We start from the raw sequence: 576716 nt of genomic DNA, 5'->3' as shown, positions 1-576716 counted from the left end.
TCTAGAATCTATCCACATCTCTCTATTGCCACTCTCCTGGTCCAAGACCCTGTTATCTTTCCTGGACCACCCCCACAACCCTCTGTCTGCTCCTCACACTTCCTTTCCTGCCATTGCTGTCCTCCTCCAGTTCATAGCGACCAGAGCAATTGAAAAACATTAATAAAGTCTCTCAGGGCTGGCCATTGCCAGTCTCTCCAGTCTTATCTCCTGGCACTGCCCCTTCCACTCTGGTGTCTGTCAATTCTCAAAAGGAGCTAAATGTTTATCTCGCTCAGAACCCTACTGCTTGCTATTTTCTCTACCAAGAAACTCTCCCCTGGCTTAAATGTTACTTCCTTAGAAAGTTCCTGGTCTTCCTAAGTTCTCCGCTTTAAACTCCAGTTCTGCATTGCCTTGAACCTTTTTTGAAGGTTCAAAACTGCACATTTTTGAATGTGCATTGCCTTGAACCTTTTTTGAAGGTTCAAAACTGCACATTTTTGAATGTGCATTTACTTTTGTCCGTTTTCTGGATTTTTTCCTGTCTCTTCCACTAGAGTTCATGAAAGCAGCATCGTTGTCTTGGTCTGGGTCTTGTGCTCTCAACATCTAGCTGAGAGCTTGGTGAACACAGTAGTCCCTCAGTAAATATTTGTTCTAAGAATGAAGGATTCAGAAGGCCCTATTACACAAGTACAGGAAGCAATTAATTTTGTTGAGATTAGAGAAAGGAGAGAGACAGTCATTGTATTAGTTTTCTAGGGCTTCCATAAAAAAAAAAAAGTATCATGAACTGGATGGCTTCAAACAATAGAGGTATATTCTCTCACTGTTCTGAAGGCTGGAAGTCTGAAATCAGAGTGTCTGTAGCGTTTGCTTTTCCTTGGGTACTTGGAAGGAGAATCTATTCCATGCCTCTGTCCTAGCTTCTGGTGCTTGCTGCCATTTCTCAGTGTCCCTTGGTTTGTGGCAGTGTAACTGCAGTTTGTGCCTCCATCACATGGCATCCCTGTGTGCGGCTATGCAAATTTTCCCCTTCCTATAAGGACACCACTCATTGGATCATGGTCTTCCCTAATCCTGTATGACCTTATTTTAACTTTACTACATCTGCAAAGGCTATATCTAAATAAGATCAGGTTCACAGGTACCAGAGAGTTAGGACTTGAACATATCTTTTGGGGAGAACAAAATTCTTGGACAGTTTGATCCATGACAGCTGTCTGTCTCCCAGACAGAATGGGGTCTTCAAATATAAATAAAAGTTGGAGTGGAAGAAACATCAGGCAGTTAGAAAAATAAGCAGGACAGTATATTCTGCATAAGAAAGACATATGGAGTCTTGAATTCCATATGGAGTCTTCACATCCTGTTTTATCCTATTGTCTTAGTCTGCTTGGGCTACCATAACAAAAATGCCATTGACTGAGTGGCATAAATAACAGAAATTAGTTTACTTATAGTTCTGGAGACCAGAATTACAAGCTCAAGTTCCCAGCAGGGCTGGTGTCTGGGAAGAGCTCTCTCCTTGGGTTGTAGACTGCCACCTTCTCTCTGTGTCCTCACAAGGGAGAGAGAAAGAGTCACTAGTGCCTCTTGTTGTTGTTGTTGTTTTGGCCACACCCGTGGCCTGCAGAAGTTCCCGGACCAGGGATGGAACCCAAGCCACAGCAGTGACCCAAGCCATAGCAGTGGCTGGATCCTTAACTGCCAGGCCACCAGGGAACTCTCTGTTCCTTTTCTTGTAAGGGCACCAGCCCTATTGGATTAGGCTCCCTACCCTTGTGACTTCACTTAACCTTTATCACCTCTTCACAGCCCCTGTCTCCAAATATAGTCATAATGGGGGTTAGGGCTTCAACATATGAATTTGCGGTGGAAGGGATGCAAGCATTCATCACACCTATAGGTCAGGAGTCAGCAGACTCTGAGTGGCACATGGGACAGAGTTAAGCAAACCTGCCTCTGAGAGATCATCTGTGTGCTAAGTCAGCTGGCCTTTGGTCAAGCGATATTCTAGAAGCTGCTTACTATCTTAGATTGTTCAATGGCATGGGAGACATGTTCGCTTCCTTTCTGTGCATGAAGTCCACAAGCCCATTAACAAATATGTAAACCACTCTGAAGTTCATATATATATATACACCATAGTCTCAGGAAGCTGGACTGGAGGAAGAGAGTCTCTGAGGTCCTTGAGGCTGTGAACTGAAGTTTGGCACTTGCCATCAACCTCTACATTGATTAAATCATGAGCCACTGCAGCTGCCGACCCACAGCACCTCCTGAGCAGAGTTCAGGGTGAAAATCAGGAGTGAGGCACTCCATGCTCTGGGAAAACTGGAAGAGCAGGTCTTCAGACAGTCAGATAATTTGAGAAGATTTTATGTGCCCAATTCTGGCATCTTCTCATATCTTTTATCCTTCATGGTGATGTCTACTCCATGTGACCAGGAGATCAGCAACCAACTTTTATAAAATGTGTGTATGGCTGTATGCACTTTCCCCTCACTTTTATCATATCCCGATATTCCCCCTTTCCTCTCTGGGCTGTAGTTAAGGCTAAAACAAGGAATGTCATGGTCATCTGGGAAGGCAGTCACCTCCAAGGGTGAGAGCCATGAGTCCTGCAGGCTGTGAAAACTCAGGATACTGGCCCTGATAGCATACGTGCTTATCAAAGGAATGATTTCACTGAGCCCAGGGCTCTTTTGTCCTTGCTACCTGCCCTTTGTTGAAAAAACTCCTAGTTCCTCCCTGGCTTCCTCAGAGTGGTTTCTCAGGGCTACCTTGAGATGTTGTCTCCTGGGCTTAAGTCCTCATTTGACCCCCAATAAAACCTAACTCTCACCTTTCAGGTTGTGCATTTTTTTTTTTTTAAGTTGACAAGAGACAGAATCACAAGGGAGGAAGAAGTCGGTCAGAGTAAACACCATGCCTGGGAGGCAAGTGACTCCTTCTCCCTCTTTCTCTCTCATGCTACTCCCCTCACACCTGGAGCTTCCCTGTATTCTAGGAAGGAGAGGTTGGTAAAAGGAATTAACTTGTCCTTTGGGGCTCAGCTGCTGGGGGAAAACGACTCTGAAAAAGCTAGTCATGAAAAGTGGCAACTTTGCTACTGTCAGGAGAGGAGGAAGAATTATGTCTGCGGGTTTGTGTCCATGGAAGGTTGTCGGCAGCTGGCACAGTTGCCTGTGAAAGGAGACCAACTTCGGTCAGTTGAACAGAAAGATAGTAGGAGCAGTAAACACCGGAGCAGAAGAACCTAGGGCTGTTGGAGTGATTATTATGTGAGGCAATTCCCAAGCCCTGTCCCCCAGGATTCTCAGAGAAAGTGACTCACGTGGGTTCCATGTAGCATCCTTAGGAATTTGGTGGAATGTTCAGTGAGGGAGGTCTTGACATACTGGTCTCCTTAGAAAAGCAAGTGAGAATTCAGAATATGAAGATTTGGTGTGTTGTGGTAAATGCGGTTTATTTTTACTGTCCTAAAGTATCCTGATGTTATGTGAAGAGGCAACGTATGAGGGAAAAAGTCATGAATAAGATGTGGTGATAAAGTTCAAAAATTCAAAATTAAATGAGCTAAAATTAGTTTTCTTCCTTTTAAGATGGTAGTCGTCACAGTCCGTGTACATTCACTACTACTAATCTCATTACTACCGCCTGTTTCTCTGGACAGTGACTGTTTCAAACCGTCTCTAATTCATCAAGCCTTTGACCACCTTCACACCCTCTCCTACTCAGTAGGTAACCTTGCCTCCTATTTATGTTGCTAATCAAGGCCATTGATAGGGCGCGCCCTCAAATTCCTGATGTATCTACAAACCCAAGTGCCTCTGTATCTGTCCTTTCTCTTGTTACAAGTGTGGAGGAGAAATTGTACCAGGCTTTTGTTGCAAACAGCAAGGAGGATTTTATTCAAGATTATTGCAATTGGGGGCAGGGGCGAGGGCAAAGATGGAGCTCAACTCTGTTGAAACAAAAGTGAGAGAGTTTCTAAGTGCTAGGGTGAGCATGTGGAAAACTACTGGAGGACGTTAAGGAAGAGGTTGGGCAGTGTGATTAGATCATCTGTGTTGGCTAATTGGCACTTACTGCAGTCGGGCTTCTATCCTCCCACTGAGATTGGAGATGGCGACTCTGTCTTTCTTGATGATTACATTTCAAGGGGATGGCTCCCAGGTCCTTGAAAAAGACATCCCTGAGTGGTGGGAAATTTATATTTCATAAGGTCACAGAAAGGATTTATAACGGCAGATTTCCTCAAGTAAGGGCTCTAAGAAAAGGGGGGTTAGGAACCTACAATTAGGAAGAAAATTGTCTAAAGTTTTCTCGAGCTGAGGGGAACCTAAAGGTGGTCTTTGTCAAAGGGAAAGAAGTCTCCCTCCTTGAGTGCCCTGACTCCTAACTCCTTTTGCTTCTTTAAGTGGTGTCAATTCTTAGGTAAAAATTTTCCCTATCTCCCCACCGTCTATGTTGTTCTGGATCCTTCCTGATAGTATTCAGACATTTCAGACACATCCGTTAGCACCCATCTTAAACCAAACTAGACCACACACGCAAAACTCCCAGGAACATCCTGGTCACTTCGCATCTCCTTCTGGTTATGGCCCCATCTTTCTGTTACCATCATAGCCAAACTTTTACATAGATTGCTTGCACATGTTCTTCACATTCTACTTTTCTCCTCTCTTTTCTTCTTGCTTTCTCTCTTTCCTCTGTAAGGCATATACATACAGATTCGGGAGCAGGGATGTGGAAACTGCTCAGCTAGTTAAGGGCTATGCCCAAGGTTGGCACCGCACTGCTTCCATGTATTCTGTTGATTAGAGCAGGGACAGGGCCCACCCAGACCCAAGGGGATGGAGAAATGGGCTCCACCTCTTGATGTGAGATAACTTAATTGTCGCATCCGTCTTTGGAAAGTGCTATTGCCATGTGCCTTATGAATTTTTAAGTTTTTATGTGTTTTGTAATATTTAATCTTATATTTGAGGCTATGGCATTTGTGGCATGCAAATTAAAAATTATTTTATCTCCCTAATGAATTGTACCTCATTATTATGCAGGGATCCCCTGTATCTTGTGATTTTTTTGCTTATGTCTTTTCTTTGATAAATAGCAGTTTTTAAAAATTACCTGGTACATCTCACCATTCCTTTATTTTCAGTTATTCTATGTCTGTATGTTTTAGATGCGCTCTTATCTGACAGTCTTATCCATATCACTTAGTTATTTGCACTGACTGTATGTTCAGTTGTTTAATGATTTGTCTGGGTTTACATCCACTGTCTTATGTGTTCTTATTGTTTCCTTATTGTTTCTAGATATTTTTCTCTCTCCTTGCTTGCCTTCTTCACAATTAATTTCTTTCTCATTACGTTTTCCCCTCAATTAGTTCAGATGTTGTATACTGTTTCTATTATTTAGTGATTACCTTTGAAATGAAAGAAAACTAAAATCTAAAGCAATAACCTTAACTTTCTCTGAGATAATAATAATTAGAAAAGGCTTCGAGCAGTTTTTAACTTTATCCTCCTCACCCCACATTCTTGTATGTTAACTTTTTGTGTAATTTAATTCTTGGTGTCTACCAAGACAGTATTTGTATTCTTTTAAACAGTTGATGTTCATTTAGATTTACTCAGAAAATTACAATCTTATGTGTCTTTCATTCCTTCTTGGATCTCAAACTTCCTGGGTTGGGGTCACTTTCTTCCTAAAATGCCTACTTTAGAATTTAGTAAATGGCCTTAAAGTGGCAAGCTATTCCTTTTTGTTGGTCTGGAAGTATCTTAGTCTCTGAGTGTAAATGTCTATTGTGAAAATTGTGTTTTTTCGTACATTGATAATATTATGACACAATTTTTTTGGCTTTCATTACTGTTGTGGAAAATTTGGCTTCAGTCCATGCCTATCTTTTGAAGGTAACCTGGTGGCTTTTGAGATCTTCCTTATATCTTTAATGTTCCAAATGTTAATTATACCTTTCTAAATGTGGATTATTAAAAATTTATTCTGCTTGAACTTCTTAAATCTGGGAAGTATTGTCTTTCATTAGTTTTGGAAAATAATCAAGTATTGCCTCTTCAAATACTGCGTGCTTTTTATTATCCCTCTACTCTCCTTCTAGAGTTACTGTTGTACTTAGGTTAAACTTCTCAATATTTTTCATTTTTGACCTCTTTTTCATAATTTCTTTGCCTTTCTCTCTTGCATTACGAACCATGTTCCAGCTCACCAAATCTCTTTTCATCTGTATCTGATCTGCTATAAATCCCTTCAATAATTAAAAAAAATATATAGCAAGTATTATGTTTTCCATTCAGTAAATTCTCTTTTGTTCATTTCAGATATACAAGGTCATATTATTTACTTTATCTGTCCCTTGAAACTACTTTTAGTCTTGAGTTGTCCAATAATAATAAAAAAATATAAAAATATATAAAAATTAAAAAAATAATAAATACAAAAATCTGAAGTCATAGTTTTACTATGGCTCTAGTGCCTAAGGCACTAGAGTGAAACAAGTACAAATTCTTTCCAGAGGAATTTACCTTTATAAATTAGGTGTCAAAGAATTCCTATAAATAATTTCCATAACCAAATATGTAAGGAAAATGTGCCTTTTCTAGGGGGCAGGGTATTTCCACAATCTCCCATGAATAACCTTTTTTTTTTTTTTTTTTTCTGCTGCTGCTCTTTTTCTCAGCCCCCAATTTTTTCCTTAGAGTCTCCTGGGAGAGGGAGGTCAGTTGAGTTTGCTTCTAGTTCACCTTTAACTCTGCAGTACAGTTTTGAGTAACAGTTTTATGGAGGAGAGAGAGAATCAATTCAATGGATACATTATAGTTCTCAGCCCCATTTGACCATTCTTCATTTTTGATGCAGTAAACTATTCCTTACTTCTTGCATCATTGACTTCCTTTGGCTGCCATAGTGTGATATCTTCTTGCTCTTCAACTTTTCAGTCCTTTATGGGAACTGAGCCTTCTCTCTTCGTTTTTGTTTTGTTTTGTTTGGCTTCACCAGCAGCATATGGAAGTTCCTAGGCTAGGGGTTGAATCGGAGCTGTGTCAGCCAGCCCATGCCACAGCCATGGCAGTGCCAATCCTTAACCCACTGAGTGAGGTCAGAGATTGAACCTGCATCCTCAGACAGCATCAGGTTCTTAAGCCTCTGAACCACAAGGGGAACTCCCTCTCTTCATCTTTAATATTAGAATTCCTGTGGTCAGTTATTGACCCTCTTCTCCTTTGGTATTCATTTCCTAGGTTAAATTAATTCAAGATGACTTTAAACGCCATCTTGATCCCAGTGAAACCCAAAAAGCTGTCTGCAAAGTGAATTTTGTATCTCTTCTGAGCTCTGTTCCTATTTGACATCTCTGCTTGAATATCTCAGTTTCTTGAAACTGGATATGTCCTAAACTCAACTCAGATACTGATGTCACTCCATCCCCCAACAGCCTCTGAACCTGATCCTTTTCTAGTCTTACTTATTTCAGTCATAAGACACCATAATTCAACCACTGCTCCCTCCAGAAATCTGCCTGCTTCTCTGTCTTACATTTTAAGACATTTCTCTCTTACTCACTAGGCTGCAACTATGCCTGTCTAAATTCCAAACTTCTTGGAAACTCTCACCCAAGTTCTTTCATCTGCCAAGACTTACTCCTACACATGCTTCAAATCACAATAAAAATATCCCCTCATCAGGTGAGCCTCCCCCAAACTCTCCTGAGATAGGGGAGAGTGCAGTGTCCTAACAAGCTATGCTTCTCCTTCATAGTACTTTTAACAACTCTCATGTAAATAATTATATTAAAAATAAGTGATCATTTGTTTGACATTTCAATGTGTATCTCTTCCACCATAAGCTCCTTGAGTGTGAGGTTTGCCTGCCTGGTTTACCATTGCATCAGCAGAGGAGTACTTGGCACAAGTAGTGGGCATTCATAAACATCTGTTGAACAAATGCATGAATGGATTATTAATGGCCCCATGTATTACTCAAACACCTATAAAATGCTTTTGTGAATGATCAAGCATTCCCAAACCCACCCAAACCAAAGTATGCTATAAAATTTGCTTCACTTCCCTGAGAACTATTTTTGGATTTTTCAAATTCTGGCTATATCCATGGAATCATATATTTCAACTTTATCTATATTGTCAGTTGGCTGGAAAATAATGTTGAAAATTACCAATGGGGAATTGTTGAAGGCTTTTGATCAAGGGAAGAAGCGTGGTCAGATAAATGGTTTAGAAAAGGTTCAGTGTAGAAATTGGATTGACTTGGGAAAGATCTAAAGTTAATGAAAAATTAGGAGAGACAGCTACAGGAGTATTAGTGAGTCATGGGGAAATAGGAGATTTATTTGAGAGACATTTCAGAGGTAGAATTAAGAGGACTTGGCAGTATCATGGAAAATGTGATAGAGAGGGAGGGATTCAGGATGGATAGGAGAATCTGATGAGATTTGGGATTAATCTTGTCTTTATTCACCTGTAATCCTTGTGGTGTGGTTGAGGCATGCATGTTTATGCATATCAGAATTTCTCAATATGTCAGAATTTCTTGATTTTCCATATTACAAAACTGAGACCATACCCCAGTTTTTCTGACTCCTATTTTTATTTCTTGACTCTAATTTTAGCTGTTATGAAAGTTTTTTCCAAAGTCCTGGCCTCTTTGGCTGACTGCTGATAACCCAACGAGTCCTCTTCAGTTACTTCTCCTGAAAGGTTAGGTTCTGTCTTTCAATGGTCAATCGCAATTCAGAACCTATTGTGAAATTTTCTTTAGAATTGTTGCTGTATGGACCCCCACGAGTTACATTAATTCATGTTTCTTGGTCCTAGCATTTGCTTATATTACCTCTGGCTTTGCTAAACCTTTTGCCGTTTAGTTAACTGGCTGCTCCCATAAGAGCAAGCCTGCTGCCAAGTTAGCATTCTCCAACATGCTTCCTGTCCAGTCTCAGCTTTCTCCCAACTGGCCTTTATTTCTGGCATCTTGGCCTGTCTTTTTTCCCAAATGTTTCTTTCTAATTCAGCCAGCTTAGGTAAGTGAAGAATCAATTTAGATAACTGATCATGCCCCCTTCCCTTTTGTCCTGTTGAGTTTGTGGCCTCAACATTTTTTTCAGTGCTTCTGCATCATAATAAATATTTTCTTTCAAAAGCAGTGTAATTTCTCTAACCTTCAAATTCATATGGCCTTACTGATATAATAGCTTCTTCTAAATAGGAAAAGCCTAAACTCAGTGTTTGGCCTTATAAGACTGTCTGCCTGACTGATCCTGATGAGCCAGTAATTGCCATGAACCTCTTTAGCATAGGGCCACCATCTTCAAGAACATGGGTGTTTTGGGGGGTGGTCCTCTCCCTCCACACTGCTTACGATCAGCCCTTTTCATCCCTCACTGTGTGCTTGGGGGTCTTTCTTAAAGGTACTTTTGTTTATCGGTATCATTTCAAGGCTCTAGAGAAGTAAGAATTTTATCCACGGACAGCTTATGGAATCTTACCATAGAGTTTCAATTGGTTGTTCTCCCATGAAACAAGCTAAAGATGATGTCAAAAGTTATAATTGGTAAAACGATGATGTCACACATGAGAGTATGTAAACATAGTTAATTTATTAGACTTCATCCAAATAATTTTAGTCTGAGAAATTTCGTCAAAATCTATAGTAAATTTGTGTATGTATATGTGTGTATATGTATATATATATGGATTATAGATTATATCCTAAAAGCAGTTTAATGCATACTTAATATGGAACATGATTTAGATTTTAACACATGTTTTAAACTATCTGAATATGAATTTTGTGTATTTATCTTAAGGAATAGAAAGCAACAATCTATTTTGGAAGGATAAAATTCCAGAAGGGAGAAAAGTAGTACTTTATAGAAAGATAGATTGAATTACATGCCAAAAGTACTTAGAACAAATTCCGTTGTTTTAAATGTATCAAATCCCAAAATGTAATTTTCAAGTTTAAAAAAGCACTCAACATTAGCTTCTTGATTTTTTTGTGGCTTGTTAGTATTAGAGAGCAGTGCCAAGTGGCTCCTAAAGCCAAGTTATTCTTTTCCATTTTGATCGTGCTTTCCAAATCTGTAAAGCTACTCTACTCCCATATTCTTAGATATATTTATATGTAAAGAATAAAGTCAGCATCTTTAGATGTGATCTTGAATATCAGATTTAAGTATAATATGTTGTTATGGGGGCTAATCCATAGATATTTTGCAGTATAAAATATTTAATTTACAGGTATGATTAGGAAAGATTCTTTAGATTTTTATCTTATAAAAATAATACAAAATCATAATATCAGTTGGATAACTTGACTGGATATTGCTTGCCTAAGGTAAGTATGCTTCCAATAAGTTGGCAGTTTCCAAGATGGTTACTTCATGTTTGCTGTTTATAAAATATATTGGAGCACATTACAATATTGATACAGAGGTTGACAAACAGTCTTTTCCTCTTAGACTCTGCTACATCTAGTTTTTTATGACCTGTCATTATGAAGGTTTAGAAGCTTAATCTGATGTATAGTCCTTGAAATATAAAAATAGTCTTTATATTACAAAATGCTGTGCCGTGAAGTTCCTTTTAAATGGCAGGCATTTGTGTGGCTTCCCTCCAGCTGGGCCAGAATCTGGTCTGCCTTTGAGAGGACTATATTTGTGACTGCTTCTTTGTCATTCATCTCTCAGAGGTTATTGTCACACATCGGAACAGAGAAGCCCCGACGACCTTCTTTTGATGTTCCCTCCCTACAAAGGGAAGCTTTGTTCAGAGAACCTGGAGTCCTCATAGACTTTGCCTTTACACAGTAGGCTGACCCTCACAAGTCCCTTGAATATGGAGCTAAGAGAAGTCTGTCCTTATTCTCACAGAAAGTGCTGGAACCTTTGTTCTTGCCCAATTCTGAATCCTAAGAGCTCCCTGCATTTCGTGTCCCGTCTTTGGATGAATCCTCTCTATTCTACTCGTGTATCTCAGAATACACCACTTTCTTCATGCCCACTGCCATTATCCTAGTTCTGGCCCCTATCATCTCTCATCTACATCACTGTCACCTTGGACTACTGTTACCTTGGACTTCAGCTCACCTCCCAGAAGTCTTCCATCTATATTTCAGTGTTGCTAAAATGCAAATACTTCCTTTTACCACCAGGATAGAGTCTAAACTCAACACATTATAGTTTTTACCCCTTCTGCCTTCAGTTCTCATTTTGACATTTCCAGCTTCTTTGTTATTTCTTATATTCTTGATCCTAAGGCTCTGCATGTGCTGCCCTTGGCCTGGAACGCTGCTCTCCTTCTGTTCTCTGTCTCTTCCATTGCCTTTTCTCCCTCCTCTCTGACAGCTCATCTTGCCTGCCCAATTGAATGCATCAGTTAGATGGAAACCTCTGACTCCCCAAACTGAATTAGGTACCATGCCGGTGTGCTCCCATAAGACACCCACTCTATGTGTAATGGCCTATTTATTTGCTACCTTCCCAACTAAACCATGAGTTCCTTGAAGACAAGCACCATGTGTTGCTCATTAGCAAATCCTCAGCACTGGTGATGTCACCTGGCTCATAACAGGTATTTTTCATTGTATTTGTTCAATGAGTATCACCTTATGCCCACTTAGCCATACTTCTGATTTTGTTCTTGTATTTCACAGGCTCCTGGCCACCTGGGCTTCTCTCCTGCATGCTGTTTTGTGACTGCCAGAGCCGAATCTGATATCCAGTTCAGCTTTTCTTCTTTTGGTCTTAGCAGTTCTCTCTTGGATGTGTTTGGCCCTCTCTTTTTTAACCACTTTGGAAAACTACCCTCACCGTGACATGGCCTGCCCAGCTGATGTCCCTTCTGAGCCTGTGTCTGTGTGAAGGGTTTGTGTGTTGGAGGGGGGTGGAAACACTAGATTTTTTTTTTTTCTAATTACCTGTTACTGCAGTATCACTACGTGAAAGTAAACAAATTTGAATTTCTTTTTGACAGCTAGAGAACTATTCTAGAACTATACTGTCATCTGAATTCATCACAGTGCAGTCGCATTTTCCTTACTGATTGATTATGTGGTGCCTGTGCTAAAAGTTTTGCATCTGCTTCTCTCAGCCTGTTCGCTATGAGCACCAAGTCAGTAATTAGCTATTTACTCTAAAACCTTTGCCATCCCTTTTTTAAATCTGAGACTACTCTCTGCAAATCATAGCAGACTCAGGGAGATATACCTTAATTATGACTCCTTCACCAACCTCTATTTTATTTTTTTCCAGGTTCTAACTCAAAGGATAGAGGTAAAAATGTTCCTCCAAATCTTTTCCAAACCTCCAAGATTTTCCTGCAAAGAAAAGAGGGTGACTAAATTATTCTCCTGGTTCTGTTTTCTCCTTTCCTCTGTTTCCTATTATGTTGGGATGTTTTGCCCTGTTGAAAGTGACCTTGTTCATCTTTCCATATAACTGTTGGCCATTTGTATGTCTTCTTTGGAGAAACGTCTATCCAGTTTTTTTGGCTGTTTTTTAATTGGGTTATTTGGTGTTTTTGTTTGTTTGTTTTTGGTTTTGTTTTCCCCTGCCATTGAGCTGAAGGATTTCCTTATATATATTTGGGATATAACCCCTTATCATATACTTGGTTTATAATTATTTTCTCCCTTTTTACTCTATAAAGTGTTTTCTTTAGCTGTGCAGATACTTTTTAGTTTGATGTAGTCCCACATCTATTTTTTGCTTTTGATATCTGTGCTTTTGGTGTCATATCCAGGAAATCATTGCCAAGTCTAATGTCATGAAGTGTTTCCCCCGTTTTCTTCTAGGAGTTTTCAGTTTCAGATCATGTATTTAACTCTTTAATACATTTTGAGTTGATTTTTGTGAATCCTCAAAAAATTAAAAATTAAAATAGCATATGATGCAGCAATCCCACTTTTGGTTATTTATCCAAAATAATGGAAATTAGATTATTGAAGAAATATTTGCACTTTCATGTTTATTGAATAATTATTTACAATAGCCAGGATATGTAAACAACTAAAAAGCCACTGATGGATGAATGTTGGTAAAGAAAATGTTATATCCTTCAATATATTAATATATTCAGTTAACATACTGACGGATATTCATCCTTCCATATGCAGCTTGAAGGCATTGTGCTAAGTGAAATAAGTCAGTCATAGAAGGACAAATACTGCATGCTTCCACTTATATGAGGTATATAAAATAGTCAAACTCTTAGAAATAAAGGGTAGAATGGCGTTTGCCAGAGTCTGGGAGAAGAAGGAAATGGGGAATCGTTATTCAATGGGTATAAATTTTAGTTGCGCAAGATGAATAAGTTCTAGAGATCAGCTGTGCAGCATTATACCGCATTGTACAGCATTATTAACCAATAAAAATTGCTTAAGAGGATAGATCTTATTTTAAGGGTTCTTTCCTCCTGCTGCTACTGATGATGATGATGAAGATAAGTGATTTTGTCACTTATCTGTCACTTTGGCTTCTTTTTGAGTCAGGTATGCCTGACAAAGAAGTTTATAAACTTCTACAAAGCTCTGCTTAAGGGACTTTGAATCATTTTTCCTTTTGAAAATTAAATAGTTCTGATAGTGAAGACCAGTCTTGCCTTGTTGATTTGTGACACAAATCGATACTTTCCTAGTGGTCAGGAATAGAACATGGATTTTCATTTTTAAGTAAAGAGTGAGTTCATGAGTGTCTATCAGAACCCTGTAGAAAAATACTTTCTAGATAACCCTCAAATGAAAATGGTGATTTTAGGAGTTTCCAGGTGCTGCAGTGGGATAAGGATATGGCATAACTTCAGTGGTTGCCACTATGGTGAGGGTTTGATCTCTGGCCCAGAAACTTCCACATGCCATGGGCACAGTCAAAAAAAAAAAAAAAGGTGGTTTTCATTTTTAGAGACAACGAAATAGTCTTATACAAACTCAGGACTTTATATCTGAGACTATCTAAACAACATTGTATGAACTGAGTGAGAATAAAAACCCAGTTAACTTTTTCGTAACAGTAGGTCCACTGGTCTGAAAAGAAACGGGGGTAACAGCAATGGAAATGACTTTGCTTAACCAAAGCAGCACCGAACAGTAGGAATAATGTAGTCCACATATGCAATCTTAAAATTCCTAGTAGCCTTATTTTAAAAGTAAAAATAAACAAGAGAAATTAATTTTTATAATATATTTTATTTAGCTAAATATATCTACAATGTTATCATTTCAACATACAGTCAATTGCATGTTATAAATGAAGGGCTTTTTGGGTATTAAGCCTTTGAAATTCTGTGTGCATTTCATACTTTATTTCTGACCAGCCGGACTTCATTGTGGTCCATACCACGCTGGATAGCACAGATCTAGAGCCTGAAGAAAGTATCTGTGTTAGGGAATATGAGAGTCGCTATCACATGAAGACTAAGGATCAGATTGCCCCCTCATATATGTTCCTCTTACCATGACACTCATAAAGCCTTCCAGACATAGATGCCAACTCTGGGAAGAATTAAGGTCAGCATCCTCAATAAAGATGAGATTGAGAGGCTTTCACTTCACAGAATGGGGCTCTAAAGCACAATTAGAGCATGTGAATGAATTAGAAATTTGTGCTTCTGGAGTTCCTGCTGAGACACAGTGGGTTAATCATCCAGCTTGTCTCTGTGGTGGCACCAATTTGATCCCTGGCCCAGTGGGTCAAAGGATCTGGCATTGATGCATCTGCAGTTTAGGTCACATTTGCAGTGTAGATTGCATCTGCAGCTCGGATTCAGTCCCTGGCCTAGGAACTTCCACATGCAATGAGTGCAGCAAAAAAAAAAAAAAAAAAAAATTGTGTTTCTTGTACACTTAGGTTTGTGGTGACTTCCCTGTCTATTATGCTTACCTTACAAAGTGGTTTAAATTACTAAAGAGGAAAATTGATACTAAGAATGTGATGCAGTGCCTGACCTGTAGAAGGAACACAGTACCTTCCCCTTTCCTCAGCTAGTTCAAATCCAGAGAGTCCAGGGCCACAGCTTTTATCTCTTCTTGGATCAATAAACTTTTGAAGATGAATGTCTGAAGATTTCAGGATGTGGTCACTGCAGTCATTAGGTGAGAAAGTATAAATGAGTAAGTGCCACTTATTTTCACTAAAGGATGACTGAATTAAATTATATGAGTTCTGAGACTATAATATCCACATTGTCTATGAAGACCAGTGCTCAGAATTGGAAACATATGTTTGTTAAGGAGCACATTAAGTTCAGGTATATACATTGGTCTATTCATTCATAAATAGACTAAACAAAATGCTGAAAAAATACAGAGAAAACGTTTACATTGTTTTAAAAGTGAGAAAAGCATCCTAACCACAGGAAACATCCAGGATTATGGTTTTATTTTTTTTACTGGTTTTTTGAGACACATTGATTTTGTCGTTGTTTAGCTCAAGCTTGAATGGACTCCTGTCATTTTGTCAGCAGTGTTCAGGCCCAACCAGTAGGAAAAAGACAGAGGCAGAGGCTAAAAATAAAGTTCGTATGGTTAATGCTAACCATACATATAAGAAGCTGGATGGAAGAAGGCAGTGATCCACAATCGTGGCAGAAACACACCAGGGAGAGAGCTTATAAAGAAAGGGATCAAGATTTGGGAAAAAAGATTCAGATCCTTCTTTGCATAGTATTGTATGGCAATGAAATCTAGGTAACTGTTGCCTAAAGACAGCATTATAGTTAGGAAATAGGAATTTCTGTTGGAACAAAGACCCCAAACACCAGTGGTATAAACAATATAAAAACACTTTATATATAAATAAAACAAACATATAAATAATATAAATATATTTCTCTCGTAATTGTTTTTTTGCTGCTTTCAAGAATGCGCTTTATTATTTTTTTATTTTTTATAGTAGAAACTCTAGCATCTTATTTATTTATTTTTTAATTTTATTGGAGTGTAGTTGACTTACAGTGTTGTGTTAGTTTCAGGCGTACAGCAAAGTAAATCAGTTATGCATATACATGTATCCATCATTTCTCAGCTTCTTTTTCCATACTGAGTAATTTCCGTGTGTTATATAGTAGGTCCTTGTTACTTATCTATTTTATATATAGTAATGTGTATATATGTTCATCCTAAACTCCTAATTTTTTCTCCCCCCCCACATTTCCCCTTTGGTAACCATAAGTTTGATTTCAAAATCTAAGTCTGTTTCTGTTTTGTAAATAAGTTCTTTTGTATCATTTTTGTTAGATTCCACACATAAGTGGTATCATATGATGTTTGTCTTTGTCTGACTTCATTTATTTTTATTTATTTTTTAAATTTTTATTAAAGTGTAGTTGATTTATAGTGTTCCTTAAATTTCTGCTGTACAGCAAAATGATCCACCCACACATACACTCCCGGTTTTGTTTGTTTTTTTTTTCCATTTTCCATCAGGTTCTTACCCAAGAGACTGGATACAGTTCTCTGTGCTGTATAGCAGGACCCCATCACCCATCCATTCTAAAGGTAACAGTCTGCATCTACCAGCCCCAAACTCCCCGTCCATCTCCCTCTCTCCCCCCTTCTCCCAGCAAACATGAGTCTGCCCTCCATGTCCATGATCTATTTCTGTTTTGTAAATAGATCATTTGCGCCACATTTTAGACTCCACATATAAGTGATATCATATGGTGTTTGTCTTTCTCTTTCTGACTTACTTCACTTAGTATGAAAGTCTCTAGTTCTATCCATGTTGCTGCAAATGGCATTATTTTGTCCTTTTAATGGCTGAATAGTATTCCATTGTATATAAGTACCACATCTTCTTAATCCATTCATCTGTCAATGGATGGACATTTAGGTTGTTTCCATGTCTTGGGTATTGTGAATAGTGCTGTGAAGAACATGTGTCTTTTTCAGTGAGAGTTTAGTCTGGATATATGCCCAAGAGTGGGATTGCTGGCTTATATGGCAGTTCTATATTTAGTTTTCTGAGGTACACTTCCATACTGTTTTCCTTAGTGGTTGTACCAATTTAGATTCCCACCAACAGTGAAGGAGGGTTCCCTTTTCTCCACATCCTCTCCAGCATTTGTTGTTTATTGATAGCTGCTCTAACTGGTGTGAGGTAGTACCTCACTGTAGTTTTGATTTGCATTTCTCTCATAAGTAGTGATGTTGAGCATTTTTTCATGTGCCTACTGGCCATCTGTCTATCTTCTTTTGAGAAATGTATATATAGGTCTTCTGCCCATTTTTCTATTGGGTTGTTGTTAAGCTGAATGTGTTGTTTGTATATTTGAGAGATTAAACCTTTGTCAGTTGAATCATTGCAAAGATTTTCTCCCATTCGGTGGGTCACCTCTCATTTTTTTAATGGTTTCCTTTGCCTTACAGAAGCTTTTGGGTTTAATTAGGTCCCACTGTTTCATTTCTGTCTTTATCGTCATTTATTTTAGGAGGTGGATCAAACAAGATGTTGCTATGATTTATGTCAAAGAGTGTTCTGCCTTTGTTTTCTTCTAGTTTTATAGTGTCTGTCCTTACATTTAGGTCTTTAATCCATTTTTTTAGTTTATTTTTGTGTATGGTGTTAGAAAATGTTCTAATTTCATTCTCTTATATGTGCTTGTCCAGTTTTCCCAGCACCATTTTTTGAGACTATCTTTCCTCCACTGTATGTTCTTGACTCCTTTGTCATAGATTAGTTGACCATAGGTGCTTAGGTTTATTTCTGGGCTTTCTATCCTGTTCCATTGATCTATATTTCTGTTTTTGTGCCAGTACCATACTATTTTGGTGATTGTAGCTTTTTAGTATAGTCTGAATCCAGGGAGCCGGATTCTTCCAGTTATGTTTTTTCTTTTCAATATTGCTTTGGCTATTCGAGGTCTTTTGTGTTTCCATATAAATTTTAAAATATTTTCTTCTAGTTCCATAAAGAATGTCATTGGTAATTTAGTAGGGATTGCATTGAATGTATAGATTGCCTTGGGTAGCACTGTCATTTTAACTATATTAATTCTTTTGATCCAAGAGCATAGTATGTCTTTCCATCTATCTATGTCATCTTTGATTTCTTTCACCAGTGTCTTATAGTTTTCAGAGTACAGGTCATTTGACTCTTTAGGTAGGTTTATTCCTAGGTATTGTATTCTTTCTGATGTGATGGTAAATGGTATAGTTTCCCTAATTTCTCTTTCTGATCTTTAATTGTTAGTATATATAAATGCAATCAATTTCTGTGTATTGATTTTGTATCCTGCAATTTTATCAAATTGATTGATGAGCACTAAAAGTTTTCTGGTAGTGTCTTTAGGATTTTCTAAGTATAGAATCATGTCATCTGCAAACAGTGATTGTTTTACTTCTTCTTTTCCAATTTGGATTCCTTTTATTCTTTTTCTTTTCTGATTCCATGGCTAGGACTTCCAAAACTATGTTGAATAACATTGGTGAAAGTGGGCATCCTTGTCTTGTTTCTGATCTTAGTGGAAATGCTCTCAGTTTTTCACCATTGAGAACGATGTTAGCTGTGGGTTTGTCATAAACGGCCTTTATTATATTGAGGTAGTTCCCCTCCATGCCCACTCTGGAGAGTTTTAATGAGGAGTGGATGCTGAATTTTGTTAAAAGCTTTTCCTGCATCTATTGAGTTCATCATATGGTTTTTATTTTTCATTTTGTCCATGTGGTGTATCACATTGATAGATGTGCAGATATTGAAGAATCCTTGCATCCCTGGGATAAATCCTACTTGATCATGGTATATGATTTTTTAGTGTATGTTTTGATGTGATTTGCTAATATTTTGTCGAGGATTTTTGCATCTATGTTCATCAGTAATATAGGCCTGTAGTTTTCTTTTCTTTTTTTTTTTTGTGGTATCTTTTTCTGGTTTTGGTATCAGGGTGATGGTAGCTTCATAGAATGATCTTGGGAGTGGTCCTTCCTCTGCAGTTTTTTGCAAAAGTTTCAGAAGAAGATGTGTTAATTCTTCTCTGAATATTTGATAGAATTCAGCTGTGAAGCCATCAGGTCCTGGACTTTTTATATTTGAAAGAGTTTTTTGTTTGTTTGTTTGTTTGTTTTTTGCTTTATAGGGCTGCACCTGTGGCATATGGAGATTCCCAGGCTAGGGGTCCAAGTGGAGCTATAGTTGCCAGCCTATGCCACAGCTACAGCAACACAGGATCCAAGCCACGTCTGCAACCTACACCACAGCTCATGGCAATGCCAGATCCTTAACCCACTGAGCAAGGCCAGGGATCGAACCTGCAACCTCATGGTTCTTAGATTCGTTTCCACTGCACCACGATGGTAACTCCTAGTTGGAAGTTTTTCAATCACATTTTCAATTTCAGCTCTTGTGATTGGTCTATCCATGTTTTCTATTCCTTCCTGGTTCAGTCTTGGTAGGTTGTACCTTTGTAAGAATTTGTCCATTTCTAAGTTGTCCATTTTTTTGGCATACAGTTGTCCATAGTAGTCTCTCATGATCCTTTTTATTTATGTGATGTTAGTTGTAACTTCTCCTTTTTCATTTCTAATTTTATTGATTTGAACCCTCTCCCTTTTTTTCTTGATGAGTCTGGCTAAAGGTTTATCAATTTCGTTGATCTTTTCAAAGAGCCAACTTTTGGTTTCATTGATCTTCTCTATTATTTTGTCTCTATGTTATTAATTTTTGTTCTAATCTTTATGATTTCTTTATGATTAGTAATTTTGGGCTTTGTCCGTTCTTCTGTCTCTACATGATTAAGGCATAAGTTTAGGCTGTTTATTTGAACTTTTTCTTCTTTCCTGAGGTAAGTTTGTATTGCTATAAACTTCCCTCTCAGAACTGCTTTTGCTGTGTAGGTTTTGGATTGTAGTATCTTCATTATCATTTGTCTTGAAGTATCTTTTATTTCCTCTTTGATTTCCATTGGTTGTTTAGTAGCATATTGTTTAGCTTCCAGGAGTTTGTTTTTTTGCCATTTTTTTGTTTTTTGTTTTTTTGTTTTTTTTCTTGTAGTTGATTTTTAGTCTCATAGCATTGTGGTCAGAGAAAGTGCTTGAAATAATTTCAATTTTTAAAAATATACTACAAGGCTTAATCTCTGGCCCAAGATGTGATCTATCCTGGAGAATGTCCTAAGTACACTTGAGAAGAATGTATATTCTGCTGCTTTGGGGTGAAAAGTTCTGTAGACATCAGTTAAGTCTATTTGATCTAGTGTATCATTTAAGACCTGTGTTTACTTGTTCATTTTCTGTCTGGATGATCTGTCTGTTGCTGTAAGTGGGGTGTTCAAGTCCCTTGCTGCTATTGTGTTACTGTCAATTTCTCCTTTTATGGCTGTTAGCCGTTGCCTTATATACTGAGGTGTTCCTATATTAGGTGCATATATATTTACAATTGTTATATCTTCTTCTTGGATTGACCCTTTAATCATTATGTAATATTCTTCTTTGTCTCTTGTGACCTTCTTTATTTTAAAATCTATTTTGTCTGATATGAGTATTGCTACTCCTGCTTTTTCTATAATTTCCACCTGCATGTAATATTTTCTTCCATATTCTCACTTTTAATTCTGGGAAAGGGGAACTAAGAAGGGAATGTACCTTCTTTCTCCTAAAAGCATGAGTTGGAAATTTTGTATCACCTAACCCTATGACATTAACCAGAACTTAATCATATGACTACATCCCACTGCAAGGAAGGCTGGAAAATGCAGTCTTTGCCTGGGTAGTCAGGATCCCAGCTAAAAATTTGGGTTCCATGTTGGCATCACTGTTCATCTGCTCTGCAGACATTGAGTGATCTTCATTTTATCACTCAACGACTATTCCCGACTTTCCCTTCTTAGGAACTGAATAGCCAAACATGTGCTTAAATGGTGCTCATGGATTCCAAAGTGGCAGAACATTTTTGAAAAACTTCTGTTTTGTTTGGCAAAGTAATTAACCTACTGAAAAGATCAGCATGTACTTCTTGGTCTTGAAGATTTTATAATATTTCCATAGACCACAAGACTAACAGGGGAACTGTGAACAGAATATTGGAAACTACAGAAACCAAAAGAGTGTTTCCCCAATAAGCATGTATTTTTTGATCTTCCTTTCTGGACTTGCTTTCTAGAAACAACCCTCCTCCTTTCTTTGCTTTCTACAATGGTCTTTCACTGAACCCACACAGGTAAAAAGAACAGAACATCTAAAATCTAGATTCAGATCTCCTTGACTGCGGTAAAACTACGGTGGTAACTTCTCCCTAGACCTAACAAGGGCATGCTTTAGGAGTCCCAGCTACTCTTCAGACTTTTTCAGAATTTTCACATCATGGAATAAATGGTCACATTTAAACACTGGAGGTTATTAATTTCACAGTGAATAAAATTAAGCCTGACTTCTGACTCAGTTTGGGTTCAAAGTAGTGATAAGCGTACAGTCCTTGGGTCAGAGAGACTGTGGTTCATTCTTTGCTCTGGTTTATTTGTCTAGCCAAGCATTTCTGTAGTGTGAGAGGAGATGTCAGTTTTCTTATCTCTTCAGGTTTCATTTTCATGATCTTAATTTCAACTATCAGTTCTCAATATATCTCTCTAGCTGTGTTCTTCTTCCTAAGCTTCTTTTTCCCTATATTGCCAGTCAGTTAGGGATAATTGAACTTACCAGAACTGTAGATGGTTAAATGTGATTCAGTGAGATGGCATGTAGAATTGTATATGACAGTGCCTAACGGTTAAATGACCATTATTGTTAATGTGATCATGTGGAATTGATTAAAGTAATCTATCATCTGTAGTATACTTCATAAGAAATGGTACAGGGGTGTGTGTGTGTGTGTTTGTATGCGTGTGTATGTGTGATGTTAAAAATCATTCGAATTAACACAGAAGTACACTGGAACACTTTTCTTTGAAAAGGGGCTCTGGGAGTTCCCGTCATGGCGCAGTGGTTAACGAATCCGACTAGGAATCACAGGGTTGTGAGTTCGGTCCCTGGCCTCGCTCAGTGGGTTAAGGATCTGGCGTTGCCGTGAGCTCTGGTGTAGGTCGCAGATGTGGCTTGGATCCCATGTTGCTGTGGCTCTGGCGTAGGCCAGCAGCTACAGCTCCAATTAGACCCCTAGCCTGGGAAACTCCATATGCCACAGGAGCAGCCCAAGAAATGGCAAAGACCAAAAAAAAAAAAAGAAAGAAAAGAAAAGGGGCTCTGACTGAGAAATATAGGGGCTCTGTCTAACCTAGAATTCCCCTTCCTCTTGCTCTATACTTTGCAAATAATAGGTAGTTAATACATGTTTGGTACTTATTAAAATGAGTTTATTAATATGTAGATTTTAAAATTAGTCTAAGACTCTCCTATTCATATACTTATATGTTAATATGTTAATATTTATAACATTAATAGCCATATGCCAGTCATCATTAAAAGCCTGTCATACATTATCTCATTCAAACTTCACTTAGACTTAATGGTATGTTTTATCTCTTTGTTTTACCCAGTAACCACACTGGTGCTCAGAGCAGTTAGCTGCTTTATACAGAAACATATGGCAAGGAACTGGGAGGTGCAGGAATCGATCTCAGGTCAGTTGTCTCTAAAGTCTATTAATACTTTTCACCCAAATGTTGTTCAAAAATTTAAAATGTGTGTGGGTGAAAATATCAGAATGGCTACATAATAGTATTTATGCCAATAACACAATCCTAGCTCAGTTTCCTCTAGGTCAGCCTAAGAGCAGGTATTCATGGCCTTGCTCTCCCAGAAGAGTAGGCATGTAGAAATAGAGAATTCACCTTCAGTGGGAAATGTCAGGCAGCACTGCCAAGTGTATCTTACTGATGCCTTTTGGCTTTGAATTGGTTTTCAATTTCATTTGGATCTAAGAGTAAGAGAACAAAGGAGAAAAAGGAGATTCAAAGAGAGAGTTCTGATACCCATCGTTCTTTTATTCCCAGTGCCAGCTTTCAAAAGGAAATGCTTTCCAGTTCGTCTTTCTTTGAGTAACATATGCAGAGATATGATCAGTCATCAGGATGATCAAATACACTGGAGAGAGCCTGTGAACAATCAAAAGGCAGCTATAGCATCTCAGTAGACCAATGCTATTGTCAAGGAAATTTGTAGTTAACATTTTTAGCTGCAGTGGAGGACAGCTACTATAAAAATGGTATTAGCCCCTTGGGAGAAAAACTTCTCATTAGAACATAATGGGACAATTTAAAATATTCAGAAATGGTAGCCTGGATAGAATCCCTGTTGTGGCAGCATACTAGTTTCCCATAGTTGCATAACAAACTACCAGAAACTTAGCAGCCTAAAACAACACACATTTATTATCTTGGAGCTTCTGTAGATCAGACGTCTGAGCGTAGCATCACTGGGTTCCCTTCTGTGTCTCACAGGCTGTAATGAAGATATTTCCCAGAGTTACAGTCCCATCTGAGGCTTGGGGTCCTCTTCCAAGCTCCTGCTATTTTTGGTAGAATTCAGTTCCTTGCACTTGTAGGACTAAGGCCCTCAGCTTCTAGAAGCTGTTCTTGCAAAAGTCTATAAAATGCAAGTTATTTTATAGTGACAGAAAGCAGTTCAGTGATTACTGAGGGAAGGAAGCACAATAGAAGGGAAGATTTACTAAAAGGCACAGGAATATTTTGGGGAAAAAAGATTTTTTTTTCATAATCTTGGTTGTAGGGATGGTTTCACAAGTGTATACATATGTAAAAATTCATCAAATTGTGTACTTTAAATACATGCAGTTTATTGTACATCAGTTGCATCTCTTTAGCTTTTAAAAATTGAATATAGGGAGTTCCTGCTATGGCTCAGTGGTTAACGAATCAAACTAGGAACCATGAGGTTGTGGGTTCAGTCCCTGGCCTTGCTCAGTGGGTTAAGGATCTGGCGTTGCTTTGAGCTGTGGCGTAGGTTGCAGATGCAGCTCAGCACCCGAGTTGCTATGGCTGTGGTGTAGGCCAGCAGCTACAGCTCTGATTAGACCCCTAACCTGGGAACCTCCATATGCCCTGGGTGCGGCCCTAGAAAAAGACAAAAAAATAAATAAAAATTGAATATAATTGAAGAGTGAGCATTGTGTAACAGATGGTAGAGTCTTCTTATGCTGATGAACTAAGATACCCTTAGCTTCTCGTGGTGGAAACAGGCTCATCATGAGATGGATCTTTGCCTGGCCAATTTGGCTAAGATTTATTCAGTATCTATTTATTGAGAAACTGCTACACGCCTTGCACAAAATTTAGGGAAGAGAAAAGAATAAATTCCTATTTTCCCTGATTTTAAGTCCATGAACAACAAAGTCAGTGGAAGTTACTTTATGAAATTTATAAATTATCCCAACATTGTGCCATGACTATTTATTCCAAGAGCAGGCAGGGTCAGTGTTCTCCACAAGGAAAGGAAACTGTTTGGGGATTAAGGTGTGGAAAGAGGTTGAGATCTGAGATAATGTTGACCCAGGTCAGTGAATCCTTACATGAGTGAGACAATTGAACGGGGAGTAGTATCAGAATCAGAAAAGCTCTTTCACGGTGCTACCATAATGTGAGAATGGAGTGGTTGGAAGCGGAGGGTAGTGTCACAGTTACATCTTGATCAATCCTGGAACCTTGATGAAATAGATGAGTGAGATGAACCATGACTTTGAAAATCATAGTTATGTAGCAGCGGGACATCTCTGAGCCCTCTGCCAGGATTGCTCATTTCAGATCTACATGCAAATATATATAAAGTAACATGGTTTATGGCATCTTTCTGGTAGATTATGCAGACGAGCAGCAAACACTCAGTTGGGAAGGCTCTGGAAACTGGCCTGTTGATCATGCACACCAGTCTCATTTGCCTCTGGATGGAGGGTGAGTGACATGAGTGACGATATTTCAGGGGCTTTAAGCAGGCTGATTTTTTTAAAAAATTGGTTCATTCCTCAGATTCCATATTTTTAACTTTGTTTTGAAGCTCTGATCACTGTTAAATGAAAACAATCTTTGAAACGGTTCATATGCATAGGTTCAGAATAATTTTAGGAATTATAACATTAATATGTATATAATATATAATAAATTATAGTTTATCATTTAATATTATAATTATATTATTTAATTATATCTTATTTGAGCGTTATAGTATATACTTCTATAATTATGTGATTACAGTGTTTTAAAAATGATAAATCACATATATAAGTTCATCACATTGCTATTTGGTCTTTGTTTCCAGTGAAGTCTAATATTTCTATGCAATGGGAAATTTGTTAATTAGAAATATATGTGATATTTGATTATTTCACTGGGCTCTTAGGAATATATCCTCTACAAGTAAAGAAGGGCTTAGAAATAAACCTGAGAAACTTGAAATTTTTTCAACTGCCATTTCACTAGACCCAATCATGCTATTGTAGATGACTTGAATCTAATGCAAAACTATCCTTGATAACATTGCTGTCTTTTGGAGTGAATGATGGGAATATACCTTCCAATGTTGTAAAACACCTTTTCCTTTTTTTTTTTGGCCACACCCACAACATGTGGAAGTTCCTAGGCCAAGGATCAAACAGAGCCGTAGCAGTGACCCAAGCCACAGTAGTGAAAGCACTGAGTCCTTATCCATTAGGCCACCAAGGAACTCTGTAGAAGGAGAGCTGATTTTCTTTTGCTTTTGCTTTTCTGAAAGTCAGTGGCCTTTTTGCCTATGTGATACAGCTCATTCTGAATTTAGAAAACCTTGTTTAGGAAACCTTTTGCTTGGCTGTCATCTCAGGATTTTTTTTGTTTGTTTTTACATATTTATGAACTTCTCCCAAAGCAGTAATAGTAAAAAATTGCCAGAATGTCCTACACATACTCTGTGAAGTACCATGTCAATGTATTTATTGGACCAGGCAATATATTATCACCTCTCTGTCTTTATATATCTTACCCTCTTTGCTTAAACACACTTCCTTTGTGAACCTGGGCATGGATTTGTTAGAAAATATGATAAGGTAATGGACCCTTTTCTCATGAATAAATGCATGTGACACAGAATTTCATGTATACTGCCTCGCTTAAACACAATCCCCTACAAAGTAATCCTTACAGTGCCAGACACTGATGGTGTCATTTGTCATTGTATTTTTTTTTGTTAAAGTATAGTTGATTTACAGTGTTGTGCCAATTCACTTGTCATTGTATTTTGAATATTTATTTATATATTTGAGCATCTCCAGTATGCTGAACTCCTAGAAGATGAGGTCTATCCCTTATTCAGGTTTTATCTCCAGGACACTCTATCGATATTTGTTGAATGAATCGATTCCTTGAGTTTCAACTACTTGAGGCTCAATTTGTCACCGATTATAAATATTTAAGAGCACATTCAAAGACTATACATAGAGTGATTTCTCAACAACGATTGAATGAATGCTATAGCATTTTAGTTGCCTGACTGTAAGGTACTAATACTAAATACTAAATGTATTAATACTAAATGGAATTTATACTAAATGTATTAATTTGAATCAGAAAGCTACTAAACTTTCTAGTTATTCATATGTGATAAGACATTTGTGCATATTTAATATGTTGATGCTCTGGCATTCTGATTAGGGCTCCTGGCTGAGGATAAAGACATACCAATTATCCCACATTTCTGCCTTTGTGAAGAAAGTCATCAAGAAATTAAGCCAGATATTTGTGGGCTTGCTGCAAGATTGTTAAACTGGCCCTGCTACCTTCTATCATGACAGCACTGACACCTGCCATAAGATATAAGAGGAACAGAAAGGGAAGAGAGGAGTTCCTGTCGTGGCACAGTGGAAACAAATCCAACTAGGAACCATGAGGTTGTGGGTTCGATCCCTGGCTTCGCTCAGTGGGTTAAGGGTCTGGCATTGCCGTGAGCTGTGGTGTAGGTTGCAGATCTGGCATTGCTGTGACTGTGGCATAGGCTGGCAGCTGCAGCTCCTGATTTGACTCCTAGCCTGGGAACCTACATATGCTGTGGGTGTGGCCCTCAAAAGACAAAAGCCAAAAAAAAAAAAAAAAGAGGGAAGGTGTACTAATTTTCTATTTTTGCATAACAAATGGCTTAATGGCCACAAACTTAATGGCTTAAAACAACAGGAATTATTTCCTTGGGTACAGGTTAGCTAAGTCCTCTGCTCAAAGTCTGACAAGATAAAAATCAAGGGGTCAGCCATGGAGTTCCTGCTGTGGTATAATGGGTTAATGATCCTGCTTATCTCTATGAAGGCATAGGTTTGATCTCTAGCTGGGTGCAGTGTGTTAAGGATCCATCATTGCTGCAGCTGTGGAGTAGGTCGAAGCTCTGGCTCAGATTAGATCCTTGGCCTGGAAACTTCCAAATGCCACAGATGTGGGCGGAAAAAGAATGAGAAAGAAAAAAAAAAAGAAAATCAAGGGGTTAGCCGGATTGTGTCCTCATCTGGAGGCTCAACTAGGGAAAGGTTTGCTTTCTTCCTCAGAAGGTCTGCACAATTCATTTCTGTATGCTTGTGGGATTGAGGTCCCTGTTAGTTTACTTGTTCTTGTCCCAGAACTGCTTTGAGCTTCTAGAGGCCATTCTCACGTGGTCCTTGCCTGGGCCCTCTCAGATCTCTCTGCCTTTAGGGAGGGAAGGCCCCGTTTCTTTTAAATGCTAATCTAATTAGATCAGGTCCGTCTAGATCTCTCTCCCTTGATGAACTTGAAGTCGACTCATTAATAACCCATTCAAGGAGTAAAATCCCATCACATTCACAGGTTCTACCTTCCCCAGGGGAGAGCATTACGCGAGGCATGTACCCAGGGGGCAGGCCTCTCGAGGGTCACCTGAGAATGCTGCCTCCCACAAAGATATCATGGGAGGTGTCTGGAGCTCCATAAGTGCAGTGAGAGGTCTTCCGAGATGGAAAGAGAAGAATCTCATTCCTCATTAAAGCCCTACCCTGTGGGTTGCCATTGGACAAGAGCAGAGCATGGGAGGGGGAGTTCCTGGGAGGGTGTGATGCACATTCCCTGAAGTTCGTGGGTATATGTAAAAATTGTTACCTTGTACAGCCCACATATTTTCTGCAAAGGCAGAAGACTCGATGGCATATTGGGTAGCAGAGAAGCAGTAGCAGGTGGTGATGTGGTATACCGTAGAATAGGGTGCAGTCCCCCCATTCCAGTCTTCCAAGGCTCCCAGGAAGGGGAGAGGGAGATTCTCTGCAGTGGGCATTGGGATGGGGATACCTGGAGAGAGACTAAAGGGAGACTAGGCTACCCCTCTTTGAGGGGCCCCAGAGGCTGAGGAGGCTGAGAGAAAGTTGAAATCCTTCCCCAGAGACTGTTAACATCAGAAGAGCAGAGATGGCTGGACCTGAGCCTGAGGAAGACCTTGGTGGTCTCCCACCAGCAGGGGACCAGATACTCCAAAAGATCTTAGTCTCTCTTATTTTTCTTTCCAACCTCCCAAATTGGGGAACTGAGCATCAAAATAAGAAGGCGAAGGAGTAACCAGAATCAGACCATTCCTTAACCCGGCTGTAGTTCTTTCACCTGCAAGTGTGGCCAACTGGGGAGGGGGAAGAGGTGTGGGTGGGAAGGTCAGCAAATGCCATTCAAGCCCGTATAAGATGAAACCTGGGCTTCTCGTGAAAGGTATGACATATTTCCAAGATGTCCTTAAGGAATAAGGAAGTGACACTGGACAGAGCATGATTGAAAACAGTGACTAAAAAAAAGAAAAACAGTGACTAGAGAAAAAATCATTTCATGTTATAAATCCATGCTGAGGCTATTCAGTAAAACAATTAGAAATACATTTTAAATTTCCCCCAAATTTCCAAATTTTTATGTTCAAAAAAGAATCCCCCTACCCGGGCTCCCAATTTTCCAAGAAACAAATGATATCATTAAGTTACATGGTATAGTGAGTTAGATCCAGGTACATTTCCCAAAACAAGTTTTGATAAGAAAGGCTAGGATGAAATGAGTGACCTGCATATATTAGTGGAATGGTGAAGAAAGGATGCCACTAAAATTCCTAATTAGAGAAGCAGCCAGCAAGCACTTCTGGATGGAAAATAATACATGGTTCGAAATATTTGCCTGTAATAGGCAGGACATTAAAATGAAGTCCTAATATTTGTTTCTGAATGCAGCTGTTGTTTCATGTAATGCTCAGCATGTTAAAATAATGTGAAGATGGCATCTGAAAATACAAAAGCAATTCATGAGAACTCAAAGAAGCCAAGAAACCATGGAAACAGCTGATTTTGTACATACTCCTCTGAAATATGTTGACTCATTATAAGGTGAAAAAAGCAGTTCTTATGATGCCCAATCATCTGAGCTATAATTGTGCAGAAAGTAAATAGTTTCTATAAAACTTAGTGATAAAAGATAAATCCACTAGTTGTTATTCTTGCATTGCTAGTCCAACTGATGATACCCATTCCATTTTCAATTCCTATGGTGCATGTAAAATAGTGTGCACCACTGTTTGTGTGTGTGTTTATGTCTTCACAGCATATTCATCCTGGTATAAACCTTTAGAGAAATTTACCTTTGACTCTAAGCAAGCAGCAGTAAGGTCAGGTGAGCTTCGGAAGGAACCAAGCTTTTCCATTTTAACAGTAAGAAGGATTAAGTTTAATAGTAAATGTCACAGCATTCACATGTTGGTGAAAACCACATGTCCCTTCAGAAGGAAGAGTAGGCTACAAAGGGCTAATTTAATTTTGATGGTTTGGCACTTGGGTAGCCAACACAACAAACACAACATTTGCATGTTAAAATCACTTTTAAGACATAGCACCCTTAATATCCAATTTTGTTAAACAGCTTGGTTTTAAGACAATTTCATGTAAAAATCTCAGTCTTTTACAATAAATACTTGAAATATTTGAAATTATGACTTCAAATATAAGAACTAATTTGCTAGGCAGTCCAGTGTGCAACAAACTATGAAGGCACCGATGTAAAATGAGCATAGTGGATGGCAAGCCACGAACGGGTGGTGAGTCCTTGAGAACTCCTTGGCAATGCACTTGAGACTACATGGCATGCTTTATGTGTGATTTTAAATGTGGTAACAGTATTATAAGATTTATCCTCTTTTAAGTGCACATGTACCTTTTTATAAAAGAGACTTTGCTATCTTAGATTGTTGTCCAGGATTTGGATTTTTCTCTCTATTTTGGGATGATTGAGAAATTGTTAAGAGCTTATGTTATATGTATATACATACATACGTATATATATATACACACACACACACGTACATAATGTGTAAATGCTTGACTGTGCAAAAGATACACTTTTGATGGTAAGAAACTGGTAGAAGTTGTTGCCTTTAGGATTAGAATAGTGTGATCAGGGACAAGGGTGGCAGGGTGAGTGTCTTAGTTTGGTTTTCTTCCAAAGCAGATCCTGAGTTAAAGAACTCTGGTTGCAGGTATTTCCTGAGAGGTGATGGCAGGCGTGATACAGGAAAAGTGGGAAAATGAGACAGGAAAAGTGGGAAATCCAAAGAGTATGCTAATTACCACCATGGGCAAATAGAACTCAGTCCCACTAGGGATTCAGGAACTATGTGAAACGCATTTCAAACTATGTGAAACGCATTTCAAACTTTTTTCTCCAGATGAACCATGAACTCCCACTCTTATCCTCCCCCATGGCTGAGAGCACCCCAGGAGTGTTTTCTCCACACTTGCTGTGCAGAGGAGAGAGACTCAGATGCTTGAGGTGGAAGCTGTCATCATCTCTCCAGAGAGTCTTTGGGGTGCTGGGAAACTGGGGAGAATGTGTTTGCTTTTCATCCAGTCCCCTTGGTTCTGAGTTCCTGCTTCCACTGTTCTGCACTGTGTGCTTCCTGTTAGACCCTGCTTCCCATCCCTGGTCCGGTATCCGCCACCACACATTTCTTGAACAAAGAAATATATTGAGCAGACTTTATTAAAAGTTCGGGATTATAGAGCCTGGAAAACCTTAAACAACTTAGAATTAATTATTTGTGCCTCTGTTTTTTTGCAAGACTTTTGGTAATCTCCAAATCATCACTGTAGGGATTCTCACTGGACCTTTTTCACCATAGTTTCCCACCATGTAGCTTAGCCTTCTCTGCCTTTTCTCTAAAATTCTCTTCTTTGCCCAGTCACCTGTTCGCAGGGTCATAAATTCCTAAATTTTTTGGACAGAGCAGTTTGACTCTGTGCCTTGCTGCTTGCTTCCAGATGTTTGTAAAGCTTCACCATCTATACAAAGGGTGAGCCTACCATGTTATTTTCTTACCAAAGGCAGGTCTCTCCCTAAGAATAACGTTAGTTCTTACTCTTAAGATAACAATCATTTTTTCCCCCTCTTTTGTAAAGTTAGAGTGCAGTAAACCATCAGGACAATATAGTGGGTTCTGATAGTATTTATTGTCTTGATTCGGTCTTGGTTTACTTCTTTTCTTCCTACACAGTGTGTGTTGGAATGTCTACCTCTTGCTTCAAAACCCTGATCACTGATGTTTCTTCCACTTTTTTTTTTTGTTTCTCTAAGGAATCACTGTGTGATGCTCTGTGCTACCATGAAACTGGTTGTTACCTCTTCTCCTCTTCCGTGCCTTTGTGGTTCTTAGAGCCGGAAGAGATTTTCCTGGCTTGTAGTTCAGACTGAAAGCAGCCCCCCTCCCCCACTCAGCAGTTTAATCTTCCTTTCCCCATTTGGATCAGACTATGGCACATGCTGGGTAAGGCCATTAAAGCCTCTCCAGGCCACAGAAGCTCTGAACATTACTGTTTAATCATGCCCATTCCTACATGACCCGTCAATTTCCTTTTATAATTATCAGAGGATACAGGAGAGATGCTCACATTGAGTTTGATGAAGACTTGTATTTCAAATCACAAGTCCTCTTCCCTGAGCTGAGCTGAGCAGTTAATTTTAGGAAAACTTTAGGGAAATAAGTAAGTTATTTACTTGCTCTGGAGCTTTTAATGCTGACATTATCTGTCTTTTACCATGAGGGAGTTTGACTAATGGCTTAGCCAAGGCTATCACGGCTAGACATTAGAGAAGAAAAAAGGCAAGTCTCTTCAATCCTCACTCCCACCCCAGCCCCCAGGCTAAGATGCACTGTTTACCCAGTCATCCTCTTAGGAGGGAGAAGAGTTCTGTTGAAAATGCAGACTTCAAGGAAATGCCAAGCGCAGCTTTCCTTGTTAATGATCTGGTTTGTAATTGGTCGCAATGATTTCCCCGAAGATTCTTGCAAGTTAACATTCAATTTAAACAAGCAACTTCCAGTGAGCCCCTGAGCCAGGTCATATGAGTTTTAAGACAGCACAAATTTATCTGCAGAGGATTTTTAGGTGCCTGTGCAGCTAGGTTTGTCCATCTTCAGGTACCTTCCAAGTTATATTTAATTACTCTTTCCCAGAGGTTTGGCATTCTGCAGACAGCCTGGGAGGTCTAATTCTTGCTCTGCCTCTGTCTCAACCCCTCAGTTTCTCTCGAGGTCAAATGCAAATAACACTGTCAAGCTGTCTAACATCATTGCAGTGACTCATAACTAGCAATTCTTATCTAAAAGCACTTTCCAGTTACTCAAATGATAGCTTATTTTAGGAAAGGAAAGAAATAATCTAGTATATGGAAAATTTTGGATACAATGATAAAACACATACTTTACCACCTGCATTGTTTTAAAATGTCTCAAATCAAGAAATGAGAATTTAAAGAAACTTATTTCCTTAGCCTAAACACACAAAAGACCTGACCATCTGTATCAGGAAGTAACTACATTTTACTGTTTGGGGAAAAAAAACCGCTATCTTTTATCACAGACATACGTGTTCAGGGAACAAGGGGAAGCTAGAACACAAGAAAAGCAGATCTGCCTTTTTCCTCTTCCTTCCTTCCTTCCCTCCTTGCCTACCGTGGGTGGTTGGTCCAAGCTGAAGTGTACAAGCTACATCTGTGACATCAGTGCGCTCCAGGAAAGATGATGATGTTAATAACACCATCCATGTGCACGGCATCTTATGGTTTCCAAAAGGCTTTCACGTAGATTGTTGCATAGAGGGAGAAGCATTGCACAGATGTTTTGTGCATTTGCAACCATTACAATTGCTAATTCTGATTCTTTCTTTTTCTTTCACTCACTTATTTTATCCTGCCTTCTGGTTCACAAAGAGATTTTATGATGCTGATGTAATGTGTCGGTCATTTTCCAGTTACTGATGGTCTTCCTTAAATGAAATCATAAGAAAGTGTAAATTGGAAAGAACTTTGGAGAGTTTTTATTCTAACCCTTTTATTTTGTAGATGAAACACTGTGTTTCAGAGAGACTGTGAGGTGATTGCTCAGGGCTTGGCTCTATTTTCTGCTCTGAAACTTGGAAAGTTTGCTCATGTACGTTTAGGCCATTTATTTATATTTTAAAATCCCTGCTGAGTTTTAGAAAAGACTTTTCAGAAGGAAATTTATTCAATATTTAAAGTAAATGCTCCATTTTTTCTCTTGTTCAGTATTACCAGATAGCTTTCATTATTTTAGTTAAATCGAAGGGTTTTAGATTCTTAATTGGGTGCTGTTTTCATTCTTTTCTGTTTAGATCCTCATAAGAATCTTGTGAAGGAAGTAAAGCAGATATTGTTGGCCCTATTTTATAGTTAAGAAATCTGATGCTCAGAGAAGACACATGAACAAAGTCACATAGCTTGTTAGTGGAATTCTTTAGAAACCACCTTGTCTGATTTTTAGTCCAGTCTTTTTTTTCCTTTTTACTTCATATCATCTTGGCCTTAGAATTGTTGAGGATCATCAGATTTTCCTCAAGATAGATTTTTTGCATTTTTCCTATATACCTTGAAGAAAAGAAATGGTAATCAATATATGCTATTGAATTGGATACAAGTTGAAGTTTGTCATAGTATGTATTTATAAAAATGCCTGACTATAACATTATGAGTTCCTTTGTAATAGATTATTTCTGTTTCTAGCATTTCCAAAATATTTAGGAGAAATATTTTATATGATATGAGTATATTTTAAGTAGAAAATTTCCATTTAAATTAGATGTACATAGGGGTTTACTTAACTGGAAAGTGGGTAATTGACATTTATTATATATCTGCTGTATATCATAAATTACTTTTTTAGTTATAAATACCCACAGCAAACCTGAAAGGTCCCTAATATTATCCCTCTTTTTATAGATAAAGAAATTGACCCTCAGAAAAAAGAAGTAACTTGCTCCAAAGTTTGTATTTTTCCTGCCCTGTCTCACTGTTCTTCCAAAACACAACTGAACTACAAAGAACCATATCTCAAAGCAAATATATTGCTAAACATTTAGTTAATTCTGAGAAAAAAAAATGCTTTTGACTGAATTACCTGTAAAGATGTCTCTGTTTATTTATATTCCTAATCATCGATGACACCCAAACACAAAGTATTCTAGACTATATGGCTAATATTACATAGTGGCTTCTCTCAGACTAATAATCTGTCCTATTTTAAAACTTGAGTTATAGAAGACATTCTTTCCCTAATGACTAATTAATCCTAGTTAATTTATGAAATAATAATAATATTTCTCTCATAGTAGATGAATTGAATCATCTGGAATTGAGACTTGACGAAAGTATCACAAACTATTTTTCATGTATTTGGAGTTTCACCAACTTTATTGGCTTTAATTTTTAAATGTGCAAGTCTTAAAAAGAAATTTTGTTTTAAATTTACTATTAAACCATGAGATAGCAGTGTACTGTTCTAAAAGCATTAAATGTTGTTACAAATAGCAGACCTAAATTCTCAGACACAATGTATATGTTATGAAATCTTGAAGGTTTTGTTTGTTTGTTTGTTTCATTTTTGGCCACCATGACACATATGGAGTTCCCAGGCCAGGGATGAGATCCTAGCTGCAGTCACAACCTAAGCTGTGGCAAAACCAGATCCTTAACCCACTGTGCCAGGCTGGGGATCAAACCTGTGACCCAGCGCTCCCAAGACACCTCTGATCCCACAGCAGTACCTCCTTGAAGTTTAATATTTATCATATCTTAGGTTTAATAATGTTATTATCAGTTTTTGCTCTTATAAGGACATATAATATGAATTCTTTTCACTTAACGTTTATAGGAGTTCTCTTGTGGCTCAGTGGCCTAGGGATCCAGCATTGTCACTGCTATGGTGTGGATTCAATCCCTGGCCCAGGAACTTATGCATGCTTCAAGTGAAGCCAAAAAAAAAGTTTATAAATTTAAAAAATGTAAAATATAGCATATGTATAGAAAAATACTTTAAATAAAATACAGTGTAATGAGTAATTATAAGTGGATGTTCATAGAATAATCAAATTTGGAAATAGACTCTATCAGCACCCCCGAAGTCCCATCCCATATGTCCATTGATCAGTCTTTTGAGAATTTCTACTTTCATTTAACATTATATTGGCTAATTTCATTCCCATTATTGTTTATTGCTCTAGTTTATTTTTATTGATTTATAATATTAATTTGATTGAAATTTTACCAAAAGTTTATTTATCCATGTTATTATTAATGGATATTTGTGTTATTTCCAGTTTGTTGCTATTACAAGCCAGTGCTAATATAAATATTCTTGTGCATATCTTCTGGGAGATATATATAATCGTTTTTCTCTAGGATATATACCCAGGATTAGAATTTATGAGTTGTGAGGCATGTATATGTTTAAATTTAACGGAAGAGTTTGCTGGGTGTTCACAATATCTGTACCAGTTTATATACCCACAAATGGTGAGTGAGAATTCCTGTTATTCAGTATTTTTAAAAATACTTGGTATGTTCAGAATTTTAAATTTTTTTCCAACATGGAGGATATGTGCATTAGTTGGTATATCATTTTAGTTTCAACTTAATGTTTTATAGAAAGTTAATGAGATTTAACCTTTTATGTGTTTATTGGTCATTTGGGTTTTCTGTTTTGTTTCATGAGTGCTCGTAATTTTTCTTCCATTGTTCTGTTTAATTTTATTTCCTTATTTGCAGAAGTTCTCTGTTCAGATTCTAAGTCCTTTATCAGTTATATATATTGAAAATGATACCTCCTATTCTGTAGCTTTTGTTTTCATTTTCTTTTTGATGTCTTTCAAAAAATACAAGTTGTTAATGTAGCTGAACTCTTTTAATGAGGGTAGCGTAGCCTAAATACAAAAACTGGACAAGAACTTTACAAGAAACAAAATTATGAACAAATTTTTCTCAAGAACATAATTGGAAAAATTCTTTTTAAATTTGTAATAAATAAGATGCTATTATTTATACACATACACACACAGAGTTTCTTGATAATGACAAAAATGGCAGTTTCTGTAAAGGGGGGAAAAAATGGCCTTTTCAAAAACAGTACTGAGTTAATTGGATTTACCTACAGGGGGAAAAGTGTCCTGATCTCTGTCCTACACTCATAACTGCATAGCGTACAAATTGCATGGGAAAATATAAAACTGACCTTTTCCAGAGTACATAATTATCTGTGTCAAAAAAAAATCCTTAGGAATCTACAGAACTGCTCATAGAACTAATAAGGGAGTTCAGCAAGGTCAAAGACACAAGTTGAATACATAAAAATTAAAATTCTGCAGACTACAAAGTTGAGTTTTTGAAAATGCCATTTAAAATAGAAAAAATGGAGAAAATTTAACAAAAATATGCAATGCCTGTACACTGAAAACTACAAAATGTTGCTGAGAGAAATCGAAGAAGTAAAACACATGGAGATAACACAATATTCGTGGATCGGAAGACTCAATACTAATAGAATAACAATTCTCCCTTAGGTATTCAATGTAGTCCCATAAAGACATCTCAGCAGGCTTGCTTGCCAAATTAAAAAGCTAATTCTAAAATGTATATGGGAATTCAAAGTACTTGTAAGAATGAAAAAAAAAATCGAAAACATGAGCAAAGTTGGAGGACTTACACCTGATATCAAGACTGACTTAGGTGATAGTTATCAGAGGAGCATAGTATGGGCTTAAGGATAGGCACATATGTCAGTGGGGTAGAGGAGAGTCTAGAAATACACTCACAAATATGTAATCAATTGATCTCTCTCAAAGGTGCCCACGTAATTCAGTGTGGGCAGTGATAGTCTTTTAAAAGTGAATCTTAACAACCCTCAAAATAATGATGCTAGTGAAAGGAAACAGATGTATTAGATGACATAATTAATTTTTTTGTTTGGCTGTACCCATAGCATGTGGAATTTCCCGGGCCAGGGATTGAACCCACACCACAGCAGCAACTAGAACCACAGCAGTGACAGCACTGGATCCTTAACCCACTAGACCATCAGGGAACTTCCTAATTGATTAATTTATATGAAATTCTAGGAAAAGTAAAACTATAATGATGAAAAGTAGGCTGCTAGAGGCTGAAAGTAGTTTTACTGCAAAGAGACACCAGATAACTTTTTGGGGTGCAATGGAAATGTTCTACATCTTGATTTTGGTGGTGTTAAAAGACTACATGTTTGTCAAAACACAGATTCACACGGTTAAAATTGGCGAATTTTGATTTTACCTAAATAAAGCAAATTAAAAATAATTTTAAAAAACTTGGAGTTCGCGTTGTGGCTCAATGGTAATGAACTCTTCTAGTATCCATGAGGATGCAGATTCAATCCCTGACCTTGCTTATTGGGTTAAGGATCTGGTGTTGCCACAAGCTGTGTTTTAGGTCACAGATGCAGCTCTGCTCTGGTATTGCTGTGACTGGTGTAGGCTGGTAGCTGCAGCTCTGCTTTGATGCCTAGCCTGAGAACTTTCATAAGCAGCAAGTGCAACCCTAAAGAGCAAAAAGAAAAAAAAATAAAACCTTGTGAAAGCAAATATTTCCACTATGGAGATGGAAAATAGCATAAACACAATGTATTAAGGCTATGAAGGGAATCAGGTGACACCAGAATTGACAAGTTTCTGGATCTCCAACACAGTGCTGTTTTCACTCTCACATTTCTCTTACTTATTAAAGAAATGCTTGTTAAAATTATTTTTGGTTATTTCAGGTAAGCCACACACACATAAAATTACTGTAGAATAAGGTGATTCTGCACATTTGTTACTTAATGACAGGTGATGACAAAGATTATCTTTTTAAAGTAGCCTGCAAACTGTTTCATTGATAACAGAGATGAGCACATCATGTTTGGATTTCATACTATGTTTGAATTCAGGGCAAAAGAAAGAGGCACCATTATGTCAATAAAGGTACTATTACTGGATCTTACCAGTGTGAAATTGAGTCTCAGTCTTTTTTTTTTTTTTTTAAGCTGAGAGTAAAATTATATTTACAGTACTATTTGGTAATCTACACACAGGCACCCAAATACAATCTAATTGGTGTGCAACATGCCACCTTCAAAGGAAAAAAAAAACCCAGTAATTAATCTTCTCAGGTAACAGTATACATTATTCATTTTTCAAGGGACAGAAAAACATCAGAAGAAACATTAACAGATTGGAATTCTTAGGTTTGCCCATAGACCAGATCGATTACCATTTGTAGATCTGCAGAGATTGCGAAGGATGAGTTTTATTAGGGGATCCTGCTGAATAGCATTGAGAACTTTGTCTAGATACTCATGTTGCAACAGAAGAAAGGGTGGGGGGAAAATGTAATTGTAATGTATACATGTAAGGATAACCTGACCCCCTTGCTGTACAGTGGGAAAATAAAAAAAATTATTAAAAAAAAGCAAACATAAGGATTAAATGAAGAACCTGTGCTTACTTAGGCCAGTGCTTTGTGTGCAGTAAGCTCTGTGATAGTGCCACAATAAGGCTTATGATAAAACTCACCCATCAGTCTTTTTTGAGTATCTGTAAAAACCCCATGGAATGAATTTTCGTTAGTCAGCCTCATTGCAACACCCCAGTGTCTTTCTTTTTTTATTAGAGTTTATACTCTTTATCAGTAGCAGTTTGTACAAGAAAGAAAGAGAGAAGAAGGGTGGGAAGGAAGGAGAGAGGGAGAAGGTAAGAAAACCAGAAATACCCAGCATTACGTTATTAAGGCCTTAGGGAGTTCTTGTGGTTCAGTAGGTTAAGGATCCCACATTGTTGCTGCCATGGTGTGGGTTTAGTCCCTGGCCTGGGAACTTCCACATGCCATGGGGGCAGCCAAAAAAAAAAAAAAAAGACTTTATAGTGTCAGGAATTGTGTCTCTGTAGTATGAGTAAATTATCACCAGATGGCACTTTGACACATCTGGTAGTGCTGTCAATTTCCAGCCAGTACTATATTGTGACTCAGGTTTTCTTAAATAAGCTTGTTATTGGCAGGATACAATTACATAACTTAGTAACTGGCTTTTCTGTACCAGAAATAATATATTACTTGAACACTCAAGTTCATGCTCAAAACCAGGCATTTTTTTCAATTTTTTAATTCTTTTAAGCCAGCCCCAACTATGTTCAAGACGGTGTAGGCAACAGGGAGATGAATAAAGCTTTTGGGAAGGGCCTTTGAGAAAGATCAAGCTACAGAGAAATGTTAATATTAAAAATGTTGTAATTATCGTGGCACAAATAAAATGCCATTAAGACTTTAGAAGATATTAATTCTTGCTGGTAGGATCAAGAAAAGTTTTATTGATGAACTAGAAAATCCCCTGATCTTCTTTGTCTTGAAGTTAAATCGTGAACCCACTATCAAAGTTGCTTCCAGTTAGAAACTGTCCATTTCTTCTCATGCATGAGATGATGGATGCTCAGCAGCTCTCTCAGTGCCTCACACGACATCAGTGCTTAAAAAATGTCCATCTCCTCTTCCCTGGCCAGTACACCCAATCTTGGTTCTCACTGTACTAGGGAGTTTCAGCCTCCTGGAAACTTCTGTGAAGGAATCAGAACTCATCGATTCTTTTTTAAAATTGAAGTCTAGTTGATTTGCAATGTTGTGTTCATCTCAGGTATACAGCATAGTGATTCAGTTATACATACATATTATATGTATGTATATATATTATACATGTATTTCAGCTTCTTTTCTATTATAGGTTATTACAAGATCCTGAGTATAGTTTACTGTACTATACAGTCGGTCCTTGTTTGTTTTCTATTTTAGATATAATAGTGTGTATCTGTGAATCCCAAACTCCTAATCTATCCCTCTCCCCCTTCCCCCTTTGGTAACCATAAGGTAAGCCTGTGAGTCTATTTCTGTTTTGTAAATATGTTCATTTGTATCACTTTTTTAGATTCCACGTATAAATGATAGCATGTGATATGTGTCTCTAACTTCACTTATGTGATAATCTCTAGGTCCATCTGTGTTGCTGCAGATAGCATTATTTCATTCTTTTTTATGGTTTAAAACTCATCTATTCTTGAAACCAGTTTAGTATTCCTCTTCCTTACCTGGAATGTCACTACTTCATCTTCGTCTTCCTGCCTCCTACTCCCCCCGACCCCCGCCCTCCTGCCTCTCGTGCATTGTAAGATTCCCCAGCTAGAAAGTAAATTCCAGCTACGAAGTAACTTACTATTTATTGAAAGCCTATATGCACTAGGGCCAGTTATAAACATTTTGTGTACATTTTGTCAGGATTTATTAAGTGTGATAAAATTTAATTCTCTCCTACACACTTACACAAGAATATGCTTTTATTAGAGGGAGAGAAATGGGATGGCATAGAAGAGAGGTCAAGAATTTAGGCCCTGGAATCAGGCTGCCTGGATTTATTGTGGAGATTTTTTTTCTTTTCTTTTCTTTTTAGGGCAGCACCTGTGGCATATGGAAATTGCCGGGCTAGGAGTCGAATTGGAGATGGAGCTGCTGGCCTACGCCACAACCATGGCAACACCGGATCTGAGCTGTATCTGTAACCTGTACTGAAGCTTGTAGCAATGTCGGATCCTTCACCCACTGATTGAGGCCAGGGATCAAACCCGTATCCTCACACGCACTACACTGGGTTCTTAACCCACTGAATCACAAGGGAAACTCCAAGGTCTGCCTAGATTTAAATCTGAGCTCTAATGCATACTATCTTTGTGTCTGTCAGCAAATTAACTTACATTTTTGTGCCCCAGTTTTCTGATTTGTAAACACGCATAATAATAGCATTGTTGTGGACTGTGGCAAATTGTATTTTCGCAGGATGAGTAGAATAACATCTTCCATCTCACTTGTTCTTCTTAGAGTTGGTTTGCTACTTCTTCTCTAGGAATCGAAATCTATATCTCTTCCCTCTGATACTGGGTAGAACCCTGGGACTGCCACAACCAATAAAAAAGGACAAAAAATGAAATTTTATGACTTGGAAGGCTGAGTCATAAACAGCTGCACAGCTTCTGTCTAGCTTCCTTTTGAGATGCTCATTCTTAAAACCTAGACACCATGAGGAAGCCTAAATGCATAGGTATTCCATCAGACAGCCCCAGAAGAGAGCTCAGCCAGTAGCCACTATTAAGTGCCAGACATGTAAGTGAGGAGGTCTTTGAGATGACTTAAGTGCAGGCGCTGTCTGATTGCAAGTGCACTAGGAGACCTTGAGTAAGAACATCAGGTGAACCAAGTCAACCCCTCAAACCATGAGAGGCAGTAGTAAAATGTTGTTCTAAGCCACTAAATTTTGAGGTGATTTATTATGAAGCAGTCATCATTGATACAGATTAGCTGGGGTTTTAACTAGAATTGCTAGATGTGGCCTCTTCATATAACCTGGGCTTCCTTACAACATGGTGACTGGACTTCAAGAGCGATATCCCAAGAGTCTCAGAAGCTGCATTGTGTCACTTCCCCTGTAGTCACAGACTCAGTGGGATGGATGTAATTGTCACATTGTAAGAAGAGCATGTGGAATGAGAAATCTTATTGCCCAATTGCCGTATGGAACATGTATAAATTAATCTGGCATTGTTTTTAGAATAATGCCTGGCACAATCTTATTGTTATCATTGCCCCAAAAGTGTAGACTAGTGGTGTGAAAGGAAAGCAATATAAGCAGATGTAAGTCAACCAGTGATTGAAACAAGAATAAATACAGACTGTCTCAGACATCCCAGGATGTAGTCTCTCTCTGTAATTGGCCCTTTGCCATGTCCTGGTCCCCTTTCCCACTTTGTAGGAATAACACTGTTATAAAAATCATGGGTGTATATCTAGAACTTTTTCTCTGTATTTACATTTGTAAAATTATACAGTTTTGACTTTCATTGTATTTTTTTCAGAATATCAATGTATTCATTTGCATTCTCAGTTTCTGTTTGTTTTGATCTTTTGTCCTTTATTGTTTACTTAATCATGACTTAAGATGTTTGTTAAGTGAGTATATAAAAATCTGCTTCATTCCACAGTTCTCCTCTCTGTTCCCCTCTCAGAAGAGGAACGGATTTATATATGTCTATAACTGATTTACTTTGCTGTACGCCTGAAACGAACACAACTTTGCAAGCCAGCTATACTCCCATTAAATTTATCAAAAACAAAGGCAAAAAAAAAACCCATAGTTCTTTCCTCCCTAGTAATAGTCATTCAACTTGTTTCCATTTTTTCATTCTGTAAACAAAGTGAGGTTTTGCACATTTTCGCTTTTAACAGAGCCTCCCAAGTTGTCCACCAAAATGGCTATGCTCACATCTGTGCTGCAAAGAGCACATGTTGCCTAACTCTTGTTGACAGTAGATATTATTAAACTTTTACATTTGCCTCCCTGTGAGATCAAAAACTGATGAATGATGTTATTTTAATTTCCATTTTTCTGACTGTCAGCAAAATAGAACATACTTTTGTGTTTATTGGTGACTTAAGTCTCCTCTGGTTATCTGTTTATATCCTTTGATCATTTTTCTGCTGCCATTGCTCATCTCTAGCTTACTGATTTTGAAGGGTATATATATATAAATTATAAAATATACTCATGTTTTCCTGGATGTTAGTTGATTATCTGTTGTATGTGTTGCAAGCATGAGCTCCCAAGGAGCTAATTTCTTTCCTGCTTTTTCACTTTAATTTTAGTTTTGATTTAGATAGACTTGTTGATTTTTTCCTTTATGGCATATTGCTAATACTTTAATATTTTCATTTGGGCTTTTAGATGAGCTGAAATTATTTTATTTAATGATTTGAGAGAGAACTCTCTTCTATACCTTTTCATTTACCCAAAACACTAAGTTTATTGTATTTCCCACTGGTTTATAATACTGGTCTCTGTCATAAATTACCACACATACCTGAATAAAGTTTCAGATTCTTCATATTTCCAGAATGAAGAGTTCAGAACTTCACTCAGGGATATATGATTAACTCATTTTGTCCTGTCATGCATGCTGCTTTGTCACTGTTGTAATTTTAGCTCTACCTTGTTCTGATGTCTAGTTGAATGCATCTCACAACTGCTTTCTTCATTTTCAGGATTTTCCTGATATTCTTAAGCATTTACTCCTCCATAAGAATTTTAAAATAACTTTTCCAAGTTCCATGAAAATTTTGTGGGGATTTTAGTTGAAATTTTATATAATTTGTAGGCTAATTTTGGTTATTAAAATATGTGCAATATTGAGCATTCCTATCCATAAATACAGTTTATTTCCCACTTAATAAGTTTTTCTTTAGGTCCTTCGGTAACATTTTATAGATCACCATAACTTGTTACACAGTTTTTTACATATTGCAGTGAAGTTTTTATTGCTTTTTTTAAGATGGAATCTTTTCAAATATTTATGTAATCTCTCTTTGTATGTGTAATGGAAAGCTATTAATTTTTCTTTACTAATTTTCTGTCTGGTTACCTTACAGAATTCTAGTTCACACAGTTCTAGGTAAATGACTTTGTTTCTTTTCAAACTATATATTTACAAACTTATTTTTATTCCAGTTTACATACAGTTTATTTATTGTCTTGTATATTTCCAACTTGAGAGGTTTGAATTGAGATTTTATTTCTTTTTATTTATCTAAATTTTCTGCAAATACGCAGTTGTTGCTTTCATAGAAAAAAAAAAACCAGTGTTATTTTTTAAGCATGTGGCTTTAGTGGCACTTAATTTTTCTTAAGTATCCCTAACTTTTGAAAATAAATGTTGGAGAAGATAATTAATGTTTAACTTAACATTTTAATTCACTGTCTTTTACTACTTTATTCAAAAATTATACTCTTTTATTTCTTCTATTAGCTAATTCTTTTAGGAAAACTTTAAACCTTAGTATTTGTTAAAAAGTCTACTTTGTAAAGTGTTCTCTTCACCACATTTACTCATGGTTTTTGAACACAGAAATGGAGCTTGTACCTCCATCTGGATTCTGAAGATGGTCATAATACTTCTCCTTCCTGAGATTTAACTAGTCAAGCTAACTTTTCTTGAAACTTATCAGCAGCATTGAAAAGCATTATATTTACATGAAGTTTGGTCCTATTTATTTGCCTTTGCATCATTCTACCTAATTGCTCCCTTGTGTGTTTCATTTCAACCATTAAGTTCAGTGATTTACTCTAGCAAATTGTTTATGGAGAGTTATCAGTTTCTTTCCCCAAATTTCCACATTTACTCTGGTTTATTTTCTTGTCATCATGCCTGTGTGTGTGTGTGTGTGTGTGTGTGCGCGAGCACGCGCCTTCTGTCTGTGTGCCTTCTGTCTGTATATGAAATACATGAATGTATGTATACACATAGGTTTAACTCACACATATATTGCTGTATATCAGTATTTCTCAAATGGGCTCTCACAACTTCTTGGAGAACATCTGGAATCATTTTCCTGTTAACATTGTTTCCAAATATGTTGTGATACATATTTTAAGAGGATAGCCAATATTTCACTTTTAATTAAAAGGAATATTCTCAAAATATTACAGTAATCCAATGCAACCTTTGGAAATTTCAGTAGGCATAAGCAATTGCTGACATTCCATGCTTCCTTCATTGCTGGTGATGTGTTATTTTGTAACATAAGGTCTTTTGATAGTTTGTTTCCATGAGATGGGGTTCCAGGATACATTTTACTTGTAGTGAGTGTGTATCTGTTGTAGGCTTTTTGGCATTGATCAGAGGAAAGGAAATAAAATGTGACTGGATAGTTAACCCATCAGAATTCTGTTTTTTTCTTTTTGTGTCTTGTGTGTGTCATTCTTAGTTTATCAATCCATGCAGTGGCAAGATATTTGCTATACTTGAAGTGGCTGGATATACAAAGTCCAGTCCCAAGGGAGCAATGATTTCCTACTGGTAATTATGACTATGATTTTGAAAGCTACCTTTAGAGAAGTGATATTTTGCCTTACAGATCTTAGGGTGGGCAAAATGACATTTATCCAGATACTACCCTTGAAAATCAAAATCGATGAGAAACCTTTAAAAAAAAATACTATTCAATAAATGTACTAGCAATTAAGAGCCATTGCAGGGGTTGTCTTGGGCCGCAGGTTCAACCCCCAGCCTGGCACAGTGGGTTAAGGACCTGGTGTTGCCGCAGGTGTGGTTTATTTTAGGTAGTGACTGCGGCTTGGATTTGATCCCTGGCCAGGGAACTCGATATGCCACAGGGCAGCCAAAAATGGGAAAAAGAGCCATTGCAGTTTATTTTCCCTGAAAAATAGTTATTTAACTTTGATATATTTTCCAGGTAACTTTATTTCAAATATTTAAGTGCGTTTTGAATTACTTTCTCTCATTTCATATATTATTTAACTACTTTTACACTCCTACTGATCATCCATGAGAGCATATTTCTATAGTGTGTTTTTAAAAAGGTTGACTCTCTAAAGTAGAAAAAAATTAATAAGAAATCTCCAAACTTGAGCTGGTTTTTCTCCATCTAATTCAGCATAGTGAAATTCATAATTTTTCTCAGTGGAGTGGGTTGGCTGTTATGATTATTTATGCAGACCATCAACCTGTGTTGTTCCAGGTTGAATATAAGATTACAAATGCAGGAGTTCCTGTCGTGGTGCAGTGGAAACGAATCTGAGGGTTCAATCCCTGCCCTTGCTCAGTGGGTTAAGGATCTGGCATTGCTGTGAGCTGTGGTGTAGGTCACAGATGCAGCTCAGATCCCATGTGGCTGTGGCTGTGGCATAGGCAGATGGCTACAGCTCTGATTGGACCCCTAGCCTGGGAACCTCCATATGCCGTGGGTGCAGCCAGCCCTAAAAAAAAAAAAAAAAAAAAAAAAAAAAGATTACGAATGTAGTTTTTGGCAAATCTGTGTGCTACTTTACACATAGTATTGCAGGCATTAATTTTTATTCACCTGATTAACACATAAATTAAGAATTAAAATCCATGTTTGTATGACTCCCTTTTCAAATAACAAAAGAACAGTGACTTTTTCTCAGGTCTGCTGGTCTAGATTCAAATCAACCATAATGTACTCACAGACCCCTCTGCTGGCAACCACACTTGGGACCTGCTGAGCTCCTAAAGGGCTAAAAGGTGCTTGAACAAGAGGGACAGCTTCTTCCTTTGAACTTTCCTGGTTTTCTCCCTTCTCTTTGTCCACATTCTTATATCCTGCAGTCTCTTCTCAAACTTTCTTCAGCATCTGTATTTTATTCTAGCTTGGTCCTGGAGTACTGCTGGAATGGCCCAGGGGAAGAGGCTAAAGCTAGGAAATTGCTTCTGGCACCATACCTGTCCCCAAAGCCAACCAAAGTAGTAGGATAAGATCTGAATAGTTACATGGTTCATAGATGAGCCAGATTTTTTTTTTTAACATTCTGTTTTTTACTTTTTGATCTTTTTAAGAGAAATTCTGCATATCTCAAAATCAAGGATATTTTCCTACATTAAGTTTTCTACTTTTCCCACTTAGATCAACAAAGCACATTTTTTTTTTTTTTTTTTGCGGTATGAAGTAGGAATCCAATTACTTTCTCCCATAAGTAGTTTCCCCAGTACAGTACCATTAATTTATTGATTATCTTCACTGATCTTCACCTCTGTTATATATCAGGTCCATCCAGAAATAGCAGACTCTCTCTTCTGTTAAATTGGTTTATTTGCCTAACTCTGCTCCATAGTGCACTGCTTTAGTTATTATAGCTTTATGATTACTCTGGATACCTGAAGTGTTAGTAGACACATGCTCTCTTTCAAGGTCATCTTAGGTCATATACATTTTGGAATCATATTGTCACTTTTAACCAAAGAGTATCTGAAGAGGTTTTGATTAAAAATGCATAAAACTTATACATCTATATAGTGGAATTTTTTTTTTTTTTTGCTTTTTTTGCTTTTTAGGGCCAAACCTGCTGCATATGGAAGTTCCCAAGCTAGGGGTGGAATTGGAGCTACAGCTGCCAGCCTACCCCACAGCCACAGCAATGCAGGACCCAAGCTATGTCTGGAACCTATACTGCAGCTCATAGCAACACTGGATCCCTGACCCACTGACCTAGGCCAGGGATAAACCTGCATCCTCATGGAAACTAGTAAGATTCATTTCCGCTGTGCCACAATGGGAACTCCGGAAATTTTTTTTTTTTTTTAATTGAGTCTCCCAACCAGTCAACATGGGCTTTCTATCCATTTGTTTAGGCCTTTTTTCCCTATTTATTTTTTTTCCAATGAATTTTATTATAGGCTTTTAAAAAAGTATTCAACAAGTGTAAAATGTTTCTCCAGGAAGATTTTGTGTATCTACTTAAATTTAAAAAAAAAAATTTATTGTACTTGATTTGCAATGTTCTGACAGTTTCTGCTGTGCAGCAAAGTGACCCAATTATACACATATATACATTCTTTTTTTCATAGTATGTTCCATCGCAAGTGATTAGATATAGTTTCTTGTGCTATACAGCAGGACCTCATTGCTTATCACTCCAAATGCAATAGTTTGCATCTACCAACCCCAAACTCTCGGTCCATCCCACTCCCCCCCCTCCCCCTTGGTAACCACAACTCTGTTCTCCATGTCCATGAGTTTGTTTCTATTCTGTAGATAGATTCATTTGTTCCATATTTTAGATTCCATGTATAAGTGATATCATGTGGTATTTGTCTTTCTCTTTCTCACTTCACTTAGTATGAGAGTCTCTAGTTCCATCCACATTGCTGCAAATAGCATTGTTTTGTTCTTTTTTATGGCTGATTATTCCATTTTGTATTGTACCACATCTTCTTGATCCATTCATCTGTTGATGGACATTTAGGTTGTTACCATGTCTTGGCTATTGTGAATAGTGCTGCCATGAACATAGGGGTGAATGTATCTTTTTCAATAAAAGTTTTGTCTGGATATATGCCCAGGAGTGGGATTTCTGGATCATATGGTAGCTCTATATTTATTTTTTTGAGGTACCTCCATACTGTTTTCATTAGTGCTTGCAGCAGTTTACATTCTCACCAACAGTGTAGGGGGCAGGGGTTCTCTTTTTCCACACACTCTCCAGCATTTGTTATTTGTAAACTTATTAATTGTAGCTATTTTGACTGGTGTGAAGTGGTACCTCACTGTAGTTTTGCATTTCTCTAAGAATTGGTGATGTAGAGCATTTTTTCATGTGCCTGTTGGCCATCCATATGTTTCTTTGGAGAAATGTCTATTCAAGTCTTTTGCCCACTTTTCAATTGGGTTGTTTTTTTGCTGCTGAGTTGTATGTATGTTTTGGAGATTAAGCCCTTGTCAGTTGCATCATTTGAAACTATTTTCTCCCATTCCATAGGTTGTCTTTTTTTTTTTTTTAAATGGTTTCCTTTGCTGTGCAAAAGCTTGTAAGTTTGATTAGGTCACATTGGGGTTTTTTTGTTTTTATTTCTATTGCTTCGGGAGACTGACCTAAGAAAACATTTGTCTTGTTGATGTCAGAGAAAGTTTTGTCTATGTTGTCTTCTAGGAGTTTGATGCTCTCTTGTCTTACATTTAGTCTTGAAACCATTTTGAGTTTATTTTTGTGCATGGTATGAGGGTGTTTTAGTTTCATTGATTTACATGCAGCTTTCCAGTTTTCCCAGCACTGCTTGCTGAAGAAACAGTCTTTTTCCCATTTTATATTCTTGCCTACTTTGTCAAAGATTAATTGACCATAGGTATCTGGATTTATTTCTGGGTTCTCTATTCTGTTCCATTGGTCTGTCTGTCTGTTCTGATACCAGTACCACACTGTCTTGATGACTGTGGCTTTATAATATTGCCTGAAGTCTGGGAGAGTTAAGCCTCCTGCTTGATTTTTTTTTCCCCTCAGGATTGCTTTGGCAATTCTGGCTCTTTCATGGTTCCATTTAAATTTTTGGTTTGTTTTTTTCTAGTTCTATGAAAAATGTCATGGGTAATTTGATAGCGATTGCATTGAACATGTAGATGGCTTTGGGTAATATGGCCATTTTAGCAATATTAATTCTTCCTATCCAGGAGCACAGAATGGCTTTCCATTTCTTTGAGCCCTCTTTAATTTCCTTGATTAATGTTTTATAGTTCTCAGCATATAAATAAGTCTTCACCTACTTGGTCAGGTTTATTCCTAGGTATTTCATTTTTCTGGATGTGATTTTAAAAGTTAGTGTATCTGTGTATTTTTATATTCCTTTATCTAATATTTCATTGTTAGCATACAGAAATGCAACCAATTTCTGAATGTTAATCTTGTATCCTGCTACTTTGCTGAATTCATTGATGAGTTCAAGTAGTTTTTGTGTGGAGTTGTTAGGCTTTTCTATATATAGTATCATATCATCTGCATAGTGTGACAATTTTACCTCTTCTCTTTCAATTTGGATACTTTTTATTTCTTTTGTTTGCATGATTGCTGTGGCTAGGACTATCAATACTATGTTGAATAAAAGTGGTGAGAATGGGGATCCTCGTCTTGTTCCAGATTTTAGTGGGAAGGCTTTCAGCTTTTCTCCATTGAGTGTTTTATTTGCTGTGGGTTTGTCATATATGGCTTTGATTGTGTTAAGGTATGTTTGCTCTGCACCTACTTTGGTAAGAGTTATTATTGTGAATGGATGTTGGATTTTGTCAAATGCTTTGTCTGCATCAATTGAAATGATCATGTGGTTTTTGACTTTCATTAATGTGGTGTATGACATTGATTTGTGTATGTTGAACCATCCTTGTGAATTTTGGATGAATCTCACTTGGTTGTGGTGTATGATCTTAATTCTATGCAGCTATATTCAGTTGGCTAAAATTTTCTTGAGAATTTTTGTGTCTGTATTGATCAAAGATATTGGCCTATAATTTTCTTTTTTTGGTAGTATCTTTGATTTTGGTGTTAGGGTGATGGCGGCTTCGTAGAATGTCTTTGAAAGTGTCCCCTCTTCTTTGACCTTTTGAAAAAGTTTAAGAAGGATGGGTATAATTTCTTCTTTGTATGTTTGGTAGAATTTGCCTGTGAAGCCATCTGACCCTAGAATTTTGTTTGTAGGGAGTGTTTTTATCACATATACAATTTCATTTCTAGTGATTGCTCTGTTGATCTGTTTCTTCTTGATTCAGTTTTGGCAGGCTGTACGTCTCTAGAAGGTTGTCCATTTCTAGTTTGTTAAATTTATCAGCATATAATTGTTCATAGTATTCTCTTATGGTTTTTTGTATGTCTTCAGTATCCATTGAGATTTCTTCTTTTTCATTTTTTGTTTGAGTTCTTTCTCTCCTCTTCATGGTGAGTCTGGCCAGAGGTTTGTCAGTTTTGTTTACCCTTTCAAAGAACTAGCTCTTGGTTTTATTGATTTTTTTTCTATTGGTTTTTGAATCTCTATTTTATTGATTCCTCCTCTCTGATTTTTATGATTTCCTTCCTTCTGCTGACTTTAGGTTTTGTATTTTCTTCTTTTTCTAATTCTTTTAGGTGGTAGGTTAAGTTTTTGATCTTTAAGAAGAGGATATTACACTCATCAATATATATGCCCCTATTATAAAAGCCCCTATTGATTTTGATTCTTTTAGGTGGTAGGTTAAGTTTTGATTTTTCTTCTTTTCTGAGGAAGGTATGTATCACTATGAACTTACCTCTAAGAACTGCTTTTGTAGCATCCCATAGATTTTTGAATGGTTGTATTTTAATGAAAATGATAATCATCATTTGTCTTGAGGTATTTTTTAATTTCCCTTTTGATTTCCTCATTGACCCATTAGTTTTTTAGTAACATGTTGTTTAGTCTCCATGTGGTCAGTTTTTTCTCATTTCTTCTCCTGTGGTCAATTCCTAGTTTCTTGCCTTTGTGGTCAGAGAAGATGCTTGAAATAATTTCTATACTTTTAAATTTGTTAAGGTTAGTATTGTGCCCCAGTATGTTGTCAATCCTTGAGAATGTTCCATGTGCACTTGAAAAGAATGTATATTCTGTTTTTTTGTTTGTTTGTTTTTGGATGTAATGTCCTGAAAATGTCAGTTAAGTCTAACTTTTCTATTGTGTCATATAGGATCTCTATTGCCTTATTGATTTTTTGTCTAGAGGGTCTGTCCATTGATGTGGGTGGGGTGTTGAAGTCTCCTACTATTTGTGTATTCCCATCAATTTCCCCTTTTATGTCTCTTAGTATTTGTTGTGTGTATTTGGGTGCTTCTATAATAGGAGCATATATATTGATGAGTGTAATATCCTCTTCTTGAATGGATCCTTTTTATCATTAAATAGTGTTCTTTTTTGTCCTTTTTTATGGCCATTGCTTTAGAGTCTATTTTGTCTGATATGAATATTGCAACTCCTGCTTTCCTGTCTTTTCCATTCAGATGAAATATCTTTTACCGTCCCCTCAGTTCCAGTTTATATGTGTCCTTTGCCCTAAGGTGTCTCTTGTAGGCAGCATATTGTAGGTTTTTGTTTTTTTATCTGGTCTGCCACTCTCTCTATGTCTTTTGATTGGAGCATTAAGTCCATTGACATTTAAGGTAATTATTGATAAATATGTATTTATTAAGGTAATTATTGATAAATATGTATGTATTTTTTAAGACCTTGTTTTCCATTTGAGTCTATGCTTCTACTTTGTTGCTTTATTTTTTTGGTTGGTAAAGTCCCTTTTATTTTATGCTTGTGTCCTCTCCTTTTTAGTTTTGTGAATGTGTATTTTTTAGTTCTGATTTGTGGTCGCCCTATTTTTCAAGTATGTTAACCCTTTCCTACATCTGCTTGCTTTAGCCTGATAGTCATAAAGGCTCAAACAAATTATTTAAAAAAAGGTTTATATTTTCTTATTTTCTTACTTTCCTTTCCCACATTTTATGATTTTGATGGTTTTTTTTGTTTTTTTTTTGTTTTTTTTTGGTCTTTTTAGGGCTGTGTCGATGGCATTTGGAGGTTCCCAGGCTAAGGGTCCAGGTGGAGCTGTAGCTATTGGCCTACTCCACAGCCACAGCAACCTGGGATCCAAGCCATGTCTGTGACCTACACTGCAGCTCACCACAATGCCAAATCCTTAACCCACTGAGCAAGGCCAGGGATCAAACCTGCATCCTCATGAATGCTAGTTGGGTTCGTTAGCCTCTGAGCCATGATGGGAACTCCCTTGATGTCCCTTTTTTACATTTTCATTTATCCTTTTACTGTTCCTCCTGTTTATTGTCGCTTTTACAAGAGACTTTTTTTTTTCATTTTAGCTCTGTATTCTGGTTTATTTAAGTGATTACTTTCCAATTGAGATTTCCTCCATCCTATTTCTTCTTACTTCTTTTTTTATTTAGAGGAGCCCTTTCAGTATTTCTTTTAGAATGGGTTTCATATTGTTCTATTCTTTTTGTTTTTGTTTGTTGGACAAATTCTTTATTTCTTCTTCTATTTTAAATGATATCCCTGCTGGATAGAGTATTCTAAGCTGCAGATTTTCCCCTTTTAGAACTTTGAATATATCTCACCACTCTCTTCTGGCCTGTAGTGTTTCTGTAGAGAAATCAGCTGATAGCCTTATGGAGGTTCCTTATAATTAACTCTTTTTTTTCTTTTGCTGCCTTTAGAATCCTCTCCTTATCTTTAACATGCCATTTTTATTATAATATGTCTTGGTGTGGGCCTGTTTGAGTTCAACTTGTTTGGGGCCTCTGTACTTCCTGTATCTTGATATATTTCCTTTATATTTGGAAAGTTTTAGCCATGATTTCTTCAAATATAATTTCAATCCCGTTTTCTTTTTCTTCTTCTTCTAGAATCCCTATTATGTATAGATTGGCCCACTTTATATTATTCCATAGATCTCTTATATTGCTTTCATGTTTTTTCCTTTGGTTTTCTATCTGCTGTCCTGACTGTGTGATTTCCATTAGTCTATCTTCCAAGTCACTTATTCATTCTTTTGCATTATTCATTCTGCTCTTCAATGCCTTTTACTCAGCTTGTGTCTCTGCAAATGAATTTTCTAATTTTTCTTGGCTTCTTATATTTTCTAGTTCCTTTCTTTTTTTTTAATCTGATAATTTTTATTTATTTCTTTTAATTTATTTTTTTCCCACTGTACAGCAAGGGGATCAAGTTATCCTTACATTTTTTCCCCCACCCTTTGTTCTGTTGCAATATGAGTATCTAGACATAATTCTCAATGCTACTCAGCAGGATCTCCTTGTAAATCTGTTCTAAGTTGTGTCTGATAAGCCCAAGGTCCTGATCCCTCCCACTCCCTCCCTCTCCCATCAGGCAGCCACAAGTCTATTTTCCAAGTCCATGATTTTCTTTTCTAAGGAGATGTTCATTTGTGCTGGATATTAGATTCCAGTTGTAAGTGATATCATATGGTATTTGTCTTTGTCTTTCTGGCTCATTTCACTCAGTATGAGAGTCTCTAGTTCCATCCATGTTGCTGCCAATGGCATTATGTCATTCTTTTTTATGGCTGAGTAGTATTCCATTGTGTATATATACCACTTCTTCCTAATCCAATCCTCTGTCGATGGACATTTGGGTTGTTTCCATGTCCTGGCTATTGTGAATAGTGCTGCAAGGAACATGCAGGTGCATGTGTCTCTTTTAAGTAGAGTTTTGTCTGGATATATGCCCAAGAGTAGGATTGCTGGGTCATATGGAAGTTCTATGTATAGATTTCTCAGGTATCTCCAAACTGTTCTCCATAGTGGCTGTACCAGTTTACATTCCCACCAACAGTGCAGGAGGGTTCCCTTTTCTCCACAGCCTCTCCAGCACTTGTTATTTGTGGATTTATTCATGATGGCCATTCTGACTGGTGTGAGGTGGTATCTCATGGTAGTTTTGCTTTGCATTGCTCTTATAATCAGCGATGTTGAGCATTTTTTCATGTGTTTGCTGGCCATCTGTATATCTTCCTTGGAGAACAGTCTATTCAGGTCTTTTGCCCATTTTCCCGTTGGTTGATTGGCTTTTTTGCTGTTGAGTTGTTTAAGTTGCTTTTATATTCTAGAGATTAAGCCCTTGTCCATTGCATCATTTGAAACTGTTTTCTCCCATTCTGTAAATTGTCTTTTTGTTTTCTTTTGGGTTTCCTTTGCTGTGCAAAAGCTTTTCAGTTTGATGAGGTCCCATGGGTTTATTTTTGCTCTAATTTCTATTGCTTTGGGAGACTGACCTGAGAAAATATTCATGATGTTGATGTCAGAGAGTGTTTTGCCTATGTTTTCTTCTAGGAGTTTGATGGTGTCCTGTCGTATATTTAAGTCTTTCAGCCATTTGGAGTTTATTTTTGTGCATGGTGTGAGGGTGTGTTCTCGTTTCATTGCTTTGCATGCAGCTGTCCAGGTTTCCCAGCAATGCTTGCTGAATAGACTTTCTTTTTCCCATTTTATGTTCTTGCCTGCCTTGTCAAAGATTAATTGACCATAGGTGTCTGGGTTTATTTCTGGGTTCTCTATTCTGTTCCATTGGTCTGTCTGTCTGTTTTGATACCAGTACCACGCTGATGACTGTGGCTTTGTAGTATTTCTTGAAGTCTGGGAGAGTGATGCCTCCTGCTTGGTTTTTGTTTCTCAGGATTGCTTTGGCGATTCTGGGTCTTTTGTTGTTCCATATAAATGTTTGGATTGTTTGTTCTAGTTCTGTGAAAAATGTCATGGGTCATTGGATAGGGATTGCATTGAGTCTGTAGATTGCTTTGGGTAGTATGGCCATTTTTACAATATTGATTTTCCCAATCCAGGAACATGGACTATCTTTCCATTTCTTTACATCTTCTTTGATTTCTTTGATTATAGTTTTATAGTTCTCGGCATATAAGTCCTTTACCTCCTTGGTCAGGTGTATTCCAAGGTATTTGATTTTGTGAGGTGCAATTTTAAAAGGTATCGTATTTTTGTATTCTTTTTCTAATATTTCATTGCTGGTATACAGAAATGTGACTGACTTCTGAATGTTAATCTTCTATCCTGCTACTTTGCTGAATTTATGAATCAGTTCAAGTAGTTTTGGGGTTGAGTCCTTAGGGTTTTCTATGTATAGTATCATGTCATCTGCGTACAGTGACAGTTTTATCTCTTCTCTTCCTATATGGATGCCTTTTATTTCTTTTGTTTGTCTAATTGCTGTGGCTAGGACTTCCAAAACTATGTTGAATAGCAGTGGTGAGAGTGGGCATCCCTGTCTTGTTCCAGATTGGAGTGAGAAGGCTTTCAGTTTTTCCCCATTGAGTATTATATTTGCTGTGGGTTTATCATAAATGGCTTTTATTATGTTCAGGTATGTTCCCTCTATACCCAAGATGCAGAAAAAGCATTTCTGGTTCCTTTCTAAAGTAATCTGCATTACTGTTCATATCTACTCTTAATTCCTTCTATTTGCTCTTAATTCCTTCAGTATTTTCACTATCTCTTTTTTGAACTTGTTTTCTGTTAGAATGCAGAGGTCTGTTTCATTGTTTGCTTCTTCAGGGGAATTCTCCTGTTTTTTTAACTGGTAATGGTTCCTGAGCTTTTTCATTTTGCTTATATTTTTCTTATTCTGTGAGTTTAGGGAAAGCGACTACTGTAGTCTTGAAGGGGCATTTATATGTCAGGGTGCCCCTGGGTAGCTTGTGAGGGCTTATTATTATTCTTGTTTTTTGCATGTGAGGGCTGCTTTTGGTTTGAATGCTTGCTGTCCCTTTCCTCACTGTGTGCAGGTAGTTATCCCCTTGATAGCGATGTGCTGGTGTGTGACCTGTGCATGCTTTCTGGGAGATGGAGGCAGTGGGCAGGGCCTGTAGCTAGTGCCTGGTTGCTGGGCCCTTGACAGCAGTGAGGACCTGCAGGAAAGTGGTGCAGGCTGCTCCTGGTTACAGGGCCTTGGGAAGTGGCAGTTACCCTCAGGCAGTTGTAGGCAGCACCCAGAGCCTTTGGCAGTAACAATAGCAGGGCATGTTTGTTCCCAGAGGAAAGCAACAATGGGTGGCAGTTGGTTGCAGTGCCCTCCTTTGCAGCATCTCCTGAGGTGACTGGGACCACAGGTCGTGCCTATTCTTGGACCCCTAGTGGTGGCAGGCCACACCCACCTCTGAAATCTGAGATGGTTGCAGCGGTTTGCTTCCATTGCCCTTAGCCTGTACAAGAGGCATCCTGCCACTTGTAGCCCATATAAAAGGCTCCCCACCACTTGAGAGCCAGTGCATGTGCAGAGAAAGATATTCCTATGGTGGTCCTGCCCCTCCTCCTGTTGCCTCCCCAACAATGGCACCTTGCTTCTCCTATGGGCCCAGGCCTCCCCCTGGGTTCCCTCAGCCGTGGTACTCTGCGCATCAGCCTGTGGCGCAGTGCTGCCTATCTCCTCAGGCTATCTCCACACAGCCAGCCCTAGTCTTCTCCCCGGAACTGACCTCCAGAGCCTGAGACCCAGCCCCCAGCCCCCACCCAAACGTCTCCAGCTGTGGTGTCTGGGGGTGAGGGTACTGATGGTCTGTGCAGCTCTCTTTCTGCTTTGCCTTCCTCAGTCTGTCTGCTGCACTTTACTCTGGGGCTTTGAGGTTCCCTCTCAATCTTGGCTGATCTCCCCATCAGTTGAGTGGCCTCCCAGGGTGCAGATTGCTTTCTTCTTTCACAGCTCCCTCTCAAGAGTGCTGGTCCCATCCTGGTTGCTTTTTTCCTCTTCTCTCTCTCTTTTTTTATTCCTTTTGTTTTACCCAGTTATGTGGAGTGTTTCTTGCCCTTTTTGAAGGCTTAAGGTCTTCTGCCAGATTCAGTAGATGTTCTATGTGAATTGTTCTAAACGTAGATGATTTTTATTGATGTGTTTGTGGGAGAAGGTGAGTGCCACATCTTACTCCTCTGCCATCTTGATTCCTCCCCCCTCAATTTATTTATAGCTATTTTATGTTTTTGTTACTAATATATTTTTTAAATGTCAGTATCTGAGTCTTCCATTGTTGCTAATATGTAGAAATACAGTAATTTTCTACATTTATTTTTCATTCCCCAAATTTAGCAACTATCCTACTAATTCGAATAATTTATGGTTTAGAGCTTCTGTGTACACCGTCTTATTGAACGGCAGACACTGGCGCTCCTGCTTCTTGGCCTTTCAGGCTTGGAGTGATTACGCCACCAACTTCGCTAGGTCTCCAGCTTGCAGAGGGCAGACTGGGACTTCTCGGCCTCCATAGTCACTTGAGTCAATTTCTATCATACATCTCCTCTTGTATACATTTCCATCCAACTGGTTCTGTTTCTCTGGAGAATCCTGACTAATAGAGAAGCAAGTTCTTCCCCAGATCCTCTAGATCAGAGCCTGGCCCAGCCCACACCTAGATTACAGTCTTGGGAGACCCTCTGAAGAGAAACCAGACAAGCCTCCTCAAACTTCTGACATACAGAACTGTGAGATAATACACAAGTGCTGTTTTAAGAAGCTAATTTTGTAACTTATTACACAGCAATGAACTTTCTTCTGATTTCTTGTTAAATCACATCTTGATTAGATACTATGACCGTTAGAAACTTCTGGACATTTGTTAAGACATGTTTTATGGCCCAATGTGTAGTCAACTTTTGTAAATGCATGGTGTGTTCTTGAAAAAATATTCATTCTGCTAACATTGTTTCCTGTTAGACACACACACAGACATACCCACATATGCCCCATTTGCTAGATGAAACATGTTGAGTTGTTCACGTCTTCTCATCTGTATTTTTAAGGTTTGATTGGTCTGCCTGCTTAATCTTATCAACTCCTTAAAAATGTGCATAAAACCTCCCATTATGCTGGAAAAATTTTTTGTTATTAAACCAGTCATTATTAACTGTGGTCTATGAATAGCTTTCAGAGTGTCTGTGGACCAAGTGAAATTATATGGATTATATATTTTACATGTGCACATATATTTTTATAGGGGAAGGTTGTAATCCTCATCAGACTCATCTAAAGAAGAGACTTGGACCCAGAATTAAAGAAGAGTAGTTCTTCTAATATTAAATAGAACAAATAAGTAAATCAATAAATGTTTCAGTAGTATTTTATTCAATTAGTATTTTATTCAGTTTAATCTGAACTAATCATAAATTATGCTTAATATGAAGTATAACTAAAGAATGAATAGAAAAATGACGAATATATAGAGAAGGAAAGCATCGAAAATTTGAAGTTATTTACCCTGGCAGTAAAATGTGCCCTGGAATCAATCATGGAATTTTAGTGCCTATAAATGCACCCTCCTTAATATTCTGATTTAGGAAGTTTAGGTTGAAGCCAAAGAATATGAATTTTTAATAAGCACCTTACCATGCTGAGACAGCTGATTTGTGAACACAATTTGAAACGTACTGCCTTAAAGCCTCTCCGTGAATAAAGAACATGGTAGCCATCTCAAGCTCTACAGTAGTAGGGGAATGCACTTACTACTGCCTTTGGCTTTCGAGCAAATAGACTTGGGTTTAGGTCCTTGCCTTGCTGACTTGCTGGTATCTGTTCCTGGATGATTACTAACCTTTTTCGAACCTCAGCATCTTTGTGCAGCGTGCATGATGATACCTACCTTGCAAGGTAATTGTAAAGAATAGTGATTTACATATTGTGTAGCACATAGTTGACGTTTTAATCATTAATTTTGAGTATTTATAATTTCGTACTATAAATAATGACATACGGCACTTTATCATTCTATAATACATTTTTACATGTAATGATTATTAATTTTTGTCCAACCTTGTTAAGCAGATTTTTTTTTTCATTTTCCATATTAAGAAGCTGATGGTCAGGCAGATTAATAACTTTCTCCCAAGATCAAGCACCCAGGAGGCAATAAGTCTGATAGGAACCCTTATTATTTTGACTCCATGTCCAAATTACTTTTCATTAGACCAAACTAAATTTCTTTGAAATAAATAAATACTTATTAATATATTACTTTTGGACAAATACAGCTAATATTTAGAGTCTGCCACATGTATAAATTATATATTAAAGCAATGTTGTAGGTGTTATATGATTTCTATCTAATAATTTATTTGGTAAATAAGATAGTGTTTCTGATCGCTTTATTTGCCAATGTAAAACATTATGGTTTATTATCCAAGTACAATTTTATAATTACAACATGATCACTCACCATTTTTCATATATATGTATTCATCCTTGAATAACAAAGGAGTAAGATTTGTTCTTTCTACTCAGCAATGTTTAAGTTAATCTGGGCCTATTTTGTTTGCATATCATATTTATCACCATTGTTACATTGGTTTCATTTGCATGATTTCTCAGTGACGAAAGCTCAAAGCAAAAATGCTTCTCAGTAATTAATATGCACTTAAGTAGACTTCTTAGATCGCCAGAAAACTTGTTAATAGTGGTTAAATGCCACGTGAATGTTATTGAATGAAGATATCCATGTTAAGACTGTGACCAATTAAATGCACTAAAACAGCAAACTGAAAGTAAAAAATTGAGTCAATCAAAAGATTCGAGTTCACTCTCCACTTAATTGACTGGTTGTTGTAGTGTCATATAAACACAGTCTTAGTTTATTCCTTTGTGTTGATGGGGTTGACATGAGTAAAACTTAATTTAAAAATTTAAGGAAGCCTAGAAGTTGCTTTGACAGTTATTGGAAATTTTTCAACTCCCCTCTCTTTCTGGGCTGTTGCATTAGTGACTGTGGTTTTGACTCACTGACAGTTGGAAGAAACTTGAGAAGAAATTCTGCAGGCAGTCGTTTCTTCTCCATTAGAGCTAATCTTCATCGGATTGTTGGCAGTATCATTTGGCTTAAGACTATGGCAAGGCTTAAAATGAGTGTCTTTTATTCCCAGACTGCCTAACACTATTGCTTTGATACAGTTGTTGGGAAAAACATGCAGGTTGTATTGGAGTTAGAGTTGTACATCTTGAACAAAAATGTTTTCCTACTTTTTAAGTGATAAGAAACATGAGAAGCTTCATGGGGAATTGAATTTTAATCAAAGACTCTGATTCAGAAGTTATTGTAAGAGAGGGAGGTTTTGTTTTTTTTTTTCTCCCCCTGAAAAATGTATTTCTTTTGTGTACTGTAGCATGATTTATTGCTAAGAACCTCAAAGTTCAACCTTTAAAAATGTAGACCATAAATACATCTCACACGCTGGCCCAAACAATGTCTTGGATGCAGTAGCTGTTCTTTTCTTGACTGAAGAAGTAAGATAACTTATAAAAGGTGACAATTACTTGGCTGTCGTTATTAGGATAACCTAGGTTGACTGATGGATTCACAAGAACAACACGCTATGATAGTTTTCTGGAAGCTGGCTTTGTGGAACAGCACTGGTTCGCAAGTTCTTAGGAGGTTGACTGAATGCCCCTTTAATCTTAGTCTTGGCTAACTTTGCTCAGGCTGGGTCTTCTTCTACTTAATACTAGCTCATCTCATGTTGTATGACTGGCTCGCAAATGCGCAGTGAGAAATAAAATGGTTTCATGACCTCCGAATTGATGGATCCTTTCAGTTTTGCATTAGCTTTAGACTTTTTAAACTGAATGGGTTATGAAAATCTTGTTGGCTCATATAGTGTTGAGGAAACAGACATGGAGGTTGTGACTTGCTCAAGGTCACACAAGTAGAGGCAGAGCCAGGACTTAAATCCAAATGTGCACAAGTGCTCTTTTTTTCCAAGTAACAGAGCCGATATCAAATGCTTTTCATCATCACAGAGTGAGGGGGAAAAAAAGTGAGTTCTCTTCCCAAAGTGAACCCTTTCCTTTCCTGACTGTTGCCTCAGATACTAGAAATGGAACAATGCTTGATTATGGATCCTGGCTCATCCATATGTATTTGTTTTAAAAATGGTAATCCTTGTGTTAGAGCATGCAGGCCTGCCTGTGGTCACTCTACAATTCATTGATAATTTAAGACAGATAAGTATTTACTGGAAAGTCATCTTTTGCTCAGCTCCTAAATGAATCCATTCATCTGTAGCACTAAATTTCATATCTTTCCAAACTTTCTCTTTGTGTTACCTACAACTAAAGCTAAATGAGATTCAAAAGCTTTAAAGTAATGTCAGCTACAGGGATAAGACTAGTGGCTGATATAAGTAGCTGAATGGCATGGTTAGGTGGTCACAGTGTAAATCATACATACCAAGTTCTTTGGCATCACTCTTTTGGAGTGATCCAGTTCCAAAGAAGGGAGCTTTGAAAGGATATAGAACTGAAAAGAATGACCATGAGAGTATTTATACAAAAATATGTTTTTACCTTCCACCCTGGGAAGCAGAAAGAGATGGGCAAATGCAGGTAACTTCCAAGAGTCAGGTATTTGATGGGGGATCTGCATTTTGTGCTTCAATGGAGTTTAAGGGGATGAATGCCCCAAAGACCTTGTCCAGTAGAAGGGCTTGAGGGAGCTTTCGTCATTCTGTTCTGGGAGGTTGCCGAAGCCTACATGAGTCCCCCATAGGCAGTCCCAAGGCCATAGTGGAGTTAGCTTCATTTCAGATGTAGCTAGAATGGCCAAAAGAAAGCATTTGACACTGAAAACTGTTCTAAGAGATGGGGGTAAGGGGAGAAAAGAAGAGAAGGAGGAGGAAGGGAAGGAGAAGGAGGAGAGGAAAAGGAGGGGGAGGAGAGGAAGAGGGAGAATGAGAATCAGTATCAATATGTGCAAAAAGGACACATATTTAGAAAACTACCCTCTGTCTAGGAACTTCCCATGGCTGGGTATTCTGGGCTACAAAGCAATCTATAAAGTTCTGCCTGAGAGTGTATTAAGGTAATACCTTTATCCAAACAAAGTCAGGAGCTATCAGCCAGGCTCTCAGCTTTTTGATATTATGACAAGTTAGAAGAAAGTTCTTTTTTAAAACTGCTGTATTAAATTTGCTAAATTATTCAGGCATGTAGTCAGTAAGGAAGCAAGTAAAAAGAAGGGACCTTGCTTACAAGTGACTATTAGTTCTTCCTTGATTTAAAGAAATGAGGTGGGGTAACCAACTCCAGCTTGCCATGCTTTCTATTTAAAAGGCTGCCACGTAAGAGAAAATAGACTTGGCAAACTGAACAAGAGAGTGTTCTGGGTTCAATCATTTTGTGGGTCAGTTAGCTTTCTTGCACTCTAAATTCTGCCTAACCATTTCACCCATGTATATTGTTTGTTGGAAACAGAAAGTGGACTAAAATGTAAAAAATAAAATCCATCCCTACTACTGGAAAAGCAAATAAATGCCCTCAAAATGTATATTCTACATTGGTTGATGGCTGGTTGGTTGGTAGCATTTCTTGTACAAAAATTAGCAAAAATAAGTGACCCCCCCCCCAAAATCTCAGAAATTAAAATCAAACTGTGTCTAGATCATTGTTTTCTTAAATAGGATAAACATCCAGAATATGTATGTTACCGTCTGGGGAAGACTCATAGGAAGATACCTTAGATTCAGTTCAACATATTTTTTAATGTTGCCACATGGCCAACAGGAGGCACCATTTAAAGCTTCTATACTGGTGAAGAAGCCTCATAAGTTGGTTTCAATCAGTCATCACTCCCACCCCTAAGATTCTTTTTTTTTTTTTTAACTCTAGTCCTTCATAAATGCATACATATACAGTTATAATTTGGATTCATATAGGTTCTTGGATGAAAAATGTCATACATTTTTGGGTAGTTGTATAAGTAACATTTAGCTAAAGGTAGAATGTGAAACTTGTAAGTGGGACATATACAGGTATAGTTTTACTTTTAGAGCTATAGTTAATGACCATATTTGCTTCCCTAAGGGGTTACTAAGTATATTGAGTTAATAGTCTATGAAGCATTTACCCCAAATGGTCAAAGTATATGGAACCTCTTAGGTCTGTGTTGAAATATGTGTAACATTACAGCACTTTGTTTTTTTTTATATTCAGTGAATTTACTATAAAGTGAACCTTTATAGTTGTACAACAATCATCACAACCCAGTTTTATAGCATTTCCATCCCAAACTCCCAGCCTATCTCCCCATCCCTCAAACTGTTTCCTTTGGAAACCATAAGTTTTTCAAAGTCTGTGAGTCAGTATCTGTTCTGCAAAGAAGCTCATTGTGTCCTTTTTTTAGATTCCATGTATAAGTGATAGCATATGATGTTGGTGTCTCACCATCTGACTAACTTCACTTAGCATGATAATTTCTAGGTCCATCCATGTTGCTGCAAGTGCTGTTATTTCTTTCCTTGTAATGGCTGAGTAATATTCCACTGTGGATATGTACCACATCTTCTTTATCTGCTCCTCTGTTGGTGAACATTTAGATTGTTTCCATGTCTTGGCTATTGTATATAGCGCTGCAATGAACATTCTTTTCAAGTCCTGTATCTTTTCAAGTAGTAGCTTTCTCTGGATAGATGCCCAGGAGTGGGATAGCTGGATCAAATAGTAATTCTGTTTTTAGTTTTCTGAGGAATCTCCATACTGTTTTCCACAATGGTTGCATCATTTACATTCCCAGCAGTGTAAGAGGGTTCCCTTTTCTGCACACCCTCTCCAGCATTTATTGTCTGTGTACTTTTTGATGATGGCCATTCTGGCTGGTGTAAGGTGGTACCTCATAATGGTTTTGATTTACATTTCTCTAATAATGAGTGATGTTGAACATCTTTTCATGTGGTTTTTTTTTTTTTTGGCCATCTGTATGTCTTCTTTGGAAGACTGTCTGTTTAGATCTTCTGCCCATTTTTTGATGAAGTTTGTTTTTTTGGTATTGAGCTGAAGGAGGTGTTTATAAATTTTGGAGATTGATCCTTTGTCAGTTGCTTCATTTGTAAATATTTTCTCCCATTCTGTGGGTTGTCTTTTCATTTTGTTTAGGGTTTCTTTTGCTGTGCAGAAACTTTTAATTTTAATTAGGTCCAATTTGTTTATTTTTGTTTTTATTGTCATTAATCTAGGAGGTGGATCTGAGAAGATATTGCCGTGGTTTATGTCTGAGACTGTTTGGCATTACAGCATTTTGAAAATGTGATTGATTCCATTGAATTCATTGGGCCATGAGGAAGAGTCAATTTCAGAATAATTAATGAAGGGCAGGATAAAACTCAGGAAGCTCCACACGAAAGAGAGCCTGCTTAATCCTCTAAGGCAGCTGTCTTCTCTGGTTCTCCTATAAAACTGAGCAAAGTAAATCAAGTCCCCCAGTTTCCCAAGGTTCAAATCTAATGAGTGACATAGCATTATATACAGTTGTACAGCCATACACATCCTTTATGACTTCTGACTTAAATTGATGCAGATATCCCAAGGAAGTGCTGGGTCCTTTTTCTGGAAAGGGTGGAGAACACACTTCAAATTTGACATACGAAGGCCTGAAGTTTTCAGATAAAATTTTAAGCTCTGGAAATTTTCAAATGGATATTGGCATGAGGTTTATCGAGGAGGGAAAGGCAGCCTTCAGCCTCAATAGAATGTACTGTTTGCAGGTCAATTGCTGAACCATTGATTGAATAACTGAATGTCAAATCAAATTTTGCTGCTATAGCAACCAAACTAACTGGCTCATTAAGGGTTGATTCTGGTCAGTAATCCAATCTGTTGTTCAGAGTATGACTGTTTTGAGTGTCCCCAAAACTGATTCCATTAGGAGACTATTGAATTGGTGCCATTAGGCCTCAGAGTGTTGAGAAAAGACATACTGAGACCTTTGTTTTCTTTCCTGAGTGTGGAATGACACAAAAACAAAACAATTTATATATCTGTTTTGAACTTTTGTTCTGTAATTATGACTTTTGGGATTTTGGGGGTCCTTCAAAAGTAGAATGAATACTTGTGGTTAAATTTAAAACAAATAGAGAAACGACAATAAAAGGACTTTGCTGCAATCACATTTCAGAAAGTTATATCTATTTACAAATATCAAAGCTACAGGAGGAAACTGAAAAAGTAAACATATAAATGAGCATGCTTAAACCTGCTAGTAATCAGAGAAATGCAAATTAGAATGATATTAGGGATTCTGTGAATTTGGGCCAGAAGATCAAGCAGCTGTGGTAGCTGCCAGGAGATGGCATTGTACATGTGTAGAGCCCTTTTGCAAAACAATCTGATAGTAAATCTTAAGAACTAGAAAATATTACCCTACCTCTGAAAATTTTTATCTTAAGGAAGCAGTTCACAATAAGAAAATGGTTATAGTTGCAAAGTAGTTTATGGCAGCTGGAATGGTTCATCCTTTTAAAAATGTGGGAGGATATGAAATGTGAAACCTTAGAGGAATGGACGAATGAGATCATAGTGCCTGATAGAATATTAGTAAGAATCTGTAAAAAGTCATAAATATGGAAATGGTGGAGCAACACAAAAAATGTTACATGAAAAAAAAGGAACATAAAATCTCTATATTCTCATAATATGTAGTATATATGGTTATATAGGGACAAGAAGTGAAGTGAAACAGAAAAAATAAAATCAGTTGTGTTTGAGTTGCACGGAGAAAAATTGGGGTAGTATAGATTACTAGGTATATGGTATTGTAATGCAGTTAAAACACTGGATGAACCAAAAATATTCTGTTATAAGCTTTGGAACATTTTGAATGTGAGACTTGGAGAACAGTGAAAACATAAATCTAAAAATGTTCCTTACAGCTCTGCATTTGCTTTCTCAGTAGAACCCCTCCAACCAAATTCATTTCCTTTTTTAAAATTATGGAAGCAACATAAATACACAGAAAAGCAAAAAGAACAATCCGTAATTCATCCCTACCCTGTATTTTGCTTTGTTTCAATCCTATTACCATGAACGTCATTTAGTACCTTTATACAAAGCCGTCAGAATTTGTAAAGCCAATCTCTATTGTTGACAGTTATCTTTACTTTTTTCTATCACTTACTATTGACTAGTGGCCACTACCATTTACTGATTCAGGCAAAGTGCCAGTTACTCAACTCTTAGTTGTAGGGCAACTCTCAAGTAGCTGACAAGAGAAAGAGATAGGTTAGTCCCACTTTTATAGAAATGAGAGAGCTGACGTCTGGAATTACGTAACTACTAAGTGGTAGGGCTGGGAATCCCAAACAGTTCTTTTTTTTTTTTTGTCTTTTTGCCATTTCTTGGGCCGCTCCCTCGGCATATGGAGGTTCCCAGGTTAGGGGTTAGCTCCCGGCCTACGCCAGAGCCACAGCAACGCAGGATCCAAGCCGCGTCTGCAACCTACACCACAGCTCACGGCAACGCTGGATCGTTAACCCACTGAGCAAGGGCAGGGATCGAACCCGCAACCTCATGGTTCCTAGTTGGATTTGTTAACCACTGCGCCACGACGGGAACTCCCCAAACAGTTCCTTCTGACCACAGAGCATGTGCTCTTCAACACAAATGTCTGTTACAAGCGGTGCTGCACTTACAGCAGGGCCTTTGTCGGGGCCCAGAAGGGGTCAAGCCTCAGCTCTCCTTTGCCCTGGGGATTTGCTTTGCTAATTAATTCCTCTGTCTCTGTTGGCTGGAATTGGCCGACAGGTGGATGCCCCACCCAGGCCTGGTCCAGGCATGCCTCAGTTTCCTGCTTTGGTGCCCTCTCCCACCCTCAGCCATTTCTTCGGAGGTGTTCTGGGTCTGATACTCACAACTTGAGGTTACCTCCTGATGGGCCTGTGCTTGCAGCAGAATGACTGGCTCCAGATCACTCCTGCTGGCCAGAGTGGTATTTTTCTTTCACAGGGTGGTGAGAGATCTAACAATAGCACTGGGATGTCAATCCACAGTGCTCTTGAAAGCTACTGTGATCCTAAGATTTACTACATTTTTAAGCAGGTTTTTAAAATTTATTTTTATTAGGGTATAGTTGATTTACAGTGTTGAGTCAATTTCTGCTGTACAGCATAGTGACCCAGACATACATATAACACATTCTTTTTCTCATATTATCTTCCATCATGGTATAGTCCAAGAGACTGGATACAGTTCCCTGTGCTGCATGTACAGTAGGACTTCATTATTTATCCATTTTAAATGTAATAGTTTGCATCTACTAACACCAAAATCCCCATCCATCCCACTTCTTCCCTCCTTCCCCTTGGCAACCACAAGTCTCTTCTCTATGTCTGTACGTCTGTTTCTATTTTGTTGATAGGTTCAGTATTTTAGATTCCACATATAGGTGATATCACAGGGTGTTTGTGGCTGCCTTTCTGATTTACCTCACTTAGTATGAGACTCTCTAGTTGCATGTGTATTTCTGCAAATGGCATTATTTTGTTCTTTTTTATGGCTGAGTAGTATTCCATTGTGTATATGTACCACATCTTAATCCACTCATCTGTCAATGGACATTTAGATTGTTTCCAGGTCTTGTATTTTTTGCCATGACTGAGGCCATCTTACCATACCATATACCTTTTAGAGAAACATGTTACCATAGTGTCTAAGGTGCGAAGTGAATACTTCTCAGGACAGTGATTGAGTTCCTCTCAGTATGCATTGTATTAATCTCCTTTTACATCCTAAGAGCCCCCTGGTGTACTTTGACCCAGACTTCTCCTAAAGAAACCTGCTCCTTTCATTATCTTCTCCCATGAGGATATCTACTGACAGCTTGCTAACTGTCTCCATCTGGCAGACCTGAGTTAGAATCCTAATTCTGTCCCATACCAGTCCCATCAGTCGCTCACCAACTCTTCATTTCCTTGTCCGTAAAATGAATACATTGGCATCTAATTCAGAGTTTGTAAAAATCAATTGTTTAACAGATGCCTGGCACATATAGATCCTTGCACTAGTAGATATCCATGTAATTAATCTTTATCTTTTCACCTGAACAGAAGCTAGAATTCAGCCATTCTCAATCCTGCCATCTCTATACCGTAGGATTCCTTCTTTATTCTCTGTCTTACTCACCATGCACACTTCTAGCCCTTACCGGCTGCCACTATCTGCTTTCCATGTTTCTAGTACTGCTAATTACATTATTATACTGGCGGGTTACTAACTCAAGTAATCTATGTTCTCTGACCTCAGCCTCCTTGGTCCTCACTGGATTGTTTTAATTTTTTCCTACTAGATTGAAATTCCTATAGTAACCTCCTCAAATCTACATACTTTTAAAGATCCCAATTGCATGCCCACCTTTCTTACGCTCAGTAGATGATCTGGTCTCCTGTTACAAAGTATCCCTTGGTCACCACTGTGTAGCAAAGAGTGTGAGAGCATAAATAAATCCTGTAAGAATATCTCTAAGTCACTCCTATTAGAACTATCCTTTCTCTCCCGAAAACCATTCAGTATCTGTCCTCACATGCAAAGCAAGATCATGATTGTGATTTTAGTTTGATTTTATTTCCTTTTTCTCAACCCTACATTTCAACCAATCTGAAAAAGAACCCCAAATCCCTTATATTCCCCCTGTGCACCTATACTAAGACCATTTCTTTTCTTGCAATTTCTAGGTATCGAGATTCTGCTCATCCTTCAGCATCATAATTAAAATTTCATATGCTCCGAAAAACCTTCTATGATTATTCCAGCTCATTTTCCTATTTTAAAACATATGGCTCTTTGTTCTCCTTTTAGAGTGCACTCCACCTTTTATTATGTCATTTGTCTCCATTTCATCCCTCCTCTGAGAACATAAGCTTCTTAAGAAAATGCAACCAGGAGTTACATATATTTATAGATTCCTAGGAGGCCATTTTTGAAGTAAAGTAGTTCACAGCCAACGAAGAGGGCAGGTTCAAAGGACCCCTTCTACTCTTTTCCCTCTCCCTGTCTTTGAAGTCTCTTTGAAGTGGAAGAAATCTCTTTCCAGAGAAAAGCTCCTCAGGGAGACAGGTCAAGTGAGGATCAGGTCCTGTGTGCTCCGGTCGGGATCTTTGGAACTAAAGGGACAAAGCAGAGGGAAGAGGATGCACTTGAAATGTGGTCCAGAGGGCTTTGCTGTCTCCTCTTGCTGAACAGTGTCAGTGACCCTGTAACTTTCTCTGGGGCCGAGAAGTCACTTCAGTCCCAGCCTTCAAGTTTTACAGATTATAACCTTGCCAAAAAAAAAGTTGCTTCTGCCTGGAACTTGAATCCTGGGGATCTCGGCTGAGTGTCTTACAAAGTGAGAAATGCAAATCCTAGTCCATCTGCACTCATGTCACGCCCTTTTCCTTAAAGAGCTTGGATTAAGCCCAGAACGAATAGAGAGCCAGAAAGGAGGACAAAATTAGCATTGATTCTAAAGGGGTGTTGTGTGTACATATATGTATATAAAATATATATCACCCTTAATACCAGCAGCAACCTCTAAGGAACAAGACTTTTTGTCTTTTATTAGAGCTTATGTTATGCACAGTGACTCTTTTTGGAACAAGCATCATCTTCCACTACAATGTTGGGCCAAGCCTTCCACTAAAAATAAAGCCTAAGTTGATAAGCAAAATGCTGTAAAATGTTGGCTTTCTCATTGCAGGTTTCTTAGATAGAACATTAATCCTAAATAGTTTTTGGAAACTTCTCTCCATCTAAATGAGAGAGCGATCTGAATACATCTTTTTAAAATATCTCATTTACAATCAGAAGGGTGCCTCTTTTCTTCTCTTTCTATGAAACAGTGACATCTACTGCTCAGTGGGGCTAATCCTCAGGGATGTTCTAAGACAAGAACAACCAGTGCTTCCGCTGTTTTGCCTTTGGAATCAGAGGCAGGACCCCAGGCACTGTCTCTTCCACCTTCCCATCCCGTGGAGGCCCCTCCATAACACTGTCGTGTTTGAACTTCAGCACAAATTGGATTCTTTTCTTTCTGAACTAATTTCTTCTGCAACAATTCCTATTAGAAAGTCTTTCCTCGCTGGTAGTGAGCTCAAACTTGTTTCTTTTTATTATTTTTTGTCTTTTTTGGCCACACTGTGGCACATAGAGTTCCAGCCAGGGATCAGATCCCAGCTGCAGTTGCAGCACTGGATCCTTAACCCACTGCACCCGGCCAGGGAACGAACCTGTGTCCCAGCGATCCCAACACACCGCCAATCCCACTGCACCACAGTGGGAACTCCGAACTTTTTTCTTTTTAACGTGTCACTTTCTCTTAGCCTTATCCTTGGAATATTGTTCAACAAGTAAAATTCCTTTTCCACATGGCAGGCTTAGAGACAGAAAGATGTTTTATCCCGCCAGAATTTTCTTTTTCCACCTAAGTAATCTAACTTCCTTCAGCCCCACTAGATATTATTTCGAGCCCCTCCCCCTTTCCTGTCTTTGCTCCTATTTATTCACATACATCAGAAAAATAAAAGTGTGCATACCGCAAAAGGCCTATCATGATATAACTGAGTGACTTCATCCTTAGTTAAGTGACAATGATATAGTGGGTAAGCGAGTGCAATTTGAAAAGAGAAGACCTGGGTTCAATCCTGGCTTCCCCCGCATAAACCATAGGTCCTATGCAAATCACCCAGCCACTCCAAACCTTTATTTATTAGGCTGTGAAATGAACATGAGGTTTGCTCCAAGGCTTAAAATGAAATTCAGCTAGGCATTGTGTGAAGAGCACTTAGCACAGCTACTCAGTGAGCACGCAATAAATGAAAGCCTTCTTAGTATTAACCAGCAGCTGCTAGACTAGATAAACAAACATGAGAAATGCTGAGGGGAAATGGAAAGTGAGAAGCAAATAGAAGAAATAAGGACTGCATAGCATGTTTTAAATTAGCAATAAAATATAAAGTTTCTTAAACTCTGAGCCAATTTTATGCATATCCTATGTGCTGAGCTCATATCCAGTATCTGGCATACAAAAACAGATTAGTAAGTGTTTTCTGGATGAATGAACTTCATAAAGATCAAAATATACCATATTGCAACAGAGAAAAACATCATAAAGTTAGTATTATAGTGCCATTTCCTATATGAAACATGATACAATATAAAAAGCCTAAATATAGCAGATGTCGAACCATGCCTAGGTTGCATGGTACATTTAATAACCTGAAAGAAGCTATTCATTCAGTAGTTTTTATTCATTTGGGAACTGTTGGATCCATATTGCACACACACATTAAACCCTTTTCTAGATAAACATCATCAACAAAAATTCATTTTAGTGACTACCTCTTTGTAAGCATAGGTGCTAAAAATACAAAGTATAAATTATCATTTCTTCCATAGAAGAGTTTATAATATAGTTGAAGAAGTAATTAAGGCACATAAAATGATCACTAAAAATACAAAGAATAAAGAAATTGTACAGCCAGTAGTAGTCAAGCCATTCTAGCACATGTCTCACATTATGCCTAATAACCAATGGAGTCGTTTTCCATTAGACATGAGTCCAGCCCACTGGTTTGGGAGATTTATCATTCCCATTCTAAGTCAGGTAAATTGCCCTAAGAAGGAAAGGAGAACAGGGAAATTTAAAAGTATTTGAGTGAACTTTGAGACAGTTTCTCATGGTACTCAGAGAATTATTTCTCTGTGGCCTCAAGGAAAGCAAGCTGGATACCATAGTGAGTGGGAGTCCTGGTAAAGGAATTACATTGTCTTGTTTATGTTTTTAGCGTAACCACTTTGTCTGATCTGATCATGTGCCTAATGAAGAAATGTATATCTGAGCTGTCTGAATAACAGAATCACCCTGAAAATTATATGAAATAATGTAAGAGAAAGGCCTTTGAAAATCTTACTGTGCAAATGCCAATTGATATTATCCCTTGTTATTAGTCTCTTGTTAAGAGAAGTATGATCTCTTGCCTATTTGAAGAGGTCACGCCTGAGCAGATTTAGTTTCACCCCTCTTCTCTGAGTCATCTTAACAAAATAATCCATTCTCTACTTTTAAAAAATGAGCCTTAAATAAAGACTTATTGGATGAATCAGTACACCTGAAATACATGTCCACTGTGGCAAAATGATTGGTAACTAGTTGATACGGATTCTGATGTAATCGATTTGACTAAAGCAATCAATATTGATTGTGAAAGTTGCTAAAATGAACCATGTGGGCAGATATGTGTCCAGTTAGTTGTGTAGTATTATACACGGTGGATTTTAAATGATTAGCACATGTATACACAGAAAAGCTTGTTATTGACCATAACACATTCCCAGAATTCCATGTCTAGCATTCCCTTATGGCTCCTGGGAATAGACCTTTGTAAAAGGGGAATGACTCTGGACTGGAACCACCAGCTTATGGTCCAGTCATACTCAATATTAAAATTCTTGAAATTCCTGTTTTGGCACAGTGGAAATGAAACTGACTAGTATCCATGAGGATGTGTGTTCGGTCCCTGGCCTTGCTCAGTGGGTTAAGGATCCGGTGTTGCTGTGAGCTGTGGATAGGTCGAAGACTCTGCTCAGATCCCGTGTTGCTGTGTCTGTGGCATAGGCCAGCAGCTGTAGCTCCAATTCTCCAATTCTGCCCCTAACCTGGGAACCTCCATATGCCGCAAGTGCAGCCCTAAAAAGCAAAAAAAAAAAAAAACAAAAAAAAACAAAAAACAAACTTTTGGCTTATCATCCCTACCTGTTGACAGACAAGCACAATACCTTCTCTTTAGTTTTCCCAGTTTTTTTGCATATAGACCCAAGAATGCCTGATACAGAGGCTGGTCAGTTTCCTCTACTCTGATATATTCGTGGTTTATTACTTGCAAACTACCTGCGAGAGAATCTTGGTCACTCCCATGGCTGCACTGCACACAGCGTGACTCTGCTGGGGCTACCTCCCTGCCACCCTCTGGGTATTCATAATGCACTGCGGAGGTGAGAAGGCTCAACCTTGATTGAAGAACACATAGCAGTGCTACTTGTGCCAGAGTCCTTTATGAAAGAGATTAGTCCTGACTCCAGACATATGCAGGCCCACTCTAAGACACTCTAGGATAGAAAATGTTACCTGTCCACCATTGCTATAATCTCTCATTATAATCTCTCTTTATCCAACCAAGAACGTTGTTAAACTTCTCCATTCTTCTTCAACTGGAAAGAAAATACACCAGCTCATGCCACTACATGTCTAGTAAGGTACTTATTTTAGCAAAGAACCAGATGTTAAATCTCAGTTTAGGATCATCAGGGAAATCCTGTTAATTTATTGTTCACAAAATAGGTAGAATCTTATCAAGATTATTGAAAGTATACATCTTTAAAATGCATTTTGTTTTCTAACTCAACTCATCTTTGATAAAGGAGCATAGACAGTACAATGGAGAAGAGATAGTCCTGTCAACAAATGGTGCTAAAACAGCTGGACATCCACATGCCAAGGGAAAAAAAAAAAAAAAAAAAGAATCTCGGCACACAGACCTTTTATACTCTTTGCAAAAATTATCTCAGAGTGAATCATAGACCTAAATGTAAAATGCAAAACTATGAAACTCCTAGGAAAAGCCCAGGGAAAAACCTAGAAGACTTTGGATGTGGTGATAACTTCTAAGATAAAACACCAAAGGCTGGATCCATGAAGAAAAGAATTGATCATCTGGACTTCACTAAAATTAAAAATTTCTGCTCTCTGAAAGACATCAAGAGAATAAAAAGATACGCTGCAGACTGGGAGAAAATATTTGCAAATGACATATCTGATAAAAGACTTATTCAGAATATACAAAGAACTCTTAAAATTCAACAATAAGAACACAAACAACCTGTTGGGAATGGCCGTCTCATGCCGGCAGTTTTTCTCCTCCCAGTTGTCTGCACAAAGAAGGGTCTTGGGCCTGGAACATTTCCTTACCAGGAGCTAAAAAGAGCCCACACAGTCCGCACTGGGCTTATCGCCTTGTGTGGAAGTATCTTTCCTTGTTTCAGGCTCAGTGAGTACTGTTTTTGCTTAAAGAGTGGGATTCATATGGCACTTGGCCCACCCCACTGTTTTGTTGGTTTTTTTTTGTTTGTTTGTTTGTTTGTCTTTTTGTTATGTCTTTGGGCCGCTCCCGCGGCATATGGAGGTTCCCAGGCTAGAGGTCGAATTGGAGCTGTAGCCACTGGCCTACACCAGAGCCACAGCAACTCGGGATCCGAGCCGCGTCTGCGACCTACACCACAGCTCACGGCCATGCCGGATCCTTAACCCACTGAGCAAGGGCAGGGACCGAACCTGCAACCTCATGGTTCCTAGTTGGATTCATTAACCACTGCGCCACGACGGGACCTCCCCCACCCCACTGTTTTATCGGTCCTCCAAGCAAGGGTGCATGGGGTTTCTTCCTCTGTAGCAAGCGAGGGGAAAATACCTGGTGACCATAGATCTGAAGCTGGCTTAGCTCTGTCTCCGTTCTTCGTACAGTATGGTTCCATCAGTGCCTGACTGTGTTGTGTTTTCCTTGATCATTCTGATTCCAAGATGCAATGGGAAGAATTGTTTGGACTTTTACTCTTGGTGGTTGACATAGTGGTGAACTTTATTCTCCTCCACATCGTTGGCGTAACTGGTACGTGTTACTCAGCTCAGCACAATCCGATGAACAGCTGGGCCAAAGACCTTAACACATCCCTCACCAAGGAAGATATACAAATGGCAAATGAAAATGCAAAAAGATATTCTACATCAAATGTCATCAAGGAAGTGCAAGTTAAAACAGTGAGATACTACTACACACCTATTAGAATAACCGAAATCTGGAACACTGACAACACTCCGTGCTGGCAAGGATGTGGAGCAACAGAAACTCATTCATTCCTATAAGATGTTATAGCTGCTTTGGAAGCCAGTTTGCCAGTTTCTTTCAAAACTAAACACTCTGTCACCATATGATCCAGCAAGCTTACTCCTTGGTATTTACCCAAATGAGATGAAAACTTAACAAAGCACACAAAAACCTGCATGTGAATGTTTATAGCAGCTTTATTCATAATTTCCAAAACTTAAAAGCACCTAGAATATCCTTCAGTAGAAGAAAGGATAAATAAACTATGGTACATCCAGGCAGTAGATCAGCACATCAGCACTAAATAGAAGAGAGCTATCAATTCATGAAAATACATAGAGGAAACTTAAATGCATATTACTAAATGAAAGAAGCCAATTGGAAAAAGCCATATACTATATGATTTGAGCTATATGACATTCTGGGAAAGGCAAAACTATAGACCAAATAAAAAGATCAGTGGTTGTCAGGGATTAGGGAGGATGGGGGATGAATAGGTGGAAGACAGAGGATATTGAGGGCAGTGAAACTGTCTGTGCAATACTATAATGGGGAAAACATATCATAAAATTTTTCCAGGAGTTCCCATTATGGCTTAGCAGATTAAGGACCCAACGTTGTCTCTTTAAGGATGCAGTTTCAATCCCTGGCCTCGTTCCGTGGGTTAAGGATCTGGCATTGCCTCAAGATGCCCCTTGGATCTGGCATTGCTGTGGCTGTGGGGTAGGCCAGCAGCTATGGCTCCAATTTGACCTCTAGCCTGGGATATTCCATATGCCATAGGGGTGGTCGTAAAAAGAAACAAAATTTTTTTTCCTAACTCATAAAATGAACAGCACCAAGAGTGAGCCCTAATGTAAGCTATGATTTGGGGATGCTAATGATATGTCAACAGTCTCAACAGTTGTAACGACTGTACTACTCTGATGAGGGATGTTGATAATGGGGAATCTCTCAATATATCAGGGCAGGGAGAATATGGGAAATCTCTGTACTTTCCACTCAATTTTGCTGTGAACTTAAAAACTGACCTGCTCTAAAAAATAAAGTCTGTTTTTAAACAGTCAGTGACCTGGTCAACTTCCCTTTTTCCTCATCTGCTTTTTAAAAATCTTTCACATGGTAAACTGAACACATACCAATCATATTTTAAAACATGGAATTAAAAACTGTCTGCTACAGTTTATTTCAGTGTTCTTTTGCTTGCAGGACAATTATTCAGATGGGGGTCAAAAAGTGAAGTAGAAATTAACAGTCAAGACTCTAAAGGTCCAATTTTAATCAAATGATCTGGATAATTTGTTGGGAAAGTAGTAGCACTGGAATTTTAGATGAATTAGATCTTGAATTTGAGGGTCCCATTCCTGTAGTTTGAGTAATAATTGGACTTGTTTACCTTAAAATATTGGGTTGCCAAGGTAACCTGACGTTTGCATGACCATGTGAGCATTAGTCGAAAGTATCTCATGACATCCCTGTGATCTATTTTGGTTAAGATAAACATGAACACTTTTCATATTTGCTAGGATTCTTTATGTTCTTTGGGGAATTCCAAGTCATATGGTATTTAATATCAAGTATTGCTCAAAGAAAAATGATTTAATGCCAAGGATATTTAGAAAGGCTTTAAATACATTAAAGTAGACTTGAGCTATAAAACAAAAGTAAATATATTATCAAGAGAAGAGAAAGAATAAATCATGAGAATCTGGGAAGAGAGATTATGCAGAACGTCTTCCAAGTTGGTCTTCAAAAAGGAACATGTTAGATCATTGTAGGATCTAACAATGCTAAGGAAATACTTGGGGAAAATTGAAAATACACATATCAGCAATTCCAGATAACATGGTTTTGAAGATTAACTGGTTCAAGGGAGTAAAAACAGTGGAGCAAATGACAGGCTAAGTGAGTGTCTGTCAGTTGCTAATGCTTTAGAAGTCAAGCAGAAATCAAAGGAAATGGAGAATGTAAGTTCACGAAAGGAATCCAGGGAGTTCCCTGGTGGTCTAGTGATTAGGATCCAGCACTTTCACTGCTACAGCACCACTGTGGCCCAGGTTCAGTCCCTGGTCTGGGAACTGAGATCCCGCATCAAGCCTGCACACTGAGGCAAAAAAAAAAAAAAAAAAAAAAAAGGAAGAAGCATCAATGTGGCAAAGTAGGAAATGTGGACTTTTAGAATGACTATCAGGATTTCCCGTAGAGGAGCAGTGGTGAACAAATCCAACTAGGAACCATGAGGTTACAGATTCGATCCCTGGCCTTGCTCAGTGGGTTAAGGATCTGGCGTTGCCGTGAGCTGTGGTGTAGGTCGCAGATGCAGCTTGGATCCTGCATTGCTGTGGCTCTGGCATAGGCCAGCGGCTACAGCTCCGATTTGACCCCTAGCCTGGGAATTTCCATATGCCGTGGGAGCAGCCCTAAAAAAGGCAAAAAGATTTAAAAAAAAAAAATGACTATCAAAAAACAAAACAAAACAAAAAAACCAACAACTCCACTATGCTTCTTTGAACAACATGGAAAAGGCAATAAAGGCCCAAGTATCTTTCATAAGAAAGATAGTTCAGCTCTGTAACTTACAAATAATCTTGATTTTACAATTAATACTGTCTACATATTAAAGCACGTAATATTATTGACAACATTGCTGATCTATTGGGTGTTGGAAATTGGTCATATCAAAAGTTCTTGAAGAAAATTAAAATAGAACCTTTTTTCCTAAGGATGTTTTTTTTCCTTATAGGAAAAAGATGCATGTTTAAAGAATGTCAGGCCAGGCAAGTACAGATATCTTTCTTTTAAAAAAATGGTCTTTCATAAAATGGTGATATGAAACCTTTCCTACAGAGTATTGTATTCTACTGGAAATTTCTTAGGCAGTGAAATTAGGCAGCTATGGTTACTTGATGCTCATTATTATGCAGAGTGTCTGAGTAACTTAACCTCTGTGAACCTCAATTTTCTCATCTGTAAAATGGGGATGATGAAAGTATTTATAGTGTTCTGTCAGGGAATAACATCTGCAGAGTGACTAGCTCACGTCTAGTTAGCATGAAACATTGAACAAAGTCAAACTTTATAAGGAGTTAAGTGTTATGGTTTTAAATATTGACTTAAATATTGAAATGAGACTATTCTGTCTCTCTCTCTCTCTCTCTCTCTTTTTTTTTCGGCCATGCCTGTGGCATGCAGAAGTTCCTGGGCCAGGTATTGAACCCTTGCCACAGGAGTGACCCAAACCACAGCAGTGACAATGTTGGATCCTTAACCGCTAGGTCACTGGAGAACTCCTGAGATGAGACTATTCTGACATCAGTAGGTATCAGAGAAGTTATGGAATCTGACCCAAGGTATTATGAATGTATTTTACCCAGTGAGAAGGTTAGATTCAACATAGGATAGTGGAGGGCAGTTACTGGAACAAAGAAATCTATTTCACTATAATACTCCAGTAAATTTAAATTCTTCAAATAACTTATTGCAAATGTATGTTTATTTCATACATGCTCTAAATAATGGCAACTTATCAAGTTACTCAATTTCTCAAAGGATAAGAAACATGAATGCAATCTCATAGAATAAAACAAGTGCCTTAGAGAAAACATAAACTTCTTTTAAAGGATACCATTTTCTGTAGTCTGTATATTTCTGTTATTAAAAAAGAGATGCTTGGTTTTTTGTTTTTTTTTTTTTCCTGTAGAGCATTGCATAATGTCAGGTGGGCATTTTTTTTTTCTGTAATTCTCCTGATACTGTATGAATAACCAACAGGTATAGAAATTAGTTTCCCTGAAAGGGAAGAAATCCAAATTGTGAGAAGAAGAATGGTGCTATTGTAATTTCCATTTTCTATTGAAAATAAGAACAAAAATGAAAACATCAAAAAATTGCCGTTGTATCTTCTGTGGCAGAGAGAATTCTTTGAAAATTGTCTTTCTGGCGCTTGTTCCACAGCATTGTCAGAGCTTTGCATAGTGCATCCTATGAAATATGGAAGCCAGGAAATGGCCATCACTTGCCGTTCCATAATTTAAGACTCCTACTGTGATCAGCTGCTGCTTCTCCCTCTCTCACTGGCAGGAGAGTCTATCTCAAGCAGTGATCCCACAGAAGATCACAACCCCAGTAATCCCTAGCCCACACCCTATTTGTTTGTAAGCTCTGAAGATTAAACTCCCTATTGATCCTTCACATCAGGGACCTTCTGCAAGAAAACCTAACGAAAAACAAAGTGCTGATTACTCTTCTAGTGTTGAGCCAGTATCTCCGGTCATCTGTTTATAAAGAACATTGGCTAGTGGATTGCGTCTTTATTTTTAAATTTTTTTTATTTTTTTAGGGCCTCACCCATAGCATATGGAGGTTTTCAGGCACCACAGCAATGCAGGATCCAAGCCATACCTGTGACCTGCTGCACAGCTTATGGTAACACCGGATCCTCAACTCACTGATCAAGGCCGGGGATCGAACCTGGATCCTAATGGATACCAGTCAGATTTGTTTCTGCTGAACTCTTGGATTGTGTCTTTTAGGCAGTTATTCTAAATGGCTTAATGGTTCAACCTGACCTTTCCTAGGTGGATTCAAATCAAAGAAATGTTCATTCAGATTACTCTCTTGACCAGTTTCGCACTTGCTGGAAACAGACTTTAATAATACAGCACTGATAGTGTGTCTTGTCTTAGGGCAGTTTCACACATTCAAACCAAATGCTTAATCTTTACCATAAAAATATGAAGGACAGGGTATAAAACAGTTGAGCTTCCCTTGAGATACTAAAGCTAGGATTAACCCATAATCAACCAGTCCTTAGAATTGATCTAAAAAAGGTCAGATCCCCATGGGTAGGTAATTGTGTTAAGCTTCTAGGAATAGGAGATGAGAAAACCTTTGACACCGCATGAACTCATCAGTCTTACGCATCTAGATTCAGAAACATGGAACAAAATCGGGTACCTAGAATCCATTACTAAGTAAAGAGTCATAGGCTGAAGTCTGGTACAGGCAATGAAGAGCATAGACATGACTTAGTGAGGGAGCTGGCAGCCCTACATGGGACATACAGGTAGACTACATGCATTCATTTATGGATTCGTCCAATAAATATTTGTTGACTTTCCACCAAGTGCCTTGCTCTGAGCTGCATTAGGGAGATGCCAAGATATTTACCTTTGCACAATGCCTGTACTTAAGAACTTGAAGTTAAGGAAAATAAAGACTCGGATGTACCTGATTTTAGTGTCTCATCAAGTACTGACAAAAAGAATTGTACGAAAAGAACTTTGGAGTAAACCATTTTGTGGGTCTCCATTCATAATGGGAAGGGACTAAGTCAGATTATCTCTCTTTTTTCTTCCAACCCTCAAAATTCCATGGTTTTGCTGTATATCTACACATAATCTGTAAAACTTTAAACCCATTCTATTTGTAATTTTTTTTTCTTTTTTTCTTTTTTAAGGCCACACCTGGGGCATATGGAAGTTCCTAGTCTAGGGTTAAACTGGAGCTGCAGCTGCAGGCCTCTGCCACAGCCACAGCAATAGCAATGTTGGGTCTGAGCTGCATCTGTGACCTACACTAGATCCTTAACCCACTCAGAGAGGCCAGGGATCAAACCTGCATCCTCATAGAAACGGTTGGGTTCTTAGCCCACTAAGCCATGATGGGAAATCGTGTCCACCCATTTTAAGTCATCATAATTCTTTGTTCTGGCTTGTTAATCATTTAAAAATACCTCCTTTTTCAATGCCATGATGATCATGCTTTGTAAAATATTCCTCAGTATCTTGTTATAAAATCTAAAGTGTGACAGACACATTTGTAAATAGAAAAATGATATGAGGCAATCACACATCCTGTTGAGATCCTACTGTGTGCCAGATAACTGATCAACTGCGGATCCTCAGAACAACCACTCATAAACAAACTGCCAAGAAAGTTGAGACACCCCATCATAGGTTTTTCATCTTCCTCCAGAATGAATCCCAATTGATACCAATGTGCCTGTTTTGTCCTCCTGCTCTTTGCATTCATCCACGTAGCTCTCACATTCCCATCTGGCATTAGATCTTGCCTTCTCATACTTGGCTCAAGTTCCCCCACTGCTTTTAGACAAATTTCCTGGCTAAAAGTTTCCTGATCATTTCCTCCCAAAGATGATTCTGGTACTTGCTCCTGTGACCTAAGTATTATATAAGCCGTGGGTAGGAGATGCTATTAACATCTGCTTTGTGCCAGAATACACAGAGCCCTGGAGCCAGCCCTCCAGAAGCAGCTAGATTCCAGGCATATTTAATCCCTTCTCTATACTGGGCTTCATGACAGGGACCCTGTTATCTTTCTACATTCTCCTACTCAACACAGTATGTTCTGCAATGACACGCTACTTGTGATATCCTCCTAAGTACTCCATCTACTCTTTACTCTTGTATCTCTGAATCTTTGTATATTGAAATGTTTTCTATAACTTTCTTCTTATTCTAGAGATTCCTACATGGCTTTCAAAGTCAGCTCATGCGTCATTTCCTCCTGGAAGCACTCGGACACCCCCAGGCCAAGTGAGGTGATCTTTATCTATGACCCCATATCCATAGGTCATGGTTCAGTAATTGTTTCGTTTTCTCGTCAGTTTTCCAGATATCCTGAGTTCTGTCTTCATAGACAGCATCTTGTTCACCTCTGAATCCCTGGTGCTCAGGACAGGGGCTGGAATGAAGTGTGTGCTTCATTAAGTGTGGACTGAGTGTGTGAGTTCGTGACAATGGCTCCCTGGCTGGTAAATGTCACACTCTTGGAATTATTCATAGGATAGTGTCACATTCAGAAATGTTTCATCTTTTCCATTTATAATTAAATCATATTCTCCTGCTACTTCCTGCTTTTCTCAGGTTTTTATTAGGAATAAGTATTGAATATGTGGATTTTTTCCCTCATGGTGTTTGGGAATGTTTCTGTGTGATAAGCATTTGTCTTGGCTTTTGTCTCTTCTGGTGGGACACCAGCATTCATCCAGGCACCACATTTTTATATGTGGGAAATATTCTGCAAAGTACCCAAGTAGGTATCATGTTTGTTTAACTATCTGTTATTATGACAATACCTTCTTTCTACCACCTCACTTTATCATATCTTCCACTGGAGTCCTTCAAACGCAACATAATCCTTCACTGCTGGAGATTTATAGCCTACTTCTGAAATTAGCCATCCTCATACATTAGCTTGGGGCTTCTCAAATTTGTTCAGGTGGCAAAATGCCTGGAAAAATGATGCATGCTGATGTAATGAACTCCCACTTAAAGGAGAAGCCATTTTAGTTACAGAAAATTGGCTCTATTCTATGTACATGAGATAAAAATCACAACACTAATTGCTACCCATCCTTGGAGAAGAAGGAAATTGGTGAACTAGACATAATTACTGCAGTAATTTATTCTTCTTTCTTTGTTGTGGAAAAAAATGAATAGAAATATTCTACATTAAAAAAATTATCCATACTGGAGTTCCCATCATGATGTGGCGGAAATGAATCCAACTAGGAACTGTGAGGTTGCGGGTTCGATCCCTGGCCTTGCTCAGTGGGTTAAGGATCCGGCATTGCTGTGAGCTGTGGTGTAGGTCACAGATGCAGCTCGGATCTAGCGTTGCCATAGCTGTGGCATAGGCTGGCAGCCGTAGCTCTGATTCAGCCCCTAGGCTGGGAACCTCCATATGCTGCAGGTGTGACCCTAAAAAGCAAAATAAATAAATAAATAAATAAATAAATAAGCCTATACTTATGTTGGGCCAGAATTTATCCCTTGATAGAAGATAGTTTGTATATTTCAGTGTGTTAATTACATGATTTATTTATTTATTTTTGGCCGAACCCCCAGCATGTGGATCTTCCTAGGCCAGGGATCAAACCTTCATTAACAACACCAGGCCCCTGCATTAACATCAGGTCCTTGACCCACTGCACCACAGGAAAACTCCCCAGAGTGTGTTAATTACTTTAGATCTTGTGAAATGTTTGTTCAGACTGTTTCTATAGAACATGTATATTCCTCCACTAAATTGAATAACAGAAATATTTTTCTAATTTATAGGTACATTTAATGACTATCATTTAGTCCATTTGGTGTTTTTCTCTTGTAATTATTCTTCACTTTTTGATTCTTTCCATGTCGCTTGCTAAATAGATGACACAATGAATTTACAAGTAGTGAATGAATGATAATAATAACCAACCTTAATCACCTGTTCTGTATGTACGAAGCTCTATGTTGAGTTTTTTTTAATATGCATTATATAGTCTAGTTCTCCCACTAACACCAGAAGATTCTATTTCTATTTTATAGATAAGGAAACTGAGGTTATAGAGAATAAATAATTTGTCTAATGTCTCTTAAAGTTCTGCTTCTTCATCATTCTCTTGGCCTTGAATTTCAGCTATTCTTTGGGTGAACAGAGAAGGATAGTCTAATTAAATCTCTTTGTAATATTCATGTTTGGAAAAAATTAACCCAGAACTTTTTAGCCTATGTTTTTTTTTCTTTTTGTCTTTTGTTGTTGTTGTTGCTATTTCTTGGGCCGCTCCTGCGGCATATGGAGGTTCCCAGGCTAGGGGTTGAAGTGGAGCTGTAGCCACCGGCCTACACCAGAGCCACAGCAACGCGGGATCCGAGCCGCGTCTGCAACCTACACCACAGCTCACGGCAACGCCGGATCGTTAACCCACTGAGCAAGGGCAGGGACCGAACCAGCAACCTCATGGTTCCTAGTCGGATTCGTTAACCACTGTGCCACAACAGGAACTCCTAGGCTATGTTTTATAAAGCTTTTGTTTCTAGTTTTGATGGGGAGAGGGTCGTTCTTCTTATTTTTGCAAGGTAGCAAGGTATGTGTTGAACTCCAATACGTTTAACAATGGTCTGTTGCAACAAAGATTCTGTAATGTTAGCAAGGTTTTCTCAGTTAACTCTGACTTTACCTGCCCTCTCTCAAACTTCGTATCCATCACTGGTAGGATGCTGATCTGAGTGGTTTTTCTTCTAATACGTAAAGCCTGAATAAAAAGCAGGTACTATATATATTGGAATGTATATATTGGAGCCCAGTCCATGGAATAATAGATTTTCTCCCTTTGAAAGAGAAATAGAGTTCTCTGGATTTATAGCCACCAAGGAGCTTTTATTGACATGCGAAATTCTAATATCATTTAGATAAATCATTGAGTTTGCCAGTCCCATCACACAATTTGTGATGCTTTCCAGTGCCTCTGGGTCCAAAAATCAATGAATGGCTTGCGCTTATCAGCATATGCCATTCTTCATCTATGACAGACAGAGCATGGGAAATAGATTCCTGTTAATTTTTAATAAGATTCACAAATAACATCCCTTTGGGACCCAGAAAAGAATATAGCTGTGCAGAGAATTTACTCTGATACATTAAAAACCCACATCAATTATATACATATCAAGACACAGTATTCAAGTCTTCACAGGTATTGTCAACACGACCATCCGCAAGAGCATTGGTTTGCTTAAAACGTGTCTCTGGGAGGTTACACCCATCATGCACAGCTTACCAACTGTGGCTTTCCATTAATGCCGTGCTGGCACAAAGTCTTGGGTAAGTGTGCCTCCACAGGCCTGCTCTCTGCTTTCCCAGCGTGACTGGGAAGGTCACAGTTGGGAACAAACTTCTCCAGTCTGTGATGCTTTATGATTTGGTGCACCCTTAGAGACTTAAGGACAGTCTCATTTTGTCAAAGCGGGTTCTGTGTGACAGCAAGCTATGACACACAAGAACATTGCTACAATGATTGCATTGAGGAACAAAGTAATACCTGCCTGCTGATGGTGGACGTTGTTAATTGCTCATGCCTTTGGATGTTGTCTAAGCCTTGACGCTCCTCCTATAGTTATGTCAGGTAATGTTGAGCTCATCTACTCTCTTCTCCTTAATGTTGATGTTACTCAGACTTGAGTGTCTTAACCCGTTGCTCTTTTTTCCTTCAGTAGTACTAATGAGTTATCTGATTCTATCTGATATTTTATCTTTTACTTGTATGCTTTTGCCTTCAGTTCTACCCTCTACTTTGTGGTTCAGTCATAGATATCTAAATATAGCCTGTCTGCCTGCACTTGACCAGACCCATTATCTCTGCACTGTCTATTCTGATTCTCCTAGTGGGTAATCCAGTCTTCTCCAGGAGCATGGAAGTCATTCTTGACTCATCCCTCTCCTCCATGTCCATCCTTCAGTCCATCACTAAGTCATGCCAATTATATCTTCAGGGTGTTTCTAGAACAAGGAGCAATCGCACATTTCCAGTGCAGTATGATGAGTGCTTGGTGTGTCAGGCACTGCGCTGGGCACCAGGAACTCATAAATAAGACAGACTGCTAGATAAAACTTGCCAGATATGGGTCACAGTGTTTCTCTATAGTGGACTTTTTTTTTTCTTTTTAGGACCGCACCCATAGCATATGGAGGTTCCAGGCTAGGTGTCTAATTGGAGATTATTCATTTATATATGAATAAGAAAGCATACCTGCTCTTGACTTGAGCTCACACAAGGACTTGAACAGTGGATGGTGCATGCAATTCAGGCCAAAAGAATCAGGGAAGGGTGAGATGAGTGTACGTTGAGAGATGGGTAAAGATTTCATGCAGGATGTGAAAACCGAGTTGGACATTAAGGGATAGGTTAAGTGGGCTATGATTTGACTCATCAGACAATATCAATAATTGGTCAGACTAGGTAGGATATAATTGTAATGAAATGGCAATATGTATTTTCTCTTCCTCTCTTTTATCTAAAAGAGTAATTTCTTATTATGTTCTACCTATAATATGGTTATTTCTTTTCATTCACAATCAAGTTTCATAAATGAGATTGATCTATGAAAATCATGCATGATATTTAAAGAGTAGTTGAGATAATATTAAAAAGTTCAGGAGTTCCTGCCATGGCGCAAAGGAAACACATCCGAACCATGAGGTTGTGGGTTCGATCCCTGACCTGGCTCAATGAGTTAAGGATCCAGCATTTCCATGAGCTGTGGTGTAGGTTGCAGATGCATCTCAGATCGGGCTGTGGCTGTGGTGTAGGCCAGCAGCTGTAGCTCCAATTAGACACCTAGCCCGGAACCTCCACATGCCATGGGTGCAGCCCTAAAAAGAAAAGAAAAAAAAAAAAAGTTCCCTATAGAGAAACACTGTTACCTAGATCTGGCAAGTTTTATCTGGCAATCCATCTTATTTATGAGTTTCAGTATGAGATTTCCCTTATGATCCTTTGACAATAGTTCGGACAAAAAGAGAACACCCAGCACATGAACGATGGAATATCAGCATTTACTCATATATCTACGTCTTGGTTAAACCATTACTGAGTTGTGATTTTCTAGAACTTGGTAAATCATTACACCAGCAGATCTCAGAGAATCATCAGACATGAGTTCCTCTTCCATCTGATCAGTGAAAACAGCATTTTAATCTCTATGAAACTAACAAAGCATTTGAGGATCTCCAGTTTTAAGAATTTCAAAACTCGGACCCAGAAGCATTAATCCAAATATATGAATGCAAAATGGCCCTTTTACTCGTTTAGCAAGTTATTTAACTGAAATACTAGAGAAAACTTTTCTAAGAAACCTTCCTCAAGCAACATGTCGTAGAATGATGAGCAAATGTCCACTTGTGAAGCATTCCCAAGGGACCCGAAGATTACTGTATTTCACACGTCAGATCGCAGTGGCTCCCAGTGGTCAGGTACATTAACCCTGAGAGCAATGCTAAGGCTGCTTGTTTTTCTTTTGGTTTTATTGAGATGTAATTAACCTCTACAGCATTGTGTAAGTTTCAGGTGTACAGCACCGTTTGATTTACATACATGGTGAAATGATTATCAAAATAAGTTTAGTGAACATCCAACATCTCTTATAGATACAAAATTAAAGAAGTAGAAGAAAAATTTTCCTTATGGTGAGAAGAACTCTTAGGATTTACTCTCTTAACAACTCACATATATATATACAGCCGTATTAATCATATGTATCACATTGTGAATTACATCTGTAGTACTTGTCTTAGAACTGGAAGTTTGTACCTTTTCACTGCCTTCATCCAGTTCCTCTCACCCAACCTCACCCCTCTGATAATCACAAACCAGATCTCTTTTCTGAGTGAGTTCGTTTTTGAAGTACAGTTGATCTACAACTGCTGTGTTAGTTCCTGTTATGCAACATAGTGATTCAAAATTTCTATATGTTTTGAAGTGATAAGTCTAGTTATGGTCTGTCAGCATATAAAGATATTATATAATTATTACCTATATACCTCACATTGTACATTTCATACCTGTGACTCTTATTTTGCAACTGAAAGTTTGTACCTCTTAATCTCCCCTCTCTATTTTTTTCCCCTACCCCCCTGCCTCCTGGTAAACACTTGTTTGTTCTCTGTATCTGTAATTCTATTTCTGTTTTGTTATGTTTGTTAATTTGTTTTGTTTTTAGATTCCACGTGTAAGTAAAACCATACAGTACTTGTTTTTCCCTGTCTGACTTATTTCACTTAGCATAATAGGCCCATCCATGTTTTATCACAAATGGCAAGATTTCATTCTTTTTTATGGCTTATTAATATTCCACTATATATATATATATATAAACACCCATATATTATTTATCCATTTGTCTATTGATAGATATTTAGTTTGCTTTCATATCTTGTCTATTGTGAATGCTGCAGTGAACATAGGGATACATATATCTTTTTGAATTAGTGTTTTATTTTCTTTGGATAAATACCCAGGAGTGAGATTGCTGGATCATAAGGTAGTTCTATTTTTAATTTTCAAAAAATTTTATGGGCACACCTACAGCATGTGGAAGTTCTAGGGCCAGGGATTGAATTCAAGCCACAGCTGCAGCAACGTTGGATCCTTTAACCCACTGCACTGGGTCGAGGATCGAACTCACACTTCTGCAGCAACCTGAGCCACTGCAGTCCAGTTCTTACCCCACTGTGCTGTGACAGGAACACCCATCTTTAATTTTTTGAGATATCACCATACTCTTTTCCATAGTGGTTGCACCTGTTTAATTACCACCAGTAGTGCACCAGGGTTCCCTTTTCTCCACATCAGACCAGCATTTTTTATGTGTTGTCTTTTTGACAATAGCCACTCTGACAAGTGTGAGGGGGTATTTCATTATGTTTTTTTTTTTAATTTATTTTTTTCCCCACTGTACAGCAAGGGGATCAAGTTATCCTTACATGTATACATTTTCCCCCCACCCTTTGTTCTGTTGCAATATGAGTAACCATGTCTAGATGGTTCTCAATGCTACTCAGCAGGATCTCCTTGGAAAATTTCATTATGGTTTTGATTTGCATTTCCTTGATGATTAGTGATGTTGAACAACTTTTTATGTGCCTTTTGTCCATCTTTATGTCTTCTTTGGTAAAATGTCGATTCGGGTCCTCTGCCCAATTTTCAACCAGGTTGTTTGTTTGTTTAATGTTGAGTTGTATGAATTATTTGTATATTTTGGATATTAACCCTTTATTGGATATACTTTTAATGTAAGGGGATTACACTACTTTGAAAAGTCCTTCTCTTCTGAGAGTAGAGCAACATCTTGTTGACTCATGTCTTTTTGCTTATTTGGTATCTCAGTGACTAGAAGCACACATAGTTATAAAATAGCTGACTGAAGTAAATGGTGTGTTTGTGGTGACAGAACAGAGAAAAACGAACTGGCGAGCACAGACACTGAGTGGAAGGCGTCAGTGAATCATGCTCTGACTGATTCACCAAAAGAGAGATCAGCATTTTTGGTATATTTTCTAGGCATGGAATTTCACTTTTTTAAAATAAAGCAAAAATGGTAACGTTATCAAGTTTCGTGTTGATCTTCTCCATCCCCCAAATAAACATTCCCAGTTATCTGGTCTAGATTTTGAAAAGGCCCTTGGCCTCTTTCAGCCAAGCAGACATAACTGTGAATACAGCTATCACTAATTTTTATTTATTTATTTAGTCTTTTCTAGGGCCGCTTCCTGTGGCATATGGAGGTTCCCAGGCTAAGGGTCTAGTCAGAGCTGTAACCACTGGCCTACGCCAAAACCATAGCAACGCGGGATCCGAGCCGTGTCTGTAACCTACACCACAGCTCACGGCAATGCCCGATCCTTAACCCACTGAGCAAGGGCAGGGATCGAACCTGCAACCTCATGTTTCCTAGTCAGATTTGTTAACCACTGCGCCACGACAAGAACTCCCATCACTACTTTTTAGACACCATTCCAGTCCTGCTGAGTAAGCAGAAGGCAGTGGTTAACTGTCTTCACTTTTATATATCTGTTCAGTGTATTTAAAGAGCTTTTGAGGACAATTCAAAAAGAAAAACATGTTCCTAATTCAGCTTCCTAATACTGAGTGAACTGTATCTGATTTCATGCTGGTACTTGGGTAACAACCCCCTACTGCTCATACAAGCTAATGGTAAAAACCACGGTGACTTCACCAAGCTGCACCTTATACATTGCACTTTTGTAAAACAGCATACAGCTCGAGGAAGAGAAATATTCCTATTTTCTTGTGATTATAGAGATTTTTGTTTTAGTAAAAGTTATAATCACCACATCATCATTATTTTCTTTTCTACCAAGTGACAGTGGCAAGTATATTTAATGCTTCTACTTCAGAGAGTTCCAGAATGAAGAACAATATAATAAAGAGGGCAAAGATAGTGTTCTCATTCTGACAGAATGATAGATTAATCTAACTTCTTCCTAAGCCTTCTTTTGGAAAACACTTGGACGTGATGCATAAATTGTGACAATTAAAATATAGCCAAATTCAAAATAAAGAAAGAAATATCCTCAAATGACAGAAATCAACAGGGAAATGGAAGTAGGATACTGAGCACAACTTGACATTTTAATTTTTTATTTTTATTTTTATTTATTTATTTTTTTGTCTTTTTGCTATTTCTTTGGGCCGCTCCTGCGGCATATGGAGGTTCCCAGGCTAGGGGTCTAATCAGAGCTGTAGCCACCAGCCTACACCAGAGCCACAGCAACACAGGATCCGAGCCGCATCTGCAACCTACACCACAGCTCACGGCAACGCCGGATCGTTAACCCACTGAGCAAGGGCAGGGACCGAACCCACAACCTCATGGTTCCTAGTCGGATTCGTTAACCACTGCGCCACGACAGGAACTCCTAATTTTTTATTTTTTTAAATTAAAGTGTAGTTGATTTACGGTGTTGTGCCAATTTCTGCTGTACAGCATAGGGACCCAGTCATACGTATATATGCAGTCTTTTTCTCATATTATCCTCTGTGGCCTATTCACAACCTGACACTGAGATGGAAGTTTAGAATGGTGATGAATGTGGTGGTACAGAGTAGGAGAAAACTAGGGGGTTATTGTAATTTGCATTTGAGTTTTTTACCTTTTTTTTTTTTTTTTTTTTCTTCTTAGGGCCATGCATGCAACATATGGAAATTCCCAGGCTAGGGGTCGAATTGGACCTGCAGCTGCCGGCCTACACCACAGCCACAGCAACACAGGATCCAAGCTGCACGTCTGTGACCTACACCACTGCTCGTGGCAACACCAGATACTTAACCCACTGAGCAAGACCAGAGACCGAAACCCCATCCTCATGGATGCTAGTAGGGTTCGTCACCACTGGGCCACAATGGAAACTCCGAATTTGGGTTTTAATTCCCAATATAAACAAATAACACACCTTAAGTAAGGCAGAAAGTTGGAAAGTGAGAGACTGCTGCATGTACTTGCAGCCCCTGAAGGACTATCATAAACAGGAAGTGTAAAGATTCTGAGTTGTGTTTTAACAAAGAGGGCATATGAACTCCATTAAGAAACTTGCAGCTCTTCTGGAACAAAGAACTAGGAAGTGGAGTTTAGGGCAACTGCTGCTGTTGTAAAATCAGGAAAGAAGTTCATTAAAGAGAGAACAAGAAAGAGGATACCCTAAATCATGTGTATAAATTTTGCCCCAAAATTAAAAACTAAAGAAATAGGGAAAATCAATGAAACCAAAGTCCTGTTCTGTGAAAAAAGATCAATAGAATTGATTAACCTATATCCAGACTGACTGACTAATGAGTATGACTACAGTAAAATTAAGAATATTGATCAAAATACACTATGAACATGAAAAGAAAAATCATACAATGACAAGATTTTTGCAACAGAAGTAAAAATCAGATGCTTAGTATCTGAATTCTAGAATATAGAATTGTAAATGAACTTTTTTTTTAATTAGAAATTTTTTTTTTGTCTTTTGTCTTTTGTCTTTTTTGTTGTTGTTGTTGTTGCTATTTCTTGGGCCGCTGCAGCGGCATATGGAGGTTCCCAGGCCAGGGGTTGAATCGGAGCTGTAGCCACCAGCCTACACCAGGGCCACAGCAACGCGGGATCCGAGCCGCGTCTGCAACCTACACCACAGCTCACGGCAACGCCGGATCGTTAACCCACTGAGCAAGGGCAGGGACCGAACCCACAACCTCATGGTTCCTAGTCGGATTCGTTAACCACTGCGCCACGACGGGAACTCCAGAAAAAATTTTTAATTAGCCTCCAAAACCATCCCTGGAGGACTGAAAGGGGCTTAGATCTTTCTGTGCCTCCATGCCTGCACCGCTCCCCCCCCCCCCCCCCCCGAAAAAAAAAAACCTTCCCCCCTGCCCACAAACAACTTCAGAGCACTTGCTTCCCCAGGCCAGAAACATTTGGTCACTAAATAGAGAATTTCTAAAAATCAATTAGAAAAACAAACAAATTTTTTTTTTTTTTAGAGGCACACCTGTGTATATGGAGGTTCCCCAACGACTAGGGCTTGAATGGGAGCTGCAGCTGCCCGCCTTTGCCACAGCCACAGCAGTGCCAGATCCTAGCAGTGTCTGCAGCCTACACCGAAACTCATGGCAATGCCAGATCCTTTAACCCACTGAGTGAGACCAGGAATCAAACCCTCATCCTCATGGATACTAGTTGGATTCTTAACCTGCTGAGCCACAAACTCCTAAACATTTTTAAACATACACTTACTAGTAGTCAAGAAAAGATAAACTTTAAAAATGAGATGCTATTTCATAAGCAATGATTTGTTAAAACAGTTGGTATGATGCTCAAGTGTGGGTGAAGCTGTAACAAAATTGATACTCTTATAGGTTGCTGTTGCAAATGGAAATAGGGCAGTTTAGTGCTTTGAAGGTGAAGATGGGGATAGCCTATGAGTGACCAATCTAACTTTTTATAGAAACTATGATAAACATGCTTGGAAAATTTGTGCATGGATGTATTAAAAATTTTTTTAAATTTATAATAGACAGAAGTGGAAACAATTTAGCTCTATGAAGTATAATACCAGTTAGTAAATTTTAAAATAAAACACTACTACAGGAGTTCCCGTCGTGGCTCAGCAAAAACTAATCCGACTAGCATCCATGAGGACTCGGGTTCAATCCCTGGCCTCGCTCAGTGGGTTAAAGATCCAGCATTGCTGTGAGCTATGGCATAGGTTGCAAATGTGGCTCAGATCTGGTGTTGCTGTGGTTGTGGTATAGGCCAGTGGCTACAGCTCCAATTCAATCCCTAGCCTGGGAACCTCCATATTCCATGGGTGTGGCCCTAAAAAGCAAAAAGTTAAAAACCACTGTTTTTTTTAATGGATACTACAGTAAAGTTGTTTATGGATACTACAGTAAAGTTTAAAAATGTGATTAGGAACTAAAAAAATCACAATAGTCATTGCATTTGAGCAGGATAACAATCATTACATGAGAAGGTAGCTATAACGTTAAAAAGAAACCAGAAGCAAAATGATGATAATAATAATTTTTTAAAAGAAAGGAATTACCACCACCAAGAGCTTCTATTTATACAATTCATTTTACGGTGCTTTTTCACTCATGGTGTTTTCTGTTTGTTTGTTTGTTTGTTTGTCTTTTTGCCATTTCTTGGGCCACTCCTGCAGCATATGGAGGTACCCAGGCTAGGGGTCGAATCGAAGCTATAGCCGCTGGCTTACACCACAGCCACAGCAACGCCAGATCCGAACCATGTCTGCAACCTACACCACAGCTCACGGCAACGGCCAGATCGTTAACCCACTGAGCAAGGGCAGGGATCAAACCTGCAACCTCATGGTTCCCAGTCAGATTCGTTAACCACTGCTCCATGACAGGAACTCCACCCATGGTGTTTTTTATGATGCTAATTTCAGTATTAGTCAACTAAATTATTCAGAAATAATGTAAAAGGGAATAAATACTCCTCACCCATCTCCTGCTTTCAGACATCATTGTTAGGAAAGGGAGGAACCTGGTTGGAATGTACACATGTAGGTTCCTCCTTATTTGCCAAGGGTTGAGGAATGACTCGGAATCTCTGATGTCCCATTTCTGACACCTGAGCGTGACACTTTAGAATTTCTTCTTCGCCAGTGCTGGAACTGCCATGACTATGTTCGGTGTATTGTAACTTGCATTTTCTTGTACGTGTTGCCAAGTATGTTAGAGGATAAGTGAGTGTCATTTCAATGCCCTTCTTGCTCTCTAAAGGAGCTCACATTAATTGAGGAAGAGCTCTAAAAAGTCAAAAATAAAATGCCATCGTGCAGAAATGAAAAATAATGACATGGAAATATGTTCCCACAATACCTATTAGGTAAAGAAACAGGTTCCAAAGCCACAGTATGATGCCACTGCTATAAAAATTATGTTCAGATTAATAATAAATATAAATACATACATAGATAGACCCATATATCTCCAGGGTGGGAGTAAAGGGAACTAGATATACCGAGATGTTAGTGGTATTTATCATCAGTTATGGAATCCATGGCCATAATTTCTTCTTTCTATGTTGTCTTTTGTTCAGCAGATGTTTTTGCTTTTCATAATTTAGAATGTTCAACTTCAGACTGAAGACAATTAATTTAGATAAGGATAAAGTTCGGAAATACGGTGTGTTTTTTTTTTTGCCCACGTGCTACAAATAGTGTAGTAAGGTTGGACTGATATATAATTATGTTTACCACTAATTCAAAAATAGTTTAATTTTATTTCAAATAAATTTTTATTTATTTGTAAAATCATTATTCTTTAGCATCTGCACAGTACCTAACCCAAGTATTTTGATGCCCTTTGCCAAGCAAGAGAATGAGAACACAAAAGTGCTCGCTAGGGTATTTTTGTCTTTTATTACTGAATTTGCTTTTGAAAAGAGTCTGCTTATCAATCTTTGTGATTATCGCTTTTTTAATTTCTTTTTTATTAAAGTATAAGTGATTTACAGTGTTGTGTCAATTTCTGCTGTATAGCATAGTATGACCCAGTCATACATATACACATTCTCACTTTTGGAAAAGACCTAATATAAAATTGATTTAAGTTCTGCAGTCGAAATCTAGGTTGGCTTACTTTCTTTTCTAAAGTAGAACATTTCTAAGACTAGAGGTTACAGGTGACTCCTTTGCAAGAAGGCTATTTTTCTCCATTTGTATTAACAGCAAAGTAGTATCTTGGGTGTTCCCATCGTGGCTCAGCAGAAACAAATCTGACTGTGAACCATGAGGTTGCGGGTTCGATTCCTGGCCTCACTCAGTGGGTTAAGGGTCTGGCATTGCTGTGAGCTGTGGTGTAGGTTGCAGACGTGGCTCGGATCTGGCGTTGCTGTGGCTGTGGTGTAGGCCAGCAGCTACACCTCCAATTTGCCCCCTAGCCTGGGAACCTCCATAAGCCTGGGGTGTGGCCCTAAAAAGACAAAAAAAAAAAAAAGTAGTGTTTTGCACTTATCACATGGATTTGAATTGAAAAGACATTTTATTAAAATATTAAATGAGGTAACCTTCCATTCTATCCCCAAATAACATTTTATTATTTGCTTAAGTTACTCGAAGAAGCAGGGCACTTGTAGCATCATTATTCCTTAGCATCTGGATAATACTTAACCCAAGTATTTTGATGCCCTTTGCCAAGCAAGAGACCGAGAACACAAAAATGCTTGCTAGGGCATTTTTCTCACTCTTTTCCTGCTTATATTTCTCATCCCTAATACTTTGGATTGATTTTTTGTTGTTGACAATTTAGGACAGTTCACAATTTTTTTTCTCTAAATTTCTTAGGATGAACATAATATCAACATATGTAGCCACATTTCTAAATTAATAAGATGTTTATTTTACACTAAAAGCATGAACTAGTGGAATTCCGTGTGATTGTGTCCTTGGGCCTTAGGTAGTTGCAATCTCTGAGGTTTTTTATTGGCACAGTTGTCTTACTGTAATTTGAAATGGGTACCACTAGTATTAATAAAAAACCTCTGGTGAAGAATTATTTAGTTTAATTCAACTTTTTTTCCTACTGTATTTCTCTATATATACTTAGTATATTTAAAGAGACACTGGGAAGTTTTTCTGACACAGTGTGGTTTTCCAGGTTCATTAAGATAATTATGGAATCATGAAAGTCCTTGGCTAGTCCCTCCTCCTGGAAAGTTCTCTAACTAGATACCTCACTCACCAACTTCAAGCCTCTGTTCTCTGCTTACTTTCTCCACTGGCTTATCTTAAAGTCCCTGTGTAATCTTTCAAACTCCTTATACTCACATTTTCTCCATACCCACTCTCCTCATTTCCCTTACTTTGAACTGTGGTCTCCTCTCCCCATAGCAGTTGTCGATCTCAATCATACTATGTCATTTACTTCTTATTTTATATTTACTGTTAAATGTGTGTCTCTTCTTCCTAGAATGCAAGCATCATGAGGGCAGGGATCTTTGTCTTTTTTTTCAATAATATATCCCAAGAACTAAAAACACTTCTTGGGTCACCAAAGGTACTCAGTATGTATATTTTAATTATTTGGAGTCAAATAATGTATCAATGAAATGTCAGCAGATTATTCCACTGTTTGGGGGAGTGTATAGTGTATCCCACAATAAGTTGACTTCAAATTATATTTCCTATTATATTTGCTGAACCAAGATACTAGTGTTGCTCCAGCACATGTGGATTCTGTTGAATAAGTCAGAATTATTCTGTGGTCACAGACAGATGACTGGTTAGTTATCTGAGTATATCACTGCTTGCATGATAGTCATCTTTAGTAAGATTTCCTTTAACTCTCCCCTCCATGCTGTAAAGGTGCAGGTTTTTTAGAGGGAATATTTTAATCTAAAAATATTTCTCAGCTCTAAACCATAGACTGATAAATTATCCTCTTCTCTCCTATAGTAATACAGCTGCAAGAATGAGGGAAAGGGAGTTCCCGTCGTGGCTCAGTGGTTGGCGAATCCGACTGGGAACCATGAGGTTGTGGGTGCGATCCCTGGCCTTGCTCAGTGGGTTAGGGATTCGGCGTTGCCGTGAGCTCTGGTGTAGGTTGCAGACGCGGCTCGGATCCTGCGTTGTTGTGGCTCTGGTGTAGACCAGCGGCTACAGCTCCGATTCAACCCCTAGCCTGGGTACCTCCATATGCTGCGAGAGCGGCCCAAGAAAATGGCAAAAAGACAAAAAAAAAAAAAAAAGAATGAGGGAAAGAAGGATGTATAAGACAGAGAACCTTGCCTTTTAGTTTCCAAGAGTGAGCAGGCAGTCAGTGAAAGAGGCGTGCAGGCCCATATTTGGGAGATGTTCTTTCATATCATCTTAAAATTATGTGAGAAAATAATGTAACAGAAGTGCAGTGGGATTAAGTGATCTAATCAAACCACAGATACATTCCGTGAATAATCTTAGTGTCTTGGGTTTTGGGGGTGAATGAGTTGTTCCAAAATGGCCTCCTTCAAGAAAATCCAAAGAATGATTAACGAATAAAGAAAATGTATTTGACTGGCCCCAAGTAGCTGGTCTAAGCCATAATAGAGAGAGGCCTGTCCCATCTGTGTGCTGCTCAGGATGATGGATGGTGTAAGTGCAGCCTGATTAGTGTCTGGGGATGGGCAAAGAGCTAATGCAGGAGAGTTAGCGGTTTGTAAATGTATTACTGACATCTTGGATGAATCTGACCTTTGCAGTGCCAGAGTAGATGACAGTACAGTACAGAGGTACCAAGGGCTAGCTCCCAGGAAAGTTTGTACTCGATTGCGAATAAATTTTTTTTTTGTCTTTTTGCCATTTCTAGGGCTGCTCCCTTGGCATATAGAGGTTCCCAGACTAGGGATCTAATCAGAGCTGTAGCCACTTGGCCTATGCCTCAGCTACAGCAACTCGGGATCCAAGCCACGTCTACGACCCACACCACAGCTCACGGCAACGTTGGATCCTCAACCCACTGAGCAAGGCCAGGGATCCAACCTGCAACCTCATGGTTCCTAGTCGGATTCGTTAACCACTGCGCCACAGTGGGAACTCCCTGAATAAAATTTAATAATGAACAAATAGCAGAATCTACAGGTACCCATAGACTTTCTATCTTTGATATTTTGTATTTTACTAGAATAGCCTATTTCACTTATTATATGGAAGAATATGTATCCTATTTGGGGTACCTAATTTTGTCTTAGAATATATATTGTTGTGTTTGTGTATGTATGTGTGTGTATCAGACACTTTTAATAGATAAATCTTAACAAAAATAGAGCTGTAGAGCTGTGTTAAGTTGTAAACTTTGGTTGTCATTAACTATCTTGATTAAAGTCTGTTTTTTGAGTAGAAAACACTGCATTTTCCATTTAAGCCTTGGAGTCTATCCATTCACCAGGGAGGCAGGGAAGCAGCATTGTTAACAGGACGGCATGAGGGACCACCAGTCCTGAATTCTAATTCCAGCTTCACCACTTCCTGGATGACCATGGGCACATCACTAGCCTCATCAAGTTTGTTTTTTCTTCCATCACAAAAGGAGAATAATACCTCCCAGAGCTCTTGTGCGAGTTAAATGTAAAAATACATGTTTTATAAATTTTAGTGCTTTTCTTCTTCATTCTTAGTGCCCTTTCTCTTTCACTGTCTTCTTCACTGTATGCTCATGCAGAAGGATAGATTGCCCTGCTTTTTTGTGGTTCAGAAAAATGTATTTTAAATTAACGGTGCATCCACTCCTCTGAACATTATCTTTGCCCATGGATTTGCATTTCACTCCTTTGATTCTGAGCCATTCCACTCTGAATAAGCTTAATTCACATAAATTCTCTAATTTGTAAAGATCAGTTGTCCCTCTTCTTTTTCCCTCTTATGTATAGTTGATCTCTCAGGCAAAAGGAAAGAGACTTTGTGATTGATTAAGTGTCTCTGTAACGGATGGGGAGAGCAATGAGATCTCAATGAGATGTTGGTCACTGTCACCTGTTGCTCTTGCACACATTCAAAAGTTCTTTGAATTTAGTTCATTACTTCACATCTCTTCCACAGGCTCACAACCCCATGGCCTCTCTCTTCATGTAGAGCAGTTGGAACGTACCTCTCCAGCTTGACTCGGTTCATGTACTGTTCTCCACTAATGGTCCCTTGCCTGCTACACATCCCCACCTCTGCTTCCCCCATCCATAGAAGAGATAATCTCCTCTATCTAGATCTTCTTTACCTTCAGCATCTTTCTCATAAGTTCTTCTAAGCATGATTCTACCTGCTGTCTGTCTTTGTGCACTAGATGCTTGACCCTAGTAGCCACTGCCACAAGCAGTGTCTCATCCTTTCGGAGACAATCTCCTATGGGTGTTTCCCATCACAGAGCTTTACTGCCAGATCCAGGGTCAGTATCTCCTGCTCTGGCTGTGATCTAATTCTAGTGAGCCTCCTACCACTGGCACTGTTTATTATATGTGAAGTAGTCTGTCGTAGTGCTTTGGTATCAAATTATTTAATTGCACATCCTAACTCTATCAATTTGCCTTTCGGTTGATTACCTACTACTTGATTTGGGGCAAGTTACCTCTCTGTGCCTCAGTTGTCTCATCTCTAAAATGAGATGTTGATATTTCCTCCTTGCAGAGATACTATTAAATGGGACTTCCATGTGCTTAGAACAGAGCGTGGCACATAATCGGTGTTAGCTCTCATTATATTTAAATAATAATCATGATCTAAATAATTTAAATAGGAAACTAATAGTCAGGAAATCCACCCTCTTTATTTAAAGTGTCCTAGGGAAAGATGGCCAATATAAATGGTTGTCATCCATTTATCGACAAGTGAATGTGGAGGCTCCTTGTGGTTATATTTGGTCTGAGGACAGGCTCTAAAGGGCTTTTCTCCTTTATAAATTCTTCCTGATTCTCACCTCATAAGGAGAAAAAGTCTGGGGAGAAAAAGTCTGGGGAGAAAAAGTCCACTTGATACTAATTTTCTGTTTCTCTTTCAAAATGTAAATGATTTCCCTTAGGACACAGCTCTAGAGGCCAGTACTAATTTGCATGACTCTCACACCTTAATTTCCATGCTTCTTTACATTGGAACTAACTTTTTAAAACCCCTGGTGCCGTTTGTTAAACGAGCTGCTTCTCTAAAACACCAAGTTGCCATCACTCGTGTTCAGTTGCAGAGTCAAGGGAAAGCACTATCTACAGACTCCGAGAGAATATGTCTCATAGGACTAAGGGGTTGGCTTTTTCACTAATTGGCTAATTCACTTACGGCCCTTTGACTTCACGTGTCATGGGATCAAATCTATTGAAGGTATATTAGGTCCGTTCACCAAGTAATAGGAATTTTTTGGCTCCTTTATCTTTCCTCAAGTAAATTAATAATGAAGGTCCAGTCACCAAAATTACATCTCACCCGAGGTTATTTTTACCATGCTGAACTATTCTAGCAGTATATCTAGTCGAATTAGAAATTGGAAATTCTGCTGTGAAGGTGATTTTCGTGCACAGTTTAATAATTCAGCTACCTGAACCCCTGGGCAAACTAAGTATCTAGCTGACTGCTTGTTGGCAAAGTCACAGACAATTATGTTCCTTGAAACTTTAAATGTCTCCCCAAATAAATGTTGGAATTATCTGTGTGAAAGCATGGAGCATGACAGTGGCATTGTTTCATTACCATATGTGCATTTTCTTCTTGGAGACTTACGTAAGTGTGGTCATTTGTTTTTTTGTTGTAGGGAGGAAGAAAATAAGAGAAGCCTGCCCACTGTAAGTGGGTGACAATTATTTCTCCTCCTTTCTCAGCCCTGAACCAATTCTAGGCCCTGATGTTTGACAAGAGGGATATTCGTCTAAGCTTTCAACACAGCTAAATAAGTTATGTCAAATATCTATTTAGTAAGAATTCCAAAGAGTTGGGACAATTGTCAGTACTGAATTTTATCAACTAATTGCTTTTAATGTATTTGTTATTTGAGCACCTATTTGTTGGGTGAGGCCCTGTTCTCGTCAGTTGGTACACATCAGTGAATACAGTTGTCAAAGATATCTGCTCTTAAAGAAGTTGGATTCCATTCCAGAGGTGGGAAGGGCGGGTAGAGAAATAGACACTAAGTGATAAATATAATAAGTAGTTCTTTTGGTATGTTAAAAACCTGCTGCATCCTGTAGGAATAGGAGACTATGGAAAAGTGAATCTGAAGTAGTTACAGAGATTTCAGCTTAGAGAGGTTTGGGGTAAAATGGTTGTGCCACAGAAATAGTGCATGATATACCCATGTAGGGCCATGGAGGAGCAGGGAGAATAAAGCTGCATATATCTCTATTTTCAGCATAGACGTCCTATCAAGGTATTAAAAATACATTTAATTCTCCCCTTTCTCTCAGCTGTTGGAGTGCAATTCCTAGCCTTGTCTTTCAGTGCTGGAGATAAAATAAATTATAAAGGAAATGATACTGCCTGGGCTCTCAGATCCTGTAACATCCTGCCTAATTTAAGCTCTTATGGGTAGCATATTTCCCATGAGTGTCCCAATTTACAGTGGATGGCGGAAGAAAGCATTGAATGAGATGCACAGTTCAGTTCAACAAGCACTTATTATACCTCTTGTTTCCCTAGAACAACTTTATTCCAGTTTAAGTGATACAAAGACATGGAAGTTCTCATGGAGGCTTCACCTGTATTGTGAGAGGAACCACAGATAAATGAATATAAAAGAAAAATGTGGAGTTCCTGGGGGGGGGGGGGGCTAGAGGTTAAGAATTCTGCATTGTCATTCTTGTGGCTTGGGTTTGATCCCTGGCCCGGGAACTTCCGCGTGCCATGGGCGAGGCCAAAAAAATAGATAAGAATTTTAAAAAAGAAAAATACGAGGCAATGCTAAGCCAATGTGTATACCTTCATGTGCGGAAGAAAAAGATTGTCCTGTGGAGTTAGCCCAGGGCTTTCTGGAAAAGTGGGACCAAGGTTAGACTTTTTTGAGTGTGGTAGTGAAGCAAGTGAGAGTAATTGGGAAGGGGCAACAGCATCCCATGAAGACCCAGAGGCAGAAAGGTTAATGTTCCTGGGGTGGTTCAGGGAGAGAAGTCTAGCCAGAGGACCTCATGGCTAGGAGTAATTAGCCGCTGGACTAAGAGAAGGATCTCCAAGCTCCAGGGGTTTTGATGAGGAGGAACAACACATATGAGATTGTTTTATGTTTTCGCCTCCAAAGAGATGCAGAGCTGGACGGGTGCTGCAACCAGCCCTGCAGGGCAATGGGAGAGCCTGAAAGAGGGACGGAGCCGTATAACAAAACACACAAGACCCTTTTACATTAAGAAAGTGGGGCACCAGGAAGCACTGTTCCGCACAATGAAGGCCCCTAGGCTTTAGCCCTCATGAGTGATACATAAGGGAAGGTGGCATAAGTTAATGAGCAAAATCAGGTGCAGGTAATGATAAAGCTTTCTCTTAGTGGTTGTGCTTTTGCACGTGCGCCAAATTTGTTTACTGCAGAGTTCAGCAGTTTCAGAGGTCTCCAACAGCCGGGAGGAGCCCGGTTGCAGAGGTGATTCTATTATTCTTCACCTTAGAAACTAAAATGGAGACTAAAGATAATTCTCTCCAATAATCAGAAAGATGCCTGTCCTCAGTTACATGGATAGATCGTATTGGTCTGTAAGTATGGTCTGAGTTCTGTCACTATGGCCTTAGATTTTGAGCTGGAGTCAGGAGAAAGTTGAAGAGCAGGGATTGTGCTGGAGAGAGGGGGAAAGGGAAAGAAAACGGAGGACGTGTTAGAAGGCACCCCCAGGATATGCATTTACCGCATACACCCAGCCGGCTGGCGCCTGAAAGCTTCCCCTGGCAACACTGCTCAGCAAGACACCTGTGCTCTGTTCCCACAGGCAGCCTGAAAAGCTGGGCAACCTACGGCCGGGAAGCGTCAACTCCCAGCGGTGAGCTCTGTCCACGTGTAAACCAAGACTGGGGGGAGGACTAGGGAGGGTTTGGAGGTTGACACTTTCCAAAGCACACTCCTCCGGCCCTCATCTAGTCCCACCCCCCCAGGTTTAGGCTGATGCTCTATATCCGAGTCCGCCCCCAAGAAGCTGCCCCCACCCGGATCCTCTCCCCGGCAGCAGAGCCAGCTCTCCCCGCAGCCGCCGCTAAGACCCGGAGAAGTGGAATTTCACTTTGAAACTCCCGTGCGGCGCGAGGGCCAGCCCTGGGCATGCTCAGTAGCCGCGGCGCGGCGGGGCTGCTGCTCGCACTGCGCTGGCCCCGGGCTCTAGGGCTGGCGCGGGAGTCCACCCCGCCTTCCCTGCCGCGGCTGCGGAGCTTCCAGCAGGCCGAGCAGTAGCGGCTCCGAGCGCCGCGGCCCCCGCCCTGCGCCGCCCCACTCTCCCACCCCTCCTCCTCCCCGCCCTCGCCTCCTCTCCCAAGGAGGCGAAGCTCGTGCTTCCTTCTGTCCGCGCCACACACCGCTCGGCCAGCCCCAGCCGAGGACCTGCGAATGAATCCCGGAGACCAGAGGACCCTCGACGGGGGCTCTTTCCAGTAGCACTTTGCCTGAAGTGGGGTCGTGGTGGAGTTTCTCCTCCACCTCTCGATGCAAACACTATGCGGAGACCAGTCGGTTTCCCTGCTTTCTGCCTGCTTCTCAGTCTTCATGCTGCAGGTAAGGGGTTGCCGGCGCAGAGCTAAGGATGCGATGGGAGACTGCACATGCTTGAGGACTCTAGAAGAGCCTGCCTCGCAAAGAACGCCTTAGGAAAGCAGAGCAGGACAGTGTTGACAGGGAAGGGGTGAGGGAGTCATGCACCTGTTGGAAGACCGAGGCCGAAAACTTAAGCTTAAAAATCAGCTTTTGATTTTTCCTTACCTTCTATGAATTATAGTGAACAATTTTAATACGAATACAGGTTTGCTTCTTCTACCCCTCCACTCCATCCAGACTCCCAGATTCTGTTCCTGGGGTCTGCACTTGACTGCCAGTTTTTCAGGAGACAGACAAGACATCCTGCTGCATGTAACCTTTTCTACTGCAGCGGCTACATCCATAAGGTCTTTTGGTTTAGCGAGAACTCCCAGGGATGCATTGGCTGTAACCTGATGGACCACATCTCCTCCCAAAAGATCGCGAAATACACGGTTCGCATTTTTGATGCCGCTCCGGGCTCCTTTGGCCCCTGCTCTTGTCAGTCGAATTTTCTAAACCAATAAGAGGAACGAAAGGTTTAAAAAGACCGTCTTTTCTCTTTCAGCATCATGGTCCGTTTCGGAGGGCACTAGATAGAAACCCAATCACTTTAAAAGCTGACAAACCAGGGTAAATACTGTCCCTGGGACAGATTTGCTGAGGTCTAGCCGAGAGAGACAGTGAGACTGATACCCACATATAAATACATTTGGCATCAGAACCAGTATCAGGTATCCTATAGAAGCAAACCTTAGGAAGTTCCTGGGGAATTTTATATGTGATGTCACTACAGATCCTGCTTTTTGGATACATGCAGTCTGTGTGTAATGAAGGGACTTGCTGGATTGAATCCTTTATCATTTTTACACACACGTGAACCAAAATAGAATATGGCAGAGAGATTTTAGGAACCCTACTGTGACAGCAGTTGTCCATGCAGTAGTCCTGTGTGTAGCAATCAAAGACTAGGTGTTTTCTCTGAGCTTGCCTGTCATCTGGCCACACATATTCATTCCTTCTCTCAACCAACATTTATTGAGTATGTACTACACTCCAGGAATAATGAATAAAAATAATGATTGCAAAATTACAGTTTTCATGGTATGTTTTAAAAAGAGTAGGTGAGTCCTTTTCTATGTGGGCAGTAATGAGAGTGAAATATGGTACTTCCTTATTTCTAGCTAATGCTATTTTCATGTATTGTGAATCTCTTGAACAAGTAATGTATAGGAACATTTAGGCTATAATTAAGTACTCGTCTTAATTGTTATAATTATGATGTTATAATGGTGAATTTTCAGTAGTTCTTTGGCACCTTTTCAAGACTAGAAAATAACTATGACTTGGTCATTAAATCATTTGCAAACAGTTATAGTGAATCCTTTTTTTACCACATACAATTCTTTAATGTTGAAATATGGGATGAAAACATACACTTTAGGTTGCCTTCAGTTACATTATTATTTAATTATAGTATTGATACAAACATCTATTACAAAAAAAGGCCTCAATTCCTGTCAAGTTTAGAAATGATTTAGCTGGTCTTTCAAAAATGTTAGTTTAGTTATTTTTTTAAGAACGAATATATAGCATTTTAAAGATCAGATTTAATATATCTTGAGTTAATTACAACTTAGAAGTTATAAATAAACTTAAGACTAAGCAGGTGGAAACATTTCTAAATTTATTGTAGATGAACATTTGGAACTAGGAAAACAGAGGACTTTTGTTCATTTAAGAAGAAACCTAAAAGTCTGTAGCCCTAGATTATACCTGGAGCTCTGCCAAAGGGTGTATTGCCAAAGACAAACCAATCCATTTCTACTTTGACTTCTTAATTTGCAAAAAAAAAAAAAAAAAAAAAGCTTATTTATCAGTTTGAATTTAGTAAGGCAATGCATGGAAAGAAAGCTATCCTCAGATTTCAGTTGCAAGATGCTATATGGCAATTAATTGTATTCATATTTAATACAGTGCTTTTGATAGGTGTTTTTTCACAGCAGATTGTAAGTTTAATATTGTGGTTGTCTTGCCAGTTTTCATTTTGAATGCATTTTAATTTAAACAGCAATTTGTGGGTCACAAGCTGTCACCAGATTAAAATTCATCACAGTTATCCAAATAACACTGTTAGGACTTTTCATTAGGACTGAAACAAACGAGAGATGTCTTGATCTAAGCTCCTGTAGATTTAGGTAATAAGAAAGTGAGTGGGAAGACAAAGGTCAGGAAGTCACTCATTGTCCCTACTTGTTGAATATCTGAGTTTGTTTCTCTTACAGAAGGCTCTCCTCTCAGGATAGAAGCGGGTTTTATAAAGAAGGGAAATGAATTCTATATAGTCAAGCCTCTTTGACTGAAAAGCTAATTGACCCATTTTAGTTATGCCCAGGGTACCAGCAACTACTTTTTGCTCATAGGACTGATGACTGGTTGGAGCCTTTAGGGATGGGAGAAATTGGCTGCCAGGATGTGGGTGCTCTTCTTAGCCATACTTGGAACTGTTGACTTCAATATAGTCAATTCTCGTAATGATAAGGAAGCACACTGTTTTCAGCTTAAGTGCCATCTCCATTTATTTGGTCATGATTGCCTGAGTCACTATGAAAAATTAAAAAAAAAAAATTCTGACCAACCTTCAGTTCTGATTGACTCAAGAGGAAAAAGTGCTATGGTCTGCTTGTGGTGTCTACAGGAACAAAAAGGGGAATGGGGGAACAATACTGTGTAATTAGCATCGGGGTAAGATAACTCCGACAAATTACTGAACATGGAGCTTGTTAGAGAATTCACTCAGCTCTATCCATTTCAGCTGATTCTTATAGATGTCCTTAATAAGAAAAGTCAGTTGTCTGTCTCATTGCCTGCTGTACAGGTGAGAAAACTATGATCCATTAAATGGCAGATAGTAAAGTAACTACTTTAGCTAGTAAAGTGCCAGTTAATGGTATAATCAGGATGAACACCCGGGTTTCCAGGCCTGTGATCACACATTGTGATAAAATTCTACGCTGGTTTTGACAAGGTAGGATTGACAGGTGAGGCCACCACTGAGACGGTGGTGCCAAATTCTTTTTAACCAACTGTACTTTACTCCTCTGTGATCCAACATACTGTATAAACTGCAGATGAAAAGAGCACTCCAAGGAACATCCAAGAAGGCTAAGCCAATAATATGGATGATTAAAAAAAATTATGTGGAAGAGCCACAGGTAGCTTATTTTCTTCAGTGTTTTTTTTTTTTTTTTCTTTCTTTGCCCAAAGAACAATTCTGTTTGGGGAGGTGTTATTTATTTATTTATTTTTAACTCAATACATTTTTATATTTATAGTTGTACAATGATCATCATAACCCAGTTTTACAGCGTTTCCATCCCATCCCTCCCCCCAACCTGTCTCCTTTGGTAACCATGAATTTTTCAAAGTCTGTGAGTCAGTGTCTGTGCTGCAAAGAAGTTCATTGTATCTTTTTTTAGATTCCACATACAAGTGATAGCCTATGATGTTTGTAAAGTCTCACTGTCTGACTACCATCACTTAGCATGATAATTTCTAGGTCTATCCATGTTGCTGCAAATGCCGTTATTTCATTTCGTTTTATGGCTGAGTGATATTCGTTTGTGTATATGAACCATATCTTCTTTATCCACTCCTCTGTCCATGGCCATTGATGTTGCTTCCATTTCTTGGCTATTGTATATAGTGCTGCAGTGAACATTTGGGATACATATATCTTTTTGAGTTATGGTTTTCCCTGGATAGATGCCTAGGAGTAGGATTGCTGGATCAAATGGTAATTCTATTTTTAGTTTTTTTTTGAGGAATCTTCATACTGTTTTCCATAATGGTTGCACCAGTTTACATTCCCACCAAGAGTGAAAGAGGGTTCCCTTTTTTCCACACCCTCTCCAGCATTCACTGTTTGTAGACTTTTTGATGATGGCCGTTCTGGCTAGTGTAAGTGGCTTTGATTTGCATTTTTCTAATAATTAGTGATGTTGAACATATTTTCATGTGGTTTTTGGCCATCTGTATGTCTTCTTTGAAGAATTGTCTGTTTAGATCTTCTGCCCATGTTTTGATGGGGTGGGTTGTTTGTCTTGGTATTGAGCTACAGTAGGTGTTTATAAATTTTGGAGATTAATCTCTTGTCAGTTGCTTTGTTTGTAAATATTTTCTTCCTTTCTGTGGGTTGTATTTTCATTTTGTTTAGGGTTTCCTTTGTTTTGCAAAAACTTTTAAGTTTAATTGGTTCCCATTTGTTTATTTTTGTTTTTATTGTCATTACTGTAGGAGGTGAATCTGAGAAGATACTGCTGTAGTTTATGTCAGAGAGTGTTCGGCAAGGGAGATGATATTTATTGGGCAATATTTTAGTTGCAAAGGGGAGTGAGTGTCTTGGGATATCATCAGATTCTCAAAAAGCTTTCTTTTTCCTGGGGAATATTTTGCTAAAAAGCACAGAAGCTGACTTCAATGCATTACTCTCACCTCAAGCTTTGGAAAAGGTTCTTTCAGATTTCCACATTGTACTTACTCTCCGGCCTATCTGGACAGCACAAAGAATGCCTTCAATCTGTCTTATGAAGATGCCTTTTAATTTACAGAGAGGTGCATAGTCAGCTTCTCTAGTCTTTGAGAAAGAAGGGTTCCTGTGATGGGACCAGGAGAATTAGGGAAGTCATTTGCAGAAACACTACCTTGCAGGAAAGGGTAGACAGATAGGAAAACGATATGTTTTAAAATGTCTTTTCTCAATGAAGAGGCCATTAGAACTCCAGAACACATTTTTCCAGTTCAAAAATCACTCAACATAGTCCTTAAGATGGCCCAGTTCTATTGTTCTTCCCCCCCCATTATCTCTCTGATACCATTTCTCCCTCTTTCCTCATTTTTTGTCTCTCTCCAGCCACATCAGTCTCCTTACCTGTTCCAAGAAAATGCCAGGCACTTACCTCCCAAAAAGTTTTATTTCTTTCTTTGCCTGAAATATCCTTTCTCCATAGTTCCATAGCTTAATGTTAGATCTTTGCTCAAATGTTACTTTCTCAGTGAAGCCCTCACTGACTGACTATTCTAATTAATATTTCATATTTCCTACCCCCCAAAGCCCTCACTATCCCGTCCCTGATTTGCATTTTTACCGGAAGTCTTTCACCATCTATCACTTTACCAGAAGTCTTTCACTATCTAGCTAAATACTTGTTTTATTAATAAGGTTCCCTCTCTCCCCATTAAAATGTCAAGTTCCTTGAAGGCACAGCTATTTATCTGCTTTGTTTACTGCTGTATCCATTGAAGATCATGCCCAGCCTAACATTGAGGGCCAGTACCTGGCATAAAAGCTACTACAGATTAAATAAATACATTGAATAAATAAAAACAGTAGCATAATATTTCTTTCTTTCTTTCTTCTTTTTTGTCTTTTTGCCTTTTCTAGGGCCACTCCTGTGGCATATGGGGGTTCCCAGGCCAGGGGTCAAATCAGAGCTGTAGCTGCCAGCCTACGCCAGAGCCACAGCAACGCAAGATCCAAGCTGCATCTGTGACCTACACCACAGCTCACAGCAACGCCAGATCCTTAACCCACTGAGCAAGGCCAGGAATCAAACCCTCAACCTCATGGTTCCTAGTTGGATTCGTTAACCACTGCGCCACGATGGAAACTCCAATACCATAATATTTCTGATCTCCTCTTTTTGCAGTTAATTTCTTCTTGAAACTCATGCAAGGCACCTAGTCAACTTGGCCTTCAGCAGAGCTCATTCATCCAAAACTCAAGTTGCTCCCCAGGAGCTTCACATGCCCAGGGGATATACCATCTCAGGTTTTGCTACCATTGGGAACTGAAGGGCAACTAAGAATGGGCTTGAACTACTGATCAACTCAGTAGCAAACTCCTTGCAACTGGTTGTCAGATGTTGTACAGCCCAAATGCTTTGCTGGTTGGCTGTGTTTTCACCTCTTAGTAAAATGCCTTGTACATATGAGAATGGCTATGGTAATAAGAGAGGATACATAACAGCTAATTTATAAGCAGGGCTTAAAGTGCTAGGATAAACCTGTCTGCCTCTTTGGCATTTAAGAGGTATATATATATTTGAGACCACCCATTCCTAGCACCATTAGAAATTACATATTCTATTGGAGATCACACCCTAACTAGGACCTTCTAAAAATTCTAGAATGCATTGTCCACATTCAGAACTTCAGTTCTTTGTTTTTCAGCTACTTCTCTGCCAACTCTAATCTTCATCCTGTTATCCTATGGGTGAATGTAATTTTTCTTATCAATGAATATTTACAGTGTTTATCTAATTTGGTGTCTTTCTGAATTTTGAAAATTCTCCTCATTGATTTCCACGGCCACTAGTTTCTAGCTTCTCTGTTATTGAACTAGCCATCCCTCAGTTGTACTTTTAGGTTGTCTACTGAGCATTATTTAATAGTTCGTGCTCACTAGAATTCATGTGTATTTGATCTTTTTTTCACCTCTTTTCCCTCTATACAGTCTCTCTGGGTGATTATATTCAGACCTACATATCAAATATTCCTAAATCCATATTTCTGTCTCAGATATTTCTCCTGAATTCCACTCCTGGAATTACAGTTACCTAGGAGTCATTGGATATCCCACAAGTAATATATATCCAGCTGTTAATACTCAGCATTTCCCATCACAGTTGCTTTTATTGCTATGTTTCCTATCACGGTGAATAACACTGGGGTCCCCCACAGTCACCCAAGCCCAAAATTAATAACTCGTACCCTACCTTTGCTGCTTTCATGCAAAAGGTCACCAAGTCTTCTCACCAACACTTCTCTTTGGTTGTCCACATCACTGCCTTGGGATAAGTGCTTATTTCTCATATGGTATCTTACCTTAACTATCATATCCATCTTCCATAATAATGTCAGAGGTAAAACTCAGAAAAGCATACCCAGTTACATTTGCTCTTTGTAAAATTCTCTAACACAGCTATTTCCTTTTCTCTTAGAATAAACCCAAACTCAGCATGGGCAAGTCTTTTACTCGCCGGTCTTTCTTCATTCTTAATCCCTGTCATCATGCCCTGCTTTGCACACTATTATCATACCAAGATAGATTTCTTTTGGTTTGCCATGCCTGTCATCCTTTTCACATACTGTTCAATTTATCTTAAGTGCCCATACTCTCCTACTTTTTCTAGATAACTTTTTCTCCAACCTCAAATCTTAGTCGAGTGTTGCTTACTTTGAGAACCCCTCCTGTGACACCCTGCAAGTAGCTTTCCTAGGTTTTCCTTTGGGGCCCTACATATTTCTCTATTAATGCATTTAACCTGAATATTTAAATTTTTTGAGGGCACCATAATTGTAGCTTTTATCTCTGTATACCAAAGATATGGAACTGTGCTTATTATCCAGTCCGCCATCTATAAATGTTCCCCTGTGGTGCAGGGGGTTAAGGATACAGTGTTGTCACTGCAGTAGCTCAGGTCTCTACTCTGGTGTGGGTTCGATCCCTGGCCTATGGATGCCACGAATATAGCCAAATAAATATTCAGTGAATGAATATATTCAGGATGTATTTGGCAGAATAAATTATGGTATTTCATTTTCATGACCAAAACTCCTACTATTGCTCTTTCAATCCAATTTACATTTATCGGTTACCAAGAAGTGGAAATGGGACAGAAAAGCTTTCATTTAAATAGTCTATTTAAGATAAGTCTGTGTTCCGTGGGCATGATGCTAGTTGTAGTGGACTTGTGTGTTGAACTCCTAGGTAGATAGCCACTCCTGTGTGATTTTCTAGGACTACTGCAGGATGGGAATGGGAGCAATGTCTTTATTTTAAACAGATCCGGGAATTAGGTAACATACAGAACATGGTGGTTATCACTAAGGAATGGACCCAGAACTCTTCCTAACTGATTACTGATTGGTAATCATCTGTCTTGTAATAGCAAACATGAGCCACTTACAAGTGCAGAATCAGGTGGGGGTGTGAGGCAGTGGGTTCAGTAAGTCAAGACCAAAAATAATGCAACCCTCCCTTGCTCCCGCAAACAAAACCCAAACCATCACAGAAACTTGCAAGTGTTCAGATGGTTGTGTACATTTTTTCCACTTTTTATGAATAGACAAAGTCTTTATAAAACCACAAACATTTTTTCTTATGGGAAACACACTTATACCTAAAAAACTGGTATGAATTAGAAAAAGCCACTTTTTATGAGATGATGGGATCCCACATCAAACACTCATTTATTATCATCATTAGTAATGATAATATGGATGTTATGTTTCATGGTCCATATATCATTACATCTCTTAAAAACTGTGTGCGAATCCTGATTCCAAAGGTAGATAAAGCCATTTTTCCCTTTAAAGGATGATTTTTAAAGATCCTACTTGGCCATGAGTTCATTCTTCATCTTCAAAGCACTTCCAAATGCTGACACACTTAGAGTAGCATTGATATTTCCCAACATAAAGGGTTTTAATAGCCTGAAATCTTTAATGTAAAATATTATTTTAAGATCAGATTTCCTAATGCTTATTCACCAAATTGTGTAAGTGTCTATTACTGAGATGATGTTTGCCACAGAATGACAGTTATAAAACTTATGTTGTGACTATCAGCACTTGCCATTTAAATATTTTTCTACTCATATTGGCTATCTAGACTTTCCTCCTAATCAAATCCCATTTGACTTCAATTTATTAAGATGTGGATATCCATTAAAATTGTGGCCACATGGACCAACAACAAAGCAGGACTAGTTGTTTATGTGAGGCAGCAGTCTAGATCAATATGTCAAATTGCACTGAAGTAAATGCCAAGTTCAGAAGGGACATGAATCCCCCCCAACCCATTTCATTCCCGAAACAGTGCCCATTTGCTGACCTGAATGTGCAGAATGATTTAAGGCAGCCCTACACTCCTGATTCTTTGGGAAAGAGCATTAAATGAGCACATAGTTAGTGTCTCACAGTGATGTACTGGCCTGTGCAGCACCATGTAGAGAGCAAGACTCTACTGCTATTTCTCCACAGTAACAACCCAATTCCTGATGGAGACTGGAGGGAAAATACGCATAATTGCACAGAGTCAGCTCCCATCCCGGGGTTCCTTTCACTGACCTGAGAAAGATGCTCAAATGCAAAGGATGCCAAACATAATATCATAATAAGTTGGTTTGAAAGGCCATCAATCCGCCAATGTAAAGGTGTGGTTTTAAGTTGAAGTATTTACTTTCTTTGTCTTGTTCATTTAAAACAGGGTTTTTATTCTTCCTGGAAGGAAGCGATAGAGCTTAAGCAGAGAAGAAGAGAGAAAATTGAAGTAAGGGAAAAAGTGGTATATTTTAGATAACTCTTAGCAGAATTCTGTAGTGGTAAAGAGAGCAGGGATATTGTGGTCAGGCTCATATCCAGGCACTGTCACGTACCGTGTCTGTGACTTAGGGCAATTTACTTAATCTTTCCAAGTCTCAATTTCCTCTCCTTTTTTTATGAAGGTATAGTTGATTCACAATGTTGTGCCAGTTTCTGCTATGCGGCAAAGTGACTCAGTCATATATATATATATGCATTTTTTTTAATATTATTCCTCATCATGGTCTATTCCAGGAGATTGGGTAATAGTTCCCTGTGCTATACAGTAGGACCTCATTGTTTATCAATTTCTTCTTTATTTTATATTTTTATTTTTATTATAGTTGATTTACAATATTGTCAGTTTCTGCGGTACAGCAAAGTGACCCAGTCATTCATACACACACACACACACACACACACACACACATATACACATTCTTTTTCTCACATTATCCTCCATCATGTAGCATCACATTAGATATAGTTCCCTGTCCTGTACAGCTTATCCACTCCAGATACAATAGTTTGCATCTACTAACCCCAAATTCCAAGTCCATCCTACTCCCTCTCCCTCGGCAGCCACGGGTCTGTTCTCCACGTCCATGAGTTTGCTTCTTTTCTGTAGATAGATTCATTTGTGCCATATATTAGAGTCCAGATATAAGTGATATCATATGGTATTTGTCTTTCTCTTTCTGACTGAACTTCACTTAGTATAAGGCACTGTGTACTATACAAGTGTAGGGTTGTTGTGTATTAAACAGGGTAATGTAATGTAAAATTAACTGCACATGTCTTACATGTAAGTGCAATGTAAATGTTAGGTATTATTTGATTAGGGGTAGGAGAGGTCAGATGGCAAGGAGACAGCTAGTATCTTGGAGCAATTTCTCATTCTTTTTGTGTTTGAGCCAATGCTGGAGAAGCATACATGCCCAAGAGAGATCTTGGATTCCAAGGTTTTTTGGGTTTTTTGTTTTGTTTTGTTTTCCAATCACGTCTTACCTGCATAGTTTTCCTCTACCTTTGGCATGAGCCTTACTAAATGTGGAGGTTTGTGGTGGACTGTGAAGCTCTAAAACATCCACTTACCACTTTTGGCCACTGAGAGACTGGAGAGATCCTGGCCAGGCCCAGAATATCAGATTTCATTCTCTCAGCCCTTCTTCAACACCTTCCACCAAGCCCCTTGAAAAATAATTGGACTTTCTACCCCCTAAAATTCACCTCCCCCTCAAGTTTCTCTCCTAAAGCCTTAACTAAAAGTGCCATCTAAATATGGTATCTAACATATGTCTTTAGCAAGTATCTGTTTAAATGAATGTAAAATGCAAATTTTTCTTGGGTGTAGCGGATGGTGAGTGAAAATATGTAATAGTTTCATAAACATCATAAATGTGAAATATCTGGTTCTTATTGCACTGCCTTGCTTAGCAGATGGTCCAGACTTGTCCTAGGTGCTACCCGCCTAACTAGCCTCTCGAGGGACCAGGGTGAGAAGTTCAAGCATGTGATCAGGGCTGCAAGTCACAGCTATAAGGGCCTCTTCCAGGATTGCTGCTCTGACACTCCTTCTCCTTTACTGACCAACCGACACTATCCTGCTTATTCTTTGTAGCTCGTGGAACTTCTAGACCATTGGGCTCAGGTCCACATGGAAGACAGCCTGTGGTTCTGTGGACACCGGGGAAGGCAGGGCTGTTTGAGCGTATCGGAAAAGCAGGAAGGGCCGTGGAGTTGGGAAGACCTTTTATTGGAGATTGTCAAACACAGCCTCTACCTGTTCATAGAACTACTCATCACTCCCCAGTACCCAGACCCAGCCACACTTGATCTGCCAAGGCTTCTCTCCTGATTTTTGTCTCAAATGTCCTCTTATGTTTAGCTCTAGTCTGTCTCCCTTGGAGACCTGCAGTCCATTAGAAAAATCAGAACTCACTGGGGAAACTTTGATGGTGCTTGCCTCCTCTATGCAAATCCAAGTTCATAGTCAGGGAATGTTTCAGTGCCTCTGAACATTGTGGTGGTTAAGAAGCTTCCCAAGGGAATTCTCCCAGGTGTTCATAGGTCTGGTCCAGTTGGGCCTGGCTCTCATCAGCATCCCTGGGCATCTCTGTCTCTCCAGAGCATCAGAATTTCCCATTAGATGTCCATTGGTTATTTGAGTGACTTATTTCCTCAAATTGGGAATGGCTCATATTTAGAGTGCTTGAATTATAAATTTATTCATGCTGTTTCTAATTCCTAAATCTGGGCATTAACTGAAGCTGTAAAATATAATAAAAGTTTCCTCTCAAGATAAACATTGAATTTCATAGGGAAGAGACAAATTTCATTATAAGAAAAGAAGGAAAATGCAAATAACTATTTCCTAAATCCCTATGATGTGCAAACTCTGTCCCCAAAGCTTTCTATTAGATAATCTTCACACCCTTTAAGATTGAAAGTATGTTTGAAATGACATCTTCGTACTGTAGATACAGCAAAAATATACTCTCGCTTATGAAGCATAGTAAAAATAAAAAACTTAGGCTCTAGAATCTGACTACCTGGTTTTGAATCCCATCTCTGCTATTTAATGTTTAAATTTTCTTTGCTTCCCTTTTCTTATCAGGGAAATAAGGCTAATACCATAATAACTCCCTCGCAGGGTGGTTTGAGGATTTAAAGAGTTAATTCATAAGACCTCAGGGCATGGGGGCTGGAGCATTGAATACTTCAGTAGCTTGTAGCTGTAAGAATTATCATAGTAGCATGTAAAAACTTTCATTGGTCCTATGTGTCAAGTTCCATGCTTGAAAAGAAAAAAGTGTGCATACTGACTGTCAGCCCATTACAAAGAAATCACTTTAAAGCCTGTTTTTGTGAAGAGTGCCTGCTGTGAAAGTCAAATTTACCTGCACCAATTAAAAAAATGCTAATAGAATCTCTGCCTTATAAATTTAAAAATGCTCATAACTAGCATGTTTATGTTGGAGGAAATAAATGCTGTTTTCCAAACTGAAGCGCTTAAGAGAAAAAAATCCTCTAGCTACCAGAGGTATTGTAATCAGTGGCAACATTTCCGGTAAAGTATCTCTCAGCCTTAGGACTTGGGTAGGATTTGTAGTATCATTTCCCCTGCTGCCTCATTCTGCAAACCATCTCAATGAACAACATCCAACAGAGGCCAAAACATCCCACTTCTAAGGCTGAGCCCTCTCCATATCCATGGATGCCTTGAAAACTCCATGTGTCTCATGGTTTGCACACTTCAGTTTGAAAGCCAGGTCCACATGCCTTTGGAGTGTGCGTGGCAGGGGAAAGGGGTGCTTCATGGACTCAGAGTTTCCACACATGCATTCTGGGGATTATGCATCCTGCCTCCCCTCATGTTAAGTTCTGCTGAGTCGGCATAAGTCCCCAGTGGGTGCAGAGTTCTGCCCTGTGCCTGAAGCACAGGTGCCTGAGGTCTCCCATACTTCAGCCCACAGCATCAGCCCCTGCTGCTGGTAGCCCCTCACCCCTCTCCCGCCCTGATGTCTTGAAGTTCACCCTGTGGAGCTGTGTGCTCAGGCTGAACCCCAACCTCCCACTTTCTCCCTCCTCTCCATCGCAGTTAAAGTGTGTAGCTCTTGCTTCTCATTGCAGGAGAGGTCTTTCCTCAACTAGCTCTATTTTAGAAAAGACGTGACACACTGATCCACTCCTGCTAAAAGCAGCTGTTAATTGTATGGACCAGTGTCGTTACTTTCAAGTGATGGATGAAGGGACTAAGACAGGATGGAGTGGAAGTATCAACCTGAAGGGCCTATCATGTGCCCCCAAATCCCTAAATGCAGGCAAAGGAGACCAGGACAGGGTCTCTTCAGGTGGCCACTCTGGATCTCCTTCTTCACCCTCCTCTTGCCCTAATACTTGGCCATTTATGGCTCTGAGGTATCACTACTATGATATTATTTTAAGTTTTATATGCTCTAGTGTTCAGATTGCTATGTTTTCATATAATTCCTAAGCTACTATGAGAATTATTCTTAAAACAGCTGTTTCTTTTTCTTTGTCTTGCAATTGGGGTCCAGCTTTCAAGTCATCTGAAGAACTCTACTAGGAAAATGATGGTAATAGTTTATAATTCCTATAAGGATTCAGAAACAATATTTTAACTGTTTTCATAACAATGACTGAGGCATAACAATTAGATTTTGCAAACGCACAGAGTGCTTCCTTAGTCAGTGCTGATAGAACTCAATTACAATGATTTCTGCAAAGGCTAGTGTTTCTCAGCTTTCTAGCCATGTGATCATTTTCCCCACTTCCGCATTTCCCCAGAGGGCGTATCTTGATGAAGGTCTTCTTTTGATGGCCGTGGAGAATTTAAGAGGTAGTAGCATTCAATCCTGTCAACCTCCCCTGCAAGCATCCTTTGATTCAGTTCTTCAAGAACTGGGGAGTGTCCGATGGCCTCTGTCTGAGCCAGTGTGAATCTCACTTTCTCTAGCAGCATCCAAGCCCTAGTGGTTTTCACCCCATTTCTTCTTTAGGATTTATGTCTAGTCACACTCTTCCAAAGGGTGTGGTCCTAATTGTATTATATTCCACTCGGTAATGCTTATTTATAAGATGAAATATAATGCTATGAAAGCTGGGCAAAAAAAAAAAAAAAAATTAGGAAACATGAAACCCTTTCATGGTAACTTTGCGACCAGCATATGGCACACAGTGGATTTGTCCTGAAATGGCTGTCAATTCTGTGAGTCCCAGATAGAGTTTTCCACTGAGCAGCTCAACTTTGGATGGAAGAGATAAACAGGGAGACTCGAGGGACACCCAGAGTAGTTACAGTGGGCTGTAAGTGGGAGTTAGGAACCACATTTTCTAGTGGCATATTTGAGGGAATATGAGGGAGTGTGTGTATCAAAGAATATGCAGGGAAAGTCTACAAGATTTCTTAATTAAAATAATTCTTTATTGTAGGCTTTAGGTCCTTTCCTACGTAGAGAAGAATAGAGGCAGCTCTATAAAATAAACTAGTTACTTTGGTGTTGTTTTTTCATTTTTATTATAGATATACTGGACACATCACTGGTCAGACACGCGAAGCATTTAAATAGTATCAGAGGAAGACACAGAGCTTCCTCATAGGATTATGGTTTTCCATCCCAGAGACCAATGCATAGACTAGATTTTAGGAAAAACACTTCTGGAAAGAGGTGTTCCTTCAATAACAGGCTCTTTTTTGGAGGGCCCATGATTGTTTACAATTTCTGTAAATATAATTCAATTACATTCAATTAAATTTTCTAATTGTTATCTTTTAGAAATAGTCATTTTATTTTATTCTTTATGACAGAATTACTGATCTGAAGAGGAAGCTTTTCTGTCAAATTGCTTTTTTGGTGTCAGGATATAAAACAAATATGAGCATGTATAAATATATGTATAATACATATAACATGCTGTCAGAACATAACTAAGACGCACAAACTGAATTTTACAAAATTGGCTTCCTATGTAGACAGAGCCTTAATGGAGTCTTTCAAACCACTGATGTAATTTGCTTTTAAGATTAGTAGGAGTGAGTGAGATGTTCTACCTGAAAGGTTATCCTACCAGACCTCAGTTGTCACATGTTGGGGAGGCTGAAGGGTTCACCAGGAAGATTCAGTGCTATTGCTGTGGGCGCTTCTGATTGGAGATTCGTGCTGTGCTGACCTCATGGGTTAGCATTGCCATCAATAGAATTATAGCCCCACTGGATACATCCAAGGATATCGCTTCCAGAAACCCTGCTTCTTTAAGTTCCCAAATGGTACTGTCTTGTACTTATGGAAAAATTTACCTCTTTAGAAAATATCAGCATGCTGAGAAATCTCACTGAATCGAGGTTCTCTTTTACTGGAGTACATTTCTAATCTGGTTGTAGATGTACAAGAACTACCATCATTTTCTGATGAGGAAACTCAGGCTCAGAGCTGTTGAGGAGCTGTGCTCAAGTTCATATAGATGAGAGGGGAGTGGTATTGAAGCTACAATCTAGGTCCCTCATCTCTTAATCCATTGCTTTATATATATATATTTTTTTTTTTTTCTATCGTACAGCCTGGTGACCCAGTTACACTTACATGTATACATTCTTTTTTTCTCACATTACATGTTCCATTGTAAGTGACTAGACAGAGTTCCCAGTGCTACACAGCAGGCTGCCATTGCTAATCCATCCCGAAGGCAACATTCTGCATCTATTTACCCCAAGCTCCCAGTCCCTCCCACTCCCTCTCCTTCCTCCTTGGCAACCACAAGTCTGTTCTCCAACAAACACTTGTAACAATGCTCAGCATTACTGATTATTAGAGAAATGCAGATCAAAACTACCATGAGATACCATCTCATGCCAGTCAGAATGGCCATCATTAATAAGACCACGAATAACAAATGCTGGAGGGGGTATGGAGAAAAGGGAACCCTCCTGCACTGATGGTGGGAATGTAAGCGGGTACAACCGCTATGGAGAACAGTATGGAGGTACCTTCGAAATCTATACATACAACTACCATATGACCCAGCAGTCCCACTCTTGGGCATATATCCAGACAAAACTCTATCTGGAATATAATATACGGCACAAAGGAACCTTTCCACAGAAAAGAAAATCATTGCTTTTTTAAAAAAAAGTATATTTCTCTCCTTTCTCAGTACTATTAGTTGATATTTTCTAAGTAAACTTTTCGCTGGCACTCCCGTGTATTTTTAACTTTTCCTGAGAGGCATTTACAAATCAAATGAGAACTTTGTCATTTCTCATGTAGAAACTCCCAAGGGACTTCCTCGATGTTATCCATTTACATCTCCTTCCTAGAGGAGTGCTGGCAATCTTTGAAGAACAATGACTGTCTTTTTACAAAATGATCAGAGAACAAAGTTGCCTTTTTTTGATTGTTCACTTTTTCAGGTCTCTTTGGTGACCACTGTTTCATCCTTTCGTTCCTTTCACAAGTCACTGACACTGATTTAAACAAGTTGCAATACAAGGATGTATTCTGAGAGGGTGTATGCAAGACCATTCTACCTTATGCCTCCAGGAATTGCTAACTCTGAATTTGAAATAATGAATCACAAGGTGCTCTAACTCACCATCGTAGTCGCATACATTTCTCTTTTTTCTTTGTTAAAGACATTTTCTGAGGTTATCAAGGTCACATCCAGAATGAAATTTCACTTGTGGAATTTTATGACCATCGAAACTGGTATTCGCAGATAAATGCTGCTTCTGTGATAAACATACTTTTATTTTAAATGCAGATAAGTATCTTCGACAAGCTATTTGCTAAACATTCTTTGAGAGAAACTGTCCCTTGGAAGTGGAGAAAATTGTCACTGAGCATTCAGTGAAGATGAGGAATTCTATTCCACATCTTGTATCAACCTTTCCATTCTTTATAAGAGCTGTTTCAGCCCTTCTCCATTCTCCTGGAACATCCTGTCTTTCCTCCCGCACCTTCTCTCTCTTATGAGATGATTTCATCCCTTCCTGCACAGAGAAAATAGAAGCCATCAGAATATAACTTGCTCAGCTTCCACAACCAAACCTATTAACAGGTTTCATCTTCTTACCTCTCCCCTACCCCCATGTTATAATAGAAGAAATACCCCTCTTTAGTCTTCTGGGGGAGCTTAGCCTACTCACTATTCCATTTGCCTTCTCCTGTATTTTCCACCATTCCTTCTCAACCAGCTCCTTCCCTCTAAAGGTACTAAAATCTCTCCTATCTTCCCTTCCTGAAAATACCTTGTCATCTCTTATCACACCCAGACTTGTTGCAAGAGTTGTCATATATGTCGTTGCTTACTTATCTCTCACTTAATCCTCAATCCAGTTAAATCTAACTTTTGCCCCCTTCCCAAACACATGTACTAAAACTGCTTTTATGGTTATGCTGATATGTTTATCACTCATTTGTTAATGAGATGATTTTTCGGTTTTGAGGCTGGTTTTTTTGGTTGTTGTTTTTTGTTTTTTGCTTTTTAGGGCCACACCCGAGACCTATGGATGTTCCAGGTTAGGGGTCAAAACAGCAGCTGCCAGCCTACACCACAGCCACAGCGGCTCAGGATCCAAGCCACGTCTGCAACCTACACCACAGCTCACGGCAATGCCGGATCCTTAATCCACTGAGCAAGGCCAGGGATCAAACCCACATCCTCATGGATACTAGTCGGATTTGTTTCTGCTGCACCACAACGGGAATTCCCATGAGATAGATTTACATTTAGTGATGAAAAAATGTTTTGATACAGTTTGGAGTTTTTAAAAAAAGTAGCTTAAAAACATAATATAGTTAGCATAATCTATTGGCTTTTTTTTTAGAGTATAGTTCTTTGAATTTTAACACATGTATAGATTCGTGTAATCACAATATGGGAAAGTTCAATCACCCCAAAAAACTCCTTCATGCTGTCTCCCCCATCCCTTAATGGATAAACCCTTGTAATCATTGATTGTCCTCTACCACGAGTTTTTTTCCTTTCGGGAATGTTCTATAAATGGAATCATGTGACTTTGCAGCTGTCTTCCTTCTCTCAGCCTAATGCCTTTGAGAGTCATCCCAGTTGTTCTGTGGATCAATAGTTCGTTTTTTTTTTTAATTGATGAGCAGTGTTCCATTGTATAGATGTATCATTATGTGTTCCATTTATCCATTCAAGGACATTCAAGTTGTTTCGATTTGGAAGCCATTATGAATAGAGTTGCTACAAAAAATTTGTTTATAGACTTTTAGTTTTTATTTCTCTAGGGCAGAAGTGAGATAACTGGGTCATATGGTATGTTTAACTTCATAGGAAACTCCCAAACTGTTTTCCAGAGTGCCTTTGCATTTTGTATTCCCATCAGCAAGTGAGGAGTCTTCTAGTTGCTCCAGATCCTCTCTAGAACTGAGCATTGTAATATTTTTTCATTCTAGCAATACTAAGGGTTATGTAGTGGTATCATATCACAGTTTTAATATGCATTTCCTTACTGGGCGGATATTCATATGCCTATTTGCCATTTATATATCTTTGATATTGGGCCTGTTCAAGTCTTCAGCCCATTTTTAAATTGGTTTGATTTCCTACTGTTGAGTTTTTTGGGTTCTTTATTTTTTCTCACTGTAAGTCTTTTGTTGGATATGTGATTTGAAGTTATTTTCTCCTACTCTGTAGCTTGCTGTTTCATTTTTTTAGCAATGTCTTTCACAGAGTCAAACTTTAAAAAATTATTTTAAAGATTTTATTTTTTCTATTATAGTTGATTTACAATGTTCTGTCAGTTTCTGCTGTATAGCAAAGCTACCCAGTTTTATGTATATATGTGTGTGTATATGTATATATTTGTGTGTGCGCATATATGTATATTATTTTTCTCACATTACCCGCCATCATGTTCCATCACAAGTGACTAGATATAGTTCCCTGTGCTATATACTTTTTTATTTTGATTCAGTCCATTTTATCAATTTTATCTCTTTATGGACTGTGATTTTTGGTGTTGATCTAAGAACTCTTTGCCTAATCCAAATTATAAAGATTTTCTCCTATATTTTCTTCTAAAAGTTCTAGTTATACATTATATATATTTAGATCTGTGATCCTTTTTGAGTTCATTTTTGTATGACGTTTGTGTAAAGATTCATTTTGTTGCAAATGAATGTCCTGTAGTTCCAATATTATTTTGATAAGACTGTCCTTTATTATTTTTGCATCTTTGTCAAAAATCAATGCTGATCTTTGTTTCTTTTTAGGGCCTCACCTGCAGCATATGGAGGTTCCCAGGCTAGGGGTCAAATTGGAGCTGTAACTGCTGGCCTACACCACAGCCACAGCAACACGAGATCCAAGACATGTCTGAGACCTTCGCCACAGCTCAAGGCAATGCTGTATCCTTAACCCACTGAGCAAGTCCAAGGATCGAACCTGTGTCCTCGTGGATGCTAGTCAGCTTCGTTTCCACTGAGCCACGATGGGAACTCCTGTACCACTGATTTTTGTATTTCTTTCTTTGCAAATACCACACTATTTTGATTACTGGAGTTTTATGTTAAGTCTTAGAATTGGGCAGTGTTATTCTGCCACCTTTATTCAGTTTCAAAATTGTTTTAGCTATTCTATTTTAGAATCAATCTGTGTGTGTGTGTTTGTGTGTATGTATATATATTATTATATAATTCTACTCGAGTTTTTATTGTAATTGGGGATAATTAACATCTTCATTGGGAGGAGTCTTCCAATTCAAGAATACAGTATATCTGTCTGTTTATTCAGGTCTTGTTTTACTTTCTCAGCATTTTGTAATTTTCAAATATATCCTGTACATGTTTTGTTAGGGTTTTACCTAAGTATTTTATTTTCTGTAACTGTTGTAAATATTTTTAATTTCAGTTTTCACCTGTGCATTGCTAGCTTATAGAAATCCCATTAATTTTATTTTATTTATATTATTTATTTATTTGTTTTTTTTTCAGAGCTGTACCTGCAGCATATGGAGGTTTCCAGGCTAGGGGTCGAATCAGAGCTACAACTGCAGGCCTGCACCACAGCCACAGCAACGCCAGATCTGAGCCACGTCTGTGACCTTCACTGCAGCTCATGGCAAGGCTGGATCCTTAACCCACTGAGCAAGGCCAGGGATCAAACCTGCATCTTCATGGATATTAGTCGGGTTCATTACCGCTGAGCTGTGATAGGTACTCCAGATTTTCGTAGGTTTATAGTCTATGAACTTGCTAAACTCACCTGTTCTATAAAAATTTTGGTGAGTTCCTTGGGATTTTATATATAGATAATTATGCTCTCTGCAAATAGAGCAGAATAGTTTTATTTCTTCTTCCCCCATGTATGTGCCTTTTGCTTCTTTGTTTTATGGCACTAACTAGGACTTTCATTTAGTACAGTGTTATTAGAAGTGGAAAGAGTGTCATACTTGCCTTGTTCCCTGTCTGAAGAGAGGGAAACATTTAGTCTGTCACCATTAAACCTCATGCTAGCTGTGGGGTTTTGTGCAACTGCCTTTATAAGGTTGAGGAAGTTTCCTTCTATTTCTAGTTTGCTTAATTTTTTTTTTTTACTATGAATTGATGTGAATTTTGTCAAATGCTTTATTCTGCATCAGTTGATGTGATATTGTGGTTTTCCTTCTTTAGACTGTCAATATGATGGATTACATTCATTGCTTTTCTAATACCCAAGCAGCCTTACATTCCCAGGATAAGACCTACTTGGTTCTGGTGTATTATTCTTCTTATATATTTTTTCATTCAATTTTCTTGAGGATTTTTGCATCTGTAATCATGAGTGATATTGGACTATAGTTTTCTTTTTTGTACTGTGTTTTTCTAGTTTTGTTATCAGAGACATTTGGCCTCAGAAGGTGATTGGGGGAGTGTTCCCTCCTCTTCTATTTTCTGGGAGAGGTTGTATGGCATTGAAGGGATTTTTTTTCTTTAAATTTTTGAATTTTGCTAAATCCTAAAGAGTTCTTTTTCAGCAAAGAAATTTATGCAGGAGTTCAATTTCTTTTCTATTTTTAGGACAGTTCATTTTATTTAATCTTAGGTGAGTTCCATTCGTTTCCGGGGTTTAAGGAATTGGTCATTTCATTTGTTATCGAATGTGTATGTAAAAGATTATACATAGTATTCCCTTGTTGTCCTTTTTATGTCTGTTGGGTGTGTGGTGATAATCTTTCTTTCATCTGATATTGGTAATTTGTGTCTTCTCTATTTCTTTGTCATTCTTGCTAGAGTTTTATCAGTTTATTGATGTTTTCGAAGAAGGAGGTTTTGTTTCATTGATTCTATTATTTTCCTGCTTTCAGTGTAGCTATTTCCGCTCTTAACTTTTTAATTTCCTTCCTCTGCATGCTTTACATTTATTTTGCTCTTCTTTCTCCTAGGTTCTTAAGGTGGAGGCTCAGGTTATTCATTTGATACCTTTCTTCTTTTTCTAACGTAAGCATTTATGCTATAAATGTTCCTCTAAGCAGTGCTTCCACTGCATCCCATAAATTATGGTGTCACATTTTAAGTTCAGTTTAAACTATGTTCTGATTTGTCTTGTGATTGCTCTTTGACCTGTAGATTCTTTGAAAGTTATTGTTTAATACCCAAGTGTTTGGAAATATTCTTATTTACCTATGTTACTGATACCAGTTTACTTCCATTATGGTTGGAGAATATGCTTTGTGTATTTTCTGTTCTTTTAAAATGTGCTAAATGTTTTATGACCCAGGATATGGTCTATCTTGGTAAATGTTCCATGTGTGTTGGAAAGATTGTGTATTCTGGTGTTCTTGATTGGAGTGTTCTCTAAATATCTACTAGATACCTTCAAAGACAGAGAAGATAAAATTTATTCCACATACTAGCTCAGTAATCCTTAACTCGAGTTTGAATGTGTGAAACATTTAATTAGAAATCCAGTTTCATAGGCTACATTTCCAGAGATCCTGCTATGGTAGTTTGAGGCTAGAATGTGGGAATTTGCATCTTAATATTCCAGGTAGTTCTGATGCAGGGATCTAATAAGCACAACACTTAGACAACCTTTTTCTTAGTTAAGGGCTCTGGTGAGGTTCCTAATACTATGCTGCCAGCTTGGTTCTCATTACTTCAGGACAAGGTAGAACTAAGTTTTTTCGCATATACAACTGATAGGGCTAGGAAATTTTAGTCGTGTTTCAGTTGCACTTAAAATTCGATTTTTTTGTTTTTTACCTTTCCCTGTAGGCTAGTTTTAGCACAAGTGACATTTGTTAGTTGGACTCACCTATTTTCTATTTAAATAAAGTGGATCTGAAATGCTTTTCTCTGATTGATACCATTAAAAGAAAGATTGAAGATAGTTGTGTAATTTCCTCTGTTCTTCATTCATTTTTCCTTCTCAGAAATCTGCATTCTCTGATCTACTAAGCTGCTTCTCTTTCTTATTGAAATTCTTCACCACCCCCCACTATCTTTTTTGGGTTTTTTTGCTTCCCAAATATTGCAAGGACTTGCAAGCTTTTTTCCATGTTAATTTTTACTAACATGCCTATTTTGGTAGCAATGTCATGTTAGGTAAGTTTGCTTGCTACTGAATGTTACAGATTCCTCTTTTTGGTAGGAGGGCCGGTCCCTGAAGTGAGATACTCAGATTCATTCAAACATACAGTATGCCTTTCCCAAAACAAGGGACCATCTTTAAATGAGGAGTGTTTAAAAAGTCAACTAGGATAAAAAGAATATGTCCATTCTCTTTCTTCACCCCAAGTTAACCACTTCTTTGTTGCTCTTCACAATATCAGACTCAGTCCTCTATGAGGGGAGGGAACAGAGTGCTCACCTCTAGTATAGAAACTCTATAGGATGCTATAGTATCATTTAGTAAATTACTGTAAGTAAATTACTAAATGAACATTTGTGGTCAGAAAGTTAATAGACATCTAAAACATTGTAGCACAACTTTCTATTAGCAACAACACACTGTAAGCCTAACAACAGTGAAGTACACTGTTCATATTATATATGTTCCTAATGACAATTTCATATCCAAATTAGAGGAACTCTTATTTCATTCAGAGAAACAAAGTTTACAGTTATTTCAAGGTCACACTATCCAGTTATCATATTTGGCAAATTATGGCAGCTTGATTTCTTTTTGGAAAAAAAGTTGCAGTCTGTTCAGCATGCTCAGAATTGAAGACATGAAGATTAATTTCTTTTACTATTTCAGAGTCCACATGAAATATACTTGTGATTTGAATGATCGAAAACCCTAAAGACACTGATACCCAGTGATTCCAAAATTATTACATCATGGTGAAAACACTTGAGTTGATTGGAAAAAAAAAAATTTACCTGTCTTTGTATCCCTAAGAGAAAGGTAAAAGCACATGGGTAAGACAGAATTGCTGAAGGTGCTGGAAATATATGCTGGTCTCAGAGGCTTGATAGAGGGGAAAAAGCGGTAAAAACTAGCAATTCTTCTGCTATAAATATTCAGTAAGAATTTAGGCACTTCAGAATTCTCATAAAAAGAGGTGTGTAATCCTCTAAGGGCAGCATTTGTGCAGTTTATTGTTGCCATAGGCATACAGAGGGAAAAATCTGTGATGCTTAGGGTTGCGAGGCACTGTGTGGGTGGTATTACTATATTGTGATCTGTTCAATCTGCTTATCATCTTTAGAGAAGATCGTAAGTTTGCTTTTCCAGTTGGTGTTTGACCTGGTGATATTCTTTCAACTCACATGTATATGCCGTCTATTTCCTCCTGTGGCCAATGACAAAGAGGAAAAAGAGTTATTCAAGCCAATGGATATTAGAAGAAATAAAGACGAATGTGTTACTTTATCTGGATGGCCATGTTACTCAGTAAGAAGGAGAGAATGGATATTGTTGCACAACTGAAAGTTGCTCCCACCATGAGTATACTCAATTCCCATCCTCAGTCAGCTTAAAACGGCTTACAAGTATTTTAAAAATTACGCGTAGTTGATTATAACATAAGTAGGATAAAAGAAGCACAACATAAGGTATGAAATGCATCTTGTTAAAGGGATGAAATCTTGAATATGATATAAATAGATGTCATTTGAGAAAGAGATAGGACATCTAGGAAGAGATGTTCAACAGGGAGTGAGAACCATGCGTTTAGATAAAGGAGGAAATTCCTGACTAAAAGAGGCATTAGAATATCTCACAAATAGGACCTTTTCAAACTCTACCCACTTCTGTCCACCCAGAGTTTCTGAGATGCCACCAGGTGTGTTCTCTTTGTTGGGACAAAAATGGAAACTAACAGATTTAAGTCCTTCGCAGGTTTTAAAGCTCCCTAAGAAAGGGTGATTCTCTTTATCAGCTATTTTATTCGTCTTACTGAATGGGGTCTTTGGTTTTCATGTCTTCTACTTTCAGGGTGCCTTTCAAGAAATAATGATCACTTTTTGGCAGTTCATCAGAAGAAGAGTGGGAAGCCAGCATTCATTTATCATCATTCGCAAGATATTGAGAAGAGCCTGGATATAGCTCCACAAAAGATATATAGGCACAGCTACCATTCCTCTTCTGGTGCTCAGATAAGCAAACAGCACCCAATTGTTAATTCAGCATTTCCTAGACCTGCATATGACCCATCTCTCAATCTGTTGGCCATGGCTGGTCAAGACCTTGAAGTGGAAAACCTTCCAATCCCAGCAGCAAATGTAATTGTGGTGGTAAGTATTGCATTTAACTAATGCTGATGCTTTCCTCTGTGGTTGATGCTTAAAAAACAAAAAAAAATCTAATGATCAAAATTATCATTGGATTGCAATGATTATTTACTTATTCTCTAGTATTTCTTTTTTGTTACTTGATTATTTCCTTTTGGCTTCCTCTTGAACGTAAGCCTATAAAGTAAGAAACCTTGTCTGTATTCTCTGTGCACAGCACAATGCAAGGTGCACAGAACGTGCTTAATAAATAATCAAATAAAAATATCACTTTAGGAAGTCTTTATAGTTTTACTAGATCATATCCTGTACTGAGCCTCCTGCCATCTGTGCTGATCTCTTCTAAGCAGATAGGCCTTAATCTCAGTTTATATAAATAAAACTTACTGACGATCTTGTAGTCACTTGATTCAAATCGTGAGAAATAAAGAGATGCTGAAAGGGAGGGGTTGATGTAGAGAGAGGGTAGTTTTCTGTAACTGGAGGAGGTGAGATGGTTTGGAAGTAATTGATGGATAACATTCCTGATATTGCTGAACAAGCATTACCCTTTATTAATCAAGATGATGTAATGGGTCTATTGTTTATATTCTTAGGGTATGTAACCCAGGCCGGAGGTTCCCAGTTTGTGGAAGTATCATAGTTTAAGAACATGGTGAGGTTGATACACTGTTTGGACTATAATCTCTCTCAAGTTTAAAATTACAACAGGAGGACCCACATTAAAATGATAAATAGTAGCTAAATTGTTATTAATTGCATTTCTGCCCTCAAACATAATCAAATATGTTGACTTTTAAGGCAAGATGATTCAATGAAACAATGTTTGCATTTTGGCAATTTCTTTGTAAATCTGATATCATTAAATTTAACAAGATTTCCCCTCCCCTCATTTTTTAATCTACTTCATATAGGACATGCAATTTAGTATTGAGAATCAAAGCTCCACTCATTGATCTTTGCAACTAGCATGCATTGAATATTCATTATGATCCAGCCATCATTTGGGGTATCTAGAAATAGAGACAGGTGACATGGAGTCTCTGGTTTTGCTGGGGAAATGTCTGCGGGAAATGTCGGTAACTCAATAAAAATTATAAATTGAGACCATAAGATGAGCTTTTGTTAAGAGAAAATATGTGGGTCATTTGGCCTGCTGAAATGCTTGCACAAATTTTCTGCATTTACATGAGGAACAGATGTTCTGAAGGTGAAAGCCATGCACTCTGTCTAGTGAGCGAAGACAAATGATGTTAATGATGTCGCCATATCTGGATATGCCTGCACTAATGCTCTGGCTTGGGAGAGATATTTCCTCTAGTGACCATCATACCGCCATAGTCATCAGCTCTTAAAGTCATTGCGAATTATAGATCAGGAGGTTTGTTCTAGCTTGTAATGTCATGTACTGTCTAGTTAATTTAACATCATGGAGAGTAAAAGGCATCCATGAGGAATTCTGGGAGGTCATCTCACGTTTATCTCATTTGTGATTTGGAGATTCCTGAAGAAGGTGCGCTTTTTCTTTGGGGTGATGATGACATGGAGACTACAGGAATTTTGCTGCATTAGCCTCCCCTAACCTCTCTTGATCTAGTCTCTCACCATGCTGGGGGTGTGCAACAATTGCTAGTGCTAATATTTCCTGTAGTCCACTTATGTTACTTATGCACATGGTGATTTAGTAGGAAAACCAGGGAAATGGAGTTATTTTTCCATCAGTCAATAATGTTCAGCTTACTTGAAAAGTAGAGGGTCAAATATTTAATCAGTTATCAGCTGGTTTGAAGGTGCATTCTATACAGAAAAGAGATTTAGAAATGGAATGTAGAGAATAAAAGTAAGATAGTCCAGCTGCTAAATGATTTTGGTGGAGTAACTGGTATGTTTGTGTGGCTAGGGTGTGTGTGTATGTGTATTTGAGGAATATTGCAGTAGTACCAAAGAATTATTTTGTAGCTTAATTTGTGCCAAGATGAGCAGTATTAATGAGTATTCATTTCCTGGATTGAAATTATTAGGATCTTTTATTTTATTTTATTTTTTTCAGCCAGAGTAAAAAACCACTCCCACCTTCGGGAATGTGTACTTATATGACTTTTAGGACTTCCTGGCTCAGGGGAGAGGTCATTTGTTTCATTCTCTCTTGTCTGTTTCTGACATCATTACAACCATGAGTTTTGAAATGAAAAATTTATCAGGCACATGAAAGATGCATGTGCCCCTCCTTTCCTGGTTCCCAACTGCTTGCACAAAGCATTTCATAAGAACATTTGTCCACAAATGAATTTTTCCTTTTCCTTCTTTCTTTTATAATCAGGAAAATCTGAAGTTTATTTATTCTAAGGAGAGGATAGCACGATTTAGAATGTTTCTGACAAAACATGCTGATTATGTTCCAGGAGCTCAATTAAGAATCTGTTGTTAGGATTCTTTGTACAAATGCAATTGAGAGGGAATATGAATGCTCTCACGGTCAGGGCTGTGGTAGGAGTAAAAAACATGGCTTCCACCAAATATGTGCTGCAAATTTCATTGATGTACATCAGTCCACAAGTCTACCAGGAGGGAACCCTGGGCTATGAGTGGAAATGGTAGAGGGGAAGCAGTTACAGGCTTTTCCAGTTCAGCAAGTTCAGCATAGTTCGCTGGGCTTGGGCGAAATATGAGAAAACTGGGGAATAGGAAGGCTTTGGGATATAGAGTGTGGGGAGATGATGACTTACTCCACAGGAGGGATTTGAGGAGAGTAAAGGGAAGGAGAAGGAGGAGAAGGGATAGGAAGAAGAGGAGAATGAGGAAAGAAAGGGGAGGGAAGGGGGCAGGAGAGGGAAGAAGGGAGAAGGAGGAGGAGGAGGAGAAAAGAGAGCATACAGTGGCAGTTCTTGGGGCAGTACTTGTATGAGCGCTAAGAAGATGATGGGAAGTTTCCAGGAGTCCGAGAGGGCCTCTGTGAGATTCCTAGACTCCTAAAGCTTTTGGTCATGCTCAGCACTCACCCAGAGCATCACAGAGACATTCTCTTGTTCTTTGACACAAAGCATTCTTTGCAAAGATTTTTATCAAGTGGTTGATTTCAAAGACTGTTAAAGCCAAAAGCTTTGGATAACTCTGTGTTTTAGATACATACCGAGCTCTGGTTTATGCCTCACCTCAACTTGGTTCTGCTGTTGACCAGGTTTTTGAGTTTCATCTTACAGGTAAAGAGATAATTCCTAGATGTAATTTGAAGGGCTTTCAAAGTCCAGCTTTCTCATTGCTTCGCCACAGTAAATAAACTTCATGGCATTTAGTGTGTTATGTGATGTGGATAAATAATTGTTTTAAAAGACAAATTGGTTTAATCATAATTTTGTACTTGTACAGCGAATGTCCCCAAAGGTGAGTTTAATCTCTGCTATTGGAATTCTGCCACGTTAGGGAAGGCTTCTTGGTTAGGAATATTCTGTTGCAAATGATAAGGACCCAGTCCAAACTAAAGACAGTTTCATGGTCCAAATAACAACACTTCTGTGGTATATCTATCTTTAGGTAGGGTTTCATCAAGGGCTCAAATAATTGGCCGGGATCAGTCTCCCAGCTCTGCTTTCATGGGATTACTTTATTCTCAGACTGAATCTCTCTTCATCTCATCATGGTTTCCTGCAACTCATGGAGTCTTATCCTTAGAGGTTCATATTCAGTGGGAAAGAATGGGTCTTTTACAACAGTCAGTAATATTCTGGGCATCCCTATAGTCCAGTTTAATTTAATTACGTACTTCATCTCAGAACAGTTTGTAGCCAGGTGATAAAACTAGGCAAAATGAGCTCAAACCTAAACCATGTGCCTCTCCCCTGGAGGACCCCTGAAAACCAACAGTCTGTTTAAGAGAGGGGAAGTTATCTGAATAAAAAATTGGGGCACTATTAACAAGCAAAGGTAGACTGGATGCCAGATAGCAGCTGGATGTATGGTAAAGCAGAGGATTTGGACTTTGTTTTTTTTAATGAGGCAGAATAGCTCTTTCAAGAAATCATGAGGATATGACAGCTTATAGCTTGGCCTCAAAAATGTGATTCTTGTGCAAAAAACGGGTGACCAAAGTCATACTCTAAACTCTCTGACAGTGGCCCAAACAGGCAGCAAATTCATTCTGACATAGGAGAAAATTAAGGTGCCTGGCTATGTCCTGACATCCAGACTCTTTGACTGTGAAGACTGTGATTTAGTGCAGTCTGTTGAACCGAGGTTATTTTATCCCAAGAATGTTTCAAATTGTGAAAACCTCTGTAGCCTTCATACGTCTTGATAGTAATGGCTTATATGGTGGGGCCAAGAAGGCTGCATTGAGCTATTGGGGAAGCAGGTGTTAGGCTCCTTCCTGAGCTAAGGGACTTGCTCGTGGTGGGCAAACTCACAGGATGTCTGCAGCAAATGCAGGCTTTGGGAAAATTATGATTTATGGTGTGTCAGTGGTATTCAGTGTTAGATAGTAAATACCAAGTCCAAAATACTAAGTGGATGTTAAGACAATCCTGCTGGAATGCTGGGTGTGACTCCTATGTCTCCCAGGGCAGTCCTGGGACACATGTCCCAAGTTCCTAGAGGGAATGAATATAAAAGCCTGGGAGAAAAATCTCTGCCATGTTTTAATATGGAGCTACATTTGTTAAAACAATTAAATGGGAGTTCTCACTGTGGTGCACTGGAGAATCTGACTACAGTGGCTTGGGTTGCTACAGAGATGCAGGTTTGATCCCCTGCCCAGGAACTCCTGCAGAGGTGTGGGTTCAGTTCCCTGTCTGGGACCTTCCATATGCCATGGGGGAGGCCATTAAACAAACAAACAGAAAACCAGACATTCCAGTTGTGGCTTAGCAGGTTATGGACCTGACATCTCTGTGAGGATATGGGTTCATATTGTTATATTTTAGAAACGTCTCTCCTGTCTTCCTTGAAAATGGCATTTTTGTCTGTAGACCCTACCACCTTTGTCATTTTGGATTTGGTCTGTGTATTCTTTATCTATTGTCACATAGCATATTACCTCAACATCTAGCAGCTTAAAACCAGGACTGTTTATTATTGCACAGTTTCTGAAGGTCAGGAATCTGGGAGCAGACAGTTGTGTAGTTCTGCCTCAGGGCTTACGGCAGTCAAGCTGCCAGCCAGGGCTAAGTCTCTGAGGGCTTGCTGAGCTGAAGGATTCACTTCCAAGTTCACTCACACGGCTCTTGGCAGGAGGCTTCAGTTCCTCCACACGTGGACCTCTCCCCAGGGCTGCTCACACACATGGCTCCCCAGAGCACGTGAAGAGAGAGAGAGAGACCACAGGGCCATGGATGACCTTGTCTCCAAGTCACACACCATCATTCTCACCGTATTCTGTTCATTAGAAATGAGTTGCCGGGTGTTGCCCACACTCACGGGAAGGGGAGTACACAGGGCGCGAATACCAGGAGGCAGGGGTCGTTGGGGACTGTGTTGGAGTTTGGGCACCAAAATCTTCAAAGCAGAATAGAAGAATCTTTATATTAGGCCATTGCTTGTTATGCGCTTGTGCCTATAAACTAGACGGAACATGAGGACATGAGGATTTCATGTAAACTTCAAACACGGTAGCTGTGTGCTGAAACCATCTTACTACAGAAATTGCATCATATGTAGTAAAGGTGAAAGAAACTACATCAATAAAGAATCTTCAGGGAGTTCCCATTGTGGCTCAGTGAATTAAGGACCCAGTGTTGTCTCTGTGAGGATGTGAGGATGTGCGTTCAATTCCTGGCCGCAGTGGTTTAAGGAACTGGTGTTGCTGTGGCTGTGCTGCAAGGTTGCAGCTACAGCTCTGCTTCAACCCCTCTCCTGGGAACTCCCATATGCCACAGATGTGGATGATAAAAGAAGAAGAATCTTCAAGAATAAAAATAAAACAAGCACTCATGATTAGGTGCTGGTTTACAGACCCCAAAAAAGTCCCCAAATCAGTAACTTTCTCCACGTTATACAGTTAATAAAAAGTGCCGGAGGCAGAATTCAAATTCTCATTTGTCTGGCTTCAAAACTCAGACATTTTCAGTTTTAAAAGAAGTCATTTGGTTTGCTTCGGGAAAGCAACCTTTGTGAAAGAAAGTTTTAACTTTATGAATGACATTTTATTTAAGCCAATGCTAATATGAAAATTTAACATTAGGAAAATTTAACTTTATGAATGACATTTTATTTAAGCCAATGGTAATGTTAATTTTCACCCTTTGGAAATACACTCATTGATAGCTAGATATTCATGTTGGAGCCAGAGGTTAAAAGGTAAAAGACCCGTGATGGCCATGCCATAATAAAGAAGGAATTGTAATGTCAAATTAGATTTTATCAGTCTAGAAAAAGAAATTCTTCAATCTACTTCAGATTTTGGTTAGCTTTATACTCTTTTCTTAACCTAAAGGCTTCATGTTAAACTATAGGCTCTTATATAATCACCTTTCTTTTTAATCCCAAACATTTGCATTTTGGAAAGCTTTGTGCTTAGAGTCTCCAGATATTATTGTACTCTTGCAAAATCGTCTTGAAGTAGAAATTCCATTCTTGAGCTTGGCATTCTGACAGTCACAACTGTCACCATCTGTTGCTTTTCCCCATTTCTAGCTACTAAAGCAGCAAGGAGGATGCTTAAACACATCCTGGAAATGCTAGGGGTCAAGCTTAGGCAACATCTCGGTGAAGTTTTGACACTGGACCGCTCAAGACATCTGTTTGTTTTGGATCATATAGCCTCAACAGTAGGATGATTGACGTCTTAAGAAAATGGGCTTCATTATCATAGTCATTGGACATTGGATATTTAGTAATATTTTTAACATCAAACCTAATATACTTTCATAGAGTTTCAGAAAATTTAGAAATAGAGAAGGAAAAAGAGGAAGTAAAACTAATCCCTAACTGTTAGATAACAGTGTCATCTTGATTTAGATGTTTATATGATCTTTTATATGTATGGCTATAGACCTTGTTTTACCAGAATATGAAGTCTTTATACTTAAGGTTTCTTAGGGTTTTTTGTTTTTTTGGGTTGTTTGTTTTTCTAGGCCGCACCTGCGGCATATGGAGGTTCCCAGGCTAGGGGTACAATCAGAGCTACAGCTGCCAGCCTACTCCAGAGCCACAGCAACGTGGGATCAGAGCCACATCTGCAACTACACCACAGCTCATGGCAATGCCAGGGATTGAGCTCACATCCTCATGGATGCTAGTTGGGTTTGTTAACCGCTAGTCGAGTTTGTTAACCGCTGAGCCACAATGGGAACTCCTGTTGGGTTTTTTTTTTTTTTAACTTAGTTTATATCATGGACACTTCATGTCATTATTTTTATACAGCATCGTTTTTTAGGAGCTACTAAAAAATTCCTTTGTGTAATAGATTTGACACTTTTATGTATTGACTTAATATTCCCAACACATTCAGTGATTTAAGGCAACTCATTCTGAGAAGGAGAAATAAATGTTGAATATATCAAATACAATATTTTCTTCATTGCAGCTGCCTACTTAAAAATATTGAGAGAATTTAGACAACTTATTTTAAGGGAAACTGCCTTCTTTATTAACTCTCTATGTAATTGTAATATGGGATCTTTTTTTTTTTTTTCACTTGGCTAAATTATGTATGGTCTGTAAACCTTTAATCCTAAGCAAGGGAAATACTTAAAGCAGCCAAATAAATTAGCAGGACAAAATTAAAAAGAGGATTTCTATTGAGGAAGGTGGAAAGTGCTGTGTCTCATTATGCTGGAGCCTAAAAACTCTTTTTAATCCCAAATTTTCAGATAATATAAAAACAAATGGAGGCTACAGATGAACAAAGAAGGTATCTTTCCCTTGGAGCAAATATTTAATTGCAGATCTCCCTCTAAAAATTACCCTTTGGTTTTCTAGTTGGTAAGAACTGTTCTCTTTGTGAATGACTTTGTCCCTTTTTTTTTTTCCTTCCTTCTTTCTTTCTGGGTTTCTCTCTAATCATAAATACCTATAAATCATGCTTAGGTTTTTTTTTTTAATTTTTACTGTAGTGCTTTATTTAAAATCTAACTTCCAATGGATAATGAAACTGGGCTTTCTGGGCATTTGGCCCTGCCAGTGCATGATGGGATTGGCACCATTTAGCAAAGGACTTCGTTCTCCCAGCATGATCCCTGTAACTCAGATGGTGGAAACAATTTATTTCATTCTCTTGTTTTAAGAAAACACAGGAGCTAAAAGTCTCTGGAGGATTGTCTCCCTGGGCAAAGTTATGAGGTCTACTCATTGGTACATTTTACCTTTAGCAACTGAGCACAGCACAGCTCCTGCTTCATACCAGGGGTGATCACATGACCCCCCCAGAAATCAGAGTTTCTTATCCCCTGCCCTTTCTTCCTTTTTCTTCCCAAACCACATGTTTTTGTGAACCAGGACTGTTACAGCAAATTCCACTTTTAACACCAAAATGCAAAGGAAAAATTCCTCCTGTGTTTTTCCTCTACCCTACAGTATTCTCAACACTTTGCTCATGACCCTTCATAGGCATGAATGATTAAATCATTGGCTCTTGGTGACTAATTCAACCTCTAAGTCCTCTCCCTTCCCCAGAGGTTAGGGGGTTGGACTAAAAGTTCTCTCCCTCTAATCCTTAGGTTGTTTCTCCTGGCAACCTGCCCTCATCTTGAAAGGGATAGGTGGGCCCACAGTCACCTCATTAACATAAACTCGGGTGTGGTTGAAAGGGCTTGTTATGAATAACACGATATACCCATTTCACCTTATGCCTTGAGTTAGTTCAGGACCTGGGAACAAAACTAAATGATGTAATGAAAGTTGTTCCTATTGCTCTTATATAGGAAACTGTAAGGATGCCATGAACTGAGGACCAAAATATTTTTTCTTATTATAAATCACCGTATCACATTACCTTAACCATGTATCATTGTGTTTTCATAGAGGAGATTGGTCATAATCTTGTGCTTTAAACATTTTCCACATTTTCTTTTTGAAGTATGAAGGCATAATCCAGTCATTATTCATATCCCAAATTGTTTCTTTCCTTACTCATCTGCTCTATCTGGACCATTTGAATCCAGAAAAATAAATTAAGAAAACATCATCAATTTTACATATCTTTCCCTTTAGCGTGTATTTTCATATGATTTAGTCATTTAATGGAAATAATAAGTGAGCAAAAGATAACTTCAAAGAAACAAGAAGAAAAAGCCCCGTTTTTGAGGGAGAGGCCAGATGTTCACAGTTTCTAAGATTCCAGGGAGAGATGTGTTTTCGAGGTTTGTTTGCCTTCTTTTCTAGAAATGACAGTGATGTGATACAAATTCCATGAGAGCCAGAAGGACCTAGAGAACACTGAGAATATGCATCAGGACAATCTTGGCTAAGAATCTTAATCTGAGATTTCCTGGATTGCTTTTATTAGTCATCCAATTATTCTGAATGCCTTGAGGTTCTGTATGTGTTTTTGTGTTTGTAGTTCAAATACACCCTAATTGTCTCATGCTCCCATTATTGACCTCGTGAGGCTGCATTGTTTAAGAATTTGATGAAAACAAAAAATTAAAGAAAAAGAAAGAATTTGATGATTTTTTTCCTGCCTGAAAACATGCAAGCTAGCATTAGGTGTTTAACCAGCACAAGTTAACATGTTGCTTCATTGTGCTTTAAGTCATTAAGTTCCTTAGAACTGGCTAGTTTTTTAAATGGGAAATAATGGGCTGCAAAATCTATTTTGAACGGACCTCTAGGCAAATTCTTTGAACATAGGCTTTTACAAACCAGCAATCATTTTTTTTAATGGGCAAATGAATTTTGAAAAATTTCTTCGTGTATGACAAGTAATGGTGTCCTCTGTATTCTTAATTACAAGATCAAATGAATAAAATCAACTCTATGCCAAGCTGAATTATGAAAAATTGCCATGCTTTGGGAAACAGTATATATTTGGTAACTAGTACAGGAAAGCCACGGAGACTGAAGAAGAGTATGTAAGTAATATCTGGAAGGAACTGGGATAAGTTGGGGCAGTTGGATCCTCAGATAGGCAAAAGGTCTGCATGGACACCTCATCCTTGCTCCTTGAAACACTCATTCATTCAAAAATATCACTGAGTGCCTCCTATGTCCTAGCCAGTAAAGTAGGCTCTGGTGATGTGCCAGTGGCAAGATAAACAAGATCATTGCAGCTCTTAGTTCTCATTCTAAGAGGAGAAATACAATAAAATAAGTGAGCAACTGAACATGGTCATTTCAGGTGGTGGTAAGTGCAATGAAGAAAATAAAACGAAGTTATGTGGCAGGGAAAAGATTGTGGGGACTATGTTCTATTAGGTATTGAGGGATTCTGTTGCATATTCAGGGATACTTAGGGATTGGATTGAGGCATAGCTCCTAAGTGGAAGCTGTATGCTAGAAGCATAACTGTGGAATTAGCAGAATTGTGTTGGAATTCCAAGTCAGATATATACTACTTGCATTTCCTTTGGTGACTGACTTAACACCCCTGTATTTCACTTCCTCGTTTGTAAAAAAGTGATATTAATAATACCCATTTTATGGAACTCATGTGGGAATTGAATGAGATAAAGCGTTCAAAGCACTTAGCATCATGCCTGATGCATAGGGAGATCCTTATAAAAATTGGCTGCTATTATTAGCATTATATGGAACAATGGAAAATATATCTTTCTAGCCTTAGCACCAAGAACGCTAGTATTTCTCCTGAGCCATTGGTTAGCTTATAAAATATCTTTTAAATGCTGCAAGTCATGTTTCCCTCTTTTTCTTGACTGCTAAAAAGCTGAGAGCCAAATCTGTGGTCTACCTCTAGCAAATAGAGAGAACTTTATTGAGCGCCTTATTTATTTTGTGAACTAACCTCATTCTTGGCTGGATGTTTTCTTTTCTTCGCTCATTTTCCTTCTAATTCAATTTCCTTATTTCCTTTTTATTCAATTTTATTTTTTATTATATGTATTTTTGTAAGCTGCCATATATCATTTGTGTAATATGTTCTGTCTAAACAAGTAGTCACTACAACAAAAGAGTAATCAGTGTGGACAAGTTGAGTCTGAATGTGTTACACAGCAGGAAGTCCCCTTATAGTGAGAATTGCTTTACCCCTGGGGTTTGAAAAAGTAAGAAAATGTAATTCTTATTAAAAATTACAATGTAAGAGTTTCCTCATGGCTCAGCGGGTTAAGGATCCAGCATTGTCACTGCTGTGGCTCTAGTTATAGCTGTATATATATATATATATATATATTTTTGTGTGTATATATATATATATATATACACACACAAAAATTACAGTGTGTATAATGATCTGTTTGGCTCACTGCTCTGAAGCCTTTAACCTCAGCCCAATTCCAGTGTCATGGACCAATCTTCATTCTCATTGTGAGCAGTTAATACAGTGGGAACAGAATGGTTTTAGGAGATATCCTGGGTTTACACACCTGTTTTGCCACTGACTATCTTCGAGAGCTTGGGCAAGTCAGTGAACATTTCTGAATCTTTGTTTCTTCATTTTAGTGGTAATTGTAATATCTTACCTGGCTCCCTCCTTTGGCTCTTTCTAGGATCAAAATGTGTTCTGTAGAGCATAATACATTGTTCTAATATCAGCTGTCACAATCATGGTGGTGACGATGGTAGGGTGATGGTGATGGTGATAATTGGCATGATTGCCAATTTTGTGGCTGATCTACTCTAATCTTGGGGAAAATCCCAGTATTGAAGTGGGCTTCTTGCTTTGTTATAAGCCTAGGAGGTTTCCTTCATGCTGTAGTTCAAGCCAACAGCATCCCCCAAAGCTGTGCATCACACAGCCTACATGGCCCACACGTGGTGGCCCTGACTAAAATGCTCCTTAAGTCCCACTGCTAATTACCAGGGTTCTTGACATCATCTTGCTTTTCTGAGTGTCTGCTTTGTTCAGCCAACTGGCACAGTTCCTGTGAGCCTGGAAACCTGCCTTATTATTATTTTTGTCTTTCCACTCGGATCTCACAGCCAGCCCACACTTCTACCTACTGGTAGCTTTTTGCGTTGCCATGGGCCATGTCTTGTGAAACTCCCACCTGCTGTCCTTACCTGCTGAAAGCCTAACCATCTTCTCTGTCAGCCAGAATGTGCTGACACCTGCTCCATGTTCACCTCTTGTCATCTACTTCAAGATGCAAGTCCTAATTTTTGCCTAGAATTTTCTGAAGTAAAATAATGTATTAATTGCCTTTGGTATCTTAACATTTACTGTGTTGTCAGTAGTTTCCATTACAAAAACTACATTTTTAAAGGTCTTATTAATCCAAATGCAGAATAACTTACTGATAACCTAATAGTGTATTAATAACCTGGTAATTTATTCCCAGTTTATTAGGAAAGATCAGGCAATAAGAATTCTACACATGAAACACATATTCTAGATTACCTTTATAATTGTGTAGGGATGTGAATTATTTAAACTTGTATTACATATTTCTCTCTTTTAAATACATATACACTGTTTTTCATTGTTTTTTAAAAAGTTAGGTCATACTCTACAACTTGCTTTTCTTAATAAATAACAGATCATGGATATACTTTGAAGTCTTCCAGTATGAAGACCTATTTATTCTAAATAAAAGACAAATTCTAAATAGTTCTAAATTTTGAAGTTTGTATACACCTCATTTCCTTAAACTGTTCCTCAGATTCACTGTACATCTGGTTGTTCTTAGTGTATGTGTTTTGTATTTGCCGCAACAAAATTGCTCCAGTAAATGTCTTTAATATACACCCTTAGAGAAAAGGAAGCATATATATATGTATGTGTATATATGATGCGTGTGTATGTGTGTGTATATATATATATGCACACGTGTGCATATACAGTATGTACATAAATATGTGTGTATATATATACAGTTGTTCATTTACATATTTATATATATGATAAGAGACGGTCCAAAGATGATTTATTCCAAGAATATTTGGGTTAATATATTACCAAATTATTACTTTACAAATAGTTGTTGCACTTCACTCTCCCTTCAGTCATGTATAAAGGTACCTGACTGACTCAAAGTCTGTCCAGCAGCAACTGATTGTTGATTCATTTTAATTTTTGCTGACTGACCAGAGGGGTAAGAATTGCACCTCATTATTGCTTACGTTTGCATTTCTGTGATGACGTAAAAGATTGAGCATCTCTCAAGTGTATTGATTATTTGGATTTCCTCTCATGCAATTACTTATTTGCAACTTGTATATCAGCTTAGTTATGTCTTTCTTAACAATTTGTAGAAGCTCTTTGTTTACTGGGATATAATCCCTCCGTGTGCTATGCTGGTTGGATATATTTCTCCCTAGGCTATCATTGCTCTTTTTTATGGTGTCTTTTGCTATACATATTTTAATTGTTTTGTTTTCAAAGATATATTTGCCTAAAAAATAACCTTTTGTGGCTGTCTCTTTTTTTCTACCTAATGATATATCGTGTTCATTTTCACAAGGCAGATTTAACTCTCTCACTTCCCTTTCCCTAGGTTCTCTAAATGTGGATAAGCCTAGGTATGCGTAGTTCTACATAAGTGAGAAATCATTTGTGTTATTATTTATTGCAGTCATTCTTGTTTAGTATTTTTGTGTCTTCCCTCTCCTCCTTCCCTTCATCGACTTCACCTTCTTTTGTTGAAATCCATCTCTCCTGGTCGTTCATACTAACCTAATGTGTATCCTTTCACTTATTTTCTTCATGCCCATATAATCCACACACACCTACATGTGCATATATATGCATGACCACACGCAAATACAGATGTATCTATACATTCGTATGCCTATATTGGAATTTTTGTCATTTTATGTTCCACAAAAATGGTATAATATTATAAATGCTTCTTGGTTCTTTTTTCCTTTTTTTCCCACTAACACCTCCTGGAAAACCTTTCTAATCAATGGTCATGACTGATTCTTTTTAGTGATACATCCTACCCTGGTGTAATTATACCATACTTTTTTCAACCCTTCCTCTGTTCATAGTAATTCACATTGTATCCACCCTTCTTATTGGCCCTATGAATAGTGTTATAAAAACATCTTTGTACATATGCTGCTACGTACTAGTGCTTTTATTTCTACAGAATAGAGTCCCAAAAGTGATGTTGCCAGGTTGAAGTGATATACAGCTAGATTTGTTTCCCAAAAGACAATGGGAACTTGCATTTCTGTCAATAAGAACTGACATAGCCACGCTTCATCCCTATCAACAACGGTGTTATCAGTCCACTTTTGTGAATAATAGGTATACCTTTATATCTCATTATTACTTCTGGTTTCTTAAAGAAGCTACCAAGAATAACTTGCCCTTTCTGGATGACTCCAGATCAACTGACTTCGTTTATTACATGTTGCAGTCTGTTAGCTTTGTGAGTTTCCTGCCTCCTCTCTGAATGTCTCAGTGTCACTGCCTGTGCCTGCCTCCAGTGGCCTCCTGAGCCACGCCTCCACTCTGCCTGCTTGATTGTCTCTGACAGGTTTGAAAAGTTTGGACTTTAAAACCAGAGGACTGTATTTACCTTTTTTTCCCACTAACACCTAACCATTAAAAAGCATTTAACCATCAGTCAATGAACTCTTCACCAAAGTCCCAGAGAGTACCATTTATGAGTTTATTTGTTCAGTAGTCATTCAGTTCTTAAGAAAAATTTGCTTTCCAAAATGTGTCTCTGGCTAATGAGGGGCATTTAAAAACCTTGGGTTCTGTTCTTTAAAACCATTGGACACCATTGTCAGTCTTCTTGGGCCACTAATAGCCTCAGAAGCCACTTATCCCATAACAAGGAAAGGGTGATCACCTCCGTCATGACATACTGACAACCTCTGTCATTCACTCTCCTGACATCCTGCCACCACATCCCTGAAGTTTACGGACTCTAGTTTTTATAGCGCCCTGCATGTCGGTGTCTGGGAACATTTATTTTCTTTCCTACCTCCCCTAACCATGTCTCTGGTATAGTCTCATGGCAGAATTGTAGCCTGGACAAATGACCCCACTAGAAGGTAGTGACGATGGCTCACAAAAGGAGAAAGAGCACGTGCTGAGTGTGGTCCTGTACCCCCAGCACTACCCCAAGAAATGGAGTCTTTGTCAGCAGATTCCAAATATTTTGGTTCCATAGGTCTGTGCATAGTCAGAAAACCCTTCAGCTATCTTGAAGACTTTGATTATTTAAATTACTTTTGCTTTGATTTTGGAGTCAACAAAGCTGACTTCTCTTCAGGACTAGGCCTCTCATCCAGTTTAACTTCAGGGTGAAAACACTCCAAAGAAAATGGGTTTAAGACTTGTGGTTTCTGAGCAGTTATTTCTCATGGTAAATGAAATCCCTATACACTGACCTGCCCCAGGCATTTTGATTGGCATGCATTGTTCTCTCAGGGTTCTATAGCGTCTGGCATTGGCAAGAGGATGTCTCAGAGCTCAGTTCCGTGTCCTGGAAAGGTGACAGCTTACCACACAGTGAGGTCTTGGCTTGTTCCAACCACTTGGTCTTGAAATTTACACAAGTTCTAGTAGAGGAAGTGGTCTTACACACCACCTGTCTGTCTAACTCACTTTTTTTTTTTTTTTGGCTGCCCCGTGGCATATGGAGTTCCTGGGCCAGGGACCAGATCCAAGCCATAGTTGTGACATAAGCCACAAAAAGGTTATGTTTTTTCCCCCACCTGTATTATCTTTTAAAGAAGTTAGGTAAATATGTGCTAGATTTTAATGAAGATTTACAGGAATAATGATTAAAGCTGCAGCTGCTGCAACACTGAATCCTTAACCCACCGTGCAGGGCCAGAGATCAAACCTGCATTCCAGCACACCCAAGATGCTGCTGATCCTGTTGCACCCCAGCAGGAACTCCTAACTCAACTTAATTGTGGATAGGCCCCGAAATATGAGGCAGCTTGCTTGAGACTGAAAGCTTATCAGAGACCCAATAATCTTGAACGGGACCATCTGAATCTCAATTTTCCTCATGAAAAATTAGAAGATTAATATCCAGTCTATTCCCCGCTCAAGGATTTTGGTAAGGATCAAATGAATCAATGGAAATGAAACCACTTTGAAATAATTATGTTAAGCACGAATGTCAGGTCTTATAAAATTGTTTTAAAGTTCAGTGTTGTGTTTCTTCTAATAGGAATTTCTGGGTGGATTATAACAGCTACCAATTACTGAGGTACTATCTATGAACAGGCCCCCTACCAAACTCATTTCATGTAGAGATTAGTAGTCTCACACCTCTAGCCTTGCCCGGAAAGAATGCAGGAGTTGACTTGTTAGACATCAGGATGTTTCTGCCACCTTTTTTTCCTGAAAGACATTTAAGATGGACAGTATGTCATAGAAAAAGGCTTCCAAGGCAGGCAGACCCTTTCCAGCACTGAGGTACTGAACCTACCTATCTTCATGAAGCCTACTTTGTCATTGTATGATCTCCTATAGAAATAAGAGGGAATATGTTGGAGTTCCCGTCATGGCGCAGCGGTTAACGAATCTGACTAGGAACCATGAGGTTGCGGGTTCGATCCCTGACCCTGCTCAGTGGGTTACCAATCCAGCATTGCCGTGAGCTGCAGTATAGGTTGCAGACGCGGCTCAGATCCCTCATTGCTGTGGCTCTGGCGTAGGCCGGCGGCTACAGCTCCGATTGGACCCCTAGCCTGGGAATCTCCACATGCCACAGGAGTGGCCCAAAGAAATAGCAAAAAGACAAAAAAAAAAAAAAAAAGAGGGAATATTTTTACAAACAGGAAGTAATAGCCGTGCCTGAACATAAAGTTCTATTTACATCCACATTTTAAAATGACCTTTAAAAAAAAGTGGTCTTTAAAAAAATCAAATACCACTCTATAATCAATTCTGTTTATGGCCTTTATGAAAAATCTATGAGTTCAGAGTTAAAAAATCAGATTATTCAATTGATTTCCTTTTTTTTTGTTCAGAAAGATGAAGTCTGTGTTTTTAAAAATAAGTTCAAAAGAGCTACTTTGAAAGCCTGTATGATTACCTTTCTGAACTTTTTGGGGCTTCTCCACAGACTGTTATTCCCTTTATGAAAATGAGGCCAGATGTGATAGGAGGTATAAGAGATCCCTATCGCCACAATATGTACTCAGAGTTCCCATTGTGGCTCAGAAGGTTAAGAACCCAACTAGTATCCCTGAGAACACCGGTTTGATCCCTGGCCTCGTTCGGTGGGTTAAGGATCCGGTGTTGCCATAAGCTGTGGCATAGGTCACAGATGCAGCTTGGATCCTGCTTTGCTGTGACTGTGACATAGGCCGGCAGCTGCAGACCCCTAGCCTGGGAACTTCCATATGCTGCAGGTGTGGCCCTAAAATATATATATTTTATATATACATACATACACACATAAACATACGCACACATATTTATGTTTGGCTCTGAAGACAAACAACTCCTATATCCTTCTTTGCCCTCAGGCTGAGTTTGCTGCTGTGGACTTTTTTAGCAAAGTATCCATTAGCCAGAGGGGTCACAGGCTCTAAGTCCGTGAACTGTCAACTTGTAGATGAGTATGTTGGCCCCAGGGGTATGAAGAAAATCTCAAGGGAAGGCCTTCAAGCAAAGCCTCCAACTCAGTCTGCGCTGGCTCTCTATCATTGGCAAAGCTCTCTTCCTTTACTCCTTGAGTTTCCTGCCTCACTCTTGAAATCTCTTGAGTTTGTGACATTGATTTTGGATTTCAAACTCCACTGAACCTCTCTTTATCCCAAGTGTTGGTTATAGTTTTAATCTATTCCAAAATTCGTTCATGTCCTTTGCTTGTTTTTTTAGGATCCAATCTGTGAATTCACTCTGCTTTACGTATCCTCTGCTCAGTTAATGTGATAAAACTGTGAAAACCTTGGTGGAAATGTCGCTGCATCTCCGCAAAGCCCGAAGGCTGCTGAATGCCATAAGCACATAGTCTGAAGCTGTGATAATTAAGCCCTTCTTTAACAAGCTCTAGTAACACAGTGTGTGTATTGGACATGATGGTTGTCAGGATGGCTTAAAGACGGTGGACTTTTCTAGAAGACCATCATTCTTGCGACATTCTAGTGACAGGAGGTTGTACTATAATTGTAGCAGTTTGACAGTGTTGGAAGCATCTGGTCTCTCACTGTCTATGACAGAATAGAGTATGAAGATCAGAATTAAAGATTTTTATTTTTTCCATTGAGTTGCTGATTTATTAAGGATGTATAGAAATTGCAATCTCATGATATGGTGAGTCTAGAGAATATAGGGCTACAATAAAGGAATAACCATGTATTGAGCTCCCACTGTCATAAAGGCACTATGGTAGAGGCTTTTCATCCCTCTAGTTCATAATTATGTATCATATTATTATTCTCATATTACGGATAGTGACATCGAGGCTATGGAGGTTGTCACACAGAAAGTCTCTCCTTTGTTTTTTTTTGTTGTTGTTGTTGTTGTTGTTGTTGTTTTTAGGGCCACACCTTTGGCATATGGAGGTTCCCAGGATAGGGGTCAAATTGGAGCTACAGCTGCCAGCCTACACCACAGCTCACCACAACACCAGATCCTTAACCCATCGAGTGAGGCCAGGGATCGAACCTGCATTCTCATGGATCCCAGTCAGGTTCGTTAACCACTGAGCCACGACGGGAACTCCCTCTCCTTTGTTTTTTAAAGAGCATGTTCTTTCTACCATGTGGTTCTGCATCCCCCCTCCACGTTGGGCTTTGGGAAAGGTCTGATCAGGACCAGAAATGATTGACATCTATCTTCCTAGGCTTTCCAAGAGAATTATTCACGCAGGGAAAGCCAAGGGCCTTCTAGTAGATACTAAATTCCCTTGGTGCCGGGGAGCGCTGAAATTTGTGGCATGGGTCTGCTGATAAAATCCCTCTCCAGCTCTCCCACAGCCTTCTCTTTGGACCAGAAGAGGATGCCCAGCTCTTCAGGAAGTTGCTATATTAGTTTCTTGTGGCTGCCGCAACAAATCACGGTAAACATAATAGCTTAGAACAACACACACCCATCATCATAGGATTTTGGAGGTCAGAAGTCCAAAATAAGTCTTACTGGTCTGCAGTCAAGAAGTCTCCATGTCTGCGTCCTCCTGGAGGCTCTAAGGGAGAAATGGTTCCATGCGTTTGCCAGCTTCCAGAAGCCACCTTCATTCCTTGGTTGCTGGCCTCCTTCTAGTGATGGCATCCTTCTGCCCCAGCCAACAGTCATCACATCTCCTTTCCTCTCTCTGACTCTGACCCATCCTTTGCCTTTCTCTCATAAAAATTCTTGTGATTACAATGGGTCTACCTGGAAAATCCAGGATAATTTCCCATCTGCAAAACCCTTTTGCCATGTAAAGTCTCATTCGTAGGATGAAAATGTTGACATCATTGGGGGCCCATTATTCAGGATGCCATAGCCACTGATCTGGTGATTTCTCCATTGGTAATGATACCCCAGTTTGGGCAGCTCAGGACCACCCAGGCATCTCCTAAAACACAGGATTCAGAGTTCCCCTCACGTGTACCTCCTCCAGGCAAGAGTGTGAGTAGCGAGGCCAATTTATGCTCCTCACTGTCACACAGGACTTGCAATTCAATAGACTCAACCTGGATGCAGCTGCCAGATAAATTTTGAATGCATTTCAGTGCATTTTTTCCTTCACTTGGGGATTTTATACAAAAGTTGGCATTTCAAATATTTCTTTGAAAATTGGAAGATCTAGCATCATAGTGCCAGTGTTTTCAAACGGCTGCACAGTGGCTTCCACTTTTGCACTTTAAACAGAGTTTGTGCTCTGTCATTCATCATAGTCCATGGCACTGTCTGATGATGAATTACTGTGGCCTGTTTCACTCATCTATTTTAACTGTTTGAACTCTGTAGTTTGTCAGTTTACAGTCATGATTCTCAACATTCATATGCATTAACATGCATATCAGAGCACTTTTGTTCAGATGATTAGGGCAGGAATGGTAACTTTCTCACTATGTATTAGAAACCTTTGTATTACTCTCTGAGTATCCAATCAAAGCAGAGAATGATTCTTGTCATCCTGCAGCTTGCTGACATTTGCAGATTGGTTGGATCTTACCTTTGGATATTTCTTTTTTCAGTGTCACTAACAGCCTTTGATTCACCAACACCTGGGCTAAGCATTGCTAACCATCAGTTTAATATTTCCATTTCACTGGAGGCAGTATTTTCTGCCTGTCCTTGGGAAAGTGACCATCCTTTCCTTCTTCCTAAGAAGGTCTCATAAGAATAACAGTTCCTTAAAATTTAGAATGTACTCCAGTCGAAATAAAAACTTTCATCCTCTTTATATTCACAATCTCAGAAAGTAGCTGGCCCTTAGTGGGTGATTTGTTGTTGTGGTTGTTGCCTTTTAGGGCCACATCTGCAGCATATGGAAGTTCCCAGGCTAGGGGTCGAATCAGAGCTATAGTTGCCAGCCTACACAGCACCTCGGCAACAGCAGATCCTTATCCCACTGGGCGAGACCAGGGATCAAACCCGCATCCTCATGGATACTAGTTGGGCTCGTTACCACTGAGCCACAATGGGAACTTCCTGGTGGGTGATTTATATTCACTGAATGAATAAATCAATGATGGTAATGACTGATATTGGTAATGATAGCCAACATTTACAAGAACTTAGTTATGAAGGAATGTTGCATCTTTGAATTAACAACTGCAACCCTTTTTGTTTTCTTTTTGGTTTCCTTTGCTGTGCAAAAGCTTGTCAGTTTGATTAGGTCCCATTGGTTTATTTTTGCTTTTATTTCTATTCCTTTGGGAGACTGACCAGAGAAAATATTTGTAAGGTTGATGTCAGAGAATGTTTTGCGTATGTTCTCTTCCAGGGGTTTGATGGTGTCTTGTCTTATACTTAAGCCTTTCGGCCAATTCAAGTTTATTTTGGTGCATGGTGTGAGGGTGTGTTCTAGTTTCATTGATTTGCATGCAGCTGTCCAGGTTTCCCAGCAATTCTTGCTGAAAAGACTGTCTTTTTCCCATTTTATATTCTCGCCTCCTTTGTCAAAGATTAATTGACCATAGGTGTCTGGGTTTATTTCTGGGTTCTCTGTTCTGTTCCAATGGTCTGTATGTCTGTTTTGGTACCAGTACCACACTGTCTTGATGACTGTGGCTCTGTAATATTGCCTGAAGTTTGGGAGAGTTATGCCTCCTGCTTGGTTTTTGTTCCTCAGGATTGCTTTGGCAATTCTGGGTCTTTTATGGTTCCATATAAATTCTTGAATTGTTTGTTCTAGTTCTGTGAAAAAGTCATGGCAGCAACATGGGTGGCAGCAACAGATTAGAACAAAGACTCTCATCCTGAGTGAAGTAAGTCAGAAAGAGAAAGTCAAATACCATATGATATCAGTTATATCTGAAATCTAATATATGGCACAAAAGAACCTTCCACAGAAAAGAAAATCATGGACTTGGGGAATAGACTTTTGGTTGCCAAGGGGGAAGGGGAGGAAGTGGGAGAGACCGGGATCTTGGGGTAAATAGTTGCAGAATGTTGCCTTAGGGATGGATTAGCAATGGGAGCCTGCTGTGTAGTCACTTATGATGGAACGCATAATGTGAAAAAAAAGAGTGTATACATGTATGTGTAACCGGGTCACCATGCTGTACAGTATATATATATATATGATTAAAAAAAATTGCAACCCTGATAGAGACAAGTTCACTCTGAGAGCTTGTCACCGCACAGGCCATGGAAAAGCAACCCTGTTGCTCATGTGACCCAGTGTTCCTGGCCATAGCTGATGGGACCACAGAAAGGTTTCTAAGCCAAGTACACCCTATCCTTAGTTGACCAGGAACCTATGACATGGCCTGTTGCAAAGAGCACTTCCAAGAATCAAACCTAGACCTTTAGGGTTTTTTCCTCTTGAGAACTCAAATCAAGAGGAACAGTCTTATCTAAAATTGGTAGCAAATGCTTGAGCAAATGGTCATCTTAGGGACTGGGGACTGCCTCCTAGTCCAGCCACATGCAAGGTGATTAGGCAGAAATGATGCAACCACGGAGCGATGGAGGAGAGTCTCAGTTTCTGATTTTCCAGTGCTCAGTTACATTTTACAGAAGGCGTGGTTATTTAGGGATGGCTGTGAGATTACCTCTGTCCCCTTACAACTTTGCCTCCTCTGCCTTTAACTCAGAGAGGCTCTTATTAAAACTCTTGCCCAGAATGTTGCCTTAATTTGGAGACCTAGCATGACAGCAGATTTTCATGAAGGAGGGATTATAGGATAGCAGTATGGCCAAAATAAAGATCAAAGGAAACCACAAATTCTGCCAGCTTCAGGCACTACCAGCTTCCAACAAGTCGTTCTGAACAGAATTGGGACTCCATAGTTTTAACTGTCGGATGTTTTCTAATGTGTGAATGTTCCTGAGTCTTTCAATTCTGAAGCAATAAAACATACCTGGGAAGGAGTTCCCATCGTGGGTCAGCGGTAACAAACCGGACTAGTTAGTATCCATGAAGACACCAGTATGATCCCTGGCCCTGCTCATTGGGTTAAGGATCTGGTGTTGCTGTGAGCTGTGGTATAGGTTGCAGATGCAGCTCGGATCCCACGTTGCTGTGACTGTGGTGTAGGCTGGCAGCTACAGCTCTGATTTAGCCCTTAGCCTGGGAACTCCCTTATGCCACAGGTGTGGCCCTAAAAAGCAAAAAAAAAAAAAAAAAAAAAAACCTGGGAAATATTTCACTCTGTTACAAATCAAGAAGAAATGGTAGCTGTTGCTTCATTAGGATCTTTAGATGGAAAAGGATGTCAATTAAACAAAAAGAAATTATTAATATTTAATTGGGCATTTTAGATATCAGCTCGCTAAATTTGTAAAGATCGCAGTCTTAGTTTTAGAATATGCTTCCTGGAATAGCTACCTTCAAAGTGGGTATAATCTTCGTAAAATAGCCTTGGCATTAATTTTTCACGAATTAAGAAGCATGCTAGGGGATTAAAGCAGAATAATAGATGCAACATTACATAAAAGTAGGACACTCATAAATCATTTATGACTTCCTTGCTCATCAGGACTTGGCTTTTTGAATCTTAATTGAAAACTGATGTGACTCTATTGTTGAAAAAAGTAAATTGGTAATTCTGATAGCAGACAGCTTTCATTAGGGAGTTAATTAATTTTGGGAGGCTGAGAGCCTGGTATATTAAACATACTTACATAGTCATGTTTAGTCCTGGGACTGAATTTAATTATAGTCATCTCCTGGTCATTGCACATTGTTTATCTTTTATTTTCATTCTGATCAATGCTAATTAGACACACCATAAGTTATTGTGAGCTATAACCATATAGAAAAGCAAAAAATAGTGTTAGGCTCCAAATAGGGAATAGGGCAGTTGGTTGATTAAAAAGATATATTCCACAGCAACCTTCACATTAGACCAATCCTCATGCCATCCTATTTCCATTTTCCTTTTATGTTTACTTATTCATCAATTTCTGTGATAAATTTGAACATGTTTTAGCCCCCAAATGAGATCCTATTTAAAAAAAAAAAAATTGATCATTTCTTTCTTTCTTTCTTTCTGATAAATTAAGAAATGAATGAACTGCATACTTTTGTGTGCTGAAATTGTTGTTTGTTTTTTGTTTTGTCTCCTTGCCATTTTCTTGGGCCGCTCCCCCGGCATATGGAGGTTCCCAGGCTAGGGGTCGAATCACAGCTGTAGCCGCCGGCCTACGCCAGAGCCACAGCAACGCGGGATCCGAGCCGCGTCTGTGACCTACACCACAGAGCATGGCAACGCCGGATCCCTAACCTGCTGAGGAAGGCCCGGGATCAAACCTGCAACCTCATGGTTCCCAGTTGGATTCATTATCCACTGAGCCACAATGGGAACTCCAGTGTGCTGAAATTGTTATACGATTTTTTCAGTTATTACTCTTAGAATTCCCTAACCATCTTACCTTCCTCCTTCAATACAAATGCTTAGGGCTACTAGTTATTGAACACTTAACACCAGTTATAATACTTATAAGCCTGTAAAAGAGGCATCATTGTTTTCATTTTACTGCTGAAGAAACAAGCTCCTGTATGTCACCAGCAGGTAACTTCCAGGGCTACAAAGCTAATCAGTGCCGAAGATGGGATTTAAACGTGTGATGACTTAGCTTTGAAGTAGGCCCTGGAGAATTTTTAAGCTCTTGTAGCTTTTTGCACACTGCTTCACTTTTCCCTAGGGACTATGGACAGTCGCCCCACTTTCTCCACCTCTAATCATAAACTTTGTCACGCTGACTGGACTGGTGTGGGAAAGAAAAGTATGGTCATGAGCTGTGCTGATGTGTTTGCCTTGCGTCCCCCACCCTCTGGCCAGATGCCATTCTGTTTAAAATTCTTCCTTAAAAGAGCATGACAGTCTGAGGATCACTCCATTCGCATGTTAAGCTCACAGCCTGGTTTTGACGTCCAAATTTTATTCCTTAACAACTGGATTTGGAAGGCAGCAGCCAATTAAAGCCACCTGCTGATGTGCACAGTGATGTGTTTAGAGGAATCTTCATACCATGAAAGAGATCGATGGCCCTTCGGCAAGCTCCTAACTCTGATAGGCAGATGACCATAATTTGTGTTGGGGGGAATGGATACATCTGCTTACCCAAGCCCAGATGAAACAGAGGTCTCTGCGTGATCTCAGTGAATTCAGCGTAACCCAGAGCACAGCCCAGACTGAGAGCAATCCCAGTCATTCCACAAGGCCTTGGGAGATTTGCATGGATGCCACTGGAATTCAATCTTCATAAGGATCTTTGCAGCAGGACAGCCCAGCCTTATGGTTTTAGAGATTTCACAGTCTGAAATGCTGACCTCTATAAAAGCTTATCCTATTTTCCATTTTCCAGGCAGTTTCTCAAGCTCAGCTTTAAAGCCACCGTTTGAAAGCATTGGGGAATTTCAAAATTAAATACTTATTAATCCGAGGAATGGGAAAGACCACATGTGAGACTAATTTTACAGAAACCCATAGCAAGAAAATGGTTTAACCATAATGGGAACAAATGCCTTCAGAGACTGCGCTGTGAGATCTCTCTTAGTCTTTTCTTCCTAGCTGGCACTTTCTCCCCATGTGGGTATTCCACCTTTCATTTCCTGCTAGGCCACGGGGAGCTTCTCTCATGGAACTTTCCTATCACTGTTAGTCAGCAGCAGTCTTGCCCTTCTCTAAATCCTATCGCATAGGAGTCCTTCCTTCATTCAACCAATATTTATTGGGCATTTTTACCTGCCACAGTGACCACTCTGACCTGCCACTTGTCCCCCTGAAAGTAGGAAACAGATCTTCCATATGAAAGGTAGCCTTTCTCACCAGGAGGTAGAGAGACATGGCTGGAGAGAGAATTCCGGGTCCAGAAGGCTGAGTAAACAAACTTTTCTTAGATGCTTTACATAAGTGAATAATAGTACTAATAATAGTACCCAGGCCTAAGCTTTTTGTCTTGTCAGTTCCTCACAAGTGTATTGTTTCTTTGTCTTCAAGATGTAAAAGCTGACCATTTTAGCCATTTCTTTGAGTCTTACACTTATACACATGAAATTAAAATATGACTTGAAGGCAATTTAATTACCAGACTACCCAGAAGAACTTAGAAAGTAGAGAAGAGGGTTTCGTTCCTCCAGCAGTGTTCTAATGCTGAACAGAAAGCAGCGAAGAGAGAGGAAGAGATTAATACTGAATTGAGAGAAAAGGGCTAGAGCAGCGTCTCTGGGAAGCCATAGCTCTCAGGCAGAGGGTTTGTTCCTCCATAGAAGAAAGGACATCATTTTGATTAGAACCACTATTAAGGACTAAGAAGAACCCCCAGGAGTTCCCGTCATGGCGCAGTGGTTTAACGAATCCGACTAGGAACCATGAGGTTGTGGGTTCGGTCCCTGGCCTTGCTCAGTGGGTTGACGATCCGGCGTTGCCATGAGCTGTGGTGTAGGTTGCAGACGCGGCTCGGATCCCGCGTTGCTGTGGCTCTGGCGTAGGCCAGTGGCTGCAGCTCTGATTGGACCCCTAGCCTGGGAACCTCCATATGCCGCGGGAGCGGCCCAAGAAATAGCAACAACAACAACAACAACAAAAAGACACATGCACCCGCATGTTCACTGCAGCACTATTCCATGCTGTACAGTGGAAAAAAAAAAAAAAGAAGAGCCCCCAGTGGGTGATAAAACACTAGTGCGTATGAGAGGGGGATTCTAGGGGCGTTCTCTCTGATTTATTATCAGTGATGGCCAGAGAGCTTTTGAGAACAGTAACGAGGGTTGGAAACAGTCCCTGTGGAAGACTGGAGGGAGAATTGCCTAGGAAACTGGAGTAAAAGAACAGGGCTGTTTGTAGGACCATGCCTGTGAAATGAGAGAGGGAAGTGAGAAAGGATTAGCTAAGAAGAGCCTCAGACCCAAGTTCAGCCAGGCTGATGGGGAATGAATGCACATAGGAGAAGGTCCGACGTTAAGCAGGTAGCACCTGGCTGTATGTCCCTGCTGAATTCGATGGTTGACTGGAGTGGTGTGGAGACAGTATGACCTCAGCATGAGACTCTGGTGGAGCCTGCAGACTCCGCAGCTGGAGACCATCAGCAACAGGTTTTCCCTGAAGGGAAGTCTGAGCAGCATCCCCATGGCTGCCACCTACTAGGTACATGCCACTAGCTTCTGGCACTTACTGGTTCCTCTTCTTTGCCCCCAGGCTGCCTTTTATCCTGCAGTTATGTTCTTGCTTTCTAGGTTTTGCATGGATTCTTTTCCTGTCTCCCCGAGTTAAATCTTGTCACCTTACTTAGGCTCTTGTGTGTGTTCCCAAACTCCTATCACACATTCGTAGGCAATTTCACAAGTGGCCGATCGTATTCAGTGTGTACAGATTTCAAAAGTTTAACCAACTGATTTTTGGAACACTGTGTTATTCTCCCACCACTGCCAACATCCATCTCCCAAATATGTTAACAGTATATCTTACGCTTCCTGGCTTATTTTATGTAGGATAAAATAAGTACTAAATGCTGTATGTTCTGTTTTATAGTCTCCAAGTCAAGCATCTTGAAAGCATCTGCCCTCACTTTCTCAGTTTCCATTAATCCACAGAGTATGGATCCACCTTCACTTCTCCAACAAAGCAGTCTTATAAAGGCCCCAGTCACCTGACTGACCCAAGCCAGTAATTGTTCACTCCCGTGTAACTGGAGATTTTGATACTGTTGTCTATTCCCTTTTTCGTGACACTCTCTTCTGATTTTTCCACTCCTTCTCCTTTTGCTCTTTCTCAGCCTTGCAGTCACTCTTTAAATACCTGTGTTCCCTAGGGATCTATCCCATTTCTTTTAACTCTCTGCGTTCTCCCTAGTCAATATTGTTCTCACTCAAGATTTCAAATACCTGTTTGCTCATGTCTCTCCAGATATGTGTCTCCACAATACACTCTTCTCTACAGCCCTGGAACCAAGCACCATTAACAATTATTTAATCATTTGACCTCTTCATCTATATCTCCCTTGAGCTGTTAAACAGGAAACTCAAAGGTAATGATTCTGAAATCATATTCCACTTATTTCCCCCATCTTCCTGACTGTTACAATCTGTTTTGGTAAAAAAAAAAAAAAAAAAAAACTCCACCTAGTTGCCCAAAACATAACTAGAGCAACTCTAGACTCTCTCTGTCTCTCTTCCCACCCCAACCCAGCCCCACCTCAATTCCTGCATCAAATCAAACACCAACCCTGAATAACTCTAAGCTATATACTCTTTTCCCAACTGAAGTTTTAATGATTAGGGACTTATAATTTCCTGCCTTATTTAGAGCTGTAGCCTTCACACTGGCATTCCTGACTCCGAGTGTGATCTCTTTTATCTCTGCAGTGATGATTCTCATAGGCACATCTGTTTGTATTACTCAAAAGTCTTCAGTAGCTCACCTTTGAACATGGCGTACCATCCCACATGTAGCCCTTCATCATCTTGTCCCTGAAAACATGTGCTGTTCCATCTCCTCTAAGTCTTACTTCTGTGCCCGTACTCTACGTGAACTCAGGTAGGCACATAAGAATTCACCATGCTCATTCTTACTTGTCCTTGTGTAGATGCAGCTGCAGCTGCCAACCACTCCTGCAGCTGCAACTCACTCCTCACACCCCAGGCTGATCCAATGTCCCTCCTCTATGCGTCTATTCTTTCTTTCATGCACCGTCACTGTAGCCATTACCATTGCCACTTAATTGTTGGCAAGTCTGTCTCCCCGCCATAAATGACACGAATTAGATGCGAAGGTTACATCCTTTAGTCAGTGTATTCTCAGAGTCTGGACATGTAAGTGTCTCATGATGTTTGTGTTTCAATGAGCACAAGAATGAGAATGAATTCAAAGAATTGGGTCTTGAAAATAATTTTTTTTCAAGTATGTCCTCTCTTAAATTGTTTTAAAATAGTTATCTAAAGAGATCGAGGAGAAAAAATGTTGGAGCATGAAAAATGCTATGGGTTGTAGATGAGTTTTTTCCTCTATTTTACTAAAGTGCATAGATTTTATTCTGTTACAAGCGACTTCAGAAGATTATCTCCAACTGTCTGTGATAGCTTCAGTTGTATCAAATATTCCCAGGTAAGTAGGACATAGGGGAGTCTTAAGACACAATGCTATATGAAGATTTTCATATGCAGTGCTTTGTTGATGTTTTAATGGAATTTGGCCTGAAAGCCTTAAAAAAGAAAAGCAAAACTATATTCATACAGTACTTAATTGCCAAACCATTTTCACACCTTGATTTGATTTGGTAGAAGTATCTCAGTGAAGTAGTTAGGACAAAACTGATCATCTTTTTATATACAACATAAGCTCTTTATATATATATGAGGCTTGCTCAAGTCTGACAGTTGCTGGAGCTGGGGCTGGAATGCACGACTTCTGGACTCTAAACCCGTATTCCTCCTCTCCAGCTCTGCTGCCTTCTTGGTGGTTTCTGACCAGAGGGCACGTAGAGCTGTGGGCTGTTCATCACTCCCCAGCTCAGTTTGCATTCCTGCAGTGTTTCTCATGCCCCAGGGTTACCGGTCACTGTCAAGACTGGGATGTTATAAGAGTTCCCTCATTTCACAAGTGCTTTTCCTCAACAGCTTTCCCAGCTGCCCTAGTTAAGGCTGGAGCTGCCAGCTCTAGTTACTGACACCGGCAAACCCTTTACTGACCTTACATAAAGATTATTGCTCTTGGGTTTGTGTCTAAGCTGCTGCCCTGCATTTGATGGTTTTATGGTTCCATCTTCCTGGATGTAAAACAACCATCACAACAATTTTTTTCTTTTAAAGGATAAGCTGAAATTCTTTAATTCTGCAGAGGGCTTGAATATTTATTACACCCCTCATGGAAGAATTTCTTAGCCCACATTTCTCTACATGAGGCTAAATTCAGCAGCAGATGTGTTTTGTTTGGATTTCACAGTGCTTTAAAAAGCACTTCGAATTTGGAAGATTTTAGGCAGAGTATGTACCCTTCCATTTTCCCTAAGCCACATCCTAAGTCATTTATTTTACATTTCTGGCCCCAGAAGAAGTCTGAGTTTGCAGCCTCTGTCTGTATGAATATACCTCACTGGGTAAAAATAACAGCTAATATTTATCAAATACCATCTATGTACCAAGCACTGTTTTCAGCATTTTACGATATTACCTCATTTGGTTCTCACAACAAACTCTTAACAGGCAGATAACTCTTAGTTGTCGGTACTGTCTCATCATCCCCATTTTACAAATGAGAAAATAGAGGCACCAAGCAAGAGTTAAGTACCTTGCCCAGTCATTTAGTCATTAAGTGGGAGAGCTGAAATTAAGACCAGGCACTCTGCATCCAGAGCCAAGCTTGGCACTCAAGGGCCCATATACAGTGTCAGCTTTTATATGACTCATAAAAGGAAACAAAATAAATCATTGGTCAGTAGTCCTTCTCAAGGAAAAGTGAGCTAGGGAGCTTGAGAAGATGAACTGAGAGTGCCATCATGCAACGATAAGCATGTACTTCTGTGGATGGTGAAGACTCGGAGGGTCTAATGATGAAGAGGTATCTATAGGTCAGTCAAAGAGACGAAAATGACACAGTGGATCCGTGAAATCTGAATGTAGTGTGTCTCCCGTGCTACTCCAGTTTCGTGTAAGAGTAGATTACTAGATTATCAGTAGGAGCAGCTGGCTTTGCTCCACATTTTCCTTCTTAGCAATTCCACTCCTTTTTGCAAGCCCTTAATATGGCTCAGTGCCACACAGAGATTGAATAAGATTCCCCAAAAATCCTTACCAGTCGCACTGGGGAACTGTATGCAATCATGGCAAGGGAGAGGAGGGTGAGTAATTTCTTCCCAATCTATGGCTTCAAAATAATGATTATTTCGTACCTGTTTGTGGTTTTAGAATGGAAAAGAAGAGAAATGATTCAGATATGTCTAAGCTTTAGGATGTGATAGAAAACTACTCTAACTCTGATAATAATGATGATGATATTTTAGTTACTACAATTTCAAAGATTTGCTGTTGAATCCGTCTCAGAGAGAGGGAGAGAGTGAGAGCTAGCTCTGTTTCACTTTCAGATATACAAAGAACAAAGGGTAGAAACACCCCCAAACTTGGAATTTTATGCCTCTCATCATTCCCACTATTCCCACTTGTTGAGCTTTAGTAAATTTTTTCATAAGCCTATGTGACTGGTATCTTTCATTTTTGGTTAGGTACTTTTGGCTAACTTGACTTAGGTCCTATAGCAAGGCTGAGACCCTAAAACTGTCATGCCAAGTTAGAAGCAGTGAATCCAGAAGTAGGATGAAGAGCCATCATGTCCTGGGTTGAGCACAGTAGGACCACAGAGCCTTGTACAAGAAGCAAAATCATAATTGGGATTAGGGCAATGTCAATAGTCAGGACAGAAACCAAAACTGAGTAAAGATGGGTGGGAAAGCCAGAAGACATGGGCAAACCCAGGAAGACAGGGGTCTGACAAGGAGGCAAGGCAGTGTTGTTCACTGTAAGTTAAGAGTCTGTGTTTTGGAGTCATATCTGTATTCCTACGTTTCTTCTTATTAGTTTTGTGACCTACGCATATTTGTAAGCAGAATGTGCAAAGCTAGGTACTGGATTCTGCAGTTGGATTGCTGAGACGTGAATTCTGTTTCTCCCCTACCAACCATGTGAAATTATTGCCAACTGTGGTTCTTGAACTCTGCAATCCATAGAAACTGATAAGAGACCAGATGAGAAATTCAGGCAAGTCTTTATTGAGATTTATGCTACAGCACAAGGGAACAAGAATAGATAACAAGTTCCTTTGCTTGCTCGCTGAGGAGGGGGTGGGTGGCAAGCTGGTCCATTAAATGGGGTGAGGGTGGGGGCAGATTGGCGGGTCGGGTGGGAGGTGTAGCTTAGGTGATCTGCCCTCCTACTTGATGGTGCTGTGTATAGGATCACACGCAATGCTTTTGCCCCTGGCAACTCAGAAGTGGCAGTTCAGTCTTGGGCTTTTTGTATCTTGTTCACACTTTGCCCCACCTGCAGATGCACACCATTAGTTTTAGTCCCTCATAGTTTCCTTGCATTCTACTGCCCAGTTTGTCCAGGTGCAAACATTGCAGTAGAAGGTCCCAGGTCCCAGGTCTCAGCCTGTCTCAACATTCAGCTATGAGGCTGGGAATGACAGCAACCCTTCTTCATAAGATGGAGGTGGGGATTGGGCGAGTTAATATATAAAAAGCCCATGGCACCATAATTGCAAGTAGTAAGCACAAATAATTGTTACTATCATTATTAATAATCTTTTTTGTATTTCTGTTCCTCCTTTATAAAATGAAAGTCATAACACATACCTCAGAGGGCTGTGGTGAGGAGAAAATGAGATAAGGGGGGAGGCACCAGGCCCCTGAATTGTAGTCATAATTATTATCAGGTACCTAGAGGAGATATTTGCTGAGGTAATATCCTGTGAGGATAGAATTTCTTTTAAAAGCCCTAAGATTCCGCTGATAAATCATGAAGCGTGTACTCCAAGCCCAGCATCTGACAGAAGCTCCCTTCCTGCCTCTCTCATCATGCAAAACATAATATCAGAAAATTGAAGAGCATGAGGTGGAAGGAAATTTTAAGTCCTAAATTCAATCTGTGCTTTGTAGGAACAAGGGCGCAGAAGCCCAGAAAGATAAGATAATTTGCAGTGTCACACGGCTAGTTTGTTACCGAGCTGCTTCTTGAATTCAATTACTTGGACTCCTAGTCGAATATCTATTCCACTCCACCACCCTAATGCTGCTGCTGCTAATTTCTCACAGTCTGTCTGGTGCCTCCTCTGGGACTGACTTTCATGAAGGAGCTTAGCTCAACTTCACTACGGAATGAGCCTCTCCCGAGTAGGTCCCCCATTTCAGCTTGAAGAGTGCTAAGTACTTCAGATAGTAATCATAGTATAAAAAGAAATAAAATGATATTAATCAGGAACACATTATGCTAGTAATGTGGAAGCTATGTTATGGTCACAGTTAACTCTGCCAATTTTAAGCACATTTTTTATTCCAGATTTCTCTCAGATTATTTTTTTTCTTTCTGTAACTGATATTGTCTTACTTTTTTTTATATCCTTCCCAGATCACATAGAGCATATTGAGTTTACATTGGTTAACTTCATATTTATTGAATGAATAATTTGAATAATTGATTTATCTTAGGTCTGACAACTCATTTTGATTCAATTTTTCAACCCCTTACATTTTTCTGATTCTCACATTTGCCAGGTAGTTTCGGATATTGATTTGATAAACTTTTAAAAGTATTTGCACACTCTTCAGCTCTCCTCCCTCTCACACGCACTCACAAGTATCCTATGTACATGCCTTCCTTCTAGAACATTCTCTTTCCTCAGGATTTAGTAGAGCAGTTAACTTTTTTTTTTTTTTTTTTTTTGGCTTTTAAGGATGCAAGGCTGCACATGCAGCATATGGAAGTTCTCAGGCTAGGTGTTGAATCAGATCTGCAGCTGCTGGCCTATACCACAGCCACAGCAATTTGGGATCCAAGCCATGTCTACAGCCTTCACCACAGCTCACAGCAACACCAGATCCTTAACCCACTGAGCGAGGCCAGGGACTGAACCTGTGTCCTTACGGGTACTAGTTGGGTTCATCACTGCTGAGCCACGACAGGAACTCCCCCAAGCAATTAACTTTTAACACTAAACATAAATAGTATTCCCACTACAATGTACTCCCACTCAGGCCCAAAATATTGAAAAAAAAATGAAGAGAAGGTTAAAAATAGAATTGGAAAAAAAAATACTAATGTGCTCATTAGTACAATGGCTTCTCTTGTCGTCTCTATTCTGCCTGTATTAACATGGGCTTTCATCAATTCCAAGACATACTTCCTTTTTTACATTTCAATACCTCTAACATTAGGATGCACCTCCAAACTGATGGCATCTTGCATTTATAATTGTCGCTTTCTCTATCAGAGCAACACAGAAAATAGTAGACCTTTTTATAATGGAAAGTGTTTTTAATATGATGAACTATAGCAATCGCAGTATTAGTGGCTGTTGTGTGCCAGGGGTCTTCTGAGTACCTGATGCATATTAACTTCTTTAAGCCTCACAAATACTTCTAGAGTGGGCTCTCTTATCCTCCCTCTTTTCAGATTAGAGAAAAGGCAGATTAGCAGTTAAGTAGGTTGCCTAAATTTCCACATCTAGTCAGTCAGGGAGCTGGGATGTGAACCCAGCCTCCCTCCCAAGGCTGCACTCTTAACTTCTACGTACCACATTCTTCTCGTTTATCCACATAGGACTTTGGGCACATTTCTTGTTTCCATCTCCTGGTTTAACTTTTAGAATATTTCCCCATTTTCCTTCTCACTGTTGTTTGAAGGTAATTAATTAATTTGTGTTGGTATGTCTGGGTATTTCACCAAATGGTCATTATTAGAGTCAGGATAAATTCAGTCCTTCAAGGAACCATCTCTGGGATGAAACTCATTGGGTTCACATGCTGGCTTGGCCACTTACCAGCTCTCTTACCTTGGGCAAATTACCTAAACTCAGTTTCCTCATTTTAAAAAATAAGTATTTAATGTTTGTAGAAATACTAGTTTATAAGGTTATTTCCAGTATGAAATCAAATGACTTATGTATGAAGTATGTGTGTCTGAACATAGTGAACACCCAACGAACATTAGCTGTTTGTGAAGTCACAGTATATGGGACTGAGGTAAAAGGGAAAGAAATGAAGTGAAAAAAGGTCAGGAAGAAGCATTCAGAAAAATTAGCAATTTACTAACTTGTGTATTCCACAAAACATATCTGAGGTTGTATTTTGTCCAAAGCAACATAGGGGCAGTATCTTTCTTCTTATAACTGAAGGACTGGAGAAGGAAGATACCTTGCAAAGTGCCTTTGTGTTCTGCACCGAACCTGGTGCTGAAAGAGTGAATGAGTGAGTGAGTGAATGAATGAATGAGAGGGAGAGGTATACCCATTCTTGTTCCCAAAAAGAGTAGAGAGACACAGAGCACTGATTGCTCAAAGGAGGGTGAAATCACTCCCAGCCAAGATGGATTTGAGGAGATTCACTCACCACATGTTTAAGTGCATATAGTATACTCTGTCCTGGATACAGAGGATAAAGTGTCAGCCCTGCTCTCAAGCATGATGCTTCTAACATTTTATCGATCTGTGTGTCTGTCTGTCTGTCTGTCTAATGATGAGAAAGTATCACTAAGAAGTTAGGTAGTCATTGTAGTCAGTAGAGGTGTAATCTTATTATCAGGCAGGCTGCCTCAGAATTGCTGCTATATTGCCCTTTCTTGAAATGGATGCAAAATTACCTTATTCCCATAGAGAAATGCATTGCCCTATTTAAATAAATGTCTGCATCAATTTCAAATTTATGAGAGCAAAAACTCAAATGAATATTTCAGTAAAGACGAAACAATTGCATTCATAGTTTAGGCAATTGGGTATTTTCTGTTTGTTTGCCATTTTTTCTGCTGAATGATGGAGCTTAAAAAACAGGTAGCCAAGAAGATCCCATGCTTATGTTTTATAAGGACGAGCAAATTCATCATCAAAGAGTCTAATTTGAATTGATGAAGGAAAAATGCCTAAAAAGGCATTCGATGAATATTAAAGGACTAGATGAAACAACTCTCTTATCCAAATCACTTGATTGTAATTAATTATTGCCCTTTGTCAAATATATACTTAGATATATAGATCGATTAATTTTTCCCCCTGGAAAAAAAATCAATGGAAATGTCAAAAAAACAAACACTTAAAATGTGAACTTGAGGAGTTCCCGTCGTGGCGCAGTGGTTAACGAATCCGACGAGGAACCATGAGGTTGAGGGTTCGGTCCCTGCCCTTCCTCAGTGGGTCAAGGTTCTGGTGTTGCCGTGAGCTGTGGTGTAGGTTGCAGAAGCTGCTCAGATCCCATGTTGCTGTGGCTCTGGCGTAGGCTGGCAGCTGCAGCTCCAATTCAACCCCTAGCCCGGGAACCTCCATGTGCCGCAGGAGCGGCCCAAGAAATGGAAAAAAGATAAAAAAAAAAAATGTGAACATGAAAACAAAACCCCTTTTCTTTTGCTTATTTCATCCACCAGATGTCCCTCTTCTCAAACCTGGTGATGTGTTACTACACAAATAATTATCACACTATGTTAATGAAAGTAACTGGTAGTTGAGTTGAATAAAATCCGTAGAAAATCTCAAAGGCTTATTTTGGCAACTACAAAATGATTTAACCTTAGCAGCTAAGTCTAAATACTCCTTCCAGACTGGGATTCCCTTTACACCATCATTGCTGAGATGCTCTCTGGCCTGTTAAGAATTGGCTTCTGCTTGAAAGCTGTTCCTATCTGAGGCAGCAGGTCCAACTCTGGTCAGCTCTGCCTGTTGGGAAATCCCTTCTTACTCTGATCAGAAATTTCCCTCTTATACTATCAACCACTATTTGAATTTCCACCTTTGGAAATTATATAAATTATAACTAATTTTTCAAGTTATTTGTCTCAAATAATAGACATTCAAATAATTTTGTAGCTATTAAGTACCATCTGGGTATTCTTTTCTCCAGATTAGGTATGTTCTGTACCCAAAGTTCCTTGATGAGTCAGTTGTCTAGAATCAGGGGTATATTTCCATAAAATATAAATTCCACAAAATTATAATTGGTAATTAGGGTTGTAGGCTAGATCACAAAATTTTATTTAACTTATACCAAGATGAGATAGTCAGAAGTTACCTTTATGGAGTGTAAATGTTTGTGAAATATCTAATTAAGAATTCTCAGTAAGCATTGTTTAATTTGTTCATTGTATTTGGTTGAATGGACACAATACAGAAATTTATGTCAAAGTCATTTTCCCAGATTCAAATCATAATACTAAGCATCTATCACATATTCTGCCCCAGTGTTTGGTGTGGCTATAAGTAACCTGAATTGTAAATGATTATTTTACATTATTCAAAATTGAAGAGTAACTAAATAGCATTCAAAGTACATTCCCATTCTTAAATTATCAGATTATTCTCTAATCTGATCATTACAATTTAATATCCATTAATCTGCATGAACACAGATGAGCATATAAATATCCAGAGGGAACAGTACTGAGAGAAGGAAATTTGATCACAGAACTGGGTAATTATTGCAAATGGAGATTAGTCAGTGCCAGAACAGCTGTCTACACACTAAATCATTATATTTTATTTTGAAAAGTTGTTTGATGGTAGGTTTCAGCCTATGCTGAATCAACATCTGAAGTCTGTTAATTTTAAAGGCGTTCCTCCCATTATGTGTAGTATGAGTGTGTAATGACACTTATGACACATGTACATTTAGTTCTGGGTAGTAACAGGTTATGCTTATGCCCACGTGAAATAGTTTTCTCTTTAGAATCTCAGTGAAAAGATGGACTACTCCAAACTCAACTGACCAAAAATTATATTCCTCAAAAATCATTACGTTTATGCAAATCAAGTAACACAAATTACGTCTTTTGACTATTCCTAAACTGCTCTTTACAAAAAATAGGACAAGTACTTCTTAACATGAAAATCCAGCCAAGTTTCTCAGTTCTGCTTTGTCTTTCTGGTAACTCTAGGTATCCATCCAGTACTTAAAACCACAGAGTTTTAATTTTAAAAGTTCTCTGTCACTAAGCATTAGCCTTGTGGGAAGATAAGACCTAAAGCCCATTATTGACAAATCCTATTAATTGATATTTCATCTTTGGTGAGGCAGGAACAAGGAATGATGTTTAAACTTGGTTAAAATGGAAGGGAAGGGGATGGCTTGCCTGGTCAGTCCAGAATTGAACCTCACCAAGCCAAGTTGGAGGTGGGGATTACACAATCACAGCCACTCATTATAGGATTAAACTCATCAGCCATACGAAATATCAGTGCCCAACTCACCATATTACCATCTACAGTGACCTTTAGAGAAGACATATTGGACCAAAGGTTTTGAGTATGTTTGTGATTTGAACATAATTTTAATGCAGTGGTAATACATTTAATGAGCTAACGATTGAGCAGCTACTCTAAGCAGGGTGCTAAGCATGGGTTGCACTGGATCTTCACAGCATTCCTATGACTGTTGGCATCATTGTTATACCAGTTTTACAGCTGCATAAACAGTGGCAGAGCAAGGTCCCTTGACAAAGTTTTTACGCTTAACTCCAAAGTTCTCATGTCGAGTGTTTGTCTTCCATATCCTTCAAAGCGAGAAAGTTAGTCTTCCACTCAGGGGGTTTTACTTGTTTATCTTAAGAAATGGTTATTTGGTTGCAAAAATAAAGCATCTGTGGGCATCCCCCTGCCTCAGTCTCCCTATGATTCTCTCGGCTTGTTCCAGTGTTGCATTTCTCAGCAATATTTATGTACTCGTTCCTACTCTCCCCTTTGACTATAAGCTCCTGGTATGGAGATCTTTAGCAACATGCTCAGGCTTCTAACACTCAGTGCCTAGCATTTTGTAAAACCCCTGGAGCGGAAGACTAACTTTGGTCTAAATGTGAACAAATTATGTGGTTGAGGTAGTTCTTAAAGGAAATAACAGTCTTTAGGTTAATGAAAAAGTGTAGGCATTGTGGTGTGTGTGTGTGTGACAGCGAGAGAGAGGAAGATGATTAATTCAGTAAGAACACAGGAGTCATCCTCAAGGAATATAAAAAAGCATTGTAAATGTCACTGTTCTAAGCCCAAGGATGAATCCTTTCTAAATGTGTCCTACTGTGTTTCTGACTTTTCGGTCTCCTCTCTTAGATGATATACATCCATCCATCCATACATATATATGTGTGTGTATATATATATATTCAGGTTCTATTCAGTGTAAGACATTCAGTATTATTTCTTTCCTTTTTTTTTTTTTTCCTCCTTTGATTTGTTTTTCTAACCAAGATAAGTGCCTCCAATATTTTGGCTTGTTTTTATCATGAGCTTTGTGTTTGGGGGAAAATTTCCTGTGCACACCTGTAGGCTTCTTTCTCCCTCCACTACTGTATCTCTTCAACTCTCACCTCCCACTGAAGTCTCCCTACGAGGAGGAAATGAACACCTGGCACCTGCATGATCTGCTTTCACGATTCAGAGGTTTAATGAGAGCCTGAACCAATTGCATTCATGTCAGCTATCCCCTCACTTCTCTTTTATATACTGGCCTCACTTTTACCTCTTTGCCATTGCTCATCCAGTTTCTCTGCAGCTATCTTCCCTAACTTCCTGAGCTTGCCTTCTTCACTTTCCAGTTCAGATCCAATTTCCATTTCGAAATGTTGTCCGATTCCAGTAGCCCAAAAAGCTTTCTCTTTTGTGTTCTCTTTATTATTTTACCTTAAAGAACATACCTCAGACCCTTTGTCCTCTATGTAATAATTATTGTTCTTTGTGTACGTTATTGGTGTGGTCTTACCCTCAACCAAATTCTAATTCCCTGAGAGCATGCAACATGGTTTATTCTTCTGGTATTTTCCTACCATACCTTGTACAATGCTAGCATATATTGTACATATAAACTCTATTGATTTTTTTTCCATAAATATTTGTCTTCTGGTTACTCTTTTTACAGTATCCGATTGAAATCTGTTAGAATTTTTGAATGATTAACCTTCACATCAACTAAAACTATCATATAAATCAGGTCTAAATATAATATGAACCTTCTTATGTAATGTAATTGAAGTTGATAATTGATTTGTTAACTCTAATTTATTCAAGTACAATAGGGAATAATTAAAATGGCATATATTTTAGTCTTATTTTATTTAACTTCAGATATAGAACCTTAGACCACTTTTGATTATAAGTGTGCTGATTAGGGTACCATGTTATGTTTCTTGTAAAAAGCATTCTCAAATTTTATCATAGATAATTTCCACTTTTGATTTCTGTAAAATGGATGAGAACCCCATATACAAAAACAAACTCAAAATTGATTAAAGACTTAAATGTAAGACTGGATACTATAAAACTCCTAGAGAAAAACATAGAACATTCTGATATAAATCACAGCAATGCTTTTTTGGATCCTCTCCTAGAGTAATGGAAACAAAAGCAAAAATAAACAAATGGAAAGATTAAACCTAAAAGTGTTGCACAGAAAAGGAACCATAAGCAAAATGAAAAGACAGCCTACAGAATGGGAAAAAATCTTTGCAAATATTAATTTCCAAAATATACAAACAACTTCTACAGGTCAATATCAGAAAAACAAACAACCCCCCCCCAAAAAATTGACAAAAGATTGAAATAGACATTTCTCCAAAGAAAACAGATAGATGGTCAAAAAACACATGAAAAGATGCTCATATCACTAATTATTAGAGAAATGCAAATTAAAACTACAGTGAGGTACCATCTCACTCGGGGCAGAATAGCCATCATCAGAAAGTCAACAAATAATAAATGCTGGAGAGGGTATGAAGAAAAAGGAACAATGCTATTGTTGGTGGGAATGTAAATTGGTTCAGTCATTATGGAGAACAGTATTGATATTGCTTTAAAAACTGAAAACAGTTACCATATGATACAGCGATCCCATTCCTGGTCGTATATCTGGAAAAGATGATTAACTAATTCAAAAAGTACATACACTGCAATGTTCATTGCAGCACTATTTACAATAGCCAAGACATAGAAGCAAACCTGAATGTCTGCTGACAGATGAGTTGATAAAAAAGATGTGCTACATATATATTCAATGGGAAATTAGCCATAAAAAAAGCATGAAATGATGCCATTTGCAGCAACATGAATGGACCTAGAGATGATCATACTAAGTGAAATAAGTCAGAGAAAGAGAAATACCATATGAGATCACCTATATTTGGAACCTAAAAAAATTATAAGAATGAACTTATGAAACAAAAATAGAGCTACAGATATATAAAACAAATTGTGGTTTCCAAAGGAAAAAGGGGGAGAGGAAGAATAAATTGGGACTTTGGAATTAACAGATACACAATGCTATGTATAAAATAGATCGCCAACAAGAACCTACTGTATAGCATAGGGTGCTATATTTAGTATCTTGTAATAACCTCTAATGGAAAAGAATCTGAAAAAGAATATATACACTTATGTATATGAATTATATATGTATATATAAAACTGAATCACTGTGCTATATACCTGGAAGCATTGTAAATCAACTATGCTTCAATAAAAAAAAAATAGAGCAAGAACCTAAAGGACACAATATAAGTACAGAATCCTTCTAGAATTTTGTGTATTTTCCTAGTCTAGTACGATTCTCTGACTATACCTAATTCATCAGGGATTCTTTTTAGCTGCATATGTGTCTTGAATCTTTGAAAGATTCAACTTCGTTTTCAGTGAAATAACAACAGTCGGGTTTTTGGTATTAATCATCCTACATAAGAGTTCCTAAGTTACAGCAATGGCAATAGTAAATACAATTGGCATAAACAGGTTTGGATACATATTGACTGACTTTTAGTGAGCAGACAGTGAGTTGGTGCAGAATCACACAAATCTATTAGAAGTTAACACACTTATCACCAGCATTCAGCAGGCCTTGAGATCTGCTCCATATATTTTGCTCCCAACTGTATGAGCAATTGAGGTGTTCGTTAACGATGGAGATGTTTGAGGGCGTCTATGAGCATATGACACGTATATTATTGTTTTAGGCATTCGTGTTCACCTCTAGAGAGTCATAGCACACAATAAATGCTCAGTAGATTTTAACCATTCACATGTTTCATGAGAAAGTTAAATATCTTTGAGTGGTTCAAGTCCATAAAGACTTCTGTAGACTTTCTGGCTTATACTCGACATTTCAGGAATGAGAGGAATCATAATTGCAGAGCATAAGGACTTAACAGTTACTAATGAGACTGCATAATAAGTAAAAGGTCAGTTAATTCCTTGTACTCATTAATTCAACAATCAAACATTATTTTTTGATAACTATTCTTTGCCAGCCTCCGCTCTCAGTGTAACAAAGTCAATTATATAATTGCCTTTTTTTTTTAGTACCAAGTATTTCTCTCTCTCCTTTTTTTTTTTTTTTGTAATTTTGATTTACTTCAACTCCTGGGGTAAAATATATTTTCCAAACTTGATCAGATCAAATTTCTTAAGATATTTAAGTAGAGAACATGTACAAATTTTTTTTTTCCAGAATTAGCTCTAGTTCTTTAAATAAACAGAGAGAACAATGGACTTATAAGGCAGAAGAACTAGAAGATTTCAAGCAAAATAGTTTTAAGTATCATGCTGTCATAGGTTAAATAATGACCCTCCAAAGAGTAAAATCTCTGGAATTGGTGAATGTTACCTTATTTAGAAAAGAGGTCTTTTCAGATGTGATTAAGTCAAGGATCTTGACCTGATCCTGGACTATCCTGATGGGCCTTAATCCATTGACAAGTGTCCTTACAAGAGAAGGGCATAAGTAGATTTGAGGCAGACAGAAGACAAGTAGGCAGTGTGACCACAGAGGCGGAGATTAGAGTGATCTGGCCTCAAGTCAAGAATTTATGAGAAGCTGGAGGAGGCAAAGGACGGATCCTTGCGTGGAGCATTTGGAGGGAGTGTGGTCAAACTAACACTCGGATTTCAGATTTCTGGCCTCCAAAATTATATGAGAATGAATTCTCTTGTGTTAAGCCACAAAGTTTGTGGCACCCTGTTACAGTTGCCACAGGAAACTAATTTACATGCCGTAAATAAATCCAGTCAGCATCTGCCAAGCTAATCCCTATACTGGGAACAACCCAAGATTAAAGAGATATTTAGGTTTTCATTAGGCAAAGATTTCCAAAACACAGTATTTGAGAAGTTAAGTGATTTTATGGATCCAGTTGTCCTCATTATAATCTGCTATGTTGCTTATAGTTAATTACGGGGAAAAGGTAAAATATATTAAAAGCACAACTTGCATTTTACAGAAAAAGCGGTAGCAGTTGTTTATAAATATAGCATATCTTCATTTCCAAAGGAATTGCTTTATTGGGCTTAAAAAAAGAAATTTGGTTCCAGGTTCTTTCAGGGAAAATATTAACATTGTATTTGGTTTTTTGAGAACTTATAAAATTAAATTTGAAGATTTGAGACTTGAGTGTTGATAGAGGAAACTAGTCATATTAATACTCATAGAGCACCATGGGGGATGTTAGCAGAAAGGCTTATGCCTAGAGTATAAGTAATTTTTTTTTAATCTTTTTAGGGCTGCCCCCATGGCATATGGAGGTTCCCAGGCGAGGGGGCAAATTGGAGCCATAGCTGCTGGCCTACGCCAGAGCCACAGCAACGCGGTATCCGAGCCACGTCTGTGACCTACACCACAGCTCCTGGCAAAACCAGATCCTTAACCCACTGAGCGAGGCCAGGGATGGAACCCTTGTCCTCATGGATACTAGTCAGATTTATTTCTGCTGAGCCACAACAGGAACTCCGGTAAATTGTTTTATAAGTACTGTGTGCTAACACATACACTCTCACTAATAAAATGTTAATTGGATTTTGAATTTATAGTGAAAATTAATGCTATGGCATTAATGAATAAGAATCTGGTATCAGAAATCTCTATTAAATTGGGAGGAACGTTGTCTTTACTTTTATTCAGCTTAAATGAAACATTTGGAACATACTGAATATTTTAAAATATTATTGCATTGTGCAGAAGAATTCATGTACACTTTTCTCCTTACATTCTTTTCAGCAGGCTTGCAATTCCATGGCAAAGGTTTTCTCACTTTACCCAGTTATGTGCTAATTTTCAGCTATTTCCTATGGACTCTGTTACTCAGTGTTGGGGAGTCAGGTTGTAAGACTTAAGTTCTAGAGTTACTGGTCACTTTTATTTATTTATTTATTATTTGTCTTTTTTTTTTTTTTTTTTGCTATTTCTTGGGCTGCTCCCGCAGCATATGGGAGGTTCCCAGGCTAGGGGTCTAATCGGAGCTGTAGCCGCCGGCCTATGTCAGAGCCACAGCAACGCAGGATCCGAGCCGCGTCTGCGACCTACACCACAGCTCACAGCAACGCCAGATCGTTAACCCACTGAGCAAGGGCAGAGATCGAACCCGCAACCTCATGGTTCCTAGTCGGATTCGTTAACCACTGTGCCACGACAGGAACACCCAACTGGTCACTTTTAAAACATCACCCTAGTCAGGGTTGAAAGAACGGGCCCGGGAGAGAGGGGCATCCAGTTTGTGATGCAAATGGAGACAACTAAGAAATGTGGGAGCCGGGGGATCTGTACAGGAAATTAAATTACCCATACCATATTAATAACTTAGAAATTAGATCTTCTTGGCATGTAGCATATTGAAGCACTGTATCTTGCTCTGCTGCTGATTCACAGGCAGTTCATGGAAGCCTGGCTGTGTAGCCTGGCTGTAGCCTGTTTTATGCGTTGTGATATTTTGTGGTCCATTGGAGTCCAAGTCCATTGACAGCGGAGCAATTACATCCATAAGTGGGGAAAAGAAGCAGAGGGCAAAGAGCTTCTGTTCAGAGGTTTGCAGAAAGGTTCACACTCGCTTTTGCTGACATCTCATTAGCCAGAGTTGAGTTATGCGGCCATCCCAAGCTCTAAGAGAGGCTGGGGAATGTGATCTGTAGAGAGGTGGCCACATGTTCAGCTAAAATTTGGAGGATTCTATCAATTAAGGGAAATGGAGAGTCTAGATATTGGGGGCATAATTAGCAATCTCTGTGTAGGGAGCTGGAGGAATTGCTACCAGTCAAACCAGACTTGTCCCAGACCGTTATATGTGTATCCTCACCTTATTCCTGCTGTAATGTGCATGGTCTTGATTCATTTCTGGCTGCCTCTTTGTTCCCTTTATATTCCTTCCCATTGCAGCTTTACTAGTCTTTGCTACCAGTTTACAGTCATTTTCCACTCTGTTCCTGAGATACCATTTTTGGTTTATGGTTGCCTGTCACTCCTGTATTCTGTATTTAAGTGGTCACCTTCCCAGCCAACGAAATCATCTGGGATCTCAGGATTATTTGGAGCCCAGGTTCTTCTCTTCCACTCCCAGATAATCCCAACCAATAGTGTGTGACACAAATCATCTTTCTGCAAACAACATCCAAGCGCTTTATCCTTTGCCAAAATGCATTAAGAAAGAATGACATCAGCACATTTTCTGTTTTAGTGTTATTGACCTTTGGAGTAGATAAAGCTTCTGCTAAATAGTTAGCAACTCTACTTAAACAAATTAGATAGCTTTGAGACCAGATCTATGTATTAAGTAGTCAGTATGCAACCTCACTCACAATAACACATCATCATAATGTAGGATGAGCAGTCATGTGGATAAATCTCTGAGGATACCATCCTCAAGGGGTTACTTATTCTCGATATCTTTAAGATACTTTGTTGGCATTTTGAAATTTTTTGTTTGTTTTGTATAAGAAGGCTGAGACAATGAGGTCCAGACTCCAGGATCAAAGTAAAGAAGAGACATTTCCAGGTCAGTAGCTTTCTCTGTAATAATCAGCAAAAGAAATATATAAATTGACGTTGTAATGGGGAAATCATTATGTTCCACCAAAATGAAGGATATTTATTTTCTGTCAACGTGACAGATTAGTGCTTTTGAAGGCAGCCAGTGGCCTCAGCAATGTGAAATATAAGAAATTGAAGAGCCCTTAGGGATTATATAGCCTAGCATCCTTCATTTTACTAATCAAAAGCCACATCTGAGGAAGTGAGGAAATTTTCACTTGGAAAGCCAGAACTGGAACCCAGTATAGATGCTTAATGAAGAACACCGTATCTGGGATTTCTGACTGACCTACATTTTTAGATACATCTCCTTTTCTTACTTCTTACCTTTTTCTTTGTTTGTTTGTTTGTTTGTTTACTGACAGAGTTGCTTGAATTTGGAAAATGCTTTAAGGAAATAAATTTGGTCAGTTGGTCAACCAGCTCTACAAATTCCACATACCAGATGACTTCATATCAAGTCAGAGGAAACAAAAATATATGCATATATGTGTACAAGAGTAGAAAGAGAATTTTAAAACTCTTTCATGACTTTCAGAAGTTCACAGATTGCAAGCTCTTTGGTAGTAAAGAACTCTATTGAACACCAAAATGTTTTTTGAAGGTTGTTTAAAAAATGAGTTCCAAGCCACTTCCATAAATATGACATAAAATAGTGTCACTGGCTTTTGTTCTAGCATTGATCAGGATTGCAGATGAGTTTTTAGAAGATAAATCGGACCTATCTTGAGAATTTACTTTTCTGAATGAAAGGGACCTGAAAACAGTAGAATTTCCTAACTGAGTCAAGAAGAGAAGCAGGAAGCTGGGCCAAGGGCTGAGGGGCGAGGGGAGTCACTACAAGCAAACAGCACTGGCCTTTAAGAGTCTCCCTGGAGCAAGAGGCTTCACACAGCTTCACTCGTGCTCCTGCTCACAGTGGGCAGAACTCCAGTTTCTGGCTTATTTACTGTGAGTGGCTTCACCCAAGGGTCTCTTGCTGGCCTCTCCAAAGTGGTGCGCAGCTCAGGGACAGCCTTGTCTTTGACTACAAGCCAGTGCACTTTCCACTGAGTCCTCCCTGCAGCTAACTGTAGACCTATGTTTGACTGTAAATTCACTTGGAGCATCAACTACTTCCAGTAAGAGATGCTAGAAAAAATATTTCCTATCCAGGAAAGCAAGTGATTAGGATGGATGCCCTGTGCAAAGAATGGCAAACACTGCCTCCTAGAAGAGCCATGTGATTTTCTTCCTTCAAAATAATCTTTCTGAAAGGATTACTCTTAAGGATTATCTGGGAATAACTTCATTCTATTAGTCAACAATTTTATCTTTAAGACCTGCTGTGTCCTAGGCATGATTCCAACCATGAAAGACGAGGCAGTTAATAAAAGAAAGGAAAACCCTTGCTCTGATCAATCTTACATTCCCATCACTGGAGTTCTCATGGTTTGAATGACTCAAATAATTTCTCTGCGAGGTGCCAACACCAAACTAATTTGAGGAAATGAGCTAATTTTGCACTCTGCTCTGACCCTGTGATGCTGTCGGTTGAAAAGATTGAACAAGGGAAGTTTTCACATATCAAAACTTTCAGGGAGTTCCCATCGTGGTGCAGTGGAAATGAATCTCACTAGGAGCCATGAGGTTACGAGTTCAATCCCTGGCCTCGCTCAGTATGTTGGGGATCTAGCACTGCTGCAAGCTGTGGTCTAGGTCACAGACCTGGCTCAGATCCTGCATTGCTGTGGCTGTGGTGTAGGCTGGCAGCTATAGCTCCGCTTGGACCTCTAGCCTGGGAACCTCCACATGCTGTGGGTGTGGCCCTAAAAGGCAAAAATAACCAAAAAACAAACAAAAAAAAAGCCTTTCAGTTAGGTGGTCTGAGAGATTTGGGGACATGCAGAGGAAGATGGCTGAGAACATTGTCATTCAGTGGGGCTTTGCTACACACTTGTATAAGCTTGTCATTGTAAACAGGGAGCAAAAGCCCATAGCCCTGTAGAACAGTAGACAAATTTAAAAATAAAATCAAGTTTTGGAGTTCCCATCGTGGCTCAGTGGTTAACGAAACCGACTAGGAACCATGAGGTTGCAGGTTCGATCCCTGGCCTTGCTCAGTGGGTTAAGGATCTGGCGTTGCTGTGAGCTGTGGTGTAGGTTGCAGATAAGGCTCGGATCCCGTGTTGCTGTGGCTGTGGTGTAGGCCGGTGGCTACAGCTCCGATTCGGCCCCTAGCATGGGAACCTCCATATGCCACAGGAGCGGCCCAAGAAATGGCAAAAAGACAAAAATAAATAAGTAAATAAAACAAAAATAAAATCGAGTTTAAAAAATTTAAAAGATCACGTAAGCATAAAAATATTTTCTTTAGAAATAGGTTTCAAAAGTGATGACCACCTGCTAAAGGCCACCAAGCTCTCTGTTACTACCAGCGTCCCACAGTAACAGCAAGGGTGTCTGGTGCCCCAGTGCCAGGTATTTTACAGTTCCCTTTAGCTCAGTCACCATGAGGCTGCTATCTGTAGCAAAAGGCAAGGTTTCTGTTCTCCACAGTGAGCCCGTGCAGATTCAGAAAGCAATAATGCCTGAATCTCTAGAAAGCCTGCTGATGGAGTCAGGCCAGAATTCATTGTGCGCCCTTTTCTAAGTGGGATAAAATGCATAGCTTCGGTGGCTGTTTGAAGAAGAATTGCATGGGAGGAAATGGACAGCCCAGGAGAGCTTCTTCACTGTATTCGATCTGTGCCACCCAGGGCCTTTTCAGGGACCACTTTAGATGTCACATTTAATTCCATCAAGGATCTTTCGTGGGATTGCCACAGGCAAAGTGAACTTGCCACTTGTCAGCCTAGATGACCAAACCGCTGCAGTGTGTAGGGACGGGAATTGCTTTCTCCTTCCCATCGAGGGTTTTCGTGGTATTCAGTTCTCCGAAGGGTCACGTGATGGAAGTGAGTGTAGTGCCTTCATTAACCCCACTAGTCATCACCCTCTACTCCTCCCCTAAAAGCTGTTTTTCTCCAGCTCCGGGTTCCCAGGCTGTTTCTTGCCTTGCCGTCTGCTCCCAGGACTTCACACACTGTCTTTACGCTGATGTCTCCCCCCAGATTGTCTCCAGGTCACCTGCATGTCCCACAGCACATCATGCAAAACTTCTCAAAAGCTGAACTTATCCCCTCTGCTTCCCCACCACGAATCCACCTTGCCTACTTCTGTCCCTGCATTTCCAGCCCCAGTGCATGACGGGAGTCACTCACCACTCCTTTTTCCAACTTAGAAACCTGAGAGGCATCGTCTTACTCCCTTCTCCCTCGTTACCACTTTGACCACATCACCATGTCCTGCTTCTTCTCTTCCTGTGATCACTTAGGTCCATATGTCCTCTGCGTGTCCCCCATAACTGCTGTGGCATCTTCCTGACTCCTCTCCTGACCCCAGGTTTCTCCTCCTTGGCCCATCCTCTTAACCACTCAGAGGCTCATGTGAATCTAACTGTGCCAGAGAACTGCAAATATCCTGCAGTGGACTGTCATCGCCTACAGGATAAATTCCAAGTGACATTCCAGCCCTGTTTCCCACTATAGCCCACTGTGCACTCCACCTTAGTACATTGAATTACTTGAGTTTCTTTAAAGGTTCCACATTCTCTCAAGTTTTCTCTGCCTGGAATGCCCTTTCTCCATAATATTTTTAAATGTGCGATAACACTTAAAAATCAGAGATTCTCGCATTATTTAAACATCCGAATTCTGAACTTCTCTTATTCTTTTTTTTTTTTTTTGTCTTTTTGCCATTTCTTGGGCCACTCCCACAGCATATGGAGGTTCCCAGGCTAGGGGTCAAATCGGAGCTGAGCTGCCAGCCTACGCCAGAGCCACAGCAACGTGGGATCCGAGCCACGTCTGCGACCTGCACCACAGCTCACGGCAACGCCGGATCGTTAACCCACTGAGCAAGGGCAGGGATCGAACCCGCAACCTCATGGTTCCTAGTCAGATTCATTAACCACTGCGCCACGACGGGAACTCCTGAACTTCTCTTAAAACATCAGATCTGGTGGCATAGAGCTTGCTTTCCCACACGACAATAACTGACCGGAGCTCCGGGCAACTGGCCCTGTAGATAGAACCTCAATTCTCCATTTCGCACCACTACTCTCAAGCCCTGCTCAGTCTGCTAGGTTACATTATTTGGCTTCTCACTGTTGGCATTTGAGTTCACAACCCCTGACTTACAGAAATGCAAAAGCTTATGAATTCATTGATGAATCACAGAGCTTCCAGCACATGGGAGAGTTGCATTGCCGTGACTTAGATAGATAGTGTTGCTGTAGTGAACAAGAAATTCTGCTCTGTTATTCTAATCCAGGCATTGGCAGTAACAAATTTGGTAAGATAAGGTTATACTGGCATGCCTCGTTCTGTCATGCTTTGCTTTATTGCACTTTGCAGATACTGTTTTGTTTTTTGTGTTTTGTGGTTTTTTTTGTTTTTTTTTTTTTATAAATTGAAGGCTGGTGGCAACTCTGCATTGAGCAAGTCCTTTGGCACCAATTTTCCAGCAACGTTTGCTCACTTTGTATCTCTGCATCACATTTTGGTGATTCTCACAGTATTTCAAACCCTCCACCAGCAATAAAGATTCTAACTTGCTGAAGGCTCAGATGATGGTTAGCATTTTTTAGCAATAAAGTATTTTTAATTGAACTATGTACATTTTTTTAACATAATGCTACTGTGCATTTAATGGACTACAATGTAGTGTAACCATAACTTCTGTCTGCTCTAGGAAGCCAAAAAAATTCATGTGACTCTCTTTATTGCAGTACTCAGTTTATCATGGGGGTCTCAAACTAAACCTTTGATATCTCCAAGGTATGCCTGTATCTGTTTAGATCTCAGAGGAGACACTAAAGTTGGCAAGGAAAGATTTCATTTCAGAATGTGAACGTTAACTAAAAATATTGGTGAGTGAGTACAGGCAGAATCGTGTTTGAACGTAATTCGAGTGTTACTAGAAGAACCCTTCTGTTTGGGTGTCAGCGGTAAGATCCGTGTTAGAAGACTTCCTGACCGTTTAGACTTTAAGAGATTTAGGAGACGCGACGAGGTGTCTGAGAGTATACATCTGACCTGGGACAGGAAATGCCTTCCTAGGACATAGAAGGCTTCATGTGGCTGCAGGCAGGTGAGCCAAAAGGCAGGCCTGAAGTGACAGCTTGCATCTGTCCTCCAAGAGCCAGCTCTGCAAAACTCCAGCCAAAATGAAAATGGTAACACTTGCGTGAGCTGCTCTATTTTGTAGCATTTGTCACAACAGAACCCTTCACACAGAATGAAGCCGGAGCGTTCCACTGCTGAGTAGGGGTGGGAAGCCCTCATTTCCCCTGGTTCCCTCTTCTCCGTGTGTGGGATCAAAGAATCACCTTTCACTTTTCTCAGAAGCCTGGCTTCTTGTTACAGACATTGCCAAAATAATACCCGAAATAGCTTAGTTGAGCCTTTACCTGCGCCATTAATTGATGGTTATGACTATTAGCCCATTAAGATTATGGGGTCCACATTGTTTCTGACAGTCTAAGTCTAATTGCAAAGACTTGATTGAACTATGGACACTACTGTAATAAAATAGATAATTTATAAGAAGCTACTGTATAGCACAGGGAAATCTACTCAATAGTTTGTAAAAACCTATGTGGAAAAAAAGAATGGGTATATGTATGTATATAACTGATTCACTGGTGTACTCCTGAAACTAACACAACATTGTAAGTCAACTATAATTCAAAAAAAAATTTTTTTAAAAAGACCATTGGGTCCAAAATAGCGAGGTAGTGCCTTCTGGTGAATTGCCAATGAAATGCTTTTAAATCTACTATCTCCAAATTCACAGATTAAAATGAAGAATTAATTAATATAGTCAAAATTGATTGTTTTCAACTGTACATACTAGGGTTAAAAGTGTGTAGTCTCTTGATTCAAATCACTACTCAATAGCTAAGGGAACTTGAGTAAGTTATGTAACCTCCCTGTGCCACCTTTTCCTCATCTGTAAAGTGGGGACAATAACAGTATCTTCTTCTTAGGGTTGCGAGGATTTAAAGAGCTCATACAGGTAAAGTCTTTAAAAAGTGGCTAGCACTTGTGTTAGCCATTATCATCACTATATGTGTCAGACACTCTACTGAATATCTACTGAGGAGCAAAATAGACAAGGGCTCTGTTTTCACAGAGCTGAGATTAGTGGCCAGCTATGTGGAAAATGTTTCATAGCTACTTTGATTCCAGCCATTCCAGGCAACTCATTTGGATAGGAAAGAGAACTCAGAGCCGCTGACAGCAGCTTTTTTCTTGGCAAAGAGATCATATTCCCACACAATATCCCCTGGCAGAAGCACGGATGTGTTGACAGCCTGGTCAAGTGAGAGATCAGTGATTGTCTTTTAGATTCAGAGGTGCTGGTTTGGCAGAGCTGCTGTCCACAGCTGTCATTGCTTTAAAAGATAACAAAGGCTGCTGGGGCAGCTGTGGTCGAAGGTACTGTTGTTCAGAGATTCATTGCTCTTCCCTGGGAGAGAATTGATGGCAGTCTTGCCATGTGACTTGCTTTAGTCAATAACATTGGAATGGAGTGATATTCGTCACTTCTAGGCAGGAGCCGTAGAGGCATTGTACAGCCAACCACATGCTTCTCCCTGCCTCTGGGATTATGGAAGCACATCAAGTGAACCCTCCCTTAGCCTAGGTCTCTGAGATATTACAGTAACCACCCTTTGCACATGGGGTGCATATTTTGTACATGAAGTACATGAGTGAGAATAATTATATTTGAAGCTGTTGAACTGTGGAGTGATTTGTTTACTGCAGCATCACCTGTCCTATTCTAACTAATGCATAAGCCACAGATACATCTGGTTGCTCTGATGGCCAGAATACCCCCACTACATCAAGTTTTCCACCACAGGAGCTTATGCTGCACTTTTTTGTTTATTTTGTGTCTTTGGTGGCTCCATTGGTGCTCCCAGTCTTGCTGTTCCCTTGGAGGGAACACAAGGCAGGAGAATGAGCACTAGACCTAGAGCCAAATCCTGAGATCAAGGTCTGGCTCTTCTACTATCTAACTTTGTGATCTTTAGCAAATCAATCAATCAGTCTGAGCCTCAGTTTTATTTGCTTCAATAGGAGGAGAGTAATACAGTACCTGCTCAATGTACCCCCAAATTTGTTCTTAGGAAGCCCTTCATAGTTTTGTACCAATGTAGAAAATTACTTTTAGTTCTTAAGAAGTCATGGGCAGGCCTGACCACCCTCAACCTGTGAAACTCTCAGTCAGCAACACCAACTGACTGACAAGCATGACTGCAAAAGCCAGGGCTCCTTACAATATTGGTTTATGAGTGAGAAGTCAAGGTCCGAAATATGTTACTCAAAAAACACTTCTCAGTTCAAAAGTGGCATTCAGAAAAAAAGACTTGATGACAGCTTTTCTTGTTTTTTTTCCAGGAACACATTTTCTTATGTCAAATAATATTTCTGAAATGCAATTGGTCAGCAAGAAAAGCTTAGACCCAACCATCAATACATACAGAATTCTGAAAGAGTTTAAATGATTTAAAGAGTATGTAAATAAATGCCTTCTTTCCCAAGGGCAGAGGCAGTTGGAATGTTCTTTTACGTCATCCTTTCTCAAGAAGACTCAAGAAATCTTATTTGACAGCAAGTCTGATTTAGATTCATTTGTTTATTCATGCATTCCTTTATCAAGTTTTTATTGAGTGACTATAATGTGCCAGTCCCTGCCCTAGACACTGAGATGCAGAGTGGACAAGTCCCTGTCTGTGCAGAGCTTCCATGTCCGGCGGGAGCTGATGGTCTATTTCCACAGCTCCCTACTCATGTCTCCATCAGTCTCCATGTGCAGTTGTCATAGGTTTGACCTACAAGATCCTTGATGATATGAAGCTACATATCTCATTAGATTTTGTATCCTCAGTGCCTTGCCTAGGGCCTGGGATGCAGAAAGATCCAGTAGATTTTCTTTCAAGTGAGTAAATATCAGGAATTAGAAGAGCTGGCTTTCAAGTTCATCCTTCCCAAGAATGTGAAAAATGAAGGATTTAGTCACTCTACATTATCAACTCTTATTAATTGGTTCATTTTGTGAAATTTTATAAAAGACTGGTGTTGCTTTAGGTGCTGCTCTACATTTGTTGACAGAGATCAGAGTTCAAATAAATGCAGAAAACTAGCTACCTTATTCCAGCTTATAAAAGTGGCTGTGAGCTACTTTGCACACAGTAAGTGTCAGAAAGTACTACAGACTAAAGAAATAAGCCTAACATGGTCAGGGCCGAGCAGGGGATGTAACCGTGTGAGCAGCCTGTCCACTTTCATACAGCCTGTAGGGTGTGAGTGTTGTGCAGAGAGGAAATGTGCAGAGAGAAAAATGGAACCAAAGAGCATCTTTGAAAGGATTTTCTTCTCTGATTTATCCTATTCCCCACAGAGAGTCATTTAGAGCCAATCTTTGGATATAGCCGCAGATTGTATAGCAAACTATATGTGGATTGAAAAATGTCTTTTAGAAACGGTGCTCTTCGTTCAGACATTGAGGCACTGGAAGGACAAGAGGAAAAGGGGGAAGAAAAAGAGCAAAGGATGCAGAGACAGGATGGGCTTGTTGGTGATATTCACATGCTAGGCTGTTACCTACCTTCCTTATTTATTTCTGAGGCATGTTGTGTAGCTTACCTTATGTTTAATTAAAAAGGAAAAGAAACACACCCTTGTTTAGTCATTTATCATGCAAATATTTAATAGATACCTACTCCTTATATCTTTGTTTCTTAGGAACCTGTTTTGTCCTGGATACTATCTTAGGGACTGGACAGACATGGACCCTGCCTTGCTATAGCTTACATCCTGATGGGGAAAACAGATAACTAACAACTAACTACATAAATAAGATGATTAGGTCATGATAAATGCCATGAAGGTGATAGTCAGGGGCCATACCCAAGAAGATGCCTGGAGGAGGCCAGGGTATTGCTAGTTGAGGCAGGGTTATAGCGGAAGACATCCTGAAAACCTGACATTTGAATCAAGATCCATGAGAAGAACCATGAGAAGAAACTCATCATGGAAAGCTTCAAATAGAAGAACCTTCTAGGCAGGAGAACAAGCAAGTGCAAAGGCCCTGAGGCAGGAATAAGCTTGCATGTTCACAGACTAGAAAGCAGGCCAGTATGACTGGAAGGTAGTGATTTAGCGGTAGTGGAGGTAGATAGCAGATCCTTGAGGGGTGTGGCAAGGATTTTAAAATTTTTCTTTTGGACCTAAGGAGAGTCCCTGAGAGTATTTGGTAGAGGATTGAACATGATCTGGAGTGAGAAACTAAACTCAAAATGTTTTGTAGTCACTTATTTCTCTGATTCATTGTTGACTGTAGTTTTTCCTCAAACCAAAATGGGCACGTGAACTGACAAGTTTAAGTGTGCTTATGGGGTCAATAGGACAGAATATTTTAAATCAGAATTGTTTGGGGGAAATGTAGGCTAAATGCTCACCCTGCTCTAATTGTGCCTAGCCTTATGCATCCTGTCTTGGGGATAAAAAAGACCGGTTTTTTAGCTTTATGTGACTTACAGAAGGTGTTTCTTAAGTGTTTTAAATAGAAATTTCAGGGAGTTCCCAGGCAGGAGTCGGGGAGCAGATGACGCAGCAGGGCTCATTAGCCCAGGTTGCTTTTGTGGTTACCACCACCCCTGTCACTGGGTATGAGGTGACGGGTGTGAGTGCCCAGCCTTCCCACCCTCTTCCCACCTTCTCCATACCCACCTTCCATTCGCACCTCGTGCCTCCTCTTCCACACCCTATTAGCACTGTTCCACTTCCAGATTAATTGGAGGAAAGGTGTTACCAAGATTTCAGCCTTTTCAGTAGGAACCGAAGATTCTCGTGCCATTGACATTTCTCTCTCCTGCCAGTTCCTTCTCTCCTTCTTTGATTACCTACTTCTTGCCCTTCTTTTCCCCAGTCTCTCTCAACACTTCCTTTTCTGGTAGAGATTCACCCAGGACTTTGGAAAATCCAAGACTAAAAATGTTTCAAATCCACTGTGATCGAGAAATATAGTTCCTGAAAAGGAAGATTGAGCCTCAGTATGTTTAAATCAGGGGATATATACCTCTAAAACCCTATTATTTATTAAAAAAAGAGACTTCAGGGAGTTCCCATTGTTGCTTAGAGGTAAGGAACCTGACCAGTAACCATGAGAATGCAGATTCAATTCCTGGCCTCGCTCAGTGAGTTAAGGATCCTGCATTGCTGTGTGCTGTGGCCAGCAGCTGCAGCTCCGACTTGACCCCCAGCCTGGGAACTTCCATATGCTGCAGGTGTGGCCCTAAAAGGAAAAAAGAAAGAAACTCCAGATGTGTTTTCTAGATTGAAAAGAGCTGAGATGGCCAGAGTGTCAACTCTAATGTTTATTTATCCATCATCTCTTACCCCACTTATTGAGGAGCTTTTGTGTGCTGGGCACAGTGTAAGATGCTGAGGGAGATATAAACACACACTCCAAACAATAAATATCCAGCAGTGCAAAAGGGGCCATAGGGGAACAGAGGCTATAATAAGGGCTGTTATGGAGGCATGGATTTCCATGGTAGAACCAAGGATGAATGGGAGATTTATTCGGGTTGGGTCCTGATAGGGAAGGGATTTGAGAAAACCAGATAACATGACAGCTCAGTGCTTTAAGTTGGTCCCAAGGCTCCTGTCTCCATTAGCCCAAAACCAGGGCCCATGAACCCACATTTTAGATGATCTGTGTCTGATTCGAGCTCTAGAATTAGCAGGTGTATGCTTGGTGTAATTTTATTAGCAGCAAGGTAATACAGTGGTTTTAAGTGAGTGCTCTCAAGCCAGCCTGTCTGGAGTAGAATCCTGGCTCCATCATTTACTGTCTAGGTGAATTTAGGCAAGTAATTTAACCTTTCCAATCAATTTCCTTGGCTGTAAAGTGGAATAATAATATGTTCATCTAAACTCCTTATATAATTCATGAAAGCACTTATAATATTTGGTACACAGTCAGGCCTTGCTGGATCTTGCATATAGGAGGAGTAAATGTATGTCAAGCATTTTGAGTAGTTTAAGAAAACTTAACAAACACTGAGTGATGTTGGTGCGTATTCATTCTAGTGGCAAAGCTGTATGTGAGAGCCATCTTTGTCCTGATGGAAGGGTGCTCTCTTGTCTTGACTCTTACACAAGCGCCCCCTCGTGGAAGCAGAGCAAATATATGCCCACTACCTAGGAGGGCAGGAGAACTTTTAAGACTCAGCAGCTGACAACACCAGCCACACTGCCACCCCGTGGCCTCTCCCAGGCCCAGCAACCACTGAAATCAGGGCTACCCAGGGGAATGCAGCATTGTGTGGAAACCATGCTCAATCATATATGGGGCAGTACCTTCACCTGTATGCTAATCCTTTTTTGAGATAATAAAATTCAATTTTACTTAATATCCTTCATAGTAACTTTTAGCCATACGAGTGTCCCAGTGGAGATACTAGAGTTTATTGTATGATCATCTCTTACGTTTTTTTAACATCTAAATCGTTGGGACAGAAGAATGAATAAAATACAGCCCCTGGCTCACAGGGCTTATCCTTAGACAGTTATAACTGGGAATGTTGGGTGGTGAGTTAGGGCTAAGCTAGGGCTGATGCAATGAGGTCACCGAAGAAGGGTCTAACGGAGGACAAGCTGCTACCCAGAGGAGTTTCTGTCCAGTGGATCCTCCATCCACTCTAAGGGCTCTGCAAATGCTTGTTGACGAGGGAGGGGGATGGCATTTGCTCCTGGCAAGTAGAGAGTTTTCCCCACGGCTCTGTTGCCTCCACTGCCTGCTTCTCCATGAGCCCTGCCCCCCGCTCCCCACCATGGCCACCTAGATAGCTGAACCAGGGCCAACAGGCATAATTCCACTCCAACCCCTGACAGGACGGCAGGAGCAGTCCCTTTCTGGCTTGTCCTGCCCTCACTGGCCCTCTCTAAGATGCTGCTGGCCTTGCCTGCTGGCCTCCAAGCCCAGTGTGGTCCCACCTCTCCTAGGGAAGGCCCCTGCCCTGGACATGCCACAGGCTGTGGAATAAGAGGGAAATGAAGCTTCAAGCTCAACAGAGTGTCATAAGTGGAAGTTGTTAAAAAAAAATGCTATTAAAATAAATACGGAGCACTGTGGGAATACAGGGGGAGGAGCTGATTCTTCTGCCACTGGGTCAGAACTAGATCCAGGGCAGTTTTCCTGCTAATCCCTTTCTCTACTTTCTTTGAGATACTTTGGTCCACGAGGCTGGCCGCTTTAACTCGAGTGAGATTTGACATCAGGGACCAGGTTTCCAGACAGCTGCTTCCATCACTGAGCTGCCCTGTCTGTGGGTCAGTTTTAGAATGTGCTTCAGCAGCTGATCATCTGTTTCTTTGCTGTTAGAAGTGCATAGTAATATGCAATTACAGTAATACCTCTGCTGTTCCATCCTCTTTCTGCTTAAAGAGAAGAGAGTCCTGCATAAATCCTATGGTACCAGCCATGTTATTTCAAAAAGAAAAATGTCAACTCTGTGTGTGTGTGTGTGTGTGTGGTGTGTGTGCTTTGCATTGCCGGGGGAAAGGCAAAGGGAGGGAAAATTAGGGGGGAAAGGAAGTGAGCTCCAAATGCTGTTTTTACTTGATTTTTTTTTTTTTTGAATTGGGCTTTGAGAGAAAGGAATTATACTCAAGGATGAAAAAACACTCACCCACAGAATTGGTCTAAAGAAGGATCAAGCCCCGTGACCTTAATTTTATTGGCATTATGCACTCCTCAACCAATGAATTAAGAGCTGAGAGGACATTTCAATCAATTATGGTCCCATGAAATCAGTGCCCTTTTCTGTAGTGGCAATTTTCTAAAGGTCAAAAGAGCATTTTAGAATGGTTTTTTAAGAGACTCTTTATTGGTAAGTCCTGCCTTGGGTATTGATGGAGGGAGTCATTTCATTTTCCTTCCTCTGCATTCATTCAAATCATCTCTGGAAGGAGGGAGGAGGTATTTCTATAATTGTGAACTGGGAGAAAAGAGGCACCACACTTGCCATCTAATTGCCTGCAGAATCCTGGCACCTCTTGCTTTATCCTCAGCTGCTTCCCCTCCATGTGTCTGATATCAGGGACATGAAATTATGAATAAACGAATAATTGGCTCAGCCTCTACAGTGCATGACACATGTTTTTAAAATTCTCTTTTTTTTTTTAATTTGAGAGAAAATTAAACCTAGGTTCTGGCATCGGTTTCCATTTGTCTTCCTCCTGGCAGCATGAATTGTGGGTTTCTCTGATGCAGAAAAGCATAATTCTCTTGTTTGTGTATTTTGCACCCTCCACCCTCCATTTTTAGGGGGGCATTTGCTATCTTTATCATTCCTTTGTATGGATACCCATTGGTCATTCAAATCTGTTTAAGTTTTATGCCCCTCTCTGGGTTCCCTGTGCTCCACGTTTTTAGGTTAAGCTGTCACCTCTTCAGTGCAGCCTTTTCATTTGTATCTATTTCCTATAGTGAAAGACATGGTCAGCCCCATACCTTGTATACAGTGATGCCCAATGAATGCTTATTAAATAAGTGAGAGCTTTCTGGAATGTTAGTGTTGCTTTTTCTATCAGTTTTTTAAATTTTACCCATTAACCACAGAAATCAAATTTGTCAAATATGTCACTCTCCTAATAAATATACAGATTTCTCCCTTACTTCTCCCCTCACCAGGTAGTCCCCAGCCTCACTAGCCTTCATGATGATTAAGTATGCCAGATTTACTCTAGTGTCAAATTCAAGGCATTCAAAAAATGATGATGGCTTTTAACCTATTTTGCATTTATCTGAGCAATATCGACAAATATCGAAATATCTGTTGAAAGATAGACATCTCCTTTCTTGAGGGAAACAATACGGTCTGCATAACACTTGGCATTTTCCTTAATTTTTTTGAACTGGCATTATTTTGGAGGCTTAAAGAAAAAAATTTTCTGACACTTGTTAAAGTGGTAAGGAAGACTTTATTTGGGACTATTGCAATAGGCGGCAAGACTATTGCAATAGGAGAGAGAAAACCAGGCTCAACTCCACATACAACCAAGACAGCTGAAGATTTATGGCCAAGGAACAGTATGAGGGGTCAGTGGTTGCAAAGTCACTAAGAGGAGGCAGCAAAGGTAAGGGGATCCTTGCTAAATGTATTTAACAGGATCTTGCTGAAGGCAGGCCAAGGATGTATATGCCTCAAATGTGGGGGGTGAGGAAATTGATCAGATATTGAGTGTGATGATATATCAAGGGTGGGGAGTCTCTCTAAAGGACATAACAGAATTCTTGCTAAAACTGGACTGGGCAGGCTGAAGACAGACCCAAGGATGAGGCCCAGTAGTAAAAAGAGCTCAGAGAAGTTTGTCAAGGAGAAAGCCTTTGTCAGGAGTTACTCTTGGTGTGTTCTTGCCCTCCTGAGTACCACTGTGCCCCAAAACAGTGGAACAGAGTGCTGTCTAATGATTATTTTTGCCCAGGTCCTCCATTATGGTTTAAATTGTACATGTCAAGCATTGTTGCTGATATATATACATACTCACTGTCCCTGAGTCCTAGATGCAGCCAGTTTGCTTTCATAGGTGGTATTTTGTTTCTCTCATGTTATTTCAAGCTATTTTTATTTTATTTTTTGTTTAATTTTTTGGTAATTTTAGGGCCACAACCTCAGCATATGGAGATTCCCAAGCTAGGGGTTCAAGCAGAACTACAGCTGCCGGCCTACACCACAGCTACAGCCACACCATATCCGAGCCACCTCTCTGACCTCCACCACAGCTTGCAGCAACACTGAATCCTTAGCCCACCGAGGCCAGGGATCGAACCGATGTCCTCAGGGATACTGGTCAGGTTCGTTACCATTGAGCTATGACAGGAATACTTCAAGTTATTTTATTATTCTTCACTTACTCTAAAAATAAATATGCCTTTTATTCTTTTTTAAATTTTAGCTTACGTCTTCACAAAATAGGTGCTCTTCATTGATGTTCCACGCAATTAGGTTGTCATAGCTGGAGAGCATCTCTTCATAGGTGTAGTTTAGACTGAATACAGAGACTATCTTTCAATAGCGCTGTGATGTAGAAAGTGTACACATTTATATTATTGGACTATTTAATTCTACTGCCACTGTACAAACACACTGAAAGAAAGCAACACATGAAGAGGCAGTGTCTACTCGCAACCTTCCTCCCCCTTCTGAGTCTCTGTTTACTCCAGGGCTCCGCCCAGGTCTTGCATCCCATGCCCTTAACTGACCTTCACCTTCCCTTTCAAACTGCCATTTCTTTAAAGGCAGAAAGGACCTGAACCTACCAGGGAATAATGACTTGGTCTACATCTTACAAAACATTTGCATTCTGTAGTAGCAATGTTAAGCACTGTGAAATAAATTGAAATGACATTTTTAGATAACTCACTTTTTCCAGCAACCCCGATATATCACAGCTCATCGGCAACATCTGTTTGAATTATGGTCTACTTGTGACCCTGGCCCTAAATACGTCACAGAAACTATTTATTGACCAGTACCAATTTTTTTCCACTTTATCCTATTTCATTCTTCCTTTTCTATTAAACACTGTGCTTTCCTTACAGTCAGGGTTCACACTTCTTCATCTGTATATCCACCACACAAATGGGACCTTGCTCAGTATGTGTTTGTAGAATTAAATAAAGTTACAAGCTTGGATCAGGTCCTATCATGCCTCTCTCTATTCAGGAGTAGAGAATACACAGTCTAAAATTGGTCTTTGTCTTATCATTATTACCAATCATGTCAGTAGGGATGTTTTTATTATGTTTATTGTTTTTATTATTATTTTATTTTTCTGCAATACCTTTAATAAACATTTTAAATTCATTTGACATCTGTTACTTTTGGGGTGATTTGATATAGATTCTTGATAAAGTATTCCATATGGTAAAATGAAGCAAGCCTTCAAGGAACATGAGAGCTATGAAGCAAGTATTACTCAAATCACTGTAAGATCTAAGTAGAGAAACTCTAGAATCTGAAAGCATACCCCATTCCATTATGTATCATTCCCTTCCAGATTATCAGTTTCAGTCTTCTCCTGTAACTATTTATTTACAAATAATTTTAGACTTCCTAAAAAGTAGAATAGTGTTCTCATGTACCTTTCACTTAGTTTTCCCTATCGTTAGTATTTTACATTGGCTTTATCATTCTCTCTCTCCTTCCTTTCTTTCCTCCTTCTCTCTATCTCCCTTTCTTTCCCTTCTCTTGATAGATAGGTAGACAGACAGACAGATGGACAGATAGCCATATGTGTGTGCATCAGATATATCCTTTTTGGAGTTCCTGTCATGGCTCAATGGTAACGGACCTGAGTAGTATCGATGAAGACATGAGTTTGATCCCTGGCCTCGCTCAGTGGGTTAAGGATCCAGCGTTGCTGTGAGCTGTGGTGTAGGTTGGCAGCTGCAGTGCCAATTCAACCCCTAGTCTGGGAACTTCCATATGCCAGAGGGGCAGCCCTGAAAAGACCAAAAAAAAAATTCTTTTTGACAAATCTATCTCTTGAAATACACATATCTCCTTTCTTAGAGAATATAGTATTGTATGAACAATCTTGCCTTCTTTAAATCAATCTGGCATTTGAACTGGCATATCCTTAGGAGTCCCTCTCAGTCTTTCCTCAGCCTATTGAGCACCACAGTGTACCAAAATAATAGAAGAGTGATGTCAGATGGTTATTTCTTGAGCAAGTAATTCATCATGGTTTAAGTTGTAGATGTCAACTTAAAAATGTATTAAATTTTTAATCTAAATTATATTGAGAATTTATTTCAATAGTTGAGCTCTTTAACCCTAAGTAGTTCAGTGTATGGTCTCTAAGAATAAGACTATTCTTTTTCTTAATGATAGAATAATTATAAAAATCAGGAAAATAACATTGATACTATTAGCTAATATACCAACCTTATGCATTGCCAAATGGCCCTATAATGTTCTCTATAGCAAGGAAAGAGAGAGAAGAAAAGAGTCTTCAGACTAAAGATTTTTATTGTTTTCCTTGGAAAACTAGAGTCTACGAATATTTCATTTTTGCTTTTTTCGTATACTTTAAGCTTTTAAAATAAATTTTAAACTATTTTTGAGGGCAAGTACATATGCTAAATTTTGACATATTGCAGGCCCACAAACACATTAATATGTACTGCCTGCTGGATTCATTTCTGTGTAGATGTTCAGGTTTCTCCCACTACCTCTATTGAATTAAAGACATCTAGGCTTTCACTCGTTTATTCATCCATCCACTTAGCAGTGCTAGTAGCATTGAGGATCTACTAAAGCCCTCTTCTGGATGAGATAAGCTGTTAAAAACCGTGATCATTCATAGCTACTTATCTGTGAGTACTGCAAAATCCATAGAAATAAATGCAGAAGCTGAGGCTGATAAAATGCTATAGCTACCCATAAACCTTCATTTCAAATCAAATATCTTCATCAATTTCTTGATGTTATAAAGTTAAATTTCGAGCTTTTAAAGTTGGAAAATAAACAGTTTTTATTTTAATACATTAAAAATAAATATTATTCTCACCTTTTTATTTTGAAGGTTTGTGTGAAAAAAAAAGGAGTTATGTTTCTAATACTGTTTATAATGTCTTATCTAGACCTGTGGTTTCCAAATGTTTTTTGGTCATACATCCATTAAGTTTAAAAAATTATTACATTCCCTAAGTATATATGCTGGCTTGTTTATATAGTAAATACCTAATAGTGCACTAGTGTTTCATGTACATTATAAAGCTTACACCAAAAAGACAATTCTGAAGAACTAAGTACAAGTGGATATAAGTAAAATTTCTAATAATTTCTTCATTGAATATTGGATCATCTTGTTGACACAGTGGGGGCCATTGGACCCCTTGTGAGTCCTTGTCCCATACTTTTCAGTACTTCAGAGGCTGAACTCTCTTCTGCTTTCTTACCCTGTTCTTGGTTATCATTTTATGGTGATGACTGCTACCACAGTATGTAAATCGTTTAAAGGTCAATTTACTTGAAGAATGCCTATTCATTTTCCCATTCGCATATCACCTTTATAAAGGGTCATTTTTCCTAGGGTGTGCCCATTCATTACATACTTGTTTGTAAATATTTGTGCACTGTGGCAGGACTGCTTCATGTTTACTTGTCATAAAATTTTAGATAAGCTTCAGGAAACATTAGTGCTAGAGATAAAAGGATGATAAATTAAAGAGGTGACTGAGCAAAAAACTATTTTACCACAAGCAATACCACCCACCTCGTGTGCCTGGAGAATGATTTCACACATTAAGAAGATATATATATAACTCAGGAAAGAGCATTTCTTCTCAATTAGCAGTAATTTCATGTTCAGTGCAATATGTGATAAGGAAATGAGGAAGAAACAGCTAGAACTTACGTGTGCATCTGTCAAACAATTGTAAAATTGTTTCATCCATGACACTTGGAAAGTAGCTAGATCGTGAGATTTCTGAGGGCAGGGCTAGTGTTCATTTTTATGTGTTCTAATGTGCTTTTGAAAAAACCAAGAGCTCAAGTGTTGGTTGAATGGATGTTAGTGGATTAATGAATGATAATACCATTTTTCCAGCTTCAATACCAGTAATTTTGGTCAGGAGTAACAACCTGAACTGCTTAGTACATAAAAATTACCAAAAGTTCTATGTTCTCTTTGAAGTCTTAGTTTTCTTTTCTCTTTCTTTCTTTTCTTTCTTTTCCTTTCTCTTCTTTTCTTTTCCTTTGCTTTCCTTTCCTTCTATCTATCTTTAAAGGTGTCACTCTCAACATATGGAAGTTCCCAGGCTAGGGGTCGAATCAGAGCTCCAGCTGCCAGCCTACACCACAGCTACAACAACACCAAATCTGAGCCTCGTCTGTGACCTATACCACAGCTTACAGCAACGCTAGATCCTTAGCTCACTGAGCGAGGCCAGGGATCAAACCTGCATCCTGATACTAGGTGGGTTCGTTACCACTGAGCCCCAATGGGAACTCCTTAAGTCTTAGTTTTTACTATGCTAAATCTGCACATCCTTCCATAGTTTAATATATTTGTATTTCCTTCAAACTCCTATTAATGGTAAACTCAGTATGACAATCTGACTTCTGACATGTTTTAACCATTTTGTGTATGAGGTTCTGTATTACAATTTTGTTTACATTTCTTCTACATTAGGTTTGTTGAACTTCTTGCATATGTGGTTATGAGATTTTCATTAAATTTGGAAAAATTTCATCTATCATTTCCTTAAATATTTTTCTACTAACCTCCCCTTCAAGGGCTCTAATTACACATATGTTAAATCACTTGAAGTTGTCCCACAGCTAACTGAGGCTTTATTCTTTTTTTTTTTTTTCAATCCTTTTTCTCTGTGTTTCATTTTGCATAGTTTCTATTGCTGTAGTTTTAAGCTCACCAATCTATTCCTCTCCCTCATCTAATATGCTGTTAATCCCATCCTCTGTATTTTGTATCCTAGACACTGTAATTTTCATCTCTAGAAGGGAAAGTAGGGTCTTTTTTATGTCTTAGTATCTGTACTTAGAATGTGCATGCTTTTCTCTACCTCACTGAGCATATGGAGTACATTTGTTATAACTCTTTTAATGCCCTTGTCTACTAATTCTGTCTTCTGTGTTCTTTCTGTGTCTATTTCTGTTTTTTAAATTTTTCTCTGCAAAGTGAGTTGTATTTTCTACTTGTTTGCTTACTTTGCAAAAATTTTATTGAATTTCAGACATTGGGAAATTTAACTTTATGGGTGCTGGGTATTTTTTTATTTCTTAAGTATTTTGAGCTTTGTTAAGTTTATTTATTAAATTTACAAATAGTAAAGTTACTTATAAAATTTTTGATTCTTTCAAGGCTTGCTCTCAAATCTTTCTTAATTCTTTCAAGACTTTTTTTAGGTAGAACCACCAGAGCAATGTTTAATCTAAGGCAGAAGTGATCGAACTATAGTCTGCAGGTCAAATTCAACCCACTGTCTGCTTTTGTATTTCTTGAGGGCACTGCTCAAGCACTGTGAACCACAGAGACAGAACTAAGATATCCCTCTCCATCCCCAGAGCCTGCCACCTTGCTGGTGGCCATACCTCACTGCTGTTCAGGTCTGGCATGGGACACCACTTCAAGTTGGAGACCTCACTGTTGGCAACCTCAGAGTACCACGTGGTAGAATCTCAGTCTGGGATTCAGCAATTTAGCCAGTTGACTCCCCTCCAAAAGCTGCCCATGTTTTTTTTTTTTTTTTTTGGTTGGTTTGGGCTTTTTTGTTTTTAGGACTGTACCTGTGGCATATGGAAGTTCCCAGGGTAGGGGTCAAATCAAGCTACTGTTGCCAACCTCTGCCACAGCCACAGCAACATGGGATCCGAGCCTCGTCTGCAACCTACACCACAGCTCATGGCAACGCCGGATCCTCAACCCACTGAGCAAGGCCAGGAATCAAAACTCCATCCTCATGGTTGCTAGTCGGATTCATTTCCACTGCGCCACAATGGGAACTCCAAGCTGCCCTTGTTAAGTTGGCCGCATGGACAACCAGGCACAATAGGATCTTGATGTCACTGGGCAGAGTGTGAAACTGACCAAGGGGTCCACCTGTCTTTGTCAGTTTGGGGTTGCAATACAATATGACATAACTGAATAGGTTAAACAACAAACATTTATTTCTCACAATTCTGTAGGCCAGGAAGTCTAAGATCAAGGTGCCTGCCAGTTCAGTTCCTGGCTCCTGGTGAGAATTCTTTTGTAGATGACTACCTTCTTGCTATAATCCTCACAAGAGAAGGAGGGCAAGTTCTCTGGTCTCTTGTTATAAGGTTTCTAATTCCTTCTCGAGGACTCCACCCTCATGACCTCATCTAAGGCTAATTACTTCCCAAAGGTCCTACCTCTTAAAATCACCACATTTGGCTGTAGGATTTCAACATAGGAATTGGGGGGAGGGCCCAAATATTCAGTCCATAACACTGCATATGAGCCTGATCTTTCCTCTCAGGCTAGTGCTTTCATCCTAAGAATGTCTGCAACAGGTGGCAGTTAGATATAAAGCATGCCTACCACATGGGATGGCCCATCTAAGTCAATGTTGGATGGGGGAATTTTCTCTCATTATGTAAGTATCTATAAAATATATTTGACTTTTCCTCTTGGTCTGTAGAGCCTAAAATATATACTATATGAACCTTGATAGGAAAAGTCCATGGACATTGATCTAGGACTAACCTTTTCCCATTACTGAGGAAATACCATTCTGAATACTTCATGCAGTATACTATGTATTATAAGGTTTTGATGCTCTGACTAGTGGAAACAGGAACTAATCCCAGCCTTCTAAGGACTGTTCCTCTTATTCCTTTCTGGTGGTTTTTTCCTCTTCCTCAGGCAGTTTCCTCCCAACTGTGTTCTAATGCAGGTTTAGCTGAAGATTCAAGCTGTATGATTTCCGGAACAATCTTTCTAGGCAGGTCTCTCCTTTCCGTGAAGTTTCTATTCTCTAGGACCCTATCCTACAAATTCCAGCCTCCTTCCCCTTCCTAAATTCCAGACTCAGAGATTCTTCTGGGCTCCATTCAGATTCTCCTTTTTCCAGGCAGAAATCTGATAAAACTAGTAAGACTCCCATTTGGTTTCCTCGTCTCAGGGATTACCATCCTAGGTGACTTGTTGTCCAGTGTCTGAAAACCATTGTTTCATATATTTGTGTGGTTCTATATTTGTTTCAGGCAAGAAGCTAAATCAGTCCCTGTTATTTTATGATGCTTGAATGTTTGATTCCTGACTTCTTAAATTTGAAGAAGCAAAATATCCATGGGACTTAAAAATTCAATCAGGTAAAACGAGACAGGAAATTGATGTTGATAGGGAAATTTCTAATGGGATTAAATTCTATTTTGGCAAGAAAGTAAAATATTTGCCTTGAGACAGAGTTTTTAGAAGGTTTGCCAAAAGGCTTGTGGTGGATCAATACTGAAATTATCTTTTGTCTTCTAGAGGGCATTGTCAAGAAGGTATAGTCTTTATTTAATTCTAAGATTTTTAAATACTTTAAATGTCAATATTTTAAAGGGAAAATGAGTCAAAGATATGACATCTCACCAGCTAATACCATGAACAGGATGATGAATTTATGTGCTTGGGCAAAGAGATGAACAGCTTAGTTCCTGATGCATAGCTTTAAAATTTAAGGCATCACATGATATAGCAAAAGAGGTATCAGCAAAAGCAGTGGCTCTCAACCCTGACTTGGAGATAGTCCAAAATGATCACATACCATAATCAAGTGGAATTTACTTTAGGGATGCAAGGATTGCTCAACATCCACAAATTGGTCCATGTTACTAAATTACCAAATATCACATTACCAAAATAAAAGATAAAAATAATATCATCTTAATAGGTGCGGAAAAAGTGTTTGGGAAAATTCAAAATCCATTTATGATAAAAACTCTTAACAAGGCAAGAGGGAACATACCTCAAGGTAACAAAGGTCATGTATGACAAGCCCACATATATCTCACTGAATGGAAAAAAGCTTTGAAAGCTTTTGCTCTAAGATCAGAAACAAGACAAGGATGTCCACTGCCATCATTTTTACTCAACATGGTACTGAAAATCCTAGCCAAAGCAACTAGGCAAGAAAAAGAGATAAAAGGCATCTAAATTGGAAAGAAAAAAGTAAAATTGTCAATATTTGCAGATGACATGATATTTATATATTATATATAGAAAAGTCTAAAGACTCCATCAACACACTGTTAGAACTAATAAACAAATTCAGTAAAGTTTCAGGGTACACAATCAATACACAAAACTCTTACATTTCTTTGCACTAATCATGAACTATCAGAAAGAGAAATTAAGAAAACAGTCCTGTAGTTCCCATTGCGACTCAATGGTAACAAACTTGACTTTTAATCCTGAGGATGCAGGTTTGATCCCAGGCTTTGCTCAGTGGGTTAAGGATCTGACATTGCTGTGAGCTATGCTGTAGGTCACAGACGTGGCTCAGAACCTGTGTTGCTGTGGCTGTGGTGTAGGCCAGCACCTGTAGCTTCAATTCGACCCATAGCCTGGGAACTTCCTTATGCTAGTGTGTGCCCTAAAAAGAAAAAAAAAGAAAAAAAAAAGAAAAGAAAAGAAAAGAAAGAAAGAGAAAGAAAACAGTCCCACTCACATTTTTTGCATCAAGAATAAAATACCTAGGAATAAAGTTCACCAAGAAGGTGCAAAGTTTGTATATAAAAACTATAAGATATTAATGAAAGAAATTGAAGAAGACACAAATAAGTGAAAATGTATTCCATGTTTTATGGATTGGAAAAATTAATATTATTAAAATGTCCATAGTACCCAAGCAATGTACAGATGCAGTGCAATTCCTATCAAAATTCCAATGGCATTTTTCACAGACAAATAAGAAATAGTCTTAAAGTTTGTATTAGAACCATGAAATACCCTGAATAGCCAAAGAAGTTTTGAAAAAGAAGAACAAAGCTGGAGGCATCACACACCCTGATTTCAAACTATGTTACAAAACTGTAGCGATTAAAACAATATGGTATTACATAAAAATAGACACATAGATCAGTGGAATAGAATATGTAGCCCAGAAATAAACCCACATATATATGATAAGTTAATTTTATAACAAAGGAGCCAAGAATATACAATGGAGAAAAGACAATCTCGTCAATAAATGGTGTTGGGAAATTGGACAGCCACATGTCAAAGAATGAAACTGGACCACTATCTTATACCATATACAAAAATTAACTCAAAATGAATTTAAGGCTTGATTGTAAGACCCAAAACTGTAAAACTCATAGAAGAAAATAGGCAGTAAGACCTTGACATAGGTCTTTTTTCCTTTTACGGCCACACTTGTGGCATAAGGAGGTTCCCAGGCTAGGGTTTGAATCAGACTGCAGCTGCAGCCTACCAGGAACACCAGATATGAACCGCATCTGTGACCTACTCATCAGCTTGTAGCAACGATGGATCCTTCACCCTCTGAGTGAGGCCAGGGATAAAGCCCACATCTCCAGAAACTATGTTAGGCTCTTAATCTGCTGAGCCCCAATGTGAACTCCATCCTTGACACAGGTCTTGGTGATGATTTTTTTAAATCTGACACATAAAAAGAAAGCAACAAGGAGTTCCCATCATGGCTCAGTGGAAACAAATCTGACTAATATCCATGAGGATGCAGGTTTGATCCCTGGCCTCAGTCAGTGGGTTAAGGATCCGGCATTTTTGCCATGATCTGTGGTATAGGTTACAGACACGGCTTAGATCTGGTGCTATGGCCATGGCTTAGGCCAGTGGCTGCAGCTCCAATTCGACCCCTAGTCTGGGAAACTCCATATGCCGTGGGTGTGGCCCTAAAAAGACAAAAAAAAAAAAAGTGACAAGAGTAAAAATAAACAAGTGGAACTACATCAAAGTAAAAAGCTTCTTCCCAGCAAAGGAAGCCAAAAACAAAATGAAAAGGCAGTCTACTTAATGGGAAGAAATAATTGTATATCATACATCTGATAAGATGCTAATATTCAAAAAGAATTCATTCAATAGCAAAAGAAAAATCTGAATAGACATTTTTCCAAAGGAAATGTACAGATGCTCAACATTATTAGTCACCAGGAAAATGCACATCACAACCACAATGAGGTATTACTTCACAGCTGTTTGAATGTCTATTATTAAAAAGACAAGAAACAGCAAGTGTTGGCAAGGATGTGGAGGAAAGGTAACCCTTATGCACTGTTGGTAGTAATGTAAATTGGTGCAAACCACTATGGAAAACAGTATGGAGGTTTCACAAAAAATTAAAAAAGAACTACCTTATGATCTACCGATTCCACTTCTGAGTGTTTATCTGAAGAAAATGAAAATTCTAATATGAAAAGATGTATGGGCTCCCATGTTTATTGCAGCATTATTTATAACAGCCAAGACATGGAAATGACCTCAGTGAATATCAGTAGTTGAGTGGGTAAAGAAATTGTGGTATGCATATGCATTATTAGGCCATAAACAAGAATGAAGTCTTGCCATTCGCAATGACTTGGATGGATTCCAAGGGCATTATGCTAAGTGAAATAGAGAAAGACAAAATATCCTAGAATCTTTCTTATACATGAAACCTACAAAAAAGGGAAGAAACACCAGGCTCATAAATACAGAGAACAGGTTGATGGTTGCCAGAGATGGGAGGTGAGGTGGAAGACGTGGTTGAATTGGGGGCAGGGGCTTTTTTTTTTTTTTAGTTTAAATGAAACTAAAAATAAATATTTTAAGAGCAGTAAAAATTTTTAAGTGCAGTAAATTATGTCAGAGAGTATGTTGAAATTCTTTCCCCCAGGTTCTAAAATTTAAAATTAATTCGATACCCAAGCATTGATTTTCAGAAAAAAGAACATCTAAATAATCAAGCTCTTAAACTGGAGGGCGATTTGATAAATCCAGAAAGCAAGTGTACAACCTTCCCCTTGCTGATTCTATTCAGTGAAATTTTAATCCATCCATGATCTATGCAAATGGAAGTGCATCTGCAATAATGATGGAGAAACCATTTAGCTCTAGTTTTATCTGTGAGAAGGGCACTTTCTGAAGAGTGTACTTTTCTTACCCCTAAGATGATACCTTCTGGACAGATTCACACACCAAACTACTCAAGCTACCAGCTCAGTGCACTGAAATAGACAGCCAAGGGGAAGAAACCTTGTTTTTTTCTTGTCATTAATAGTTAATTGTTTAGTGCTGTTTCTCAGATGGGGAGTGTGGGTTAGGGAAATCATATCCATCCTTTCTAAAAGCGCTGCAGTATTATTAAAGGTGGTCATGTGGCAGAAAATAAACCTGTTCCTCGGAGGACTAAATGGAGCAGGCCTATGGATTTTTCTCTCTCTTCTCCTTTGAAGCACTTTAGAGAGTCACTCACTTTCACAAGTAGTCCACCTGGGATAGTAAATCAATGTTAACGTTTCATGCAGGCTCTCGTGTTCTGGAATGATTTGCACTGATGCATCTCTAGAGCTTCCCTTTTGAGGCATAACATGGGTGCCTGTGGCAATGCTTCATGCATTATTGAAATGTTTCTTTTACCCACCCTACTGCCAGGGTCTCTTGGACAATTACATTGGGATCTGGAATGGCATTTTACAATCCTGTGAGCTAATGCTTCTAATCTAACACCTCTGGGATTTTGTGGTTTCTCTAATTAGAGAAGAGAATAGAAGAAAAGATGACCAAAGAAGGTCAACTAGTGAAGAGGAAAAGCAGAATTTTAAACCATAGCTGAAATTTAAACATAGCTGAAAAAGATCACTTTGATGATCCCCCCTCAAATGAACAATGTATCTTGTAAGGGGTTCTTGACTTTTAGCCAAAAAGCTAAAATGAGGTAATATCTCAAACAGGAAAATCTGATGTAAATATTAGTCAGTGCTAAATGAAACCATTGAAATTTTGTTGTAAATGCTGCTTTGGAATCAGTCAAAGTCAAGCAAAAATCCGGTAAAGTCTCTGCTTTACAGGGCCATGTAGTGGATACTGCTGTAGAGGCAGCATTGGGCCTGTGTCCACTGCTTACATGTGGTTGACTCTGGGCACGTGGTTGACCTCTCTGCTCTTCATAGGCACCTTCCTCGTTGGCAGGATGGACCTGGTAAAGAAACCTCTACTGCATAGGAGTGTTGGCAAAATTCAGGGAACTAATGCATCCAAAGTGTTCCATAAATAATGCTGGTATTGTTATTAATAACCAAAAATACCCAGCCCGACCTACACTTGCTTCACTTATCTGGAAATATTCAATGCAAGTGGCTTGCAGACCAGAATGCCCTGGGCTGACAGGCTAAGATTTCTGCTGTGTTTTGCATGGAGGGCAAGCACTCCCTAGCAATGTTATTCAACTGGGGGCACTCCTTTACCAGCCATAGCATTTGTTTTCGAGCATTTTGTAGGCAGATTCCCCCCTTAAAAAATAAGCAAAAAAACAAACAAAAAACACCCACAGAAGTATATTAGAAAATGCATACATTAGCTTATTTAATCAGCCAGACTATATATATCATCTCTGTTTTCATTTTGCCCTTAATGCTGCCTGAAGAATTTCACATCTGGGGACATATTTACTGAATTTGTGATGTAAAATCTAAACAAAATGAAGATGAAGATCTCATATTTTGTAGGCATCTCTCAGTTCATAATATCCCAGGGAATTATTATTTCAGAGTAGAGCCTCTCCTTGTCAATTTTGGATTGGTTCTGAAACTGTAGTTGTGTCCATCAAATGCAAATATCTAACATCTATACTGAAGATAACCTTTTCATTTCATATTTTTATTGATCTGGGGTTTTATTATAGTGAACCTCCATCTCCCTGTTCTCACTGTCACTGACAAATCACAATGATACCCCAAGGGCACAATGACTTTTTGTAAGATGCTTCATTGCACATTCACTAACATCCCTTACCCTTTAGAAGAATAATCCCAGTTAATGCCAACAAGGTATGCAGTCATAGAATTGCCATGGTGCATTTCAATTAGGTTTGATTTTCTTACCCATAAGGTCTTGAAGCTAATTGGCTCAGAAAGCTTTTGTCTTTCTGTGAAAGACAGACACATAATTATGCTATTTGTTAAGAGAAAAGAAATATGCGTGGCACTGAGATTTCCATTGTCATTCAAATGGTAGGTACTTTGTCTTCCCATCACATTCTCATCCTAGTTGAGAAACTGCTTAAATCCCAAGCACACTGATCAGAGAAATGTTTCCTCAGTAATCATTTCCAGGCAACATGAGTTTTTGGTATAGATTTCATATTGTATACAAGAGCAGCAGTGTTGCATTAAGTCAGTATTCAAGAAAATGATCCTTTAAAAGTTATACCCAAATAATTGTTTAAAAGTTCGATGATTATTCTAAAAGAGGTTTATGCATACTGACCTTTGACCACATAAGGTAAAAAATTACTGTAGTTTTTGCACATAACTGGAAAATAAGGAAAAAGACCTCAATGGAAGTAATGATATGTGTAATACTTGTAATAACTAAATGTTTTTAGTACTACTACTCAAAGTTAGAAAATATACTGGGCAATTCCATCACTTGACATTTCATAACTGACTTCAACAGAATAAATTCTAGGGGCTGTATATGCTTTGAATCCTCCCATTCAACAACAGCAATTGATTATTAATTTTAGATGATGATTTTATTGGTACAGAACCTGAAAGTAACTTCAGAGTGGATCCTTGGAGTTTAGTGAACATAGCAGATGCTTCTCTGGATGCATAGGAGAACAGTGCAAACAAGAAGCAATAAAAAGTGAAAAATGATGACATCACTGGAAAAGTCCAGCCGTATTTACATGACTGCCACTAGTTGTTTATCTTTTCCTTGTGTGATAGCTTACAAAAACAAGTTACTTCCATTCCGAAGTTCATCTAAATAAGGTGGAAACTGACTCACTAAATTTCTGAGTTCAGCTTTGCCCAGTTAAATGATATGTTAATAAGGGGAAATGATAAAATCTGGAAATGGACTTCACAGAACATCTTTTAAGAAAGTACAATATTAAGTTGTGTTTATCTAGCTGTTAATGTTTAGTTTCTCCTTTTCATTCTTAGTTGAATTTATCACATTGATAGATGAAACCATATTCAATCAATTCAGCACTGATTGAAGGTCTGTACTAAAGTTTGGGACAATATAAATAAATACAAAGATAAAGGTATTTCAAATTTCAACTTTCCACAAGAAATTTAAAATATATTAAATCAAAAATGTATAATCTGGTAGCAAAGATGGGCAAATAAACCATATCCAATAGGAATGCTTTCAGCAGTAAGAAACAAAAAATTCAATTAGCAGTGTCACACAATAAATCATTTTAATTTTTCACATGTCAGAAATGTGTAGATGAGCAGTCCTGACCAGACACAGTAGTTCAACAATATCCCATCCCTTCGCTTTGTCACCCTTGGCACGTGTTTCTGGTCTTGTGCTTTCACCTCTTAATTGCAAGGTGGCTGTCCTATCTGTGAGCACCTTGTCAGTGTTCAAAGCAGGAGGAAGAAGCAGAGAACTCCTATCTGGTGCCTGACTCTTTTATAAGGAAGCATAAGCTTACTTGTTAAGCATCCTGATTAAATGTCAGAACTGTGCCACGTGACCTCACTTAACTGTGAGAAAGGCTCAGAAAATGAGTACTTAGTTTTTATGACCCCTCAGGGACTTGAGAATTGCTCTAGAGTCAGTCTCCCAATAATATCTCCGTGTGGATCAACTGGTTGAAAGAAAACAGCTGTAGGAGGAGAAAAGAGCAATTTCTGTTTTGGGATAAGGATATCACAAAAGTAATGCTTAGGCTGGGGTTTTTTTAGAATAAATAAGACTTGATAAAGGTGTTGTAGGCTACAAAACTATTCAGAACAGAATAAACCAAAGAAAAGGAGGTGTACAATAATAGGGTATGTCTGGGGATTGAGCAAAATGTCTGGATCTAAGGGTGTGTATCAGTGTGCTGGTGGGGACATCGTATGCTAAGAATTCACAAAGGGATTTTGAGATTCATTTATAGAGGACTTTTATTGCTATGCCAATTAGTTTAACTTTCAGTGGTTTCCCAGAACCTACAAAATCAAAATCAAACTGCATAGCCTGGCAGTCAAGGCTTGTGATGATTTGGACCTAACCTTTGCTAGTGCGTTTTTTCCTATAACTATACCCCATATATATACGATGTCTTTGGTCAAGCTGGATTTCTTATTACCTCACTCCCACTGCTCCAAAAAAAATATTTTCTTTTTATAGCCATAGCCTCCTGCTATGAACTCTACTGAAATGTTCTCCTCATCTGTTTCCAAACTGAAGTTCTACCCACCAAGGTCTCTCCCATCAAGAGAGGTCATGGAATCATCTCTGATCACCTTAACTGTCTCTAATCCCTCTTTCAAGCTATGATGATATTTTAACTGATGTGGTCCTGTGTTGGGAGAGATGAGGCAGGAGAGATCCAAACTCCTAGCCCAGGGGCAAAGACTGGCAAGAATGATGACTTAGACTGAATTCAAAGTTGATTTCATCTCAGGTGACTCACAAACAGGCAGTCAAGTAGAGCCAGTAATAGACACAGGTCAAGGAGGCAAGTGAGTGGACATAGCTCCCCCCGTTCCTCCCTAGACCTTTGTGAAGCCATATGTGTAGTTGGTTGGTCAACTCAAGCCTTTGGGGGCCAAATATCTGCCAGATCTCAGGAGGCTACAACTGCAGGTTCAATACATTTTCATGCACTTGGTCAGGGGAGGGTCCACATCAGCATCAGGGACTATCTATTGCCATGTAAATAATTTTTTTTGCTTTGGAATAATTACATTCAACATTCTCTTTCTGGCCAGAACCTCCGCACACTATCTTACTACATATTTTTACTAGTAGAGTTATTTACTCATATCTATTAGACATTGTAACACAATGGTTAAGAATATTGGTTCTAGAGTCAAATCACCAGAACTTAAATCTCACCTCTACCACTTACAAGCTGTGTGATCTTGAGCAATGCACTTCAGTTTCCTCATCTATACAATGGGAACAAAAATGCTATCTACCCCATTTGGTTGTTATAAGGATCAAAGAATCCATGACTCTCTAAGCCAGTGCCTCGGATTAGTTGATGTTGTTTGTCAAATTCAGATAATTATCTGAGGGAGAAGACTACCCCATTCATATTTTCCCTTGTCATATTTAAAGCTTTCTGTGTAAACAATAGATATTTGAAAAATAAACGAATGACTGAATTAACCACTTTCAGTGTTTTGTGGCTTTAGAAATAATGGAGTTCCCATAGTGGCACAGCAGAAACGAATCCAACTAGGACCCATGAGGTTCCAGATTCAATCCCTGGCCTTGCTCAGTGGGTTAAGGATCTGGCGTTGCTGTGAGCTGTGGTGTAGGTTGCAGACACAGCTCAGATCCTGCATGGCTGTGGCTGTGGCTGTGGCCAGCAGCTACAGTTCAATTCGCCCCCTAGCCTGGGAACCTCCATATGCTGTGGGTACAGCCCTAAAAAGCAAAAAAAAAAAAAAAGAAAGAAATAAGAGCAACCAATGACATAGGGTGGCAGTAGAAATTTTAAGGGAATGGGCTTACCTCAAACACAGAAAACCATTAGTCCTATTCAAAGGCAGTCAGCTCCACAACAATAAGCTGATGATAGAAATTTATATTGTATGCCTTCCCTGGAAGGCAGTATGGCAAAATTTTCAGATGTCCTACCAAAAATAATAGATTTTGACTCAGTAATTCTAATGCTATAAATTCTAAGGAAGTAATACAAGTAGTGCACAAGGACTGTTGCAGAATAAAATGGAAACAACATAAATGTTCATCAATAAGGATTAATTAAGTAAATTTTTTTAAATGTATATAAAAACAAGATAAACTCATTTTGACTGAGAAAATGACATCCCATGTTAAGTGAAAACAAAAGGAGAACATCGTAGAATAGAAGTCTGTTTCTTTAAAAAGTAGTAATGGTAAAAAGTATATGTATCTTGTATACGTGTGAGAAAACAAGCCTGGATGAGAGAACCATAAGATGTTCATTGGTATCTTTTAGGGAAAATATGAACCTTTATTTTTTTCTTTTACTTAAATTTTTTTCACAATGACAAAAAAAAAAGAAAAGCTTTATTTTTGCCAAAGCGATCAATTTTGAAACTTCAGTTTTTACAAACCTCAGTGCAATGGCCTGTGGTTCCCAACATGTTCACACATTCATCAAGGCTGTCAACAAGTCTGTCTTTAGATGTGAAGGTGATGGGCTGTGTAGTGGAAGCAAAGAACCAAGCAGCAGGCTGAGTCTAATCCTATTTCTGTTATTAACCTCAAATTGGCTTCAAGCAAACATTCTTCCATTATAAAATCCATATGAATATTCATGCACTACTACTTTGAAATGTAGGTAACTTTACTTGTAGAGTAAGTAGCCAGCATCAGGGGTCTTCAAATGCGAAAACAAAATAGCCCTAACCAGCATAACTGTAAAGTGCCTAATAAGAATTAAAGACCAAAATTTGGAGTAAGGGGACACACACACACACACACACACACACGACCAGGAAAGTGAGATGCCGAAGACACAGTATAAGGGGGCACTCACTCTCAGGGTCATGCAAGCAGACTATTTGGTTCTAATCCCATTTTTAATCCCCCAGATGTCTAATGCTCCACCTCAACTCAGCCTTGGCAGTGAGTGCCTCCTTACATTTTGTACCTTACATGCCTCTTACCCTAGACCTTGCCATGCATATAAGCATGTACACACACACATTTTAGCAGCATTCAAGAAGAGGGATGACAAATATTTCTCTAAAATAATTGTCAATTCTCTACTCTTTCCTTATCAAATATATAAACATGACCTAATTACATGTAGAAAGAAGAAACTGCTGTGTTTTCTGATCAGTGATAGGGAATGGTAGAAAAATCTCTTTACTCAGCACTCTTCTGTCATTTTTTTCCTTCCACATGATCCCTATTCTGTTTCTTCATAGACATTATTGTCTTCTTGGCATGACCCCAGAATTCCCACATTAGAGTCCATAGGACATGTATTAAAAAGTTCCTATCCAGTCATCAGTGAATCTTCCATACATCTTCTTCCAACAAGCCTCAAAGCCTCACGTGTTTGGAGAGTAGTACCTGTTGGCCTCCATCTACTTTATTCATATTCTGTTTTATCTTGGTGTTTCCATTTAGATTAATATCCACCCCTGGACCTTTGATCTTGCTATTATTGACCTGGCAACCTCAAAGGATGCTTCTTTTGGTTAAGACCTCACTATTCTTATCTCTGTGATCTGAAGCTGCAAACAACGCATGCCCAGAGTCAAGTCCTTGCATTCCATTTGCCAGAAGGTGTTAGAGCGATAAAAATTGCAGAGTGTTGGAGGGGTTGTGGGGACAAGACAGCAGTTTATCATGACCATTCTCTTTGGCACATAGCCAGACAGCAAGTGCTTCGGTGACACAACTTTCAGCATGACCCCAAGTCAAAAATTTACTTTTATAAGATATGATAGATATCCTTTCTAAAATTTGATTTTGGAGACAAAATTAACAGTTTAGCCTTATGAAATTAAGCTTTGACTCTATGTAGATATTAATGTGAACCAAATCTACATGATAACAATGTACCCAAACAATTCATTCATTTGCATGAGTTGAAATATAGGTCATTCAAACATATGTAGTTACATTTATATTGCTAATGCAGGACTAATGTTTTGTAAAGTATTTCCAAGGCACTACATCGGCAGAAATATATACTTAGTACTGAAAGCAGTTACTTACTGTGTTCTCACAGAATCATGTATTGAAAATGTATCTCAAAGTATAAACACTAATTATAAATGTTTCAAGCCAAGAGAAAAGATTCCTGGCGTGGAAAACTGAACACCTGAGTAAGAGCTCCAGGTCTCCCAATAGCTGTGGGACCTCAGGTGGGAAGCCACTTTCCTCTAAAATGTATCTGTAAATTGAGAAATAAGACAATGTAATCTGGAAGATCCCATTGTTTTAACATGCCTTGTTTCTTTATTATTTAACAGGTATTTGCAAAACATATAACAATGCACTTGGAACCAGTTAACAAATTCACTGCCCAGTCATTGCCATTAACATGCAAAGTCACTTTAAGTGCTGTGTCATATACCTAATTCTAATAACAATATGTCAATTAACATCTCAAGTATAGCTTCTTCTACACAGCTCTTTTCAGTATAATTTGCTCATCATTGCCTAATGGAGTAAATGAAACAGAATTTTATGAGTCATGGAAGGACATCTGTGAAAATATTACTCTTTATAAAATTGTACTAATTTAACAAATTATGTTTACAAAAGACAGCTGTTTTAAGCCGGTGTTGCTTACATTTTGTAATTCAATAATTCTTTTAGTATTATCATTCATTTTGTTTCACTGAGAATTCCATGTAACCTAATATTTTTTTCTTTGCTGTCAGACACGGGAGCTAAAGTAAAGGGTGACAGTTATTTCAGTTGTGCAAGCATTCTGTTCAGCAGTGTGGGTAAAAGACACACTGACTCTTCCAGGTTTCCAATAAATAGTCTCTCAATTTGGTAACCACAATCTACTCTGCTACACCCCCACACCATCTGTTTTCACCCTCATGTCTCTAGAATGAGAGCCAAAACTTTCTACAAATTCAAGGAGGATATGGGAGAAAGAAGAGTTCCATCATCATAAGAAATCTGAAAAAACTTTTTTTAAATCATAGAATGTTAGTAGTAGTATTAGATGGGTGTATTAGGGGTCTCCAGAAAAGGGGGGAGAATGCACATGATTTAATAGAGATGTGATCTTGGGAAAGTCATTAATACTCTTTAGCCTCAGTTTCCTCACTGGTAAATGAGGATAATAATTATACCTACCTCTTGAATTTGTTGCACATATTAATTAGGTCAGTGTGTTAATTAAGAGTCAGCACTTACAGTGACTGGAACCCAGCAAGTGCTACCTAACCGTTCATTCTTATTATTAATGTTGATGGGCAACATTACACATTCAAGTTTTTCCTTATCTGTCCTCTTCACCCCACCCTCCTCTGCCCTCATCCCTGGCCTAGTGGGTCAGCTAGTTCCTATCTCTCTTTGACACTGTATTTCATTCTGTAAGGGCTCAGGGACTTCACAGTCAAACAGGACAACCACAGTACAGAAAGAATAGTATGTCTGAAATGCAGTGGGTGAAGGAAAGAAGAGGTTTGGACAAGTTTGGAGAGGTAGGCAGTGTTCGGGTGTTTTGTTATTACTATTCTTTGCTGGGTTTTTTGGGGGTTGCTTTAGTGAAACAGTCAAACTGGTGTATGTAGCCACATTCACTAGAGTTTTCAGCTGTGAAGCTTAGCAACATGTTCCACTGTGGGTGTCATTTTCCAAATGTTTGCTCTACCTCCAAGTGGATAGGTAACCTGGGCATTTAGACACCAGAACTCTTTAGGCTTTCCTGCATCTTATTTCCAATATTGTGACCCTTGGCTCCTTCTGAACCGCCTTGTGTTTCTGTTATTTAGATAAGCTGCTAGTTAAAAGGACTGGTGGAATGACCTGACAGGGCGTTCCCTGAGGTTATGCCCCATGCCCCATCCTGCTGTGCAACAAATGCTCGTAATGTGGATTGTTTTGGGTGCTGTAAACTGACATACGAGGGCTTGAACTTATTTTATGAAAACCCATTTCTTCTTTGAGATGATTTACACATCCGATTTGAAATACTCTCATTTTTCTCATAAACAAGGATATTTTGTGATGTTTATTTCTCAGAAAGAGTTGACTTTTTGTTACTGAGCAAAATTTTGACGTATATGTGGAAATATACCCATCCAGGCCAACATATATGTCCATGGTGTGAAAAATATCCCTGCTGTAACAGAATATCACACCTGGACATTGTTTATTATAAGAAGTACATACTAGTTTCTTCCATGGCTCTTGAGTTCTATCAGCAATTCAATATATGAAGATAAACTTTGATTTTAGAGGAACTAAATTTGTGATGCTTGGACCTTAGAATCTTTAACTTCTGATGAGGAGTTAAGAACAACATACCCAAGCAGTTTTAAAATAATACGTAGTGTGGTGGTGTGTTTAGATGAGAGAGTGTTTTATTTAATGCAGGTACATGTAACATATATGACATGTATGCATACATATTCACCACATATAGACACAGACTTGCCCTACATGGTGAAATGGTATAATTGGGTCTGTGTGTTCGCTGGGGTGCTCTTTGAAGATAAGATCAGTATACAGGTGTGGTCAGGGAGGTAAGTGGACCTTAGACTTCTCTTCCCCTGATTGAAAGGTTAAGGTGCCCTTAAAAGCTGCTCAGAGCTATCCCTATGCTTCTTTTACTGGGTTCTTTGGACAGTTGTCTGTTATTTTCCATTTCCTTCTACTCTTTGGTATCTTCTACTTGCTTCCATTTGTCTGTTCAACAAAAAATGTATTGAGCACCTACTTATGTGCCAGGAACTAAGATGGGCACTGGGGTTAACAAAGAAAATGTGGCTTACTCCTCAAATTGCTAACATTCAGACAAATCTACAAAATGAATACATAAATGTAGTCATTAGAGATGCTGATAAGACCCATGACAGAAACGCAGGTTACCTGCGATTTGATTGTATCGAGGTGGGAGCAGGGTCCTTCTTTAGATAAGATAGTGTGAGTGGCTTCCGGGAGAATGGACACTTGAGCCAGACCTGAAGAAGGAGAGTAAAGCAGGATTTCAAAATTTGGCAGAACAACATTACAAACAGAAGGAATAGCCAGTAAAAACATTTGCAGAGCAGAAAGGACGCCAGTGTGACAGGAGCACTGGAAAGAGAGGAAGATAAGGTTAGTGAAGTGAGCTGGAAACACAGATATGAAGGGCTTTGTCAGCCAGGGTGAGATGCTGACACTTTCTTCTAAAAGCAGTGGGAAGAAGAGTTTTTTGCATGGAATAGGTGTGATCTTATTTGCTTTTTTTTTTTTTTTTTTGCTTTTTAGGGCTGCACCCACCGTATATGAAAGTTCCCAGACTAGGGGTCGAGCTGAAGCTGTAGCTGACAGCCTGCACCACAGCCACATCAACGCAGGATCCAGGCCATGCCTGCAACCTATACCACAGCTCACGGCAGCACTGGATCTCTAACCCACTGAGCGAGGCCGTAGATCAAACCTGCGTCCTCATGGATACTAGTCAGGTTCATTACCACTGAGCCACAGTGGGAACTCCCTTATTTGCATTTTTAAAACATCTCTCCTGATGCTGTGTGAAGAATGGATTGGAAAAGCAAGGATGGGCTATGACAGTGTCCCAAGATACAGATAATGGCAGTCTGAACTTGGTGCTGACAGTAGAGACAGGTCAAAATGGGAAGATTTCCTGGGTATCCGGGAGCAGAACTGAGAGATCTTGAGGACAGAGTGGGTGTGGTGGAAAAGAAAGGATTCACAGGTGTTTCTCAGGTTGTTAACTTGTGCAGTTGGATGGTTAGTAGTTTCCATTTACTAAAATGGGAACATTTGAAGAATAACAGGTTTAAGAATAGTCAGAATCTCAGATAAGCAAGAGATCCTACTGTATAGCACTGGGAAATATATAGTCATTTATGATGAAGGATAATGTGAGAAAAAGAATGTATATATGTGTTGTTACTGGGACACTTTGCTGTACAGTAGAAAATTGACAGAACACTGTAAACCAACTATAATGGAAAAAATAAATATTTTTAAAAAAGAATAGGAGTTCCCTTTGTGGCACAGCGGAAACAAATCCGACTAGGAACGTGAGGTTGCGGGTTTAAACGCTGGCCTCGCCAGTGGGTTAAGGATGCAGCGTTGCCATGAGCTGTGGTGTAGGTCACAGACGTGGCTCGGATCCCATGTTGCTGTGGCTCTGGTATAGGCTGGCAGCTGTAGCTCCAATTTAGACTCCTAGCATGGGACCTCCATATGCCACAGGTCCAGCCCTAAAAAGACAAAAAAAAAAAAAAAAAGAAAAGAAAAGAAAGAAAGAAAAAGAATACTCAGAATCTCAATTTTGGACATACTACACTTCAGATTCCTTTTAGACATGCTGGTGGAGATTGCAGGCAGCAGTTAGACATATGAGTCTATAGAACTCAGGAGAAAGTTCTGGCTGGAGACAGACATTTGGTAAACATCAGCATATAAAGAGTGTGTGAGGCCTGGGGCTGGTATTTTTCCTAAAGGAAGGGTATAGATAGAAGAAAGTTTCCAGGGAGGACCCCCAGGGCTCATCAGCATTTAGAAGTTGGGTGTAAAAAAAGTCAGCAAAGGAAATGAGAAGGGAAACCGCTGCAGTCAGTGAAAAGCTGGAAGAACAGATGCCGCAGAAGCTAAGAGAAGAATGTTTCAAGACGGAAAGAAGAGTCAGGTGTGCCAAACACCTGCTGAGAATGAGATGAGGATATACAAATATCTATTGGATCTGGCAGCATGGAAGTTGTTGGTGATCTTCACAAGATTGATTTCTTTCGGCTGTCGGAGTCATGTTGGATGAGGGAGTTTGAGGAGTGAAATAGAGATACGGATGAGGCAGAGACCACAGATGAGTTGCTTGAACGTATTTCATGTGCTGAGGGATAAAGAAATGGGACAATAGATAGAGAAATATGTGGACTCTATGGAGGTTTGATTTTCAGAATAGCTTATGCATATTTATATGTTTATAGGTCTAATCCACTAGTGAGAAAGAAACTGGTAATGCAGGAGACAGAAGGGGAATGAAATTCTCGGGAATAGGACAGGGGATGGAAGAATAAGTAGAAGGTTTCACCTTTGATAAGAGGTGGAAAGGTTGGTGGAACAGAGATGCAGCCTTAAAAACCATTGTATGGTCAGGATACCTAGTGCTTGGCATATATTAGAAATTCAGTAAATATTTATTGAGTGAATCAAGTAAACATCCAGTCCAACACAGGGCAGCAAAACAAGCAGCAGATTGAAATAGAAAAGAGCAAAGAGAGGGACATGACTTATGTATACTTCCTGATTAGTTATTACTTCTTTTTTTGCAGCATGTGGAGGTTCCTGGGCCAGGGCTCGACCCTGTGTCACAGCAGTGGCCTGAGCCACAACAGTGACAACACTGGATCCTTGACCCTGTAGGCTACCAGGGAACTCCAGTTATTGCTTATTTTTTAATTAAAAAAAAATTTTTTTGTCTTTGTGTCTTTTCTAGAGCCACACCCGCCTATGGAGGTTCCCAGGCTAGGGGTCTAATGGGAGCTGTTGCCACCAGCCTATGCCACAGCCACAGCAATGCGGGACGGGATCTGAGCCCTGTCTGCGACCTATGCCACAGCTCACAGAAGCACCGGATCCTTAACCCACTGAGCGAGGCCAGGGATCGAACTGACAACCTCATGGTTCCCTAGTCGGATTCATTAACCACTGAGCCATGAGGGGAACTCTGTATTGCTTATTTTATGATACGTTATTTATGATCCTGATCAGACAACTTAGTCAAATTTTTAAAAAATCAAACTGGATTTTTACAATGTAGAGACACAGCCTATGTGGTATATAGTTCATTTAGTTTCTAGCTAACTTAGCGCCTATTGTGAGCCCCCCAACAATGTGAATTTTCAAATGAAAGAGATGAATTTTCTATCTTGGTAATTCATTTCCAGAGCCTTGGCAAGAGTATAATAAACTTGTTCATCTGCATGTAATTTTCCATAGTTTTCATGATTATCTTCAGCACTGATAAAATTACTGATTATATTAAACCAAAACACATTTATAAATCACCATTTTGCCCTAGCGGTTCGAACTGGTACTTGGTAACATCTAATTCACAGTCATAGAGTCAGTGTCTTTTTTACAAGGCTAAGAAAACTGTGTTTAAAAAAGGTCTTTATACTCAGGTGAGGTTCAGGTAAACTCACTTAGCTTGTGCCTATGTCAGGATGTCTGGATGAAATAGAAAACAGATTATCTGTTATTAAAAATCTACTATGGAGTTCCCGTTGTGGCTCAGTGGTAACGAACCCAACTGGTATCCATGAAGATTCAGGTTCGATCCCTGGCCTTGCTCAGTGGGTTAAGGATCAGGCATTGCCATGAGCTGTGGTGTAGGCTGCAGATGAGGCTCAGATTTGGTGTTGCTGTGCTGTGGCGTAGGCAAGCTGCTGCAGCTCCAATTTTCAACCCCTAGCCTGGGAACCTCCATATGCTGCACACGTGGCCCTGAAAATAAATAAATAAAATAAAATAAATAAATAAATAAATAATTAAAAATCTACTCAACACATGTTGAACATACAGGATTCAATAAAATATTTTTGGAAATTTGTTAATTAGAAACTGCCTTCCTCAAAATACACCACAGCCATCAGTATTCAAAAATTGAACACTATAAAGAAAGCACATCAAATCAGATATATTTAATAACCAGAATGCTTAAGATCTTTTCTTTTTATATCAAGAAAGATTCTGCTAATATTAATAAATCATGAAACTTTGTCAGTGCATCTGGAGTAAAGGAAATAATAAATGTTGAGGTTCTCTAATGCAATACAAACAAATGATATATACTCTCTATGAAGTGTATGGATAATAAACGAGGCAGCTATATTTTTATCACATGGAAATACAAAATTGAAAAATAATATACTCAGAAGAATTCTGACAAGTTAATTGCAAACCTGAATTCACTCTCCCACATTCAGTGGATGAGAATTTATTTTATTCTGGAGTTACTGTGAAGTTTTCATTCGTGGCTTCTTAGGAAATCAAAGATTTATCTCATCTCTTATTATTCTGTTTGGAAGCTATTCCAACATCCTGATTATTTGCTTGAACTTTCAGGAGGCTTTGAGTGGTACTTTGTAATAGTTTTTATATTTAGAAACAATTTCAGCTTGGGAAATAGGACGTTTAATTTAAATTGGGGAGTATGACAAAAGAACCCCCGAGGAAGCATCATTTAAACTGAGATCCGAATGAAGAAGAGTGGGCGAGTTGAACAGCGAAGAGAATAGCATGTCAGAATATGTCTATGACAAACCAAAAGTCAAAAGGAACACCTATTGCCCTGGCCTTACTAGTACAGTGATAAGATGTGCATTATAACAGAGATTCTTGGCATTCTCCCTCCTGCTGACCTCCCCTCACATGTAAACACTGTTACCCCATCTCCAGCTTCTTCAATATTCCTGCTTTCACAGTTGCTGAAACCCCCCCCCCTGGAAGACACTGCCCTTCTCTCCTAAGTACAGCTTTTTCAGTTTTGTGTGGCACATGCAGGAGAGCTCTCTCCTGCCCTTGCTTCCTAGGGGTCACCTGCTCTGGAGTCTCCTCTGCCTCCAGGAAGCCATAGCTGTTGGCCGTGGTGATACCTGCCTGTGTTTGTATTGAGACTTCCACTGCTGATGCTGATGCCATTGACAGCTGCACTGAGGGCACTGAAGTCTGATTGCTGCCCAGGCTCGAGGCCTTGAGTCTCCTGATTGAGGACCCGTGTGACCTGTTTAGCTGCATGAGCCCTCCATGGGCTGAAGCTCTGTTCTGTATGACACCCAAGAAGGGAGTCCTCTACTGCTACCCTTCTGCCACCCTTGTGTGTTCCTGGGTTATGTATGTGCCCCAAATGATGTATTGTTATTTCGAGCTTGATTTCCCCAGAGTTCTGGCACCAGTCTAGACCTACATTCCTCTTTCCTCCTCTTCTATTTCACCCAAGTCCATTGTCCTTAAATCCCTCTCTTGAGACCCAGCCCTCACTTCCCCTACCACAGGTTTTTTCCCAAGAAGCTCCTTAGACTCTCATACAAATAGAAGAGACACGTGGTTATTTCTAGCTCATAGGGTTTCTAGTTTTGCCAGATATTCCTGAATCCCTAGATGCCACACCTGTTATTTCAAGCCATAGTCCTTCTCATATTAGTGCTGTGTTTTTGGCAATCAAGCTTCTCAATCAACATCTTCTACAAAAAGTTTTTCAATAATATGATTACAGGTGGATTTTTAGAATTCCATATATGCTTCTAGAATTTTCATGCAGTGCCTATGAAGTGATCTAGAGACAACACATCTGGCTGAATTTGTCACCTCTTCTCCCTCATCTCTTCAGTTGTTAAATGGGTCATTAGTAAGGAAATGTGATTGTCCTGTGATATGTTATAGGAATTAATAAGTGTATAAAAGTCAGTGTAAATGATACTCTTAATAAGAAATGACGACAGAGAAGTTCACAAAGAGACAAGCATCATCTTCCATCCTGAGCAGAGTGGGTTTACATTTTTTTGCTTCCTGCAGAATGGCCACCTGACATAGTACAACAACTGGATTTAGAGTAGGAAATCTAGTTATGAGCTATGGTTCTGACACTTTTTGGTGGTCATTTAAGTTTTTTGAATTTCAGCTTCCCATAGTAGCAAAATAATTAATGACAAAATTTCTTGAATGCCTAGGTTCTAAACAATGTAATAAACATCTTAGAAGCTTTAGCTGAATTGATCCCCTAACCACCCTCTAAGATAGGTACACAAATGGACCTTGAACACAAAAACCTGCATATGGAGCTTTTATAGCTGGTTCATTCATAATTGCCCAAACTTGAAAGCCAACAAGATATCCTTCAGTAGGTGAACAGATAACTAAATTTCAGTAAATCCAGACAATGGAATGTCATTCAGTGCTTTAAAAAAAATGAGCCAACAAGCCTGAAAAGACATGGAAGAAATTTAAATTCGTATTACTAAGTGAAAGAAGCCAATCTGGAAAGGTTATATGCCATGTAATTCCAACTCTGTGGCATTCTGGAAAAGGCAAAACTATGGAGACAGTAAAAAGATCAGTGGTTACCAAGAGAAAGGGAGAAGGGAGAGATGAATAGATGGAGCACAGGGGATTTTATAGAGTAGTGAAAATACTCTATGATACTGTGATAGTGGATATATGTCATCATTCATTTGTCAAAACCATAGAATGTACAACGCCAAGAATGAACCTTAATGTAAACTGTGGACTTTGGATGCTAATGATGTGTCAACATGGCTTCATCCATTGTAGCCAATGTACCATTCTGGGGAGTGGGGGTGGGGATATTGTTAATGGGGGAGGCTTTGCATTTGGGGAGAGGGGGCAGGAGATATGTGGGAAATCTCCATACCTTCCACTAAGTTTTGGTGTGAACCTAAAGCTGCTCTTCAAAATGGTCTTTAAAAAAATGCTGATCCTGATCCTGGTTAAGTAACTAGCCCAAAGTCACCTAGTTATTAAGTGGAAGAGCTGTACTTCAGACCCAGCCCCTCTGACTCTGAATTGTTGCACGTATCTGGTGTGGTATTCTGAAAGGGAAATGATGTTCGAGTGTACATGAGTGGTATTAACTCTGAGTTCACTGTGCTCATTTTCCTCTGAGGTATGTGGCTGAAGCTAGTCATTGCTCAAAAAGAGCAACTGCATTCTCTATAACTGTTAACTGATATTTCCCAGATAGACGTGGTGATTTTATATTTTAAAAATCTTGGCGATTAGCCCAACCTTATAACATTTTATTCAAAAACCATCACCCACAATTATTTTAATGTCTTTGTGTCACTTTACAGATCTTACCAGATTTATATAGTTATAAAGTATGCATACTTTTCATTATGCTTATTTCACCTAATCTTAAATTGTGCATTTGGTTCATTCATTCAGAAGATATTTATTGAGTTTCTGCCATACGTTAGGCATTGTCTAGACTCTGTGGATCATCAGGAAGTGGAATGGCCAATATCCCCACTATCTTGCAGAATACGTCCTAGTAGGGAGAGAGTATTATATATCAATGATGGAAAGTGCTAAGGAAAACAAATAAAGCAGGATAAGGAGGCAGACAGTGAAAGGCAAGGTGAGACTTTAAAGCAGTCTGATTAGGGACAGCATAGCTGCAAGGTGGTGTTTGAGTAGACACTGAGTAAGGTGAGGGTGCGAGCCCCACATATATCTCAGAGAGAGAGTTCCTAACAGTGAGACAGAAAATGCAAATGCCATGAGGGGAGAGGAGCTTGCTGTGTTTGAAGAGCAGCATGGAGACCAGGACGTAAGGATTAAAATAAGAAGAGTAGTAGAAGATGGCAGCTGGGATGGGGCAGGTAGAGATGGGGGGTGGGGAGGAGGGATGCTCTCAGGGAGCTCAAGCACGGCCACTGGAGGGTATTTTTATTACTTTAATTTTTCCTTCAGGTTTCTTGAGATCTAATTGATAGACAGCACTGTATAAATTTAAGGTGTATAGCATAATGATTTAACTTACATACATCATGAGATGATTACAAGTTTAGTGACTATCCATCATGTCATATAGTTACAAAATAAAAGAAATGGGAAAAAAATCTTTTCTTGTGATGTGAGCTAAGATTTACTCTCGTAACAACTTTCTCATATACCATACAGCACTGTTAATTATATTTATCATGTTGTGTATTACATCTCTAATACTTAACTGCCTTTTTTTTGTTTTCTTTTTTCTTTTTGAGTCTCACCTGTGGCATATGTAAGCTCCCAGGCCAGGGATGGAATCTGAACTACAGCTGCAGCAACACTAGATCCTTAACCCACTGATCTGGGCTGGAGACCAAACTGTCACTGCTGCAGAGACAAGCCAGGTCACTAACCCACTGTGCTACAGCAGGAACTCTCAGTAGTATTTATTTATCTTATAACTGGAAGTTTGTACCTTTTGAACACCTTCATCCAATTCCCCCTCCCCTCACTCCCACCTCTGGTAGCCACAAACCTGATCTTTTTGTCTATGAGTTTATTTTTGAAGTATAATTGGCCAGCGATGACACTATGTTAGTTCCTGTTGCACAATGTAGTGATTCAGTTGACACTGTGTTAGTTCCTGGTGCACAATGTAGTGATTCAATACTTCTATACATTGCAAAATTATCTCCAAGATAAGACTAGTTACTGTCTATCACCAAAGATATTACATAATTATTGACTATATTCCCCTCACTCTACATTTCATACCTGAGACTCCTTTTTTTTTTTTTTTTTTTGCAACTGGAAGTTTATACCTCAGCTATTTTTCTTATTTTGTTTTGTCATGTTTGTTCATTGGTTTTGTTTTTTAGATTCCACATATAAGTAAAGTCATACAGTATTTGTCTTTCTCTCTCTGACGTAAGTCATTTAGCTTAATACCCTCTAGATTCATCCATGTTGTCACAAATGGCAAGATTTCATTCTTCTGTATGGCTGAGTAATATTCTATTATATATATACATTACTTTATATAATATATTATTATGTCTTCTTTTTTTTGTCTGATTGCTGTGGCTAGGACTTCCAATACTATGTTGAGTGAAAGTGGTGAAAGTGGTCATCCTTGCCTTGTTCTTGATATTAGAAACAATAATTTCAGCTTTTTACTATTGAGTATGTTAGCTGTGGGCTTGTCATATATAGTCTTTACTATGTTGAGGTGTGTTCTCCCTATACCTGCTTTGTTGAGAATTTTTATCATCAATGGATGTTGAATTTTGTCAAATACTTTTTGTACATCTATTAAGATGATCATATAATTTTTATTCTTCGGTCTGATAATGTGGTGTATCATATTGACATGTGACTACTGAACCCTCCTCACATCCCTGGGATAATTTCACTTGATGGTGGTGTATAATTCTTTCAGTGTATCATTGAATTTGGTTTGATGGTATTTGTTGAGAATTTTGCATCTATGTTCATTAGTAATATTGGTCTATAATTTACTTTTTTGGGGTATCTTCATATGGTTTTGGTCAGGATGATGCTGGCCTCATAGAATGAATTCAGAAATATTCCTTCCTCTGAAATTTTTTGGAATAGATTGAGAAGGATAGGTGTTAATTCTTCTTTAACCATTTGGTAGAATTCACCAATGAGTCCATCTCTTCCTGAACTTTTATTTGTTGGGAGGTTTTTTTTTTAATTACTGATTCAATTTCATTCAAGTCTGTTCATACTTTCTCTCTTCCCAATTCAATCATGTCTAGGATTTTGTCCATTTCTTCCGGGTTGCCAATTTTATTGGTACATAATTGTTCATAGTATTCTCTTATGATTCTTTGTATTTCTTGGTATGGGTTGTAACTTCCTTTTCATTTCTGATTATATTGATTTGGGCCCTCTTTCTTTTTTTCTTGATGAGTCTGGCTAAAAGTTTATCAATTTTGTTTATCTTTTCAAAGAACTAGCTCTTAGTTTCATTGATCTTTTCTATTGATTTTTTACGTCTCTATTTTACTTATTTATACTCTGATCTTTATTATTTTTCCTGCTACTATCTTTGGGTTCTGTTTGTTCTTCCTTTTCTAGTTCCTTTAGATACAAAGTTAGGTTATTTACCTGAGACTTTTCTTGTTTCCTGAGGTAGGCTTATATCACTACACAGCTTTTTCTGTGTCCCACAGATTTTGGGTCATTGTGTTTTTGTTTTCATTTCTCTCTAGGCATTTTTAAATTTCTTCTTTGATTTCTTCAGAAATTGGTTCATTGCTTAGCAGCATATTATTTAGCCTCCACCTGGTATTATTTTTGCAGTTTTTTCCTTGCAGTTGATTTCTAGTCTCATTGTGTTGTGGTCAGAAAAGATGCTTGATATGATTTCACTGTTCTTAAATTTACTGAGACTTGTCTTATGGCCTAGCATGTGATTTATCCTGGAGAATGTTCCATGTGTTCTTGAGAAGAAAGTAAATTCTGCTTCTTTTGGTTGGAATGTCCTGTATGTATCTACTAAGTCAATCTGATCTGATGTGCCTGTCAGTTAAGGACAGTGTTTCTTTTTGATTTTCTCTCTGGATGATCTGCCCATTGATTTCAGTGGGGGTGTTAAAATCCCCTACTATTATTGGATTACTGTCAACTTCTTCCTTTATATCTGCTAATGTTTGCTTTATGTATTTAGGTGCTCCTATGTTAGATACACATATATTTATACCTCATATCTTCTTCTTGGATTGATCCCTTTTCATTATATAATGTCCTTCTTTGTTGTTACAGTCTTTGTTTTAAAGTCTATTTTTTCTGGTGTAAATATTGCTATCTTGGCTTTATTTTCATTTCTATATTCATGAACTTTTTCCATCCCCTAACTTTTAGTTTTGTGTGTTTTTAGATCTGAAACAAGTGTCTTATAGGCAGCATATAGATGGGTCTTGTTTTTGTATTCATTCATCTCTTCTACGTCTCTTGATTGGAGCCTTTAGTCCATTTACATTTAAAGTAATTATTGAGGAGTTCTCATTGTGGCTCAGTGGTTAACAAATCCGACTAGGAACCATGAGGTTGCAGGTTCAATCCCTGGCCTTGCTCAGTGGATTGAGGATCCGGTGTTGCCATGAGCTGTGGCATAGGTTGCAGACACAACTCGGATCTGGTGTTGCTACAGTCGCTGCCATAGGCCAGCGGCTACAGCTCCCATTAGACCCCTAGCCTGGGAACCTCCATATGCTGGGGGTGCAGCCCTAGAAAAGGCAAAAAGTCCAAAAAAAAAGTAGTTATTGATAAGTGTATACTTATTGCTATTTTGTTCATTGTTTTTAGATTGTTTTTGTAGTTCTTTTTTGTTCTTTTATTTTTTGCTCTTTCTCTTGTGATTTGATTCCTATCTTAAGCATTATGTTTAGAATTCTTTTCTTTCTTGTGTGTCTATCATTGTAGATTTTTGGTTGTGGTTGCCATGAGGTTTGTATGTAATGAGATAAACTAGAAGAAGGATTCCAAAATGGTCTTGCCTGTATCCATGTCCTTGTGGTAGAATGAGCCCCTCAAATTCCACCAGCATCTGTTCCCCAGGGTGAGTCCCTGTTGCCTCCCCTCTCCAGGAGGCTCTCCAAGATCAGAAAGTGGGTCTGACCTTTCAAATCACTGCTTCCGTCATGGATCTCAGAGTGCGCAGGATTTTGTGTGTGTCCTGTAAAAATGACTTCTATTTCCTACAGCCCTCTAGCCATCCTGAAAGCAAGCCCCACTTGCCTCAAATCTAAATATTTTGGGGGTTCATCTTCCCAATGCAGAACGCCCAGGCTGGAGAGCCCAGTATGGGCCTTGGACCTCTCAACCTTTGAGGAGAGCCTTTGAAATTGTGATTTTTATCTTTTAGTGGGTCACTTCCCTGGGAGTGTGGGTCTTGACTATATCAAATCTCTACCTCTCCTACCCAGCTGTGCCTCCCCTATATATTTAGATGTAGAAGATCTTTCCTGCTAGTCTTCAATCTGGAGAGTTTTTAGGAGAGGGCTGACATGATCTAACTTATGGTTTAAAAAATTACTCTGGCTTTGCATGGAAAATAAACTATAGAAGTCAGAGTGGAAGTAGGGTGACCAGTTAGGACACTGTTGCTATGAGGGATGATGGAAGATAGGGTGGTAATTGTGTAGGTGGTGAGACATGATCTTCCAAACATTGTTCAAAGGTAGAACTGATTGGATTTATCATTTATGGGGCATGAGAGAAAGGAGGCAAAATGACAGCTGGTTTTTTAACATGGAGGATTGAGGTTACCAGTTGTGAAGAGGAAGAAAATTGAAGGAGGAACAGACCTGGGATGGAGGTGAGCAGGGTAGGAATCAAGCGTTCAGTGTAGACAAAATTAAATTAGTCATCTAAGTGGGTATGCCAGGTACGCAACTGGATATACACATCTTGAGTTCCGAGGATCAGGTCTTGGTTAGTTTGAGACTGTGGTTTAGAAAAAAAGGAGAAGAAATGAGGTCTGGGCCCTCCTGTGTAGAGAGGTCAGGAAGTTGAAGAGGAATGGGCAAAGGAGACTTAAAAAGGAGAGGCTGGGGAGGGAGCAGCAAAACTAAAAAAGTGTGGCATCCTGGAAGCCTGGTTCAAAAAAATAATGTCAGGGAAGAATTGTCTGGTCAAAGGCTGCTCATGGGTCAAGCAAGATGGGGATTGAGAATTGACCACTGGTTGCAGCAATCCTGGTTTACCATAGCAAGAGCCAAGACAGAAGGGAGGTGGAATAGAGGAATTGAAAACAGTGAATACAGACAGCATTTTTAGACCTTTGTTTGAAAGGAGTATAACAAAAATGAATGATAGTTGGACAAGGAGATGTTTAGGTTTGTTTGGCTTTTTTTTTTTTTTAAGGGCCACACCCAGTGACATATGGAAGTTCCCAGGCCAGGGGCCACAGCAATGCCAGATCCAAGCCACATCTGCGACCTACACCACAGCTCACGGCAACACCAGATCCTTAACCCATTGAGTGAGGCCAGGGATGGAACCTGCATCCTTGTGGATACTAGTCAGATTTGTTTCCAATGAGCCATGATGGGACCTCTGGCGTTTGTCTTAATATAAGAAATATTGTAACACATTAAAGGCAAATTAGAAAGATACAATAGAGAGGGTGAGCTAATGATTCAGGAAAGAGAGAATTATATAGTAATTACCTCATTGATATGCCATAGTATGTTTATCCTTTTGCACCAGTGTTCATTTAAGTTGCTTCTGATTTTTTACTATAATCAAAAAAATCTGTGTTTATTTTTTATTCATTGAAATCATTTCTTTACGATAAATATGAAGGTGAAGAATTACTGGATCAAAGATCATGAGCATTTTTAAGACTCTTGACAGTGCCCTATTGCTTTAAAAAATCAATTTCCCATGCCACCTATAATATATAAATAATTAAGTTTTACGGCAACCTTGCTGGTGTTAGGCCATGTATCTTGAGGCCATAGTTCATTGAATTCCTAGTATTCAACTACCCTTTTTCTAACAGATTGTTAGTTCCTTAAAGACAGAGATCATGTCTTCATTATCTTCATTTCCTCCTATTTTCTAGGTCAAATGTTTCACTAATAATAATAATTACAAAAATCATTTATCTGAAATTCCTCTGTGTTAAAACATAATAGTGTGCATCTGGTGTAATGAGGGAAAAAAATAATCAGTTATGGAAGCAGAGTCATCTGTATTTGAATACGATTCATTCCTTGGGCTTTGCTTAAATTACTTTAATTCCCCCATCAATTAAAAGATTAATGATAATTCCTGTTCTCTAAGTCCTAGTGAGGGTTGAAATGAGATATCTATCAAGTCCCCAGCACAGAATAGGAAAATTTGGAGCAAAAAGTAGAACTCTTAGAAGAACTTTATCGTACAAATACCTTGTGAACATGTAATTTTTAAAAGGGGAAAAAGAAAAAAGAAAAAAAAATCCTACATGCAACTTACCATGTCTATAGTCCATAGAATTCTCATTTTATAGTTTTGCTAATCGCCATGAAAAAAAAAAATCCCCATGAATTTCAATTCTAGTTAACGGTTGAAATAGCAAGCACCTGGGGTGTCTCTTGGGAATGCACAGGCTGCTACAGTAGGTCTGGGATCAGCAGTGTCTCTAGAAATAGTGCCAGGCTGGTAACTCCAGGTGACTAAATGAGATTTCATCTCGGCGCACGAGCTTAGAGAGTCTTAATGATTAGTCCAGCTTGCTCTGGTGAGGAAATAACACAAAGAAGAGTACAAATGGAAGTCAAACTCATCCCAACATCCAGCCGATTTCCAAACAGGTAAGAGGATCTTTGTGACATTAACCATGCTAGGTTAAGTAAGAGGATAAATAGTGAGATTTCTGTCTGAATCTGTTCCTGTGCATCTATATATGAATGAGTCAGCAGAGAATCTCTGATATCTAGGGAAACAGCTTTAGCCTCCAAGTTTGAAATTAAAAGAAAATGCTATGCAGTCATTCAGTATCTCTTAACAGCAAAGCCCTTACCACTGTCATGAGAAGCTTCTCATAAGATTTGTATCCATCCTAAAGAGAATGGAATTACAATACATTCACTTGGACAGAACTGAAAAATTTCATAAAAGATATTGAGCCGAGCAGCTATTTTCTTGGTTTAGCTTGATGTAGTCCCCACACTGACACTGGGGAAAAGATAACCCCTTGCATATGTGTTAACTAGAAAAGAACAGGAGAGGTTAGAGTGGGCTAAGTCACTAAATCTAGACTTTTTTTTAATCATATGACATCTTGAGGACTCTGCCTTTGCATGCAGACTTCACTAAAAGCCTCATCAGTATCTTTCTTTGCAATTGGATGTGGGAGACAAACCATTGAAAGTCGGTGGTGTGAGATATCCTCTGTTTAATTCCCAACCAGGGACCTCAGCTTTGTTGTTTTCCATCAGTAAACCAAAAACCTTGTTATTAAAGCTGGATTGAACTTGTAAGAATTATGACTCTTATTAGAAATTACGTATGAGTTCCTTAGTTAAAGTCTGTATAGAAAGCACTATCCTCAGATGACAAGCCTCTCAAAATATTTAGTTCACTTGAGTTTATTTTAAAAAATATGCATTGAGTTCCCACTGTGTTCTAGGCATCCTCATAAGTTCTGGGTGTACAAGGATTAAAGGTAAGACTTTAGTTTGAGTTTTTAAAAAATTATATAGTGGTTCTGGTGTTGGTACAAAGTTACGAATTACTCTGATTTTATCTGTGGTCCCTGACGATGAATAACAATGTCAAAATAGTGCATCTGGTGTTTCCATCCATCTTAATAATAAAATTGGATTAACTTCCTGTCGGATTCAGTGTTGCAGAAAATAATCATCAAGATGCCCCAAATATATCATTTGATTCAAGAAGTCAATCTCTATTTGCCACAAAATATAGGGCTGTCAGTTTTTTTTTTTTTTTAGGATGTGTCTAGGGTGAAACATGAGATAATAATGCAAATGATGGCTTGGCAATAATTTCCAAGCAGGATTTAGGGTTTAGCAGCAAGATTTTAGAGTAAAGAGAAATAAAAGTTTTTAGTGCTTTTCTTTTAATGTCTTTTTAATATGAGGAGGACTAACCTGTTTAACTCTGTCATTTAGTAGAAATTAAAGCCTTAAAGAAGATGTGGCTTTTTAATTTTGTACACCAAAATAACTTCTCCTACAGCTTCCACAGTCTTAAATTTATTTTTTGAATTGCTAACACGAATTATTCAGTTGATAATTGAAGCTGGATTGTGTTGTATGAAATTAGCCATTTCTATATTTAGCTGTAACAAGGAGGAATAAGATATATACATAGTCTCCTTTGTTTTTCTGGCCAATCCATGTACATCTATCTAATAATTTCATAATTAGATCAGAGATACAGTAATCCTAATAAATACCATGACCCCAATCATGCTAAAAGGAAAAAAAAAGAGTATTATTGGGAAGATTGAGAAGTAATAACAGTATGAAATTGGCACAGTCATGCTGTGCATTAAAGTTAGACTGAAGACAACATCACTCAGAAACTTTATTTTCCAGAAATGAGATGGTTCTCAGGATGCTAATCACTAAAATAACACATTGTGGGAAATTATATGCTTATTATCTTGCCATCTCCTGCAGATGAAAAAAACCGCCAGAACATTGACTAAAACTTAATTCCCTGTTCTCTCCTTATTCATTTTTAGTTATGCAGAAAATTGTTAATTCTCACTGTGACAGAAAATCAAGCTTACTGAGAATAAAAGTTGAAAGGACACTAAGTCACAAGAGTTTTTATTTGCATCCCCCAAAACACATGCCAATAAACCTCATTTTATTTTACTATGTTTCTTGGGAAATTGGGTAGTTCACCAGAGGAGTGAAAAACAGAATTCTATTACAGTCATTGAAGTGAAACATAAACTACTTCATGGAGAGAATGGAAATAAAAGTAAATTTATAACATCCTTCTAGGGATGTTAGACTCCAAACCACCCTTTTGATCAGACTGGTGGTCTCCCTGCCACATCTCAGCTCAAGCTTTTGCCTCTGAGATAGATCCCTGCTGATCGGATATAAGCACATAAAAATAAAAGGGAGCCATCTCCCTGTTTCACCCATATCTGGAATAAAACACCCTGTGGCCTTTAAGGATTGATAATTTTTTCATTTTTTAAGTAGCATTTATATACTTGGTGGCTTAAGACGACATCACTTTCTGACTCTCATGAAAAATGCTTGAGGAGTTGAAGGGTTATTGTTTTGCCATGGGATGTCTATTTCCAGGCATCGCTAAATGCCACTTGGAAGTCAGTTTGGTCTCAATTCTTCCTGGACATGGTAGTCTGATGTCTCCTCTGTCCTTTCAGAAAAGCTGCATGACTGGAGTGGTGATAATTAGAATCGTGTCATCCTGATGGGGCTGGATCTGGAAACCTGAATTTGTCTGACCTCGTTTTTCAGGCAACATGGGCCTGAGCATTGGGCTTTTGTCTGTAGAGTTTCTGCCTGGCCTTGACTCAAGCCATTTTCCACTCAAGCTTTTGGTTTCTGTGTTCTACCTCCAGCTGAGGGATGGGGAGGGTGGGTAACTACTTAGAGGACAATGAATGAGAACACAGGCATGAGACTAATGGAGAAGAAATAACATTGAGTACAAAGTAGAAAACAAAATCAGGGGAGCTGAATGTGGAAATTTCTGTTGACTCAAACATATAATAATGAGACTTGAAAACTGTTAAAAGCAAGTAACTTGCTATTATATTTGTTTACTGTTCTCAGGATAATATCTATTTGTGGATAAATCGTGATTTTTCTCCTGTCTCCAAAGAATTTTGTATTAAACCTCTATTTTCTTTTCTATCATCCATGGATATGTTTGTAACTTTTATTGAAATATTTTTATAAGCATAAATGGACACAGTCACAAAGTAGAGGAATGATAGTATCGTAAGAGTATATAAAGTGTTATTTTATAATTCGTGGAAGCCTCATCTCCCTCCATTGAATTTGTACTTGAAAAAGTCAAGACCTGGAGTTCCCACCATGGCTCAGTGGTTAACGAATCCAACTAGGAACCATGAGGTTGCGGGTTCAATCCCTGGCCTTGCTCAGTGGGTTAAGGATCTGGCATTGCCGTGAGCTGTGGTGTAGGTTGTGGAAGCGGCTCAGATCCCACGTTGCTGTGGCTGTGGCGTAGACCAGTGGCTACAGCTCTGATTGGACCGCTAACCTGGGAACCTCCATATGCTGCAGGTGTGGCCCTATAAAAGTCAAAAAATAAATAAATAAGAAGAAAGAAAGAAAAACAAGTCAAGACCTTTATTTACTATTTCATGAGTTTTAAAAATAAGCCCTTATAGAATATGGGTTTACTCCAATTATGTAGAATTTTAAGTTTTAAGAACAGTGTATAAAAGTTCTTAATTGATAAATTAGAGGAGTCTTTAAAAGCAAAAGAAAAAAAATTTTAACAAGCATGTCATTAGGGGATGTGGAAGGGAACACTAATTAAGAGGTAATATTAAAATAGAAAAGGGAGATTAATGAAGAAAAACTAGGTTATGAAAAGCTTTCAAATGAGTAGGATAAGGACTTATAATCTAAATCACTAAATTTGACTCTGTTTCAATCTTAATATTTAATTTGTAGTATTAGATAAAAGAAAAGGATGATGACTATGAATTTAATTCCGTATCTGTGAGGGGTTTTCCATACGATTTGGAATCTGGGTTGACTATTCACACAGCCCAGTTAGAAAGAGTGAAGTAGAGAGTAAATGGAAGTAGAGATTCTGAAATCAAAGAACCCTTCTTAAAATGTGCTATTTTAACCTTGAACCTCAAGTATATATTTTTCCAAAAGTTCTGTCACTTTTAGCAGAACCAAATTGTTTTGACCATTGCATTTTCCTCTGATCTCGACTTCGTAATTCACTTTTGGCTAAAGCCCCTTGATAGGTATAATAATCAGTAAAGGGAAGCACTGTAAAACCAGTAAGGCCACTTGTTATGTATTAATAGTTTTACTGTTCCAGGAAATAAGTATAGGACCTATATTTAATCAACACAGTTGCTACTGTTTCTCCTTGTACTGAATATCCAGAGAAACAGGTCATGGCATGATACACAGTAAATTCATATCTTTAAGCAATATTTATGGAGCACTTTTTATCCATCAGTTTTAGCTGTTTTATGTCTAATAACTTATGTGATCCTCAAAAGTCCTGTGAAAGAAATGCACTTATCATCTCCATTTGACACATAAAAAAATTGAGACTCAGAGAGAGTTAATAATTTGACCAGGGCCACTCAGCCCAAGATAAATCCAAGTCTGTCTTACTAACCTGTGCTCTTAACTATTATATTACAGTGTGGCAAAGTTTTCTTATTTGATATTTTCTCACCTGTCTGCAACTTCCGGACACACAAACAGTTATTTTAAGCCATGTTCATTCTCCTTACAGAACACAGAGTCGGCAAAAGCTTTTAAATGTGTGAGATCATAATGCAAGAAGCTCCTGAATATCTCCCTTGGCCATAAGTTCTTTCCATTCTAAAGGAAAAATTTAAGATATCATTTCTACTCACTAATATTCATTAGCTCCTTCATGAATTGTTTCAATTAATTAGCTGATCAGTTGCTTTAGCAGCCCGTGATTACAACAGGGCCAAGTTTATGAGACACTTATGAAGTTGGCATTGCAGTTGTTTTCAAAGTGTCTCAAAAACAACACTCTGACCAAAGCTAGTATTAGTATTTCATGTGTTAAAAGGGGTAGCTCATCACAGTGTAGGGATCTTAAAAAGAAAAAGTCACCAGATGTATTATTGTTGTAATATAAAGGTCAAGGTTCTTATTAGCCGAGGGTAAAAGATAGTTCTATCTATTTTACCATCCTATCTTTCTCCTTTTTTTTCTCAGCAAAAATTGGTCCTGGTGTTCTACCCATTTATTCAGTATACAATCACTCCTTAACTCCCTAAACATCTCAGTATACACTAATAACACCCTGATTTTAGTTTATCAATATCAAATTGTACTAATCCTTAAAAACTCACTAAATGACCCTTTGGGACAATAGAAAGTCTGTGGAATTGTACACACCGGGCACTCATATTTCCACACCACTGCTCCTGCACTTTCAAATACGTTCCAACAAGGACTCACTGGCCTCCCCATGGGTCATGGACCACATTCTGAGAATCACTGCTGGAAGGCCACCCATTCTTCTTCATCATCAAATCCAAGAGCCTTTTTTCTTGGTTACCATTTTCCTTAACCTTCAGCAGCATTTAGCAGTATTGACAAACCTCTTTTGCAAACTCTACCCCTGACTCCACGGCACCATCCACCTGATTTTCCTCTAACCTTTCTACCACTGTAGATATCCATGCTGAAGTCAAAACCACCTAGCAGGAAAAGTTTTAGAGCCTTTTGCCTTTTGTGGAGTATGAGGGATAGGGAGTAGTATACTGTCTAACTTTGTGGTGCCATTTGTTGGTATTAGAGGTTGGTCTCTCCTGCCTGAGAAAGTCAGAGGAAGCAAACCTGTGAAGATAAAAATTATAGCTTTACTGCTGATAAAAGTGTTTTATCATAGGAGTTCTTCTGTGGTGTAGTAGGTTAAGGATCTGGTGTCATCATTGTAGCAGCTCTGGTCGCTGCTGTGGTGTGGGTCGATCCCTGGCCCAGGAATTTCCACATGCTGTGGATGTGGCTGAAAAAAAAAAAAAAAAAAAAAAGGCGTTCCCTCCTAACATTATGGAAAGAGAAAAGCCGTAGAAATTTTGATAGTTATAGCATTGTATTAATATGGACAAATATTTATATGCTTATGTATTATATATATGGGTATATATAATATACATATGTACATATTCTATTGTATTACCTATGTATCAGAAAAAAGCTAACGCAAAAGCTAACACTAAAAACATCACAATTGAAGTTCCCCTTGTGGCTCAGTGTGTTAGGAGCCCAACTAATATCCATAAGGATGTGGGTTAGATCCCTAGCCTTGCTCAGTAAGTTAATGATCTGGCATTGAGCGAGCTGTGGTATAGGTTACAGATGTGGCTCAGATCCTGTCTTGCTGTGGCTGTGGCATAGGCCAGCAGCTGCAGCTCTGATTCTACCCCTAGCCTGGTAACTTCCACATGCCACAAATGCGGCTCTAAAAGGCAAAAAATTAAAAAAAAAATAGAAAGAATAAATAAAAAATAAACATCACAATTTTTATTTCAGGGTGATGGGATAAACTGTTATGAATAAGAATACGTATTTCGGAAGTTCCCGTCGTGGCGCAGTGGGTAACGAATCCGACTAGAAACCATGAGGTTGCGGGTTCGGTCCCTGCCCTTGCTCAGTGGGTTAACGATCCGGCGTTGCCATGAGCTGTGGTGTAGGTTGCAGACGTGGCTTGGATCCCACGTTGCTGTGGCTCTGGCGTAGGCCGGTGACTACAGCTCTGATTCGACCCCTAGCCTGGGAACCTCCATATGCCGAGGGAGCGGCCCAAGAAATAGCAAAAAGCCAAAAAAAAGAAAAAAAAGAAAAGAAAAAAGAATACGTATTTCTTTGTCTTGCTTTTCTATTCTTTTTTTTTTTTTTTTGGTCTTTTTAGCCTTTTCCTAGGGCCACACCCGCGGCACATGGAGGTTCCCAGGCTAGGGGTCTAATTGGAGCTGTAGCTGCCAACCAGAGCCAGAGCCACAGCAACTCAGGATCCGAGCCACGTCTGCAACCTACACCACAGCTCATGGCAACGCCGGATCCCTAACCCACTGAGCAAGGCCGGGGATCGAACCTGCAGCCTCATGGTTCCTAGTCGGATTCGTTAGCCACTGAGCCACGATGGGAACTCCTCTTGTTTTTCTATTCTTTGTATTTTCTAAATCTTCTATCATGAGCATTTTGAATTTATGTGATTAGAAAGATGAATTTTAAAACTCTCAAATTAGTCACAAGAAATAGACACTTATGCTGATTACGTTTGAATACCATTTACAACCAATAGAGCACACAACTCAGGAAACATTGATTTGCCTATTAGCAACAAATTTCGAAGAATTGATTAGATGAAATAAACTGATTTTTTTTTCCCCTCCTGAATGGTGTGGTAGTCAGATTATCAGAGGCATATTATAATTACAAATCAAATATAAATTGTGTTAAATCAATTCTTATGGTTTCTGAATGATTACGCATTTTAGGTGAACCGCTTCACCAAATATAACCTCCTCAGTAGATTCTAACCCTGGGTTTGTAACCCTTTCTCCCCTCTTCCATGGAACTGAGGTTCTTCCAATTGTAGTTTTTGACTCTTAAACAAAGCAGGGCTTAGGTGAGCCTGCTCGGAGCACAGTCATAAATTCAAGTATAACTTTACAGCTGGGCCCCCAATCCTTGGATTCAACCAGTTCTTGGATCGTGTGATACTGTTGTACATATTTAGTGAGAGAAATCTGTGTCTTTGTGGACCTACGCAGTTCGAACGCATGTCGTTCAAGGGTCACATGTAGTAACAACACAATGTTGAGTACGATGATGTATGTATCCCTTCATTTCCCAAAGATCTATTAAATATCTACCAAGCTGGGCACTGTTTCAGGTCCTGGGATATAACAGAGAACCAGATTGACAAGCTCCCACACTGATGGAGTGCACATTTTAGTAAACGGAGATATACAAGAAAAAAAAAGAAGGAAGGAAAGAAGGAGGGAGGGAGGAAGGCAGGAAGGAGGAGGGAGAGAGGGAGGAAGGGTCAGACAGTGGTAAATGCTGTGAGGAAAATAAAGTGGGGTGATGTGATGGGGAACGGCCAGGCTGGAAGGCCTCTCTGAGGAGGTGGCATTTAAACCAGGAGCTTCAAGATCAAGTGCCACCATGCAATGATGATGGACAACTCTCCAGGGGGCAGACTGGAAAAAGATGGAGTGGCTTGAGGGAGAAAGAGGAGGTGAGGTTCCGAAGGAGCAGGAGCCAGATAAAGCAGGGCCTTTACGTGATTGAATTTAACTCTACATGTAATAGAAAATCATTGGAGGATTTGAAGAGAAAGAGGGAAGCTGAACTCTTTGGAGAAATCTAGATCTAAAAATGGATAGAGAAGACCAAGTAACTATAAATGAAAACCTTAGGTTACTTGTTGTCTCCAACAGTTAAGAGAAATCCTGTCTTGTCTAGGGTGTCACCAGGAGTACCCTGGCAGAGCTCAGAGGATGAAGGGAGATGATGATAAAACAAACGTTACAGAATCAAGGTCATATTAAACACAAAGGAATTAGATCAGATGCTGCTAAAAACATATTAAGTACATAGAGTAGGCCTGAGAAAATTTCTGTTGAATAAAGATATACAAGTGAGAAGAGAAAATAAAGTGGGTAAAATAAAATAAAGTGGGTAAAGAGGAAACATATAAAATTGCATCATTGGATTTCCCATTGTGGTGTGGTGCAGTGGAAACAAATCTGACTAGTGTCCATGAGGATGCGGGAAGCTAGTGGGTCCGGGATCTGGCGTTACCATGAGCTGTGGTGTCGGTCAAAGATGTGGCTCAGATCCTGCACTGCTGTGGCTGTGGCATAGGCCGGCAGCTGTAGCTCTGATTCAGCCCCTAGCCTGGGAACCTGCATATGCTGTGAGTGTAGGCCTAAAAAAAAAATTGCATAACTAGTGTCCTTAAATGAACCAAAAATATTTAGAAGAAAAGTCATTCAAATATTTAATAAGAGAAAATATTTCTGGAGCTCCCATTGTGGCTCAGCATTAACAAACGCAGACTAGCATCCATGAGGATGCAGGTTCAATCACTGGCCTTGCTCAGTGGGATAAGGATCTGGCACTGCTGGGGCTGTGGTGTAGGTTGGCAGCTATAGCTCGGATTCAACCCCTAGCCTGGGATCTTCCATATGCTGTGGGTGTGGCCCTAAAAAGACCAAAAAAAAAAAAAAATTCTGAAATAGGGAGCCTGGAATATGTAGACTTCAAGAGCATAGTTATTTGCAGAAACTATCAATCCAAGGAAGGATACTGGTGAAATTTTTTACCTTTAAAGGTAAAGACTTCCTGTGAGGTGGCAGGAAGAAAAAGCAAGTTATCTACAAGACAGGCTAGCCTCAGGTCAGGGTACTTTTCATAGCAATTTTCAATGCCAGAAGGCACTGGAATAATAGCAGCAGAGTTCAAAGGCAAAAAATAGAAATAAAGATTGAATCAAGAATTTAATATTCAGCCAAGTTGTCATTTATTGTTAATGGCACCATAAATACATTCCCAAACACGCAACACCTCAGGACATGTAATGCTCATGAATCCTATTTGAAAGAAGCTATATGATAGTGAAATCCAGTTAAATAAGAGATATGTCAAAATAAAGAATTCAGGAATGGTACACTCCTCTAAAAAAGAGCAGATCATGATCTTGACCATTTGAATGTGTAACTAACACTAGAGAACTTTAAAAATTCTAACTACAGGAGTTCCCATCGTGGCGCAGTGGTTAATGAATCCGACTAGGAACCATGAGGTTTCGGGTTCGGTCCCTGCCCTTGCTCAGTGGGTTAACGAATCTGGCATGGCCGTGAGCTGTGGTGTAGGTTGCAGATGCGTCTCGGATCCCGTGTTGCTGTGGCTCTGGCGCAGGCTGTTGGCTACAGCTCCGATTAGACCCCTAGCCTGGGAACCTCCATATGCCGCGGCAGTGGCGAAAGAAATAGCAAAAAAAAAAAAGACAAAAAAAAAATTCTAAATACAGTATGTATTGATCAGTGTAAATAATGCTAGCACAGCTCTAGTATTTTAGTGACTTCATGCAGTAAAATTTTATTTTTAACCCATGTCACTGTTGAGTGAGGAGTGTTGTGCAGTTTCATGAAGTGATTTGGGTCGCAGGAACCTACCTTTACATGGCTTCACCGTTTTATTATTGCCTTAGGGTTACCCTGGAATCATCCAGCTTATAGACAAAGTGAAGAGAGAAAGACAAAGTAGAGGAGACTGCCTCAGACTGAAAATGTCACTTTACTTTCACTTACAACAATTGGTGAGCATTGTTGCAGGGCTCCACCAAGACATAACCTGGAACCGGAGCTGAGGTTCCAGAAGAAGACAGTAGGCTTGGTGAGTAGTCTCTATTAGAAAGAATATGAATATCATCAACCACAACAATATAGAAAAAATATAATTATAAAAACCAGAAGGTGATCATGATAATTGGCGGAAAGAGACGAACATTTTCTCATTTTTCTTAGCAGCAGTTAATACTTTCTGAAGCTTCAAATCAAGAAATAAAGATTTAAAGGTGTTATCATGCAATATTTAATATTATAAATATAGGCACTGGAAGAAAATAGAGAACAACAAAAAGCCAGACTGTTTAGCAAAAGACAGAAAACTAAGGAAACCTAAAAACCAGTTTTAAAAATATAGCATAAGATAAAATAACAGAATACATTCAGATCTGTTATAATAACAAAAATCAATGGGATAAGCTAAACTATTAAAAGTAAGAAATTACTAGGTGAGACTCAAAAAATGATATTCGATGACAGTATATATTATAAATACAGAACTATATCTCAGATATATTAGGCGAAAAAAAAGTTGTTGAACAATGTGTGTCATTTAATTCTAGTTGTACTTAATAACAGTAAATGTGGTGTATGATATATACATATTATTTTTACATTATATATTCATAGAAAATATTTGGAAGGATACACAAGACTTAAGAGCAGTGTCGTTTCTGAGGATTGGAATGGAAGGTTAGGAGAGGACAAGCATACTTCCACTTTCTACTATTTATCTTTCTGTACCTTGTATTTTAAAAATTTTAACAAAAAGTAACTAAAGTCTAATACAGAATACTATTGGAGACCTGAAAGATGTGAGCCAAGGAAGGTGCAGGAGAGGCCATGGAAATCTGGCAGAATGGTCTTTGAGCTGAGACTCCAGGGAGATGGAAGAAAGCCTAGCCAGTGATCCACATATGCCCTGACCTAGTGCAAAAAAGGTGTGGCGTGTTTAACACACCTGAAGTGTGGCTGGAGTGTGACGTACATGGTGGATGGGGCTGGGAGGGAAGACTGGAGGGACAGGGCAATTGCAGTGAACCAAGGAATTAGGACCTTTCATTTAAAAATGAGGTTTCCTGGAAGTATTTTAAGCAGAATGAGCTAGCATGTTGCACAGATCCCTATGATGTCCACGGGAAGAATGAATTAGAGACCATGAAAGATTGGCAACCCTTGAAGATTCTAGTCAAATAGTCCAGATAGTGGTTTGAATGAAGACGGTGGAAAAACAGAAGGTAGATTCAACATTGAAGAGATATTTAGAATGTAGACTAGACAGCACTTGATCATTAATCGGATGTCATTAATGGTGGGGTGAACGGTAAAGTAAAAGAGTTGTCAATATGATTTCCAAATGTGCTACTTCACCCCATTATATGAAATACAGAAATAGAATTAAATTAGGTCATGGATGAGGAGAGGGGAGAAGGTCAGTTCAGTTTAGGTGATATTGAGTGTGAAATAGATGGGGAACATTCAGGTGGATAGAAGCAGGTGCAGGACTCAGAAAGGAGGCAACGTGAAATACAGAAATGAAAATCATTAGGATGTAAGTAATAGCAGAGGACATACAGCACAGAGCATTATAAAAAGGGACTGGGTGATGGTATAAAATGCCTCCAATAGGTCAGGATTTTTTTCTTGGTTCAGACACAGCAACAGAGAAACTTGTTTTTATTCCCGGGAACCGCTTGACCACCCAACTGCTGGCCAAAAAGGGGACGAATGACGTTTGAGATCCTGGGTAGCTGTGAGAGCACATTAAAGTTAGAGGTGGAGTTCCTGTCATGGCGCAGTGGAAACAAATCCAACTAGGAACCATGAGGCGGTGGGTTCGATCCCTGGCCTTGCTCAGCGGGTTAAGGATCCGACGTTGCCGTGAGCTGTGGTGTAGGTTGCAGAGGCTGCTCGGATCTGGCATTGCTGTGGCTGTGGTGTAGGCCGGCAGCAATAGCTCCGATTAGACCCTTAGCCTGGGAACCTCCATATGCTGCTGGTGCGACCCTAAAAGGACAAAAGACAAAAAAAAAAAAAGAGGTGAGTGGACTCCTCCTGACAGGCTTGGTCCTCAGGGATCTAGGTTGATTTGTGGCTGTTGGGAATTGAGCCTGAGCCTGGACATCTTTGAGACCTTTGAGGACACCTCTATGGCCTTCCTCCCCCTAGTGAGATCACTGGGTGTGGTCCTGACTCTTATTGGGGATGATGAGATGACGAACTAGGCTGCCTCATAGCATCAAGAGGTGGCTAACATTTAGAAACCTAACCCCCCTCCCAAGCAAAAATAATTCAGCCGTCTATTAAATATTAATAGCTGTAGGCTAATCACATACCTACAATTTAAACACAATGCTGCTGCCTAAATTCAAGTACTGCATTTAAGCAATTTCCTCAAACTGGTTTCTATCTAAGGCTCCTAGGCTTCAACTACTTTACTGGGCTGTCTGTTGACCAAGGAAAGAAAGTCATATCATACAGTGGTATTTCCTTTGTGCTTGGAAATAGAAGTTGGGGAAGGGACCTAGGCCCCAAATGAAAGAATTGACTCAGGAATCTCTTTACAGGTCAGAGCCCCAATAAATTTAAATACAGATAGAGTTTGAAATCTTTGAATTTGCATTACGTTTAATTTTTTTCTACATGTTTATAAATTTGTAATATCAATAAAAATACTCGTTTTTGGAAAGTAACTCTATATTATCCAGTGCTGAGATGTGGTTTAACATTTGCATTTGGAAAGAACATTGTAATCTCTTTTAAAATTAAAATTTTCAATCAGTTATTTATATGTTAAATAACAAATGACCAAATGAATGTGGAATTCAGACTAAAATATATTACCTTATTGTAGTGTTACATGGTAACTTCAAAGTAGTGAAGTTTACATTCTATCATAGTTGCATAGATAGCATCTGTCAAGGGGGAAGGAGGTAACATATAATTTCTTATTACAGGAAGTTGGTAAGAGGTAACATATAACCTCTTATTACAGAAAGTCATGTTAATTTTATTTTCTCTGAAATAAAGTTCTCGGTTTGTCTGGAATCCTTTCTTTTTCCCAAATTGTGGTCATGCATGATGTCTGGCATGTATTAGGCCCTCAAATACATATTTATTTGTTTGTACTGTAGTTCAGCATCATTATTTTATGACCAATAGTCAGAAATACATGCACACGCTCTGGGAACAATCCAGCTCTTCCCAAGCAAGCAGAGAACTGAGGCAAATTATTCAAATGCTTGAGGTAATGAACCAGAGGATTGCAGTTGTAAACTAATTACTTCAACTCACTTCTTCATTTTGGGGAGGGCATCTAAATTTCTGTTTCAAATGCACAGTTTTACCTTCTTGGAAAGTTGCCACTCTGAGTGATTTTAAATCTTGAGTTCCCATTTCACTTCCATTTGCCATTTCAATCTGAGGAACTGAGACATTAATACTGTTTCCACAGTTACAAGCTTCAAGTTAATCATGGCCCTGGGAATTGAGTTCTCAAGTGTGTAGACAACCCTCTTGGCTCTTGAGTCCCAGAGTAGACTCTTGGCTCCAAATCCTGCCTGTGGGATTCAAGGGCTGTGCCTGCCTGCTCACCCTGCCTGACAAACACTGCAGGTGAGCCAGAAGTCAGAGGTTCCTCATCAAGGTTTGCAGGAGCCAACTGAGGAACCCATCTTTGGCTTTGCAAAGAAAGGGAGTAAAAGTCTCTAGTAAAAGGTCCCATATTTATTGGTGGTTTCCATGGCCTTGAAGAGCCAAAAGTAAAGCTGTTAGATAAAAGGAAGGCTCTGTTTCTCAGAGCCATCAGGTAGACCGAGTTTTTCTAATCTCTTGCATTTTCCACACAAGATAAAAGATGCTTGAAAGTATAGTGTTGTTTTTCTCATTACTGCATTTCCGTATCCTATTTGTCATGCAGGGTTGAGCTCAAGTCTTACTTTCTGCATTAAAGTATGGTTTATATATTGGGGACATTTTTAGACTACAGAAAAGTACATGTAATAATATGGCAAACAATTGTGAACCATTAGATGGCTTTTATTTAATTAAAAAATGGTGTTGATGTGGCTTTTCTACCTACTTCCAGTGAAATTCTCCTTTCCCACGCCTTTAAAGCAAGTTTTACCTTCTAGTTAGGGTATTGGGTAGAGTTTTTCAATGGTTCTTTCCTTCTCTGGGTCTCAGTTTTTTGCTGGGAGTCCATTCAGCTACCTAGCATGACCAGTCTCTATGGGCCCTGCCCCTATGCAGGCACTGAAAATCCTAAGGTACAAAAGCACTTTAGAACTTCAGCTAGTTCTACCATCTTGACTGGGACATTACACCTCTTTTGACCTCCCCAGCTCCCTCTGATTTCCATAGCAATGAGCTTTTGGTCCAGTTTCCAATCATTTATTTGTACCTACTTTATTGTAGAGGGTTTATTATTTCCTAACAAAACTATAAATTCTTGAAGCAGTATTATTTTTTTACAGCAAAGTGGGAGAAGGTCCTCTAAGAGCTCTCACACTATAGTTAAATTACACTTGTAAGCCAGTCTCTTTCAGAGAAGTGAAGTGCGCCTTACTTTATAGAACAGATGATATTGCAGCCATCCAGCAGTTACTGAGATCCTACTGTGGTCAAGCTAGCACTAGTTAGCACTATAAAATCATAAGAAATGCATAAAGGTTTGATTTCCCCCCCTTGCAAAATGTCTATTTCAAATGATGATGAGGCATTTTTGAAAATACATACTTAACTAGTTCATGTTTTAAATGCAATAGCAGCACCCATGGCTTAAATTGAGGATGTGGTGTTAATTGTATGATCTTGATTTGTGTTTTAGGAATTTTTAAATATTAGGTTGTCTTTTTCCAAAACAACCTGAAAATTAAGAGGGCCCAAGCAATTGAATAAGGATTGTTTACCCATCAATCATCAGTTCCATTTGCTTCTTTACTAGAGTTTGAAAAGGCATTATTGCAGCTCATTCTTTTGCCTTGCACTGGCAGCAAACCACTATATAGAGAAACTGCCAAGTCTGGTGTTAGGGAATGTCACACAGACTCTTCCTCTCTGTGACTGTTTGTGAACACAAATTAAAGATGTCCTCCAGCTTGGATAACCGAAACCTACTTGGCTGCCTATTACATTCTGTCATCTGGACTTAACACTAAAGCAAGATAAACCAGCACACATTTCAGTGAAGTTATTTATGAATTGATCATTCACATGAGTTCTTGATTATCACTAGACAAATTGCATTATTATGCAATGTACCATCTTCTTAAGTAACACTATTTAAAACTGTAAAAAAAATGCATAAAAATCTGTATAATTTTATCTCCATTAAAAATACAATAAAGGAGTTCCTGTCGTGGCGCAGTGGTTAACGAATCCGACTAGGAACCATGAGGTTTGCAGGTTCGATCCCTGGCCTTGCTCAGTGGGTTAACGATCCGGCGTTGCTGTGAGCTGTGGTGTAGGTTGCAGACGTGGCTCGGATCCCGCGTTGCTGTGGCTCTGGCGTAGACCAGCGGCTACAGCTCCGATTAGACCCCTAGCCTGGGAACCTCCATATGCCGCAGGAGTGGCCCTAGAAAAGGCAAAAAGACAAAAAAAAAAATACAATAAAGCACCATGAGTGTGAGTTTCTCGAAGTCACAGATATTGTCGTGGCTAGTCATCCATCAGGAACTGAATGTCCAAAATAAAAAAATGTCCTATAATTTGATTTCTTTATTTCCAGACACTGCAGATGGATGTAAACAGGCTGAACACAACCTTGCTTCGGATATTCCGCCAAGGAGTGGCCGCAGCATTAGGACTCTTACCCCAGCAAGTGCACATCAATCGCCTTATTGTAAGATGCCTACATTATGTATACCCAGAATACAAGTTTTGATCTTTATATATTTGCTCAAGAATAACAAATAATAATGAAGGACACCCATGCTATAGTTTTATGGCCCTGTGAGCCAGATCTGACATACCACCTGTTTTTGTAAAGAAAGTTTTATTGAAACAAGCCACACCCATTTATTTACATATTGTCTGTTACTCTTTTCATGTTACAAGGTCAGAGTTGAGTAGTTGCAACAGACTGTTTGACTGAATTGAAAGCTAAAATATTTGTTACCTGGCCCATAACAGAAAAAGTTTGTCAACCTTGTCATAGTTCAAAACTGGCTAGTAGGGGAGTTTCTGTTGTGGCTCAGCGGGTTAAGAACCTGACTAGTATCCAAGAGGGTGCAGGTTTGATCTCTGGCTTCTCTCAGTGGGTTAAGTATCTGGCATTACCACAAGCTACAACATGGGTGACAGATGTGGCTTGGATCTGGTGTTGCTGTGCCTATGGTATAGGCCAGCAGCTGTGGCTCCAATTCTACCTCTAGCCTGGGAATTTCCATCTGCCACAGGTGTGGCCCTTAAAAAAAAAAAAAAAAGACTAGCTAGTAGTAGGTATGAAGGTATGAATACAGGAGCCTAAAATACTTGTCTCACCAACCTGACACTCCTCCCAAAATATGCTCCGTAAGAGGGAAAATTGTATCAAGTAAGACACTGTCTCCAGACAGTGTTTATTAAAATCCCTTCAAGTATACTAGGATAAAGATAGTGAATGCACAGACAGAGGATTTTGAGTAAAGAATAAAGAAGAACCCAGCCTTAAGGACAGCAGCCCAAATGGAATGCAAAAAGAGTCTTGAAAAGTCAAGAGAAAACTCGGATGGCTGTCTGAGGTGGGGCTTTTTTGTGTAAGGCCCATTTAGACCTATCTGTCAATCACCCACTTCCTTTCCTCCCTTTCCTCCGTGCTTAGGGACCTTGATGTCATCTGACGTCATGTTCCCATCTGCACTTGAAGATGGGTGTGAGCAAAGCAAAGAAAGGCAAATTCAAATCTTACGATTTTCTCTTTGTAAAAAACTAATTATCCGAGATTCTCCTGAAAAGGGATTTTGGAATCATCTTATGGTTTTAAAATTGTTCTTAGTTTCCACTGCATTAGAAACTCAAGCAAGGACTTTACATTCTTCTTGCCTTAAATTCTTATGCTTCTGCTGAAGCTCAGTTGCATACTGCATCAACACCTGCGCTTCCAACTTTGGAGAAGAATTTGCTTTTTAGTATTGGATTAGAACTTTTGTTTCTTTCATTTCTTTCTGTGTGGAAAGTAAGTTGCTTCTGTCCCCATAATAACTTTTATTCTGTGAGTCAACTATTTTCTGGAACTAAATAAGCTTTGAAAAACCCAGTTTTAAATTCAGTAGCATACAGAAAGAAACACAGCGTTTCTGAATGAAAGTGAAATAGGTTATTTATATCAAGGGTGTACCTTGCTCAAGTGAGAAGACATAGGTATTATAAAAGCCTTAGATCTAGATTTTTTTATGCATACTAAGATACCTTAGATATACTTTTACATGTATAGATTTAATGAGCATAGTAGCTCTTTGAAGGGATAAAAGAGGGATTTGCCACACCCTGGAGGGATGTGCATATCCTCAGAGAATGTTAGTAGCATTTATGCCTGTCTGTTTCTAAGAGTAGCTTTTTTTTTTTTTTGTCTTTTTGCCATTTTCTTGGGCCGCTCTTGCGGCATATGGAGGTTCCCAGGCTAGGGGTCTAATCGGAGCTGTGGCTGCTGGTCTACACCAAGCCACATCTGCAACCTACACCACAGCTCACAGCAACGCAGGATCCTTAACCCACTGAGCAAGGCCAGGGATCGAACCTGCAACCTCATGGTTCCTAGTCGGATTCATTAACCACTGAGCCATGACGGGAACTCCTCTAAGAGTAGCTATTATAACAGTTTGAGTTATGCTGATCCCTGAGGCAGGACAGTACAGTGATTAAGAGCCCTGCTTTGGGAGACAGTCACAGTCTCTACTCCACTTCCAGCCTGGCCACATCCCAGCTCTGTGACCTAAGGCAAGCTACTATGTTCCTCCTTTTACAAAATGAAGTAACTATAATCCCTCTCTCCTGGAAATAACAGACCTTAGGGCACATGGGAGCATGACAAGCACTCTGTTCCTACTATTGCTCTTATTAGGTCACAGACTATTTAACTTATTATAAACATGTTTCACAGCAGTAGTGTGTACTATTTAGTATTGTCTGTGAGGAGTACTAGATGCTCAGGAGTACGTTGATGCTCTGTTTATACCTAACTGAACATCTGATAAATCGCATTTAAAAAAAAAAATTCTGGCAAGAGAGAACTCCTTGTATCAAACAGAAAAGATTTACAACAATTCCCTTTTATTTTATTTTATTCTATTTTACTTTATTTATTTTGTTGTCTTTTTAGAGCCACACCTGTGGCATATGGAAGTTGCCAGGCCAGGGGTCACATTGGAGCTGCAGATGCTGGCCTACACGACAGCCACAGCAACATGGGACCCAAGTCACACAGCTCAGGGCAATGCTGGATCCTTAACCCACTGAGCGAAGCCAAGGATGGAACCTGCCTCCTCATGGATACTAGTTGGATTCATCATGATGGGAACTCTCAACAATTTCCTTTCATATGTGATTAGAATAAGCGGTAAGAAAGAGTCTTATCAGTGGCAGGATCATTTTAGAGTAGTGTTTGCCTTTTTATGGGTATGTGGCACATCAGCCATTTATGGTAAGAAATCCTCTGCCTCTTTTCAGCTAATGAGGTAACACTAACAGGAAAGCAATATATTATCATTGCACAGTATGTGCATTTCCACCAGAGAATAGATTTTAACAGTGTGACATATTTAAGGTGAAGAACAACATCAGTGCTGCTGTCCCCATCCAGTGGAAACATGGGTACAACCAAGTCTTATTTGTCTAGCCTGATGGTTGCTGGCTTTTTCTGACTTTAAAATAAATTGTGATCAATAATAGTGAAAAAAAATAGGAATTTCAAAGATATCCTCACTGTCCTTAGTCCAGCCTACACATTAATGTAACTTATAAGAAAAATATATGGGGAGTTCCCGTCGTGGCTCAGTGGTTAACAAATCTGACTAAGAACCATGAGGTTGCAGGTTCAATCCCCGGCCTTGCTCAGTAGGTTAAGGATCCGGCGTTGCCATGAGCTGCGGTGTAGGTTGCAGATGCAGCTCGGCTCAGATCCCGCGTTGCTGTGGCTCTGGCGTAGGCCGGTGGCTACAGCTCCGATTCAACCCCTAGCCTGGGAACCTCCGTATGCCAACGGAGCGGCCCAAGAAATGGCGAAAAGACCAAAAAAAAGAAAAAGAAAAAAGAAAATATGTGGGGGTGATGTCTAATAAGTATACCGTTATAATTCACTGTTAATTCATTCGATTTTAAGCTCTCCTTTAAACACAATTACTCAGGGAACATCTGAACAATGTATTTCAAGATTTACAATTTGGAATGGAAAATAAACCAGCATCCAGTGAAATATAAAAGACACATTTCGAGGGGTCAGCTGATTGAAAGAAGGCCATTTGAAGATTTCGGGCTTTGGGCTGCTAATCTTAAGTGCACCAGAGAGTAACTTGTCAAAGGGATTTCCCGAGGCCTTTTGGGATTCTAAAGTCCTGATTTTCTTTAATGTTTCTAGAGGAAAGGTAAAAATTCTTCCCAAAGTTGTTTAAAATATCTGTTAATATATGCAAATAATCTGCTTTTACTAGGAAAAGAAGAACAGTGTTGAACTATTTGTGTCTCCTGTAAATCGAAAAGCAGGGATCTCTGATGCCCTGCCGTCTGAGGAGGTGCTTCGGTCACTGAATATCAATGTTTTGCATCAAAGTTTATCCCAGTTTGGAATTACAGACGTCTCCCCTGAGGTAGGTTGTTGCATGGAATATCTCATTTAAAATTTTGCACAGTTAGCATGACATGACCCAGTTCTAGGAGGCTTTGAGATGAAACCTGTTTGTTATATGTTATTTGATAATATAAAAATCTCCCTAAGGTCAGAATTCTCTGATTTCATGCTGTATATGTTTGTTCCTTAAGGAAGTTCATTTTCACATCAAAGTTTCACTGTGTGACACTTTATTCTCCAAATTCTAATGGCCCCGTAATTTGTTTTGACTTTTCCAATGCATTTTCTAGAAGAAAAACTACTTATTTACATTTGTGAATTAATTATTTGAAATCACAAAGTCCCCCAAACACCCTCAAGTCTTTCTTCCCCCACGAGTTTACTCCTCGTTGTCTTCATTGTCAAAATGGTCACCAGAAAGTCATCTTTTTCCACTGCCTTGGGATTAATTTGAAATATGATTTTTCTTTTGCTGAGGAAGCCAATGTTAAGAACTATGGCTATTTTCTTCACAGTGTTTTCTAAATTTGGCTCTTTGCAGATTTCTCCTACCACCTCCACCATTCTCATTCCTGAATGAATTCAGTCTCTTTTCTACCTCTCCTCCATCCCACTCTGACAGAAACTTGCTAGAATGATCACCAACCAGACATATGTGATTAAATTCACAGAATCATAGAATTAGACCTTGAGGGAACACATGTGAACATTTTAAAAATACAGAAAGTAAGACCCATAGAAATTAAGTGATTTCATCCAAGTGACAAGGCAAGTGATGCAAAGCAACATTTAAAATCTAGGCATCCAGAGTTCCCGTCGTGGCTCAGTGGTTAACGAATCCCACTAGGAACCATGAGGTTGCGGGTTTGATCCCTGATCTCACTCAGTGGGTTAAGGATCCGGCATTGTCGTGAGCTGTGGTGTAGGTCGTAGACGTAGAACCTCCACATGCCTCAGGTGCAGCCCTAGAAAAAGACAAAAAAAAAAAATCTAGACATCTTATTCCTAGTCTGTCTCCCTTTGCAGTAAAGCATATTTCAGTAGATGTCACAGGTCTAGTGTAAGAAGCTTTGGTACAAGATTGAGTGTGAATCTCAAAGCCCGCACTTACAATGTGTGTGAACTTGGATGATTTAATCTCTTGTGAGTTTAAGTCTGTCTTTATGTAGTCTCAGTCTCTCAGAGTCTCAGTTTCTTCATATCCTAAATGAATACAATTTTTAGAAAAGAAAGGAAGGAAAGAGGGAGGGAGGAAGGAAAGAAAGAAGGAAAAGAGAAGGAAAAAATGGTATATAGTCCTTATAAATAGTCCTTGAAATATGAATGAAATACATAATTTTTAAAAACACATGGAAATTGTCACAAAGAGTAGGCACCGAACAAATATAATTTGACTGCAGAAATGAAAATGTATTTCATCATTGAGCCATGACTGTAACAACAACCTCCAACTGGTCTTCCTGCCTGGAGTGTTGCAGCCCTCCTCCCCGCCTTCTCTGCCCGTGCCAACACATACACACACACTCACGGTGTTTTCTTTCTCCCCGCCAGAGTAATCTTTCTAAAAGCAAAGCCAGCATGCCCTCCTAATGTCATGACTCCTCTTTGGCTTCCTAAATGCTATAGCATCAAGTCTGGATTTCTTGATATGGAATATGCTTCCTTGGGGGCTGAGCTTTATCATTGTTGAACAACACCCTCCTGGCTTTATGCTTCAGCAAGTCCAAGCTTACAAGGCACCAGGATACCCTACAATGTCTCTTCCCTCCATGCTTGTGTGTGTGTGTTGATCCATCTACACACCTTTCACGTTTCAAGAGAAGTCTGCTGTATAGCGAGGCCGTGCCTCATGCTTCCTCAGACGTGGGTGCTGCTTTGTGTTCTCATTGAATTTGGTACAAAAACCCCTTATTCCCTGTTGGTCTTCAAGCCCTTCTCTTCAGAGTAGATCCTGGGGAGCAAATGCCATTTCACTGTATCTATGTCCTCAGTGCTTTCATTCAGGGCCTGGCATACAAAGGGCCAAAGAGCCAAGCACTATGCTAGGTGGTATCCAGAGTCAGGAAAATAAATGAATAAGCAAACACACAAACTAATAAATATAATATGATGTTTGCTTTCAACAGGGCTACAAGATGCAAGCAGATAAGGAGAATACAGGGCTATGGCAACATAACCACACTGTGCCATGGGAGTTTTGAGAAAGAAAAGGCCGTCTCATGCTTCAGAGAGGCCAGGGTCAACGAGAACTTAAACCCCCAAACGCTTCTGCAGCCCTACGTTTGGTTCAGTAAACCAAACTCCCTTCCCATGGTCCAGGCTCGTCACAGCCTGACTTGCACACGTCATGCCCTAGACAGTTCCTATCATTTAAAAAGACCATTGGATTAATTTATTCTGCCTCCCATAAGCTTACAGGGAATACATAAGCATTCCTTCCTGATGCTTTATTCTGAGTTTAAATGCCTTTCCGAAGGCTTTAGGAACAGGGCAGCTTAGTGAGCCTTTCACATCTGTGAATCAAGAGAAGATCGCCATGCCAAAACATGAGTTAAAATCAAATATTTGGGGGTCTGCCAATACACTTCAGCCTAGTGAAGGCAAGGAGCTTAACCTGAATGCTGGCCACAGAATATTAGCCCTTGAAGGACCACAGGTCTGTACTGCATTTGAATAATGAACTATGCTTAATGATCCACATGTGATATGTTCTTATAAAATTGAAGGAGTCTAAAAATCTGGGAAATACAGACTCTAGGGACTATTACATTACAGAAGGCTGGGAAGTATTTTAATTAGATAGAAGGAACATTGCATGAGTCTGCTGATTGTTCTTTTAAACATTAGCCAACAGGGTAAAGAATGACCCGGTCCTGGCCATACAGTGTGGAGGAGGAATACGACCGTTGTTAACGTGGGTCCAATCACTCAGACCAAGTTGTTCACCTTGTGCATAATACAGTGGAAGCTTGGCCTTTATCTAACAAAACCATATTGTTGTAGGATACAGCCCATTCATCTGCCTAAGGCAATTAATTGACCAGCTAACTTGTAATATTTCTGCTTTATTCCTATCCTGTGTGCATCATCTCTCTAAAGAGATAGAGCTCTTAAAGTCTCTGTATTCTCTCTCCACCATTTGGGATGGTCTCCCAGCATTTGGGGTCAGAATTGGCTAAAAAAAAAAAAATTAAACAAGAATGCTGTAAGTGCATCAAATTATTAAACAAGATATAGAGAAACCATTGATACAGCAAACTGCCCAGTTTTGAAATAATAAACCAAAACAAATCCCAGCAGCTTCTTTCACTGAAGCAAAGTTAAAGGGAAAGTGAGGGTGTTCCGGTCGTGGTGCAGCAGAAACAAATCTGACTAGGAACTATGAGGTTGTGGGTTCGATCCCTGGCCTGGCTCAGTGGGTTAAGGATCGGGTGTTGCCGTGAGCCATGGCATAGGTCATAGACGCAGCTCAGATCTGATGTTGCTGTGGCTGTGGTGTAGGCCAGCAGCTGTAGCTCTGATTCGACTCCTAACCTGGGAAACTCCATATGCTACAAGTGCAGCCCTAAAAAGGAAAAAAAGAAAGTGATGTGGTTATGAAATAAGATGTCAAGATGACACATCTGGGGAGTTCCTGTCGTGGCCCAGCAGAAACAAATCTGACCAGTATCCATGAGGGTATGGGTTTGATCCCTGGCTTCGCTCAGTGGGTCGGGGATCTGACATTGCCTTGAGCTGTGGTGTAGGTCACAGACACGGCTTGATCCCGCATTGCTGTGGCCGTGGTGTAGGCCGGCAGCTGTAGCTCTGATTCCACCCCTAGCCTGGGAACTTCCATATGCTGAGGGTGTGGCCTTAAAAAGCAAAAAAAAAAAAAAAAAAAAAAAATGACATATTTGACATTGGTTTGCCCCGGCCATGGAGCTGCTGAATGATTGAACTCTCAGTCCCTCTTAAAAAGGTAAATGGCATCACCTTACCTTCATACAAAGGTTAGATTTGAGATTCTTATGAATTATAATCTTATGACTCGTGGGATCTTAACTACAAACTTTTCCATTTATTACCCTGCCCTTATCAAGGCTTTTAGATCTCTGTACAAATATAGTAGTGCTCAGCAGGACTTGCATGACTCAGAAGGAAATCTGTTTACCAAGAAAGTGCAGTGACTAAGTTCTAGAGTTCAAAACATGTGTCTTTCTAACTGGGGGTGGGGGATGGGGTGGGAGGTTAATTCTTCCATCATTACTTCTTTGGTTATAAGAGAAAACAAAATAGATTTGTCTTAAGCAGAAAGGAACATGTTGATATTCCAGGAGGTGTAGAATTATAACAGGAAAAAAGAAAAAAAGAGAAATGAACCAAATCAGGTTAAGAACACAAAATCTCTTTCCACCCACCTAACCACTCCTTTTTATCCAAATTTTACACGAACTAAAGCTCAGAGCCTCATACTTAAATTTGACAAGTTTATTCTGCCTACTTGAAGGCTTAAGTGGTTTGCTTTTATAGCAGGGAGTAGATGCTATTTAGTTGCCTGCAAAATAACCTCATTTCCATATTTATACTTGATTCCTGCAAGAGTTTTCTTTTCTGTTACTTTCCAGCTGTATTTACAGACATTGGAATAAAATATGATCTGGCTAAGGTCAATGGGTAAAAGACAAGTTGTCACTTGAACCCAAGATTTCTTTTTCAGCAGGACATACTGGTTTCTAATCATTTCATCAAGCAAGTATTTTCAGATTCTCTGTCAACTTACCATTTACATATTTTAAAAACATAACATGCATCGTTTCTTGCATCTATAAATTTATCTATTTCTTAAAGAAGGCAAGATATTACAGTGAGCATATCTTTATTTTACAAGCAAAGGAAGTGGAGACAGCTATTTCAAGCAGTGAAAGCCTCCCTCAAATAGTTACTGTAACCACAGTTGAACTCAGAAGATCCTCTCTGTTCAACTCCCCACTAAGACTCACTTGAATTTCAGGATAAAAGTTTTTATATTTTTCAAGGCAGAATTTGTTTAACTTACAAATATTGAATGTATTTTATTTTTTAAAAAGTGTGGAAAGTTAATTAATGATTTCCAAGTTCAGAAATGTACAAGAACAGGTTTTGTTGAAGGCTTTTGTTTTGAGACAGTGGCAATTCTGTAGGTTGACTAGGATCAGCTGGGTGGTTCTTATTTTCCACATAGTATGAGCTGAAGTCATCCCAGTGGTTACAGTGAACTGGAAATTCACTTGCATTTCAGCCCCAGATGACCTCTCATTCTCCAGAGCCACTCTCCATGTGGCTTTTCATCATTGTCTACCTTGTTGCTCAAGGCTTTCTTAATTATTGAAAACAATATCCAAGGACAGAAAGTATTCTCACTAAAGGGAAGAAAAGCAGACTTCAACAAAATATAATTCTAGATGAGTGGAAGCATTTGACTTGATTTAGCCTTTTTATGTTTTTCCTAATTGTGGACCATTTGGTTTCAAACTAAGGTTTCTTTAACTATAAATCTCACTGAATTACTAAACTTAATTGTGTCATGAGACATGATTTTAGTAGATGTGCTTTTTTAAAAAGAATAGGTGAAAGAAAACTAAAACTCATTCACATTTTAATCATGCTTTTTCTCTACCCTTCTACCCCTCAAATAGTCAAAGTAAATAAACAAATTAAAATAATTTATTTTACCTTTTATTACCAAATAATTCTAGAATTTTTGATGTTCCTGTTGCTTTAAATAAAGTATAAACCCAAACAATTCACCTGGGTGAAGTGGCACATTAATGTATTTTGACGAAATAGACTACTTTTCCCCATTCTTTTTTCGTTTTTTAAAGTTTTATTGAAGTATAGTTGATTTGCAATGTTGTGATAATTTCTGCTGTACAGCAGGTGATTCAGTTATACATATATTACATATACACACATCCATTTCCTTTCAGATTCTTTTTCCATATAGATTCGCACAGAATATTGGGTGGAGTTCCCAGTTATACATATACACACATCCATTTTCTTTCAGATTCTTTTCCCATATAGATTCTCACAGAATATTGGGCCCCCTGCTGACCGTCTATTCCATATATACAATAGCATGCATATGCCAGTCCCAAACCCCCAATCCATCCCTCCCTGCTACCAGGCCCCTTTGATAACCATAAGTTTGTTGTCAAAGAAAAAGACTGCATGAAAAAAAGACTTCATGAAAGCAAAAAGGCGGGAGGGAGACAGTGACCCCCACACTCTTGCTCTGTTTATTAATGCATCATGAGATTTCGTTTGCACCTGTTTCACTTTTGTTTCAAAGTTAAGAGCAGTATTACAGCACATAAATCAGGGTGTTGGTGTTGTGGGAGGAGACTGAAAACAGAGTAAGGAAAGCTTAAAAACAATTTCCCTCAACACAGAAAAGAATAGAACTCTATCACCTATGAATCAGGTAGTTTCCAAGAGACTTTGAGGGACATTTACAAAGCGGAGGACCTAATAAGCCACGTCGGGCATGTTTTGCTCCTGTACAGGAGATAAAATAATGTCTTAATGTATAAGGAAGGCAGTCTGATGTCTTAGATCAGTTTGAGAAGCAGCTCTGGCAGCAGGGGATGTAGGTGTGTTTTACTACACTGAATGGAATCCAGCTAAAAATATGTCTAGTGTCTGATAAGAAAGCCAGTCTCCTCAAGCTCTCATTTTAACGTTGGACTTTCTGTTTTGCTTTTAAAGAAAAATGTTTTACAAGGACAGCATGAAGCGGACAAAATCTGGAGCAAAGAAGGATTTTATGCTGTTGTCATTTTTCTCAGCATCTTTGTTATTATAGTAACGTGTTTGATGGTAAGTTTGCTTCTTTATCTATTTTATCCTTTACTGAGCCCGCTGCTTAATATTATTGGATACATTGCCATTCAGAAGAATGTTGAAAAGACTGGGAGCAGAGCAAGACTCTGATCCTGTTAGGTTGGGAATATTTCCTATCTGACAGCAGGGTGATAGCTAAAGGAAAACCTACAGGAATTACAGATTCTGACCTGCAAAATAAGACTGTAATTGCACCGAGGCTTTTAGTAACTTGATCAACCCTGAGAATGAAGCTTTAGAAAGTGATTTACTGAGGTCACTGAAGCCCTCAAAGTCGTTAAAATCTCATGGGCACACTTCAGACTCTATTTCTTCTTTTATATCATCTTTATGCAACTTGGGAAAATTTTTAAATGAAATATGTCTTAGGGGCAAGCTTACTCCTTAAAGAGTAAAAATAAGATTACCTTGTTTTTAAAGAGCCTGGAAAGCATTCTGTGAAATTCCAGGCATGAAAAGATGATTATAGGCTAAAAGGCTAAACAGTCCATAACCAACTAAATTTTTAGGTAAATGAATAACATAAAAGTATACACTGTAAATAGCTCTGCAAATTACAGATTATAGACGGGAATCCCTTAAAGCATACTTCAAGTTAAAAAAAAAAAGAACCCCAAATAAATCTACACACACTAAACTAGGCAGCGCTTTTCGGTATTGAGTGAGTTTATAGTTACCTTTCAAATAGAATGACAAGGTTTTCCTATTCTTTTGAAAATTCTATGATGTAACTTCAAATCTCTGAAGTTTACAAATGGATTTTAATATTTTTCTTCCTGCGTGCTATGTTCTTTTTAATTTTTCACATTTTAAAAACCTTCCTTCTTTAGTTTTTAAACGCCCCCCCCCCCCGAAAGACATCCTACTAATTATTCTTCCTGCAATCAACAGTGTTGCTAAGTGCCTTAAGAGATTTTGTTTATTTGTGCTCATTGTCCTGGGAAGGGGTTTATGTTAGAAAGATTAGGGCTCAGTTTGGAGAGATAGAGGCTGAGTGGGTCTAAACTTGAAGAATATAAACCAGTTAAGGCCTTGACTAGGGTGAAGATGGGCATCTTTCCTAGAATCTAAAAATACAGAAAGTAGCAAGCTCCCATCCACCCTAGAGTTTCCACTGTCATGAATTCAGAGACATCTCCTATGGGCAAGGCATTAAAAAAGAAGGTTTTTAAAAATCGTGACATGTTCAACAAAAGAAGAATTTAAGAATTGAGTAAAAAAAAAAATAGATTTTTAACGTCTTAAATGGTAGAGACTAAAGGAAAAGAATTTCAATGAGAGAAAACTGAAGGTTTTATGGCAATTTTGGCAGAGACCTCTGGGCATTTTTTAGTGTATTAGAGAGTGCCTTTCCTTAATTTGGGTAATTGCATTTTAAAATATGTGGTTCTTATTTTCTTTAATAGAGAAAATCTCAAGTGTTGTCTTCTCGCTCTTATGTCAGAATTAGGGTGTTTTTTCTGCTTGGAACATGGGAAGGAAGGAGAGAATAGAAAGGGATAGAGAGTGGTGAACATGGAGATTGTTCAGGGAGTAAATGGATAAGATTCAGAAGAGCAAAGGCAAGAAGGAAAGGAGGAAAGTGCGGAAGCAGATTCACAAGCAGCTGGTGAGTACACGAGGACTGAGGAAGGCAGAGCAGAGCTGGCTGTTAACATGTAACATGTGCTCCAGGGTCAGCATCTCTAACTCAGGGCGTGCCTGTGTCTCCGACATGACCAGATAAATCCCCACCTGACTTTTTGATCTCCAGGAGCAATAGGACCTGTATTCGCCACACCCTTGACTACCTGGGGCCAGGAAACTAACTCTTCCTTTCCCAATATCTTCGAAGCATCAGTGTAAAGCTCAGAACTCTAAATAAGTCTGCTCCAAAGTTACTAGAACAAACCAAGAAAGGAATGTTTCAAAAGCGCCTAGGTGATGGTTCCCTTATGGGGGTGGGTAGGCACATTCATCCATTCATTCAGTCCCCAAGTTCCTGCAGAGGATTCAGGGTGAGCCTGTTGTTGGTGCTGTAGGCAAAGGAAGGAACAAGACTGATAAGGTCCCGGTGCTCATGAGGCCTGTCCTCCAGAGAGGGACATAAATGATAATTAAATTAATATTTTTCTTAAACAGTGACCATACTCTATGGTTCCAAGTATATGACATTCTAGAAAAGGCAAAACTATAGAGACAGTGGAAAGGTCAGTGGTTGTGGGAGGGATGACTAGTTGGACGTTTAGGGCAGGAAAACTATTCTGTATGATACTACAATGTGAATACACGACATTGTGGATTTGTCCAAACCCACAGAATGGACAACACTAAGAGTGAGCCCTAGAGTCTAGACCTCAGTCAGTGGTAACATATCACTCTTGGCTCACTGGTGACAATATGCCACACTAATGCAAGAGGTTAATAATAGGAGACATTGTTGAGGGAGGTAGGGGAGGGGGGGCATAGGAGAACTCTGGGCACTCTGCTCAGTTTTTCTGTAACCTAAAACTGCTCTTAAACAATAAAGTGTAGGGAGTTCCCTGCTGGCCTAGCAGTTAAAGATCTTTTGTTGTCACTGCTGTGGCTCGGGTCACTGCTGCGGTGTGGGCTGATCCCTAGCCTGGGAATGTCCACATGCTACAGTCATAGCCAAAATTAATCTTAAAATTAAATTGTAAAAGTGCCAGGAAGAGGTCATAGTGGGTGGAGTAGAGCAAGTGGAGACATCCAAGACATATGAGGATGTAGGGAAAGAGCCTCCCTGGCAGAGGATGTGGCTTGGGACAGCTGAGGCAAGAATAAGCTTAGCCTCCCTGACTTCCAGGAGACGGGCAGAAGCTGAGCATTTGGGGCAGAGCTTTGATGTGATCTGATTCATGTCTTTAAAGGATCGCAGTCTCTGCTGGTGGAGAGTGCTTGGGGGCAGAGCCTGGGGTGAGGTGTGAGAGCAGGAGGACCCTTCTGGCAGCCCTTATATTAGCCTGCTGAGAAATAGGATGGTGGCCCAGAGCAGGGGAAGTGATAGAGATGGAGAGAAGTGAAGGGTTGGGATTTATTTGCAGGTGAAACTGTTGTGTACTGATTCTTTGGGAAGAAGAAAGGAAAAAAATGAAGGATGAGTGAGTCTAGGTTGTTTGACTGACCACCTGGATAGTGGTGCTTCTGTTTCCTGGGAGAGGAATGCCTTGGAGATGAGAGAAGTGAGAGAGAAGAAACACTTCTGTTTTGTATTCCAACAATTCTTAAATAAATCAAAGAAAGTAGCAGGAGTTCCCATTGTAGCTCAGCAGAAATGAATCTGAATAGCATCCATGAGGTCACAGGTTCGATCTCTGGCCTCACCGAGTGGGTTAAGGATCCAGCGTTGCTGTGAGCTGTGGTGTAGATCGCAGACATGACTTGGATCTGGCGTTGCTGTGGCCTAGGTGTAGGCTGGCAGCTATGGCTCCAATTTGACCCCTAGCCTGGGAACCCTCCATATGCTGTGGATGTGGCCCTAAAAAGACCAAAAAAAAAAAAAAAAAAAAGCAGCATGTTATATTTCAAGCACAATCTTTACTTTTAATGTGAAACAGATACTTTAAAAAGGAACAGGGCAACCAGCAGTATATAGAAAAGAATTTGTATTTATAGAAAAATAAATACTACCTGATAGAATTAAGATGAAGTTAAGTTTATCTGATACAACTTAACGACTGACAAGTCAAAGGTTCACATTTAGGGACTAGTCAAATGTGATGCTCTAAAATAAGCTTATCTTTGTACACGTTCAAATGCTTTTGATAATGATCTTGATTGAAAGTAAGTTTTTAACTTGCATCTCTCAGTAAGAGTTATACTATGACTTTTGCGATTTTTAAACAAATATATTCTGGTTTCTGTTTCCCATAATTTTTTGATTCCTTGGCAAGGAAAAGATATAACTCAGATATTTCCCCCTGGCATTAATTATATTTACGAAAGATCAAATGCCATTACTTGTGTCCAGGCCTTCCTGCATATCATAGAAATGAGAAGCATGTGGTTTTATTGTGAAATTACATAGGTAAACTGCTGTCATGGAGGATTACATGCTCTGCAACAATAACATAAGGCTTGGCAACATTTTTGAAATGTGGCATATTGTTTACTTTCCTTAAAATTTAAAAAAAAATGTATGTTGCCAGGCATAAAATTAGACATGCATGACATTTTCAAATGTGTGACTTATTTAGCACCTCTCAAATGTGAATGCAGAGTGGGTGGCGCAACAAATAGGCAAATACAATTTTCCAAGAAAAAATGTGTGGGCAGCTTCCAATCCATTCAGTCTGTTTTAGGTGGAGGAATATATTCCAAAGAAGAATTAGTTCTTAAACTTGAATAAATAATAGAAAGAACACCGTTTATCATCTACCTTAGACCCTCAGCACACTTAGCGGTTTATTAACAAATGCAGCGGTATTTGTGGAATGTAGGTAGAGCTGTCTACAAACCAAATGGCTCCTGGAAAGCAATTTTAGAAAATAGCTGTTTGGGTCAATAAAAGCTCTGGCTCGTTAGACCGGTAGAAGAGCCATCCATATGTCATCTCAAGAGTTTCATGGTCTTGATAGCTGAGGCAGGAAATTCTCTATCAGACTACCTACTACTGCCTAAGCATCACAAAGAAAATACATGCCAAAGGCAAACATAGATAGCCACTCTTTTCTCATATGTTATATATAATTCTTAGAGGTTTTTGTGAGGAAGACGGGACTAGATTCCTAGCTGGAGTGCTCAGGTTGCAGAACCATTTTCCAAAGGAGGCATGGGCCTCAAACTATTTTTCAGTGTTTTTCTGTGTTAGTAAAAACCCTTTAGCTCAAAACGCAACCCTCTCAATAATAGGAAAAATAATAACAGTAATAGTTTCTTCCATTTATTGCGTGTTTGCTGGTACTAAATTTACTGCCTGGTACTACACACTGAGTGTACTTTTAAAACCACTTTACTGACACACAAAAAGCTGTACATATTTAAAGCAGACAACTTGCGTTTTAAGATAAGCATACCCCCATGAAACCATCACGACAATTTACATCATAAATATATCCATCACCTCCAAAAGTTTCCTCCTTCCCTCTTCATTTATAATTATTACATTGCGTTGCGATAGGAACGCTTAACATCTATCCTTTTAGCAAAGTTTAAACTAGACAATACAGTTTTATTAACTATAGGTTCTGTATACAAACACTTCGCATATTTTAGTTTCCTAATTTTACGAATGATTCAGAGAAGATTCAGAGAAGAGGAGTGACTGGACCAAGAACAAGCAGTGGGTGTCTGAGAAGAGGGGTTGGAATTCAAACCCAAGTCTATCTGGATTAAAAGTCTAGGTTCTTTACTGTGATTTCATGTATAAAGGAGTCACCCTGTGATTTCTTCCAGTCCTGTCCCTCGACCTGGTGAGCATCTACTTCTGGCCACAGAGGGGTCCAGTAATTGATGAGACTGCTGTGTTAGTGAGCGATGTCCCACCCAGGCAGAGGTGATAAATGTGTGCCACACCACACCTGCTGTTGACACGTCTCTGTTTTTGCACTTAATATCTAGTACTGGACATCATTTTTACACATCTGTCTCTTCTGGAAGCCTCTGAATTCCCAGAAGCAGAAACGAGGATTTTGTGCTATCTTTGTGTCCACAGTGTTGTTTCTGGAATGTAGTAGGAACTGGTTCATGTTCATTCAACTAAAAGAAATGAATGAATAAACTATTTGGGAAGTAACTGTTAAACTACTTTAAAGGGCAAATGCTATGGATTGTTAGTTGGTGGCATCATTTTGAGATTTGAACATATTTTGTGTGTTACCTATGTGGTTTTTATTGAGTTATATTTGACAAGTAACATTGCATAAATTTAAGGTGTACCACTTATGAGATTTTTTTAAAATGGAAATTATAAGCTGCAAAATAACTTGATAGGATTTTTTAGCTTCCTCTCATTTCTGTGTTTCTCTGACTTTCTTCCGGCTGTTATCTTTTCTCTTGCTATATAGTCTTGACTTTACAGATCCTCTCATTCAATATTCCAATCTCTCTCCTTTTGCAAATGATCTAATGACTCTATTGCATCCCAAGATTTAAAGAACAAGCTCTTAAAGGGAAAGTCAAAATACTGACTTGCCATTGCCATGGCAAGATTTAAGGTTGAGTTTGGAAACAAAGTACATTCATACAGAGAGAAATGCATAGCTATATTCCAGATGTCAGTCTGCCTAGAGAAAGATTTCCAAAATGTGTGTGTGTGTGTGTGTGCGTGCACGCGTGTGTTTGCTTTTTAGGGCTGCAGGTGTGGCATATGGAAGTTCCCAGGCTAAGGGGCCAATCAGAGCTACAGCTGCCAACCTACACCACAGCCACAGCAACAGCAACAGCAACAGCAACAGCAACGTGAGATCTGAGCCACGTCTGTGACTTAAACCACAGCTCACGGCAACGCCAGATTCTTAATCCACTGGGCAAGGCCAGGGATCAAACCCTCTTCTTCATGGATGCTAGTAGGGTTCATTTCCACTGTGCCATGACAGGAATTCCCTATGTCTAACACATTTTTCCAGAGGCTCTGAGAAAGAGGTTGGGAAGAAGAATGTAGGAATTTAGAAGATACGGGTAGAGCAGAAGGATTACAGTCATAATTCAGGAAGCCCGAATCCTAGACTTTATTTCCAACCTTCCACAAATCATTCAACCACTGTGGGTTTACATGTGAAATAAGGAGATTATGCCAGATGATTTTTAAGATCCCTTATACCAGTTTCTTGATGGCAGCACTGCTGACATTATGGACTGGATCTTTTTTTTTTTTTTTTTTTTGACAGTTTAGTTGAAGCACAGTTGAGTTACAATGTTTTGATAATTCCTGCTGTACAACGAAGTGATTCAGCTATACAGGTACACGGATCGATTCTCTTAAAGATTCTTTTCCCACATAGATTATCCCAGAATATTGGGTAGAGTTCTCTGTGCTTTCCAGCAGGTCTGGACTGGATAATTCTATCAGGAAGGAGAGGGGCTGTCTGTGCCCTCTAAGATATAGTGTGTCTATATTCACCTATATGGTTTTTTTAATTGAAATGTATTTGACACATAACATTGTCCCCAGCCCCTGCCACTAGATGCCAGTAGCACCTCTGTACAAACCCCCATAGGACAACCAAAAAGGTCTCCAGAAGTTGCCAAATGTCCCCTGAAGGGCAGGAGCCCTGCCGGGTGAGAAACAGCGCCTTAATTCCATGACAGCTACTCTATTGCCTCCTAGCAACCTTTCCACTTCCTTCCATATCGTGTCACACAGCCCAGATCTCTCTGCTGAGTATGTAAGCCATGTCTTAGAAGCATTGTATATTCTCTAAGTTCTGCTTTTCCCTAGTTTAAAGATGTAGAAATCAGTTGGTACACATACTACACAGGTAGAGATTAAGAAGTTGACCTCTAACCAGAGATGAAGTAAACAGATGACTGTAAAATATGTGGCAAAGGTTCTTCATCAAGAACATAAGCTCATGAATAGTAAAGAAGGACTTTGGACTAGAGCGTGTTTTACACAAACATTGTAAAAGTCACCGGTCGGGAACGATGGAGAAGGCCAGTATTTCCTAGGCCCTCCCTTTTCTGTTTTTGAAATATGCGTCTCCAAAACCCAAATGTAAACAGGCAAGTGAATGTTCTGATTTACATGTTATATTTAGAAGTGCAGAACTTAGAATATGTCATACATGCATGATCTTCTGTCAAATACATTTTTGTGAAGGTACAGGTATGTTTGTTTCCTTTTTCATTCAGGAAAATACCTTGCTTACAAATAAAAAAATAAAAAGCTCTCCCACCTTAAATTCTATTGCCTCATGTTTTAGTAGGTACGTATATTTAGCTTAACATATATGTGTCATCTAATTGATGTTGTTCTAGTATGGGTTTTCTTGGTGCAGAATGGTGGCAAAGTGCCTTTGGAGGGTTCTAGAAATTGAAAAGAAGTAGTTAAGTTTAAAAAACCTTCCCAACCTTAGGCATCCTTAGGCCTTATGCACAGGGTAAGGGTAAAGGTAGTATTTTCTGTCCTATAGAAAGTAATTATAGGAGTTCCCGTCATGGCTCAGCAGAAAGGAATCTGACTAGTATCCATGAGGTTGCGGGTTCGATCCCTGGCCTTGCTCAGTGGGTTAAGGATCTGGCGTTGCCGTGAGCTATGGTGTAGGTCACAGATGCAGGTTGGATCTGGCGTTGCTGGGGCTGTGGTGTAGGCCAGTGGCTACAGCTCCGATTCAACCCCTAGCCTGGGAACCTCCATATGCTGCAAGTGGGGCCCTAAAAAGACAAAAAGACCAAACAAAACAAAACAAAAAACAAGAAGAAAGTAATTATAGTATGAGCAGGAATGGAGTTCCCTGGTGGTTCAGGTTAAGGATCTGACGCTGTCACTGCTGTGGCTCAAGTCACTGTCAATCGTTTGATCCCTGGCCCAGGAACTTTTGTATGCCATGGGCGCAGCGGAAAAAAAAGTAAGCGTAGGAAGACTTGTCACTCAGACATCTTTTCTCCTTATGTAGTAATATTTGTCACAGGAATATTTAGAAGGCATTGCTTTCAAAGTCAAAATTTGGCTTTAACCTTACCATAGTCAAAGATTACCACCAGTATAAGCGTTTCCAGGTTCTGGGGAAGTGAACTGACATTTAAGACAAGAAGCATTCTCTTTAACTTCTTGGCAGTTCAATTTATATCATGCATTTCTAGCTATAGCTCATAAGTGTGTAGTCCCTTTCCTTAAAGAGAGCTTTCAGAGTACAAAAGATATGCTCTTAGATGTGCTGGTGTTGAAACCTAGTACTGAGAGTCACATCCACAGCAGATTGGATTTCAGAGGGAGGCTTTTGAAGAATGACGGTTGGCAAAGAGCGTGGAAGGGGTGGGAAGGGATCAGACCTTCCAGCCTGGCTCTGCCACAGCTGACTGCTGACTCTGGACTGGTCATATTATTTGGGAGACTGCAATTTCTTTAATGTGTGCTTATGTCAGAAGGACCTCTAGGGACCCTTCTAACTCCAATTAACTCTGTATCCCTAATTAAAAGTCACTTAACATATCTTCTCACCATTTTTTATTTCTCTGCCCTCCTCAAACTTCTTTCTTGTTCTTAGAGTAGGAGATGCTGGAACTGAAACATATTAAATTTAGTTTTCACTCTGTCTTTAAATAATTCCAGTGCTCCCTTTTGTTTTACAATTTCTAGTTCTTCAGTCTGTATTTCTTTTTTCTTTTTTTCTTTTTTTTTCTTTTTTTGGCTGCACCTCAGGCAGCCAAAAAAAGGAGTTCCCAGGCCAGGGATCAAACCCGTGCCGTAGCAGTGAGAGCACCAGGTCCTTAACCCACTGTGCCGCAAAGGAACTCCCAGTCCTTCATTTTGAGACATGTTTTTCATGAGTTTGAGTATGGTTTTTTCAGGAAGGGTAAACAGGTAAATATATATTCTGAGACCTTGTGTATTTGAGAAATTCTTTCCACTGGCTTTTTTCACATGAACATCAATTTAGGTGTGGGATTCATATATCCTTTGTAATAGGCATTTTCTTCTCAAAGTCAAAAAAAATTACTCTATTTTTCTCACATTTACTCTTCCTTAAATTGACATATTTTTTCAAAGAAAAAACTAGGAACTTTCTTCATTCCATATCCCTAATTCCATAGGAACAGGCTGCAGTCTCTTGTGTTCACAACAGAATACCCTGTACCTCACACCAGGCGTGATGCAAGTGGGCCCTGAAAAATACTTTTGAATGACTTGCTTCTTTCTCATTTAATTCTGGTTTATCTTTTACCATGACTCTTCTCTGACGTCCATATCCCATCTTTTCTCTTGTTTTTACCTTCATTTCTTTATCCTTTGCCATACATTCCAGGCAGTCTCTCATTGCAGTATATCCCAGACTGTATTTTCTGCATTGTCAGTTCTGTTCTTTATTGCTTGAAAGATTTATACTGTGCTGCCGAGTTATCAGTTCTTTGAATTCTTTTTTTCTCAACCTCAGTCTGATACCTCTGCATCTTAGAATGTTGTGTTTTTACTTCATTCTTATTCCTTTTTTATAATCATAATTCGTTAAACAAACTCTTTTATTAACCAATACATTCTGAGATTACTGATGATTTTCTAAAAAGTTCCTGAAATAAATTCTTGTCAGTATTCATCCTTTAACAAGGAAAAAATATGCTTAGACTTTATATATTTTCAGTAGATTTCAAATATGGAGATGACTGGAATTTAAAGGACATTTGAAAGAAAAGGAAAGAGCCTCAAGACTTGTGAGAATAGGAGTTCCTGTTGTGGCGCAGCAGAAACAAATCAGACTAGAAATCATGAGGATTCGGGTTCGGTCCCTGGCCTTGCTCAGAGGGTTAAGGATCTGGCGTTGCCGTGAGCTGTGGTGTAGGTCACAGACATACATGGCTTAGATCCGTCATTGCTGTGGCAATGGCATAGGCCAGCAGCTAGAGCTCTGATTCGACTCCTAGCAAAAAAAAAAAAAAAAAAAAAAAAAAGTAGAGTAAATGCGATAGAAAACCGCCAGGACAGCCGCCTCCTCTAAAATAAGTCATTCAACTAATGGATTCCAAAATTTAAACAGAGGAGTTTATTTGGCGTGAGGCTTTTTAAAGATGCAGATGTCATCAGTGCTATAGTTGCAGATAATAAGTTAAGTCACCACTTCATGTAAATTACTTATCAGATCACTTCCTGAGAAAGACTTGAGGAAACAAAAGAACATTAATTTCTGCAGGAGTTGGAGTAGAGCAGTCAGCATCCAGAGAAGAGAAAAAATATCAAATCATTACACTGTACACTTTACACATGTGCAATGTTATATGTCAATTGTATCTCAATAAAACTGGAAAAAAAGCATATAAAAATATAAAAATGAATATTTTATTTATTTATTTATTTACTTGTCTTTTTAGGGCTGCACTCGAGGCATCTGGAGGTTCCCAGGCTAGGGGTCGAATCAGTGCTGTAGCTCCTGGCTACAGCCAGGAGCCACAGCCAGAGCAGTGCTGGATCCTTAACCCACTGAGTGAGGCCAGGGATTGAACCTGTGTCCTCATGAATACTAGTCAGATTTGTTTCCACTGAGCCATCATGGGAACTCCAAAATTAATGTATTTTCAAAAGAAAAGGTGGGAGGTCTTATAAAAAGGGAAGCCTACAGACAGAAAAGACAAACTTTGTTCACCTCACAATTTGGTTCTTCATAGCGTCCCAGCAAATTCAATCCAATTCTTTTAAAAGTTTAAAAGTGAAGATCCTACCATTTCTGAATTGAATTAGGCATTCCAGAAAGAGCTCAGAGAATGAGCAGGATACTTTTGCTTTTTTCTACAGGCATTAAAATTTTAAGGGGTTGGAGTTCCCACTGTGGCGCAGTGGGTTAAGGATCCAGCGTTGCCTCAGCTTCGACACAGGTCACAGTTGCAGTTCCAATTTGATCCCTGGCCCAGGAACTTCCATATGGTGCAGATGTGGCTAAAAAAATAAAAATAATTTAAAGGGGCAAAAAGTAAGAAAATTCTGGTTGTCCAAATTATTCTTTGATATATGCCCCAAATTTAATTTTTTTCAGGTATTCACCAGATGCTCAAGTTAATATATAGCTAGTGCAGATATTTACCAACATTAAGAAATTGTGGTTAATAGCATATCTCTTCTTTAATACATTGCAAGACTTTATTCTTACATGTTGCATTGGATGCAAACCTCTGTTTCTATAAATGCCCCTATTTGATGGCTGTTTCTTCTATAAGTTTTCCACTTTGGTCACTTGGAGAGGTTTACATGTGATCATACTGACATCTGGCACTTTTATAAAATTAGCAGATTTGTTTTGAATTATATTTGAGTAGATTCTATATTTAATATTTTTATGCTCCATAACTGGACATAAATAGCATATCTTTTTGAAAACAAGCCGCATATACCATAAAACTGAGAAATCACCTCAGAAAGCTATGCCTACTTGTATTATCATTAAACCTTACTTGGATTTGCCTCCTGGGATGGGGTGGAGAAGATCATACTTTGTTGCTGAACGTGAAAAAAATGTGACAGGAGCCCTTTCTCTCTCCATCTATAGATTCTTTACAGATTAAAAGAAAAATTTCAGCTTTCCCTGAGACAAGATAAGGAGAAAAATCAGGAGATCCACCTGTCGCCCATTGCATTACAGCCAGTACCGTCCGAGGCGAAGATAGGCAACAGCATGGTCCAGCCTGAGCAGGCCCCGAAGATACTAAATGTGGTCGTGGACCCTCAAGGCCAATACACCCCTGAGATCAAAGCCTCCACCTCTGTCTGCCCTTCTCCTTTCAGAATGAAGCCCATAGGACTTCAGGAGAGGTAAGAGATTTTTCTAGATCTCCTACATGTTCCTTTTTTTTTTCCCCCAGAGTATTCACCCACTGAAAAGGATAGAACTAGAGACGATTGGCCTATTGGGTAGAATCATTCACCACCAAGTGGATACCTGGAGGAAATGGTCTTTCTTGTGCCCTAAAAGAGTGTAGCTGCATTGTCAAAAATCTTGTAGCTACATCTGATTTTGTTAGGCTGGTATAGACCTAAGGCAGGTCTTCTTCAATTACAAGAGAGCTTCTATAGTCATTTATTGAGCACCTTTTGAAGGCCACTGAACTCACATAATGCTCTCTTGTTTCATTGTCATCGAAACTCTGGTGGATAGAAGAGCTGGGAATAAACTTAGAGTGTTTCCCTCCAAAGACCACATGGTTTAGGGTAAGGTAGGAGGAGTCTGTACCACAAATTAATTTCTATACAGTTTTTCCTCTGCTTCCCTTGAGCAAACGGCAAATATGCCAAGCTTCACAACATTATTTTTGTTGCCTTAACCTGCCTTTATGATGTACTTATACTGTTTATTCCCATTTAAAGCAAATCTAACATAGAAAACCTAGAAAATGCAAAACAGTTAAATGAGGAGCTAATTCTTTGCTTTCCCAAAATGTTAACTAAAGCTTTCCTATAGTATTTCTTAAAATAAGCTTTGAGTTTATATTTAAAATATGATTGGTTGGAGTGCCTATCGTGGCTCAGCAGTAACAAACCCAGTTAGGATCCATGAGGACACAGGTTCAATCCCTGGCCTCTCTCAGTGGGTTAAGGATCTGGCTGTGAGCTGTGGTATAGGTCACAGGCATGGCTTGGATCTCGCATTGCTGTGGCTGTGGCCGGCAGCTGCAGCTCTGATTCATTCCCTAGCCTGGGAACTTCCATATGCTTTAGGTGTGGCCCTAAAAAGACAAAACATATATACATATGATTGATATATCCAGCATTGTACTTTAGAATAGTGGAGGAACTGAGAGCTTCTCAAGGTACACTCCCAGCCTCATTCTCTTATTTTCTCATGTCTCCATTTTCTATCACTATTCTTGTTGTTGCCTTAGGTTTTTAGATCATGTATATAAATTTTTATTATATTTCCCATCATGCATGTGCACATGTGCTGCACACACACACACACACACACACACTACCACATGTCATTTCAGAAAATATAGTTTGAGGCTTTAAGAACTACAGAAGATAGGGGTTCCCATAGTAGCTCAGCAGGTTAAGAACCCAACACTGTCTCCATGAGGATGGGGGTTCGATCCCTGGCCTCACTCAATGGGTTAAGGATCCAGCACTGCCACAAGCAGTGGCATAGGTCATAGATGTGGCTCTGGTCCATTGTTGCTATGTCTGTGGCACAGGCCTACAGCTGCAGCTGTGATTTGACCCCCAGCCCCAGAACTTTGATATGCTGCAGGTGAGGCCGTAAGAAAGAAAGAAAAAAGAACTAAGAGGACCAAGTTGGTTATTCAGAGTTCTTTGAAAGTATTGTCAAAGAATAATGAATAAGTGAAAAGAAACAGATTTGTTGCAGTGATCTCTGAAGTCCTGTAAAAGAATACTGGCTGCATAATAGATGGGAAATGGAGACCAATCAAGTTATTCCTTCTACCTCTTCCCCACAACTACTTGTTGGTTTCCTTATGAATCCACTTGGGTCTCCATGGACCATTCTCTTCCTTGGATGCTTCCAAGTTGCTGTCTGGGCTGCAGTCTGGAAAAGCAGACAGGGTGGAACTTTCTCCCGGAGGTCAACCAGAAGTCAGGGGAACTAGACTCCAGACCCAGCTCTGCCCATTTCTGGGTTGAGTGGCTTCAGATAAGTCCCCATTCACCTCTCTTTCTTCTTCTGTAATATGAAGGGGTTAAACTTGACCTCTTCACTTCCTTCGGGTTCTTTTATTCTTGTTACTTAATTTAGTTTCATGCCTTTATGTTCGCGTCAAAAAGAAGCCTTGAAGCCAGCATCTGAGCCCCAGTGGTGTGACAAGGGCAGAGCAGCAGAAATCATCTGCTCGGATGAAGGCGATAAGGACATCACTTTCTATCAATGATGATAAAACGGACTAAAAGTCAGACTAATTTTTATTTTCATCAGGCACCACCAATCCTGAGCAAGGTCAGCGGTCCAGTCCTCTAGGGAGTACCTGTTCCCAGCATCCTGCCTTTCGCACTGCTGGGCATGCACAAGGTTCAATATCTGCTAATTCATTTAAATGAAGTGAATGTTTGAGAAGGAAGAGTATGGCAGGGATGGTGTGTTGTTCATCTTTGTCGTCCACACAGGAGACTCTGGAGAGTAAGCATGTGGTCAGTATTAAATGGATTCCCAGTCTCTGGTCTGCAAACTGCCCTGCATTCCCGTACCTCAACTCCCACTTCCTTCCCTCCTCAGAAACCCTGTAGACACTAACTCCTTGAGGGCACGTATATGATTTAACTATCTCTTTGTCTCCTATGTATAGAACATAATTCACTGAAGGCAAGAGCTCCTGGAAATAAACGTTTACATGAATGAATGAATGTTGTATTGAATACTAATCAGGTTAATTTCCAAGAGTTATAGGGAAACTCTTTGCTTTTCCCACCATCCCTATTCTCACCCTATTTTTCTACCGTAATTCCCTGCCATGATGGCATAGCAATGTGTCTTAAGAGTGATAAAATATGAGGGATATATAACATTCCTTACAAAAAACTTTCCTAAGAGTTTTAAGCCTTAAAATTTAATTTATGTTTGTATGTTCTAATGGTGGCTTTTAAATAGCCTTGTGTTTTATGGTCTTCCATCTCCTGATCCCAGAGTGAAGTAATAATTCTCCGTTTATTACATGAGAGTCTGGCTTCATTAAAATCACCATGAGAATGCATTATGAGTCATCTGTCCCCTAAATCTTTTTAGGTCATGCTGTATAAATCTCTCGTCCCTAATGAGAAGAATCTATTACTCTGAAATTATTGATAATAAAATATAATTTTTAATTAAGTAAAAGAAAATAGAGACTAATTTCAAGTGCTCAACCAAGTACAAAGGATATACCCTGAAAAATTACGAAGATTAAGAATCGTAAGGTGAGGGATAGAGCAGTTAGTTCCCTCATTCTTCCCTACTTCCAGCCAGTCACCAGGTCATATTGATTCTTGCTTGGATTTTCTCATTAGCGAGTCCTCTCTTTGTAACAATCACTCTGAACCCTGCTCTCATTATTTTGTATTTGAAGTATTATGTCTTATGATTATAAAAACGATATCAGGACAAATGTGTGTTATAGATTTCACATCTATTACTTGTCTTCATCTTTTTTGCCTCATCTATTCTCGTCTCTCCCTCAATTTATACCATACACCCCAGATTTATCCTGCCGTAACAGTACTTGCATTACGTTGTTGGGAAAACATCTTCAAAAGCTCCCCTTTGCCTCCAGACCACCTTGCTGAGCCTTGGAGGTCCTATACTGTGCCCTGTGTTCACCTGGTTCCTCTTCACCCTGCTCACGTCTCTCTCCAGTCTCCACATCCCAACACGAAACTCACCTTCTACCCCTGGCCGTGACACCTGCCAAAGCCTGCAGTGATTTTTAACACCTCTGAATTCTCACATGTACCGCTCCTCTAGCAGTGACTTTGATGCAAGAATCATTTAGAAAGTCACTGAAACTTGTTTGGGGTTGGTGTCCTGTCCCTTTATCAGCTTGTAGGAATCTTAAGGACAGAGACAGGCTCAAGATACTCGTGTGTGTTCCATGGTTTCTATAATCCTGGTACAGAGCAAACACCTGAAAAATATTATGGAGTTAATTAACTAATGTTCCTTTATATATGGGCATCTCATATATTTTGAAAATGCCATAAAATCAGCTCGCCTAATGAGAAACTACAGAGCTGCGTCTCTTTGCTGATATTATTTAACTTTTGCTAAACAGGTGACTCAACAAGTTAATTAAGTCCTTTTGGTGTCGTTTTCCCAATCCACAAAATAAGTATAATAATAACTGTTCCACGTTTTTTTCCAAGGATACTGTAAAACTAACAATCAATATAAAATGGCATTGTGCCTTGGAGGAGGAAAAGTTAATCTAGTATTCTCTTCATTTTTTCATTCTCTGATTCCATTCCACGAGCCTATAGTAGGTCAGTTATATTTTTGAACTCAGGAACTTTGAAATTGTTTGGGTTTTTTTTTCTCCTGAATTAGTACAGTTGAACCTGCCATTTGACAGCATAAATATTTTTCTTAACTGTCCGTTGGCTTCCAGGCTTTCTCATCCCGTTTACAATTCGGGCCATTTAATGTTATTTAACAATGGTTAATATCTGATTAAATCTCTCCTTGACTGACAAATGAATTTGTTTCCCACGGTGAGTCCCTGAAGGTGGGAGATACATTCAGATGCCTGCTCCACACCCACTGTGTGTGTGTGTGACTTGGAATCTGTTTGTTTAGCCTGTGATGAGGAGAGCAGCACATGCCCAGCACAGGTCTTGTGACAGCTGAGCCAGACAACAAATGCCACAGGGCTGGCCCAGCAGGCAGCCACAGCTCCCATTCCTTCTTCTTCTGTCACATCCCCATCCTCAGATTCCTCCCTTGTCACTCTCAAGGAAATCCTATTTTTATAGCTGGCTTTGCCAGCTTCCAAAGGCCCTGTAAACAAGAGATCCCATTCAGATCCTAGAATGATACCTTTTCTTCCGTAAGAAGACAGAGAACTTTTTTTTTCTTTTTCTTTTTTGTTGTTGTTGTTGTTGTCTTTTTAGGGCTGCCCTCGTGGCATATGGAGGTTCCCAGGCTAGAGGTCCACTCGGAGCTGTAGCCACTGGCCTACACCACAGCCACAATGCTAGATCCAAGCCGTGTCTGCAACCTACACCACAGCTCATGGTAACGCCAGATCCTTAACCCACTGAGCAAGGCCAGGGATCGAACCCACGTCCTCACAGATGCTGGTCAGATTTGGTTCCGCTAAGCCACGACAGGAACTCTGACAGAGAACTCATAAGTATGGGTTTCTGCAGATTTCCCCTATAGGCTACTGTGTGACCAACAGCCAGTTTTATGGAAAGGAAAGCAGCAGGTAGATTCACATTATTTCCTCATTTTTTTCATTTGGTTTCCTATTCAAAGGAAAAACTGAGCCAGGACAATTTGAGAACTGTCCAGAAAGTAAAGGTGGACTCACTGTAACAAAGTAACTCTCACTCCTGACATAAATGTGCCTCAGAGGAATTCCCATGGTGGCTCAGTGGAAACGAATCTAACATCCATGAAGTCCCAGGTTCAATCCCTGGCCTCACTCAGTGGGTTAAGGATCTGGTGTTGCCGTGAGCTGTGGTGTGGGGTTGCAGATGCGGCTCACATCCTGCATGGCTGTGGCTGTGGTGTACGGCGGCAGGTGCAGCTCTGATTCTACCCCTAGCCTGGGAATCTCCACATGCCATGGGTGCAGCCCTAAAAAGAAAAGCCTTAGAAATGAGTGCACCAGAAGGAATCTGGGGTGAATGGAGGTTTTCTATCAAAAACAAGGTCTCCCCAGGCTCCCAAAGGTTGCTGTTACCCAATGAGTAATCATTCTCCAACTTTTCTCAAACTGTAGCATAACCTGGTTTGTCTTGGTGTCCAGCAGTACTGTGCAAAGGCTGATCTAGCGCCCAGGTACGTGAGTTTAGAGGCTTTCTTAGGGGTTGCAACCTGGCTGAGCCCGGAAGATTTCTGTCAGGGTTGGGAAGATGTCTGCAGTGGCAGGAACAATGAAAACACAAGCTTTGCCAAGAGAGTGCTGAGTATCCTACCCCTAAACTCAAAGTCTTCGTTCACTGTAATATTCTCCAGGCCAGGTGCAGTGTCCAGCCTTCTGTCCCCAGCCCTTCCTTGCAGAGAAACATTTCAGTGCTCAAAAATTTTCAATCAGGAGATACATACTTAACTGTTCCTCAGCCAATCTCCCTTTGGAAGTAGAAGTGAAGGAACGCGTGTAGAATGTACACAATTGAATATCAGGGTACAAAGTATGCAAAAATACTCTGGAAATTAAAACCAGTATTCGTGACGTGGACCCAACTGTGAAAATGGATTCAACGGCCTCATTTTCTGTCAAGTGAAACTGAGAACCCATGTCTCCTTTTTTAGGTGTTTAGGAGAGTGTCCCTAAAGGCCGCTTGAGACAAGGATTCTTGTCCAAGTGATTTGAGACGAAGCTTCTAAGAGAAGCTTAAGGGAAAGCAGAATGAGAAGAAGCCAAACAAAGAGGTGATTCCCATGGATATCTGGCCTCAGCCTGATCACAGGGCAGGACGGAGCACTGGTGGTTCCCCTTGAGGGCAGTGAGCTGGGCATCCGTACCCCTTGTCCGTCAGCCGCTGACACCGGCCCATCTCGGAATGGTGGAGGCACAGCTTCTCAGGCACCTCTGGACCCATCAGCTGAGAGTGATTCTCCAGAGAAGTGACAGCCATGTGCCATCCACGGCCAATACTCGCAGCAGCGGGGGAGGTGCGGGGAGGGGCACCAGCTTGGTGAAGGTGATCCGGGTGGGGCGCTCCCAGCATTACTCCACCAGGCAAAGGGTACGACACTAGTTAGAGCAGAGCTGAGTGGATACTCCAGGTTCGCTCCCTCTTTCCAGGCTGTCACACTCGTACCACGTGGTCTCGTTCCCATAAACACCATTCATTCTGGTGGAACCTATGACTCAGCATCGTGAAACATCATGAAACACAGTCTGTCGGTCACAGCTCTTTTGCTCAGCCTGACAACGTGGGGATCATAACCTAACAATTAGAAGTCAGCCCTAACTGAACTGCAAGTAACATCAGGTAAAGGAACAATAAGACTTAGTGACCCTTTACATGCATGATCTCCTTTCATCCTCACAAGGGACTTATTATCCCCTCTTTACAGTGAGGCTATTAATGCTTAGAGTTTGTGACTGCCTAAATAACGTAATGGTAAGTTCCTGGGGGTGGGAGAGTGACCAATAGAATTCGAACCCAAGCAGTCTGGCTCTAGAGGCTGTACTCCTAAGTCGTACTATATGGGCAGTGGGCGTTTTCCTGTCTTTTATGGAAAGTAAGTGAAAAATAGATTACAAATCAAATGATGAAGGCAAACACCAACACAGTGAAGAAGGCAGAGTGAGGAGTTCCCGTTGCGGCGCAGTGGTTAACAAATCCGACTAGGAACCACGAGGTTGCGGGTTTGATCTCTGGCCTTGCTCAGCAGGTTAAGGATCCGGTGTTGCCGTGAGCTGTGGTGTAGGCCGGTGGCTACAGCTCCAGTTAGACCCCTAGCCTGGGAACCTCCATATGCCGCGAGTGCGGCCTTAGAAAAGGCAAAAAGACCAAAAAAAAAAAAAGCAGAGTGAGAGGGAGATATGAGGCACTAATCCAGAAAACTCAAGTTGAAAACTGTTCTCCAGGGATGTAGCAGGGAGGTCTCTATGTTGTTCAGACAGCCTGAATAATAATAGCTGAGCCCGTATCACTATGTGGGTTGTAGACGGGGAGGTGTGAGGGCACGTGTTCTTGTTCCTCCAGTAAGCCACTCTCATGTGTGGGAAGAAAGGACAAATAATATTGCTATCCAGTAGAAAACTGACAGAACACTGTAAACCAACTATAATGGAAAAAATAAAAGATCATTAAAAATTAAAAAGAAAGGACAAATAATAAAAACTAACATACTGACCACTCACCTACTGATGTGCCAACCGCTTCTGATGTATTATCTCATACACTCTCACAACACCCCTGCATCAAGTACCAGGTTCATGGCCTTCTTGCAGGTGAGCTCAGAGGTACGTAGATTGAATATCATCCACAGTGTCACAAAGAAATAAAGATGGACTTGGAGATTCGAATCTGGACAGCTGGCTCCAAATCGGCCCATATCCACTCTGTTCTTCCTCCTTCTAGATGATACAGATGATAACATTTTAAGCTTCTCTTATTTTTATGCTCACATCCTTATAAAATATTTTATGGGACGGTCCAGATTTGGGGAGGCATTGGAAACATGCAGCAGCCCTTCGTTAATGGTGAACATCAGGCTATTTTATTCTCTCTTTGTAGGATGGATATGATCGCATTTCTATCAAGGTGGATTGGGGTTCTGACGGGTTAGGCAAAAACCTTAAATGGTTCTTTTATTATTATTTTTTTAAATCTGCTGGGATTGAGAAGACAGAGGCGAAAGTTTTGAAGTCTGCCTAATTCATGGCAAGTGAGATAAAAGGTAATAGTGGTAAATGAAAGCAGTGACCGTGGATATAGCCCAAGGAGTGTAGAACAGAAATCAAGATGTATTGTGAGGAACTAAATGTAGCAGAGTTCTGCCTAAAAAGGTAAAAACGGGCCATCACTTATTGGCAAGTGCAGACCTAGCTTCTCTGAGAGCAGACAAATGCTGGCGCCTTTGTGAAAAAGTCCCCAAAGTGCAGACCTGGAAGCGGTTCTAATAGCAATCACTATAATAGCTCCCTTCCTCTTTCCACCTTCCTTTTTCCCCCACGCGTGACCCCTGGCAGAGGAGCAGGAGTAAGTCCCATTGGTCCTTACTGCTCTATCTTCCACCAGACCACCCATCCATAGGCTGCCTCATCCTCTGATTCAAGTGGAAAAGGCTTCTCAGCACGCCATCCCCACCCATCCTTCAACATTCATGAACTTGCAGCCTGATGCTTGCACTGGCTTCCAGCTCTCCTAGGTGGGCTCCCTTTCCACTCACACTATGGGGGCCAGAATCCAGTTACCTTCTGGGAACTCTTTTCGCTTTTCAGTAGGGGGATGACCTATTTTTAGAGAGAATTATGTGCATCCCTTAGCTGCATGATGATACCATTTCTGGAGTCCTTGTCTTGACCCTCAAGAAGAGGTCCTTGTAATATAAATGTCTGAGGTTTGTGTTTGCTGATTCCTCTACCTGTGATCAAATTGGAGTTTCTCTGTGGAGAGTTCTAAAGGCAGTGCTTTTTAAAGTGAGAATTCAAGTCTTTGCTAGGGGACCATGTTCCAGATCTTGATGTACAGGTTGACAGAATTAGGTGAAATAGACTTTTTTTTGTAGAAGCATTTTAATCAGGGCAGGTACAGACAATTCCCAGAGTACATTTTGCTTCCTATTTTGAGAGAGATCAGCTCTAAAGCTCAGTTACTGTGTCAGGAGATTTTTACCTTGTAGGCAGAGACGCTTGCCATTGGAGGTATTTGAAATGTGTCATAAAGCTGAGCTCAGGATCCCACTCCCTAGTCTGTTTAATGGACCCCTTGAACATTGCTTTCCTATGAAGCGACGCGCCACACTGTTCTCACCAGATATTCCTAGCTGTCGATAACACTACCTCTATGGCAAGACACTGAAAAATCACACATCTTCCACGGCAGGTGACTTTAGCAAAATTATTTTTCAACAAATGGGTTTGTTTGGTCTTTTATTCCTGTAAGTATATTACAGATGTAAAAGTGTCGTTTCATGATTATCTGGGTGTCATTTAAATATGGTGGCAGGGCTGACTTCCCTATGTTCTGAAACTGTCTTGGAGGAAGCCGATCTGACTGTAGCAGTGTGTGGAAATAGTGCCCTCTAGTGGAGAACTGCATATTGACGCAGTTATTACCTAATCTCAGTTAAGGAAAAGGCTCTTGTTGTGGGGGGAGGTGGGGGGCGTGGGAAATCCACAATGACTTTAATGTCCTCTCTGGCAAATGAAGCATAATCTCTTTTGGCAGATCCTTTAGAAAAAGGTCTCAGCAAAGTGATGAAAGAGTTGACACTTGAGAAATAACAAATTGGTGTAGACATTTTCAAATACGATATGTTTTCTAACAATGCTTAGTATTTAGTCATTTTCCTTTCTTGTGAAGCCCATAGGCAACTTTAAGGACAATGTGTCAGATGAAGTTATTATTGCCTAATAGGTCTTATAATATATAAATCTTTTTATTTAGGAGACATTTTTTTCCCTAAATCAAAGGGTTAAATATGAACCTCAATAATTCTTCCCTTTTCCAATCCCATTCATTCACCCTGCCTGTCTCATTTCTCATTTCCCCGCGTTTTTCTCTCTTGATTGTGATTTCCCCCCATGGTGGTGTCTACAGCACAATGCCTGACACCACTGTGTTCTGTAAATATATAAATGACATAAAAGGACAGCACTACCTGTTCCATAAATAGTTGTTAAATCTCTATATGAAAAAAGGGAACAAGTTCTTAAAATAGGGTTCATTTTATGGAACGACATACTTTTTTAAAAAAGCAGATGACCATCCTCGTCACTCCACTGCCCTACAGACAGAAATCTCTGGAGCCACCTGGCCTCATGAACCACGATGAGGGCTTCAGAATGGCTCCTCCTGCTGGTTGGTCCTCGATACTACACTGTACTGAGGGCACTACTCATTCTGCTCTGAGTATGGTCTCCTGACTGATTAGTTTTACCCTTGTTATGTTTTATTTGCTGTGGAATTTTGGCTCCTATGTTAGCATTTCGTAACTAAATCTCTGTTTAGAGGAATGTTTTTCTCCTCTTAAGGATGCTTAGGCTACCTAAGGGTTCTGGAAAGCAAATTGGAATTTATTTTGGGCGGGGGAGGGGGGGTTGTTTTTTTTTGGTTTTTTTAGGGCCGCACCTGAGGCATATGGAGGTTCCCAGGCTAGGGGTCAAATCTGAGTTGTAGCTGTTGGCCTGTGCTACAGCCACAGCAACACCAGGTCTGAGTAGCATCTGCAACCTACACCACAGCTCATGACAATGCCAGATCCTTAACCACTGAGCAAGGCCAAGGACCAAACCTTCATCCTCATGGATACTAGACAGATTCGTTTCTGCTAAGCCACGATGGAAGCTCTGCAAATTGGAGTTTTAAACTCACTTTAAGCAATAATGTAAATAAACTTATTAAGTGCTAAGGGACCTATAAGCATGAATACATTAAAAGTGTGGCAAAGACCTGCTGTGTAGCCTGAATATCTTGAGTTAGTCTCTGATGGACGTTCAATTTGCATCCTTCTTCCAGTCATCTCTTTCTCACTGCTCAAGGCAGCTTTCCTTAAAAGTTTAAATTCTCCTTAAATTCCCTGCCACTATTCTATACAAAGAAAACACAAAGACTTAGAGAAATAAATTCTGTCTCTAAACTACCTCTCCTCCCCTTTCCTGACCCTACAAATAACCTACACACACACACACACACACACACACACACACACACACACACACGTGTCAGATCTCCTGAGGGCTCATTCATCTCTGTTTCCTTGCTTCCTATTTCCATACATGTGGTAGGAGTTCTTTAAATCATGGCTAAAATGATCTACCATTAGGCTTATTCATCTCTTTCAGCTCCTCAATTTCCATTTAGTTCTAGAAAGCCCCCCAGGACAGGAAAAACTTCTTACTTGCCATTTCATATCTGGCTCTTTAATTTCTCCAACCATGTAATGTGACCAGTGAGGTTTTTAGGGGTTTTAGGCCTGTCTGTTCCTGTTTAATGAAGAGTCTTGTAAAAAATTGAAGGGATTGTGTCCCGAACCTGTTATTACAGCACAGTTATGCATCAAGACACGTGGGCACAAAACATCACGCAGTGGAACCATTCCACATTTGTGAAATAATGGTGTAGAAATCTAGACAGAAGTCTCAGATAAAAAAACGACTGCAAGTTTCTCCAGGAGAGGCAAGATTTCTTCATCTTTGAACATTCTGTTGAGCTGTTTGGGTGACCATCCTTATTCTTGTCTTTACTTTCCTATTAATGTATTTTAAAACATCAACCTTCTGGGAGTTTCCGTCGTGGCGCAGCAGAAACGAATCCGACTAGGAAATTTGAGGTTTCGGGTTCGATCCCTGGTCTTGCTCAGCGGGTTAAGGATCTGGCGTTGCCATGAGCTGGGGTGTAGGTGTTGTGGTGGCTGTGGCGTAGGCGGCAGCTACGGCTCCAATTAGACCCATAGCCTGGGAACCTCCATGTGCCGTGAGTGAAGCCCTAAAAAGCAAAACAAAACAAAAAACAACAACAACCTTCTTTCAAAAAAAAATTATTAATGTTTGGTGGAGGGAAGATTCTTCCAGCCTTCTTGTTTTGGGTAACCCTTAGAATCTTGACAGTGGTTAAGAATGTCTTGATTTTCCATTGTTTTGTAGAAGACAGTTTATTTCACTTTTTGAAACTAGCCTTTGCAGTGTATTATTTCAACTTTAAAAGTGTTTATTGTCCGCTCCACCCTCAAAACTCATGGAATGTCAAATATATTGCAGATAGAAATTAATAGGAAAAAACACCTATTTTAGCCAAAAACTGTGGGAAGGGCTTAGGTACTGGAGCGGTTCAGGGTAGAGTGAATTTCCTTCCAGCTGATGAGTGAGAATCAAAGAATGTAAACGATAAAGCATTATGCGTATACAGAGTGTTGGGGAGATGTTGTATCTCTTGTTATTTGGGCAGATTGAGTCCAAAGGCATGGTTGGTAGATATTTTGGAAACATGTGCTCAGAGATATTGTTGGAGCAATTCATTCCTCTACTAAATGTGAAATCTTTGAGCTATGAGGGACATGCTCAGCAAATATTGTTTAAGAACCAATGACTCAAAGATTTCTTATTTCTAATTTAAATACCCTTCCCAATAGGACCTGTAGAGGGAGCACTGAAACAACAGTAAACCCTGAAAGTGAAGTCTACTCCTCTGTGTGTGTCAGAAATTCCCAAGCTTGGCTGTACATCCGCTGCAGTGAGAGCAGTGACATCAAGGGTGGGGAGGGTGTCTCATGAAATCTTGAATATGGCATCATTATGAGTCTCCCTGAAATATGTTCGCTGCATGTCACCCAATCCTGAAGTGGAAGGATGTGCACAAGATCGCATGGCATTAAAATGTCAAGACCCTAAAAGTTTTAACAATAAGTAAAGTACTTAAAACATGGCTTAACCATGACTATTTGACCCCACACATGATTATTCTTCAAAGTACGAAACAGTCCAATTCAGTAAATGAAATTGTAGGCTCCTGGGGATAAGGAGGATGCCTCACACTATTTGTATTCATACCGCCTATGAAGGTGCCTGGTGCACATCAGACCTGAATCCCCTCCCTCATTCCCACTCGCTGTTGGTGGCAGTGGTCATGAAGGGCACAGTGAGAGTCTGGAAGCAGGTAGGCATATAGTAGAACTAGAGGCCTGATGAAAAGTCAAAAGCACAGCATTTTAGAGTAGAGAGGAACCTGACCACAGGGGCTGCCACACCTAATTTTTCATCATACTCCCCGAGGGAAACTTTGTAACATTTCTAAATAGTCTAGATAGAAGCATAGAAAAAAAAATGTTCTATCAAGATAGAACTTCTGGATAGGAAATATTGTGGAGTCGAATCTAAAAATTTAGCTTCAGGAGTTCCCGTCGTGGCGCAGTGGTTAACGAATCCGACTAGGAACCATGTGGTTGCGGGTTCGGTCCCTGCCCTTGCTCAGTGGGTTAATGATCTGGCGTTGCCGTGAGCTGTGGTGTAGGTTGCAGATGTGGCTCAGATCCTGCATTGCTGTGGCTCTGGCGTAGGCCGGTGGCTACAGCTCCAATTAGACCCCTAGCCTGGGAACCTCCATATGCCCCAGGAGTGGCCCAAGAAATAGCCAAAAAAAAAAAAAAAAAAGACAAAAAAAATAAAAATTTAGCTTCAATAACTCTGGAGCAGAGTTGAGGAGACAGATATAGATACATTAGATCTATACACAATAGGTATACATCAGTATAAACACATAAATATATACATGTTAAAATATTCAAATGATTATGTTCAAATATGTACACATTTAAATACATGTATTTAAGTGATAGTGTATATTCAAATATATTTAAATTGCCATATATTTACATATTTAAATTACCTGCTTTGGGGGACCGACCACAGTGTCAGTGGTCCTAGCTCGGGTCCTGGGGACTTTCCCATAACTATGCAGTTAGTGGCAGAGCCTCTGTCAAGAAAGGAGTGGTCACGCTCCTTATTGGAAGCAGAGTTCTGAAGCTGAAACAACTCATCACTTGCAAACCTGGCAACTTTTCCAATGCTTGTCGAAAACCGTTTCCCCTTTTGGCCCTGTGCAACCCCAACAGCTCTTACCTACTTACTTAACACTGGGCTCCTGGAGCTGGATTTGTTGCTAAAATGATTGGGATCACAAGATGTGAGCGCTGGAAGATACCACCGGCCTTAGTGTTTGACAAATGAAGAAACGAGACAAGGTTAACTAACTTGTTTACAGAGAACTGTAAATCCTGTGGGAATTATCTGTCAGAACCAGGTTCTTCAGCCATCAAATAGTGGCTGGATGTGTGGCTAGCTGTAGCTTATTCCATATTTTGATCTAAATCAGTGACTTTCAACTCTGTCCCACAGGGCCTTGGTGGAGAGGTGGGCTGGAAGGGCCAGGGCCCTTCTCATTGTCCTCAGCAAGCCCAGCTCTGCATACACTTGTTCTGCCCATTGGGGCCAGAGGAAAGCTCTTCTTTTCTTTCTTTTTCTGTCTTTTGTCCTTTCAGAGTCACACCCACGGCAAGTGGAGGTCCCAGGCTAGGGTTCTAATCAGAGCTGTAGCTGCCAGCCTATGGCACAGCCACAGCAATGCCAGATCCAAGCCATGCCTGTGACCTACACCACAGCTCACAGCAACACCAGATTCTTAACCCACTGAGCGAGGCCAGGGATCGAACTTGCAACTTCATGGTTCCTAGTCAGATTCGTTTCCGCTGCACCACGACGGGAACTTTCTTTTCTTTCTTAACCAAGAGCTCTGAGTTTGGAAACAATGTAATTGTTTTCTCAGATAAGGATAAGCCTCTTCAGATGGCATGAGAGACCTGGGGCGGGAGGATACAAGTCACATTATGTTCTGGTCCACGTGTCTTTCCCACATTCTGGCACTTGGCACTTTTGTGTGGATCATGCCTGTTGCCTGTGTGGAAGCATTTTTTTTATGACTCTTTGTGTCTTATTCCTCTGTATTGATGCAGTGAAGCAGCTAAGACTCTATATTCTACCCAACTATCATTCCCCTCAGTGAATCTGAGTTTTCTGGGGCTGTTTATAATGAATATAAATCCAAAAATAATTCCTAGAATAGCCGTTATTTACTTTCAGGTACATTTTTCATTGGCCACTTGGGAACCTGATTGCAGTTTAAAAGAAAAAAAAAAAAAGGCGTCCGATAGTTTATCTTAAAAGTTCTTTTACAAAGTTTTCTTTTATACTTCTTTATAGATTAATGGTAATATGTTATGTATCATTAATGTTTCAAAATTAATTATCCCGGTTTTCTACCCTTCTAACCCATTCTAAAGTTGATATTTTACCTTACCATTATAATTAAAGTCTTCAATCACCATTTCTCAAAATTAATTCAGTTTTTCAATGTTCAGCAAAAACCTCTGTCTGGGAGGACTTTTCAGTCAATAAGTGTCTGAGTGTTTTAATTTTCTGAGAGAGAAAATCAGACCTAGGAACCAGAACTCAGTTTCATCAAGCGTGGGACCATTAAAAGTTTATGAGACAATTTTAAAATTCCTTCTACCACCATATGGCAGCCTGAAGCCATCTGTGATCAAATATATGGCAATAAATTGTGACATCTTTAACACTAGGTAGGAATTTTAACATATGTATTCTTTCTATCGAGAGGTAATTGCACTCTTCTCCATCTCTTCCCCACCCTCTTTCTTGTACATATTAAAATACAAAAAAAAAATAAAAATAAATAGAAAGGAGGAAATGGAAATAAGTAGAAGGGAACCCTATTTTTGAAATCCAACCATCCCCCAATGATAGTAATAATAACAGTTAACATTTTATTGAGCATTTACTACATCCCAGGCATTGTTCAAAGGCTTTACGTGTATAACTCAAATATAAACAATGCTACTATTACTATCCCTGTTTCAAGGCCCCAGGAAGTTTTGTCACTTGCCCAAGACACCTAAACGGTCTTGGGAACCAAGGAAAGAATATAGGTGCTGCTCTAGATCCCAAGCTGTCAACTGTTGTTCATACATTTCTAGGGCCTTAAATTTCTACCCAAATTTGAAATCCAATTTTTGCTTTAAAATGTCTTGCTTACAGTAGGCACATGATAGATATTTGTTGCATTGAATTGGATTTTTGATGAAATGTTCCTGAATTGAATTGACTAAAATAGAAGCTAAAAGATTAAGCAGACTTAAAAAAAAAAAAAAAAAGAAGGGGAAGGGGAGAGGGAGGAGGGGAAAAAGGAGGAAGGAAAGGGGGAGGAAGAGAGGGAACATTATCCCTTACTGAGTTTCAGCTTGCATCTCCTGAAAACATCACCTGTCATCATGAACGACTCAGTCTATATATATATATTAGTCTATATATATATATCAGTCTATATAAGAAGCAATACTGTTTGACTATGATTGTCCTGTTTAGACTTAGACCCTAGAAAGGCCGTTCCTTAGCAAAGATAGACAAACTCATTGAGTTTGCCTTCAACCAGAATTATGTTTGAGTTCTGAAGGATGAATCCATTCATCCTAGAACTTGACATATAATCTAGAAATAAAGTCATCGTTTGGCTCATCTGTCTCAGAGTCTGATGTTTAACCCTTTGACATGTAAAGTTTCGGGACAGTAGGTAAGGGAAACAGTAAATAGTTTAAATGTTGCTTTGTCATTGTTCAAAAAAAAAAAAAAACACTTTGTTCTAAATGCTTTTCCATTGTTTCCCCCCATTTCTCTGTTCTATTAAAATCATTTCTTCCCCAAGGACAATTATCAGTGTATATAAACTCACCCAAGTTGGCTCTTGGTACATTTTTTTCCCAGTATTCAGCTCCCAAATCTGAATTTTTTTCCCACTAAATTTTGGTGACAAAAGCATCAGAATGTAATACCTTGAAAAGATTTAGATTTCCTGACTAAAATATAGCTGCTTTCCCTAGATTTAGTGGATAATTGTACTCCATTGTGCTTTATTTATTCTTAGGAGAACCTGAGGGGATTGTTTTCAGGATAATGTCAGGGTGATTGTTCAAAACTGAGCTAGGGGCCAACCCAATGGCATGCTCCTGGGAACACTTAGACTAAAATATATAACAGATCTCTCCTCTTATCCAAAATATTTCTTCTTAAACATAAAGATAGAAAGGAAAGGTTTGGCATGAGATAAAAATAACAACAAAATAATTCAGCGACCAAAGGCCTTATGTGATCTTAGTGCCTAGTTAGATGACAAATTGTGTTTCCCAGCCCTGTCTCTTCATGCTTACTCTATAACAGGATATATATGAGACGCTTTCTGTACCTTGAAAAGGGCACCTTTGACATCTTTCCTTTCTTAGGAAATTTAAAATTGGCCATGAGGCAGTGCAGATATTGGTAGATATGAGACCTCAATGTTCCTCCAGCGTTTCTTAATTTTTTCAATTTTTAATGAACTATACAAAGAATATGCCCTTATTGCAGATGTACCGAAAGCATATTTAAGCCAAAACAAAAACATAGGAAGCGTTTCACAGTCCTGTCACCAGAGGTAACCAGCATTAACATTTTGGGTACATCCCTCTAGACTTAGATCCACACACATACACCTGCTCACACGCACCACACCTCTAGTCATTAATCGCTGGTAACCGTGGCAGCAGTGGTAGCAACAGCAGCAGACACAAGCATCAACAGTGGTCCTAGAAGTAGCAGTGTTAGCTACCTAACGTAAGCCAGGGATAGCACTCACAAGAGAATCCATATCTGCGATAGCCGTAACTGCAGAGAAAGCTGTGGTAATTGTAGCAGACACATTGCAAATATCGTGGCAACAGAAGCAGCAGCAATTGCAGTACTGTAGCAATAATATTAATAATGCCAGTTAAGGGGTTCCCATCGTGGCTCAGTGGAAACAAATCTGACTGGTGTCCATGATGATGCAGGTTCAATCCCTGGTCTCGCTCAGTGGGTTGTGATGTAGGTCACAGATGCAGCTCAGATCCCGAGTGGATGTGGCTGTGGTTTAAGCTAAGCTCCAATTGGATTCCTAGCCTGGGAACCTCCATATGCCACAGGTGTGGCCCTAAAAAGACAAAAAAAGACCAATAAATAAATAAACAAATAAGCCAGTTAAGAGTTACCTAGCACTTACTATGTACCAAGGACTGTTATAAATGTTTCACATATATTATCTCAATCTTTATGATCATCTAATTAAATATATTAGTTGTATCCCCATTTTACAGATGAGAAAACTGATACACATTCAGGTTAAGTAACTTGCCCAAGATCACACAGTCTTAAGGGGAAGAATCTGAATTTGAAACCCCAGTCAAACTGGCTCCATAATCCACTCTTAAACATGACACGAGTAGTAATAGCAGAAGAAGCATGAATTCTAAAATATAGTATGAGGAGTATTTTACAATTTATGTGTGTGTGTGTTTATAATGAATGAATTTTGGGGGTGATTCTGAAATTGGAAAAATGGAATAAGAAGATATGAACTAACTTCCAAAAAAATCTCTTTCAACTAAAATGGTCATTTCTTACAATTTACAACTTAAACTGTATTTCAGGGATAATATCTTTTGCCATCATTTTTGGTCCCCTGTTTCATTAGTCCTCAACAATTTGCCCCTAACCTTTTGTATGCTTGTCTAACATTTTGGAGTCTCTTGACTATGGTTTCTTAAAAATAAAAAGCAAACGAACCATGCTGCTTAATTTGTCATATCTTCAGTTTATAGATGTGCCCTCATATGTTTAGATATATGGAGTTTTGTGCTTAGTAAGTATTTGCGAGTGAATGAAGAAAGCAATAAGAAATAAAATTTCAGAGTCTACACTGCAGGCACATAGAACTATGTTGGACCGGACACCACACTGCATTAAGAAATGCTGTGTAAAGCTGATGGCAACATCAGCCAAGGAGATAAGAAAAAACAAACCAAAAAAAAGTGAATGATACAGATGCTTTGGTTCTGTTTTGCCTTCCATAATTCCAGATTTTGAATGTTTAGATTACAGCTAATACTTGCGATATTTAATCTGCATGCACACTTGGAATGTCCTTATGGAAAAGTTTTCCTCTGCCCCCTGAAAGCTATTAATTCAAGATAGTGTAGAAACTAAAACAAAAATTCACTCCAATGCATTAGAAAAATTCTGTCTTTTGAATGATGGGAAATATTGAGTCTTGGACAAAATATATGACTCTAACATAAGTTCTAATTCATAGGTCCTTTTTAATGATTTCAGACGGCCAGAAATGGCAAAATTAGAAGTCAGTGTACTATATATATGTATATATATGAAATAACATCAAAGAAAAAAAGATGCCCTCAAAAGTTAGCATAGGACTTTTCTGCTCAGCGTTTCAAGCTGAAGTTTTGGTGATATGATTTGATTTAAATTCCAAGTCTCTTATCTGTAGTTTATTCTTGTTACTGCAGTTGCTACTGGTTTTTAACTTGTACACAGGAAACCAGTGCCAATCAATTTTGTTCCCAAGGTGACAGGAAACCCTGGTTGGTCAGATGTTGATTGTGCTTTGCTGTTCATGCTCCACCCATCATAGTTTCTTCCCTTTTGGCTGAACTTAAGACAAATTAATCAGTGGTCAACATCTGGCAGACAGTTTTGGTGTCTTCTCAGTGATTTGTTGACCTGCACAGTTAAAAAGTAAAAAAATTCAGTGCCTAAAATTTGTAGACACAAAACATAAATGCTCTCCATGTGAGGATCTACATGGAGAGTCCATCTTTTGGCTTTTTAATTGAAACTATGAATTTTCTTGAGTAATGAAACATCTGCTGAATAACTCTTTCACCTCTTCTAATGATGATCAGTGGCTTACCTCACCCTATTGTGAACTCCAGAGATGAAATGTGTAACAGGGGGCAAGGAAAGGCTCAGAGAATGGTAAGCTTTTTAACAGGTCTCTGCTCTTTGTGATTAACTTTAGCCACCTGCAGATTTTCTCCGTAGTAAGTCCTGCTCCACATAAGCATACCTCTTATCACTAACCACACTGAGAGTAAATGTCCATACCCAGAACATGACAAATAACCGAACTCACAATTTAAAAAAAAGCTAGAATCAAGTGTAGACTCAAGCCAGATGACCTCCGCATCCCTTGAAGCCAAGCTTTTTTTGCAGCCTCTTCCTTCGAACTCATAGTTTTTGACTCTGTAAAAAGAAACATTATCAACTGTCTACTTGCTTTGCAAACTGATTTTAGAAATTATTAATCAGAAGACAGTGGTACCAAAATAAAATGTATGTCTGATGTTGTCAGGTCCAGTGATGGTAAAGAGACATGTACAAGAAATGCCTTTTTTTTTTTTCTGTATAAGAAGAAGAAGGAAGGTAAAAATGCAGGAAGGTGAGATTAAGATAAACCTAAAAAGGGCAGGTATTGTCCGACCGGATAGGCTTTTCCTGTTCCTAAAATGTCTTGTGTTCTTACACAGGAAAAGCATTCTTATTCACCCAAGGCATTTGCAAGTCCTCTGTGCGAGACCTAAAAGTACCCTGGTTGTGGTGGGAAGAAAGCAGGAAAGAAGTGGGTGGGAGAGGAAGTGTCCGTGGTGGGTCCATAACCAGGACAAGTTTCCCAAAGGGTAGAAAGTCATCCATGCCCCCTTTATTTTGAGAACAAACTCTGCTAGTTTGTTCTTTTGTAATACGTTCCACACCCAAAATTGGGTACATTTAAAACTGGGGTTGACTCAGGCCATAGGGTCGCCACAGAATTGATGCATGCTTAGAGTGTGCTGCCCTTGCTAATAAACCCTGTCGGACTCCAATATCTTCCAATGTGCTTCCCAAACATTTCTTTCCTAAATGTGTTAGTAGGGGTAATGTTGATCCATGTAGTTTCCTTTTTCACTCAGGTGTCTTCCATAGAGAGCCTAGGTCTGTAAAATAAAAATGAAAAGCTAGAAGCATTTGTGCATGTTTTGAATCCTAACCATTCTGCAGAGCCGTCATCCAGGTTTTACCGATAGCCAAGTAGGAAGAAAACCCAAGATGTTAAATAAGAGTTTTTAAACATTTGCCGAGGCCCTCTATGAGCGACCCCACGTTGAATCCCGAAGCAAACCTAAGATGTATTTGAAAAACATTTACTATTCTCTCCCCTGCCTCTCTTATTCCTTCCCCTTTTGATACCTTTTTGATACACATGACAGGCTGTTTGAAGAGGAACAGTCTGTTGTGTGTCTGCTTTTCTTTCCACCTGCATCCCCATCAACAGTGGGAAGGAGTGTGCCCGAAGGGGGTGGCTGCCCACAGTAGTGGTGGGTGCCCCTCATCAGGTGCTAGCCCAGGAGAGAGGCGTATCCACCCCTGGGCAGCTGTGTTACTATGAGCAGTGCTGACTGACTCTGACTGTAATCAAAACTGTTCCCTTGGTCCTTTAGCATCATTTCTAACCTACTAAGCTAAGAGTTTTATGACATTTGGCAGTAGTGTGTGTGTGTAAGAGCTTTTGCAAGGCATCCAAGCAAGAGAGTAAATATCTGGGTAAATATCTGCAAATGCATTTCTTTCAGGGACTTGTGGCAAGTGCACTTCTCTGGATGATCTTGTTTATATAACACATGCACGTTAAGTAACTAATCCTCTAGGCTTGCTTAGAATAGAAATCACTGCTGTAAGGGAGTGACTCTCTGCATAGGCAAACTCTATCCAGTGAAGAACTCAATCTCAGCTTTAATCTGAACCCAGATAGAAAAAAAAAAATATATATATATATATATATAGTTGATTCAAGGACAAGGGGGTGGGGGAAACAAGATCATTTATTGGGCACATTTAAATACAGATAACATTTCATGGTGTAGTATTAATACTAATAAGAAAAATGACCCCAAAACTAGAAAAGCCTGAATATGACTCTGCCAGCACTTAAGATTTGTTGAGCAGCTGTTATGTGCCAGGTACTGTACAAGAGGCATATCAACTATGTAATATTATTTCCTCCTCATAACCCTCTCAGGGAGGTATATTTTATAATCTCAACTTTAACGACGTGAAACTGAGACACAGACACTTAAGTAAATGTCATAGAGCCCACAAGCTCCAGAGACAGGATTGAGCCCAGGTCTGGTACCACCAAGCTCATGCTCATTCCTATTTCCTGCCTCATCTGATGCCCAGTCTTCTGTTTGGGCCTTTTCTTTTTTCATGATTGGACCCTATTCAATTTTGTCAGTGGAAAAATAGAAGCATTCTAAAATAAACGCGTTTGTTTCGCCTAACCCTCATAAACCATCCCACTTGGAGAAGAGCCGGTGATGCCGCTTTCCACCCCTAGGTGGCACCTGTATGCTACAAACAAACTGAAGAAAATTCAGGGTCGGTAGCAAATTGGGCTCTTGCTTTTGTTCAAAGGACATTTAAGCAATTCGTTTCTCTGTCCTCAAAAATCCTTCTTGAGATATATGTTGCCCTTTTAAGATTTAGAGCCAAGTCAAATCAACAAGGAGAGAGCCATGTAATGATCCTAAAACTGACAAGGGAATCCCAGAATCCTTCCTTTCCTGAGGTACCTCATTACCTATAGCAGGCAGTCCCTGCACCGATGCTGGCTGCTGCATTGGTTCACACAGCAAATGCATTCAGCGGGGTTTCCCAGCTGCGGTGTCCATGACCTTTAGAAGATTTTCGTCTGATATTAATCAGAAGGTTTTTATTTCTTCTTTGTTAGCCCTGATAAAGATTTATGGTTTATGGAAGCAATGCAATTTATGTGCTTACGCCTTTGCAGTTTTCACTTTAAAAAAAGAAAAGCGGTGTTGCTCTCTTGCTCCCCACCCTAACAAAAACAATAATGCAGGAGTTCCCTTCGTGGCTCAGGGGTTAAGGATCCCGACTAGAATCCATGAGGATGCGAGTTCCATCCCTGGCCTCCCTCAGTGGGTTAAGGATGCCTCATTGCCGTGAGCTGTGGTGTAGGTCACAGACGTCTCGGATCGCGCGTTGCTGTGACTGTGGTGCAGGCCACCCGCTGTAGCTCCTACTCCACATGCCACGGGTGTGGCTCTTAAATAGCCAAACAAACAAACAAAACAAAACAAAAACCCCTAATAATGCAGTTTAATCAGGCGGTTTTATAAGACTCCTCAGGATTTGCATTTAAAAGGGACATCTGTGATAACGCACCGTTTCGCTGTGGAAATGATCCGCAGGAAAAGGTGGGGGGTGGGGAGCCTTGCGAATTTCGCCTTGGTGAACCCTGGATTCCCGTAATGCTACAGGCCTTATCGAGGACAGTCCAGGAGTGAATTGGCAGTACATTAGAAAGCATGATTATAAGAGGGAAAGCTGAAATGGCCCTCGTGTCAGCTGTTTTCCTCCACAGGATACTGGGTGATTCCTGTCCCAACCAGATACTGATTACTTAAAGCTTAGCCCAAGAGTTCTTGTCACAAACGGTTTCCGTAGTGTATTTTGACTTGCTGAGGGCTGAATAACTTTTGGAATTTGTTAGGTGTGGACCTGAACTCCAGGAACAGATTGTCTTAAGTGCTCCGTTTTTATCTCCTTCTCGGTTCTCCGTCCTCGGCTGACATGGGGAATTATTGGTGGGAAAGGCATGCATTGATAATTCAGGCAAATTAAGATTTTAAACAGTTCAAAGGACTTCAGATTGTTTTTATACAATATTTCAAACAAATGCAAGCTGCTATCAGTGTTTCAATCTACAAAAATGTGTTCTATTTCTCCATTATAATTGCATTGTTAATCTTTTATAATTATTTCACCTTATCTGTAAAATTCAAATTCAAACTCTAAATTGCTGAAGACTTTTTAGAGTGAATAAGTTTTCTAAACATGAAATACGATTAATGTAACATCCAACTTTTCAAAATATTTTATCGAATGTTCAACCCAGAATGGTAAGACATGAAAAGGGAGTATGTTTGTACATAAAGCAGTGGACTATGAAGTTTGAAGGTTTTATTTAACTTTTTTAGATATAGAACTCCCAGTGTTAAGGTTTATATATAGCACTGTCCAAGTTTCCCACAGTCAAGAGGTAATTCCAAATACTACAAATAGTGTAATATTCAAATCATAGTTACAGATATTCTAAAACTCATTTCATCCTGAATCAGATCACTTAAAAGACTTTCCAAATACTCTAAAAAGAAGTATTTTTATTTTTCATTCCTTAACGTGGATCCCTATGCATGCCAGAAATCAGGAAGCACTATTATAGGAAAATCAAGTTTTATATTATTAGGTTATTAGTTTTATATTAAGGTATAAGTTTTATATTACTGATATCAGATTTTATATTATAATTGTTTAGTACACAGTAAAAGCAAATACTATTTTTTCCCTTTGGAATCAATGAAAAAACATTATAATAAAAATAAGAAGCAGTTCATTTCTAGTCAGTGGTAAAAATCTCTGGGTACTTACTTCTTATTTCCCTTCTCACGTCTACAAATCTCTGACATACACAGAAGAGATGCACAGATGCATGGAAGAATTGAAATTAGGTCAATAATGTTCCACCCTGGTAGTGTTGGCAGGCATTCTCTGTATATGGGACATGTCCTGTATTTAATGATTTTGCCCTGGCATCCTGTATTGACTTTGTCAGGACACCCTAAATGTCCCTTATGCCGTTTTTTCCATTAAATTCTAAAAAAGTGGCAGTTAAAGCTATTTTTCAAATCTAACTGGGGGACCAGTGTTTTTTATTCGCTAAATCTGATGACCCTACACCTTGTCATCCCTTGTTAAGAATCTTTCAGTAAGTAGACTCATTTGTGTATTTCTCAAGTCCACTCTTATCATCAGAAATGACCACTTTCAGAATGAAGTGTCACTGGTTAGCCTAGGACCATGCCAGATGCTCAGAGGATGGAGTTAGTTGGTACCTAAAGTCTTTCTACTCTTACATTCTCCCTTTAAATGAAAGATGATAAATATATGTATTTTCTTTGTTCATTTTTCTCAGAAACCTATCCTCGAGATCTAATTAAAATGTCATTATTGAATATCTCAGACATTAAGGGCTGTTTAGAGAAATAGTATGATTTCTATGTTGAGGTCTCTGGTGAAAAGATATAATGAATTAACTTATAAAGCAATATCTGGAGGAGAATAGTTTGTTAGAGAAACAAGGAATATTCTTGTAGCTATTGTTTCAAAGCCTGTTTTTACATATTCTCTACTGCCATCTGTCTTGGAGAAGTGCTGCTGAAAATATTGTTTAGAACATCTTAATTTTTTTTCTTTACAGTTATAGATGTCATTTGGATGGCAAGTTCCTGTGGAGAAAACTTAATAACTACCAGTTGTATATCTAGAGGGTAAATTAAAGTGGCTTCTGTGACAGACCAAAAAAACGTTATTTCATGAAAAATGGCTATTGCAGAGCCTCAAGTACATATAGTCTCATATATTAAAACCAGCTGAAAAAAGCTACCACATATGTAGATAAGTCCAGAGAATTGAGGCAGTGACTTCAAGGCTGGTGTGTGCACCCCAGGGAATATGCAGAATGGTCCATTGGGGTGTAAAAAATTATTAGAAAAGCCATTTCTTTATATATTGCCTTTCTTTTTTCAAATCTGTTAATGTTTTAGAAGTTGTATAACATATAAGTACAGGTTACCTATGTATGTTTGAAATTACATATGTAAGTACAGATTACATATATAAGTTTGAAATAAACTTCAGCGGAGGCGCACTTACTTTTTTTTTTTTTTTTTTTTGTCTTTTCTGGGGCCGCACCCACGGCATATGGAGGTTGCCAGGCTAGGGGTCTAATCGGAGTTGTAGCCACCGGCCTACACCACAGCTCATGACAAGGCCAGATCCTCAACCCACTGAGCAAGACCAGGGATCTAACCTGCAACCTCATGGTTTCTAGTCAGATTCATTAACCACTGAGCCATGAAGGGAACTCCTACTTTTTTTACTTATAAGATAAACAATAGAAAAAATGCAAAATTACTAGTAATTCTACCCGAAAATAGGAGATAGATTTAGAGTACAGATTTAGTGAAATCAATCCAAGTATTTTATAGTGTGTCCATTAAGTCCAATCTTTTAGTGACTCTATCCTGTTTTAAAGGCTTAGAAGCTGATGAAGGGGGAAAGTGAAGATGTAAGGAGGTTACTTTTGTAATGTATGAGGTAACAAAGAAAATTTACTTTTGCCATACTTGATATATAGCAGAAACTCATTAGGTATACCTCTCATAAATGTTCCTACAAACACATTTGCACAAAGATATAGTTCAGGAGTATCCATTGTAACATTGTTTTTAATAGCAAAAAGAATTGGAGGTAAATATTATATAATGGTAATAATATATAATACAATGATAAGTAATATATAATGATCTGTATCATTATATATTATTTATGAAATCCACATTGTTACTCTAATAAAAATTCCAGTATATAATTGAAAGTGGGAAAAAAAACCACAAAACTGTATGGAATTTTAGATCCAGTTTATGTTAAAAAAAAAAACCTTAGCAGTTCCCATGTGGCTCAGTGGTTAACGAGTCCGACTAGGAACCGTGAGGTTTCGGGTTCGATCCCTGGCCTTGCTCAGTGGGTTAATGATCTGGCATTGCCATGAGCTGTGGTGTAGGTTGCAGACGCGGCCGGGATCCCATGTTGCTGTGGCTCTGGTGTAGGCTGGCGGCTACAGCTCTGATTCGACCCCTAGCCTGGGAACCTCCATATGCCGTGGGAGCAGCCCTAGAAAAGGCAAAAAGGCCAAAAAAAAAAAAAAAAAGGTACTAAGTGCTCCACAGGAGAATAGTTGAAAATGGAATAAAATCTCTTAAAAAAAAAAAAAAAAAACCCATACACATACACATGTTTTTCTTTGTCAGTGCATTGATAATTTCAGGAAAAGTGCCTTAAAACCTGACAGTGATGAGCTCTGTGAATTAGAACCAGAAAAATCAGGAGTTCCCGTCGTGGCGCAGTGGTTAACGAATCCGACTAAGAACCATGAGGTTGTGGGTTCGGTCCCTGCCCTTGCTCAGTGGGTTAAGGATCCTGTGTTGCCGTGAGCTATGGTGTAGGTCACAGATGCGGCTCGGATCCTGCATTGCTGTGGCTGTGGTGTAGGCCTGTGGCTGCAGCTCTGATTCGACCCCTAGCCTGGGAACCTCCATATGCCTCGGGAGCGGCCCAAGAAATAGCAAAAAAAAAAAAAAAAAAAAAAAAGAACCAGAAAAATCAGTAGATGGGAGAAACTAAGGAGAAAGACCTTTTTTTCCCCCACTTACCTCCTTTGGCATTGGAGAACTTCACTATAAGTGTATATTAATTTTATAATTGTTACATTAATTTTTAAAGCAAATAAGTCATTGCTTTCTTTGAATTAGTAGCTATTTTTAGCATAGATATGTCTACTCAACATAAAATAAAGTGGGAGTGGAACAGTAACTACATTATTTGAATGTTGTAGGTAGACACAGTCGTTAATACCAGGAAGATAGCTTTGGGTGTCTATTTGAAAATAACCAAGCAGTAACAAAATTACACTTCAATCTATACTATGGAGACATAGCTATAAAGTTAGCTTTCCTCATGTGATTCTTGATTTTGCACTGGCTCCTGTTATTATATTTTATTTACAGGTGTATACAGCATTACAATATGACCACCTACGCTTTTACCGTCAAGCTTAGTAATAAAAACGTTGTATTGTAAATATCATAGGAACTGTGGTTGCTTTTAACTAATCTAATTCCCCTCCCTGTCCCTCAAAAACAATCACTGTTCTACATTTGCTGTTTAATCATTCCCATAACTGTTCTTATACTTTTACATAACATATAGTATATCTATTATAAATAATAGGTACAAATATTAAAAGTATTTAGTGTAATTTTGCACAAGCTCTATACAAGCCCCAAAGTATGTACCCTTCAACCTTACTAGATCTCAAATACCTAAATGTAAGAGCTTAAACTATGAAGCTCCTAGAAGAAAACACAGGTATAAATCTCCATGATTTTTGGATTATGCAATGATTTTTCAGTTATGACGCTGAAACACAACACTAAAGGAAAAATAGGTAACCTGGTCTTTATTAAAATAAAACTGTTTGTGCTTCAAAGGAGATTGTATAAGTCAGGGTTCTCCAGAGGAATAGAACCAATAGGCTGTGTATACACACACACACACACACACACACAAAGGGATTTTTTATAAGGAATTGGCTCACATGACTGTGGAAGCTGGCGAGTCCCAAGATCTGCAGGGTGAGTTGGCAAGCTGGAAAGTCGATGATACTGTTCCAGTATGTAGGCTGGCAAATTTGTGACCCAGGAAAAGTCAGTGTTGCAGTTCAAGTTAAAAGGCAGGGGGAAAAAAAAATAATGTCCTAGTTCAAAGGCTGTCAGGCGAGAAGAATTCTCTCTTAGTAAAGAGAGGTCAGCCTTTTTGGTCTTTTCAGGCCTTCAACTGATTAGATGAGTCCCACCAACATTGTGGAGGGTACGAGGGCAATCTGCTTTGCTCAGTCAACTGATTTAAAGGTTAGTCTAGGCCTGAAACACCTACAGTGGGAATTGACCAAATATCTGGGAATCCGCTGGCACAGTCAAGCTGATACATAAAACTAACCATCTCAGATACTATCAAGAAAGTGAAAAGACAATGCCCAAAAATGGGAGAAAATATTTGCAAATCATGTATCTGATAGGGTCTGGCATCCAGAATATAGAAATAATTTTTTAAATTAAAAAAAAAAAAACAGGTTTAAAATGGGCAAAGGATTTGAATAGACATTTCTCCATAGAAGATATACAAATCACCAGCAAGCACATAAGGAGATGCTCAGCATCGTTAGTCATTAAGGAAATTCAATCAAAACCAAATGAGAGACCACTTCACACCCACTAGGATGGCTTTAATCAAAACTCTAGACAATAACAAGTATTGGCAAGGATGTGAGGAAGTTAGAGCCCTCAGATATTGCTGGTGGAAGTTTAAAATGGTACAGCCACTTTGGAAAATCACTTGGCAGTTTCTCAGTAAATTAAACCTAGAGTTCCCATATGACCAAGCAATTCCACTCCTACATGTATACCCAGGAGAAATGAAAACATATGTCCAGCCAAAAAAAAACTTGTACATGAATGTTCCTAGTGGAATTATTCATAGTAGCCAAATATGAAAACAATCCAAATGTCATCAGCTGATAAATAAACAAATAATTGCGGCAGAGCTCTGCAATAGAACACACTGCCATAAAAAAAAAATGAAGTACGACAGGTATCAACCTTGGAGACATTATGCTCGTGAAAGAAGTCAGATGCTAAAGACTGTATGTTATGGGATTCCATTTGTATTGAAATGTCCAAAACAAGCAAATTCATAGACACAGAGTAGATTAGTGGTTTTCAGGGACTGGGGAGAAAGAGGAATGGGGAGTAACTGCTAGTGGGTAGGGAGTTTCTTTTTGGGGTGGGGAAAATGATACACAGTTGACTCTTGAACAACATGGGTTTGGACTGCACAGATCCCCTTAGATATGGATTTTTTCCAACAAATTCATGGATTTTCCTGAGTTCTAGGGTCAACTATAAAATTGATTATCGTGATGTTTACACAACATATAAACTATACTAGAAACCACTGAATTGTATATTTATAAAAAGTGAATTTTGCGGTATGTAAATTATACCTCAATAACAAAGGGGGAAGTACGTATAACTTTAGATCAAAATGTTGACTGCTTCTAGAAAATTAGTTGGACAGTACTTCTGACATTTTTTCATTTTATTTGATTTGGTTGAAATGTGCTAATTTAGAACATTTTTATTTATGGAAAAGCAAAGAGATGCATTTCCTACAGCAAGTATAAAATATCCTTTCCATGACAAATTTCACTTCACTCTTAAAAATGTGTATGGCATTTCACATTCCAGAAATATTTATGTTTTACCAGTCCATCTGCTCCTTGAATATAATATAGATAATAAAACACAGTATTCAAAGTCAGAATTCTTCACTTTGTCTGGTATGCATGATATCTGTTCTGGGGCGAATGGCTAGTCTGTTTCCAGGGTTATCTTGCAGTTATTGCATCTGACAGTGGATGAGAAGACTCAGAAATTAAAATGAATTATTGTGAGTGGCATCAGATCAATAAATCCCAGTTACCTGAGGGGGAAAGGTTTATTTTCCCTATTGGCAACTCTGTTCAATCATGTGTACTTAAATATCTGTCCTTGTAAACCACGTGACTCTTACCAAGATTGTGTATTTCCATTGATATATCAAGAACATGATCATCAAGATCAAACGTCCCCCTCTTCATTTATCATCGAAACAGCTCCTCCAGGTAATTGAGACCTTCCTTCCACTTGAAAGTGATGTTGCTTTAGATGCAATCCATGGCCACCGAGTAACCCAGCAAAGTCATTTACTCTTCACGGCCCCAGAGGAAGCAACTCCCTACGTGGTAATTCCCAGGTGAAAGGCCAATGTTTTTTTAGTAGCCTAAAGCATTTGAACCGACCAAAGCCCACGACTGCAGTGCTGGGCAGTGCACTTTGAAATTGAACCCTGAACACACACGGGGATGTATATTTAAATAAATTACTGTTCTCGGATAAACATCTGGGGAAGCTCTGGAGGCCGTGGATTTTCATAATTCTGACGGAGTTCATTTGGGGTAAAGGTAGACCCTGATGGGCTCCTACTAATGACTTAAGACACCTGGTTCTTTGAGGACTTTGAGAAGCTTTCAGACGGCATCAAATCTGATTACTTTTAAAAACATCTGATTCTTTCCATTAAATGTGAAATTTTTCTTTGTGAAATTTAAATTTTATGAATGTTCCTCTCCAGTGATTAAAAGGAAGTTCAGCGGAGTTCCCGTTGTGGCTCAATGGGTTAAGAATCCGACTAGTATCCATGAGGATGCAGGTTCCATCTCTGACCTCGCTCAGTGGGTTAAGGATCCAGCGTTGTTGCGGCTATGACATAGGCCAGCAGCTGCAACTCCAATTTGACCCCTAGCCTGGGAACTTCCACGTGTTATAGGTGTGGCCCTAAAAAGCAAAACAAACAAACAAAAAAACATGAGGAAATTCAAGGATTTGGTAGAGAGCAAAATGCTTTTAAATATAAATATCCTCTACCCCTGTAACTTCTAGTCATGATTCTATTCCGTAACAGCAGCAAAATATTTGAATCTTCTATACAGGTTTCTTTTCTGAGACATATTAACAATATTCACGCTGCTGCAGCCAGAGGTGAAAATGTCTGCTTAACAGCTCTGCTACAGTTTTGTGGTTAAATTCTCTTACTTACAGACTTAGCAGTACCAGTTCTGTGGCTTGTTAGCTCTATTTCATATTGCACTACTGAGGAATAAAATTGAGCCTTCATTGCTAGTTACAACTAAGAGTAGTCTTACACTAAAAAGCAGCTAGATTTCCATAAGAATTGAAGAACTTGGTTTAAAAAACATGGGCCGTACCACCAGATGTTGTTTAAAAAACTAAAGAAACAGAGAAGTTGTGTATTCTTTGGTGATTTGCATTGTAGCTGGGCTCCATGGATCATTGTAATCATGTGTTTCATTTCTGGTCTTTAAAGTAAGTAAATATATTTAATATAGTTGTAATGTTCAGTACCAGAAAAGTCCTTTGATACTTGGTTGCTTAAAGAGACAGGGAGTTATTAATTGTATCGCATTACTTAGAAAACATCATTTTGTGTGTGCGTGCGTGTGTGTGTGTGTGTGTCTGTGTGTGTGTATGCATACATGCGCTTGTGTATAAATCAGCTAAAATTCAAAGAAAGCTTTCTTATTTCAGAAAGAAAGGTTTATTCTCTGAGACATATTAATGTTTCCTCAGCATCATCTTTATCTTAACATATGAACTTGGAAAAACTAAACTTAGAAACTAAAATTAGAGCTACCATCATTTTGTTCTTTTGTTAAAAGGGAAACGGCCTCCTCACCATGAGTGACAGTCAAAACAATACCAAGTGCCAAAAAAAGAGTAAAAATTAATCATACTTGGATACAAGACAAAGCACTGCTTTTTTTTTTTTCTTTTTTACAAATAAAATCACTGTATAATTTTAGGATGTTGATGCTCAGACTTCATTGATATTCAGTGAGACTCAAACTGAGTATCAACTGGAGCATTTACTGTACCTAGATAAGCTTGGCTTCTCCAGTCTGAATTTTCAAACTCCTATCTAACATGATTCCCCATGTCCCCTGTTCTCAGAGGGTTGGAAAAGGCAGCAGAACACAGTAACTACACATATCATTACCCTAACCAATTCATTTGCAACCACTTACACATGCCTAGGACAGAAGTGTGGCTTTTCATGTGTTCAAGACAAGATACAGAAGGAAGACTGAAGTCAGAGTCTTTGTCGTCAAGGAATTCACACTTCCGGGCTAGTCATTTCAAGTGAAAATGCTATGCTCGTGACATTTTGGAAAAGTTGTTAAGAGGTTGCAGAGGGAAGAGACCATGGCCATTGGGCAACTGGATCTGGAAGAGGTGGGACAAGCGCATTTCAGGCCAAGAAAGCAGAGCTGCTGGGTGCTTGGCCTGCCTGGAGCACAGATCTGGATGAGGATGTGTGCTGGAGATGAGGCTGGAGGAACACACAGGGAATAAATGAAAAAGCGTTGTATGTCCAAGGGCATCTCTCTGAGGGTTTTAGTATCATATTTAAGTGCTCAACCATCGTTCTGGTGAAATCTGGAAGAAAACACACCAGACTTGGAGATTTTGGAGCTGGGAAAGTTTGCTAGGAAGTTACTGCAAAGGTCTGAGCAAGAGGCAAAGAGAGTCTGAGCTAATTCAATGTCAGTGAGCCCCAAGGTTCAGTCCTCATGCCTCCTCTGCTCTCCATGGATCCAGTGACTTACCCACACTCAGAGATTCTGAGTTAGTTTTTAAAGCTCCTTGACCTCAAAATAATCATGGAAACACACGCACATTACATTCAGGGATAGTCATTTGCAGTCTTGTCTGTAGTGATGAAAAGCTGAAAACAACTCAATGTCCAAAAATAAGGTCAATATAAGTAAACTGTGATACATCCGTCCAATGGAGTACTATAGAGTTTTCAATTAGCGTTTAAATAAACATGAAGACATGACAAGACATTTACGATATATCTGGTTAAATAAAAAGCGAGGCATGAAAGAATAAGTAGACTGAAAATCTGTATTTTTTGTCATGCATGGGTAGGTGGATAAAACTTGAAGGACAGACACTTCAAATGCCTTTAGCAGTGACTCTTAGTGTTCGTATTATAGGATCTTTTTCTTTGTTATCTACCTTTTTAATTTTTATAGTGATTATGCATTACTTCTGAATCTGAAAAAAAGTTAATACTTTTAAGGATAGAGGTGAGAAGTTTAAGGGCCTGAGGTATGAAAAATGGTCCCAACTTAGGAGACCACTGACTTCGCAGATGTAACCCTGCTACTGACTCTTCATCACTAACCAACTTTCCTAACCTTGCCTTCTTCAAATATTTATCAATGTATGCCACAGAGCTCCCACACAGCCATGACTGCATGGCGTGAAATAAGAATTACCACATGATTATTATTAATCACTAAAATCATTCACATATTATTTTATGTGCCAGTTACTAGGCAAAAAATGGTCACATTTTTCCTTCTTCATCTTTTATAATGTGACTCAGTGCTGCGAGTTTTGTCATTATCCCCATTTGCAGATCAAGGAATCTGAGGCTCAAAGAGCTTAAGTGAAGTGCCGAGCATTGATTTAAACTCAGATTCCAAGGTCAGTGTTCAAAGAACAATGTAACAAGTTCAATTTATTTTTTAACGATTGTTTTGATTTTTATTTTTTCAAATAAGGAAAGGGTGTAGTAAATTTTGCCTAGTGCTATACATATATAAAAGGTCAGATATCATTGTATGAATTTTAAAATATTTAATGACTCAAAGGGGACCGCAACGTTGTACCTAGTGAAATAGGTGCTTTCAAGTAGAGAAATCAATCATTTCTCACACCAAAAAGGTTCTCTACATTATAGGATTTTTCTTTTTTACTTTAGAGTGAAATTCATTTGTCATCTTCCTGGGTCTGTGCCTGGTATCTTTTATACTGAATACATTTCTTCCCTACAGGATGTCTTTTGGGAAATTTTATTATAGGTGGTTACAATACCTATTCATTTATTTCAGCTTCTAGAAATTAGTAACACTGCATTTATGTCACAATTTAACTTTCCAAGAGCGTTGAATTTGTCACAATCTAACTTAGCAGTCTATACCCTTTTTTTTTTTTTTTAAATCTATCATCTGTCAAGCAATCCAGGATGGGGGTTCACACTATACATAATATATTTGAAGGTAAAGAGATGGAGGGAAACAGCAAACCATTCATTAAATACTATTACCCTTGGAACTTAAAAATCATCGCATCTGGAGTTTCAAAGAACTGTGGAGGCCACTCAGTCTACACAAAGTACATAAAGGAATTTCATGTCTCTATTTTGATGGTTTTTCCTTTGTTATTCAAGTGAGTTATAACTTCTTTTTTTGTTTTGTTTTGGGTTTTTTTTTTTTTTTTTTTGGTTTTTAGGGCCATGCCCTCAGCATTTGGAAGTTCCCAGGCTAGGTAGGGATCAGATTGGAGCTGCAGCTGAGGCCTATGACAGCCACAGCAACGCTAGATCTGAGCAGCATCTGTGACCTACACTGCAGTTCTTGGCAATGCCTGATCCTTAACCCACTGAGTGAAGCTGGGGATCAAACTTGTGTCCTGAAGAATACTAATCAGGTTAGTTACCACTGAGACACAGTGGGAACTCCAGAACTTTTTTCTTTTTCTTTCTTCTTTATTAGAAATCTAGAAAACTAAATATGTGGACAAATTAAATGAGCAAAATGAATTAAGAAAAATTAAGTTGGTGGTCAAGGGTCAAACTCAGCTTTACAATCAAACTGAGATTGTCAGATTTCTGACCATTATAACACACAAGCAAGAAAAGTTGGACTGAAGGTCTCAGACTCATAACATTTCAAATCTGGAGAGGATGTCAGTATTAAACTTCTCACCATGTAAGATTAGATGTATATACTGATAAAGACAGCTCTGGATGAATTATGTATTTTTTACAGAACAACAAAAAAAAATTAAGATTGGAAAAATTCTCCAAGACCTGTTTGCCTTCATTCTGTACTAAATTCTTCTTATAATCTTCAAATGCATATTTTTCCGTTCCCGTTTCAAGAAGTACTTCGAGATAAGCAGCTGCCACCATTTCCCATTGAAACTTAATTTCATAATCCAGTAGTTTCAGAGTTACATCTTCCTGGACAAGAGGCAAAAAGATCCCTGTTTCATTTTATTCTCTGACTCCCATTTCCATTCTTTGTTGAGTACGAAATGAGGAGCCAGGCTTGAAGGTCTCACTGTTCTTGGAGGCACAAAGAGCAGCCACATCTGAGGATTAGAGCCCATGGTCCCAATGCTGGAAACTGTAGCCCTTCTGTCTAAATCCCACTTCTACAGTCCAGCATATCACCCCAACTATCAGGAACATAAATCCTCAACTGTTCTCGTATTTTTAGCTCGTATTTTCTTTTCACCTCTTTGTCATTAGGAGCAGCAAGACAAAAATTGAACAATTTCAAAGAGTTGTTTATATTCGCTTGCTGAAATGAATGCCTGGTCCTGGCCCATAATATTTATACATGTTTTCCTTTTTTCCTTAATTGTAATTAGCATGCTGTTTATTGCATTCCTTTTACCTTTCCTTAAGAATTTGCTTTTTCCTTCAATTGTTTGCATTGGTATCTTTTGAATTTCCTCCCTCTTATTTATTTTTTGGCATAAATAAAAATTGGTGCTACAGTGGGAGCTTGATAAAACTTTTTATTATGTTCCCTTTTGTCCAACAGCAGTCATGAGGCATTAAAAAAAGAAAGCCTAAACAGTTTGTCCAGGGTTACATAAAAAAGAAGCAAAGTTTTTAATACAGCTTTGTGGTCTTAGTTGTCCACATTCAGTTTTTATTAAAGGTTCAGATCGCCTTCTGCTATTTCTATTGGTTTTCTTTCTTTAAATCCTTTATATTTTTTCCTGTCTCTTAAATTAAATTTTCTCTTAATTTCTTATGTTTGTTTTATCATCTTTTTGAAATGTCTTTCTGATGCTATCCACACTTTTTATCACTTGTTTTATGGATACTGTGGAACAACTGCATATTCTCTTAGTTTGGTAAAATGGTATTTTCTTCTCTAGATCATTAGTCAATGATAGCTCGTTAAAAACCTAATATTCCCATGTTTACAAAACACATCCCTTCTCTAGATTGTTTAGTAAATAGTGGTAGAAATATGAATAACCCATTTGGGGAAAAAAACCTAAGTCATCCTCACTTTTACATACTCCCAAATAAATTACAAATAAATTAAAAGATTGGGTTTTTTTTAACCTAAACTTCCAAGAGAATTTCTATGGATTTTATAGCAATGCAAGAAACCTCAAAAGAAAAGAGTAATATCTTTTCCTTTTTAGCTTGTTTTAATATTTAATTGGTAAAATGTAATATGTTTGACTAAATGTAAATATATTTTTTAAATCCTTACTATTTTAAGGCAACAATAAGCTGTATATATGCAACAGCTATGTCTGAGAAATAATATCTTATGTATCATGGCAGTCAATAATAAGTACATTAATGCCACAGCGTAAACATTAAAAAGAGCATGAGCAGACAATTCTCAAAGGTAAGGACCAATAGATTAACAAAGGTCATGTGAAAATGTATTTATCCTCATCTCTAACCAAGGAAATAAAAATCAAAGCCATAAGGCACTGCCATTACTGCCTGTAAAATGGCAAAATTGAAACGTCAACTTAAATGTTAGTGATATTTAAATGACTCTGAGGGGTTTTCATTTCTTTTTTAAAACTCTTAAATTTAAAACTTTCTACAATGAACATGTGTTACTTTTATCATAAAAAATGAACAATTTAAACTATATATGGATATGTATTTATTTTCTTCTATCCAACCCAAGACATGACTAAGAAGTATACACATTTTATTTATTTGTTTATTTTGTCTTTTGTCCTTTTAGGGTCACACCCACAGCACATGGAGGTTCCCAGGCTAGGGGTCTAATCGGAGCTGCAGCTGCTGACCTACACCACAGCTCACGGCAACGCCGGATCCTTAACCCACTGAGCAAGGCCAGGGATCGAACCCAAAACCTCATGGTTCCTAGCTGGATTCATTTCTGCTGCACCACCACGGGAACTCCAGTATACACACTTTAGAGTTGATTCTCCTGATTCTATTTCCACTACATTTCAGTTAACCCAAGTGTTGTTTGTTCCTCAAAAATAAGAATTAACAGAAGTGGAGATTTTTCCAAGCTAATGACATCCTATGGTGGTATTTCACAGCCAGGATAGAGGAGCACTCATGATAAGGGCTGTTTTGTGGAAAGTGCTTTCTGTAAGGTCAACAGCCTGTGCCAGTTTGACTCTATAATTAAACTTTGAGACATTGAGGCTTTGAGGTGAAGTGTTCTGGAATTGTTCAAAGTTCAGGGGAAATGGATTTGTCGTAATAAAAGGAAATTTTAAGACAAATAGGTTATCAGGAAGGATGTATTTTTCTTTAGTGCCAAACTATAGATTCTGTCTATTGATTTCAAGATGTTAAAGTTAATATTAGTGTAAACAATTTTTGAATTTGTGTGAGGTTCTCTTAGAATGAATCCCTTAAGACAAGCAGAAGGTGAGAGATGTGTAGGACTTTATTCATTATTACCCAAATTTAATAATAGCCAGGAATCTCTTTTTTTTTTTTTTAATTTATGTATAGTTGATTTCAATGTTGTGCCAATTTCTGCTGTACAGCAAAGTGACCCAGGAATACATACATATACATTCTTTTTTTTATAGTATCTTCCATCATGGTCTATCCCAAGAGATTGGATATAGTTCCCTGTGCCATACAGTCTTTTTTTTAAAGGTTTTTTTGTTGTTGGTTTTTTCTTTTTTTTTTTTTTTTTTTTGCTTTTTTGGGCTGCACCCGCAGCATATGGAAGTTCCCAGGCTAGGAGTCAAATTGGAGCTGTAGCCTCTGGCCTACACCACAGCCATAGCAATGCAGGTTCTGAGCTGCGTCTGTGACCTACACCACAGCTCACGGCAGCGCCAGGTCCTTTAACCCGCTGAGCGAGGCCAGGGATTGAATTCACTTCTTCATGGATACTAGTCGGATTCGTTTCTGCTGCACCACAGCAGGAACTCCCATAAAGTTTTTTTTAAATTATAGTTGACTTACAATGTTGTGCCAATTTCTGCTGTGAGCCAAATATCTCAGTTTTATGTATATATATAGTATATATATCTCAGTTATATATATATCTCAGTTTTATATATATATATCTCAGTTTTTATATATATATGTATATAAATTTTCGAATATTATTTTCCATCACAGTCTATACCAGGAGACTGGATATAGTTCCCTGTGCTATACAGTATTGCTTTATTGTTTATGCCAGGCATCTCTTTTTATAAGCAGTTTACTTAAACTATCTGGTTAATCCTTATAATAATCTTCTGAAGTAGGTACACTGAATTATTCACAAAAGAGGAGGAAATTGGGAGTCCCCTCATGGCTCAGCGGCAATGAATCTGAGTAGGATCCATGAGGACGCAGGTTTGATCCCTGGCCTCGCTCAGTGGATTAAGGATCCGGCGTTGCCGTGATCTGTGGTGTAGGTCACAGACAAAGCTCGGATCCGGAGTTGCTGTGACTGTGGCGCAAGCCGGCAGCTACAGCTCTGATTTGACTCCTAGCCTGGGAACTTCCTTATGCTGCAGACCCCTAGCCTGGGAACCTTTATATATGCCATGGGTGCAGCCCCCCAAAAAAGGTGGGGGGCAGGAAATTGAAATGTAACAAGTCTAAATAGCCAGACCAAAGATCTACCACACAGACATGGGAGAGGCAGGATTTGAGCCCAGACAAGCATGACTGTAAAGGTTGAATTTGTACCCTGAGTACAATGCTGCCTCTGCATTATATTTCAGTAATCCTAACTTTTTTCCCAACGACTGAGCCAGCTCTGCACAGGACACTGTATAGTCTAACTCAATCTGCCCTCCTAAATCTTGCTTTTGGGTGGCAAACAGGAAGAGCTTGGGTTCTATGCTCTAACTTGGTCTGAAACTTTGCTCCACTATTGTGTTTCTGTTAGTTATTTCTACACATGTAAGATGAGGCAGGGGTAGGGTGAGGGGTGGGAAAGAGAGGGCTGCTGCGAAGATTGAGATGCCGTATGTGCAAGTGCTTAGAATAGAACTTGGCACACAGTAGATGTTAAATAAAAACGTATTTGTATTTCCTTTTTTCCTTCCCTTCCCAGACAAAAGTCATTCTTCCTAATCAAATCAGTTTGCATGAACACAATTCCATGGCTCTCTTTATCACAGAATCCTTGGAAAACTTAGGAAAGTGTCACTCATTAGATCAAAAGGACCTGAGGCATGGCTCCCAGAGGCTTTTAATCTTCCAGGTGTGGGTAGCATACGCTGAGAGAAGCCCAAATGGAAGTTGATATAACTTGATATTCTGACTTCTCTCTTTTCTGGATTCGGCAGGCTTTTTAGAGTCTTGGTTCTACGACTCTTGCTTCTCTCTCAGCTCTCCTACATAACCCTGTCCCCCCGCATTCCAAAATACATTTTTACAGAACTGAGTCCGAGCTCAAACTGCTGATAGGCGGATTTCTCAAAGATGCCTTATCATTTCCTGCCCCCACGCTTCTTTTTCCTGCCAAGCTCTCTCTCTCTGAAATAACCCTTTACCTAAAATTTATCGTTTATCTTCAAGACCCAGCTCAGTTCATCTCGTTCACGTATCTGCTCTGACCACTTTTGATGGAAGAGACCTCGCGTTCTACCAAACCACTGCAGCACTGAGTATCATTCCATTGACAGGTCATAGATACTTTTGTATTTGAGGGCTGAAAATGAACTGAAAGGAATAGTGGTTAAGAGTGGCGTCCGATTAGCAGTCCCTGAAGCTGCCAGTCCCAGCTCCTTACTAAAATATCGACGAAACCAGCAAAAGTCAAAGTCTCACAAATACAGTAAAAATCTAAAAATCAATAGGCAAACTATTATCAGAATTTGGAGAGAATTTCTGCAACTTATTTATTTATATTTTTATTTTTTATTTTATTTATTTATTTTTTAGTCTTTTTGCCTTTTCTAGGGCCGCTTCTGCAGCATATGGAGATTCCCAGGCTAGGGGTCTAATTGGAGCTGTAGCCAGCGACCTAAGCCAGAGCCACAGCAACGCAAGATCCAAGCCACGTCTACAACCTACACCACAGCTCATGGCAACGCCGGATCCCCAACCCACTGAGCAAGGCCAGGGATCGAACCCAAAACCTCATGGTTCCTAATCGGATTCATTAACCACTGCGCCATGACGGGAACTCCTCTGCAATTTTTTTAATCATTTATTTATATATGTATTTTTTTTCTACTGTACAGCATGTTGACCCAGTTACACTTACATGTACACATTCTTTTTTCTCACATTACATGTTCCAACATAAGGGACTAGACAGAATTCCATTTCTGCAATTTAAAGGCCAAAAGAACTGGATGGAGAAACTTTTAAAAACCACTCTCCCACTAAAAATAGATTGAAATTCTTGGCCTGAAAGTAGAATCACCCTTTGCTACTTCTCAACTGTTTACCCCCTACTCAGAAACATGGGAGCCTTGTCAGTCACCACCAGCAGCCACCAAAAAGAAAAGAGTGGGGCCGGGGGTGGCCACCATCCCTCTTATCAGACAGGTGGTATTTTATGGGGTATCCTGAAGGCCATCCCCTGCTCCCTAACACAGTGATTCAAAAGAGTTAAAAATAATAGTAGGAACTAGAAAAGGTTTTTCAAGGGCACGCCAAAAAAAAAAAAGAAAGAAAGAAAAAATCAGGTCTGTCAGTATTGATGTCTTTAACTCAGACGTGGGGGCTGGAGGGAAAGTGAATTGGATGCACGTGGTCAAAATGTACAGACTTCCAGGTTATAAGATAAATATGTACTAAGGATGTTAATGTACAAGACGATGACTAATGGTTAACACTGATGGGAGTTCCTGCTGTGGCACAGTGGGTTAAGGATCCAGCACTGCCACATCTGTGGCTCGGATTTCATCCCTGGCCCGGGAACTTCCACATGCTAAGGGTGCAGCTGAAAAATTAAAAAAAAAATAAAATCTGCTGTGTGGAATATTTGAAAGCCATTATGAGAGTACATCCTAAGAGTTCTCACTCATCACAAGGAAAAAGATTTTTTTTTTTTTTTGGTGTCTATATAAGGTGATGGATCTTAACTTATTGTGTAATCGTTTTATAATATATGTAAGTCAAACAAACCATCATGGTATACACCCTAAACTTACGTGATGTTGTATGTCAATTATGTCTCAATAAAACTGGAGGCCAGACATAAAATCAATGAGAAAGAAAACATTTAATATTGATAAAAAATTACAGTGAAGATATAGTTATGAATCTCTTCAAATAATATAATGGCTGAAATATATAGAGTAAAACCTGTTAGAAAAATAAAGGAAAAATAATAGACAATTATTGTGGAAGACTCACATGCATTTCTCAGGCTATGAAAAATCCAGAAGGAAAAAAGTAAGGAAAAAACAGATTGGGGAGTTCCCTTGTGGTGCAGCAGAAACAAATCTGTCTAGTAACCATGACGTTGTGGGTTCGATCCTTGGCCACACTCAGTGGGTTAAAGATCTGGCATTGCCGTGTGACTCAACCCCTAGCCGGGGAACTGGGAAATTCCATATGCCACACACACACAAAAAAAACAGATTGGAATAATATCTTTAATAATATAATATATAATGTGACATATATATACACACACATACACATGCATATATATGATATATAGACATATATATCAATAGATACATAGATAACCAAACTACCTGCTAGCAAAAGCATTATGTAGAAAATTTTATAACAATATTTGTCTCAAGAATCAAGAAATTCCAATAATTAGAAATCCAGTCATTCTGATTTCCGTGTACTATTTCTAGTCATTAATACAAAGGAAAATAAATGGGCAGACACTTAAATTATCAACGAGCTAAGTCAAGAATTAAAATTATAATTGCAAACCACTTAGAAATTAATGAAAATAATAACATTATATACCAAACTATAGAATGACACCAAAGCTATGACCAGAAGCAGATTCATGGAGGAAAAGAACTGTTATGTTTTTGTTCAATGGATTTTGTTGTTCTATGTTCCAGTAATTTTCCATTACTTAAAATTAAGCTCCAGCAACTTCAATATTTCCTGAAGTAGGACTCCATACATGTAAAACAAAGGAAATAATAAGCCGGACCTACTATCTTCTTGTGTTCTCTTATTCACATTTGTTTTGACCTGGATGCCAGCTCTTCATTTTCTTGGGACACCAACCACTTGGCACCGTATTTGATTACCTGATGCACATCTTGGGCCCCTTTAAATTTAACAATACTTTGAATGTAACCTCTGGCTTTGACCCTTAGCACCTGCTGTTTAATAGTTACTCCTCGGTTCCACACAGTTAATATAACTAATAAGAGACACTCACACCTTCTTTTCAGGACCCTAGGTGCCTTTATATGTTGGAAGAACCCCACCTCACCTCCCAGCAAGAAGGGGAAAAGTCAACTATAATTCAGTATGAGGGTTTGTGGTCCCTTATAAGTTTATCACAAAATTAAGTAAATATACACATGCATGCATACATACATACAGAGAGGATTCAAAAGCTATCTTTCAGGGATTCATCAGAAGTTATAAAAAATATATACATCTTAAACTTTTAAATTCTATTTTAATGGTGATAATTTGAATGTTTCCTGTGTTCAATAAAATCATGAATATAGCAAAATGATATCAAAAATATTGGAGTGAATATAGAATTTATATACTGGACTCTCAGATATTCACACAAAGTTGGTTTGTGTTGCATCTCATTCCTCAATTCAAATGTAATGTTTACTTTTCCTAAATTTTTCACTTATTAGGAATCTTATTATTTCTGTAGCGACCATCCCCTTAATAGAGGATGAAAATACATTTTCTCACTTCAAAGTTATTTCCAATCGCAAAACTTCCAGTTTCCTGTAAAGAAACTATGAGTAATTGCTGTAGTCACTTATGGCACCATAAAGAACAAAGACAGGAGTTCCCGTCGTGGCTCAGTGGTTAATGAACCCAACTAGCACCCATGAGGACGAAGGTTTGATTCCTGTCCTTGCTCAGTGGGTTAAGGATCCAGCATTGCCATGAGCTGTGGTGCAGGTCACAGGCACCGCTCGGATCCCACGTTGCTGTGGCTTGGTGTGGGCCGGTATGTCGAGGTGCAGCCCTAAAAAAAAAAAAAAAAAAAAAAAAAAAAGAAGACATTTGGTCCTTATTTGTGTAATAGTTCTCACAGAATTGTGTGTATATACAGAAAAACAAACTTATATACTTCAAATAATTCATGCAGTGTCTAGTGTCTAAACCTAATAACATTCTTCTCCAATGTAGACGAGGGTCCAACGTATCTCTTACACTCGACATGAGTAGCTTGGGGACTGTTGAACCCTTTGTGGCCACCCCAACCCCTCGGGAGAAGGTAGCAATGGAGTATCTGCAGTCAGCCAGCCGAATTCTCACAAGGTCACAGCTGAGGGACGCCGTGGCAAGTTCGCATTTACTCCAAAGTGAATTCATGGTGAGCCTGCTGTTTATTACTCACTCTCCAGTAGGTATTTTGATATACTAGGCACTAGAGGCGTATGTTAAATGATGCTGTACTCCACTCAGGCAGCTTACAGTAAGATGGTTACAGCTCCCAAGGCTAAGTGCAAGGATTTTTAGACCCACCCTGCATCTCATCAACTGTTATGTGCCCAAACTAGAACCTGACGGCTAAATTGAGGCAGAGCATATAGGAGCTGGCCAGGCAAAGACATGGCAAGAAGGAGCTGGGTATTCCAGGATGAAGGAACAGCTTTGCTAACTCTGGGGAATTAAATTGTCCAGTTAGACAGGAGCATTGAAATCAAGGTGGAAAGTGACAAAAGTTGAGCCTCAGAGATATATTAAAAAAAAAAAAAGCCAAAGTCTTCATAGATGTTTGAAGGTTTGGACTTGAGTTTTTAAAAGATCACTATCTGCACTAAAGTGGGCTTTAGAAAGGAATTTTGGAGACTCTAGAGATAATCCTGCAGAACTGTAATAATGGTCTAAACTAAGATAGTAGCAGTGAAAAATGGAAGGATCTAGAGGCATCTACAAGACATAGGCTTATTCGGGTAAGGCAGACAAGAAAAAGGGAGAAGTTAGGGATGACACCTCCACTTTTAGACTTGAGCAGCAGGGTGCATGTAATGTCTTTAATGAAATAAGGAACACAGGAGGAAGAGTCAATATAGGCTAAAAAATGGTGATGAGTTTCATCCAGCTAAAAACAATGGTGACCCATCAGTGTTGCTGGTGAAAGCTTGATGCATAAAAATACATTTCTATGCAGGGAGCGTGGAGATAGATTAGACCTTCTTAGGTCCAGTTTTTGCCCCAAGGGAATATTCACTTTATAGAACCCCTTGTATCTTAAGTCATTTGTTCATTTGAAGACATATTGTCAGGTGTAATAAATTGAACACTCTAGGGTCAGGGTAGATGCTTGCTACCACTCTAATGGTGAAAGATCGGCAACGGATTAGATCTGTAAGCTTTATCAACTATTATTGTCTAAAGTAAAACACAAGCATGCAGTCTTAAACATTAGATGTTGTAGCATGTCCTCTTTTTATATATGAAGAAAATGAGACCTGGAGGGGATAAAAGAACTAACCAGTGATCACAGAGTTGGCCAGAGGTACACCTAATATTCTTTTCTAGAACCACTAATAGCTCTTTGTTCTATGGGATAAGCCCTTCACATGGTCTTTTTACCTCCCTGAGAGGAGAGAGGAGGCCAGCAAGGAATGCTAAGGAAAGAGAGGATGCTGGAAGATGACAAATTGTCAGTGTGTGTCAGAAGACAGCAAAGAGTAGGGAGGAATAAAGATGTTCATGGCTTTGCCAAATTTCACAGACTAATGTTGAAATTAGCAAACATGACCGTGTTTTCTATCGAATTCAACAGTTTTGCTTACTTCAGTAACTTGGAATTGAGACCTTGTAACATTTAGCTGGAGCAGAAAGTAGGAATAAATACCATAAGTATCTAAAATAATGCAGACTTAGGAAATGCTATTTAAAAAGTAAGCTACTCCTCTTCATAGACCAAATTTTAAATTCATAGTATAGTCAGGCTTTTCTTCAGTTTGCAGAATGACTGAAAACAAGGCCAATTTGAATCAATTTGTAGATAATTTCTTTCATTTCAGGGAATACTAAACTGTTGAGTTCTATTTTCTGTTGGAGACAGTGTAGGTAATAAGATATTATTTTATGTGATCTGGGGATAAAAGCTATTTTATTTCACATTAATCTTTTCTAGTCAGTCCTCTGCAGAACTTTAAGTTAGAGAACATACTATTTTGTATAATCCAATCCTTAATTATTTGTTTAGACCCTTTTGAAAACTTTGGCTTATTGGTTTCTCTGTCCCAGTTGGTATCAGACACTCCCCTTTTAGATGTAATGCATAGAGCTATTTCCAAGCTCTTGTGTCCCCCCCCCCCCCATCGTTTGACGTATACTCTGACTTAATAAATATGTTGTACTCTTGTTCAGTGCCAGAGGACAGTGCCTGAATGCCCTTCACTAAAAATATTGCACTTACAACCATAAATGGAACAGTACAATTATAAACCATTTCTTAATACACACACAAAAAAAAATACATCATATTGTCATCACTGAAATCACCAGAAATGCCCTTTATACTTACCATTTGGGGAGGAAATTTTCCCTAATCCTCAAAGACTCACAATTAATGTTAAAAGAGAATCCATCATAATAAAATCCTTGGTACTGAACTTATACCGAAATTGGAAGAAATTTAAATGCATTGTTAAAAAGGCAATTTTTCAGCCACCTGTTATATATTTCCAGCAATTATGTCAGACAGGATTCTTAAAACCTCACCAAAGTCTTCTGTGTCTCTTTAATAACTCCAAATAAAATAATACTTCCTAACACAGCTGTTTCTTAGAGGCGGCTTGTCAGGGTGCAGCCAATGTGTTTATGCAAAGGAAGGGTGTTGGTCAAGCAGAGGTGGTAGTCTGTTGTTTATAAGTGACTTTGAAGTCCAATAGAGCTCTGCATCAGATGGCCCCCTGTGAAGATTTTCTTTGTGGCAGCATTAGATACAGCATTTGATATCCCTTATTTTTGCAGGAAATACCAATGAACTTTGTGGATCCCAAAGAAATTGATATTCCACGCCATGGAACTAAAAATCGCTATAAGACCATTTTGCCAAGTAAGTTTCTTTCCTTTTTATTTTTTTAACTGAAGTAGAGTTGCAAGTTGGATGTATGGGGAGTTTGGGATTGGTAGATGCAAACTATGACATTTGGAATGGATGGACAATGAAGTCCTACTGTATAGCACAGGGAACTGTGTTAGGTCTCTTGGGATAGACCATGATGAAAGATAGTGTGAGAGAAAGAGTGTATGAATAGGTATGACTGGGTCACTGTCCTGTGCAGCAAGAGTTGACACAATATTGTGAATCAACTATATTCTAATAAAAAAAATTTAAAAAAGAAAATAAAAAGATGACTCAGAACATGGGAGGAGGAGTTCTCATTGTGGCTCAGTGGGTTAAAAACCCAACTAGTGTCCATGAGGATGCAGGTTCGATCCTTGGCCCCGCTCAGTGGGTTATGGATCCAGCATTGCTGTGAGCTGCGGTGTAGTTCACAGATGTGACTCGGGTCTGGCATTGCTGTGGCTGTGGTGTAGACCAGCAACAGCAGTTCTGATTCAACCCCTAACCTGGGAACTTCCATGGGCCATAGGTCTGGCCCTCAAATGCAAAAATAGAAAAGAAAAAAGAAAATGGAAATGGGAGGAGATATTTGTAAATTATACATCTAGTGAGGCCTTGTATTTATAATATATAAAGAATTCTTATAACTTAACTATAAAAAGATAAATAATCCAGTTTTGAAATGAGCAAGGACTTGAATAGACACTTCTCCATAAAAGATATACAGATGGCCAGTAAGCGTATGAAACGGTGCTCAACACCGTTAGGCATCAGGGAAACCACAATGAGATACCACTTCATATCCATGCAATTATAATAGAAAAAGACAATAAAATAGTTGGCAAGAATGTAGAGAAACTAGATCCCTCATGCTTTGCTGGTAGGGTTATAAAACTATTCAGCTACTTAGGAAACAATCTGATAGCTCCTCAAAAGGTAAAACCTAGAGTTACTATATGACTCAGACATTCTATTCCTGGGTATATACCCAAGAAAAAAGGAAAGCATGTGTCCACACCAAGCTGTACACAGATGTTGGTAACAGCTTTATTCGTAATAGTCCAAAGAGTAGAAACAACCAAAATACTCATCAGCTGATGAACGGATAAATAAAATGTAGTGGATGTACACCATGGAATATTATTCAGCCATAAAAAGCAGTGAGGTACCAATGTATGTTACAACATGGATGAACCTTGAACACATTATGCTGAGTGAAAGAAACTATCGCAAATGACCTCATATTGTATAATTCCATTTATATGAAGTGCCCAGGTAGGCAAATCCATAGAGATAGAACCTACAGTTATTGCCTAGTGTTGGGAGGCATTGAGAAAGGGTATGGAGTTGATTGTGGGGATAATGAAAACATTATAAAGTCAGTTGTGGTGATGGTTGCACAACTCTGTAAATTAAAAAAAAAGCAAAAGCAAACTCTAAACAAGCAAAAGCACACTTTAAACAAGTGAGTTGTATGGTATGTGAATTATATCTCAAAAAAGTGGCCCCCAAAAGACTTCATCCTGCATAATAGCCACCTAATGTCCTTGTTAAAAATCCAGGGTCCTGGAGTTCCCTTTGTGGCTCAGTGGTTAATGAACCCAACTAGGAACCATGAGGATGTGGATTCAATCCCTGGCCTTGCTCAGTGGGTTAAGGATCCAGCACTGCCGTGAGCTGTAGTGTAGGATGCAGACATGGCTCAGATCCCACATTGCTGTGGCTCTGATTCGACCCCAGCCTGGGAACTTCCAATGCTGCAGGTGGTGCCCTAAGAAGCAAAAAAAAAAAAAAAAAAAAAAAAAAAAAAATCCAGGGTCCTGTGCTCCACCCCAGGGGTTCTCTTTAAGTAAGTTCTGTTGGGCCCAAGAATCTGTGCTTTGAGCAAATATCCAGGTGATTGTGATACAGACAATACCAGGATCACACTTTGAGAAACATGGTTTAGACTGTGATAAAACTAAATTTAACTCTGTGAGCTAAATGCCGGGAACCAGTAAGGAATAAAGAACAGCATATAAGATCAGAGAGGTCCCAGACTAGCAAGGAGAGACATGTGAGCAAGTAATTATGTTCAATGTAAGAGCCAGAATAGAGATCTAGGAGCATAAAGAGCACTGAGTAATTAATTTTGCCTAGAATGGCAAAAATACTTTGGAAAGGAAGCAGTGTTGTCCATCACTAAACAGACAGATGCAGTTGGGGTTTTGGCAAAATCCATAAACATCTCAAGACAATAGCTCTGAAAAGATGGAGCTAAGAATTTTTTTTTTTTTCTTTTGGGCCACTGTGGGCAGCAGCTTGATATAAGATCTCAGTTCCCAGACCAGGGATAGAACCCAGGCCACAGTGGTGCAAGCACTGAATCCTAACCACTAGACTACCAGGGAACTCCCAAAGACTTTTTTTTAAAGTATTGAATAGTGGAGTCTTCATAATTCAGTTCATTAATTTGCTCATTAAACACCCACTTCTCCTTATTTATGGTAATAGAGCAAGAATTACTGTTAATTGTGTCCTTGGACCTCCCCTTCTGTTGGAGTTGGAAACATAGTGTAAACATATATGTAACACGTGACATATTTTTAACTGATTTATGTAGTTAAGTCTATTTACCTAAGATATAGTCACTGTTGAAAGATATTTTATAACACAATTGGCTGTAGGGAATGAAAGTGCTGTGTGTTAGAACTGTTGACTCTATCTCTCTGTTTCTGTGTCTCTGTTTCTGTGTCTCATTTTCCATCTGAAATTCACAAAACATAAGTAATGGGGGCATATACATTCATTCCAACTATTATATTTACCCACCTAATCGCAGAAGGATTTGGAAATTATTAGGATTATTTTAAAGCTCAGGCTTCTCTGTTTCCTGCACAGATGCTATCAGACAACTGCTTCATAGTCCTGTGTCAGCTTTTCCATTCCCAGAACTGGGTGGGTCACTTGAACCAGGGCACCTGACAGCTGACAGCTAATGTTGCAAATGACGGATTTTCTGTTGAAAATGTCTGTAGCCTGAATACCCCACCCAACCCCCTGTTGTGCAAAATATAATTTAGTAAATACAGATAGGAGAAACCACATCATTGGTTGAAAATCATTAGAAAAGACCAGAATGAATATGGAATATACAGTTATTTTAATTTTAAAACATTACATGAAATAATTTTTAAAGGTTTTTAATTATTATAATTGTTTTAATTTAAAATAAACTTTTTTTTTTTGTCTTTCTGTCTTTTCTGGGGCCACACCCACGACATATGGAGGTTTCCCAGGCTAGGGGTCTAATCAGAGCTATAGCCACCAGCCTGCACCAGAGTCACAGCAACGCCAGATCCCAGCTACACCACACCACACCACAGCTCACGGAAATGCCAGATCCTTAACCCACTGAGCAAGGCCAGGGATCGCACCTGCAATCTCATGGTTCCTTGTCAGATTCCTTAACCACTGAGCCATGACGGGAACTCCTATCTTAAAATAAACTCTTAAATTAAAATACTTTTAGCTTGTACATATTAGTGAGGTTGTATAATTTGGAGAATGTTTGGCATCAGAAATATGGATGGCCAAGAACCAATTAAATTGTAGCTCTTTCTCAAAGGACAGTGTTAGCTTCAGTGATATGCTTAAGTGGTAGATTAAAGTGCTAAGGTCAAGTTTATAGCAAATTACTTTGCAATATAAACAAATATTAGTGATGAAAATATATCTGTGTCCTAAACACCAGAGCAATGGGGAAAACAATGATCATATGTCAGTGTGAAATTATTTGCGCAACTATGACGTATAATAATAAATTTTATGTATATTTCTTCCATGCAGTCTATTTATGCAACTATAGAACAATATACATAAAATTTTAAAACCCTGTTGACTCTGGCCATCATTTTATACTTAAAAATCTAAAGTCTAGTAGTGTTTCCTACTTACATTGTGTTCTGTTTTATTATATTAAGTGCCTAGAATAAGTAAATCACTCATTAAGGCACCAAGTTGTGTGACTCAAGTAAAATATTGCAGTGAGACTTGATTTCCTATCCTGGCAAAAACATTTACAATCTATGGCAGGCTACTAAATCTTTCCGTGCCACCCTTTCTTTGTCCCTAAAGATAGTAATAGCAATATTACCCTGTAGGGCTAGTGAAATAATTAAATAATAACATGTGAAAATGGCCAGGAAAGCTCTAGCTAATAGGAAACCCCCAGCTAATGTTAGTTTCTCTTTTCCCTTTCTACCCAAGGATGGTTAACCCCAGAACCATCCCAGAAAATAAGAACACTAACAATGGGGAGAAAAGTTTACAGTTTCAAAAATATAGTATTGGAGTTCCTGTCTTGGCACAGTGGTTAACGAATCCGACTAGGAACCATGAGGTTGTGGGTTCGATCCCTGCCCTTGCTCAGTGAGTTAACAATCCGGTGAGCTGTGGTGTAGGTTGCAGACGCGGCTCGGATCCCGCGTTGCTGTGGCTCTGGCATAGGCTGGTGGCTACAGCTCCGATTAGACCCCTAGCCTAGGAAGCTCCATATGCCGCGGGAGCGGCCCAAGAAATGGCAAAAAAGACAAAATAAAAAAAACAAAAAACAAACAAACAAACAAAAAAACAGAGTATTGAAGAGCCCTGCTTTCTCTGATCAAGTTCACGTGGATCTTAAAACGTGAATTTCACGTCATCACCATCCTGCATCGCCCAAACCAGAAGTGTCCACAAAAACCGTCCACACTGTTCTGCATCGCTAGTGTGGGAGCCATTCGCTGCATGTGGCAGTGAACACTTGCACAGGAGCTAGGGCACCCAAGGAACTGACTTTCAAATTGTATCTTATTTTAATTAAATTTGCCTACATGTGGCTAGTGGCTACCACGATGGACAAGGCAGGCCTAGAATCTCTCTCCTACAACATTGGAAGATGACTCCCGGTCACCTTGAAGGTGTGGCCAGTCCCTGCCCTCCTTTCATTCCATTTCCCACTTACCTTGAATTCCTCTCTGAAATCTCTCCTCCTGCCTTCTCCCATCACTAGCAGTGATATGCTTTTCCCTCATCTAATAGCTTCTTTTCTGACTTCAAACCTCAAACATATTTCTTCCTGGAAAGGAAATCTTCCACACAGGATAATCTTTGACAAAAATCTGCTATGATGCCAATCAAAATATCAGGATCCAGGTACCCTTTTATCTGAAATAGAAGACTTAAGATTGCCAGAGGGTATTTGGAAGAGACTTGGGTGGGAAAATGTTATGTGTTCTATACACCAAGCCTGTATGTGTTCAATAATTTGTTGAGAGGAAAAAAAGAAGGAACGACAAAGGTAGAAGATGGAAAAAAAAAAGGAAGGGAAGGGAAGGAAAGAAGGGAAGGAGGGAAGGAGAGGAGAGGAGGAGATGAGATGAGGAGGAAGGGGGGAAAAGAATGAAAGAGGAAGAAAGCAAAGGAAGGAAGGAAGGAAATAAAAAGAGCACAAAAGAGGGAGGAAAAATGTTCAGTGCTCAGTTCAACATTTGTTTTGTTTTTTTTTTCTTTTTTGGCCACCCCGTGGTATATGGACTTCCAGGGATCAGATCCGAGCCACAATTGCAGCCTACACCGCGGCTGCAGCAGCACTGGATCCTTTAACCCACTGGTCCAGGCTGGAGATCACCAGTTCAACATTTGTAGTTGCTAGAGTTCCCATCGTGGTGCAGCGGAAACAAATCCGACTAGGAACCATGGGGTTGTGAGTTCCATCCTTGGCCTTGCTCAGCGGGTTAATGATCCAGCGTTGCTCTGAGCTGTAGTGTAGGTCGCAGACGTGGATTGGATCTGATGTTGCTGTGGCTGTGGCTGTGGCTGGCAGCCGTAGCTCCAATTCGACCCCCTGCCTGTGAACCCATATGTGCTGGTGCGGCCCTGAAAAGCAAAAAAAAAAAAAAAAAAAGTGTAGTTGCTATTGATACTGCCCAGATGTGTCATAAATGGTATGCTAAATATTTAACATGTAATCCAGAAATATCAGTTCTCACAAAAGTTATCATCGTGAATGTGACTAATGCAGAGCAAGAGACTTTAAATGCATCGCATAAATAAAATTGTAACAATCATCATAATAATAATAATAAATGATGACAATGACAAAATTTTGTTTTTTTGATCCTTGGCTTTTTTATTAGACTAAACTAACATTAAAGAGCTTTGGGGAGCTCCTGCTGTGGCACAGCAGAAACGAATCTGGCTAGTATCCATGAGGATGCAGGTTCAATCCCTGGCCTTGTTCAGTGGGTTAAGGATCCAGCATTGCCGTGAGCTGCAGTATAGGTCAAAGACAGAGGCTTGGATCCTGCGTTGCTATGACTGTGTTGCTACAGCTCCAATTCAACCCCAAGCCTGGGGACTTCCATATTAAAAAAAAAAAAAAAAGTCTTGATTGGAACACTACATTTTCTCTTAGTCATACATTGTATTCTTTTTTTTTTTTTCTTTTAAGTATCTGGAAATCTCTAAATACTTGGAAATACTATAAATTACCAATTTCCAACATAAAGTGCAACATTAGTTGACAGGGAGCTAAGTTAGTTTCACAGGGAACCTACTTCTAAGCAGTTTTGTGGTCGAGTTCTCAGTAAATCATATACACTGTGGGCATTATAAAAACTGAAGGAAGTGGGCCTCTTTTCAAGTCTGAGCAGTTTAGGGCCTTTGTGGAAACATTTAATAATCAGGGGAGACTGAAAAGGACTGGAAGTTTTCCTGTCCCTTTGCTAAGAAAAGGAAAAAAGCCTAGAAAAAAAAAGCAGTTTTAACTCTTTCTAATCAAACTTAATTCTGATATTAAACACTCTCGGAGCCACATACCAATGAGAAATCACAAAGGATACGAAAGTTAATGTACAACAGTCCTTGCTCGCAAGGGATTCATCCCAGTCCATTGAGGGCAAGCAGACATGGAAGCACAAAATACAAGATATTAAAACTAAAATAAAATGTGGCATCCTGAGCATAGAAAGAAACACCTGGGGAGACAAGAAAAGGCTTCCAAAAGGAGGTTTTCTTTGCACTGAGAGCAGAAGAATGAGGAAGGCTTTACCATGAAGAGAAGGCAGGGAAATAATACACACAAAAGAATAGAATCTGCAATCACATGGAGTACTGGGGAGACTGCCCGAGGTCCGTGTGACTAGATCATATGCTGTGCCTAGAAAAATGATTATTAATGAGACTGTGGGAAAAGATGAGGATTTGCTGGACCCACTAAGCAGCTTGGATTTCATCCCCTAGATTTTCACCTCCGGGAGAGCAGCCCTAGCCACATACGGCAGTGTATATTAAAATTAAATAAAATTAAAACTTTAGTTTCTCATTTGTACCAGTCGCATTTCAAGGGCTCAGTAGCTAGCATGGCTAGTGATCACAATTTTGGACAACACAAGAACATGTCCACACAGAAAGTTCTGTTGGGCAATGCTGCTCTGGGCCATCAAATTGTCAATAAGTGTCCATAATAAAATGAATGCAAAGGATAAATAAATTTTTACATACTACCTTCCTGGAAAAAAAAAATCACAGAATTCATTAGCGTAACATAGACCCTGAGAAATTCTGCAGTAAGAAGAATGTTGTTCAAGTGTGTTGAATGCAGTGTTTTCCATATTTCTTTGATGACTGAATCCCATTTTTGAAGGATGATCTAATTTACAAGTATATGACCTAATTCCATATGTTACAGAAGAAATGATTTACAGGTAACAGTTTGGGAAATACTGCTGTAGGCAATTAGGGACGGATGGCATGTAGGCAAGGGAATGATGTGATCAGATTTTATTTTACAGAAGACCGCCTCAGCAGCCATGAGAAGGAAGGATGAGGAAAGAACCAGACCGAAGGTAGTAAGACCAGATGGGATGCTCAGGTGCTCGTCCAAGAAGGAAGTCTTTTGAAGAGGGAGGCAATGTAGACCTCAGCAAGTTTCAGGGTAGAACAGACAGAACTTGAAGGATTGGATATGGAGGATCAAGTCCAATAGGACAATTAGTGCTCAAACATGGGCTTGGAACTGGGGTAGCACACTTTGCAAAGAATTAACAGGGGGCAGTCAGGAACACATGAGACATGGAGTTTCATGGTCCTGTAGTATATCCAGAATGAAATAAGAGTTTTAAATGTGCCCTATACGTGAAGAGAGTAACCTGCTGGAAGATCTCTATTTGGGAGCCTTCAGGTGTGGGTACCAAAGCCATGGGGATGAATCAGTCACCCAATAAGGCAGTGTCAGGTGAGCACAGAAGCGGATCAAGTCGAATCCTAGACTCAGCACCATCAAAAGGGGCTGATGTTATAAGCAGAAGATTGAAAAGAAGCCATGGAAGAGGGAGCTGGAAAACCAGAATCCTGTGACCTGGTATCCAAGGAAAGAGAAAACTCCCTAAAGAGATATATGGTCACCAGTTTTTGAATTCCACAGAGAGGACATGAAAAAATAAATGCCACTGTGGGCTTATTGGGTTTAGTCACAAAAGGGTCAGCAGCAGCAGGAGCAAGAGCAGTGTCTGCATAAGACTAGAGTTAGGGGAGTTTCCACGGCAGCACAGCGCTTTAAAGGAACTGGTGTTGTCGCAGCTGTGACACAGGTGGCAAGGGCAGCTCAGATTCAATCTCTGGCCTGGGAACTTCCATATGCTTTGGGTGCAGGGGTAGGGGGTGGGGGCGGAGACTTAGGTTAGGATAGATTGGCGTGTACATTAGAAGGATTGAATTTTATCTTTTTTATTTTATTTTATTTGCTTTTTAGGACTGCACTCGTGGCATATGGAAGTTCCCAGACCAGGGGTCTAATCGGAGCTACACTACAGCTCATGGCAATACCAGATCCTTAACCCACTGAAGGAGGCCAAGGATCAAACCTGCAACCTCATGGTTCCTAGTCAGATTCGTTTCCGCTGTGCCACAATAAGAACTCCAAGAAGGACTGAATTTTAGATGAGGGGGGAAGAACAATGAGCATAATACATGCTCAGAATTTACCTTTTGTGACACAAGCAAAAGAGCAATTGCTAGAGAGGAATGCATAGAATCGGCTTCTTAAATGGAAGGGACCATTTAAATCAATGCAATAGACATTTATTGAGTGTCTATTATGTATGTAAGTACTGTGCTAGACACCAAGTCTTATAGAGATAATGAAAAGAAAATCCCCATCCTTGCCTTCAAGAGGCTCAGAATGTCCTGGTTTAAAGAAATCATAAAGGGATGATTTGATCTTCATTCATTTATGTAAATGTTGGTAAAAATCAGAACCGTATTTTCCTAACACCGTGGTTCTTAAAGAACCTTTCAACTCCTTGGTGGAAAGTGATTTTAGGATTTAAGACAGTATTGCTAGCACTATAATAATCTATCCAATATCAGATGTCTGTGCTGCCATGGTAACTAAAGACAACTTCTCCCAAATAGTGAGAGGAGATTCAGTCTGGACCGAGTCTGGCTGTTGCACAGGACAGAAGCCAGATGGGAGCAGGGAGATATGGTACAAATTCTGAATGCAAAGAACAAGAGAAAGAGCATACATGAGAAACGGGGTCGAGAATCAGAAAGTCACCAAAAAATGGCATGAAGTAGAAACTCATCCTCTTAGGCTTATGGGTCCAGAACAGGAGTCAAGATGGTCCCAGATGTCTCTCAATGAACACAGATGGATCAAGAGACAGACACAGAGCCACACAAAAACGTTGACACACCCAGAGGACTGCTATGTAAGATAACAAGGGTACTATGTATAATGTATGTGTTATTGGTGTTCTAAGGAACTTTTAAAAGAGGAAATCTGGTTAATGTATTCTTTCTTGTTTTCTCCATTAGATCCCCTCAGCCGAGTGTGTTTAAGACCAAAAAATGTAACGGATTCTTTGAGCACCTACATTAATGCTAATTATATTAGGGTAAGTAAATAAATATACATGTCTTTTAGATGAGCATATTGATTTGCTATTTGGAATTGTTGGTTTTGGTTTTTTCCATCAGAATAGATTAATTTTTTGTCTTTTTATTTTTTTTAGGGAGCATATGGAGGTTCCCAGGCTAGGGGTTAAATTGGAGCTACAGCTGCCAACCTACACCATAGCCATAGCAACGTAGGATCCAAGCCACTTCTTCGACCTACACTGCAGCTCACAGCAATAGTGGATCCTTAACCCACTGAGTAAAGGCCAGGGATGGAACCTGAGTTCTCGTGGATAACTGGTTGTGTTCATTACTGCTGAGCCACAACGGGAACTCCAGAATAGATTAATTTTGATTTAACTTGATTACTAACAAGTTTTTTTTGTTTGGTTGGTTTTTTTTTGTCTGTTTGGTTGGTTGTTTTTTTTTTTTTTTTGCTTGTTTGCTTGATCATAACCAATGTTGGTGGTGGGTCATTTATAGTAAGGCTTCCTCATGTCTGCGGCTGCACTGCTCCATCTGAGGTGCTCCAGGGAGGATTGAACATTACAACTTTTGGTAATGACCCTTAGTACCGTATGTGGTACCTAACTTACTAGGAGAACAGCCGCAGAAACTGTGGTGCTAGAATCAATGAAGCTGTGAAAGTCTGTGTTGCTTTCGGACTAGCAAAGCTGTTTTGCTTTGAAGATCTTTCACCTAAACTTTCAGTGCAAGGCACCAACTTCAAAGCCAACATTGTTGTCTCTTTACTCAACCTAGGGCTACAATGGCAAAGAGAAAGCGTTCATCGCCACCCAGGGCCCCATGATCAACACAGTGAATGATTTCTGGCAGATGGTTTGGCAAGAAGACAGTCCTGTGATTGTTATGATCACAAAGCTCAAAGAGAAAAACGAGGTATGAACTTTCTCCAAGTATGGAACACTACATTTTTTTCTGTCATTATAGACGAGATATTGTATAAGTAAAAATTGCCATATACTTAATAACGGATTTAAGATGGAAACATTAAGGTATTTAAAGATTAGGTCACTTTATGCTTCCAAAAGAAACGGTAACTGATGTTCTAGGAATGGTGACTTTCAATTAAATCAATATACTTGGCGGACAGGTATCACATTTGTACCCACATATCACTGTAAGGAAATGAAGGGCCATGAATTATCACTCTGATTTTTTTGTCGGGGAAATAAAATAAAATATTTATTTACAGCCCAAGCAGACTTTGAGCACCTACTAGGTGACAGTTACTATTTTATTTGCTGGCAAAATGTTAGTAAACAAACACGGAGATTCCTGCCCTTGGTAGAAATTAACTTTCTTAGTGGGAGGGGAGACAGACAAAAAGCAATAAATATAATGAGCTCATAAAAATATGGCATATTAGAAGGGATAACTGTAGGAAAAGAAAATTAGGGCAGGATAAGGGAACTGGTTGTGCTGAGCTATAGGAAGGAAGTAAGAGAACAAGGATAAGCTGCAGGATTATGTGAGAGGGGGTTTGGGTGGTGGGATAACCCTCACTAAGAAAGTGAGCTTTGGCAGTGGGTTAACGATCCGGCGTTGCCGTGAGCTGTGGTGTAGGTTGCAGACGCGGCTCGGATCCCACGTTGCTGTGTCTCTGGCGTAGGCCGGTGGCTACAGCTCCGATTAGACCCCTAACCTGGGAACCTCCATATGCCGCGGGAGCAGCCCAAAAGAAATAGCAAAAAGACAAAAAAAAAGAAAGAAAGTGAGCTTTGGGAGTTCCCATCGAGGCTCAGTGGGTTGAGAACCTGACTAGTATCCATGAGGACACAGGTTTGATCCCTGGCCTCGCTCAGTGGGTTAAGGATCCAGTGTTGCCATGAGCTGTGTATAGGTTGTGGTTGTGGCTTGGATCCCACTTTGCTGTGGCTGTGGTATAGGCTGGCAGATGTAGGTCCTATTTGACCCCTAGCCTGGGAACTTCCACACGCTTTGGGTGTGGCCCTAAAAAGCAAAATAAGAAAGTGAGCTTTGAAGAAAGATTTGAAGTCTACAGAAACAAGCAACTTTCTCAATATCTTCATAAGAAGAAATACAAGAAAGTGACAAAATTATATTCCCTGTCCATACTAGTAGCCATTTTCTAAGGATCTAGCTTATAAAATATTCATTCTTATTTTGCATCATAAGTATAAAATTGTGTAATTCCCAAAGGGTGCTATCCTAGGTGCTGCTAATATTTCACGGCAACTTATTGAAATATTTTATGGTCTGATTTTAGTCAACATTTGCGTTTCTTTTCTTGTCAAAATTACTATACCTCATAATAAGAATACTATACCATAACAATAAGAATGTGGAGTTCCCGTCATGGCGCAGCAGAATTGAACACAACTAGGAACCATGAGGTTGTGGGTTCCATCCCTGACTTCACTCAGTGGGTTAAGGATCTGGCGTTGGCATGAGCTGTGGTGTAGGTCGCAGATGCGGCTCAGATCTGGGGTTGCTGTGGCTGTGGCGTAAGCCAGCAGCTGTAGCTCGGATTCAGCCCCTAGACTGGGAACCTCCATATGCTGTGGGTGTGGCTCTAAAAAGCAAAAAAAGAAAACAAGAAAGGAATGTAGGAAAACTGAACTTTCCCTTATTCTCCTTTGGTGGGTTATAACCTAGATTGAAGTCTAACCCTACTAAAACAGCAACAGCAACTTAAAGGTTTTGGGGGGTTTTGTTTGTTTGTTTGGCTGTGCTCATGGCATGTTGAAGTTCCTGGGCCAGTAATCAAACCTTAGCCATGGCAGCGATCCAAACCACTGCGTTGAGAATGCCGGATTCTTAATCCACTGAGCCAGAAAGGGATGCCTTAAAGTTTTTAAAAGTTTGTTGTTTTCTTCCATTTTTGCTGCAATAGATAAAGGATCTTTTTCTGAAACTTATCCTGGAAAAAAAAAAGTGTATTTTTGGCCAGTAGATGAAGTTACATACTAAATTAATTATACGCTTAACAAATGCATTTCTATGAATCTTATATGAAAGCCTTAGGTGGCATCATAAAAATAATCCCTAATATTCTCAACTTTCTCATCCACTATCTGTCAACATATTAAGCCACTGACATTTCCTGTACAGTTTATGTTTATGACAATTTACCTTCATGGTAGGAAAAGATTCTTCAAATTTTAAAGGTAGATTCTCTGTGTATATTTACCCATACATCCATAATCTTTTTTTTGGTCTTTTTAGAGTCGCACCCAAGGCATATGGAGGTTCTCAGGCTGGGGGTCAAATCTGAGCCGTAGCCACCGGCCTACAGCACAGCCACAGCAATGCCAGATCCGAGCCACATCTGTGACCTACACTGAAGCTCACAGCAATGCTGGATCCTTAACCTACTGAGTGAGGCCAGGAATTGAACCTGCATCCTCATGGATACTGGTTAGGCTCATTTCCACTGAGCCATGATGGGAACTCCCATAAATTTATGTAATATGACAGGCTAGATAATCTGAAAGACCAGTCATACTGGGTAAAATATGATGTAGCATGCATAGCAGAGCTTGAGGAAAAAAAGTAAAGGAAATCCCAGGAAGCAGCAACTGAATAAAAAGCATAAAACTGGGGAATTATAGGTAGCTTGTGTTTTAATGACAGTGTAAGAACTGAAGACAAAGCCTTGGGCTTGCCAAAGCCAGGACTTAGAACTGAGACCTTCCATAAAGTGACCACCTGCGAGGGCTATGCCTTCAGTGAAAGGGTGATCCATAAGAATAAACCTGCCTACCAAAATAGGACTATAGTAGGAAGTTAAGTCTGGCTAAGTCTGGCCCTCTCATGGGGTAAATAAAAAGGGTCTCTTGAGTATTCCAAATTCAAAAACCAGGAAATGCCAAGTGTTAAAGTAACTAATAACATTTTTATTTTTATAAATTTTTATAACTTTTTATATTTATATAAATTTTAGTTATATTATTTACATAAATTAATTTTTAATTTGTATGTGTGATTTATAGACTAATTTATTTTCAGTGAAGTAATTAACATAAAAAGGAATGCTGCATGAGTGACACTCTGTGGCACTTTACAAAAGCAAAGACTTTCTGGATGTGTATACTCTCAGCATACATGGCACAAAATTTCAACTAAGAGGCCCATCCAACATAAGTCAGAAGTCAAAATTGTAATACACACAAGTAAATAGACAACATAAGGAAAAATCAGAAGAAACAGCAAATAGTATAAATAGACCCACAAAAAATTAAAATAATAAAAACTTTAAATATAGGCTACTTTTTATAATTAAGCACACAAAATGTAAAATTTTTAAAAACCTGACAAAAGAACAAGTTGCTATCAAAAAAGACTAGAGAAATTTCAAAACAAACCAAATAGTCCTAGAAATAAGTATTATATAGACATTAAAATGAAAAAGAAAACCTCATATTAGCAGGCTGGACACAGCTGAATAAATGATTAGTGGATTAAAAAATAGAGCTAAGTAAATTACCTAGAAGGTCAAGATGACCAAAAATATGCAAGAGAGGTTCAGACACATAGATGTGCCTGAAACTAAATATAGGTAGGTAGGTAGGTAGGTAGGTAGGTAGATAAATAGATATCCAATGTTTGTGTAAAGTATGTTTTAGAAGAAGAAAAAGGAGAATATAAAAAAAGAAGTAACATTTGAGGAAATAATGGCTAGAGATGTTCCAAACTGGTGAAAGGCATGAACGCTCAGATTTGAAAAGCACAATAAATCTTAGGCTGGATAAGTAAAAGTAAGTCCACAACTAGACACATCTGTAGAACTGAAAAACCCTACAATTTTAACAACCAGAGTGACTAAGAATTGTCTTCCCAGGAGTTCCTGTCATGACACAGTGGTAATGAATCTGACTAGTGTCCATGAGGACACGGGTTCCATCCCTGGCCTCACTCAGTGGGTTAAGGACCTAGCGTTGCCATGAGCTGTGGTGTAGGTTGAAGGCACAGCTCAGATCCCGCATCGCTGTGGCTCTGGTGTAGGCTGGCAGCTGTAGCTCCAATTTGACTCCTAGCCTGGGAATTTCTATATGCCATGGATTTGGCCCTAAAAAAATAAATAAATAAATAAATAAAAATTGTCTACTCAGTCCTAGCAATAGAAGTTAAAAATCAGTAGAATGATAGACACAAATGAATAAAAGAAAATAACTGACAACCAGGACACACAACCCTCACACAGGATTTAGTAAATTTCCTAGTTTTGAGTAGAATGCACTCCTCCAGCCCACCTTAGCTGGAATTATAATTTTCTTTTTTTATTTTTTTTATTTTATTTATTTATTTATTTATTTTGTCTTTTTGCTATTTCTTGGGCTGCTCCTGCAGCATATGGAGGTTCCCAGGCTAGGGGTCGAATCGGAGCTGTAGCTGCTGGTCTACACCACAGCTCACGGCAACGCTGGATCCTTAGCCCATTGAGCAAGGCCAGGGATCGAACCCGCAGCCTCATGGTTCTTAGTCGGATTCGCTAACCACTGAGCCACGACGGGAACTCCTCTGGAATTATAATTTTCTAATTAGACTGTCACAATACGTTTCTTCAAAGTACCTTCATACCCTTAATAATTACATTTCTTCTACTAAAAGTAAAATCATATAAAGACAACATAGAAAAGGCACTGTGATTTATGTAATTACATAAATATTGATATGTGACTGTTTCAAAATAAATAAGTTGTATTTTCCACAGAAAACATCACTTATCTATTGCATGTTTATTAAGGGTTAAAACTTGACAAAGCATGTGTGAAACAATGCCTTGCAATGAGTAGAGACTAGGTTGTGGCACCTGTGTAAGAGAAACTACAATTCCTGTGATCCTGAGCATTTCAATCCTCAAATTTTGTGATAGGTTTGTTCCCTTAAAAAACAAGTCAGAAATATGCCTTCAGTGATTTAACTTGTTTTTCAGTCAGGGTTTCATCAAGACAGAAGAAGTCAAGATTATTGTTTAGTCAGAAAACATTCCCTACAAGTTGGGTCGAACATGACATATTTTTAAAAAGTCCAACAAGGGGAGTTCCCGTCGTGGCGCAGTGGTTAACGAATCCGACTAGGAACCATGAGGTTGCGGGTTCAATCCCTGCCCTTGCTCAGTGGGTTAACGATCCGGCGTTGCCGTGAGCTGTGGTGTAGGTTGCAGACGTGGCTCGGATCCTGCGTTGCTGTGGCTCTGGCGTAGGCCGGTGGCTACAGCTCCGATTCAACCCCTAGCCTGGGAACCTCCATATGCCGCGGGAGCGGCCCAAGAAATAGCAACAACAACAACAATAACAACAACAACAACAACAAAAAGTCCAACAAGGATGATATGAACAATTGGCAAATATTCCAAAGCTCCAAGAGACAGGTGTGTTCTTCCCTTCTGTCCTCGAAACCAAAGTTGCTATTGTAAAAGAACTGGCGAATGAGATAAAAATGTATGTCAAAGTGACACTGAGTTGGTTCACTGACGATGTTCAGACCTCTCCATGCTGAATGTGCAAAGCAACAGAGCCCATCTTGTTCTTTCCCTCTCCAGGGCATCATACTTGGAGCTAATCTGTAGGCACCGTTCTCAGAATTTGCATTCTCTGTTGGAGAGCCAAGTGAATCTGTTGAAAGCTAGAATTGTTTTTTAGTAAGGGCCACATAAAGGGTGATTGGTTTTCATTTTTCTCTTAGGCTATATAATTCAGAAAATAAAGAGGGATTATATTTTTTCTTACCATTTTTAGCCTCTTGCCTCTTGACTTTTTTTTTTTTTTTTTAAGGGTTACACCATGGCATATGGAAATTCCCAGGCTAGGGGTGGAGTCAGAGCTGCAGCTGCCAGCATACACCACAGCCACGGCAACGTGCAATATGAGTCACATCTGCAACCTACACCACAGTTCACCACAACGCTGAGCAAGGCCAGGGATCAAACCTGTGTCCTCATGGATACAAGTCAGATTCATTATCATTAAGCCACAGTCGGAACTGTAGCCTCTTGGCTTTCTGAATGTCTGGGATATGTCTTCTGGCATTATCAACGTCAAATAGATTATGTTACATGTTTTCTATATGTGATTTGCTACATGTATTTTCCTGTAGTCAGTCATAAGTCCAAATATTTCAATAAAGATTTTGACTTCTGTTATTGTTGATTACTCACTAAATTAAAATAAAAATTCCTTTCCATCCAGATTTTCTAAAGATGTAAATATAATACCACAGAGGAAACTTTGATGTCTTACAGATCAAAATGATAGTGAGGAGTCTGGCTCAAAAGAAATATGCAGTAGACTTCACACTGCCAGGAAGATACTGTTTACCAAAAATGTGCCAACTTTCAATTGTGTTAAGCGTCATTGTTTGGAATAGACAAAACTCATTTCCTCTGAAAATATGTGAAGGTGGAGTTATCTTTAGAAATTCCCAGGCTTTATATTTACATGAACCTTTCTCCTTTCTAATAATTAAATAAAAGAATAAATGAGTAATTGCCAGCTCGTATTCAATAATCCGAATACTCTCATAGTTACTCTTTTTTATAAAATGAGCATAAACAAAAGATTTGAAAATGGAGCTGAAAAAAATCAGTTATCTTCTCTTGCAGGAAAGATTTCATTACATTACTGAGCTCCAATAATGCGTACAACCACCATTAAGAGTTTTGGGTATAAATATCACTTGGTGAACGTACAGCTCAGCAGAGAGGGACAAACGTACTGGACTTAGGAAAAGAGTGGACCATGTTCCCCGAGCATCAGCGTATTTCATAGAGGGAAGGGAGGCCATTGGTTAATGCTGTGGTTAAAAAAAAAGCGGGGGTCGGGGGGGTTAGTTCCCATCATGGCTGAGTGGTTAATGAACCCGACTAGTATCCATGAGGTTGCGGGTTTAATCCCTGGCCTTGCTCAGTGGGTTAAGGATCCAGCGTTGCTGTGAGCTGTTGTGTGGGTGGCAGACGTGGCTTGGATCCCAAATTGCTGTGGCTGTGGCATAGGCCAACGGCTACAGCTCCAATTCGACCCCTAGCCTGGGAACTTCCATATGCCTTGGGTGTGGCCCTAAAGGCAAAAGACCAAAAAAAGGAGGGGGGAGAGGTAGTTAACAGTGCAGAAGTCAAAAACAGCAAGTTGAATCTATAAAGTGATATTTGCTCAGAGGGTCCTCACCACAAAAGTTTAGTTCCCAGGGACCCCTATCAAAACACCTGAGCTGCAGTTTCCTCAGCTGTAAAATGATAAAAGTCATAACAGTAATACCTACTTTCTGCTTTACCTCATTCAAATGATCGTGGAAGAGATTCAATGATATAATATTGGTGAAGGGGCTCTTAATATTCTGTTCTATTCCTCTCATAGGCAAATGTAACCCAAATGCAACTGAGTGTTTTCTTTTTGCTTATTTAGAGCCACTTTCTATGTGATGATATGTGTCTTTAGCCCAGAAAGCAAAATCTCTTTGATTTTAAATGCATAAAATTTAACGGCAGAAATTATCACAACCTTGTAAATCAGCTATTCTTCAATAAAACTGTTAAAAATGCATAGAATTTAAAGAGAAAGTAACTTAAAAAACCGATTTTTTCAGACAACTAAATACGAGCTAGATCTGCTCCTTCTTTATACACAAATAGCCCTACTATGGGGGCAGGGAGAGGTTAAACAAACAAAAAAGATCATAAAAATATGAGTTTGCATTGCTTTGCATTGCATTCTACTTTTGCTATCAATTACTGATTATGAAAAATTAGTTGATGTCCAGAATCTTTACAGTCAGGGCTCACTAATTGCATAAGAGACACATGACCTTCTGGAAATCTCTTTTTTTTTTCTCCAAATTATGAATTCTTGGAATTAATAGACAATTTTACTGAAAGAATCAGCCCAGTTAGCAGAAGAATAGCGGTGATTTGGGGTTATAGTCTGCGGGATAGTGTGCTATTTTGAATTATCTACAATTAGCGTGGTTTCACAATATTATCTATGAGGGAGCATTTTCCTTCCTTGCATTTTCTTCTTTTTTCGTATCATTGTTAGTGCCACAATGTAAAAAGCCTTAAAAAGCTGTTCATGAAAACAATTTGAACATGAACTTGTGCTCTTAGAAACAGCTACATTTGCAGCTCTCCCCTACCTCATATTCAGAAGCACCCACGCTTATCTAGTCTCTTTTTCTACATTCACCTAAAAGGGGGAAAAAATGTATTCAGGGTGTAAAAATAAGCCATTGTATCTCAGAAAGGAGATGGGATGCTAATTAAGGGTTGTTTGAATGAACAAGTCACATTGCATTGTCTACTGGGAGCTGGCTGCCAATTGCATTTTTGGTGAAGAGTCAAGAAAAACATTCAGGAGGGCCCCGGCAAGCTTGGGAGAGAAGCGAGCAGCACTTCCATTTATCAAGTAGGTGCACAAGCCTGTATTATGTTGCGAAGAGTCAGGGTGCAGGCTGGGGGCTCCTGCCTTGCAGCTTTTCTTACCGGTTTCAAGAGCCACCTTCCCAAAGAGGGGCCTGCTGCTGGGGCCTGGTCATGGACAATGGGGCACGTATGCCAGACTGCTGGGCTACTGAATGCCTCTTTCTTTGTTCAGTACCTTTTTCAAGATTCTTTGTCACTCTTCTTGGATTCTTCCAGGAGGCATGGGTTTTAAGACACACACAATAGCCCGGGTCTTGCAGCGAAATAATTGATGCTCCATTGAAAGAAACCAGGCAGATTGGTTTGTATGATTATCTTTAACAAACAGGGGAAATAGGAGACATTTGGCAACTCGTAAATGAGGAGGGAAAGAAAATTGCTCTATTTTAAAAGGTTTTTTTCTCAGTGTTAATGTTATATCCACCAGAGTAAGCCTGTAGCCTGATTGCCTAACAGTCTTGGAGGTGGGATGGCATGTAAATAGAGGTGAAAATTATTTGTTTGGAAAAGGACCAAAGCATAGAGGATGCAAATATGTCTTTATTGTAGTGGATGAAAGAAGCAGTGATTCCACTAGGTGAAGTGACTTCCTTGTGACTCTATCATGTAGAATATTTAGTACTTAGCATGATAGATCCCAGATGTTGTATTTCTGATATTTTACATGTCTTTTCCTTTAGTTCTATAATTCTGTAATTTTTTGGCTGTTTATAAAAAAATCTGTAACTATCTAATTTTTTTTTTCAAGTATAGTCCTATGACTTTAACACAGATGTGAAGAAACAAGTGTCCTGAGGACGAAAAGTCCCAATTAAAGGCAACAAGCGAAGGAATTTCTCTATAAATATGCATGTGTGTTTGAAAGAAAATGACAAATTCTATTTAAACAGTATTTCTAAAGTTAAATTGCTTCCACGGGCACTCAAAATTTTACCTTTCACACTCTGCATTCTTAATCATTAAAATGTGTGGTAAAAAGGGAATAGTGCTTTTGGAGTTAAAAGGCAAAATAATAAATAATATGAGCTTATACATATGCTTGCATCTCATTTTGTAGGTTTTTTTTAATAATGTAGCTTGGATTTCATAAAAATAATATTCAATGCATGATCTAATACATATTTAAGTAATGATCTAATTAATCACTTTAGATCAAAAACCCATTCCATAATCCAATAGTCGTAAAATATAGTAACAATAACATCATGCTTTGAATGTTACTGTATGCCAGGCTTTGTCCTCAGTTCTTTCCATGTATTAAATCTTGAGGAAACTGAGGCCAGAGAGATTATGTTTCCTGCTTATAGATTCACCAATAAATGGTGGGATCAAAATGTGGCTCCAGGCTCTCAGACTCCAAAACTTGCATCTTAACCATTGTGTTATATTGTCTTGCTTGCAATACAATTATTGTTATTAAACCCTTCAAAGAGGATCCATCATAAAGTTTTTTAAAATAGTCTTGTTATATGTCTATTTCAGTGGCTCCCATAGGTGAAAAGGTCATTGGTCCTTGAAAATATAGTACTGTAGGTGTGTTAGTGGTCATTTCATCTGTTTTACTTACAAGGGAAACTGCATTCTGTGGCATCTAACACATTACAAATGCTCTTATTAGAGATTTTTGTTTGATGAAGCAGGAAAATGTGACGTGCCTCAATCATTGTAAGAGAACTTCTTTTTAATTCTCTTCGTCACATGATAAACGCTGACATGTGAATCTTAGTTTCCTAATTCTTAATTCAGTTCTAAATTATTTCTTAATTTCTTTGTGGGTACTTGGGAAACTTTAATTTTTTTTTGTATGAGATTATTAGCAATAGTGTTTGGCAGACGTATGTAAAAATAGATATTTTGTTTTAAAAGCAGTTTTATTGAGATATAATTTATAATATACCATACATACTATGAAGCTTACCTGTTGAAAATGGTTCCGTGGTTTTAGCACTTTTACAGAGCTGTAAAAATTGACACTTGATTTTTTAAATTAATTAAATAGACATTTTTGAGATGCCTGAATGAAAAAGTACTTCAAAGCCAGTGAAAACCATGAATATTTGCTGTGTTCTTCTGTCCCCTCCTCCAGAAATGTGTGCTTTACTGGCCAGAAAAAAGAGGAATATATGGGAAAGTTGAGGTTCTGGTTATCAACGTCAAAGAATGTGATAACTATACTGTTCGAAATCTTGTCTTAAAGGTAAGACTACTCGGCTGTGGTCATCTACACAGCAAACAGTTAGAGGATTACATCTCTACTTGTAAATTTTTTATCCTAATAAGTATTTCAGACTCCATTGAAATGAATCAAAGAATGTCAAGATCAAAGAGAAATTATAATCACTACCTTCTGTATTTCTTTGTTGTCAGCTACTATTAGTATGTGGAATAATTAAATTAAGGAAATTCACTACGTAGGAGTGTGATCTTCTAATGTGCATAAATATTACATCTCTGATTTAACCCGTTGAGCACCTTTAACCAAAGGCTTCTGCTGGAGACATGATCATGACTTTTTTTTAATGTCACTTTGGGCTGAGCAGATTTAAGTAAGTCCTGGAAACTGTGAAAGGGAAAATCTGTGCTGGTGGGTGGCTGTGGGAGGCAAGAAGAGCCTGAAGTGTTGATGAGATCTTCCAAAACTTGGAGTTACAGTCATTTATAGGGACTTTCCCAGACCAGACTATGTCATAGAAAAGTTATCTGACTTAAATTACGGGCTGCAGATGCTGAGGGACGTTGCCATGGGATTGTTTTCACTTCTAGAGAGCAATCATCTGAAAGGTTCCAGTTCTATCTCAGGACAGAATCAGTGTGGAACAGAATCACAGCAGAGAGAGAGAGTAGGGCAGAGCTGCACTGACGGGTTCTAAAGGGAGGTTCAGGGCAGAAAGGCACTGGCAGAAACCTGTTCTTCAACACGTGTTCTCGAATGCTGAGCGCCTCATCTATGCCAGGACCCTGACTGGACACTGGGTTTTGAGAGGATGTGCATGGAATGCCCACTCAAAGCCATTTCTTTTTTTCTTTTTCTTTTTTTTTTTTGTGGGGGGGCTTTTTAGGGCCACACCTGCAGCATATGGAAGTTCCCAGGCTAGGGGTTGAATCGGAGCTACAGCTACTCGCCTTTGCCACAGCCACAGCAAGGCAGGATCTGAGCCTCATCTGCTCACAGCAATGCCAGATCCTTAACCGACTGAGCGAGGCCAGGGATCGAACCCGCAACCTCATGGTTACTAGTCAGATTCGTTTTCACTGCACCGTGATGGGAACTCCTCCGAGCCATGTCTAATCTGGTGATCCCTTGTCCCTCCTTTACTCCAGGGATTCCTCACCGCTGTTGAAAACTGGAATTTGGGATGTGTGTAGAATTATTATCATGACTGAACATAAAATTAAGTGTTCTTATATTGGTTAATATGTTTATAATCACCTGTCAGGAATATTCAAAGAGCAGGAAACACTGTATCCCAATTCTTTCTTGACTCTATTTTCATCTACCATTATGTTTATTCTAACAAATGACAAACATATATTGAGCATATATGTTACATACATTTTCTATACCAAATAGGTATTTCTCATTTAATAGAAGCAAGACTGTCAGACTTTGACATCGGCATAAAATGTTCTCAGGGTGAAAGAGTCTTCTGCAAAAATCCCCTAGATTCTTTTCCACCTAGAAATAAGTTGCCAGCAAGATGGGCGTGATAGGAGGCGATTCAGTCTTGTGGTTTGGATGACTTGGAGTTCCACATGTAATGAAGCCTTTGGTGGCTGTTGCTATTTTCAGCAAGGAAGTCACACCCAACATGTGAAGCATTACTGGTACACTTCATGGCCGGATCACAAGACTCCGGACAGTGCCCAGCCCCTTCTACAGCTCATGCTGGATGTGGAAGAAGACAGACTCGCCTCCGCGGGCCGAGGGCCTGTGATTGTCCACTGCAGGTAAGCGATGAACTGTCCTTTCTGCCTAAGCAGCTGTCCATCCTTTGTAAAGTCCTAGAGCAGGTGGAAGTTGGATTTCGCTTCCTGATTCTGACTTGGCTGATAAGTCTGTCTCAAAACTGGTTAACTTCCTGATATTTGACTCTTGACCAGGATGATACTTAACAGAAATGAAGTGACGTTAACAGTGTATTTTCAGCAAACAATCCCACAGGGGAGCACATATCACTTCTAATTAACAGCTCAGGAAACAGGAGACCTTGTTCTTTCAGTTCTCTGCCTTGACACATAGCTTGATTCATTTCACCTCATTCGTCTCATATGTGATGGGAATGATACATGTTTTTTTGAAATTATCAATAGCTTTTTTGTTGTTTCAAGATGCACCTGAACTTTTCTCAGATTGTGTCCTGATAGCATTTATTATTAGGTCAAATTTGGTGAAAACCAGACAACTAGTCTCAAAGTTACCTCATGAAAAACAGATGGAAATAAATTTATGAACTGGGAAGTGGGCAACTGGTAATTCACCAAGAGGAAAACAAAGTGCTGGTACTGGCACGCAGGGTACTGGCTGACAAAAGTGACAGATGTCCGTGGTGGCTCCCTTCCCTAATGTCCAGCTTAAGGTGTCCCCTGTAACGTACACCTCTTCCTTGTTTTCCTGTTAGTGTGCCCAACCTAAAGCACATATTTTAAAGTTATTTCTACAACTGGACATTAATTTTCCATACTTTCTCAAAATCGTTTGTTATTTTACTTAACTTCCTAAGTCTTGTAAGATAGCTTTGGATGATATTTTTAATTAAAAAAAGTCATTATTTTATATTACAATTTTAGCTTTCTTTTGAACCTTTGTGATTTAAGAGTAAAATTTACTCTATGTCTCTTTCTCCAAGGTGTCATTATCTAGTTTTGAACGTTAGGCCTTACCCGACACTTAGCTTGGGGCTGAAGAAAAATACTTAATTGGCCATACTTTAGGGCTAAAACTGTCCCCTACCCCAAATCATAAAACAGTCAGGATATCTAAAATGAACTAACCATTTCCCCCATAAAACCAGCTCCCCTTCTGATTGCTATTTCTAAGAATGAGACCATCTTTTTTTCCAGGCACTCAGTTATCTTTGGCCCTTCTCTCAACTCCAGCGTTGGTATCTAATCAGTCACCAGATTGGCTTTCCCTTCAAAGCTTCTCCCATAATCCTCACTTCCTGCCCCACCACCCAAGTTCAGGCCCTTATGACCTCATCCATGTATTTTAGAAGTAGTCGGCTAATTGCACATACACACCCTGCTTCCCCACGCTCCACCTCCACCATGGCCTACTCTGTGCACTCCTCTTTGATGATGTTCCTAAAACCCTCTTTCATCACCTGCACTCTCTTCTCAAAACTTCTCAAAGGCTTCCCATTGCCTAGAGCAGAAATTCTTAACCTTGGATCTGTGGACTAGCTACAGGGCCAGTGACCTCCTAGAAATGACTTGAACAGATTTGGGTCCATTAAATTAGGTGAGTTTCCTGGTGAGTGAAAACTCATTGTTTCCATCAAATTCTCAAAAAGTAGGAATTCCCTTCGTGGCTCAGGGGTAAAATGAACCTGACTAGGATCCATGAGGATGAGGGTTCAATCCCTGGCCTTGCTCAGTGGGTTAAGGACCCAGCTTTGCTGGGAGCTGTGGCGTAGGTCACAGACACAGCTCGGTCCCATGTTGCTGTGGCTGTGGTGTAGGCCAGCAGCTGCATCTCCAGTTCGACCCACAGTCTGGGAACCTCCATATGCCACGGGTGCAGACCTAAAAAGCAAAAAAAAAAAAAAAAAAAATTCTCAAAAAATAAAAAAGCTCCATTCTTTTAGAGGATGAAAGCCAAACCCCTTAGCTATAGGCCCCACTGTACCTTTCCAATTGCTTTTTTTGTTTGTTTTTTGTTGTTGTTGTTGTTTTCTTTTAGAGTCACGCCTGTAGCATGGGGAAGTTTCCAAGCTAGGGGTCAGATCAGAGCGACAGCTGCAGGCCTACGCCACAGTGACACATTTGTGACCTACAACACAGCAAAGCCAGATCTTTAACCCACTGAGTGAAGCCAGGGATCAAACCCATATCCTCACAGACATATCCACTGAGCCACAGCAGGAACACCCCTTCCCAGTCTTATATCCTACTATTCCTCTAACGTAACTTTCTCTTCAAGCCAACCTAGTGTACTCACTGTCACACCTCATTTTTTCTGTTCTCCAGCAGTTCTTTCCTTATACCCTTCTGCATACATGGAACAATCTCTCTCATTCATGGTAACCAAAATGCCTGACACTCATGGGCTATAGTTCAAGTCCCATCTGTTTCATGAAACAAACTCTCACTAAAGGCACTAAATTCTCTCACTATAGACACTTCAACACAAAGGGACTCACCCCTCCTCTGAATTCTTCTGCACTCACATTCAACAGGAAACAAGTGCCAACTAGCAGAAATAAGTGCTATTTGAGCGCCAAGAGGGGTACCATTCATTTGAACCATGAAGACTGAAGAAAGCCTCTAGAAGTTGGAATGACACTGAACAAGATCTTGAGAAAAGAACTAATGTTTATAGTTTGAAAAGGTGATGGGGGAGGACATTTTTGACTGAAGATAGATTATTAACACAAAAAAGGAAACCTGGAAAATAAAAGAGATTTTTTGCAATGGTGCAAATGAAAACAATGGCATAAGGGATACAAGGTAGAGAGCAAAAAGACATAAAGCTTGGAAGTTGGTCACATTCACATTACGTAAGGGTCTGGATGCCAAGATGTGGCACTTAGACCCTGTGTGATGACTCTTGGGAACTGTCTACTGTTTTTGAGTAAAGCGTAATATGAACAGGTCCCTGTTTTAGAAAGATGAACCTAGCAGCTGTGTGTATCATGAATTAGTCCAGGAGGAGACTTGAGACTTGGAAACCTGAGATCATTGCTAATCACGAAGTAAGATTTCAAGAACGTGAGTACAGTTTATAGAAAGGAAAGCATGGATTCCCAAGAGCTTGGTAGAGGTGGAAAATTTAAGAATTGGTAACAGATTGGATGTAGGAGGTGAGAGCGGGGAGATGTTAACGAAGGCTCCAAGATTTCTAGGCTGGAAAACTTGTGGCAGACTGGTAATGCCATTGAGGAAAAAGATAATTAATTCTGGATTAGATACATTGAATTTAGATATATTGAACTGCAGCAAGTATAAAATAGAAACAGCAAGAGTGCCAACTAGGAGGTAGAATGCCAATCTAGAGTTTAGGAGAAACTTGGGGAATTTAAGTGTAGATTTAAGAGAGAGAAATTTACATAAAGGTGGTTGAAACTGTTAGAGAGAGAGCTTGTTGGGTAGATGACATAACTGTTTAAAGGAGATTAGTGAGTGAACCTTCCAGGACAGGCAGTATTTCTATTCAACTGTTACCTTAATTAAAAAGAGAGAGGGGGTTCTCAGCAGAAATGAACCTGACTAGTATCCAGGACAATGTGGGTTCGATCCCTGGCCTTGATCAGTGTGTTGAGAATCCATTGTTGCTGTGAGCTGTGGTGTAGGTCGAAGATGTAGCTCTGATCTGGCATGGCTGTGGCTGTGGCTGTGGCTGTGGCGTAGCTGGCAGCTGTAGCTCTGATTTGCCCCCTAGCCTGGGAACTTCCATATGCCAAAGGTATGGGCCTAAAAACCAAAAAAAAAAAAAAAAAAAAGAAAAGGGGGGGGGGGAGAGAGAGGAATTGAAAATACTGGAAATATGTAACTCTATCCACATCCTCTCTCCAAATGGAACTGAATCTTCAGTTGTTCACTAGCATCTTCAACATTACTATATTTAAGACCCAACTCCCCACTCTCTCCCTCAAATTAGCCCTCATCCCAGAATTCCCCTTTCATCTTAAGGGCACTGCCATTCTTCCAGTTCTCCAAGGGAGGCACCTCTGACTTTTTGCTTTTCTCACTGTTCCACTCCATTCCCCCACACTCACATCTGTGATGTGTGTCAGCCTTTCCCCCCCTTGCTACTGCCTATTGCTCACCCAAATTTCAGTCCTAATTATTCTTTGTAGAACACTGTACCTTTTTCACTATTCTTCCCACCCACCAACTCCCTCCATGCCCATCCCCACCCTACTGCATAGAACTAAAAGGAAGAATGGCATTTAAGCACTGAACGTAGCCCAGGGTTTCTACACTCAGTACACAAGAGCTGCTGCTGCCAAATTGTTCTTAATTGTTACTAATTGCTCCTTATTGTATTAATCCTGTTGTTTCCAATTTTTAAAATATCCTTTCAAAAGAATATTTTTATAATGATTTTTATTTTTTCCATGATAGCTGGTTTACAGTGTTCTGTTGATTTTCCACCACACAGCAATGTGACCCAGCCACACATAATGTATACATTCTGTTTTCTCACATTGTCATGCTCCATCACAACTGACCAGACATAGTTCCCAGTGCTATACAGCAGGATCCCATTGCTTATCCATTCCAAAGGCAATAGTTTGCATCTACTAACCCCCAATTCCCAGTCCATCCCACTCTCTCCCCGTCCCCCTTGGCACCCACAAGTTTGTTCTCCATGTCCATGATTTCAAAAGAATATTTTTTAAAAGTTCTTAGAATACTAAAGGCAAAAGTGTAAATATATATAAGTATAAATATAAATTCTTAATATTATTTTCTAAGTATAAATGCAATTTATAAAGAATGTAAAGTTTATCTCTTTATTTCTCATGCTTGTACCATTTATGGGGGGGGTGGTTGTTATTGTTACCAAAGTAAATGTAAAAAAATAGTGATTGAATGTTCTCGTTTCTGACATTAATTTAATTTCACTTTCTTTTCACCACAGATTGTTTGTATTTTTAATTAAAAAAAAAAAAGCAGGAGTTCTCGCTATGGCTCAGCAGGTTAAAAACCTGACATAGTAGCCATGAGGATGTGGGTTCAATCCCTGGCCTCAGTGAGTTAAGGATCTGGTGTCGCTGCAAGCTGTGGCATAAGTCCCAGGTGTGGCTTGGATCCAGTGTAGGCCAGCAGCTACAGCTTTTTTTTTTTTTTTTTTTTTTTTTTGCTTTTTAGGGCCTCACCCTGTGGCATGTGGAGGTTCCCAGGCTAGGGGTCTAATCGGAGCTGAAGCCACTGGCCTACACCACAGCCACAGCAACGCAGGATCCAAGCCACATCTTTGACCTACACCACAGCTCACAGCAATGCTGGATCCTTAACCCACTGAGCGGGGCCAGGGATCAAACCCAAAATCTCATGGTTCTTAGTTGGACTCGTTTCTGCTGTGCCATGACGGGAACTCCAGCTGCAGCTTTGATTCCATCCCTAGCCTGGGACCTTCCATATGCCACTAGTGTGGCCCTATTTGAAAAAAAAAAAAAAAATCATACTGTTAAACGCTTGAACCAATACTGTTTAGGTCCCTGAATTATTTTCTCTAGTCCCATCATCCTCCCCACCATACCAGAGGCAGCAGCATCCTGAATTTGTTGAGTGTTCTCCCTGCCCCTGTTTCTATATTGTTACAATATTGTACAGAAAAATAAACAATATGTGCTTTAAAAAAAAAAAAGCATGTATTTTATCTTTGGTATTTTCCTTGCCCCTTTTAATTCGGTACCTGTTCTTATCAGTGCAGGGATAGGCAGGACCGGATGTTTTATTGCTACATCCATTGGCTGTCGACAGTTGAGAGAGGAAGGAGTTGTGGACGCATTGAGCATCGTCTGCCAGCTTCGTGTGGACAGGTGAGTGTCCGCAGGATGCAGTGAGAGACACTTCAGAGCATCCACATTGTGGCAACCTGATTGGATCAGCCTGAATTTGTCAACACCACAGGCTCCGAAGTCCTAACTCTCTATAGGGACTGGTGTAAAATGCTTAAGGATATACATTACATTAAAAAGCCATCAAAGAAAGTGTTTCTTGTGACACTGACCTTCAGGAACCCCAAACGAAGCGCTTATGCTTCACCCTTCCTCACCTCTGACACAGGCTGTTCCCTGTGGTCTCTGTTCCTTCTTGGTCTCACACCTCCGTTCCTTTATAGGTACTCTGCATTTTCTTTTTTCTTTTTTTTTTTTTTGTCTTTTTGCCATTTTCTTGGGCCGCTCTCGCAGCACGTGGAGGTTCCCAGGCTAGGGGTCAAATCGGAGCTGTAGCCACCGGCCTATGCCAGAGCCACAACAATGCGGGATCCGAGCCGCGTCTGCAACCTACACCACAGCTCACAGCAACGCCGGATCGTTAACCCACTGAGCAAGGCCAGGGATCGAACCCGCAACCTCATGTTCCTAGTCAGGTTCGTTAACCACTGCGCCACGACGGGAACTCCGGTACTCTGCATTTTCATTTGACTTAACTGAGTCATTCACTTTGGGATCTTGATCCTTTCTAACATGTCATACTACATGGTAGCTACCAAGAATCGTCTTTTTTTCACTCTTCCTCTTTTAATGGCAAAAAAACCTCTAGCAGAATGTATCATCTTAACCATCCTTAAGGGTATAATTCAGTAGTGTTAAGTACATTCACCTTGTTGTGCATCCAGTCTCCATTTGAACTCTTTTCATCTTGCAAAACTCTGTACCCATTAAACAACAAATGCACATTTCTGGGCAACCTCATTCACTTTCTAACTATGGATTTGCCTACTCTAGGTCCCTTGTACAAGTGGAATCCTACAGAATTTGTCTATTTGTTACCGGCTTATTTCAATGAGCTAAATATCTTGAAGATGCATCCACATTGTAGCATGTGTCAGAATTTCCTTCCTTTTTAAGCCTGAATAATGTTCCATTTTATATATATATATGTATGTATATATATACATATATATATATATATGCATATTTTGTTTATCCATTCATCTGTCAATGGACACTTGGGTTGCTGCCACCTTTTGGCTGCTGTGAATAATGCTCCTGTGAACATGGATGTGCAAATAGCTGCTATTTGAGATCCTTTGTGGTAAATACCCAGAAATGAGATGGCTGGATTATATGGTAATAATACTTTTAATTTTCCAAGGAACACCATTCTGGTTTGGGTGGGACTCCACACCCTTTTCAAAACTTGTTTTTTTCTTTTTTGGGGGGTGGGTTTTTTTTGATAGTAGCCATCCTAATAGGTATGAGGTGAGAGAGTCATTTTTCTATATAGATGGTTTGATCACCTCTGGAAGATCTCTGTTTATGTGTTGAAATCCAAACAAATAGGAAATTTATATTCTTCCTTGCTCTGCAACTAAGCCTGGAGAAATGAGCAGTAGGGACAGTGATGGAGGAAGTGTGCCTGTTGAGAACAGGCACAGAGAGAAAGATGCTATACAGGCACACGAGCAGTGGACTTCCTGATCTGCAGTTCACTGTGCAATTGTGGGAGAAGGGTTGTTCTGAAAGGTTGGAATAGGGGTTCTCTCCTTTCGTTCATGCAGCAAATATTTATTAATCACCTCCCAACCCTAAGGCATAGTTCTGGATGCTGCAAGTAAAGGATTCAACAAGATGAGCAAGGCTCTGCTCTGCTCTCTTAGAGCTTAGATGCAAACAGAGAGAGAGAGAGAGGAGACCATCAACAGCAAAGAAATAAAGAGGATAATTTCAGTCAGAGGTTGATGCTGTGAGGTAGTAAAACAAAAGAGTCACAGGAGCTGAGCCTTTTGGAATTTAGACCATGACCTAGAGTTTCCTAAAAGTGAAAGTACATAAATCACCCCTTGAGATTCAGGCAATAAATACTTATTGAGCACCTACTATGTGCTAGGTCCTGGAATTTCAATAAGAGACAAAAGAAATTGTTCTGAAAATTCAACAAGAGGAGTTCCCTGGTGGCCTAGTAATTAAGGATCTGGCATTGTCATGGCTGTGGCTCAGGTTTGACCCCTGGCCCGGGGACTTCCGAATGCCATGGGTATGGCCAAAAGAGAAAAGAAAATTCAACAAGAAAATATATATATAAAGCACTTAGAAGAGAGTACGGCACATAGTCAGCCTTGAATAAATGTTCACTGTGTTATCATCATCTTCATTATTAAAATTTCTCCTGTTTCTCTAAAAACTGAACATTCAACTCCCCTTTCCAGATGAAGTAGTCCCTCTCTATCCCCATTGTTCCTTATTTCCTTTCAAATAATAATGTCAAAGTCTTTGTATTTCTTTCTCTGTTTTTCTCTTAATGTTGACTTATTAGAGACTGTTTATCATTGTGGCTAAAACTATGGACTCTGGAAGTAGGTTGCATAGGTTTGCATCCTGGCTCCCACCATTCCCTGGTTCTGTGGCCTTGGGTAAGGTATAAGACTTCTCCAGACCTTGGTGTTCTCATCTGGAAAATGGAAGTAATAATAATATCTATGTCCTAGATTATTATAAGGATTAAGAGATAATCTGTGAAGCAGCTGGCACATAAGCATATGGCTGAGTTTAGCCAGTTATTATCAATAAACACAGCAAGAACCTAAACAGGCACCTGTAAAATGGAACTACTACTGCATACCCCACAGGTGCAGCAATATTCAGACGAGATTGCACCTGTGGGGTACTGAGGAGAACCCACTCAGTCTAGGTTTCCTTCCCCGTCTCTACCCCTCTCCGCACCTCTGCTTTGCCATACTTTATTTTTTTTATTTTTTTCTTTAATTTTTTGTCTTTTTGCCATTTCTTGGGCCGCTCCCGCAACGTATGGAGGTTTCCAGGCTAGGGGTCGAATTGGAGCTGTAGCTGCCAGCCTACACCAGAGCCACAGCAACGCGGGATCCAAGCCGTGAAAGTAGCCGCAAGCCTACGCCACAGCCACAGCCACAGCAACGCAGGATCCGAGCCACGTCTGCGACCTACACCACAGCTCACGGCAACGCTGGATCCTTAACCCATTGAGCAAGGGCAGGGATTGAACCCGCAACCTCATGGTTCCTAGTCGGATTTGTTAACCACTGCGCCACGACGGGAACTCCTGCTTTGCCATACTTTACATGAAACTGTTTCCAACGGTGTTTTCTTTTTGTGCATAAGAGATGATTAGTTTTCAATTATCTTCAATAATCTCTCCCCCTCCTCTTACAATTGCTGTCTTCATCTCCTGAAAGCCCCTGGCCTTCCATCCAGTACTACCCACCTCAGCTGGAATAGGATCATTTGCTTCACTTCAGACCCGGAGACCCTCCCTCACTAAGAAGAGGGACACTGCACCCAGTCAGCCTGGAGCTACTCCCAGGGTGACCTTGATCTCTTCTGTTTTGTGCTGCTGTAAACAAGGCTCATGTGTGGGACCTGCAAATCCCCCAGGGTGTCCAGTTCATATTCCTGTGCCCTGCCTTCCTATGAACTAGTGCCAGAACTGCATGAATGCCAGATACACAGATCTAAACAGACTCCGAGTTGGTGTCCAACACCTACTCTGACCCTTTTTGGAATAACACCCTGGGTTTGCTCATTGTTTGGGTTCTTGTTACCCTTAGATCTTGCCCATTCACCCTCCCATCTCCCACCTCCCTCCTCCCCCCACCTGCTTCTGTAACCTGACCTCCACCTTGGTTTCCACTTCTGAGTCACTTTACTCTGTCAAGTCTACCAGATTGTCCTCTAGCTTTGAAGAGAATCACAAATACATTTTTAAAAATCATATCACAATGCCTCCTCTATCGGCTCCTTCCTTCCTAAAACAAACGGTCAGAAATTTTAGCCTTGGCCTTCTACCACCAACCACCAAGGTCTTCCCACGAGACTTGTCTTTTATTCCCAATAGGATCATCAAAACACATCCAGCTTCGCTGCTATGCTGAAGCCTGTAGGCTCCCTACCCCTGGATTTGAATTACTGCCAATATGTGTCTCGAAATCATTCTGATTTATTTATCAAGATCCCGTCTCCATAAAATCTGAACAGCTGCTGCTGTTGTTTATGAAGCAGAGCGTCTCCTTGAAACTTTTCCTTGAAAAGTCTTTCCTTTGCCTTCCTTCCTTCACAGGATTAACATAGATTTTCTTTCTCTTTTTTTTTTCTTTTGTCTTTTTGCCATTTCTTGGGCTGCTCCCAAGGCATATGGAGGTTCCCAGGCCAGGGGTCGAATAGGAGCTACAGCTGCTGGCCTACACCACAGCCACAGAAACGTGGGATCCTAGCTGTGTCTGCAACCCACATCACAGCTCATGGCAACACCAGATCCTTAACCCACTGAGCAAGGCCAGGGGTTCAAACCCGAAACCTCATGGTTTCTAGTCGGATTTGTTAACCACTGAGCCACGACGGGAACTCCTAGATTTTCTTTTTCTTGTCTCTTCCTTCAGCTGTGCACTCCCTTAGTTATTATGAAAAGCAAAAGAGAAAACCTCCCTCCTTTCCTTGAACCCATCCAACCTCTTTCCCCGTCCTTCTTGTTTCTTTCTTCAGTTTTTCATTCTTTTCTTGTCACACTTCATTTTCAAAATTTCCACTTGTGGGTGACTGCTGCCATTGACCATGGCCTTATTAACTCATGCCGGTTAAGGGAACCTGACCTCTGAAAATCCAAGCGTCCATCCTTCTGCTCTTGCAACTTCATCAGCTCTTGTTCTTCATCAGTTCTTCAGACCTTGTCCCTAACCCTCATTTCTGTGGCTGTCCTTGCCTTCAGTTTTGGATCTGTCTTCAGATGTTCCAAAATGGGATGTTGATATCAGAGGTTTATTCAATTATGGCCACGCCACCATGGTCTTCAAACACATGTCTCATTTAACTCCCAAAATGAATCCGAGGAGGAAAAGAAATATCCTTTGGCTTCATTTTTTTTTTTAAATAAGGAAACAAAGAATTCAAGGCATCAAGTAACTTTCCCAGTATCATCTAGCTAAGAAACTGGCAAAATGAACCTCTTTGGAATCTGGGACCTCTGATTTCTAACTCAAAAGGTATGACTGTTATTGATAAAAGTAAACAGGCTTTAGGAGTTCCTGTTGTGACTCAGTAGGTTACAAACCCGACTAGTATCCATGAGGGTGTGGGTTCCATCACTGGCCTCGATCAGTGGATTAAGGAGCCAACATTGCTGTGAGCTGTGTAGGTTGCACAGATGAGGCTCGGATCCTTCATTGCTGTGGCTGTGGCATAGGCTGGCAGCTGCAGCTCAGAGTCAACCCCTAGCCTTTGAACTTCCATATGTGGCAGGTGCAGCCCTTAAAAAAAGCAAAAAAAAAAGAGTAAACAGGCTTTCAGAACATGTTATTGCAAAGTTGACCTCTTTGATAATTCTTTGCCAATTAAAAAAATACAGTGAAACCATAATTTTTAAAACAATGGTTAGTATGAAAGAGAGCTGTTTCATGAACAGAGAGAATGATATTGTCAGCAGTTGCTTTAAGACTATAATTTGAGGAACATAGGGAATTTGCCTCATCCTGAAATATCTATCTATGGAGGATGCCTAAAATATTTGTGTGTGGTGAATGTCTAAAATACTACTATTAGAGAACCAATCTTTGGATTAAAGCATCATTTCTTTTTAAAGCTTTTTGAACCTAGAGTTGAAAGGTGAGAGTGTCTAGTTATTAACACTTTAATCCAACAAGGTGATCTACCCTTTTTCAGCCGGAGTATGTTAGCTAGAGAGAATTAATTCCACTCATCAGGAAGATATTCGAACTGAGATTTTGATGAAGGGAAGTTGAAGAGAGGGCTCCAGAAGATAGGCACACCTAAGCCCTGCTGTCGAGGAGACTGGGAGACAGCTCTGGGCACAGGGAAGGTGAGGGCTTGGAGAGAGAGCAGAAGAGCCCAAACAGGGAACGTCTCGTGCAAGATCAGCCAACTAATTTGCAGGGCCCAGTGCAAAATGAAAATGTGGAGCCCCTTTTTAAAAGATTACTAACTCTCTCAAGATGGTGACAGCAGTGCATTAACCCAAACACAGGGTCCTTCTCAGCGCAAGGGGAGGGGGCTGGTGTGACTGAGCTTGTCATAGACCCATGCAGTTGACGCTCTCTGTTGAGGATGTTTTAGGATGGATGTTTATAGATGGGTGTGAATCCTGTGTCCTATGGAACAGGCACCCAAGATCTCTGCTCAGAGTAGTCCTCCTGAATTCATTCATTCATTCATTCATTCATTCAACAAACATTTACTAAACGCCTACTACTGAACATAGCATCAGGCACCTGGGTAGAGCAAGATGGCTTCCTTAACAGCCTTTTCCAGACTGTGTTTCTCAGGGCACATTTTAATGATTAATTAAACTTTGAGAGCCTGCTAAGTGTCAGACTCTGTTGGAATGCACTCGGGCAAAATAAATTAAATAAATAAATAAATAAATAAATAAATAATTTTTTTAAATATAAAAACTTCTCAATTAAGCTTGAGAAAAAGCTATATGCTATATTTCTTAAAGCCCCCCTCCATTTGGATATTCATAATCAGTATTAAAACATTAAAGGATCAGAAGTATGCCTCAGTATGGAAATCCCTTTAACTTCCATTAAGCACTCTTTCACATTTATTTGACCACATGAAACTTTCCTCAAAGACTATCTAAATGGGAGGGGAAGAAGTTGTAGAGTAATAAATACGAGCTGTTCTTTCAAGAGAAGACTGGAGATGGCATTGAATTGGAGCTTGGGTGGAGACCATTAAAAAGGGAAAAGGGGGAGTTCCGTCGTCGCGCAGTGGTTAACGAATCCGACTAGGAACCATGAGGTTGCGGGTTCGGTCCCCGCCCTTGCTCAGTGGGTTAACGATCCGGCGTTGCCGTGAGCTGTGGTGTAGGTTGCAGACACGGCTCGGATCCCGCGTTGCTGTGGCTCTGGCGTAGGCCAGTGGCTACAGCTCCGATTTGACCCCTAGCCTGGGAACCTCCATATGCCGTGGGTGTGGCCCTAGAAAAGACAAAAAGACAAAAAAAGGGGGGGGAGGAAGGGGGGGCGCCTCATTGGAAGCATCCAGCTGAGTAGAATAAGGGCTACAAAAGACAGAGCCAGTATTTCAGAGGGCTGACACTTTGTACTCTGCAGAGCCCAAGCTCCACGGGATTTTCCCCATCCTTTCTGACCCTCTTGAACAATGGCCTCTACTCACCAGTGCTCCAGGGATGCATGCTGCATCTTTTTTATAGTTTCCCCCCTACCACTTATATCTGACTCTTCGGAGTCAAACTGACCCTCTACCATTTGCATCCTCGGAGTCAGATATAAATGGTAGGGGGTAAACTGACAAGTCCAGGGAATGGTGAACAGCAAAGACAAAGAAAGTGATGTGGATACTGGAAATAGGTTCCTCTGCTGATAAGCCAAGAGTCTGAGTGTTGAGTAGAATCAAGAACCTAATCAAAAAAAGAAAAAGAAGAAACAAATTACAATGCCTAATCACTTTTACTCAACGTAAAAACAGGCAATCTGTACTCAGATCACAATTCTGTATTTTAGCAGTAAATTCAAATGGTCTGGTTTAGAGAAGAGTGTGTTATGTTGAATGGATGTTTCCAGTGAAACAACAGTGACAAAGCCATTTGGTGGATTCCTCATTCTCTGGCAAGACATTATTTTTATTGGCTTTAGGGCAACTTCTATTAATAGATGCCATAGTTCTCACTGCAGATTCATGAGTCTATGATTCTCCTATTAATAATGCTTTTGAACATATTTTGAATGAAAATAGCATTTCTTTTTTTCCAAGTAGAGGTTCAGATTCAGTTGAAGGCACCCACAGGTGTTTTATTTAGAAGTACACTCATGGATCATTCCTGCATTGCCACCGTATTCATTTTTAATCAAAAGATGAAGTTGGAAGCAGGCAGCTGGGACAGAGCACTGTCTGGAAGCAGGCAGCCACTAGAGGATGAGGTGCCAGAGATTCCTGGACCAGAAGTCAAGGAGCCTGATGCTCATCCTGGCTCCACCCCTGTTTCCTATGTAACCACTTGTCATTCTAGGCCTCCGTGTCTTGATATGTAGAAAGAGAGGTGGTGCAGATCAGAGGTCTCCAGCTTCTTCTGGTCTGAGGACCCCTCTTTAAGACTAAAATATTCATGGACCTCAACCTGATGGTTGTACTTCGAATCCCATAATGCTTATAAATTAATCCTGTTTTATTATGTAGAAAGCCCTTCTGTATCTTGCTTAAATCTTCTAATCTTAAATATCACTAAAAACTGTTGTGACTATACCACCTAGAATTCTAGTTGCTATGAGAGGTAAACCAACCAGCCTTCAGCATATTTGGAGCATGCTCCAGGAGTCATTTAGGCTTGTGTACACCATGTTCTCCTGGTGTGAGGTAGTGATGAGGGTCATTTACACATGGAGTATGAGAGATGCACCTGTCCCTTTAAAAATAATAATCCATAGTAATAAAATGGCCCAGGATACCCAGAGGCTGCCACGCAGACATCTGGAGAAAAACCAAGGGGAAATATATGACCATCGGAAGACATCCAGGCCAGGAGAAAAGGAACGTGTTCCATGGTAGTTTGACCTCAGGCAATTTTTTCCTCATTACATTTCTTTTCATCCCACTTGGCACCTCTGGACTCTGAGGTCTTGAAAATAGAATTTGGGAAGTGAAACACATAAACTAATTATACTCCCAAAGCCTTTTTTTTTTTTCCCTTCTTTTTCTCCCCCCCCCCTTTTTTTTTCCAGAAACAGGAAACAATCTGTCTAATCCTCCCTTTTGAGAGTCAGGAATGAAATCTGGAGTTGTCTTTGCACATCCTTACCTTGGAGGCCTCAGATTGGAATGACATTCAAAGACCTTACTTGTGGCTTCCCAGACAGGATAAAAAAATGCTTCCAGTGTGCGTCATATCATTGTTTAAGTGTTTTGATTATCATATCATTGTTTAAGTGTTTTGATTAATCACTTTAGTTTGATGCTCTTTATTTTTTAACTACAACAATCTAAGAGGAGGAATACATATGCCATCAGTTTCCTAGGCTAATATGTGTCCCCACAATATTCTTTGTTTCCAAAACTTAGTTAAAGTAATTCCAAAGCTAAAATTTCCACCTCTTGGCATAATTCCTGCCAGCCTTTGTCTTACATTTAGCCCTATCCTTTTGCAGTCCCAACTCATCAGAGAAATCTCCCAAATTAGTGAATTTCAATGATCTCATTTGAAGATCAGGAAATCGAACATTTGGTTTACTTATTTTAAGAACACTGGAAGATAAAGCTTGGAAATTGGTATGGACTTACTTGACATCACAGTTCCTGAGACCGTAACAAGATGTCCTCAGGTAAAAGAGATTGTGCCAACTGAACCTTCCAAATGGTTGCCAGGACAACCTTTTTCTTCTCAGCTAGAAGTCAATCGAGTGTTAACCTGGGAGTTCAGGAGAAAATTGGCTAGTTTTCAAGGGGAGAAAATGGTGCTCAAGATACGCTAGGGCTTTGGATTATCAATGAACTATAATTTGATTTGTGTTGGCCTTTATGCCCTACAAATGCTTTGTAGATAGAGTGTCTATATTCAAAATTCCTCATGAGGATCAGTCAAAATGTTTATGTTTAAGTGCTCCTTCCTTGAAATGCCACGTGTACGAAGACGTGGAGAAAGCCTCTTGTCTGAGACACCCCAAGTTCAGCCCCAGACATTAGTCTTCTTTGACTCATGCCCAAGCTACTGGAGCTTTACCCATGAGGCATCCACATCTTTTGTTCTAAATTTACTGTACCAAACTTTACCAAAAGAATTCCAGATTCGAAAATAATAAAAAGCCAAGGAGCGTAAGTCCATTGTTAGCCCAGAAGTGAGTCACCGCTGCAGAATTTCTTCTGTCTACTGATTAGACCGGATACTCGCTGGGCGGTGCAGCAGGAAAGGCTTGTTGCTCTTTGTACGTGTGAGTTAATAGTCACAAAAGGTCACAATTTTAACATGTTAAAAACCAAATCTCTCTCCTGGGCATCTGGAGGGCTTTTTTTTTTTTTTTTTTTTTCAACACACTCCTAGTGGCAAAGGGAAAAAAATACAGTTTTTTTCCCTTCTCACTTGAGTTTACCCTCAGCTGACACAGCTACGTGCTTTTCTGCATGGAGATCAAAATGACGCTGATTTTTGTGTTTGGCAGGGCTAAAGTTATATGAGGCTATCAGATGTTTCTGGAAGGGTAGTATATCTGAATCCTCTCTGGCCTGGCCAAACACACTGATCACATTCTGTGACCACAAAGAAATCAGCCTTGCACCCAACACCATTTCTGCAGTAGAAGAAGTGACTTTCTTCCAAAGCATGAAATGGGGCATAATTTGGGTGAACAAATAATTTATCATCCAAACCAAGATACTTCTGAGAGTAAAAGAAGGCTTTATTAGTAATTACACCAGGACAACAGCAGTAAACCAGGACTGTCCCAAGGAAACCAGATGTGTGATCACCCTAAGACCTTGTGTTAACTAAGCAGTTACCAAAAGCGTAAGAAATAGAATATGCAGCATTTATTTAGTACTCACTAAGTGACAGCCACTGTGTTAAGCATTTTATGGAATATCTCATTTGAAACCTTATTAGGTAAATCCTGTTTGCTAGGCCAGTGGTTTTTAAACTTTTTATGTGTCAACAATGGGAAACAAAACATTGGGAAGACAAAATCTTCCACAAAATACCAATGTAGAAAACCTATAACTGAAACAAACAAAAAGAGCAGAAAGCAGAACTGCCTTATTCAAACCTGAGATTAGGTGCTAGTCCTAAAGACCCACCTCCTTCTCCAGAGGTCATGGCCCCCTCAGACACCACTGTAGAACCCTGGGCTCCTGAGAATTCTGTGAATAGACTTTGGCTAACCATTGATATGCTCAACTCATTTAATCTTCACAATCTTGATGAAGTTTGTCATTAATGTCATTTTATAAGTGAGGAAAGCTCAGCTGGAGAAGACTAAATGATTTATTCCAAATCCTATAGCTGGTAGGTTCAAAAGCACGGATTCAAGCTTGACTCTGTCAGATTCCAAGCCCACGTCTCTCCCCTACATCATCTGCCTCCACTGTAGGTGACTTCTAGGCTGGTTAATACTTAGAAACATACTTGGATCTTTCCATCTGCACTGCCATATTGCTCAGGCTGGCCCAACCTGAGCAATATGGCAGTGCAGGCCTCCACCTGGTGTACTCTTAGTTCTCCAAGGTCCTCAGAGGACTCATCCCAGAGCCTTCCAACCAATCCTGTTTGACCAGCTAGCCCCCAAGGGTAGCAGTAGTAAACATAGCTAACACCATGTTATCCCCAAGTGCTTGGCTGTGTGCTAAACATTTTAAATGGATTGTCCCATTTATATTGCACTACAGTGCTGAGGGTAGGTACTGTTATTCGATTACCTCATCATTTTTCACATGAGAAAATAGCACTGCCAAGATTATATACTAAGGGTAAAGCAGCTAGGAAGTGGTGGAGACAGGATTTGTCCTGACAGCAGTGGATGGTGTCTTTTTACCCCTTAACACACTTTGGTCCCTACTGGCATATGAACCTGACACCTTGGCATTTCAAGACTTTTCAAACTCACAATACTCTTGGCAGCTAACTCCCTGGATTCCCTTGTCTGTTCTTATATGACCTTGCTCTTTTTTGGTAATCTAATTCCTGCTTGGCAGTAGGTATTGCAGCTTAATGTGTTAGACCCCTGGGAAAAGATGTGTATCTAAAGAGGATTCGCCAAGGAGGGGTAATGCTTTAATAAAATCTGTTGGTAATGGGGGTGATGTCGGGCATGCTGCCTGACTGATGACAGCTTATTTCCACTGGGAAGTATCATCTTGATCACCATAATCTTTCAAAATCTTAACCTTGGTTGGGTTTAAATATGATCTGTTGGGTCAAGGATTATTTAGTAACTGCTCTTTAAAAGGGAGTTGGAGGATGCCTTTTAAAGTAATAAAAAGAGCATCCCTGCTTCTTGCCTTCAAAGACTAGCTTGCTTGAGAACTTTATATCAGTGATTTAGATCCAGACCCCAGCAAGTCCATGAAGCCCTGTCTGACCTGAAAGGTCCTATGGTCCAAGTCAGAGCTCTCCTGGAGGCTGAATTAGTATAGGGCTGTCTTGGGTGTTCCATGATTAATCTACCATTATTCATTGATTCCATAAACGCATTTAATATATAGGCACTGTGTTAGCTTCTTGAGTGTTTTTTTAAACTGTGGCCAGCCTATGAAAAGCCTTATTTGTCCCATAACAGAATAAAATCTGCAGGGTAATCCTAGAATTTAAGTTCTTGCAAAAATCAACAGAGTATTCTACATACCAATATATGCAATTGGACATTTATTAAATATTTTAAAAGATGATTGTAATGAGTTCCTGAATTTGAGCCAGCCTCCAGTTAATGCAATCTGGGATGCCTTTTGCCTTCTTTTAGCCTGGAGTTTATATGTTTTCACATAGCATGAGATAGCATGGCCTGGGAAACCTACTTAACTGGTATTTACCTAGTACTGGTAAGTGATTTTCACTTTTGCAAATATGCGAAGACTACTGTGACATCATGCCTGTTCTTAAAGGACCTCCAACATAGTTAGGAATAATTTTGGAATGGGATTAGACAGTACATCACACGATATCAAATTGCTTATAAAAAAGACCCTGTCTTAGCTCTGTATTTTCCTACTCCCTTATAAATGAGATAAAAAGATGTAAGGCATGCTTGCTGAATATCTGGGAGACACCAATCTGGGAGTAAGAAGTAGAAGCTAATACACTGAATGCTAGAAACAAGGGATGTCAGTATATAAGAAGTTTTGTTTTTTTGGGGTTTTTTTTGCTTTTTTTTTTTTTTTTTTTTTTTTTTTTGCTTTTTAAGGACACACATGAGGGATATGGAAGTTCCCAGGCTAGGTGTTTGAATCAGAGCTCTAGCTGCTGGCCTATACCACAGCCACAGCAACTTAGGATCCAAGCCATGTCTGCGACCTGCACCACACTTCACGGCAATGCCAGATTCTTAGCCCACTGAGCAAGGCCAGGGATCGAACCTACATCCTCATGGATACTAGTCGGACTCGTTACCACTGAGCCACCATGGGACCTTCCCAGTAAATAAGAGCTTTGTGCTGAAACCAAAAGTTGAAGTTATTAGGAATAAACAAAACGTTTTGCATTTAGTTTGAAAAAACCCAGTATCATAAGTACAGGATGAGAGAAGTTTGTCATTTTCACATTCAAAAAAAAAAAATTCTGTGGACTTTTTCATCTACCCAAATTTCACTCAATATCCTAAAGAACTTGCCAAGCACCAGGCACTAGGAAGGCACTGTGGGATCTTTCCACCCAGTGCATCCACAGATACAATCTCACTCTCCTCTAACATGCAGCTCAAGAGCAAGAGTATCCCCACTGACTAGATCTCACTGAAAGTAGACACAACACTCTAAGAAGGTCATATTGCACAAAACAGCCTATAGAAAGGGGAGACGAGATTGGTGAGTGACAGGGAAACCAGCTGTATAGAAATATTGAGTGACCACAGGATGTTTAGTCTAGAGAAGAAAAGATTATGGCACTTTGATGGTTGTTTTTCTAGTGTTCAGAGAGCTATTGTGTGACTGTAAGAGGAGCCTTAAGACTTTGGGGGGGTTATTTCAGTTTGACCAATGGGGTGGGTGAAAGTTAGAGAGGGGCGGGTTCATTCTGATGTCTTCAGAAGTTTTCCTGCCTCTTGAAGGTATCTTGCCTAATGAGCATTTCAGCAGAAGCTAACTGACCATCTGCCATGTAGACTGCTCCCCTCTGGAAAGGCAACCTCGTGTTGGCGGTTGGAGTAAATGATCTCTAAGGATCCCTCCAATGCCAGTTCCTTCCTTTTTATTTTCCAAAACAAGTGGGACATATCATAACTTTTTATAGACCTTCCTTAAGCCTTGAGACCCACAAGAATTTTGCTAGCCTACAACTAATGAGTTTGTTTCCCATCATCTCCACCTTTGCTGGCAGAACAACAGTGACTTAGTTTAACAGTATGTCAGAGTAAGTATACTCCAGGCATTAAAATACGCTGCTGATCTGTCTGTGGTAAAATAGTAATTAAAATACAGAGTGAACTTTCATTTATTCACCATATGGCCATGTAAATACCAATGTTCATAGAACATACAAGAAGGTGGAAAATCTTGCCTCCAAGTGAGGTGAATGGCAAGAGGAAGTTCACCAAGATGGAGCACATGCCAGGCTCCACATACCGTCTGCAGCTCAAGGAGGGGTCTGATGAGTGTGCGGAGAACCAGAGGAAGGGAGGCACCTCCCAGCTCCTTGGAGCTGCCTTAGTGTTTATGTGGCTGTGTCTCCCAAGCTTCGTAGTCAAAGCCAGCATCTTCCGGACACCTGCTGTTTTTAGGTGTGCCCAAATGTCATCAACCAGCTAAGAGGAGGAAAAGCCACCACATCCTCAGCTGGCCATTCCTATTGTCAACTTAAGATCAAGGAACCCTGGCCAGAAAGTTGCCTTCAGCAAAACAAAATGCGCCGTTCTGGGGAAAAGGACCAACTTATTTCCGCCAATAAGCTGCAGTCAGCAAAAACCATGCATTTACCTCTTTATGTCTTGCCAAACACACAATTTGGCATCATGTTGACCTGTTTAGTGTAATTTCAAAGGGTGAAGAGTTACTAACGTAGCATCACTGTTTGATTTAGAAGTGTGAAATCTTACTATTTTTAATAGCTTGTAAGCTTATATTTATAGATGTTGACAAACATAGATACAAGCCCAATTTTAGTTATTACCATTAACTAGTACTACTAATATTACTACCATTACTAGTTGTTACCTCATTTTTTAAATTGACATGCTCAGATGGCCTAAAAATAATTCTTTTGAATGGTAACAATGGCCACTAGGAAAAACTAGCTTAAACATGAGTTTAAAAGTGGTTGTAGAGTTATGGAGACTTTATAGGACTTCGAATAGTTACTTTAGTGATGTAGTTAATCAGTAAGCAGGAAAAATAAGTAACATGTATACAACTATCTGTATAAGTAAAAGAACCATTACCAAAAGAACAAAATGTGCTATAGCTATTTTATATATGAGTATAACAAGAAGTATCATCATTTCTCATGAAGTCAGCTATCTTCCGCTAACACAAAACCAAAGCTGTTGCAGAATACCTAGTGATGATAATGATGATAACAGAGAGAGAAAAGCAAGAACTGATTCTCTTTTTCCAACTCATTTAAGGACCCACTTGCTATTGTGTTTAGATACCTGGCACCAAAAGGCTAAGGTTGTTTCCACATGACATATGTAGATAGACCATTCCAAGGTAGTTCTTTTTACTTGTCGAAAGAGAAACATTTCACAGTTGAGTTTTGTTTGGTAAACCTACATCAATCAATTTTAATCCAAGTTCATAAGTCAGTATAAGATGAAATGATAAGGCACCAGAGAAGTAATACTAACACTCCCGATATGTGAATTTATTTAGCCCTCACAACGATCTTATGAAATAGGTGCTATTATTCTCCCACCTTAAGAGAGGAGGAAACTAAGGCACTGAGGGGTTTCAGGAACTTCCCCCCCAAATCCCATGGCTAAGAGTTGGCAAAGGAGGGATTTGAACTCAGACAGTCTGGCTGGTTCGAAGGTCAAGTATTCAACCATGAGGATGTACTGTCTTCCCAGTAACAATATGTTGGTAAAAATTAATCAAATGCCTACTGTGTACCAGGCACTGTGTTAATCACTTTATATACCTTAGCATATTAAGTTCACCCGTTGGGTCATTTGGACATAGGTAAAAGGATAACAGAAGAATCACCAGGCCAACTGTTCTGTGTGTCTTTGGCATAATCCCTTTGCATGGACGTGGTCTCTCTGTTACTTGAGATTATGGGACATTAGCAATAAGTTATTATATTATCTCTTCCTTGCAGGGGTGGAATGGTCCAAACCAGTGAGCAGTATGAATTTGTGCATCATGCTCTGTGCCTGTATGAGAGCAGACTTGCAGCAGAAACTGTCCAGTGATTCTCTGAAGATTTACCAGACCATCAGTCTCTAGGGTGATGAATCAATTACCCACTTGAAGCTTCCAAAAGGAGCTTCCTGCAATAGAAGGAAAGAGAAGCCGTGAAGCCAAGCTGGGGCGTGGATTGTGGAAGATGGCAACGGATGCAAGATTGCCAGCCTCTTGTGTATATGAATGCATTTGTAAGCATCCCCTAAATTATTCTGAAGGTCCTTTGCCGATGGAGGTATTATTGATCTCTCACACAGCTAAGGAGGGTTTTGTTTTGTCTGTGTTGACTATCTGCCGCACAGAATATACGTAGGAAATACTCAGTGATATATGTCATCAGGTGATGACTTGAAGAGCTGCTGAAGAAATTATTATTGTGTATTTAGATGCTTTAATGTTTGCAAAATCTGTCTTGTGAGTGGACTGTCAGCTGTTAAAACTGTTCCTGTTTTAAGTGCTAATTCCTTTCTCAGTTACCAGAATCTTGCCGCTAAAGTTGCAAGTGATTAACAATGGATTTTTAACATATAAGTCCTTGTTTTTGAAAAAAAAAAAAATCAAAAGCAGTAACTATTTTATATGGAAATGTGTCTTGAAAATATTACCTATTAATATGTGTATTTATCAGTACCTCGTATCAATCAATTACAGAGCACAATGATTGTCATTGGATATATACGTATTTATTCTCTCCTATTGGGCATAGAGGTGGTTTCTGCTCCAAAACTCTATCCACTGTATTTCTACATGGTGAGTCATTTTACTTTCAAAGAGAAAAACAAATTTGTAGCAACTACAGTGTATTACAAATTTTAAACACTTGTCTCTCTTTTACTAAGAAATCATTTTTGAATATACCATCTACCTGGAATCTCTCTCCCAGTAAAAGGCAGATGCCTTTGGGAATGATGAAGCCTGTCCCATTTCCAGAGGTTCTTCAAAAGGATGCTGCCATGGATATCCTTAAATTTCTGAAAGGATTTCATCCTCAAGAGACAAATGAAGTCTAAAACAAACAAACTAACAAAAAAACAAAACCTACACTCGGCAAACACTAGATGTTCTGCTCAAATATGAATTTTTAATGCAGCTATGTTGACTTTGTTTCCTACTGCCAATAAACTACTCTTAATACTAAATATTGAGTAAGGCATGTACTTTTTTTTTTTTTTTTTCCTATTTGGAGAGAGACCATTATCTCTTGGGGGAAGCCTCAAGTTGATAGTGTGATCAGTTTAAGTTTAGTCTGCCTCTCCCCAGTGGAGATGACTATTTCCAATGTAACATGGTCCTCACTTGAGAGAGAATGATCTAGAGGTGCCATCGTCCTGTGGTTTTCCTCGATAGACTCGCAGCCTATCATTATACAAACAGGACATGTTTATGTCTTGATATCACTTGTCATAGACCCTCATAAATTACATGGTTTGCGTTTATTCAGCAGATCACATCACCTGAAGAGATGTAATATTGTAGGAACATTCAGTTACCTCAGATTACAGTTCCTTCTTCCCACTTGAGCTTAAGAAGTACTCATGTGCCAAAGGGATGGAAGAAGAAAACTTACAAATTTTATTCTGCTCCTGGAGGCTGGAATTTTTTCTCCATTTAAAAAAAAAAAAAAAAAGAGAGAGAGAGGTAATCATAATCCCTTCTTTCTAAGGAAACAGACAAAAGGACAACTGGTGTAAAACTTCCCCCAAACAATTCAATAGGAGGAAGTGCTCGTCACTGACTTTTCCCCCCACCATGAAGGCACGTTTCCTTCCTAGTCTTTGCTTCTCTTATCTGGGAGAATTTTTTCCCCCAAGCAAAGCATGAACAGTCATTAAGTGGAAAATGGAGGCTGGATTTTACTTGGCGGTTCTTACCTGCTTCTTGGTCGGGAACTCAGGTGAGTGGGACTGCCTCAGTTTCCTGAGGCATTTCTCCAGGAGCCAGCAGAGGAGTCTTGGTCCTTTGAAAATGTCTGAAACAAGGCGGAAATGGAGCCAGGTCTCCATGGCCAAAGACGATGAGGAGGTGGAATAAAAGGAGCCAGCCATGCCCACAACTGTTGCGATTTCTCTCCCGAACAAAATAATGGCCTCCCCCTGTGTCCTCCTAATGCTTTTGGGCAGCTCCTGAAATGGCATCTTTACAGCAGAGAGTAAAGCACCCTGGGGGGCAGAGGGGGTTATTATTATGTAACAGTGTGGCATCTTTATGCTGCTTCCCTGTTAGGCTATAGGTTTATTCTCCTGTATGTTATAAAAAGAAAAGATAAGAAATACAATTAAAGGGGATTGAAGAACTGTGGTTTGTTTTACTTGGAAGTTGTTATTTTCACATCTGAGTATTTTCATGGGAGAGCTGAGAAATTTAAGTAAAAGCACCTTGAAAATGGTTTCTGGTTTCTGAGCCTAAATATCTCACTTTTTAATGCTGATGTTTTAACAACTGGGTATTTGGTCTTCTTACATCAAGAAAAGGTGATTTTTTTCAAATCTTTTAGTGTTTGAGAGAAAACCATGGATAGTATCACAAAATAGAGAAGTGTTTCTCTCCAGCACTGTAAACATTTAGTTTGTGATAATCAGTGCTTTCATTGGTTGCTATTAGCCAGGAGGGGAAGAATGGGAAATTCTGTTTTATTTGGGGATAAATATATCCAACTTTAAAAATAGTGTTCAAACTAGTCCACTTGCATACAAATATACTGCAATGCTAACTTAAGGACTGGAAAAGGGGGTGCTTTCATAGGGTGGGGGATGGAGGTGAGATGGAAAGAGTGAAATGGTTGAAACAAGAACTGGCTTTTTTACAACTTTAGCACATTTAATTATTTGGGCTAAAATATTCTCTGGATGGTTTTGTTTCTTGTCCAAGCTTCCTTTCATTATTTCCATGGGGAGGTGTATGTTCTTCCCTAAGCTAAGTGAAAGTAAAAGAAAAGGGAGCTAAGTGTGATATTTTGACATTTTGACATTGTCAGCTTTGGGATTTTAAAGCACATATCTTGAATCTAGGCATATTCAAGAAATAATAGCTATTGCAAAAGATAAGCAAACCTCCTATTTTGACTTGGCTGATTTGTGGAGGGGTTGTTTTGTTTTCTGGTGGGTCTTATGATTTGTTACATGGTGTGTAATGAGCTTCTCATCTTCCAGAAGGCTTTCAGGTTGTCCATGTCCAGAAACAACAGTGCCTTTTCAGAAATAAGAGAGTGGTCGTGGGCTTGTGCAATGGGACCAGCCTGAACCAGCAGTGGATGTGGACTGAGAATGGCAAGCTCCTTCACGTTAAATCTGCGCTCTGCCTGGGCGTCTCTGATTCCTCTGGGGGTCCTTCCCAGTCTGCCATCTTTGCCCCCTGCTCCCAGGCACCTCGATGGACTTGCCATGAGAAGGAAGGGTTCCTTGAGGTGGAAAATGCCTCTCTCTTTCTCAAGAAACAAGGCTTCAAGGTAGTGGTCAAGAAGGGCAGGAAGTACCTCCATAGCTGGATGAAAATAGATGTCAACGAGGAGGGAAAACCAGTCATTGAAAGCCTCTGCTCTGAAAAAGGTGAGCTCTTCCTTTAAGAATCGATTCTGAAAGTTCTTCTGCTAAATGTCTTGTTTTTTCACATTCAAGGGAAATCCACAGGCCCCAACAATTTTCCTATGGAAGATTCATAAGATAATGGAAATGGATTGTGTGGGGCCCACCGACTCGGAAAACGTCATTATTTTCGTTTAAAATCAGCCCGTTTCTTTTTCTAGCTCTCATTCTTCCTTCCTTTTTTACCCCCTTGCTTTTTTTATTAATTGAAGAAATACTTCTTCAGCTTCTCTTTTGCACCGGATATGAAGCACTTTGGTTAAGATGTGGGAATGTAGATCTAGGTGTATATATATATATATATATATATATATATATATATATATATCATACCTAGATAATAATTAAAACCAGTGATCAGGAAATTAATAATTTTGCTGACGTAGACACTTCTCTGCTTATGAGGAACTATTAGAACATCAAAATGGTGCTTGGTAAGACTGGGACTATAATAATTTGTGGCTTTGCAAATCTCTTGTACTAATATTTATCTTATCTTAATGATATCTTTTGTAGGTAACGTAGTTTTAAAATGGTAAGTAAGAACCAGTGTGCAGTCACAAAGTTTTCTAATTTGTTGATCATCTATGGATATAAAAACTTGTATACACCTGTACAAATTTCTGGTGCAACACACTGTTGAGTCCTGCACTAGCAATTTTTATTTGTGGGTACAGCTTAGTTTTCTGTTTTACTTTATCATCTTATTGCTTATTTACTCTTCTACTAGAGGCTTGCTTTAGGAGGTCATGAAAGATAAAACTAACAGAATCGTTCCATGTTAGGTACAAATAGACCTTACAAATAACTGGATAAATTATCTGGAAATGAGGCCCTTCATTAAGATTAATATTTGTCAAGGTAAAGTGAATTGTCTCAGATAATTAAGGGGCAGAGACCAAGTTTCTCGATTCCTCATCCAGTATCTGTTCCATTTTACGGTATTTCCCAAACATGATTCTTGCCCAGGTGGCTACATCCAGAATCACCTGGTCAGGGGAAGAGTAGAGGGAATCATGGCCTTTATTTCTTCCTCTGTTTTCACCTCCAAGATCTGATTCTAAGAAATCTGTATTTGGGCATGACACTTGATGTTTTTTAAAAAGCTCCCCAAAGAATTCTTATTTATATCCTCTTTTGGGGACTGGCTTTAAATCTTTTTATTCATTGTTGATTTTTGAGGCTAATACGAATTTTTTCACCACACAGATCTTTGGACAGTTTTTGGTCATTCATTCATTTTCTAAACATCTAATTAGGTGCCAACTTAATGCATGGGCTCTTCTGCAATAGATGAAGAGTCCCTGTTCTTCTAAAACTTTTGATATGAGAATAAGATTAAAAAAATATAAAAGTTAATTAGAAAGTTCAACTTTATCAGAGAGTATACAGCACCAGTTCATACAATTCCTTTCTTCTGTTTCATCTAGCTAGGCCTGTCCTAAACAATATGGAAACATCATAAATATTTCTGTTGTAGGGTGTGTGGTTATACACAAGAAGTGAGATTCCTTCCCAACTCTCCATCAAACCTTATTTAGAAGAGAATACTTTCATTGGAACTTTTAAAAAGTACATATGGATTCAGTAAATATGGGTTATTCAAGTTAGAAGATAATTCATGGAAAAACTATTTCCTTCAACTGTCATGCAAAACATGCCTAATGATGGACTTCACCTCTAAAGTAAATTAGATAGTACTTTACTCAAAAGTAAAGTAATAGATGCCATGTCCAAAACATGCCTGATAATGTGTGTAGGAAAAAAATGGACTTCTAGAAAAAGCAGAGTTAAAATTTGTACAATTCTGGTACAAAAAAAAAATCTTATGTTTGAATGTACAATGCATACTCTTACTTTAATGCAGTGAGAAGCTAACAGACACATTTTTCTTCTCCATCATACAGAATGATATTAGTTGGCCCATAGGATGAAAGCTCACTGATTTTCTAGAGGATCCATCGTGAAAAATTAAATTGCATGCTGCAATGAATGATTCGAAATGCCCTTTTTTGAAGAGTTGATGACCAAATACTATAAAGCAGCACAAATATGCATGCTGTTCGTCAATAGAATGTGAATATTTCTTACTAAATTTTTCAATAAAAGCATACCTGCGAAGGTCAAAATCTGGACTGTATGCTTCATAGATGTTTCATAGAGGAAAGATTCATGAAGCCATTCACAATCTAAATAATATTTCTCTGCTACCTACTATGTGCCAGAGCTTGTACTAGTGACCGAAGTACCCTACACAAACCCAAGATTCTCAATCCAAGCTTCACTTCAGAATCCCAATGGAACTTTTGGAATAATGTTAATATCCAGGCTTCATCCTCTAGGCCAACTAACTCTGGCATTATATTTTTAAAATGCTTCCAAGGTGATTCTAATGTGCAGCCAAAGCTGAGAATCACTAACTCTGTCTTGTTCCATAGGATAATGGGGAAGCCAGATAAGTAAAATGGTTAATTACCATAGAGTATAAGTAGGAAAAAATACCCCGTCCTTGAATATATATTCTCAGCAGTGTGCCACATTAAGCAACTGTTTTTGTTTTTGTTTTTTTTATCTAAAGGGTAATTTTTTAAATTGTGTATTTTTAAAACTATCCTTTGAGTGCCCACTGAGTTTTGTCATAATTTAGCTGTGCTTCTTTCTCACTAAGATACCTTTTTTCTTCCTCTTCCTCTCCTTGCCTTAAGAGACCCTCTATAGCAGGGTGAATTGAATAGGCTTCCAAAGTGAGTTAAAATTCAATTCAAAAATTAACATGAAGGTTTTGAGAGAAGGGCCTATACCAGGGTCAGATTTCCTCAAATAATCAGTGCTTCTGCAGTGATATTTATTAGGAGAAGTCTGTAGAATTGACCTGTCTTTCACAGTTCTCATATAGTTTGTACTTCTTTAAAACCACCATTAAGGGAGTTCCTGTTGTGCTGCAGCGGAAACGAATCCGACTTGTATTCATGAGGTTGTGGGTTCAATCCCTGCCCTCACTCAGTGGGTTGGGGATCTGGCATCACGGTGAGCTGTGGTGTAGCTCGCAGACTCAGCTCAGATCCCACAGTGCTGTGGCTGTGGTGTAGGCCGGCAGCTGTAGCTCTGATTGGACCCCTAGCCTGGGAACTTCCATATGCCGTGGGTGCAGCCCTAAAAAGCAAAAAAAAAAAAATAAAACACCCAAAAAACAAAAACAACAACAAAAAAAAACCCACCATTAAATGGTACAAAAATGGGACCTAATTAGTGGGAATCTAATTAAAAAGACTATATAGATTGTGTAGAATCAGGATCACCAGTACATAGTAGATTACTGAATTAAAGATGACTTGAGATTTTTACCATTCCCTCTGAATTTCATTTACCCTTAAAGAGTATACCGTATTTCTTCATGTTGGACATACACAAAAAGTGGACCTGGTAAATATTTTCTTTTTCAAAAAATCAAATTTTTAAGATCAATTTTTAAAAATTAGAGGCTTATAGCTATTATTTTGAGTAGTAAGAGTAATAAAAAGTATTCTCTCCAAAATGCCAATATATCTGGCTAAAAATTGCAAAATTCCATTCTCTCCATGTATCCTTTTGTCAGTCAGGTGCCAGATATCCAGATATCTGGAAACCATCTTACCTTTAGCAATGTGTCCATAAAACAAATGACAGATTCTGAATTTTCCTCTATATAATTGTGTATTATATTGTATAGCTACATCCTTGGAGTGACTGTTTTAAGAGTATAATTTTAGAAGTCTTTTGATGTAATTTCAATCTTGTTCTATGAATTCACACAAGGCAATCACCAATAATGCAATAAGAGTAAGGAAAAACTGAATTCAACAGTATTGCAATTTTATATAATCGCATATTTGACTTTTTTTTTTTTTTGGTCTTTTTTAGGGCCACACCCATGGCATATGGAAGTTTCCAGGCTATGGGTCCAAGTAGAGCTCTAGCTGCCGGCCTACACCACAGCCACAGCAACGCAGGATCTGAGCTGAGTCTGTGACCTACACCACAGCTCATGGCCACGCCAGATCCTTAACCCACTGAGCAAGGCCAAGGATTGAACTGCGTCCCCATGGATGCTAGTCAGATTCATTTACCCTGAGCCACAATGGGAACTCAGAACTTTTTTAAAGGATTATTATTTTAGTAGTAAAAATGCATTCAGAGGTCCAAATCACTAATTTACAAATTCTTGAAACATAGCCCTTCTAAGTAAAGGGCTTTCCGCATAGTAAAAGTCTTATACGTTAAAGGGAAAATTATATCAGCCTACACTTTGGCAGGTTCTTTTATGTTTCTGGAGATGGAGAAGAAAAAGAGTTAGAAAAACTAAATTACTATACTATAAACTTGTTAAGAGCTGGGATCATAACTTAGAAATCTTTATCTCCATGGTCAACAAATGCTGTCTAAATTAGTAAATGTTTCCACTTTAGAAGATGTTGAATATCAGAATTATAGGGAAGAATAAAGGAAATCTAAGGACTACTTTATACCACTCTTGAAATCATGACTATGCCTTTCTTTTCTACCCAAATCAAGTGTAATTTTTAAAACCCACGAAGCCATTGAAAGTTACAGTTGCATCTATTCCAATAGGAAATAATCTTGGCCCCAGAAGCAGACAACAAAGATTACAGTGGCCCAATTATTGAAGTTTTGTGGACTTACATGATCCAGAAAACAACACATTCATTGCCCTCCTTTTCTATATAGGGAACAGAACTCTACTCAAAGGATAATACTAATTTGCAAGCATAGCTAAGCGAAGAATCCTTCAGAGACAGAAGTAAAAACATTCTAAGCTTGAAGAGGGGTGACACAACATCAGCACAAATCTGGCAGGTGGATCATGTTCATGTAGTTCTAGGACTTCCAAATGAAGAGTGCAAAATGCCACCTCTGGTTTGGATACCCAGTTCAAGGAATGCCAGGTCTCCCTACAAGTATAAACAGCTGGATGATTGTCTAACATTGTTACTTTCGCTAGGATTTTTCACCTTGTGTGAAGAGTAAGATTGTATATGTCAGCTAGCCCATCAACATTTTTTCAGCATCTACTACAGATTCATTCATTCAGCCCTCATATTTTTCTGAGGACAGGCAAATTTTTGTAGACATATTTTTAAGTGTCCCTGATATGTTCGTGTGAGTGAAATCAGAGATTTGACTGCTGAAGTAAATCATATTCTGGGCTGACTTGATACACAGGCTGGTTAAAGGAATTGTTTAATTGTAGACATTTGGGTGAGGGAGTAAAATGCATAAGCATTGGAATAGGTAAACAGTTTTGCATGCTCTGGAGAAAAGGAGTTTTATTAGCTTATTTCCTTTAGTGATGGGTAGGATCACTTTTTTTTCAAAATACAGAGAGCTTAATGGGAAATAAACAAAGCAAAACAGCAAGTGTCTTTTGTAAACACAGACTCTACTTTGACGAAATTGGCTGTCACAGCCACTTTAGAATTTCTCTTTTCATCATTATAACAACATGGGCCTTGCAATTAAGCATTTATTGATATGATCATCAAAAATCATATGGTCTTTGATTATTAATATATGCTTTAATATGATCATTAAAAGCTATCTGACACAGGGTGTTCCCTGGTGGTCTAGTGGTTAGGACTTGTTGACAGGGTTCAATCCCACATGGGAAACTGAGATCCCATGTGGTGGCCAAAAAAAAAAAAGACAATAAAACAACAACAAAAAATAAACCATATCTGACACAGCATCCAGGGTTCCCCAACACTTTTCAGCTTGTGACACATCAGTGAACTTAAAAGGACACACCCAGGGCCACATGTGACTTTCATAGGCCCTGTGCTCTTATGTCTTTGTGGTTTCCTTTCTTCTTTGAGAAAAATAATAATAAAACAAGTTAATAGATTTTCATGGGTCTTAACATTTTCATCCTTTCATGGTGTGTGGAAAAAAAATGGAGAAATATTTTCTTTGAGGGAGTTCCTATCGTGGCGCAGCGGTTAACGAATCCGGCTAGGAACCATGAGGTTGTGGGTTCGATCCCTGGCCTTGCTCAGTGGGTTAACGTTGCTGTGAGCTGTGGTGTAGGTCGCAGACGTGGCTCAGATCCCACTTTGCTGTGGCTGTGGTGTAGGCCGGTGGCTACAGCTCCGATTCGACCCCTAGCCTGGGAACCTCCATATGCCACGGGAGCGGCCCAAGAAATAATAATTAAAAAAAAAAAAAAAAACTACACAGTGAAGAAATATATATGTATATATATACATATATATTTATACACATATTTTCTTTGGCCCTGAAAGTTCATTTTAAAAATTATTTTTAAAGAAATCAAATCATTTCATGGGCCCTAGGCAATGTGACTAATGGATGAGCCAGGCCTGGGCATACCAAGCTATTCCCCTATTTTCCACCCTTGTCCTGATGCTGTTTAAGTAGCCTCTGGCTCAGCACGTGACTCCTACAGCCTGGTAGCCATGAACTTATAAGCTTATAAGCTGTTCTTTCCATCCATCCTCTACGCCACCACCTTATCCTTTTCCGTGTGTGTGTGTGTGTCTTCCCCAAAGAAAAAGAGCATTAGGATAAAACAGGCACATCTTTATAATGCAACCCATTGTGCAATAGTTGAGTAGTAATTGGCTATTGAAAAGTATTTCTTTGATTGGTTAGGTTTTCATGTATTTGTTTTAATCTAGTCTAATCATGTTTTTTACTATGCTATGTCTTGGTATCAATTTCCAGTTATTAATTTTACTTTATTTCTAATCTTGCATCTTTTCTAAGTTCTGTTAAAAAAAAAAATTAACCTCTGATGATGACTTCTGATTTGTTAGGTCTCCCATTGTTTGCAAATTCTTCATCTTTGGTGTTCTTTTCACAAACTTTTCACTTCCTTATTCATGTTTTCAAAGTTTAGGCATGTGTATTTTTCAATGTATATTTTATTTTATTGACTACATTTTATGAAACAGTAATTATTCTAATAATTATATAGACTATTATAATTCCCAGCCCTTTCACTTTACCTGTATTCTAGCTGAATCTTATTTAATATATTTTATATATTAAGTTTAAATATTTATGTATATATACATGCCATTATTTTTCTAAGATATCTTCTGTTTCATTTGTTATCTCTTTTCCAGATTATTTTACCACTTTTTAAGGGCACGATATACTTGTTATCTTCCTACAGAACAGAAAATTATCAATAGAGTTAAAACTTTCTATTGCCAAAATGAGTTTTATTCAAGTTATTGCTATCAGTATTTATCAGAAAGTTATTTATATCATTTAAAAGAAGGAAGCTAACAAATTTTGTATTGCTTTTATTATCACTATACAAAACCCTCATTTCTAGTACTGGTGATTTCTGAAGCAACCATAGATGAATTAAAACTAAAACACATATTACTTTTCAAAGAAATGTATTTGAAATAAGGTCTTGGAGTTCCCGTTGTGGCGCAGTGGTTAACAAATCCGACTAGGAACCATGAGGTTGCGGATTCAGTCCCTGCCCTTGCTCAGTGGGTTAACGATCCGGCGCTGCCGTGAGCTGTGGTGTAGGTTGCAGATGCGGCTCGGATCCCGCGTTGCTGTGGCTCTGGCATAGGCCAGTGGCTGTGGCTCCGATTCGACCCCTAGCCTGGGAACCTCCATATGCCGCAGGAGCAGCCCAAGAAATAGCAAAAAGACAAAAAAAAAGAAAAGAAAAGAAAAAGAAATAAGGTCTTGATGTGATGCAGTCATTGCAAATCTTATAGATGAGTTATAAGTGCTAAACGTTATTTTCTATAAATTAAATGCCAAAATTAATTAACCATAAGGATGGTCTACCTTATTTTGAATTGTGTTCTAAGAGGAACTGTGTTTAATGTGGAAACAATGAAGTAGCAATGGTACAATAAAGCTTCTTAAAAATAGCTTCGACATATTGTTCCATTGTGTAAGAACTTTTCCTTGATTTGTCAAAACATATCTTGCTCTTTCATGAACTGTAAAGTGTATATACCTTTTTAAAGAGTATCAGAAGAATTATAGAACCTCAAACAGGCAAAGATCTACTATTTTTATTATCATTTCATAGCACCCATTTCAACAGAGTTCAGGCGATGGAAAGATAAACTTATTTTAATTGCCTTATACATTTCTATGATGGATTTTCTTTCCTCCCATCTACATTATAATGCTTCAGTACTCACATAAGAAATGATTGGAATTCAGCTTTGGCTTGTATTGTATATATGTATAAAATTATATACCTAGATGTATATTAGAATTACCTGAGAAGCTTCTTAGACATGCAAGTGCTGGATCCCACACCAGATCTACTTAATCACAATTTCTAGGGGGAGGGCTAAGCCTTAAATATTCTAACAAGCTCCAAAGGCGACTGTGATGCCTAACAAAGTTTGCAAACCCCTGCTTTAAAATTCACAAAATTGGAGTTTCCACGTGGTGCAGCGGAAACAAATCCGACTAGGAACCATGAAATTTCGGATTTGATCCCTGGCCTCACTCAGTGGGTTATGGATCCGGTGTTGCCGTGAGCTGTGGTGTAGGTCACAGACACTGGTTAGATCTGATGTGGCTGTGGCTGTGGCTCTGGCATAGGCTAGCGGCTACAGCTCCGTTAGACCCCTAGCCTGGGAACCTCCATATGCCAAGGGTGCAGCCCTGAAAAGACAAAAGACAAAAAAATAAAATAAAATAAAATTCACAAAATTCAGGAACAGAATGTTAAGACTCAATCTTCTTTCCTGTTTCTTAAATAGCACAAGTGAAAAACACAGACACAAAATGAAGGGGTACCAGACGTGGATATTGTGTAGGTTCTTTCTTTAGAAAAAAAGGTGGTGGCCTAAAATGGAAAATGGGCTTGTTTGCTTTGGAGTGTTTTAAAAATACATTTAGAAGGTTAATTAAAGACAATTACAGAAGACTAAAATTTTCCTCATAAGATTCCAAAGCTACATGCAATGGTGATAAGCTATGTTATTTCCCGGAGAAATTTCAAGTGTGTTTTGATCATCTACCTAATTGGGGGAGAGTCCTGTTTTATCCATGAAATGAATTTTGTGAGCTGACTTTAAAAAAGTAGTTTTTAGGATGAGAGCTTACCAAGCGCTCCTTAGGGAAGAAGAATAAGCATAGGTTGACCTGCTAAGACACCTAATTACATGCTAGGTATTTGGAAGCTTGTCTGTCCTCACCTCATCATTAAATCTTTTTTTTTTTTAAGGGTCTGAGAGTTAGAACTGTCATAGGTGGTAATCAACTCGGAGATTGGCTTTGGCCAAAGTTCAAAATGACCAAACTACTAATCTCCATATACAGAAAAGTTTACATCCCAACAGTAGAAAAATACCTATGTAAAGGGACATCTAGCACCTAACTCAATTAAGACTGCTTCTTGGAGCTTGTGGTAAAGGCACATTACCAATAATAGAGTTGGGTTTTCATGTAGAAAACCCCCCAGGGATAAATAAATCTCCTGGTCTATGTCCAGCATCCCCAGGCGCAATGGCAGTGATAATGGCACAGGATTCTAAAAGGTAAAAACAAACAGAAGCTAGGGAGAGTGTCTATTTATCAAAGCCTAGATCTAGTGGATACACAGGTAGGGTTCCCAGACGACACCCAGTTACATTAGAATTTCAGATAAATGACAAGTTTCTGTATAAGCATATTCCTAATCTATAATCTTTGTAATGTTATATATTGGGGATATATTAAATACACTGAATTATTGGTTATTTATCTGGAATTCTAATTTAACAGGGCATCATATATTTTTATTTGCTAAGTCTGGTAACCCTCTATTCAGGGTACTCTGCACAACCCTTCAAATCTCAAGGAAAAGATGTTTAATAGCCACAATTATTTTATGGACATTTAAGAGAACAGCTGATATTTACATATTGCTAAATTTTAAAACTCCCTTTTCCATTTTGATCCTCTTTCCATGCTTATCCCTGATAGCAGTTTCCACAACTCTCCCTGCACCCTGTAAAATTGATAGATGGATTAAAGGTGAACAGGACAACTGAGTACAATACAGTCACACTGAAAGTATGTTTTTTATATATATATATATATATAAAATGATTTTTACTTTTTTCCATTATAGCTGGTTTACAGTGTTCTGTCAGTTTTCTACTGTACAGCCTGATGACCCAGCTATACATATATGTATGCATTCTTCTTTCTCACGTTATCATGCTCCATCATAAGTGACTAGACATAGTTCCCAGTGCTACACAGCAGCTTGCATCTGTTAATCCCCAAGCACCCCATCCATCCCACTCCCTCCCCCTCGGCAACTACAAGTCTATTCTCCAAGTCCATGATTTTCTTTTCTGTAGAAAGGTTCATTTGTGCCTTATGTTAGATTCCAGATATCATATGGTATTTGTCTTTCTCTTTCTGACTTATTTCACTCAGTATGAGACTCTCTAGTGCCATCTATGTTGCTGCAAATGGCATTATTTTGTTCTTTTTTATGGCTGAGTAGTATTCCATTGTGTATGTATACTACCACATCTTCCTAATCCAATCATCTGCTGATGGACATTGTGTTGTTTCCATGTCTTGGCTATTGTGAATACTGCCTCAATGAACATATGGGTGCATGTGTCTTTTTCAAGGAAAGTTTTATCCGGATATATGCCCAGGAGTGGGATTGCTGGGTCATATGGTAGTTCTATGTGTAGATTTCTAAGGTATCTCCATACTGTTTTCCATAGTGCTTGTACCAGCTTACATTCCCACCAACAGTGCAGGAGGGCTCCCTTTTCTCCATATTCCCTCCAGCATTTGTTATTTGTGGACTTGCTAATGACGGCCATTCTGACTGGTGTGAGGTGGTACCTCATGGTAATTTTGATTTGCTTTTCTCTAATAATCAGGGATGTTGAGCATATTTTCATGTGCCTGTTGGCCATCTGTAAATCTTCCTTGGAGAAATGTCTATTCAGGTCTTTTGCCCACTTTTACATTGGGTTGTTGGCTTTTTTGCTGTTGAGTTGTTGAAGTTGTTTCTATATTTTAGAGATTAAGCCCTTGTCAGTTGCATCATTTGAAACTATTTTCTCCCATTCTGTAAATTGTATTTTTGTTTTCTTTTTGGTTTCCTTTGCTATGCAAAATCTTGTCAGTTTGATTAGGTCTCATTGGTTTATTTTTGCTTTTAGTTCTGTTGCTTTAGGAGACTGACCTGAGAAAACATTTGTAAGGTTGATGTCAGAGAATGTTTTGCCTATGTTCTCTTCTAAGAGTTTGATGATGTCTTGTCTTATATTTAAGTCTTCAAGCCATTTTGAGTTTATTTTCGTGCATGGTGTGAGGGTGTATTCTAGTTTCATTAATTTGCATGCAGCTGTCCAGGTTTCCCAGCTATACTTGCTGAAAAGACTGTCTTTTTCCCATTTTATGTTCTTGCCTCCTTTGTCAAAGATTAATTGACCATAGGTGTTTGGGTCTATTCCTGGGTTCTCTATTCTGCTCCATTGGTCTGTATGTTGGTTTTGGTACCAGTACCACACTGTCTTGATGACTGTGGCTCTGTAATATTGCCCAAAGTCTGGGAGAGTTACGCCTCCTGCTTGGTTTTTTTCCCCCTCAGGATTGCTTTGGCAATTCTGGGTCTTTTGTGGTTCCATATAAATTTTTTGATTGTTTGTTCTAGTTCTGTGAAAAATGTCATGGGTAATTTGATAGGGATTGCATTGAATCTGTAGATTGCTTTGGATAGTACAGCCATTTTTACAATATTAATTTTTCCAACCCAGGAGCATGGGATATCTTTCCATTTCTTTACATCTTCTTTAATTTCCTTGATGAATGCATTATAGTTCTCAGCATATAAGTCTTTTACCTCCTTGGTCAGGTGTATTCCCAGGTATTTGATTTTTTGGGGTGCAATTTTAAAAGGTATTGTATTTTTGCATTCTTTTTATAATATTTCATTGTTAGTATACAGAAATGAGAGTGATTTCTGAATGTTAATCTTATATCTTGCTACTTTGCTGAATTTGTTGATCAGTTCAGGTAGTTTTTGGGTTGAGTCCTTAGGGTTTTCTATATATAGTATCATGTCATCTGCATATAGTGACAGTTTTACCTCTTCTCTTCCTATTTGGATGCCTTTTATTTCTTTTGTTTGTCTGACTGCTGTGGCTAGAACTTCCAAAACTATGTTGAATAACGGTGGTGAGAGTGGGCATCCCTGTCATGTTCCAGATTTTAGTGGGAAGGCTTTCAGCTTTTCCCCATTAAGTATTATATTTGCTGTGGGTTTGTCATAAATGGCTTTTATTGTATTAAGGTATATTCCCTCTATGCCCACTTTGGTAAGAGTTTTGATCATGAGTGGATGTTGGACTTTGTCAAATGCTTCTGCATCTATTGAGATGATCATGTGGTTTTTGACTTTTCTTTTTTTAATGTGGTGTATGACATTGTTTGATTTGTGTATGTTGAACCATCCTTGTGCACCTGGGATGAATCCCACCTGGTTGTGGTTGTACGATCTTTTTGATATGTTCTGGATTCAGTTGGCTAAAATTTTGTTGAGAATTTTTGCATCTATATTTATCAAAGGTATTGGCCTATAGTTTTCTTTTTTGGTGTTATCTTTGTCTTGTTTTGGAATTAGGGTGATGGTGGCATCATAGAATGTCTTTTGGGAGTTTTCCTTCTTCTTCAACCTTTTCAAAAAGTTTAAGGAAAGTGGGTGTAAGTTCCTCTTTGTATGTTTGGTAGAATTTGCCTGTGAAGACATCTGGTCCTGGACTTTTATTGTAGGGAGTGTTTTTATGACATATGCAATTTAATTTCTACTGATCAGTCTGTTCAGTTGATCTATTTCTTCTTGATTCAGTTTTGGCAGGCTATAAGTCTCTAGAAAGTTGTCCATTCTAAGTTGTCAAATTTTTTAGCATACAATTATCCATAGTATTTTCTCATGGTTTTTTGTATTTCTGTAGTATTCATTGTGATTTCTCCTTTTTCATTTCTTATTTTGTTTTTTTTGGGGGGGGTTTTTCTCTCCTCTTCTTGGTGACTCTAGCCAGAGGTTTGTCAGTTTTGTTTACCTTTTCAAAGAACCAGCTCTTGATTTTATTGATTTTTTCTATTGTTTTTTGGATCTCTATTTTATTGATTTCCTCTTTGATCATTATGATTTCCCTCCTTCTGCTGACTTTAGGTTTTGTTTTGTTTGTTTTGTTTGTTCTTCTTTTTCTAATTCATTTAGGTGGTAGGTTAAGTTGTCAATTTGTGATTTTTCTTCTTTTTTGAGGAAGGCCTGTATTGCTATGAATTTTTGTTGGCATCCCATAGATTTTGAGTGGTTGGGTCTTCATTATCATTTGTCTTGAGGTATTTTTTAATTACCTTCTTGATTTCCTCATTGACCCATTGGTTTTTTAGTAGCATGTTGTTTAGTCGCCATGTAGTCACTTTATTCTCATTTCTTTTCCTGTGGTTGATTTCTAGTTGCATGCCATTGTGGTCAGAGAAGATACTTGAAATAATTTCTATACTCTTAAATTTGTTGAGGTTAGCTTTGTGTCCCAGTATATGACCAATTCTTGAGAATGTTCCATGTGCACTTGAGAAGAATGTATATTCTGATTTTTTTTGGATGTAATGTCCTGAATATGTCTATTAGGTCTAACTTTTCTATTGTGCCATTTAGGATCTCTGTTGCCTTATTGAACATCTGTCTAGAGGATCTGTCCATTGTTGTGAGTGGGGTGTTAAAGTCTCCTACTATGATCGTAATCCCATCAGTTTCTCCTTTTATGTCTGTTAGTATTTGTTGGAGGTATCTGGGTGCTCCTATATTAGGGGCATATGTATTGACAATGGTAATATCCTCTTCTTAAATGGATCTTTTAACCATTAAATACTGCATTTCCTTGTCTTTCTTTATGGCCTTCATTTTAAAGTCTATTTTGTCTGACATGAGTATTGAAACTCCTGCTTTCCTGTCTTGTCCATTGGCATTGAAATATCTTTTCCCATCCCCTCACTTTCAATCTGTATGTGTCCTTTGCCCTAAGGTGAGTTTCTTATAGACAGCAGATTGAAGGTTTTTGCTTTTTTATCCAATCTGCCACTCTGTGTCTATTGATTGGAGCATTCAGTCCTTTGACATTTAAGGTGATTATTGATAGATTTGTATTTATTGCCATTTTAAACCTTGTTTTCCAGTTGATTCTATGTTTCTCTTATTTTCTCTTTTCGATTGGATGGTTTCCATTTATTTTATACTTGAGTACTTTTCAGTTTTTGTGAATGTAATGTTTGGTTTTGATCTGTGGTTGTCCTGTTTTTTAAGTATGTTAACCCCTTCCTATATCTGCTTGCTTTAGCCTGATAGTCATATAGGCTCAAACACATCATTAAAATAAAAAAAGAATCTATATTTTCTTACTTCCCTTCCCCACATTGTATGATTTTGATGTCTTTTTTTTTTTTTTTTAACATCTTCATGTTTAGATCTGTGTGCTGGCTTAAGTGATTGCTTTCCAATTGCGATTTTCTCCATCCTAATTCTCCTTTTTTTTTTAATCTAGAGAAGCCCTTTCAGTATTTCTTTTAGAATGGGTTTAGTATTGCTGTACTCTTTTAGCTTTTGTTTGTTGGAGAGATTCTTTATTTCCCCTTCTAATTTAAATGATATTCTTGCTGGATAGAGTATTCTAGGTTGCAAATTTTTTCCTTTCAGCCCTTTAAATATATCTTGCCACTCCCCTCTGGCCTGTAGTGTTTCTGTAGAGAAATCAGCTGATAGCCTTATGGGGGTTCCCTTATAATTAATGCCTTGCTTTTCTCTTGCTGCCTTAAGAATCCTCTCTTTATCTTTAACTTTTGCCATTTTTATTATAATATATCTTGGTGTGGGCCTCTTTGGGTTCAACTTGTTTGGGGCTTTCTGTGCTTCCTGTATCTTGATATCAATATCCTTTAGATTTGGAAAGTTTTCAGCCATAATTTCTTCAAATGTATTTTCAATCCCCTTTTCTTTTTCTTCTCCTTCTGGGATTCCTATTACGTGTAGATTGGCCTGCGTTATATTATCCTACAGGTCTCTTATATTGCTTTCATGTTTTCCCATTTGGTTTTCTGTCTGCTGCCCTGATTTGGTGATTTCCATTATTCTATCTTCCACACCACTAATTCATTCCTCTGCATTATTCATTCTGCTCTTTATTGCCTTTAGCTGAGTTTGCATCTCTGCAAATGAATTTTCTAGTTTTTCGTGGCTCCTCCTTATATTTTCTAATTCCTTTCTAAAGGAATCTGCACTACTGTTCATATCCTCTCTTAATTCCTTGATTTTTAACCTTAATTCCTCCAGTATTTTCATTATCTCCCTTTTGAACTCAATGTCTACCAGAATGCAGAGGTTTGTTTCATTGTTGACTGCTTTAGGTGAATTCTTCTGTTGCTTTAACTGGGAGCTTCTTCATCTTGCTTGTGTTTTTCTTTTTCTGTGAGTTTGGGGAAGCCAAACTGTAGTCTTGTAAGGCAACGGTGCTTGTAAGGCTATTTCTATGCAAGAGTACCCCTTTGTATTTTTTGGGGAGGTAGTATTTATTTTTGGTGTGGGAGTTTGAATATCTACTGTCTTTTTCTTTGGTGTGAGCAGGCTGTTATCCCCAGGATGCTTAGTGTGTTTTCAGGGAGAAGGAGGCAATGGGTAGGGCCAGCAGTCAGTGCCTGGTTGTTGGACTCTCAACAGCAGCAAGGACCTGCAAGGTGGCACAGGCTACTCCTAGTTGCAGGGCCCTGGGAAGTGGTAATGAGCTCTAGGCAGATCTACAAGGTGACCAGAACATTTGGCAGTAGCAACAGCAGGGTGAATGAGTTCTCAGGGGAATGAGAGCAACAACAGCTTGTGTTTGCTTGCAATGCCCTCCTCTGAGGTGATTGGAACCACAGGTGGTGCCTGTCAGGGACCCCTAGTGGTAGCGGGCCACAACCACCTCTGGAGTCAGTGATAACTGTGGTGGTTTGCCCCCACCACCTGTAGACCTTGCATGAAGCAACCCATCTCACTTAGCCCACATATGAGTGCTCTTAGTTGCAGGAGCCTGGGAAGTGACAGAAATCAGGCGGGTGGGTACTACCCAGAGTGTTTGGCAGTGGCAGCAGCAGGGCGGGTTGTTCCCAGGGGTTCAAGAGCACCAACAGTTGGTGTTCGATCACAATGTCCTCCTTTGTGGTGCCCTTGAGGTGATTGGGGCTGCAAGTGGTGTCTGTTCATGGACCTCTAGTGGTGGCAAGCCACTCCCACCTCTGGAGCCAGAGATAACTGCAATGGTTTGCCCCCACCTCCTGTAGGCCATGCAAGAAGCACTTCATCCTGCTTAGCCCCCACAGGAGGTGCTGCACAAGCTGCTCCTAGTTGCAGGTTCCTGGGAAGGGACAGTGATCAAGTGTCTGGGCATTGCCCAGAGCATTTGGCAGTGGCAGCAGCAGGGCGGGTGTGCTCCCAGAGGAGTGACAGCAACAACCAGTGGTGTTCTGTCACCATGTCCTCCTCTGTGGTGCCCTCTGACGTGGTTGGGGCTACAAGTGATTTTTGTTCGGGTATCCCCAGTGGCGATGGGCCACACCCACCTCTTGAGTCAGAGATAACTGCAGTGGTTTGCCCCTGCCACCTGCAGACGACAGAAGAAGCACTCTGTCCCACTTAGCCCATGCAGGAGGTGCTGCACCAGCTGCTCCTAGTTGCAGGGTCTTGGGAAGGGATAGTGACCAAGTGTCTGGGCACCATCCAGAGTGCTTGGCAGTGGCAGCTGCAGGGTGGGTGTGTTCCCAGGGGAGTGAGAGCAGCAGCATATGGTGCTTGATTGCAGTGCCCTCTTTTTTTCTTTTTTGCCAACCCCTGAGGTGACTGGGGTTGCAGTTGGATCCCATTCACAGGCTCCCAGTGCTGGCAAGCCACACCTCCCTCTGGCCTCCTAGATGACTGGCACCGTCTGTCCCTGCCACCTGTAGATCTTGCAAGAGGCACCATGTCACACTTAGCCCCCTGATGCCCTTAGCCCACGCAAGAGGTGCCTGGCCACCTGTAGCCTACACAAGAAGCACCCAGTCTTCCCTAATTGAGCAAGAGGCTTCTCGCTGCTGGTAGCCTGCGCCAGAGCCGCCCCCGCCCTCTGAGAGCCTGCAGGCAAGCGCATGTGCCCCAGGGCAGGGCGTTTCCTATGGTGGTCAGCTCCGCCTCCTTTTGCCCTCCCCCAAAGTGGCGCCATTCCTCTCCTACTTACCGACCTTCTCCCAGGTTCCCTCTGCCTTGGCATCCTCCTCCTCAGCCCATGGCATACTGCTCCCCACCCGTGGCACACTGCTCCTTAGCCCCTTAGGCTGGCTGCACACTGCCAACCCCAGTCCTCTCCCTGGAACTGACCTCCAGAGCCTGAGTCTCAGCGCCCAGCCCCCGCCTGGGTGTTTCAGGCTGTGGTGTCTGGGCTGGTGGTTCCAATGCTCTTTGTGGCTCTCAGTGTGCTTTGCTGTTCTCCGTCCAGCTGCTGCACTTTTCTCGGCAACTTTGAGGTCCCTCCATCTCTGCTGATCTTTGGTGGCTTCCCAGGACGTGGGTTCCGTTTCTCCTTCACAGCCCCCTCTCAGGAATGCTAGTCCCTTCCTGATTCCTTTTCTCTCTCTTTTATTTTCTTTTGTTCTACCCAATTCTGTCAAGAGTTTCTTGCCCTTTTTGAAGGTTTAAGTTCTTCTGCATTCAGTTGATGTTCTGTGTGAGTCGTTTTACATGTAAATGTGGTTTTTTGATGTGTTTGTGGAAGAAGGTGAGCGCGACCTCTTACTCCTCCGCCATCTTGCTCCCTCAACGTATCTTAAAGTATCTTTCATTTATCATATAACTGAAGCTTATCTGCATGCCCATCATGAAAGAGGTCTTCTTCGAAGTCAAACTGCTTTTATGTGAAGAAACCATAAAGCGTGAGGGTAATTTAAGCAACTGTCCTTTCTTTACCTCAGCTGGCCTGGGAGCCGAAGTTTCAGTAAGGAGCACTAGAGACACAGCTCCTCCCCAAATCCCCACTACTTTTAATGCACTTCCGTATAGCCCAGGACACCTTATTAGGAATACCACAGAGGCCTTCACCAGAAGTGCTACAGAAAACTACAGCCAAAACAGCAGCCAGAGGCAGCACCCCAGTCTGCAGACGGCTGGAATTACATCTTGGGTTCCCTGGACAACTCAGCCTTTCTCCAGCACCACTGAAGAGGTAAGGGGTGTGGGGGGATGGAGGGAGTATGGAGTGTGGTATGGGTCTCAGAAAGTGCTCTCTGCTTGAAAAGACTTGCTTTGCCAGAAATGCTGCTATTCAAGTGGGCCCTTAGGCACTCGGTGTCCTGGCTGATAATTGTACATGAATGCGTTTTCTGTAATGAGAAAAATCTTTGAGAGAGAATTAAAATTTCTGCACCTTGGAGTTCCTGTTGTGGCTTAGTGCTAACGAGCCCGACTCGTATCCATGAGGATGCAGGTTCGATCCCTGGTCTCGCTCAGTAGGTTAAGGATCTGGTGTGGCCGTGAGCTATGGTGTAGGTTGCAGACTCGGCTTAGATCCTATGTTGCTGTGTCTGTGGTGTAGGCCAGCAACTGTAGCTCCAATTCGACCCGTAGCTTGGGAATTTCCATGTGCTGCGGGAGAGGCCCTAAAAAAAAAAAAAAAAAAAAGAATAAAATTTCTCCACCTTTATAAGGTAAAGATAATTGGCCACATTTCTGAACTGAAGTCAGGGTTCATAGTCTTAGAATAACCACAAAGTGGGAAATAGAAATTGAAATCAGCACCTTGCAGGTCGCCCCACATATATGTCACAGTCGTTTATGCTTATAAGAGAGGGGAAGAGTCACAAAGCCATGGAAGATTCCAGAATCACTATAATTGATTTGTGAGCATGGACAAGAGTAAGCTGAATCATAGCAATTCCCCTTCAGCATCCACAAGAAGACGTTAAAACGGTGGAGAAGTAGCCATGACAGGACCAGAGAGTCTGCTCACATGTGTTTCCTCTTCTGTTTTGCCTTCCACGTGGGGTTTAGATCATCCTTTTAGGCAGTAACAGTGTAATTAAAGCAAATTTTAAAAGCTAAGGTTTCATTTGGCAGTGTTAGGCTCTTTTCTAATAAGCAACCCTCATAATTCAAAGAAAGTAAAAGCCTAGCACTATGCATATCACTTGACAACTCTTTTACTGCCCTGGTTTCTTTTGCATTGCACAGAAATTAATATTGCATGTGGCTCCCAGCTAGCAAACACATACTCGTTACTGATCACAAAACAAACAGAACCAGTGCTATAAATCTTCTTTGAAGCCTAGTTCTCCCCTTTCCCCTGAAGAGGAGTCTGGAAGCCCTCATGAGTTTTCTGGACACTCTTTGCATCACTTCAAAATTTAACACATGGAGTTCCAGTTGTGGCACAGCGGAAAGGAATCTGACTAGGAACCATGAGGTTACGGGTTCCATCCCTGGCCTCGCTCAGTGGGTTAAGGATCCAGCATTGCCGTGAGCTGTGGTGTAGATCGCAGATGTGGCTTGGATCCTGCGTGCTGTGGCCATGGTGTAGGCTGGCAGCTGTAGCCCCAATTTGACCCCTAGCCTGAGAACCTCTGTATGCTGCCAGTGCAGCACTAAAAATAAATAAATAAATACATAATAAAAGGCAAAAAAAAAAATAATAACAATAACCCTCACCCTCAACCCATTAGCAAACTATCCATGCTCTGAGTTAGATTTAACCGTTAGCTTCTCCTCTCCCATCACCCCAACCCAGTCTGGTCTTGAAATAGAGAAGGGAGTATGTCCAAATTCTCTCACTCCCCGCCCAGCTCTTCACCCACCTCTCCCAGCCTGATGTCATCTGCTGGGCTTGGAAAGTGGAAAGGGAAGACGGGAAATAGGAGCAGGAGTGCTCTTACTTAAGGATGCCATCACACCCTGCACTGTGCTCTCCCTCAGTCTCCAACTTGTGAGTCCTCTTAACCATCCATGTCAGCGAGAGATTCGCCACTTGCTTTTGAGGTTGAATGCTTCTTAGTGGAGCACCTCTTCATTTTGGCTGATTGTGCCTCAGCTAAAACTTCATCCCAGCATCAGTTTACAAAAGTATTCTTATAGCTGAGCTCAAATATTTGTATCTGTTTTTTCTGTACTGTATGTATGTGTGTGTGTGAGTGTATATATATATATATATATATACTGATTATATCAGTATACAGGTACTCATATCAGTATATATGTACTAACTTTTATCAGTATATATACAGTTATCTATACAGAGAGAGACAGCAGTAAAAACAAAAAACAACCCTGTCAAATAAGAAATATGCTGCATAGAAACTACAATAGAAACGTATCTGCCTGAACTCCTAAGCATTATATTTTAACAAAAGAGAATATTTTGCCCAAGTCTGACCATTGTGGAACAAACACATGCCAAGCATGCCTGGGCTCTACTGAGATGAGTCAAGGACACCAAACCTAGAGTTCTGTGGCAGGCACACCAGTCCTTGGGCCAGCCCAGCACTGTGTTGCAGAACTCTTGTGGTCTAGCCCCAGAGCTGGGTGTGCAGCCTTGGGTTGTGGCAAATTCCCTGTAGGGTTTTTTGTTTGTTTTTTTGATTTTTAGTTTTTTTCTAAAGTGAAATTCACTCTAAAGTTTATATGAGTTCCCAGATGCAGCTCCAGAATGACTAGGCAGCCAACATCTCATGTTCCATGTTTTTTCTTGAAGCTCAGGTACACTCTTCACTATGTTCTGGGAAGCAGAGTGTGTAAAAGCGATGCTTTTTCCAAAGGCATTTTCTTAAACTGCAGTTTTCCATGATGCTCTTGCCTTAGGCAAGCAACTCTGCTAGATCATCATTTGACGATGTTTATAATAATGTTATTAACAGCTGTAGTTAAAATACTTCAGAAAGTAAAAATGAGTCACTTGGGAGATAAAGTCCCTGTCCACTGAAAGTACTTTTGAAAGGTGCTTGACCTCAATGCATGGAAGGATATAATAGAGGAATAAAATTGTTCCATTTAATCGCTTGGAATTTTGTGAAAAGAAAATCTTTGTGTGTCAGTTGTTTTCTTGACCAGCTAGCATCTGGTTTGAGAGAATTTTGGATTGACTTGGGATAGTTGGGCCGTGAGTTGAATGTTCTGTTATCTGGTGGTGATAGGAAAAATCTGAATGTGAGCTTTTGGAGGATACTTATTTGGCTTTCTAACTCCAGTACCAGAACATAATGTTCAATACTTCCTAAAAGTTGTATAGATGGGAAAGGAAAAGAAAGATGTAGAGTGGAATGGAGAAAAATGGAGTGGAGGAGGAGAGGGAAATGCAGGGGAATGGCATAGAGCAGAGTGGAGGGAAATGCAGTGGAGGGGAATGAAACAGTGGCGTGAAGTGGGTTGGAGTGCTAGGGATTTGAGTTGATTGAAGTGGTACAGAAGTGGATGGAATTGTTGACCATTTGGGTAGCAAATGACACATCTACTACATATGTCCATCTCCTGGCAAGGTGTGATGATCATGTTGAGTTATCATGTTTTTTTATATTGCCTAACTATTTGAAGTTTGTGTATTTCTAGTGTTTAATGTGCTTTTATTATCATATGTATATGCGTGTATAGAAAGAGATTGTGTATGCCATATATATAGTGTGTGTGTATGTATATGTGCATATACATATATACATACTTTAATTCAGGGGCTAATTACCCAGTTCCATTTTCTCCTTTCTGGTTTCCCCAGTTTCATCTCTTAATCACCTTTCAATTCCCTCCCCCCTCCCCCTCTCCCCCCTCCCCCGCAAAAAAAAAAAAAGTGTAAGAGAAAGAAGGGAGGGAAGCCACAATGAGTGTCTGGTGACTTTGGAGAATGTTCATACATTATGCACTCAACAAATATTTCTTAAGGACCTAACTAGTGTCAGAACTGAGTATAAGAACGTAGGCTTTGAGGTCAAAGGCCTGACTCCATTTCTTATTAGCTGGAGACCAGGCCTCAGTTTCCTCGTCTGTAAAATGAACCTCCACCTCTTAGGGCTGTTGTGAGGATTGGGAGAGACAATGCCTGTGAAGTGCTTACCACAGTACCTGACCCTTAGTAATAGTTATTGCTATTTTTACTAGGACACAAAGATGAAATGCCAGAATGTCACCTGATGGGATTGACCATTTGCTGAGGTGCAGAGGGAGGTGAAGATTTCAGGGGCTTGTGTGGAATACAAAAAAGAGATTCTTGACTGGAGAGGCAGTTTTAGGGAATGTCTGCCGGTGGAAGGAATATCTGACCTGAGCTTCACGGGCTCAGGAGTATAAAGAGTGGGGGAGGAAGGAAGGAGATGGCAGAGATTGAATGGAACAGGATGGAAAGTTAGCATTTTAGAGGAACTTGGGAATTTTATCATTTCAATCCAGTCATTCCATATTCATTTATTGAGCACCTCCTAACTGCTAGACATGGTGGAGGGTGTGAAAATAATAAAGGTGGTGTTACAGAACCACAGAGAGAGCACAGTGTAATGAAATTCATTGAGGATAGGATCAGCAGTCTGCTAAGAATGAATAAAAGACTAAGCCTAAGAGCCCTGTAATAATTCTCAAGCATCTAGAAATTGAAGGCATGTTGATGAACATCTCAAACACATGTTTTCAAGGGCAGTCTTCATCCAGAAACAGTCATTCGTTCCTACTGGTTATTTTTATTAGTGACACTATTGAATTATCTGTCATTCCTTCTATTCCCATGTGTATGTAGCCACGAAGTAGAATTTAGCACCCTTGATCTAAAACAGAAATCTGAAGAAAGATTAAGCACTGAAATACTCAGTTTTAATGCTTGGAAAGGCAACGTCATTACCCGTAATGCCCATTTCTGACGTGACTACGGTATTCTACAGCCACAAAGGATGAGTTGGAATTGGAACATGGGGGTGAGAATGGAGGTTGGGATGTCACAAAACACTTCCATTGAGAAAGTCGAATGTATTTGTGTCTTGCCTCCTATCAAGAGTTCCTTTGAGTTATGAGGAAGGAAACATGAAGAGATGCTATATGCTATCTGCAAAGAAGAGACTCTAGGGGATAAAAACAATAGCTAAGATCCAGGTGCCAGCAACTCTGCTTAGGACTTTCATATCCTCTGGGAGGTGGGTCCTTATGTCTCTTTTCCATCACTGTGTAACACACTACCCCCAAACTTAGTAGCGTAGAACAGTGACAGCTTACTGTTTCTCATGGTTTTGTTGGGTGGTTCCTCTGCTGATTTCACCTGGACTCTTTGGCACTTGTGTCCAGTGTGGAAGGTCCACTGAGCTAGAAGATTCCCAGTAGCCTCTCTTGCATGGCAGCAGCTGATATGGGCTGCAGGCTTGGTTCTCTACATGGCCTCTCACCCTCCAGTAGATGTTATTCAAGTCCTACTTGTTTCCTCTCTAAGTAAAGATAATTAGGGTGCTCTGCCTCATAAAATAGTTGTGAGGATTAAAATCTGATTAAGAAAAGTGCTTAGTACATTGGCTATACAGGATAAATATACAAATAATGCTAGCAATTAATACTAACTTCTTGTTTTTTACTTCATCATCCCTACCCTGCCTGCATCACAAGGTTGGTGTAAAAACCAGATGAGCTAACATTACATGAATGCTTTGGAATAAAGAATTGAACATACGTTAAAATTTTTCCTGGTTCCCGGGGCGTTCCCATTGTGGCGCAATGGAAATGAATCCAACTAGGAACCATGAGGTTGCGGGTTCGATCCCTGGCTTCACTCAGTGGGTTAAGGATCTGGCATTGTCATGAGCTGTGGTGTAGGTTGCAGATGCGGCTCGGATCTGGCATTGCTGTGGCTCTGGCATGGGCTGGCAGCTGCAGCTCCAATTAGACCCCTAGCCTGGGAACCTCCATATGCTGTGGGTGTGGCCCTAAAAAATTTTTTTTTGCTCGTTCTGATTCTCCTAAATATCCATAAATCTAGTTTGGAGGCACCCCCTTCTTCCCCTCCCCACCTGCCCTGGCCCTGGCCTGGGAGAGGGACCACATTTCCTCAGTTCATGAATAGCCATTGTGGTGCTGGTCTGGGTTTAACAGCTCTGTGCTTCCTTCCATTTGGCCCTCAGAAAGATCACAGCCCCGTGTGAGTCCCCAAATAAGTGAGGAGGAAAATGCAGGAAAACCTCACTTTCCCCCACTCCTTCAAGTCTGGGGTCAACTCCATTATCATGTTACTTAAACACAAGGGAGTCCCCCCACTGCCACCACTGCTCTGGGCCCAGAACTAAAGATGGGACAGTAGTCCCCTTTACTGAGACAAACACCTAGAGGGACAAGTGCAAAGATAGAGTGAAACAAAACACCCCAGACCATCCCCTAATCATTCCTCATGACCAAGGGAAGATTCTTAGATTGTCTGATGTAAATGGGATAAAAGATAAGCAGATTCTGAGAACCCTATGGTGCAGGAAGCCCATGCTAGGGGGACTGTATTGTTCAAGTGACATGTTCCTGAAGGTTTTAATTTATAATTAGCATCGGTCAAGTCTAATTCTGACAAAGGGCTATCGTTCTCTCAGTCTGCTAACATTGACTACCATGTACCAATAGCATAATATGGCTTACGAGTCACTAGAACTCCTTTGGCTTTAATGATGCAAGGATTTTTCTTTTCTTTAATTTTCCTTTAGTTATACGGGATTTGTCTGGCTCTCCCTTTGGTGCACACAAAGACTGTGTTCATATTGTCATAATATAAATTATGTGCACACAAAATGCAGCCCTAAAATAGAACATGTTCATTGAAATGGGCTTTGTAACATGCCAGGGTTTTCTCTGGTACATGGGATTTCCTGGGCGGATGAGGTTGAGCCCAGGCAAGCCCTGGTGATGCAGAGGAGAAAGAGCATAGCAAAGGAGGAAAATGAGATCAAAGGGGAAGCCAGGATATGCTGATTGAGATAGGAAGTCTGTGGCTCTCAGACTTCATCAGAATCACCTGGAAAGCTTTTTAAAGACACAGATTCTAAAATTCTCCCTCAGAACTTGCTGATGTAGTAGCACCTCTGCACCAGAGTGTAAAAATCTCCACATTGTTTCTAATGTGTGATCCATTGGCAAATAATTGAATATTCAGCATGTTAGAAAAAAATCATTGGCTGTAAGAAAAGTTTTGCTGGAAATGTATCTATCACCTGAGTCTAATCATCAGGAAACATCAGGCAAATGCAAATAAAGGAAAATTCATACCATAGAAAAATACCAACCTATTGGAGTTCCTTTGTGGTGCAGCAAATTACAGATCCTGCCTAGTCACTGCAGTGGCTTGGGTCTCTGCTGTAGCATGAGTGAAAGAAAGAACGAACTGACCAACTGACCTATATCATCCAAAAAGTTCAGTGTCAAAGATTTTTATAGGCTGAGTTGTTCCAGATTAAGAAAGATTAAGAGACTTGACAACTAAATGCAGTACAAGATCCTAAGTGGGATCATTAATAGTGAAAACAACAACAGCAACAAATGCTAAAAGGATATTCTTGAGAAAAATTGACAGAGTTGAAATACGGACTGTGGATTAAAGCATTATATCCATTTTGCATTTCCTAAATTTAATATCTTTTCTGAGATGAAAGTAATTTTAATTTACTTGAATTTACGCACAATTCAAGACATATTGCAGCCTGCTCTGAAATGGTTCAGGTAAATATGTCATTCATATATGGAGAGGAAGAAAGAATGATAAAGCAAATGCAGCAGAATGTTTAAAAAAAAAAGACTAATGGGTCTTGGTAAAGATACATGGTAATGTATAATTCTTACAGCTTATCTGCAAGTCTGAAATTATTTCACGACAAAAAAAAAATTTTAATGGAGTTCCTATCGTGGCTCAGTGGAAAGGAATCCAACTAGGAACCATGAGGTAGTGGGTTCAATCCCTGGCCTTGCTCAGTGGGTTAAGGATCCCGTGTTGCCGCAAGCTGTGGTGTAGATAGAACAGCTCAGATCCCACATTGCTGTGGCCCTGATTTGACCCCTAGCCTGGGAACCTCCTTATGCTGCGGGTGCGGCCCTAAAAAAAAAAAAAAAAGATAAAAAAAATAAAAAGAGTAGTTTGCTTAAGGGCTTTTAGAGGGTAAAACCCAAAGGATGCTCCTGAATTAGGAGCATCTTCTTCAAGGACCAGGAATAGAGAGGGTGAGGACAAGGGGAGGGGAGACCAAACGCCCGAAAGAAATGATGATGAATTTGCAAGAAAGAGCAGTAAACTCAAGGGTCAGAAGTGGTAGAGGAGCCAGCTGATGAGTACGAAGATAAACGCTGGGAAAGACTGCTAAGTAATTTTAGTCTCTGTATTTTACCACAGCTACATATTAGTTGTATCCACATATTCCACTCACAGAATAACAGCTTGGAAAACCAGCTATTATGAAGGATGGTGAAAAGTCACTGAAAAGGGAAATGCTGTGAATTCCAGGAGCTGTCTTTGAAGGGAAAATCTTTTTGTTCTTCCCACCCTTTGGGGGAGCTGGCAGCAGAATCCTGCCATTACTAAATCCAGATGAGATCACCACTGGGGGAATTTCTCTCTGGGAAGTACGCAGAGGTACCTCTTTAATCATCTCGGCTCTTCTGATCTGGATTGCTAATAGATCTGGGCCCACGAGCACACACTACTTGTGGAACTTTACCAGGTGCTTGTCCTTGACCTGTGTGTCTGTGAACATGCGTGTTTGCTCCTCTTTCTGCAAGGCTGTGCTTCTAGGCCAAGACAGCAGAGCTGTGGAGAGGATACCACCAGTAGATGCTTTAGTACGAGTTTTGGTGGCCTGAATCCCGTGAGCTCCACATTATTGGAGAAGGATTAGATCTTCCATGGAGTCAGCGGCTGCTTGGGCACTCGTTTATCCTCAGGCTTAGGTGCTGGGTATCCTTGGTTTCTATAATGCTAAAGATTCCAGGTCTGCACTGGAGCAACTCAAGAATACAGCCGTGTTCAAGACTTCTCAGTATGTAGCCATGTCCTTGTTTATTGGTGGGTGTTTACTCTGCCCATAGATGAGTAAATCCTGAGTCTCCCTCTCCTGGGTGTCGGGTGGAGATCATGAAGAGCCATGAGTCCTTCCTTCAGAGGATTTCTAATCTAGCTGATGGTTTTATCCTTATATTTTTGAAAAATGTGATAAGATCCTTTGATGCTCTCCATCATTCAGGGGCCTTTAGATGCCCTGTGTCTGCTCATCTGGCAGGGAAAAGTGGCCTGGGGGTGCCTGTGGAAGTGGTGGGCAGAATGTAGGTCCATCAAACCTCCCTCTTTTGATTTCTTTTCATGAAAAGTCAAAAAACAGATTCCTTGCACCTAAAATCTGTTTCTCCCCACATTACCTGCTTATTCCATTTTTAAAAGAACAATGTTAAGACGATACTCTAAAAGCCAGAGAAGGCACAAGTGCTGGCCAAAGAGGGAACCCTCTGTTGGCAACGTCCAGGGAACTCATGGGAAATAATGTTCTAACGACGTGACATACAGCAAAAAGGAAGGCAGAACCTTTACCCTCCAATTGTTTTCTAAGGGAGATGAGAGATGTGATCATTTCTTTCTTTTCTTTTTTTTTTTTTAATTCTCCTTTTCCTTAAAGCCGATGTTAACCATATTTTGTTGGTTATTCATGAGCTTGGATATTCATGAAAATCTTGACTTGCTCGGGAACCCAGAATGTATAGCAGTCACGCCCACACAGGCAGCCCCCCTGGCCACATTAACACCTTTGTTCCTGTGTGAGCCGCCTCATTTCCGAGGGTGGGGCGGTAGCTCCCAACACACCGTGGGAATGAAGATGCAGCAGCAGCACTGGACGTTGAAAAAGGGAGTCCTTTCTAGTCACATCTGGTTTTAAGTCATTTGTATGTGGTTATAAAGCTCTGACAAAAGCTGTGTGAAGCCCATTTCCTCTGGATCAAAAAAAAAAAAAAAAAAAGGAGGGAAGGGGAAGAGGGTGAGAAATGGATGTAGGGAAAAAAAAAAAAAAAACCCAACAACCAGGAAACCTTAGAGATGTGTCTGGGAGTGATGGTGGGGCTGCTGTTGGGGACATATCCGGCACTCCCACCCCTCCCTTCCAGGATTTAAAAAAAATCTTGGCACAGCCAACAGTCAGAGCAGTTAGTACATGTATTTTATGCTGATCTCCTGAAGAATTTCTCTTGGGTATGAGATTGATAGCACTGGTAATTTATTATCATTTGGATGCTCTCAGAAATTCTCATCCATGGACTTTGCCATTCTCTGGCATTACTGGGTGCTCAGCACCAATGATTTATCGTTATTTGCGTACTGTTATCACTACTAATAATCATTGCATCTCACATTTCTGGTTCTTTTAGCCAGACATGCGTGACACATATAACATGCACCTTCCCATTGAACCTGCCCCCTCATTAAACTACCCTTAAATGCGTGTATTAGTTCCATTTTCCTGGAGAGCTATGACCTAGGAAGTTTGCAACCTAGGAAGCTAGAAAAATTCCTTGAAATATAAGGATCCCAAAATAATACCTCTGAACACAAAAGAGGAGGGTCATGGTCCTTTTAAAAAAAAAAAAAACTGCTTATCAAAATTGTCTTACCTAAAATTTTTAATGAATCTCTTTTAAATGCACAACACCTGCCACAGGTTAAAATTATATTCACTTTTGCTGTAATTTACTATTGAGCCAGTTCAAATTAAAACATAGAAAAGGATTTGCCATCTTGTGATTGTTTTTAATTGACACATTCCCTACTTGCTAGGCATTCTGTCTTTTAAAAATATGCAACATGGAGTTCCCGTCGTGGTGCAGTGGTTAACGAATCCGACTAGGAACCATGAGGTTGCAGGTTCGATCCCTGGCCTTGCTCAGTGGGTTAAGGATCCGGCGCTGCCGTGAGCTGTGGTGTAGGTCATAGACGCGGCTCGGATCTTGCGTTGCTGTGGCTCTGGCGTAGGCCGGTGGCTACAGCTCTGATTCGACCCCTAGCCTGGGAACCTCCATATGCCGCTGGAGCGGCCCAAGAAATGGCAAAAAGACAAAAAAATAAAAAATAATAAAATAAAATAAATTTTAAAAAAATGCAATACATGAGAGTTGCATAACAAAAGGCATCAGAATTGGCCTGTCATCTAACATTTAAGTTTGCTGTATGTTGATCTTTTTTCCTTTAGCATCTGTACTTTATTGAGAAGTTATAAATATCAAAATGTGCATACAATATATTATAAATACATTGTAAAAATATATACTGTAGTATATAAAATATAGTACTGTGTAGAGCACAAATTTATTTGACACATCCTAAAATTGTTCAAGACCTTCTAAATCCCCTACATAGTTTCTTGTAACCAGAAAGCTCAGTGAAATTTTTTAAAAATAACAGTAAGATATCTTATTGTTATCAACTCTCTTTAATATAAAATGGTATCTGGGAGTTCCCGTTGTGGCTCAGTGGTTAATGAACCCGACTAGGATCCATGAGGATGCAGCTTTGGTCCCTGGTCTTGCTCAGTGGGTTGGGGATCCGGCTATGAGATGTGGTGTATGTAGGTTGCAGACGCAGCTCGGATCCTGCATTGCTGTGGCTGTGGCATAGGCCAGCGGCTACAGCCCCGATTCGACCTCTAGCTGAACCTCCATATGCCTAGGGTGCGGCCCTAAAAAGACCAAAAAAAAAAAAAAATATATATATATATATATATGGTATCTGGTTCAGGGTTTAGGGTAGGGGCAATCTAAGGGTTTGGTTTGGAATTTGGGTAGCTCTTTCCTACTAGAGCAGGAAGTCTTGTTACACACACACACACACACACACACACACACACACACCCCTTGGCTCTACCAGAGCATTTCAAATTCCTCAGGTTGTGGTTGGGCCCTAAGATTTTATGTTTTTAGCAAGTTCTCAGATGATGCTAATGCTAGCCTTTGAGAATCACTGTCCTAAAGATCACTACCCGTCCCTTTCTCCTTTTCCTCCCTTCCTCTTCCCTCCCACTCTTATCTTTTCCCACCTCTTTCTCTTCAAAATCCATCTTCTTTCTCTCTTTTATTCCTTTGCCCATCCCTTTCAAGATGATATATGAGGCATCCCACAGGAACTGTTTAAAAGGACTTGTTCAGAGTACTTCTTCAGACAATAGTATTTACTGAGCAACTACAAAGATTCAGACATTCATTCACCTACTCATTCAACAAATATTTGTTGAAACACCACTATATGCCAAGCTCTTTGCAAGAGCAAGACAGACAAAGACTTCTGCCCTAAGGGAATGACGCATATGCCCAGGGAAGGCAGACAGCACACAAACATATAAATAACTAGATTGTTGCCAAGTGTCCTTAATGCTCAGAATTAAATAAATGGGTTGCTTAGATGAAGAATGGTAACAGGACACTTTTCTCCTGTGAGCTCACAAAGGGCCTGACCCCATAGGGATGTGTTTAAGCTGAGACCTAAAGACTGAGAGGAGCATTGCTAAGCAGAGGCCCTGGGCAGGAGTGGTCCAAGAAGAGGAAAGGACAGGCACAAAGGCCCAGGGACAGGAAAAATCAGCTCCAAAACCTAAACCAGGAGCTCCCGTTATGGCTCAGTGGGTTAAGAACCCAACTAGTACCCATGAGGATGCGGGCTCAGTCCCTGGCCTTGCTCAGTGGGTTAAGGATCCAGCGTTGCCACCAGTTGTGGCATAGATCACAAACGCAACGCAGATCTGGTGTTGCTGTGGCTGTGGTGTAGGCCAGCAGCTACAGCTCCAATTTGACCCCTATCCTGGGAACTTCCATACGCCATGGGTGTGGCCCTAAAAAGACAAAAAAGAAAAAACCTAAATCAGGTCCTGGCACCCAGAAAGTGCTCAGTCAGTATTTGCTGAATGAGTGAATGAATTGTTGGACCCAGGCCTCTGGGAGCATAGGAGGCAAGCAGGAGAGAGGCCTGGGGTGAGCAGAGGCTTGGTCCTGAAAGGACTTTTAGCTCATGGATGAGGAGTTTGAATTAATCAGTTAACTCTGCTGATCTACTCGCCCTCTATTCCCTCAACCTTCTTGGCACCCAGCTCAAACCTTCATCTGAAGTAGCAGTTCTCAAAGTGTGGTCCCTGGACCTCTGATGACCAGTTCAACATGTATGTTTTCTTCCATAATTATCACCATAATTAGTGACTATGTATATTATAACCATTATTTATGAATTTATATGACTATTTGTTTAAAAGGCAGCTATTTAACCAATAGTTAGACATTAGACACTCATGTCTAACCGAAAGCAGCCCCACCCTTCCTATGAAGTCTGGGAAAGGTTTCCTAGTAGCAAAGAGAAGAGGTTGTTCCCTGAAAAGTTACAGGGAGGCTGATTCCAAATTCCTGGAATGCAGTAACTTCTAAAGAAAATGCAGTGCTGTTACACAGGATAAATAGGTTCAAAAGAAGTTGAAGAATTCCAAACAAAGATGAGAACAAAGATTAAAATGAATCATTTTATTTATACTTTGTACAGTAGTTTCAAATAAACTCCTCTTGTAAAAGATGTTATCTGGCAGCTTTTCCCAGTACTTCCTGCCTTGAATCTATTACACATCTCTCATTTTTCATATTAATATAAGCATATTTAAAAGGAAAATCGGCTTTTAAAAATGTAATCAGTAAAACCTGGGTTGAAATCCTCCCTCCTTGTTTCATGATATGTTCACTGTTATAGGTTCTTTAGGACTCACTAATAAATTGGAAGCTGTGAACCTTCAGATTCTCCAAAGAAAGACTTAGTGCTTATATACCTTTGGAAAAGAAATACCTTTGACTCCTAGTTCTTTCCTTCATGAATTACTGTAATTCTTCACATATATTGGTATCAAAATAGATAAAAGACACATGATCCCAAATATACATGTCTCTCTTTGATAGATCAAAAGTAAAATAATTGTATTTAAAGAAATCCTTCCTTCTTTTCCTAATTCCTATTCCCATGGTTATTATTAGCAGGTCAGTGTTAATAACATAGAATTTGGATGCATCTTAACAGTGTTGTGAGGATTTATTTTTATTTCTTTGTTTGATTAGTCCTCTTCACATTTTGTCTTTTTGGTACAGTTGCCTCTATTACAAAGCAGTATATAATAGTGTATCGGATATGAAATACAATTTTAAAATTAACTTATAGGGTATAGCAGTTTCGTGACAAGTAATTTAAAAAAGTATGTTTGAGAAAGTTTGGAGAACTTGGAAAGATAGGATTTATCAAAGGTTTCTGCAAGGGACGGGGGAGTATTAAATGAATTTGAGTGGGAAGATTTCAAACCTGAGGGCCAATCTATGAGAAAATGTAAAAACCTCGCTAGAAAAGACAAAGAGAAGAATGGGTAGCAGAAGTTAGGTAAATGGTACCTATAAAAGGATGAGTTTAAAAGAGAGCAAAATGTGTGATTTAGATGCAGTCTATCACTAGGCAAACTGACACTTGGACAGCATATTAAAGTTTGCAAAAGTGCTTTAACATATGTGATCTGACTCTTCAAAATAGCTCTGGGAAATATTTAGAGTAGGTATTATTCCAGTTTTACAGACAAGGAAATTACATTGTTCTCTGAACATAGCCAGAAAAGAAAAAGGTAATGTTGAAAAGGAAATAAAGCTGAAAAGACCCCTAAAAAGGCTGAAGGCAGCATGTAGTTTTGCAGTATCTAACAGGGAGACATGGCAGGTGTCTGATGATGCTGAAAGGCATGGCAGGCTGTGAAAAGCCATTGAATTTGGGGGTAAAATATGGAGAACAAAGGTTCTCTAGTGAGACAAGTGACCTGGACAGAGAAATAGGAAAGACTCAGTTTTCCCAGATATATACACATGTGCTAGATTTTGACCTTCTTTGAATGCTAACTTGGAAAAGAGATTTAAGATCTCTGGTCCGGCTGCACAGTGGAAGCTCATAGCGTCTTTGAAGGGGTAGAAACTTCATTTTTTTCATGAAAACGTTTTTTTAAATACGCTTTAAAAAATTGAAATAATTTTCATTTTTTCTGCCTTTCCTAAAAGTAGATATATTCGATATAGTAATCAATAATATAGCTTTATGTGCAAACTATTTGAAAAAGAAAAGAACATGTCAGTCTCCTCATTGATTTAGCTCCAGAGTATTGTTTTGAAAAATATCATCTCTTTTGGCGGTTGTCAGGGATGGCATCCAAAGAAAAGCAATCAAACACTGTATGGTGGTTGTAATATTTTGCTATTATCACCAATGAACAATTAAATATTTTTGTTCTTTGGTTACTGGAAACTTTTAAAATCCAGTTACAGATACATGATCATTCAGGTACTGAGGCAGTTGCTAAAAGTTAGCATAAAGTTAGTGCTAAAATCTAAGTGAATTTCACTCTTTTTGTAATGTGGGGGAGCTGAGCCATCAAGAGTATTTTGCACAAACGAGAGTTCATATTGCTTTCTTATATTGTTTGGACAATTATGGATGAAACGGCTTTAACGACTGGATGGTCAGCGATGAAATTGCTTTGTGGGCTGAACAACTCATGATCGTATTTGTTCTTGGTTAGCACATTTGCATAAGATTTAGGGAGAACACATGTCTATACTAGAGAAAGTGAGTGGCAGGAAAAAATGAAGGTCAAGTTGACAATGGACACCATCCTTTGGGGTCTTTTCTTGGTGGTGTCAGGGGGATGCGCCTTGGGACTAATGAATGCTTAGAGGTGAGAAGGGCAAAAGCACTCTAATAAAAGGCTTCAGGAAAGAGTGAGGCGACCTAGGGAAATCTGCTGTGGTCAAGTTTAATCCTGGGAAAAGAGGCCCTGGAGAAAGCAGATGAGGAAGATAGGAAGGAAGACAGGGAGGGGGAGGCGCAGGGTGTGGCGGAGGAAGGGGGCGGGGGTGGGGGGGGCTGGAAAGTGAGAGGGAGCAAGTCTGGATTGTGGCTACAACAGCAGGACTGAGGACCACAGAGTGGGAAAAAAGTGAACGTCGGGCGGGGACGAGTAGAAGGAGGCAGAGCTCTGCGGACCGGACCGGACCCCTGGTGGGGGCGGCGGCGGGGGGCAGCTTGGCCCGCCTCGGGCCCCCTTGGCAGCCTCAGGCTTTGGCTCCTCGGGGCTCCCTCCCTCGCGGGCGCATTGTTCCTTCGCCGGGAGACGAGGAAATTGCCTTTTGATTGCGGAAGTCCGCGGATGGGGCTCGGGGCGAGGCAGCGCAGGTCAGAATGGCAGCGTGGGAAGGGCGGCGCGCTGCCGGCCCCCGCCGCCTCTCGCGTCCGCAGCCCGCCCGGGGCGGCAGCAGCAGCAGCAGAAGCGGCGGCGGCGGCGGCCCCCTCGCGTCGCCAGCCCGGAGCCCCGCGCTCTGCGCCCGCGGGGCGCGTTGAGCGCGCGCAACAAGTGATCCCCCCTCTGGCCGGCTCTCGTCCCAGTCCCGTTGTCGAGCCTGGGGGGACCTCTGAGCGCCATGCGGAGCCATGGAGCGAGGCTGGCTTTGTGGACCGCGCTCAGCCTCCTGCAGGTGAGGGGCCCGAGGAGAGGTCCCCGCGGGCGGACGCGCCCCTCCCCACCGAGGACCAAATTCCCATTCCGCTTTCTGGCCTCCTAGGTTGTGTGTTGGATCAGGAGGTGGCAGAGTCTCCACTGGGAAGTCTGACTGGGAAGAATGACCAGTCAGAGTGACAGCTCATGCCACTGTCAAAAGCAAAAAGCCCCCTTCTCTCACCAGCTGCTCCGGAGAAAGAGCAGCTAGGGAGAAAATGGCCACCCACCTGGGCCGCAGGGCTTTTCTCTGGCTGGAGGGCGAAGGGATGGGTGGGCTGGAGCTGGGGGCCAGAGGTGAGTGGAGGAAGCTTGGGGAGCTTGTGACGGACTTGTCCCTGGGCAGATCTAGACAGCCGAGCTTCAGCTGTTGTTCTGGTTCCTCTGCAGACTGGACTGGGGGAGCGAGTGAGATGCAACTTCACCCTGACGGAGTCCAGGGTCTCCAACCGGTCGGTGTCTCTCCAGTGGAGAACTTTGGCATCACCCTGTAACTTTAGCCTCACCTACAGCAGTGACACGTCGCGGGTTGCATGGTGCCACCCCGTGCGGATAGACAACACCACCTATGGATGTAACCCCAAGGATTTACAAGCAGGAACCATTTATAACTTCAGGATTGTGTCTCTGACTGGAGAAGAGAAAACTGTGGTCTTGCAAACAGGTAAAGAGTGACAGGTGCAGTTGGACGGCTGGGCCACTCTGGGCTGAGCCCTGCCTTTTCAAGCTGGTATTTCACTTGAGTTCCAGGCATACAAAATAATAATAATAAAGGTAAAAATACCTGTGACGATAACTATTGACCAAGACTTGTAGACTCCTCAGATGTGGCCAGAAGCAGCTTGGTTGACTTTCAGAGATTTCCCTAGTGCTGAAAACAGCGGACTAGCCACTTGAAGGGGGAGTACAGCAAAGAGAAACTGTGGACGGTGGAAGGAATTTGTGAAAGTGATGTGGTTAGAGCTTCCATGGCATTAGATTGCCAAGCCCTGGAATAATTTTAAGTAAATGTTTTTAGAACAAATAATGGAAGTGCAATGATTAGAGATATGCCTTTCCTCAGCTTGGTTTATTTTTGGAACCAGGGCATAAAATCACCAAGAATAGAATAGAGTCCTTCCTAGGGGAAAATTAGAAAAGTCCCTTGATGTGAGCGTATGACAATTATTTTTTAATCACTCGAGTAACTAAAACCGTGCAATAGCAGAGACCGTCCTTTGGTTACTCTGTATCTTAAGTGAGCCATTTTCTGTTCACTTTTGGTAAATCCTTGCATGTATATATCGTAAGAATTTATCTTTTCCTGCCTTAGTTTTCTTATCTGTAAAATTAGTGTGTTAGACTTGGTCATTCAGGTCTGAGTTCCTACCAAGTGCCTTCTTAGGGGTTGTTGTGCCTGTTACCTCGTTAATCTCCACAGCCACCCTCAGATGTGTCCTAAATTTTCTAGTGACTTTGATGTCTTATGAATTCATTAGCCTTCCTTTTAACGTTAGCTTTGTTTGTTCCAGTAGCAAACAAATAAAGTAGCGAAGTTTCATAGAGAAAGTCAAACTTTACTGAAAAATTCTGAAAGTTAAATTTGTTGTCCTTGCTGTTCTCTCACACTCAACCTAAACAAAGATCACTTCTTTAGCTGGAGTTCTTTAAAGAGATGTGAGAATGGTTAGTTATCAGGGCAGTTACAGCAGGGTCAGGAAGTGTAACTGGGCTCATGTAATAAGCCAATCAAATATTCTCTTATTAATTAAGAATGTCCAATTACATCACTTGACTGACCTCAGATGAAAGTTAGATAATCTGTGATTTGCAGAAACTTTAATTGAAAAGAGATACCATGTGTTCAAAATGTGGTTGTATTTTTACATGGAATCAAAGAGATAGAAATCAACCACATAGTTAGAACATTTCACAGAAGTTTAAGTGGCCGAATTGTTAGTTATAAAATTGTTGGTTTCTTGGTATGGGAGGATAGTTTTGTGAACACTCAGATGGCTAATCCTGTGAAATTTATGATGTAGAACTTCCAGGTGTATTCTTTACATTTGATAAGGTGTCTGTATTGAATGGGACGAAACCATTTTTAGAAACAGGTGAGTCTTCCAAAACTTATGGGAGAAAAGGTGAAAACATGAAGCCAGAATTCACTCATTTAATCCAGAGGTTTTCCTTTTTGGAAAAAAAACATTGATGAAGAGGGACTCACTGTGGATGTCATTAGTTAGAATGTGTTTTGAGTTTAGTTTTGCATGTAGGTGTTTCAAGTCCAGAGACATTTGTGAAATGTAAGAAACATTTGCATTTTATTGACTATGTTGGCTTTTAAAAGACTTCATCAGCATTTGCACTTCTTAGCATTCGGTGTCTCATTTTTTTTCTTAGGGAGTTTCTTTTTATAGTACCACAAATATACTTTTCCTCACAAATTTTATGAGCTCCATGCCAAAGGTGAAGAATGAATTTGCAAGTGATGTTTGTATAATGATAATTTTTCATGCTTATTTATATGATGGTCTAACCTTACTCAGGATTCTCCCTATTTTAAAAATAATTTTCTTTAAATAAACATTTTTTTAATTAAGAATTTTTTAAAAAAAGTGTTTCAGAGAGAATTATTTGGTTGGTTGTTACTTATTTTTTGGGCTTTCTCTATGTTAAGGACATTTGTGAATTTTTTCCTTTAAGTTAAGAGAAAGTACAAGTATTCTTCTAAATTAATTGCTAAGCTAGAGGGAGGAGAGTCACAGATTTATTTTACTGTTATTAAAGCAGGACCAACTAGTAACATAATATTAAGTCATGAAGTCAAGATACAACTTCAAACAAAAAAAAGTCATTCAAATATGTTGTGCTTTTCTTATTCCATTCTACCTATCTTATCAGTACAGAGTAAAATATATAGAGTGAGAGCAAAGCATGATTTGGCTGGACATACAGTATCTGCTTAGATTATCTCTATCATTCCACATGTGATTTGTCCAGTCGCTTTTCCTGACAAAGTATGTAAAATAGTTATTTTAATAATTTACATATTTACATATTTAATAATGTAGACATGACCTTAACTAAATGGGGACTATTTCAGTAACAATTAGTTTTCACTCCCGATTTAAAAATCAGAATTGAAAAACATATGTGGATTCAAATTCAGCTCATCAAACGTTTAGGGACACTGCTGGGAATTAGAATTACACCACATAGTGATGGGTGAGCTTATAAAGGTGACAAACAACATGGTCTCTGCCCTTGTAGTCTTGTACAGAAGTGAGAGCCACACATCAGGATAAGGGTGATGACAGAGTTTTACCCACTTCTTTCCTGTATGAAGATCTTGCCTCTCTCAGGCGTACGTGGTCATAAATGGTCAATGCAACAACTGTAATAAGTCGAAAGCCAAATCATTTGGTTATGAATGCATCAGAAATCAGATTATGAAGATAGCAGATAGTGAAGAACTCAACATTTTGTTAACACTCACCTCAGAGTGTAGAGCAGATGCTGCAAACTGGTATCCCCTGGGATGTCTAAATAATAGATATGTAACATTTGTGAACGATTCAGATTATTTCACCAGCATTAAGAATGGAAAATTCACATAAATACCAGATTATGGATTCTCTTAAAATATTGCCAAGATTTGGCAAAACTCAGCCAGTCTGCCCAACACTCTCTAGAGTTGAGTTGTGGCTTCTCTTCTTTCAGATACAATTCACTGGACCACTTATTTATTTCCTTACCTGAATGTATCCTGAGGATATTTGTGGGGTTTTTTTTGTGTATGTGAAACTGTAGAGTTTTCACTTAGAAATTTGGGGAGACTTTTATCTTCCCACCAATAAGAAGTAGTTTTTCAGTATCTAAGCCCATGATGGGTGTTCAGTAAAGATTGATTAACTGGATGGATAGATGGATGAATGAATGGAGGGATGAATGGGTGGCTCTATGAATGAATAGGCAGATGACAGACAAATATTAATAACTAAAGTTAAATTTTAGTGGAAGAATCTAAGTATACTAAAAACGTGGTCTGTTCTCCTTGGGTTTTGGGTAAATTATAGAGCCCAGGGCAGTAGAGAAATTTACCTGTAGGAAGAATATCTTAGTGGCATATGCTTTCTTGTTATGGTAGAGAAATTTACCTGTAGGAAGAATATCTTAGTGGCATATGCTTTCTTGTTAGTCATTCAAGTAATTATTCATCAACCTATAATAAGAGACAAAAAAAATTATCGCTTTATATATGGCTCATTTCTCTGTCTTTAATTTTTTTTTTTTCTTTTTAGGGCCACACCTGCAGCATATGGAGGTTTCCAGGCTAGGGATCTAATCAGAGCTACAGCTGCTGGCCTACACCATAGCCACAGCAACACCAGATCCAAGCCACCTCTGCGAACTACATCACAGCTCATGGCAATGCTGGATCCTTAACCCCCTGAGTGAGGCCAGGAATCAAACCTGCATCCCCATGGTTCCTAGTCAGATGTGTTTCCACTGTGCCATGACGGAAACTCCTCTGTCTTTAATTTTTTAAAAAATTACCAAATCACCCTGTCAACTATTATTTCCACCTCCAAGTGTTGCTTATTGTATTAACTTTCCAGGGCTTCCATAGCAGAATACCATGGACTGGATGGCTTAAACAACAAAAGTATTTTCTCACAGCTCTGGAGGCTGAAAGTGCCAGATTAAGTTGTCAGCAGGTTTCTTCTGAGGCATCTATGATTGGCTTCTCTCTTCTTATAAAGACACCAGTCTTATTGGATTAGGGTCCACCCTAAAGACCCCATTTCAACTCAGTTACCTCTTTAGAGATCTTATGTCCAAATACAATCACATTCTGAAGTATTGGTGGTTAGGACTTGGGCAGTAGAATCTCCATTCAGTCCATAACACATGGCTTTAAACATAGGCCATTATTTCTCAAAAATATCTATCAGCTACTGGCATCAAAATCTCTTGCAGAGTTTGTTATAGAGATATGTTCCTGGCTTCTGCCTCATATGTAATGAATTTAGGAGTGGAGCTCGGGTGTCTGATTTTAAGCAATATCAAAGCGAATCAATGCACATTGAAGTTCACGGGCTATTGACAGTTTTTCTATTATTCATTGGCATTATGATTTTGGTACCATTCCTCTTTATGCCTGGTTAATCTGTAATGCCCAGGAATATATATTGTCTTTCCCACAAAGAAAATAATACCCTAATATTTGTCTTGTGCTTTTATAGTATGTAAAGTACTTTTGCCTACGTTGTTTAGTAGGTATGAGTATAAAATATATATTATACTGGCCATATATTGTTGAATTATATCCATATGGTACGCCTTTGGAGAGAGTGTCATGAAGGCACAGGTTACATGGTAGTTAAGAGTTGAGCTCTGAAAGCAGCTGCCTCCATCACTTACTAACCAAGTTGCCTTGGGCAAGTTACTAACCTCTTCTAATCTGTAAAATGAGGACAATAAGAAAAATAATGCTCACTTCATAGTGTCATTTTGAGATTTTAATGAGTTCATACATAAATTCTAGAACAGTACTGTGTAGTAAGTTTCCTATTATTACTTTCAGGTTGGAGGTGAGATTGATAGTCGTAAGAATTAACTAATCACGAACCCAAATGCTAATATATGATAGACCCAGACCTTAAACCCTGATTTACTGGCCCCAACTCCCAATTCTTTCCACTACTCCGTAGAATGGAAGTAATTTTCTAGTTGGTATTTGTTTTTTCACATTACATATGATATTTTTGTTGTTACTTTTCAACTCACCTTTAAAGAGAGAAATTATTAAAAGATATAGATACTTAGCCTACACAAGGGTAAGATAATGATTGAATATGTTCTAGTGTGATTAAATAATTCTGATTTTTGTTTGTGTTGAACTTTTGATGATGGACTTCAGTATTTAGCAATTAGCCTTGCTATTTATTTCAGGAATTCTGAGGTCAGGCTGAACTATGTATATAGACTCAACCAACCTAGTTCTCTGAACATGACTTTTTGTGTGTTTGGAAGCTTCTCCCTTAGTCTGACTGCTATGGATGGGCATGGCATTCTATAGATTGAATTTGTCTGTGCAGAATGGAAGAAAATTTGTTTCATCCTCCATTCCTGAACACCAATTCCCTGGAATCCTCCTGGGGGATAAAAGATAATACTGACACCTTTCTGACCATGTAGAAGTCCAGCCCATTCTATATGTATGAATGTATACAAACAGGGATGAATCTATGCCACTAAAATTAACATGGTAGGTATATATCCAGCTTTCCAGGGATTTTTGGTTTTGATTTTTGTTTTTCTTCCTTTTAGGTGGAAAAAATTCAAATATGCAAAAAGTAAACAAACATAATAGTATAGTGAACTACCGTGTACTCATCACCTGTCTTCACCAGTTACCTATTGAGGGATCTTGTTTCATCTGTATCCCCACGTCATTTTGACACAATCCAAGTCATCATTTAATTTCATTTATAAATATTTCAGTATGCATTAAATAATGATAATCATTGTTTTTAACATAGCCACACTATCAATATTGGACGTAATATTGACTTCCTTAGTATCTAGATGTCCAAGTTTGGAAGCACACATCAAGTGATAGCACATGAATTTCTTTTTTTTTTCTTTTGTCTTTTTTTGCCATTTCTTGGGCCGCTCCCGCAGCATATGGAGGTTCCCAGCCTAGGGGTTGAATCAGAGCTGTAGCCGCCGGCCTACACCACAGCCACAGCAACGTGGGATCCGAGCTGCATCTGCAACCTACACCACAGCTCATGGCAACGCCGGATCCTTAACCCACTGAGCAAGGCCAGGGATTGAACCCGCAACCTCATTGTTCCTAGTCGGATTTGTTAACCACTGAGCCACGACAGGAACTCCAGCACATGAATTTCTATATAAGAGAGACTTGCTGTGCAGAACTTTGATTGGAAGAGGAGGCTAAAGGACTTCCCTTTATATGCATTTATGTAGCATTTAAATAATACTGAGAAAACCTCATTGTTAATAGCAAAGAACTGGGGTGGGGCTGCCGAGAGATCACCTGGGATGAAGGCCTGAAAGTCTCCGTCAGCTGTCAGGGTACCCTCAGTGCTGACATGGTTCTCTAATACTCAGTAGAAGTGAGCTTTTCAGTGCTTTAGCTGACACAGCTCTCTCACTCTGTAATGCCCTCTGATTTCTAACTCCTATTTGACCTTCCAAACTTGCGAGAGTCCATTTCCTCTGTGAATCCCACCTCTGAGAACTTCACCCTTGGACATCTTTCTCCTTTTGCATGGTCAGCATTGATGCTGGCCTGTGTTGCTCTTAACAGCAGGAATAGCCACAACCCTCACACCAACTAGCACTTACTGAGGTACTTCCTGCCGGGGCTGCCCCTGACATTTTGCCTCCATTACCTCTTAACACTTACAACTCTGTAAAGTAGGTATTGTTAGTCCCATTTTACAGATGAGGAAATTCAGCCTTGGTGCAATGAAGCAACTTGCCTAAAGTCATGGTTTGAAATGACAGTGTTGGGATTTGAAGCAGATCTAGTATGACATCAAAGCCAGCCTCCCTGATGAGACACCTTTGCGTTTATCCTTTTCACATATGTCTTTAGCACTTGAGTAAACCGTAGATGCCCAGAGGTCGAATATTGGTAATCACAATGCAAATGATTGTCAAAGCCACTTTAATTTCAAGCCTGTTAAAACTTTGAATGATCCTTGCTACCTGGACTTTTATCTAGTATATAAAATTGATAAATGAAGTGCATGTTAATCTGATAGAGTAGCATAATGTAGTGTATCATCTTATAATAAGTCAGAAAGCTGACTGTAGTCAAATAGCAACAATAAAAAAAAAAACTTGCTTCTCTATAAATGTATTAATTAACTGCAGGTGGTACGCAATTGCTTTTTCATTTTCTCCTTCTGTTCATTTTCAAAAACATGTACCAAGAAATGCTTTGTGGCTTTTGCCCCACCCTTACCTTGATTTTTATGAGAAAACTCCCAGTTATTTTGTATGAATAGTTGATGTTCACTCCATTATATATAAAGTGCTACAGCTTCCAGTTTCCTAACCACCCTGCTTTTAACTGGAATAGTATCCTCATTCCTGTAAAGCTACAGAGGTTGACTCTGTAATCACATTTAAAAAGTAGTTGCCATGACTACTTTCATGGTGAAAGATAAGGTGTGTGTTGGAGGGGTGACTAGAGGATAATATTCTGGTTGGGGAGAGCTTGAGTGCCTATGGAGAAACTCAGGCTTCATCTCATGAAGAGTTCATGATGCTTCCAGGGGGATGAAGATGGCGGTTGGGAGGGACATACAAAGAGGTTATATGACAACAGTGGAAGAAAGACTGAAATAAGGAAGACACCCAGAAAACTCAGTTATACAGACACAAGGTGATGGGACCACAAGTTAAAGCAGTAAGATTGGGGGGGGGGGAAACAGATAAGAAAAATTTTTTTTAAATGGATAAAAATAAAAATGAATCAGTGGAAATGTCCTAGCCACAGAATTAAATTTAGCTGTCACTAGTGTTATTATTCATTTATCTATGCTGCAGTATCCAAACCATCAAATGAAAGTTCTGGAAAGTTTGTCTTATTATTTTTCATAGACATCTGGTTTGATTTTTTTGTTGTTATACTAACTATGTGACTCACGAAATCATTTCCGACCCTGAGACAACTAAGTTGTGGTAGAAAAGAACCCGGGACTTGGCTGAATTATTTGTTACCTGTCTGATGTAAATGAGTCACTTAACACCTCTGACCACCCATCCCAACTAATCAAGCACATGGTAAACAAATCCTACACCAAGATACTGTGCACTATTACACCTTCAAAAAAAAGGTTATAGCACTGATTTATAGATTGCCTGCACTCTTGTTATAAGGTTATTTATTTCCCAAATAAATACTATCATTTTGAATTTTAAACACTCTGCAAATTACTGTAACAATAGGTAATAATGTTTTAATGGCCATACAAAAGAATTTTTAAGCAAATATCATTTCCATTTTATAATATGTTTCTCCCTCTTCCTAAGTCTCAATTTTTTTTTCAAAGGGAAAAGTTCGATTCAGGAATTTAGCTAAACTTTTATTAGAAAAATGGGGTTGACAACAAGCCTACTTAGAAAATTCTGGCAGAGCGTCCTTGTCTGCCCACTCACTTGCATGTCTCATAAGCATCCTATCTTAATAAATCTATTTCGTGCCAAAAAAAAAAAATTCTGGGGCTTCCTGATCCTGGTAGATTCATAGAAATATAACAACTGACCCCTGCAGAATTTTGCATTTGACATTCCATATTCTAGGTCTATTAGAACTAAGAAGTACAGACAAAGATGTCTCAAATTTATGGCTAATGATAAATTTTGATATATTGATTGAGATTAAATTACTGATTTGTGGTTTTCAACAGTTCTCATGGCTTATAATATACTTCATTGGATACTGTATGTATGAGAGCAGTGGTTGAAGACACCAGAAAGACTACGAGTGCACATGTGTGCATTGATACTGCTAGCCATCAACATAATTTCCAAAAGTCAAATAGGGATTTCTAGGGTTAGGGTTAGGGTTAGGGTTAGGGTTATATCTCTGTCACATTAGATGATTACAGACATATACTTAAATGTTGGAATAGCATGAGAATTCTTTCATATATCTATCTAGATATCTAGATATCTGTCTAGATAGGTAGATGATAGATGATCAATCGATAGATGATAGATGAAATTCCTTAATGGAAGTATCTAATTTATTTCTAATAAAATATTGAAAACTTTTTTTTTAATACAGCAGAGTTTTCTTTGGGTTTAGATTGAAAAGAAGTCTGAAAACTATTGAACTTCTGCAGCATGTGTAGCAATGGTGGATAACTGCCAGCAAAGAGCTTTATCACAGTATAAATGGGGTTTTAAGTATTTGTTTCCAGTGCAGGTTCTTGCAGCCCAGGCACTTCCCAATCTCATTGTTCCTTTGTTCTAGCGGATGTACAAAGGATTGACTGTTTTGTTTTCTGGCTCAGAGAGATTAGATAAAGTCTGCGTTTCTGAACTTCACCTTCTAGGCACGCAACCTTAAAATTCATTTTCTATAGCTCGTATTTTGCACATGATATATGTTTAGATCATACTGATGGCAGCATCATTTAACCTTTATCTGGCTGGGTTGTGGACTTCAGTGACAGCATTGATCCCTTTTGAACTATCACTGGAAAGCAGCTGTCCCTCTCATCCTTGTCCTTAAAGTGCCTCTTCAGCAAAAATGCATCACCTCAGTTGGCTCTGACAAGGTTGCTCTTGAGTGTCTCTGGCTACTAGAATCTCGTGATAACAAGAAAACTTTCTGCGAGGGGAAATTACGTTCTTTTATTATGACGTCCTTAATTATAGACTGTTACACAGGATAGAAAATTTAAATAATATTGCCACCAAAAATATACAGTTTTTCCTCAAGAACCCATAAATGAGAATCATCTTCGGAATTTTAAAATTTTATCTTAAGAACTAGAAAGTTAGTTCATGGGAATAAACTGATAAGATTTTTCCAAATTTTTTTTTTTTTGAAGGAGGCAATTAAAGGGATTATCAGTTTAATTTTAAAAAATGTGTTCCACTTTTGCCTCCATTTTGTCTGTAATTCAAAGTGGTCTAGAAAAAATGCTCAATTTAGGAGTTCCTGCTGTGGCACAGCTCCGGTCACTGCTAAAGAACAGATTTGATCCCTTCCAGGCACACTGGGTTAAGAATCCAGTGTTGCTGCAGTTCTGATGTAGGTCTCAGCTGCGGTTTGGATTCGATTCTGGCCCAGGAACTTTCATATGCCCTGGGTGTGGCAAAAAATAGAGAGAGAGAGAGCTCTGTTTAATCTTCATAATAGTTCTACTAAAAGAATAGTATTGTTACCAGCATTGCATAGAGGAGACAGCAGAGGCACAGGAAGGCAGGAGACCTGGATTCAAACCCAGGCCGTCAGACTAGAGTCTGTTCTCTTCAGGTAAACCTGTGCTGTGCTAGGGTATAACCACACAACCTTGTTCTTCAGGCTCACCTGCACTTTGGGCTCTCAAGCCACCTTGGTTTGGCTGGATTTAGCTTATGTTTGGCCTCTCTATAGGTGACCCATAGTACTGAGCTGTCTGGCTATAAAAGCCTCTTGAATATAAAGATTACCTTGTTTCTATTTGTGTTAAAGTTAGTCACAAGTGAACACTTTCTTAAAACATACGCTGTTCTACGAAGATGCTAGAATCCCTCAGGTTATTTCATGAGTAAAATATAATTTACCAAGAGGTAGCTAAGAACTGAGTGCTCTACAGCCATGCCACTAAAGCCTCTAACCTGATTCTTGAAAGTTAGTCTCCCAGATTTTGATTGTATTCTCTAGATCAAGAACCATGTAGGATTTCTGAAAATTATTAATATGTAAAATCTGTCAATGTTTCTTATTCTCAACATTCAGCATAGGGAGAGCCTTATTTCTCGAATGGTCCCACTGCATCATCTGCTCACTAAACATTATTGTCTTAGTTCCTAACCTGGAGACATGCTGTCCCTTGTATTTCAAGTTCTACAGTGAGAATTCAGTATACGGGATAGAGGTCTCCTCAAACTGACCCGTGGCATAAAGAGTTGAAACTAAGTGAACAGCCAGTTACAGGACTAACCCATTTCCACCTGCTCTGGGAGCTTCAGCAGCTCCAAAATGACCCAGAACTCAAGTTTAGAAAGTCTAGGGATATAGGGAATACCAGTTATTGAAAGAATTCATTTGAATGAGCACGCCTAGCCTAGGCTCATAATCAAGTCTGTATCTTTTGTGGTTTTCTGATCTCCAACTGCTCCCCCAAAGTTGTGTATGCTTAACCCCCCAAACCCACAACCTAAAAAAAAAGAGAAAATTTGGTACAAATTTTAAAATTATTTCTTAAAATCTATATTTTTGATTGAGATGTTCGGTATTTATCCAGGCAGAGCCTAGATGTTTGTCAATGTTTGAAAAGTGCAAAACTTGCAAGCCAAAGTAAATAGAAGCTTGCTTGGGTTTCCAAACTCAGAGCTGTCTTCAAAAAAAATTTTTTTATCAGAAAAAGGAGTTATATGACTGGTAGCTAGGTGGGTTTCTATTCCAAGTGAAATGGTAAGTTTGGAAGTGGTGTAAGATACCTGTTTATTTCATTGGCAGCAGATTCTTAAAGTCTTGAAGGAAAATGAATCTGGATTTCAGCAAGGTAAAAATGTATCAGCAAAAGTCTTCAAGGTACCTTATCTTTTTTCGGGTTTTTGCCCTACAGATCCTTTACCTCCTGCCAGGTTTGAAGTCAGTAAAGAGAAAACTACTTCCACCAGCTTGCATGTTTGGTGGACTCCTTCTTCGGGCAAAGTCACCTGGTATGAGGTGCAGCTACTGGATGATAACCAAAAGACACAGGGGGCCCAAATTCAAGAAAGAACTGCACGGAATGAATATACATTTTTAAACCTCACTGCTGGTAATAAATACAATATTGCCATCACAGCTATTTCTGGAGATAAACGTTCCTTTACAATTTATACCAATGGATCAACAGGTAAGACTTGTTTACAGATAGTTTGGTATTTAACAATCTGTGCTTCTTTGGAAATTACATTAAATTCAAGAAATGGGAGTAAGAATGCCCTGAGTTCAAAAATAAATAGATTGGTAGATAGATAGATGATAGATAGACAAACAAATGCTGCTCGATAACAAGGAAAAGACTGGACTGGAAACAAGGAGGTGTGGTTGGGCTTCTAGCTTGCTGGGTGACTTTGAGCAAGTTATGGAATTTCTCTGGGACTGGAATTTTCACCAGGATGAAGAAGCTATTTCCCAGTGGCCCTTCTAATGCATATCTAAAGCAGCAGAAATTTCTGCCTCATTTTCTCAGTTTTTTCCATAAAACTTACTTTTAAAATATTTTCCCTCCGCTATATATTCTTCTCATAACATCAAGTCATGGTGTTTCCTAAATATTCAGCTGTTTGGAACAAGCCTTTGCTTGTACCCACACATCCGATATCAATTACCATTTCCTTCCATAATGGACTTTCTTACCATTCAGTCTTCCTGGTTTTCTCGCCTGCTTTTGTTGCTCTCTTTCTATGTTTCATTTTCTCTAGTTCTTTCCTTTTTCTTTTCTCTTTACTGCTATGCTCCATCGTACTTCATTGGCAAAATCAACCTTAATACCTGCTAAGTGAGGGAGACAAACAGGTAAACTATGATGTAGCTTTAAGCTGTGGGTTTTGAAAAGGGCATTAATCCAGGTTCCAGTAAAATTTTAGGAGTGGTGTTTTCACTAGTTATCACACAAGTTAGATGTACAGAGAAGCATAAATGAATTGTGATTTCAAATTAAATGGGTCTGTATCTTCTATAAGGAAATTATGAATGACATCTTGGAAATGCATTTTATCCCACTAGTGCCATCCCCAGTGAAAGATGTTGGTATTTCAGCGGAAACTAATTCCCTCCTGATTTCCTGGTCACGTGGCCCTGGGAACGTAGAACGATACCACTTGATGCTAATGGACAAAGGGATTCTAGTTCATAGTAATACTGTGGACAAATCTACTACTTCCTATGCTTTTCATGGACTGACACCTGGTCACCTCTATAATGTCACCATTGTTACCGAGGCTGCAGGGCTGCAAAACTACAGATGGAAACCAGCCAGGACAAGTAAGTTTCCCTAGCTAATAAGAATAAACCTCAAATCAAGGAAATGTTTAAATAACAATGTTTATTAAAGGTTTGAATAAAGGTAATATAGGACAAGTTGAAATCCATGTGTTACAGAAGACCTATCTACTTTTCTGCTTAGAGAAAGATAGATTCCCTTTTTTCCCCCCGTGTTATTCCTTACTTTTAATTTATTTTATTTTTTAGGTTTTTATTTTTTCTATTATAGTTGATTTACATTGTTCTGTCAATTTCTGCTGTATAGCAGTGACCCAGTCATACATGCATATATGTGTATACACACATATGTATACACATTATATATATATGCACATTATATACACAAACACACATATATGTATGTACATTCTTTTATGTATGTGTGTGTGTGTGTGTGTGTGTATATATATATATATGTATGTATACATTCTTTTTTAGAGATTCCCTTTTATTCACATTTAGTCTAGCCCTTGACAACATTCTGGAATAGCAAAGTTAATCAGTGATACAGCGTCAGCTTCTCTTTTTAGTTAAGGACTCCTACTTCCTTCTCTAAAACAGGCATCCTCTGCCTTTGTGAACTCACTGGCAATGAAGTAGTGCTTTGTATAGCTTCCCAGTGCTATACAAAGGCCTACTGCCGTGAAACAGCCATTTCCCAAACCATCTAGCCAATAAAACACCTCCAGAGACCCAATGCTATAGGAGCTGTTCTCATAGCCTAACATAGCCAGAAAACTAGTTTGTGCTAAGTTTTAATAAATAATTTATATTCACATTCATTCATGCATTCATTCATTTAAGCAGTATTTATTATGTGTAAACTATATGCTAGGCATTGTGGATATAGCAATGTCCAAGAGAGATGTAGTCTTTGTTCTCATGGAACTTAGGTTCAAGTGGATTCTAAGGCTTCTGGTAGGAGTAATGTGTTAATAAGTCCTCTCCTTTAGCAAGCTATGTGACTTTAAGAGAAACTCTAAAATATGCAGTGCCTGAGAAATTACTATTGTGGAGAAAGTTCCTTAAACTATAGGAAGTTTGGTGAAGAGATCTTTGGGGACACCTATTCATTTATATATCTTTCGTATCACATCTCAAAGATATATTGATATTCCCAACAAAAATACCATTTAGCTGAAGAATTATTATGTAGCTCTACAGCAAGTTACACTTCTGAGTTGGCCTATGCAAATCAGCATGTTATACTCATTACTTTAATGAAACATTATTAATTTATATTACACCATTAGTGAGACCCAAAATTATAGCATAGGCAAGAAAAGAGGTAGAAAAAATATCCACCAAAGTATCTCTCCTTTATAACCATTTTTCTCTGACGAAATAATGACATAACTCTTAAGCATTATCATGACTTAATATGAAAATAAAGTATTTTAGCACACAAAATTTGGTGATAGCCAATCAACCAACCAATCTATTTATTATGTACTTGCTATTATTATGTACATAAAAATGAGAAGAAATTAGGCAGAGACAGACTTCACTGAGGATTCCACTTAAAGAATTTTAGAACTGGAAAAGGCCATTTTAAGTTTTTTGACCAAGTCATCATTAGGCAATAATGACCCCTAGGTTTAGTGAGATAGACCGAGCTGCCCAGAATTGCCCAACCAACCAATGGCCAAGTTTGAGCCAGAATCTGGGCTCCTGACTGCCATTTTTGTTCTCTCTCCACTAGCCAGACAACCTTTTTTTGGTTTTGCAGTATTATATTTACCTCATGAAGTTGTTTTCTTCAGAGCAGAAAATGTGGCTTGTAGAGATTAAAATACAGGTCAGAATCTGCCCATAAGAGTGGTATGGTGTCCTGGGTTAAAGTCTCTTTCTTTTCCTTCCTGATTAGCCCCTATGGAAGTCTCAAATCTGAAGGTGACAAATGATGGCACTATGACCTCTCTAAAAGCCAAGTGGCAAAGACCTTCTGGAAATGTGGATTTCTACAACCTTACCCTGTCTCACCAAGGGACTGTCAAAGAATCTAAAATATTAGCACCCCACATTACTGAAACTCAGTTTAAAAACTTAACCCCTGGACGACTTTATCAAGTTACCATCAGCTGTGTCTCTGGTGAATTGTCTGCTCACAAGACAGCAGTGGGCAGAACAGGTGAGTCAAGGCTCCAGAAATTCTGTAGTTGCTCACATCACTCTCTGATTCATCTTAGAACAGGACAAAATACTTTAGAAGGAAAATTCCTTTCCCAAACTGGGAAGTATGATGGCCATTACCATGGCTAAGGATGTCTATGAGCCAGGGTCCCCCCTCTGTAAAGCGCAGGGTTAATTGCTTTCATCTGAGTTATTTAAGCAAATCTATTTGAATTGATTCCTGAATGATCTGGATAACTGGCTCTGCCCTGTGCTATTTCATGTCACACCACTTAAGCAGCCAACATGAATTAGCACTGATACTAATAAATAAAGAATTTCTGATCAGCTATTATTATTATTATTTTTTTTTTTTTTTATCTTTCCTTGAGCCACTCCCACACCATATAGAGGTTCCCAGGCTAGGGGTCCAATAGGAGCTGTAGCCACTGGCCTACACCAGAGCCACAGCAACGTGGGATCTGAGCCACGTCTGTGACCTACACCACAGCTCACGGCAACGCCGGATCCTTAACCCACTGAGCAAGGGCAGGAATAGAACCCGCAACCTCATGGTTCCTAGTCGGGTTTGTTAACCACTGCGCCATGATGGGAACTCCCTATTTTTTAAATTTTTATTATAGTTGATTTACTGTGTTCCATCAATTTCTGCTGCACAGCAAAGTGACCCAGTTATATGTATATATACATTCTTTTTCTAACATTATTCTCCATTATGTTCCATCACAAGTGATTGGATTTAGTTTCCTGTGCTATACAGCAGGATTTCACCACTTATCCACCCAAAATGCAATAGTTTGCATCTACTAACCCCAAACTCCCAGTCCATCCCACTCCCGCCTCCCCGCTCCCCTTCCCCCTTAGCAACTCCAAGTCTGTTCTCCATGTCCTTGAGTTTGTTTCTTTTCTGTAGGTAGGTTCATTTATGCCATATATTAGATTCCAGATATGTGATATCATATGGTATTTGTCTTTCTCTTCTGACTTACTTCACTTAGTATGAGAGTCTGTAGTTCTATCCATGTTGCTGCAAATGGCAGTATTTTGTTCTTTTTTTTATTATTATTACTGAGTAGTATTCCATTGTGTATATGTACCACGTCTTCTTAATCCATTCACGTGTCATTGGACATTTAGGTTGTTTCCAAGTCTTGTCTGTTGTGAATAGTGCTGCAATGAACAGAGGGGTGCATGTGTCTTTTTGAATGAAAGTTTTGTCCAGATATATGCCCAGTAGTGGGATTGCTGGATCATATGGTGGTTCTATATTCAGTTTTCTGAGGTACCCCCAAACAGTTTTCCATGATCAACTCTTTTAATGAAGGGCCAGTTAGTCCTTAATCATGATTTCCATAAACCATTTTATTAATTTACATCACCAAACATATATCCAGTGCCTTCCATGTGTAAAGTACTGTGTAATTTGCATGTGTAAAGCTTTGAAAGTTGTTAAAATAGCAGAGTTTGGGAGCTACACCCTTCAGCCAAATATGGCCTGTGAACTGTTTTTATATAGCACCAAGCTAAGAGTGGGTTTTACATTTTTAAAGAAATTAAAAAAAAAAGAACACAAAATAAAAGTACAAGACAGAGACCCTATATGTCCCCCAAAGCCTGAAATATTTACTTTGCCAACCATTTTGCTTCTAAGGAAGTTAAATTTTAATCACACAAATGTAAAAGACAAACACAAAATAAAAATAGTTCCTTTTAATAATGATAATTGCATTGATATATTCGTGGATCAGGCATTGACTAAACACTTTACACCATTATTTCGTTTAGTTCTCACCACAAAACCACAAGAGAAACCCTGTTATTATCACCATTTTATAGATAATTCGGTGATTCGTAATCACTTTAGTGATTTGTCCATAGTAATCTAGCCAGTAAGTGGTGGGTTTACACTAGGCTGTACAATTCCAGAGTCTGTTGTCTGTGCGATTGGAGATCTCAGGTAAGAGCCATATATATGGTCAGAAAGAAGAGAACAAAGCTTTCTTTCAGAAGATCTGTAAAGAGGGAGAAAATGGTTTTCAAATGGGACTTTAAAATGTGAAGCTCTTGCCAAGTTGAGACAGAAAAGAGGGGAGAGCATTTGAGGTAGAAGCAAAGGCAAAGAGAGAGAAGAGCCCAGGAGATTTACAGAGCTACAGATCATGAAACTGGGGGCCAGCATTCAAGAGTGTGGAATGAGGGATTTCCTGTTGTGGCTCAGGAGGTTACCAACCCAGCTAGTATCCATGAGGATGCAAGTTCGATCCCTGGCCTCGCTTAGTGGTTTAAGGATCCAACATTGCCATGAGCTATGGTGTCAGTCGCAGACATGGCTCGGATCCCATGTTGCTGTGGCTGTGGTGTAGGCCAGCAGCTGTGGCTCCGATTGGATCCCTAGCCTGGGAACATTCATGTGCAGCAGGTGCAGCTCTAAAAAGCCAAAAAAAAGAGGAGTTGAGAATGAGAGCTGGTAGTTGTAGGAAATAAAGTGAATACTGACATTACATGGGGTCTGATTTGGGAGACCTACAAATCCCACACTAAGGGCTTGATGTTTTAATCTGTAGTTAATGGAGAAACCTTGAATGTTTTTGAGCAAAGGAATGATAAGATCAGAGTTATATTGCAGGAAGAGTAGTCATTTCAGTTGGAAAAGAGAGGAATGTTTTGTGACTACAGCATCCAAGGTCTCTTCCAAAAGATGCCGCATCCATCAATGTCACCATCATTAGAAGTAACATCAATATTGTGTCTAGGGCGGGTATGCAATCAATAAAACACAGCATTTGCACCACTAGGTTATTAACAGTGTTACAGAAGACTGCATTACTGATATATTACTAAAATGATTTTAGCATACCTTTCTTGGGTGTCAAATGGCTCCAAAATACTCATTTGCAATTCGAAAGCATTGGGGGGAGGGTAGGAAAGATTTGAATTGCAAATATAAGGTCTCTTATCTATTGTTGCCCATGAAAAGTGAATGAGTATCCTTACTTTGGGCTTCCAGTGTCTTATTTTGACAGCGTTTCACTGTTTAGTTCCAGAGAAAGTTGGGAACCTGGAAGCAAACAGCAATGGTTCTATGAGGTCCCTGGTAGTGAGCTGGTCGCCCCCTGCTGGCGACTGGGAGCAGTATCGTATCCTGCTCTTGAATGATTCTTTGGTGCTGCTGAACATCACCGTGGGAAAGGAGGAAACACATTATGTCATAGATGAAGTGGAGCTCATACCAGGAAGACAGTATGAGGTAGAAGTCACTGTTGAAAGTGGAAATCTGAAGAATTATAAGCGTTGCCATGGCAGGACAGGTAAGCAAATTTGGAACCTTAATTTGGTCCCAGGTAACCATCAATGTCATGCTCCAGCATTTCCTGAATTTGAGATATTATAGCCTGGCAGACTGAGATAGCTTGGTATTGTTTAATTTTGCCAAAGGAGAACATTAGAAATCATGTCCACTAGTCAGTCCATTATTTTATAAAAGAAAAAGCTTTCCTGCTGTATAGCACTGGGAACTATATCTAGTCATTATGATGGAGCATGATGGAGGATAATGTGAGAAAAAGAATGTATGTATGTATGTGTGACTGGGTACAGTAGAAAATTGACAAAACACTGTAAACCAGCTATAATGGAAAAAATAAAAATCATTAAAAAAATAAAATAAAACAAAGAACTTTTTGAACACCAAGAGAATAAAAAAAGAAACAATCTGAGAAAATCCTCCCCACAAAAGTGGACAGCCTTTTGCTGGTGATCAGTGTTAGAGAACCACTGCCTTGACCCAAGGTTGACTAATGGGAGAATTTCAGGTACCAAGGACGGATTGTTAAAGCGGAGAGGGATATATATTCAGGTTTGAGGGTAGAGGAGAGGGAGGCTACTGAGACATGGGTTTTAGTATTGCTGTCTCCATACACTGTAATTCCTCAGGCAAATCACAACCTGAGTCCATTTCCTCAATTTTCAAATAAAAGCATTGGCTTACTAAGCTCTACATTTCTCTGAAAAATCCCTGCGACATGGAATACTCTATACTAGAGTGAAATTCAAATATATACTCTTTTAGTCTTGCCTGATAATAAGGAAATAACTTCATGGGCCCCAAATACTTCTTAGAAGAACAATAAAGAAAAGCACCAAGATACAACTTTAGCTTGCCAGCTGTGTCTTCTAATCATCTCTTCATTTTCCAAATATTAATATCCACTGGATGATGATTGAAAATAAATGACCCAGTAAAGTATTTTCCAAGAGTATTCTTTTGAATCCTTCTTTTAAAATTTTTGGGAGGATCAGCACTTTTTTTTCTAAATGCTGATAAATATTCAGAAAAGAAATCCTCAACCAGAACACTCCTTGGATGGAAGAGAATCTATCTCTCAAGAATACTTTAGTGTATCCGAGTTCATCAGTGACCCAAGTGTCCATTGCTTTTTCCTCAGTTCCCATGGCCGTTCTTCAGCTTCGTGTCAAGCACGCCAATGAAACCTCACTGAGCATCATGTGGCAGACCCCTGCAGCAGAATGGGAGAAATACATTATCTCACTAGATGACAGAGACCTCTTAATCATCCACAAGTCACTCCCCAGAGATGCCAAAGAATTCACTTTTACTGACCTAGTGCCTGGACGAAAATACAAAGCTACAGTCACCAGTATTAGTGGAGATTTAAAAAATTCATCTTCAACAAAAGGAAGAACAGGTAATTTTTTTTTTTTTTTTTTTTACAAAATTTAGTCTTTGCGGAGTTCCCGTTGTGGTGCAGTGGTTCATGAATCCAATTAGGAACCATGAGGTTGCGGGTTCGATCCCTGGCCTTGCTCAGTGGGTAAAGGATCCGGCATTGCCGTGAGCTGTGGTGTAGGTTGCAGATGTGGCTTGGATCCCACGTTGCTGTGGCTCAGTAGGCCGGTAGCTACGGCTCCGATTGGACCCCTAGCCTGGGAATCTCCATATGCCATGGGAGTGGCCCTAGAAAAGGCAAAAAGACAAAAAAAAAAAAGAAAAATTTAGTCTTTGAAAATATCCTGTGTCCTGAATTGTCTAACACTAAACTTATAAATGTTCATTAAGTGCTTATTATGTACACTGGGCATTGTCCATATGTATATATGTGTATTTTGTGTGTGTACTCTATGTATTTGCTCTTTGGGCCATAGTCTGGATAATTTCCTTAGCTCTTAGTTTTAGTTTATGATTTTTTTTTTTTTTTGGTTCTGTCTAACCTATTTTTAAATCCACCCATTGAATTTTAAATTTGTTATGTTCTTCACTTTTTAACATTTTCTTTGATTCTCTTCCAAATCTGTTTTGTATTCTGCTGCTCCTTGGTCATATTTCTGTTCTCCCCCCTTTATTGCTATAAGCAAATTAATGATTTTAATTTTATATTCTGTGTCTGATCATTATAATATCTGAAATCTTCAGGAGTTCAGTCTTGCTGCCTATTGAGTTTGTGCCTTTTGCTCATGGTGCTTTACTTCCTTAAATATCTGTGATACTGTACTGTAAACTCATATACTTTGGAATTTCAGCCTATGGGAATTCTTTGAGGCCTCTTTTGAAGGTGGGTTTCAGGAGTAATTTTCATTGGATTCTTTCAGGTGTACAGGCCTACTATCCACCCAGGTTTTTGTTTTTTTTTTTTCCTGCTTTTTAGGGCTGCATCTGCAGCATATAGAGGTTCCCAGGCTAGGGGTTGAATCAGAGCTGCAGCCACCGGCCTATGCCATAGCCACAGCAACACCAGATCCGAGCCATGTCTGTGACCTACACCACAGCTTATGGCAATGCTGGATCCTTACCCACTGAGCAAGGCCAGGGATCAAACCCGAAACCTCATGGTTCCTAGTCAGATTTGTTTCTGCTGTGCCATAACGAGAACTACCCAGACTTATTTTAATCTAAATTGTCAACCTGAGGTTTTTGATCACCCAAGTTTTATGAATTTGAGCTTCAGACTCACTGAAAACAGTCTTGAGATTATGAATTCTCAGTGGAAAATTTTCTTCTCCACCCATTATTAAGGAGGCTGCAGTGATACGGGAAATGGGAAGAAAAGATTTATTTCACTTATACTTAGACTGGAACTTTTCAGGATCCAATATTATGCATAGTCGCCGATGAGGTTCCTCTATCTGGGAAAGTCCTACACTTTATCTCCTATCTCACAGATCCTGCAAAGCTATGAAATCAAAACTTAAATTTATGTTTGAAAGATGCCCTCGTGATGAAAGTCAGCTTCAGGCATCCAGTTATCTCTCTAACACTTTCTTAACAAGTCTCTGAGAATTCCTTACATTCTTGACAACTCATTCATGCATTTACACTCTTAACGTTTTTTCCAAAGTGTTTAGTTGTGTTCATTGTGGTGATTTTCATGACATGTACCAGCAACAAAAGTCCAAGGCATTGTTTTAGACTTCAGATCATTTTCATTACTCCCACCACTCGTATTGCTGTGTCATTTGCTAAGGGTATGTTTAACTTCGCAAGAAATTGCCAAACTGTTTTCCCAAGTAGTTGTAAAATTTTATGTTCCCACAAGCAATGCATGAGATTTCCCATTTCTCTGTATTCTCCACACTTGATATTTCTGGTTTTTTGTTTTTTCATTTTTTTGGTCATACCTGTGGCATGTGGAAGTTCCCGGGGCAGGAATCAAACCTGCACCACAGCAGCAACCCAAGCCACTTTCACTTTTCTTCCCTTCTTACCCTATTACATGTGTATCTTTCTTACAACCTTGGTTGTACAGGAATCCTTCTGCCAGTTTTCAGTTGGTTTTCAGTAAGAATTACTCCACATGTAAATGTCTTTTTGGTGTGTTTGTGGGAAGAGATGAGCCCCCCATGTCCTCTTACCCCACCGTGTTGATCTCCTCCTCTGGCTTGTCTTTTTATTAACTTATTAGTGTATCTTGCAGAAGAGAAAGTTGTTTGTTTTTGTTTGTTTGCTTGTTTGTTTTGCTTTTTAGGGCCACAGTTGCAGCATATGGAAGTTCCCAGGCTATGGGGTCAAATCTGTGCTACAGCCACCAGCCACAGCCACAGCAACAGCCACAGCAACAGCCACAGCAACACAGGATCTGAGCTTCTTCTGCGACCTACACCACAGCTCATGGCAATGCCAGATCCTTAACTCACTGAGGGAGGCCAGGGATTGAACCACATCCTCATGAATCCTAGTCAGGTTCATTACCGCTGAGCCATGATGGAAACTCCAGAAGAGAAGTTTTTATTTTGATGTGCAGTCCATCAATTTTTTCTTTCATGAATCATACTTTTGGTGTCATGTCTAAGAAATCTTTGTCTAATGCAAGGTCACAAAGATTTTCTCCTGGAAGTTTCATGGTTTTAGGTTGTAAATTTAGGTGTATAATCAATTTTTGAGTTGATACTTGTATATGTGTGAAATATAAAGCAAAGCTTATGATTATGAACATATAATAATTCTAGTCCTGTTTGTTGCAAGATTCTCCTTTTCCACTGAATTGCGCTTGCATCTGCATCTGTATTTAAAAAATCACTCAACTCTATAAATGTTGGTCTGTTTCTGGACCCTCAGTCCTGTTTCATCAATCTACGTCTACTTTTCTTCCAGTGTCACACTGTCTTTATCACTGTAGCTTTCTAGAAGTCCTAAAATCAGATGATGTTAGTCTTCCAGCTTTGTTGTTTTTCAGAATGGTTTTGGCATATAAATTCTTTTGCCTTCTTATGAAATTTAGAATTGGAATTGAATCTTCCAGTTCATGTACAGTAGTATATTTTAAGGAATATGTATGTATCTTTTTTTTTTTTTTTTTTAATTTAGGGCTGCTCCTGTGGCATATGGAAGTTCCTGGACTAGGGATCCAATCAGAGCCAGAGCTGCCCATCTACACCACAGCCATGGCAACGCAGGATCTGAGCTGTGTCTGTGACCTACACCATAGCTCATGGCAATGCCAGATCTTTTAACCCACTGATCGAGGCCAGGGTTTGAACTCGCATCCTTGTGGATACTCTTTGGGCTCCCAACCCACTGATCCACAATGGGAATTCCCTGAATATGTTTGTATCTTAATCCAGTAGTCAGTGATTTCTGAGAAGGGTTGAACCAAACTTCCAACCCCCTTGATTATCATAATTCTGGGAAGAGGCACAAAGGAGATGTGTGTTGATCAAGTACTGTCTTCAAGATCTTGTAAAAGATGTTAATGGACAGGTTAAAACTAACAATATTTATTAAGTTGGGGACACAGTCTTACAGATGAGACAGATCAGTCTTTGGACCCTAGGATGACTATTTGTTAGCATTGTAATATAGGCTAATTTTATGATCTTTGGTTTCCTCCTCAGTAGATGAAATAATAAAATCAATTCTAGAATTTTTGTTTTGTATTTTGTTTTTGTTTTTGATTTGTTTTTGTCTTCTTAGGGCTGTACCTGTGGCATATGGAGGTTCCCAGGCTAGGGGGTCGAATCAGGAGCTATAGCTGCCGACCTACACTACAGCCACAGCACGCCAGATCCGAGCTGCATCTGCGACCTGCACCACAGCTCATGGCAATGTTGGATCCTTTAACCCACTGAGTGAGGCCAGGGATCGAACCTGTGTCCTCATGGTTGCTAGTCAGATTTGTTTCCACTGAGCCATAACAGGAACTCCAAGTCTAGAATTCTGAATGGCTATCAAACAATACAAGCTTTATAAAATATAGAGTCCATAACTGACACATAGCAGGCAATCAATAGTTGTTATTTCTATCATTATCATTATATAATAATATAACTTACTATAGCATTTTCATGTAAAATAAGACTAGTTCCCTTGAGACTGTCCCAGTAAAGATTTACCAGTTTCCTAGACTACAATCTAACCATCAGGTTGAAGGGTTTCCCAGTATCACCCCATAACAACCACCCCCTCGCATAAATCATGTGTCTTTGAATTCTCATGGAGTAGGGATAGGTAAGATCATGTTAAGTAAGCAATCTTCAAAAATAGCCTTTTATTGTTTAAAATTTAAAACCAAAACTAGTTATATACATGCATCATATTATCCTTGGACCTGAAATAATTTTGATTTCCTATATAAGCAACTTTTACAGAATAGTAGAGTCTCTGTAGGGTAGAATCTCCATGTGTCACAGGAAATAAAGCTGAGCATCTGAGCAAATAATGTGTATATTAATTGGCATTTTCAAGACCCATCTCCATTTTTACTAATTTCTGTTATACTTCCTGAGGGTAACTAAGTGTCATTGGTTTATTCTTCTCTGTCTACTCTGTTTTAGTGCCTGCCCAAGTGACTGGCTTGCGTGTGGCCAACCAAGGGTCAACTAGCAGTCTATTTACTAACTGGACCCATGCACCGGGAGACAGAGAGTTCTACCAAGTCTTACTCATCCATGAAAACGTGGTCATCAAAAATGAAAGTGTCTCTAGTGAGACCAGCAGATACAGCTTCCACTCCCTCAAATCGGGAAGCCTCTATTCTGTGGTGGTGACAACAGTCAGCGGAGGAATCTCTTCCCGACAGGTGGTGGTGGAGGGAAGGACAGGTAAGCAGAGTGTCTGTGACTGCAAAGATCTAAGCATGTGGAACCTCCAAAGTGTGTCCTAGAATTTTTCAAGCATTCTAAAGACAGACCTATCTCTGACCTTCCCAAGTTTCAGTACTATCCAAACTGTACATGTTGGAGTTCCCATTGTAGCTCAGTAGAAACGAATTTGACTAGAATCCATGAGAATGCAGGTTTGATCCCTGGCCTCACTCAGTGGGCTAAGGGTCCAGCATTGCTGTGAGGTGTGGTAGAGGTCACAGACGTGGCTCGGATCCCGAGTTGCTATGGCTGTGGTGTAGGCTGGCAGCTGCAGCTCCGATTTAACCCCTAGCCTGGAAACTTCCATATACTTTGGGGACGGCCCTATAAAGCAAAAAAAAAAAAAAAAAATTGCATCCAGACTGTACATGTTGGTCTCCAGGAATGAAGCGTGGGTGAGAATAGGAGAGATTGAATTCTAAATTTTCTAAAATCTCCAACACATGCGTCAGAACTCCTAGCAAAACTTTTCTGATGATATGATAGTCAGTTGATGCCGAAGTTTCTCCCTTTATCCAGCTGCTTTTCTTTAAAATGTTTGTGTCAGATCAAGGTAAAAAAGTCATGAAATTTATTAAACAGAATTTTCCATTCTTTTTCATATTCTTAGTTTCAAGACACAGGAAAAAATGATTGCCAATTTCTATAGTCAAAATTAATAAAATTCACAAATCACATATATTTTCACAAGCAATGTTCAACAGTGTTTAATACTGTATGGCACCTAAACCGTGTCCCTTGACCTTAAAGAGCTCGTAGTCAAATAGAGCAGAGAGCTCAATAAATAAGTAAATGTCATATGGCCATATGTGTCAGACAGAGGCGTAGCACTGAAGAAGGAAATATAATTTTCTATACAACACAGAGAAAGAACACAAACAACATAAAATGTGTGTCCCAGTTTCTGAGAAATAAAAGCAAATCTAGTAGAAGCTTTGATAATTATGATAATTAGTGAACTCAGAATTAGGTCAGTGATTTTGCCTACTTAATTTCATATAGTTATAAGTTGGTATGTCAGGCTCCTCCTTTGATATCTCCAGTGCTCAGATTCCGAGTATCAGCAGCAAGTATCCATAGATAAGTCATTTTCTAAAACCATGAATCTCATCTGCTTAATGAACCCTAGGACCATTAACTTCATTAATGCTCCCAGACGAGCAACTAAGTAAGTCATTGAAAAGATATTTCATAGTCTAGGTAGAAATTCACTGATGTCTGCCTATTTCTGTCACTCTGTGGCACCTGATACTGTTGTCTGTGTTCTTCTTCCTGATACCTTCCTTCTTCTCTTTTAATATTCTTGGCACCATCTCAGTGTAGCATAATTAGGGGTGAGGGGCTGAAAAGCTTAATTTGGGAATCAAGAGACCTAAATGCTGGTCCTAGCTCTGCCATTAACTTACTTCTCTAAGCCTTTATTTTCTCTTCCAAGCCCAGTAATTCACCCCAATACCTGGTGTCAAAGTGGGTGAAGAGAAATAGCAAGTTGAGGAGAGGCGTTAAGGACCTTGCATCCATTTCTCAGTGAGTGGCCATTGTATTAGTCAGATTAGACTGACTTATTTCCTGCTTATACACCAGTACAGTGTGGGTATTACTGATTGGACAACTCTATTGGTTGATTCTTCTCCAAGCAGTAATTTAGGAACCCAGGCTCCTACCATCTGTGGTTCTTCCTTCCTCTGGGTCCTGAGAGGTCTCTCCGTGTCTCCAGAGTGGAGATTGTGGGCAGGAGGAAGACTACCAAAGCTGTCAGTAAACACATCACTTCCACTCACATTCCATTAACGGGAACACGGCTATGTGACTACCCTTAACTGCAAGGGAGGTTGGGAAATATATCTAGCTGTCTGTCCAAGAGGAAAAGGAAATGGTTGGTGAGCAAGTAGTCAAACTCTGCCACACAGGTTAATTCTCATCTTAACATACCACAAGGCTGTCCAACTTACTGCACTGTACTAAATCCAGCTTACTGGGCTGTGCTAAAATAGTTTGGTGTGTGAGACACTTGAAATAAGTAGGACTTGTAATTATTTTTATACCAGTATTTTAATTGCAACAGAGGTATCAGTATTTGACCCACATGATATGACAGAAGTATGTAGAAAAGAGAGAGACTAATTCTTTGAAGAATGATCATAACATTTTGAGATGAGGACAAGACGGGAATAAATAGAAACATGAGCGATTTTATTCATCAAACACATTGAGTGCAGACGTTATCATGAGAAAGGAGGAAGATGGGATATGACTACAGAAATAAAATAACTAGAGTTTTTGCATGGTGCCTAGATTAGTAAATTTTGTACATAGTAGATTGTAAAAAAAAAATTGACTAAAGAATTGATAATCATTACCACGTAGTCAAATTGCTGAAATATTCGTCAAGGTTGAAATAATTCACTTGTATTTCCATAGTTGAAACACGCACACACACAAACCCTCCCAGCTTAAGTAAGGTGTCAAAATATTTAAAATTCAAGATATCAGATGTGCTTAATAAATCCTGAGAGAATGCTCATTCTAAAGAAAAAATAAATTTTACATTTGTTTTTTAAACGTGAATTTGATAATCATATCTTTTCTAATGTCAGTAGTTGCAAATATTTCTATCAGTTTTGAAAAAAAGCAGAATTATTTTGAGAGCAACCAAGGGATATACAGATGGTTAGATGGTTAAAGGAAGGACAGAACGAAGGAAGGATTGAAAGAAAGAAAGGAAGGAAGGCTTAAATACATAAATAATACAGCTAAAGTTTGATTTTACATCTAGGAAATGCCCATATACATGGAACAGCATTAGCAGAATTATTCACTAGGGTGCTATTTATAATTTTGATGATGGATAATTGCTTGTGAATGTAAAGAAGACTTTGGGGATTAAGTCACAAAGTCAGAGCCTAGTAGATGAGAAGGATGCTCAGAAGTCATCTAGACAAATCCTATCCATTATATGTGGTACACTGACACTGGCAATTTTATGAAAACATTTAGCTGAAGTCAGTCAACCAATGGTGAAAACAGTACTGCAATTCATATATACCATAATATTTTATTCTGATATTCACTACTGACAGTACTATTTACTATGCATTTTTTTCTAATGCACAGAACAGCTACTACTCAATACCACAATGATTGATTTGCAGACTGTATTTCTAGCCAGGAAACTCCTTGAAGGCATCCACATCTTTTCCATTTTTGTGTACTTGGCAAATAGTAGGTTCTTAGTAAATGCGGCACTAAACCTCAAATGAGATAAGCGCATGATTATGGGCGACATCAGAAAGGCCATTATCACCACAACAGCCACAACAGATCTTTCTGCCCTCAAGTCCAGTCTCCAGACTTGTTGCTTCCAGGAGAGGGGTTTAGGTTTATTTCTTACCACTAGGGGGCAGGAAATGCTTTCCAAAGGGAAATGCAGCCCCTCTACTGGTGTTAATGGTTAGACTCTCCAGAAATAATTTAACCACAAGCAATTCAAAGCTATCCCAATGTCTAAGACTTTAGAAAAGCTATTGCATTCTTCACCTTTCCCCCTCAAACATCCTTTCGTTAGTGAAGAGATTGGTTCAAGCTCATTCAGATTGTTAACCTTCCCTTCCCTCCCAAGGGAACCTCCTGACACATTCACATAAAAATGCCTCTGCTTAAAATACTTTACAAACAGCACTGTAAAAATGCAGTAGCAGCATCCTTATATTTCTGAGGCATCCGAAAGACCCCTGTATTTTTATTTTGGTTAGCCCTCCGGGGGAAGAACTCTCAGCTTCCAGAAGCTAAGTGAAATCCTCACACTTCCTTGACCTCATAGGCAGTCGAGTCTCCTGAGCCCACAGTTGTCGCCAACCGCAATAGGTGACTCCGACTTTTGACTGTGCTTTCCTTTTCGAATTTTCTTCCCCTTGTTAATCCCAGTCCCTTCCAGTGTGAGTGAGTAGTAACAGTGAACAATTCCGGTCGTAATGACTACCTGAGCATATCCTGGCTGCCGGCTCCTGGAGACGTGGATAACTACGTGGTGACCCTCTCCCATGACAGCAGGGTGGTTCAGTCCCTTGTGATTGCCAAATCTGTCAGCGAATGCTCCTTCAGCTCCCTCACCCCAGGTCGCCTCTACAACGTGACCATAACCACGAGGAGCGGCAAGTATGAAAGTCATTCCTTCGGCCAAGAGCGGACAGGTGAGGCTATAAGAGCTACAGGCTCTATAAGAACCAGCTGGGGAGTTCCCACTGCGGCTCAGTGGAACGAATCCAACTAAGAGCCATGAGGTTGCGGGGTCAATCCCTGGCCTTGCTCACTGGGTTAAGGATCTGGTGTTGCCATGAGCTGTTGTGTAGGCTGCAGATGTGGCTCAGATCCTGTGTTGCTGTGGCTGTGGTATAGGCCGGCAGCTGTAGCTCTCATTCGCCCCCTAGCCTGGGAACCTCTGTATGCTGTGGGTACAACCCTAAAAAGCAAAAAAAAAAAAAGAACTAACCAGGAGTTCCCTAGTGCCTCATTCCCTGGTGCCTTAGTAGGTTAAGGATCCAGCGTTGTCACTGCTGCGGCTCGGGTTGCTGCTGTGGCACAGGTTTAGCCCCTGGCCCAGGTAATTCCTCATGCCACAGGTGCAGCCGAAAAGCAAACTAAACAAACCAGCTGTGTGGTTCAGATCATAGATCTGCAACAATTCTGTAATGATAGGACCGAAGACTGTTGAGACCACAGAATTGTGATCATCTTCACATCTTGACCCAAGAAATTATTTATGTGAGCAACTGTTACCTTCAGAGTAAGATGAACACAACATTCATGGCTGAAGTTCATGACCTATTCAAATTTAGTAACAAGTATTCCTGTTCAGGAAGTACTTTTGGTTACTGGACTCTGGCTTTACATAGATTCACTGACTTAATCCTTTCAAAGTCCGTGTTGAGGTGGTTGTCATAATTATTCCTATTTATGGGGTCTTTTGGTTCAGGGTAACTTGTCCAACTGTTTAACTTGCTTAACAGCCATCGTATTTCAGATACTGGGTTTTTAAAACCCAGTTCTGAATAACTCCAGAGCCTACAAAGTTCTCTGTCTTGAAGTTCTTCCTGAAATGTCTGTTGGTCAACAACACTGTCTATCCTTTTTCATATAAGGTGAAAATGTGAACCTTCATAATTCTGGGACTAGGAGTCAAATCTTACAAAGGCTTTGAATGCCTGGTCTTCACTGTGCTGGAAAAAAAACCTAAATTTAGACAGCTACCATTTCCCCAATATACCTATGCTTCCTGGGGTTTACATCTGAGATTTCTGCTTAAACTTGACATTGATATTTTCTCAACTCTTTCCTGCTAAGCTGTGGGTTGATGTTTGCATTTTAAAATGTCAGTTTTTCCATGAAGATCTGGGACAACCATCATCCAATGCCCCAGTACAAGGTTGGAGCCTATTAGGCACTCAGTGAATGTTTGATGAATATATAATCAGAAATCGCCTCGATCAGGGGGTTTTCACTTGTGGTTTGAGAGTAGCCTTTAGGAAAGAATAGCCCCCAAATTGTCTGAGAAGTTGTTGGGAACAGGGAAGGTATATGCATTTCTTCCAAAAGAGTGAGTGGCTTCTATCAGATTCTCATAGCTCTCGTGACCTCTAAAAGGTTAAGAACCACTGATTTGCATTGTTACAGCATGCTAGCATTGAAAGTGTCCCCAGAATGATCTAATCCCATCTCATTTGAGATGAAGTCTTAGAGAGAAAAACTGTGGCTTCCCTAAGTCATATGGCTGAAAAGTCACCAAGTTCAAGAGAGCTTCAGGGCGGTTTCCCCATGACATCATGCTCTCCCTGAAAGCATTAGTCAGGGATATGAAGAGATAGTCCTGCCTCTCAATGAGTTTAAGTCTAATTATGCTGATTAGCCCAATATTGACTTAGATCTGAAGAGCAGATTTCTATTTACAAAGCAGCCTGTGTCCATGTCCTATGTTGATCATCTCAGAGCCTAAAAATTGCCAGAAATGAGAGGATATGTCATCCACTAGGAACTCCTTGCTTCCCCTCAGGGTCAGTTCACAAATGTTTCCCATCCATATGAACTTCATACTGCAAGGCCTTGTGTTAGGGTTGTTTTTATTTATTTTATTGGGGGGGGGGGGTTGCCTTTTTTTTTTTTTTTTTTTAGGGCCATATCCGGGCATATGGAGGTTCCCAGGCTAGGGGTCTAATTAGAGCTGTTGCTGCCAGCCTACACCATCGCCACAGCAACACCAGATCCGAGCGCGTCTGCGACCTATACCACCGCTCACAGCAATGCCGGATCCTTAACCCACTGAGCGAGGCCAGGAATCGAACCCGCAACCTCATGGTTCCTAGTCAGATTCATTTCTGCTGCACCACGACAGTAACTCCTAGGGTTGTTTTTAAATGCAAGCAAAGTAATCCTTCATGCAAAGCACCCTTTTGAACTCTATCAGCATAAGCTTGGATCCAGCTCCTGACTCATCAAGGCATACCATTGCCCTGACAGATCAGTGTAACTGGAGAGTCGTGTCTGAGTTGTTGCCTTGTTGATTTTGGCTGATTATCTCAATGCCCTTTTCCTTTTTGAATGCTCTTGTTCTACATTTTGGGTGAAAATGTCAATATTTCTAATTCTGTATCACATCATCTCACTGTGCTGCCAGGCAAGTCTCACAAATTACCCCCAGTTCCACCTGGAGAGCCCCCTTATTGACTGACCATGGTTTTAGCCTCGTTTTTCTTCCTGTAATAGTTGCTTTGCCTTAAGTAAATTGCCTATATCATTGATTTTCTTAGCCCATATATACAATGTCACTTCAGATTTTCTTTGATAAATCTGTGATGAGTAAATTCGAACAACACTCCGACTGATTCCAGGTAAATGTCTTGAAAAAAAGCATATCTGCCCTTGCTCCACATCTGTTGCGAGATATATTCCAATACAAAAACCAGTACACATAAACCAATGTGTAGGTGGGAGAAGCATCATGAGAAATGCAGCTTGGATACCAAAATATTGAAATTTTGGGGTCATTTCATGCTTTGGGAGAAAGTGGAAGAGACAACTTGGACATAGCCTTGGCATATGGTCAGAACAGAAATCCCTTAACATACCCCAAACACAGAGGCTGCACAGACCCAGAGAAATGCTAGCGTTGAACTAGAAGCTTAGGACCCTGAATGCGATTGAGTTTACACCTCTTCTCAATGCTCCTTCTCACTAATATTTATAAAATCCAGTTGTATCCAAATAACAATGAGTCTAGGGCCTTCTTTAATTAAAATACAGACCCAGGGAGCTCCCACTGTGGCACAGCAGGTTAAGGAGCTGACAGCGTCTCTGTGGTGGCACAGGTTCAATCCCTGGCCCTGTGCAATGGGTTAAGGATTTGGTGTTGCCTCAGCTGTTGCCACAGGTCCCAGCGGTGGCTCATATTCTATCCCTGGCCTGGGAAATTCCACATGCTGTGAGTGTGGCTGAAAATAAATAAATAAATAAATAAATACAGCCCAAATTAATAATTAGAATGTGCTTAATATCATACTCAAAATACAGAATTGCCTTATTTTATAGTGTTCCTCTTAACAAGCATTGACTGATCAATTGAGAAACTATAGGTACACAGAATTGTTTGTTCATTTATATATTTATGGAGAATGTGAGATGCACAAAATTGGATTAATCACAGTTCTTGGTTCAGGACCCTATGCATCAATTGCCACATTACCACTTTTATTTATTTTTTACACATTAAATTTAATTGAGACTTTAATTAGTAATTTTTAATAATTTAATATGTACATGAGAAACCATCCTTGACTCCTGTTTTTCTCTCTTGCTGTCTGTGTTAGAGTTGGATTATTACATAGTCCTAAAATTATAGGTTTTTAAATTTTTAGTTGTTTTGACACGGAAAAGGTCTTTTCTGTGCAGTGTGCAATCTTTTGGAACTTAGCTTTTTTTCACTTAATGGTAAATTCATCCATACATAGTTTGTGTTTTGACAGTAAGGAAAAGAAATCCAGATTTTTATGAGTGCTCTATAATATTTCAGTGTGTTTATTTACCAGTTCATTCCTCCAGTCTCCTGTGGATGGGCATCTTCTCTCTCACACTTTATCAAGTTTTTAAATCTTGCCAATCAAATGGATGTAAAAGGGCATTTTGCTACAGCCCTGACTTGCATTTCTTTGACCAATGATACCAAACATCTTTTCATGGGTTAATTACCCTATGGTTTCCTCCTCTTCCATTTTTCTTTTGGATTGTTTCTACTCTTCCTGGTAACTCATTATCATATCTCCAGTCACCACAGTATCTGGGATTATTACTATCATCACCGTCATTCATATTAATCATCACTTAGGATGTTTAATGTTCCATCTTGTACATGACACTGGGTGTAGGCTAACAACAGGACTAGAATTCATTCCTCAGGTTCTTTTAGAAGATCCTTTATCACTCCAAAGAGTGTCACAATCTTTCCCCCTCCAGAAATTTGTGATCCAGAGATCCAAAATTTTTCTTTTTTTTTTCTTTTTTTTGTCTTTTCAGGGCTGCATCTGCTGCATGTGGAGGTTCCCAGGCTAGGGGTTGAGTCAGAGCTGCAGCCACTGGCCTACACCACAGCCACAGCAACACCAGATCCGAGCCACGTCTGCAACCTACGCCACAGCTCACAGCAACGCCGGATCCTTAACCCACTGAGCAAGGCCAGGGATCAAACGATCAAACCTGTGTCCTCATGGATGCTAGTCAGATTTGTTTCTGCTGCACCACGATGGGAACTCCTAAAATTTTTCTTTTAAATGCACACAATAAAAATCTACTCACTCTCTTTCATCATCCCAGGTTGTCATCTGTGATCCCTCGCTCCGTCAGAGTCCCTAAATCTTTAGCTGTTTTCTGTTCTCTTTTTTCAGTGCCTGACAAGGTCCAGGGAGTCAGTATCAGCAACTCGGCCAGGAGTGACTATTTAAAGGTATCCTGGGTACACGCCACTGGAGACTTTGATCACTATGAAGTCACCATTAAAAACAAAAACAACTTCATTCAAACAAAAACCATCCCCAAGTCTGAAAATGAGTGTGTATTTGTTAAGCTAGTCCCCTGGACGGTTATACAGTGTCACTGTTAGTACAAAAAGTGGACAATATGAGGCCAGTGAACAAGGAAATGGGAGAACAAGTAAGTGAAAAGATTGCAAAATTTGATGGTTGGTTGGGACTTGAAGGTCATCAAGTACATAGTGTATCTTCACCTTGAATCTCCTCTACTTACTGATCAGTAAACGGCATTTTCAATTACCCTCACTTGGAGCTAACATCATTCAGCCAAGCCATGGCCTATAATTACAGAGTATTTATTGGCAGATAAAAGCAAGCATATTGGGGGAGCGAGAAGACCAAATTTCCCATTTTTCTCCCTGTCCTCCCACATTGTGGCATTTAAAATCATTTATCTTATGAGTGAGATCAAAACTCATTTTATAATTATATTCTACCAACATTAGCATATAAGATTTATATCAGGAAAAAAATTACAATTTTAATAGTCCCTTCCAATTTTTCTTGTTTAATTATGCATGAAGTTGTTGAAGTGGTTTATTGGGGGGGAAGGGAGATGTTTGCCAGTTCTGTGACGTGATTCATAAATTATTGTGTAGTAAACTCTGATCAGTCACTTTCCTGAAATGCCTTCTCACATTCCTTCCTAGTCCCAGAGGCAGTTAAGGATCTCACCTTGAGGAACAGAAGCACTGAGGACCTTCAGGTGACATGGACACGTGCTGACGGGGACGTCGACCAGTATGAGATCCAGCTACTCTTCAATGATATGAAAGTATTTCCTTCTTTTCACCTGGTCAATACGGCAACGGAGTATCGATTCACCTCCCTCACACCAGGGCGCCAGTATAAAATTCTTGTCTTGACCATCAGTGGAGACGTACAGCAGTCGGCCTTCATTGAGGGCTTCACAGGTAATGAGACATAGAACTCTTTTTTCTTTTTCTTTTTTTTTGTCTTTTTGTTGTTGTTGTTACTATTTCTTGGGCCGCTCCCACGGCATATGGAGGTTCCCAGGCTAGGGGTTGAATCGGAGCTGTAGCCACCCGCCTACGCCAGAGCCACAGCAACACGGGATCCGAGCTGCGTCTGCAACCTACACCACAGCTCACGGCAACGCCGGATCGTTAACCCACTGAGCAAGGGCAGGGACCGAACCCGCAACCTCATGGTTCCTAGTCGGATTCGTTAACCACTGCGCCACGACGGGAACTCCAGACATAGAACTCTTGAACCTGACTAGATATAGTGGTGTATTTAGCATGTTGGGTAGCCAGACATTGAGGTTGAGGATGTGAAGGGCTAAAAGGGAGATGGCAGGGAAGGGAGAAGGTTATCTTGACAGTGATCATGATATTGTCCAAGCTACTTTATCAAAGTAAAGTAGGATGAAGGAGAAGAAAAAAACCGCAGCTGCATGAAAATAGCATAGCATTGATGTGAGCAGCTATTCCTTGTGGGGCATAGAGATAAAGTATAAACAACTTGGTTGGTTGGTAGAGTATTCCTTGTTTGGAACTGTATTAGGAGGGTTGCAAAAACAATTAACATTTATTAAGAGTTTACTGTGGGAGTTCCCGTCATGGCTCAGTGGTTAACGAACCCAACTAGCATCCATGAGGACTCCGGTTCCATCCCTGGCCTCGCTCAGTGGGTTAAGGATCTGGCATTGCCCTGAGCTGTGGGGTAGGTCGCAGACATGGCTTGGATTCCGCGTGGCTGTGGCTCTGGTGTAGGCCAGAAGCAACAGCTCCGATTCAACCCCTAGCCTGGGAACCTCCATGTGCCTCAGGTGTGGCCCTAAAAAAAGACAAAAGACAAAAAAAAAAAAAAAAGGATCGGGCGTTGCCACGGGCTGTGGTGTAGGTCGCAGACGCAGCTCGGATCCTGCATTGCCATGACTGTGGTGTAGACCGGCGGCTACAGCTCTGATTCGACCCCTAGCCTGGGAACCTCCATATGCCCACAGGTGCGGCCCTTAAAAAAAAGACAAAAGAGTTTACTGTGAACTTGACCCACAGCAAAGCACTTTATATGTACATTTTGTTCAAGCCTAACAATTTTGTGGGCTGGATACTATTATTATTATTACCACTTTTCTGATGAGGACTTCCAGGGGTTAAGGGATTTGCCTCTAATCCCACATCTAGTAATGAGAAAGCCAAGACTTGGACCAAGGGAATCGAACTGGCACCCATTATATTATTCTTGTTCTTCTTTTCTACTGACTGGCTTTGATGTCCCTCTAAATTTCCCCCATCAACTTCAGCTCAAGCAGAAAAGTCAGAGCAAAATGGTAGATTGATACCAGTTTTTTTTTCATATGGATTCTTCAGTAGATGCCAAAGTGTAGGAAGCATGAACATTTTAGTGGAAAATTTCCTTCGTTTGTTCTCCAAGTGATGGTTTTTAAATTTATTTTCTTTTTTAGTTCCTAGTGTTGTCAAAAATATTCGTGTTTCTCCCAATGGGGCGACAGATAGCCTGACCGTGAACTGGACTCCTGGTGGGGGTGATGTTGATTCTTACACGGTGTCCGCATTCAGGCAGAGTCAAACAGTTGAGTCTCAAACCATCCCCAAGCATGTCTCTGAGCACACGTTCCACAGACTGGAGGCCGGGGAACAGTACCAGATTTTGATCGCCTCTGTCAGCGGGTCCCTGAAGAACCAGATGAGGTGTTCGGGCGGACAGGTGAGCATCCACCTGGAGAGGAGCCAAGTAGTTCTCCACGATGGGACAGTGGGTGGGCCTGGCCATTCACAAATGGAGAATATCCAAATTCAAACTCACCTAAATTTATGCAGTTCAGTGTGGTTTCAAGAGCCTTTCTCATATTTTTTCTTTGCATTTTTCTTTTCTAACAGATATTCAAAACAAACGAAAGGTATTTAGAAACCAAACTATGTGAATAGATTTTTATACTTGCTAAGGGATAGTAAAATAGCTGACTTGTCTAATTATGTATTTTCAGAATGTTTCCTTTCTCAAAATTCTTTAAAGAAAAATACACCTATGCCATCTATTCATTTGTGATGAATTAATAATGTAGATGTTTATTTATGTTAATACCACTATTAATATAGTACTTTCAAAACAAAGATAAGCTCTAAGCACCACTAAAATGCCAGGCATTTAAATGATCTCTAGGAGGAGTTCCCTTTGTGGCTCAGCGGTTAACAAACCCAACTAGGATCCATGAGGCTCTAGGTTTGATCCCTGGCCTCGTTCAGTGGGTTAAGGATCTGGCAATACCGTGAGCTGTGCTGTAGGCCAGCAGGTGTAACTCTGATTCAACCCCTAGCCTGGGAACTTCCATATGCCTTGGGTTCCACACTAAAAAGCCAAAAAAAAAAAAAAAAAAAGATCTCTAGGAGTTCCACCGTGGCCTAGACGTTAAGAATCCAGTATTGCTACTGCTTTGGTACAGGTTTGATCCTGGCCTGAGAACTTCTGTATGCTGCATGCACATCCCAAAAAATATCTAGCCACACTACAAAGCAGAGAGCATTATCTTCATCTTACAGATGAAGAAAGTAAGGCTCAGAAAGTTTATGAAACATTATCAAGGATACATGTAATAAAACGTAGAGCTGTAATTCAAATCTAAGTCTGTCTGACTCCAAACCACATGCTCTCTCTACTGTGACACAGTACATACTAGATGTCTTTCATCTTCATGAAGTTGTAGGGCCTGGGCTTCTGTACTGTGTCCTCCTCTGTCTCTATTTCATATATGTATATGTCCAACCATTATGTTGGAAAATGGGAATTCATCGTCAAGATAGAGCTTGTAAACAAAGAAGCTTACAATCTAGGCAAGGAGACAGAGAAGTAAAAAGGCAGTTACAGTATAACACGATAAGTGCCAAAATAGAAGTAATCTCAAGATAGTATAGGAGCAAACAAAAGAATCAAGGAAGGCTTCCAGGAGGAGGTAACATTTTAAGAGACATTAAGAAATCATCTTGGTAGAGTATATGCTGATCATGTTAATCTGATTCCAGCAGAAAAGCAAAGATCTGGAGGGGAGCGAAAGCATGTAAGGACTGAAATGAGGAGCTACACATTATGTAATATGCTAGAATAAAGATGTGAGTTGTGTGGCCAAGAGAATAGATGGACCAGATTGTGAAGGGCCTTGTAGCTCTGATAAAGTGTTTAGAATTAGGAGAGCCAGAGTTCCCATTGTGGCTCAGCGGAAACAAATCTGACTAGTATCCATGAGGATGGAGGTTCGATCCCTGGACTCTCTCAGTGTGTTAAGGATCCAGCATGGCCATGAGCTGTGGTGTTGGTCACAGTGGCAGCTCAGATATTGCATTGCTGTGGCTGTGGCGTAGGCTGGTAGCTACAGCTCCGATTGGACCCCTAGCCTGGGAACCTCCATAGTCTGAGGGTGCGGCCCTAAAAAGACAAAAAAAAAAAAAAAAAGAATTAGGAGAGCCAGTGAAAGGCCATCAGCATGGCATGCTGGGAATCTGCCGGATGCTGTGTGCAGTTTGAAACAGTCGGAAATGAGGAAGCAAGGACTCTGGTCCAGAGAGCTGCGGTGATGTAGGTGAGTGATGACAGTGTCCCAGGCTAAGGGCAGGAGAGAGGAAGGAAAGGGAGAGACCCAAGAGATGTAAGATTTAGGAGAGGGAAATGACAAATCATATGTTTGATTTTGTAGCAGGATGAGGGTAGCAAGCCAAGTTTCTGACTTGGACCAAGGACAATGAGGAGATGATAGGAGGGAGGTGAGGAGTTCAGTTTGGTCATCTTGAGAGTCAGGGGTCTGGGGAACATCCAGAGAGGGATGTCATTTGCAAAAACAGAAGAGAGATTCCAACTGAGAGTTTAAATGTGGGAGTCACCACTACGTGGGCAACAATTCAAACCATGGAGTGGATGAGATCCCTTAAGGATGTTATGTAGCATGAGAAAAAATATAAGCCTAGGATTCTTATTAGCCAGTAAAACTATCTGGCATTTCCCATCAGGAACCACAGTACAAACGCTGTTCAGTGCTACTGTGTAAGGTAAGGCTTGAAGCTTTGACTTGAGTTAATCTTGAGAATGAAACTAAACAAGAGACAATTCAGTCATCCAAATTGTATTCACTGAATGTAAATTTGTTCAGCATTCTTCTACTTTCTGCATATTTATCAGTAGCTTTCTCACTAATTTTTCTGCTTGTTTGACCTCAAGATCCTGTCTAAGTCAGAGTAAAAAAAACGAGAAACAAAAAACCATAGAGACTGTAAGCAGTTGTACAGATAATTTAGGCCAGGCCATTTTCTCCTAAGAGCACACAGGGAGTGTCAGTGCAGCCATGAGGCTGCATCTTCCATTTGCAGTTGATTTAGGAAAGTTTTTCTCAATTGACTACTTTATTCTAAGTGGTGGGACCTCTTCTTTCTTTGCAGTCCCAGCATCCGTCCAGGGAATAATGGCAGACAATGCATACAGCAGTCATTCCCTAATAGTAAGCTGGCAAAAAGCTGTTGGCGTGGTGGAAAGATACGATATCCTGCTTCTAAGTGAAAATGGAATCCTCCTGAGTAACATATCAGAGGCGGCCACCACCAAGCAGCACAAATTTGAAGACCTAATACCAGGAAAGAAGTACAAGATACAGATCCTAACGGTCAGCGGAGGCCTCTTCAGCAAGGAAGCCCAAACTGAAGGCCGAACAGGTAATTCTCACTGCTTACTGTTTTGTGCAGGATAGCTTGCTATTCCTTAAGAACGGTAGGGCCAAAGAGATGACCCAACATTGGGAGATGATCTGTATTCACTGACACAGTGGGAATGTTCACCATCATTTACTGCTTCCCTCCGTTGACCTATTCACACAGCCTTCAGCCCACCACGCCCCCATTCAGATTTTTCATCAAAACTAGCTCTATTACTTTCTTATCCTTACTATAATAAATTGCCACCACCTTTGCCGCTTAAAACAACACAAATTTGTTATCTGGCCATCAGAATCTGAAGTAGGTCTTGTGGGGCTAAAAATCAAGGTGTCAGGTAACCACGGGGCTGTGTTTCTTCTAGTGACTTTATGGGGAGAATCCTTTCCTTGCCCTTTGCAGCTTCGAGAGACCACTCACATTCCTCAGCTCATGGCCTCCTTGTCCATTAGCACATCACCTTCTCTGCTCTCCTGCCTCCCTCTTCCATCTTTTAAGGATTCTTTTGACTACACTGGCCACCATCCGGACAATGCAGGATCCTCTTCCCATTTCAGGATCCTGAACTTAATCATTTCCTGCAAAGTCCCTTTTGCCACCTTAGGTAACATATTCGCAGGTTCTGGGGATTGGGACCTGGACATCCTTGGGGTCCATTATTTACGCAACTACACTAGTCTAACTGGATATTTATGTATAAAGTCCCTGGATCAGAAAGGGATTCAATGTTGATAGGGACATCATGATAAAGTAGGCATGCTTCTTGTCCTGGAAGAGGTGACTGACTAGCAGAGGGACAGATACATGGACAAATCATAACGACAGCACACTGTGATAAGGATTGTATGAGACAGAAGAATGTCCACCATCTACGGGAGCATGGAGTCAGGTGGAACGGGGAAGTCTTTCTGAAAGTGACACTTTGATACCATCATGAAGGATGAAGCAGTTCTCCACCTGGAGAGAAGGTAGGACTTCTGGTGCAGAGAGATGACCTTGTGCAGAGACAGGCAGGGGTGAGAAGAGCAGTGAGATTTTGTGGTGGCTGATGTGTATGTTACGTGGTGGAAATGTGAAGCTGGAAAGGCAGGTGGGGGCCGGATTAGAGTACTTGGCATACCTTCCTCAGGACTTTGTTTCACCTTGTAAAATAAATAAAAGGAGACAAATTTTTTCAGCCGGAGAGTGGATGTTATATAACAAAAAATTATGCCTTAAAAAAAAAATCAGGAGTTCCCTGGTGCCCAGTCCGGCGTTGTCACTCACTGTGGCTCGGGTTCAGTCCCTGGCCTGGGAACTTCCACATGTGGTGGGCATGGCCAAAAACAAATACATAAATAATTAAATAAATCAGATGACAATGGGGGGTAGGTTGAATGCAGAAGAGACCAGAGATGGGGAGACCATCTCATTAAGGCACTTGTTCTTGAGCACCTACTGTATGCCAGGCACTGTTCTAAATGTTGGATACATAGAAATGAATAAAACAAACCCTCGTTCTCATGAAAGTCAATAAACAAAATAAAGAAGTAAAAAATGTAGTAATTAAGTAAAAGAAAGAAGTAAAAAAATGGTCATAAATGCTGAGGAGAAAATTAAAGCAGGCACATGGGTTAGAAAATGTTGGAAGCTTACAGTTTAGATAAAACAGTCCTAAAAGGTCTCGTTGAAAAGGTGATATTTGAGTAAAATCTGAAAGCAGTGAGAAAGAAGATTGTGTAGTTACTTGGGGAAGAGTATCCCCAAACAGAGCAAATGGCAAGAGATAGACTCTAAAGCAGGAGCATGTCAGGCCTGTTGGAGGAGCAGTAATGAGGCCACTGCAGCTGGAGCACAGTGAGTGACGACAAAGTAGGGGGAGGTGATCAGGGAGGCAGCTGGGGTCCTAAGAGGATGGTGGTTACAGAAAGGATAAGGGTCAAAAGTGAAAATGCAGGGGCATTGAGGAAGAACAGTGGACACAGGAGTTCCCATCATGGCTCAGTGGTAATGGACCCAACTAGTATCCATGAGGACGCAGGTTCAATCCCTGGCCTCACTCAGTGGGCTAAAGATCCAGTGTTGCCATGAACTGTGGTGTAGGTCACAGACATGGCTGGGATCCTGTGTTGCTGTGGCTGTGGCCCAGGCTGGCAGCTGCAGCTCTACTTCGACCCTTAGTCTGGGAACTTCCATATGCTGCAGGCATGGCCCTAAAAAGCCAAAAAAGAAGAATAGTAAAGAATAGTAGATACAGTCAAGAAATATTCCTGCATTAGGTAGGATGGCACTTGGTGGCTGGGTGGAATATCGAAGGAGAAAAAGAAGAAGATTCTAGAGCTTCTACCTGGGGCATCTGGTAGAAGATGACTCTACTAAGTGAGATAAGGGAACTAAGAGGAGAGAGTGTCAAGGAGAAAGAATCAGGGCTCTGTTCTGCCTTGAGTTGGAGATGTCTAAATGACTGACAGAGAGGTGATCAATAGTTCTTTGAAAATTTGGGCCCGAGCCCTGAAAAGTCAGCTGGAGGTAAAGATTTGGACAAAAATTTTACTGAAATCCATGTTTTAGTCTGTTCAGGATGCTATAACAAAATATACCAGAAACTGGGTGGCTTAAACAACAAATAGTTCTGGAGGCTGCAAGTCCAAAGTCCAGGCTCCGGCAGATGTGGGATCTTGTGAGGGCCCATTTCTGATTCACAGATGGTACCTTCTCACTTCGTCCTCACATGGTGGAAGGATGAGACGTCTGGGGTCTCTTTTATAAGGGCGCTCATCCCGTTCATGAGGTCTCCACCCTTGCGACCTAAGTATTTCCCATGGGCCACATCCCCCAATACCAGTACTCTGGCCCTGAGGTTTCAACCTATGAATTTCGGCGTGACGCAAACATTCAGACCATAGCAATCCATAAAATGAATGAGACCCATTGCTTGGCTAATGTGATAGCATATAAAGCAAAGGATGAAACCATGGGGGTTACCAAGTTTTAAGAGTGTGGCATGAGAGAGAAAAAGCAAAAGAGCCTGAGAAAGTGGAGTGGAGAATCCAGGAGAGACCAAGACAGTGCCCTGTTTTGTTCCCACGGGCATCCTAAGACTTGGATGGAATCAGGCAGCATCAGTGCCAACAGTTTGGAAGCAGGTCATTTTGGGAGGCACTTGATCACCTTCACCTTGCCAACAGGTAGCACAGGAGGCCAAAAGGGTTGCAAAATCCTAATGTAAACCTTTTTTTTTTTTTTTTGGTTTTGGCTTTTCTTTTTGCTTCTCTTTCCCACATCCCTGATTCTAATTTTCTCTTTCTGCCTGATTTTCCCTTCTTTCTTACCTACTCTCTCCTCTTCACTGCTCTTCCCTCTAATAGCCATTTCTTAGCTGTCAGAGGGCACTCAGAGATAGTTTTTCGATCTCTGATCTAGCTCTCAGTATTAGTCACATAGGTCCGATTAACTTTATTTCATATTGAAAAAATGTCCTTGAAAATAACTTTCCATCTGTGGTGGGTTTTGTTGTTGTTGTTCTCTTGTGGTTTTGTTTTTTTAAAATTACTGGTTCCAGCATCAGTAATTCACAATATTCAGATTTCTTTGCTTTTGGGTCTCCGTGAAGTCAGTACTTTACCAAGGCAGGGGCCGTGTATTTGGGGCTGCTTATTGGAGGGGGGCCATCCAGATGTCAATCCCAGGCTATGTCAGGGACATCAGACTCAGTCTCACTCTCTTGCTCCTCGGCTTTTCCAGTCCCTGCAGCTGTCACCAATCTGAGGATCACAGAGAACTCCACCGGACACCTGTCCTTCAGCTGGACGCCCTCCAAAGGGGAGTTCAAAGGGTACAACATCTTTCTGTACAACCCGGATGGAACTCTTCAGGAGAGAGCACAAATTGACCCCAAAGTCCAAAGCTTCTCTTTCCAGAACTTGCTTCAAGGTCGAATGTACAAAATGGTGATTGTAACTTGCAGCGAGGAGCTGTCTAATGAGTCCCTCATGTTCGGCAGAACAGGTAAGGCCTGGACCCAAGCACTAATGAGGGAGGGACACCTCCCGCGTTTTTCCTCCATTTGTCCTTAGTTTCCTATTCTACCCAGGGCTTTATATGAAATGTGTGACCCTAAATCAAACCTTTGATTATATATCAGAACAGTGTTTGCACTGTTCTGTTCAATTGCCTCCCTGTGTTTACTTCATAGAATTGCGTGAAGAAATGAATCTGGGAGTTCCCATCGTGACTCAGTGGTAGTGAACCCATCTAGTATCTGTGAGGACTTAGGTTCAATCCCTGGCCTCGCTCAATGGATTAAAGATCCGGCATTGCTGTGACCTGTGGTGTAGGTTGCAGACGTGGCTTGGATCCCACATTGCTATGGCTGTGGTATAGGGTGGCAGCTGCAGCTCCAAATTGACCCCTAGCCTGGGAACTTCCATATGGCTCAGGTTCAGCCCTAAAAAAGAAAAAAAAAATCTGGCTCCTCTACTTTCCAGCAACCTGCTACAAGAGGGTGGCAACCCATTGGACCTTGACTCAACTGTGCCTTTCAGCTCTCTACAAGAAACAGATGGAGTAGAGGGACCAAATGGGACCAGCAAGCAATGACTGCTGTGAATCAGAAATGAACACAAGAGTTCTAGGAAAATGCAAGCGAGCAAAACATCCTGGGCCACAAATAAGAAGCTGAATTTAGTCTTTCTCATTTTTCTATTCAATTTTTGTTGTCAGTTGACAAGAGTTATTGAGTGTTCTTGTGTGCCAGGCACAGGGCTCACTGTGACACTAGCCAGACACATGAGGCCCCTGACCTCCCAGGGCTTCATGTTAGCAGAGAGGAAGAAGGGGCGGGACAGCAGATTCTTTTCTTTTCTTTTTTTTTTTTGCCTTTTGGCTTTTTCGGGTCACACCTGTGGCATATGGAGGTTCCCAGGCTAGGGGTGGAATTGGAGCTGTAGCCACAGGCCTACACCACAGGCATAATAACTCGGGATCCAAGCCATGTCTGCAACCTACACCACGGCTTGCGGCAACACTGGATCCTTAACCCACTGAGCGAGGCCAGGGATTGAACCCACGTCCTCATGGATGCTAGTAGGGTTCGTTAACCACTGAACCATGACAGGAGCTCTGGGACAGCAGATTCTAAAGGGAGATGATGTTTGGAATGCCTGAAATCCCCTGAAGCAAGTAAACAGTATGTTGTGACAGAGAGTGACTTGGCAAGACAAAAATCTGCTTTAAACAGAGAAAGCTATTCAGGCCAAGACCTAAAGATGCTGGGAGCCAGGCAGAGAGCCCATTCTGGGCTCCCTACAAATGTTTTCAGATTGTTTTCCGAAGGAATGAAAAAGAGCAGTGGATAAGCCTAAACCATGAGTGGAATTGCTGGGATGTCACCATTTCCAGAGCCACCTGCCTTCTGCACATCTTCCCTTACCTGCTCATTGATGTTTCAAGTTCTTCCAACAAAGGACAACATCTCTCCAAAGAGTCACACACCTTCCATAACCCCCAGGACAGGTGCCAGTGTGACTAATTTATACTATGGTACAAATGACTGTTAACACTCATTTTTCCAAGTGAGGTTCCATCAATATAGATCTGAGGGAAGAAAGTGCTGAGAGAGAAGACGGAGAATCAGAAAGACAGAGAAAAAGAGGCCTAGAGAGAGATGTCAGAGAATGTTGGCCACGCGTGAGAAGGGCCAGACTGGAAGGGGCTGGAACTTTTTATAAACACTTTCAGGGCTTTTTAGAAGCTAAGGTAAAAATGATTTTTGTCGAGTCTTTTTTTTTTCTCTCTTTTTTTTTTTAGGGCCACACGTGCAGCATATGGAAGTTCCCAGGCTGGGCATCCAATTGGAGATGCAGCTGTTGGCCTTCGGCACAGCCACAGCAACTCGGGATCTAAGCCACATCTGCAACCTACAGTGCAGCTCATGGCAACACTGGATCCTTAACTCACTGAGCAAAGCCAGGATTGAACCCACATTCTCATGGATACTAGTTGGGTTCATTACCACTGAGCCATGATGGAAACTCCGATTGGACTAGTTTTTGTTTTTTTGTTTGTTTGTTTGTTTTTGTCTTTTTGCCATTTCTTAGACCGCTCCCGTGGCATATGGAGGTTCCCAGGCTAGGGGTCCAATCAGAGCTGTAGCCGTCAGCCTACACCAGAGCCACAGCAACGCGAGATCCAAGCTGTGTCTGTGACCTACACCACAGCTCACAGCAACGCCGGATCCTTAACCCACTGAGCAAGGGCAGGGATCGAACCCGCAACCTCTTGGTTCCTAGTTGGATTCGTTAACCACTGCGCCACTACGGGAACTCCTGGACTAGTCTTGATTAGTCATTTCTGAAAAATTCACTTTCTATGTTTATCAGAGGACATTTGGCCAGCATATAGAAGACACTACCAGTTTTGTTTTGTTTTATTCTAATTTAGACCATATCTCTAGACCACATGCCCTTAAACACAAGTGACCTGAAAGAGAGACAAAGTCTGACGGTACAATAGGTCTGCTCACTATTATATGCCCAGCACAGCTCATGTTTTCACCTGTGAGCCAAAATGTCTTTGTTTCTGTCTTTTTTGTTTTTAGTGAAGGTTTTCCCTCTGTTTAAGTTCCAGCCTCTGTGAGCAACCTCAAAGGATCCAATCGAAACATGACAGACAGTCTCTGGTTCAGCTGGAGTCCAGCCTCTGGGGATTTTGACTTTTATGAGCTGATTCTTTATAACCCCAATGGTACAAAGAAGGAAAACTGGAAAGACAAGAACCTGACGGAGTGGCGTTTCCATGGCCTCATTCCCGGAAGGAAATACACGCTGTGTGTGGTAACTCACAGTGGAGATCTCAGCAACAAGGTCCTGGGGGAGAGCAGAACAGGTAAGAAGCCCTGTTGCCAATGGCCAAGGGTTGGTGGGAAGCAGCCTCCAAAGGTGCACTTTAATTACGGTTTTTCTTCCTGAGAAATAAAATCAATAATTCTGTGCTATGGACTAGCCCCTGACCTTGGGAAGGCCCTATGGTAAAGTAGAAAAAGGAGACAGGGGAGTTCCCATAATGACTAAGTGGTTAACGAATCCAACTAGGAACCATGAAGTTGCAGGTTCGATCCTTGGACTTGCTCACTCAGTGGGTTAAGGATCTGGTGTTGCCATGAGCTGTGGCGTAGGCCGCAGACATGGCTCAGATCTGACATTGCTGTGGCTCTGGCATAGGCCAGTGACACAGCTCTGATTAGACCCCTAGCCTGGGAACCTCCACATGCCCCGGGTGAGGCTCTAGAAAAGACAGAAAGACAAAAAAATAAAAAAAATTAAAAAAAAAAAGGAAAAGGAAAAGAAAGAAAGAAAGAAAAAGAAGACAGACTTTGGGTAAAAAGATCTAGGTCCTTAGCTCTGCCACTTACCTATGTGAAGCTGGGCGTGGCACAAGCACTTCTAAGCCTCAGCTTTTGTAGCCATAAAATGGGGAGCATCATCATCATTACGTTCCTCTGAGCAGTGCTTTCTTAATTTTCTTATTTCTTGGGCACACACAGATAACATTAATATCTATATGCTACCATGGAATCAATGAACAAGGCTATCTGTAATTAGATGGAAGTGTCTATGGACTCTAGCCTTCACAACCCAAAACCTGATGGACTAAATACATTCTCATGGAGTTCCTGTTGTGGCTCAATGAATTAAGAACCTTGAGGATGCGGGTTCAATTCCTGGTCTCACTCCGTGGGTTAAGGATCTGGTGTTGCCTTGGCTGAGGCACAGGCTTGTAACTGCAGCTCCAATTCCACTCCTAGCCAGGGAGTGGCCCTCCTAGGCAGGTGTGGCCCTAAATGAAAAATAAATGAATATCAAGTTAAATACCTTTTCACACTTGTAACCTGTGTAGGGCACACTCATGCTCCATACCACCCTTATAAAAAAGTTCTGGTTATGGAAATTAAAGAAAATGTATATAAAACACCTGAGGACAAACTATTACATTTTGAATGAATAAGGAATGAAGTCCTACAGTACAGCACAGGGAACTATTTCCAGTCTCTTGGGATAGACTACAATGAAAGATAATATAAGAAAGGGAATGTATGACTGGCTCACTTTGCTGTAAAGCAGAAATTGGCACATTGCAAATCAACTATACTTTTTTTTTGTCTTTTTGCCATTTCTTGAGCCTCTCCTGCGGCATATGGAGGTTCCCAGGCTAGGGGTCTAATCGGAGCTGTACCTGCCGGCCTACACCACAGCCATAGCAGTGCGGGATCCGAGCCGCGTCTGCAACCTACACCACAGCTCATGGCAACGCCAGATCCTTAACCCACTGAGCGAGGCCAGGGATCGAACCCGCAACTTCATGGTTCCTAGTCAGATTCGTTAACCACTGAGCCATGACGGGAACTCCAAATCAACTATACTTTTAAAAATGATTTAAAAAGACACTTGAGGACAGTGTCTTACACATGCTAAGCACTATATAAATGGAAGCTCCGTTATTATATTATTGCATTAACTCTTCCTAAGTACATTAAAAGTACATCTGATGTCACTCAGCTGTCTTATCTGTATATCTCATGCAGAGAAGCGATTATGTATTTTTCACTTTCTCCTACATACAGCCCCGAGTCCTCCCAGTCTTATGTCATTTGCCGATGTTGCAAATACATCCTTGGCCATCACCTGGAAGGGGCCGCCAGACTGGACAGACTACGATGACTTTGAGCTGCAGTGGTTCCCTAGAGATGCCATCACAGTCTTCAACCCCTACAACAACAGAAAATCAGAAGGACGCATCGTGTATGGTCTTCGTCCAGGAAGATCCTATCAATTCAGTGTCAAGACTGTCAGTGGTGATTCCTGGAAAACTTACAGCAAACCAGTTTTTGGATCTGTGAGGACAAGTATGATATGTTTTGCTACTCTTGGTTCTCGGATGATGGGGGAAGGAAGTATGTATTGAGACATCTTCTTCCAATGGGGCTTGGTATAAATCCACATTTTTACCTAGAGATCGGTTAGGTTTGAATTCAGGCAGATGTTCTATATAGATTTGTTCATTTATTCAATTTTAGCAATAGTGGACAATAAAGAACTAATCTCTGCCCTCGTGGAGCTTTCAATTGAGTGGGAGGTATTATCATTAAAAAGACATTTAGGATGTGATGAAGGAAAGTATTTGCGCTAGAGAAACACATGGCAAAGGCATCTGACATAATATAAGGGAGTTTCCTAGGAGAAGAACCATCCACATGAAGATCTAAGGAAGGAGTAAGACTCACCGGTGGAGACAGGGAAAGAAGTAAGGAGTATTCCTGGTAGAGAGAATAAAATATTCCAAAACCAGACAGAAGGCAGGAATAGAAAGGAGTTTTAGTTGGCTGGAGGATAAAAGGTGAGGATTAGGAGAATCAGATCATAAAATGTTGGGAGGCATGGTTATGACGTTGAACCTCAATCCACTGAAGCCACTGCAGGATTTGCAGCTGGATTATCATAATCAAATTTACACTTTAGGAAGTCACTCTGGGTGCAATGCAGAGAATTGATCAAAAGGGGCAAACTAGAAGCAGAGGAATCGGTTAGGACATATTGCTGTAAACCCTGAAGATGAAAATACTTCAATGATAAAACAGATATCTATTTCTTCCCCAAGGCATTTTGGGATAAATACCACAAACCTCAAAGAAACAGAAGTTTTTGATGTAGGAACCTCAATCCAAATATTTATTTCTCAGTAATACCCAATAAATGTAGATTCTAAGATCAGATCAGAGAGTTATGATTATTAATAAAATATGAAGTTGAATATTAGAAATTTAAGCCAGTAGCTGTTTTTTTTTAGTGTATATATGTGTGTGTGTGTGTGTGTACACATATGCTTTTTATCACAGTTGACTTAAAATGTTCTGTCAAATTTTGCGCCAAACATTAAAGCTGTAACGGTTGTAACTTGTGCTTTATGTTGTATCCAAAGAGCACGCAGGTAGTTGCATGTCAAGAGAAATACGTGAATGGAGTTCCCATTGTGGCTCAGCAGAAACAAATCCGACTAGCATCTATGAGGATGCTGGTTCAATCCCTGGCCTCGATCAATGGGTCAAGATCTGGCATTGCTGTGAGCTGTGGTGTAGGTCGGAGATGCAGCTTGGATCCTGCATTGCTGTGTCTGTGTTGTAGGCCGGCAGCCGAAGCTCCAATTTGACCCTTAGTCTGGAAACTTCCACATGCTGCACATGTGGCCCTAAAAAGAAAAAAGAGAGGGAAAGAGAGAAATAGGTGGAAAAGAACTAAGAGTTTTAGTGTATAGCAAGCTCAGGCAGGATTTTCAGTGGCTTATTGAGGGCTCTGTAATTGAATCACAGGTGCTCAGGTCAAGAGCTCACTTGAGGCCAGGCTGGTCAGATCACATCTGGGGTGTTGTATTTGGCCCCAGATGGTAGAACTTAAAGAGAGGTGTTTACCAAGTGGGGCTTGCCCAAGAGGAGAGCAGCCAGCATGAAGAGGGACTTGGTGCTGAGTTTTATGGGGAATGGCGGGATGAATTTGAGAATTGCATCGCTCAGGACTGTGTTTGGCTATGGGTAACAAAACACCCAGGATAACAGAGGATTAAACAAAACATGAGTTTAGAATACTCATGGGACATCATTCCTGTGCGCTGTGCCCAACAAACATGCACCAGCCGTGATGAACAACTTGAACTGCGCCATCAGCCCCCTTCCCACGCCTCCTAGCCCCACCCTTGGTGCCCAGGTTGGTGATTTTTTTCTGCCTAAACTATGCCTTTCCCAGATCTTGGCAAGGTGTCATCTCTGCCAGAAAGGCTGTGCTAACTCCTGCCCACCATGCACACCAGCATCGGAATGTGGTGTGGTCACTCCCCACAGCATCCTCCTCCCCATTTCTTCTGGTTCATTCTTCTTTCTGCCTTGTTGATGGTTGTTTGGGGTTCATCCCCCTTCCTAGAGATTATGGCCAACGTCTTATTCTCGTCTGTACCATTCACTGTCCCTAGGAGAGCACCTTGTACACAGTAGGCACTCATGTCTTAGTGAATGGAGATGTGACCTGAGTCTTGGAAGGCAGGTGAGATTGAGAGGTGAAAAGGGGGACTGAGAGAAGGGATCGAAGCAGATGTCCACGTTATTCTTTGTGTGAATTATCAGAACTATAGCTTAGGCAGGTTGTCTTAAAAGACTCTCCAAAGTGAAAAGAGGAGATGTCTCTGGGTCTCAGCTCTGACTTGGTTTGAAGGGAGCTCAAACAATCAACAGCCTGGTTCGTGTTTGAAAAGACTCAATTACTGTTTGCCTCAAAAGCCACATCTTTGACTCGATTTTCTTCCTAAATCATCCTCATCTAAACGCTTGTGAGTGAGCTGACATTTGGAGACTTTGCTGTGAAACAGGAATTCACTCAGTGGCCCAGATGCCGAGGGTTGAGAACAAGGACTCCTATAATGAAGTATGTGTCCGGGGGAGATGGGTTGTGCTCCACATCAGAGCCACAGGTGCTGCTCTGGGAGTGAAGAGAGTGGCCTACAGAGTTTGGTGTGAACCTGCACAGTCACGTGGCTCTTTTCCTTTCAAACTGAGTCTTGTACTCGGTTGTGTCACTCACAATGACAAACACGATCTGCTACCTACTGAGTCAGGCATCCTGTCAGGCAGAAGAAAGTGAGTGACCAAGCACAGGGGGATGGAAGAGTTGGGCATATGTGGGGAACCACAGCCGTATCACTGCTTCGGGCAGGGCTTGTGAACGGGAAGGGGCAGGAAGAGGAGGATAGAAGCCAGAGCCCAGGGGGTATGGTGGGTAACAAGTCAGCAATGCCATTTCTTACTTTCCTTATTGTAAGAACCAGCGTTTCAGCAGTGGTAACAAACCCAACTGGTGTCTATGAGGATGTGGGTTCCATCCCTGGCCTGGCTCAGTGGGTTAAGGATCCCACGTTGCCATGAGCTGTGGTGTAGGTCACAGACGTGACTCTGATCTGGCGTTGCTGTGACTGTGGTGTAGGCCGGCATCCATAGCTCCAATTCGACCCCTAGCCTGGGAACTGCCATATGCCTCAGGTGCAGCCCTAAAAGACAAAAACAAAAAACTAGCATTTCTTGAGTAACGACCACACCAGCCCCTGTGCTAGGTGGCTGTGCTTGTTTCACCTCAGTGAATCATTACAATAACCATGTGAAGTAGGTGAATTTCCTCACTTTATAGACGGGGCACGGATATGTGAAGTCACTTGCCCAAGAATGCATGGCTGGTAAGTAGAATTTGAATTCAGGCAGCCCCAAATGCACATTCAGCTTCTAGGCCACTCTGTCCCACCTTCTATCTAACTTCTGTCACTTCACTGCCCACGTGTACATTTGTGTTGCCAGTCATGTTGGCACCTGGTGATTTTTCTAAAGGAACAGTGCTTTTAATTTTCAGTGGGTTTTTTTGTTTTGTTTTGTTTTTTTGTTTTTTCTTTTTTGGCCACACCTGTGGCTACAGAGTTCTGGGGCCAGGGATCAGATCCGAACTGCAATTGTGACCTGTGCCACAGATGGGGCAATGCCGGATCCTTAACCCACTGTGCCAGGCCCGGGACTGAACCTGCATCACAGTGCTCCAGAGACACTTCTGATCCCGTTGGACCACAGCAGGAACTTCAACTTTTAGTGTCTTTCAAAGTGGGGTCTAGTAGGCAGAAATTCCCTTGAAGAACTATGAAAAACAATTCACATGAAGATTGAGAATGATCTATTTAGATCTCTGAGCTAGTTGGAGCCAAAGGAGTTAAAAGGTGTCAAACAGTTGTGAAAAGTGTCCCTTCCTCTCCCTCTCACTCCTTTAGAGCCAGACAAGATTCAAAACCTGCATTGCCGACCTCAGAACTCCACGGCCATCTCCTGTTCCTGGATTCCTCCCGATTCTGACTTTGACGGGTACAGCATTGAGTGCCGGAAGATGGACACTCAAGAAGTTGAGTTCTCCAGAAAGCTGGAGAAAGAAAAATCTCTGCTCAACATCATGATGCTAGTGCCCCATAAGAGGTACCTGGTGTCCATCAAGGTGCAGTCAGCTGGCATGACCAGCGAGGTGGTTGAAGACAGCACCATCACCATGATAGACCGTAAGTATCCCTGGCGGCAGGCACTGAGTGTGCGCCTTTCTCTGTGGTATCTATCACTCCAGTGCACAGAACGTGTGGTTCACTTCCACATTCGTGAGCTTGTTGTCCTTGGGGAAGACCTAAAAGGCTCTGGGAAACAGAAACATTTCCCTGTGTAACGCCTCCTGGCAGTAAACAAGTTAAATGATCTTCAAGTACCTGAACAAGTTAGTATTTAAATACATTTCTTTGCATGCTATAGTTAGAGCCATAATAGAGCTTTTAAGCAATTTGATGCTACAACTTGAGGAAATCCTGCTGAGGAGCTGCCTCCTTCATTATGTTTAATGCGCTGCTGGCAAATCACTTCCTCTTGCCTGCTTCTCCTTCCCTTCAGGAGAGGAGGTTCTCGATTCCAAGCATTAAACACACACACAGTCTGATGTAGGTGTGTGGAGACCTTCATTTCACTGACTGTTTATATGTGAAATTAGAGTCGTGACCCTTCTTGTTTCCTTCCCTACCCTTCTTCCAGGCCCACCTCCTCCACCTCCACATATTCGTGTGAATAAAAAGGATGTGCTGATTAGCAAATCTTCCATCAACTTTACTTTCAACTGCAGCTGGTTCAGCGACACCAATGGAGCTGTGAAATACTTCACAGTGGTGGTGAGAGAGGCTGATGGTAAGTGATCACGAATTAGCGCTACTGAAAGACATAGGATTATGTTCCCAAAAGTCACTATGGGGGCTTCTTCCGTGACAAGTTTTTTTGAAAGTAGAAAACTTAATCTTTATATCATTCCACTCTATCTCTGCTGGATGCAGAGGGATGGAACAAAAAACTTATTCAGAGGCTCTTTCAGCAATGAAGCCTATAACCTGCTGGGTTTAATTATTGCATGAGTGAATAATAATAATAGCAAATACAACAGTAATAACAACAATCATCATTTATTGAGCCCATACTATATACCAGGCACTGGTGGAAGTGCACTGCATGTATTGACATTCAACTTATTTCTTCACCACTCATCCGGTAGTCTGTTTCTTTTTCTTTCTTTTTTTTAGGGCCACACTGCAGCATGTGGAAGTTCCCAGGCTAGGATTTGAATCAGAGCTGCAGCTGCTGGCCTGTGCCACAGCCATAGCAACACCAGATCCAAGTCTTGTCTGGGATTTAGAACACAGCTAATGGCAACGCCGGATCCTTAACCCACTGAGTGGGGCCAGGGATTGAACCAGAGACCTCATGGATACTAGTCGGGTTCGTTACTGCTGAGCCACAATGGGAACTCCATATGTTTCATTCTTTAGTCTACTCAGTTATTCAGTGTTACCTAATCCCTGTGGAACAGGCAAATACCAGGTAATTCTTATAAAAACATTCCATATAACCATCAAATCATGTGCAGGAATGTTGTGTTTGGGGCCACACGTGTGCATATGTGTATTTGCCACTGAGGTCTTGTGTGGTATTTCTCCAGAATAGATGTTTGTGTTTGGAATGATATTAATATATTTTACATGTGTTATATTCTTCAAAATTGTTGAAGGTGCTACACTGGAGTTTCTTAAGCATCCCTGACTAGTTTAACCTATCTGTGGGCAATGCAAAGCTTTAAACCTGACGAATACTGGGGCTAAATAGTATTTTAGTCTCACTATGTGCTCTTACATTTTATTTACTTGCACTAAAACTGGTTATGCGTAATTAATTCAATAATTTCAAGGGTCAATGGTGCATCCCAGATTTCCTCAAAATCCTAATTGGAGATAAATTGGTGAACTGTGGCGAGACTTTAGATTTAAGTAGGCTGCAATGAAGACAGTGTTTTGCTACCTGACTATAAGGCAGTAGCCAAAAAGAAGTCATAACCCAGAATTCAGCCTGATGTTCTCCAGCCTGGTGGGTTTCAAATATTGATGTCCATGGAGATGGGCTCTGCTCCCCTGGTCGTATCAGATAACAATCCATCTCATGTAAATGTTTTTTTAGGTTGCTTTTTCTTTTGTCTTTTCTAGGACCACACCTGCAGCATATGGAAGTTCCCAGGCCCTAGCCTGGTTACATAGAAGCTGTAGTCTTGGCCTATGCCAGAGGCACAACAACACTGGATACAAGCCATGTCTGCAACCTACACCACAGCTCACAGCAACACCAGATCCTTAACCCACTGAACGAGGCCAGGGTTCGAACCTGCAACCTCACTGTTCCTAGTCGGATTCGTTAACCACTGAGCCATGATGGGAACTCCGCATCTCATATAAATCTTATTTGCAGCATATATACTCTTCCTAAAGGCAAGCTTCCCCTTTAACTATTGCCAGCCAAGATAATATTTCTAAGATCCACTTATTTTGAGGAAATTTTATTAAATAGGAGTCCAGGATGCAGTGAACCCCCAAAATACCACTCCTTGAAGTTCACTCTAAATGATATCCAAGAGTTCCCATCATGGCTCAGTGGTAACAAACCTGACTAGTATCCATGAGGACAAGGGTTCAGTCCCTGGCCTTGCTCAGTAGGTTAAGGATCCAGAATTACCGAGAGCTGTGGTGTAGTTCAAAGACGAGGCTCAGATCCCACGTTGCTGTGGCTGTGATGGTTGCTGTGGCTGTGATGTAGGCCAGAAGCTGCAGCTCTGATTGGACCCCTAGCCTGGGGATTCTCATATGCTGTGGGTGCAGCCCTAAGAAGACAAAAATAAAATGATATCCAATCTCTATATTATTTTTGTTCCTAATTATGCTTTCCTCCAGCCAACATCAGAATGAGTTTGCTGTGCCAAAACACACAGCAGGCTGGGTGGACAGGGGGAGAATTCTGGGAAGTGTTCTGCATGAGGGGCCAAGTTGGAGCCAGGATTAAACTACTCAAGATAACAGAGCAGGACACAGAGCAGTTATCAGACTGGGCGTGGCACGGGGAGCGTGTCTGTGGGGCGACTGCTCTGGCCTCAGACTTGATTTCTCTTATCTTTTCCCCATTTCCCAGGTCATAGGGATTTCCTTATTAGCTCAGCTACAGTGGTTGTTGGCAAGGCAGGGAGCTTGTCGAGTGGGTGACTCTCACAATGGGGAGTGTCCAACTTTCTGGAGTTTGGGACATCTTGTCATTTGATGCACGAGCTATCCGCTCCTACGCACAGATTTTTTTTTTTTTTTTTTTGTCTTTTTGCTATTTCTTTGGGCCGCTCCCGAGGCATGTGGAGGTTCCCAGGCTAGGGGTCGAATCGGAGCTGTAGCCGCCAGCCTACACCAGAGCCACAGCAACGCGGGATCCGAGCCACGTCTGCAACCTACACCACAGCTCACGGCAACGCCGGATCATTAACCCACTGAGCAAGGGCAGGGATCGAACCCGCAACCTCATGGTTCCTAGTCGGATTCGTTAACCACTGTGCGCACGACAGGAACTCCTACACACAGATTTTATTTCCTAGAAAAATGATAGTGTGTGTGTGTATGTGTGTGTGTCAGTGTAGATGAGTATGCATATATAAAATTTTGTATATATATGATTTATTTTTTAATCATTTTAGAAAAAAGTGAATTTAATTTCATTGGGAAAATTTCACAGCTTCCTTCAAGATCACAGATTCTGTACTCTTGTGATGACTAAAGATAGTGGGTGAGGAGGTAGCCTCAGAAACCTAGTTAGAAGTCACTGAAGTCACAAGAAAGTCAGTCCTTCACTGACTGAGAGCCCTCCTCCTCCCACCCCCCGTTGTATTATCAGTCCTGCTTCTGTAACTTGCCACGTCTTTAAAACTTATTAAGTGGAATTCCCGTTGTGGCTCAGCGGAAACAAATCTGACTAGCATCCATGAGGATGCAGGTTCAATCCCTGTGGATTAAGAATCTGGCATTGCCGTGGCTGTGGTGTAGGCTGGTGGCTACAGCTCCGATTTGACCCCTAGCCTGGGAACCTCCATATGCCATGGGTGCGGCCCTAAAAAGACAAAAAATAAAATAAAATAAAACTCATTAAGTATTTGTACGCTAGACATTCTTTGTAATGCTTCTCCCTTTCTTCATATACATATAATTATAGTAATAGTATATTTATTAGGCTGTCGAGTAAAAGAAATCTTCTTTAAATAATCGATAATATATCTGTGAGCTCTTACTAATTATAAATATTAATATGACATTTTTTAAAAAAGGAGTTCCCATCGTTGCTCAGTGGTAACGAACCCAACTAGTATCCATGAGGATGCAGGTTCAATCCCTGGCCTTGCTCAGTGGGTTAAGGATCGGGCATTGCTGAGAGCTGTGGTGTAGGTCACAGACATGGGTGGATTCTACATTGCTGTGGCTGTGGCCTAGGTCTGCAGTTGCAGCTCCAATTCAACCCCTAGCCTGGGAACTACCATATGTCTTGGGTGCAGCCCCCCCAAAAAAAAAGCCAAAAAAAAGGAAAATCAGTCCTTCACTGTGGGTTTTCTCCCTCCAGGCAGCGATGAGTTGAAGCCAGAACAACAGCACCCTCTGCCCTCCTACCTGGAATACAGGCACAATGCCTCCATTCGCGTGTATCAGACTGATTATTTTGCCAGCAAATGTGCCGAAAGTCCTGACAGCAACTCGAAGAGTTTTAACATTAAGCTTGGAGCAGAGATGGAGAGCCTGGGTGGAAAATGTGATCCCAATCAGCAAAAATTCTGTGACGGACCGCTGAAGCCACGCACGGCCTACAGGTTAGATGTATTACTGTCATTTTGCTAGAAGGGACGTGCTACATCACTGGGCGCTCAGCTGTCTGGGCATCTGATGCACATGAGCTCCTGTAGATTAATAACCTACGTGATAAGAGTGCTCTGCATTTTACTAAGTAATTTATAAACGTGGTGTTCCTGCCTCCATTCATAGGTGATGTGTAAAGAAGGCCTTCGGCATTGTGCAAAAGCTCCAATTCGTTATGTGAAGAACTGAAGCTTCTTAATAGGTTGTTCTATCTCCTAAAATGTCTCTAGGATGAATCAGACAATTTATTGACTATGTTAACAACTGAGAAAATGTCCAAATAGAAAGACTGAGTTTAGGGAGACTTGAGAAATAAGTTCTATTTTCCACTTGTAGCCAGGACTGGGAGTACACTTATTTATTTACCTTCTAAGGCATAACAAGATGAAAGTGCTCCTTGGTCCAGAGAGAACCCTTGGAGGGCAAGGCCCCTTCATGAATGGAAGTGTCCTTTCCTCCCAGTCACTTGGCAGGAGAAAAGGAGCAGCCCCAGGCAGTCCTACTACAGCCAGGAGGCTCCTTCAGCTGTAGGTACTGGCTCTGCCCTTCATCTACACTGTGCTCCCCAAAAGCAGGTATGAAGCGTACACAGCATCCCAAACCAGGGTCCCCAAGAGATAGAGAACCTAGGCTGCCATCTTGGATATAAGACCACAGGCACCTAAGATTAATACTTCCATAGAGGATGTGCCTTCTCTGTGGGGTGTTGGCAGAGCTGATATCCAGCCATTCATGTTTTCTCCATGGGCCAGAGTCCATTCTGGTTGGTCAGTGCCCAGGTCTTATTTTGAATATCACCCCTGAATCTTGGCAGAAACTTTTCTGCCGGCCCCAAAAGGAGATAGTGATATGGCATCAGGCCTGAGAATATTCCCCTCCCTAGCATCAAAAATGCAGCCTAACTGTTTTCCTAAAAGTGGGGACTCACTTTGGGCAGGCACTCTCTATAGCTACCTTTGCCCAGGACTCACCACAAAACTATCCCCACCTGTTCAAGGTTGGCACCTCCAGAGTAAGCACACACAACCTTAGTGATGTTTGCTTCAAGAAGAGGCCCCATGAGAAGTTCCCATCTTGGATCAGTGGAAATGAATCTGACTAGCATCTATGAGGACACAGGTTCAATCCCTGGCCTCGCTCAGTTAAGGATCCAGCATTGCTATGAGCGTAGTATAGGTTGCAGACGTGGCTTGGATCCCACATTGCTATGACTGGTGGCTACAGCTTCAATTCGACCCCTAGCCTGGGAACCTCCATATACCACAGGTGTGGCTCTGAAAAGACAAAAAAAAAGAAGAGCCTATCTGAAGAAGATGAGATCTCACAGCAGAGAAATAAATACGAAAGATATCAGCACACTGGAATCCTTTAGTTTCTGCGACAATCAAGAGATGCCTCAGCTCCTTGGTTACTTAGGCTCCAGGAAATTTGAGCAAACGTCTCCCAAGGGCTGTTTTTTTCTTCATGAGCTGGAAAGTTGAGGCAGTTTTTGTTTGTTTGTTTGCTGTTTGAGAGAGAGATGACTCACTACTACATTTCTTTTGCTTTTTTTTTTTTTTTTTTTTTTTGTCTTTTTAGAGCCACCCCCACAGCATATGGAGGTTCCCAGGCTAGGGGCTGAATCGGAGCTGTAGCTGCTGACCTACACCACAGCCACAGAAAGGTCAGATCTGAGCCACGACTGTGACCTACACCACAGCTCATGGCACATTACTGCTTTAAAAGAGAGAGAATAAGAAGCAGTTCACAGCTGGACCGGGCCCCCCAGTCTCCCAGCACACTCCTTCCTGTCCATGAAAGCAGCCTAGATCCTAGGGAGAGCTTGAGTTCCAGGGTTGCCACTTTTTAGCCGTGTAACCTTGTAAACGGGCTTTCAGTTCTCTAATCCTCACTTTCCTCCTCGGAGAAACATCACAGGGCTGTAACGAGGCCTCAAGGAAGTGATAAGTCAAACCTAGTCATGTCCCTTCTAGATTAAGGTCTTGCAGTGGTTCCCATTCATTTCCAGGAGCAAGTGAGGATTCCAGGGCAGGGCCCACACAGCCCCCACCCTGCCTTCTACCCACCCGCCAGCCCTGTCTCTCACCATCTGCCCCAAGTACACTCTGCCCATTCATTCTGCCTTTTCCGTGGAGTTCCCTTAAATCTGACACCACTTTCTTACACCTCTGAGTCATCACACCGTCTTTTCTCTTTATTTGGGATGCCCTCCACTCTCCTGTCTGACCAGGGAATTCCCTCACACACTTCAAAAGCCAACTCAACCCACAGCTAGCCCCGCACCTCCCCTGTTAACCCACAGCCAGACAGTTGGGCCCTCAACCCTGTTTCCACAGCACCCTGTCTCTCCATCCCTCTAATCCTCCAGCAACCAGTAGTTTTTAATCCTTTGTTTAATTACCTACTCTTTTCACCAGACCATGAGAGAGCACAGGTCTGATAGGGGAGACAGACATGACACTGGTCACAAAACCATGTGGCAGGCAGCTGGCACCAAAGAGGCGCCATTAAATGTTTATGAACAAACAGGGGGACGAGGAAAAACGCTCTGTGAATAGTTATCGATTCTTATTATGGTTTAATCAACTCATGTCATATTTATTTGTTTTCTAAGACACAGCTTTCTTATATTTGTCTGTATTTGGTTCAGTCCTGTGAAAAGCATGCTGAGCAGATAATGCTTGCTAAGAGCATGGAGAGCTTTGTGCTCAGTGGCCGCCTCCGTGGTAGCTGCTGAACCCAGGCTCCAAGGCAGTCAGAATTCTGCCTGTCTGAGGATGATAATCACTGTGGTGACCCTCAATGCTATCAGGCATCTTTTTTCCAGAGAGACTAGATGGGCAGGAAGGAACGTGGCAAAAGAAAAATTAGGATTGAAAAGAAACGGAAAATGCTGGGTTCAGCTGATGTGCAAGTTTATTATGTCAATCAAGGTATAATGGGTTCCCATTCGTTGTTGAGTTCCTATTATTCAGGTATATGAGTAGCACTGAAAACAGGCGGATCCTGATGGGTGAGAAGCAGTTTGGAGGTTAAGTGATCTGGTTTTCTTTCTATTCTAAATAGAACAGCAATGTGACCACGATCAGGTGGTCAGCTTCTCTTGACCTCATTTTCTTCAAATGAAGAAAGTGGAATGCCATGGTCCGTAGCTTTGTGGTAGAGAATTCTGATGGTGTACACATCTAAAGTTGTAAAACTTACTCTCTGATATCAGTTCATTATAAACATACACAGAAGACATGTCTGTAAAATAGAGGCAGAAATGTGGAAGGACATAAGGGGTGTAGGTACATAAATGCTGTGAAGGTTCAGAAGGCTTCTTGAGAGAGGAGGAGCATTGAAAAATGGGGAAGGATTTGCAACTATGGAGATAGAGGCAAGAGGAGATTCCAGGTGCAGAAATCAGGATGCAGGGGCAGAAATACACAGACTGGAGAGGAGCAGACACTTCAGCTTCAAAGTAGGGGTTATATAGAGGGGTCATGGGAAAAACAAAACCAGGAAGATAGGATGGGACAGGATTCCAAATAGGTGCTAAGTGCTGGGCTGAGAATATGGTTGTGGTGTCCATTTTTGGAAAGGTTTTAAGGGCAGACTTCCTGTTGACCCACGGATTTTAAGCCGAGCCTATAGTAGTAGGTGGTTATCTCCTCCCAGGGTTTCTTAAGGCTTCATTTTGTACTTTGTGTTTACACTGTGACTCCTCAAATGCCAAGGCAGAACCTGGCAAGGTTGTTTTACCCAATGCTTTTATTTTTACTGATGAGAAAACGAAGGCTTCAAGAACTTGAGGAGCCCTTCACCTAATCAGTGACAGTGAGAGCTAGACCTCAGCCCCACTGCTTCCTAGCTCAGGCTCTTTTCTCCATCTTTCCAATACGAGTCACTGTTGTTAAACCAAAGTGGTTTAATCCAGCCAAGAGGAAATAAGAGAAAGAGATCTGGACTAAGAATTAGAAAATACTGAGTCTGACTTTCTTTCGTCAGTTTCTCTATGATCTTCAGTGAGACACAGAATCTCCCCAAGCTTCAGCTTCCAAATCTCTGAAGCTAATACACTTCTTAGATTAGAGAGGTTGGAGATGGTCAGAGAGAATCATGTTTGTGAAAGTTCTTCACACTTACAGAGCACTCTACAAGTGAAAGAAACTCTCTTCGTTGGAAGACTCTTGCTTTGTCCAAAGATACAATACATCAGCAACACACACCAACTCCTCCCTCCCACTTAACATGTGTTGACTGCTTGTTTCCCTTTGGGAACATCTCACAAGCTTTCCATCCACAGTCTGCGTTTCCTGGAAGTACAGCTTTTGACTTGGGAGGTTCCTTTAGGGATGGAAATTATAGGTGCGGTGGATCAGTATCATGTTAATGATATTGAGGAATTATACTTGGGCCCAAGCATGAGTTAGAAGGTGAGGGCAAAAGGTCAGAACAATTTGTCCTGGCCTGGTAATACATCAGCACATGCCCAAACAGTTTTGGATTAAGCAAATATAGGTTTTTTTTTTTAAGGAAAAAAAAAGTCTTCCATTCACTTTCATATGAGATATATATAGATATATAGATACAGATTTTTTTTTTTTTTTTTGCTTTTTAGGACTGCACCTGCAGCATATGGAAGTTGCTAGGCGAGGGGTTGAATCAGAGCTGCAGCTGCTGGCCACAGCCACGAAAGATCTGAGCCACATGTGCCACCTACCCCACAGCTCACAGCAACACCATATCCTTTAACCCACTGAGCAGGGCCAGGAATCGAACCCATGTCCTCATGGATCCTAGTCAGTTTCATTACCACTGAGCCACAGTGGGAACTCCCACTTTTGTATGATTTAAATTAATACTAAAGGAGTTTCTGTTGTGGCACAGGGGATTAAGAATCCGACTGCAGTGGCTGGGGTTGCTGCAGAGGTGTGGGTTTGATCCTGGCCTGGTACTATGGGTTAAAAGATCTGGTGTTGCCACAGCTGTGGCATAGGTTGCAGTTGTGGCTTGGATTCCATCCCTGCCCCAGGAACTTCCATGTGCCATAGGTGCAGCCATAAAAAAATACTAATTAATTAATTAAACTAGAAAAAGTTTTCCCAAGTAAACCAAGCCTGATACTCTATCAGTAAACCTACAGTCTTAAAGTCTTCAGCATAGAATGACCTCAAGAGGTCGCCCAAGCCGGTCTTTAAGTTAAGCTGCTCTCCTCCAGCTTTCCTGAGAGCTTGTTCCCCTCCAGTCTCTGCTTAAACCCCATCCATGACTAGGAGATCACTACCTAAGAGGCAGCTCAGACTCTAGATGTTAGGAAGTGATTTTATGTTCCTAAACCACACTGCCCCATGACTTCAGCCTCGTGAGCTTAGTTCTGCATTCAAAAAGAAAAGTCCATGTCTATTTCCTCTTCTAGAAGGCAGCTTCTTTAAATCTGAAGTCAATGATCTCGTTCCTCTAAGACTTCTCTGTCGTCATCCTGGTCCATCATCTCAAATGATCTCTAATGCTTCCTAAGATAGAGCCCCAAGACACTAGTGCAGCTCTCTAGCCTGGGCCTGACTCACCCAGAGAACATGAGACCTAGGTCCTAGGCTGGGGACAATAGGCTTTTTATCCAGGCTGAAGTTACAGCTCAGTCTTTTAAATAGCTGCATTTCCCTGTTTATCAAATTGAGAGCCAGCTGATCTCCAAACACCATCCCACATGGACAGCCGCCTCAGCAGCTCTCTTGACCATTTGGAATTAATTCCAAATGTCAGCTGAAGAGTTCTAAATCCATGTCTCAGTGTCACTGTAAATCCCACACAGCCCAGGCAGGGCTGCTCCCCTTTCCCCAGTCTAGCTCCCCATTTCTCTCGGTGATGCCAGAGTTCTTTCAGATGACCTGAGCTCACATCTGAGGACCACTCTTCTCCTCCTTAGGCTGGGCCTATCTGGTCCCTCCTCTCAATGCCTTTCCCACTGCTGTTCCCTCTGCCTAGACGGCAGGCCTGGCTCCTCCTTGTCTGCAGATTTCTGTGCAAATGTCTTGTCAAGAGACCTTCACTGGCCACACTGAATAAGGCAGTCCCACTTACCCTGTCCCCACTGCTTTCCATCTCCCTTACTCTGGTCTAATCTTTTTCATGTACATATCACCACCTGGCATATCATATTTGTGTGTTTATTGTCCAACTTTCAACACTAGAGAACACAACCTCGAGATGATAGAGACTTATTCTTTGCAGTTTATCCAGTTCCTGGACAGGGACTGGCACACTGGTGCTACTTGTGGTCAGCTACGACAATGCCTTTAAAGAAATCGCTTTCTTTTCAGAATCAGCATCCGGGCTTTTACCCAGCTGTTTGATGAGAACCTGAAGGAATTCACAAAGCCACTCTATTCAGACACATTTTTCTCTTTGCCCATCACCACTGAGTCAGGTAAGGCTAACCTTTCCATCCACCCACATGGTCCACCAACCACCCTGTCACCTACAAGAGCCTTTAGTGGGGAGATCTGGGGACTTGGCTGATGATGGGGGGAGCAGTTATTTTCACTTGGAATGTAATCTTTATATGATTATGGATTAATGTGGATTAGAGAAATTGCAGAACTTTTGAAGGAGAATAGACTGAAAAGGGCTTAATCTTGAAAAGAAGGTAGAAGTACCAGATTTTTTTTAATGATTTATTAAATTATTTATTAAAATAGTGGGTAAGAGAGTTCCCATTGTGGCTCTGTGGTAACGAACCTGACTGGGATCTCTGAGGACATGGGTTCAATCCCTGGGCTCACTCAGTGGGTTAAGAATCTGGCATTGCCATGAGCTGTGGTATAGGTCACAGACAGGGCTTGGATCTGGCATTGCTGTGCCTGTGGTGTAGGCTGGCAGCTCCAGCTCCAGTTCGACCCCTAGCCTGGGAACCTCCATACGCCATGGGTGCAGCCCCCCCCCAAAAAAAAAAAATATATATATATATATAAATAGTAAAAATAAAAATAGTGGGTGAAAGGAGTTATGGCCTAGTGGTTAAGACTTGGCATTGTCACCACCATGGCTCAGGCTCAATCTCTGGCCTGGGAACTTCCACATGCCACAAGTGCAGCCAAAATAAAAAAGTGAGTAAAAAACATTCAAGTCAAGAATTTGCACAAGCCAAAATAGAAGCAGGTACAAAAGGCTTTCAGTCATAAGTGGGAATGTATACATGAAATTTATACATAGAATGCAGAGGAAAAAAAAGACTAGAAGAAAAAATATTGAAGTATTAACAATGACTAGTAGTGGGATCAAAGTAGTGGGATTGTAGGTGCTTTTCCCCCTTTTGTTGTTATATGTTGCTTTTACATGATAAAAAATGTTGACTTAGGAGTTCCCGTCGTGGTGCAGTGGTTAACAAATCCAACTAGGAACCATGAGGTTGTGGGTTTGACCCCTGGCCTTGCTCAGTGGGTTAAGGATCCAGCATTGCCGTGAGCTGTGGTGTATGTAGGTCGCAGACATGACTTGGATCCCACATTGCTGTGGCTCTGGCGTAGGCCAGTGGCTATAGCTCCGATTAGACCCCTAGCCTGGGAAGTGGCCCTAGAAAAGGTAAAAAGACAAAAAAAAATGTTGACTTAAAAAGGTTTACATAAATTTATGAAAGAAATATCTCTAGTGTGTTAGTGGGAAAGCTTGAGTAATAATAGCAGCTAATATTGACTCTTTACCCTCTCTGCAGAGCTGCAGTTTTAAGCATTGTACTTAGAATAATTTAACCAATCCCCACTACAATCTTTTGAGGTAAATACTATTAGCATCCCCATTTTAAAGGTGCAGATTTGAGGCACCAAGAAATTATGTAACTTGACCAAAATAGCCGAGCTGGGATTCCTGAAACTTTAACCTCTGCACTGCACCGATTCAGAATATCTCCAATATGCTGAGAGCAGCATTATTTTTTAGCACATTGCTCCTTGATACCATTATCTGCCCAGCCTGTCACGTAACCAGTGAGACCAACTCACGCTTGGTCTCAGGAAGTTCTTCTTTATAGCTAAAACAGTCTCTCCTGCTGCATGACAAAAGATGACTCAGCCTCACAAACACTCCCATCTATTGATGCCAGATATAGGGATAATCTCCCACCTTTCAAACCAAAAATGGATCAGAACACAGTTAAGAGGATTTAAATGTTTTTGCTTATAAGTTAATGTTAAGGAATTTGTAAACACAGTTCATCCCCATTTAAAAATATTGTCATACAACAAAAATTGTATGTAGTTCAATAAAAGAAGATAGTAGATATATACACAAAAAAAGAATATTAATCACATTAAAAGAAAGACGGTTGTGTTGATTTGGTGATTGTTGAAAACCAACATCGAATAAACAAAATTAAGGGCTTAAAATGCAACTTCAGGTGTTCCCATTGTGGCCCAACACAGTGAATTGACTAGTAACCATGAGGCCCTGGGTTCAATCCCTGGCCTCTCTTTGGAGCTGCTGTGAGCTGCAGTGTAGGTCGCAGACGTGGCTCAGATCTAATGTGACTGTGGTGTAGGCCTACAGCTGCAGCTCCCAATTCAACCCCTAGCCTGGGAACATCCATATGCTATGGGTGTGGCTCTAAAAAGACAAAAAAAGAAAAAAAAAAAAAACTTCAAAAGTGGACTACTCCTAAAGTTCCCATTGTGGCTCAGTAGACATGAATCTGACTAGTAACCATGAGGACCCAAGTTCAATCCCTGGCCTCACTCAGTGGGTTAAGGATCTGGCATTGCTATGAGCTGTAGTGTAGATCGCAGATGCAGCTCAGATTTGGTGTTGCTGTGGCTATGGTGTAGGCCAGTGGCCACAGATCCAATTCAACCCTTAGCCTGGGAACTTCCATTTGCTGCTGTTTCGGCCCTAAAAAGACAATTAAAAAAAAAAAAAAAAGACTACTCCATAGACCTAAATGCAAGAGCTAAAATAATCAGTCTTTTAAAACAAAACATGGGGGGGGGGGGGGGGGAATAGAAAACATAGGAGTAAATCTTTGTGACCTCAAGTTGGAAAATGGTTTCTTAGCTATGACACAAAAAGCACAGGGACAGACAACAACAGCAAAATAGACAAATAGGACTTAATCAAAGTTAAAAACTTTTGTGCTTCAAAGGATCCCATGAGGAAAGTGAAAAGACAAATCACAGAATGAGAGAAACTATTTGCAAATCATATATCAGATAAGAGCCAAGTATCCAGAAACTTTTACCTTACAACTCAATAATAGACAAATAACACAATTTTAAAATGGGCAAGGGGTGTGAACAGACCTTCCTCCAGAAGATACACAAATATCCAATAAGCACATGAAAAGATGCTCAACATGATTAGACGTGCAAATCATAACCTCAATAAAATACCGCTCATACCCACTAAAATGGCTATAATCAAAATAACAAATGTTAGCAAAGATACAGAGAAATCGGAACCCTCACATATTGCCTGTAGAATGTAAAACAGTGTAGCTGCTTTGAAAGCAGTTTTGAAGTTTCTCCAAACATTAAACCTAAAGTTACCATCTAACTGAGCAATTCCATTCCTAAGTACATTACTCAAGAGAAATGAAGAAAAAGACTTGTACATGAAGATTCATCGCAGCATTACTCAGAAAAACCAAAAAAAAAAGAACCCAAATGTCCATCAGTGGCTGAATGGCTAAAGAAAATGTGATACATCCATACCGTGGAGTATTATTCAGCCTGAAAAGGAATAAAATACTCATGCATGCTACAACACTGATGAATCTTGAAAACACAGTATGTGAAAGAAGCCAATCACACAAAGCACATTTTTAGGACTCAGTTCCTATGAAATGTCCAGAGGAGGAAAATCTGTGAAGACAAAGGAGATCAGTGGCTGCCAGGGTCTAGGGAGAGGGACTGGAGAATGATAGAAAAGGGACATGTGGATTATTTTCGGGGGGTGATGAAAATGTTACAAAATTGAATGTGGTAATGAGTGCAAACCTCTGGGACTATACAGAAATCACTGAATTGTACCGTTTAAATTGGTGAATAGTCTCGTAGGTGAACTGTATTTCAATAAACAGTTTTTAAAACAGGTTCCCTGTTCACATACTCCCAGTGGCAATGTCAGACCAGATAATCAAAATGGGACTTGATTACAATAATTCTGAGCAATTCACTGGATTTACCAATGTCCCAGATGCTGTATAACACATTTCATACAAATGAAATGGCATATTTACCTTGGTGGCAAACTGCTGGCCTTTATCTTTACACACAAACACAAATGAAGTCCCGAATTCCCTTATAAACGGAACACCATTAACTTTAAAGGTATAATGTTCAACCGGCTGTTTTCATGGTGGTAGCCAGTGTTTCATCTGTTCAGCTGTATACTCCTAGCCTTTTTTTTTTTTTTTTTGGTTTAGTTTTCCAACATGTAAGTTTTGTTTTGTTTTGTTTTGTTTTTTGTCTTTTTTGCTATTTCTTTGGGCCGCTCCCGCGGCATATGGAGGTTCCCAGGCTAGGAGTCTATTGGAGCTGTAGCCTGGGGCCTCCGCCAGAGCCACAGCAGCGCCAGATCCGAGCCACATCTGCAACCTACAGCACAGCTCACGGCAACGCCGGATCGTTAACCCACTGAGCAAGGGCAGGGACTGAACCCGCAACCTCATGGTTCCTAGTCGGATTCGTTAACCACTGCGCCACGATGGGAACTCCGTCCTAGCCTTTAGGTAACACATGCCTTAATGTGGGCATCATTTGAATTCCTCTGTAATAACGTTCCTAGGGAGGTAGGGTTTCAGTAACTTATTGGTTCTTCTTCCTTTTTTTTCCTTTTTAGGGCTGCACTTGTGGCGTATGGAGGTTCCCAGGCCAGGGGTTGAATTGGAGCTGCAGCTGCCAGCCACAGCCACAGCCACAGCAATACTGGATCAGAGCCGCATCTGTGACCTACACCACAGCTCATGGCAGGGGCCAGGGGTAAAACCTGTGTCTTCATGGGAACTCCTTACTGGCTAACACTGATTTTCCCACTGATGGGTTTGTTGTTTCCATCTGGATTATTTTAGAGCCTTTGTTTGGAGTTATTGAAGGTGTGAGTGCTGGTCTGTTCTTGATTGGCATGCTGGTGGCTGTGGTTGCCTTATTCATCTGCAGACAGAAAGCCAAGTGAGTACAAAGATCCTTTTGGCGACTGGGTCCATAACTTTAAAGATATACCTGAAAATAAATGCTCTTCAGCCTGAAAAGTAAGAAGGGAAAAACCACTTAATTTCTCCAGGTTAAATCTCCTTTGCTTCTCAAGAAAAATAAGAGTCAAACACTAAAACTATGACTGGCTTTTTTCAGCCTCTCTATACACCACTGCTGAGTCTTGCCCTAATCGAATGACTGAGGGCCATCTGTAGCCTCATTTGAATGTGAAATAGCTCCTTTTGCATAGGAAAAAAATCCTGTGTGTGGTTCAATTACCTCAAAGACAGAGATGTCTGCAGATTGTATATCAGAAAAGCACAAATGCTTTTCTGAAACATTCTGAAAAGCATGGTTGATATCTCCATTTAGTGGTTTATATCTGCTATGCTAACTAAAGAAGGGACCAAAAATGGAGTTCTCTGATGGCTCAGCCAGTTAAGGCTCTGGTGGTGTCACCGCAGTGGCTTGGGTCACCACCGTGGCGAGATTCAATCCCTGGCCTGGGACTTCAGGTGTGGCCAAAAAAAAAAGAGAGAGAGAGACCAAAAAGAACTAAAGCATGTGGCCCCAGTGCCATGCCATCTTCCCTTAGGAAATTTTCTTTGGCACATCATCCTTTCTCTTGAAGTTATGTCTTGCATCTAAGGTTTACTGTGTTTTTTTTTTTTTTTTTTTTCAAAGGAAAGTTTTATTGAGAGTGTGGGAAGTGATTATGACCTGTAGCCAAAAACCAGAAGACAGATCTTCAGCTATTGCAGAGATCTGTTTTTGAGTGGGAAAAATCTATTTCTTCTTTATGTTCTTCCTCCCTTTTCCCTCCCTCAACGAGATGTTGGCTGAGTGTGAACGTACATGAATACTGAAAAATCCACATTTGCACAAACATGCACAGCCTTACCATAAATGGAGAAATGTGTTTAAATTAGTTCATAACCAGAATATAAATCCTCTCCCTCCATGTTTCAGCCATGGTCGAGAAAGGCCCTCTGCCCGCCTGAGCATTCGCCGAGATCGACCACTGTCTGTCCACTTGAACCTGGGCCAAAAAGGGTGAGCACCACGATTTCCTTCACTTCATGTATTGAAAGATGAATTGACTGCATTAGATGAGGTTTGCTAACAAGATCTTTCTTCTTCTGCCTTCCCTTCACAGTAACCGGAAAACTTCTTGGTAAGAGAGAGAATTCATTAATTACTCTATTACCCACTTTTGAAATATAACTGGGGCTGGGCATAGCATCTTCCCTTTGCTTCAGTAATCTTTTCTTTCTATTTATTTTTAACTATAGCCCAATAAAAGTAAATCAGTTTGAAGGGCACTTCATGAAGCTGCAGGCTGACTCCAACTACCTTCTATCCAAGGAATACGAGGTACAACTCAGACACGATGATGCTCTGACACCCCCGGTCCTTAGCAGAATTTTCCTCCCCGCCTTCACTGTGGAATCACCAGCTGATTGGGCTCAAGAGCTAGGATGACACTTAGAGTCTGAGCTGAGAATCTCTTTATGCCTGAATCCATTCCCTGAACAATATCCCACCTAGTCTCAGAGGCCAGTTTGATCTCCAGAAGAGCACAACAAAGTGCTACCTAGATCAGGTGGTAAGAAAGAATTCAACTTCAAATGCAAATGCAGGCTGTCAGTCATCTAACATGGCCTTTTGCTTGACTGAGAGACAATGTGGTTTGGTGAAAAGTACCCAGGCTTTGGATTCAGTGCCCAGCTTTGCCACCTGGGTGACCTGGAGCACAGGGAGCCTCATCTGTATAAAAGAGATGGATACTTCCTGTGGGGCTGTTGTGGGGTCAGAGCTTAGGCATGAAGCATATAAGACATTCCATAAACAGTAGCTAGTGTCGCATATTCTTATGTGACTATGTATCGAAGATGTATGACTTGCCTTATTCTATTTCCCATTCTCCTACAAACTTATTTTTGACCTCATAGGACTTAAAAGATGTGGGTCGAAACCAACCATGTGACATCGCACTCTTGCCAGAGAATAGAGGGAAAAATCGATACAACAATATATTGCCCTGTGAGTTTTGTGCTGAAATTTGTAATACTATCTTCCACTAGCCATTTCTTCCCTTTTCCAGGAGTAAAATGGGGCTAAAGAAATATGATATAGCTGGATATGGGAGATCTGAAGCTCTGAATGTCTTTAAAAAGAAATGATTTGGAGTTCCCTTCATGGCTCAGTGTTAACAAACCTGACTAGGAACCATACGGATGTAGGTTTGATCCCTGACCTTGTTCAGTGGGTTAAGGATCCAGTGTTGTCGTGAGCTGTGGTATAGGTAACAGATGTAGCTTGGATCCCACATGGCTGTGGCTGTGGCTGGCCTCTGGAGCTGTGATTTGACCCCTAGCCCGGGAACTTCCATATGCGGCCCTAAAAATTAAAAAAAAAAAAAAAAGAAAGAAAGAAAGAGAGGAAGGAAGAAAGAAAGAAAGAACAAACTTGCATGTTATTGTACTTCCCTCCAAAAGGGTCTCAACCAGCTGAAATTTGGGCTATGAGAAGCCTTTTATGCTGGTCCTACGGCTTCTCCTTGGGGGCCTAAGAGTGGTAACAGGGTTAACAGTAAAGGGCCAACCTGGGTTTACTTAAAAGTCTTTAGCAATTTTTATGTGGGGTGTGTGTGTGTGTACAATTAGGTGAAACAACAGAAGGTAGTTTTTCTGGATTGTATGCATTCCAACAGTGAAAGGGAGCTGGCCAGTCCATCAGGGAAATGGTATAGTGTTAAGAAATCAGAGAGGGGGCTTCAGGGAGCATTAGGCTTGTTTGTGTGTTTCTGGGCCACCTGTGCAACCAGAGGCAAGTTAGTTAGCCTGTCTGAGCCTCATCTGCAGATGAGAATACCTCTCTTGTGGGGCTTTTGTGGGGGTCAGAGCTAAGGCCAAGCATTCTATAAACAGTAGGAAAACCACCCCCAGACTTGCTGACAAATTTCTCTCAATAAACTTCCTTCCAGATGATGCTTCTCGAGTGAAGCTGTCCAATGTGGATGATGACCCGTGCTCTGACTACATCAATGCCAGCTACATCCCTGTAAGTGCACCCTGGGGCCACAGGCACTGGGATGGAACCTTGATGGGTTGCTATGCTGATGGCACCTCTTCTCCAATGTGCTTCCCTTGTCCTCAGGCTGGGAAACATATTGGTTTTGGAAGATCATGTCTGACTGCCGTAAAAGGCAGGCTGTCCAATTCAATCACTGCCAAGGCCCGTTTTTCACAATGGCTATAGTCACATAGGATTATAATAAGCCCAGGAGGCATTTTCAAAGGTTATTTTCTCTCTGCAGCCCTTAGTCAAGATTAGAGCTCCCTGAGGAGGCTGAACCTCCACTGCTAAGGCTGCCTCACTAGGGAAGCTGACGCAAAGTTATGTGGATTTTTGAAAACCATAGACACAACTCAAAGATTGTGTCAGACCTTTGGGCTCGGAACCTGGCTAGCATCTCGCCAGCTTCCCACAGCACCTACAGTGAAAAGAATGTTAAGGTTAGTCAGACTTGGTTTGAATCCCATCTCTGCCCCTTTCTGACTCTGGGATTTGGGCAAGTTATGTCACCTCTTTGGTTCTCCATTTCCTTTTCCAAAAAAAAAAAAAAAAGGATTTTTACTATTTACCATCGCGGCACAGCAGAAATGAATCCAACTAGGAACCATGAGGTTGCGGGTTTGATCCCTGGCCTCGCTCAGTGGGTTAAGGATCCGGCGTTGCCGTGAGCTGTGGTGTAGGTCAAAGATGCGGCTCGGATCTGGCGTTGCTGTGGCTATGGCATAGGCTGGCAGCTGTAGCTCCAATTAGACCCCCAGCCTGGGAACCTCCATATGCTGTGGGTCCAGACCTAAAAAGACAAAAACACAATAAAAAAAATTAAAAAGAAAAAACACTGTACATTGAAGAGTAACTGTAAGTGAGACACTGGGCTGTGTAGAGGGACAGGGTTGGATGGAATCCTGATCCTTAAGGAACTCTCAACAGAGCTGGCGCATCAAGATATGACAAGCGATACCCTGAGAAACAGGCTAGAGCAGTGCTTCTCCAGCATCAACATACATCCACATCATCTACAGGTCTCCTTAAAATGCAGCTTCTAATCAGCAGGGCTGGGGTGGGACCTGGGATTCTGTATTTCTAATAGGCTCCTGGAGGATCCCCCGGCTGATGATCTGAGGACCACTCTCTGAGCAGCAAGAGGCTAGAGGTTGCTCAGAAGCTTCTGGGAGGAGAACATCCTCTAGCAGAGAGAAAATAAAGGCAAGCTCAGCAGAGCAGGCAACATGCTGAGACTTGGAGGATAAATACGGATCAGCCAGAGGAGAAACAGTGTTTGGGTGGGCAGGGTGGCATGGGGGTGGCAGAGGTGATACAGTGTAGACGCCCTGAGGAGAGGCAAGGAGAGAAAGAGCTTCGACTGGAATCTGCAAATAATTCTATATTGTTGGAACGCAGGACGAGTGGGTGAAGATATCCTAGCTCGCAGAGTTGTGGTTATGGTTAAATAAGATCTGTGAAAGTCCTGACTCACGGCATGTTATAGGGTAGATGCTCAACAAACAGTGGCTTTTCTTCCCTTAAGTTTTCTTTGCATGGCATCTCTTGCCAACATCCCAAATCAATTATCCGAAATGACTAAAAATCTTGTATGTTAAAGAGGGAAAGAGCCTAATCTGCAGCAATTTCTCAGACAGTCCATACACACACACACACCACAGACACACACATGTATATATTCACAAACACACACACACCTAATTGAGGGTGAATTATTTTCTAAATTATTGCCTGAGACCTCCATGGTCTATAAGAATAAACCCAACCTAATAAAAAACCTTGGCTCTTAACAATGGTTCAGTGTTCCGGCCTTTGTCCTTCCTGCTCCCAAACCTTGACACTTGTGTTAGTATCTTTTTCCCAAGTCAAGGGCCTGGCAAAGACTCACATATCATCTAATCCATAGAGCTAAGCCTTTGTGTAGAGTTCTGAAGAGGCCCATTGTTTCTGACTCTCCATATTGTAAATTCATCACAGGGCAACAACTTCAGGAGAGAATACATTGCTACTCAGGGGCCTCTTCCCGGCACCAAGGATGACTTCTGGAAAATGGCGTGGGAACAGAATGTCCACAACATTGTCATGGTGACCCAGTGCGTGGAGAAGGGCCGAGTGAGTAACAGGCTTCCTGACATCCCAACTTTGCTTCCTGCCAAAAGTTAGATGGAATTCTACTCTGCAACCCTATCATAGGCAAAGCCCAGAAAAGCCAAGTAGGCATCATATGAGACTACTGGTCATGAATTAAACTACTAGATTATAAAAGGCTCTATAGTCAACTCGGGTGACACCCACTTCTGATGCTGGGTCTGAAGTTTCTGTCAAAGATCTTTCCATTGGACGACTGGGATTCTCAAAAGTGCCTGTGACTCTCAGAAAGACTACCTGGCCTTTTGTCCGCTCCATCCTCCCTTGTGTGGGGAGAAGAGATAACATGGCCAGAGTCCCTGGCTCCACCACTGCTTTCAGTAAAGTATAAGAAGTGAATTTTAGGAGTTCCCATTGTGGTGCGGTGCAAATGAATCCAACTAGGAACCATGAGGTTGCAGGTTCGATCCCTGGCCTCACTCAACGGGTTAACAACCCATCTTTGCCATGAGCTGTGGTGTAGGTCACAGACGCAGCTCAGATATGGCTGGCAGCTGTAGCTCCGATTAGACCCCTAGCCTGGGACTCTCTATATGCCTCAGGAGCGGCCCTTTAAAAAAATTAAATAAAAGGTGAATTTTAGGCCGGGTCTGCACACACACAGTAAAGTAGTTATCTGGACGCAAACCTCTTGTGATAGCATTTAAAATCCTCTTCTTTACATGGTTACTTTAAGGATTAAAAGAGAGATTACATGAAGTGCCCAGTATCTGGGCTCAATAATTATATGGTCATAATCCTCTTTCACCTGTCTCCACCTGGAAATGTAAGCTTAGTTAAATGTTCTGACTTCTCAAAGATCACCTGGCATCCAGGGCTGGCTTCAGTTTAGAACAGTGATGTTAAAATATAAACAACAACAAAAAAGGGTCAGGGAGACAATGCTTTCCTCTGCACAGCTAGATCTTTCTTTAAAAAAAAAAAAAGAGAGAGAGAGAGAAATTGTTAAGACATGGTTTATGTGCTCCTGGGCAAAATGCTAAGGAAATCAGCAAAATCTCAAGCCAGAGAACTCTGAGCCTGAAAAGAAAACGAACCCAGAGGATGGGGGCTTTGCTCCTTGTACAGTATCTTTCCTTCACTTGGCCCAGCTTCGACCTTGGCCACGAGAAGTTCATGCAAAGCCAATGGTCAAACTGCTTCAGCAGCTGACCCTGGATTCCAACTCGGGGAGACATGTCCAGCAGGGAAAGTCCAGGTTCGTGGAGGAGGCGCCTTTCTGGACTCACTTTTTTTCTGCCCGTCTTCCTCTAGGTAAAGTGTGACCATTACTGGCCGGCGGACCAGGATTCCCTTTACTACGGGGACCTCATCCTGCAGATGCTCTCGGAGTCCGTGCTGCCAGAGTGGACCATCCGGGAATTTAGGATATGCAGCGTACGTTCCTTCGACCTCATTTAATGACACAGCTTGGGAGGTGCCCAACAGCTGTGAATCCCATTTCTGCTGCCTTCCTCTCCTGTGCTTTCAGAACCTGGGACTCCCCGCCTGGGCATGGCTGTCACCTGTGCAGGTTTGGTCAGGGCTGTTGGTCTCATTACCCACTTTGTTTTTATAGGAGGAGCAGCTGGATGCGCACAGACTCATCCGCCACTTTCACTACACGGTGTGGCCAGACCACGGCGTCCCAGAGACCACCCAGTCCCTGATCCAGTTTGTGCGCACCGTCAGGGACTACATCAACAGGACCCCGGGGGCCGGGCCCACCGTGGTGCACTGCAGGTACCTGGCCACGTGAAAGTCAAAATGCTAGCCGGGAGCCTTAAAAAAGTCCTAGGCCAGAGGAATGGGAGGCGCGGGATGGAGGATTTGTTCGGGCAAATCAGCCAGCTTAGGCCCAGAGGGTGTTCTTCCGCTCTCTTCCATCCCCTCCTGCCCAACCTCACTCTCTTGCACACTCTTCACTGCCCACCTCTCTCTGGCCCTCAAACTCCATCCTTCTCTCCCTGCGATACTAAATGCAAAGTCCTTATGTGACTCCCAGGTCCCTGATAGTCCGGCTCCAGCTCACACCTCAATGCAAATTTACAGAAACTCTCCTCCCCCTCTAGCTATGGAGGAGATCGCTTCTGCTTATCCTTGCCTCTTGCGATTCTTCTTGCTTGGAATGGCCTCTCTTTGTCCTGCACCTGTTTAAATTCTAACCAGCCAACCAGCCTCGAAGATGCCTGTTGTAAACGTCCCTCCAGGTCGAGTAGCACTTGCTGTCTCTGGCAACCCAGTTTTGCTGTTAAATTTCTGTTCTCTCTTTACTTTGCTTCCATCTCTACGTCCATAAAATCAACCTAACAAGTGTACCCCCCCATCTCATTCTCTGCCTGCCGCCCCCCACACCTTTCTCCCTGAGGAGGCTGTGTTTAGCTAATTAATGTTAGCAGCAACACTTTGATAGCCCTAACGGAATGGCACTAATAAATAAAGAGCAGGGAATTGCTACAGTTAGAGAAATGTCAGATGTGCTCATTTTCTTCCAATCAGCCCAGCACCTTAGGAGCCCTACTTTTATATGTCAGTGGAACCCTGATGCTTTTAATAGGAACGTGAAGCACTCAAGAGCTTCCTGCTTTCTGAAGAATGGCACACATTTTCACCCAGTATCACTGGAAAACTGTTCTTTATCTTTTAAATATGTACATCAGAAATCCTCAGGTTATGTGACCCCTTTAGGGAGCAATTTGACAATCCTTGATGAAGCTGAAGGTGTTCCTAAACTATGACCCAACAGTTCTGCTTCTAGATATCAGCCCTCGAGAAATCCCCACACAGGTGCACCGTGATGGTCACTGCAACACAATTTGTAATAGCGAAAAACGAAAAATGATCTCAGTGTCTATCAGTAGGGAATGCATGAGCAGTGGTTGATGAACTCTATATAAAAGAAATTAGATCTACATGTAACAATGTAGATAAATCTCAGAAACACAATATTGGGTAGGAAAGTTGGCCAAAGGATACATAAAACATGTTACCATTTTAGTAAGTTTTGGAAACACAGTAAATGCATAGATTGTGTGTAGATTTACATGAATGTAGGTAGAGTATAAAAAGCATGCACACGATACACAGCACGTGCACAGCAGTCCTTACCCCTGGTGGGGTGAGGTGGGGGAGGTGGGGGAAGGGAGGAGGAAGGATGGAAGACTGGAGCCCAGGGTTATATTTCTTTCAGATTCTATGTCTTTGAGAGAGCACACTGAGCACAAAGAATATCCCTATCTCCTCCTCTAACTTAGAAGGAAGAGGATTGTGCTGGTCTCTGGATGCAGTCCAGAAAGGCCCATTTAAATAAATAAATAAATAAATAAATAAATAAATAAATAAATAAATAAATAAATACAAACAAGGCTCAGTCTTCTTTCACTCTCTCTTCTAGTGCCGGTGTGGGCAGGACTGGAACCTTTATTGCATTGGACCGAATCCTCCAGCAATTAGACTCCAAAGATTCTGTGGACATTTATGGAGCAGTGCATGACCTAAGACTCCACCGGGTTCACATGGTCCAGACTGAGGTAAGAGTTACTGCTGAAGGACACAGACCATCCTGTCTGCCTCCCTCCCTGCAAATATCCAGGGTTTTAATCTGACAAGGGCACAGAACCATGACTTATTAGGTGGAGAAAGAGAATTGAATATAGATGTTTTCTAGGACTTCTTATTTTAAAACAAATTTCAGTGACCTTGAGATGATGTGCATCTTTATCTTTACTGATCTGGTTGCCCACCTTCTTTAGATGGGGAGGAAAAAAGATGGATTTTCTAAATCAATGCATTAACTTGGGGAAAGGCCAGCTAGTTCATCTTGAAGATTATTTTAAGATAGGCTAGTGGTTGAGCACAAGGACTTCAATTAGTAAAGAAGAAACAGATTCTAATCTCTTCTTCAGCCCACCCCATCTGCATCCCCATCTCTGTAGAACACCAAGGAGTGTACATTAATTGAGAAGATTAAATGCTTCCATTTATACAGTCCTTTGACATTTGCAGGGCATTTCTGAACATGTTATATCATTAAATTTTCACGAGCAAACAGATAAGTATTATTTTTCATTTCCAGGCTAGAAAACTGAAGTTCAGAGGCTAAAGTCCTTTGCATAGTTATGAAGTGGCTGAGCTGGGACTTGAAGTCTGTTCTAGAGAATTGCAAGCCTTAAGCCCCTAGTCCCTGCCCTACCATCTCAGAGTCCAATCTATGTCCCCACACAGACCATGCCTGTCACTCCCCTGCATAATTGCCTTACCAGGCCCAAGTTTTCTTGCCCTTGTGTTTTCCAAGCAACTCTGCAAAGTCCTCTATTAAAAAGGTCGGGGCGGTGGGCGGGGGGAGTTCCCATCATGGCTCAGTAATAATGAACCTGACTGGTGTTCATGAGGACGAGGGTTCAATTCCTGGCCTCACTCAGTGGGTTAAGGATCTGGCATTGCCATGAGCTGTAGTGTAGTTCAAAGACATGGCTCAGATCCCAGGTTGCTGTGACCGTGGCGTAGGCTGGCAGCTGCAGCTCTGATTTGACCCCTAGCCTGGAAACTTGCATATACCTCAGGTGCGACCCTAAAAAGACGAAAAAAAATGTCTGTGGTCAAAAAGGTAAAAAGTTCTACATGCTACCGTATTTCCTCTTACTGTCCCAGGACATGTGAAAACTTGCAAAGGCAGCCATGTGGACAAAATGGAGATGTCCTGCAGCAAAGGGTCTCTTGAGCTTTGCTGAGCCCACTATGTCCCAAACCACTTTTTGACAGCTGGATTCTCTTCTTGTGCAGCACATATTAATATCCTGCAGATCCTCACAGTCTATAACACATTTGGGAAAATATTGTGGTCATTGCCTCCTGTGGGCCGTATCCCCACCCAGGATCCTCTGTCATCACCACTGATGCTGAGTACTCTCATCACAATTATTACATTATATTTTAAATATTTTATTACAGGATTTTTTAAAAAAAATACACAAAACTAGGGAAAATAGTATAATGAATTTCCATACCTAAATCTCAGTTTCTACAATTATCAGTATTCTGTGTTCTTTTTCTATTTATATCCCACATACACTATTCCCCTGTCCCATGACCTCACTGAAATATTTTAAAACAAATCCTACTTATCACATCACTTCATTCTTAAATACTGTATATTTAAATATATAATACTATATATTTATATGTTTTTATATTTTAAATATATTAATAACATTTCATAACATTTTTATGATTATACATATATTTTACAGTTAAGGACTCTTAAAAATGATAACCACAATACCATGGTCATACCTAACAAATTTAATCATAATCCCTTAATATCATCCACTATCTAGTCAGCGTTTAAATATCCCTAATTATCTCGAAAACTACATTTTACACTTGGTTTGCATTAGAATCCAAAGTCCATACATTGTATTTGGTTGAAGTCTCTTTTACACTTCTTTTAATCTATAAATAACCCTCCCTCTGATTAGTTTTCCATGCCATTTGTCAAAAAAAACCCAGTTCATTTGTTCCATAGCTTTTCCCACATTGGCAATGTGGCTGACTGCTTTTTCATGGTGGTAATGTACTCATCTATTTCCCATAATTTTTGTCAGAAGGTCATTAGATGTAGAGGCTTGGTTAAATTCAGGTTCCTTTTTACCACCATATGCTTCATGGGTGCTGCTGAGTACTTCCTGTTGCATCACATCAGTGAGCACTTCCTGTCTGTCTCTCCTTCCAATCTGATGAAACTGACAATGACCTCCACTATAACGTTTCCTATCATCTTTCACTTAGTGGTTTTAGCAGCCACTGGTGACTGCTGTCTAGCTCCAGTCTATCATTGAGGGTTGCAGAATTATTTCGCACTGTATCATAATTGTTTTCCTTCAGCTTTCTCCACAAGACTGTGAGTTTCTTAGAGGGTAGGGATTTGTTTTCCTTTGCTCTAGGCTCAATATTGATTTTTTTCATCTATTAAATGAATGAAATATCCTACAATTAAGCTGCTAAAAGGTCAGCATCAGTGTTGCATTATTAACTGATTTTCATTTCCACAAACTTAAACCATATTTAACTTGTAATTTGGAGAAGAGGAGATTATGACCTTATAAATCTCTGTGTGTGTGTGTGTGTGTGTGTGTGTGTGTGTGTGTGTGTGTGTGTGTGTGTGTGTTAAGGCTTCCTAGTCATCATCAGGGGCTTCTTGGGCCATGTATCACTTCCTTACAGCTGCCCAGAACTCTGGAGATGCATTTTGCCAAAAATCAGGCACCCCTACTGTAAACATCACTGGCCAACTTCCAGGGCAGGGCAGCACAGCATGCCAAAGCTCTCTGTCCTCCTCCTGGATGTAACACCTCTTTCCCCTGTTCTCTTCTCCTTCTCCCCCAACCTCTTCGATGAGTCTCTGGTTCATATTCCTCAGCCTGCCTTTGAGTTCCAAGGGTCTGCCCTCAAGGCACCGCTCTTCTTTCTTTCCATCATCATTTTTCCTGGGCTTCAGGAACCAGCTACACACTATCTGCTGAATCTCATTCTCCTTCCCTGGCATTCACCTAAGTACCTGCCTCCTGGACAGTTCCACCAGGAAGCCTTGCCGTCATCGCATCGCAAATTCAAAACCAATCTTTCTTTTAAAAAATGAACAACAGAAGCACTTCTGCTCTTGCTACCTCCAGTTTCAGGTGATGGTGTTGCCATCTGTCTTGCCTCTGTCTGTTTGCCCAGGCTGGGGATCTGACCTCTGTTCCTGCAGTCCCCACAGTCCAGCATCACTAAGCCCTGTCCATTCTACCCAACATCTTTCTTGGTTCTGGTCTCTTGCCCACTGCCACTGCCCTTGATCAGCCCTTTGTCAATCATCAGGGGGCTCCTGTGGTAGCCTCTTTGTGGGTCTCCTACCTCTAGCTTCTGCCCTATCAATTCTTCATCACCACTACCACCAATGAAGTGCTCTCGCTGTGTCAGCTCCCTGCATAAAAGTCATGGGAAGCTCTTCATTGCTTTAAAATGAAGTTGAAGTTCTTCATAACCTGGATCCAACTTAATTCCCAGGTTCATGTCATAATACCAGCCACTCCCTCTGTTTTAGGGTCTGCCAAAATTAAGGAAGGCTTCTCTTCCTGGGCCAGAATCAACACTGATTCTTTTGATCGCACTGAAATAAAGGTTGCAGTAAGATAGGAATGTTCTCTCTTCTTCTTCTTCTTCTTCTTTTTTTTTTTTTTTTGTCTCTATCAATCAAACACAATCCCAAACAGTGTCATGGTATTATCTGTCTTGCTTTGAGGCTCTGCTGAAGGTGTTCTCCTTCTCCAGTCTCCAATGCCCTGGTTCCAGAGCTGGCATGGCTCACTGGGTCCTGAGAGTGCGTGCAGAAGGGTGCCATCCATAGCTGAGCCCTGTGGGTGACAGTCCCAGCAAAGGAGGAGGGACATTCTCACCCCTTGTATTATTTTTTTTCTGGGTCCACAGAGAGTCAACCTCAACTTTATGCCGCCTTATTTGGGAGACTAAGGGGCACAAGTCTTTATAGGTTTTGATAAATATATTAAAGAGCAGGAGTTTCTAAACAAAGAGGTATGAGACAGAATGGGCAAGTGTGTCCCTCTTTCTCTTAGCTTGACTTGGGGCGTGTTTGCAGCCTGACTCTAGAAAGACCCTCAGAACAATAACTGGTTAAAGAACAATAGCTAATAGTTACCATCTGTCGATTTCATCTCCTCCCCACAAGGAGGAAACAGTGGGATGTTGTAGGGCTCAGTGTCCACTTGGGGGAGTGTCTTGGGCTTTTCCCGTGACCCACAGACCCTCCATTTTAGCTACACTTGACTGCTCGCTGTTTCCAGAACATATGTGCACTTTCATGTTACATCATTTGGAATGTCCTATTTCTTTGCTCAAATTCTTCCCAAATGTCCCCTTTTCTCTCTAGCTCAATACACCCCTGCCCCCAAAATGAACTGGATGGCTTCTTCTCCTGTATGAAGCTTTGTGAACAAATCCATCCTGTGCTTATCACCTTATGGTTATTCGTTCATATACCTGCCCTTCTGCTAAACTGTGCACTCATTCAGACCCCATGAAAGGCTATAAGTACAATCTGATAAATATCATCTCATTCCATAGCTACTGGTGAAACTGAACGGAACTGAGGCGTCACCAGTTTGCTGGACAGAGAAAAAAAGTGATCTTTATGAGCTGAAGTTATACATTAGATTTTGTCTACTTTTCCTGAAGAATAATGTGGGAAACACATGAACAGTCTGAAGGATTTAATAGTAATCATTTTCAAAAGAGTATTCTGTTGGGAAAAGAATTTATATTTACAACAAGGCAAATTAATGAATATTAACTGGTTTCAAAGCCCAGGGTGGATTGCGGTTGAAGAATTCATTAATAAGGCATAGTATAGAGGTACTGGCACTCATTCACAGCCAAACTCTGAGGTCCCAAACTCATTTAATGTCCCAGGAGAATGGAAACTATGAACTATGCTTTGGATGGGGGAAAACAGGGACGTGTCAGTCTATAGTTTGGTAGATTGTTTTTAAGATGATAAAAATGACTGCCTGTACTAACAGCCACTTTCAGGAGAGTACCCTGTCCTTGAACTTTCAAGATCAGAGTGTCATAAAACATAACAAGTGAGCTAGCTTTGTGAGCAGAAATGCAGAGAATAGTTATTAATATTAATACAGGCCTCACTTAGGGTTGGTTGGTTTCTTTGAAATGTCCTAATCTAATCTAATTATACCAAACCTACATGATGAGGGCCTGTGAGTAGAAGACCAGCCAGCCAGGGGCAATGCCTAGTGCCAACCCATTAAAAAAGATCCACTTTTAAAGGTCACTGGTGAGGGAAGATTTTATAGTCTCCCTTTGTATCTCAAACCTTGAAAATACTCTAGGAGTTCCTATTGTGGCTCAGCAGTAATGAATCCGACTGGTATCCATGAGGACGCAGGTTTGATCCCTGGCCTTGTTCAGTGAGTTAAGGATCCATTGTTGCTGTGAGCTGTGGTGTAGGTCACAGACGTGGCTTGGATCCCATGTTGTTGTGGCTGTGGCATCATAGACTGGCAGCTGTAGCTCTGACTTGACCCCTAGCCTGAGAGTGTCCATGTGCCATGGGTACAGCCCTAAAAAGCAAAAAAAAGCAAAAAAAAAAAACCAAAAAAACTCCAAAGCTGACCACATGCAGATCACCTTAAACGTAGGATCCAGGAATGTTTTTCGATAGCCATCTAATTAAGAGCAACACAAACTCTAATACAGATTTTTAATGGTCAAAAGTTGTTAGCTGTAGAAGAGGCCTTGGCCTTCTTGTTTTATAGGTGGGGAAACTGAGAGGCCCATCTAGGCCAACAGAGGCAGACTCAGAGCCCAGGGTCTCTTACCTGGTGGTGTACTCTCCTCCTAATCTCTTGTCTCCCTGGGCTCTGAGCAGTGCTGTCATTCAGGGAGCCCAAGGCCGGGCACTAAGGTTCAGCAGACATTCATTTCTTTATTAGACACTCAGTTGGTAGTAAGGAAGGGGTGTAGTAAGGAAGCCTATGGATGAGCTTCTGTTACCAGTGGAGGTCTTTGTGGTGTCCTTTGGTCACTAAAACACTGACTCTTCTATATTTGTTTCTATTTCAAAAGCAGGTGGTTCCCAAAGAGCTGACAGGTGGGTCTCTCTCCAGAGTGTAACCCTCTGGTTTTCTGCAGCCAGCCAACATCTTTGAGATTCCTCCATGACTCAGACACAGATGCTCAGAGAAGCAAGATGGAGAAGTCCAGTAGGGTCTATTATACACACTTCCTTTTCCTCACCATACCCGCCCCCCAAAAAGGGGAATGAAATATCAGAGTACACAGTGAAACTATTCTCTCATTCAATAATACAAAGAAATTAGAATTCACCTAAGAAAACTGGTGCAGCGGGGGAAACAAAAGGATCAGGGTCACACACTCAGGATTAAATCCTAGAGTCTCACTCCTGAGCGGTGTGACTTTGCTGAGTCTCCACTCATATGCATGATTATGTCTACTATACAAAGTGTCAGAATGATCAAGTGAGACAGTTTATGTAAAATGCATTCTTCTATGTACTAGAGACCATTGGTAAAGGGATGATGAAGAAATTTGCTAACCTGGAGTTCCTGTCATGGCTCAGTGGTTAACCAACCTGGCTGGTATCCATGGGGATGTGGGTTTGATCCCTGGCCTTGCTCAGTGGATTAAGGATCTGGCATTGCTGTGAGCTGTGGTGCAGGTCTCAGATGCAGCTCAGATTCAGCATTGCTGTGGCTGTGGTGTAGGCTAGCAGCTGCAGCTCCAATTTGACCCCTAGCCTGGGAACCTCCATATGCCATGGGTTTGGCCCTAAAAAAACAAGAAAGAAAAAGAAACTTGCTAACTAATATGGAATCCCACTACTGTTCATGTTTTATAAGAGTTCCTCTTCTTTCTTTGGCTTGAGAACTTGCCTTCCTCTGACATGTTTTGTGTTTTTTTTTTGTAGTGTCAGTATGTGTACCTCCATCAGTGTGTAAGAGATGTTCTCAGAGCAAGGAAGCTACGGAGTGAACAGGAAAACCCTTTGTTTCCAATCTACGAAAATGTGAATCCAGAGTATCACAGAGGTAGGCGCTTACTTCACTCATCTATGAGTTTATTTATCAAGATGTGATTAATCTGGAAACGATGCAGAACCTCCAGCTCTTCCACTGTGTACCACACATCTCTTCTCTACCCAAAGACTTGGGGGAAAGGCCTTCACAGAGTGGCATCAGGGAAGAGGGGAAAAGTCGGGGGCGGGGGGGGTGGGGGGGGGAAGGCCCACACTGGAGCATAGACTTCACGTGGTGTCTCTTCCTGCCTGGCCCAGGATGCTCTCCATTCAGGATGCAGCTTAACATTTCTAAGGGATAAGGCTCATGGCTAAGCGAAGGCTTTGAAATAGCATCTGGGAGTTCAAATTGTAAAACCCCTTTGGAGGAGAACTTAGCCATATGTATCAAGGTCCTTAATATGTTCTTGTCATGCAGTATTTCTACCACCACCCTAAGTAGTGACAAAGCTTTATGCACAAAGTTTTCATAGTTAAAGGTCTGGGTGTGGAGTTCTCCTGTGATGCAGTGGGTTAAGGATCTGGCGTTGTCACTGCAGTAGCTCAGGTGATTGCTGTGGCATGGGTTCAGTCCATGGCCTGGGAACTTCCACATGCCATGGGTGCAACCAAAAAAAAAAAAAAAGATAAATCAACTATACTTTAATAAAAAACCTAAATGTTTGACAGTGAGGACTAAGTACACCATGGTGCACTCATTGAGTAGAAGAGGATGCAGTCATTAAGAATTATATTCTTGAAGATATTATAACAGCATGAATATTCTCATAAATAAGAAAAGCAGAATGTAAAACAAAAAAAATCAACACATGGGCAAAAAGAAAGACTAGAAAGAAATATACTACAATAGTAAAACAAATTTCTCTGAGCAGTGAAATAATATATAGTTTTTCTTCCAGTTCATTATGTTTTTTCAAAATTTTTTAGAACAAGGATATAACATTTTTTTAAATGAAAAATTCAGTAGAGGAGTTCTCATCGTGGCTCAGTGGTTAACAAATCCAACTAGGAACTATAAGGTTGCGGGTTCGATCCCTGGCCTCACTCAGTGGGTTAAGGATCCGGTGTTGCCGTGAGCTGTGGTGTAGGTTGCAGACGCAGCTCGGATCTCGTGTTGCTGTGGCTCTGGTGTAGGCCGGAAGCTACAGCTCTGATTAGACCCCTAGCCTGGGAACCTCCATATGCCACGGGAGCAGCCCTAGAAAAGGCAAAAAGACCAAAAAAAAAGGAAAGAAAAATTCAGTAGGAAAAAAATGTATAAACTTTATAAGGCATCACTTTGATTGGACAGGAATTACTTGACATATGATGTGTCCACCTTTTCCCACTCAGAACCATCAAGATCTAATTTATCACATGGCTAACTGCAGATTTGAAGTTACATTGTATTAGTTATTTATTACCAGCTAACAAATTACCCCTAAATTTAGCAGCTTACCTCAACATTTATTAATTCACAGTTTCTGTAGGTCAGGAATTTGGGAGGGGTTGAGCTGAGTGGTTCTGGCCCAGGGTCTCTCATGAGGTTGCTGTCAAGACATTGGCCAGGGCTACAGTCATCTGAAGGCTTGACCAGGGCTGGAGTGTTCACTTAAAGGTGGCTCACTCACGTGCCTGTAAGCATAAGTCTCAGTGTTTTGCCACAAATTCAAATATTTATCTATAGACTATAGATTTCTCATTTGGACAAACATTATTTTGGAGCTATCTTATATCTCCATTTCTTTCTTTCTTTCTTTCTTTTTTTCTTTCTTTCTTTTTTTTTTTTGCTTTTTAGGGCAACATGTGTGACATATGGAATTTGCCAGGCTAGAGGTTGAATTGGAGTTGCAGCTGCCAGCCACAGCCACAGCAATTCAGGGTCCGAGCCACATCTTTGACCTACACCACAGCTCACAGCAATGCCAGATGCTCAACCCACTGAGCAAGGCCCAGGATCGAACCCGAATCCTCATGGTTACTAGTTGGGTTTATGCCGCAATAGGAGCTCCTATCTCCATCTCTAAATGCTCTTCAATTTAATGAGTTCTCTGCTTCCTCCACACATGCCCACCCACTTGTCCCGTATATTAAATAGTTAATAATCTGTGAAGCACACATACAAGAGAGGGCTGCTATTTAAAGTTCTTGGTAAATCAGATAATCCTTTTGTTATGTAAATAATTACCCCCTAATTTATCTGTATAGTAACTTAAGGTTTTTGCATGTCAGATTCTTTAAGAAGCTCCAGGATGGAGGGAGCTCTTGGGGAGGGGGGTTGGTCTTGAAGGTTTCTTTGTCTTGGTTTGACTTGTTTAAGAGTCTTTTTTTAGTGTGATCTTGAGTGCTCCTGAAAGAAGCTAACTATAGTATGGTTAGCTTCAGGCATCTGAAAATTAGGATTCAGATCCTAGCTCTGGAACTAACCAGCATTCACAAGCTGTGTAACCCTGATTGAGTTCCTGCGCCTCTCTGGGCCTAGGGCTCATCTGTAAAACCAGAAGATAGACTAGAGTCACTAGTCCTTTCCAATTCTAGTAACCTGTGGTTCTGAATACAGTGACTTGACCCCCACGGGGATGGTCTCATCTAAACCATAGTGAAATTCTGTCGTTTCTGATAGTCTTTGCATTTGTAATTTTCATAAACAGAACAAATACTATGACTCACCCTGCTACAGCCTCTAATTCCGGTGTCCTTCCTTTCAGATGCGGGCTATTCAAGGCATTGAGAATGCACCGGAAGATCTCCTGGATAAAAACTATTCACTTTGTAATTTAAAAACAAAAACAAAAACAAAAACTTGCTTCACGCCCTATAGAGGTGCCAGCTATTTCTGTTGATACTATGTATAATTTATTAATCTGGAGAATTTTTAAGAATTTATGTAATTTAAAGGTAACAGATATTATTGTACATAGTTGTATTTTGTAGTTTCTTTTGTAAATATGTATTTTTTCATAATGTTTAATATTATAAGCTTTATATAATACTATTTTTTCCACACTAACGTGTTCATGGCTTGTTCTACATAAACTAATTCAACCTGTGTGACAGGACAACTGATAAAATGTACATGGAGGTGGTTGCAGAGGTGGTCCCCTGAGCCATGGTTTTTACCATGTTTTTACCAGTTTTGATACCTCCTGCACAGGATAAAGGGCAGGGAGTACAGCTGGCTTGGCTGCATCACCATCCTACGAATCTTAGGGTCCGAAGACGACCCAGATGCAAGTTGGACAAATGTAACAGTCAAAAGAAAGGATGGGGGAGATGGGCTTAAGTGGCCCCCAAGCTTGCAGAGGTGGTTGTGCCACTACTGCTTAGTCTCTCCCCCTTTCTCCTGCCAGAGGTTCAAGTCAACATGGTCAGCTCAGGAGTGCAGAGCAAGTCCAGGTGGCAGGGCTGAGGGTTCAGAGAGAGAATGACCCAGGCAGAATGCTGAATTCCTCACATCCACCTGCATTCCTGACTGGACACCGAGTCCACATGCCAATTGCCAACCACAGCCTATTTTACTCCCTCCACACTGTGCTGTGCAAACATGCGTCCCACACTGGAGGGGGTGTGTTGGCCGATGGACACACGCTCGCCTTTGTCCCATTTCTAGTGGGCTGCATCCCTGGAAAAGTCAAGCTTGCACCAGTCGTACTTGGTTTTCCCATCAGAAGATTGTGGGGTCAGATCACACGCCAGATCAAAGGTCCTACTCTCATTATCGCTATAGAAATATTGACAAACATCATAGATCGTTAATTTTTAAAAACACAGAAACAAAAATTCAGTGGTGCTTAGTATAAAATTTTTCAAAAGCACTTTTTAGTCAGTCATTGAGGTCAAACTATCAAGTAGTCATCTTAAGCTGCACTTAATATAAAAGGCACTGCATACTCCATCTACCAAGTTGATCTTCAGTGAGTATGCCTGGTTTGATTAGGACAAATTTCATTGAGTCAGAAATTGGGTACTGCCCTCCCCGAGGTCCAGTTCCGAGGGTCTTCCTGGGGAAAATCTGCAAGATACCTGTCTAGTCTCCTCATGGTTCCCTAAGAGATGAGTCAGAGATGCTGGCCTTTTTCTCACTACAGATTTCTCTGTCATAAACTTAAGAATTAGAAATCATGGCTGTTGATCTCACAGATTCATCTGCAGCATAAGTACATTTCTTTGCATAGTATATATTTTTGCTACACAACACAAAGTCCTATAAGTAATATAACAGGTATAATAGGCATAGTAATGGAAAATCATTAAATATATCTAAAATAGAGATTTATAGTTAAGTAAAACTCCACTCTAACTGCAGAAATTTCGAAGGCTATTTGAAGATTATGGAAACAGGAAAAAAACTTTATAAGAATGAACATCAAGAGGATTCCAAGTTTTCACAGTATCATTGTACCCCATACCCTTGTGAAGTGACCATGTTAGGCTCTGGTCCTGTTTCATGAAAGTAGGAGGATCTTTTAGAAATGAAAAGGAACAACATCCATTTAAGTGTGACAGAGGTACCACCAGGGAGAAAATAAAGGTTGGAGATTTATGAGATGTGGTGTCTATGAGGAATAACTTTCCCTGCATTAAAAAGAAAACGCAAGAAGTTCCCATTGTGGCTCAGTGATTAAAAAAAAAAAAACCCTAGTATCCATGAAGATGTGGGTTCAATCCCTGGCCCAACTCAGTGGGTTAAGGATTTGGCGTTGCCATGAGCTGTGGTGTACATTGGCAGCTGCAGCTCCAATGAAAGAAAAGAAAAGAAAAAAGGGGAAAAAATTTCAGTTAATGTTGCTAGGCACAAAGCACACCCATACATGGAAAGAAATTCATTTTTGCCTTTTCATTCATTCAGAAAAATTTTAGTCAGTGCCTGCAACTTGCTAAGCACTGTCCTAGAGGCAACATATTTGTACTCAATAAAGAGAATGCATCACAGTCATAGAGGTGGGGTTATTGTTACTATTTTCAGTGAAGCTTGAGAGGGGGGCTCTGCGAGACAGGGACGTTGCCCAGCACCAGGGCAGCGGCGGCCTTCCAGGCCACACAACTGGCAAGCACTGGTGCTGCTTCTCTAGCAAATCACTGGTCCGAAAAGAGCGCAATTAACTGCACAAACCAAGAATTGAAACCATAAAAAACCTCCACATCTGTCACAGTCAATATCCTGGCATATCTGGAGTGGAATCAGAGTTATGAAAATGGACACGACAAGGGAAAAACTGTATGTTCTTTTGGTCTAACGCAGGACCTATTTATTCCTACCCTCCACCTGTCTAAATTTAAATCTCCTTAGCAACAAATATTTCACTATCTTCCCTCCCACCACCTCCAAAGACTAAATACATAATCTAGTTGATCTATTTATTAAATTTAGGAGGAGGGAAAAAAAAAAGGTTTCCTTGACATTCAGCTCAATTGGATGTGTTTTAATTTAATCCCATCATGTGTTATGTCTTGGTAAACACTCCGTTTCCTGTCACAGTGGGCATCTCGGCTGAGCACCTGTGCAGTACACTTTAATCATGGAGCTTTCAAAGTGCTCTGGAGCTATCAAATCTTGGAAGGGTCCTATCTTGCATCTTAATAATTATTTATCCAAGTTCTTTATAATTAACTCCTTTAATCTCTACTCATTAAATCAATTTCATATTATTCTGTTGTTCTCTGGAAGGCAGCCAATTTTTGAGCTCTTGAATCTGATTTTTCCAAGGCTCATCTTTCCGTCTAGCTCTGCACATATTTGTCCTAAGTAAATCACCAGCCCTTAAACACTTCTGAGTCCCTCTTTTTCACTGCTTGTCTCCTTCTCTCCTTAGAATGTTTGCTTTCCTGGTAGAATGTGACTTTATTTCCTTTTCATCTTATCTCCTCATGCCCATTGGTATTTCATAGTCTTTTCAGGCTTCAAATTATAGAAGAGATGGCAATGATTTCACTTTTAAACATTAAAATGGCCATTGCCACAGCATATTGGGGATAGCTTTATTTGGGGGGGTCTTTAATTAATTTTATTGGAAGAAAGCCCAAAATGACATATGAAAAATAATATGAAACCACTAAGCAGATGTCCAGCAATACAGAAATAGACTTCGCATGTTATATTTCACACTCCGACTCTCTTATCTTAGTGTCTCAGGATCCAATTTCTTATATTTAAACAAACAGTGTCCTTACCTCTTGCAAGGAAATTATCAGCCATATACTGAATTCTCACTCACTTAGCTTTCTGGGTGTCTGAGGTTGGAATCCTGAAGTCACGCACCTTTCAGATCCGGATGAGAGCAAGTGGTAAAACCTGAGCCCCAACTCTGGGGTGCTCTAGGGTTTTAGTTCACACACACGAGCCAGACCAAACATGACCTGGTGGGGAAAAAAATAGGTAATAAGCTGCTTGTTTGAGGTAGCAGTTCAAGGACTTTCCAGGTTCCATTTCATTGAGGAAATGAAAGTAATTGATCAGCCAAGACAGAGCAGCAAGAAGTAATGGCTGATCCTCCCCGAAGTGGCTGGGAGCAAGCCTTTAATGGTACCTCATTCTTGAAAAACGTTATCAACCAAATACTCTGTTAAGTTCCTAAGTATTTTTTAACCGAGATTTCAAACCACAGCAAGTATTCAAAGACTGCTTCACATCAAGGGAAAATATATAAACCATGACTGCAGAAGGCAAGTGAAATAATGCAAAGAAGAAAAAAATCATTGAACAAGGGCATCTAAAAGGGCATCATTCCCACAGAAAGAGGACATGGTATCCCTGCTGTGTGTCCAGACTGTCCTTCAGGAACCTCATAGGCCTATTATCCTTATGGGGGTTCATTTTGACTATGTTGGCCAGATGATTCAGCTGATTAAGCAATTGAATTGACTCATAGAGTTTTGTGAATTGACCAGGTGTTTGATGAAATTGAGTTTGGAATTCTGAACACACTCCCTTGGAGTCTTGCAGTGGATGGTGCCTTTGAAAATATTTGGCCGTTTTACTTAAAACGCATGGTAACATTTAATGCAGCCATGATAATAGCAAAAATCTGTTCTGTTCTAAAATGTTTCTAGCAATGGAAATATTTCTGACTAAAAGAATACTCTTGACTGGTAGGGAGGCTCCCTAGGAATAAATGTATGCAACAAAAATAAGTCACTTTATTTTTTTTTTAAGGTTGTCTATATAGATACATTCATGAAATAAGAAAATTGTTGGTGAACACTCCTAAAATAGGGGTTTATGTAATGGAAATAAAAGGCTTCATTAACAGATTTACCAAAGATTATTTTTATAACCTATATGCCAATGTACATGATCTTATATAAAATACCAAATAACATTGTTGAAAATGGTGAATAATGTCAGACAAGTGTAAAACTGTGTTCCTTCTAGAATATTCACAAGAAAGGTTAGTTATGGCTGTTTCCTCCTGACTTAAGTAACATCTATTAAGAAAAACTATCTTCATTCTAAGAGCAAGCTTTCTGTTACATTTGAGAGTTTGTGTTTTCATAGCTGAGTGAGCAGATAGGCACCCCACCAAGAAAAAAGCAGATGCAGTTGTGGCTTGAGGAGTGGGAGCTGGATGGTGTTCCACCTGGGAGCTAGTGGGAGAGTCGACAGTGGCCTTCGTGAAATCTCCTCATCTCAGCCACACTGACAACCGAGTACCCATGTTCTCAGCTGAAGAGTCCTGAATCTTCCAGGTGGGACAAGCTTATAAATCCTGCAAGGACAAGGACCAAGTCTTTAAGCTCTTCTTTACTCCAACCTTACAGAGATGAGTACACAGCTCGCAGCCATTCAATATGTCATTTTTGGGTGGAAATTGTTCCTGGTCCAATACTTTGGGTGTTAGGTAGTCAGTGTCTAATAATACTGTTGTCCACGAAGGTTTATATGACTGTTTCTTGTTTTGTGTGATGCTTAAATAAAAAATGTAAATAAATCTAGCCACTGAACTTATTATGTTCTATAATAGAGCTCTTTGAAGTGTGTAATATCGTGTATTCTTTCTTTGTAAATCTGGTTATTTAAAATGGCAGTAGATGATTCTCTTTCTTTCTTACTATAGTACCTCCCTACAATATTGTTTCTAACCAACCCCAACTGAAGAGAGAACTTCTTTAGTCTTCCATTTAAATTATGTATGTGCTTAATATATTTTCATATTTGCAACCATGGTCAAAGAAATCTGTATAGTGTCTTACACACCTTCTCCCTAGTACAGGAATAAAACTGCTGTTGAAGGAAAGTGTTCTGTCTTCTATGTACCTGTTTCTGATTTGTCAATGTCTGTCATTTGTCTGCCCAGAGGAAGGTCAGAAGTGACTGTTTCTAAATGGGAAAAATCTTCCAGCCATTATCATGAAAAACGCAGTTGTCTTAACCTTTGTTCCTGGGGAGTGCTGGGTTGGTTACTTAGCATATCACATACGCATAATAGACTCTCTAGTTGACTGTCTCCAACTAAACTCTTGCTTTCAGTTCTTTAGTTCATTAGTAACCAAAATGTCATCTATTACCAACAGGGTTGGCATATTCTCAGAGGCGCTGCCCCAGCTGGATCCCCCTGAGCCCTTCAGAAGAACTTCACACATTAGCGGGTGGTGTGATATTTGGTTAAGAGCTGCTGTGTCTATTTCCAGAATTATTATTTTGCCTTTTTGACTTTCTCATATTTAAGCTGAAAGATCCATGCCCTTCACAACTCCAGTATTTCATTTTTCTACAACTTCCAGAAATCTTTATTTTTTAAAAAATGTATGATAGGAGTTCCCGTCGTGGTGCAGTGGTTAACCAATCCGACTAGGAACCATGAGGTTGCTGGTTTGGTCCCTGCCCTTGCTCAGCGGGTTAACGATCCGGCATTGCCGTGAGCTGTGGTGTAGGTTGCAGACGTGGCTCGGATACCGCGTTGCTGTGGCTCTGGTGTAGGCTAGTGGCTATAGCTCCGATTCGACCCCTAGCCTGGGAACCTCCATATGCCGTGGGAGCGGCCCCAAAGAAATAGCAAAAAGACAAAAAAAAAAGTATGATAATAGATTTACATGTAAAACTATTACATACAAAGTGCTTTCTAAAGCACTTTCTGGACTCAAATACTAAGGTTAGCAAAATAATTTGACCTCTGAGGCTTGATCTTTTTTTTTTTTTTTTTCAAAGTAGCTGTGTGTTTGATGGAATTTATTCTTCAAGAAAAAGAGAATATTACAATATGAACTCATCACTTAGTCATTCTGCTGATACATCCTCCACAATCACAAAATGTAAGAGTTGGAAGGGCCACCTTAGTAATGGACAATGATGGAAACCAAGTCCTGAGTTTAAAATGACACAGCAAAGAGGTCCTGTCATGGCTCAGTGGAAACAAATCTGACTAGCATCCATGAGGACACAGGTTTGATCCCTGGCCTCACTCAGTGGGTTAAGGATCTGGCATTGCTGTGAGCTATGGTGTAGGTCACAGACGAGGCTTGGATCTGGCATTGCTGTAGCTGTGGTGTAGGCCAGTGGCTATAGCTCCGATTCAACCCCTAGCCTGGAACCCTTCACATGCCGGGGGGTGTGGCCCTACAAAAAAAAAAAAAAAAGACAAAAAATAAAAATAAAATGATGTAGAAGAATGGGACAGTGCTATAATCAAACCCTGCCTTCCTCTTAGTCATAGGGGAGGACCTGTCTACACATAAACATAGACAAAGAAGAAAGCTTCTCAGAACCAGGGGTTTCAGCAGCCATCTCCAACAGAGAGACAGAGCCGTCAGTGGAACTTTCAGCGTCTTGTGTGATTATTCCTTCCATTTTTGCATCAATATGTCCAGAGACACCCATTTGTTAAACAAATCCCAGACTGTATTTTAGAATCATACCTTAGCAAAAGTCATCATAATCTTAAAGCTGAAAAACTATTGAATAGAAAAGGAGAAAATGGAGTTCCTGTTGTGGCTCAGTGGGTTAAGGACCTAACTAGTAACCATGAGGATGCAGGTTTGATCCCTAGCCTCACTCAGTGGGTTAAGGACCCAGCTCTGCTGCAAGCTGCAGCGTGGATCAAAGATGCGGCTTGGATCTGATATTACTGTGGCTGTGGTGGAGGCTGGCAGCAGCAGCTCTGATTGAACCCCTAGCCTGGGAACTTCCATATGCTGCAGGTGCATCCGTGCGGGGGTGAGATGGGGGTGGGTAGGAGATACAGAGAAAACATGATTTTCTAATATCATACTATTATAAAACATTATGAATGCTAATTAAATCAAACCTAAAACCCAGAAGAGGTCCTACCACTGGATGTTGAAAGAAGTGGCAAGGTTTTTGATGTTGCCAATCAAAGAGGCATTCATAATTGAAGGGTAAAAAATTAAACTGGTGAAATTCAAGCTTGAGTAATAGAGAAAACCATGCAGGGATGGTTAACACTCACCAAAAGCTATGCTCACTAAAATATCTACCCAATCCAGTATCTCCCAAGGCAAAAATTTTACTATTATTTAGAGAACTGTTGATCTAAGTAAAGCTTGTCTTTTTCCTGGGGTTTACTGCAATGATGCAAGAACCTCTGTATAAAGTATCTTAATATTAAGTTACTTTTCTCTTTGTTCTCTGAGCTCTTGACCCCAGGAAGAAACCTGGCATCTATTTCCGTTTTCAAAAAGAACTACCAATGAAATATGTTTGGTGTTGGTGGCCAAGAGCCTTCCCAGTCTTAAGGCTTGCTGAGGAGCTAAGATAAAAAAACGACAACAAAAATCAAAAAGAAAAAGCAGACAGTACAACTATAGAAACAAAGGACACTCAAAGTGGAAAAGTTCAGAAGCCTGGGAACATTCTTAAATTTAACCTCAATCAGAAAATACCATTTGGGAGTTCCCGTCATGGCTCAGTGGTTAACAAATCCAACTAGGAACCAGGAGGTTGAGAATTCGATCCCTGGCCTTGCTCAGTGGGTTAAGAATCCGGTGTTGCTGTGAGCTGTGGTGTAGGTCGAAGACGCGGCTTGGATCCCGTGTTACTGTGGCTCTGGCGTAGGCCGGTGGCTATGGCTCCGATTCGACCCCTAGCCTGGGAACCTCCACATGCTGCGGTAGCGGCCCTTGAAAAGGCAAAAAGACAAAAAAAAAAAAAAGACAAAGAAAGAAAAAGAAAATACCATTTGTAAGACATATAAATGAAATTCTCAAGCCATATTTCATTCCTAAAGAACTTTCCAATTACCCCTGACCCAGTCTTCATCCAAGTAGCTGTTCCTTCCCCACTCATGACAGATGGCTGGGGAAGGAAACACTGTCTAACTGCAAAGAAGAACACATAAGCGATAAATAAAGATGAACCAGGATGGGAAGAGGTAAAATGAATGATCCTGCTTTGGTGGAAGGCCATGAGGAAGAAGGCAAGGAAGGAGTAAAATCAAAGATGAGGAGTTCCCACCGTAGTGCAGTGGTTAATGAATCTGACTAGAAACCATGAGGTTGCAGGTTCGATCTCTGGCCTTGCTCTGTGGGTTAAGGATCTGGCGTTGCTGTGAGCTGTGGTGTAGGTTGAAGATGCGGCTTGGATCCCGCGTTGCTGTGGCTGTGGTGTAGGCTGGCTTGGCTACAACTCTGATTAGACCCCTAGCCTGGGAACCTCCACATGCCACGGGTGCAGCCCTAGAAAAGGCAAAAAGACAAAAAAAAATGAAATAAAAATAAAATAAAATAAAAATCAAAGATGAGAGCTAGAATCTGAAGGAGCTATTGGGAGTCTGAGTCCCCTAGCAGTAGCAGAAGATTTTTCTCATTTAACTCAAGAGAAAGACATTTCAGGAGTTCCATTCGTGGCTCAGTGGTTAATGAACCTGACCAGAAACCATGAGGATGTGGGTTCAGTCCCTGGCCTGGCTCAGTGGGTTAAGGATCCAGTGTTGCCATGAGCTGTGGTGTAGGTCACAGATGCAACTCCAGTCCCACATTGTTGTGGCTGTGGTGTAGGCTGGCAGCAACAGCTCTGATTAGACCCTTAGCCTGGACACTTCCATATGCCATGGGGATGACCCTAAAAGCAAAAATAAATAAGTAAATTAGTTAAATTTTTAAAAAGTGTGACCTCCTAATCTCTCTGCCAGAGGATCTCAAAGTAGGTGCTCAAATCATCAACTGGGACCTGGTTAGAAATGCAAATTCTCAGACTCACACCCCTGCAATCCTAATGAATCTGTAACTCTGGGGTGGAGCCCAACGATGTGTGTTTAACCAGCCCCCTGGGTGATTGGCTGCAGGCTATTCGGTGGAGTCCCGACAGCCTCTCTGCTTTGCAGCTTATTGTCAGTCAAATTTCTTTGAGAAAAAACTCTGTCAAACCCCATGAGACAAAGGGAATAATAATGTGTAATATTTTTGATCCCTAGTACATAATAAGCACTTTTTTTGGTCTTTTTTTTGGGGGTGGGGGGCACACCTGTGGCATATAGAGGTTCCCAGGCTAGGGGTCTCATCAGAGCTGTAGCCGCTGGCCTACACCACAGACACAGCAATGCAGGATACAAACCACATCTTCAGCCTACACCATAGCTCACAGCAACGCTGGATCCTTAACCCACAAAGCAAGGCCAAGGATTGAACCTGTGTCCTCACGGATGCTAGTCAGATTCATTTCCGCTGAGCCATGACAGGAACTCACACAATAAGCACTTAATAAATGTTAGAGCTATTATTATCATGTGCCAAATAGCAATCTGCTTTACCTGCATTAGTTAATTCTCGCGAAACTAAATAAAGCAGGGCCAATAATTATTCCCTTTCTACAGATGAAGAAACTGAGGCACACAGGGAGAGTAAATATCTGGCCCAAAGTAATGTCAGAACATCACTTTGAACAAGGACAGAGTAATTCTGAAGCCTGTGTTCTTAACCACTTTCTCCTACATCACAGGTTGGAGAAAAGGTTGCTTAAGCACTATGGCTTAAATTAAATTCAACTTTAAATTTCCAGCTTCAACTTACACAACTCAACAGCAAAAAAGCCAATCAACCAATGGAAAAATGGGCAAAAGACCTGAATAGACTGTTCTTTCCAAGGAAGATACACAAATGGCCAGCAAACACATGAAAAAAATGCTCAACATCGCTGATTATAAGAGAAATGCAAATCAAAACTACCATGAGATACCACCTCACACCAGTCAGAATGGCCCTCATTAATAAGTCCACAAATAACAAGTGCTGGAGGGGCTGTGGAGAAAAGGGAACCCTCCTGCACTGTTGGTGGGAATGTCAACTGGTACAGCCACTATGGAGAACAGTTTGGAGATACCTTAGAAATCTATACATAGAACTTCCATATGACCCCGCAATCCCACTCTTGGGCATCTATCCGGACAAAACTCTACTTAAAAGAGACACATGCACCGGCATGTTCATTGCAGCATATTCACAATAGCCAGGACATGGAAACAACCCAAATGTCCATCAACAGATGAGTGGATTTGGAAGATGTGGTATATATACACAATGGAATACTATTCAGCCATAAAAAAGAATGACATAAAGCCATTTGCAACAACTTGGATGGAACTAGAGACTCTCATACTGAGTGAAATGAGCCAGAAAGACAAAGACAAATACCATATGATATCACTTATAACTGGAATCTAATATCTGGCACAAATGAACATCTCCACAGAAAAGAAAATCACGGACTTGGAGAATAGACTTGTGGCTGCCCTACGGGAGAGGGAGGGAGTGGGAGGGATTGGGAGCTTGGAGTTATCAGATATAACTTAGAATAGATTTACAAGGAGATCCTGCTGAGTAGCATTGAAAACTATGTCTAGATACTCATATTGCAACAGAACAAAGGGTGGGGGAAAAAAACGTATACATGTAAGAATAACTTGATCCCCATGCTGTACAGTGGGAAAAAAAATAAATACAAAAAAATTAAAAATAAAAATAATAAATCTCCAGCTTCAAATCAGCTTTGCAGGCTCATATACAGGCTACAAAGCACATCCCTCCACCTTCACTCTGTTGACTCTTGCTAAACATCCATCAGTCCAATAACTTGGATGTTGATGTCCCTTCCAGCATTTTGGAATGGGATAGCACAATCACCTCCTCTGAATTCAATCCCATCTGTTTCCTCTGGGGCCCAGGATCATGCTATTAATTCTCAGGGTGACTGTAAATTCTTCAGGCAAAGTCACCATGGTTGTACCCTGCAGAAGTGGCATGTCAACACCAGATGGAAGACATACCGAAAGGGAAGAGGACTCCCCATATAAGGTGGAAGAAATGGACCCTAAAAGGCAGCTCCCAGTTCTCCGAGATGCTAACAACTAGAGGCGACAACAATCAGGCCCAGACGGCTGCTGAGCCACAAGGGAAAGGAGAGGACACAGGAGCGGGCCTCGATGGCACCATGTAGAATAAGCAAGACAAAGAAAGCCGATATGACCTGGGCTGTGAAGGTGAGAAGGAAGGAAGAATGAGGAGGACAGGACCTCAAAGGTGCCGCTGTCACTGTGTCCCCCAAGCCCCAGCCTCAGACCAGGAGGGCGGGAGAGAATGTTCCCTCATCACTTCCACTTGGTAAAGAAAGCCCTGCCCATCAGATGGGGCTCAGATGGCATCCTCAATACGGTATGCGCAGAGCTCAACAAAGGGCCCAACGATCAAGAAGTGGGCAGTCTTCTAGCTCCACTGGCCTTTCCCCAGACCCGCCACCTCTGAGCAGCTTCCCAGGACCTCAGCACGCACGGCTGTGCATGCACTTGGATGGACAACCTGCCAGAGGGTTGGGGGTAGAGCAGTCCATTTAGACCCACTTAAAAGTTGTGCAACTGGATTAAGTTTCAAGGACCAGTTGTCTTTTCCATCCACCTTTCTGCAACAGGAAGTCTCCAGCAGTCTTTTACCTGCTGCCATTTCTATTAACCCGCTAGGTGGCCAGGCTTTAGCTACCTCACCATCCGGCCTGAGTTCACATCTCGTCATCTCGGCAAACTCGGGAGTCCTCCGCATGGTCCCTGTGCCTCCGTCTGGCGCTCCAGTGCCCCCCTCCACGCTGCTGCCAGCAGTGATTGCTCTAAAATACAAAACTGGAGTTCCTGTTGTGGTTCAGCAGCTTAATGGATCTGACCAGCATCCATGAGGACGCAGGTTCGATCCCTGGCCTTGCTCAGTGGGTTAAGGATCCGGCATTGCCGTGGGTTGTGGTGTAGGTCACAGACACGGCTTGGATCCTGCGATGCTGTGGCCATGGTGTAGGCCAGCAGCTACAGCTCCGATTTGACCCCTAGCCTGGGACCCTCCATATGCCATGGGTAGGGCCCATAAAAAAAAGCAAAAAAGCAAAAAAAAAAAATACAAAACTGACCATTGTCCACCTGAAATTGACCACTGGCTCCCAATTATCACAAGGTGCTGTCCTCAGTGGTCAGAGAAAGCCTTTGATGATGGCTTGTACCCTCCTCCTCAGCTGTGACTGTAGCCACTCCTCTCCCTGCAATTTATGTTTCACTGTCTCAAACCCTTATGGTTTCTACGGTGTGTGTTGCTCTTCTGTACATTTCTGCTCTGGTATATTCCTTTTTCTCCCTACCTAAAATAATACTCACCTCTCCTCTGACACCCAGGAACCATCACAGGGGGCAGGAGGGTCACTGGCCCTGGGCTCACACTCACAAAGCATCACAAACACAACCCTTTGATTGATCAACAAATAACCATATGATATCACTTATATGTGGAATCTAAAATATAGCGCAGTGAACCTCTCTACAAAACAGAAACAGATTCAAAGACAGAGAGAACAGACTTATGGTTGTCAAAGGAGGGGGAGGGAATGGGATGGACTGGGAGTCTGGGTTAGTAGATGCAACCTATTACATTTAGGGTGGAGACACAACAAGGTCCTACTGCAGGGCACAGGGAACTATATCCAATCTCCTGGGAGACCATGATGGAAGATAATATGAGAAAAAGAATGAACATATGGGGGGGTGTGTATATATGTGATGGGGTCACTTTGCTGTACAGCAGAAATTGGCACAACATTATAAATCAATTATACTTTAATTTAAAAAACAGAAAAAAGTTAAAGCTAGAGTCACAGAGATGCAGACAGGAATGAGAGATGAAAACAAGTTTCATATAACTTTCAACTCAGGCCCATTATTAGATCAATCTGCCTATAATGTACCATAAAAATATTTTTATTTTTATTATTTTATTTTATTTTATTTTTGTCTTTTTGCCATTTTCTTGGGCCGCTCTCGCGGCATATGGAGGTTCCCAGGCTAGGGGTTGAATTGGAGCTGTAGCCACCAGCCTACGCCAGAGCCACAGCAACGCTGGATCCGAGCCGCACCTGCAACCCACACCACAGCCCACGGCAATGCCGTATAGTCAACCCACTGAGCAAGGCCAGGGATCGAGCCCACAACCCCATGGTTCCTAGTCGGGTTCGTCAACCACTGCGCCACGACAGGAACTCCCATAAAAATATTTTTAAATAAATCCTTTCAGGAGTTCCCTGGTGGCCTATCAGTTAAGGATTGGGCATTGTCACTGCTGTGGCTTGGGTTCAATCCCTAGTCCAGCAACTTCTGCATGGCTTGGGCACAGCCAAAAAAAAAAAAATCCTTTCATTATTTTGTGATAAAGTTTTGCTTACAATTTTTATAGACCTCTTTATTATTTTTTTCTTTTGTCTTTTTAGGACCACACTTGTGGCATATGGAGGTCCCCAGGCTAGGGGTCAAATCGGAGCTACAGCTGCTGGCCTATGCCACAGCCACACAGAATCTGAGCCGCATCTGTGACCTACACCACAGCTCACGGCAATGCCGGATCCTTAACCCACTGAGCGAGGCCAGGGATTGAACCCGCAACCTCATGGTTCCCAGTCGGATTTGTTTCCATTGCACCACGAAGGGAATTCCAAAAAAAATTATTTTTACTATACCCAGAAGTCTTAAAAAAATGCCACTGACCCTCCCTTGACCCCTGAGATTGCTGCTTATCAAGTCCCTAAGTTGTCTCCCCAAACTCTGCTCTGCCCCCACAGAGACATTTTGTACCCTTCTGTACCCACAGGGACCTTTTCCATTTTTCATGCATCATGCTGTGTTATGTTGAAATCATTTGTTTCCTATGAGGCTTCATAGTTTCCAGAACAGGTTCTCCAAGGCACCAAGTGAACAAATTTGAGGTTGATTCCCGATATTACTATAACAATAATTATAAAGCAATAATTATATCATATAAATGGGCATATTTGAACAAAGTGCCGGGCATCACACACTGCATTCTCACACATTTTAACTGACTCAATCCTCCCCCAAAACCCTGTGAGATGAGAAACTGCGCCCTAAGAGGTCACAGCCAATAAATGGCAGAGTCAGGAGTCAAACCCTGGCAGTCTGGCTTCCGAGAGGGTGTCAACCCCTCTAGCAGCTGTTCTCAAACTTGAGAGTGTATCAGAACCGCCTGGAGAACTTAATAAAACACACAGAGCTGGGCCCCATCCACAATTTCTAAATCAGTGCATTTATACTATGCTCTGGGGGTAGGAAAAATAATGAAGCAAAAATTTGAAAGCTATTGCATTAAATGATTTCATCTCATTAAATAACTATATTTCAGAAAAGAAGTCTGCCGCTTTTTTAAAGGATTCAACTTGAAAGAGGGCTTTGTAAAGACTGAGTGGTCATTTGCAGTAACTGGTCTTTTCTCTGGAAGAGCACACACTTTGGAGATGGACTGGGTTCAAAAACACCTGCCGAGAAGCTCTCTCTGCATTTGCACAGTTTTACAATGAGGAAATGGGTTTGGAGAAATAAACAACCTACTTGAGTTGCTGAGTCAGCAAACAACCCCTCCAGACCAGCTGCCCTGAGAACAGGCTGAGCTCAGGGCACAACATTCCCCCATCAACCATCTAGTCACAGCACCACCAGCTCAGCCCACTTCCCACACCCAGTTCTTTCAGTCTTGTTTATTCCTCTGTGAAAGAAAGGCCCTTTTCTGCCTGACCTTTGAGATGCTTGCAAATCAGATGGTCGGAACTCCTTCTCTTGCTATGATCCACTTCTCCCCATTACAACCATCCCCTCTGCACTCTCCTACCCACTGTTTGCAATGATTTTTTCAAAGAAAGTCTCCTTACCTAAACCTGGATTTACTTTGAATTTGATACCAGTTTGGGTTTGCCTCAACATGTATATGCCACTGCTTGGAATCTTTTTTTTTTTTTTTTCTTTTTTAGGGCCCCACCCACGGCATATGGAAGTTCCCAGGCTAGGGGGCGAATCCAAGCTACAGCTGCCAGCCTACACCACAGCCACAGCAACACCAGATCCAAGGCGGGTCTGCGACCTACACCACAGTTCACGTCAACGCCAGATCTTTAACTCATTGAGCAGGGCCAGAGATCACAGCCACATCCTCATGATGCTAGTCAGGTTCATAATCCTTTAAACTACAATGGGAACTCCTTACCTGCATGGAATCTTAGATACATGCTAACGGTATTATCCTCATGTGGTAGACAGGATAATGAACCCCCCCAAAATTCACTTTCTAAACCCCGGTGCATGTGACTATGGATATGTCAGGTTACCTGGCAAAAGGAAACCAGGGTTGCCGATGGAATGAAGCTGCTTATCAACGGACTCTGAGATGGAAAGATTTTCCTGGATCATTTGGGTGGACCCAATGTAATCACCAGAGTTCTTAAAAATTGAAGAGGGAGGCAGGAGAAAGAGAACCAGGGAGATGGCAGTGTGTGAAGAACCTGGCCCAACATTTCTGGTTTTGAGGATGCAAGAAAAGGGCCATGAGCCAAGGAATACAGGTGGCCTCTAGAAGCTGGAAAAAGAAAGGAAATAGATTTTTTTCCTGGAGCCTCCAGAAGGAATGCAGCCCTGCTGATATTTTGATTTTAGCCCAGTGAGACCTATTTTGGATTCTTACCTTAAGATAATAAATTTAGGTTGTCATAAGCTGCTAGATTCTTGAAAATTGGTTACAATGGCAATGGAAAACTAATATATCCTATTTTACAGATAACAGATCTCAGCTTTAGAGACTTTATATAGTATGTCCAAGGTCATCCAAACAGTAAGTGATGAAGTCAAACCTGAAACTCAAGTCTCTGTAAGACAGAGCCCCTATTTCTAATACCATGATAATTGGTAAAACAGGTTCTAATCCCTTCTTCTACATGATAGCTTCTCAAATATTTGTCAGTAGATGTCATATCTTCCTTTAGGCTTCAAGGAAAGCCAAAATTTCTTTACTCAATCCTCAAATGACCGTTTGAAGTCCCTAATCATCTTGGAAAATACGGTGGCCAAGCTGAACATGGTACCAGTCAGGTTCCAACACCATCTTTGTGTGTTTCAATTTTTTTTTCCAGCATGGAATTTCTAATGGATAACCTTCAAGTACGACTTTTTAAGTATAAAAAAATGAGATGGTAGGTTTCTTATACTGACAAATTGTGAACTTAATGTTCGTAAGAAATGGGCCGTTTGGATTGGAACACTAATTTATTTGAGCTGCTGGGTCCACTGCACTCTGAGAAAAGTACCATTGCTCTGTCCCTACACAGATCATCCCATAATAGGTCCGACACCTGACTATGGTGGTGACAGTCTAGGCTTCCTTCTTGCCTTCCCCCTCCCCCCCAGCTCTCAGATCCCAGAGGTAAGAATGCCCCTTTGGAAGAGTGTGCATCTGAGAGTCCACCTGTCTACTTGGTCCCACCCACAGAGATCAGCTGTTCCCTGAGACTGAGATTCAGTTGGGACCTCAGGTTTGTATGAGAGACGAAGTCTGTCCTGTTTCTGTAAGGTCTGTCCTATAAGAAAAAGTGGGTGGAAGATTGAGTCTTCAGCTTTGAAATAGCCCACATGGCCAATAAGAACTGCAAGTACATCCCGCCTGGGGAAGCAGAGATAGAGGAACACACTTGGCTCCCACAGTGGCACTTTGGTGTGAGCCCACGAGAGCCAAATGTTACATTTTCTGAACCAGTTGTGAAACACGGCCACTATTAAAAATTAAATTATATAAACCTGCAAGGTTATGGAGTACATTAAAAATAAAGGCAATGAGGAGTTCCCGTAGTGGCTCGGTGGGTTAAGGATCTGGCATTGCCATGAGCTGTGGTGTAGGTCACAGGCGAGGCTCTGATCCGGTGTTGCTGTGGCTGTAGCATAGGCCAGCAACCGCAGCTCCAATTCAGTCCCCAGCCCGGGAACTTCCATATGCCCAAGATATGGCCCTAAAAAGAAAAAAGAAAAGAAAAGAAAGGCAATGAGTACTCAAACCTCATCATTTCCTAATAATTTTACCACATTTTACTATTACCTCTGCCGTTGAGGTTACTGCTGTCTACTATGTCTGTATGGTTGGAAATCTATAATGGTGTGCCACTGCGTGTCTCTTCCAAGTCCCTCAGTTCAGTGATGTCACATCGATGGCTTTGCAATCAGCCCCAGTGGGTGGATTCACACTGCAGATGTCCGTAAATGCTATGAATCAGGGCATCTCACTCACCCCTGGCTGAGTGTCCGACATTTATCGGCACACCCTTTCCCATCAGCAAATCTTTCCACCTTGCACTCCCCACCACAAAATGCTCACCCCATGAAGGAGTAAAGGTGTCAGCCTGATCATTTCAGCCAATAATTATAAAGGGCAAAGTAAACCTCTCTGTAGAATTTTTTTTCTTCTAAACACTTTTTTTTTTTTGGCTTGAAAGTTTTATTCACACATTTATACCTCATCTGTTTCCTCTTTAAATTTCAGAGTAGATTTGAATTTTATAATAATATAGAGTTGACATTTAGGCTCTGCTGTCTCAGAAAGGAGAATTATAGGAACTCATGGGGATACTGCAGTGTTTCTGGTGTCTGGGTCTGATGTACGGGACAGTATGGAAACCTCCCCCGCATCCCCTTTCCTATATGACCTTTTCTGTCCATGGTACTGGAATCCTGTGATTGAAGATGTGCTGAGTTTTCCTCTAGAATCCCCATTTCATTAGCTTTATAACTTCATCAGATTTCCCTGAGCCATAACCTCATCCAAAACTCTTTAGAGAAGTTGTTAGGTTCGTTCACATACTTGGAGAAAATGGCAAAAAAGGAAATCTGCTCAAATATCAGGGGTAAAGCATTTTTCACTTTTCATTGTTTTGTTTCATTTTTTGCCTTTTTGTCTTTTTAGGGCCACACCTCCAGCATAAGGAGGTTCCCAGGCTAGGGGTCGAAGCAGAGCTGTAGCCGCGAGCCTACGCCACAGCCACAGCAAGGCAGGATCCAAGCCATGTCTGTGACCTACACCAGGCTCACAGCAACACCAGAACCTTAACCCACTGACAGAAGGCCAGGGACTAAACCCGCATCCTCATGGATGCTAGATGGGTTCATTAACTGCTGAGCCACAACAGGAACTCCTCACTTTTCATTGTTAAAATCAAATGTCACTGAACGAAGCCCTCCACTCAGGCAGTGCCCCTGAAGAAAAGTCACCTTAAAGATGGTAAGGAGGTTTGGGAGTTCCCGTTGTGGCGCAGTGGTTAACGAATCCGACTAGGAACCATGAGGTTGCAGGTTCGATCCCTGGCCTTGCTTAGTGGGTTGGGGATCCGGCGTTGCCATGAGCTGTGGTGTAGATTGCAGATGCGGCTCGGATCCCGCATTGCTGTGGCTCTGGCGAGGCCGGTGGCTACAGCTCCGATTGGACCCTTAGCCTGGAAACCTCCATCTGCCATGGGAAGCGGCCCTAGAAAAGGCAAAAAGACAAAAAGACAAAAAAAAAAAAAGACGGTAAGGAGGGTAAATGTAAAGAATTCAATTTCCCCCTCAGCCCACTGGCGGGCCTGAAGGGCAACAGAGGGGAGGGGAGGCAATGGGATGGACTAGGAGTTTGGGGTTAGTAGATGCAAACTAATATACAATGAAGTCCTAATGTAAACTAGAAACAATGAGGTCCTGCTGTGTGACACAGGGAACTATATCTAGTCACTTGTAATGGAATATGATGGAGGATAATGTGATAAAAAGAATGTATACATACGTATAACTGGGTCACTTTGCTGTACAGTAGAAATTGACAGAACACTGTAAATCAACTGTAATAAAAAAAAATTAAGGGAGTTCCCATCGTGGCTCAGAGGTTAACAAACCTGACTAGTAACCATGAGAACACAAGTTCCATCCCTGGCCTTGCTCAACGGGTTAGGGATCCGGCATTGCCATGAGCTGTGGTGTCAGTTGCAGACATGGCTCGGATCCTACGTTGCTGTGGCCATGGCATGGGCGGGCAACTACAGCTCTGATTCAACCCCTAGCCTGGCAACTTCCATATGCCACAGGTATGGCCCTAAAAAGACAAAAACAAACAAACAAACAAAAAAAAACAACCCACACTGGGAGGGAAGGAGGGGGAGCAAATGGTCCTGGCCAACCAATCCTGAGAAACCAGTGATGATCTCTGATCAGAACTCTAATCAGACAATTAACTTGGAGTTTGCAGGCTGCCTGAAGGCACAGGTAAGGAAAGGTTGGGGAGTTAGATTATAATGTAGCTAACATTTCACTGAACACTATATTGTGCCAGGAGCCCTGGTAATAAGCAGGAAGCATTTTGCATGTCTCTTTCTATACATGATTTTACCACTTACTTTAACTAAATAGCCCAGAATAATAAATACTCTTCTTAGAAGGTGTTTATACACTTTCAAGAAAGAGATTTAGACAATCTGGTTAATAACAGTAAATAAGATTTAAAGCAACCAAATACTGCTTCTGGCTCCAAGAAGCTGAATTTTGTTGGAGATCCTAAGAAAGCTATTGAACAAACAAAGCTGCGCTTATTAAATTTCCAGCAGCAAGGGAGACCACCTTGACAAAGCCTTGGTAGTCACACATAAAGAGAAAGGAAGGCAGGAATATTTGTAGGATTTGGGGATCTGAGTTTAAACAGTTTAAGACAGTTCTTTTAAGGTGTAGAAGTAATTGGGAGTGAGTCAAATTCATAAGAGGATAGTGAGGTGAAGGTCCTGAGATAAATCTTTTTTTTTTTTTTTTTGCTTTGTAAGGCCACACGCTCGGCATATGGAAGTTCCCAGGCTAGGGGTTGAAACGGAGCTACAGCTGCCAGCCACAGCCACAGCCACAGCAATGCCAGATCCAAGCCATGTCTGTGACCTGTATCACAGCTCACTACGACCTACACCACAGCTCACTGCAATGCTGGATCCCTAACCCACTGAGCAAGGCCAGGGATTGAACCTGCAACATCATGGTTCCTATTCGGATTTGTTTCCGCTGAGTTCTGATGGGAACTCTGACTTGAGATAAATCTTGATTAACTGTAGTACTTAATAAGTGAGCTGTTTTTTGTTTTTTGCTTTGTTCTGATTTTGGAGCCAAGCCCTGGTATTATATAATAGATTCTTTGAACTTCTCCGAGGATTTGGCCCTCTATGGTATTCTGGAAACAGGACTCTTAGAAGGAGTTGCCTGTCTCTCATAATAAGCAGGCAGGGCATGCCTTTTAACCTTCATGTTATCCCTTTTTATATGGCACTCCACTTCCTTAAGAAACATTAGAACACTTTAGAGTTTCTTAATCTTATGACCATTTTTGTTTGTTTTCCTATATAGATCAAGATGTTTCGTTATTTCCAAAACATTCTCCACCTCTTGCCATTGTTGTTAACTCTCTCATGTCTAGTTAGTTGACAAGTCCTGGTGAGTACAATCCGTTCTGCCTTCTGGGTGACTTTGGCTCCAGTAAAGGATCATTATTCTAGGAGTGGGTTGAGATCTGTTTTAATATATCCAGCCTAATAATTCCCTGGTTTTGTTTAAGGTCTGACCCATCAACAAAGTTAACTCTGAGTTTTCTAGGTGAGGTTCTAACATATTTGTTCAGAGCATGGACTGTTCTTGGACACAGGTTAGGTAGTCATGAGTTAGCCCTTCTGGTACAAGAAGGAAAGTGGCAAGATTTTTTTTTTTTTGTCTTTTTAGGGCACCAGTGGCATAAGGAGGGTTCCAGGTTAGGGGTTGAAGCAGAGCTATAGCCACTGGCCTATACCACAGCCATAGAAACGCCAGATCCAAGTTGCACCTGCAACCTATACCACAGTTCACGGCAGCGTCGGATCCCTAACCCACTGAGCGAGGTCAGTGATCGAAATTCTGTCCTCCTGGATACAAGCCAGATTTGTTTCTGGAGCCATAATGGGAACTCCAACAAGATTTAAAGTGGTACTACCAGAGAAGGAAATGGGTGAGGGAGAAAGCAATAGAATTTCATGTGAGGGAAGGCTACCTGTTAAGAAATAGAGTGTCTTTTTCTTTTTTTCTTTTTTTTTTTTTTTTGTCTTTTTGCCATTTCTTGGGCTGCTCCCACAGCATACAGAGGTTCCCAAGCTAGGGGTCGAATCGGAGCTGTAGCCACCAGCCTATGCCAGAGCCACAGCAATGCAGGATCTGAGCCATGTCTGCAACCTACACCATAGCTCAAAGCAATGCCGGATCCTTAACCCATTGAGCAAGGCCAGGGATCAAACCCACAACCTCATGGTTCCTAGTAGGATTTGTTAACCACTGCACCATGACAAGAACTCCTCCTAGAGTGTCTTTTCAGTAGGCAAAAAAGATTGTGTATCATGAGGGTGCACAAGTCTGAAGAAGGCCCTAGTAGACTGGAACCTTCACTAATTTAGCTGCAGTGCCTTTTCTTTTTTTTTTGCTTTTTGGGGCCAAACTCACTGCACATGGAGGTTCCCAGGCTAGGGGTCCAATTGGAGCTATAGCTGCCGGCCACAGCCACAGCCACAGCCACACCAGACCTGAGCCGCATCTGCAACCTACACCACAGCTCAGGGCAATGCCAGATCCTTAACCTACTGAGTGAGGCCAGGGATCGAACCCACAACCTCATGGTTCCTAGTCAGATTCATTTCCACTGAGCCACGATGGGAATTCTTGCAGTGACTATTAACCTGCAGCTAGGAAGTGGAATTTTAATACGAGGTCAAGAAAAACGCTATGCAAGCTTCTCTTTGATAAATGACATGACATTGAGTCAAAACACTAAAAGCTCATCCAGAGTGTTTATGCATGCATATGTAAAAAGGCTTAAGATACTTAAGTTAACCCAGGGTAAAAGACATTATAAAGCTAATTTTAAACCACAAAATGCCGGCTGGGGGGGGGCTGGTGTTTAGGTTCCCAAGGAAGAATTTTGGTTACTGATAACTTAAATCACAAAGAGATCTGGTGATTTTAGAACAGTCGGGAACTAATTGCCTGCAACCACTATCAGACCCAGGAAAGCCTCTTAATTTACCCTGAATTAAGTCTGACTACCTGGCCTGGAAAATTCTGAATCTTTTAGTCTGTCCAAAGTGGGGGAATTACCTCCTTGGGATAAATCTTGCCGTGGGTGATATAATTTGTTTTGACAAAATTATAGCATTCCTCCTAACTTAAAGTCCTTAAGAATTCAAACTGTTAGGAAGATTAATGAAATTAATTGAGAGAGCTCCATTCATCTTCAGACTCTAATAAAGGTCAAGAGGTCATGCACGTATTGGGTAAGAATAGAATTGCAAGAAAGCCAAGGTCCCTAAGGTCAGGGCCTTATGAAAAAAAAGCAGGAGGGTATCCCATTTCATCACTGAAGCATAACTCTCCAGGTGTATTGTTGACTTTTCCAGGAAAGAGGGAGCGGGATTAACTATTTTTATTTTATTTTTTATTTATTTATTTATTTATTTATTTATTGTCTTTTTGCCTTTTCTAGGGCTGCTCCTGCAGCATATGGAGGTTCCCAGGCTAGGGGTCGAATCGGAGCTGAAGCCACAGGCCAACGCCAGAGCCACAGCAACGCAGGATCCAAGCCGCGTCTGCAACCTACACCACAGCTCACGGCAACGCCGGATCCTTAACCCACTGAGCAAGGCCAGGGATCGAACCTGCAACCTCATGGTTCCTAGTCGGATTCATTAACCATGGAGCCACGACGGGAACTCCTGGGATTAACTATTTTAATGTACAGTAAGGAACTTCTAAAGACAGCACAGCAGATTTATGAGTCTAGAATATGTAACCCCATGATGAAACAGCATTTGGGTTTAGTATCACAGGGAAGTGGGGAATGACTATTTACGACCCTCAAGTCCTAAACAAATCTATATCCTCACCCCCTGAGTCTCAAATTGGTACTGTAGCAGCCTGATGGGGTTCAGGCTATCCCCCCACAATGGCATCTGGGTGTGTTAAATACCTTACTTAAGCTGAAGGAGGCCACTCTGACCTTCTGCTCACTTGTCCTTCTTCCCCAGAAGGAGGAGATAAATCTCCCTCCTGAAAGGTACCCTCCCTGTACCAGGAGGAAGGAAGATATTTGGGGCTGAGAAATCTGAACCAACAACCTTGTTCAACTAACCCTTATCTTCCTAGTTACTTCTTCACCATTGACTATCCCTCATTATTCACTCGATTTTTCCTTTCTTCAGCTTACTAACTAGCACAATTGCTTTTCCAATATCCTATCTATTTACAACATTTACAGGCATCTTTATCTAGGATTTCCCTCCATTAAAGAATCTGGTAGTTTTTTTTTTCTTTTCTTTTCTTTTTTTTTTTTTTAGGGCCACACACCCGCAGCCTATGAAAGTTCCTGGGTTAGGGATTGAACTCACACCTCCACAATGACCCAAGCTGTTACAGATTCTTACCCACTGTGCCACAGTGGGAACTCCAAGCATCTGGTAGTTTTATCTGTAACAACATTCATTTATTCTAAGTCTAAGGTCTCTGAGGCTCTTCCAAAATTTTCCCTGAGATGTTAAAGATCTGGGAGTGAGGCTATTTCCAATTTCAGTCTTTTTGCTTGTAAAGCCCCTCTTTTCGGGCTTAAGAATATTCACAAAAAGTGAGGAAAGAGCAAGGGTCACATATGCTTCAGTATCTATTCTTGAAAGCTGTCTAAAGTTACTGAAAAGTCTACTCCTGAAGTCTCCAGTGACTTCATTGGAAGCTTCTTCACAGCAGTCAAAAAAGTGCAAACAACTGGACTTTGCTCACTTTTCATTCTAAGGCGTCTGTCAAATTGAGTTCTTATCAAAAGTTCCCTGCTATCGTTCTGCTGGACCCCTGCTTCTTATGTTTATGCTACTATAACCCTAACCCGTGCACTTATCTTTGTAAGTGGCAAAATTTCACCAAGAATAATTTAGATTTACAGCTAAACTACTTTCTGATTTCTAAATTTCAGAAACGATGAGATAATAAATGTGTGTTGTATTAAGCTGCGAATTCACTAGCTTTATCTGTTTTCATTTTAAGGTTAAAACTGAAATACGTATTTGTTAATTCATTAATTTTAATGTTTTCTAGGGTTAATTATGCCCAGGTACTGTGCTGTCTCACTCTGCCCAGATTTGCTGAATAATTTAGATGTTTGACAAAGCATAGATGCACACAGAAACCACTTAAAAAGAGTTAGTGATGGAAGCAACCTAAATGTCCATCGACAAACGAATGGATTAAGAAGATGTGGTACATATACACAATGGAATACTCCTCAGCCATAAAAAAAAGAACAAAATAATGCCATTTGCCGCAACATAGATGGAACTAGAGACTCTCATACTAAGTGAAGTAAGTCAGAAAGAGGAAGACAAATACCATATGATACCACTTCTATCTGGACTCTAATAGATGGCACAAATGAACCTTTCCACAGAAAAGAAACTCATGGACTTGGAGAACAGACTTGTGGTTGCCAATGGTGAGAGGGAAGGAGTGGGATGGACTGCGAGTCTGCGTTTAACAGGTGCAAACTACTGCATTTGGAGTGGATAAGCAATGAGATCCTGCCGTATAGCACAGGGAAGTATATCTAGTCATTTGTGATGGAACACGATGGAGGATAATGTCAGAAAAAGAACATATATACACACATACACATATATGTGTGTGACTGGGTCACTTTGCTGTACAGTAGAAAATTGACAGAACACTGTAAACCAACTATAATAGAAAAAGTAAAAATCATTTTTAAAAAAAGAGTTAATGGGGGGAAGTTCCCATTGTGGCTCAGTGGTAACAAACCCAACAAGTATCCATGAGGATGCAGGTTCAATCCCTGGTCTCACTCAGTGGGTTAAGGATGCAGCGTTGCTGTGAGCTGTGGTGTAGGTCACAGATGCGGCTTGGATCCTTCATTGCTGTGGCTCTGGTGTCAGCCAGCAGCTGCAGCTCCAACTCGACCCCTAGCCTAGGAACTTCCATATGCCACAGGTGTGGCCCTAAGAAGAAAAAAATAAAAGAGTTAATGGGAGCATTATTATCATTGTCATTATGGATAAAAAGATCGATATGTTACTTGGAAAGGATGTGGAAACAATATGTACAAAGAACATAATGGATCTGGGGAGCATTTATCCATTTATTTAGCACCTTAATGTGTCAGGCATAATGCCAGTGATGGGGAAAAAATTCCAGCAACATTGTTCTTATGGATCTTCATAACTTATCATCTAATGGGAGAGATAAATAATAGACAAGGAAACAAATTAACACAAGCAGCAATAGGGTACTACGAAAGAAGAAAGAAAGATGAAAAGGAAGAGGATGACAGGAGAAATCTACTTAAATAGGATCTGGGGAAGGCTTCAAGGAAAACTCAATCCTTAAGCTCAGACCTGATGAATAAGAAGACCCAGATTTACAAATATGGTGAAAAGAGAGGTCCAGACCAGGGGACAGGACCACATGTGCATAGGCCCTAAAAGGGTAGAGTGCATATGAACTCTAGACCATGTACCGGGCAATGTTAAGAAATTAGGAAAAGGTTGTTATAACGGATTGATGTATTCCAGTACTTTTCCAGGACAAATGATCTGAGCCAGGTAAGCGGTTCCCTGTCTATGCTGTCTGGTAATACCTTGTCCCATTAGTTACTGTCATTGCATCGTCTGCCCATCACTAAGCTTGAGGCAGAGACTTGAGATTGCAACAGAGCTATTGCAACATATATCCAGAGCTCAAAACAGGTCAGGGCAGGTCTTAGAGCTCAAAACAGGAGAGAAGAGATCTAGGAACCAACAGCTGAGATCACCAGATGAGAACAGTCAGGAAAAGGCAATGTAAATTATATTCCTGTCATAGCAAAAGTCTAAGATATGCAGCTTTGCATTGTTGCCAGGCAGCAAGGAAACAGATACTGCAGGATGGAAAACAAGAGACCCTGGTTATGCTTTGACTAACTGTTAGATAAAACTAGTAACAACTTGGAAGGCAGACCTGTAGCTATGGGGAAAGTAATTAGAAAAAAAGCACAGTGACGCTATGCATTGGTTGCTTTTTGCTGTTTTTCAGTAAGGTACTATGACAAATAATGAAACAAGAAAACTAGTGTATGAGTAGGCAACACAGCTTTGTTACAGGAGTTGAGCCTATATTCTGCAGCCCAACTGCTTCTGTACTCCAGACAGCAGGAGTCAGCAGGAAGTCAGCTGAACAGAAAAGACCAGATCAAGGGTACCGATTCTCACATAAACTCACTCCAGAAGGCTTCAAAGTGGCTGCCATTCCACTGAAGGATGGAGATACGGGCCAAGCCCAGAGCCTAGTGAGATGCTGCTGCCTTGAGAACTATAATGAGAGTAGCCCTCTGGCTTTGGTTACTTTCACGTGAACTAATGAAACAAAAAGCAAAACAACCCAAATACCATGTTTTGACGAAATTGTATCACCAATCTGATTCACTTCTCTGAGGCCAGATGACCCCATTACCCCAAATTCGGTTTGGATGTTGAGACTAATAATCACACACACATCAAGAGGGTATGAAAAGGTTTATTATTCACATAATGAGACTTTCTGGGAGAGTGGGGCAGTTCCCAAGCAGATCCCCAAATGACTTGACTGGCCTGGCTTTTATGATTCTTAGGGAGTGGAGCAGGGAGAGGGTTCCATGAGCAGGTGAGGGCAGGTATGAACTTCGCATCTGCTCTAAAGGAGGAGGTACCTAGGCTTTTTCATCAGCTTGCCCAGAGGTGGAGCAGAAAGAGAAAGCTGTTAGCAGTCAAACATCAAATATGGAGCCAGACTCCTGATCACGGCCAAATCAACAAAAATCCTAAAAAATCTATGTTTGTCTAGTGTCTAAAGAAATCCAGGTTTAGGAATCTGCACCAGCAGGCAGATGCCTGCCAAGGCTATGATGCCTCCCCAAAGTATCAGGTATGGCTGAGCCTGACAAGCAAGAATTTTCCAGTCAAACTAGGGGCCACAACAGACAGTGGACAAGGGAATTTCTCGAAAAGAACATATTCAGGGTCTAATTAAGGTCTTGCCCTGGACTTTCTATGCTGCCAGGGCAAGAGATCTTTGTCATCCCTGCTCAGATTTTCATCATGGCCTGGGCCAATTACAGCCGCCCACCATTCTGTCATTTACTCTAGTATTCATTCTGCCTTTTTTCTTTCCCCCCCGAGTTTTAGTAGGACATATGTCCACTAGGCTGAAAATAACATGTCCCAGCCATCCTTCAAGCTAGGTAGAGAGAGTTATATAGTCAGCATTTGTGGATGGGCCATGAGCAGAGTGATGGCTGCAACTTCCTTAAAAGGAAATAGCTTGCTCTCCACTTTCTCTCTTTTCACTGGCTGCAAAGTGAATGAGCTTCTCTGAGCCAGCTTTGACCATGAGAGGAACACCGTCTTTGGTAATGACAACAAGGTAGATGAATTCTGGGTCTCTTGATGACCTTATGAAACAGACCTGCCCTTCCTGCCCTGTATTTCTCAATGGCCTCAGGATTGCTATATGAGAAAGAAAAGAACTTCTATTTTACATGAGTCATCACATTTAGGGGTTTCTGCTACAGCAGCCTCGACCATTTCCTCCCTTACACACACACACACAAAGAATTTAAACATTTAAGACGTTAAGCTCCTTTCTCTTCTATGATCTTAAAAATGTCCTCTCCTTGTTCTTTTGGATTTTTACCTTTAACAGTACATATAAGGAACCTCAAATTGATCTGGCTGGAAGCAAGAAAGACCCTAAAACTCTATGTGACCTCAGGAATTCAGTGTACTTCTCTTTTCCAAAAATCAACCTACGGGATATAATCAGATATACTCTGAGCCTCACTAGAAGCATTTCATTAATGTGCAAAACAGATGAGTATCAAACTGGTAAACAACTCAGATCAATATGTATTAACTGCCCTTTTTACCAACACATATGTCCATGCATTATTTTCATCCACTCCTTGTAATCAGTTAATTACAGATTATTGGGCGAAGATAAAATGGATAGACTCCCTCTCCCACAATGTGATGCAAAGACGATGATTTTTTTCTGATTCCCAGTTTCGTGTTACTCTGTGCTTCAGGATGGTTCACTGTGTTGCCAAGACAACAAGGATGCTGCAACTGAAAACTGGGATTGAAGTCAAGGCACTGTAGCTGCCTTAAAGGATGTCATGAATACTGTGATACTGTGTTCAAGACCTTGTTCACAGTGAAATCTGTAACATTTGAATTGGAAAAAAAGAATCATAGTCATCCAACACCCTAGTCTTCTGCAGAAGACAATGGCTCTCTCAAGTGCTTGTATTCTAAAATTAAGAAAACACTGGTGGTACGTGGGCTAAAAGTCAGGAAACCATCATTCTACTAAGATGTAATCTTAGAACTCAGAGCAATTAACTGAAGAGAGCTTGTCTTTAAATTCCCATTTGCCTTTATTCTAATAGAAGCATGTTTGAGGAATACTAGAAGAAAGCCAAAAGAAATGATGCTGTCAGTGTCTCCTTGACCAAAAACGTACATCTCATCTAAACAAAAGTTTGAGTCCATGTGGTAAATAAATAGGGTAGATTTGATATTCACTGAGACCTGTGATTGATATTTGGAATCTGAGTTGAAGAACAGATGCAAAGAGGTATGGTCTCCTCAATCAACTTTTGATAAAGGCACAGAATGCACATCAGCAGAGTGATCTCTTGCACGTCCAGGTTTGTCCAAGCAAACAAATCAATTGCATCAATATTCTTGTTTTAATACTGAAAACATCCAAGTCAAGGACAAAGAAATGAGAAATAAAATGCTTCAACTGATTTTGACTATTTTTTTCTGACCTAAAAGAAAAAAAGAAATGAAAACGGCATTTAACTAAGCTGAAAAGTGTCCTTCACATCGTGTACATTCTATTGCACAAAGAAAAAAAAAAACAATCAAAAATAATTGGAACAGATGAATAAAGAGGCACAGTGCTCCTAGAGCTAGGACGGGCCTTCTTCAGAATTGTCTCCCTCTTTTAAGAAATAACCTGGTGAAAAATGATGCAGAGGCAAAGGCAGGTGTCGGAGGATAAGTTTTCCCAACCTCTGAGGGTTCCCTGTTGCAGAGTCACAGAAGGGACGTGGAAACTGAATTAACAGTGTAGTTTTCCTTTTGCAAGCAGGAGTCAGAAGGTATTTTCTTTAATGGAAACTGGGGATTACATGGTAAGGTCGAGGCTTGTGCCAGCACCCCTGTCTCCAAGGAAAAGTTTAATCTAGCAAAATCAAATGAAATCCATAAGACCCTTTTTTAAAACCCCAGTGTTCTAAGCATAAAAAAGGAAATAGAAAAGAATGCAGACCACTCTATTTTAATATTTTTAAGTAGCATAAATCATAATGGTTTGTATCCTACACTGTACAATTATACACAGTTACTTCCTAAAGAAAATTAACTTCTATAGGATTTTCTGCAACGATTACTCCGTACAGCTAAGAGCTGGACCCTTCAGCCATGGCTACGACACATGGAAAACAATCTATGAGGCTCTAAGTCTTCCGGTTGTGCCTGTTTCTGCTGTGATTGAGGGAGCAGCCTCTCAGAGACCTCTCCCAGCCCCTTCCACCTCCTGCGCTGGGAAACAGGCTCGGCAGGTAGACGTGTGGCGAGAAGTGCAGCTTCTGTGTTTGGCTTCCACAAGCTGACACCCTTTAAGAGAATTTGCGTTTCTTCATGGCTTCTGCCTTGACTGCCAGGCTCTTGGCACAGATGGTCAGGACCACAATGAGAACGCCCACCACGAATGTCACCAGGGGCCAGAGGAAGCAATGCAGGAGGACGATCTCATCATGAGTGCGATGCAGGAGCACATCGTCCGGTCTGCAAGACAGTGGAGAACAGGAAAGAAAGAGTGGTCAACCGCCTTGGCATGGCATAGCTCTTCACAGCGTGGAGCTCAGCTTGCTTTCTGGTCCAAAGGGTATAACCAGCATTGGAAGTGAAGCCTTCACCCTGAGTATAAATACTGTGCTTTGTGCTTCAAACCCATGGTGGAAAGTTCTGAGGTCTTGAATCAAGTAATTGGTGCAAATTTGCATATTATTTATCATGTAATTTCCTTGTAAAATGTCAAAAGTGTAGCCATCTCTGACACTATTATTTTCCTCCCTTCTAAGTTGTTTAGCATGTTCCATTTTCTCACTTACCCTTTAATGTCTGCTGAATCAGTCTAAAACATACTTACATTTTGGCCTTCTCAAACAAACCCAAACCCAAATGAGGTTTTGTTTTGTTTTTACCCCTTTCATCTATTTTTGCCCACCTCCCCAAACCTCCACCTCTGGAAACCACCCATCTAATCTCTGTATCTTAAATAAACTTGGTTGTTTGTTGTTAAGATTGCACATATAAGTGAAATCATATGATATTTGTCTTTCTCTGTCTCACTTCACTTAGCATAATACCCTCAACATTCATCCACGTTGTTGCAAATGGCAGATTTGGTTCTTCTTTTTTTTTTGTCTTTTTTTAGGGTCGCACCCACAGCATATGGAGGTTCCCAGGCTTAGGGGTCTCATCAGAACTACAGCTGCTGGCCTACACCACAGCCACAGCAATGCAGGATCCGAGCCGCATCTGCCACCTACACCACAGCTCATGGCAACGCTGGATCCTTAACCCACTGAGTGAGGCCAGGGATTGAACCTGCAACCTCATGGTTCCTAGTCAGATTCATTTCTGCTGCTCCATGACGGAACTCCTTGTTCTCTTTTAATGGCTGAATAATATTCCATTGTATGTAAGTATATGTGTGTGCATATATATATATAAATATATATGTGAGTTTATGTATGTGGTATCACATTTTCTTTAGCCATTCATCCATTTTTGGACACAGGTTGTTTCATGTCTTGGGTATTGTAAATAATGCTGTGATAGGCATGGGGAGCATATATCTTTTCAAATTAGTGTTTTCATTTTCTTCAGACAAATATCCAGAAGTGAAATTGCTGGATCATATGATCATATGGTAGTTCTATTTTTAATTTTTTGAGGAAACTTCATACTGTTTTTCATAGTGGCTGCATCAATTCACATCCCCCCCAACAGTAATTCCCCTTTTTCCACATCTTCACCAACACTTGTTATTTTTGTTTTTTTGATAATAGTCATTTTCACAGGTATGAGGTGATATCTCATTGTGGTTTTGATGTGCAGTTCCCTGATGATTTATGATATTGAACATCTTTTCATGTACCTGACAAATGATCTTAATTTACAAAAAAACATCAGCTAAAGCCACTATTTGAATTTGGTCAGAAAGACCTGTGGTGTAGACTTCAGGTCAACTCAGCTTCATTATGTGAAAGTTTTTAATAATGAACAAACAAGTGAGTAGTTGGATTTAATGTGTTTTTCCATGCTTCTGGGTAGGACTGGCCATCATTTTAAACTACAGACCACTTTTTTTTTTTTTGACCACTTTCTTGATGAATTTTGCCAAACGTTAGCAATATATTCAGTCTTATCAATGTGGGATTCTATTTGCAATTCTATTTGCAACATTGGTCTCATAACCCCAAAGTGAAGATGAGATACATCTCACTAGCCGTGATCTCTTGTCTTTGGCCACTAGTGGGAGATCCTGAGATTGAGCTTTCATGTAAGAGATTTACATATTTGCAAGATATTTCCATTCATCCACAGGAAGTTTTTCCGTTACATAAGAGCAACTATGCTTCCACCGGAAAATAAAATAATGCAGAATAATCAGTCCGATTGCTCTCAAGAATATCAGAAGCTTTAGAGTACAAGAGCAGTGCATTTAACAGAGAAATGCATTCCTGAGGCATTCTCCATAATCAGAGCTCTCATAACTCAAGAACTATTTTCCCAGAAGACTGATAAAGAATGTTGGGTATTTCTCTTCCACCTATAATGCAACCATCATGCAGCATTAAGATAAACGGTTTTGCAGACTGGCTCTAGAATTACATAATCTTTGCCCTTTTTTGTGCATATCATTTCGAATTCTGCACATAAAGTGAGATTTTTATTGACATTTGATTTCAATTAAAATTTGAACTTAGTGAATGCAGAGTCATTGTAACAATTAAGCAAAAATCATTCCAGCTTGCAGAAGTTACTCCTTTTTCTGAATTCCTGTAGCAACACATTATCTTCAAGACTTGTACTACCATTAATTTGTGACATATATCAATGTGCATATCCTTTACTTCAGTAAGACCCTTGACTTTGTCACTGCTTGTTATTCTGCACAACGGTGGTGCTAGGTAAACACTTGCTACAGATGAAGGGGAAAACACCCCAACGGCAGTCTTGTTATCCATGCAAAATTTCACCCAACTTCAAGCCTTGAAGGTAAAAAAGGAGAACCCTTGGTCCCAAGATAACCAGGGCACAATACAGTTGTAGTCTTATTTCACAGTCTTTGAAATCCCACCCCTCGCACACTGTCACCGTTCTTTTCCCAACTATGAGAAGTCACAGCTCTTTCCCCAACTATGAGAAGTCACAGCTGTCAGACCCTCTACGTGAGTGTGTGAGGGAAGGTAAGAGCTACCTTGGGATGACCTTCCTCCCTCCCTTCCTTCTTACCTTCATTCCCACCTACCTTCCTTTCTCCTCTCCTCTCCTCCCCTTCTTTCTTGGATTGTTCTAGCCCTCCAAAATTAAGTGGTTCAAAGATAAGCTAGAGTCTCCATCAAAGGTCAACAGGGCACACTAATGGGAATGTACAACGCTTACCCACGGTTAAAACGGTTAGAAAGGAGGGGGTTGGTGGAGAGGGACTTGGATTTTTAACAAGATTTTAATTAATTTGCATGTGATTTCCATAACAAATGCATTTTGCAAACTAATTTTCTAGTAAAATGCTTCCCTAAGTATCTTTTATATATATGCCTTCTCTAGTCACTATTGTTGAGGTTGAATCCTTTACTTCTATACAGTAGCTCCCTCCCCTTATCTGCCATTTTGCTTTTCAGTTTGTTACCTTGAGGCAACTGAGGTCTAAATATATTAAATGGGGAGTTCCCACTGTGGCTCAGTGGTTAACGAACCCAATTAGTATCCATGAGGAGTTGGGTTCAATCCCTGGCCCTGATCAGTGGGTTATGCATCTGGCGTTGCTGTGAGGTGTGGTGTAGGTTGCAGATGTGGTTCAGATCCGGTGTTGCTGTGGCTGTGGTGTAGGCCGGCAGCTGTAGCTCCAATTCAACCTCTAGCCTGGGAACCTCCATATACCACCAGGGCAGCCCTAAAATGACAAAAATAAAAATAAAAATATTGAATGGAAAATCCCAGAAATAACTCATAAGCTTTAAAATGTGTGCCATTCTGACTGCAGTGGAATCTCTCTTTGTCCTGCTCTGTCCCACCCAAGATGTGAAGCACCCCTTTGTCCAGCATATCCTGCCTGTTAAGTCACTTTGGAGCTGTGATGGTTATCAGATCCACTATCACAGTATTGCAAGGCTTGTGTTTGAGTCACCCTTATTTTACTTAATAATGGCCCCAAAGCACAAGAGCAGTGATACTGGCAATTCAGATATTTTTTACTGTGCCTAATTTGTAAATTAAACTTCATCACAAGTATGTCTGCGGAGGAAAAAAAACACAGTGTCTATAGGGTTTGGTACTATTCACAGTTTCAGGCATCCACCCACTGGGGGTCTTGGAACATATCCTCTACCTGTAGATAAGGGGGCTCTACTGTATTGTACAACTGAGCCAAGAAAATAGCCACAGATGAAGGTGGCTGGAACCCTTATACATGTTTTCTGAGACCCAGTTGGAAGAATTTATACTAAAAGAAGAAAGTCAGTAAAAGGAGGAGAGAAAATAATCACTGAAAAATGCTGGACCCAGATATTTGTTTTATTTAGAAATTGCTTAGCATTCTATCCCCCAAAAACCCTTGGGGCAAAACTTCATTTTTAATATTTCAAATGACAAAACCCCATCATTCACTTGAGTTAACATACGTTGAATTTATAATCTCTTCAAAGGCCTCTGAGGAAGAAATATTCTATAAAAATGCACGTGGTTTCTTTAAGAATACTTGATGTCGGAGTTCCCATCATGGCTCAGTGGTTAACAAATCCGACTAAGAACCATGAGGTTGTGGGTTCGATCCCTGGCCTTGCTCAGTGGGTTAAGGATCCGGTGTTGCCGTGAGCTGTGGTATAGGTCGCAGACGTGGCTTGGATCCTGCGTTGCTGTGGCTCTGGTGTAGGCCAGTGGAAACAGCTCTGATTAGACCCCTAGCCTGGGAACCTCCATATGCTGTGGGAGCGACCCCAGAAAAGGCAAAAAAGGACAAAAAAAAAAAAGAACACTTGATGTCTGTTTCCACTTTACACGGTTCTAAGATGCCCCACAGTCTCCTTCAATAGGAGTGAAGGATATAGAATATGCCACTTTGGCAGAAGGATTATTTTGAACTGAAAGCAACTGAGAAGAAGCAGATCCAAGAAAGCGCACACCCTCCTGCTACTTGCCTAAAAGCAGGACATAAATTTTATAAAGGTGTTCCCCTTCCATTCTCGTCCAGAAAGGACAGAAGTTAATCACTGGAGACAATGCTAGAGCCTTACAAGCCAGAGGAACCTATCAAACAAACTTTATTAACTCAGCACTTATATTCCATTAGCTCCTCATATATCTACCTGCCTACAAAACGCTGCCCTAGAAACTCAAGGTCCTTTTCACCTCATCTTGTCCCTTCTCTAAACATGTACTGCTATCTTAAAATAAAAAAAAAAAAGATGCTATAAGTCCAAGTCTAACCACCTCTTTGAGCTACTCATCACTGTGTAGGTATGATGCACGTGTTAACAGACTTCTCTGTTTTTCTCTTGTTAACCAGTCTTCTGTCACTCTAATTTACAGGGTCCCAGGCATCGAACCTCAGATGAGTAGAAGGAAAAAAATTTTTCCTCCCTAGAAGAAAACACTTGTTTCTCTGCCTAGTTAAGCTTAAGTCTATCATTCAGATGTAGGATTTACTGATGTTACCTCTACATTGTCCTTACTACATAATGAAAGGCTAGCTTTTTCAAACTGTGCCTTTAGTGCCTCAATTGAAGGAGCAACCCCCAACCCCCCCAACTTCCTGCAACTTTACCAGGCAGATTTTGAATGGGTTAGCAAAAATCATTTCTAAAGGCGTTTGGGCTCAGGATTCAGTTTGTCATAATTCCACAATGGTGAGACCAAAGAGGAAAATTTTCTTACAAACACTGTTTTCAGCATTTGGCAAACTAGATATAGGGCCTGATGGGATCTGAATATGATGTATTAAACTCAGGATGGTGATGAGGATGTCGGCAATAAGCAAAAGACAAATGAAAAAAAAGAATGATTACTTTATATCTGAGAGCTTCAAAAAAGTAAGCAAGAGATATCTTTGGGGTTGTGTGGAAATGCTAATGGAAAGCACTTTTAAGCCCTGAGGGGGATGTGTACAAATATCATAAACAAGAGTAAATGCTATGGGTTCCTTTAAATTACTTTCCTAAGGATTGAACCTACCCTGAGTTGAGCTTTGAATGTATATTATGATAACAGTAGCTAGCATTTATTAAGTGCTTACCACCTTCCAGGTACTCTGGAAGGACATTTAATCTCACTTGATCCTTAAAACAACCCTATGCTGGAAGTATGTGTGTGTGTGTGTGTATATATATATAGCTTTAAAATTTTATTTTTATTTTTGCTTTTTAAAGCCGCACCCGCGGCATATGGAAATTCCCAGGCAAGGGGTCATTTCGGAGCTGCAACTGCCAGCCTACACCACAGCCAGAGCCATGCAGGATCTGAGCCATGTCTTCAACCTATACCATAGCTCACGGCAACACCAAATCCTTAACCCACTGAGAGAGGCTAGAGATCGAACCTGTGTCCTCTGCTGAGCCACAGTGGGAACTCCCTGGAAGAATTTGTAATTGCCATTTATAACCAAAGAAAGTGAGGCAAAGAAAAATCATTTCCCCAAGATTACACAACTTGAAATAATGACTTAATGGTCTGAAATCCTATCATCAGTATGATTTTTAAACCTGTACTATTTATCCCTCGGCCAGCTTTTCTCAAATTTGAATCATCTATGGTGTTTGCTGAAATGCAGCTTTCTGGTTTTCAACCCCTGGTTTACTACATCAGAACTTGAGGTTGTAGTATTCAGAAATCTGCATTTTTGAGAGGCTCCTGGCTTCGAATAATAGATGGTAAAGTTTAATAAGCACTGTGAAAAGTTCTGGTAGTTAAAAAGTATTGGGAGTGAAACATGAAGCTATTTAGCAGGCTATTTCTTTTTTCTTTTTTTCTTTTTTTTTTTTTTTTGCCATTTCGTGGGCTGCTCCCACAGCATATGGAGGTTCCCAGGCTAGGGGTCTAATTTGAGCTGTAGGCACCAGCCTACGCCAGAGCCACAGCAACTCGGGATCCGAGCCATGTCTGTGACCTACACCACAGCTCACGGCAACTTTGGATCCTTAACCCACTGAGCAAGGCCAGGGATCGAACCTACAACCTCATGGTTCCTAGTCAGATTAGTTAACCATTGCGCCATGACAGGAACTCCTACATTTCTTAAACTCATCTTAACCAGTTCACATAAAAATCCAAACTACATTATAGTTTACCAATATCACCTGATGGTAACTGTACCTATCAAAAGACAAGATAATCTCCTTCAAAGTGTTTTCACCATGATGATTCTCTAGGAAACAGGAATCTTTCTAGCTTTATTATCACAAGTACTTCTTTTTTTTTTTTTTTGGTATTTTTCCAGGGCTGCACCCTCGGCATATGGAAGTTCCCAGGCTAGGGGTCTAATCTGAGCTGTAGCCACCAGCCTATGCCACAGCCACAGCAATTTGGGATCCGAGCCGTGTCTGTGACCTACATCACAGCTAATGGCAATGCCGGATCCTTAACCCACTGATCAAGGCCAGGGATGAAACCCACAAACTCATGGTTCCTAGTCAGATTCATTAACCACTGAGCCACGACGGGGAACTCCACAAGTACTTCTTATCTGAACAGAAGAATTTCCTTTTCATGTAGGCTGCTAGAAACTTAAGATTTTGGACCATCTCTAGCAAGACTGTAATGACTTTTTTGTGCCAAGCAGACCCCTCATGCTTTGTCTTATTTTCTTCACACATTTCTAATTATTTCATCTTGCAAAAATCTACCAATCTTTAGGGCATTCATTAAACCCTTCTTAGAATAGGCATGTGCCAATTTTGTATATTTACACATCAGGTATACCATAAACACTGGAAACTTTCTTAGCTGTCAAGCTTTACCCATATTTCTATGAGAAAGAATTGCTGCATCACTACTAGAAATCATACTTATGGATTTTGATAAAATCTCACTTTAAAGTCGACAAATGCCTTGTCATTAATACAATCCTAAAATAATTCTGCAGGCATAATGTCACTCCAATGTGCCAGGCCTCTGATATAGCAGTATAGCCAAGTGACATAAAAAAATGCAATGTTTTCATCTTCCAAACTTTTTGAATAGGTGCTATCTCTTCCTGCTCTAAATCTTGTTTATTATTTGTAACATGGCCTACTTTTTAAAGGAATCTGAAATAGATTACAATAAAAGCAAAAACCTTAAGTACAATAAAATCCTAAACTGCCAGTAAACAACAACTACCATGTAATAAGCATGGAGAAAAAAGTAGAAATCCCAGGCTAAGAAAAGCTCCTGCCTTAAGCATAAGTGGCTTTCTGAGCATCTCAGTGCCCAAGGAAAAAAAAGAAGAGATGAGTTATACAGCTGCCATGACATAAACAAAAGGAAGCATGCCAACTTTCCAGATCAAATTTTTTTACTAGGGCTAAACTCCATAAATTAGGTTGTGTGCACTTTTACATAAAGCAATCTGTAAAACACATTTAGGAGGCCCTTACCAGCAGTTTTACAAAGCTGGCTAATGAAACCATGTGAGGGATTTTCACGATACTGATTCCAAGGTCTCAGTTCTACTGAGGTTTTAAATAGGTTTCCAGGTGAGGCTGACGATTACTCACATCTGGGAATAACTGACCTTACCAATGCTTTCTAGCTTTTCCCCAGATTTACTGAGGCATAATTTACATACATCAAACTGCACATATTTAAAGTATACAATCTGATATGTCTGACACATGTGTACACTTGTGAAACCATCACCATAACCAGGAAAATAAACATATCCATCACTGCAATGGTTTCCTTGTACTCCCTTGTAATCCCTCCCTGTGGCTCATGCCCACATCCCCTGCCAACAATGCTTTCTATTTTTAATTTTTGGCTGCAGAGGTTTGATGTAGGACCTCAGTTCCCAGGCCAGGGATTGAACCTGGGCTGCAGTGGTGACAGTGCCAAGTCCTAACCACCAAGTCACTGGGGAACTCCCAACTCTGCTTTGTAAATATTAAATCTATCAGCCTGGTTTTTGACAGCCTGGTTTTTGACAATAACAGAAGGGCAAATCATTCAAGACTGAAATCACTGAGGAAGAGTCTCTGATATTGGTCGAAAGGAGAGTCTTCCGGCAGATTAGATTCCTGACATGGAAGTGACAAAATGATGTGTTAACTGAAAATCAGGAGTTCCCTGTCACTGCTGTGGCTTGGGCCACTGCTGTGGTACAGGTTCCATCCCTGGCCTGGGAATTTCTACAGGCTGTGGGCGTGGCCAAATAAAGGGGGAAAAAAAAAAGAGAGAGAGAGAGAGAAAACCAAAGAACTTGACATGTATTTATCCACAGAAAACTTCGTCTGCTTGGTGTTGGGCTGCAAGCAGCCTTTGAAAGTTTTCTATAAAAGTCTCTAATGTTTAAACAAATATTCAGTTGAATGACACAGGTGAGAGGTACTTATGTCATAGAAGATCTTCAGGGAGGAATTGTTGATTGCTGACATCTAGTCTAGAAAATCTTGATGTGGGTATTCTTAAATGTCTCAATTTTTAACAAAACTATGCTATGCACTTTCTAGAAGGAGAATGAAATAAAATGCATCCCATTTAAAAAAAGAAAAAGACAAAAAAATTGATTAAAAAACAAAAAGAAAAAAAAAACGTTAAAAAAATGAAATGCACCCCACCAAGAAACTGACTTGATCTATTGATTCATAATGTTTAAAAGATTTTTTTTTCCTACTGAGAGATGTTGAAGATTGGTTGATAAAAAAAGACTGAATTTGGTTTTGGCATAATTGAACTGTCTTTACTGAGAATAATTAAACAATGTGTTTGTTTAGTTGCTGCTCAAAGCAATCATAAGAACTTGCTAGGAAAGGAGGAGTGTGCTTACCTTCTTGTGCAATCAGAGAAAGGCACCTGAAGAGCTAATCTAGAATTTGTATCAAGTTATGATACAAATTACAGTAGGAAACAGGGACCAGGACACAGAGACCCTGTGCGGTATTCTTTACAATGATTTGCTCTACGATGAAAATCCACTTGAGTTCAACAGTGATACTGTGATAATAACAGCTTTTAAAAGTTGAGAGATAGTCCATCAACATCATGGTTTTGCTCCATAGATGGTATCTATCTATGGATGAAAGGCTGATTATAGGCCTATAAGTATTATCAGCATATGGAGGTTTCCAGGCTAGGGGTCAAACCGGATCCGTAGCTGCCGGCCTACACCGCAGCCACAGCAACGCCAGATCCGAGCCACGTCTGCGACCTACACCACAGCTCATGGCAACACCGGATCCTTAACCCGCTGAGCAAGGCCAGAGATCAAACCTGCATCCTCATGGATGCTAGTCAGATTCATTTCCACTGAGCCACAACAGGCACTCCATAAACATCCTTACATTTTTTAAACTATTTTCTCCGATTAGGTGAACTTAGAGTAGTAATGTTTAATTGTTTAAGTACTGTTCTTCAAGCTTGCCCTTTCTTCATGGAGGAAACTAAACTAAGCCCCAAACCTGCAGTCTCTAGAGATAAAAATTTGCATTAGCCTTGGTAGGATATACAGTAAACTGGCAGGTGTGATATTTTAAAGCAATAAAGGGTTAAATTAATTATAAGTAAGAAAAATTATACTTTAAGTTCCCCTTGATAGGAAGTCCTAAGTAGTCTTTCAAGTGTATGACAGTATTTCAGAACATGAACTTGAGTTAGACAAACCTGGTTTAAATACGGGCTTTAGAGGGGGTTCCCTGGTGGCCTACCAGGTTAAGGATCTGCCGTGGCTAGGGACACTGCTGTGGTGCAGATTCAATCCCTGGCCTGGGAACTTCTGCATATCACAGGCAAGACCAATATGTGTGTGTGTGTATGTGTGTGTGTATAAAATATGTATATATATGTACACATATATATGGGTTTTACAACTTGCTAACTACTTGATCTAAAGAAAAATACTTAGGAGTGCCTGTTGTGGCTCAGTGGTAATGAACCTGACTAGTATCCATAAGGATGCAGGTTTGATCCCTGGCCCCACTCAGTGGGTTAAGGATCTGGCATTGGTGCAAGCTGCAGTATAGGTTGCAGATGTAGCTCAGATGTGGCTTTGCTGTGGCTGTGGTGTAGGCTCACAGCTGCAGCTCCAATTCGCCCCAGCCTAGGAACTTCCATATGCCACAGGTGTGCCCCACCCCCCAAAAAACCAAAAAAACTTAAGCCCTCTGAATCTTAATTTTTTCATCTGTAAAATGAGTATAATAATTTCTACCTTATAGCGTTCTCCCGAGGAGTAAATCAGATAATGCATGCAATGTGTGTAGGCAGATGGCTGCCTAATAGCAAGCAATCAATACTCAGTCAATAAGGGGTGGTAATGCTAATGATTGTCATTACAAACGTGGGGCTCACAACTCAAAAAATTATTTCAAAATGTTGGCAGTAACATATCTTCTCCAAATATCTTCTTCAATCTAAGATTACCAGGCTGAAGCTACAAAACTATTTTTTGATCAAATAAAAATTCCTTGCGTAGAAATGTCTTCATTCCCCATCAGTCTCCTTTGCCCACCACAGGCATCATTCCAGTTCTAAACAGGGGGGCTTAGAGACAGCAATGCTAAGAAACAGAATTGGTTTAAAAAGCTATGATTACCATTGCCCCTGAACAACTTGGGGATTAGGGGCGCTGACCTCCATATAGTCAAAAATCTGCATGTAGGAATTCCTGTCGTGGCTCAGTGGTTAATGAACCCAACTAGTATCCATGAAGACGTGGGTTCAGTCCTTGACTTTGCCCAGTGAGTTAGGTATCTGGCATTGCTGTGAGCTGTGGCATAGGTCACAGACGCAGCTCGGATCTGGTGTTGCTGTGGCTGCGGTGTAGGCTAGCAACTATAGCTCCAATTGGACCCCAACCTGGGAACCTCCATAGGGCATGGGTTCAGCCCTAAAAAAAGACAAAAGATCAAAAAAAAAATCTGTATATAACTTTATGGTCAGCCATTCATATCCTGGGTTCTGCATCCAGAGAGTCAATCAACCACAGATCATATGGTACCATAGCATTTATCAGGAAAAAAAAAAAAATCCATGTATAAGTGGACCTTACAGTCAAATTTGTAAGTGTCAACTGTACTTTAATTTATGTGCATCTCAGACAGAGATAAGTGAGGGGAAAAAACCAGTCACGCTTTGATTGGGAACAAACAGAAATTATCCCCTAAAAGTATCCCACAAATACCATGATTCCAAAACATTAAATTATTACAATGGCTGGGCTTATGTAGCAAACGTTTCCTAATGACCAGGATGGTTGTCCCTACAGATGCTGCCCAGACAAGTAATTGTCTCAAGCCCAGGTCTTCTATGGCAGAGGCCTGGGAAAACCATGGCAGGTCTGTGCTGCCAGAGCAACAATCTCCTTTTAAGGTTTTACTCACACTGCATGGTAGTCATTTTTTATACATCTCTCGTTTTCCCATCCTGACTCTAAAAACCTTGAGGTCATGGGCCCATTAGGGATAGTCTGCCTGAGAAAAATTTCTCCTGAGTTCTCAGGGAAAAAAAAAATGAGGTTATCCTCAAGACCTACAGACCAGGAAGATGCTTATGACTTTTTGTCTTTAAAAAAGGCAAATCAATGAATCGATTTTATCCTAGAGTCAGCTTGGCATAATTTTAAATCCTCTGGTTTTGTTCCATTTTAAAAAACGGAGGAAAATTTAAAACTAGCTATTCTCTAAGGCAGACTTAAGACTGCGTTAAATTTACATTAAATCCTTTCCTCTTCCACCCACCTCTGGGAGTGGCTCAGGAAGTCACCTGTATCCATGCCTATGAATGACGGACAGCGTGACTTTTAGTTCCCTGACAGCATCAAAGAAGAGGAAGATTTTATAAAATGTGTGAGACTTGACCCAGCAATCCCTGTGAGCCTTTCTTAAGGAAAATCTGTTCTTTGGGGTAATTGGTTTGTTACCAGGTAAGTTATTTATTTCACATATGGCTGTAAGTGTTTTCAGGCCAAAATGCTTACATTTAAGGTTTAAACAGAAATAAACTGGAGAAAAGAAGACATTTATATTCTTCTATTTGCGACAGATAATTCCCATAATAGTTCTCACCTTGTGTATCCTACTTTGTAGTTCCAATTTTATTTTTTTATTTAAAAACATATTTTTGGTTACACCTGCAGTTTGCAGAAATTCTTAGGCCAAGCATCAAACCCCAACCACAGCACTGACAACACTGAATCCTGAACTGTTAGGCCACCAGGAAACTCTGTACAGTTCCAATTTTAAAATGAAAATGAATATGATTTTAAATCAGTGTGGGAAAGATAGGTTATTCAATAAATTGTATTGGGACAATATTGATCGTTTGGGGGAAACAGCATTGGCTCCCCATCTTACTTTTCCCACCAAAAAAACAAACAAAAACCAGATAGATTAGAAACTTATTTAATTGTAAAAAACGAATGATGGATGCTCTAGAAGAACATCTGAATTAAAAAAATAATAATAATAACCCTGAAATGAGGGGGGAAAAGTCCTTTGTTTGTATATGTGTGTGTGTGTGTCTAAAATATTGGGATTTTTGGTGTGTCTAAAATATTCTACTGGACTTGTACTAAGGAATTATTCACTGTTCATTAGAAATTAAAATTTAACTGGTTTTCTTGTACTTCAATTTGCTAAATTTAGCAACCCTAATTTCTAAGACATGAAATGTACAAACTATTAAGAAAATACAGATGATCCAATTATAGAAAACGTATATATTTCTGTATAGCCAAAAAAAAAAAACCCCGCCACAATGACCCATAGGCAAAAATAAAAACAAAGAGTCAATATTCACATGAAAAGAAAATCAATTCTATATTTAATGAAAGAAGAGCAGGGTAGTGTCAGTGGTCAAGGCAGTGGAGTAGGAAGACCCTGAGCTCACCTCATATACCAAAATTACAACTATTTCCACAGCAACTATCTATGAGAACAATTTGAAAACTAGAAGAAAAGATTTTCTGCAACTAAAGATATGAAGAAGGAACCACTCAAGATGGGTAGGAGGGGTAGAAATGATATATAGTCAAAATCCACACCCCTGGGTGGATAACCCAGAAGCAGGAGGATAATCACAGTTGCAAAGGTTCTTCCCAAAGAGTGAGAGGTTTGAGTCCCAAACTGAGTACCCCAGTTTGGGGGTCCTGCACTGAGACGAGCCTCCAGAACATCTGGCCTTGAAGACCAGTGGGACCTTAATACCAGAGAGTTAGACTGCCGTAGTAAACACAGACTTTGTGCTTAAATGGCACACATAAAATCTTACACGTTCCAAGTGCCAGCACAAAGGCAGTAACTTGAAAGAAGACTTGGAAAACTCACTTGTTGATCTTAGAGAGCCCCCTAGAGAGGTGGCAACTAGAACTCCCCCTGGGGACACTGACACTGGCAGGAGCCATTTTGGGAATTTTGTTCTACCATGAGGACACTGGTGCTGGCAAGTGCCACGCACAGTCTCCCTTCTAGTCTAATAGTGCTGAGGGAGTATTTGCCCACCAGCAGGCCAGCACAAACCCTGGGCCCTCTTGGGCAGGCCAATTTCCACTTACAAGGCAGGGTCTGGCAGCCAATTGGGCCTGGGCTAGCCTCACCGACGACCAGTATGCCCACAGTAGTTGGCCCTGTCAACAGAAGGATGCATGCAGCCCACACAGAGGGCACCCACAGAGTATACTGCTCTGGTGACCAGATGAGAGTGTGCTGTTGGATCTCATAGGATGTTTCCTACTAATGCCATTTTTCCAAGATCCGGAAACATAACCCACTTAATACATTAAAAATAAACACAGAGAATTAAGCCAAATGAGGCAAAAAAAGAAATCTGTTCTGGAGTTCCCGTCGTGGCACAGTGGTTAACGAATCTGACTAGGAACCATGAGGTTGCAGGTTCGGTCCCTGCCCTTGCTCAGTGGGTTAACGATCCGGCGTTGCCGTGAGCTGTGGTGTAGGTTGCAGACGCGGCTTGGATCCTGCATTGCTGTTGCTCTGGTGTAGGCCGGTGGCTGCAGCTCCTATTAGACCCCTAGCCTGGGAACCTCCATATGCCGTGGGAGTGGCCCAAGAAATAGCAAAAAGACAAAAAAAAAAAAGAAATCTGTTCCAAATACAAAGAACAAGATATAACCTAAGAGAAAGAACTTTAAGGAGTGGCAAAATAAATCTACCAAATAGAGTTCAAGGTAATGATCATAAGATCAATAAACTCAAGAAAAGAATGGATGAACACAGTGAGAATTTTAACAAAGAGAAAACATCAAGAACCAAACAAAGCTGAAGAATACAATAGTTGAGAGAAAAATACACTATAAAGAATCAATAGTAGAGTAGATGATGCAAAGGAACAGATCAGTGATCTGGAATACAGAGTAGTGGAAATCACCCAAGCTAAATAGAAAAAGAAAAAAGGATTTTTAAAAATGAGAATAGTTTAAGAGTCTTCTGGGACAATGTCAAGCATACAAACATTCATATTATAGGGGTTTCAGAAGGAGAAGATAAAGAGAAAGGGGTGGACAACTTATTTAAAGAAATAGAGTTGAAAACTTCCTTAACCTCTGAATGGAAACAGATCTCCCGGTCCAGGAAGCACAGGAGTCCCAAACAAGCTGAGCCCAAAGAGTTCCACACTGAGAGACACTGTAATTAAAATGGCAAAAATTAAAAATAAAGATAATCTTAAAAGCAGCAAGGGAAGAGCAACTAGTCACGTACAAAGGAACTCCCATACAACTATCAGCTGACTTTGGAGCAGAAACTTTGCAAATGAGAAGGGAGTGACATGATCTATTCAAAATGATAAAAGGAAAAAACCTAGAACCAAGAATAGTCTGCCTGGGAAGGTTATCATTCAGATTTGAAGGAGCAAAAAGAGTTTTCCAGACAGGCAAAAGCTAAAGTATTTCAACACCACTAAACAGGCTTTATAGAAATGTTAGAGGGACTTCTCTAAGCAGAAAAGAAAAGACCATAACTAAAAATATGAATGTTATGAAGGGAAAAAAATCTCATTGGTAAAAGTAAACATTCAGTTAAGGTAGGAGATCAACCACTAATTGAACTAGCAGGAAGGTTAAAAGACAAAAGTAGTAAAATAAAATACAATGTCAAAAACATTAAACGTGAGGGGGGTGAAAACGTAAGGTTGTTAGAATGCATTTAAACTAAAGAGGTCATGAATTGAAAATAACCACATATATGCTGTTATATTTGAAGCATATGGTAAGCAAAAACCAAAACTTTATGAGAGATACACATGCAAAATAGAGGAAGGCATCCAAACATAACACTAAATATGATCATCAAATTATAAGGAAGAGAGCAAAAGAAGAACAAAAAAGAATTACAAAGACAACCCCAAAACAGTTTAAAAAATAGCAGTACGTATATACCTATCAAAATGACTTTTAAATGGAAATGGACTAAATGTTCCAATCAAAACACAAAGAGTCGCTGAATGCATTTTAAAAAAAAGACCTGTAGGAGTTCCCGTCATGGCGCAGTGGTTGACGAATCCGACTAGGAACCATGAGGTTGCGGGTTCGGTCCCTGCCCTTGCTCAGTGGGTTAACAATCCAGCGTTGCTGTGAGCTGTGGTGTAGGTTGCAGACGTGGCTTGGATCCCGCGTTGCTGTGGCTCTGGCGTAGGCCGGTGGCTACAGCTCCGATTGGACCCCTAGCCTGGGAACATCCATATGCCGCAGGAGCAGTCCAAGAAATAGCAAAAAGACAAAAAAAAAAAAAAAGACCTGTATATATGCTGCTTTCAAAGGAACCACTTCAGATCTAAAAACCATACACAGTCTGAAAGTAAGGGGACAGAGAAAAGTATTTCACACAAATGGAAACAAAAGAAAAGGTAACAGACTGTTCTCCAAGGAAGATACACAAATGGCCAGCAAACACATGAAAAAAATGCTCAACATCACTGATTATAAGAGAAATGTAAATCAAAACTACCATGAGATACCACCTCACACCAGTCAGAATGGCCATCATTAAGAAGTCCACAAATAACACGTGCTGGAGGGGCTGTGGAGAAAAGGGAACCCTCCTGCACTGTTGGTGGCAATGTAAACTGGTACAGCCACTATGGAGAACAGTTTGGAGACACCTTAGAAACCTATACATAGAACTTCCATATGACCCTGCAATCCCACTCTTGGGCATATATCCGGACAAAACTCTACTTAAAAGAGACACATGCACCCGCATGTTCATTGCAGCATATTCACAATAGCCAGGACATGGAAACAACCCAAATGTCCATCAACAGATGAGTGGATTTGGAAGATGTGGTATATATACACAATGGAGTACTATTCAGCCATAAAAAAGAATGACATAAAGCCATTTGCAACAACTTGGATGGAACTAGAGACTCTCATACTGAGTGAAATGAGCCAGAAAGACAAAGGCAAATACCATATGATATCACTTATAACTGGAATCTAATATCCGGCACAAACGAACATCTCCACAGAAAAGAAAATCACGGACTTGGAGAATAGACTTGTGGCTGCCCGACGGGAGAGGGAGGGAGTGGGAGGGATCGGGAGCTTGGAGTTATCAGATACAACTTAGAATAGATTTACAAGGAGATCCTGCTGAGTAGCATTGAGAACTATGTCTAGATACTCATATTGCAACAGAACAAAGGGTGGGGGGAAAAAACGTATACATGTAAGAATAACTTGATCCCCATGCTGTACAGTGGGGGAAAAAAAAAAAGGAAAGGTAGAGTAGCAATATTTATAGGAGACAAACAGACTTTAAAATGAGGACTGTAACAAGAGATAAAGAAGGACATTACATACTCATAAAGGGATAAATCCAACAAGAAGAAATAACCATTATAAATATACACACACCTAATATAGGAACCCCTAAATATATACAGTAAATATCTACGAATATAAAGGGAGAAATACAATAGTAGAGAACTTTAACACCTCACTTGCATCAATGGACAGATTATTCAGAAAGTCTGGAAAGTCAATAAGGAAAACCTTGGTTTAAATGATACATTACACCAGATGGATTTAACAGATATATAGAAGATTTTATCCAAAATGCAGCAGAATACAGTTTCTTTTCAAGTGCACGTGGAACATTCTCCAAGATAAATCACATGGTGGGCCACAAAACAAGTCTCAGGAAATTTAAGAAGATTAAAATTATATCAAGCATTCTTTCTGACTGCAACACTATGGGACTAGAAAGCAACCACAAGGAAAAAAAAAAACTGCAAAAAACACAAACGTGTGGATATTGAACAACATGCTATTAAAATGAAAATGGAAGTAAAATGCCCCAATTAAATGGGACACAGCAAAAGCAATACTGAGAAGTTTATAGCGATACAAGCTTACCTCAGGAAACAAGAAAAATATCAAGTAAACAATCTAAGCTCACATCTTAAAAACTAAAAAGGGAATTCTCTTGTGGTACAGCAGATTAAGGACCCTACATTGTCATTGCAACAGCTTGGGTCTCTGCTATGGCAGAGATTCAACCCCTGGCCCAAGAACTTCCATGTGCCATGGGTGCAGCCAAAAAAAATTTTACAAATTTTCTTTTAATTATAAAAAGAACAAATAAAACCCAAAGTTAGTAGAAGGAAAGAAATCATATAAAGATCAGGGCAGAAATAAACAAAGTAGAGACTAAAAAACAATTTAAAAAAGATCAATAAAACAAAGAGCTGGTTCTTTCAAAAGATAAAGAAAATTGATAAACCTCTAGCTAGATTCTTCAAGAAAAAAATTAAGGCCCAAATAAATAAAATCAGAAATGAAAGAGGAGATGTTACAACTGACACCACAGAAATACAAAGGATCATAAGTGATTACTACAAAAAATTACATACCAATGAAATGGATAATCCAGAAGAAATGGATAAATTCCTAAGAACATACCATCTCCCAAGATTTAATCAGAAATAAATAGAAAATATGAACAGACTATTTATCAGGAATGAAACTGAATAAATAACTTAAGAAAAACCTTCCAAGAAATCAAAAGTATAGAACCAGACAGCTTCCCAGATTAATTCTACCAAAAATTTAAAGAGTTAATACCTATCTTTCTCAAATATTAAAAAAAACTGAAGAGGAAGGACTGCTTCCAAACTAATTCTGCAGGGCCAGCATCACCCTGATACCAAAATCAGACAGAGACACCACAAAAAAAGAAAATTACTGGCCAATATCACTGATGAACCTGTGATATTAACAATACTGAATCCAACCAGACATTTAAAGGACTGCACACCATGACCAAGTAGGATTTTCACAGAGATGCAAGGATGGTTCAATATCTACAAATCAATGTAATATACTATATTAACAAACTAAAAAATAAAAATCAGATGATTGAGATACAGAAAAAGATTTTAACAAAATTCAAAGCCCATTTATGATAAAACCGCTCAACAAAGTTGAGGATGGAGGAAACATACTGCAACATAACAAAGACCACATGTGACAAACCTAGAGCCAACACAACACTCAACAGAGAAAAGCTGAAAGCATTTCCCCTAAGATAAGGAATTAGAGAAGGATGCCCTCTCTCGCTCTTTCTATTCAACAGGGCACTGGAAGTCCAAGCCACACAATCAGATAGGGAAAGAAATAGAAGAAATCCAAATTGGAAAGGAGGAAGTAAATCTGTCACTGTTTGCAGATGACAGGATACTAGAAGTAGAAAATCCTAAAGATACCACAAAAATACTATTAGAACTAATAAGTGAATTCAGTAAAGTTTAAGGACACAAAATTAATATACAGAAATCTGCTGCATTTCTATACACAAACAACAAACTATAAGAGAAATTAAGAAAACAATCTCCTTTACAATTGCATCAAAATGAATAAAATGCCAAGAATAACTTTAACCAAGGAGCTAAAATACTTGCACTCAGAAAACTGTATGATAGTGATGAAAGGAATTGTAGATGACACAAACAAATAGAAAGATATACTCTGCTCATGGATTGGAAGAATATTGTTAAAATGATCATACTACCCAAGGCAACCTACGGATTTAATGCGATCCCCATCAAAATACCAATGACATGTTTAACAGAAATAGAATTAATAATTCTAAAATTTATAAGGAAACAAAAAAGATTCCAAACAGTCAAAACAATCTTGAGAAAGAAAAACAAAGCTAGAGATATCACTGATTCTCTGATTTCAAACTATACTATAAGACTACAGTAATCAAAACAATGTGATACTGGCACAAAAACAGACACATAGATCAATGGAGCAGAACAGAGTCCAGAAATAAACCCACACTTACATGGGCAATGAGCCTATGACGAAGAAGATAAGAATGTATGATGGGGGCGAAAAGCCTCTTCATTTAATTGGGTTGGGAAAACTGGACAGTTAACATGTGCGAGAATCAAATTGGATAACTTTATCACACCATAAACAAAAATGAACTCAAAATGTATTAAAGATGTAAATGTAAAACCTGAAACCATAGAACTCCTAGAAGAAAACATAGGCAGTACATTATTTGACCCATCTTAGCAATTTTTTAAAATATGGATCCTCAGGCAAGGGAAACAAAAGCAAAAATTAACAAAAGGGACTACATCAAACTTAAAAGCTTTTTCATAAAACAAAAGCCAGCCTACTGAATGGGAGAAGATGTTCGCAAGGGGTTAATATCCAAAATATACAAGGAACTCATACAACTCAATCTCAGAAAAATAAACGATATGATTTAAAAGTGGACAAAGGAATGGAAAAGACATTTTCCCAAAGAAGACATACAGAAGGCAACGGGCACATGAAAAGATGCTCAGCATCACTAATCATCAGGGAAATGCAAAACAAAACCACAAGGAGATAGGCAACAAATAACAGGTATTGGCAACGATATAGAGAAAAGGGAACTCTCAGTAAATTGGCATAGACAGTATGGAGGAAGGACAGTATGGAGATTCCTTAAAAAATTAAAAATAGAACTATCATATGACACAGCAATTCCCCTCCTTGGTACTTATTTGTAGAAAATGAAAACACTAATTCAAAAAGATACATGAACTCCTATGTTCACTGCAGCATTATTTATAATATCCAAGATATGGAAACAAACTAACTTCCCATCAACAGATGAATGAATAAAGAAGATGTGGCATATACATACAATAGAATATTACTCATCCATAAAAAACCAAAATCTTGTCATTTGTGACAACATGGATGGACCTAAAGGTATTATACTAAGTGAATAGTCAGAGAAAGGCAAATACCACATGATAATCACTTATACCTGGAATCTAAAAAAGAATACAAACAAATATATACAGCTAAACAGAAACAGACTCACGGATATAGAAAACAAACTAGTGGTTACAGGTGGGGAGAGGGGCAAGGGAGGGGCAAGTTAGGGGTATGGGATTAAAAGATAAAAGACTACTATGTATAAAATAGATAAGCAACAAGAATATATTGCATAGTATAGGGAATTACAGCCATTATCTTATAATAAACTACAATGGAATATAAACTATAAAAATACTGAATCACTGTGCTGTATACCTGAAACTAATGAAATATCATAAATTAACTATACATTGATAAATTAATAAACAAATAAAATCTCAATAGTATAAGGTTGGGTGAGACTGCAGGTTGGTCAACACATCCACATACCAGGAGGGTGATGCACCCCAACTCCAAAGTGCTCCGGATCCTCCCAGACCTCACCCTACATATCTCTTCCTCTCGCTTTTTAATCTGTATCCCTTATCAAATCCTTTAACCAACTGGTAAATCTAAATAAAGGCTTCCCTGAGTTCTGTGAGATGCTCTAAGCAAATAAAACCTGAGGAGGGGGTCATGGGAACCTCCGATTTGTAGTGACGTCAGATAGAAATTGCGGGTAACCTGGGGACCTACTACTTGTGACTGACATCTGAAATGGGATGAAAGCAGTCTTGTGGGGCTGAGCCTTTAAACTGTGGGATCTGACACTATGTCCAGGTACACAGTGTCAGAACTGAGTTAACCTGTAGTCCACCCAGCTGGTAGAATGGGGAACTGCTTGGTGTGGGGGAAACCCACACACATTTGGTGACTAGACGTATCAGTAGTGAAGAGTTTCATATGAGGAATAAAGGAGACTGAACTGAGTTTTTCCATTACAACCTCAAACCAAGTCCATATCTGAGTTTCCTGACTTGGAGAAATAAATTTGTCAATCCACACACCGTAACAACACAGAACCAAAATCTTTAAAACTATATGGCAACTTTAAAGCTTAGAATTGAAGAAAGGCTCACAGATATTCATTGTAAAAGACAATTACACTTAGCACTATCTACAAATACTACCAGTAGGGTGTTTTCTACTGCTGTGCTAACAATTTTAGTGGCTTAAAACAATGCAAATTTATTCTCTTATAGTTCTGTAGGTCAGAAATCTACAATCTGATTCACTGGGTTAAAACAAAGGTGTTGGTTAGCAAGACTGTTCCTTCAGGAGGTTTTAGGGGAGAATCAGTTTCCTTGCCTTTGCCAGCTTCCAGAAATTCGCTACATGCCTTGGTCATGGCCCCTTCTCGGCATCATTCCAATGTCTTGCTTCTATCATCACATTTTATGCTACTCCTCAAATCTCCTATCTCCATCTTATAAAGGCCCTTATGTTTAGGTCCTACCCACATAATCCAATATAAATCTTCCATCTCAAGGTCCTTTACTTAATCACATCTACGAAATCCCTTTTACTATACAAGGTGACATAAGGTAACAAGGTAAGGTCCCATAAATCCATGGGGATTAGGATGTGGACGTCTTTGGGGGCTCTCATTTAGACAACCACATTGCCCAAATTTTCTATCCCTTTCCCCAATTAGTCATTCAGAATTAAATCATCAACAGAAGCAACTAAAAAAAAAAAAAAAAACACAGAGAATGAACTCTATTATTCTAACCTGAGTCATAAAAAAATTTACTTTTTTTTTCAATTCTATTTTCAACATTTGCCCTTTTATGACAAAGGCATTTACATCTACACACCCTGCCTGAAAATACGATGAAACATTTCTCTTTTCTTCATCCACACCACTTTCCTATATTGTGCCTTTGCCTAGTTAGAGCTCCCCACTATTTACTCTTCTTAACCACATCATTAATGGAACTCTGAAAAATTTTAAAACAACCTCCATTCTCATCCTAAGGAACTGCCTCATTTTCTACAAAATTTCTTTTGTCCTGGTGTTCCCATCGTGGCCTAGTGGTTAACGAATCCAACTAGGAACCATGAAGTTGTGGGTTCAATCCCTGGCCTTGCCCAGTGGGTTAAGGATACGGCATTGCCATGAGCTGTGGTGTAGGTCGCAGACATGGCTTGAATCCCACGTTGCTGTGGCTCTGGCGTAGGCTGGTGGCTACATGCTCTGATTGGACCCCTAGCCTGGGAACCTCCATATGCTGCAGGAGCGGCCCAAGAAACGGCAAAAAAAAGACAAAATAAAAAAAAAAATTATTTTGTCTTAGTAATACAACTTTGCTATTTCCTTTTCAACGTATTCCTTATCAAGTGTGTCCAAAGATTCTTGATTCTTCTTTACACCATCTGTCATGTAACAGTATGTCACTAGTCATTCTCCGTATTAACTTTAATCACAATCCTATGTCACATCATAAATGTGACCTTCCTGAACTTTTTCTCCATCAGCTTTCCTTCAAATTGTTTTTAAATTCTGAAACGGAAATAGAATTTCTACACAGGGAAATTAAGAGGTAATCAGTGTATAGTTTGATCGTGTCATTTTAATACTGTTAACTTCTGATCCTTTTACTTCTAGTTTATAAAAAGTTTTATAATAGAGTTCCCTTTGTGACTCAGCAGAAACGAGCCTAAGTACACATGAGGATGCAGGTTCGATCCCTGGCCTCATTCAGTGGATTAAGGATCCGACGTTGGCATGAGTGGTGGTGTAGGTCGCAGAAGCAGCTCAGGTCCAGTGTTGCTGTGGCTGTGGTGTAGGCCAGCAGCTGTAGCTCTGATTTGACCCCTAGCCTGGGAAATTCCATATGCCTTGGGTGCGGCCCTAAAAAACAAAAACAATTAATAAATAATAAAAACATGCATTCTTCCATACAATTATTTTTTTCATATTTGAGGCTCAATAATGTATTATTAGATCAGATTTTAACCAGAAATGGAGGCATGTAAGGGTGGGCCATTACATTCCCAAAAGAAGTCTCAGAGCCCACTTTTTCTTTTCTTTTCCTTCTTTCTTTTTTTATATCCTTTCCTTCCTTCTTTTTTTGTTTTTTGTTTTTTGTTTTTAGGGCCACACATGCAGCATATGGAGGTTCCCAGGCTAGGGGTTGAATTGGAGCTGCAGCTGCCGGCCTACACCACAGCCACAGCCACAGCCACATGGGATCTGAGCCTCATCTGTGAGCTACACCACAGCTCATGGCAATGCTGGATCCTTAACCCATTGATCGAGGCCAGGGATCGAACCCACATCTTCTTGGATACTAGTCGGGTTTGTTACCACCAAGCCACAACAGGAACTCCAGAACCCATGTTCCATCTCGGCAAAGCCTATTCCTGGAGAAACATCCTCAGAAATGAGAAATGTTGATTTATGATGTTAATGCTCAAAATGCCCTTCTGCTTTTCCTTTCTTTATTTAGAGTAACTAATTCTTAAGCATCACAAGATGCTTGTGGTAGGAGTTCCCTGGTAACTCAGTGGGTTAAGGATTTGGCACTGTCACTGCTGTGGCTCGGGTGGCTGCTGTGGCATAGGTTTGAGCCCAGGCCTGGGAAGTTCTGCATGTCGCAGGTGTGGCCATAAAAAAGATGCTTGCTGTGATGTAGCACGTTTGAGCAGTGATACAAATGGGACTTCCTAACAAGCCAGGCTCTGGGAGGGACTGAAAACAACAGTACTTGGCAGCCAGGACATCCCAATATGCCTCTCACTGATTAAGATAAAATAATGGGAGTTCCTTAGTCACTCCGTGAAGCCAAAACCGAAGTAGAAAGAGAAGCTCTCCTTACAGAAAAGGCTGAAAAAATGCTCACTGGGAACAGTTATTAAGTGCTTGTTTCTCAAAATCCTTAAAAACAGTGTAGAGGCTCCCCTTTGAAATTAAATAAGATGACGTTCGAAGGCTCATGATTGAGCCAGTTCTTCCAGGCTGTCTCATATCGTGATTCTGAGATCCTAGGATTCGAACCTACTCCATTGTTGCAGGTGAAGCAAGACCTGGGTTGCACCCAGCACAGTAACCATCCACTTAGAAAAGGACCCTTTGGAAAGAACACTTTAACAGCCGCATTTTGTGTCACTTCCCTAGGCTGAATCATGCTCTCAGCCCTCGCTCTAGGCAAAGAGGACCCTGAAAAGTAGCAGGAGATATAATCACGGATCACACACTTGCAACGTGGGTGTGAGAAACCGTTTCCAGGGAGAAGATGACAAACACACGGATGCACCCAAAATATGCATATGAGGAGGGATTCCATTGGGTGTCTGCAAGGCTGGCAAGAGCTTCAGAATTGGGTTCTCAAGGAAATGGGGCGGATAAGGAATCCCCCCCAAATGTCAATGTCTCTCCTTGCCATCTGAACAATGCTAGGCATACTGCATACAGTTGCAATGCGGCATTTAAAGGGAGGTGGGGAAACAACTTCCCTGTGATTTCTGATATAAAAATCAAGATGGCAGGGGTTCCTTAACTAGTAAAATTGAAGCAGGGGCAAAGCGATGAGGGCTCACTCGTCCACTCCTGGTTCAAACGCAAACATCCCCACAAAGAACTGCGGTCTCCACAGGTCTGCCCAACTCTACAAAGCCTGGCTTTTTTCCGGTGGTTCCCACACCCAGAACATTGCACCATGCTAAGCTTGAAATGAGAGTTCAGTAAATGTTCGTGGAATAAGAAGGGAAGGAAAATCCAGGCATACAGAGTTTTAGTGAAGCAAATTTGGGGGGAGGGGACTTGGCAGAGGTGGGGGGAGGGCAGGATCTTTGACCTCATGGAAATTCTTTCAAAGCCCACATACATTTTGGGGGAGAATCATGAATACCTAGATGTAGTTGCATAAACAGTCATGTGTGTTTATGGTTTTACCAATTGTGCTATTTTCAGATAATTTCCGAGAGAAGGTGATCATGTTTACTACGCTGTCATCACAAAGTTTCTTTTCTTCCCTTCCTGCTTGGTTTTTTTGTTGTTGTTGCTTTTTAGGGCCTCACCAATGGCATATGGAGGGTTCCCAGGCTAGGGGCCGAATCGGAGCTACAGCTGCCGGCCTGCACCACAGCCACAGCAACGCCAGATCAGAGTCACGTCTGCGACCTACACCACAGCTCACGGCAACGCTGAATCCTTAACCCACTGATCAAGGACAGGGATCGAACCTGCAACCTCCTGGTTCCTAGTCGGATTGGTTTCTGCTGCGCCATGATGGGAACTCATGCTTGATTAATTTAAAATCTATCTCTAGCCTGTCCAAGCAACCTGTGTACATGTCACTACTGTCACTAGTGGTTCCTGTTCTTTCAACTCACCTGCCCCACCCTTGCTAAGGTGTTTTACCCTCCCCAAGAAGCCTCCCAACACTGCTCTGCCTACTCATGGCACCGTTTCAGACCTAACGTGCTAGGAAATGCTGCCAGCACCTAGTAAGGCCAATACCTGGTAAGTCCCAAGCAGGTGAACAGACATTCTATTTTTTCTAAATCTCTGAAAAAAATCATGTAACTCATTCCACAAGCCACTCTCAGGAAGTCACCACTAATGTCTGATTAAGTGAAGTCCAATTCCCTGTAACAAGATCTTCAGTAAAGAAAAATCAGCAGTCGCCACAATTTCTTTTCCTTTCTATACCTCTCCCATGACCATGGCTCCATTATCTTGGCAGATCTGAAAAATGCATCCTGGGTGGAGGAAAAGTGAATTGCACATATTTTGATTATTATGAAAGCTCAAAGGAAACAGGACTACTTCCCATTATTACATTGTCTTCTAGAAGTTTCTCAATTGTTAAGAACCCATTTCATCAAAATGTAGCACGCATCAAGCAGTTATTTTTTTAAATTAAATAATTAGCAGAGTACACATACTTTGCTGCTGCATGTAAGAAGATAGAAACAGGCTAACATTTCTATCAAGGCTAGCAATGAATCCTTCAAATCAATCCCAAAATTATACAGTAAAGAGTACATGGATAATAGCTCTGTGTTCTGTTTTGTTCAAGTCTATAATGCAGTTTTTTCTCTTGGTAAAAATGCGCAGAACAGATATTGAAATACTTCAGCCCAGGAAAATTAGCTCAATTAATGGTGAAGCTCAGAGTTCCTGTTGTGGCTCAGCGGTTAACGAACCTGACTAGTATCTGTGAGGACACGAGTTCGATCCCTGGGCTTGCTCAGCCGGTTAAGGATCCAGAGTTTTCACGAGCTGGGGTGTAGGTCACAGACATGGCTTGGATCCTGTGTCACTGTGGCTGTAGCGTAGGCCGGCACCTGCAGCTCCGATTTGACCCCGTAGCCTGGGAACTGCTATATGCTGCAAGTGTGGCCCTAAAAAGAAAAAAAAAATTGTGAAGCTCTTCTGAACTGATAAATTGCTTATACATGTATGTTTGGAGAACAAAAATTTCATACAGAAATGTGCATAACAATGAAACTGATGACTTATGGTATAATAATAGAATGTTTAAAACTTAAGTAATTAAAAAGTTGATCATAAAGTTTCTATTGAATGTGCCAGTACCTTAACCCTGGTGGCATGTGATACTCAAAATGCAAGAAAGTACATGTAAAGAGCCATCAGGTTGTTGGACTAAACACTATGAAGAGATTGAAAATCACTGACAACTTTTGGCATGGCTATTCCTAAGGAAATGTCTTCTTTTCATCTGCCGTGAGACTAATATGAGTGTCCCCCACAGGGGCACTTCAGCCGGGGTCCTGCAGTGATCACAGCATGGGGCAAGGCTGCATACATCTGACCCAAGACAGACAGATACTGTAGGCAGGAAATAAACTCTCATTGCTATGAGCTACTGAGAGCTTCCAGTTGTTATCACAGCACTATTTAGCTGAGGCTGACTGAAAGCACAGTGATAGGCTGGGGCTCCTACAGTTTCACTAAGGAATCAGCCATGATGGTCAGAACTAGTGCTTTCCTAATCTAAAGCACCAAAACAGTTTGCAGGTGCACATCTGAGCATTTTTTAAAGACATTTTTGGCACTCAGTTCTCTTCCATTTAGCCATTCAACAACATCTGCCAAATACCTACAGGGTGGCGGCACCAGGGTGGGGTGCAAGTGTCCCCGGGGCTGGCTTGGGGACAGAACACCATCTGCTCCTGTCCTGTTCCCATCACCTGGCACAATGCCAGACATATGCCCTAGGTGCAGTTTATTGTTGAAATACACTTCATTTCTGCTGCGCCATGATGGGAACCCCTATTGTTGAAATACACTTCAAAATGTGTTTGTATAAAGTGCAGAGAGGGAGTACTTCCGTGTGCCTGGGGAAATAAAAAGTAAATCTCTTTTGATCAGACAAGAGAGAAGGAGAGTATAGAATCCAAGTTTCTTGGGAGAAGCCAGAGCACACATAAGGCACAAGTCCTTTCATCTGGCATTGCAGATTATTTTGCCACCAATGGTATGCTTGAAGAATGTTATAGTTGCAATCTCATTGATCAGATGTCATTGAGTCCCTGATGCTATCCTATTCCAGCATGGGCCGGAATCCTGGTTGATGTCAGCAGCACTACAGCAAAGTGCTTAGGAACCTGGGCTATGGAGGCAGAGGGTACAGGTTTGAATCCTGCTTCTGCTACTTGCCAGCTGTGTGATCTGTGCAAGATGCTTAACTTCTCTGTGCTTCATTCCCTCATGTATAAAATGAGAATCATGACAGTAGTGGTTTGCAGGGATGTTGTGGCAGATTTAGTGAGATTCAATGTGTAAAGCACTTGACGAGATTCTGGAACAGAGCAAGCACTATATGGAGGCGTTGGCTATTATTGGGTAAGGCCAGAGGAAGATTACCAGGGAACTAGTCAAGTCTCTGTCTATGACTCAGTCCTTTCCAGCATTTTTATCAATAGCTTGGATAAGGAAATTGAAGTCATTTGGATTTACAATTAGGTAAACATTTTACAATGGAGGAAATTATATATATGACGCATTCCAGAATCAAGATTCAAAATAACCATAAGAGAATGGAACAATCGGTAAAAAAGTAGCAGCATGTATTTATACAGGGATAAATTTTAAATTCTTACATTTAAATCCAGAACATCATTCTCAGAGTGAAATGTTAGAAATGGGGGTGGGGGGGAGAGACCTACTTTAAAGAGTAGCATGTATAAAACAGTGTGGGGCAAGTAATTTTGATGAATTAGAAGTTCTGTGAGAGTCAATAGGGTTTTGTGGCTGCCTGATAGATAGATAGATAGATAGATAGATAGATAGATAGATAGATAGATAGATAAGATAGATAAATAAATAAATGCCATGTCAGGCTTCATTAACTGAGTTTTAGTTTCTCGAATGAACAATGGCGGCAAAAATATTCTGTCCTCCCCTGCACAAGCAAGCTCTAGACACAGTAAGAAGAGCTTCACAAGCAGTGAAAACAACTCTATGCCCAACAGCAATGGCCACATGGACTACAGGACACCTATGGCCTAAGGGTCAAGGACTCAGGTGCAAATCCTTACCCTGCTCCTCCCTGGCCATGTGACCTTAAGGGCTGTTTCTTCTCCCGTAAAATTTAGATAAGGTGGTTTACCTTCCTACTGAGACCATAGTGCTAACCAAGATAAAGTTTTACTTTTAATGTGGTTAGAAAAAAAAAAATATATATATATATACACACATACACACATATATGATAAAATTTGCCATTTTAAGGATACAACTTAATGGCATGAATTAAACTGACAATGATGTGGAACCATCATTATCTACTGCCAAATCTCTTCCATCATCTCAAATAGAAGCTTTGTAACCATAAGCCAACGACTCTCCCTCTCCCTCTTCCTCCGGTGCCTGATAGCTTCTCATCTACTTCCATTTTTATGAATGTGCCCAATCTAGGTCTATCCTCAAATGAACCATGGACGACTAACTGGGAATGAAGTGGAATGGGATGCTTCAGGGGAGGCGATGTCCACTGTCACCAGAGTTGCTAAAGTCGAGAATGGAGACTATTTTCAAAACTGTGACAGGGGTTTACCTTGGGCTAGAATAAATGACTAGAAGGGGTCTCCCAGATGTGATACACTCTACATGTGTTAAAGGCTGATTCTGGCCCCATTTTAGCCAAGATGCCACTGAGGCAAGAACCCTTCAGTAAGTAGCCCAAGGTCATACACTGAGTCACGAAAAGAGCTATGGATAGAACTCAAGTCTCCTGACGCACAGCCCTGCCCTGCATTCCACCATCTGACGGTGCTGCACTCTGTGACCTACTTGTCCTGTGGTTCCTGTAGTTTTCCTCCCAAATGCCCTCGGGACTTTGTTTGATGGCTGCATAAACTATCTTAAATGAAAAGTGACTTAATAACATCAAATTCTTAACTCTACTGCCATGGTGACAAAAGCTGTTAGAAGATGAATTTGCAAGCATAAAAACACTTTGAAAACAGACCCCCGAATTTATATCCTAGGTAATGTACAGCCCCTTGGATGTCAGACTCTGAAAGAAGACTGAAAAGAATGCTATCCATATTCTAGAGCATACTGGAGAAGCCACAGCAATCACTGCTTTTCTTAAAAAAGTACAGATTTTGAGACCAAAGAGGGCTTTCAATTCTGATGTAATCTCTCTTAATATGGAACCAGACACAAATGTATACAGAAAAGACTCAATTTGGGTAAGATTCCAGATTCACTGTTTTGTTTTTTTAAGACTCAAGATGTATCATTGGACTTAATGTTTAAAGAGAAAGTCCATATATTCCTTTAGGAAATAACTACAGAACCAGTCTCTTATTTAATGGTAGATTATAAGAAATATTTCTCAGAGTAAATAGAAAACAAAAGTAAAATCTCTCTTAAAAATTAAATTTTTATCAAATAAGTCTAATATTCAATTATTCAGTCAGAGGTCAATAAAATTTCCTTACGGAATTTATTCAAAACAGCACTTCTCATATTTCTGTGTACCTTTTCCCCCATTTGTATCGTAAGAGGTCTGCCAATAAAGATGAGCTTTGTTTTCTTCAGTAATTTGTCTTATAAAAAAAAAATTTAAAGGAAAGCTTAGAAGCCAACAGAACAATTAAATTCAACCTATAAAAGTATTAAAAGAAATCTGGTTTTATGGCTTCCTAAGTCCAAAAATGCAAAGACATAGCAAAAATCAATTACAACTGACCAATTGTTTTTCAATGTATTGGTTGGTTATAAATATATTCAGAGACACATATATAAGCATGTAAGTGTTATTTGTCTCACAAAATAAGAAATCCAGAGGTAGGCGGTCTGGGGCAGGGATAGCTACTCAATGATGGTGCTGGAAAGCTGGCCTTTTCTATCTCTTGCTCTACTCTTCATATGCCCATGTTCTGCACATCACCTCAAAACTGCAATATGGCTTTTGCACTTGTAACCTCAAGCCACATCTATCCACTTCTCAGGGCAAACACAGTAGAAAGAGGAGGGCGTGGTACTTACATCAGGAATGCAAAAGCTTTCCTTGAACCCCCCAGAAGATGTTGCCTCCAGGGCCCAGGATAGAAAGCCAGAGTCGTGCCATCTGTCTTCTTCTTAACCTGATCCCCTATCATGCATCAGGTGTCTCTCTAAGCCTGTGGATTCCACTTCTAAACAATCTCATGTCCATTCCCTCCTTTCCTTCTCCATTAATTCTGCCTTTGCCTAAGCTCTTCTCACCCCTTATTTGGACCAACATAATAATTTCCAAATTGTTTACCTTTCCTCCATGTTTGGGTCATAGCTAGTCTATCTTCCATGCCGTCACAAGATTGGTCTGCTTAAAACACAATGGGAGTATTGCGCCTCCACTGACCACAGAACAAAGTCCCAAACCTTAGCATCCACAAAAGCATAGCATTCTGATTCAACCTCTTCTGGTGCATCTATCACTTTTCTCCTAATGCATTCTCCAGGTATGTGTAGCTCTCATGTTTCTTCCAGTCCCCCATAACATTTCAAATCTTAATGCCTCTGAACATGCTTTATTTTCCCCAAAATTCCTTTCCCTAGCCTTTGTGTATCTGGAAAATTCCTACTCAGGTTTTTTTGTTTTTTTGGTTTTTTTGGTTTTTTCTTTTTTGCCTACTCAGTTTTTAAAAACTCACCTCAGACTTTCCTCTGTGAAGGCTTTTCTCTCTCTATCCTTATCTTCATTCAAGCAGGTCCAAGCACTATACCGTGTGTGTATGTGTGTGTGTGTGTGTGTGTGTGTGCGCGCATGTGTATAATTACGGCACTTTCTAAATTACATTCCAAATTGCTTATTTACATGTTGGTCTTTCAGAGTAGTCAGTGAGTTCTCTGAAGACAGAAACAAAGTCTTATTACCTCTGTTCACTGTTGCCTGGCATAAGGCACATGATTAACAACTGCTTGTTGAGTAAATGAAAGAGTAAATGACTGAAATGGCTGTAATTTTACGGATGAAATCTGGGGCACTAAAAAGGGCAACACCATGCTAGAAGCTGATAGCGATTCTGTGGCAGGAAGGTTTGCAGCCCCTAAAACAACAGTGTTTATTTCATGGGAGAAGGTAAGTATTCAAACAAGTGAATTTTCCAAATAATAGTAGTTTAGCCTTTTAAGCTGAATAAAAAATGAACACAAACATTAAAATGTAGTTGGTAAAATCTTTCTAAGAATGCATTACACATTTCTTTGCATTTTAAGGAGGGTATATTGAACCAAATTTAACTTTTTTGATGACTCCGTGTCATCATCATGAAACTCAATTACTCTTGAGGTAGGAGGACTGTGCCTGGCTCCTCCACTAAATGGCTCCAGACTATTAACCATTTAGTTCTTTGCTAACTGCCTTTCTTTTTCACCATTAGGATCTGATGGGGCATCTTCAGCTTTTGGAATGGTCAGAGAATCACAAAATCACAAAATGTGACAGCCACAAGGAATCTTAGAGATCCTTTAATCCGTCAATCTATCAAATGTTATAGCAAAGCCCTAAGTAAGTGAACATTCCTTTTCTAATCAATTGCTTTTAATCCATTTTAATAGCTTTCAAACTGTGTTCTAAAGAGCACTATGCTCAATTTTAGCTCAGGCCATTATGTTCATCTTTCTCTAAAATGCTAAGGGTAAGTTTTTTCTTTTCTTTCCTTTTCTTCTCTTTCTTTTTTTCGGCCACACCTGCAGCATATGGAAGCTCCTGAGCTGGGGTCAAGCCACAAGCACTATACAAGCAACACCATGTAGTTACGTCGTGAGCCACAAGGAAAGTCCTGCTAAGGGTAAATTCAATTTGAAAATATGTACCACAGGACAAACATACTTTGAATGAACTTCAAAACTGGAATATGTTTGTTCAGTATCAGAAGTGCAACATATTTATTTTATTTAACAATAGAATCCCTTCTTTGCTATTTGCGTGTGTTCCACTGTTTCACTCTAATCAAATCTCTCTTATTTATTCATTCAACACCTCACTCAGCCTCCAATCAGTGAATAACCAGACTATTCACTGATTAGCTGTTTCTATCCCAGTTGTTAGAAATTGACAGGGCAGGGAAAGAAAAGCACATACATTCACTAAGTACGTACTATGGTGCAGACATGATCCTTATCAAAAAAAAAAAAAAAAAAACCAAAATTCACAAACCCTTATGATAGATAACATTATCCTCATTTATAGAGGATAACGTTTTAGAGAGGATTTACCTTAGGTCACATAGTTAATAATGTAAACCCAGATGCCTGATGTCACATGCTTGCTGCCTTAAGAAATTCATAATCTACAAAAGGAGAAAGGTACATAATCAACTAACTCTCTAACAGCGTAATAAAAGAAACCACAGCCATGCAGGAGCTCAGAAGAGGAAGTAATTGATTATACCTGAAAAAGTGAGAGAAGGTTACACAGTGGCCTGAGAGGCCAATCTTATTAATAGTAATAAAAATAATAATAGCAAATACTTTGTAGTAATTACTATGTGTTAGGCACGGGCCGTCTCATTGATCACCTTACAATAACCTTTTTGCTTCTCTCCTCTACAAAGGGAGCTGAGGCACAGGTAGGTCAGAGTAATATACCCGAGACCACTACAAAGTGGTAAGGGCTTCCAGGGTTCTTTCTAGAACCACTGGGATGTGCTAATTCCTAGAAGCGGGAAAAGGGCAAGGTGTCCCCGAGTGGGGGAAGAGGAGAGAGACAGGGGCAAAGGTATGGATGTGGGTGAGAAACAGAGAGGAATCTGAGGCTACTGGAGCAGCTGGACTGAAGAGTGAACACATTTAAATCAGGTCGTGTCCTCACTTCCCATCGCTGGCTGCTGACTGCATTGAAGAGAAACGTAAGCCCTCCCTACTCTCTCCAATGTCAACACTCACCACTTTCCTTCTGCCTCACGGCTCCCCTGTCATGGCCATCCAGTTCCTAAGACTCACTAACCTCTTTCTTTTTTTCCTTTTCTTTTTTTTTGGGGGGGGGGGCGGGGAGGGGCTGCACCCACAGCACATGAATGTTCCCAGGCTCGGGGTCAAATCCGAGCTACAGCTGCTGGCCTACACCACAGCCTCAGCGACTCAGGATCCGAGCCACATCTCAAGACAGCTCACAGTAACTGGATCCTTAACCCACTGAGCGAGGCCAGGGATTGAACCTGCATCCTCATGGATACTAGTCGGATTCATTTCCACTGTGCCACAATGGGAACTCCCTCATCAACCTCTTACTTGCCTCAAAACCTTTGCACATGGAAGGGTCTCATTTTGAAATACTGTTTCCCTCACTTTTTATCCAGCTAAGTCTTGAAAATTCTCTAGTCTCCACCTAATTATGTTACACAGGCCTCCAAAATTCCCCACCTTGTTATAATATCTCATAGCAGCACCCCTGGATTTTCCTTCAGAGCATTTACCCCACTTTGTAATTATCTATCTAATGGTGTAACAATAGACTACAAGCTACGTGAAGCCCCTATCACATCTGGTTTTTTTCCCAGCTGTTTTTATGTCTCATTTAAAAAAATCTTTTTATTATAGTTGATTTACAATGTTCTGTCAATTTCAGCTACAAAGCAAAATGGCAGTCACACATATATAGATATATATTCCTTTTCTCACATTATCCTCTGTGTTCCATCATAAGTGACTAGATATAGTTCCCTGTGCTATACAGCAGGATCTCACTGCTTATCCACTCCAAACGCAACAGTTTGCATCTACTAACCCCAAACTCTTAGTCCACCCCACTCCCTCCCCCTCTCCCTTGGCAACCACAAGTCTGCTCTCCATGTCCATCTGTTTTGGTTTTGTTTCCTCCTGACAGATACATGAACAGCGAAAGCTGCAACTGGAATTGGAAGGGCATGGTCTTTGGACAATAGGAAGGCAGAAAAATTTAATCAGGGATTGTGACAAAATCAAATACAGACCTAAACAGAGTATAATAAACCTAGTGCAATGTAGGTGATGGAAGAGAGAAAGGCTAAGACTAAAAGACCAGTTGAGAGTCACTTCAACAATCCAGATGAGAAACAGGGAGGGCCTCAACCAAAGGAATGCACTCAAGACCTCACAGGTGGTCTGGCTGGATTTGTTCATTTGACAACTGTGTGTGTGTGTGTGTGTGTGTGTGTGTGTGTGTGTGTGAGAGAGAGAGAGAGAGAGAGAGAGAGAGTCTGCTCTATGCATTCTGTGAGCTATTATCCACTCAATATGATAAAGTATTAAAAATAAACCTGTATAGAAAAATACTATGTCCGAAGAGGAAAAGTTCAAAAATAAAGACTGATCATTCTTCTTGGCCCTTAGAAAGAACAGGAATTAAGGAATGAGTAACCATTTTCCAGAGACACGCCCTCTTCAAGGGGAAGCCTGCTAAGGCAAAGAGGAAGACACTTGTATGGAAAGAGCGAGGCTACAAGAGATGCTTTCTAGTAATGGAATGAGGATTTCAAAATAAATGCGGTAAGGAGGGTTATTTGGGTATTGCTAAGAAAGGATAAGCCAAGGAAAGAATAAGAGACAAACATGGTGTAGGGAGGGTAAGAGTGACCTCACTACACCAACAAGCATAAACAGAAATCTACACATTGCATGGAGCTTGTGAGCCTTGAGGTTGAGGGAAGCAAAGCGCCAAAAGGTTGTACAGGAAGATCATGAATGGAGCCAGTCAGGGACAGGTTCCACAGAGCCCTTGGAGGGAAGTCATCACAGCAATGCCTCCATGGGGTCCTTCTGGGGTGTAGAAGGAGGCGGGGAGTGCATGGGGACTTTCCTTCCATGGCAGGCATGGCTGCTGGTGTCTGCTCCACCATTGCGGATTCTATTCCTGAGAATAACTCACCCAAATAAGGCTTCACCAATGGAAAAGCTAAGACTCCAATCATCTTTGTCTTCGATTTTTAAGATAACACCCTTTTCCTGAAAATGGAAACTTCTTGGTACCTAGTCTCCCTAATTTCCTGCATTTGAGTGAAATCTAAAGGTTACTTTAAATATAAAGTTCATCTTATCAAGAGCATCTGGGAGTCTCTACAGTAAGCCTATTTTTATTTCATATTTAGCAGTAGTAAAAAGTATACTAAGAGTAGATGGCACCAAGGAGCTGCCATTTTTCACACCTCCAACCAGCACTCTTGTTTCCTCTTGCAAATGTCATGGTAAAAGAGCCAAACTCCAAACTTCTGTTTTCCTGAAGTCACTTGAAATCATGTCTTGAGTGCTTCTGAGATGTGACAGACCACCCCCACTTTTATCTACACCCCAAGAGTTTGAAAATGGGACAGCAAAGTGATGGATGGGGAATGGGTATTCTGAAGGAGGAATGATGGGCCTGAATGTACCACTACTAAAGGGAACACCATTGACACATGATGCAGTGTTAGCTATTCTCAGATGGTTCTCACTATTCCAGGAAATCGTCCTTCTTGATTGGGTACTGAGGATATTGAGTCCATGCCCTAAGAGGAGGCAGCCTTAGTTGGAAGAAGCAGCCTTTAGAAAACTCAGTGCCCGAGGGGGGCTGAGGGGAAGTTATTAAGATGACCACTACCTGGGCAGGACAGCCTGTGGGACGGGGCTACCATCTGCTTCTACCTGCAAGCTCAAGGTCAACCACATTCAGAAACCAGCCCCTGGTCCAGGGCTGGAGGCGGAAATATCACCTGGTTCAGACAGAAGCAGGTTGTCTGCTGCTGCGAGTCCCTGTTGCTGAGCTCCCACATAACTTTTTTTTAAAATTTTTAGCTTTGGAAATTCCCAGGCTAGGGATCGAACCTGTGCCACAGCTGCGACTAGAACCACAGCAGTGACAATGCCAGCTGCTGAGCCACAGGAAAACTCCTTCCAGTTAACCTTTTATTCCATCCTATCTCGTTTTCGTGAAGGCGTGTTCCCTTTTTGCCTAATTTACTGTCATCGATGTTTCCTTCTTCCTCTGCAGTTTTCGTCGGAAACCCATCTCATTGCTCTGAATCCATTCCTGCTTCCCTCTCAATTACTCGTTACTTCGCCAAACTTTTTTTTCCAGTTACGGCAAACTTTTTGAAAAAGTAGTCTGTACTTAGTGAAGCCTGCACAGTTTCACTCAGCTTAATAGAAAATGATTTTTGACCCTGAGCTCTAAGATGGTACCCACTGTCACAAGATCACTTACACACACCTAATTCCCCAGACTGATGACTTCTCAGTAGTCTGTCTTGATGACCCCCTTTCTCCTTAAAACATCCCCCCCCCCACAAGACACTATTCTCTTTTGACTTCTCAACATCTGGCCACCCTTTCCCCATAACCTCTTCCTGTGACTTAAACCTAAAGGATCCCAAGATTCTGTCAACATTTCTCTCCTCTCTCCACCTGCTCCCGTATGCATTCTTCCTCTTTGCTTCACCTACAGCTTGTAATTCCCACATTGGTAAAACACTGACCCTGACCTCCTGCTCCTGAACCAAAAGTCTGAGCTTCTCACTCTTTCGAGTATCTTCTGGACAATCTTAGGGGGGCCCTCAAATTCAGCACAGTTAGAGCTAGTCTACCCTATCCTCACGCTCAGTCAAACTTGGCACCTCCCTTTTCCTCATCACTCTCATGGCCATTAAGTTCTGTTGACTGTACCTCGAAATGTCTTTCTGATGGGCCCCTTCCTGAGCCACTGCCAGGACCACTGCTCTCCTTGAAACCCTCAAAATGCTTTAATGGGACAAGCAGAATGGTTAATAGAAGGAAATTAACTGGATTCCAGTTTTATCACCTGAAGACTTCAAATGGCATCTTTAAGACTGATTTCTCAACCTGTCAAGTGGGGCTGGTATTTAGATTATAACAAATCTGGTGATCTAAACAAAATGTTATTCACAATGGTTGCACAGGGTAAACACTCAAAAATGTTACATGTTTCACCCACTCAGTACTCTCCATACTCCCCCCATCTCTGAGCTGGAGCTCCTTGCCTTCACTCATCTTTCTTCTCCAATATACAGTCAACTCTCACACCAGATACTTTCTAAATCTGAGATCTGCTCATGTCAGGCTTTGGTTAAAAAAAGAAAGAAAGAAAAAACTTTCACAAATTTTCTCTGCCCATATGACAAAGACCACCTCCTTAGTATGGTATTCATGACCCTTCAGAGATCTAACTCCAACCAACTTTTCCAGCTTAGAAACTCACCACTCCTTATTATACAACCGATTTACCTAATGTAACTGACATTGTCAAGCTTGGTTTCTTTATTGTAGCCACCCCATCTTTAAGGCTTTCCTCCCTTTCATTTCTAACTGATGAAGTCATCTGCATAAGCATCTCTTTCTCCCAATAAAGTAATTCCTTGGAAGCACAGAACCCTTATTATTCTGGCACAATGCATTCATTGATTCAGTCATTCACCACATATTTTTAAACTGAGAGCCAGGCTTCGTGCTCAGTGCTAGGGATACAGAGCCAAAGAAGATTAAGCCCACGCCATGAACCAGTAGACAGTTTGGTTGGGAAGATGGGCATACAAATAAGTCCAGTAGATGGTGACAGGTTAGAGCACAGCACAGTGGCTCTTGATCTTGGTTGTATATTAGAATCCCTGGAATCAATTTGTTAAATCCATTTTTTAATGCTAATGCCTAGGTTGATCCACCAATGATTCTAACTGAATTTATATATATATATATATATATATATTTTAAATTTATATTATATATGTGTGTGTGTGTGTGTATATATATATATATATATACATATATATATATATATATATATTTTTTTTTTTAGGGCTGCAGGTGTGGCATATGAAAGTTCCCAAGCTAGGGGTTGAATTAGAGCTGCAGCTGCCAGCCTACACCACAGCCACAAAAATGCCAGATCCAAGCCGCATCTGCAACCTATGCTGCAGGTCACAGCAACGCCAGATCCTTAACCCACTGAGCGAGGCCAGGGATCAAACCCTCATTCTCGTGTATACTAGTCAGGTTCGTTTCCACTGAGTCACAACAGAAACTCCTGTGATGTGTTTTTTTAAAAGCTCTTCTGCTACAGTTATGACAGTGAGGGTTGCAAACCTCTGGGAGAGAGCTCTGTATAGATCATGGGAGATACACTTTGTAGCTGATGGCCCTTTTGGTTGTTACACAAATTCTGTTCCCTTTCTATACAACCTCCCTCCGCATGACTTTGGGGACACCGCCTTATCCTGATCTCAGAGACAGCTTCTGATTGCTCTTTCTTGTGAGATTTAGATGCAAACAAGGAAACTTTTTCTAAACAAGGATACCTGAGAGGCTGGTTATGGGAAGTTGGGAAAAGGTTTCCTAACCTCAAGAAAAATATACCAGGAGGGATAGGTCGCTGTCTTTTTTTTTTTTTTTTTTGTCTTTTTGCCTTATCTTGAGCTGCTCCCGTGGCATATGGAGGTTCCCAGGCTAGGGGTCCAATCAGAGCTGTAGCCACCGGCCTATGCCAGAGCCACAGCAATGCAGATCTGAGCTGCGTCTGCAACCTATACCACAGCTCACAACAATGCCAGATCCTTAACCCACTGAGCAAGGCCAGGGATCGAACCCGAAACCTCATGGTTCCTGGATGGATTCGTTAACCACTGAGCCACGATGGGAACTCCATACCAGGAGGGATAGGTTGCTTTCTGGCCTTTGGATATTGCTGCGCCTGGCTATGACATCTGGAACCACAGCCACCATATTGTATCCATGAGGGGAGCCACCCAGAGGTAAAACTGAGATGTAGAAAGGAGCAGCATTCTTAATGATGTTAAGGCATTGTATCAAACTACCCTACTACTGGTCCACCTGTGCATTCTTGGATGCATGAAATAATCAATTTCCGAATTATTATGCTACTTTGAGTCAGTTTTCTGTTGTCCTGCAGCAGATGGCATCCTAAGTGGTATACAAATAAATCAAACTTGAAGATCAAGGGAAGCCATCCAGAGATGGTAATATCAGAGGCGAAGGCAGAACAAGGCAGTCAAGAAGCAGGAGAAGCAAATTAAAACACATGGCAATAAACATATAAGATATTCTTGGAACTTCATATGGTTAAGAGTGGCTATTGAACAGACTATAAGCATGGAGATAAAGCTGGAGAGGAGGGCATCTGGGGTGGGAGCTTGAGGAGGCTTGCATGCTGTGAACTGGATGAAATGTGGCCACAAAACCTTTATGGCTTCTTCTGGCAGGAAGCCGAGTCTATTTCAACCTCCTGTGAATCTGACCAGCCTCATGATTTGCTCTGACTGGTAGAACATGTCCAAAGGGATGTTACATGAGGTCCAGAGACAAGGTCTGGCTCTCTTTACGTGCTCTCCTGAGGCTGCCGTATTGTGAGGAAGGCAGTCCTGCCTGCTGGGGGATGAGAGGCCAGGTGGAAGAGGAAGGAGTGCGCTTTGGCTGAGCTGGCACCATGTGCTGGGCATGAGGGAGGAGGCCACCGTGGACCACGTGGCTAGTCCCCCCATCATCTGAATGCACCTGAGCCCAGGAAGGACCAGCAGATGAATCTCCTGGCCAACCCACAGAATCATTAGAAATAAGAAATCACTGTTGCAGAAGGCGACTAGGTTTAGGGTGGCTTGTTACACAACAACAGATACCGGATACACAGGCCATGCCAAGATGTTTGGACTTTACTCTGAAGACTATGAGGAGTAACCTGATCGGACTCATGTTTTAGAAAGATCGCTTTGGCAGTGATGTGCAGAATACCTTGGACAGGGATTGGGGTGCAGTTATGCTAATAGGGCTGAGCAACAGTGTGAATCTGAACAAAAACAGGGGCAAGGGAAGGCAGAGAGGAGTTAATGCAGGCATGAAATTAATGGGATGGTGCATATAGATTATGAAGTGTCAAGGAGAAAAGTGAGCTAAGAATTAGCCCAAGTTTCTGGACTAGGTAAATGAGTGGACGACAGTACCATTCACTAAGAGAGGGGCTATGGGAGGAAGAGAAAGTCAGACAGAACTGCGGAACAGCAAGCAGTTGAGAATACTGGATAAATGCTTGATGAACAAATTACTGTGAACAATCTGGGTGGCAGTGAAATATCCTGGTGCAAGGAGCCACTGCTATGTGGCATGACTTGAATTTTAAGTCAATTACAGTTTTCATGGTGTGAACTCCTTTCATGGACACTTCATCAGGACACAAAGGGGAAAAAACGGTAAGATTTGATGTCTTCCAAAATGCTGATCAATCTGCATATTGTCCATTGCATTAATTGGCAATTCTCAGGGAACATTTCCAGTATACAGTGTTCCTACCTAAAGGCACTTTCTTAGTGGAGCCAGAGGGTAAACTCTATGGCACAAGTTCTTTTTTTTGGCCACAGATTCTCGACATGCCTCCCATCTTGTAGAGCAAGGAGGGGCTTCTCCAACTTGATGCCAGAAAGAGCAAGACCATCTCCATCTCAGATACTTTGTCAAGCACGCACAATCTATGATTTACTAATACAACACCTACGGAGGCTACAAACAGCTTTAATATGCACATGTAAACATTGGCTTACCTTTGAAATTGATTAAAATAGCAAGTAAATGGCTGGGAACCAATCTCATCTTTCCAGTACTGTTGCCAATTCATGACACTTTCCAAGTTCTTCTGATTTTCTCTCTTACAGGGAGGGATATAGGAGCACTAACAAAACAGAACACAGAAAGTAAACCTATTATTCTACAGAACATTGAAATACAGTCCTTTTTTTTTTAATAGAGAAATGGCATTATGCTGATAGGAAATCTAATTCTGACCTACTTAATTTCTAATTTAACCAAACTGAAATTGCTAAGCTATTTCAGATTTCTAATTTGGCGCAATTACAGAAAGTATTCCAATAACAAAAAAATAGGCCCCAAATAACTTTCAGTCATTATAGTCTAAAGATACTTTATAAACAATTAGTTACAACCTATAAGCGAACCGAAAGCATAATACACTCTGTCTTTGAGGGCCTGTCCATCAACAAAGGGAAGCAACACAAAAGGTCGTTTTCATCCTCAATTTCTAATGGACCTTGATATTTTCCTCTCCTACTATTAATTAACAAATAAAGCATGTAGCTCTGCTCAGATATTGCTCTCAACCACTGAAACTCCAGTTTTCTTGCTTGCTTTTTAGGGCCTCACCTGTGGCATTTGGAGGTTCCCAGGCTAGGGGTCCAGCCAGAGCTACAGCTGCCAGCCTACACCACAGCCACAGCAACGCCAGATCCTTAACCCAATGAGCAAGCCCAGGGATTGAACCTGCATCCTCATGGATCCTAGCCGGGTTTGTTAACTGTTGAGCCACAAAGGGAACTGCCAGTGTTCTTACTTTTTTTTTTTTTTTGGTCTTTTTGCCTTTTCTGGCGCCGCTCTCGGGAATATGGAGGTTCCCAGGCTAGGGGTCTAATCGGAGCTGTAGCCACCGGCCTAAGCCAGAGCCACAGCAATGAGGGATCCAAGCCGCGTCTGCGGCCTACACCACAGCTCATGGCAATGCCGGATCCTTAACCCACCGAGCAAGGCCAGGGACCGAACCCTCAACCTCATGGTTCCTGGTTGGATTCGTTAACCACTGAGCCATGATGGGAACTCCTAAGAGCTGATATTTCTTTCAGCTCTACAACTGGAACTAGAGTCTGGTGCTTCATCTCATTCTGCTCTCAGATGTTTAACCAAGGTGTTTCAGTATTAGCAAACAAGAAAAAATCCATTATCTTTACAGCATCATTTGAGCCGCATTATTTTAGAGCATATATTTTGTCAATACCTTCTCACCATCTTCTGGTAAAATACAAACTTTTGAGTACTACGTACAAAGTTCTCCATGATCTCAACTCTGCCTGTCCCCATCCTCATTTGAAGCTGGCATGCAGCTGCACAGAAGAAGCACTTGTTCCCAAGTCTGCCATGTGCTGTCACACCTGTCCGCCTGGCACATGCGGCTCTCTCTCCTTGTAGTGCCTCAGCCCCCTTCTTTCAAGTTGCAGTTCTTCGCATCTGTTTGGGGGAGCCTTCTCTTTCACCCTCTACAGTTAAGTCCCCCTTATTTGCGTTGCCACAGATGTCCCACCCGAAACTACTGCAGCTAGACTCACTCAGTAGCGCGCTTGTCTGTTTTATGTCCGCCTCCCCAGTTTGAGGGCAAGTTGGGACGAGGGCTATTTTTCTCTTCTGTAACTTTACACTTAGGACTATACCTGGTAACACTGAAGTTTCAGAAATGTTCATAGAATTAATTAAAAATAACACACAGAAATAGGTTTTTATTCAAGATGATGGAGCTTTCTTCACAGTGGTTAAACATTTTAAAACAAGCACATTTATTGATCCTTGGCTGGAGAACTTCCACATGCCACGGGTGTGGCCAAAAAACCCCACCCCAAAACCAAAACAAAAAGCTAGTTCAATGTGGTACATATACACAATGGAACACTACTCAGCTATAAAAGAGAACAAAATAATGCCATTTGCAGCAACATGGATGGAACTAGAGACTCTCATACTGAGTGAAGTAGGTCAGAAAGAGAAAGACAAATACCATATGATATCACTTTTATCTGGAATCTAATATATGGCACAAATGAGCCTTCCCACAGAAAAGAAACTTATGGACTTGGAAAATAAACTTGTGGTTGCTAAGGGGGAGGGGAAGGGAACAGGATGGATTGGGAGCTTGGGGTTAACAGATGTAAACTATTGCTTTTGGAATGAATTAGCAGTGAGATCCTGCTGTGTAGCACTGGGAACTATGTCTAGTCACTTATGATGGAGCATGATAATGTGAGAAAAAAGAATGTTTACATGTATGTGTAACTGGGTCACCATGCTGTATAGTAGAAAATTGACAGAACACTGTAAACTAGCTATAATGAAAAAAGTAAACATCATTTTATATATATATAAATAAATAGCTAGTTCAAAAAAAAGCACATTTTAAATTTTAGTAAATTTGGACTTTTTCTATTATATGTAACAAATTCACAACATGTCATGCAAATATTGTCTCAATAACTGAATCACTGCACTCTTATCCTCTACATATATAGCTTCGCTTCTACTAATAACAATAATATAAAGCAAAAAATTCTGTGAAATTATGAATTTCTGAGTTCTTTCAAAGCAGTAGTTGGGGAGTTCCCATCGTGGCTCAGTGGTTAACGAATTCGACTAGGAACCATGAGGTTATGGGTTCAATCCCTGGCCTTGCTCAGCGGGTTAAGGATCCGGCATTGCCATGAGCTGTGGTGTAGGTCGCAGAAGCGGCTCAGATCCCGAGTTGCTGTGGCTCTGATGTAGGCCAGTGGCTACAGCTCCAATTCAACCCCTAGCCTGGGAACCTCAATATGCCGTGGGAGTAGCCCAAGAAATGGCAAAAAGGCAAAAAAAAAAAAGCAGTAGTTGGGCTTAGAAGCAGTGGAGACCATTAGATAGGGCTCCAGTCCTATTATTTGTTACATGTTTGACCTTCAGTAAATTACTTCCTTTTTCTAGATTTCATTTTTTCTTATCTGTTTGTTTGTTTGCTTGCTTTTTTTTTTTTTTTGTATTTTTAGGACCCCACCCATGGCATATGGAGGTTCCCAGGCTAGGGGTCGAATCAGAGCTGTAGCCACTGGCCCTCACCACAGCCACAGCAACTTGGGATCCAAGCCGAGCCTGTCACCTACACCACATCTCATGGTAATGCCGAATCCTTAACCCACTGAGCAAGGCCAGGGACTGAACCTGCATCCTCATGGATGCTAGTCAGAGTCGTTTCTGCTAGAGCCACAATGGGAACTCCATTTTTTCAAATCTGTTAAATCTTCCAAATAACTTTTGCACTACCTCTTTATGATTCTCTTCTTGGAGATACAGCAAGAAAAGACCCAGCAGAAGGCAGGGCTATAAACACTGTTGCAATATATTTCACAGAAGAGCTCTTGCCCACTGGGGAGGTGGCTGGAAGCCTGGCCCAGCCAGCATTCCAGCCAGCTAGAAGAACTGGTGTGGTCTGTCTTTACTTGGGGACCTGTATTTTGCATTAGGAACATGTTCATAAAGGCCTCGGATTTTCCAATTGCTTATTTCCTTCAGTGTGCTGAGCATTTCCTTTCCTTCTTCTTTTTTTTTTTTTTTTTGTCTTTTTAGGGCTGCACCCACGGCATATGAAAGTCCCAAGGGTAGGGGTCAAATCAGAGCTGCAGCTGCCAGCCTACACCACAGCAATGCCAGATCAGAGCCGAATCTGCAACCTACACCACAGCTCACGGCAACACCAGATCTTTAACCCACTGAGCAAGGCCAGGGATCGAACCTGTGTCCTCCTGTATGCTAGTCAGATTTGTTTCCACTGAGCCACAATGGGAACTTCCATTTCCTTTCCTTCGATTAAAAATTCTTTTTCTATACATGGTCAACCAGTTTATAAGATTCCAAACAGTGTGCTTTGTGTAGGAAGGAGAAATTTCTAGATTTGAAGGCAGAAGCTGTGAAGTGTGAAGCCCAAAAAATTCCTCAGAGCTCTTTTTGCAATGGGCATACTCAACACAGAGGTACACTAAACATTTCAGGGTATACTAAACATTTCAGGTATACTAAACATAACAACCAAAATGTAACTAAAGAAGGTTTTAAAATGTTGCAAGTTAACTCAGTTTGAGCTCTTTACTATTTATTCAGTTTAGAGGGGAGAAATGGATTTAAAAGAAATTCTCCATCGAATGTCAACCCTATGACCTGAGCAGGAGAATCACAGCTAAGTGTATTTGAAAAAGTCAGACAAAAACCTTTATTCAGTGTAAAAGTTTTGTATTAGGTATGTTGTGATTTTATGTGGGATAAAAGAAATGTTTCTTGCCTTTAGGAAACTTTGAGCTAGTAGGGATGGATTTTTGGAAGAAAAGTACTCTTTCACACTGGGGGAAATAACCTGTGATCGAAATTCAAGTATTTTTTCCAAGGACTGCATTTTTTCCAAAGAGAATCATAGATTAAATAATGAGTTTACAATACTCCGGCAACTTCTGAAGCTGGGGAGGGGGGGCGGATGCTAAAAGGCAAAACTTTAGGCTCTTAAAAACCACTATTGTTTATTTTGCTACATCTTGATTGTCCATTTAGTTTGGCTTTAAAATTTCTGTGAGGCCTAACTCGGATTCTCCCTAGATTCCTTCTCAATTTTCCTGAGCGGATTAGTGTAGATTGTTAGAATGTTACAATAAGCTAAAAATGAAAATTCAAAACGGTGTTCTAGAAAAAAGAATTTGAAAATCAGTCTTGGAGACTTTCCTTTTTAGGTTGTTCAAACCCAATGGATTTTCCAGGCACTGTAATAGCTCCTCCATGAATGTCTCCTTTGTGGAAGGGGCACAGATAAACATGTCATGTCGTCATCATCTTACCATCATCACTGTGGCTAACATTTACTGACTGTATGTCAAACATCTCATTAATTAAAATCACATTTAATTCAAACGAGCGCTTCGATCCCTGGCCTCGCTCAGTGGATTAAGGATCTGGCATTGCCGTGAGCTGTGGTGTAGGTTGCAGATGCGGCTCGGATCCCACATTGCTGGCTCTGGCGTAGACCAGTGGCTACAGCTCCGATTAGACCCCTAGCCTGGGAACCTCCATATGCTGCGGGAAGCGGCCCTAGAAAGGCAAATAGACAAAAAAATAAAATAAAAATAAAAATAAAAAAATAATAATTCAAATGAGCAAATATCATAATCACCCCCATTTTACAGATGAGGAAACTGAAGGACAGAGGGGTTTAAGAAAACTTTCCTTAGGCTCTGAGGGCAAATGGAATAGCTGGGATTCAAACTGCAGGGGATTCTTAACCATTGCACCATGCTGCCTCCCTTCAGAGCTTCCCAGTTTTCTGTCTTTGGAGCCGCCTAACCTTGTGGTAAGGGAGATGTCCTGACTTCTGCACCCCTCTCTGGGGGAACTAGGATAACATCTCTTTGGGAATGGAATTGGTGTGATCCTCCTGAGGACTGATGAGCTCAGGCCATCTCTTGCAGCCCTTTGTTTTCCTGGTACATCCTCAGAGAAATGCACTGAAGCTTTTGCTTGTTCCCTCCTGTTTCAATTTGGCTTCAGGGTTGGTTTTCGGTGCCACAGATGTATTTTCACTTAGGTGACAGACACAATGTCTTTGGTCATGGAGGACAATGAGCACTGCCTTGGAGAAATGTCTTCATACAGTTCTGACCTTTCTTGTTTTTCATTTGCAAAGGCAGCATCTCCCACATCTAATATCATTATCACCCAAATAACCTTCACTAGAGTCTGCGTCATTTGCTGCCTAAACTTGCATGATATCACTTTCTTTAAAAAGTCAGGGAAAAAAGAGGCATGTGATAAAACATATTTGCTTAATGCCTACCTTTTAAAAGAAAATTTGACTTTTGCATGCATAAAGAAAGTTGATGGAATCAAGTGAACTGTTCTGAGCATATATATATATATATATATTTTTTTTTTGGTCTTTTTGCCTTTTCTAGGGCCACTCCTGTGGCATATGGAGGTTCCCAGGCTAGGGGTCTAATTGGAGCTGTAGCCACCGGCCTACGCCAGAGCCAGATCTGAGCTGCGTCTGTGACCTACACCACAGCTCATTGCAACGCAGGATCCTTAACCCACTGAGCAAGGTCAGGGATCGAACCCGCAACCTCATGGTTCCTAGTCGGATTCATTAACCACTGAGCCATGACGGGAACTCTTGTTCTGAGTATATTAACATAAAGACTTCCAGTGAGTTAATTAGGGGAAGACACTATCATTGCTTGACGTGAAATATTTCATTACATAATCCATTATCACTTATTTTCCATTAGCTTATTTTAGAACTTAGCAAGACTTGTAACAGTATTCTTTTTCAGCTTACTGCAATGAATTGATATTTTAATAGAACACTTCTTGAGTGAGTCCTTTGTGATGAGTGTCTTGAGGGTTGCATTTCAATCATGTGGGCAGAGGAGGCAAAATTCACTTTCTTCTTTATACTGAATCACTTAAAAACAAACAAACAAACAAACCACTGCACAGAACATGTGGTCCATTTAACTAAAGACTGGGGACTAAGTTCTATGTTAGACATTATTTAAGAAAAAGAAATGAAGAAACTTGTTTGGTTCCAGCTTCTTTCTTGACTTGGTTAGGAAGGATAGCATTGAGAGGCATTAACTGGAATGGTTTAACAAGTTAAATAATTTCCAAAATAAATTTGGTTAGAAAATGAATTCTTGGAGTTCCCGTCATGGCTCAGTGGTTAACAAATCTGACTAGGAACCATGAGGTTGTAGGTTTAATACCAGGCCTCGCTCAGCAGGTTAAGGATCCGGCGTTGCTATGAGCTGTGGTGTAGGATGCAGATGCGGCTCGGATCCTGCATTGCTGTGGCTATGGTTGCAGGCCAGCGGCTACAGTTCCGATTAGACCCCTAGCCTGGAACCTCCATATGTCTTGGGTGCAGCCCTAGAAAGACAAAGCAAAAAAAAGACAAGAAAAAGGAAATGAATTCTTAAAACATTATATATTAGAACAGAGGTTTAATTATATTTTATACCATAGTTCCCCATTTTCTGAAATCCCGTAAGACATTTCTGTGTCAGCTATGATTTGTAACCTTTTTTTTTTTTTTTTGTCTTTTTAGGGCCGTGCCTGCAGCATATGGAGGTTGCTAGGCCAGGGGTTGAATCAGAGCTGTAGCCGCAGCCTACACCAGAGCCACAGCAACACAGGATTCGAGCTTCGTCTGTGACCTATACCACAGCTCTTGGCAAGACCAGATCCTTAACCCACCGAGCGAGTGACGCCAAGGATCGAACCCGCAACCTCATGGTTTCTAGTCGGATTTTTTAACCGCTGAGCCACAATGGGAACTCCTCCTGATTGTAACTTTAATGACATTTCTGACAATATATAATCAGAAAAACACTGTGGGAGAAAAAGTATAACTGAGTCATTTATAAACCCCACAATATTTCACATGCCTCAAGATTTCATTCATTGTGTGCAAATGCACACACACAGATGCACACATTCCTTATGAATGTAGGTTAATTGAACATATGAAATTATACATCAGCTAAAAATTAAATTCTAGGGCAGGTGGTTCCAGAGTGTTACAACCATGTCTGAAAGCTAAATGAAAATAATCTTACCAAAGAATCTGAAGGTCAAATAAATGGCTTAGAAAATGTGCAAAGTCTACTCGGCCCTAAAAAAAGAATGAAAAAATGCCAAATGCAGCAACATGGATGGGCCTAGGGATTATCATACTACTTAGGGATTATCATACTTACTTAAGAAAGAGGAAGACAAATACTATATGATATCACTTATATGTGGAATCTAAAACACGACACAAATGAAACACACACAGATATAGAGAACAGACTTGTGGTTCCAAAGGGGAGGGTTTGTGGGAGGGATGGAGTGGGAGGCTGGGGTTAGCAGATGTAAGCTATTATATATAGAATGGATAAACAGGGTTCTACTGTACAGCACAAAGAACTATATTCAATATCCTGTAATAAGCCAAAGTGGAAAAGAATATGCAGAAGCATGTATGTACATCTGATTCTCTTTGCTGTATCATGGAAATTAATACAACATTGTAAGTCAACTACACTCAATAAGATAAATTTATGAGTTCTCTGGTGGTCTAGTGGTTAGGGATCCACCTGCCACTACTGCAGCTTAGGTCACTGCCGTGGCACATATTTGATCCCTGTCTCAGGAACTTCTGCATGCGTGGGTGTGGCCAAATAAATAAATAAATATTTTTTTTTCTAATAAAGGAAAATGTGAACAGTAAGGCTAAGAACGGAGACGCTAAAATGAGCTCTTCAGAGACAGCAGGCTGGGCAGGTACAGAACTTATGTTTCACAAACCACTGGACTGATGGTCAAGAAGACCCATGCTCCTCAGAGTCTGATTCAGTAGGACTAGGAACCTGCACTTTTTTTTTTCCTTTTTGGTCTTTTTAGGGCCATACCCACAGCACATGTAAGTTCCCAGGCTAGGGGTTGAATTGGAGCTGCAGCTGCCAACATACACCACAGGACATAGCAACGCAGGATCCGAGCCACATCTGTGACCTACACCACAGCTCAAGGCAGCACCAGATCCTCAGCCCACTAAGCGAGGCCAGGGATCGGATCTGTATCCTCATGGATACTAGCCAGGTTCGTAACCCGCTCAGCCACAATGGGAACTCCAGGAACCTGCATTTTAACAGCTTCCTTTATGCCTGGGAATGACAGATTTGGGGAATTGATAATTTATGCAATAAATCATTCTGAATTGCTGAGTACTGGACAGGATACCAAGATTAGATGTTACTCCTATCCCTCTTCTTCCTCCCCTTCCCTGGAACGTGTAGTATAGTAGTCATAGCATATTCACAAGTGTGCTGTGTGACTAAAAAAGAGGAAGAGGGGATTTGGCTTTGGGGGTATGAGAGAAAGCTTCACAGAGAGATGACACCATTGTGTCTTTAAGATTGAACTTCCTTCTCAGAGAATGGGTTGGGAAGGTGACATTCCAAGAAGGAGAAATGGGATATCAAAGACTTTGGGTATGGATGTTCCAGAAAGACTCAATCATCTAATGTGCCTGAAGAACAGAGGGCTTGGGAGATGGCACTGGAAAATGCCCACACTGTCTGAACTACTATTCATGAAAAATTGTTCCTCTTTCCTTACATGCTTCTGTGAAAAATTGCTCGCTACCTCCCGCAGAGTATTCCCCCCCCCCCCACTACTCCTTTAGTTGGAATTTATATTGTGTGTTGATACCATATCTACATTTTTGTAATTTAACAACATTCATTTCACTTCTGGATTCAAACAGACTGCTAAAGTGGTGATATTATTAAAACCGAGAAAAGTTTGGAACAACATTCCACTTTCAAGAGAAAATAGTTCCTTCAGCTCTAGAGTTGGAAAATAAAAATACAGTGGCTTTACCAAAAACAGAGGTCGAATCTAAAGAGGAGAAGTCAGACCAAAGCAATACATTTTTTAACCTGGAAGAAGCTCAGTATTATTATTTACAAAAAGCATGGCAGTACATGTAAAAATTTGTTCAGTGGCTTACGAGGATAATTAAAATCCTTGAGGAAGTGGCCAATCCTCTTATGACCATATAGAACAATGAAATGAAATAAAACATCTTAAATGCTCATGCATGCCTTCAGATATATCTAGTCGGTGGCATTGTTGTGTACAAGGTACACAATTCAGGGTGTGTGTGTGTGATGAAATATTACAGCCATCACTTCTACATGAATGAGACCAACAAGCCCTATCCATGATAAGTCCCTTGGAACCAGTATTGATAGATGATGGTGATGAAAAACTGATGCTTCCTATTTGTGGCAGAATGTGTTTTCTAAAGATGGCTGCACCAATGTCCATCCCCTTTTACATGCTTACAATACGAAGTTGACACTCCCCCTATTCAGGGGTGTGGGTTTCCCTTCCCTAGAATATGGATGAGCCTGTGATTACAGAAGAAGGGATGCTATGTGACTTCCAAGACTAAATCAGAAAAAGTGACATAGCTTCTGCCTGCATCTCCCTCCTGGGGATGTCGGCCCTTGGAGTTTTGACGCTATGCTATGAGGAAACGCAAAGGAGCTCATGCAAACAGATCACACAGAAAGGCCTGTGTGAAGAGGAACCAAGGCCCAGTCAACAGCCAACATCCACTCCCTGAAAAGTGAGTAAATGAGGCCTTCAGATGATTCTAAGCCCCAGTCTTCGGGTATCCCACGGGGACCTCAGACATCATGGGACAGAGATGAACTGTCCCCAGGGTGCCCTGTCTATATTTATGACCTGCAGAATTTGTAAGCATAATAAAAATCATTTGATCTACATGATCATCTTTGAAAGTGGCTAAGAGATCACAGAACCCCTTGGACTAAAAAGGTGGAAATCCTTTAAGGTTCTCCATGATCTACACATCTGGAAAAATGTGAGGTTTGAGGAAATGGAGTCCAGTGAGTCACCGTGATGTAAGACAGGACCCCTAATTCAATTCCCTGGGGATGAGGGGGAGGCTGATTATCCTTGAAAAGGACCTACGGCAATCCCTCAAGTAATGCCTACCTACTAAAAATCCTCTCCGACCCTTTCCCCAGAGAACACACAGACATTCACAGGAGTAGTTGTGCAGTGGGGAAGGGCGATATTTAGAGTACCATCAGACACTGGCTCTCTGCTAACCCTAATCCCTGGGAATACTAAGTATGACTGTGCTCAGAGCATGAGTTCATGAGGTCAGGATAAAATGGAGTTTTCACCCAAGCTGGTGTCACATGAGACCACGCACCCCGTTGCGGTGGAGATTCTGACTGTACAGACTCAATACTCATGCTGCACACTGGTCCTAATTCCTAATACCTTGACCCCCCTCATCCATGGAGAGAAGTCTATTATCACAGATGGCTAAAACCTCCTCCTCCTTCCCCACAGAGTAAACCAATTGCATACCTAGGGGATTGCTCCTCTCACTCCTGACTGAGTTACTCATAAACCCAGCAGCTTTCAGTGGCAGCCAGAGCAGGAAAACCTACTCCAGCTACTCGAAGCTACAGAAAGCTCTCTGGATTGACCTCTGTGGCCCAGGGCCTCTGATGGTCTCCAAGGAGTCTGTGCCAGACTGGAGAGACACGTGGAGCCTGTAGCGAGTTCTGATCACCTAAATCAAACCCATGCTTTCTTTGACAAATAACTATACTCCTTTTGAGAAACTCTTAGTTTACTACCAAATGCCTGGAACCTGGGACATCAAGTCACCGTGTTAACCACTGTTTTACCAGGCTATTCGAACCACGAAGACATAGAGGTGGGGTTTTCAGGGCTAAAGCAGGTGCTGTAGGCTAACAAGATTCGTAAGAAAGTGGCTCCATTCCCAGCGCACCTTCTCTTTTGTTCTGCGGCCTTCCCCAAATTCTCCTAATGTATGGTTGTTAATCTGGGCTTACTTTTCTCAAACTAAGACATCCATACCTCTGGAGTGCTCTGCAGTATGCTAGGGAGTACCCGAGACCTATGACCAGTTTCCATGGATGAAAAAATTTGAGTCAGTCAAGCAAAACTTTGAGATTGTTTACTTCTCTTGAAAGGAATGACGCTAGAGGTACAGCCCTCCATTGATTTATGGGCACTATATCAGAAAAAAAAAAAAAATACACTGCATTTCCAGTAAACTGATTAGTGTATATTAAAGCCTCAGAAACAGAACTCTGACCAGTATGTAAGAGCTAAAAGTTCTATTTCCCTTACACCCTTTCTCAGGAAGCTGCTTGAGGATGTCCTCCCCAAAGCAAAGGTATAAAGAGGAAGGCATGGGGTCAAGGAAACAGAGTGTCTAACAGTGGAGAGGAGGCAGATCTAAGGTGTAACCAGTGTGGTTGGGGGCACTAGGTGGAAGAAGTTCATGAAGGGAAAGTATTTTTCAAAGAGAAACGAATGCAACAAAACAGTTACTTATTATGAGCAGCTATACGAAAAACAGTGTACTACAAAGGACTTCTACAATTCTGTTGAGAGAATTTTGGAAAAGTAAGAGAAAGGTACATAAGGAAGTGAGAAAATATTGATGGGATGATTATCAGCTCAAGGAAAATAAAAAAGTTGTAAAATAAAAAGGAAAATGAATAATACATAGTTAAAATAAGTTAAGCACTCAATGTTAATTTAGCCCAAAATTATGATATTTAAAGGATGAAGGGAGGAAAAATGAGATGGAATGGGATAGTGTAACTCCTAACTCAGGAGTTCCTGTTGTGGCACAGTGGAAACGAATCCAACTAGGAACCATGAGGTTGAGAGTTCGATCCCTGGCCTCGCTCAGTGGGTTAAGGATCCGGCGTTGCTGTGAGCTGTGATGTAGGTCACAGACGTGGCTTGGATCTGGTGCGTCTGTGGCTGTGGTGTAGGCTGGCAGCTACAACTCCGATTAGAACCCTAGCCTGGGAACCTCCCTGTGCCGTAGGTGCAGCCCTAAAAAGACAAAAAGACAAAAAAAAAAAAAAAGAAAAGAAAGAAAGAAAGAAAAGAAAGCTAGCTCCTCAGATTCCACCATAGGCAGGCAACTGTCTCTGAAATATACACACCAGAGAGCCTATTGTTTAGAAACATGGAGGTAAATAAATACTAGGAAAAACAAAAATTTACTGGCAGAGAATTACATCAAAGTATTCTCTTGAAGTATATTTTAACTTTTTCCTATATTTGCAGTAATTTCCTCATTCCTTGTTTCTAATTTTGTGTTTTTGAAGAACGTTTCTTTGGTATCTAAACTTACTGAAGATTCACATCTGTACTTAATCTTTCTGAAAAAAAAATCTGCCTTTCTTGAAAATGCTCAACATACCTCCAATGGGAATTTTGAAGCTCTGCAAACTTTTAATGCCATACATTTGTGTTCTTAGTTTTTCACCCAGTGGCTCTGCAAAATCTAGCAAGTCTCAGTTGAAAAACACTGAAGGGCAAGGTGTTTATCAACCAAAAGATAACCCTCCGTACTTCACATGGCCCTGGGAGATCAAACTGGATGAAAGAAAGATCAACAGATGGAAGAAGTGGATGCAACTGCACATCCAAGTAGTAAATGCACCACCCCTCACTCCAAGAACTGTGTGAAGTCCTCCAACAACTGCACCAGAGGGTAAGCTCCCACCTGGCAGAGATCTCCGCCACCACTGCATCCCCGAACCTACAACAGTGCCTGCCATACGTAGAGCCTCCATAAACATCTGGTGAACTAATGATTCTACAGATATTTTAAAATAATGCAAAAAATAAAAATAAATAAAATAAAATAATGCAGCCTCCAGAAGATTTGTGCAAGTAGATATTTTCCCACCAGCTATGAAGATTAAGGAATGAAGAGCTGGAAAGAGAGATACCAGAAACTATGCTGTTGCTTCAATATGACAAAGTTTGTGACGAAGTTCTTAAACTCTTCCCTCATGCGTGAAATTTTCCTTATTTGATTACAAATGAAATGCCAGTAATTACAAATGAAATGCCAAGGTTTATTTATTCCATGAGTATTCATCAATTATACCTTCTTGGAGCATATTTATCCATAGATTATCTAGCACATAAACATACCTTATATATGTCAATAATCCTCAGTCTGTGCAGAAACTGAGGATCAAGAGATTGAGTGACAGGGGCGAGGCACCTGACTACATCCAGGTCTAGGTACCTTGATTTGAATACCACAGCCTTTTCCATTATACCAGGCAGCTTCTAAAGGTCAGCTAGGAGTGCAGCTCTGCGCTGAACATGGTCAGGGAAACCTGAGATAGTTCTGGACACCGAGACCGTAGCAGACGCTTTCCCTTCCTTCAATAGTGTGGTGACGTAAACTGGTATGAATGAGTTGGGTATAAAAGTACGACACACTATGGTTTTCTCAAGTAGGTAGCTTCTTATTCAAGACACTGATCCTCCCAGTTGTATTATCTAGACTTTTCCCACGTGTGCCACAAAGCATGCATGCATTTGTTTGTTGTTTGTTTACGGCCATGCCCATGGTATGTGGAAGTTCCTGAGCCAGGGTTCCAACCTGTGCCACAGCAGTGACGCAAGCCACAGCAGTGAAAATGTAGAATCTTTAACTCTCTGAGCCACCACGGAACTCCCCAGACTATTTAAAGTAACTGGTCTGAGATTTCTCTCGTTACAGAAATAATATTTTAACAGCTATCTGGGCACCCCTTAGCCCAGTCAAGTTGACACAGAAAATTAACCATCACACCTAGTCTTCTACTGAAGAGATGTTCATTTATTGCTAAGAGCTCTTCACATAATGAGTTGTTTTTTTTTTTTCTTTTTATGTCTGCACCTGCAGCATATGGATGTTCCCTGGCTAGGGGTTGAATTAGAGCTGCAGCTGCAGCCTATGCCACAGCCAAGGCAACACTGGATCTAAGCCTCATCTGCAACCTACTCCACAGCTTGTGGCAACATGGGATCCTTAACCCCCTGAGCAAGGCTAGTGATTGAACCTGCATCCTCACAGAGACAACATCAGGTCCTTAACCCACTAAGCCACAATGGGAACTCCTGCATAATGAGTTTTGAATCATTTCTCTGCCATGGTGCAAATATTCTCCCAAATTTGTCATTTTTCTTTCAATTTTAATGTTTTTTAATGTTAATTTTTTATTATATCATCAAAAAAATCAGTTATTCTTTTATAATTTTTGCTCCTACTACCATGCTTAGAAAGGCTTTGTCCACTGCTCAAATCATGTAAATATTTATCTATATTTTTAGTACTTTCATAGTTTATTTTTTGTATATTAAAAACTTATTTCATCATGGGAGTTCCCACTGTGGTGCAGTGGGTTAATGATCTGGCTTGTCTCTGTGGAGGCACCGGTTTGATCTTCAGCCTGGCACAGTGGGTTAAGGATCCAGTGTTGCTGCAGCTGTGGCACAGGCTGCAGCTCTGGCTTGGATCTGATTCCCAGCCCAAGAATTTCCACATAGTGCAGCTGAAAAAAAAATTATTCCATCAAAATTTTAATTTTATTTTAATTACATCTATATTTTATTATTATAAAATATTTTCTAAATAATTTTTGGGTGTTTTGTGAGTACATTTTATTTGGAAAACTAGCATTTAAAATACATATTTTTCCAAATAATAGGGAAGTTTTACCATCTTTACAAGTTATCTGGAAGGCCAAATTTGCAAAGTAAATCTCCCATCAATATTATTTTTTGGTTAAAAAATATTGTAAAGTATTTCAGCTTTACTGAAATATAATTGACGTATAACTCAATTCACCCCTTTAAAGTGTATAATTTGACAGTTTAAAGTAGATTCATGGGGGCATTCAACCACAGTTAATGCTAGAATGTTTTTACCCCCCCCAATAAGATACTCTATAGCTAACTTTTAGCTATAATTCCCAATCCTATAGTTCTCCCTATACTGAATATTTCATGTCAATGGCCTTGTATAATATGTAATCTTCTGTGGCTGACTTTTCACACTTAGCATCTTTTCAAAGTTTCTTCATGTTGTAGCATACAGCAGCATTTCATTCCTTCTTATAGCCAAATAAAGTCTTTGTATGGCTACAGCCCACTTTATTTGTCATCAGTTGAATAGACATTTATTTCCACTGTTGGCCATTATGAATAACACTACTATGAATAAGTAGTAGAATAAGTCATGTAAAAGTTTTCATTTCTCTTGGGTATCTACCCAGGAATGGAGTTGCTGGGTCATGTGGTAATTCTGTTTAATTTTTTTGAGGAATTGTCAATTGTTTTCCAAAGTGGCTGCATATCTTTTTCATTCTTACCAACAACATACGAGGGCTCTAATTTCTCCATACACTCATCAAAACTTGTTACTGTCTTGTATTTTGTAATAGTCATCTAGTGGGTTGAAAGCGGTATCTTACTGTGGTTTTGACTTGCATTTCCCTAATGACTAATGATGTTGAATATATTTTCATGTGCTTATTGCCCATTTGTATACCTTCCTTGGAAAAATATCTGTTCCTAACTTTTGCCTATTTATAAACTGGGTTATTTATCTTTTTGTCATTGTTATTGAGTTGTAAATCTTCTTTATGGATCCTGGATATTTAACCCATATCAGGTATGTGATATACAAATATTCCCTCTCATTCTGATTGTCTTTTTACCTTCTTGACGATATCCTTCAAAACACAAATGTTTTTAATTTTCATTATGTCTAATCACCTATTCTTCCTTCAGGTGCTTGTGCTTTTTATGGCATGTTTAAGAAACTGCGCCTAATTCAAAGTCATAAAGATTTACACCTATGTTTTCTTCTAACAGCTTTAGTTTTAGCTCTTACATTTAGGTTTCTCATCAACCTGAATGAATTTTTGTATATGGTGTAAAGCAGATATCCAACTTCACTCCTTTGCATGTGGTTAAACAGTTGTTCCAGCACCACTGGTTGAAAAGACTTTTTTTTTTTTTTTCCCTTTTGAATGCTCTTGACCGCCTTATCAAAAATCAATTCCTTTTAAATGTATGCATTGACTCTGGACTCTCATCTCTATTCCATAGATTTGGAATCTGTTCCACAGATTTTCTATCCTTGTGCCAGTAACACACAGTCATGAATTCAGGAGATTTCTAATAAGTTTTAAAATTGGAAAGTTGAATCTTCCAACTTTGTTTTCCTTTTTCAAGATTGTTTTGGGTCCCGCACACTTTCATCGGAATTTTAAGATCATCTTGTCAATTTCAGAAAAAGAAAATCCAGCTGAGTTTTTAGTAGGGCCTATAATGAATCTGTAGGTCAATCTGTACTAAAATAAATTGTTTGTACATAACCTTCATTCATTTTCCCATTATGTCATATATGTCATTCTCTTAATGATCTGTAGCATTTCATAAATGCTGGATAATCCTTTACTGATTAGTTGTTTTGACACTATCTTCTACTGGTCTGTGGCTTATATTTGTTTATAATAATTTTAGTCATATGGAAATTATTGTTTTAATGCACTCAAATGTGTCAATCTTCTCCTACTTTATTTTGCTTCTTATGGCCACACCCCTGGTATATGGAGGTTCCCAGGCTAGGGGTGCAATCGGAGCTACAGCTGCTGGCCTATGCCACAGCCACAGCAATGTTGGATCCGAGCCCCATCTGCAACCTACACTACAGCTTACAGCAACGCCAGATTCTTAACCCACTGAGTGAGGCCAGGGATCAAATTGGCAGCCTCATGGTTCCTAGTTGCATTCGTTTGCACTGTGCCACGACAGGAACACCTTCTCCTTTTATGATTTGTTCTTTAAACCTCGCTTAAGAAAATATTTCTTAGACCTATGTCATAAAAATATTTTCCTATTCTATCTCCTGAAAGTTTTATGGTTTTCTTTTCACATTTAGGTTTTATTCCATTTGGGATTTGTTGTTATGGATGTGAAGGATGTGTCAAACTTTACTTCTTTTTAATGTAGAGGTAGCTGTTCAAGCACCATTTATTCATAAGCTCATTCTTTCCCTGACAGATTTCCCACACCTTCTATGTCTCTCTGTAAAATTTAATCATTTCTAGTTTAATTTCACTAAGATATAATCTTTTTCTTTTTCTTTCTTTCTTTCTTTTTTTTTTTTTTTTGGTCTTTTTAGGGCCACGCCCATGGCATATGCAGATTCTCAGGCAAGGGGCTGAATGGGAGCCACAGCCACTGGCCTACACCACAGCGGACAGCAGCACCAGACCCAAGCCACATCCATGACCTATGCTGCAGCTTGCCACAACACCAGATCCTTTAACGCACTGAGTGAGGCCAGGGATTGAACCTGTATCCTCATGAATACTAGTCAGGTTCTTAAGCTGCTGAGCCACAATGAGAACTCCATATATAATCTTCATTATTTCATTCTTTTGAAATTTGTTGAGGCTTATTTTATGGCCCGTAATATCATCAGTTTTGGGAAATGCAACATGGGCACTTGAAATAACCTGCACCCAGCTGCTACCATATATGCTATTTTATATATATATCAATGGGGTCAGTTGTTAAATGCGTTATTCAAATCTGCTGGCTATGTATTGATATTACTTTTGTCTGATTATCATTTAGAGAAGTCTGTTAAAATCTCTTATCACATGATTGCAGTACACTATAAATGTATTATAATTCATTTAGTTAAAAAAAATCTCCCATCACAATAGACTTGTACATTTCCCTTGAGATATTTCTATATATTTCTGCTTTGTTTGTTTTATGCATTTCAAGATTTTATGTACATCGCAATATACAATCATTATATTTTGTTGAATTGTTTAAAAATTATTTTCTAATTTTTTTGTTGAATTAACTTCTACAATTTTATAACTTTTACAATTGTGAAATTCCCTTTTATCTCTAGTAACATATTTTTCCTTCAAAGTCTGCTGTGTTTCAGATAACACAAGTACTCCAGTTTGTCTTTCTTTATTTTTGGGGGGATAATATTTGTATGATGTATATTTTCCAGTCTGTGATCTCTGCCTTTTAACTGAAAGAGTTAATTCATTTATATTTAATATAATTATAAACTTACATTTAAACTTACCATCTAATTATTTTTTAAATTTTATTCTGTCTACCTTCTCTCTCTCTCTCTTTTATTTTTTTCCAGCTGTCCTGCACATAAGGGCATACGGAGTTCCCAGGCCATGGATCGAATCCAAGTCAGAGTTGCAACCTATGCCACAGCTACAGCAATGCTGGACCCTTAACCTACTCTGCTGGGCCAGGGATTGAACTCTCATCCCTGCTGCTGTAGAGACAGCATTGATCCTGTTGAGCTATGGCAGCAACTCCTTCTTCTCTCTTTTATTGCATTCATTTAAACTGTTTGCTTTATATAATTTCATTTTCCCCATTTATTAGCTTGTTGGTTATACACTTTTTTTTTTTTTTTTTGCCACACCAACAGCATATGGAAGTTCCTGGGCCATGGATTGAATCCAAGCCACACCTGCAACCTACACCACAGCTGCAGTAGTGCCCAATCCTTAACCCACTGGGCAGGGCCAGGGGTTGAACACCCCGCTCCCCCCCCCCCCCCCCCCCCGACCAGAGAGACAGCGCTGGATCCTTAACCTGCTGAGCCACCATGGGAACTCCATTTATACAGTTTTTTTAACTGAATAAATTCTTGAATTCCAACACAGAACTACTAAATCAGAAACTGAGGTGGAATTTCTGATTTAGTGGGTACAGGATGGGATTTAAGAATGGGCATTTCCAACGAGTTCATAGATGTGCTGATGCTTCTCATCCACTGACCACACTTTGAGAACCAATGGTTTGGAGGAAGAAATTGACTAGATATAGATTAGTGAAGAGATACTGTAACAATCAAAGCAAATGATAATGTCTAGGACAGTGGTAGTGAAAATTGAAAAAGTAATAATACCAGAGAATAATGATACCACTGATAGTAACAAAAGATCCCAGAAAAGAAGTTTTAGAGATAAAGATGATTTTTCTCTTGCCATTTTTAATCCTTGTTAATAGAGAAAACAGAAGGCACGTATAATCAGAATAGAATATTTAACTCTCACTAAACAGTATTATCTGGTTTTCCATTCTTTAGAACTATTTTAAAATAAAGTTGTGCCAATAAAGACAATTATATAAATACATCTATTACACAGAAAAAACTGGATTAAACTTCTAAGATTTAGATTTTAATTTCCTAAGATTTAATTTCCTCTAATGAGATATAACATCAATATACATTGCTTCAATACTGTTAGATCATAACTAGTAAACTAGACATTGAATAAGCTTTCAAAGTTTTTTCAGTCTACTGCATCAGTTAGATGAATGGCACAGAAGAATTAGAATGGATATTTCTTCACACGTGCTTCAGTATACGGAGACTTTCTAATGACCCAATCTGCTGGATTCTGCTACACGACCAAGGAAATAAATGAAATAAATCTGCTTGTACTAGTTTATTTACAAAAATGGTCATAAATTTAAATAATTTAATAAACACATGGTTTTTGATTTTATAAGATGAGTTATTTTATTTTTGCTTTTTAGGGCCGCACTCGCGGCATATGGATGTTCCCAGGCCAGGGGTCGAATAGGAGCTACAGCGGCTGGCCTACACCACAGCCACAGAAACATGGGATCCGAGCCGCATCTGCAGCCTATACCACAGTTCATGGAAATGCCGGATTCTTAACCTACTGAGTGAGGACAGGGATTGAACCCGCAACCTCATGGTTCCTAGTTGGATTTGTTTCTGCTATGCCACGATGGGAACTCTAAGACTAGTTATTTTAAAAGAGGCTATTACTACAATTCAGAAGTACAAAATTTTACACATTGGGTTATGTGCCCTAGAGAATACCAAAGGCACAGCATGAGGCATGGTTAGAAACATATGTAAGATAAAAAACCATTCTGTTCAGTATTTTACTGTGAGTACTTATAGCAATTATAAACACACTGTTTAGGAACTCAACTGAATATGAAATTCCGCTAAAGAATGAAAAAAAAGTTTTCAACCCAAGGAAAATAAAACTTGACATCTCATTCATAAATGAGTACCAAAAACATTGTGGGTAAACAAAATCGACAACTTATAAAAAAAAAGCTTTATAATTCTGAGGCAAGTTTGTGATGAAACGTACGTATTTTTTCCCCGACTGTAACTAAAATATATTGTAACAATACAATTGTAAAAGTAAAAAAGTTTCTGATTAGTGTTTGAGATACATAATTTTGGGGGTTCCTACAAATAAATGAGATATTCATAAATAGCATTCATGGAGTTCCTGTTGCGGCTCAGCAAGTTAAGAAGCCAACAGAGTGTCTATGAGGATGAGGGCTCCATCCCTGGACTTGCTCAGTGGGTTAAGGATCCAGCGTTGCCGCAAGCTGAGGCGTAGGTCACAAATGTGGTTTGGATCCCAAGTTGCCATGGCTGTGGTGCAGGCCTGCAGCTGCAGCTTTGATTCAACCCCTAGCTGGGTAACTTCCATATGCTGCAGGTACAGCCTTAAAAAGAAAACAGCATCCACAAATGGACGTCAGAGATGGACTGCACAAGTATTCTCAGACTGGAAGATCCTAACAGCCTGCAGATTAGAGTGTTTCTAAAGAGCTGTAATACAGGTGGATATTATCTGACCAAGTTTTAAAATATCTAATCACAATAGTCACCTACTCAAAAGCCTTCTTTGTCTTCTATATTCATTTCCTATTGCTTCTGTAACATAAATTTCGTGGCTTAAAATAACACAAATTTATTATTTTATAATTCTGGAGGTCAGAATGCCCAAACAGGTCTCACTGAGCTAAAATCCAGACACTTGCTGGGCTGCATTTCTTTCTGGAGGCTCTAAGGGAGAATCCATTTTCTCCTTGCCTTTTCCCACTTCGTGGAAAATTCTGCACTCTTTGAATCATGGCCTCCTGTATTCACAGCTGTCAACAGTCAGTTGAGTCCTTCCCAAATTGCATCACTCTGATCTCTTCTTTCACATTTAAGGACCCTTGTGATTATACTCAGCCCAGAAGGGTAATCTCTCTATTTTAAGGTGAGCTGATTAGCAACCTTAAGTCCACCTGCAACCTAATTCGCTTCTGCTGTGTAACATAAGATACACACAGGTTCTGGGGATTAGGATGTAGACCCCTTTGGTAGGGGCATCATTCTTCCCACCAAGGCTCTCCAGTGTCCACCAAACCCGTCCTACCTGTCAAGAACCTGGACATTATCTGCGCCGATTTACTCTCCTGCCCTACCCCCAGGGCTCCACTCTTTGTCCACTGTGTTCCAGCCATACCAGTCTATCTGCTGATCCCCCAACACGCCGCATACTCCACAGCTCTACAACTCTCTCCTGGCCCCTTCTTTTCCTTGATGTTCTCCTCATTCCTTCTCGCCTTTCCTCCCAAGATGAAAATTCTATTCATTCTCAAAATTCATTCATTCTCCAGAAAGCCTTTCCCCTAGCCATTCCACTGTAGGTGTTCAAGTCATATATTGTTGGTACCTCCCTGTAGAACTTGGTGTTTTGCCTTGATAGTTACTTGTGGTGTTTTTTTTGTTTGTTTGTTTGTTTTTGGTCTTTTTGCCTTTTCTAGGGCCGCTCCCGCAGCATATGGAGATTCCCCGGCTAGGGGTCTAATCAGAGTTGTAGCCGCTGGCCCACACCAGAGCCACAGCAACTCGGGATCTGAGCCGTATCTGTGACCTACACCACAGCTCACGGCAACGCAAGATCCTTAACCCACTGAGCAAGGCCAGGGATCGAACCTGCAACCTCAAGGTTCCTAGTCAGATTCGTTAACCACTGCACCAAGATGGGAACTCCAGTTATTTGTATTCTTATCTCTTCTGCCAGATAAGGATCACCTTGAGTGGCGGAAACACAAGGATTCATCTTCACTTGTGTGTCAGGTAGGCCTATCTAAACCTGAACCCCCGCTTTTCAGGCACACTCCTACGTTACTTCTCCTCCAGCTTTCCTAATAAAATCATTCCCCTTCACCCAGCTGTGCTTGCCACAAACCTTGGAGCCATCCTCGATTCTTTCCCTCATTCCTCACATCCAATCTACCAGGGGACTTTATCAGGGCTACCCTGGATCTAAGTCACAATTACTGGGACTCCTTGTTTCCAATCTTGCCTCTGGTCATCTCACCCTGCACAAGTGAACATCCCTGGATGCTCACACACACAAATCCCATTTTCATCTCTGTGGCCAGAGGGATTGTTTACTTTTCTTTTTTTTTGGTCTTTTTTAGGGTCACACCCTAGCCACAGCAATGTGGGATCCGAGCTCCATCTGTGACCTACACCACAGCTCACGGAAATGCCGGATCCTTAACCCACTGAGCAGGGCCAGGGATTGAACCGCTGTCCTCATGGATGCTAGTCGGGTTCGTTACCACTGAGCCACAATGAGAACTTCATTTTTTAAAAGTCCAAGTCTGATTATATCTCAGACTTGCTTAATGTCAGATAGCTTACCATCATGCTTATCCTAGAATCCAAGGTCCTTATAATGTTCAATAAGGCCCTAGCCTCATCTCCCATTTTTCCTCTGCCTGCTTCATCCTCAGGGATCCTCACACAGGCCTGGCTGTCACTTGCCTCAGGGCCTTTGCACTTGCTGTTTCCTCAGCCTGTGGAATACTCTTTCTCTGGGTAGCTGTGTGGTTTATTCCTCTGTGTCCCTTAGGCCACTGATCATCCTCTCATGTTCTCTGAGTCTCTGTAGAAACATCACTTCATCAGAGCTACCTTCCCTGACCATCCTATGCAAAAGAGCAGCCCTTCATTCCTTCTGTCACTGTCTATACCTTCACTCTGTTTGAATTTTCTATACACACCTATCACTATATGACACTACATTGTAAGACTATTTCTTGTCTGTCTCTCTCCATCAAAATGTAAGCTCCATGAGGGCAGAGAATTTGTTTTGATCTCTAGATCCAACACACATAGCACAAAATAGGCTTTTTTTTTTTTTTTTTGTCTTTTGTTGTTGTTGTTATTGTTGTTGTTGTTGTTGTTGCTATTTCTTGGGCCGCTCCCGCGGCATATGGAGGTTCCCAGGCTAGGGGTCCAATCGGAGCTGTAGCTGCTGTCCTACACCAGAGCCACAGCAATGTGGGATCTGAGCCACGTCTGTGACCTACACCACAGCTCACGGCAAAGCCAGATCCTTAACCCACTGAGCAAGGCCAAGGATCAAACCTGCAACCTCATGGTACCTAGTTGGATTCATTAACCACTGCGCCACAATGGGAACTCCTGTCCTCCTGTTTCTTAACCAGTTCTTTGGTCAGAATAGATGCTGAAGAAGTATTAGAAGAACTGAATTTTATGCACATCCTCCAAATTAATTCATATTATCACCAGAGGGAAAAATAACCACAGTAAGCCAATTTTCCATGGAGAAATAAAGATTGCAGAAAAGTTGTCACAATTCAGATTAGCCTTTGATTACTTAATTGTGATATGCTGGATCTCCCTAGAGCACAAAGTACATCACACTGAATAGTTAATGTTCAAGAATGGAGTTCAGAAATTAATCTCAATTAATCTACACAGGGAATGTCTGAATGTCTGTGTGTCAGGGGGTGGGGGGCCCCCCTACACTTATATGTATGTGAAGGATACCAAGACGGTGACTAGGCCACAAAAATACCCTGTGGTAGTTACATCCAATTTCAAGGGATACATTTAAATCCTGAAGCCTTTTCCTGTTCTTGCCTAAGTTTTTCTGCTCTTCAATGCATTTCTCTTAGTTTTATAGCAGTACTGGTTTCTTAAAAACAAACTCTTGTCCTCCGTTTCCAGGTTTTTCATATCAGAGAAAAAAAAATCAAAAATAAAACATACAGCTTCTAATCACCTACTCTTTCTTGTTCCATATACAAGAGGCAGGCTTTAAAAATTCATCTTTTCTTTGCCATCCAATGTATACAACAAGGCAAAGAGCAAATGTCTGGAACTGCATAAGTTCATTTCATTTACATTAAACCAATTTTAAATGTTTGGAACTGCATGAGTTAATTTCATTTGCATTAAACAAATTTTAAATGATTCTCTTCTTTCAGAATTGCTTTGAGGAGTTCCCGTCATGGCTCAGAGGTTAATGAATCTGACTAGGAACCATGAGGTTGTGGGTTCAATCCCTGGCCTTGCTCAGTGGGTTGAGGATCCAGCGTTGCCATGATCTATGCTGTAGGTTGCAGACTCGGCTCAGATCCCGCGTTGCTGTGGCTCTGGCGTAGGCCGGCAGCT

The 576716-nt window shown here is 40.1% G+C and overlaps 3 protein-coding genes across 3 annotated transcripts in view; 2 read left to right on the top strand and 1 right to left on the bottom strand.

Annotated features, from left to right (window-relative positions):
* Positions 1–102453: 102453 nt before the first annotated feature.
* On the top strand, positions 102454–354923 carry PTPRR (protein tyrosine phosphatase receptor type R). Its single transcript, XM_047787199.1, has 14 exons — positions 102454–102829; positions 127124–127422; positions 238761–238874; positions 242659–242814; positions 249525–249635; positions 261791–262053; positions 305682–305868; positions 308487–308571; positions 318424–318503; positions 319267–319404; positions 329991–330101; positions 331695–331852; positions 337501–337614; positions 353699–354923. Exons 1-14 carry the CDS (start codon positions 102772–102774, stop codon positions 353790–353792), a joined length of 1968 nt encoding a protein of 655 aa, XP_047643155.1. The 5' UTR covers positions 102454–102771; the 3' UTR covers positions 353793–354923.
* A 604-nt stretch (positions 354924–355527) lies between these two features.
* Positions 355528–481535, top strand: PTPRB (protein tyrosine phosphatase receptor type B). The gene is given in 37 exon segments (XM_047787197.1): positions 355528–355678; positions 356934–357329; positions 375378–375628; positions 392343–392616; positions 404264–404539; positions 405415–405672; positions 407540–407803; positions 410844–411113; positions 412251–412511; positions 417091–417357; positions 421324–421343; positions 421346–421589; positions 426327–426511; positions 426513–426591; positions 427121–427384; positions 428902–429141; positions 429144–429164; positions 431882–432151; positions 435872–436135; positions 438749–439012; positions 440748–441029; positions 444971–445249; positions 445764–445913; positions 449688–449931; positions 456283–456389; positions 461019–461118; positions 462112–462195; positions 462299–462316; positions 462435–462516; positions 463095–463185; positions 464129–464205; positions 466198–466332; positions 467623–467745; positions 467927–468090; positions 469742–469877; positions 476849–476969; positions 479644–481535. Coding segments are annotated over 37 exon segments (6639 nt in total). The 5' UTR covers positions 355528–355623; the 3' UTR covers positions 479667–481535.
* Positions 481536–506772: 25237 nt separating this feature from the next.
* Positions 506773–576716, bottom strand: part of KCNMB4 (potassium calcium-activated channel subfamily M regulatory beta subunit 4) — a 73887-nt gene continuing 3943 nt past the window's right edge. The window contains exons 2-3 of the mRNA XM_047787196.1: positions 551941–552068; positions 506773–510107 (exon numbers count right to left, since the gene is read on the bottom strand). Coding sequence (XP_047643152.1) covers positions 509939–510107; positions 551941–552068 — 297 coding nt within the window. The 3' untranslated portion in view covers positions 506773–509938. The remainder of the gene's footprint in view (positions 510108–551940; positions 552069–576716) is intronic.

The sequence above is a fragment of the Phacochoerus africanus genome, chromosome 7 (assembly GCF_016906955.1).
Source record: "Phacochoerus africanus isolate WHEZ1 chromosome 7, ROS_Pafr_v1, whole genome shotgun sequence".
NCBI lineage: Eukaryota > Metazoa > Chordata > Mammalia > Artiodactyla > Suidae > Phacochoerus > Phacochoerus africanus.
Note: the sequence above shows the minus strand (reverse complement) of the source record. Positions and strands in the feature narration are given on the sequence as shown.

What these genes read in the sequence shown, in the direction of transcription:
- PTPRR (XM_047787199.1), top strand. Translation starts at nt 102,772, where the DNA reads ATGCGGAGACCAGTCGGTTTCCCTGCTTTCTGCCTGCTTCTCAGTCTT. An exon ending in CAGCAAATGTAATTGTGGTG is followed by an intron (nt 127,423 to 238,760) that starts GTAAGTATTGCA and finishes CTTTATTTCCAG; the next exon opens with ACACTGCAGATGGATGTAAA. An exon ending in CTATAAGACCATTTTGCCAA is followed by an intron (nt 308,572 to 318,423) that starts GTAAGTTTCTTT and finishes TTTCTCCATTAG; the next exon opens with ATCCCCTCAGCCGAGTGTGT.